Source organism: Pseudopodoces humilis, chromosome 1 (genome assembly GCF_049639895.1).
Source record: "Pseudopodoces humilis isolate 2021_Gansu_Grassland_sample_001 chromosome 1, ASM4963989v1, whole genome shotgun sequence".
In the NCBI taxonomy this organism is placed as follows: Eukaryota; Metazoa; Chordata; class Aves; order Passeriformes; family Paridae; genus Pseudopodoces; species Pseudopodoces humilis.
The window spans coordinates 132,941,480-133,365,454 of NC_142200.1; the positions used below are offsets into that span (position 1 = coordinate 132,941,480).

A 423,975-nucleotide genomic window follows, 5' to 3' on the forward strand; every position below is an offset into this window, starting at 1 on the left:
CCTGCTGTAAGGATTTAGGTTTATGCAGTGCAACACAACAATTCAGACCTCTTTATCCAAGCACACTAAACCAAATATCCTGCCTGAGACCTGTGAAAACTTCAGTTTCCCTGCACCAATCTGGTGACCAGCTCATGCTGAACTTCCTCTCACAGAAGGATGAAACATTGCCAACGTGTATGTTCACAAATATGGGCAGGAAAATCACCTGCTGCTTCATGCATTTGTCTTAGAATTCCTAGACTACATTACTCTTCTGGTGGGAAGAAGTGAGAGGCAAAACAAAACAGTCAACCCCAAATCTACAGATTTCCCAGAAAAGTACATAGGCAAGGGCAAGCTATAGACACTCTCCACAAATTCTCTTGAAAACACACATTTTTAGAGTAAATGTGAGATTCTCTGCCAGACAGTTTGAAACAAGAGATTGCTGCATAGGGATGTTGATTTCTGGGTCTTATTCATCATGTAATTTCATGACTAATCCCTTGAAAGAAAGTGCCTTCCTCATCACCTTAAGAAATGTCTTTCAGAAGCAAGGATCAGGCATCAAGACCCAGTCCCCATCAGAGATTTGAAGGAAGTTATTTTATTATCCAAAATCAGCTCTAGGAAGGGACTTTTGTGCTATGAATTCAAATATAACGATTGGGGTTTGCAGGTGTGTGCTTATGGGCTAGAAAGTTCTGGGAAGGCAGATGCTCCTTTCCCCTCAGGACTTCTCACCACAAGGTTTGCTTGCTTCTCCTGAGTGTGCTGCCTGGTGGAAAGCATCTTCCTCTGGAAGTGGATTACTTTGTTTATTTTATAGGGAGATTTGGTTGGTGACTTCCCACACACCTCCCCCAGAGCGGTGCCTCACTCTTTGCATACCCTGCTCCACTGGGACACTGCTTGTGAGTCTGCACTGCAGGGACTTACTCAAGCACACTGCTCCCAGGCTTGTGATTGTCAAGCTTTGCCTCCCACTTTCAAGTGGTTGCAGGTCCTGATGGAGCTGACCATGTGCTGGGGACAAAACATGCCAGAGGGTGAAACAGTGAACACAGTGCTTTGCTCTGGCTCCTTTGAGTCCAGTGCCTGCTGGGGACCACAAACCAGTAACCACTTCCCCTGGGTTCTCATGGTTAATCAAACTGATGTCCTCAGCCAACATCATCAGTAGGTACAGCTGAACAAGGATTTAGCTTAGTAGCAATAAATTACAAATTCTTACATTTAAAATTTTTAATTAACATTTTTTATATTTTTAAATTACAAATAAATTACTTTTCCTCCCAAAGCTTTGAGACTAAAAGATGCAAGCATTTCTCGAATAAATAACAAGCAGCCTGTGAAAGGATGCTGCCATCTGGAAATAAGAACCAGAAAACGCAATGCGTATTTGTCTATGCCTTCCCTGTTATGAGATACTGGATGTGCAGAGTGCCTTACAATGCAGGGTTAATTGAACCTATTATAGAACATCCACCAAATTCTGGAGTGTTTATTTGTGTCTTCAGAGATTCAAAATCTGTCTGTCCTCACAGCAGACAAAACTATATTTGGCATCTAGATATATATATTAAAAATTCAATTTAAGATACTGTTTCAGCAGTATTTCTAATAGATGATTTTATTATCTAAAAGTTGACTTTATTTACCTTCAGTCCTGAGTATTCAGACTTTGTTTTTTCTTTTATTCTTCTGATGCACATTATTTAATAAAGGGGAAAGAATTGGAATATAGTTACATGTTATTGTTTAAGGAAAAATGTTCAGCATAGGTTTTCTACTACATAGTTCCCCCCAAATGTTATATTTTGGGTCCTACATATACCCAGAATAAAGACAGTTTGTTAATTGAAATGTATTTTCTTCTTGTTCTCTTTCTAAACTTGGAATAACAGACGCATAAGAACAAATACAGATAAACACAAATTTGCACATACTTTATACATTTTAAAACACAATTACTTTCCTGACAGCTTTTTTAATACATGATCAATGCAGAGCCAAGATCTGAGGAAGTTGTTTGTTTTTTCCTAACCACAGCAATCAATCAGAAAGTAGAATGAGATCTGTTAGCACTGATATTTCTGAGCAATGGTAAAATAATTTAAAAAATATTTTAAATTATATTAAGGTTATATTATTATATTTATAATATAATATTATTATATTAAGGTTTTCTTAACAGATATCATTACCACACCATTCTCTCCAAACCTCAAACACACTTCTTTGTGAGCTGCAAATGTAGGAAGATTTGATTGCTGAGACCAGTACCAATGCAGGTGAACCACATCATGCCATTTTAAACAGAATGTTCTCTGTTCCTGCTAACTTAACAATTTTGGGCACAGGCTGATCTTTATGCAGAATATAATGGAGCTGATAAAACTTTTCAGCCAGCTTTTATCTGATTAGAAACTTCTTCCCCCAGTCACACCAGGTGGAACTACCAAGGACTGATGAAGCGTGTACACTTCATGGCATGGCAGTGAACAGGTTAACAACACCCCTGTTCCTATAGCAAGCAGTTAATGAGGGGCAGATGCTATAAAGGACCAAAAATCAGCTTGTGGGAAGGTGATGGATGGTGATATCTCAACTGCCTCTAGAGTTGCTGGAGCAATGAGGTGTGGAGAGGCGCCCAACCCAGGGCAGGAGGCATCAGCAGGCTAGTGCAGCTTGAAGCCTTCAAGAGAGGCTGGACTGGTGTCTGGATTTCCCTGCAAAAGGGGAAATAGTGGCTCTGAGATGAAGGGATTGATGAAGCAGGACTAATCTATGCCTGGTTTTAAGTTACTTAGAGGTGGGTGATACATGCTGTGTGTAGAAGTGAGAAGTTTCTGTGCAGACATTATGGGACATGCTTTAGGCATAGATTTCAGCTTTTGGTACTCCATCCTGAGATTTTAACAATATGTGTGATTAGATTGAAATGTGGCTTTAAATTTTATTAATTTTAAGAACAAATTGTTCAATTCATGTCTTCTTCTATTTCATCTCAGAACCCCTCAACTCTCCCTTTTCCAAGAGAAAGCTAGTTCTGTAGTGTCACACTGCACTGGCCCCCAGAGCTATGCCAAATCCTACCATCAGTGGTAGCAATAAAGCAATTAGGGAATCACAGCCCTAGGGAGGAATTACCTGAAATAAGAAGAGAATCTTGCCTTCTGTTTCTGTGGTAATGTTTGGTTTTACTTGACTAGCTTTTATGGCAGGGTTTACATTTTTTTGGCTGATGTGTAGTAAAACACTTTTACTGTGGTTGGTTTAATATTCAAAGCTTTAAAAAAATCAATTTGTTCCTCTGCACTCGGCATATTGGAGCTGAAAACAAAAATGTGCTATTACTTCAGGGTCACTGCTTAACTTCTGCTGACCCTCTCACCCATGAATATTTCCTGGAGTTTATAGCTATAATCTATTTCCTGGATTATTTATGTATAAACTTATTTTTCTTGTTCTTTTCTTCCAAGTCTTTAAGAACAATGATTAATTTTAGGGAAATGCAAAGCAATGCTCTAAATGAAAGAACACAAAACCCATGAAACAATTGTTATGAATATCTGAGTTCTCCACTTTGTACTACAGAGATTTTGAGAGGGTTGTGACAGATGTGGATGTTTCAGACATTGCAATGTACAACAGGGAAAGAAAGAAACCCGGTGCATAGAGCTAATAGGACATACAAACAAATGTTATTCTGTCCTTTGGATCAATTGAGTTAAGCACTTGCTCTTGTATATCACACCTTTCACCAGGAAAAGGAAGACAAAGGCGGTACCAAAACCCTTTTTAAGCTTTTGGTAAAGTCTTTGAAAAATTACTAGATTCATTTTTTGTTTATTTGTTTTAATGGGAAGATTTTTATGAGCTACTTAAAATACCGTGAGTCAATTGGTATTGTAACTGTCCAGGAAATGGTTGACCAGTGGAGTTACACCTTTACAGCCAGGCATCAGCAGAACTGATTACCAGGCAGCACATTACCCTGAATACCTTTGTTGTTAAATGCTGGTATCTACATTCTTTGACAGAGGCACATATTATTATAGAATCTGCAAGACAATCAAGTAGTAAGGTTTCTGTTTGAGTATGTCTATATTCATCTAATTAATCTCTTCATGCTAAAACCATCTAATTCCGCATCAACAAGAAGCTGATTTGTATAAAGACTTCTAATACCCCAATCCAGCTAGAAAAATATTTTTTTTTACTTCAGTGCAATATATGTAATGGATAAGATGCCAGTGTTTCCTTCACTGTTGTTAACCAGTTTGGATGCTCTGTAGCAGCCTTTCTTATGATCCTGGTATCTCTGTGTTTTACAGGTTATAGCAATATAATGGCACAATATTATTTACACCAATGACTCTCACTCTACTTATCAAAGCAGCCTTTAGATAACTTCCAGATGAGACACGACAGTGGGTAATCCATTATCCTCTTTGCTGGTTCTTTTGTCTTCTGAACAAAGGATTTGATACAAATTGTTAAGCTGATTCCGACACGTAGCAGCTAGGACTAGCATTTTGAAAATGTATTTTCCATACTTGAATGGAATGAATGAGCTTCTACTTGCTTTAGGGAGAGAGGGCAATGTGTGGAAACAGATGAATAATGACCTGATTTAGTAGAGGAAAACTGCTGTAGGGAGAGATAATAGTAGGCAACAAATAAAAACCCTAAAGCAAGGAAGCTGAATACTACTTGAGGAAGGTGGGGGGAAATGTTTTAATAATCTTGTTTTTTGTGAGACTATCATAGAACAAAAAAAAAAAGCAACTAGATTTTCTCAGCACATGACTTGTAGATGAGAGACCACAGGACACCCTGATTCTGAAGTGTGGGAACAGCACCATCTATTGCAGGGCTGTCCTTACCTTGTATCAGACCTCACAGCTGCCACTGCCTGGCACTCACAACAGCTTGGTAAGGTAAGGACAGGGTATTTTCTTGAATTAGGAGGGAGCAATTTGCTTTCCTAGGGACTTGGGAAAAGCCAGTGACAAGGAAGGAACTGACCTCAGTTCTTCTGAATGACAAGCTCATGCTATACCTTCTGGCTCTGTTTCCTCCCCTACAATGAAGTGTCATCTGCTTGAGAACCTTGATAAATCAGGCTAATGAGACCACCTATAACTATATCTTTTTCTTTTTAATCCTAGGCAACATATTTACCCTTACCTTTCCATTTTTGATTACATTTTGATTACTTTCAATTACAATTGCATCAGATTTTCATGTCTTCATGACATTCTTCCACTTCTCATGTCTTGAAAATGCAGTTCAGCAGATGAGAAAAGGCAGCATGTTAGAACATCTTCCTCTTTGAAAATCAGTGCCTGTCCACAAACCACAGCTGTCAAAAAGTAGGAAAGGGACTTAGAAACATCACATCCACGCATCTGTGTGTCATTTATATGGTCTGCCTTTAATTTTCTTGCCTTTTATTATGTGATTGCCAAAATAAAAGTTGGATTAAGATAGGTGTGTCCAGATAGACAGCATACACAACCCAAGAGGGTGCTAATTAAAACTTGGGCCAAGTTCAAATGAGAAAACTTAGCTCACAACTCTCTTGCTACCAGAGAAGCCTGGTCTTGCATTTTCCAGCAAGCAGAGTACATACATGACACACACATACACACACCTTGTAAGCCCCAACCCTCACAAATCAGTTTTGTAAAGCCCTCCAAATAATGCCTTCTGATATAATTATTTTTCATTTGATTGTTTTCAACAAAGTAAGGGTGGTGCAACATGTTAGACTTTCTTTGTTTTTGTGAAAATATGAATGACAGGTTTTTAAAGGGTGGATATTATTAAGGAAAGAGCTATTTTCTAATTGATCCCTGCATAACCATTTCACCTGCTGAAAGGCTCCAGGCAAGTCTGCAGGTCTCAGAGGGGTGTTCTGGAGAAGGGTTTGAAATACAGCTATGTGTTGCCACTATATTCCAGATCCTCAAATGTTTTGAACAGACATAACTCTCCTGGACATCCAAGTATTTCAGTTCACAAAATCTAAAGACTGTGCTCAGATATCTTAACTAGATAAAACTGCTTTGCCTGGTATCAGGATGGACCTCTAAAATTGATTTCCAGGAGGAATTTTTTCTTCAACCATACAAGAAAGTGAAAATAATCTACAATTGTTGTAGTGAACTAGTACAATTAAAAAATCAGGAGGCCCAAGTTTGTTGCACATGTTTGGGATTTTTTTCTCCCTAGACTGCAACTTGCTCTTATGTTATACACACTGGCTTAGTTTTCTAATTTCTTGGCTAAATTACTTAGCAGTATTGAATCCAGAGTGTGATGTGACTGACTCTAGCTAAGGACCTTTTCCTGTGGTCCTGCATATTTAACTCCCATTCAGACCAATGTAACTGAACTCACAAGGAATGTAGAGAAAAGGGGAAGGTAAGACTTTCTATTTGTGTTTCAGTGACTAAAAGAAACAGTATTAAGCTACATGTATTGGAATGGGTCACAGTGTTGAACAAAATTCTGAATTTAGAAAAATGTGCCGTTCTGTTGTTATATTTCCAAAGCAAAAAAACAAATGTACAAAAAAAAAAGTGTGGCTGTTTCCAAAATCTCACACTGTAATTAAAAACCAAACAAACAAAGAAACAAACAAGAAAAGGCAGTTAGTCTTCTTTTTATCCTGGTTTTGGCTGGGACAGAGTTAAGTTTCTTCTTAGTAGCTGGTACAGTCCTGTGTTTTTTTGAATTTTGTATGGCGATAATGTAGATAACTCACCAATGTTTTAGCTGTTGTTAAGTTGTGCTTACCCTTAATCAAGGACTTTTCAGTGTCTCAGGTATGCTAGTGAGGAGGAGCACAAAAAGCTGTGAGGGAGCACAGCTGCCCTGGACTCACCAAGGGAATATTCCACACTATAAATATAAATATCATGCCCAGTCTATAAACTGGGGGAGTTGTCTGGGAGGAGCTGGTCTCTGCTCAGGGATGGGCTGGGTATAGGTGAGCACTTGTATTGTGCTTCACTTGTTTCTCCTGAATTCTATTATTCTCTCTCCCTCTCCTTATCATTTCTATTATCATTATTGTTGTTGTGGTTATTATTATTGCCACTGTTGTTATTATGATCTTCATCATTATCAATATTGTTTTGATTATTAAAGTGTACTTATATCAACCCACGAGGTTTACCTTTTCTTTCTGATTCTTCTCCCCTTTGGGAATGCATTAGGGGCAGTCAATGAGTGGCTGTGTGGTACTTAATTGTCAATTTCAACTTTGAAAAACATTCAGACAAAACTACTACTGTCAAACCTCAAAAAAACAACTCACTTGAATGATAAAGACAGTGTAAATCTCTGAAGCATATTTGACATAAACTTATTCCCACAGCCCACAGTTTCTAACTTTCTGGCTTCAAAGCACCATTAATCATGAGCAAAAAGAAAAAGAAACAAGGGAAATGCAATGAAAAAAAAAGTTAGAAAGAAATGGATTATGGATTATTAAAAAAAGTTTATTTTTCAGAACATATTTTGACTTGTAACATTGATTGACCTGCATCTTCTATATACATTCCATTACATGTGGAAATTTATAGCTGCAAAAATACCTAATAAGATTAGGATAAAATCCTGAGACAGTATGCTAAGGTTTATAGACTTCTTATTTTATTACTGAAAGGAACATAAGGAACAAAATACCTTTTGCATCATCTGCTTATTTGATATTGCTAAAGAGCTACTTGTTGCCAGTGCAGCAGCATGGTTTGAGGAGAAACTGAGTTATGACTTCATGAGTTAAACAGATTTCAGTTAACATTAACATGTGTTATTTGTCCTTAAAAGTTCACTAAGTGCTTCCAAATTTAAAATTTATCCTCTTTTTTTTCCTTTTGTTTGCTAGGATTCAAATATTGCCAGCTTTAGGTGCTATTTTCATTTTAAAAAAAACTTTGGTTTATAATCATATACACAGTATGTCTTCTGTATGTAGGATTCATTTTGCACTAGAAATAAAAAAAAATATTATTGCTGTTAGCAGAGCAACTTTGACAGCTGCAGCTGGGAAACTCAGATCAGACCTCATGGTGAAGCATAAAACTGAGACCTCAGAAAAATCTTGTATTTACTGAATAGCTAGAACTAATTTGTATGTTTTTACTACCTACTTATTTTTGAAACCCAGTCTGAACTGGTGACATGACCATACTGGGAATATCTTTGCAGATAATTTCTTCATTACTATTTGAATAAAATAGATGCAACAAACAGAAATTGCAACCAAGCATTAAAATACAACCAGAAAATCACCCTCAAAAGTAAGAACTCCTGTTGATTTGATGACATTTCCCTATTTGTAAGATAGTGGTATCTTACAAAATTGACTGGGAAACTGATTTTTCAGATCACATGAAATAAGACTGTTCAAAATGAATGTTAGGAGGCCAAGAAATTGACAAAGTAGTCCATAAAACTTTTCTGAATCAAGCTTAAGTTCACAGTTCCACAATAATAACCTCAGCTTTCCACATCAGCAGGTATTCTGACCTGGACAATTGACTACAAGAATAAAGAAGCATACTGTGGTATGGGTTTTTCTTAAGATATAAACAGCTTGCCACTGAAAGAGGTTTAGTATATTTATAGTTTATATTTACTTAGACCTTGGTTAAAAAATTTGTGTTGAACTGGATGAATTTTCTGAGATTCACAAACTTTTCTGAGTTCTCTAGTATTCAAAGAGTTCTGTGATTCTGTGCTGGTAACAGCATCTTTTTAGGCTTCCCAGAGAGAAAAGTACTTCTGATTTATCAGAAGAATATGAGATAGTTTTAAGTTCCACAATAGATTAACAAGAAAAGCAGAAGTTTTACTCTATCAAAAGGAAAAGTTTTAGGTTCTTAATTACAGAACTGCAAAGCACTTAATACAATCCTGAATCATATTACCAGAATTTTTTTCCATACTTGCTTCAGTGATGTGGTTGATGAAAGGCAGACCTGGCACATTAACATTTCCAGTTTCTATGGCTGGCTTTGCTTGGAGAAATTGCTGAGTCGATATCTATTTTGAGGATGCTGACTAAGGTGAAATCTCCTTCCCTTCTCTTTTCAGATATCTTCTCCTAAGTCTATTGTCTTGTAAGACTAAGACAGTTCTTCATCCATTATGACTATGATAACTCGGTTTTCTCTTCCCCTGTTCAATACATGGCATAAAGTAAATCAGCAATGTTGGACATTTCCCAGTCTTGTCTCTGGGATTTAATGTGTTCTTCAATGAGCACTAATTAAATAGGCTTTCTCTATGTGTTAACATTTTCGAGACTCTTAAATGATAAGTATTAGCTGCAAATGCATGTGATCAAATTCCTTAATCTCTAGGTCTATGTTAAAGTCTACATAAGGACCATATGTGACTTAGTACATCTGTCAGTTTTATTACTGTTAATGAAAGCAGGTTTTTATCCCAACCACCTTATCATCCTGCATCTTTCAATAGTATTATATACTTAGATAGTTTCATGAAACAAGGCAGTGTAAATAGGTTCATCCTGAAGTAAACATGGTGTGTTGAGTTGTTGCAGTTGAGTTTAAAAGAGGATGTAATCATCTCTTTCCACTGTCTAGACATTTGAAAGGGTTGTCAGGACTACAGCTACAGCTTACCAAGCATCTGCTTTTGTTCTGCAGGGAGAGCTAAATCTTTGAGATCAAAGTCTCACAATAAACACTTATCTGGGGTGGATTTCTGACATGAAAAATCATCAAATAAGAGCTACCCTTCACTGGACAGTTGCTTACCATTTCTCATTAGGCACACAGCCAGGCTCCATGGTGTATGTGGAACCCAGGAAAAAAATCACATTTTAATGTTTATACAGCAGTTAAGGTGTTCAAGGGTAGTTTGGACCAAAGTGCAGGGGCAAATTACAGGGAAGCCTTACTTACAGAACTTCCTGCCTGGAGGAAGCCTGCTGCCTGGCAGATGGGTATACCTACCTCTGACTAAATAATTTTTGTTCTTCTTGGAGACAGGAATCACTAGAGAAACCTTCTTCAACCTGTGATAACCAAGAAAGGACCACTTCAAAACAAGATAAAAGGAGACATTCATTTTCTTTAGCATCCATCTGCTCCTAAGAGTTCTTCCCTTCTTATAAAGATTTCCCTGGCAAAGGAAGTATTGCCACAGTGGCTGAATTGAAGTAAACTTGCTAGGTTAGGCTTTTCTTTGAAGATATATCCCTTCCTTAAGCTTGCTATCAGCACAAGATACAGTGGCATTTTGCACATCAGCTGTGCATTCCTACACACCGAATGCTGACAGAGCATTTTAAGATCCATGACAACACACAGGAAATATGCTAAGGTGAAACTAAGACAACACAGATTCTAAGTAATTGTACTTCTTATTTCTTCACAGCCATATCAGCTCTGTACTGAATGTGATTCAGCTCAGTTCAATGGAACCACTGTGAAAAACAATGTTACTGACACACTCCATTCCCTGCCAGCACAGGCTGTGGCCTCTGTGGTCAGTTTAACTGGCCAGTTCTCTGTTTGCCCACCTCAGTGTGGTCCTGGAATCTCTGCTGGGGATGCTGGCACTCTTCTGAAGCAGCTTTCAGGGTTTATGGCTCATCAGATATGACAGCTGTGCCTAGAGACACCAGCCCATATAGCAGGGAGGAAGCCAAAGTTCTGTGCTGCTTAGTCCTCACATTTAAGGGAGCCACTTGTTCAATAGCATTACTTCTTTCAAGTGTTGAATTGAAGAAAAAGTGTCCTATCTGAGCTGTACTTTAGACATATTGCAGTCTTGATGCCCATAATAGACCAAGCTGGGGCATTCCAAGTTAAAGAGATCTTCTTGGCTGCTAGAGAAATCTGTGGTGTGGTTTCATGTGCAAGCAAGTTTGGAAAGACAAACGGGCTTCTGGATGTGCAGCAGCGGATTGTTACGCTGCTGGGGCCACTGCACAGAAATGTGGCAGTTGTTTTCAATACTTAACTCCCAAACTTTGGCTACTTGTTGCAGCTGTCCCTTTCCCCCACCCCCCCAACCATCATTAACACCAAGCATTGACCTTCTACAGGCCAGTGTCACAGCTACTCCTGTGTCAGTTGTCTCAGCTAAGCACTTAAGATCATTCTAGCATTAAAGTTTTCCCAGGCTTCCTGACCTAAAACCTAATCCCAAGCCAATTACTTTTTCTAACACCAGTCCCAACCCCAGTCTGCCTTCCCCTGCTGTGCTCAGCAGCAGATTTCTTTCTTTGGTCTCAAATGATTAAGAATGTTAACTCCACTCACAACTGTATGGGCCATAGTAATTGCTCAGGCCCTCCTACCAGGTAAGATCATAAGTAAGAAAGGACTTCGTGAAGAATAGCTTGGCATGCTTCTGCAGATTCTAGTAGAGATTGCTTTCTTGGAAAATGTGGCCACTTAAAAGCTATGTTTGAGGTTGATTTGGTTTTAATTGTAGCTGCAAATTTTTGTTCTTAGTTTCCTTGACTACTTCAGTGACTACTGATAGCACCATGCCCACTAAGAAATGTGTCCATTCTGGATATTATCCTGTGCTAAGGCCCACTACCTTGGCTAAATGAGAACTAATGACTTGCTCTGCCACCATTCCTACTTTCCCTGTAGCCATCCATGAAAAAAGGCTTGGGTCTTGTGCATGTATGGTCCATCACACAAAAGTCTGAATCCATATATAAATAAGGTTTCCATCACAGCAGTGTCACTGACAAAATTGTTTTTTTCTTCTCTCATTTCCATGTTTGCTTTCTCTTTTGTGTCACTCTTAACCTTCTTTCAGTTCTCCTATGGGTTTAATGTAGCCTGCTGACCAGTGCTATACTGAAATATTAACTTCTCTGTTAAACCTGGCCCTGTCACAAGTGTTCAGGAAACCTTCTAGTTCCTCCAGTCCTGGGTTCATAGCTATCACTGTACTGGACATAAGTCAAGTTAGGGTCACAACCACATCCTTTTCTGGAGCTGCAGGGCTGAGGTGTGTGACTTGGAACTCCTAGGCCCTGTTCTGGGATTTGCTGCCTTGTGGCTTTCAAAGCTGAGTAACATAGCTGCTGATCACCAGCAGGCAAAGGCATTTCTTGGTGCAGCATTGCTTTTGCCTGTGTCAGTGTTGCTGCAAAGGCAGATTCATTGAAAGAATAAGTTTGAAGCATCTTGAGTTCAAATAATTGATCTTTAGCTGGAACTTTTTGGTTTCTCATTCTGGAAGTATGTTCCATTTCAAAACTGATTCCATTAGTTTAAAATCAGAGTTCAAATAAATATCAAAATTGTTTTGGATTAAACTTTTGTTTAACCTCAAACCCTATTATTTTTTTATGCTGCCTTGCTTGCTGAAATGTTCCTCTTTTAATTTTTCCCCTCCTCGAACTTCCAGTGAACCACTTTATCAGTGTGTGAGATAATGAGACTGAGTTCTACTTTCCACATCACAAAGTGTCTACCACTCCATGAATCTGAACTCTCTTTACCCCAAAAGAAACTCTCCCCAACCATGCATCACGGCACAGGCAAAAGGCAGTGCATGTGGGAGGTTTGCAGTCCTGCTGTCCTAGAGATAAGCAGAAAGCTCCTCTGAACAAAGCTGCACTGGCATTAACTACACAGCTCTTAGAGCCACACTACAGACGGATTCTAATTAGGCACAATTATGCAAACTCATGTATTTGTGCATAGCACCTCACAGAGAGTTAGAGGGAATCTAGCTGAAGTCTACTGGATGTGACTTAACCAGAAAGGGAACCTCAGTGCTTTTCCCAGAAAATAAAGCTGAGTGGTGAGACTCAAGGCTCTCCCAGCCAGGGGAAAAGGGAAAGAAGCAAAGGCTTGTTTAAAAGTGCACTGCAGCTTCTCTGGAAAGTTGCTGTATTTCCCTGTTTAACAAGGAAGCTGCCTCTCTGCCTCATGCTTAACATCTGAGTTTTGCAGTGGCCTTTAGTGACTCAACTAAAATGCTGTGCTCCTCCTTTGAAGTGGCAAAATCAAAAGCGGCTGCCAGCTGGGCAGCCCTCTAAGTTCACAGCTCTAACACCTCCTTTTGACAACACTAAGCCTAATGCCTCAGCCAAATTCCCAATAGCTACACAAATCACCTTCTTGAGCCCTAACCAGCCCAGAGCTCCAAAGGGAGGGAGGTGAATCGCGGTGGCAAACTCACCCCCAGGGATTAAAGGCCATGTGCAGCTTCAATATGTGATACTCAAAACATCAAGCTGTGGACTATCTGCTCCATAAGGGTCCCATAATCCATTTTGTCCCTGTGGGGACTACTCCTGGCAGATCAAGTATTATTTATAGCTCCAAAATAAATTATCTAAATCTTTTTCTCCCTGCATTGGGAAAATAGGTTATTTGATAGATACCACTCAGTTACAGCAGAAAATACTGATGGTTGTAGGATGTCTATTAATATGCAGACACAATCCTTTACAGAATAATAGGAAGTGCAAGTTCACCAAAGAGGAAAACTGTTTTTTTTTTCTTGGAAGAGAATATAGCTATATTCTCCCTTTCTCAGGAGTGCTGCAATTATCCCTAGCAGTTTCTTTTTCCCAAATTAAGCAGAGATATCCTTCCCCAACTCCTCAAATGCAAAAAATATTGTTCCAGGCTAGCACTAGAGTGCAGTTGAGAGGCGCCTCTCTTATATCTATCAAAGCAGAATAGCTAGCAACACATTAAAAAAGACAGAGAAAAGAAATGTTTAAAACTGTTTTTCAGAATCAGTAATGCAATAAGGCCAGAAATAGTGTAGGTTGAAAAGACTATGTTGATGCAAAAATGAAAATAAATTAAAAAAACAAACAAACTACAACAACAAACCCTTAATTTTTAAATGAGTATGTAAGTGAGAGCAGGCACTTGTAAGCAGTATGACAGTAGAACACAATGAACAGAGAGAATGTTCCCACCCTTTTTTCCTGAGTGATTGATGTTACAAACAGGGATGGGTTTCACAGGAAGAGAAATTATAATGACATGATCTTGACTGGTGAAAGTGGAAGTGTTCTCATTGGAACACTTGGTTCTATGGAGACACTGCTCTTTATGCCACTTCGAGATAGATACCTAAGAGAGGTGAGATAATGTGCAAGTATGGTGATGGTAAAAGCACATAAGAGTAATGTAAATTTATCACAGGCACTGTGTTCCAAGTAAAAACAACTCATCACATAGCCTTCATGAAGTTGTTCTTGCAGTTTTACTGATGCTTTATAAGTAACAACGAATGTGTAAACTTTTGCCTTTACAGCAATGACATGTTGTCATTAATCACTATAAGATTTATTATTAACTTTCATCTCTGGCTTTTTCTTCATTTTTTTTAAGTGCAATAAAAATTCTTGTCTGTACTTTTGCACACAATTATACAAATATAAGCTATGTTCTAATGATGTTTTATAGTACAAGAAGCACAATGTATGCAGCCTTCTTTGGAGGATGAAGTTTGTTTATTTTCTGTGGAGAACAAGACATATTGAATGACTCTGTGCTAACCTTGCAGCAGGCACACTGCAAAACTGGCCCACAACAACACAGAACACAGAAAATTTGGACTGTGGGACCTAGTATGTTGCTGAAACTTTTATCTGCAACTGCATGCTTCTGCTGTCTATTGCTAATCCTTCCCTTTCTTCAGCATGCAGTTTTTGTTGTATATATTTGAAGAATCTAAGTCTGAAACTATAGGACCGAGAAGGAAAGAACAAATGAAAAAAAATTATTTGTCCTCATTTAGGCTTTTCTATACTACACATAATAGGCTTGATGAATTGTTACTTATTTTAGCAAAATTTATTAAGTACTTATTTAGTACTAAATATTTAAATATTTATTATTATTTATTTTCTAGTTATTATTTATTACTTATTTAGTAAACTTTTTTCTCAAATCATTCAAATCTTTTGAGTTTTAAGATTCACTATAATTTTACAATAATCTCATCTTTGTTATTATTTTTAAAAAAGGACAAAAGAAGATGAAAACAGATTATGAAGGTCTTACAGACCTTATTGTGTCAGCTAATAGTTTTGCTGAAAAACAACTGAAAGAGTGATCAGCCTTTCTTTAAGACTACCTCTCTACACCTTCCAGTAAAGACCAAAAGCTCAACAACCCTCACAGCAACTTCAGCAAAACTTTGGGTAAACTGAGCAACCTGACCAACTGTCAAGGAAAAATGTATTCCAGTAGCACGAAGAAACCTCTGTCTTACATTTTTTTTAAGAAACAGCAATAGCTCGACCAATTATGCACAAAAATCTGTGGCATTATCCAGATCACCTGGCATACAAAGTAGTAACACTCCCTGAATCAGCACAGATTTCAACAAGGCCAGGATTTCATTCCTGATGCATAAGGTCGCCAGCATTATTTTCTCTTATATAGAGAATATAGAATATATTTTCTGCAGTTATTTGTGACAATACTTGGACTGCTTTTTGCTTTGCTTTGTTTAAGAGTATGTGCAAGAAGCTTTAAACTAGAAAGGCCCACTATAAACTCAAATACAAACCTTATTGATGATATCCTCCATGATCATATTTCAATATACATTGAAAAGATTAAGAAAATTTCCGCTTATACTTCAAATATACTTCTTAAACCCATGGGTGTTTTGCTTTGATTTACACATAAACACATCAATTATTAAAGAGCAAGACACTTAAAATGGAACTGATGAATTTGTAATCTCAGGAGCAGTGGTAAATTAAAGAAAAACAGTCTTGTTACTGGATGCTCTTTTGTGACTAACTAATAGTTATCTGCTGTGTTTGACATTCCGTGGACCTATTTATTTGATTAATTTAATTGCCGTCCTAATTAATTTAATTATTTGGTAGCAAGAGCTGAGAGGCTGGTGCATTCATGGTTCTCTACATGTTGCTCAGCTGATTACCAGCTCCACAGTTTGCTGAACTGGTAAAAAGCAGACGCCCGGTCCCCGGTGCCCCCTTGGCTTGTCTGCTTTGATTGATGTGCCCTCTGCTCGCTTCTGTCTCCGTGCCGCTGTTCACAGATTAATGTAGGGGATGGGATTATTGACGGTGCGTTTAATCAAGCATGTAGATAATTTTTTTTGCAGGGAGTATCCTCCCTGCATTGCACTTTCGAAGTGATGAGTGTCCATAAACAACTCTTCGGTTTGTGGAGAAATAGAAAATAAAAGGGAGGGAGTGGAGGGGTGGGTGTGTGTGTGAAGGGAGGCTGCTTTACCCGAAAGCACATGGAAATTCTGGGGGAGAGGAGGAGCGGGGAAGGGGATTTAGGGGGTTTGGGCGTTATTGCAGCTGTCATCCGCGCAGCTGCCGCCCGTTTACACAGCAACTTCTGAACAAGCAGGCATTTGAACAAGCAGACGGGCTCTCCCCGTCCCGCGGAGCCCGGGCGTCTCCGCGCCGCCCGCCGTCCTCCCCCGGCCCTCACGGTGCAGCGGAGGTTCCCGGCTCGGGAGCCGTGCGGGGACGAGGTGCCCAAGCCAGGTGCCCAAGCCAGGTGCCCGGCCGACAGCGCCTCCCGGGACCGCCGTGCGGAGTGCGGCCCCGCCGGCAGCGGCGGGAGAGACGGGGCCGCCGCGGCGCCTGCGCCCCACCGCGCTCTGCGGAGGGGGCGGGGGGCAGAGCGCGGCGGGGGCCGGGGCCGGCCTCAGGCGAGCCCCCTGCCCGCTCTTGCGCGGCGGGCGGCGGCGGCAGCGCGGGGGCCCTGCGGGCCGGGGGGGCGCCCGCCCCACGCCGCTGCCCTCGGCCCCGCACCAGCGCCGCCGGCCGCGGAAACCGCCCCGAAAGAGAGAGAGAGAGAACTTGTTCGTCCGTCCCCGCCTGCCTCCCCCGCCGCCCGCGCATCCTCTCCCGCGGCGCATCCGCCCGCCCTCCGGGTCCTGCTCCCCCCGTACTCGGGGCCGGTCCGCTGGCTCCGGCTGGAACGTTTCCCCGCTCGTTTCCCTCGGAGGGCTTTAGTCGGTAGAGGCACACCGAGGAGAGGCTCCGTCCCTTAGGCACCCTGCCTCACCCTGCGGGGGAAGGGAGCTGGGTGGGGGCAAGCCAGGAAGGGAGGATCTCAGTGGCTCTCCTAAAATCTATCAGCAGGCTGCGAGGAGGGAAGAGTTTGGCACTTCGCAGCGAGGCTGGGCTTGTTTTCCCTAGCGGTGATGCCGCTGGACTGAGAGCGGCGCGGCAGCGCGAGTTAGGGGGACGGAGCTCCCCCCACCTCCTTCCAGCGCCCCCCAGACCCGGTCCGGCGCCTGCAGCCCCAGCGGCTCGTCCCCGCCGCCCCACTGTATGAGCGCTGCTCCGAGGACAGGGCGGCTCGGCGCCTGCTAGGGCTGCTCTTCGCCGCCCCCCGGACTTCCCCACCACCGACGAGGAGCGGCGCGCACCCCGCACCCGGAGAGTTGTCTCGGCAGGCTCCGTGCTATGGCGAGGCTGCGGAGAAGCAAATTAGCCGCTGGATTTCTATTACTTTTCCAGTGCCTGAGCGAGCGCTGCCAGCTCGCCGGCGGGGAGACGCCGAGGCAGAGCCGCGGTAAGCGAGGCCGGTACCTGCCGGGCGGGGCCGGCCCGGGCGCTCCGCGGAGCCCGGGGCAGCGCGGCCGGGGCGGGGTCGGGCCGGGGCCGGGGGCTGGGCCGCCTCAGCAGCTCCCCGCGGTGTGGGCTCTGCCGGCTGCTCCACGGGCCGCGTACCCGGAGAGGGCAAACGCCGTTCGGGGCTGGCTCCCCCTCCTCCCGAGAGAGGCCCGGGGTCCCGGCTTCTCATCCTTCCCTACCCTAGCTTCTCCGGAAACAGCTCTCTGTGACTTCATTTCTTATTTTAATGAGAATTCGGGACTTTCCTCCTGTAATGAATCTGCCCTGCGATCGCTGGGAGCCGGTGTTCCCCTCTTCAGCTTTCGCGGGGTCCCCGGAGCTCCTTCACAGCCATGTACGAGACGCGAGGGGCTCCCCTCGAGAGCCGGGAAGGGAGGGACGGAGCCCCCGGGAGAGGCGCCCCGACAGCCTCTCCTCCCGCGCCGGGGCCCCCTGCTCTGCCGGCAGCGAGCCGTGGAGGGATGGCAAAGTTTCCCTGCAGATCCTGCCTGGGAGAGCTAGCGGGCACTCTCCTCCCCCGCGGAAGTCAGTGGCTTGCAGCCTTCCCTAGAAACTGGGCGTTGGGAGAAGGAGAAAGATAAAGCAGCCCCAGGGGCTGTGGGATCTGCTCGTTAGGAGCGAGAGGCTCCGTTGACTAAGTTTGCTTGTGAAGTATCAGGGTCCTCTTGTCAGTCCTTCTCGGAGACACCTGTTAATGCGTGATACACAGCACCTGTAGTGCTTTCTCTTGCGCCACTGTTTCCCACAGCATGGGATTCCCTTTTGATCACTAAAGCCTTCTGTATCCTGCATTCCTGTGCTGTGGAGGGGAAAGCTGCTAAAGGAAAGCTTGGCACATTTGCGGGTAGTGAGACAAGTCGTGGGGTTTGTGTGTCAGGGGACCTTTCTGCAGCGGATTCTGGCTTACAGGTATTTTCAAAAGCTGTGCCCGTGTATTCACCAGCTAGATTATTATCAGATGGAACCCACCCGCTGGCTTCCCTGCTGCAACAGAACTGTCCCTTCTTCCTTCTCTTAAAGCTTTGATACAAGTGTGAGAAGTTTTGTGGTCACTGTGTAACTGACCCGAACAAGAGAGACTGGGTAGTTTTTTGAAATGTCCAGTGAGATTATGCGCTAGACAGAGCGGGAGTTTCCCGGGTAGGGGCCCACCACTGAGTTTTGGAATTGCTGAACGACGGGGTAGCTCAGCAGGTTGCCGGGGCTCACATGTCACTTGGGGCCAAAGGGAAAATCCAGGAAGAGAGTTTTCACGTACTGCTGCAAACCCCATGTTGCTACACTCAGAGCTGTAGACAACAAATGTTGGTATTTGTTAATGTTAGTTATAAGGGGGGGAAAAAGTGTAGCGGTGGTATTAGAAAAAGAGACTTGCAAACTTGTGTGGTAGTGGACTGAACTCACAAAGTTTATTATCTTCCAGCCAATGTATTCAGACAATAAGATATTAATGCTGGCTAAATGAAGTATAATTTATTAGTGGGCAAATAAACACCACACATCACTGATTTAGGCTATTAGATTGTAGTAGTCATCAATGTCTGTACCAGGAGGTGCTAAGTAGAAGGTTTACCAGTGGACTGTTTTTTTCATAAATTCTTGAATAATGTCTTGTGTCTTTCTGAATATGATATGAAGTAGGAAGGAATTTATAATCAGGCAAATATTATTTAATGCATTCTGAAGAAAATATATCAAGTACTTGTTTTCTTAAGTAGCAAGATGGGCAATCTGAAGTCAGTTTTGATATCTAGATATTTATAACTTTGGCATCTTTTCTGTAGTTCTTGATTAAAAAATCTTTATTATGACAGTAATATTTAAATATAATTGTAAAAATCAGAGTTTTAGTTCCTTTTTGTTTGTTTATTTGCTTGTTTGTAATACTGCAGCTATTTGGAGGGAAAAAAAAAAAAAAGGCAATGATAGTCTAATCAGGGAGGAGAAATATGTAAAGCCAGAAATTCAACTTTCAGGTTTTGTGAGTCAAAATTTAAAAAGTGATGTTTCAAAGTTTTACTTTATTTAGCACCTTCTGTACCCCTTTGGATCAGCTCAGATAAAACCTTTAAAGAATTAAAGAATAAATATTTGAGGTAGCTGCAAATTCTGAAGGGGATGCTGCTTTTACCTTTTTTTGTCAAACACTCAGTAAAAAAAATACCTTTTTGAACATGAATAGAACAACAGTATCAAGGGATGGAAACATATAGTAAGCCCTGGCAGAGCTGGAGCCAGGGGGGATTTCTAAGGATGCTACCAGAGGGATATGCTCTGATTTCAACAGAGACGGGGAAAAATGCAGAGGAATTTTTTGACAGCTCGTTAGAATTATCTTACCACAGAAAATCAAGTCGGACCAATTCAAGTGAAATAATTTTCTAGGCATGCCGGAATTTACCTGGCTGCCCCTGGGGGTTTCTAAACCCAGACTTTTGTGCCGGGTTGCACTGCCCGGAGCTGGGCTGTCCCCGCCAGAGGGCGCAGCGGCGGCCGCGCACGGCCCGGCTCCATCCCTCCATCCCTCCATCCCTCCATCCCTCCATCCCTCCATCCCTCCATCCCTCCATCCCTCCATCCCTCCATCCCTCCATCCCTCCATCCCTCCATCCCTCCATCCCTCCATCCCTCCATCCCTCCATCCCTCCATCCCTCCATCCCTCCATCCCTCCATCCCTCCATCCCTCCATATCCCCCTGGGCCGATACAGAACTTCCCTTTTGATGACAAAAATAGTAAAAATCCAGGATGGAGTTGCTTAAACACGAGGTTTGTCTGTAAGTGTGTTTTACAGTAGCCAGACTGAATATGACATGAAATAAGTGAAGTGAAACAGACGGTCTCTTGAAAGCTCACAAAATAATTAAGGCTTCCAGTTGTGTGAGGACTCACTGTTGAAGTGCTGCCACAAAGTCTTGTAAGTGTTACATTATTTTGCAAATGTCATCAGTCAGAATTAGGAGGCTGTTATTGTAATTTTTATTCTGTCAAAGTATGTTCCAGAATCTTGATATAATTCAGAATCCTGGTATAATTTATATTCACTGTCTCCAGACATCAGCATTCAGAGGGAGGGTAAAAATATTTTTATAGGATAAACTGCTATTTAGGACTGTTTATCTAGCATTTATCTACTGCTGAAATAGTAACATTTTGTATATCGCCTGAGTTTTACTCTGTTTTTTAAAAAAATAGTAAAATCCATAACTGAGACCAAACTTTCATCATTGTACCTTAGAATCTTTGGCTTTTATCTTAGAAGTAACAAATGAAATACAAGATTAGACAACATGTATATCAGGTATATTTTCTCTGTTTGCATTTAAGTATATTTTTTCCCTGTACTTGATATGTACACAGGGATTATTGAGTTACAGAATTCTAGTGACATTTGAGAGCAAATCCTATTTACATATCATATATATTTTACTAAGATTTTTCTCTAAAGTAGTCATCTCTTTTTTTCAACTTTCATACTGCTTCTTCTTATTTTTCTTTTGTGCTTTTTGTCTTTGTCATTTCCTCTGAAAGTGTGGTTTGAAATACTGCTAGTAAATGGTGAGTAAATTAAGACTATAATGAGGTTGACTTAGGTCTTAAATTCAGTTTTACAGAAACTCCTTTCCACAGATTTAGAGTAAGATCAATACTCGTGGTTCATTGAGAGTTTAAAAATCTGTTGGGAAAAAGTGTTTTTTTGTTTGGCTCTGATTATTCCTGTTCAGAGTTTATATCCTCATGCAGGCACTTAAACTCCAGCAAATACTTGACTTAGATGTTAGGTTTTGTCTGACATGTAACTTGGAGTTAATGATAAGTAACAGGGGAACTCTATCTCTACACTGTAAACAAATGTAGTCAATGAAGAAAAGGTCTTTACAGTTTGAAAAAGTTTTTTATCTGGTCAAAAATTTATTAGCAACACCTACAGGTTATTTAGAGCAAAATCTCGTGGCATCTACTGCCTTACTGAATACCAGATTCCTCTAAAAAAATGCAGTTCAGGAGGGCTGTTTCCCTTCAAGGAAGAGACTCCTGAGACCATGAAGAACGTAGGTGAAGAAATGCATAATGTTAGGTGATGAGAGACTCCCTGAGGAGAATAGTCACAGACCTTAGTATTTTTCATTAAGGACTTTTTTGCAAATTTTGGTGGAGCAGTTCTGCAGGTCCCTACACCTGCACAGACCTTTGGACCTGAAACTTGTGTTTCCTGCAGGACTGCTATGCAGTGATGCCCAGAAAGTTGCTTTGCTTTGAAGTATGCCAAAAACAGTTATCACACGCTCTGTTGAAGCCTACTGGTTTTTCTCCAGAAAGGAGATAGAAATTTCGTATTAAAATAAATAAAAATAAAAGCATCATTTGGCCCTGCTTTTTATAAAAGTCACTGTGGTTTCATTGGACTGTGTGGACTGCACAGCTCTGCTGCTTGTAACCTCAAAAGCCCTGGAAAAAAAGAAATCTCTGTAGCATCCCCAGTTTCAAAACTTACCAAGGCTGCAGTCTGTTAGTCTGAGAACACAGCTAGGGTCACTGGTATTTTGCATTCCCAGTGTGGTTCATGCTTCCCAAGAAAAATGAATACCAATGGAATTTAAGGCGGCCCTGGTTAAGGTAATCTCTCCTGAGGACTCTCTACAGAGGGAACAAAGGTAATTTGATGGGAGCATTTACGATCCAGTACAAGGAAATGCTGCAAGCTTGCCAGCAGTGTGGAATTATATCCAACTTTTAGGTTTGATGAGGGCCGAGCTGGGAGTGTTAATGCAGTGCAATTGGCAGATGCTGTATTTACTAAACTGGAGAATTGCGTAATCACAGCAGGAACAAGAACCTATGAGTTTGCTTTCTATGGAGAAGTTTACAGAGGCCACACTAAGTGCACATGAGGATTGTTTTTGGTTGTGGCTTCTCACAAATGAGCACAAAACATTGCCCTGAAGTAACGTCTGTGAGTGCTGGATGCTGTCTCATCACAGAACACTTCCTCCGCTTTCTCCTCTTTCCTTTTTTTTCATCCAGCCAATAAACCTAACTTCAGTTAGCACTCCTTGCAGTCAACATTGAGCAATCAGTTGTGCAAAGTGCCTGGGTTTGAAAGAGCTTGTGTAACCTGCTCATCTCCCTCAACCAAAGGGAGGTATTAGATTATGTTTCTGAGTTGGATTTGACCCAACCTTCTGAAACAGGCAAATGGAGCAGGTTCTGAGCCAGATCCAGGGTCAGACATGGTGCTTGAGTTGAAAACGCAGTTTCAAAAGTAGCATCTTGATGGGGTGATAAATCAAGGAAGATAGGTACAAAGACATCACAAGAATGATGCGTGTGCTCTACTCAACCATGGTAAGATCCCAAGAGGCATATTATCTTCAGATTCAAGCACTGCACTCTAAGAAATATATGGACTAATTGAGGACTGTCATGTGAAGAAAAAAGGAAAGAACACCGCTACAGAAAATAAAACTAAGACATGACATGGTAACAATCTTAGTGTGTAAAAGGCTTCCACAGAAGAGGAAATAACTTGTCTTCAGCAGCAACTAGTGACTGAAATTGCAGTAAGGCAGACTCCTATGTGATAAGGCTAGAGGAACAGATTATCTGTGAGTAGTCTTCATCACTGAAACAGGTTAGATAAACATATGTCCAAAATGTCATTCTGTCAAAAAAGGCAGCTGTTCCTGCCTTGGAGCAAATGGCTGGAGAATGTGACCTTTCTAGGTCTCACCCATCTATCTGGAATCATTCTGTGTGGATAGCTTTAAGTACACAGGGGATCACCTTGAACTCTGCAGCTAGATAAAATACAAGCATGAATTCCAGTGCTCGCTTAGCTTGAGGGCTCTGTGTCTCATTTCCAATGATATATGTGGCTCTAATGTGATTTCAACATAAACTTTCTGTGGCTGTAGACCGCATGTAGAGTTAAGGATATTTAAAATGCTGCTACAGTTAGTGTTGTTACATCATGAAATTAAGCTTTTAAAATCGTGTTTTGTTCTTACTTGTTTAGAACTTTTACCTTTTAATATGAACACTGTCTAGGTTCCATTATAAGCAGATAATTTTTTTTTTAAGATATTCTCATAGTGACTTTTTTGGTCTTTAGGCAGAATCACTCATCTCATGCCGTTTTGTTCAGTGAACAATCCTTGACATGAATAGGAAGAGTTCCACAAAGGGAATATATAAACCTTTCCATTTAACCTTTCTCTGGCAGTGTCTCAAATATATGTTATGTCAGAGTTGATGCCAGGATCTCCATTCCTTTGCTTTACAGATGTAATTGAACTGTGTCAAAGGGCTGCTTGTGTTTCAGGGATTCAGTGCCATTTATAGTATTTACTGCAGCTTTCCTTAACTGTTGTCATAGGGCACATTCTCTTGGAAGTTTCAGCTGCATTTAGTAGCAGAATAGGATGCAGTGGTTACCCAGTAATAAGCACTTAGAGTTGTATTTAATTTTTTTTTCTATTCATGCATTACCCCTTTTTTCCCCTTTAGTCATAATAGCCAAACTGCATCTCTGCTGAATAACTACATCTCTTCTCACAAGAGTTGCTACTAGGCTGGCTATAAAAGGCAAGCATAATCCATTGTAAATTCAGTGTTTTCTGAAGGGTGAAGTGTTAAAGTTTGTTCATCACTATGCAGATTCTTCTTTTATGAGTCAGCAGCTTAACTAAAAATCCATTGGAAAACGTGATCTTTGCCTCCATAGAGAATTGGGAGCCAGCATGAGTCTTTTTGCGCTAGCTGCTCCATGATATTCTCCAGCTGCATGATTCTGCTTTCCTGTGTGGGTTAAAAGGACTCTGAATTTGCAAGCAGTGCAAAACAGTGTGCATTTGCAATTCAATCTCACCCCCCTGGGATAGAAACCCAAGGCCCTCTGTAAGGAGCTCCTTTGTGGCAGAACAGGTTTCAGAGTTCCTGGGTTCATCCTCTTCTGCCCAATCCTGCATCTCCTCCTTGCCCTTCCTTCTTGTTTCAGAGATTGCTTCCTCCTCACTTGCAGCTGTTTTAGTAGGTGATGTGGCCACACTCTAGGTCAGATGGATCAGACCTGCTCTTGTAAGTCAAGGGGGATTTAAAAAAGAGAGACAAATAGAAAAGACTACATTTCAGAAAAGGTAGTGGAGATGAAAATAAAATTATGAGGATGAATGTAGTATTTTGAAACTTCTGAGCATTATAAACCCTCTTAGAACAATATAAAAACTCTAGAAAAGTAGAGTAGCTGAATTCTGTTCAATACTACCAGGTACTATGTAGGTTTAGTCAAAAAATTTTCAAAGAAAAAGCTAGTTGAAACTGGAAAATTATGTCAAAGTTGACATGCTCTTGGCAAGTATTTTACTGGCAAGTGACAAAGTAAGTAGTTGTGAGGTTCTTGTTTTGATGATGATAAAATTTCTCATTTTAAATTTTGCATTTGAATCTTTAGCTTAGAATTTTTGTATTATATATAAACACAACAAAAAACCACTTTGATTTGAAGTTTATGTGTTTGTATATTTACGTATTTTTCATTTACTTTCCTATAGCAAGCGTTGTCTATTCTCTTTTCATCTGAATAAGATCAAAATTTTGATGAGGGTGGGAAATTGACTTTCTAGTAATTTTAAAATCTAGTAATTGAGACTTATTGCTGTTAAGAATTTGGCTATGTATACCCTGCAAGAGTAAGCCATTTTATCTTGTAAAAAAACTTTGATGACAGGAAAGGTGAAAATGGCTGAAAAGTGCAGTTGTCTTGATCATACAGCTAGGATTTTGGGGTTTTGGTTTTTTAACTTTATAGTATGTTTCTCATTCAGGTTGCTTCTTGGCTAATAAGACATACACATGAAGCAACAAAATTAAAAAAGAGCACATTTTTCAGATTGCAGCTGCTGTAAAGACAATAGATTTGTTTTACTTGCAGTGAAGGTATTTATGGATTAGAAGTTTAAAATTTGGTGTGTTGCAGAAACCTGACCTCAATATCAACACAATTTATTACTGATTCCTATTTAAACTTATATATACACTGATCTAAATTGTAGTCTCAAATAAAATGATTAGCGTGAATCACCATTATAGATTGTCACTAGTTCTGGTTTGCATTTCCTTTTTATTATGTCTGTTATTCATCTTCTTTTTAAAAAAGTTTTTATGAATTAAAAATGTGTAATGCAATGCTTTTTAGTTTATGATGCAAATTCTGCAAGACTTAATAATTGAAATGTGCAGTCGTACACTCTAGAAGTATACAGCTTTTCATGTTTACACTCAGCCACAGAAACCCAAAGGGTTCCTTTCCCTATTAAGCATCACACCAAGCAATAACGTAACTGCTTTCAGTTCTGCTAATGTTAATGAACTTATCCTATATAAAAATAGGAATTTATATTCCTATTTATATAGGAATATAAATTCCTATGAACACTTGGAGACATTTATATCTTTCCAATGCACAAATGATACAATAACAGTAGTAAGTTGTCCTAACAATTTCTTATCTAGGACAGCATAATTAAGAAGGGATTACTTAGGTCAGCAAGTATTTCCTTGAGATGAGAAGCAGTTGTGTTGTGAAAGTCTGTTCCCCATGCACCACAGGCCATCAGTAATCTGCTTCACTTTAACAACCTTTGGGCTCGTGGTAAAATTGCAGCAGACCTAAGTATAATGTGCCACAGAATGTAGTGAGGGCATTGAGCTTGAGTTTCTACAATAACAAAAAAAAATTAATTCTAGCATGGTTTGTTGGCAGGTTTGTTGGTCTTTATCTGGTTTTGCTCAGCCTGTTTTTCCATTAATTTTTTGACTTAATATACTTGGCTTTTTCAGCCCCTGTTTTGTTTCATGCACAATTACATGGACAATGATTGCAGAGTTGGTAACACAGGATTCGGTCCAATTCAGAGCCATTTTCTAGAATAGCATTAATGATCTGCAAAATTACTCTTCTTTTTCTTAGAGAAAACTCGTCCATTTGAATGGAGGAATGAAACTACCACTGTCCTTTGTCAGCCTCTTGAGCTCACCCCATACACCTGGAGAGCACTGTAGTGTTTAAAAGGAGGAGGGTTGGCAGTTCTGCTATTCCATATTGTGTTGTACTGCAAGCTTGGATTCAGCTTGTGTTCTTAATTTTGTTTAGGTGCTCTGATATTGAGCCCAGACTTTTGATTCCCATCAATTGTCAGTAAGCAATTGTATGCTCTGCCTCTCCACTACTGTTTTCAGACCATGCTTGTCTTACAGCTTGCTTGATTGTTCCCAGAATCATAGATATGTGCTTTATATTCAGTTTTCTTATTCTTGGAAGACCTTGTAGAAGTCAGGTAATATCCTAGTTTTACAAATAAGAAGGCAGTTTTAAAAAGTTTTTTAGAACTTTGCCAAAATTCAAATTTCCTCATTTGTGTATCAAAGTATGAGTTGAGCTTTTCTGCAATAGCAGATATTTTGAGTTTCCCTTGTTTCTTCAAATTCAGGGGTGTAATACCTCTCCACATTCTTATCCTTCAGTTCTCTAATCTCAGATTTTAAATCCCAGTCAGACCTCTGATCAAGTAACCTGTCTGTCTGGAAAAAAATCCAGATTAGAGTTTACTGAAGGTTTTTATTAGCACAGAGACAACAAGGCTTAGTCCTAGACTGCTGTAGATTTTGCTATTTCTGATATCCTTTTCTTCACACAGGCTTGCATCAGGAGAGGGGTTTTTCTCTAAGCTGTTTATATAATATATCCCAAACTGCAGCATTTTATAGTCAAGTGTGATAAGTTTTTTTCCTAAACACAAGCATGTCTGAAGTATAGACAAATACAGAAATACTGGGTCAGATTTCTGCCTGTTGGCACTTTGACAACTTGAAAAGACTGTGTCTAAATCTTTCTGGTTTTGACATTGAGTTCTTGGAGAGAAGAGAATGATGGTATTCCACAAACTGTAAATTTTTTTTTCCTGTAATTGAACTTTGAAAATAACAATCCAGATTCAGAAATTGCTAGTCAGAAGAAAGAATTCCAAAGCACTTATTCTGGCCAGCAGGGTTTTAAACTGCTTTGATTACTCAAAAAGTTTATCATCCTAAGAAAACAATCATTTCAAGAAGTAATTATTATTTTGCTTGATAAATATGATAGTAGCCTTTACTGGGACTGTATCTTCATGACCTTTTAAGGAAAAAGATTATTGACAAATGGTGTATAACAGATGCATGTGTACATTGTCCATGTATAATATGTGCCTCTGATGCTATAAATCATGCTGAAGTTTCCTGTAGGGTAAGTATCTTGCTGAAAATAGAACTGATAGATCAGCAGAATGGTGCTTTTCAGCATGTGCTGTTTTATCACTGATAGTGGGTTTTGTTTGTTCTGCAGAAATAGCGATAAGTTAAAAAAGTTGTATTTTAAAAAAGCTGTTATTCTTGCAAGGTATATGAGTTTCCCTCCTCCCACTTAATTTGAAAAGAAATTTACATAATTGTTTAGGTAATAGATCTAATAGAGCCATCAGTGAGGGGGGAAAACCCCAACAAAACAAGAGAAGAAAGCAACAAGAACAATAAAAACAAAAAGGGGGGGAGGTGTGGAGGGAGGACAGGAGGAATGAGGGGAGAAAGGGGGAGGAGCAGCAACCTACCAGAAAAATAACAAACCAAACCTCAAATGGACTGGACACTTTGGAGCAGTTGGAGTTGCATATCTAGGCTTCAGTTATGAAAAACTTCCCTTATTTATATCTGTGCTTAAATTCTTACTTAACAGTATCATTCTATACAAATGGTGTCCTACAGATGTGTGGACTGAAAAAGATGTAGATGTTTAAGATTTTCATCTGATCTTGGACTTTGGAATGTAGCTGACCCAGAAGTCCCAGGACATTTTCAGCAGAGGCAATAATTTCTACAGCCTTGTTGCAGATCCTGAAATGGTTTGAGGAGAAAAGGATCTTTTGGCAGGCAGAAAAGACTGACCTCTCTGTGTAGTTGTAGTGGATAACAGAAGTGAGTAATCTCTCTTCTAATGCGTGTTGCATTCTTCTTTAAGAGTTGGGCACTGGGATTTTTTTTTCCTAATGTGATGTAGAAGACACATTTAGGAGATGCAGGAGCTAAATATTCACTTAGATTTTATAATCTGTCTCCAAGGGACTGAAATGTGGCCTGAGCTTGAGAGGCAATAAGCACACATGGCTCACATCAAATTTAAGTGTAAACTCTTATTACATGCTGCTTCTTGAATGCAAATTTATGTTTTATTGTTCTGCTTTTTGCACAAAAACATTGCTGTTAGCTTCAAGGGATGACCCAGAGATCATAATGAATCACATTTTTATCCCTAGGCATGTATAGATAGTAAACTGAAGGTGACGTCTTCAGAATAGGAAGTTATATCCAGCTTTATCTTCAGAAGTTTGTTCTAGTTTAGAGCAGGTTGTAAAATAAAATTAGTTCTTTTAGCTTTGACCCTCCCATGCCTATAATTTGAATTTCAATATTTTAATCCCTATTCTGCTGTTTTATGGCATAGCCTAGTGGGAGTGCAAACCAAGCCAGCATTCCTAGTGAAACTTTAAAACTCTGTGGCCAGAGAGATTGTCTAGTGTTCGGTTGTATTTTCTGCTGTCACAATTATGTTTTACTGATCATCATAAATCCACTGTAGTTTTTAACTTCATCTCTCTATCCTGAGAGTCTGAGACTGATGCCAGAACAGTTGTAGAGCCAGCTAGTTGTCCCTCTCTTTCCAATAATCTATTGTTTGGAGACCTAAGGAAATTTTTGACTTAAGTAGAATTCACATCCATTTTGAGGTTTGCCACAAAGTAGGAGAAGGCAAAGAGAGACAATATTTAAGATACCTAAAGTAAATATAAAAAGAAAAATAGTTGCTACCCTTGCAAGCCTCAGTTTGGCTCAGCACTTGAAAACGTGACTGAAGTGTGTGCTTGAAGAGAAGCGCATATGTAAATCCTTCACCAAAATGACTTGTGCTAAAATCTGCTGGTAGGTCTTGATAAAATGTTTCTAGGGCCTTTTACATGTAGAATTTAATTTGGGGAGAAAGAAAGAGGTTACATTCTACCCTCACATGCTTCAACCCAGCCCCAGTTTACTCCTAAAAGAGGAGTTTGAGCCAATTTGAAGTGAGTCTTCAGCCCACAAAGCCTTGCCTCTAATTCTGTAGTGTGCTCAGCAATGCTGAGTGCATGTGATGCATTGCAGTGTGGGATCTTTGGTCACAGTACAGCTTGATACCACTTTCCCACGGGCAGCAAGCATGGCTTGTATGCTCCCAGGAAGAGAATGAATGAATGAATGGGGGGATTTTTACCTTGGTGCTGAAATCCTACTCCATACCTCAAAGTTGTTCATTATACTCTTTGAAGGCATTCAGGATTTGGAGGCTGAAAGGTTCTGGCTGCCTGCTTCTTTGCTGATGTTTTTATTTGTATTATTTATTTATAATATATTATCATTTAATTTGCTTAAATCTTAGGGTAAAGGAAGTGCATTTTGTTTCAGAGTGCTTGAGACTCCTGAAATGGGAAAAAGAGGAGCAAGCAGAGGAGTCCTTGAGTTGACTGTGAGAGCTATGGGAATATTTGCTGGACAGGAATGAAAGACCTGATTCAGTTCTCTCTATACATTTTAGCAGCCGTATTAATTCTGTGGGGCTATTCAGCCTGGAAGTCTAGGGAGAGAGATCAAAACATCCATGTGAATTAAAAAAATAGGTTACTTTGAGGACAAATATTCTGCTTCTTTAATTTAAATCTGTAGGGAGCCAGAGAGTGAAGATAGGAAAAGATATGTTCAGAAGCTCTATAGAGCTCTATAGAGAAGCTGTGTCCTTTCAGGGGAAAACTCTGCATTTGCTATTCTAACTTGGTTTCTTTTTCAATATTAAAAAGTAATTATTAAAAAAATAAAATAAGGGAAAAAAGGTACCTTCTCTGATTCTGTTCTCCTGAAAATCACAGAAAGGAGGAAGGAAGTGTCTGTTGCACAGTTTAAGGAATGTTAGAAACTTCTAAATTATATAGGACAGGTAAACTGGGAAGGAAAGCTTCCCAACTTTTATCTCCCTGCCAGGTGACTGCTATTATCAATGGCTGCCTTGTAAAAAAAGTATATGAGGAATGAAAAGACCTTTTGTCTGGATCTGCTGGGCTATGCTTCTAGGCATTCAGGAGCTTCCTTTTTCATCACTGAACACCTGTTTCAGCCAGGCATCACAGGATGGGGGGAGCACAGGCCAGGAAGGCAACGTGGGACCCTTCTGGTCTGTGGCATTTCTTCAAAGGTCCAGTTGTTTCCATGTTCTGCAAACATGTTTTCTGAGGGGAAATGAGGAAAAAATTTGAATAATAGTGATAAAGAAACTACAGGCTACGTTTGCTTGGCCCTGCGGTGATTTCCTGTACATTTCCAGCTGTACTGTGGCAATAGCGGTTTAGCTTGCAGCTTGACAGAGTAGCCTCTGACCATCCTTGAGGCAGTAAATCCCAGCAGAAAACACTGTTATAACCCAATATTCATTAAACGTGGGATGCTGAATTTAAAACATGTTCTGCTCTCCTTCCACATCCCTCTGCAGTTGTGGGCTGTATTTCTTTACCTTGTTAACTGACATGGTAGATCACTTACCGCTGTTTGCCAAGGCGAATTGCTCCAGTCTTCAGCATTCCCAGGAATCCTAAAACATATTTCTCACCAGAGGTGCCCATCTCCCTCAAGTTGCTCTTTTTACCATCTCTGTTCTTACTCACTTTGGGATTTTGATACCCACCTGCCAAGGTATTAGTAGGAAGTTCATTGAACTATACCTATTCCTGCTGTTTATATTCATCCAGCCAACTGGCATCTGAGAGCTATCATTCTACATACTCAGTGAAATCTTCCACGTATCTTTCTTGATTTAAATCATGTCATGTGCTTTTTCTTCCTCCCGTCTCTCTTGGTATTTATGCTGTAATATATTTAATTACCATTTGTGGATTTAGAATGGATGGATTTGAATCTTGAAATAACTGTTTATAATGTTTTCCATAGGTTTCACATTAACCATTTACTAAAGTTGTTTTTAAAGACTGATTGATTTAGCAACAAAACTGCTACATCTGATAACTGTTATTATTTATTTTCATTTTACCAAAGGAGCACCTGAGTATTAATGACTTGCCAAGATCACACACAGCAAATTTAGTGTAGAAACAAGACAAAAATCCCAAATTTTTAATTGGTGTTTTCATGTTTAACCTTCAAAGCACACACTGAACACTTTGTAGTGCTGGAACTACAAAATTAAAATTGAATATACAAGAAGTACTCACTAAAACACAAGCCAATAGCATCTTTACAACTTTGTCATAACGCCACCACCCTGACAACAGTTCTTGAACTTCCGTTTAAATATTTGGCAGTCCACGACTGGCTTTTTACTCTCCCTGTTGCTGCAAGATGGTATTCAAGCTTACTGCTCAGTAGAGCTGCAGTCTCTTAAATCAGGGAATCTGTTTTGCTTCCATGAGAATACTAACATATGCTTTAAAGGAAAAAAAAAAAAACCCAAACAAATCAATTATGACAACAAAAACAGCACCAAACAAAAATCCACAAAAATAATTCCCGCCCTCCAATATGCCTTCCACTCTGGCTGGAGTTATTAATTTAGTTATGGATTGTATTTACTTGCCATTTTTGACTTTTAAATACTTCTCTGCAATTCTGTTCTCCTTTTTCTCCTCTTTTTACTTTTTAATTTTTCCATCAATGCTGTGAGCAAGAAGTAGAAATGGATGTTATGTGAGGCCAAAGGAGCAGGCAGAGACTCCCATTGTCCTGGAGCAAGGATTTGGCATGGAAGTGGAGGCCTGGAAGGGTCTAGGTTTACATTCATCATCTCTTGCGTCTTTGTAAAAGATAAAATGAAGGTCCTAAAAATCTTAGAAGAGATCTGGAGAAATGCCATAGTCCAGAGATAGTTACATTACTAAGAGCTTTTTTCAAATGCTGCCTTCAGCTGCTGTTCAGTAAGAGCATGAGATCCTTCACCTCAATATACAAGGGGAAAAGAAAAATTATGTGACTCCCTAATATTTCTTCTTCTGGCCTACACATAAAACATACCTGTTCTTTCCCTAAATTACACAAAATAGTCACAGGCAGCAAAAATGACTTAACATTTAAATGAGCTTGGTTTTGGGACCTACCAGCTGCAGAGGTACTCCAAAATTTAAGCTCTGATATTAGAAGAGGCCCATACTCTTTAGGATGTGGAATCCAGAACAACTTTTGAGATCCTTTCCTTGATGGAAAGATTGTAGAGGATGTAGTTTAGAAATGGAATCATAGAGCCCTCCATCAGCTGAGTTTACCTTGAAAAAGATATGCCAAGTCACCAAGTAGTTGTTCCCAAATAAATGATGACCAAGAAAAGGCAGCCAAGTGTAACCTGTTAATTTTCTTCTGCAATAAATGCATCTGAGCATTTAATCTTATCTAATGGCCTTTTGTGATATAAAATTAATGACCTGTATGATTTATTTTTTAAGGTCTGCTGTAAATTAGATGCACCAGTTGGATGTTTTGGGGTTTTTTACTGAAGAACCGTTACCTGGTTTGGAAATTTAATAAGGCCATTGAGCTTAATTATTGTCTCATTTCTGAAAGATACACAATTGCACTAATATTTAGAGAAGATTTCTAGGAAAAAAAAAATATGCTAAACTTTTTTTCATCTTTTGCTTAACTTCCATGAAACATGTTCTCCATTTAGCTTGAAATGTCTGGTTTTACAACAACCACAATACATTTGGAATGCTTTCCACAAAACTGAAAATACGACACTTTAATGAATAAGATGAATATAACTTACAGTTCTACCATGCAGTTCTGCAACTGTTTCTGTACAGTTCCCTAAGTGCTTAATCTTGGGCATTTACCACTGACGTCAGGGGGAACTAAGTGCCCAAAATCTCCTTAAGCACTTCTAGATGTGTGGTATACAAGGTCATAATTTGCATTAAGTTTATTTTTGCATGCATTTATTTTCTATTCAGTTTCAAAAGAACGCCATATGGAAGTTTTTCAGCTTAGTAAGCCATTCACTTGGGAACAAATTGAATTTCAGCCATTTAGTCTTTGAAATCAAAATAGAAAAGATAATAGTCAGTCTTGGGACCAATAGCTTCTGATCAGCAGTCTGCTGTACTCAATAGGACATTTGAATATGTGTTTCTTGAAGAACATTTCCTGTTGGTTTCTGAAGAGCTCAGCTCTGCTGCTCTTACTGGCTGGGGGGAAGCTGCTGGTCTGTGAAGCACAGAGCTCTGTGTACAAGAGGTTGCCAGGTTTTATGATCCCCTTCTGCTGCTAAATATTTTTTAAAGAAATGTAAACTGTCCCAGCTGTGTAGGAAGAAGGCAAAATAAATTAGAAATATTTAGAAGGAACTGTGGAACATTGTGAATTTACATATTGAAAATACTTATGAACCCATTTTGACATTCAGTATGTAACCTCTTCTAAAAATCAAAAGATAGAATGGTGTTTGTAGGTACTTGTATCACAGAGTCACAGAATATTCTGAGTTGCAAGGGGCCCACAAGGATCACCAAGTCCAGCTCTTAAGTGAATGGCCCATACAGGGGTTGAATCCACAGCCTTGACATTATTAGCACCAGGCTCTGACCAACTGAGCTATGTGCATACGTGAAAACATTGTCATATCTAAAGATAAGGCTGCATATCAGTCATACAGTAAATTTTCTTTGTTTTCATTCTTTATTTGCATAGTCTTACATTGATTTTCACAATAAATAAATGTCTTTATAATAAGGATATAACTTTGAATATTTGGTATGTTTACTTCCTTTTACTACTCTCAGAACATATTTTATACTCTTTTACTACTTTTACTACTCTCAGAACATATTCCACTCCAAGTTTTGATTTTATTTATTGACGGAATGTCATGTATTAAGGAAATACAAACTTCTTTATCCTAGCTTAATTACTGCTTTCAGTATTTTTTCATCTTTTTAATACTTGGTACTAATCAAAGTCATAATTTAGTAGGCTGCAAAGAGCATCTAGTAATTATCTTTCATCAATATTTACTTTTACTTTTTCACTTTTGACTTCTATTAGTAGCTCATTCAGTACCTAACGGTACCTGGTAGTGCATTCAAATAAAGTGACTACCTAGGGACATCAGAATCCTTCTGACTGTTTTTTTCTAGTCTTTATACAAGCACCTTCACATGTTGGTGATCATTGTGCACAGCTGTATCTACAGATCTTAGTGTAAATTTGCTTTCCTTACTCTGGCAAAAATCCTAGTGGCTTCAGTAGTAATTTGCCTGTTAAGGTTTATACCTGTCCCTGATGGAGAAGCCTGCAGTCCCAAGAGGAAGAAGGCATGTGAAGCTCACAGAACTCTCCAGCCCAGGAGAATGACGAGTCTGGTCACTCAGTGAGTGACAGAGCTCTTGGCAGGTGGGCAACTTCTCCCTGAGTCTGATGGCTGTGGCATAATGAACTGGGGCCTTCCAAGGTTGCTAAACCTGGAGGCTAAACCTCATGTTAGAAACAAAAGCCAAATCATGTGGTATCAATACTGTAGCAGGTATTTACTGCTACAAAACCTTCCATGGGCTGCAAGATCGAGTTTCAAGGAGGAAAATTCCCTACTTGCTTATGCATCTAATTGGTTTCTCTGTAGCAGGTGGATACTTTTTGTGTTTGGCATGAGTTGTATGCTTAGCATATAAAAGAAAATGGAGGAATAAGCTTAAATTGAAACACGATGATTGGGGTTTGCTACTCTTAAAATACTGCTCTCTTATTTGGGGAAGCAGGAACTGAAGAGATTGGGAATGCCTAATGACTTTTCATATATAGACCTCATTGGCAGATATGCCTATGTAATTTCCTGCTCTTGAGAGTTTTATGACCTTAGGTCCTGAGTTGCTGTCTTTTACTGCAGCCCTCCATCTGCTGAAGAGAATGAATCTTGCAAGAAATAGATGTAAGAAGGGAAGGAGCTTTGTTGCTCTCCCTTAGCAAACTATTACCAGTTTCCTCAGGATTTTTCATTAGGACACCTGAAGTGATACATTTTTTAAGAGGGTTTAATTATAGGTCTAGTGAAACGTGAATAAAGAGGGAACTCAGCAGGCTAACAGATGTTGAAGTAAATGATGCAAAGTGTTGTTGAAAGAGCAGCCTTTTAAAACATACATACTTCAAGATCTCTTATATTTTATCCAATAGAGCAAAGAAATTCCCTACCGTTTTCACCCCATAATGATAATACAAATCAAAAACATTCTTAACTGATTATCAGTCCAGGCTCAATCTGTACTTTAATAGGCATGTTGCTTGTTTTGCAGATGGTTTTGTAAGAAATATGTTTTTGTTATTTTTTGTTTTGTTTTTAAAGATGTCTGAATCATGAAAATATATTCCTTGTAGGGAAGAGAAGGAAGCTTTTACCTTTGATTTTCAATGTTTCTTTCCATGAAAAAAAAATCATCTGTTTTTTTTAATTTGGTAGTACATGACATTTTGTTATGTATTTCATTTGTCAAAATGAGAAAAACAGTGATGCAGGCAGTTAAGCTTGAGACATTTTGAAACAATTGTTTTAACATTTCAGTTATATACTGACATAATGTTTTTGCCTCTTTTTTTTTTTGTGTGTGTTTTTTTTAATATGTAGGTGACTTAAGAAAGGGAAGATTATTTCTTTACTGTTTAGTGAAAAGGGATTGTGGTAGATGTTCTTTTACTTTTCTTCCCAAAGGCATTTTTTATGTATTCCATAGAAATTGTTATTTTCAACAGGAGTTACTAACAGAAGAACTGTAGTGGACATGGCAAGACTGTGAAGGAGAAAGTAGAAGCAGCTTCTCTCTAAGCAAACAGAGATTCTCATAATTTCGTTTTGGGAACTGGTCTTCTTTAGTATTTCCATAATGAAATTGTCAAAAAAATGGGAGTATGCTAGTAAATTCTGCTCATGTGCTAATGATTCCTTTTAATTTGTGTTATAGGAAGAATAGTGATTCCTGTAAAAAAGTATTTAGGAGATGGCAAAGTATTAAAAAGGCATGAAATATAACATATTCAAAATTCTCACATTTGGTGATTGATTGACAAAATGTTTACTTCTAAACTGAAAAAATGAAAACCCTTATCATCTGTCTCCATACTGGAGAAAAGACTGGACCATAAAAATGTGTGGTAGGTGTGGAAAAAGCAGCTGTGCTACTAAAAGATACGAGAACCAGCTTTTTCAGCAGTGAGAAAGAAGTACATTGACATAACTGAGCATAAAATATTTCATAAAGTTCTGATTATTCATTTGCTATAAAAACTCATTCAAATTGCAAAAGGTGCAAAAGAAGCCTATTTGGGATGAAAAGGACAAACCATTCTCAGTGAGGTAGGATAAATTTCTTTAGTCTCACAAAACAAAGTCTGAAAGAAGTTGTAATATCTTTCTGTAAATATATTTCAGGAGAAATAACAGGGAAGAGGAGATATTTGAGGTAAAGAACAAATAGATATATAATGACCATGAATAAATTTATGAAAATACAAAGATCAGTAACCAGTAGAGAAGGGGGTTCTGAACATGGTTCCCTTTCAAAGTCAGAGAGATTTCTAATGAGTGCATACCAAAACTTTATGGAATTTTATATAGGGGATACACATCTGCAGGGTACTGGTGTCGTAAATCTGGAGTTACTGCTGCATAACTTCACCTGCTCCTTCAGAGTCCTGTAGTGCAGTACTGCAGAGGAAAGTGTTTTGTCCATCTTAGGAGGTAATACATGAGTCCCTCAACACTGCTCAGTCAGTCTTCCACAGATGAACACCTTCCTTCAGGAGCAGTATGAGGGAAGGGTGTTGCCCAAAGTCTGTGATTCGAGATTTAAGAGAAGTAGATATGTTCACAGCAATACACTTTTTTTGCATATTCTGGCCTCACAATTTCCTTTTTGCTGTAATCTGAAAAGACACTTAAATCATGTGTGCTAGACTCTAAAACAAGTGCCAGAGATTGTGCTGCCTGGAGAGCGTCCCAGTGGGCCTTTGTCCAGGAGACTTGGCTTGCAGTTTCACCAACAGTGCTGTCTGTGGTCATGGGTTATATCATAACTTTGCTGTTTCTGCTCCAGATCTCCCAGAGAGAGCAGTTTCTTAGCATCACAGTTGTGTGTCTAACCTGCTGGCTTCTGCACAGCCTTTGTGGCATGATTGTTCATCTACAGATTCACTCAAGGTTTTCCCATAATGATATTATGATAGGTGCTTACATAACCCTGCTGTACTACTTTGCAGTCTGTCCAAACCTTGCAGCATGAATGTCAAGAGGGTGACTGGTCATTGGGTTTTAAAACCACTGTGGCCCCTGTGTAGTGGAGGATTGAAAATGAAGCATCAAAGCACTGTGTTTGAGTCCTTCAAGCATTCCCCTGAAGGGATATAGGTATGTCACACACATCAGAAAACCTGTTCCCTAATCCTGTAATTAATTTGTGCTTAAGTACCGTATTTAGATTGTGCAGGCTCCTGAATATGATGTAATTTCAGTTATGGGACTAATGCATAAAGTTGGTGTGATAACAAATAGTAAAATTTTATCATTATTTATTAGTCTTTCAGCAAAAGCGCCTTAAAGCTAATCCAGAAATTTGATATAATTAAGAAAGTTCTAAGGATATTAAAAAGAAAATAAAAAGGGGGGAGGGGGGAACATCACATCTGTGTGTCCCAGCACCCACTGACAGGAGAACAAGAACCGCCTTTGAAAGGACAAATGAGCAGTGCTCTGCCCCTTGAACCTGGCAAACACAGTGACAGGTTTCCAGCTTCTCACTCTGTGCCATTCATCTCTTTTCTGAAATGTAATTTAATCAAAAGAAAGCAGAAAGACTCAAAACGAGGTTCAGTAGCAACAAGAATCTTGAAAAAGTGGTGAAATTGGTGGCCCAAATTGCTGCTTCAGAGAGACCAAGAAAGTTAGCTGGTCAGTCTGACAAAGTAACTGTAACTGGAGGTGTGGGAGTGTGCTTTCTTGCTTTTGTCTTCCTGGAGCATATTTCAGTTTTATGAAAGCTGTTTACAGGGAACAAAGAGCACTAAACACCTCTTCCATAGTCCAGTGTCTCAATGTCTTTCTTTAGAGTATCCAAGGGATAACATGGCTGTACAGGCTAATTCCAAAACTGGAAGACTGATTTAGCAACATATGATATATGTATAATATCATCAGGCTAACTGAAACGCGCTGTGGTGGGCAGGTAAGTAAAAGTGTCCATTCCTAGAGTTTGTAACTTCGGTGTTCTGCTGTTAAAACCTGAGTATACATGTATCCTACAAAAAATCTGACTTAAAGACTACAAGTAATGAAGACTACAACATACAATTTCATTTTGTAGTTTTAGGATAGTGGCCAAACCAATTTTCAGGAGATTCACTTTCAATCCCAGTTCTTTCTAGTATTATCTCTGTAAAAGAACCTAACAAAAAATCAATTTGTGTGTTTGGCCTCCAACAGATTTTAGATCAGTGTTTGTTTCTTTATGGCTCTTGTCTTAGAGGGCGGTGACAATTTTTAATACATTTGCATGATTTCTATAGCAAGGAAGCTTCTAGCCTGGTTTGAATCACAGAGGGAGTGAAATTACAACTGTGTTATTTGAGCTCCAGGATTCAGGGAAACTGTTATTTATGTTGCCTGTGTTTCTTCACACACAAATAAAGACATACGTCCAAAGAGTTTAGCAGGAAAGAGAAGGATGGCTAAGGGAGCTTTTTACCTGACTCATCAATGCCAATTGCACACATTTCTGCATCAGGCAAAGAGAAACTGCAAGAGCTCCTCTGCTCTCAGGACTCCCAGAAAAGCCAAGTCTTGCAGCAGTTGTTTCAAATGCAGTTGTGGTTTAGGAATTGATTTTTGGGTAGTGCCTCATTAGTATAAATAAAATTTCTTTACTACATATCAAAAAATGTCAGGTAATGGGAACACCTGAGGAAGAACCCAAATTTCTGTTCTATGTAAGATTGCTATTGAATTCTTTCTTTTGCTTCTGACGTGGTCTTTTTCTTTGGTTCACCAAAGCACTGATTAGATGTACAGTATCATATCCCATGTAATTATTAGCATTCAAACACTGAATTATAGGGCAGCAGAGGTCACAAAAACACATTGTAGTAATAAGGACATGCATTTAGCAGCCAAATTTTGCTATGGCTGGAAACCTCCTCTTTGTGAGGAGCAAGTGCTGCAGTGTTTTGCCTGGCGTTAGTTTAATGTACGTCTCAAAGTGATTTTTATCAGAAATTGGACAAAATAAAAATATAAACTTTTAGATTTTCTTGGGTGATGTTGGAATATATATCTCCTACTCCAGTGTAAAGATTGAACAAGCAATAAATTCACTCTGGTACAGTGTTCAGGCTTTTTCAATGCTGATGATAACAGCCTTGTATCCCTGCCTTCATGAACCAAGCTTTACCATGCAACTGACTCCAAAATTAAATGCCATGAGGCTCAAGAAATCATGGGATTTGTTAAGAAATAATAATACTGCCATTTTTTATTTGCTTGTATAATTTCTAGGTTGTCCAGACTAATTTTCTTTTCTCCCTGAGAAGCCACAGTAAAAGCCACAATCTTTATTCAGTGGCAGGACTTCTGTAATTGGTCTTTTAAAAAATGAAGTATGTGGGAACTAATGGCACTTATCTGTGAGTGCCCAGTAGTATATTAAACCTATTTAATTTCTTGCCATTGTTTGGCCTCCTTTGCTCTCTGGGTCTTAGGTACTTTGAATGGTTTGTATTGCTTCCCTACTTTAAGGTCTCCCCACAGACTTGTTAGCTCATAAATTAGACTGTGCCAGCTTATGTGCTATACCCTAGGCTGATAATCCTTTCTCTAACCCTCCCTTGCTGATGAGGGAGCTGGTTTTGCATCCCTGTATGATGTATGGTGTGCATCCTGTATAGCTTGGATGAAGAATTGGTTGAAGAATGGTTGAATTCTTTCATTTAGGGAAAAAATTGCATCAGCTCCTCTCTCTGCAGGACTTAGAACAATGGGATTTTCACCAGGTTGTCATTTAGCTTTGATAAGTGCAGTGGTTATATGTGGCTAACTAACTAACTAACTGGAAAGTTCTAGGAGCACAGCTCTGTCCCTGCTGTTCTCTGACCGTAACTTCAGAGCAGTGGTGACTGAGTTCATTGGTGGTGAGGGAATTTGGAAGGCAAATAAGGTTAGCACACCATTATTTGATGCCATCTAGGACAGGAGCACAGAGTGGGATCTGGTCCTCATATATGGAGTAAGAGGCTCTTCTAATCATTTGATTTATCACTAGATGACCTTGAGAAACGGGTGCATGGCTGAGAAGACTACAGATTTAATTTCAATACTGACCTAGGAAGAAAACAGTTGTTCTGTTTTCATCTCTTTCCAATTCTGTGTTACCACAGGATTTATAAACTGAATTTTTAAATCAATAAGATCTGTTTTTTCCCCTCTATAACTTCCATAACAATATTTTTTCTTTTAGAGAGATCATTGCAATGTGTGAATTGTCAGGCTGGGATCTGCTTGTTCAGCCTGGCTTCCATTTAAATCTCCATCAGTTTAGACCAGAGGTTGGGGCTCTTCACACAGCATTGATGTGACACCTGTGGCCTTCCTGCATATCAAGTCCATCTTTTTCAGTGTTCCTTTTAGCAAATCTGCTCAAGTGTGATCTTGAAAACTGTGCTTGAGTTCTGAAAACTGCAGTTATTGTGGCTCTTAAAACACTGCTAAGGTATGTGAAATTTCTGGACAGTACATTCAAAAGGGAATAAGGATTTCTTAAAATACTACTTTTACCAGATATATAGTTTATATAGTAAAGTTCAATCTGCATGTCTACACATGCAAGTACTCACCCATAATTTCCCCCAAAGAATTTTTAGGCATTTTATTTTCTTCCACTTTCTTTATTTACATCTCACTGACTGTAACCTTTATGTTGCTGCATTGTATGTTCTTGTCTGATGGATTTTTTTAAGGTAACCTGGGGATGAGTGTTAGAGAAAATCACCGCTATGATTCTAGGGCTTCAATTATCTCCTGGGGCTTTGCTTTAGGAAGCATACTTTCACAGTTTCTGCCTTCATGAGAGTCTTCTGATTGAATAATAGCCTTGAATTCCATTAGGAACCGTGTGTTTTTTTCTGAGCGAAATAAGGAGAAGGTGGTTAATTTCCCATAAGCAACATGTTTTATTTTCTTGTAGTCTATCTTCACATTACACGTGTGCTGCTCCTGTTGTCATTCATTAATTTTCCTTTTGAGATCCTTGTTCATTCATTATTTTCTGCCAAGTTCTGAAGAATGTATTTATATAGGGTTTTTTCCAACTCCTCCTTCTTCCTCTAAATTAATTATAAATTGAATCATTTGCTATCTGCTTGTCTGTGTTCCAAGTAAATGATAGTTGTGTGTGCATTTGATTGTCTTGGTTATTATTTTATGTATTTCATTTTCTGAAGTAATCATAGTTTGACAAGTGCTGTCCATTCTTCTGCATGTCAAAGACTCCATGCTCTAAGGGAAATTACAGAGAAAACGTGTTCCACAGATGGAAATGCTACGTGACTATCCATTTAAGGAGCCAGTATGGCTTCTTTCCTCAGCGTGCAGCTCTAACAGAGTTTTAGCTAAACTCAAACAAGTCTCTATAAATAAAGTAGATATTTCCCTGCTACAGATTAGGCAAAGGGATGAATATGATTCAATGTAATGTATTGATTGTTTTGCAACTATGATTAAACTATGACTACTTTTGCGGGGCAGTTGTAGTATAGGAAGCATTTTCTTTTATGTTACAAAGAGCCTTTAATGCTTATGGTTGACAGTTGAATCAGAGAAGCATAAATTCAGATGGTTACAAAAGAGTCTGAGCTATGGTACACTAAACTAAGGTGTTTCTCTCTAGTCTGCCAGGTTGCCATGTGGGATTTGCCTTCTGCACATTTGTACTGTCACTGGCCTTTTCGCTAAGGCTCACAACAAACAGAGTATCTGGGAACATAGAGGGTGGGTTTGCCTCATTTCTTTAAAGATATTTAAGGATATTACAGCATCCATAGGATTTTGGTATCTGAATGATTTTGGTATGTAAATACCATTCAGAATTCAGGTATTTCTCTTTTTTTGTTTTTTTTTGTTTTGTTTTGTTTTTTTTTCTCAGTACATGTTTATACAGAGAAGTTCATCAAGAGAGATTTAGTGCTGAGCACTTTGGTCCCAGTCCAACATAACCTTCAAACTTGTAATCAATTGTCAAGCTCCTGGGTAATCCCATTGAGATACCTGTGTGAGTCCTTGGCTAGAACAGAATAGACTTGGCATCCTCTAGCCTGCCACTGTAGAGAGCCACTTGTCTAGCCAGAAATTGCTCATCAGAAGCACAAAAAAAATGGACTGTGATTGCCAGCTCTTCTTGTGTCCTCTGAGTCACTGAATGGTTACTGAACAGTAATGATATTTTATATCTGATGACCCAGAATCCAGGGGTTATGTCACCATTACTAAATAATTTTTCTAGTGGGGGAGCACTGAGTGTTCACCACTGCATGCTGATTATCTTCTTGGATCAATGGCTTTGGGTAAGTTCTTTCAGGTTCATTGAAATGTTGGCAGTTCAGTCTCTTTTATATAAAACAGTTTTGTGCCTCTCCTACAAATGAACAATTGGGAAGCCATTGATTTCACAGCCGGTTCATTTTACTGAACCTGTTGGTGGATGAGCAGAAGGAATGCACTAGGTAAACCTTTTTTATCCAAGGTCTCAGTAAGTATTTCACATAGCTTTGTGAACAGCAGACATTGTGCTCTGCCCAGTCTGGACATGTTGCTTGTTTGGGCATTGTAGTTGTCAGAGCTTTGGCATCTTGTCACTCTTGAACAGATTACTTTAGTTGTAAAGCTGAATTATATTTTATTGTGTTTTAATTATCTTGTGCCACACTGCTGGGATTTTTCTCTTCTCAATCTTGAGGCACAGAATAGAAGTAGAGACAGGACTCTATTTTCTGGTATGCTTGGTGCTGCCTGGAAAAGGATGTTTATTGTTGCACATAAATAAATAAAGGTGGGAATGCTTTGACTCTCTACATTATCATGAATATAAAATGAAGATGCTATATTCTGTAGGAAGTGTTTTTGGGTTGAGTGCACTCATACTCCCAGGAATGCATTAATTATTTCATATTTTGAATTCCCCCATTTAGGGAAAAAAAAACATTTTTTTGCCTTCTGATGATAATGGGCTTTTTGCATGGCACGCCGAGGAAGCATAGCTTCAGTTTTCAGGTCTGGTTTTGTAGACATCTTCCATGTTGTTGGGGAAAAGAAGGGGCGGATAAGAGAAAATTCCAGTAGATGTCTGCAAATTGCAACCCAAATTCTGTGATTACAAAGGCCAAGCCAAGTGTGGCAGTGTGAAACAACAGGAGGTACTTTGTGGTTTGGGTTTTATAAAGCTAAAGAAAGCAATGGCCACTATGTTTACCTGAGAACCAGTTAGAAAAATTTCACATAATTCCAAATAATCATAGCTGGGTTGTGTTTGCTTCTTGCTGGTTTTTTCCTTGTAAATTGATTCAATTAATGGTTTTATTATTTACTTTAAGATCTTGGCCATGCACCATAAAAGTCAATGGGCCTTTTTTCCAGTGGTTTAAATGTGACCTGCTCTACAATTAGCTTTAAATTAGAGCTAAAGTAAGGCAATGAAACCAGCACTGGAGACTGCAGTTGTGCTGCCTTCAAGAGGGATGTTAAGGATCTCCTAAAAGGTTTTGTCAAGGGATGATTTGTACCCCACAAATCAACCAGCCAACTCTTCAATCTTTCAAAGGGCAGATGCTTGCAGAAATGGATCCAGATAAACCAGATAACATTTTACAAACTCATCTCTGTTCAGCCTTCTGCTCTTATCATCATATCTGCATTTAGTCGCATTTGTATGAGAGTGTTTTTAAGGAAAATGCTCAATAAACTTTTCTTTGTTTATGTCTATGGGTGATATTTCATAGACAATAATTCATTTGACACTACTAAATTAGCATTACCCAAGACTGGAAATGTTTATCAGGCCTCCTAGAGCCCTAGCCGCAGTAGTTATACCAAAAAAACAAAAAAAAACCAACAAAAACACCCCTACTTTGAGGTGCAAGCAGATTGACTATCTGATTTCTTTCTTCTGTGTTACTCCCAGTCATCCTGATGGTAAGTAGAAGATAACATGGGATTTTATTGTGTGCCATATATTGGAGTAGTGGGGGGCAGGGTAATGAACTTTTTTGCAATAATGTTTAATTGGACAGTTATCAGGATTGTTCTGCCTGTGGGATGATGTACTGCCATGTTCATGCTCTATTCTGAATCCTTTTTTCCCTCTACATCTGTACAGAATTCCTGTATGCATTTTATTTATATAATTTCATTTGCCACTCAGATGTACGAGAGAAAAGAACTTCAAATCACACTTTGCATTTGAGGGTTTAATGGGCAGAAAACATTGAATAAAAAGTTGATTTTTTTTGTAATTAATGTGACTTTAAATCAGTCATAGATTTTAAGAGTTGGGGTAAGAAAATATATAATGTAGAATATTCTGATTAGTTACTAAGATTTTTGTCTTTACCGTGGGAATGGTCAAAGACTGGAATAAGATTTATAGAGAGGTTGTGGTACCTCTGTCCTTGGAGGGACTGAGCATTCACTTGGACATAGGTTTGAGCAGCTTGTTCCAAACATACCTGTTTTGAGACAGGGTTTGGACTAAATGGTCCTGAAAGTCCCCCATAACTTCAGTTGCTGTGATTCCATTCACCATTTTGAAGAAACTCACTGCTAACCATGCTTTCCCTGAAAAGGAGTTCTTTCCCCCTATGTGGTGAGATTACAAACGTTTCTAGTAGGAGCTGTATTAGCACACATTTATGAAGAGTTACTGTCTCCATAAAATCTGAGAATTTTTGTCCTTCTTACCGAATTATTAAGAAAGTAACTCAGGAATTTATATAAAACAATGAAACATGAAGAAAAAATATTTGTAAGACTTAATGAAAAATAAAACTGAAGTGAGACCATCTTTTCTGTAAATGCTGTGCAGTCAATGAAAAAGAGTTGTAAGTAACATTGCAACCCTAGTGATTCTGTCACTAAACAACTAATATATCATGAATCAAATTGATTCAGTGCTTCAGAATTTTGTTTGCAAAATGTGTTTTGCTGGGCTGTCAGTTAACATGGGAAGATGGGATAAAAAAGACCCTTTTTTTTTTTTTGGTGGAAAAAAGGACAACAGAAATAACAGCTGCAGTTACAGCTGGTGAATGCAGTAGGTAGCCATGTAGCCATAACATTTTCCAAAATGAGATGAGCAATTCAGGACAGAATGGGGCAGGTGCAAGTCAGATTAGAATGAAATCAAGTCAGAGGAGACCCTTCAGCTTCATAAATTAGGTGATTATTTCTGTGATGCATCCCATTCAAGGATACGATTCCTCCAGATCTAGTTATCTGTTCACAGATTAATGGCTGGGCCATGATAGTGCACTTTAACTCTATTTGGGAGCAAGATCAATGGTAAATATAATCACCTTTGCAGTCACTCTTTGGTCTGTTTTTGGCCATATGTATGCCTAAATCATCTCTGCAACACTGCTGATCAAATACAATGAAACAATTACAGGGTGCATTCCCAGGTACAAATTACTTTCTATAGACCACTTGTGTTCCTCTGAAAACAGCCCAATTTCTTGGTCCTGCTCCAGTTGGCCTGGCTCAGGACTGTTCAGTATTCTGGTTTTCACTTGTATCTCACTTGCAGCATCCTTGGGAAATGAGTAGCAGATGCCCGGTTTGATGGTGCAGGTCCTCTGATCATTGAGCACATATGCTCCTTTGTCATTCTGTCTCAATAATTGAAAGTACTGTCAGATGAGGAAACAAACCAAAACCCTACCAAGATCCTAAGGAAAAATTGTTTCTGCCCAATCTGCTGGATGATTTTCCAGTTTACAAACAGTTCCTCTGTACATTTATCATCTTCTATCTAGGGAAAGTCTGTTAGTACTGGTAGCTCTTGGAATTGCTTCCTGGCTGCCTCAGCCCACTCACCATTTTTTCCTTTGCTATTGTATTGTATTTCATGTAGAGAATTTTTCAGTTAGTAATCTAATTTCTTGGTAATAAAGAATTTTTTTCTCACCTCCTTGATGTTATTCTTATATTATCTTATTATCTTAATTATCTTATATTGATGTTATATTGTGACATTCTTACATACAGTTATTGTCTGGCCATTTAGTTCTGTACTACTGAACAGGAAAATGGTGTTAGTGGAGTAAGAAAATTCTTTTGGAGGTCTTTTTACCAAAATTTATGATTGGCATCTTTGTCAATTGGCAACCATGTATTTCCACTGAAGTGGAAACTCTGGTTCTATAATGATGCATTTTTATATATAGATATTTTTTACTTTGGTATAAAGGTATATTTAACTTAAGATTATTTCACCTTTATCTTTCAAAACCACCTGAATTAAGTCCTTTACCCATTTGGATGTGTGCAGTCAAGAAAAAAAGCAAGATGTGGTGCAAGTTGTTAAAAGGTTGCTTATATCTGCTTTCATCGTACAACATGGAAAATTTCTTGCAGCATATATTGAAAATATTTCACAGCTGATTTTCCATGACATGTCATACCATACTGTTAGAGGAATATCTTGTGCATTGTGTCACTCTTAGGCAGCACAAGATGCAAAGGAATGATTTTTACAAAGAAAACAGGAGCTTTCTGAAGTCATTTAACATGTTAGGAACTGAGACAGCAGTTTCTGTTCCTGATTCAATTGCAGATAATGCAGAGCAGGGTGAAACATGGATTAATAAATGTTAATTTTCAAAGTTTTGACTTGGGGGATTTAACTCTTCTATCAAAGAAATTTGGAGAAGTTATTAGTTAATGAGAAGTGATGGGACTTGGAGTTTGAAAGAACTGTGGGAACAAAGAGGCACAAACTCCAGTTGCAGAGCTGATAGCAGTTTGGGGAGATGAGTTATGGGAACACAAAAGGTTTGATATTTGAGGATATGAGATGAATATTTTTCTGGTAAAATTAATTGGCTCTGAAAGATTAGATAAATGAGATCTATTAGAGCTTTCTTGAATCTCAAGAGAGCTGTTATCTACAAGGAAAAATGTGTGGTGATGATGGCTATTAGAAATGCTATTTTTACAGTTAATTTTTAAAAAAGTAGTCTAACAAAAAGAAGCAAACTCTGTGCTCATAACTTTGTTGTTCTGAATTATACATCCTTTTGTGATATATAAATGTAATGAATAGGCTTAAAAGCATCCCTGTTCCTTTTTTGAAGCACATTCTGATCAGTTCTGGGTTGGATGTAGGAAGACACTTATTTTCAACTTCAAAAATAGTTGTACAGAGAAGGCAAGGACCGTATCAGCTGGGATCTGTTCTTATTTTACCTCTACTGATTCAACCATCCTCAGGCTTTTAAGAGATTTATAACTAGACACTTGAGAAATGCTATCAAAATATGCAGTGAAACAAGAATAATCATTACCATGAGAGCAACAGTGAAAAGGCTTGTTGCCAGTTCCACAGACATCAACTAATCAGAGTAATTTAAGTCTTGGACACATTTCAGAAAGGCCATTTATATAACAATTCCAAGTGAACTGTCTAGCTTAGGAGCTCTTCCCTCTCTTGTTAATTTATCAGCTTTCATTCTGAAAAACAGAAGATGCTGCTAATAGTTTTAAAGAATTCTGTAGTAAAGGCCACTGATGAAATGTAGAGTTTTATTAGCCAGAGCTGTGATTTTCTAATGTTGGGATAGGTTTTGTTTCTCACCTATGTGTCATACTTGACAGTAATAATAGCTGTGTTCCACATTCCTCTTTTTCAGAAAGTCCTTTCTGCAAAGTTCAGTGAATGGCCTCAAAGAGCAGAGATGGTGTTAATGAAAAACACCCTTTCGATAATTCTGAGACATTCCCTAATTACATGCCTTATTTCACAGAACCTCCCATCTGAAATGTCTTTAGGCCCTCTCCACACTTCAATTAAGAGTATTCATACCAGAATAGGATATGTTAATGAGATTAGCGATCCATCCTTCAGGCCTTTGCTACAAGAAAGATCATTTGAAGCAATCAGTTTCTTCACATGAAGGTTGGGTCCCACAAACACAGTGATACTAGGCAGTGCAGCCTAACAGACTAGGGACTTTGACCAAGAAGCAAGTAAAAATATACCTCAAAAATATGTCAGGACTAGTTTTGTACTGTGCATGTGTTAACTTTATGAACAAACAAATAATAGGTTTTTTTGGAACCTGTTGTGTAACTCATATGAACAGCTGCGTTGATACCAAGCAGATTATCCGCAACAAGGAACAGCTACAATGCCATGCTTATTCAATATTAGAAACATTTTAGGCTTTTAGAGGCAAATATTACCTTAACTGGCACAATAGCAAAGGTTGTAGAGGAAAACTGTCACAACATTCCTTCAGCAATGAGAGGTTTAGTACTTTTTGTATAACACAATTATAAAAACCAGGAACACTACTTGGCTGACAGTAATGATGAGGAGGGGAAGTGTTCAGGATGAAATGGAAGGGAAATGGATATATTTTGTTCCAGAGCTATGGATTCTATAACACTGAAAAGAAACTTATAGAAAAGAGCAATTCCATGATACCAGCTGAGAAATACTTATTGAATTTGCAGATGAAGCAAAGGTTAGAGGATTAAAAGTACACTGGAGTGTTGTATTTGGGATGATCATGACAAATGAGAGCAGTATTCTGAAAGAAATGGAAGCCAATTCTATGTGAAATTTCATACATTCTGAGAGTGTCTTTCTCAGAATAGTGACTGAAACATTACAGGAGTGAGAAAGATGGGTGAGGAAGAGGATTCATATTTGAAGTCCTAAAGGCTAAAATGGATGTTAAGAAGACAAAAAAGAAAATAAAGCTGTCTATTCTCTTCTGAGTTCATACATTCTCAACAGAAATTATGAATCCAGGCTTGCACACTGTATCCTTAAGGAAGGACATAAGCCATCTAACTAGAACAAAGGAGAAAGCCAAGAAGGTGTAGCAAATGGGATCTTACATGTCTGGAAAGGGGAGAGCAATGTGAAAGGGGTTTGTTTGCTAAAATGGTAGCAGATTGAAGCTGACCACAGAATATTTTTCAGTTGCATGATAAAGGCAATAGTTTTCTCTCCCTGTCCATTGTGGATAGGATAAGCAGTGCAGAACTTAGATGGCAGTAAGATAAATCAGATGAGGGGGTTAGGGAAACCCTTGAGGCTGAATGAGCACTTTAAGCTCTACAGTAAATTACTTAATGACATGGAAAGTCTCCACTGGTAAAGATACTTGAGAATGTATTAAACAAATATCTGGCAAGAATATCTGAGGTTTAATTGAATCTTCTTTCATGCAGAAGGATGTCATATATCTCTTCTTCCTCAATTTTCTAAACATTCTGTGAAACACATGAAAAGATACTCACTTTGTCTTTCTCCAGAGAGTCATTTATGTTTCTCAAATCATTTTAGTTTGAGGCATTTTGGTTGACTTTAGTGCTGAATAACTACTGTTGGCTTAATCTTTACTGTTGTTGCTTAAGTGGAAGCTGTGACAGAGGCAGAGGAATTCATGACATCATCTCAACAGACCCAAAGCAAAGATTATTTGGAACAGTTGCATTTGAGTTGATATCACAACAGCTGGACAACAGTTTTTATCTGTTTGTCTTCCTATTTTAAAATGTTAGCCATGACAGTCTGAGTCTGTGTGCTCTCAGAAGGGCCTTAGGGTAAAGTTAGGGTTCCCCCGAGTCAAGAAACCTTGACAATGTCTTGCAGGAGGTCAAGGCTTTGTCTCCAGTCTTTATGTCCTCATATAATAGCGGGACCTTTCTTCATTTGAGTTCTTGCCTTCTGTACTATAAATGGAAATCCAGGGACTTTATAAAATCTAAGACTCATGAGAATTTTTCTTTAAAATAAAAACATATCAATCAGAAGCGGAGCAATGTAATACAAACGGGCTCCTGAGAGTTGGCTAGGCTAGTGGCAAATGTCTTGTGCTTATTTGTGATACAATTTAAATCTGAAACTCGTGTTCAAAGGTGCCAGGCATGTTCATGCCTTTTCCTCAGAATAGTAAATAACAGATATGTTTGCAAGTGTCCTTCAGATGTTGTAAATTTCAGGTTGTGTAATCACCCTGAGTTTCAAATTTGAGAATTAGAGCGCATATTGCAATTACTCCTCTAGGATAACTGCTGTATTGTTGAACAAAAATTTTGTTGCTTTTGTTGCTCAGCCAATCCTGAAGTACTAATTCTTTAAATAACAAATAAAATAATTGAATTCATATTTTATTTAGCAAGTGTAGTACCCTGTATAACCCAAAAGAGTTTTGGTTGGACTCGCATTCTGTTCTGTATTATTCAGTACAATCTGGCTCTGAATTCAATCAACTGCCCTGTCTCCCAACTTTTATCTGGCAAACATCTTCCCTCAGAAAGCCAGTGGAGGTTGGACAGAGTACCTGCAGATTATTACATAATGTAGGTTCTAGATCAGTTGTGTTTAATTACATAAATATTTAAGAAAATCCTAGTCACCCATGAATTAGTAGATTTAAATTTTGTTATTTTTGAGGGTCTGGCTGATTTAGCATTTATTAGGTCTATCGCAAACCTGAGAGAGATGGAGCAAGCATTTTTCTTTGCAGATGCATTTAATTTATTTTCTTAATTATTTTTTCTTCTACAAATAGAAGAATAGGTTTCTTTTGTTTGCACTCTGATGGCACTAAACAACCTTCAGTTGAATCTTTTCCAAGTCCTTTCTAAGTATATTATTTTAATCCTCCCTTGAACTCTTTTTACTCTCTATGATTTATTGAGGCCTTCTCAAGACAAACGAAAGCAAATCAAACAAAAAACCAAAACAAACCCGTTTTTCCATCCTCAGATACTGGTGATTAATTATGTCAGTGTTCTCATCTTTTGAAAATGAATCAGAATTTGAAATCTTGTCAAGAAAAACTGTAAGCAGACTTTTTTCTCTATACTATTCAAGCCATCAGGAGTAATGCATAGAGTATGCACTATGGTTATATCTGGCAATGTAGTGTAAAGCATGCAAGGAGTGTCTTGTCTAGTAGTTAGTGGGACAACAATGAAGATATTAAGATATTAATATTAAAAAAGATATTAAGATTAAGAATTAATTGCCTTTGGGAGAGAACTTGGAATAAATTCTTTTTTTGAAGGAGCTTGAATGAGTCATGGCTTCTGAAAGCCTGAGCTGGTAAACCTCCCCCCACCATGTCTAGCTGTCCTTCATGTTCACTTTTCAATATCTTCTCCTTCCCATTACGCTGTTCATTAAAATAATTTCTTATTTAGGTCTTATTTATTCTGGTCTTATTATGGACCAGAAGGGAGCATCATGTACTGAGGTGTATTGCAACAATAGAGGTGGTTTGTTTGTTTTTTTATTTACTAACCAGTATTATTGGTTTGATATATTAAAAAACCTGCCTGTAGCTTCTTAGAGCTTTCCAGCACATAGGTGATTTCAAGCAAAAGCATACAATTATTTTACTTTTTTTTTTTTTTTTAATGGTGGTATGAATTTTTATCAAAATTTTTGAAAGCTATTTTGTTGTTTTGGGAGTAGACTTGATAATAATGTCTATCTGAACCAATTGGACCACAAAGAAGCCTGTTTACATCCCCTATGGTGAATGGCGGTTTCATGAAAAATCTATATAAAACAGTGCTGTAATTTGCCAGGCCAAATTGCTCCATTGTTTTCAGACAGGAAAGGTGGCAATCTGGGAGCATCCTTTCCGATTTCAGTTTTGCCAGGTATATGATTATGAGGAGGTATGATGCTTCTGGGTGGGGAAAAATCAGTTTTCCACCAGAACTGTATTTAAATATAGTATGTATTTAAATATAGTATTTAGATATCAAATCATTCAGTCCTCTCAGAAACACCTTTGAAAGGAAGATGCCTGCTACTAATAGAAACCAAGCTTTGCATGCATACACACTTTATTTGCTTTGTGCATTAAAAGGGAAGTCTGTATGAAAACTGAGGTCTAAAATTTTCCTCTGTATCTTGCTCTTCCTAGAATATTTAATATACTCAGAAATTATATGGTATAAATTGGAAAAAAAACCCATACTTTTTTGCATGCAGAAAAGAACGAGTCTTCCACAACTTTTCATTTACTGAAAGATCTTCAAAACAGGCCTTTTTGGGGTTTGGAGAGGGAGGAGGAGTTATTTTATTTTACTCTTTCATCACCATTTCTGTGCAGTTGATAAATGATGGTCATTCTTTGCTACTTCCCATGAATTATTACTTCTGCCCACAAGAGTGGATATAACACAGAAAAAAGAAAAAATAATTTTCTTACCTGTAATTTTGCTTTCTCTTAGTATTGATTTAGTACTTAGCAAAGACTTTTTTTATAGAAAAATGGTAATCTGTCTTACACTTGCTCTGGCATAGAATTCCTTGGAGTTTTTTTATTTGTCTGAGTGAAAACAAGAGTGAGGATCCCATAAGGTTAAACTTTCACATATTGGCAGCCTGTTGTGTTTCTTTTGTTTGGTTCAAAGCTGCTATTAGTGCCTAAGTTTTGGTGTGTCTTCTGCCGTGGAATTCTGCTTCTAGGCAAGATCCAATGGTCAGAGTATTGAAACTCAAATAACAGGTTTAAAAAGGAGATAGGAGAATTGCACAACCCACCCTCTAATCTAGGTCATTATTATAATGCTAGAATATGCAAGCAGCAAAACCATCATAAGAGAAAACAAAAGATCAAAAAAAGAGAGAAACAATTTAGCTTTTCCATTATGAAGATGCTATTAAGAAAATTATGCATCTCAACATTAGACATCTGAAGGATTTTGCTGGTATTAATGCCAACCTCATTATGTGCCAAACTTGATACAATTTCAATTTCAATGTTTGAATGCAATCTTCATAGTGAGAAAAAAAATACAGCTCATAGCAGTGAGATTGTAGACAATAAAATAAAAGACCACAATCAAATCATCTTACATTTTCACTGAAAATCTTTCTGCCATTTTATTTGGATTTCATTTAATCAGTGTTTTTTTTTCACATTTGGACTTAGGATACTAGCGAAGTTTTGAACCATGCTGAATAACTGATGCCTGGTACCAGCTGCTAATGCTTCCTATTTAACCTGTATTGCTATTTGGTTTTGTTTATTTGAACCTATAAAAGCTAACAATCTGCTGACTGTTTCAGGTGTAGGGAACATTTTGGGGTATGGAAGATTCTTCCTGGCTGCCCATAAAGGCTGGCAGGAAAAGCTCTAGCTAAAATTGCTTAAGCTGATGAGTAGCTCCATCCATATCAATATTAAAGTTTGATTTTGAATAGTTTTTCATGAAAAAATGGGATAAAAAAAAAAGTGCAGAAGTTTCACTGTTTTGGTTTGTGGGCTTTTGTTTCCTTGTCTTTCCATTCATTGTCCCAGGGGCAAACATAAATTATTTATTTTGAAGGCTCTTGCTTCATCCCCCATTAGATGTTTGTGCTAAAGTTGTATTGACATAAACATTTGCATAAATCCCAGTTCAAAAGAATACTTAATTGAAGGAGTTGTTAGAGAAACAGATGCCAGGTGACATCCTGTCATTTCAGGGCTGGAGAGGCTGGCACACACCTAGCATTTTTTCCTTTCTGCCTGTTGTGTATAGACAGCACATTTGGCCAGAAATTGCACTTCATGTAGTAGAGAATGAAAGATTGGGCCAGATATTCTAGTCAGCCTGTGTGTTACTGACTCCTCATTAATTATTTAGCATGATTTTGCTCACTCACTGTGATCGTTCTTCATCCAAAAAAGTCAGGAAGCTGTACTAATCTTACATGCATAGAAGCTCCCTAACATCCCTTTGCATATAGGCAAACAATGGGGGGGAAATAAAGTTAATATAGTAATTTTCCAGTGTTAGGTTCTGTCTTATCAAAGTCTATTACTAAGCATAGTCAGAAGCATACTAATCCCTAATATTTTGTTTCATCTTCATTTAAAAGGGTAAAATTAAAGTTGTTTTGTATTTTTTTTTAAGGAACAGCATTTAATTTTCATTATTCCTTCATGTCTCCTTACTCTCAATTTCAAAAAGTATGTGAAGGGATACCAGAGGCTATAGGTTTTTTGTGGGGTAAAGAAAGACATTTTTTCCCCCTTCTCAGTTGAAAAAGATAAGAAGCCCTATGTAGGGCCAGGAGAACATTCTGTTTTCACTGATGCCATGGTGGGAGTTGTCAGGGATAGACATTAGGCATTTCTTTTCTCTACACTGGTTAAATCCAGGAATATGATGGTACAAGAAACACAACACTGCTTTTATTAGGTTTCATATTTTATAATGTATTATTGCTGTATTCTGCAGGCAATGCCATCTTTGCCTAATACATGGAGCAAAGGGAAAGAATTTAGTATGGACCAAGATGAGTTGCCCAATAAAAGTTTCATTTGCAGCTAAGGCAGTGATTAATGCTTGACAGATGAAACAGTAGAAACAAAGAAAGCAAGAGTGTCCATAGATGCCTTTTAAAGGATAACAAGCCAATATAGTTTTTTTTTCAGTTTTCAACACTCAGGATGGTGGGAGGAGGTACACAGCTGCTGGGTAGTGATGCATATGTGGGTTATGTATGTCTTTGTCATGAATTACATTGTTGAAAAACATAAATTAAATCTTCGGATGTACTTTTGATGAAACAATGATAAAGCATGTGTCATTCTGTCAAGATTATTTATACTTGTCCATTCATTCAAGGTAGGGTAAAAGGTCTGGTTCTTAAATGTGTAGTGAAGCATCTAAATTCATGCCATGCTTTTGGTTTGCTTTTTTTGGCTTTTGCAAATCATGTTACGTGTCTGAATTTGACAATGTAAAGACAATGTGAGAGATAGCTATAGGATATAGGATATATCTGTTTTACAGGCAATATGCTTGAAAACTAGAAAGCTATCTTTCAAAAACACACACTAGCTAAAATAGGGCTTCATCTGATAATGTTTGATAATGAAATGTTGTATATATCTCTACATCAAAGCCTTCACAGTGGTCTTAGCTCACTGAATTAGGTGCTGGCTTCTTGGTTAATTTAAAGCAGTCATGACCAGCAAAATGCTGAGCATTGCCATCTTTTGACACAGTAAAGCACTTGCTGACAAAATCATCCAGGTTCCATTTGAGATTACATTTTAGTCACTCCAGACCTTTCTCACAGCTGTCTCCTCTGTCTTCTAGGTGTCAGTCCTCCAACAGCTGTACTTCCACATGGGTGGCAAGATGCAGAGCTTGGAAGGAACCTTGTCAGTAAAATGACAGCAGTGTTCAGAGGCAAGGGAGTCATTATCTAGAGAAAAAATAATGCAACATTAATTAGTCTTAATGAAGCAGGCTTTCTCCAAATGCAAGCTCAACAGTCTTGCTGTGCTTGAAATCCCTTGGGCCAGTAAGAGACATGAGCCAAGGCTTTGATTCCCACCTCCCACCTCTCACAATGAAGGTAACAGCGCTGATGTGCATTGCTGGGCACCATTCACTTCCCAAGGAGAGGCAGTTCAGGACTTTTTCAGTCTCTTATTTATTTTTTTATTTAGCATATTATTTTGACTAGAATGGTGCCAGTTGGAAGGGACTGTCAGTGATTACCTAGTCTAACTGCCTGACCAGTTCAGGGCTGGGAAAGTTAAAGCATATTATTAAGGGCAATATTCTAACACCTCTTAAATGTCGACAGGTTTGGGGCATTGACCACCTCTCTAAAAATTCTGTTCCAGTGTTCAACCACCATGTTGAACACTGTAAAGCGTTCAACCATGTGAACCATGTAAACCATGTAAAGAAATGCTTCCTAATATCTAGTTTCACACAAAAAAAAAAATGAAATCTTTATGCCATCATCTAAACCAAGCAATATTCTGGTAGTGATTAGTTGTCAGCAAGCAATTCTCTTTGTTTCAATAATGAGAAAGTATTTAACAACTGGAGAACATTAAATTATGCTGCCATTTTCCTTAGAAGATGATCTACATTTTAACACTACATAAAAAAAGGATAAGAATAAATATAGAGAGATAAAAAAATAAAATATAGTAACTTATATAAAAAAGTTTTAAATGGATCAGAAAAATATTTTAAGAGTGGTAAAGACTTGATTTTTCAGAAATTTTATCTAGGAGCTCTGAGATAGTTGTGATAGGAGGAGTGGAACAGCAGGCATTAGAAAGGGCTAATGAAAAGGAAAGGGAAAAGGAGCTAACAAGTAAAGGAAATTATTCTTGAAGAATCCCTTGATTTTCATTAGAAGAAGATAATTAGCAATGAGGGTAGTTGAAATGATAGGACTAGGCAGGCCAGATAATTACCTGCAGGTGAGGATTTTTTGAGGCTTACTGACTAGAGTACCTTCTTTAGTGAATATTGCCTTGGTGAAATCTGGAGAATATAAATTCAGCAACTCTTATGGTTCAGCAAAACTCCAAAATAGAAGGTGTGGGTATTATTTTTGCTCTTAAAGATTTGGACACTTTGCCTTAATTTAAGAAACCTTAGTTAAGATCCTTAATATTTTACGAACCATCTACCCGTTTTACTTAGTTTGAGTACTCCACCACAGAGACAGAATTTTTATTGTCTTGTTTCTTAGTGGTAAGTGTTCGGTGTTCTCCTTTCCTGACCTGTGATATGACTGGGACAAGAGCAGAGGGTTCTGAGTTATCTGGGGTGCCCTTAATAATCAGTTGCACATCTGTGCAAAATTCATAACCCTTATGGTATATCTGATACCTTATATGATACCTCTGTAGGTCCAGCTCACGGAGAGATTTATCTGCCTAAAATGATAGTCATTCAAAATGCCAATCTGTTTGGCATTAACATCTTGAATTCTCTGAAGCTAGCAGCAGGTTTGACCGGGAAAAAAGGCAGAATCAAACTGGAGAGTCACGTTCTGTCTTTGACTTTTGTTGTTGAGTATCTTTTTATATGAACGATGTTGATGGCAGCTGGGGCCATTGCAGAGAATCCCAAGCTGTGAAAAATAGCAAGTACTCCACTCAAATTTAATTATGGTTTCCTATTTAAGTAGGTAAGGAGGTGACCAATATGCATTGGAGAGTATATAACACAGTACAATAGTACTTTCTGAAAGGTCAGTGTTTTATATTTTTCCATGTTTTCAAGTTCTTCACAAATCAACATAACTGTTATAGTCAGACCTGATCATCAAAACAATTCTAGTGCAGACAAAAAAATTGATTGATCTCATTTAGAGGAGTGAGAATTTTTCCTGAAAATAAGGAAACTAATGATAAAATACATTTTTCCTTTTTTGTGTATGCATTAGGTAATTAGTACCTTACTAAAATCCTTTTTCAACTAGAAAGTTTTTTGAAGTCACATTTCACATAAGAAATGGCAGTTGTTCTGGCATAGCTTGGAGTGCCCTTTGGGTATTTTCTAGTTCAGGCATTGTGCCTTAAGCTTACGGTCAAGATTATTTTTTAAAAGGATTGATGGCTGGGAACTGATGGGAAATTGCTTTCCTTCTTCTTCATCAGTATAAGGTACAGAATCACCTGCTATTTAGAATAATTTCTCATAAAGTACCTTTGGAAATCTAGATGAATAATAGGCAGGGAAGAAAAGTGAGGATTTTACATTGTGCATATATCAAGGCTTTTTCTGTCTTAATAAAATCATAAATATATTAGGTCGTTTCCATAGCATGTGAACTTGAGACCTGACTCTTAGGTCTGTTTGTATATCTCAGTCAAAGACTTTTTGCTCCTCAGGATATTTATTTTATCATATGTGTCACTTAAAGTAATAAATACTATTAATAAAACCTATTCAAATTACAAAGAAAAGATTTTCTGAAACTTTAGAATAAAATGTAATTACTGCTATTAGTAAAATACTGTGTTCTGAGGAGCCAGCTACAGAGCAGCAGTAAAACAGCATTCAGTAGCTTTTCAGCCTAAGCTATAAATTTCTTCACTTGTACCTGGGGAGCCTGGACACTGCTACAAATCCAACTGGGTACTATTGGTTCTTCATATTTTTAAGTAATGTGATGCCTTCTGGGAGGTCCAGGTATTATTTAAATCTTGGCCCAGTTTCCACAAGTTCTTTGCAGGGAACTTTCTCCCCCCTTTTGTGGGATTCTCTTTGCACAGGCACCGGCATCAGCGGGTTCCCCGAGGCTTCCCTGCTCTCATGATATCTCTCCCTGAGCTCTTGGAGCAGAGCAATGCTCTGCAGTTCATGTGTGTGCCTTTAGCAAATGGGATGTAAGTCATTTAGAAAATGGTGTTGTCTACTTTAATGTTCTTAGACATTTTTGTGAGGAAGCAAAAGGCAAAACAGAATGTATTCTGCTTAGAAGCCTTTGCTATAGAGAGCATTTTTGGTTAGTGTAGTGGAAGTGAGATTTGGTCAGTACATTTAATGATTTGCCTTTAACTGAGAAAGCAGGCAGTTTATTATTATTTGGCTAATCAGGCAAATACATTCCTGTGCTAAACAGGTGGGTAAGAGTGTAGTTAGACTGTCTGGTAATGTGAGAGACTCATGAGGTTAGTCTGTTCTGGCACCAATGATTTTGATTGATATTTCTATAGCTACTGTGGTATGATTTATGTGGAAGTAGTGTAAAGGACATTCTGTTTTCTGACAATAGAGTCACAAGTACAGTGTAGGGATGGCAAAGTCTTTTCAAGTATATGAAAATAGGTATAAAGAAATTGCTTAGGAATGTTCTCCAACATGCTGTTAACTCAGTTTGCCAAGCCAAAGAATTTCTGGATATGAAGAGGATAAATAATAACTGCTAGCAAATATTTTATTTTATAGTAAGGAGAAATTTTATCTATTTCTATATTTCCTGGAAAAACTAAAACCACATTATTTGGTGAACATGTTAGTGACACTGGTCAGAGATAGACTTGGCAAAAGTCATCTGCACCTTGGTTAAAGAAAAGTTTGGCCATCCACAGTTGATAAATAACTGAATTGCAGAAGGTCATGTCCATTCCAGCTGGTAAATTACAAGCTTTGGTAGACCTGTGGTACAGCATTATAGAAAAAAGCATATACACTGAGAAAGGCCTAAATGCATAGTTTGTGTGTTTCCAAGGCAACAAATAATTGTTATTGCTACATTTGGACTTACAGCTAGTTAAAAATTCAGGAATTGTAAACACAAGGTGAATTAGTCAGTATTTCTGCCAAGTTTAGTTATTCAGTCGGCCAAGAAATCTACAAAAGAGAAGATGAAACAAAGGACAAATTCTTTAGAGTTTTATATCTGCATTTTCCACTTCTGTATGTGGTATGGGAAGTGTTACAAAAGGCAGAATTTGTTGCTGTCATTGCTTTCTTGATCAACTGCTGCCAGAATATGACAACTAAGAAAGAGTAAAATTTGAAGGATATATCTTGGCAAGCAGTGAGGTAGAGTTCTTAGAACGATATTAAAAGTACGAATATCTAGATGCTGTGGAAAAGAATAGAAATGTCAACTATTGAATCAGATAGATTCCAAATATCTTCATTTTTAAAAATTTCATTTTCACTGAACTCACGTTATCAATAGTTACAAAAAAAAAAAACCAAAAACAAACAAACAAAAAACCCAGACACTGAAAAAAATTAATTCTGCCAATAAGATTTCAAACTCTTTATCCTGCCACATTTATGGGAAAAAGAATTCATGATCTTGTCTTGCAGAGGGTTTGAGAAAGGAGAGGTGCCATGTTGTGCTTTTCTTTTGAAGATTAATTTTGACTAGTATCTGATTCTTAGTTTATTCAGTTTAGGTGAAATCCTGACAAGATTGGAGAGATGGAGAAGAAGGATAAATTCCTGGAATTTTTTTTTTTTCTCAGAGCAACAGGTTGAGCAAGTTGTAGATGTGGAAGAGTCCAGAAGGATATGCTGTCTGAACAGACTGCCCTGTTTCATGGAAAGCCATGCTGGTTCCCTCAGGCGTTCTTGGTTGCACAGTGCAGTGGTAAGAAAAAGATCTTCCGAAATAATGGCAGGGCATCATTAAACCAGTTAATAAATCTTGCTAACCTCTGCCTCCAGTGTGTTCCACTGAGAACAGTGGTTGGAACGACTAGTTCAGAGATTGCCCTTCTTAGGTGATTATGAAAGCACCACGAGTAATAACACTGCTTGCAGGTGCACATGTGCCCAACCAGGGAGCTTCTAGGTCTCTGACCTTTGCTCTGCTGCACAGGGGTCACAGGCTCTCTGAGAGACTTCCAGAAGTTTTAAGAGGAAGAACATGGAGTAGAGTTAAAAACAGGAATAGGAAACTGCAGGGAGCAAGTGTGAACCTTCAAAATAACAAAATGGTCGCAAGCATTTATTTTTCTCTGCATAAACCTGCTCACAAACATATATATGCCTTGTGGGAATGTGGCTAACTCCATCACTTCAAAGTTATTACCTGTAAGTTTTTTACACAAAGATACTTACTTCCTTTGTTGTATACTTTGTGAGGAAAAATCTGGGACTGTAGTAGAAGACATCTCAAAATTGGCCCTTGCTGTAGGAAGTAGACTGGAACAATCCAGGCTTTCTAAAGTTGATAGCTAAATATTGAAGGCAGAACATACTTAGAGTCACAGAAGTCTATCTTGAAAGAATCTGTTGTCATCCTGGACTATATACTTCTTGTCTTGCACCCTCAGTGGATCTTGAAAGAAGATGAAAAAGTGCAGCCACAGTATTGTGTGGGGAATAGTAGAAGGCTGTAAGCTTGGAAACCCAAGAAATAATTGTAGATGCACTGTGCAAGCAATGCTGCAGGTGGGATTAAGGTGGGGAGAGATCTCAAGAAAGTACATTTTTTTGGATGCTGTTTGAAAACAATGTGGAAAACACACAAGAAACGGTGTATGTATGGTTTTTTGGCAGGTGTGATTTGCAATTCAGTGTTTGAAGTGGAGACTACTTGGCCAAACTAGACTGTGGAAAAGAAATGAAATGAGCAGAGTAAAAACAATCAATAAATTCAGTAACTGCAGAGAGAAGCACACATAATTAGTGCATATCCACCATGTGAACTTGACTCTGCATGGACAGCTGAAGCTGACACAAGAGATTCTGGGGAGCGCTCTGGTGTCAGGCATCCTGTTAATTCCCTTAGATTAATTTTTTCACCTTCTGCACCTTCATTGACCATATCATTTGCTCCATCTGGCATAGTATTCAGCGCTGATTTAGAGTCTCTGAACATGCTTTTGTTTTGCTTTTTCCTTTGTACTTCACAGTTTAATGGCTTACTGCCAAATGCTACACCTAGAGGCAGAAAAATATGGTTATTAACATGGCATAGACTGAAAATGAAAATCCATGACTGCTGTATGGAATCTACATTAACATATTCAGAAGAATATGATAAATATTCTATGATTTTGTGAAAAGATTGCTTTTTTCCATTTACCTTTCTGTGTGTACTTCATTCTCATTGACATCAATAGAAATTATTCCTGTGGATCTGGCAAATACTGTGCCAGAACTTTACTGGCTAAATTATGCAACTGATCATCTCGTTGTAAATGCCTTGTTTTAGACTCAGCACTCATCACCCATCTTGAGCTGTAGACCAAGACATATGTGTCCATGAATGAAATTTTAATGGTAAAAGAGCTTTACAGAAGCGTCATTTCTCAGTCCCAGTGTCAGATACACTTCAGATTGCTTCTGGCCCTACAATACCCAAGGAAACTTTTATGTGGCCACAAGCTGCACAGTGTTTGATTCAGAAAGGCAAGAGGCGGATAAAGCCTGTGTTTATCTCAAAGGCAAGAAGCAGTTTTGTGGCTGATGCTGCACCATGGTGTGCTGAGGAATTGACTGGCTTGGGCGAGCTGCTGTGCCTTGTGTAACCCTGCAAACCTGGCCCCAGCAGCTCCCTCTTCACATTCTCAGTTGTTTTTGTGACTGATTGTTTATATTGCCAACCGTACACCAGAAGTTACCTGCTTTGTAATCAGCACAGGAGAACTCTTTGGTTTGAAAGTCACAAGTAACTATCTTTGCTGTGTTCTCTGTTAAAGCACTTGTTGAAATAGCAGTGAGTAATAGGAATGAGACATTGCAATATGAACTCCTATTTCCAGTATTGCAAAATGCAAAAGGACATAGTTATTATAATCCCATGGCATATCTTGTTTTTGTATCTCATTTCTTGTTATTGTGTAGTATAAAATAGAAAAAAGTTTATTTTTAAAGATATTGTCATATTTTGCAATCAGATCTTTTCAATGTGAAAAGGAGATAAAATTTGGATTTATTCTTGCACAATTTGCCACAGTGTTTGGTAGAAATTGCTAAATTTGTCAGGGAGTGTTGTCCACCTACAACTTAGCTAAATCATACATTTTTCTTGCACATCACAGCACAAAAGATGATCGAGGAAACACCTGACCTAAAACTGAGGTTTAGTTTTCCTGCTTCAGGCCTATGTGTCACTGTTCTTGAAGGCAGAGAATAGGCCAGACTGTTTTAGATTGTTTTTAGCTTCTCAATTGAAGCAGAATCTTGCTCTGTCATTAGTTGTTGTGAGCATCTTAGTAGACCCATTGTTTTCATTAGGCTTCCTTATCTGAATTGCAATTATTTCTGTGAATAAGCATTTGTGGTAGTGAGCTCTTAATCAGTGTGGCAATTGCAAAGTGTTAATAATGTGTATTTTGCATGCAGGCACACTGACATTTGCCCTCAGCCTCACTGTGAAACTCTTCCACCATAAGTGGGAGAGACAAAGTCCTGACTTCCATGACTTCATTTCCCCATTTTATATTTCAGAGATTTCTAAAGTGGTGTGCAATCAAAACAAGCATTTATTGAAGCCCTTCCTATATTGAAAGGATTGCTTTGAGATATTAATCAGTGAAAAAAGCAAAACTGGCCTTTGGATTTCTCCGGCATCATGTAGGAGTCATGTCACTGCATCCTTTTTGTTTTCTATCAATTCTCTGATTTCCTTGGCTGGATGAAAACTTTGAATGAGTGTAATCTGTAGAAAATAACAAGTCCAGATGTAAATTGGAAATTTCTGGTTTGCACTCATGTCTAGCCTGGTGTCTGCTCAGCTTCTTCTTTCAATATTGCTCTCTGTGGAATTGTGTTGCTCACAGTTCATCAGTAAATATATGGGACGATCAATGATCTTACTTGTTGCTTTTATAATTACATGACAACTCATTTAGGAGTACAGGAGTTCAGACCTCTCAAACTAATGTATTTGAGCTATGAGAATACTACCAGTCAGTGATAAGTTAAAGGCATTATGAGAATATTTAATTAAAGAATCCAGTAACTCTGAACTTTCAGATTATAATTAAAAACATCCAATGTGTGATTGTTCACAGTATGAAATTTTATTGCTCCAATTGTGGTAAGTGCAAGGAAATCTGACCTATTAATAAAAGAAGATTATGTTTCTGTCTACTCTAGAAGACAGGAGTGGTTGTTTCCTCCATTCTAACTCCAGGGCTCTCTGCGTTCTTACATTGCCAGCAATCTGACATGGCTCTGGCTTACCCCAAAAAGAAATTGCTAGAATTTAATAATCTTGCTTTGATTTTACCCCTCTGTATTTGTGGTAGTGCTAATTATTACATTTTTTCTTTGAAGAGAAGTCAAATTCTCTGAAGGTGGTGAGAGGAAAGGTGAACAGAAATGCTGCTTTGTGGATGTCCTCAAGTCCTTGCACAAGGTGGCTTGTAGGAAATACCAAAACCTGGTCATATTGCAGTGAGGCAGTGAGGGGGATATCAGCGTGTCTTCAAAAGCAATGCTGTAAAGAGGTGAATTGCTTTTCTCTCCTTTGTTTTGTTTTGTTGTTGTTTTTTTTTAACTACCTGATGCAGTAGACAATGAAGATCCAGTAAAATGAAGATTTTTAATACCATAAATTTATGGGCTACTATGTTTTTTCTAGTGACTGCTGACTGATGGTGCAACTAATCTTATTTTACTGGTTTTCTTTTCTTAATTACCCACTGAGAGCCACTTGAAAGGAGTTCATAGAACTTCAGGCCCACAAACCACAAATTAAAAACTAAATTCAGTTAATTTAGCCAGAACTACCATCAAGTATCTACATGGAGCTGGGTTCTCGATACTTTTTTAGGAAAGATAGGAAAAAGCATAGTGCAAAATTTATACCACAATAGTAAATTTTATAATATTTTCTCTGGAATAATTTAAGAACATCTAAGAGTGTGTTTTCGTATCCAGTCTGCCTATACTTGTGTAGTTATCTTAGTAGACTAATCAGCATTCTCATGTTCTCAGAGTATTGTCCTTTGTTATGAGGTAAGATGACACACATCTCTAATATTTTATTGCAGTGGTTTGGGCCTAAAGAACATTTGGTTTGTGGAGAAGTCAAAATCTGGCACAAAGATGCCGTATTTCTCATAACATGCAGGTAATCTCTTGGGATTTTGAAATTGCGAAGTTTATCTTTTCAGTTTGAGCTGCCATTGTCTTACAGTAAGGAGTAAACTCCTTTTGCTGTCAAGACACCGTGTGGCAGGAGGAGTTCAGCTGTGCTTTTCATCTGGGATTGTTTAGTTACCTGCTGCTGGATACAGCTACATGTGTGCTTCTATGCTCGTGTGACAAGCTGCACATAGCAAGCATTATACATGACTTAAAGATAAAATCTCACTTTAATGTCTGTCCAGTTCTATCTTTTAAATAAAAAGGGGAATTTAATAATGCCTATTATAAAGCAATTGCTAAAAAAAATGTTAAAGAAATAAATGTAGGTAAGGATGAGCACTTCTATAATAGCCTTGATGGTAGAATTCCTAATGCTGTTTGTGTGTGTCACACACAGAATCACACACAGAATCACTAGGTTGGAAGAGACCTCCAAGATCATCGAGTGCAACCCTGCCGTAACACCTCAACTAAACCATGGCACTGAGTGCCACATCCAGTCTTTTTATAGACACATCCAGGGATGGTGGCTCCTCCACCTCCCCTGGCAGACCATTCCAATACTCTGTCACCCCTTCTGTAAAACTTTTCCTAATATCCAACCTATATTTCCCTTGGTGCAGCGTAAGACTGTGTCCTCTTGTTCTGTCAGTGCTGCCTGGAGGAAGGAACCAACCCCCACCTTTCAGGGAGTTGTAGAGAGTGATAAGGGCACCCCTGAGTGTCCTTTTCTCCAGGCTAAACAAGCCCAGCTCCCTCAGCCGTTCTTCACAGGGCTTGTGTTCCAAGCCCCTCACCAGCCACACTGTCTTCTCTGGACACACTCAAACATCTCAATGTCCTTCCTATCAGTGCAGCTTGATTCATAGCAGGTGTCACTACTCGTTTACTGAAGAGCACATGCTTTTTTTGCCTTCTGCCTAAGATGAGCAATTAGTTTATGTCAAAGTATTTCAAGTTAGGACCAGTTTAAAGTTTGGAGCATTTAAAGTTTCTCTGTTTTATGCTGTACATAGGCTTCTCAGAGTGAGACTACGGTTCAAGAACTGGCATTGGGCAGCACAAATGGATCTTATCACTTTAACCAAAATGTATAATGGGTGGTGAAATGCATACAAAATATTATTTAGTACTGAGAAAGAAGTAGTTTCAAGGGATAAAATGGTGAAGATCATTGCATCTTTCATACTAAAGAAAGAAAATCTAAGCAGTTTGTTACAACAGGACTTTCTCTAGTCACAGACAGCAGCAGTGGCACCCAAACAGCATAGCTGTGTGTCATGGTTTTAAAGCAGTAACTAAAAAATTTCTAAAAAACTTACTTATTTCTTGCTGTGAGATATAGATTAGAACAAGAGCAAAAAAGGCCTAAAACTTAAAAGGAATAAAGAACATTTATTAACAAAAACTATAAGAATAAGAAACCAGAATAAAACTTCCAGAAAACCCTTTTCTCCCCTACTACCCAACCATTCCCTTGTTCACATGACAACATAGAGACAAAAAACTTTGGTGTTTAAAACAGTCTCAATTCTTGCTATAGTCTTCTCATCAGTCTTTGTAGAGAAACAGAAGTCTTCTTCTGCTAATTTGTGGAGTTTCTAACAAGAAAACTAATTTTCTTCATAGCTTTCTATTTCTCTGATGCCAGCTGCTCGAAAATCTGCCATCAGTTGTCTCCTCCCATTTCACATCACTCTGAGGTGTGTTATGGGTCAAATGAGTCTAGGGATGTCATTTTTAAGGATGAGTTATTCAAAGGCAAAAGTTCTCTTCATCTGTTTCTGTGAGCTTCTCTGGAAAACAGAAATTTTCTCTTTGCTTCTACAAAGCCACAAATCTTCAATTATTACTTCTCCCACTCTGTTCCAGCACCTCACTGTATCACAACCACTTCACTTTTTGCCCAAAATCCACACTTTGAACACTCCATTCCTCTCTATATACTCTGTCATGAGTTAAAGGAGTTTTTTCAGAACACTATTGTCCATCTCCATAGCTTTAACAGAAAAATATTTCTGCTTATTAAAGCATCTCCTTATTCTCTACCTCTTCTGAAGCTTAATTATTTTCTTTACTGTCTCTGATAGTTTATAAAGTCTCTTTACATGTTGATTACTCTCTCTTTATTTCTCTGGGAAAAAAAAAAAAAAAAAAAAGGATTAATCTGCAAGTCTCATCTGAGTAATGAAAAGGTTAAAATCTTGCCCAGGCTTTGTGGATGGTTCTGTGATCTCTGCCAGAGCAGGAGCTGGAGCTGTCTGCGATGGAAGATTCTTCATGGCTGCTCTGGAGAGTGTGGTCACTGTCTCAGCCCGCTGCAGGTCAAGAGCTTTTTTCTTTCCTTACTCGACAGTCTCTGGTGAATTCAGCCACAGCAAAAAAACTGCAGCCGAGCCATGGACCGGCCTGGCCCGGCCAGAGCCCGGGACAAACCCTGCAGGCCCCATGTCCCGGCCGGGAGCCACGGCAGGCCCAGCCCAGCCCCTGCCCGGCCGCATGGCCTGGGCAAGGGACAGGAGCCAACTAAAGCTCTGTTACCTTTCACAGCCAGGGAACAAAGAGACCAAGAAATTCCCAGGCTTAGGTCTTAAGGTGGTGTTCACAGGTTGATCTCAGTTTTCAATGGTCAAAACTGCTGTCAATTCCTAGAAATGGCCAGTTGTTGGCTGGGAGAAAAACTCCCACCAGCCTCCAGCAGTTTTAACTTCTTTAGGTGTTTCTCTTTGTTTTCTTGAATGCCAGTCTATCACACTGTCCTCTCTCCTTGGCCCATCCTACAGGCAAGGAGGACCTGGAGACCTGCTGCACCACACAATAGGCAGTGGGAGGACAAAGCCCAGCTCCTGGTGGTTGTTGCCCTTTCTCCCAGTCATCCAAGCTGAGCCCTTCGACTCCAGCAATAGGCTTTTTATTACTGATACGGAAAAGTGAGTTTTGCCTTTATTGAGAGGAAGTCCTGATAGGTCCCTGAACCTACTGTGGGAACCAGTATCATGACAGCATGGCACCAAATCTGCAACTGGTGTATAGCTAAGGTCACTTGAACACCTCCTAAAATAATGACTTTATGGCATTTACCTTTCCTTTGTTTCTATGAATTACGTACTGAGCTTTAAGGTAAAGAAGAATGGGTGGCTTTGAACATACGTAGGAGTCAGAACACCTCTGGAGATGTGCTTAGTCATATGTGCAGAGAGACATGTATGACCTGGGTGAAAGGGAGAGGTTTCTCCTTCTTTAGCCAAGGTTGCGGTAGTGCAGTTCTGTGGCTCTCACATGTTCTTGTCCTTCATTCTGTACCTGTAGCGTAGGCTGTACAGAATTCTATCAAACAGGAACTTATTATGCACACTCTTACTAGAGATCCATGGTAGACAGGCTTATATATAGTTTGTTATTTTTATATGCAAGACAATCTCTCCAGTCAAAACAGGGTGGGGGGGTTTCTTTTTTGTTGTTTTTTTTTGGTGTTTTGTTGGAATTTTTTGAATGTGCAGAGAGTAGTAATGACATTTTGTATGTCCAGTGTGTCAGACTGTGTTTTTGAGAAATTCCGATGTTGAGATTTTTACCTGATTCTAAAATCTTGTAGCGATAGGTTCTGTACTACAGGCTAAAGTTAGAGTCAACAAAAGGGATATGGGGCAGGACTATGCAACCAGGAGGAGGAGAAAGAGGAGGGTGGCTCTGGTCACAGTGACCTGTTCACTTTTACAGTGACCTGTAAAAATTCTGTTCAGTGGTCTTGTCAGGTGAGGCTCTGGGCCATGGAAATATCTTCTTCCTCAGCCTGTCACCTAGCTCTGGAAACAGCGTAAGAGAGGTCCTGCATTCCAAAATGTATGAGCTCTGTGCACTCATCAAGATGAGTTGTCTCTCATAAGTAGTTTAACTGTGTATTCAGACATAAAGCATACTCAGGAATTAGGTACGTTTGCATTGGCTTTTCCTACCTTTCAAGAGCCATTCTTTATGAATGTTTATTGGTAAAGAGCTTATTTCGGAAGAAGAAGGAAAAGGTGAGAGGAGGATGGGGGGAGTGGGATTGTTGAATTCTAAAAAAAAATTGAGGGAGGACCTCACTTCTGTCTGCAGCTCAAAATGAAAGGTGTTAGGACAAGTAGAAAGGGACACAAATAGCAACAAAAGAAATCTAGTTAGACTTTAGGGAAAAGAGGAATCACGAGATTGGTCATGGTCTGAATGACAGATTAGACCACAAGACCCTCAGAGGTAATTAATCTCTGAAAAACAATTCCAGGGTTTTTTGATATGTTATGTGTCATGTACTGATAACCTGTTATGTCTCTATGAAAAATGACACTGGCTCCTATTTTTTTGCTTACAAAGACATAATTCTCTTTAGTCTCTTATCCTTTCTGCTGCTTTTAGTGATTAGTATTGTCTTTAACATAAAGGAAAAAAATAAAATTTATTTTATCCTGCTTTACCAATCCCATAATTGTGTCTTCTCACACTAGAAATAAATCATGATTAGGCACAGATAAATTGTTCAGTACAGCAAGTCCACCAACTTCAATGTTACATAATATTCATCTGCCAGGATTATTAGATTGCACACATGTGGCTCACTGAGTTATGGTTGTTGATGAAGCTTGTCTGACAAATGTCCTGGCCACTATCCACATTCCTCCTGTTCTGAAAAACAGAGGACATGAGTCTGCAAGTCTGCTGAGCCAAGTGCTTTCGTAACCTTTACATTTATTTTCATCTCTTTATTTTGGAAAGATATCTTTAAACTGAACTTTGTGTTTTTGCTGACAGACTTATTTGTGCAAAAATCTAAATATAAAATATTCAGTACTTTCTTTTTTTTCCCCCTAAATTATTTGGAAGAAATATGACAAAAATTTTGGAGGAAATAAACAAAATTTAATTTGAGAGCTCAGATGAGTAAATGACTATTCTCAATACCAACCTGAAAACTCAGCTGTGTTAAATCTTTGTCTGAAATGTGATCTTAATTTAAAAAGGAGGAACAGAAAACATGGAAAGAGAAAAACAAATTTTTGGCAGGAACATGACTAGACAGTCAGTGGAGTAGAAAAAAAATGGGAGTTCACTGTCTCCGAAGTATGTCATGATCTCACAAATGTCACTAATTTCTTCACTCTGAAGTTAACTCTGCACAGAGGTTGGGGCTGCTCTGGAAGACTCCCCATAGAATAATGAATAACCTATGTGAAGAAGTCTGTGTGTGTGTGGGCTACAAAAAGGGTAAAAAGGTTCCAGTTCATGTGCTTTTCCTGACAGTTGCTTTGTTGGGAGCTAAGTTCTGTCTTGGAGCCTGCACAGACATTTTTCCTGCTATGCACAGAGGAGAGAGGATTTTGATACCTCACAAACCCTGTTTGCTTTTGCTGATCACGAGCTCCCTGTGTTGTCTGAGTGTGGAGGAAGGTCTTATACTGTCTCTGGTCAAAAGTAAATGCTAAAAACTGGGAGACAGCCTCATACAGAAAAATTTTTGGCATTGAATCAGGTCAGTGTTCAGTATTTCTAGATTTTTTTACTCTTTTGATTGTACCAGCTATTTCAGATGTGAAAACCGTTATGGTGCACCTTACACACCTGTTTTTTTCTAATTTTAAAATTTGATGAGGTTGTTTCATTTGGATTTTTTCCCTTAAATCCCATCTCATTCATTACAAATCTTTAGTGCCTGTTGTATATATTGTTTTAATTCCTATAAAACCCACTCTCTGCTTAAAAAAATGGAGAATGAAAAAAATTGAAAATAAAACAAAATGTTTTGTTTTGTATCTGTTATGCATATGTTTTGTTCTCTTGGAAAATAAAAGTGGAAGCATACCTTGCTGATTAGTTGCTGTTCTCCAATAGTAATTTCTACAATATATACCTGCCTGTTTCTATCAAAAGAAATAAGCTTTAGGATACAACATAAGATCCTAAAAATAAGTTAATATACAAATAAAAATGTGAAAGCTAGTGTTTCAAGATCCCACTGTGACAGGTTGTTCTAAACTCTGCAGGATTTTTGGGGGGTTTGTTTTTAAACTCTCATCTGTGAAGTTCTTTGTTGTAAGATTCCTGCATTTATCTCTCCTTTCTTTTACTAAAATGTATTCTGCTATTCACTTTGCTGCTGCATATAGGTTAGACTTCACTACTGAGTCTTTGTGAAACCTGGATTTTTTTACATCAGGAAACTACTGGAAAAGCTGTGACAATGAGATATAGTCATAACTGTCACTTATAGTTTAGTTTATGTTAGAATGACTTCGTTTATGTCTTTCACCAAAGTTCCATATTTATATATTTTGCATTCTTATCTGAGAGGTGCAGAGAATCTGTGTTTTCCAATAAGGTTTTACAATTACCTGTAGTCCTAATTAAAATAATTTTTCATGTTGGCATCCTTTTTAGGCTATACTAAAACTATCCTGGAGGCTAAATTATTATTTATTTTAATGCTAAAGAAAACTTTCCTGTCTTTGCCCTTTATTTCCTGCCTCTTAGCCATCATCACACTTTTTGGAAGGCAGCTTCTATGAGCAGCAAACATGTTAACAGGAATTGAAAGGATTTATACAAGGGTGTAAGAACAAAATACTTTGAATTGCCTTTTGGTAGGAAAGAAAAAAGGGGTAGCTTTTTATAACCACATTTAGACAGCTCTGACAGGGCATATGTCATTTTGAAACAGAGTTAAATCTGGAACTGCTATAGGCATAAAACAAACAAGGCATTTGGGGGTCTAACATTATTTCAGCCCAGCCTATGCTCTTTTATGTCTAATTGCTTAATTACAGTTTACTGTACATTTTAATGACATAGACTCTGAATCACTCAAGCCAAAGCAATGTATGATGCTGTGGTGCTCCCTGCATTTTTCCAGTCTAAGTGGAATTCATTAATGTGCCTAGTCAAGCAAATGAAATGATCTTTTGTGCCATTTCCTCTTATTCCTTCCTGGTTTTCTCAACTCACTAGCATCTTTGTGGGGCTTAACAGCTTTGCAAGGGAAGGGATAACAAGTGAATAATGAGTTACTTTTTTTTTTTGTGGTATTGGAAACAAGATTAATATTGATTCACAATACAGATTAATTCAGCATTTAGCAGAAAACAGCAGATTTCCATTTTTCAAATACAGATCCCTGATTTGTTGATTTATCTTGGTCACTGAAGCATGTTATAGTCTTAACTCACTATTGAACTTTCAGATAACCCTTCAGGGCAGCGTTAAAACCTTGTTGATGTTCAACAAATGATTTCACCATTAATTAAACTGTAAATCAGTAAGTCAGTTCCTACCATCTTTTACTTTATTTCCTTTTCCTTTTTTTCTTTTTCCTTTTAATTTTTCTTCTTTACTTCCTTTCCTTTTTCCCCTCTTTCATGAAACAGAACACAAAAACTCTACACCTGTTCTGAAATGTTCATGCTTTTGTTTGTAGTAGTAGAACCCATGATTTCAATATAATTTCAATATTTCACATAGCTCCATGAGTGGTAGGGAAGTACTTTTGCCAATGAACTCACCAGTTTTTGGTATACTGTGATAAATCATGATGGCTGCATGGCATATTACAAATGAGAGGTACAATCAGATTTCTCTTTTTCTGAGTTCTAGTGATTTTTTTAAGTGCTTTGTCTGAGGTCATTGTAGACAGAGTTCAGGTTAAAGCTTGGCTGTAACCAGAGTGATAAATACTTTATTGACATTCATCAAAAGTGTCAGCAGTTGTTTTTGATGATACACTTCAAAGAGAAACAGCAGCTGATTCTTTCTTCATTAGTCCATCAGGTGTACCCTAATCAAGGGATGAGGGGAGCATAGAAGACATCAACCTCATCGAAATCAGTCATGGAGGTAGAGTGTTTTAAACAAATCAGTACTAAAACTATACTTGACTTGTATGGGACCCATCTGGTACCTGTAAAAAATGCAAAATTCCTTTCCTGAGCTTTCTTCAGAGGTGATGGAAGGTTTGTTGCAGTGAAGCCAGTTCCAAAGGGGATCATGTTCCTTGCTCATCCCTAGGAATTGTCTAAGACTTGTATGCAACATTAGATCGTGCTGTCTGCATTGGCTGCTTATTCTTCCAAACCAGTAGCTGGAGGACTGGGACTCTGCTCAAGTCCCAAAGTAGAGGGTGGGAGCCTGAAGAGCAGAGTAAGTGGGGCAAGGCTGGCACCTGAACCTGGACCTAGTCATAGGAGCAATGTGCCACCACAAGACTTCTGGTAGAGGGTAATGGTAGGACCAGTTTTTGTTCACATTAGTATTTGCTACAGCTTTTCTGTACTCCACAGACTCTTATCCCATTGCTATCAGGCCATGTGAAACATAACACGCTGTTTATCCCCTCATCTTCTTCCGAGGGGTGGTGAGGGAAAGTACCCACGTGACTGCAGTGCACTGCCTTGTTTTCACAGGAGTGTTAGCCTTGGAGGTTTCGTGATGATAGGGTCTTGCCTCACTACACAGATTATACATATATTTCTTGTGAGGAAAAGGGGGAAAGCAACAGAAAAATGGCCTGTGCATGGAGCAGTTAGGCAGGAGGTGGTAGTCATTGTCATGGTCACTCACGCTGCTTTGGACCAGGCTCTAAGAAACTTTCTCACCTGAAGACCACATCTACTCTTATGGTAGAGGTGCTTTATCTTTGCTGTGCCTCTGTGTCACCTGCAGTCTTGTAACACTGAGCCTGCTTCTTGCCTGTTTGTTTTATTTCCTTAGGAGCAGGACATAGGTTATGAAAAGGAGATACAGAAAATAGAGGCTTAAGTTGGTACCACAGGTGCAAATGACAGTCTTTGCCAGTTGCCAGCCTTAAATTGTTGGGAGAAATCAGCTGATGTTAGAAAGATCAATTTGTAAAAAGATATTTTCTGTCTTACCTAGACAAATCTTTATTTTTGCAGCTTCATCACCACAAGAATAATTTTTCAGTGCTGTCCCTATTTTTCTCCCAGCCCAACTTTCAAGTGCTAAAATGAAAAATTTTTCGCTTTGAAAAGTGAAACCTTTTGTAACTGGAGAAGAAAACGAGTTCCCCTGATACCTGGCATCTCCTTGTATCCCCTCTGTCACTGGCTGTGCCAGAGGAGCCCAGGTTTGGGCTTGCTTTTGCTTGTGATGTGCTCCTAGCTTCAGCCCAGGGTGTGCCTACCCAGTCCTCTCTGTTTCTTACAAACAGAAATAACTCTTATATAAATAACATAGTAAGTCAGGACTTTTCATTTCTATTTAAACTTTAGACACGAGCACAAGCAAAAATGAAACAGGATAATAATTCGCAATTTCCATTTTTAGGTATAGTGGCCATTCACCTTGTAGATCGGTGAAAGAGAGTAGGATTTCCAGCATGCAGTACAAATAAAATTTAAAAGTCTTAGTCCTATTACTGCAATTGGTGTGGCTGGCTTTCTCCACACTGAAAATAGATCTATTGCATTCATCACAGATTCACTTAATTGCTGCTTACAATTGAATTTTTCTCATTGATCAAACTCTAGTTGTGACCACCACAGTGCAATGCTGGCTGTTACCAGACATCAGCAAGAGCATGATTCCTTCAAAATGAAGGTTCATTTCCAGGAAATCCAATGCTGTGCTGAGATATATTGAAGCAGTTTTACTGGCAGCTGTAAAATGCTCTGGTTTTAAATCCCAGTATGAAATTTTCTACTGTTAAAATCATTCAGTAAATGAATGTGAAGTTTCTTTATATGGTTCTCTGTGTAGTTTTGAATTTACACATGCTCAGTGTTTTTCAGTCAGACAGAAAGACATCTCTTAGCAGTTAAGAGGAAATAATGATATTTCTATTTCTTAACGCCAGTGTGGCTGAAGAGCCCCTTGGCTTTGTCTGTATCTGGTGTCAGGATTGTTCTGTGTAGTTGTTTTGAAGATGCTGGTCTGGCTTATCTACTGCCCTAAAGGACTGGTCTTTAACTTCTTCTCTATGGGAAGCGAAAATCCTGTTTTTGGTGTGACTGACAAATGCAATCACATCTTGCTAGTCACACTGATATTGGCTTTCAAGGGGTTTGGCAGGGAGGATTGATTTAGCACAGTGTCTGTGGAAGTAGTTTTTAAAAAAGTATAGATTTTTGCAGGAGTCCAGGTGTTCCCATAGCTTAAAATTAGGGATGAATTCCTACTCATCCTTATCCTCATGCTGTTCTATCTACAGGAGGATTACGTGCTCTTTCAAGGGCGGGCACACAAGGGCGGGTACACATTTAAAAGTACTTGATCTTGAATAGACCTTCTGCAGTGGAAACCAAAATAATCATCATGGCTCTGCTGCCAAAGCCCAGCTAACTTTCCAAGGCAGTATGGTAGTAATGTACTGGAACCACTTTCTTAGGGAAAGCTTGTTTTGGCCAAAGAGAGCATGCATGACAGCAAGTAAAATAGCAGACTGTGTCATTTCATTCTCCTCTATGACTTTGCTTCGTATTTCACTATGTCTTTATTGACTTATCTGGATAGCAATTATGTCATGTGCCAGAATGGTATTGTGTACATAGGAGTCACTCTCAAATGCAATTCAAAGCCCACAGACTTTTTCCGAAGATCTGAGCACATTACTGAATACATTAGCACAATCAAATTACAAAATGCATTAACAAATCTGTAGTTTCTTTTAACTTTAAGCCCTCTAGGACTGTGAAAATCTCTAACAGTGAAATAGTTGTGACAGCATTTCCGTCCACATGTTAGCAAAGTCTCGGGAACAGCATAATCCAAATGAAGCAGTGCTTACACTAATGTACCATAACTATTAAAAAGAGAAAGGGAAAACTAACAATAATTGAGAGGCCAGAGAGAGAAAATGTATTAGTCAGAGCAGAATAAATGTTCAGCTAATATCAGCCAGGATGGGAAAAGCTCTAAACCTAAATCCACATAATTCTCTCAGATCTCATCTACAAATTCACATTACTCATGAATACCAAATATACTGATTAAAAAAGTACATATCTAAGCTAAGTAGGCTAAAACAGAAAAAAAATAGTGGAAAGACCATCTACTGTTATTTGTGATGACATGGTTTCTGTGTCAAGCAACCAAAACAAAACAGGTAAAACAGGTAAAAAAGGTAAAAATTGCCGAAATTGCGTCTTGTGTACAACCTCCTAATTGCTAGCAGGCATTTTTTCACATGGTTCTTTAGAGAACAGATGGTATCCCTGTTATTTGTAAATTGGTTGCAGTACTGCAGAAATTAATATAAATCTACAAGTTATTACCTTTTAAGCTGCACTCTTCCTTTGCATCAGATTTGTGCATCGTAACATCCATAGCCAGCCATTTATTTTTAAATGGATTCTTTTGTTTTCTTTAGTTTTGGTTTGGTTTTTATGGGTTTTTTTCTTCTGAAGTAGGAAATGCTTGTTCAAAGGATCAATGTCCTGCCAGGACTGGTGATATATAATGAAAGTGAGCTTCAGTTTAATCTTCATTCTTCTGAATTTTTTTTCCAGCAATAGTCAGAAATTCCACTTCATACTTACACTGAAAACAAAAAGGGAATATTTTTAGAAGCATTTTTTTTAAAAAAAAGGTTACATGGCCAGAGTAACAGACTACATTATATTATTTTAAATGAGGGATAATGTTCTAATACATACTGGTACATGGAAACTATAATGGCACTTTCTGGAAATGCAGAAAGTATTTCTGCCCATATAGCTGCATTTCTCTTTTTTTTTTTTTCCATACACAGACTTTTTTTTCCCCTCAACTTCTTCACTAAGTACATATAAGAAAAATATGGCATTATGATAGGTTTCTAACTGAAATACATAAGCTTAAAAAAAAAAATCAGCATCTCTCAATATCACTAAACACAAGATAAAACAGAACCTGTTTAGAAAAGGAGGTGTTTCTAAAAGCAGTCACACTAGGCTCGTTTAAGAACTTTGGTGGTGGCCAGTGGAATATAATTTCTAGTATGGTAAGGGGACTTGGAGACTAAACACCATCTGCAGATTCATTAACTAGCTGAAAGGGACTAGAAATAATTTGCATCATTAGAAGCCATCACATTCTCCCTTTGGAAATAATACTGATAAGCTTGAAAAGATTGACAAGGTGATTCTTCTTGCAGTGGGAAACTTGATCTGCTTACCTTATTAATGAAAAAGCAAAAGGATGGCATTTTGTGTTTCAGAGAAATCCTGGTGAAAATACTTATTCTAGAAGAGAGCCACCTAATTTAGCAGAAAGACATAAAGGATCTTAGTGACTGAAGGCTTCAATCTAATATATTTAGACTTGAAATGAGACTTAATTTTAAAATCATTAGAATAGAAGGGAAAAAGAGGATATCTTGCACAGATATTTGGCAGATTCTCCTTCATGCAAAATATCTAGAGTGGTTTGCCTATCTCTCTGAATTCTATAGGCATTCAGCTAACAGGAGCCTATAGGCTTGATCAGCACACTGAGCTAGCCCTGATCCTCTGCCAGTTTCTCCCAGCATCCAGAACATCCATTCCTGGACCTGCACACCTTTTGTAGTTTGAAATCTTATGGATAATTTAGGGTCAGGGCAAGTCAAGGAGTCAAAGTTCTCTTTGTTTTAAGCACAGCATGAAGGTAAACCATGCTGAAATTTGGTGACAAACACAAACTACCCACTGAAAAGTGATCCTGAACAGCTTTTTAACTTGAGTGACCGGTTCAGGGTCTACTTAAGTGTGAATCCAAGCAGGTAATATTCAGCCAACAAAAATGGAGAGAGAGCACCTGCATAGTGAGTGATCCCTGAGGGGAGATGTATGGACCCTTCCCTCTTGTTACAGCCTTCCAGAACAAGTGTCCCCAGGCCCAGGCTGCCTGTGGGGAGCACTGAGGGCACTGGTTCCATGTGGAAACCACAGGTGCACCATCCCGTTCCAGGCAGTGCACCTGCAGGGTTGTGCAGTGTCCTGTCCCAGGGCTGAGCAGGAGATGCCATTGCAGGTGAGGAGCAGCTGAGGCTGCCCTGCCATCCTGCCACCTGTCTGACTCTCCCAGGTAGCTGAATGGGGCAGGAGGACCCAGCTCACACAGCGCCTGAGCAGGTATTTACTTGTGCAACCCCCTCCTTTGCTTTTTTGTTCTTTTACCCATCCACAGCAAAGCTGCACTTTTGTCTGAGAAGGTGATTTGTGATACATTTTATTCTCTTTAGTATCTCCAAATACTCTAAAGGAATATGTATAGTAATTGTTAGAGAATATCAGTGGATGACTGAATGAAAGACGGCGCTGTTTCATTTTAATTGCATTTTGCTCAAGGCAGCATCAAATGTTGTTTTGTTCTTCATTCACTCATAAAGGGGTAGTTTGCTGTCGTCTGTGTGCAGGGCACTCGATTGTAAGCGTTGCTGTAGAAACTTGCATGAAACATAGAGGGAGGGATGGCTGCCTGGCTGTGGAGGGAGAAAAGCTTGGAAATGTGTGCTTTTGTCCTGAAAGTACATTGTAAATGCAACTCTTAAGGTGAATTTCTGCCTTAATTATGAGCTAAGTTGGTGGTTTTTTCTTCAGTAGAGTTTTCCTTGTACCTTTCTAGCACTAACTGCAGGAAACATTCCCCCTCCTGGAATCACAAGAAGTGATGTCAAAAATTACTCTGGTCTATAACTCTTTGAAGTAATGGTATGTAATTTTGAGTTATTTAGTTGTTTCCTGTGTCAATAAAAGGAGTGGTGGGATAACTGCTCCTAAATATTACCAAGTACTGAAAATGCCAAGTTCTGAGAATGAATGAAATATGACAGTAACCCAAACCAGTTTGATCTTACATTTTACCCAAGTACATGGCAGCTGCCTACTGCAATGGTCCTGCATGGTTGCAATCATAAACCAAAGTACAGTACCTTTTACTTGAATATGTAAATCCACAAATTCTCTGGCTGTCACAGCAAGATGCAGCCAAATTGACCTTAAAATTATCATCTTCGTACGTGGTCTGGGAGGATCTCTATAAAGCTTTTTTATGCTGTCCGTCCTCTTCCCATGCAGTGAACTGGGAAGGAATGCCATTCTCTGAGACTGCAAATTCCACACCAGCTATGAATGCAGAAATGTTTTTGGGTTAAAAGGTAGTGTCAAGGTGAAAATTTTATTCCAAAGTCAGGGTGGAAGTAATAGGGAGGAGAGTCTTAAAGAAATCAGTAACTGAATTAATAAAACTATAACAAGAAGAAAGTTTGTATCTTGGTTCTGATTGATTTTCACCACATCCCATTCAGTCACAGAAAAATATAATGTTCCAGTTTGTTCTGCAAATATTGTCAAGATCATTAAATTACCTCTTTTAATTTATTGCAAGGCTATCATGCAGTGGAGTTTTAATTTAAAAATAAAAGGCAAGACAGTCTTTTTTATTTGGACCACTCAGTTTGCATCTCAATCTTTTTAATGGATTCCTTGTTGAGCCCTTAGTCGCATGTCACTTACACCCTCTGCATCTACCCTTTGGCATGGTTTGAAATGAGAGAGTAGAACTGTCTCATTCGAATTCAATAGACTTTTCAATCTAAAAACTCCCACACACCTTTTTTTACTGTCCAGTTACACAGGAGCAGAGAAACAATGCCTGCAACAACAGAGGGAGCATTCATGAAAAAATGAAACTAGGCACTGATTGCCGGAGATAGAGCCCACAACAAGCCACTTTAAGTTATATGGTTCTCACTGATTTAACTCCCAAAGGAGGAAAGAGCTCACAATTAAACTGCATGAAAATTGGAGGTTCTGTGTTGTATGTGGTCTCAGAGTTATGTAGCAACATTTACCTCCCTGCTGAGTTTTCACTTCCAAGCAGTTTAGATGTACGTGTGTGTCTACTTTATTGCTTATTTTATTTTTTTCTTGCCCGTTTTTCTTTCCCCAACCCTATTCCCCGGGATGTTATTTCTGGTAGCGGGATGCAGGGTTTGTATGAATGACTCCACAGGGGTTCTCCTGCTCTGTATTCTGCAGGGGTTCTCCTTGAAACCCCTTAAAGCCTGCTGGCAGCAAGCAGACACAGCTGACATGTGACCTCACAACAGCTTTCCTCCGGCGCTGCACAACACCCTCTGGAATATTGTTACTAATTCTTGTTTGTTAAACCCTGACACCGTGCCAGACAGAAATACCAAGCCAGTTCTGGTTTCAGAGAGCCGTAGTCCGGAGAGACATAGAAGGGTAAATGCATGGGGAGGCTGAAGAGGCAAAAGAAATTAATATGTAGGTGTGATGTGTATGTTCCCTGTATAAAACACTGTCAGAGTCCCCTGACCACAAAATAAAACTTCCAAGCAGATTTATAGCAGGTGACCTGTAGTAGGTTTAGCAGCACTGCGTTTGTACCTGAATAAAGATGTTAATAATCCAGAGGAAGATGCTGGATGAGAAGGAGCTTAACAGCAATAAGACCACACTTTGATGAGCTGGCAAGTGCTCTCCTAATAAGTTCAAATCAACTGACTACAACAGCACAGTTTTCATCTCGTTTAAATGGTAGGTACCTGTGTCTGCTGGGTCTACTTTCATTTACATGACACCAAAAGCTGATGTCTTGGGATTTTACAAATCTTTCATTTTTAATTTTAATAAGCTGGCATTACCTTATTTCCTTTCAGAAATGACTGTGAGCTCTATTTATAAGCCTGCAATATATATATTTATCACTTTCCATGCAAACTATTTACAGGTATCTATATAATGAGTACTATTAATCCTTTATAAAAATAGAAGTGTTTGCCACATTTTCTTGTAAATAATTTATCCTGTCCAGTTGTCTGCTCGCTGTACATCTGCTCTGTTTATATTCTTCCCACTCACATTATCAGAGAGTTTCTCACTGCCTTGCAGAAATGTGCTAAGTAGCTTGACAAATGTTTGTCATATGCAGTTCATTCTTCTTCTCCCTTCTCCAGGTGGGAGATGGTTTATCCAACAGTGTTGTACTTATAAGATGGTTTTGTAAATGATGTGTGCACCCCATATATGCTATAAAATTCTTTATAAAAATATTATAAATACTTTATAAAAATACTTATAAAATTAACAAAATCAACGTGGGTCTACAACACTTAGAAAAAAACAAGACAGTGAGGTTTTTAGCTCCCACAGAAGATTGTTCTAGTCTGAAAATTTTCTTCTGCACAGCTGAGCTTTACTCAGTTGTGATAAACTCTTCTTCTGTCTCTAGCTATAGCAGCTTTGTTATAGAAGGAGATCATTAGATTTCTTGGCTGAAAGAAATAACACAGGGAAGCTGAGATGGCATTTTAAAGTTTGTCACTGTAGAAGCAAAGATCACTATCGCTCTTGGCTTAGAGCTGTTGCCAGCTGATTGCTTCAATTGCTCCATCATAGGCCAGCTGGCAAGAAACAAAGCCAGATCATCATTTGGGAAGAAAAGAAGATATCAATACAGGTGACTTTTTTATCTATCCCTAATCACGGCAAATACCTAAACATGATTCATACATTGTTCATTACTTCAAAGTTCCATATGTGTTTAGGAGGTCATTATTTGTGTATCACTTCTATTTACCCAATATTGAGAATATTTGTTTGATACATGTAAGATTTGTAGTTTTATGTTCCATTCTTCATTGGACATAAAAAACATCTTGAGGAAAGCTGCAAAATTATAATTCTATAGTATCAACATTTCTGTCATTTTTCTCATGCTCTTGGTAAACTATATGTGATTTTTTTTCCTGTGCTACAAGAAGTGCTGATTTTAATCATTACAGCATTTTTTCCCCATGATTGTTCATTATGAATGCATTCAAGACCCTATGAAGCAAATGAAAGGAAAAAAGTCAGTTTACATTAACAAGCAGAAGAGAATTTACATTAACCTATTTCTACATTAGAATTTTTTCAGTAATTTTTACATTTGTTTGAAAGATTGTCTTTTAATCTGTAGGGCAGGGACCACAGTAAGTCTGTTACACTTGATGCCAGTAGTTCATGCAGAATGAATAGACTGTGATGGATTGCTTTGTTTCAACAATTGAAGTAAACAGATGGAAATTTTTACCTTGAGATCTAATAAGAGATGATGAATGAGAACTTCTGCAGAAATGGAAGTAAGGTGTACTTTCCTAAGGCAGAGCAAAGTGCTGAGCGATCCCTGGGAATAAGATGAAAAGCAGGCAGACAACTCCATGGAAATACACATTTTTCCAAGTAGAGAAAGTGAGGCACTCAGTGAAGCATGACTTCATAGAATCCCAGAATATCCTTAGTTGGAAGGGACCCACAAGGACCATTTGAGTGCATTGGTCTACAAAGTGATGACAACTGGGCTAAAATAAATCTCTCTTTAAACTCAGTTTTTCTCTTTTACTCTCTTTGTAAGACTGAAAAGAGAGCAGTTCTTTCAAATTTCAAACTTAATTTAGATAGAAAGATGTGGTAGCGTTCTTACAGACTTTTTCTCTTCTGTGATGAAATTTTTATCTAAAATGCAGTTTCGGTCTTTGAGTTTCTTCTAATTCCAAGCTGGGATACCATGACATTTTAATTTTAGGCTCTGATAACCAATATGTTGCAGTTCTCATATCCATTGAATTATTTGATAGATTTGGATCTGGCCTAGGTTTGACAAATTGTTCCCAATTATAATCTCACCACCACAAAGCAAGACAGCCAGCATGGTCAGGCCTGCTCCTTGCTAAGGGTACCTGACTATCTTTTTCTGCTTATCAGAACTGAGTCTTGTATCCCTGTGCTGGAAACCTGTTAATAGAGATTACAAGAATTTGCACACATTCAGTACTCTCACTACAGATGCTATTAAATTAACTTAAATAAACACTTGGTAATGAGAGCTAAAAGTAAAACACAGAGAAATACACCAAATTGCTTGGAGTGATATAAAAGGCTTAGTGCATCCCTAAAATGTCCCAGTATAGATAGAATTTACTCAGTTAAATCAATAGCCTGCAGTCTATGTTTACAAAAATGGCAATCTCCATTTAATGAATCAAATTGTCTTTGTTTTACTCAGCAAGTCAGACACACTGTGCGCAATGAAATTACTTCTTTAGAGTTATCTCTGTCTTTTTTCCTTCCTTCTACTCCCACCACCTTTTCTTATTTTCCTGTAAATTCAATGAAAGGAATTCTGACTCCTTGCAGCATATGCTCAGTAAGAATGGTGAGGCTCTCAGTCCCTCTTGGAATGCAGTGCAAACTGAAAGACTTCACTTTCACTTCTCCCCTTGGTATGTTTAATTGCCTGTGCTTTACTCCAAAACACAGTAAAAAGCACTGCTGATGGATAGGCTGCATTCATTTGCACATATGACATTTGTAATGGCATTTTTAAGCAGGTGTATTCAGCATGAAGCTCCCTCAATTAATGTATCTGAAATCACCAGCTTTACTGCAGCATTCAGAAACATGTGTTCATTTAAAAATGTAATAACTTGATGATATAGCCTTAACTGCATGAGTGGTTTAGACATGTACACATGCCTGCCTCCTGAAAGTCAACACTTTCAGGTGTTCATAGTGATCTGTCCTGCATCTTTTCTATTGTTGAATCCAAGGGGGATGGATTTTTTAAATCAGTGTTTTTACAACCAATTTTAAGCCTGTAGAGTTAATGAAAATGTGATTTGTCTGAACTGTTTTACTGAATGAGAAGAGGCAGATAAGAGAGGTGGGCAGGAAGAAGGTTTGCTATTAACATCATCTGTACTCCATCTCAGGATGCAAAGCTGACTGTCTTGGTGCTGTGGGGGATCTCTGGCAAGGTAGTTTTTGTACAGGTTTAACCAAAGTCAAAAATCAAAAGAGATTGGTATAATGGATCAGGAGCACAGTAGTGATTTCTCAATCCTTCCAGTAACAAAGAATAGTATTGATAGGAATAGCCAGATCTTTCGGGACAGTGCATGGCTCTGAGGTTAGTGTAAGAGAAGAAAATTTAGGGTTTCATCATGGGATGATCTACTCTATACCTGGTCTACTGACACCTGACGGGATGCACCAATATCAGAGGGGAAAAAAAGCTCTAGCACAGGAACTGGCAGGGCTCGCTGACAGAGCTTTAAACCAGCCTGGAAGGGGGAAAGGGACAAAGCCAGGCTGGCCAGTGACGAGTGATGGGATGGGTTGTCAAAACCTGAGGAAAGGAGCACTAATGGGATCCCTCAATCTGCCTCAGGAGGTGCTGGCTACAGTGTACCACACCTGAAATGTTTCTACACTAATGCAACCTCATGAGGGACAAACAATGGGAATCCAGGCTTTGGCCCAGTCCCAGAGATTTGACATTGCTGGCATAAGTGAAACCTGGTGGGATGGATCCTGTGACTGGAGTGCCCTGTGGGATGGTTACAGGCTCTTCAGGAGAGACAGGCAGGGCAGGAGAGGTGGAGGGGTGGCACTCTATGGAACAGAAGGGGTAGAATGTATGGAGCTCACAGCTGGCAATGGCACAGTTGAAAGCCTCTGGGTAAGAATCAAGGGACAAACAAATAATGCAGATGCCATCATAGGAGTCCCCTATAGACCTCCTGGCCAGGACAATGATAAAATGAAAGAAAAAATAATTCTTTGAGGAGCTAAGGGACTCTTCCAAGTCAGCTGCCCTTGTCCTTATGGGAGACTTGTCAGAAATTAACTGGGAGCATCACACACCTGGTAGAACCCAGGCCAGAATATTCCTAAAAACCTGAATGACAACTTTATGGAACAGGTCCTAAGGGAGCCATCTTGGAAAGATGCCTTCCTTGACCAAGGACCTAGGGATGTCCTTGTAACCAGTGGAGAGAGGTACCACCAGGTTTGAGTAAGCCCAGTCTATAAAAGGTGTGTGAAATGCTGGAGTAAATGAAATTCTGGATCTGCTGGTGTGTTGTCTTTCAATGCTGTAGGAACTGAAGCATCTAATTCAGACTGAGTATAAATACTAAATTTGAGTTACAGAAGTTAAGTGAAGTAAATCCATCCGGTTTCATTTGTCTCTATAGCCAGGACAGTAGATGGATACTGTGAAAATAAAATCACTAGGAACTGTTCAGTGCTTGTATCAGTGACTGAGACTGGTTTTGTCATTCACACCTCTGTTAAGTCTGAACACCTGTATGTCATTTTAACCAAATGTAATGCATACAGGTCAGTATGCCTGATTTTCAAAAACATATTGTAAAAAGAATTTTTATTTTGGTGTGGGTTTTTTGTTTTGTCATTTTGGTTTTGTGGTTTTGGAGGTTTTGTGTGTTTAGTTTGGGGATTTCTTGTTGGGTAATTATAAGTAGAATATCCTACAGGGAAATGCTAGATAAATGCCTCAGGCAGTATGTCATTCTCTGAAACTAGGGAATGTTTTGGGAGGCTGAATCAAAGAAAATCCAGTAATTATATTTTTATTCAAAATTTAGATTTTTTTTAGACATACTGTCTAATTAATTTAATTTATTTTGAGGGAAATATTACAGCATACAGAATTTTTCCTTCATGTTTGTCTTTCACTGTTATGACACATTTATCTTAAGTTTCAGGAGCTTTCTTAAGCTGTCTTCAGATTTTTGTTTGGTGCAAGAGACTGGCAGAGTAGATCAACTGTACAAGAGTGAGGTTTTTAGTACATACTCTCTTTGTTATTAGATGCTTCATTTAAAATTACATTGGTAACTTTGGCTTTAGGATGTATAAAATATTCCCATCACAGTTACTTCACATTATATTAGATCTAAATTGCGATATTTTCCATTGCTCTTAGAATCCTAAAATGTCTTGGTTTGGAAGGGACTTTAAAACTCATCTAATTCTACCCCACTGCCATGGGCAGGGACGCCTCTCACTAGACCAGGTTGCTCAGAGCCCCACCCAACCTGGCCTTGAACACTTCCAAGGGTATCCACAACTTGCCTGGACAATCTGTTCTTGGCCTCACCACCCCCACAGTAAAGAATTTCTTCCTAATATCCAATCCAAGCCTACCTGCTTTCAGTTCAAAAAGTTCAAAAGTTCAGTGAGGGTTCATTACCCTCATCCTATCACTACATGCCCTTGTAAACTTGTATTTAAGCCATGGCTTTATTTTTCTTTTTGCTTTTACTTCTATCTTCTTTGAAAGGGTTGGCTCCAGTAAAACATTGCCACTTTTAAGCCCAGTGATGCTGGCTGTGATTGTTGATGCTCAGAGCGTGACTGATGATGCTTCGCACCAAACAGAATCAGCTCCCCTGCAGGTGCTAAATCTCCTCATGGACTATTTAATCTGCAAACAGGGCTGTTATCTTTCAGCAGGAGTTTTTCCTAGGTTCCATTTCTAAAAGCAACTGCAAGAACAGATAAGAAATTATATCAGAGTGAAATAAGAAATGGAAAAAGAAAAAAAATGAGAATAAAGAATGGGATATGTTATAGAAGAGCAGATAAATATTTGAAAGAGAACAGTTATAAAATATTAAAATTACATTCTTATTCTTCTAAGTCTTACAATCACAAGAAATCTTTTACATTTCTGTTATTTTAACATATAAATTAATGCATACAGGGGCTTCAAAGGAACTGACAATCTTGCTTCTGCAGTAAGTGTGCAAGCATGTGAGATGTACTTATGCTGAAGAGCATGCAAGCTAGACAATCCATCAGAGAAAGTAATATTTCAAAAATCTGTTTGTTCTGGTGTATTTATTTTTGTTTTACTTTAAAATGGAATGAAAATTAATATTTCCATGTGTGGGTTTAATTTTTTTTTTAATTGTCAGTAGCCCTGGTGTTATACCTTTGTGGTTTTTTTGAGTTGGAAAGATCAGAAACAAGAGGTTTAATACCAGATAATGTCTGATGGGAGATCAGCATTGGTCTTTCACATCCTTGGTTGGTGCATTCATTCTCATCTTCTATTCAGTCTTGATCAAAAGCAAAGAATCTACAGCCTTGAAGCTAAATACAGATTGCCTCTATTTCACTGGCCTGTGGTACTAAGGTGTGACTTCACATGACACTCATCAAACCAGTTTTTATTTTATTTTGTTTTGTTTACATTTTTAGCTGGTTTACAGTGAAAAAATTATTTTTTCCACACAAGGAGAAGTTACCTATATGAGGCTCTTGGGGATGATGAGATGGCTCATGCATTTCACAGAATATTCTGAGTGAGAAAGGACGTACAGGGATGGTCAAGTCCAACTCTTAAGTGTTCATGCTTTCCTGATTTCCCACCTGATGGTGTGATTCCTCCTTTTAGGATGAAAGGACAGGGTGAATTGGTACACTGATTAGTTGTGATGTCACAAAATTTGGTTGTGATAATTCCCAAGAAGCTTTACTAAAGTCAGTGTGGAAGAAAACCTCACACTGATTTTGCCTTTTAATTTTAGAGAAAAATATTACTCCTAGGAGTATAAACAATATTTTCTGAATCAGGGAAGTAAAATGCTTCCATATTTGCACATCCTATGAAGCAGGTTAGTTTGGCACTACAGAATTACCAAAGAGTTTTGTTAATTTCAGTGAAACAAGACTGAAGTGTTAAAGAGCAGATATTCCTACTGGCAAATTACTACCAAGAGAAGCATTTTTGAACGCTGAAATGGCACTGAACTGATTTACTGATTTATTGATTTACATTTCTTTCGCTCTGGACTCTCCTTACTTTCAAGACAAGATACATGATTTAGAAATTACTCTACTATACTTAATCTTTTCTTGATCCTTGCTTGGAAGGAATCATGCAAACCACTAAAAATAAATTTAGTAAGGTATAGCTCTATTTCAGTATCAGATCTGCTCTGTGTCGTAATGGGTGAATAATGGGAAAGATCAAGGCAGCATTTAAAATACTTGTGCAGACAGCAAAGGCACTTGGCAAAATTAATCTACAGGGGAAAAAAAAGGAAAGTATAGGAGAAGACTGAAAGAGAAAATTAGTGTAAGTACAAAAATGTGTAATTTTTCTGCACTTTTAAAGGACTGCTTAAATGTTTATAGGGTTCTTGCATGTGAATGTCAATTTTATAGAGATGTGTCTCTGTGTTTCCTTCATAATACAGAATGAAATTCAAAATTTCCAAATTTTTACCTGATCTAAAGCATTTTTACTTAGGTGGAGCTCTTAGGCTTTGGTTTTTTTAGAATGGTTGATTGTGAACCCAAATCTTTTGCTTTCTCTTTTCCCAAGTGCAATGCTGGAGGCAGAGGGATATCTAGTGATAGATGCTGCTGCTCTTATTTTAGTCCTTTTCATCGCATAAGATTAAAACAACACTATATTGTGAGCAGATGCTTGCTGGAAGGAATGAGAACTCCTGAATCAAGCTGCCATTGCTCAGCCTGATGAGGAGCCTGTTGCAAAAGGGACAATGCCCAAGTTAAGGAATTGAACAATCTGCTAAGAACAAGTTTCCTGATGCTTCCCAACCTTGGGGGAAAAATAATGTCTTATTTCATTGCCAGCCTTGGATAGCTGCATCCTTCCTGAGGTGGAAATATAATAGGAGCATTGTTTACTTTCTTGATGAAAGCCTAATGCTTCAGATGATGAAGTAGTAATAGATACAAGCTTTTTATTGCGCTACTAGAAAAAATAGTTTTTTGATTGGTTCTCTTCCTTTTTAATTTATTTATTTTTATATATAATTTGTGGCTTTATGTGAAGTGTTAGAGAACACAAAGTAGCTGTATTTTTTAGTCTTCTATGTAGTGTTTGTTGTTTGCAATATGCCACAGTTTTTGTTACCATTTACTCTGCATTGTAAGCAAAAATCTATTCTTGATAAAACTGCAACCTTGTTAGATATTTTGATAGATGATGCTTTGCATCATGGCAGAAGACGCAAAGCGCCTGACCCGCTGGGCATTGTCCTCAGCACTTTGTCAACACAGTCCCTCACAATGTGCATGTGCTGTTCAGAATCTGCCTTCTGATTTAATAATAGAAGAATTTTGTTAATATGTACTCAGTTCCCTGAGGAAGTGAACTATGCAATGATTAATAGCCTTGAAACATCTATAAATGTTTCCTCTGAGTATTTTGCATTGCTTCGCAAATAGTAAGTTCCACAATATTCTTCTAACATACTTTAAGTATTTTCTAATTATTTTTGTATTTGAATACTTCCGCTATGTTTACATGTGGCTAAAACGAATCACCTAACATTATGTGCCACTGAAACCCCCTGAATTAGGCTTTGAATATGTTCCCAGAAAAGAAGATGGTGACAGCCTTTGCATGGGCATGTACAATTTCAATTTAACCTCATTAGCTCCCATGCCAGCAGAAGTGCAAGTGCAGCAAATGCTTTGGGATCCAAGAATGCATTAATCCCAAGCACACCTCTGGAGCTTGTCTTTGGCAACCTGTCTGGCTTAGATTAAACCTATCACATTCCACAACTGTGGACAAAAACTTTCATGCTGAGAATTTGTTTTCTGGGTAGACATTTTGCTTATGTCAGTCCACATGAACCTATACAAAGGAAAATTCCTTTAGACATTAATATTTTCCTAGCTTTACTATTATTATAGTTGGTTGTTTTTACAAAAAAAACTCCAACAAACTTTATGGTGGTTTTACTTGGCTCACAGGCCTTTTTGAACATCAAATAGGTTTTCGTCCTTAATGGCATTTATATAATAGTGTGAAAGTATTCAAATCAGTGCCAGAAACACAGTCTTTTTGAGAATAGACCTAAAAATGAAGGGTATTACCCAGAATCCTGAACAAAATACTTTTGAACTGATGTGTAAGCGAAACCAGAGGTTACCACTGGCTGCAAAATGGTGATTCTAGATTTTAAATTCAAGTTTATTGATTTTGACCTTAAAAATATGACTGTTTTTAAAATCTTTTCAATAATTTTTTTTTTACAACACCCTGGACTGTGCTATTACCTGATGTGTCTCAAAGTAATATTCCTGAAAACAGATTTTTTTGTAGTACACAAAGTGAAAAAATATAGCTTGCAAGAGAAAGGAACAAGGGTGGCACATCTATAGAAACATTACCTTTGCATTATAAAACTCCATGCTGAGATGTGTGTGTCAGATAATCCATTTGCATGTTAACTTTGACAGTGCCCAGGAATGCTTCAAGAGTATATTAACAGTTCAGAAACTTTCTCTTGCATTACACTATGAATTGTTTTACTTTGTTTGTTGATTTATTAGTGTCAAACACAGAGTTTTTTTTTCTTGTGTTCATGTTTCAAACTGGAAAGAAAAGTGTGTGACTCCAAGGTAGGAAATAGATACCCTAGATGTTTAATACTTGGGTGCTGCATACGCCATGAAGATCAAACCTTTAGGGGTTCATATGCTGGATTAGGGCAACTATAAATCTAAAAAAACCCTAAAATGTCTGGCAAAGTTCATTATCTTAGATGATCTTAGGTAGTTAGAAATTCAGTATAAATAATCATGAAGTGGTGCTTATGGAGAAAAAACAAAAACTAACTTCACAAAAGGCCCTTGACGTGCTGACCATTACCGCTGAAAGGTTACAGTGAATAGTCCTGTGAAAGATTTGGTTAAATCTACAGAAGTGGTCCTGTAGAATTAGGAATTTAGGGCTTATTAGTAAAATAACAGAAAACTAAACAAGGCAGCATCAGTCTATGATTGCAACATTCCACAAGGCCATTTTAACATTGAGTACTGTGTGCTGCCCTGGTTTCCTTCTCCCAAAAACACTGTAGTAGAACTGAATACAGAGACAGGCAGCAAGGATAATACAAGGATTTTAGGCTTTTAATTTATTCTAATTGTCTAATATTATCATTGTGTCCACAGTAGGATAATAGATCAAAATGGACTACCTCAGAGCTAGGAAGGAGAATATTTTCTAACTGGTGTTGTGACACATTAATTTTATGATAGGAATCCCTTATCATGTGTTTCCTAGACAGAGCCAATAAATGTCTTCTGCAGTAGCTTCTCAACTGAAGTATTTGCAATTTCAGGTGCTGTGCATCAACTTCTTCATCCTAAACATGTTATCACAGCCCTATCCTGAACACCCAGGATGCTTATTTTCATCTTCTTCCTAAAGATACATTCCTCTTTTTAAAATGTTTATCTATGAGTAGAAGACCTCTAAGAATATTGCATATTTCACCAATAAAGCTTCATTTTATTAACTGGGCTTACAAAAAGGGTTTCCTTTGAGATTGTGAGCTTTTAAATGTCTTTGCACAACTCAGAGACAGAGTGGTCTCAGCTGAGTAGTGGTGGTGTGTGCTTTTAATAAGTCTGGTTTTACTTTTGGCTGTAAATTGCTGTGAAAAGAATAAGCATCCAAAGAGCACATTGTTAGCAGAATGCCTCAGGGGCAGGGAAGATGTGATTTTCTACTTAATAGAAGAACCAGCAGGCCAAATTCTCCATCTCTTTTGGTTTGGGTTTTTTTTTGTGCTTGTTTGTTTATTTGTTTTTTTCTACTCCTATAATTTTTATTATAAAATAGTTTTCTTCAGACATAAGAAATGTAATAAGCAATTACTAACAAACACTACTAAAATTGTTTATATTAATGTTCTGAAATAGAAGTGAAAGATATGCTTTACATTTATACTTTCTTAGAGGAATCTATAAGAAATCTACAAAATTTTTGTTATTTTTATTTTTCTGTACTACTTTTGTCCACAAGAAATGTAGAAATTTTAATAAATACTTATTATAGAGAAGGTTGCAAAATGTTTATTTTAACTCTGACTGATTCTCATAATGACAAACCATAAAATTAAAATGAGCTGATACGGTCCTGTGCACAAGCACTTTCTGAACATTTGTTTTGCTGAGAGCCAAGTCCCAGCACGAAAGAAAATAAAAATAAACAGCAACAAAAGCCATATTTAAGCATACTATGTTTGAGGTAGATTTTTTTTATCAAGGTATCTGGGCGAACCGCTGGAAATTGTTGGCCAGTTGAAACACCGACCACCTGAAACATAGACTTGCTGAAGTGCAAAATGAGCTTCTGACAGAAATATCCCAGTCTTTATGGGAAGTATTTTATTTCAGTTTGTTCAGTAAGTGCTAGTCAGTGACTTGTTCCTTAAAGAAATCCCTAAAGAAATGGTCTGAAATTATTAAAGCCTGAAAGTTGGCCATATTTTTCATTTTCAGTCTATGGTTAAAATACAAGTGAAGTACTGCTTGTTAGTTTTAAAATTTTAAAGACTGGGCTAACCAAAATCAATAATTTCAAAATAGAGCCAGTATATCCTTTGCATTTGCAATAATGTTCTTTTTTAACACTTAGGTAAATTTTTTTTCATATCTCTAATGCTCCTAGGTGTTTAGATTAAATACTAAGAGTAAGAATCATTTCACCTAACAGTAGTTGTTGAATTCTAAGCAAGAAGTTTGTTTTCCCTTTTTAGTCAGAGGAAGAAGATAACTGTTATTAGAGTTGATGATGGCAAGAAGATGGCAAATCATTTCACCATTAGAATAAGGAATCATGCTGAAGCTGCCTCTTACCACTACTGTCTGCAAACCAGGTAACCTGGATTACCTGCTGAGATGAGGTTAATTTATCTAGATGGGTGAAATCAAGTGAGATTGCTCCTTGACTAAATTGGTTTCATACTTTCTTTTCTGTTTAGCTTAAACTGAGGTACAATTTACCATCTCTGTGCATAGACTCAGATAAAGAATAACCAGTATCTTATTAGTAAAAAATACTCCATTCACTATTTTCATATTTATTCCAAAGTGAAAATTAAGGATTTGAGTAAATATTACCAAGTGACAAGGTTATGTTAGTCACTATTTGTGGATATATTTGGCATAATGTCCCCTGATCGTAGGAAGAGAAGATAAATAAAGCCATAAAGACTCAACTTTTCATTAAAGAAAAAAAACCTATGAATGTAAAACAAGATTAAACTTGAAGATCTAAGTCAAACTCTGCTGACTCATTTAACTCCTGATTAAATCTGGTAATTCCAATCATTTTGATTTAAGTCTGTGCAGTCTTACATACAGTGAATTGTCCCATTAATTTTAATGAGTCTATTTTATGTGCCAAACAAAGCACCTGCTTATGTATTTGCAGAAAGTAAACCTTGGAGCATAAGGTTTCCATTTTAATTGGTAGGTAGTCTTGTTTATGCTATTAATTTATAGTTTGATATTTTCTTTAAAAATATAGCACATACATGAACCACTTCATCTAAAAGTTTTATGTCAGTAGTGGGTTTGTTGAAAACTTTTTCTCTAAGTGTCTGAAGTGAGTCACAGGAATATTTTGCACTGTTTCTTCAACAGATGGTCTGTGAAACAGGCAGAACTTAAGGAAAGATAAGAGTAAAGAAGTAGAGTATCTGTGCTTTTATAAAGCCACTTTACAAACTTCTAAGCCTGTTAACAGGGAGAGATTTTTAATTAATTTTTGTTAATTTTATTATTTCAGCACAGAAAGTGCCAGTACAAATTGGCTGTGGTAATTTAAGTTTATGCTAGGACTGGAAGCCAGATTAATTGACAGGTTATTTGTTATGTATTTCTGATTCAAATAAATTCAGTAATGTAGTGCATTTTGCAAGATTTTCCAGCAGAAAAGGTCGAAGGACTAAATAGATGGCAGCTGACAAAATTACTTGTATTTTCAATGTGCTTGCTAGTACTCCTAACAAACCTGCTAAACTTGAAAGTTAAAATTAATCTACTGATAATGTCAGTTTTTTTAAGATGCCTTCAACAAATGCATTCACTTGTGGTATTGTCCTGAAATATTTAAATTGAGCCTTTTTGTGCTGGCAGTGAATAGTCTAACACACTAATTTAATATTCCTCTGAAAATAGAAGCTATGCAGGAGTAACAGAGAGGAGAAATGACTTTAGCAGAGATCCAGACATCCGGTAGGCAAATGTGTAATAGTATTTCCAAAACCTAATGTTCAAAAAGTAGGTCAGGAAAGGAGAAATAAGAATTCAGAAGAAAAGCTATCAGTGGTTTACTGTACATGAAAAAAAGTAAATTAAAAGCTTCAGCTAAGTGTTGGCTAGACAAGCTTCCATGATTAAGCTCAGAAAAACTGCAGGATGTGTGCATTCAGTGCATCAGCATGACTTTATCTTGAAAAAGCAAAAGCACCTTTATCTCAAACTGATACAAAAGGGATGTTTTATACTAAAGACAAACGGGACTTTAAAAACTTGCTGATATCTTGGTGTGGCACCTGGCATTTTAAAACTTTGAAAAAGTAGCTTGAGCTGTAAGGACTTTGAAGAGAAATATTTTTTAATGTGGCAGAGATTTTATTTGATCTAATTTATGAAACTGCCATTATTTTTGATGTATTGTGAGCAGCTATTCGGAAAACAGCTCTAAGAGGAGTAGATAATGTTTCATTTTCAGCCCACGCATGTGAATGAATAGGTCTTACTCAGCTCTTGGTTCCAAAGGCAGCAGCAGCAGCAGTTGATGCAAGGAGCTATATTTTTGACATCCAGCTCTGGTTTGTGTTTGCTGCAGGAAGCAGTTATTCCCCTGCCTTGCCATTCTTTGTGGAGTTCTGGTCATGCAGCAGTGTTCTTCCCTTCTTATCTTTACTTAATGACAGCACTTCAAATGATTGATAGAAAGAGGGGAGGAAAATGGTCCTCTTACTTATTTCGTATAAATACCCCTCATGCTCAGTCAAAACAGTGTGATGTTTAGAGAACATGTGCTGTTGAGGTGTGGGCGTGACTTTAATTACAAATGCTGTGGAGTGAAATACCATGCATCCTGCAAAAGCACTCCTGCACATGAGGAGCAACATCCCTGCTCCTATGTGTTAGCAATGGTTGTGATTTCATGAGACAGTTCTGTTCATCTGTATGCCTATTTTGCAACCTTCTAAGCCTTGTTAAAGAGCAGAAGAATTTCCTGTTAGTTAATCTTAGGCAGTTAAAATGTGAGTGTATGTATGTATATGTGTACATGCCTTTGGATTGCAAATCTATTCCATGGTTTTCAGAGTCATGGGGTTACTTTATGTGACCAGTATTTAATCACTATCATGCTTGAGCCTTGCTGATGTTGGCAGCATTACAGATGTTATTTTATGTGACCTGAATTTAATCACAGATGATCTGTGAGTCTTGTTAAACATGATAGGATCACAGAGATCCTATTTTAACATTCTCTAATGTAGTCAAAAGAAACCTTTGTGCCAGTGGGATGTATACTTATGTTTCCTCATTTTCTTCATCTAACTAATTAGTTTATCCTGGAAATTTCAAGGAAATTTCAAGGATTCCCTCTCAAACTCCTCCTATTTAAAAAATAATATGAAAACATTTTTCATACTTATTTTTGAAGTGAACTTTCAGACCTGATGTAGATGCAAACATTCTCTCCCTGCCTCTCTACTTCTCCCTTTTCCTCTGCCCTTCTCCCTATCTCTTCTTCTCCGCTTATATATGACTGATACCTTAAAAAATTCTGTCATAGAAAATATTTCTTACATCTGAAATTTCTAAAAAAACCCCACCTTTTTTTTGAGCCCTTCAGAAAAATGCATAAGCATTTTTTTTTAGTTAATGATAGCAGAGAAATCATCATTTTCTGGTTAAAAACAAGCCGTGTTACCCACCTGTACTTAAGTGATCTGAGGGAGGCAATTGAATTTCATTATATTTATGTATTGCACTCTACTGCTGAAGCTGTGGTTGACACATCATTTTTATTTTTTTTATGATTCTCTGTCACAAGTTATGTTCAATATTATCTCTAAAATTGTCATTCTCCAAAGGTTTACACCAAGGCTGCTATCCATGGACAAAGTCATTTTCTAAGTTCAGTAGATCCTGGGGCCATGCTTACACTTGAGGAGAAACCTGAATTCTTGGTGGCAGTTACCATTTAGGTCAGTGGAGCAGGACCTTTCACGTGGTGGGCTCCTAAGTACCTAATTTAGCAGTGGTGAGCATCTGTCAGCAACATATTTTGATGAAGTTAACCTTTCTTTCTCAGTTCAATAATCAGATACCTTGTTGCTTGCTTCTCAAGGCAAATGTTTTTAGAAATATTGCATGATGTGGATTAACAACAGATACTGCAAAATCAGAAAGTGTTGCTTATCTTTATTTTCTATCTGTGTAGCATTTAATCAGGTCTGTGCCATGGTTTATACTTCTTGTAAAACAAGATTGTGACACTTAATATTTCTGTTCCAAGTATGCAGCGTATAAATATTTATTGACCATATACTGCAAAGGTTTTAACATCACTGGTCTGCATTTTTAGCACAAAGCAAATCTGCTAGAATTTCTGAGTATATTCCACATTCATGCACTTACACATTTTTAAATCTTATCAGGAGAAAAAAATTATTGTTTTTTTAAGGACATGATGATGAGCACAGCTTTAATTTGTGGTTGTGGAGTGGTCTTTCCTGACAGTAAACAGCTTCTTTTTCCCTACACGCATTTTTTCACTCTTGGGGGTGCAGCATGGGAGGGAATTAGGTCAAGGAGTATTTCCAGAATCTGTTGTAATAATTAAGCATATTTATTCTTTTCAATATTTCTCTTCATGTTCATTATTTGACTTTACTCACTTTATAGCCAATAAAGGCTTGTTAATAAAAGCTTCACCTTAGGCGTGTGCAGAGTACATTCTCACGTGGTGGTGTTGAGAGTGGGAGTGTTCATCACCTCTGCATAGCCTGAGGTACTCTGCAGTGGGTGTGCATGGGAGTGTGTCTGCTACGTTCCCAATGTCTGAGAATCATATGGACCCCTCCTAAAATGAGAACAAGTGTTGAAATTAGGACAGGCCTTTTCTTTTAAGAAATCTCTTGTCTCTATTAAGATATAAACTCCTTCAGAGTGGATAAGAGCCTGGAGATAAAGTTGCTTAGTTTTATGCAGTCCTTTTTCACATTGCCTCATTTTGTCTCTGTTGCATTATAATTGTCAAAACTTACACCTGTGCTCTCCCTTAGCAGTGACTTTTTATTCCAGCTGGACACAAAAAGCGTTTCTGATTTTTTGGAAACATTAGAGAAGAAGCAAGGCCAGTACTTCTTTGTTTGAGCTTCTTGGCTTTTTTTCCACAAGGAGTGCTCGGGTTTAAGTTCCAAAAAAGTTTTCAATAATCCAGGAAGCATTTTTGTTCCTTAGTAAGTAAAATGAAGCAAAACCATACAAACACTGAAAAGAAGAAATATGAGAAGGGGAAATAGGTGACAAGGAGTAAGGGAGAGGAAACAGAAAATAAAGATTAGGCTGCAAAGGACGGAGGAAGGTGGATAAAAGGAAAACATGGCAGGAGTTGTAAGCAGGGTGAAGATTGGCATCTGTCTATCCATCTGCCATAGTCAGAGGCTTCACTGGAGCATGAGACTAGCTGAGGTGTTTACATTTGAGGATGAATCACAGTGAAACCAACCTTCTCAGAGAGAGGAAAGGCTGACTACCTTTGTCTTTTGTGAGCATCTGTATTTCCATGATTCAGTCAGATGGATGTACGTATGTCCTGGATCTACAGTTTGATGCAATAACACAGAATGGTTATTTTTAATGATGATTTTTATTAAATTGAATTAAATTTATCCAAAAGAAAAATTCAGAAATTGATTATACTTGTATGTAGCAAGCCAGCAATGGAATAATTAGCATAGACATGTAGACTCTCAGTAAATTAAGTAACAGAAGGACAGTGAGAACTTCTCCTGCCAAGAATACAAAGTAATTGTTTCTATCTTAATTTTATATAAAAATGGGGACTCCACTTTTAATACATTCTTCTGTTTTTATATTTATTACACTGCCATCTTTCTCAGCTGTACTCTCACGGAAGACAGTGTTCACCTTTACTTTAAGCTGTGTGAGTTAAATAAAAATATCATTTTTTTTTCTATTGTAGTATCGGTGTTAGTAAGTATTACTTTATCTGCTCAATATTATTCAGCAGGACCAGTTGGAGCTGCAGACAAAGCTGTTAGGAAGAAAACAGGAAAGACACAGAACAGTTTCAAAGATGAAACATCTCCAAGAGAAATGTGAGGCCCTGTGAGAGTAGGGAGAGCGCTAATACTGGGGAAATGTCAACCTTGATCCAGGTGGGCTAACAAGATCTTAAGGTTTAGGACTAAAACAAAGAGAAAGCTTAAAAGTGCCTCTTAGCTCAGGAGAAAAGAACATCAGCCAAAACTTCTGGAAATGTTTTCTGACTAATTGCTAGAGAGCTGTTGTGAGAGGGTTATAATTCTTTGACTATGGCTTTACACCAGCTTCACTTGCAATGAAAGGACAATATTTAAATAAGAATTTACAGCCTGAATTATTAAATGCATTCTTTGTTTCAGTGGGAGTTAGGGATGCTAAGTACTGAATATTCTAAATATTTTTGAAGTTCTGGACCAAGCTGTATAGGCCAATTACTATTTTAAGCCTCATTAACTAATACCTTATTTTGTTGAAACACTTTCAGTATCATTAAAAATATTTGTGTTCTGGAGAGAAGCATTTTTTCAAGTAGAGTAGCTGAGGGATTTTATTTTCAGGAGTACTGTACAGGAATTTTTCCTGATCCAAGAACTAGATCATAACGGATCTTGCATCAGACTGAAGTGGAGGAGTCCAAGCCTATCAGGTGGTAGGGAGAGCGTGAAGGGATCTAAATTAAAAATCACATATTGTACAAGGTGTATTTTGATTTACAGGAGTAAACTGCAGAAGGACCCTGCTGACCATCTCTTGAAAGACATGGACAGTATTTATGGAGAGAGGTCATGTCCTGAGACAGAGATGACAAGAAAGGTAGCACCTACTAGAACTCATCACCTGAGTACTCTTGATTTCAGTTGTTCAACATGTAACCAGCCTGTTCATGAATATTAAAAATCTTCTGTGTCCCAAACGGTTTTAGTTTAATAGCTTAAAGCATGGTGTTCAGCAATCATCACAGAATAAAAGCCCTGCACTTTGTTCAGGAAATATTAGGTAAGACAAACCTGTCAGCCTGGTCAACCCTGCTTGTCTAATTGTGCTTTTGAACACTAGAAGCACAATTTGTGTTTGCTTTGCTTTGGCATAGTTCCAGTCATCTGAGAAATGTAGTGCTGTGCTCTTTTAAGTGTATTGAACTATTCTTGTACAGTGAATTATGCTGATAGCTTGTTTTGTTGGAGGAGAAGACGGCAATAAAAATGATTTGTGACTTTTTTTTAAAAAGATGGACTTCAGACATCCAAGAAATTGTCCAACATGAGGCCCTTTCACTTGCCCAAGTAGACTATTAGCTCTTACCACTGGGGTTTTTTTTGTTTATTTTGACATACATTGTCAATGCCTTTTTACAGCCATTCTGAAGGTGGTGATTTTTTTTTTTTTTTTTAAAAATCTTAAAAATATCATAGGGACTGAACCACTTCATATTCTTATAAGTTGATCTTTGGGGCTGGCGAGAAGGAGAGAAGCTGATAATATATGTAGAATTAATTCTGATGAATTATTTAACATGTAGGAATTTAGTGCATAATCTCTTTGAATAATCCTCCCATCTTAAAGTCTTCAGTTCTTTTGGGATTTAACAATGCTGGCTGATAGTACTGAGGGTTGTAGTACATTCTGATGTGTCCTGTCTTATTTCAGTACAGGTAAATTAAAAGCAAATTTAATTCTAATTAGCCAGATGGATTGCTCAAAGGACCGGGTCTGTGAGTTAATGCTCAAGCTTTTAATTTCTTGTGATCTGAAATTGAGGTTATATTTGATTGATTATTTGAATATCTGAGAAATAAGGAAAGTTTTAAGAAAATTAAATGGACAGTGAGAAATAGTGGTAGCTTGCATCCAGAGCCTTTTTCAGACAGTTCTTCACTGTCTTACAGTGTGTTATGGCATTTAAACAAAGATGTGGTATTTCTTATCCCTTATGAGCAAAAATTCAACAAGCAGGAGAGCTTTTCAAGCCTGATATATGCATTACTTGGAAAAGTCTATTATGTATTTTACTTAATTTGTTTGAATTTTTTTTTTTTTTAATTTTACTTGACTTTAAAACCTGACAATGTCATCTCACTAGGATACAAAGTCCAGTTTGGTTTCTGAATAATTCAGAAAGCTCAGAACAGAAACCCGGTAGAATATATTATGTTTTGGCTTCACTTAATCTGTCACAGTTCATGAAGAAAATTTCAGCAGGGTCACAGAAATAAATATGCTCCAATGGTGCTGGGACCATAAAGTGCATTATCTGAGGCACTTCTGGTGGATGAAAACTCATTATATTGTGCAAAGAACAGGTAAGGCTTTATTTTTTTCCTGCAGGGCTGCATGGAGATTTGGTCTTCCATCTTCTGGAGGGATTAATTAAAACTGGAATAGGCAGTGAAGGAGGAGAAAAATTAAATACAGAGATGTCAAAAAAACACTAAGAGACCTTGGCTTGTTTAGCCTTCTAAAATGGAGGCTGAGTTGGTTGATTTTCATGCATGATTAGGAGGGTAAATAACATAGCGGTTAAGATCTGTTTAAGGTATAGAATTATACTGGCTCAAGAACAAATACATAACTTATGAATACATCTAAGTCAGAGTTTAGAAGAAATATATAAAACATTCTTTGATAGCTTTCTGCTAGGTTAGTAAGACCAAACTACTGTTTGACTACCCATATATCAATTTATGAAGGAGCTTGTGAATTATAGAGATATTTAATTTTCTACATGAGTGAACAAGATAAGGAGACAGAATTATACCTTTGGGTGATCTAAATTTTTGTTATGCATTCAACTGGATATATGAGGCTTGAGACGTTTTCCATAAGAGTTTGATGATCTATCAAAATTACCAAAATTACCACAGATTTACTTTACTTGAGGACTAAAGCCTTACATTCTTGCTATGAGTGTGTTTTACACTTTGAAGCCACCCTTCTGTTCCTATTCCATGCCTCTTCCAAGTTCTTTTCAGAAACCTGTTGATTAATATAACTATAATGCATCACCAAAATTTTTCATTCTCTCTTTCTCATTATCTTCAGGAGAAAGTGTGTCACCATACACATACAGAGAGGCACATGAAAGTATTTGGGAAGGCATGCCGAAAAAAATTGACTTTATCGTAGCTTGTGTGGGTGAGGTGCTGGAATTAAACAGATTTTCATCCGGTATTTTTAATAGAGATCCATGTTGTGTCAAGTTAGAGGAGAAAGGGATGTAGACTGTCCTGACCACATTCCTTAAACCAGCATCTGAACAAACATTTCAGATACTCCAGAAATCATTAAGGATCATGTTTTCAAAGGAAGTGTTAGAGGATGCAAGCAGGCATACTGGGGCTTTCAGAAGCATTTTTGTAAGCCTTTCATTTTGATCAGTTGGAATTGAGCACTGAAAATTGAGTCAGTGATATGTCTCATTCAATGTGTACCTAACTAGGCAAATTTGTACTGAGATAAAGACAAAGAATAAAATTAGTTTGAAATGGTATTTTAAAAAGAATCATCATCATGAAAGGATTAATGCTTATAAACTTCTGAATGATTGGGAGTTTTTTAAATCATATGTTTACATATAGTTTAGCTCGATATTGCCTGCTGATGTAACTGTGGTGTAAAGGAAGGTGTTTGCAGCAACCCATATGGTGGAGAAAATGCAATGTTTATGTTGACAATGACTCTAATCTCTCAAGAGTGTGTAGTTTCATGTTTCATGTGGGTTTCAGTATAAATATATATATATATTCCAGGTATACAGCTGGAATAATAAAAGCCTGTGTTGCTAAGTCCAAAAGATTGTCTATCAAGATGGAGAACAGTGTCCTAGACAGCATTAGTGGTAGGATGTGGGGCTTCTAGTAGGTGGCACAGAAAAACATGGTACATTAAGACTCAAGTGCTTGCCTCAGTTCTACTCCAACTTAAACGTTTTTAATGGATAGTAACAGCACTTAAATGCCAGAAGAAAAAATTGATTGTGAAACTGCTGTTTCAGACTACCACAACTGGAACTGTCAATCCTGGTTTCTGCAAGGTTTTGGCATGTATTCCACAGTCATGTGTAGTTTAGGATAACATCCTTAGAATTGATTTTCTAAAAGTCAGGTTGAAACAAACTGATGTAGTCATAGGAAAAATCAAGGTACTAATAAACTACAATAAAGCCATTATGACAAAGATTTAATAATCTAGAAGGCTTCACGGAGGATGCTAACTCTTCCGTAATGTTCCAAGTAACTACTACAGCTGGCAGCGACTTCACCCTGAGCTCAAAGACATCTGCTTGTCTAACTGCAGTGGCATCTGCATATCTGCTGGGAGCCTGCAAGGTTAGGCTTAGAGAGAGAGGAAGTGCTGGTACTTAAAGCAGAAATTTGGATAGCACAAGGGAGATATAATACTCATTGAATGAAAGCAGCTGAGGGGCCGTGTGTCAAAAAATGCTAACTCTCTTTCTAAAACGTGGATGATTCTGTCTAAATCTGGCCAGTGACAGCATAAATTGCAGATATGGTATTTCATTAATTGTATATTAATTTGTTTTATATTTAATGTGTGATCTTTATAACTGCAATTGTTTTGACTGGGCTTGGCAAAAGCCACAGTGCAACTGATACTAATTGTCACCCCTTTTTAGCTCGCTCTGATAAGTTGCTAAAAATCAAATGGATGTAAGTTGAATTATCTCCCACGTCTAAATCTGTTGTTCCACAGATAGTGTTTAAACATCATTAGCCTGAATCAAAACATGAAATAAGTGAAAGTATTCTTTTTTTCTTAAAAAATAAAGGAAAAAACCTAACAAAATCAACCAATCAAAACAAAAACCCCAATTTATGCTATTCAACTCAGTATAACATCTTTGAAACAAGAGCAATTACATGGTTTTCCCAAAGTGATACAAAGTATTCACAAATTAGTTCCCAATATGTCTGTCCATTGTCATCTTCCACAGAAGTTTATTAGATAATACCTTGGGACTGTCAGGTAGTTAATGTATTTTCTTCATTAGGTTAGAACAACACATGGAAGACAAATTCAGCTCTCATTAAATTAATTGAAAATTCTCATTAACTTCAACAAAATCCCTGGCACTTCAGAGTAAATTGTCAGTGGAGCAGCATCTGTAGATTCAAATTTGTCCCTGTAGATTGAGCACAGATTTGAATCTATTTCTAAATTTAAAGAATCCCTGTAAAATCCAAGGGGATAGGTATATTCACTATAGCGTTCAAACTCTGTAAGGTCATGGTAACTGGGTCCATTATACTGATAAAATAATCTGGTTAATCTGAAGATGCAGTAGACCCTCACATGCTCTGATCTTGAAAAGCAATGTCATGTAGCTAAAATACTTCACACTAAACTAAATCTTCTGTGTATGTAATAATTTGGTAAGTGCTGTTGTCTTATTCCCTTTATGCCTGTTATACACTAGTTAAGCATCCCAAGAAAATGCCCCACCATTACAATAAATACTTCTTCAAATAATTTATCTTCCACTTCAGTCATGAGCTGTTTTGAGGCTTAAAATAAGCTTTTGTCCTCAGCTGTGTGTCTACTAACATCAATAAAAAAAAATTGCTGACCTCATAGAAAGTAAAACAAAGTCCTTAATACTTCCTAAAAGCTGCTGCTTGTTGCAGCAGTCCCAGATGTTATTTTATCTCTGTTTTATTATGTTACATAATTGACAACAGATAAGTGCTAAGACAGATGTCACTGCATGGTGCAGTTACATATGTGCTTCCAAATTCTTTCCAGTATGTGCTGGGAAGTACATGCTGCAGCATTTGCCATCTGTTTCATTAAACTTGGCAGAAATAATGGTATTTGGAGAGGAATTTATATGACCAGTGCTAAAGCCCGCTTTTGGCATTGGTCTTTCATCAGAGCCTGATTTAGGAGAATTTCTCCTGAAGAATGGTCTACTTCTATTGAGATGAAAGACAAAATCATATTGTGTCCCTTTGGTTTCAGTCAGATGCACTTAGAATATTTTTAAGGAGTAGCAGCTGTTCACAGCAGAGTTAATCTGGCAAATTAGTGCCTGGGTTAGACCAGTCTAGGTATGAAATTCCTGTATGAAAAGCTGTATAAGTGGTGTTTTGTTCAAATGGGCATTGTATTCTCTCCTGTGAACCAGTGAGGTGTCTAAGGGAATATGTCACATGGTTCTCAGAGCTGTGTTTGGCTGCACATCTTTGATTTAATTACTTTCTAATATAAAGTGAGATTCTTTCTATACCCTAGCAGATGTGAGTTTAACACATCAGTGCAGGCAAGCCATTTCCTTCAGTGTGCAGTGCTCTAGATTTCTGTCTTGCAGCCTGTCTTCCCACCAGTAAAATGAATATCTATATTGACTGCTATTTTGGGTAACACTGCCTATTATCTTCTGCTTCCTACAAGTACTGTGAGTTGCTCTCTGAAAAGTTGTAATCATATGTGTACAACTTACAGTTTGATGGCAGAATCACAAGCTTGGTGTGCAGAAGCCAAAAAGCCTGTTACTGTCACTTCTGGGATCACAGACTGCTGAGATGATAAAAGGAACTAAAACACTTAAATAACCAGAAGGAGCAACTTTGTTTATTGGGGCATGGTCCAGAAGATTTGAAAATGAGCTGCATACCCATATCTTTAGTGTGAAAAAATCCTTTACTGAGCATGTGGTTGTGACCATGGATATGGAGCACAGCCCTGGTGTGCTGTATGACTTTGCATTTGAGAAAAGCAGTTTTACATGTTCTTTTTTTGATACTTTATTAGACCCTTCACATAGAAATTTTTTTATTCTCTCTCAAACTGAGACACTGAACAGTGAAGTCCTATATTAATAGCCGTAGTAATAGACAGCTCAGAGAATATACAGCCTGTAATGTGACACCCCTGTAAGGGACGTGGCTTTGCACTGAGTGCAGACCACATCAGAACAGGGCTGGGGGGATTGTCCCAGCTGTCTGTCCCTGAACCACAATTATCCTGGGGCTGCAAGGATTGTTAGTAGCAAAGGCAGCCATCCTGGGTCTTGACCAGGAGAAGCATCAGGAGTGGTGTGTTCTACTCCTGGCTCGTGCGTGCTGGCAGCTCCCTGCAGACTTTAAAATGCCAGTGGCAGTGGGGCTCCTCTCACCCACTCCAACTCAGGGAGTCTGTTAATACCTTTCCTTTCTGTTCTAATTATGGTTTGTGTTTCAGCCTCTGGTGGTTTTCATTTCCAAAGTCCTTCAACTCCTCAAACCATCTTTATTTTTATATAAAGAGAAAAAATATTTGCCTTGTGCTTATATGTTATTTTTCTGTATGAGAGGAGAGGAAAGGAAGCAAGAGAGAAATGTCTCCTCTCTGACTTGCTCAAAAGGAAACTGAGTTTTACCCCTTTGCTCATGAATTTCATCACTTTCTCCAGCTCTGCTCAGCTTTTTAGTCAGTAAAAATATGATTTACACTAAAGAAAAAGATACACATTAAAGATGTGATATCAGCTACTTTGATATATAGCCTGAAGAAGTCAAAGTCCTCTATAATTTGTGGTTCTGTTGGCAACAAAATAGGAACTTGTTGGAAGATCCTGGAGTAAAGACTGCAGTAGTAAGTCATCTGTCAATGCCATGTTCTTCATCTGGTATGCACAATTACCAGGATTGAGCAGAAGGGGCTCTTGAGCTGCAAGGAGAAAATGAAAAGTCTGATTTGCCTGGAAATTTGGTTTCGTGTTCCAAGTTCCTGCTTCATCAGATAATCTCTTGCATCATTACCCAGCAATGAGCTAAAATTAAGGCCAGGATAAACAGGATGTTAAAACAAAATGCTGCCGCATACCAGCATTACAGATGTCTGTGCAACCCACACCCCTCATCTCTATCAGCAGCTGGACACAGGAGGCCAAGAGTGTTCTGAGCATCAAACTGCCTCAGTGGTCTTAGTGCCTGATGTCTGCAATGCTTCTGGTTATGACCAGCAATCGATACCAGAGGGAAGGGAAAACCTGCTGCCTCTGGTATGTGTCAGAATAGTCATGCACAGTTCTAACCCCTCCTCTGCCTGCATGCTGAAGGGAATGCTGAAATAAAGCTCTGCTTGCGCTTGTACCTCTGCCTGTTTGGACCAGAGCTGGGTGCAGGATCAGGAGCAGGAGACAGGCAGGGACAAAGGCAGCAAAAGGTCTTCTAATCTCCAGTGAAGTGGCACATTAAAAATTGATCTCTCAGCTTGCAGAATTTCTGAATTACATTGTTGAAATCATTATTAGAGATGGTTTTAGTGAATGTGCAAAATTTCTGTGTCTACACTAGATTATTATTTCTGCCTGATCCAGAAATTGCTCTAAGACAAGTTTCTATTTAATGAGCCAATATTAGTGGCTCTTGCAGTTGGTAATAGACTATATTTGTTTCCAAAGAGCTCCATTACTTCTGAATTAGTATAATTTTTTTTTTTTTTATTTCTTGAATGACTTGCTTTATTTCATGCACTTCCTTTTAAAATAGAAAGCTAAAATAGATTGCTTCAAAGTTTATTTGTTAAAAGATGCCCTCAGGTTGAGTAATAATACAATCTCCTTTTAACAGGAGAAAATGGTTGTGGTCAAGTTAGACTTTTGTAGGTAGACAGTAGGAAAAATTGCTTTATAAGGTACAGAAATGCAAGCAAGGCAACCATGTGAAAAAATATTAACAATGGGGTTGTAAGATTTTGTTATTTTGATAATATATTTTAGGTGAATCAAGAAAAATCTTGCTTCTCTTTAGAAATGCATTAAAATTAATCATGTAGCAAACAGGGTAACAGGATACTTTCCTGATCTTATAAATACCAAGAGACATTTGTATAATTTCCATTTTAAATTTTAGAATGATTGCTATCCTGAGAAAACTTCTTGAAGGGCATTATTAATGTGAACATCTCCAGATATTTCCAACTAGAGATGTTTTCTATCACTGGTCAGTGTGTCCACAGGGAATGCAATGCATTGAGTGAGGTGATGTGTAAGGCAGTGTGAAAGGTTCCCCTTCTACTCCAGCTGGTATAACACCACTGACATTTTTTGAGAACTTTTCCTGACGAAAAAGTTTCTTTGAATCACTCACTCCATTGGTCTCTAGCTTCTTCTTTGATATTTCTTCATGAAAAGGCAATTTATGCTGCCAGTGCAGCTCAGCTGAGGCTTTCCCATGTTCTTAGCATATCCTTTGGGCATGAATGAAAGAGGCAGCAATCTGCTTGCAAGGTTGGATTCTTGTTTTGAGGACAAAGCACAGTCTCAGAGTGATAAATTTACCAAGTTTGTCCTTCTAGAGATATTTTGAATGTATAGGGAAATATCTGTAATATGTTGCCTCACATCCAAATCACACCAGGGATTTATTTTGATTCAGAATCTAGTGCATAAAGACACCATTTCAGCAATCAGAGGAACTGAGAGGCATTAGAAAATACTGGTGCTATTAAACCATCACTAATAAGTAGTTTATTAACAAGAACTCACTGTGTTGAATCTCACAGTGTATATTCAGCCTTTGGTGAGTTGCATTTAGAAATTAAGGTTTGCAGTGCTTTGCAGAGCTCTGTGAATAGCCCTTGACAGCACTGCCAGCTTACCTGGAGAGCTGAACTTCACAGAGTGACTTGGTTTAATAACATCCCATGAAACACTGTGTCCAGGTAAAATTGGGAAGAAAAATTCAGCACTTACACTTTGAAAACTAAACAACCCAAAATCCAGGTTATAAACCCTGGAAAATACGTGACCACTGAAGTGCTAAGGAAACTGCCATGTATTTGTGAGAACTTTGTATTCAGGTTGTAATTACTTTTACAGAAGTGTTGATTGTTTTGGGGGAGAATTATCCAATCAGTTGAGATTCTACCCTTGAGCAAGTTTGGCCCAGTTTATTGTCACCTTTTGTGTTTTGTTGTAGCTGTGTGGAATGCAGCACATGAGCATATGCAGAGCTGATGAATTTCCAGAGATTTGCTATGTGTTTTTAATATTCAGACTTGTGGATGTGTCTTGGAAAGGTAAAAGTTGCACACTTGGTGCTTTGACTATCTGCATTTTGTAATGCTGAAGTACAAGGTTATTACGAAAGCTAGAAGATGACACGGGGTAGATAAAATCTTTCATTTATATTACCTAAATTTTGCCGAAATTACCTAATTTTGTGCTTTTTTTTCTAACTAATGTGAGAATTACTTAATGTTCAGTGCAGATTCCATTAATCTCAGTGTATGTCCAAGAATCCTCACCTTTATTACAGTGCATTCATACATAGGCTGCTGCTGGCTCAAATTCATGTTTTTTTGAAACAAAATGGAAATATATTGAGTGGAGATACTTTTCCTGTCCTTCATTCTTTGTATTGACACCCTTATTCTTCAGGTCCATAAATGCCTTCCAACACGTACACCCAGCCAAGAAGCAATAGTCCATAACAGGAGACTGTTTTCCACACAAATATTAGACAAGGGAAATAGATTTTAATTTCTCTGTCTCTGCAGAGTAAATGACTGAGAACAGATAGAAAATGGGTTGAGTGTAATTGTAGGATTATATACAGCTGTATATTAGAACAACAATTTCCATGAGAATGGGTAATGGCAACAAAGTGCTTGCTGGATTTCACTGAGTTTTGCTGACTTTGCTTTTAAAATACAAAAATCTCCATATTAATTTGTCAGTTTTTTTGGTCTATTACTCCTAATGGACTGACTGGATGTTGAATACACTTGAGCTTTATTACTGTGATAGTAGTTGTCATGTTAAATACTCTCTTCTACCTCTGGAAATCCAGAGAGTAAATAATATTTTGACTCTGTGTATGGACTGAATTTCCTTTCTGCTGAACAAGATCTTTGTTTCTACATCAGTATTTTACAACATTAAAGAGGCTAATGTATAATGTATAATTACACTTTTTGATACTTGTAGAAATCACAAAATCACTGAAGTCACACCGAAGATTAATAACATAATTACTGGTAAAACTTGCTTAGCTTGCTGAAGAGGTTTTGTATCCTGGAGAATATTGTTTGCAGCATTTTCCAGAACACAGCTGAGCAACTAGATATTAACATGAAGGATTTTCCCATGCATTCTTGAGCTAATTTCACAGGTAGTCAATTTACACTAATCTAGATTAATTGCTTTACCAAAATAGGGAGAAAATATTTTAAAATAGGTAAAATGTTACTTGATAAAATTTCATCTAACAGACATTAATAATGATGAGAGTTCTTACTCTCAATATTGTTTAAAAGGAAGCAAACCCCTGCCTTTGAAAAGGAGGAAAATATACATGAAAATCAGTTAAATATTATTAAGGTATTTTCCCAAAATCTGTGTTTATGTTGCCCTAAACTCCAACATGTTTGCAACTTCTTTATATTGAATAAAACCTTATACTTAAGTTTTTTATTTGTTTTTCTTTCCAGTCACAAGCTTTCCATTTAGAACTTATTTGTACATCACTGCATCCTTATATCCAGGTCTCCTTAAGAAGCTGAAGTTGGACACTTGGTTTATGTGTATTTTTTCAAGTGATTTATCTGTTGAAATCTACTGTTTAAAGGAATATCATGAGGCTACTACATTAAATAATTTTTGTATGAAAGGTTGGTATATGAAAGGAATTAGCCTCCCAGCTCTGTTTGTACCTTTCCTTTGTTTTGAAGCAGGACATGTACACAACTGTGTTGTGAAAGCCTCTCTCAGGGTCATTGGCCTTGTCCTGCAGGCCTCTACAGTGCAATAAATAAATAAATCTCACTCTGAATTAGGGAAGTACAACTGAAGCTAGTGACTGTTTTCATAATTCAATCTTTCATGGTAGACTGGACTATACTCCTTTCCATGTGGTCACCTCTTCACATTCTGAGAGCAAGAGTTAGAGCTCACATGTAATTCATGCTTTTAAATGATGTCTGTAACTGTCCAGCTGTGTCTTAATTGTTTTTTAAAACCATTTTTATTTTCTCCATGTGACACTACTCAGCCAATGAAAATAAGCAAATCATGCATGTATCTGTTACATCCCTTTTCATTTATCTGTGTTTTTCTAAACCAGACCTGCAAGGTGGAAGTGCACAACTGTATAAACCCTAACAGCCTGAGCCCCAAAATCCCCAACATTTCTGACATCTGATTAAAAGTAGGGCTTTCTGAACTCTATTTGGGGAAACTTACCCAAGCAGTAGAAAAAAGAACTCTAGGTAAAACCACATTAAACACCTAGACAACATCAGGAGTAAATCTTTGTAGAAGTCAGTAACGCGGAACTCTGCAAGCAGTTGTATAACTTAGAACTGATTTAAAATTCAGATATAGAGCTGGTGATGAGACATTTACCTGAGAACTTTCCCCCCTGCATGCTATTTACCAGAGGGTGCTAGCTGATGCTCAGACAAAAATTTAATCTTTCATCCTGCTGTCTGACATTGCCCAAATCACTTTTTAAATTTGGTTGCTCAGTCCAGCTCCTGAGTTTTCTAATCTTGACTCTATTTAACTGTATTAACATCTGTATTCACATTTCTTACTTCAGGGACAGAGGAGGATCCCCCAATTTATCAGAAACACATGTGCACCTTTATAGACTACAGAAGCTGAAGGAAATTATTTTCACCGAAACAGAAGAGCATGTAGCATTACATGCAATTTCTTCCTGAGCTGGTCCAAAATTTTCCCTGTTTAATGGAGTCAGCAAATGAGTTTTGTTCACCCCAGGTGAACCCAGGCTGGCACATGCAAAACTGCAGGTCTAAAGAGAGAATTAGGCACATTGGAATGGATTAGGAGGAGTTCTTTGCTGGTTTTAAGTGGGATGCTTAGTTTGTTTGCTTCTGTAGTAGCTTCACTCCTTAGAGTGGAAGTCCTTACTTGGGAAAGGGAGTTCTGAGGAAGTGTAAACATAGCTTTATTTTTAAAATTCTCAGCAATAATGGACATGTCACTTTTTCTTTCTTTAGCCAAGGAAAAAGAAGGAGGAGGGAGACATGTCTGCAAAACTTCAGATATGCTAGCAAAAACGTGCATGTGTGTTTGTATTTCCACTGTGGTTTTTAGCCTTCTTCTCTCCTGAAAAAAAAAAGAGAGTGGATGATGCTTTTGTTTTTACATGTTGAATAAAATGAAAAATCAAACTAAAATAGTTGGTGTGTAGAATAATACAAGGTGGAGTAGTTAGACTGGTCTGGTGAGACTACTGCTCCCACATTTGAGCATGTTTATGTATTTTTGCAGTTTTGAAGAGGTCTGAGAAGATAGTGCAGTGAATACAAGAGTCTCTCTTCTTGATTAGGATGCTCTGTACCCATTTCTAACCTCTCCAGATGGAGAGTCCTGAAATGGATGGGTGGGGGCAGGTGGAGCAAGGCACCCCAGGGACAGGGGCAGACGTGTACAGACAGCCCCTGTGAGCAGCAGCCTCTCCTCACCCCAGCTGGGCACTCCAGAGCCACTGCTCAGGCTTCTGCTGATGGTGCAGGAGAGGCTTGAAGAAACAATAAAAGTGTTTTCATTCCGAAAGTGTCAGAGCTTATGGAGAACTTGCACAGGGATGCAGATAAGCAGGAACCCTGGTGAAAGTGATGCTTTATTTGCCTTATTGAGCCTGGCCCAGAGCCCACCAAAGTCAGCAGAAGTGCAAATATTGGATCTGTTCTTGAATCTGTGTGGGTGTCTTCTTAGCTGAAAGCTTGGCTATCATATCAATGTACTTATTTAGCCAAATTCCAGAAACAAAAGTGAATTAAAAGATTTCTTTCGTTCTGGCAAGGCTTTTTTTTTTTTGCTTTTTTTTTTTGGTGTATGTGGGGGAGGTTTTTTTTGTTTCTAATTAACATCTTTAGTCTTCAGAAACTCCCTTATTTGCATTCTACAATTATACTGCTGAGTAGGAAGCAGGGGGTCTTTGCAAAGAACGAAGTGAATTAGTTTTAGCTAACTGCATCTAAAAAGGAGAGCACGTGGTCCTTTGGCCTTGCTCTGAGAGTAATTCAGCTAGTGTTTTGGACAGAAAACTCTCTGAATATTAGACCCAGGAAAAAATGTCACAGATTATTAGAAATTGAATGGATGGGAGCAGGCTTTATTGGAAACATTGGCTAAGCTTACGTTGTAATTGCTGTGCTGAAGCAGTAAACAGCTGCTGATCCTGTGATCTTTCTAGAGAAAAACAAGCATTTGTTGTAATTATTTTTCAGACATATTTTGTTGTTTTCACAGTATTTCAAGTGTCCTACTTGGTATTTATATTATTAGCTCAGTGCTCTACATTACAATAAATGTGTTTACTTATTACAGAAGTACTGACCCTTCAAACATCTGCTTCTCAGCTGAACATCCACATCTCAGTGGGTGTGGGTAGCTTCTGTTAGCCATTCTTTCATAATATTTTGCAGTCTTTGGCAAGCAGTTTGAGTCAGATTCTGACCTCAGATGCACTCCTGTACAATGGCAATAGCTGTGCTCCAGTCAACAGCATTCTTCTAGTTTTATGTCAGTGTTAACTGAGGTCAGAGGACATTGCAGCAAGTGGGCCACAAGCCTGCCTAATTTCTGCCTGGAGGAGTTCTTTAAGCAAAATACATAAAAACTCTAGTGCCTCCAAATTGATGCCAAAGTCTCCCTCCCTCTTCTAGAGACTGAGCCATAGCAAACGGTATGGCAGAAGGTTAATCAAATAGTTATGAGGAGTAAAGGGTTCAGTGTTTATCACCATTAGCACAAGAGCTGTAACTGCAGTCTGACAGGCTTGGAAGAGCTGTGGCTGTCTGGAAAGTGCTTTTTGATCTTGTGCTGTCTCTTGTCTCTACCAATACTGCACCCAAGGGGAATGCTCAGAAGCTTCTTTTGGAGACAATGGTTTCAATTGCCCCATGAACGAGGGAGAGATCTGGGGAACCCATCATTTCCTGCACTGGGGAGAAGACTGCATTGAATCTTTGTGGTTGGTGTTAAAGGAGGGAAAATAATTTTAAGAATTTTAGTGTCTTAGCAAAAAGTCATTCTTCTCTCCCACCCTAGCATGTCTAGAGTCTGTGACTCATGCCCACTCTGCCATTCATGTTTGAGGTTCTGCCTTTCCACCTCTGATAGCCAGCTCCAGTGGTGTGGAAAACATACCCATCTCACATCTCCTCCTCTTCCAAGGCCCTGCAGCCTCCTCTGGTCATGGGCTACCTGAGGAGAGAGAAGGTGCTCACTTTACCTCGGAGCACAGCCTAAGTTATCACATGCTTAACTCTTTATACAGCAGTGGAAAAGATGGGACAGTCATCCTGCATCATCTGCCATCTACTGTCATCTTCTACCACCCTGGACCTTGTCAACAGCACAGGAACTTACCCACTCTGGTCATATAAGTGAAAAATAATATCATCAACCAACCACCAGCCATCTGGGCTAGTATCAGCTGGGATTTCTACAGTGGAAGGAATTCAAAAGTAAAAATGTAGTGTAAATTTAATATACACAGCATCCCCTAGAGGTTCATGCTGCAACTTACAGATATGATAACTGCTCCTTTTCCATAACTGGTTTCTCTTAAAAGTACCAACTAGCAATCATAATAATGAGAATACATTTTGGAATTAGCTTATAGATGAGTCATGGCTAAAACAATGTTGGTAATACATCTTGTAGAATAAATCTCATTCTAAAATAGAAAAAAATGTTTTGCAGAGCTACTTAGCAATGTAACCTTTGCAGACCAGTGAGAAAAAAAAAAAAAGAGCTAATGGGCTCTCTCAAAGATTTTCAGGCCATACCAAATATTTATGCTTGATAATTGATAGATTTCCAAATAAAAATGCAGTGAAGGTTGGTCTGGACAGTTCCTGGAAGCATCTTGATGTACTTAATTTGACATGCAAATAAACCATATTCACACCTTGAATGAAACCACTTAATGAAAAATGCTCATTGTTTCATCTACAGCTTCTTTTTAATGTGGAAGATAGTTTTGATACTACCACATTACAATATTTTGAATGACTCCTTATATAAAGGAGAAAACTTCCTGATAAAACTATTTGGGTGTTGTTGTTGTCTTGTGGAAACTGAGCATATTCATTGTTGGAGAATACAACAACAGATGGTGTAGACCCACACCAGGTCAGTAAGCTGTGGAAATATGAAACTGCCAATCCTGAAATTGAAAACAGGTGGCAAAAATTTCACTTGGAGATTTGACATCTGTAAGTAATTGGTTAGTGCAAGAGCTTTGGTTAGACACAAATTAACTTTATTGCTGATTGCATTTTCAATAAGTAAGGGAGAAAGCAGATGCAGTTGGTTAGAATCACAATAAATTAAATACCTAGAAAGTGTTTAGAAGGACTTAATTTTTGGTTTTTTGTTGTTTTTTTTTTTTGTAGTTAGCTTGGGTATATACACTTCATAGTATTTAGGTTGAGAAGACAAAATGTTTTATAGCAGTTTTAACAGTGCTTCTGGCATCAAAGCTTCTTCTCAGAGCTTCAAACTGTTTCTCACCATTCCTACACCACTTTCTGCTTCTAAAAAATGTAAATAAATAAACAAACACAGGACATCTGGATTTGATTGGGGGGAGGGATTAATTTCAAATAAAGACATTAAGAAGTTATTTTGACTAGAACAGAACTATGCTAATGGGGGATGTTGTGTTCTTGAACTTTGTCCTTTCTGGCAAGGCTTGCTTCTCCCCACAAATAGTAGTTACTGATCTCAAAATGTAGATGTCTGACACTGACTCAGTGCTGCCTTTCCTAGCAACAACGGGGAATTTCAGTGCAGGCGATGTGTTAGCGGGTGCTAGAGAAAAAATGAGGTTACTTGTATGCCAAATTAAAGTTTAGGATATTTTCAAAACATCTAAACAGAAGTTATTTTAAGGCAGCCAGACTACCTGAATAGCTCAAATAGATAATGGTATTGATCACGCAGAATATTTCAGGTTTAAAAGATTTCAGGTTGGTCAGGGCAGAAGAGATTTTTGCCCTGGAGGGAAATTAATCCTGTAACATTAAAGCCAGAGAAACCTTCAGAGTTGCAGTAAAAAGCTGGGGAGATTATCTCCTCCACCTGATGTTGTGTGAGGCACATACATTTATGGGAATGTAGCACTACCTGTTTCCAGAAGTTCAAGAGTCTGTTGCAGTTGATTTCAATTCAGTTTTCCACAGCTGGATGTTTCAGAAAGGTTACCACCTCCAGTCAGACACCACCCTATACTAGAAGCAGCCTGACATCAAAGGCGCCCTAAGCATGCACAGCTGCACTGAAATCATAAGATCTTCAGGAAGTTGCACACTTGCATTGACATTCTACATATACAATGCATTTATACACTTGCATTTGCATCACACAAAGTGATTATAACTCTAAATCTTGAACTATCTGAGGATAGTATAATGTCAGGAATGCACTGAGCTTACTAATGAGAAGAACCAGGAGATGAAGTGTTGGAGGATGTCTGTGGGGATATGTTCTGGATGGAATGATGTTCAGAAAGAGTCAATAGATCACCCTGCAAAATTTATGCCTCTTTAAGATGCTGCAGTCAGCCATCTGCAAAATGTGAAATTCTCAGTCATGTTGAGCAATCCTGGCCAAAGGGTTCACAAATTCATGTTTCAACTCAGATGTTTCCTCATGGGCTTTCTTCCCAGCCTGTTTGCCACTGCATCTTCTTTCTGGCAACAGAGTAGTATTCCTGTGGCATTTGCAGCAATTGCTTACATGGAACAATAAATATCAGATAAATATTTAATATGAGTTTAACTTTTTAAGTGTTGTTCAATAGCTGAAAACTAAAGGAAACTGCGTGCTGTGACTAATCAGCTCTTTGCAGAGCACCAGCAAGTACTCCTGTTAAATATAATGCCAAATGTATGGCTTCTAGATCACTTTGTGAGATTTAAGGGTGCCAGTTTATTTGCTATATGATGTATCTTGCAGTAGAATATTAGAATTCTTTTTATGAATTTTCTAATGTTTGCATTTTCCAGGAGAAGCAAGAGGAGCCTGCTTGACTAGCAGTTTTATGGTACTGCTGTATATTAGATTTCATCAGTAAATTACCTTTTGCTTTTTTCCTGGAATCTAGGCATCCTGCTGGACTCAACATGCACAGTCATTTCATTCCTTCCTTGTGTGCATGGAAACCATTCTGCTATTTTGTCAATGCCTTGACTAAGTGATTTTCGTAATGATTTATGTCACATATATTCATGGAACAGTAAGTAACAGATCATAGTATGCATATAGACTGTTCTGTAAATTAAAACATGCAAGTTCTTTGTCCACAGCCTTGAACAGTGGGAAGTAAGCCCAGCATTGTTTCTATGAATTTATAGTGTAACAAATCCCTGATATTAAGTTCAGATAAGAAGGGTCTTCATTTTAAAATTTTTAAACAAGAAATAACATTCCTTCTGTGATACTGAGAAAATATATGATAGCAAAATAGAGTTCAGGCTTGTCACATTGCTTTTCAGAGAAGTGATTTTCTGACTGCAGAGCTCCATGCAGTATTACTCTCCCCTCTGCTGTTTTATCTTCCTCTGACAGGTCACTGGAGAGGATAACATCCGATTTCAGACAATAAGATCGGGAAGAGGTAGCAGGCAAGTGGGGCCAAATTCTTTGGCTGAGGCTATGAGACAGTCTCATCGTCTCATCACCTTTTCCTCCTTGCTCTGCTTCTCCTCCCTGAAACTGGGCTAAGCAGAAGTGGTGCAACATGGGGTCTGTCCTCATCCTGGGAGAGCATAGGCTGATCTCGAGAGACCAGGCAGCTGTGGAAAAGGAGATGACCAGAGTAAGGCTGGAAGGTGCTGAATAACTGGGCTGGGGACAGCATAAAACCCGAGTAAATCTTTAAAAGGAGGAATTCCCAGTCTAGACCTGTTCCTGGTGGGATAGACATGCCTGGGCTCTGGATGGTAAATGCTCTATTAAAACCTGTCATTCAAGGTATGGGAAAGATAACTTTGGTTGCATGGGGAGAGACTTGATTTGGAGTCTGAGGACATCAGAGGGAATGTCAGTCTGGGGTTTTGTACCCTGCAGTGAGGAGGGAGGAAGACACACCGTGAAGAGTGGGCTCATATGGACATGTAGGGGAAAAAATAAAAACAAACAAATCATAAAAAAGTTAAAAAAAAAAAGAAGCAAGTTCCCCCTGAGTACCTTACAGATCTAAAAGAAATTCTATGAGTTGGTATATGTGAAATCACTCATATTTAAAGCTGAAGGTGAAAAACAATATATTGACGAGCCTGTGCTTCCTGTGGAGAGGCTGTATAATGATGCAGAAAGTTTTCTCCCACAGCTTTCAGTCTCCTTACTTCAGCAAAACTGATGGTAGTAATAAAGTAAGCTGTTGCTTTTTCCTTCTTACTGCATTTATATGAGAGGAGGAGGCTGAATGTGCTGTCTTTTATTACTTTTCTCCTCCAGGAGTAGGTAAAAAGTGATATATGCTTCACACTTTTTTACAAACAGATTATACTGGGCAGATGCTTAGAAACAGCTTTGCTAAATCATGTGAAGGGATGCCTACATTATGCGGTGTGGAAAATCTGCTGCTTTGGTATAGCCAGGCAGAAATGGAGATTCATTTGGGGCACAAGAAGTTGTGAGGTTATGGTTCACCATTAACAGAAAAGAGGAAAAATGCCCACTGTGAGTTATGCAATAAAGTTCAGTGAAATAACAAATCTTTGAAAGGCCCTGGTTCATGGAAGTGTCAGTGGGTTTGTGGGCTCATTTAGAGCCAAACAATGTGCCCAAATGCACCAAACTATGAGAAATTTCCACATGATTGGCAAGCATGTGACACATGGGCTGAAAATCTGGTTTTAGTCTTTGAAGCAAGTGGATATTTGCTGTCAACACTGGTTAGTGTTTAACAAATTTTTCCTCCCAAATTTGTTTAAGGTTATGAAAGTGATGAAGGACTTCAGCAGTTACAAACTCAGTGTTTTCATGGCAAATTTGTAGTTTTGTAATTCATAAGTGGAATTAAAGTCTTGTGTGAGTTGCTTACTGTTATCACTTAGTTTGCAATCCCAAACACTCAGTTGTGCGTCTGGGAGTGGCCTGAAAATTAAAAACAAAAACAAACAATGCCCATTGTGTGTCTGAAATCCTGCTTCTTTCTAGGGACTAACTGAATTGAACTGCTCTTAAGGTTTGCAAAAAGAGACCCGCTTGCCTTGGGTTCCAGCATGTGCAGTGCACTTCTGAGCGGGCAGCTGGTCTTTGTCAATGAGAGAAACTCTCAACTTGTTTTCTGAGTACAAGTACTGGTGTCTTGTGTTTTCATAATATCCTGGTGGTTATGCACTCTCTAGGGATGTGAGGCAGAGAGTTCAAGGTTACCTTTACTCTGGGGGAGGTCTTCCATCTTCTTGCAAGATGTCCTCATTTTGAAGTTTTTCTGGAAAGTAGATTCAAAAGTAATTCAAACAAATTTGAGGGCGGGACAGACAGTTTATAAAATCTGAGGACTGTAGCTAACCCTGATTTAAGAAAAGTTTACTGTGAATTTCAAGAGACAGTTCTGTCACAGTGGGCACTTTCCAAAACTGGAAAGCAGGATCAAGTGATCAGCTCGGACAGGTAAGGAAGATGGTCAAACCAGCTTTTTGGTAAGGTGGGGATGCCAGTCCTTACTGACTGAGCCTGACCACATCCTTTAGCACTAGATAGCATCGCCCTTACAGATACCTGAAGTGAAAATACTGTAAACCAGGCCTGTTAATGGAAGTGGGTTTGGAAGTGATGGGTCTGTGGAACACTGCAAAAGGACAGCCAGCTGTGCAAGCTCAGCAGTTGGTTGGCCAAAACACCTGGATATACAGGAACTGGTAATTTATCCCTCTACAATTCAGACATGGAATGATATATCTTTAGTGACTGAGCTGTTTCTCTGCTTGAGTAAATGAGATGTATATGTTGAGGAGGGCAGTCAGCATTCAGGAAGAAGACAGATTAATTTAAGATTAACTCCTCATTGGAGTGGAACTGACAGGCCTGTAGGAGATGGGCAGTTCTAGGGGCTGTTAAAGTCCCATTAAAGTTCACCAGCTTGGGACTTGGATGAGTTGCAAGTGTTTTGACAGTGTGAATACATATGGTACAGAGGGATGCCCTAAATTAACATTGAGCTAATTGGAAACAAAACCAAATTGTTCTTGAGAAACTGAAGTATGATTTCTAGGGTTATATTAAATTCCAGGAATAAAGAAAATCTTTTACAACACTGAGTTTAGTTGAGTATGAATCTTCCCTGCTGCAAGATGTGAGGAGCTGGTTTGCAAACCTTACTGTGGCTTCTCCAGCTCTCGATGGGCTGTCAGCCAGTATGTGGGTTAAAACCTTGGCAACAGGATGCTATGACAAAGAAATATAAGACTGCTCTAAAAGATGCCTTTTTGTGCATCTGGCTAGTACTTTTATGTCATTGAGTTTCAAGGGCAGGGCATGGCTGACTGTTGACACTGTTCTTCCTTTGGAAAGAGAAAAGAATTAACATGTTGAGACAGCATTATTATGTGCTTCTTAGGAATAAAATCAGTGGTGAGTAGAATGAGAAGAAACAAAAGTGATTTTTCAAGTATATTTTACAGGAATTTCAATCTCTGTCTAACAAAATAGGCTAAATTTTGACTTACTTTCCTAACTCATGCTGTACATGGATATTCTTGTCTTTGTTTAGTAATTAAACGCTGAAATATAATTTTATCTAAAGAACTTCTAAAACACTATTTTCTCTCTTAAAGATATTTTTCCCCTTTCTCCTTTGAATCTGCCTTCTAGCTAGTAATAATGAAGAACCTGAGCAAAAGCTTGAGTGAGTGGCTGAATAGAAGTATAAATTCTCTGTGCTGGAGTGATTATGCAAGCAGAAAACCAACCATCTTGTGAAGAAGGGCTTTTCCTCATAGAATCATTCCTTCAGCTCTCTAGGCACTAGGCAGTGTTTGCATGCATCTAATCACTGAGTCTACCAAGTCTGAGTTCCTAAAAGCTCAGCTTCATTTTGAAAATAAGCTTCTCCTAAGCCTTTAAGCACATTTGTGGTTTTTTTAAGGAATATACTGAACTCTCTTTTTCCATGTGTCTTGTCTATTTTTTTTTTTACACTCTGAAAAGAAAAATAACATATTCTTTATGTGATGATTAATGTGTAATGATCTTCCCACATTACATAATGTCCTATCTTCCACCTAGAAAAGCACTGGCACAGAAGAGAGTTGCAAATCTGTCCCTTCATAAAGTGTAGACTGATGTCATTTAAGCTGGCTCATCCCTGCACAGCTTCCAAAACACCATGTGCTTTGCAACACGGCAGTATCCATTTCTGCCTCCTTTTAAAACTGAAAAAAAAGTACAGACGAAATGTATGTCCACAGCATGCTAACAAACCCACCCCAGCAGGCATTCTGTAAAGCTAATAATGTTTTTTTTACCAGAAATGTTTTGGTTGAATTGGAAGGTGCTTAATGCAGAAGAAAAAGAGCACATTTATCCAATCTTCTCCCAGAATATGTCTATCCAGATGGCTAAGCTCCATGTAACTTGTTTATGTTGAAAGTGGATTCTGGCAATGCCGTTCCCTAGTTTTCTTTTGGTATGGTGGGAGTGCATGTAAACAGTATCAAATGTAACATATATAGAAAAGCAGGTTTTATCTTTAAATTTTAAAATGGCTTTATAGGAGTTGAGTCCTTCCAGTCCTGTTCATCAGTTAAAAACTGTGCAAACATACCCTTCCTGCACTTTGCTCCCTGGAGCTGCACAATCCGCACTGCTAGCTCATCTGCCTTTTGGGAGAAGACAAAGGCAATATTCAATACTCCATGTATCAGGCAGTCCAATTAAACATTTTCTGGATAATTTCATTGCTTTGACAAGTTTCAAGATTGATGCAATATTTTATCTTCTGTTTCTCCAGTATCTCTGCCAGTTTTCAAAGGGTTTATTTCTTTTCTGCCAAACAAAGAATGTCTTTCTATCATTCATATCTCATATTGGCTTAATTTGTGTTTTTATGCCTCTGATTTCTGATGGGTTTAATACAGCTGTTCTTTGACTCTAAACAGATTTCTCCAACAATTCCTCCTTAATCTATGGTTTGGGTTTTTTTTGGTCTCACATCAAGTCTAGCAAGGCAGATTTTGTTCCAGAGCTTAAAAACAAACTCTTCTCTAATTTCCTCCCGTTAGTGTGTTAGAAACATGATATTTTTCTCGAGCAGATCTCCTGATCTAGGATTTTAGATTATTTTAGTTGAAGCTAAAATGAGAATTTCTACTGAAAAAAAAACCAAAAACAACAGACAAAAACCAAACAAACAAAAGAATCCTTGCCTAAAATGCATTTAAACCCATTTGTGATTTCAGTGACAAATTTAATCCTCATTAGACAAGATAGAAAATACTTTCCCAACAGAGAGACTGGAAGAAATAAGCAACGGCCTTTCAGTAATAAAATAGTAGCTAGCTGTTATCTAGTGCTTGTCATCAGTAACACTGACCATGTTTAATAAAGTGAGTGCCATTATCTGCATCTTACAGATTGCAAAAGCGAGGCATTCATTGAGCTATTATGCAAAAATACTAAAAAAAACCAAGCAACCTGCACTTTTGCAGCATATATTTAGTTTCTTTTAGAGAATCCATCTCTACACTATATATATTTACTATAAATACTTACATTTCTCTTACGCTTCCTCAGAAATTGAGTTCTGACTTCTCTAGTGACTGCTCCTACAGACAGCCTATCTGTGGTACTGCACTGGGAAAGATTGGAGCCCTTATTATTTAGAATCACTACCATGTTTTCAGAAGTCCTTAAAACATTTACTTCATGCATGTGAGTGAAAATTGAAGGCAATAAATCTTATTTTTTAAGGATTTGTTCTATTATTTTGACCAGAAATCAGGGAACTGGATAAATATATAAAGAAATTTAAATTGAACAGCAATTGCAAGTTGAGGGTGAAGAGACCTTGAAGTAAACTTCAATGTCTTCTTTTCAGTGAAATATAACTTTCATTTCTTGACCATCCCATCTCTACCAAGAAAAAAAAAAGGCATCACAGATAAAAAAAACACTGTTTAAGCATAATTCAGTGTTTCTATAAGGGCATGAAGATCAGATTAAAATATCTTAAAAATTGTAAAGTACTAGCATTTAATGTATTTTTCAATCACTGTTAACCTAAACATATAATGCTACCATGTAGGCCCAGTGAGGCCACCTTTACTCCTCATGACCCTTGAAGCAACTCTGTGTTTGAACATGACAACTTACTTCTTTTATTTTCTGCAGGAAATTTCATGAAAAACATCTTGACACCACAGTGTAGTGAGTTCTGGTACTAAGCCTTTACTGTTTATTAAATGAATTCATTAATTCCACAAATGATCAATCTGTTTACTTGTAGCTGGATTAATCTTTCTTAATCCTGAATCATTGTTGGTCGAGGAAACCTTTGTGTGCAGAAAATGAAAGAAGATATATAGTTTCCTTGTTTGACCCGTAATAAAAGTGAAGGGGGTTAAATTTATGGCTCTGGTGGAAATCAATTTGTGATCTTGAGCTGAAAAGTCCAAGTTATGTCTCTGTAAACAGCTGTAAATTTAAATTTTCCCATCTTCAAAAAAAATTCTCTTTTGCCACTCTATTGGAAGAAAAATCATGCAGCTTTTTTATTCTGCTTTTATAATATCCGATCACTTTTACATTCTCTGCTACACAATATCAGGGCAACAACAATTTCACTTCCAATTTTCGGAATCCTGAGCTCTGTGAAGCATCTAATACTGCAAACCACTTCCTTTCCACTTCTGTGATGGGGGAAGAGGGATTGAGGATGGAGAGAGAAACATGCCATATTTAAGTCATGTAGGGGTTACATTGCATGATCTGCCTTTCTTTGGAGTGTCCAGGATGTGTTGAGTTCTAGAAATGTCACTATATGTAGGCTATATTGTGGCACACTGCCACAAACTCATTAAAAAATCTGTTGGGAGATAGTAAGAGGCTTAGGAGTTTGCCCTTGTTTGCAGACAAACTTACTAAGTGTGGTTTCAGTCTGTTGGGCACCACTGACAAAGGAGGAGAGGAAATTCTTCATCTGTGTGCCATCAGTGTTTGTTGTATCTGATGAGACATTATGCCATTGTGCCAACTTTCTTCTTTAATTTCCACTGTGCCAGGTTGCTCAGACTTTACCCTGTGCCCCTGAGGTGATGTTGCCCAAACTTGTGTGTACAGCTCCTTTGTGTTGATGTGTCAGCCCTGTTTTCCATCCGTATCTCCTCGCTTGAGCAGCCCAGCGCTGCGTGGCCGCCTTTGGGGTGAATGCAGACATTGATCTTTGTGCCTGATTCAAAGTCAGCCTGACAGGGCTACCCAGGAAGCCAAATACCCTCTGGTGCTGCTCCAGCACCAGTGGGTGACAGGCCTGACAGAACTGACTGGCAGTGTCTTGGCCAGAGCAGTGTCCCTGCAGTCACTGCTCTTCTTCTCTGCACGCTGCTGTGCAGAGGCACTGGTGTGCTGTCTGTGCTAATGCACTTTTTGAGCAATGGGCTTCCTTAACCTTTGGCTTTTCCTCAGGCTAAAACTGAAGATAACCCTTCTACCAGAGTTGCATTTGGCACTATCTGCTGGGAAGTGCATAATTAGCCAAGCCAGCACAGGTTCATACATCCCAGTTATTTACTGTCTTGTTCCTTGACAAGTCATGCAAAATGAGTTTCAGACATATGCTGCAGCTCAAATTATGAATGCCTAGTTCACTTTTTGTATGCTCTTCTCTTGTGTCCACAGGTTGTTCTAGTGCCTAAGTTTGCTAGACCCTTCAGGAAAAAGAAAGATGCTTTCAAGTTGGAACAGTGAGGTGGACACATGGGAGACAGCTCTAATGCTTCTGTCCAATACCAGCAATCGTACTGTAATCCAGTTACTGATCAGGAAAAAAAACCCCATAAACTTCTTTACAATGTGTTTAAATAAGGTACAGCTGGTATTAGTGTTCTCTAGAAAACCTTTGAACCAAGTTTGGAAAAGCAAGAATTTGCATATAAATAGAATATTATAGAGAGATCTCCATTTCTCTTGGCAGGGCATTTTTTTTGTTGAGTTCTTTACTTTTTACTCCTTTTTAAATAAATAATTCTGTAGTTATACAAGGGTTTGTGTTATAGGGAGGTTTTGACATAAAATACATAAACTACCCATTAATTAACAGTTTGACATTATTGCTACAAGTTAATCAGAAAATATCAAATTATTTAAAATGTGTTAACTACTTCCTTTTCTACACTGTAGTTGATAATCCATGAGAAAATGAAATTATTAATCGTGTGAGTTGTGCAGTGAGTACATAAGACCATGACAGATATACCTCCTTTTGGAAACATAGTTTGTGATAAATATTCATATATGTACAGCTGGGTGTCTGCATTACTAAAAATTATTGCAAGTGCTACTGGAGACGTGGATATTGAACATGTTAGTATGGTGTACAAAGATTAGGGGAATAGTACTCAAATTGAATTTGCCGTGGCTGGGCATCTAAGTCTATTAGAGCTTCTTTTCTTTTTTTTTTTTTTTTCTTTAATTTTGTAAGGAAAGGCTAAACCAGAATCAATTCCAACTTCATTATCTTTCTTTTCAAGGTGATTTTGTCTTCCTGTCTCAGAAAGTGGAGGGCTGAGATAAAGGACTACACTCCACATTGTCAGCTTAATCATAATTGTGTTTTTATCGTTCCGAAAATAATACAAAAAAGGTTTGCAAACGTGGGATGCAGATGTGCATAAGACTTGTAAGCACCTAATAGGTGTGAAATGTTTTATGCCTTCCACTTCTGTTACAATCAGCCTTCCCTAGACCAGTTGTGAAAGCAGCTTAAATCCTTCTAGAATATGTGTGTAAAAAAATTAACCACATAAAATTAGAACACTTTTCTTTTTCTTCCTTTTAAATATTCTTTTTATTAAAATAGCTTCCAAATCTTGATGCTGGCTAGGTTTTTGGTGATGACTGACACCACTGTGTACTGACCAAAAATTCTCTCCCTCCTCTTATTATCCAGCATCTTCAAGACTGCGAATCTTCTTTGAGATATAAGTTGTATTTTTTTGGTTCTGTATGTATCAGTTAGCAATAAATTTAGACCTTGGTCCCCAAGTGGAACTGACAGAAAGAATAGAAGAACAAATCTTTAAGAAATTATAAAGCCATAATCAGATTGCTTGTAAATTCAATGTGCAAATTATTGTGTTTATGTAGCTGGAGAATACAAGTGAAGCTGGAATTTAACAATATTTCCTCACTGTTGATGTAGGCCAATCAAAGTAACATTTCTTAAAGTATTGTTACCAGTGGACTCAGATCTTGACTTTACTTATACCATTTTAATTTACTTGTATGATTATATAAATAATTACAAAGCAAAAGTAAATCAGGCAATTAGAACAAACAAACAAACAAACAAAAAATTAAAAAAATAAAACCAAAAACAAAACACCCCAAAACACTACAAAAACCCAGCCTGCAGCAGTTGTAGCGACAGAGATATGTTCTAGAAGTGTGGTAATATGCTCTTTGGGACCACTTGTAGTTGTGAAAAATAGTTATTGAATAGAAAGCAGTTGTCAAGGGGAAAGTCTGAGTTCATTTTGTTGATAAAATGGTTGTGGAAGGAAATTACCAGTTATGCTATTTCCCTGCCATAATAACTATTATTATTGATACTGATTGTGTATTGGACATGAGTATTAGTTGGTACTTATTATATAATTGCAAGGAAAACATACCTCGAGATATTGTTATTATTTCAGACATTATTTTTTTGTTCTCAGCAAACAAGTCAACAGCAGTACAGTGATCATCATCTTCTATCATTCAGAGTTTTATCATCATTGACCTCTGATTCCCTTTGCAGGCCTCATAAATTCTCATCCCTAGTTGGGAAAAATAGGATCATGCTAAGCATTTTTCCCACACATTATTACAATTCTGTTAGCAATTTCAGACAAGAGTTAAAAAGAAGCCATGAGGATCTGGTCTTTTGTTGGTTGACCCAAATCATGACATCATGACACACGACCCAGCTATTAGTATTATGTATAGTATTATTAGTATCATGTGCTAATTATCACTGTGGGATAGTTTTTACAAATCATGTTATTTTAAATTTGTTAAGAAATTTATTGTATCATTATCAAGGACATATTGAAAGTCAAGCTTATCTATCTTTCCTAAATTAAGGTCAGAAAGATAGAATTGGTCCTAGGCCCATGAAGCAGGTACAGATGAAGAAAAAAGTCTATTTTGTTGAGCTGTTCATAGGCAGAGTTAATTTAAACAAAAAATTTTCCTTTTCTTGAGACATATGGCTGATTTCTGCTGTGATATTCATCATTTATATATAAGCCCTGTACCTGGAGAATCCTTTAAGGACATGTTTATGTTTGGAAAGAGTCTGCAACTTCATGGGACTAGTATTCATATCTTTCATCAACATTTGTTGGTTTCCTATCCTTACTGCAAGGGTCATAATAGAAATAAAGACTCATAGCAGGCTATAGAAAGTTACTTAAACTAAAGTAGTATGATGGCATTTTGTGTCCCTTGATGAATAAATTTGTGTATTTGATACTTGATTTTGCTGGCATTTAGGCTATGGCATATTTAGAAAGTTGATCATGTATCTCACAAGCAATCTGCTGAATAAAACTTTCAATGTGTGAGTATTTCTAGTCTTTCAAAAAAAATCTTGCTGATTATGATGCATTTATGAAATTAGTCAAATTGCAGAGTTGGCTTAAATGTGTGCAATCATGAAATGTAAATAACATGTTTCAGAAATGCAATTCTGAAATTCTGATGTGCTGAAACACTACACAAATCTTTGTCTGACCTCATGGAAAAAGGGGGAAAACCCAAAACTCGTTGAATGTATGGAAGAATATTTATGTACTTACCATTTTTTTTGCTCAAAGAAGGTTTCTTTCTCCTTTGGTTACATTGCCACCCATAAAAATATAAAGTTTCTTTTTCATTGTTTCTTCCTTATAAATAAAGATTTATGTAGACCAGACATCCTTGCAAAATCAGAGCTGTCTTACTTGTCAAGTTCAGCTGTTTGATTTTGGGCCTATTTGCTTAGAATTTCTCCCTTTTTCTTTGAGGGCAGACATTGCAAAGCAGAGAACCCATGTCCCCACCACATTTAGGTGTCTTCTTCCCGTTCAGCAAATCTCTCTTGCATAGCCCAGCATTTCTGATCTGATGGAGCCACTTGTGTAATTCGCAATATTGAAGTGGACAAACAGCATTGATTTATGTTAATGGAAGAAGTGTTAAGCAGTTCTCTGTATTTTGGAGTACGGGACACACATCTTCCTGCCCAAAACTAGCAGAGCCACCTCAAAAATCAGAAACCACCTGATGTACAAGACAGAGGTTTCAGATGTGTGTCTTCCTAGTTTAACACATTTTAAAACTTCTTTAGTACTTGTTAAAATGAAAGCTCAAGTGGTAAAAAAGATGTTACCTGGGTACATGGTGATTTAAGCAATAGATGCCAAAAGCTTTCTTTTTTTGAGCGTGTCAACCTGTATAGGGGGAAATTTGAAACACCTGTTTTAGATATGAGTGAAAGTGATTCTGCCTGTAATTTTCATCCATTCCCATTCCTCAGTGTCTTCTCTAAATATTCTGTGCAAGTGTTTCCAGTTTGTGTGAATCATGCTCCTATTCTTTTAAAGCCTTTGATGGAAATTCTGATCAGTCACATCAGCTATGAAGGGCTGAACCAGCCAACTGTGGCAGGAGTTTTTGATCTTCCCAACAGTCATCAAATAATCTCTGATCAGTGAAAGCTTTCTATAGATTTGTTTCCCTTATCCTCACCTCACTGCCTCTCTAACTTTATTCAACACAGAGCTGAAATCTTAAATTTTAGTATAACCCAGGGAGGAAAGGAGCTGCAGACATAATGATTTTTATCACTAATTTTAGGAGATCTTCAAGAGTAAGAGCTGAAGGGTCAGGCTGAAACACCATCTTCATTACATATTCATTAGAAAAACCTTACTCTATTTTTACTGCTTCAAAATACTGCAGCACAGGATTAGCCATACAGACCTTCCCACAGAGATAGTGGCATGCCAGTGATAGTACTATATATAAAACTCTGATGGTTTGCACATGAAAATATCAGTTGAAAACAGTAGCTCCCTCTCTAACAGATTTAAAGGCTTACTGTAGTTTCATATCTCTGTTCATACAAGTCGAACAAGTTGCTACTCATCTGTCCTTGCCAATATTGTGTTTTTATTATAAATCAGACATTACAGCATTTGGCTTCTTTTCAACTGATTTGAATGACATGTTCTCCTTCAGTGTTAATTAAAGCAAGAGCTCCAAGATCTAAAAGATAAGACTATAATACTTCAGTACATTTCCTCTGAAATGTCTTTTATGTGATTTTTTTAAACTACACAGAGATTTAAACCAGAAACATCAAACAGTTCTAACTTGTAAAGTGTTGGAATTTTAGGTCTCTGAATGCTTTTTCTTATGGGATGCCTCCTTTTAGAACTTAAAAATAATTTATCTATCCATTATCTGAAAATTTATATAAGTTTTATTCACATTAAAATAAAACATCCTCTTCAGCTCATTTCAAGAACGTTTATTATAGTCTCAACATTAGAGATCTGCTGGGGTAAACAAAAAGAACATTCTGGAGCAGAGCTGGCCCAGCCAAGATCATCACCCGTCTCCCTCTATCCCCCTGTAGTTTAAGGAAAAGGTTTAATGCAGGAGAAATCACGCAGTATGCTTCTTTCTTTATTCCTAGAAATCACATCCAGATTTTATCTCATATTGTAGCTCAATATCCTCACTCTGCCAGTCCAGGACACTTAACTATTGATACAGTGTTTTACAGATTTCACAGTGAAAATCCTCCAAATATTAGTTTTAAACTGAATAGTTATCACTTCCTGCATTTAATTCCTGCTACTATTCAATTTAGAAGGATATCATGCATGCTGAATATAGTTAGATGATTCTAAAGCTTCCTTATGTCAGTATATCTTGTACCTGTAAAAAAATGTTTATCAGTGTAATGGCAGGAAAAGTCTTTTTTAGAACACTTTCTATGTCTCAAAGATAAAGACCACATAATTAAAAATTTGAAAGGGGTAAAAATTGTGCACTAATAACATAAAAAATCTCTGTAATGGAGAATGGTCCGAGCCAACTTTTGCAGAAGCCATGATGCAATTATTCTGTAAAGAAAATTTGGAGAAAATTGTGTAGAATTTCCAAGCCAGTGGAAATACCCCAACACACTTCTTTTCCTTCACACCATCATTATATTATTATAATTTTAGAAATCAATTTTTGTTAGGAACAACTTAAAAGATAGAAACTACATCAATTTCTATTAAGGATGTGGAAGAACAAGGTGTAATTGCCTTTCTTTACGAATGGGTCTCAACTTGAGGTGAAAGGGACTTAAAACCCTACCCTAACTTTCACATGTTCTATTTGCTAATTTGGGTGATTGTCTCAACCCATCAAGCATGTGCGACAGCCATGAAGAGAGTAGGCTGGAGTGGGACTGCAAAATGGGGGTGAAATGCTTTTTTTGCCTCTCTCTGAGTGTGGGCTTTGAGACCCAAGACCAGGCAGGAAAGGTGTTTCAAGGGAAGGGAAAGGGATCGTGCAGACACGTACCTGAAGAGCTGTGGCTGTAGGTGTGTGATGCTCCCCAAGAGGATGCCAAGGTGTCCCAGCGCCTCCACCTCGGCGGCAGCAGGAGGGCAAACCCTGGGGCAGCCCCAGGTTCTGCCCAGGGACCTGAGCAGTTTGCCTCATCTGACACCTCCTGGTCCCCAAAACAGCACAGCAAAGTGCCCGCAAGCTGAAGTAGGGGGGTGCTCATTTGAATAGATTTTGATAAGGAATGAACTCATAAATTAATTCACCTGCTGTGCTGTCCCTCTGCATGGCGCTGCTGGCTGTCTGATAAAACACAGAGCACAGTAGCAATTTGTTGAAGACAAAGTTCTAAGGTTTTTAAGAAATGCAGGGAAACAGGCTTCAAAAAGCCACCTATTAAAAGAAAAGAAGTCTGATTTCTTAGGGTCTGAGGAAAGATATGCCTGAGATTGCTTGTTTTGCATGTCAATTAAATTCTGGTTTTTCTAGCTGACAAAGAACTTTCGTTTCACATAATTTCAGCTTGGTTGAGACTGATCAAATAACTTAGGAAATAAGTTTAATAGATTTGGGAGAATTTAATAGAAAAATGTAACCACTTAGAGCCTAAAGTGTATTAGATATTGTTTCTGTATTGTAACACCTTCTGATCTGCCAAGAACAATGTCTGACAGATTCTATACCCATGGCTCCTATACCTGTTCCTGCTGTGATGCAGGAAAATCTCACTTATTTAAACCTTTGAAAATGTTCTATTTTTCCTATCTCTTCCGTACAACATGTGTGATGCTTGTTAAGGACCTTGGAAGTAGTACCATCTTTTTTCAGAACACTCTGTTTAAAAAAAAAGCAATGGAAGTATTTATGCACATTATTTTTTACCAGTCTATCCTTTCAGCATTTTCCTTTACTTTGCCACTCCTTTTGAGATGTCTGCTTTCTTGAACCAAATCACCTTCTTCCTGGCACATCAAAAGCACAGAGCATCCCTCTACTTCTCCTTTTAGACACAAAGACAGTATGAAAAGCATATCTGATTTTTAATGCAAAACATGCAAACTTACTTCATTTTCTCTTGATGGTGCTAACAAAAATAAATTAGCAGAAAAATACTTTGATAGGGTTTTGGATTGGGTAAAATAAGAACTTAATGAATTAATGAGTAAAACTTCATTAAGAATTAGTGGTTTTGTCTGTTAGTTTTATAGATTTGTTTTTCTAATAGTTTTACTAGTATGAAAAAGTTACAAATGAGCAAGAAAATGTCCAAAAGTAATATGTTAAACCCACCACCCAACTGCTTACCACTTGCAGAAGATATAGTGGGTGTCTGCAGACTTCACACATCATTCATGTTTATAATTTATTCAGCAGGACAGCTTTATTTATGCACTGGAACAGCTGTTTATGAGAGTTTCACATCTTTCATAATGTTTATTTGTCTTTCACCATGGCTTCCAAGCTCTTTCTACATAAAATTAGTAGGAAAATGTACTTGTGTACAAGAGTTTCTCTGTCCTTTCTACATTTGTTTTCTTAGGTGATTAAAATATTTTTGTTAGACTTACTCTATTTTGAATAGTGTTGGCTATGGGTAAACATGAATTAAAGTTACAATTTGGTAACAATGGGTAATAATTTGGTTACAATGGGTAACCATGATTTAAAGTTACAGGAAAAGCTTTTCACAGACAGAAAACAAGCAGAAAAATAAAATAGTTAGGAAGTTTAGAGGAGTCTACAAAACTTAGTCCAAATTCCTGAATTTTGTAAAAGTATAGTTCTTTTAAACACTTACGTTGCCATAAAAACTTCAGCAAGGGTACAAGTGGCTAATGGTACAAAACCTTTATAAAAATTCTTATTTTCAATTATGATTAGCAAACCAGTGTTCTATTCACTTACTCCATTGCCTTGTTTTGCCTTTCTTTTCTTGTCAAACAGGTGTGTTTTATGAAGTGGTTCAGAGCTTCCCTCGAATGGAGGAAAATGTGGAGGTGGATTCATATGTAAGCAGCCACAGGTGGAGAAGGCACTCAGAGTCCCTCAAATCTGTCGACACCAACAGAGCCAGCATGGGGCAGGATTCCTTGGAGCCAGGGGGTTTCACAGACCTGCTGCTTGAGGAGGGGCATGATAACACTACACAGATTGAGGTACATATTAATTTCATCTACTTTTTAATTCAATTTATTGTCTTTGATTGTGGGTAAGTAAAAAGCTAGGACATTTCCTTCAGTATATTCAAACACTTATTGGGAAGGGTACCTTTGGTCTTTGCATTTGTGAACCTATCAGCGCATGGAAGCTGGAGTTTTGACCTGAGGCTGGAGCCTGTCCTTTATGACTTTTGAAGATACTTTCTTGAGGACATTTGGGTTTTTGCTGGAAAATAGTTAAGGGAACTCCCACATTTTAGCCATTCTTGCTGGAAAAGGTATTATTAAAATAGAATAAAATTGAATTATTTTTTGAAGTTGCTGTAAACACCTCAATTTGCGAAGCTTTGCCTGATCTTTCTGGAGAGTGATATCCAGGCAGAAAGGAAAGGAAAAATGCCCTAGGGAAATGAGAAATTGGAAGAAAATTCATGTTGGTCATTGAAAAAAATTGCATACTATTTGATTTTTAGTTTTCCGAAGAATAAGACAAATTGAGTCCACCTGTGTGAAGTCTTGGGACATTCTCCCTCTGTTTTATAGTGTCATTCAACCTCTAATTTCTTGTTTAGCTGCCAGATAGCTCTCTGTCCTGTTTTCTTTGGTTCTTTTCTTGTTGTGGCAGTGGTTTTTTTGAGTTTGGGGTTTTGTTATTAATAAAATCTACATCCTGTTTTTCAGTAAAATACAGCTTGGAATAAATTCCACTTAATGTCTTCAGTCATTATAATCTGCTTCCAAAACAACAGAGTTGGGGTTTTTTTCAGTTCCAAGGAGCTCACTCTCAGATAAAAAAAAAAAAAAAGCAGCTTTCAGAATTTGGGTTGTTACTTCCACAATAAAAAAAATAACAGTGCAATATCAAACCCATGTGTAGAGACAATGGACTCCCTACTGCATGAGCAAAAAAATAGTGCTTCTGAAGAGGTGTGTTTTATGTTTGTTGTTTTCAAGTTTCGCAGTTTGCACAGTTCTAATTACATTTCCTCTTGTGCTAACATGGAAGTCACTGGTTGGTAAATTGTAGTTTTGAATTTCATGTTGGTTTTTTTAACTTCCTTTTTTGCCTCATGTAATCCCCATCTGCCCATACTTGTAGGAATTCTTTTCTACAACAGAGATCAATCTTGCTTCTAGTTATTTTAGCAGGTAAAATGCAAGCTGTCTCAGGTACAGGGAAGTTTTAGTAGCTGATCTTTCCATGTCTTACCCATAGATCCCTATGCAGTGTTTCCATTCAGTCGGGTTCCAAGCTCTTATGAAGCAAAATGGTCAGATGTCCCCCTCTAACACTTATGTGTAGCAAGACTTGGGGGGGGGAAATGAATGCTTGCAAATGGATATACGTAGAATGGTATTTTTCCAGGAACATCTTTCCTGACAGATTAATGGCTTTACAGTGTCTTAACCTGAAAAGTTTATTGAATTCAGGTTTTGTATTCTGTTGCAAACCTCTTTTCTAAGGTCTTTTCAGCACAATAAGATAACGGAGTTGTGGTTTTACACATTATCGGATTCCATTGAAAATCCCCACTACAACACACAGGCATCTCACAAAAAAACCCTTGATGTCTGGCCTTATAGAGGAGGTAGAGTATACAACAGAAATCCACAGAGGAAGAATCCATATGTTTCAGTCTTCTGCAGCTTGGCAGTTTATCAGCACTACTGGAGAGCTTATTGATTATTTTAAATCCTTGCTCTGTGTTCATTGCAGGGCTTGCTAAAGAAAATCCAGAGAATGAGTATTACCTGCCATGTATGTTTAGTGGTGCTACAGGATGACGACATCCCTCCTTTACAGATATTACCTCCTATACAGATATCCTTTACAGATAATGGTTTCTCTAAAGTGATGTGTAGGCTTACCATGCAAATGCAGACTTCTTTAATATGAAGACTGACATTGATGAACATGTTTGCACTTGATAGTGTTTGCTGTCCTTCTTTATAATGATGAGTTTACTTTCTCTCCAGCTTTATAAACCCAAACCCTTACTCCCTCTCTCACATCTATCCCTCCCTGCAAAAAAAAAAAAAAAAAGAAAAGAAAAAGCAAAACACAACAATAAAACCAAAATAAAAGTAAAAAATAAATAGTATAAAATAATAATGAAAAAAAACCAGCCAAAGAAAAAAAGGGAAGGCTGTAGGCAGAAATTTCTGGACACTGTTTAAAATTAAATATTTCTTGAGTTATCAATCCATATAGTCAAAAGGTGAAAAATTATAAAATCAAACCTGTGTGGAGCACAGCTTAGTTCCACTGGCTTTGCTTTTATTTTAAGGTAATGATGCTTTTGATTAATTTTTTCCCATTGGAGTTACTGGAATTGTAACTTCACAGATTGACCATGCTGGATCAGCCATCAGCCCTGATCATCAGCTTGAGTGGAAGCATGAAGCACAGACCTTCTAAAGCTCTTCATGCAAGTGCATTGTAGATTGGTTTGTCACACCTTTCCAGTAGTCAGGGTGGCAAATGACTCCTATGCATAGTAAAGATGATAATGGTGAGATTCTCTTTAGGGTGGAGCCTCTCTGGTCCAAAGATGGAGCCACCAGGGAGCCTGGGTGTTTCTCTTCACATCTCTGTTTTGTTTCCTGCATTTGTTTGTGATTCAGGAAAGTACTCATACAAAATGATACACACATTCATGTGGTTTTTTTTTAAGTAGAGGTGCTCCCTCGAACTGGTCTTGAACTAAATTGCACACTAGCAGAAGCAGTGGTTATACCCTTTGATGTGCTGAGCCTTCAGAAAAGAGGAGGGCCTTGGGAAGGGGAAGAAAAGACCTCCAAGTCCCACTGTATTGCTGGAGAATAGGAATGTTGTGGTCAACAGGTGCAGTGTTGTGGTGGCACGAAACCACAAAGATGGATGTTGCCAAAAGAAACACAAAGGACATAAACAAGTTTCTGCTGCAAGCCAGATAGGAGCTCTGATAGCTAACTGCAAATTATAGTGTAAAATTAATATATAACACTGTTTAAAAAGTACAACTATCTTTAAAGTACTCCTCTTCTACTTTAGTAGGATTATTATGGTGTGCAAATTAAAGTCTATAATGTTGCAAATCCAAAAATCCTGCCAAGGATGAAGATCCATTTGCTTTATTTGCAATTGGTACTCTAGAGCTCAAAGGGAGAGTCACATTGTATAAGATACTTATTATGTTTTCATTCCCATTATATCAAGTAGCTAAAGATAGAGAGAAAACTCTGAAGAGAGACTAAATAGTGGCAAAAAAAGAGTGAGATCTCATCTTATACAGATGGGTGCAACTGTTACAATCTGAGAGAAATCCCCAAAGGAGATAGCCTTGGACAGGTAAAGAAATATGCTGTCAGCTATCTAAGCCAACTGTATGGGACAGCCCCAAAATACAGGATTCTGGTGATGCATTACAACAAGTTGTCTTGGCTTCGTGGGAAATGAGAATTTCAGTGTCTCCATTGAAGATAGGAGTATCCATGGCTAAGCCTTATTTCTTCCCAAAGGTCACAAAGGCAAACATTAAAGCTTTCTGCCTGGAATAACTTTGGGATGGTCAGAATTCTTCTTTCTAGAGAGTTTTTCTCAAATTCCTGGGATTTCATGATATCAGATGTCAACCCTAGCCTTCCTTTCTTTTTCCTTCCATCTTTCTTAAGATTCTTGTCTCCTGTTGTGAGGGTCAGGGCTCTTTTGGGTTTTTGCTTCTTATGTAATCTACTGTTTTTGTTTATTGTGCTCAGGACATTTAGAAGTGCCTTTTACTTATGATAAATAGAGCTTAGGAATTGCAACGTGTCAGGTGGAATTTGTTGCTGCAAACACTGTAAGTCCTTGTAAAAGCAGTGAGTGTGAAAATACATCTTCATGAATATGTCTAGTCTGGCATGTCTTCTTTCAAGCAAGGAGAAAAATAAGCAAATATTCCACCTTCCTTCATACACTCTTGTAAAAGAAAAGTATGCTCCATAATCACTTTTGTTAAGTTGATTCATATCAATATTGTTAAAATAAACTCAACGTCATGGTGATGATGTGACCAGTTGTTCTAGTAATTCCCAAAGCTTTGTGGCCGTCCAGATAATTAAGGTGGGTATCAGAGGTTCTTGTTGCCTGAGCACTTTTTGCATTACTGAGAAAGAAACTGTTCTCTGAAACGAATCTCATATGGATGCTGGTTCCCCAGTATTCACCAAGGGATCCACAAATGCATTCCTGTTTTGCCATAGTACTTGCTTATGCAGCTCTAGATATTTTAGCTCCTCCTACTTAGCACTAGAAAGGGCTTAAAAATGCAGTAATATACAACTAATGCATTTACATGCAATTGTGCACTGCACAAATGTTGCATGATAATTTTTCCACAATTTAAAATGTGTGTCATTTTTCAAGGCATGTCCTATGTTTTTTGGCTGACTCCATAAAGAACAGATTCTTATTCTTCATGTACAGATTTGGTCTCTTTATCACAGATCCTCCTTGTGACTGCAGTCACACCAGTGCAGGGTAAAACACTGACAAGAAAAAATACAGAGAAATTGGACAAGTCTCTGGTATATAGCTTGCATTGGCATGAGCAGAAGGTGAAAAACTTTGCAAAATAACTCTAGATCATGTGAACTACCTTCAGATTTGTTGCCACTGTATAGAGATACTACATCAAAACAATAGCCTTTCACAAACTTCAAACATCAAAAATAAATCCAGCAATAAAATAATAGATTAAATCATAGTCAAGCTTGAGCTGAGTGCAGTAAAGTTTTATTGCTTTGCACCAGCAAAAATGTGAGGAAAAACATAATTTTTCATATAAAGTCTTAGAACAGAAAGAATGATTGCTGCTGTATGACAGAAGAAGATTCAGTTCTGAGCAAAAACCAGCATGCTGGGCATGCTAAATCAAACCAAACTCAACTGTATCTTATTTTCTCCACCCCACCTAATGTACTACTGCAAACATAGAAAATTGTGGCTATTTCAGTGCATTTTTTTTTTCTGCATTGAAGTAATTAATTTATTCCTGTGGATGTCAGTGATATCTCCTGCTGTGTATTGCTTTTAATTAAAATAGAGTTGTTGCCAACTGAAGTCACAGTCAAGTTCTTCTTTTCTCTCCTTTCTTTACTTTCTCTAGATGCTGTTTGAAATGTAAATTTTAGCAGCACCTGTAGTTTATACCTGAAAGGCATCTTGCCCCTGTTGAAACAACACCTGTGGATTTCCTACTGATAAAAAACAGTCTTTTGCTGGATTTTGCATTCTGATCCAGAGTTTCTGCCCATAAGAGCACTTCTCCCTTATCAGTCCCAGTCACTCATGGAAGTGAAGATGTCTGATTCTGACTGGCAAAAACAACAGAAGGGATTGAGTTTTACAGCCTCTGGGATTTGAGAACAATTACTCTCAGCTACTGACAGCAGTGTCAGCATGCCCATTGCTGTGTCCCCACTGTAAGTCTGAGCAAGGAAGAAAATAAATGGTTGAGATTAAATTTCCCTCAGCTGGACAAATGATAAGGCAATTCTGCAATTACTTCTTTAATGCACTGTATTAAAAGTAGAAAAACTTGTCCATGCAAAAAGGAAGCCTTAAAACGAAAGAGTATTATAGTCTCATAGTGAGCTGTCAGTTTGGCCAAGCCTGGCTCTGTCCTCTTTGTTCCTGCTTTTCTTTTTTTTTTTTTTCTTCCTATCCCAATGTTTTAACACCAGTTGCACTCAAAGGACTTAGAGCAGTCTTAATAACATGGGCCCTCCAAGTTACTGACAACCATATTCTGTATTTAAAATAAAAATCCTTATTATCACAGTCTAATGAGTACTTCTGCTCTTTTTCTTCTTCCCAAGCTAAGAGAGTGTCCCGTTTACTTCTAAAACCTGTTTTCTGACTTATAGAGCCTTTAATTGCCTGTGTAAAGTTCTCTTCTTACTTACAGTTTAAATTTATAGTTAAAATATTTATCTTACATAGTATTTGTATATTCCTTCTCCTGTCAGCAATCCTCAACAGTGCAAGTTAATTCTGTGGGCAACATTTTTTGTATAGCCATTTAGTTTAATAATCAGGTATGCTATTGATCCCTCCACCACTAGGACAGAATTATTTCCTTAGTGCATAGTCACATTTTAATGCAGATTATGAAATATCAAAGTAATGCATATTCAGTACAAAGGTTTAACCAGATTTTAGGTTTCAGTTGAAGCATTTAACATATAAGTGAGAGGAATGAAGCTTTGCAGAACAGAAATTTGTCACAGGAATTGGCTGATTCTTTAGAGAGCAAAAGAACAATACTTCTATTATGAAATTTGTATTTACAAAATTCTGAGGGAAAAAATTAAAACTGAAAACCTGATGCAACAATCAGTTTTATTTTTGATGCCTGCTTTCTGATGTGGCTTCATTTTAGGAGAAGGTTCTAGACTATATTATCAAGCTCAAATAATATTTAGCCGTTGATAGAAATAAGGGAAACATTAGATTTTGGTTAAGGTTCATCTAAAGTTCTAAGTCAAGAAATACACTTTAATTGATTTAATTGCATGGCTGAAGCTTTCCAGGTCTACTTGCAAAATCGTTATCATAACAAAAGTTATATTCGCTCTTATTTTCAATTTTAGGGATGTATAATTATTTCTTGTTCACAGTTAATAATTATTACATCACGTGATTTTTGTTGTATGTGTGATTTCTGGTGCATGACTCATTCAAGAGAAGGAGGAAAAATCTGGGCTCTTCCTATAGACCTGCAAATATATTTCACAATTTTTGATCAAACTTCAGTTACCTAGTATAGACCTGGAACTTCCAGAGCTAAAAGTGTGACTAAAAAACATGGTTTTACAGTCAAAGGTGGCATTGCATCAGATTTTCAGCTGTTTCAGGCCCTACCTTACGTTGCTTTAGGCCATGTCAGTTGTGCTTCTAACACAGTGGTCCTGCTATCTTTAAGGCAGTGTAACTTAAGTCCAGAAATCTCTGTTGGAATATGGGCTGTTTACATCTCTGGTGTTTCCAAAATGTTCCAGAGGATTAAACAAATGTCCCATATGATTCCTTTCTACTGCACATCATGAAACTGCAAAAGCTCCAGAGCTCATTGACACTGAATTTTATGGATGTCAGAATTTACAGGATGAGGCAAATTCTTGGAATACAACTTTGTTGCGGGTTATTAAACACAAAGGGAGTTTCTGAAGGGCAGATTACTGGACCCTGTGGAAATGGGGAATTGCCATTGCCTGCTCTGGATCTCCTATGCTTGCTGGGCTTCACACAGACAGAATCATAGAATGTCCTGAGCTGGAGGGGACCCACAAGGATCATCAAGTCCAATTCTCCTTCCCAGTCAGTTCTGAGGACCATATGAAGATGTTTGACTTAAGGAAGTCCAGCTGTTCTTGTGCTTTTTTTGGTATCCATTTACTAGATTAAGGTAAATATCATGTTATTACTTTCATATTTGGGAGCTTGGAGGTTACAGTGGTGATTAAGGATGTATTAGAGGAAGGATCTTGGATATGAAGGATCAGGATATGCTGAAACTGTGCTGCTGCACTGAAACCATTGTGTATATATCTTTTTTTTCTATTTAGCATAAAGTTTAGATGTCACATTTTTGTTGTAAGAGAGCAAAACTTTTGTGTTAAATTATATAGCTGATATATTATTTGAAGGCTAGGTTGTATAGAATTTTCTTTCTGCATTTTAATTTACCTTTTGTTTTTGTAAAAGTTGTTATTGTTATTTTAAAATAATTTTATTCACAATTTTCAAGAGTTTATTTTAGAAAATTAGCTTGTTACTTTGGAGATGGAGAATGTAATTTATTTTCAGAAAAATCAAATGTATATTTTTCAAACAAAGTCAAGGGAAAAAAAATATTTCCTTTTCATGTGATCTTAGGAAAATATTTGAACTTTCTCTTCATGTGTCATCCTAAAACAAATTAAAATGTCTGAAAATTACTACTAAATTTAGTATTTCACTGAAAATTTTTAATCATTACAAATAAGAGCCAGGAAGTGAACTAGTCTGGAAAGCAGCACAAATCATACATGAAATATTCTAATTCTCTGCTCCTGCTAAATTACTCCAAAAAGTATGTCACCTGCAATTAGGAACATAATCAGGGATAATCATTAATTTACTCATTAATTTCTGCTTGTCCAGCTGGGTTTTTCACCAGTGATGTCACACTTTTTAGCCATCCAGCACACTGAAATATCACTGTCTTGTTTTTCAGCCTGCTTCAAAATAGTAAACTAGGCAAACACCTCATATCTTTTTCTTTTGAATATACTGATTGCTTACTTATCTCAAGGTCATCTTAACACTTTTATTGGGTCTTGCTGCAATGTTCAGCTGGACTGAATGCATTGCCAACTGTGTAAAAAGTGTTGTAGCAATAAGCCTGTCAACATTTGCAACATTCTCAATTTTAACTCAAGAAGTGATGGGTCTGCTAATAACTTGGGTATAGCTGGAAAGGGAAAAGGCTGGAGGAGAGATTAATTCTCTATTTCCTTTAAGCTTGGAGGAGAGAATGGGAAAGGGAACAAAAAACTAGCTTCCCCACTCCTAAATAAGAGAACTCCATTGTAATCCTGAGTTCATTTCCACATGCTTAGCTATGTTGGCACAGAAGGCATTTAATTTAACACATTGATGAGAATGAAACTTTATAGAAAGGAAGGAGACAGGGAATTCAGAATTTAATGGCATCTGCCTTTGAATTTTCTTAATGATAATATTTTGCTTTTCCATATCCTTCATCACCAACTTCCTAAAGCATATTCCAGAATGGTGAAACTCATGGCTGAAAAGAGCTATGAGCAGAATCAACAGACCTTGTACTTTCTGAATTAATTATTTCAGCCACACATACCTCAGCACTTGCTTGCAGGGTTTGCTGAAAATAGATTCAACTTGTGAAGCTGAATATTAGTGTGGCTGTGAAGGCTGGGAAGGTCTTTCCTTTCCCAGACACTTCCTTTCTGACCCTTTTCACCGTGTTCACCTGGAGTGTTCTCAAGAGAGGAGACTTGTATCAATTTGGTCATGCAAAAAGAAGATTACTTTCATTTCCACCCATGCAAAGCAAACAGCCTCAGCTAATTTAACAGCACTCAGCAAATTGTGCATAGCTGGTTGGAGCAGGGAGTGAGGGTGAATACATTACCAAGTTGTTTGTGCAGAGGAATTTGGGTAAGTAACTAAAAACTTGTCACACTAAGCCACGCAATTCCAGTTTGTATAGTACCAGTCCTTAGGGATAGATTTTCAGGGCTGTAGGAATTCTGCTGACATTGATGGATTACTCGGTGTCTCTCCAAATCTTTCATGTTTCTTTAATATGGGAAAGGCAATTATCTATTATCCCAAAACAGTAACAACATGGCATGTAAACAGATGGGTCCATTGTTTCAGATTTGGTCAGACACTTCCATTGACTCTATAAATTTAGTATTTAGCCAAAGTCAATGATCTGTCCTCATTGTGATTGTATGAGCTATACAGGCTTTTCAAAGAGAATAATAAATGGGGCCAATGCTCAAAATTCATATCAAGAGGGGGGATCAGAGTCAAGAAAGTTCCATTTGTAAAATGTGCATTTGTTCTTCTGAAAATTCCAGTTAAATATTTTCAACTGCTGAAGAAAATGCTGCTGAAACACTTTTAAGAGCTGTAGTATTTAATACAAACAGAAATAACTAATGGAAATACCAGAGATTTTTTTGTTTTTTCTTTCTTCTATAACACTGGCATGCATTCATGTGCAGCATGTGTAAGTGTTCACAGACCATCAGCAAAAAAAACAGTGTACTTATTTCTGGAAAACAAAATTGGCAATAGGGGATCTTGGAGAGTGTGCAGCAAATTGCAGTGTGAATAACAAAAAAAGAATGGCAAACAGTCCCCAGACCTTTCAGTGGCACAACATTTAACAAAAGTTACAGTGATGTGACAGGGTTACTGGAGGTTTGTTTCATGCACTTGTAGTAAGCTGCATAATTCTTCACAATTTCCTACTAAAATTTTTAAGTAAAGCAAAGCATCGTTTTCTTAGCATTCTTTCTGTAACCTTAGCAACAGAAGTAGGAAGAGGGAGAAATTGCAGATGGAAATCCTATCTGTCTGCTCTCATCTCGGAGGAGCAGTAAATGTCTTGAGGGATAAAATGCCAAGATCTCTCAGAGGTTTCTGCTCCAGTACAGATAACAAAGCAAGCTGTTTCTCAGGTTCTTCCTGCTGCAGGCAAAGTATGGATGCCTCTCTCCTGGTGTATGAAAAGTGTCTTTTAGTGCTAGAACAGACATAATCTGGCTCCAAAGTGCTCCTGCTTAGATCTGGTTTACATAGGTCAACAACATGGTGGGTGTTCATTTTGAGGGTATGTATAACTTTGGGGGTGTAATATTGGCTGGTACAGTGGAGTGTAGCAAGTTTGGTGAGGATGTTTCTAACATCTTCATTCCATAGTCATAAGCTAGTGCCCCCAATGTCCCTCTTTTTCTAGAAAACAAAACTGCCATCTCTTTCTTGAGTCAAAATTACTATGTAGTTGAAAGAAACAAAAATTCATTCCTGAGAAATTTTTTTTCCAATAAACCTCAAAATAGAATTTTGATTTGCTCATTTAGTCACTAGTACTGTATACAATGTTGTTTTTTCTTGTATCAGGCATATTATTCCGTCACGTTGGAAATTAAGGCTATTTCTTAAATACACTGCAGAGTTCCTTATATAAAGTTTCAATAAAAGATAGTACACATCTGTATACTCTGCAATAATGAACATGAATTTCTACAAAATATTAGGTGATTGTGATTGCTAAAAGACACTGGAGTCTGTACAAGTGCTTTTCTATTTTATTTAATATTGAAATTGGAGGTGAAATTCAGCTCTTCAGTTTGGAAACCTAAGTATAGATGCTTGTGGCATAGACAAGGAATGTGCAAATTTTTACCAGGGCATGTAGTGGTAGGAGAAGGGGAAATGGCTTCAAGAAGGGAGGTTTAGATGAGGTGTTAGCAAAGCACTGTGCCACGAGGATGGTAAGGCACTGGAACAGGCTGTCCGGAGCAATTTGGATAACTCACCCCGGAAGACTTCAAGGCCAGGTTGGATGGGCTCTGAGCAACCTTGTCTAGTGGAAGGTGTCCCTGCCCATGGCTGGGGAATTGGAACAAGATGATCTGTAAAGTCTCTTCCAACACACACTATTCTGTGATCAAAGTTTTTAGAAATTTAAGGTGAAAGGTGCCTGCTACAGGTGTCTGATATAATTTTAGGCTGTGGTGATACTGAATGGTCCAGTGCCACTCGTGTAGGATAAGGGTCAGCTGTAGGTCCTGAATCATATCTGCAATTTTCAGATGGCCCTGGGTTCCTCCAGTGCTTAGTCAGTTAGCTCTAGATGCATGGCCAGTACAGGCACTGCAGTCAAAGTGTGTATTTGGATTGTTCCAAAGTGCAGCTGAAGGAGCTGGCAAATCTTCACTGACAGCACTTAATAGATCTGAGGCTCTGGAAAAAAATGCTTACAAGCCCAGCTCTTAGGTAGACTGAAGTATCCAACCTGCACACCAAATAACATGCTGCTCATCTACCTATTTTTTTTATCTGAGTCTGAAGGGAAAAAATAGAGTGGTATTATTATCATTATTATTATTATTAATTATTATTTATTTATTTTTAACAGATACACCAATAAATTGTATCAAGAAAAATTGCATCAAGGTTAAAATGCTGAGATTCCTCCTCTCTTTTCCCTCTTCCTATCTTACTTGCCACTCCACCAACCCCACACCAGTAAAAAAGATTAATTTGAAACACAAGTAAAATCTCATGTCTTCATCTCTCACTGGATTTCAGTGCTTAGATGTTTTGCATCCCTCCTGTTGCTTGAAATTGTCAAAAGACACCCTTCAAGTTAAAAGCAATTCAATAGTGCCTTGTGATTGATTTATCTTCTTAGTGTCCTGCATTTAGACAAAAAACGAAATACAAGTTTATGCAACATTCCACTTTGGATCAGTCTACTCTGGAAGATCGATACAGATTTTGAAGTTATACACAAGAGAAAATAACATCAAAACCAAAACAATGTGTTAGTATAATTTTGAAATATTTTAGTATATTGGGTCAACTGGGCTCTAGATTAACTTGGAGTACTTTTCAGAGACAGCAGAGGGAGGATATTATTTAGCATCCTGATCTTGTCTGGGTAATTGTGAATTGCACAGTGTATTCCTCTTGAAAAAAACAGTGCAGATTCTGCAGAAAGCTTGTTTGGAGTCCGATGTCAGGCAAAGGCAGCAACTTGGACATGCCTGTCTAGGCAACATGTAACTCATCAAGCATCTCAGTTAAATATGATGTCTTAGAGTTGTGGCATGAGATTTCTCAAGGGATTTATTTATTTTATTGAGCATGACTGCAAGATCTGATAAAGAAGCATTTCTGTGACAAGTCCTTAAGAACTGTGACTGGTGGTAGCAGTTTGGTAAAACAGTACATAGTATTATTTTTTTAATATTCTTTTGTACACAATCCAGACTAAAATGCTGTTACAGATGTATACAGAAAAATACATGAGAATAAAGAAAAATACATACTCTTTCCAGACAAAAGAGCAGTAAAAATTGCTAGCCTCTTTCATAATCACTGCCTTTCTCTGCAAGCCATGAATGGTGATTTGGAAATTTTGCATGTTGATTGCAGATTTCAGTCAGTCCCATGTTTTAGTAACTAAAACTTCATGTGTGTTATATGTGAGAGCTAAACTAGAAAGTGCTGTGGCTAAGTAAGTTGCCAGTTTGTTTGCAATCTGTTTAAAGCCAGTGCTCCCCAGGGAAGCCACGGTGGAGCGGTTTGTCCTGTGATGCCCAGGTTCTCTGATGGGCATGTCCTGCCTATATGCTCACCAGCACCCAGCTGGACTGAACAGCATGCCTTTGGCAAAGACTGCTGCTGAATGAAGTGTAGGTGAGACACCTTTAAGAGCTCCAGAATGAGCTTTATCCCTACAGGTAAAATGCTATTGCATTAATTAACTCATGATCCTACCTGTATCAACTTTGTATTGATCATACGTGTTCCTACAACTGATTGCCCTACAGTTTTGACTCAAAACCCTGATGGATCCTTGACACACGATATCAACAGCTCAGGAACTGCATCTCCCACCAATGAGCATGGAGGCAGCTTCCTGCACTGTTCTATGGTAGCTATACAAACAAACTACAAACTATAGCTGCTAATATCAACTTAATGCTTCAGATCTGTAACACTTCCCATACCAATTTATATTTGCCATTTCTGCTCCTCATGTGAGGCCCCAGGGCTGTTGGCTGGGTCTTGGTTGCTGTTTTCCTTGCATCTCTTCCAGCAGAGAACTACCAAAGAAGAGAAAATAAGGATGACTTACATCTCCTGGCATTTGAATATATATTGGAGGAATACATTAGCTACAGAGAGCTTAAAGTTGTTCCGATACCTGGATAGAAAAAAAAGAAGAGGGTGTACAATATTAAACTGAACTTATATATTCAGGGGGAGGAAATAATTGCCCAAGTGTGGCTATAAGTAGGTCAAAGTATATATGCTCAGAAACATGCTGTTTCCTGTATTCCACACAGGAAATGGATCTTTAAAAGACTAAAATACTAAATCTCTAAAAGCTAACTTGACAAAAATGTCATTATTTGTGGTATTGTCTGGAGTCATAAGCCCCCAAGAATGGAACTGGTAACAGATGTTGTGTCATAACCACTAATACTCTGTAGTTTAGACCTAGGTTTTTATGTTTGCAGTTTAAGTTTCATGAACCCTTCAGTCATTTATACATATCTAAAAATGGGAATATAAACTCTAAAACCTGTATCATAATTACACCAAAATAAAATTTCTGCTAGACATTTTTTTGGGCATTGTATTAAAATGGTTCTTTTTATTTTCTTTTAGTGGAGAGGATGCTACGGAGCAGTTAATAAAGATGCATTTTCAGAATGTCACTTCTCAGACTTCTGCTCCAGCAAATCAGGAACAAAACTGCATAATAAATATTTCCCTACTGTAATTAGGTTTTGAGTGACTGGTGATTTGGATTTTTTCCTTTCTTAAGTAAGGCATTACAGAGATTTTTGCTCTTTTTGAAGCTTGTCTCATATGACAGGACAGTCCAAAGGGCTTTATAAGCCTGCTGTAATGACCCCTAAATAGGCTGACAGTTTTATAGCAGTCCCCTAGAGGGAAGCTTCCTTTCAAAAGCAGCTGAATATCATGGAAAAGGCAGTGACTCCACAGTGACTTTTCACAAAGCTGGAAAGACTTAATGGCTTTTTGGATTAATAACAGTTTTATGGCATCCTTCTCTTGCAGAATGTCTGTCAGTATGTATGACTCTCCATTATAGGTGCTGTCAGGAGCTCAGAAAAGTGCAGTTTAAAACCTGGGAGCTTAAGTAGTTACAGAGCTGTGTAAAGCCTTGTGTCTGAATGGGGGAGAGAGATTTGAGATAAATTGTTTGTTTCATCCCAGCTGATGACAGCATTTAGTGTTTACCATAACAACCTCTGGATGTAAGTCTGTGAGATTCTGGGCAAAGTGAATTCCATATTGGCCCTAGTGAAAACCTGAGTGTGGGGACTACTGCACGCACACAATAGGCTTTCAGGACTCTGCAGAGTACTCATCAAGACCTCCTCGTGGAGAATACAGTGTGAGATCACATTTTAATACCAAAGCACTCAGACACAGAATCTCCTCTTCAGTTAGATCAGGTTCCTCTCATTCATTATTCATTATATTAGCTGCTCAAAATGGGTTTTACTAGGGGTTGTGTCATCAACAGTGATATTCACAAACTATCCTCAGGTTCTGCTGGTGGTTGATATCAAATATGTATGCTATGCCCATATTGCTATATATATGTATATTCCCTTAGTTTTTACCATATCAGACATTAAAAAAAAAACAACAAAAAACAACAAAAAAAAAGAAAAAAAAAAAAGAAAGAAAATAAAAAATCCCAAAAACAGCTTGCAGCTTTGTCACTATGAAAGCAGCAAGAAGTCGCTGTAAAAGCATTTCTCTAAACTGCAGGTTCCCTCAGTAGATTCATACAGAACAAAGACTTCTGTTAAGAAGTTGAACAGCAGAGAGTTTATCCTTGATGCAAAGTGCTTATGAAGTTGGTAATTCTGAGAACCTCAGAGCAATTGAACTTCCTAAGCAGCAGCCTCTCTCTCTCGCTCTCTCTCTCTCCATATACATACATATATATACATATATATATACACACACATACATATACATGTGTATACACATATATATATACACATATAGATGTATACACATATACATACATATATATGTGTATATGTATACACATATAGATATATATACACATATACATACATATATATGTGTGTGTGTATATATCTATATCTATATATATATATATATCTCCTCTGTAAGACTTTGATGTTGTTATCCACATGTACCTTATCTACCAAAATTAGAGCTTTCATGTTTTGAGAGGCCAGTTCAAGTTAAGTACTCCTCAGGGTTCTTTGATTATCAGATCCTATAAACCTGTAAAACATAGCATTGCTCTGACTGTAATTACAGTATTCTGTTGAAATGAGTTATATGGCAGCAGCATGCAAAGTATCTCCCCATTTTCCCTGGCCTTAGTCTTCCCACTAGTACCCCATCTCAGGATAGGTGATCATTCTGTGTACTGTCTCACCTCCTGTGCTAATGGCTGGTATACTAGGGATATATTCCATGTGTCCTTGACACCTGTCCCTGTTTCAGTCAGTGTCTGCCTAAAGAAAATGTGAAGAAATGAGGAAAATCAGTTACAGCACCATACACACTTGCTTCTCCTGCCCAGGTAATGTGAAGTGTGACCGTGCATGTCTCTTGCCCCTTCTCAGGGCTCAAAAACGTGCTGTTGAGAAGAGGCTTTCCATCACCTGCAGTGCAGAGCTAGCTCAAATCCTATCCAACCTGTCACCTCTGTTCTCCCCCTTGGGCTGTTTTTAGCTGGTGGGGATTAATAATGCTCAGAAATCTAAAAGCAATTTTCTAGCAAAAGTCTGAAACAATTCAGAAGTCACTTTTGGCTGTATTTTACTGACATGATAGGCAGAGGTACCCTAGGAGAGTATCCAGCATTACATGTGGTTGGGTAAAAATAGGTAAAAACACAAATAGTTTTGAGGAAGCTTTGGCTGTATGTCTGCAGGGGCACATTGTTTTTGTTGTCTTATTTAAATAGAAAGGAAGTTTTGGTTCTGCAAAATGGATTGCCAGAACTGCTTTATTCCTTAGGGAAATAATTTTAATTACTAGCTTACTTCCTTTCTCTAAGTACCCAAAGAAGTATTTCTGTCTTTGCTTTTTTGCTGAAAAGTAGTCTGTTTTAAAATATATAATTGCATGTTTTCTTCTTTCAGTGTTTTCATTTTAGTCTACAAATGCACCTTTTCGAAAACACAATTCTCTGATTAATTTCACAGGTTATTAATTTAGAAATTAATATTTCTAAATTTGTATTCAGATTAATTAGATTTTTAGAATAGATAATTTGTATTAATTAATTGGAAATTAATATTTCTAGTTTGTATTCAGGAGTAAAGACTTTCTGAAATCAGTAATAGGTGATAAATTTTCTAGCAGAAATTTCAGTTATAAATAGACTTAGTCTGTGAGTTTGGCAATATTTGAGCAATTTGTTAATGTATTTTTGTTAAAAATCAGATACCAGACCTCCCATTCACAGTGATAAAATCAAGCATCTCTGAAGTGTACCACCGTATCCTTGAGGGCTTCAGAGTTTTTACATTATGTTGTCATCTCAGTTGAACCTGGAAATGCAATTTCAGTAAGTAGCATATTTAAAAGGACAACAGTTATCAAATTAAATGCATTCTTGCTGTCTTTTATTGCATCTGACAGTAACTCATGACACTTGATAAGGATGATCTGAAGATGAGGATCCTTTGATGGGATGATTGATTGATCAATGTATTTATTGATTTTTCATTGATAATGTCACAAACAATGTTCCAGTACTCAGAGCCAAAACAGTCTGCTGAAATGTAATGGCCATCTGGTTGACTGATCCATAATAATTTGTCTTGTGGATGTCCCTTCTTTCCCTCCCTTCTTTCCCTCCCTTCTTTCCCTCCCTTCTTTCCCTCCTTCACAGAGAACAAGACTTTTTCTACAACATATTATTGTGCAACAACAGAACTCATTCCTGGCTGTGCCAGCTGCTTTTTCTCTGGTTGAAGTTATTAGTTTTCTTCAATTGCAGTCTTACATAGGGAGAGCTTGAGAGATGGCAGGACTTCTTGTTCAGTAATGTCTGTGGTTTGGATCGAATTGAATCCAGTATTTAAAAACAAAACATTCATGCAGTTGGATTCAACAGCAACTCTTACTCCTAAATCTTGTTTGATAATATCCTCTGTCTCCTAGAGATTTATATTACTTTTCAATTTCTTTTAAAGAAAAAGTGTGAAAAGAATTAAATCTAAAAAGTCTCATGTTTACCTATGTGATTGTATCATCGTGGTGTCTTCATTGAGAGGGAACTGCATTGTTTCATGATTGTTTTGGTACTATTTGCATGTGTATCTTTAAACAGAATTCCAGTTAATAATTTGAACTAATGCCAAAGGCATAGTGTAGTTGCTACTTTTAAACATGATATAGTTACTTTATGGTGTCTTGATTGTGAAAGATCACATCACACATTGGGAGCTTTAATCTGTTAAAGGACATTAGGTACTGATGAAATGAGTATATGATGTTTGGACAGTATTTGGGATTATCTGTATATATAATGTACGGAATGGATGTTAAGTCTTTAAATCTGACAAATACTGAACACCAAGTATTTAAAGAAGGCTTTATCTTCAGCTGTACTGAGCTTTTATGAGTAGTACATGTACTCAGATTTCCTTAAAAATTCAGTTGTATTTGGAGAAGTATGGGAATATATTCAAAGTGTCATCAGATAATATCCCTTGTGAAAGCTAAGAAATTAATCTCTACAATCAACAGTAAGATGGCAACTCAGCATCAAGTATTGCCTGAGGTTAAAAATAACTTATTTCCCCAAAAGAAACGTGTTATGAGAGATGTTATAATAAATATTCCCTTTATACTCACAAAGGTTGCCAACAGTAATCCTCATAGCTGGTGCAAAGAATATCTGGAAAAATCCTTTGCTTTAATGTTGTACTGTTCTGTAGAAGAAAGGTGCTATGTACTCATATACAAACAGAATTTGGACAGAATTGCACACCTAGAGATCCAGTGGGAGATAATGCTCATATCCCCCAAATACCTGAAAAAGGAAGAAAAAAGAAAGGCTGTCTTGAAGCAGTAAGGGTTATGTTCTCTGCTTCCTCTGCATGTCCTTCCTTCCAGTAACATGCTTCTGTCTCACTAATAGATACTGAAAAGTATGTTTCAGTTTCTTTCTCTTTGTAATTTTATTTTTACATAATTCTAATTATCACAGGATAATTAGACTCTAAATCAGTCTCATATAACTATTAAAATTATTTTCTTCTTTGAATAGTTTACATGCAAATTCAGTAAAATTTCTTAAACATTTTTCCATCTTCTTATGTAGTACCTACCTGCAGGGAATGGAATATATTGTGAAGCAGGTACAATCAGCCAAAGAATATAAACAGATCTGACAGAGTGAAAACTTGTAGGTATCTAATAATACCAATAAAATCATACTTACTGAAGAATCCAAGAATTTCATTTCCATGGTAATGCAAATTAGGAACAATGAAAGCAGTGACTTGGAACAGAAGCTGGATCCTAGCCTTACTGAGAGCTCCCAAGCTGCTCACGTCAACTTCAGTAGTTACCTGTTAGCTTTTTGTTTCAGATTGTAAATTTACAGGTGGGATTAAGAAAAACTAGGATGTGAGAGAGAACTAATTAATGGTATATTCATAAAATGGAGACTATAAAGAGGAATTCTGCCTTCCTTCTATCATTCAAGTAGGAGTGAATTTGTTTCCTTCCAGAATGGATAAATAATCTAAAACTATTTAATTTGAATTAAAATACAAAACAAGACTTTTTGTACACAAAATTTGGTAGACATAAGTAATTCCTCACAAAATGCCAAAATCTGGAACTGAAGTCTATAATTAGTTTGATTTACAATCTGTATGATGAATCTGCTTTAAGCATAGATCAAGATACCATTTAAAACATTCTTAAAGAGCTACCAACTAGGCTCAGTGCTAGAGACTTCTAGTTGTGGAGGTGGGGGCTTAGGTACTAGAAATTAAGTTGGGTAGTTTTATTAGCTATAAAAAAATTGAAATGCAAAAAAAAAAACTTTGTACAGTTTCTACTACAGTTTAAATATTGCATGCTTATCTGAAACAAACTGTTTTGGCAATTATTTTTTATTTGTCTCTGGAGCTTCTTCCTTGAGATTTTGTATGCCTTAAATGTGACCATTATTTACTGAGGAAATTTTTCCAGACCGATAAATTGGACTGGGAATATATTTATTTGTTTTCAAAACCTTTTAATTTGCAGTACCTCTATTGTGTACATGACAGCAATAACTGTTTCTGTTGACCATTAAAGGAGGAAAGAATTTGGTAAGGTGGCTGGCTTTTGTCATCTTCCTGACAGTATAGTTTTAATTATGTTTACTTGCGTGACTAACCTAGAGCTGGTGAAGCTGTTAGAAGTTAGTTCAGAATTGTTACTGAGATTTACTGGACATATAAATTACATCCTGGCATGCAAAGTACAGCAGAAGACACCAGAATTGTCAAGGAGAAAATAACCTGGTTATATCTGCAGCAGCTAAAGATGCATCAGTAATGATGTCAATGTAGGGTCAAATCCAGCTGGAACATCATTTATGGTCAATATGTTCAATCTAGGACATGAATGATGTCATGAGAATACAAGTCCTTGCCACGAAAGTCTCCAGCTCAGGATCATGTCAGGAGGAGTGGGTTGTGTGAGATCTGGGGTTGTGGGGATGGGATGTCAGGTCTCTGTGGCAGCATGGCTGGATTTGAGGGTACTCTTGTGTGGCTGACTGGATACAGGAGGTACAGCAGGAGAGGAACGTCTCCATTACCAGGGTAAATCCAAATTCTAAGTCTTCAATTTTCTGTGGTACTGTTTATTTTCTGAGTTTAATTTTCAAACTCTATCATCAAGGCTTTGGGAGGTTTTTTACTTTGTCGTAGAAGGGAGGAGGAAGCAAGGATAGAACTAAGAAATTCTAGCATGTACTACTTTTATAGTATTACTTGTAGCTATTCAGCAGAAAGCTGGCAATGCTGTTGATTTAAATATTTTGTGGTTGCAACAGCGTGGTTTGAGTAAAGGAAGACTGGGAATCTGAGAGGAGTTTAATTTCTTGCCTCAGACCACACACTTTTTTTCTTTTTTTTTTCTCCTAGATAGGAGGGTAGAGACCTTCACGGTAATTTACCAGTAATCGCAGTAAAATCTGCTGTGATCAGAGCAGGACAGCAACTACTGATTTTTTTAAAACTACGAGAATTAGGAAGATTTCTTCCACAAATATGTGTATATTTGTCTGTCTTGGAGGGACAAATCTACAGTAAACCAAACTTTTGGAGATTTAAAATAAAATAGTATTGTAAACCTACAGCTATTAGGAATGTTTTGATTGTTCTTAAATGGGATAGTCTAGTGAATTACGTTCAGAAATGTTAAAAAATGACAATTTTTTAAGGTGTTATCCGTTCTCATGGCTTCATTACACATATTAGAGTGTGGCCATTGTTACGGGAACTGTTCATCCTGCCTCAAAAGACATCAAGCGTTTTGCCATAGATTTCACTGATGTGGTTATTACACAACCTGCATGATTGGTGTTTGGGATAGCGAACATTATAATCATAATATAAGATGATTGTATGAGATAACTGCCTTGTCAACTGCTAGTGGTTAGGAGCAGAGCTGTCTGCAACATAATTACAATTTTTACTCTTTTTCTTTTTTTTTCTGTTTCTGTTTTTTGTTGTTTCTGAGTTTCTTTGAAAAGCAACAGGACACAGTATTTCAAGGGTGAGTTTTATATAAAACTAAGGTATATCTTCATTAAAATCTGTTTTTTTCTGTGGTTTTTTCCCTTTTTCAGGAGGATACAGATCATAATTATTATACATCAAGGACATATGGCCCATATGATTCTACCAGCCGGGATCTGTGGGTGAATATAGACCAAATGGAGAAGGACAAAGTAAAGATTCATGGGATCCTTTCCAATACCCATCGTCAAGCAGCAGTGAGTTATTTTATCATTTTCTTCTTTCACTAACTTGGATATTTTCCCCAGTGACCCACACAGCAGCAATACTAAGTACCATGACTGTTGTTCACAGAGCTATATCTTTGAATTCTAGTTAAGCTGCGTAAGTCTTTACACTATAGTTATCAAATGATTCCTTGAACTTTTTGAACCTTCTGTAACAGTCCTGCAGAGATGCCTCTTCAAATATATTAAATTTTTTCCTCTGTTCCTAAGAATCACAAACTATCAAACTGTAAACTACTCATGTTGCTGAAATCAGAGGGGAATTTTACCATTGAGTTTAACAGTAAAAGAGCTGGGTTCAGGATGAAGTTGATGAAGTTTTAAGTCTCTCATGTGGTATTTTTGCATTCCTGTTTTATATGTGGTGTCACGCTTATATTTCCTTTTGGGGAAACTGATAAAGCTCATGAGAATGTCATATTGTAACAGAAATAATGTGATCACAATTTTAGGTTATCAGCAAATAAATAAATTGAAGTGTGAATGACAATCATATTTAACCTATTGTAGTCATGCTGCTGGTAAAGTGGGTATTAAAATAATGGGCTTACACCCTTAGAAATGGAATCAAATAATGTATGATTTAGAGATTGTATTCTTGGTTCTCACTTGTGACTAGAAGTTGCATACACAGAAGAGCCAATATTACCATAGGTTAAATACAAAAAATTACAGCTCAGAACTATAGTTGAAGAGACTTGCTTCATCCATTCAGCAACTTATCTCCAAAAAAAAGTCCTTAGGTTTTACCAGCTTAAAACAAAATCTAGTGAATGAATGCTTTACTTAAAAGTTGTACAGTTTTTAAAGATGCAGGTGTGTTTAACAGTTTTAAAGCTGAGATAATGCCCAAGTTTAATTCATCTTTTCCTTTGTTAATCTGTTTTCTCCCTGGCCCTAGCCAGGTGACTGCTCAGAGGAATGCAAGAGTCAGCAGAAAGAAATACTGTGGTATTTAAGTCAGAATATAAAAAGCAGAGAGAGATGATAAATCCAGCACATGTAACTGATAGAGAGTCCAATTCAAAAAATATATCCTTCATAGTTAAAAGACTTTAGGCAGTCAGGGATAATATAAATGCCGAGGGTTCAGACAGTTATATATCTTTGGGGTAGACTTAATAAAAGTATATCAGCTATTTTCTTAAGACAATTTGATTCTAATGAGAAAAAAAGAACCTCAAGGGTACATACAAGTGAGGACCTCTGTTTTGTCTTGTCTACTTCATGTGGGATCCTTGTGTCTATGGTGACGGAAAAAATGGAAATATGCCAAAAGAAAAGGTAATAAATAAATTAAAAATTTTAAACCATGTTTAATGATTAGTAAAGGTAATACCCTTCCATGTCTTTGTTGTAAGCACTTTTGTTTCCAATTAGATCCCTGAGATTATGCAGCTAAAATGTCCATCCCAAGGGGGACATTTTGTTGAAGTTATTAAAGTAGAGGCTAGAACAAGGCAGTATTTTTGGTCTGATATAGAGGATTTTGGATCAGTGTAGAGGACCATTCAGCATGACAAATGGAACCTTGAGGGCTTCAACTGTTTCTCCCCAAAGCAAGTGGTTTTCACCTTTCTTCTGAATGTCAAGTGCCCCCTCTCCCTTTCTGCCAGCAGAGAAGGCTCTGGTCCCTGTTTAGCGCACTGATATCCATTTCTTTTCATGCTTACCCAAGTATCTTGGACTTTGAACTTGAGTGGCTGCAGCCATGTCCACTGCATAGAGTCTTAAAGACCCCTTTTTCAGATCTGTTTTATGTCCCCCTCCAAAGGTTGGAAAAGTACCAGAGTACAGTACCATCCTGTAAGGTTTTATTCCTTATTTATGCATCTATAATTAATTTTTTGTATGTGTGTGTCCAAGTAAACAACATCCATATGTACTACACAACAAAGGTGTTTAACAGAGAGAGGTGATCTTTATAACTGTACAAGTACAAAGTCATATATTTTGAGATCATACATACCTCAGCAGCAATCTCTTACCTTCTCTCCCATAAACTTTGCCATTACTCTTTTTAAAAGGCCATTTTGCATATCTTGCTGTGACTCAATGATTTACATGATATTTTCTAAACATCATTCTCCAATTTGACAATAGAACCAGGAGTTAAATTATTACATGCTAAATATTAAGGAATCTATTTATGATGTCAGGGTTTCTTTGAATGCTAACAATTTTACACTCAATTTGTGTGTTTTCCTTCATTTGGAAGTAAATAATCCTGTGAGTTCCCAGAAGCTGTCAGTTGGTTTTGCTTCTACAAGAAAAGTCATAAAGACTGGAGAGAATCCTGGAGAGGATCCATGAGATGGTTTGACTTTATAAACAGCATAGTAATTGTTTGTGGAAAGCAGCAAACATATATTAATGGAACAAATAAAATGTCTAACAATACAGGATTTATAACACTAGTAGTAAGGGTGTTTTTTCAATATATTTCCAACATCTTCTTAACCATATAATAAAATTTTAGAGGTAGCTTTGATATTCAGTGTGTTTAGATTAGATATCTAAGAGTTGATTACTCGAACACTGAACTAGAATACAGGATACATCATACTTGGGAACTCAACTCTTTACAGGAACTCAACCTTTTCTTCCAATCCATTCTATCGTTTATGCATGGGGAAAATATTTTTATTTCAATGAATGAAAAATTTGGATATTCTTTCTTAAAAATGAGATATGGTTTCTAGCATCAAAATAAAAGCAAAATTTTAGTGACTGTTAGAATATTGTTTTTCAAAATAATACTGGAATCATATACTGTTCTTACAGTATTATGCTAAAAAATTGGCTATGTCAAACATTTGTACATTGTCAGAACTTAAAGTATCACGTTTTGACTTAAGTCAATAGGAGGTCTATATCTGGCCTGCATGGGAATGGGATCCAGCTTTTGTTGCAAACATCTTTATACTAATGTTTAAATCATGGAAATTTAGAAGACAGATAAGAGTGGCATGGTTTTTACTTGAAGTAGTTTAATGGTTACTATGATATAGAAAGTTAAATAATTACCTAAAGAATAGGTAAAATGGAGGATGGCATATAAACGAAAGAGGGAAAATTTGGTCAGAAAATTGGTAGTTTTAATGGAGTTCTTGAAATTATGTTTGGTAGAGCAAGGACATAATTTAAATGGAGTGCATTCATAGATGTAGCATATACTTCAGCAGTGAAAGCTGTAGAACATGGTAAAAGAACATTTGTGTGATTAATTCATGTGCTGTCTTTTGCATATGCTATTTTTGATTAGAAATGTTCAGTTGTACATCCATATTTATGTATATACAGAAAAGGTCATTAGAACCTACCCAGTCCAATTAACACATTGCAAATGGATGTTGCATTCTAATTAAAAACAAACAAAAAATGTGCTGATAAATCCTGTCAATTCTGTCTTCCACTTAAATGGAAAGCAAATCTAATTTAAAGTTACTGTAAGTCTTCAACTGCTAATTTCATGCTAAATAATTCTTTAAACATTTCTGGTTGATGTAAATATAATTCTTCCTGAGAGAAGTAGTATTCAGATACAATCTGAAAATAATAAACACAGGACAGAAGTAATAGTAGGGAAAACAAAGACAAAAGAGTACTTTTCTCCCTTCCCCCCTCCTTTTTTAAAATGTGTGGGCTGTTGCCCTTTCTTAAGTGAAGTCATCAAAAGTTACGGTTGAGGGTGAGTCACCAACAACCCATCTTCACACCAGTTTCTACTGTAGTAAATCCTCCAGAAGAAGGAATAATGGACTGTATGCTCATTTCATACTTAGTATTTTGGCCACTGTGGAAGAGATGTGTTTTTAATGGAATATTATATTTAAACAGTGGAGATTTCAGCACTTTTATCATTTTTATATTTAACTTTTATTATTATTTATATTTCAACTGTGGAGATTTCTGCCATTGCCACTAATTTTTCAGAGTTTAACCAAGTAACACACAAGGTGATAATTATGAGTGGCCACATTCACTGAGCTTTGGGAAAGGAATGGAATAGATGGAAAAAGGTAAAGCCATAGGTAGAGAGGTAAAATGAGTTTGAATTTGAATGTTGCTTTATGGTGAGCTTAGTTGAGGAGGAGAGTTCCTTCGCCAAATTACAATTCTCTGCTATGAATTCAGCTTATAGAGCTGAATCACTTGCAGGCAGATGGAGGGGGAAAAAAAATATTCTTTTTAAAATGTTATTTATTTATTTTATTTTGTAATAAGTAGGTTAAGTAGAGTTTCTGTAGAATATTTCTTTTCACCTCATTCCATCTCCTTGCTGACAGTATAGAGAGTTTTAGGAAATTGTGTCATATGGATTCAATGGAGGAATTACCTTCCAGTGAGCAGCCTTCATCACACAAGCACCCAGGCAGCAGCAGCAGGATGTCAGGGACAGCACCTGAATCTGAAGGCTTATGTGAGATCTCATGGCAGAGCAACAGAAAGCCAGCAGCCAAAGTAGCAGGCATCCTGTAAAACATAGGTATTGCTAAGGCTTTAGATATTGATGGGTCCTTTTAAGAAAGAGGTTAAACCGACAGTTTTTTAAGGAGAAACGCTACAAATCTTTTATTAATTTTATTCTTGTGATTGAGATACAATGTCTATTCATGTATTTTCTTTTCTGAAGTTTTCTGTTATAAAGATCCACTGCTTCAAGTGTTTAAGTGCTCCTCAGAATTCTTTCCAGTTAGCTACTGGCAATTCCAAATTAAGAATAACAAGGCTCCAGTGAAAAATAAAAAGCAATGAAAGAGATATTTGAAGTGGATGACTGTTCATCTTTTTTTACTTTACTGTTCTACTCAATATTGATATTATTTTCTGCTGTTATTCCTTTCAGAGGGTGAATCTGTCCTTTGATTTTCCATTTTACGGACATTTTCTACGTGAAATTACTGTGGCAACTGGGGGTAAGTGGCTTTCTAACCGTTTACTTTGAATAAGATGAGAAGAGTTTCTCGCAGCTATTTAAAATACTTTTTTTTCCCCTGCTTGAGTATGTCAAGAGATAAACTGCAGCTTTTATTTAGAAAATTTTCCTGTTAACGAAAAGAAAATCACAAAATATCAATATGATGAAAAACCTCCATCAGTGTAAGCTGAACTGTTATAAACCCATCTCATTTACAGCACTAATCCTTTTCTGTTCAGATATTTGCCCCGGAGCTCAGGTGTATGTGTTGCACTGGAGGAGAGTGTGCTGGAGGCAGAACAAGGAGGGAGACAGGGTTTGCCTGCATGAGGGGAGAGGATTTCCTGCCCAAAAATGAGAAGTGCTGCTCAAAGTATGGCACGTGTCACCTGTAAGGCAAACCCATCACAGTGCATTGTCTTGGTGTAGTACAGCCTCTGAAAATGTACCATGGCCTTTCTCCATGGGACGAGTGGGGTGAGAAGGGAGGTAGGGCCAGCTCGAGTCTGGCAGCTCTGGGCACCACTAATGGCTCATGGTTGGGGTTCTCCCTCCCACTACTGCTGGCTACTGATGGAGCAGGCATCAACTCCTTCTGTTCCCCTCCCACTCCACCTCCTTGAAAGACAATTTGATTCTAATGAGACGAGGAAAAGGAGATGATGTGGAAGACAACAAAAGAGAAAAATAAGGAGAATGAGTTTATAGTAAAAAAAAATGAAAACAGGGAGGCAAAAGGAAGCATCATGGAGAGCACACCCAGAGGATCATCTGGTCCTCGAACATGTCCAGCAAGTTCATGGACCCTGGCTGGTCATGCTCAACAAAGAGATGTGACAGGATAAGCAGGTAGAAATAGGAGCCGCAATTCTACCCTGTCCCTGATCAAAGTTTCTCTTTCGCTTGCTCTAGGGGTCCAGGTGGACTTGATCAGGGGATATTCATGTCCCACTGGAGTCCTCAGTGGAGAGGCTGTGACTAAAAGATTAGGGTAGAATTACAGCCACTGTCTCAACGAGAGTGGGAACTGGAACAGAGGTTCCTGTCATGCTCCCCATCAGGATCTCCATTTTGCTACCAAAGCAGAATACAAGTGATGGAAAAAAAGGTGAATAAAGGCTGATATTAAAGGTTGATTTGAAGTAGAATGATAAAAAAGGATGCAGAGATATGAAGTGACTTCAGTATCAGTTTTCTTGATCAACAATGACATTTTGATGCTGATTTGGATCAGATGCACCAAAAACCACTGATTTTGAGATTTGTCTGATTTCCATTCTGCTTTGCTGTTTGTTTCATTTTGTTCATCTAAATGAATCATCTAAATGCCCTCATCTAAGTGTCCCCTTATTCTTACTGCTGTGCTTGGTTCCTTGAAATTTCACAAAGTTCACTCTCTCCAAATAATTCTTTTTGTGTGGTCATTCTGCTGAGCCTTCCCATTTAATGGAAGCCCTGAATTTTTACTGCTTTTACCACTTTTACTAATATGCTGCTCTGACCAGTTTCTCCATCATGCCAAAAGAACTTGAAAGGAAAGTTAATCTCCCGAGGTGAACTGTGTAGTAGCAATTTGTGAGGTACATTTTTTTTCTCTTTTGATACAGAGTAACTGGGGAATTTAAGTAGTTTTTTCTTTTGCTTTCTTTTTTTTTAAAAAAAAAGTCAGAATATAAAAATGACTGTGGCTCTGCAGGATTCTTTTCTCTTGCTATTAATGGAACACTGGCTTATAATTATGCTTTTATTTTTGCTCCATTGACTAAATAAAATATTATTGCTGTAAATAGATCAATGAATTATTGTCAAGCTATATAGGACGTTAAAATTAATCTTTCTAATGTACACCATTGACATTAGCATAGAGATATTTCTGTCTTTCATTGACATTTCCATGATTTTTCCACCTCAAAATTAAGCATGAAAAAGATCTAGCTAATAATAGATTTTGAAATGTTATCTTGATAAAGCTCAGTAAGTCATTCTGTCAGTCCAGTATAAGATGCAACCTTTACCACAACTCTTAAGACTTCTAAACTCATCTATCAAGAAAAGAATTTTTTTCTGTACTAACTCTCTAAAAGTGTTTTGATTTGTATATATTTGCAAATTTTGTTGCTAGGCTAAGCATCACAATTCACCACCAATGATTTATGATAACAAAAGATGAATACAGGTTCCACATGCTTCATATACTCTGTGGTCTGCTATTTCTTAGTAAATAAGGTTTTACAATGACATTATTATTATTGTTATTATTACTATTATTATTATAGATCTGGAATACCTCCAGAGGTTATTCTGACATCAAAAGAATGACAAAGTTAATGTGCACAGACCTCCCACATGACTGATGTCCACTTCCTGGAGAGTGGGATATTATTAATGATGCTAATGACAACACTACAAACTGGTTTGACATCCAAATCATAAATTAAATAACCTTCTTAAAAGGGAAGTCGAGGACAATAGCACATTAAATCCCTGTCACAATAAAAAACGTTACCCCAATAGTTTCTGCCATTCTTCATGGAGTGTGCACTGTGGGGTAGTAGGGTTTCCAGATTGCTCAGGATGATTTTGGAATCACTGTGGCTTAAAACTCAACTATTTTTCCTCTTAAGCTAATATTTATTTCCTCTTCTGAATAGTTTTGATGAGCTTATTGTGTTTAACTAAGAAAAGGAAGAATGGGAGTGAAAAGAAATAGTTTGAGGGTTTTATTCACTGTTGTCTTAGTTTGTATTTGAAAAGGCTATATATTATTATAGGAATTATATATTAGAATTGAAATAATTATTAACATTAATTGGTTCTTGGTTAGACATTTCTTTGCCCACATTCCTATAGATAGTTCTCAAACAAGAAGCTGATTTTTTTTTTTTTTTAATGAAGTTTTCTAAAGTTTCTGGCTTACAGGCCAAAAATGTGGCTATTTTTTTAAAAAGCACTTGTGGGACAGCGAGTCGTGCTGTGCGTGCCAGGAGCTGAGTATATGAAGTCTGCTTGTTGCCAGTCACTGACACCCCTCATGGAGCTTAGTGAAGCTGGGTAAACCTTCTCTTGTGCAGTAAAACATCTCTCTGTGCAGTACATTAACCCTTCTCACAGGCATCCTTGAAACTGTGTGGCCCCACATCCTACTCAACATGCTGAAAACTTCATTGCTGGCTGCATTAATTTTCCATGTTCATGGTAGTAAGCCCCTCTTGTTTATTCTCAGTGTTTTGGTTTTTTTTATTTTTTATTTTTTATCAGTCTCTAATTTTTTGTGCAATTTTATGTCAGATACTGTAAGTTTTTTATGGGCTTTTTTTTTTTCATGGCATTTTTCATTGATGTTAAATTTCTCTGTGGTATTGCTGAGAGCAGGAAAGGCCTTGCTGTGCAAGCACTGCCCAGCATTAATGAAACATAACAATAACAGTAGAAATTGAAGTGACTAGGTGGTTAAGTTTCCAGATTTACAATGCTGAATATTGAGACATTGTGCCAGCTAGCATGAAGAAGGCTCCAGAAATGTGCACCTACCCTGTGTAATAGGAAATTGCTGAAGTTGAAGCAAGCAGCTGAATTTTTAAATATTGTATTAAAATCTGCTGAGATAATGTTTGATGAATCATCTTTCACTAGAGGAATATTCCAGATGGAGGAATCGTTTGAAATAATTCTTACAGTGAGGATGCTGCCTGAGCATTTCTACCACTGTCAATGGAAGGAGTACCAAACAAAGAAATAGAAAGCCATCCTAGCAGTAAATCCCAGTATAATTGAATTAAAGTTGATAATTTTCTAAAACAGAAATCAAAAGCTCTTTGTTTGATTATTACTTCCTAAGGCAAGATCTCATGCTTAAAAATACTTGTATTTATGGAAGAGATCTTTGTGCATCCAAAGTTCACACAGCTTTTCATCAAAACTACAACTGTCCTACACTCTATTGACACAAGACAAGAACACAAGCATTGAAAATACTGAACTAATTTTTCTGCTGAAACCTGATGTTATTTGATTTTGCATTGAGGAGCCGCTGTGAGGTACCTGAACATGGTTCCTAAACCCTGACTAGTCAGGACAATTGATTCAAGGTAATCTTTCATTCTCATGAGGAATCACACTTATTTCAGTATCAAATTCTTTTTAGGTGTACAAATGGCTTGTGGGAAAGTAGCAGAGGCAAAATATCTTTGGTTAGCAAGCTAGTTGGTTAACTGCTCAGAAGCTGAAGTTTTATACAGAGATAACGCTTTAAATTTCCTTTTGGACACAGAATGTGTATTTATCATTTTGGAATTCTGTTCAATTTTACTGTTTTCAATGTAGTGGGAGGGATACAAAAAATAAGTACCAAAGTGTGGAGAATTCTAATCCAATTTCCATTACATTTTTCAGTACTTTGAAGGAAAAGGGATCAATGATAGAGAGACAGTATGCTGTGGGGAAGGAATAAAGCCTGATGTAGCACTGTCTCAGCCCTCCCTTTCTGTGTTGTCACACACAGCAATACTGCTGAGCAGGAGGGAAATTTGTTCACCTAGCTGGTGGTGCCATGGAAACAGAAGGGGCCACAGGATCAGGACTTGAGCTTGTTAAGGGTGAGGATGGCTGTGCATTTGCAGCCTGCAGAAAGTCTATGCTAACAAAGTATTTTGCCATCATCTCATGCATTTATTTTCTTAGGCTTCCATACTGTTGGATAGGTAGTGTGAAATTTACCTGTCTCTTTGAATTATCAGTGTCCTGAGTGAAGCATTTTGTTGGAGTCTGCCAGAAATTTCAGCAAGGTTTTTCTGGCTGTTCCTGCTGCTCTGAACCTTTCAGCACAGGAACCAGCAGGAGATGTGTTCATCACTTAATGAAGAGCTCTTTGACAACACAAATTGCCCTATGGGCAACATCTGTTAAATGGCAAAGGTGACACAAAGCAGAGTGAAACACAGTGTTTCCAGCCAAAATCTGGGCCTCAGATTGCTTGTGTCTGTTATAGGGGATTACACTTGTCATCACCAGTGGGCAGCTCACTCTGAAGGGGCTGTGGAGGTCTGGCTGTTGACTAGCTCACACAATTGCCTTCATTTACCTCATCTTTTCCTGATGTCTTATATTGCCATACAGTTGTAACAAAAAAATTTCTCTCTGTTAAGCTTCCTTTGTCTGTCATTCCTGCGTCAAATGTCCTGGGGATACCCCTCCTGTCTTTGTAAGGGGCTAATCCCTCCCTGGAAACTCTCTTTGCCTACCTTTTCTTGGTGAACCCTTACAACCCTTTCCATTCCCACACTTATGCTTTATCTTTACAAATTGGATCAGAAGCACTTAGGGCAAAGAGAATTTTAAGCTTTAGGGCAAAAAAAAAGCCTTCCATATGCCTTGACATTACTCTGATCATCATATGTTAAGGCATTTGACAACTTTATGATGATTATGGGCAGTAATAGTACTGAAGTGGTAACAGCTTAAAATGACCATATTTGTGTCTTTGTAAGACTCTGTTTCATAGAGTAACAGATAACTACCCAAAGCATTTGTCCACATGTAATGCCAAATAAACATTAAATATGATTAAATATTTTTGCAGAAAATAATAATAAATTAAATGGCTTAATGTTAAGGCAAAGAGCCTTCAAGGTAGCCAAAAACTGCTCCACTGAACACCGGTAGTTAGATATAGACTGTGTCTAAAATGGATCCATAACTTTTTATAGTATAATTTTTTATTAAGCATTTATATTATGCTTAGCCTTTACAGTAGCATTCAAAATCTCAATAATATTATGCTATTACATCATAGTAGTATAGATTTTTGATGCTTGACAAACCTTTATTTTCCCCAGCTACTACAAAATATAATGTTTCTTTGGTTTGATGCATGCTTATAAGTTAAAAAAAAAAAGAAAGCTTCAATACTTTTCTGCCTATAGCTTCTTATTAAAAGAGAAAATTCCTGATGAAGAGTGGGAAACACTTTTTGATGCTCTAAGGCAGCAGTCTATAAAAATTATGTATGTATGGAATTACTACACCAAATGAAATGTGGCCAGTTCATAAATCTTCTAATATCTGTAAAGTAGTACATGGATATATCTGTTTCTTAAAGCCAAAATTAAGATCATGATAATATTTGGTTAAAATTTTTTTCAAAAAAATTAAGTCTTTCCAAGCATGAAGTATTAGGAGACCATTCAGACTGGGAATTGTGTTAAAAATTCAGCTCAGAGTTAATATTAAACATAAGGACTGCTATAAATTACATTATTTCTAATAAGAGGTGGGTCTTAGTTTGAATTCTGTCCAAATATTATTAAAAGTTGTCCTTTCTGAAAAATTTTATTTATAACTTTGGCAAAAGTTCTTTTTCCTGGCTTTCTTAGTGCTTGGGTTTAGTTTTTTTTAATGTGTTGAATTCCTACTAGTATCAATATTATTGCCAAGGGGTAGTGAAACCTTTTCAGTCTCTTGGTCCTATGTGCGTCTTATGAAGGCTCTTTAACTTTTAAGGGAAACCTATTTTGCATCTCAAATCAGGCAGCTGTAAATGCAGTTTTATAATTTCGGATGTGAAATCCTGTGTATTGTGTGATGCTGTTGCTACCTAGTACCCCACAGAACCAGGTACCATTGATGATTACTCACAACAGCCAGGGAAACTGAGGGCTTCATTCTCCTTAGCAAGTTATCCTCCGTATCTGTAAATGACATACGTTTGTGTTCAGATTGTTCCTTGTATTTCTGCTGAAATCCAGGTACCTGCACCAACTGATCATTTGGTTTCCTTAAGAAATGACTGGTAAGACAAGTGTTAAAATAAATTATATCACGATCCTATTGCTATCAAAATGAGCTGTAAAGCTCCTTAGATTGCCACGGGATGTTTCCTAATTGTCTGTACCTCATATCAGTGCAGCTCTCCATTTCTGCCAGCAGCAGGGTGATTAAAAGAGCACTGAGCAGTTGAGCTCCTCATGCTCATTTGCCAAGCAGGTGCAGGGTGGGGCTCTCCTCAGCGAGCTGTGGGGTGATTAAAAGAGGGCTCTAGGAAGTGCAGCGAACAGAAGTGAGCAAACAGGAGCATGGCATGGCAGTTCTGGCAGGCAGGCTGGTTTCTTCCTGCTAGTGGGGTTTTTAGTTTGTTGTGGTTTTGTTGGTTTAGGATTTTTTTGTTAGTAATGGTTTTTACATGATCAAAATGCAGTTATTAAAAGTGTATGTAGCCAAGTAGAAACCAGACAGACTGCCCCTGTGTGCCGAAAGATGAGTTGATGAGGTAAACGTCCTGGATGGACATTGAGATGCTTGAGTGAGTCCAGAGGAGGCAACGAGGCTGGTGAGGGGCTGGGGACACAAACCCTGTGAGGAACAACTGGGGTTGTTTAGCCTGGAGAAAAGGAGACTCTGAGGTGACCTCATCACTCTCTACAACTTCCTGAAAGGTGGGGGTTGGTTCCTTCCTCCAGGCAGCACTGGCAGAATGAGAGGACACAGTCTTAAGCTGCACCAAGGGAAATATAGGTTGGATATTAGGAAAAGTTTTACAGAAGGGGTAATAGAGTATTGGAATGGTCTGCCTGGGGAGGTGGTAGAGTCATCATCCCTGGATGTGGCATTTGGTGTCATGGTTTATTTTAGGTGTTGGGGCATGGTTGGATTCGATGATCTTGAAGGTCTCTTCCAACCTAGTCATTCTGCGATGCTGTGCTCTGTTAAAACATGCTCTGCAATGGCAGGAAGCAGCAACACTCACCACTGCTCCTCTCTGTAGCAGTGGAGAATGTTTACAAGTTGTAGCAGAGCAGCAGTCAAAGGGAAAAGCGTCATAGTCTGCTTAGTTGGGTTTTTGACATTCTTCATGAATAGCATTAGGTGCAAAAAGTGAGTAATTCAGGCAAGGTTTTTTCCTGTGTAGATAAAGTACCTTTAATTCTGTCAGGAAAAGATATTAGAAATATTTTATTTGGAAGTACTCATCAGCTGCAACATCAGTTCAACTAAGTGATGTTTTTAAAGCTATAGCTAAATATAACTATCCAGTTAATAATTTTTTGTTCTATCGATGAAGGGGTCGTAGTCCATTTCTATGCTGTACATTTTATTAACTTAAACACTATTCCAACAGCTCACAGGATGATGTATATCAAGGTGTTTAAGCTACTGCAATGTTAGTACAACAGACAGTTATTCTATATTAGCTTTGTTACTTAATCTGTGTTGAATTAGCTCTAGTATCTTTAACATGATGTATCAATATGTGGTATATTGCCATCATCCAAAAATTAATTAATAACAAAAACAAGTTGCAAGAAAAATAGAAATCTAAAGTCTTGAAACAATGTCCTAATTTGCAACTTGTAACAAGATGTCTTGCTCCTCTATTTTGCTTCAGACTTACCCATTTTTTGGGCCACTGACAGTACATCCAAAGCAATTACTACAAGTTACAGTACATTTGATTTCCAGCTGCATTAGTAAGTGTGGAATTTTCTGGTTGTTGTGCTATAAGCAGCTTGTTGTTATCGAAAAGAAATGTTTGGAAGCTTACACAGGATTAATTAAAATCAACGAAGGACTTTAAAGTGAAGACTGAAATTATTGCTGGAGAAATATAATTAACAAACTCGGATCCTAAAATGGCCCCAGATCAATCCACAGAGACCTATTGCAAGCCCTCACTGATGGCAAAGACAGAAATATTTTGTGGGAGCTAAAAGAAGGCAGCAACAGAAAACCATCTTACTGGAACCATCCTACGGATGGCAAAGGATCACATTAAGAGGCTATTTAGTTGCTTAGTTTTATGTGTCACCAGAAGCATTATTAAAAATGTAAATATAATTTCTTTCTTCTTGCTATTCAGTTTCTCCATTGCTGTATACAAAGCCACAAACCACCCATAATTTCCATTTTCTGTCTGTTTTTCTAACTGCTGAATAGTATGAAAAGCACATGAATAAATTTATGTGAGGCTTTTTATATTCATTACTTCAGATAAAGTATTCTAATTTCACTATCTTGGATCTGTCAAGTAAAATTCTGCACATGATATTTCTTTTGCATCTCTGACAGTACAGGGAGTACAGATTTTCTTAATATCTTTACTGTACTGCAATGTTCATATGATGACTGTCCATCCATCCCTGACTCCTGGAGAGTCTTAAGAAAAGCAAATGCTGCTACGTGTTTTGCATGATCAACAGTTGGAAAATAGAATGTATGCAAGTGTTGTCTGAGCCACATTATGAAAAATCAGTTGCCCGTTGCCAGCCTCTTCATTATATCATCATTCCTTCCTTGGCAACCACCATGTCTCAAGCCAGTCCTTGCTAAATTCATTATCCTTGCAAATTGTTCAGACTCATATCTGTCTGTTTCCTGAAACCAAAGCCAGTGAAATAAATAGATTCCCATGGATCTTTTTCAGTTTTCAATTGAGACTTTAATTTTTTCACTTGCTTCTCACTCTTCCTTTACAGTCTTGGTTTTGGCTGCATTCACCCCCTTTCCCCTTCCTTCTGTCAATGTTGTCACTGGGCTGTGACATCCCCAGTCTTCAAGCTTTTTCATGCATATGCTTGTTGCTGAGGAGATGGTTCCAGGTGTGAGCAGTGGAAAGAAGCATTTAGGGCTAAATTTCTTCTAAAATCATAGGAAAGAATTTTTGTTACAGAGTTTTATGGAGGTTTTCCTTGCCATGGCTTAAAGTGGTAATTCTGTCACAAAGCATAAATTTAATGACAAGACATCAGGAAAAACTGTAAAAGTAAAAGAGGTTTTTGTTGTTTTCATGGAAAGCTTTGTTTTCACATGTTTTAGTTCCATTTACTTTTAGGAGCTTCTTCATGCTCCAATCCCTCGCAGTGACAATTCTAGACAGGACTTTTATTTTAGAACTACTACCACTAAGCCATAATATTGTAGCAATTTCATATGATATGTGTGTCATTTTGTCAGTGATGCTACATCAGCCTGGAAAAGCAGCTTGTTGACATGTCTTTCTCGTGTGTTTCCAGGAAATGATAACATAGTCAGAATCACTATCATGGGATTCTTACTCTGCTTCACTCACCAGTGCTGGGCTCAAGTCTTAAGTAGGGGATAAACAGACATCTCTCTAAAGGACCATCCTTGCAAATGCTGCTTACCCTTCAAGTGTTTGTGGGTTCAACATTGGCTTGTCTTGCCAGAGACAGCATTGGTATAACTCTTCAGTCCAGGTCTGCCCTGCAATTCATGTTAGAAGTGTTTTATCTTCTCCCATTACTGTTCTGCAAAATCTGTGCAGGCTGAAGTGTAGCCTATAACTCTGCTTTTAACCAGCCTGAAAAAAGGAAAGCCAGACTCTATAACCTGCATCATGACCCATGATGCCTGGGGCTGCTTACCTAGAAAAATCTTTTTGTAGCTATTTGCTCAAGTAAAAATGGTGACTTTTTGACTTCAAGCTGCTGCACATGGCAGTCTGGTACGTGCCTGCACATCTGAGAGCAGAGAGAGCCTAAAGGCTGCTGAGGAGAGCATGAAGGGTTACTGTTTTAAGAATCAAAGGGCTTGTTTCCTAAAAATTACTATTTGTCAAAGAAATAAGTGTTCAATAATTTAATGACTTATTAATTGAAGGGCGCTAGCTGCAATATTGTTAAATCCTGAGTTGAATGACAGTAGATGTGTGATTTCATATATCTCACTTGATAGATGCAAGTGACACCAAATAAAACAAGGCACTATTTGGCAATGACTTAATAGGGCAATAAAAGTCATCAGTCCATTCTTTTTTAACTGCAGTTTATGTTCTGCTTTGATTTCCTGCTGAATGTGGAGGAGACATGAAATATAATGGAACAAAAATATCTGTGGAGCATTGACTAAGAGTTTTAAGCTCCATCTCTCTCGATCCTATACACTAAAATATTTTCCTTCTTTCAAGTAGATTTCAATGTATTGTTATTGGGTGGTCATACAGATATGAATGAATTTTACTTTCTGATTCCTTTCCCCTGATTTATACCCCTCTCACAATTGCATCAGAACCAATATTTTAAGGGAAAAATTCTGTTTCTTAGTTGACAACCTGAATTTATCCCCTAAGAGGGGCACTGTAAGCCATTAGACCCAGAGCCTTTTGAGCCTCCCTCATGATCAGAGCAATTGCTGTGTGAATTTTATACCTGCTTTCCTATCTGAATAGTACACTCCTACTTGTGCCTACTGCTGCCTTTCACTCACCTTAACAGCTCTGAGCTGTACCTGTTTTCAAGTGTCAGAGCAAGGTTAGGACAGCAATGGCATTGCCTACCTTGATTATAAAAATCTATGTCCACATTTTCAGGAAAAAAAAATCTTCAGGGCTTTTTTGAAGCAAGTTTTGTTCTTAGTCATCATGCTAAATTATCAGTTTATTTTAAATAGCAACGTGAAAGGTAAACAATTATTTTTACTTTGGAGGACACATGCTTACTCTGCCCATAAACATCCAGCCATCAGATTGATTAGGTACATGAACATTTCTCTTTAAGAAGAGTTTGTGAATTTTTACAAATTTTTTTTTTTTTGGTGCTTCTTCAGCTGTAGCATTTATAACGATTTTATTTGTTAATTCCAACTCCTAGTATGAACATGGACTTCTGATAACAAAGAAACGAGAAAGTTGTTCATTCAGCTGTGAAAATGTCCAAGGAAAAATATTTGACATTACTTCATATGCATTCACTCAAAAACTAGTGAAAAACTTTGGTGGAGCAGCTAGCATCCTCTGGTACTTCTCAGAAGTCATAGCACTTTAAAAGCTAGCTCTAGATTGCCAATTGCAAAATACTTTTATTCTAATTTTTATAAACATGATTTTTCATCTATTTCCATTATGAGGGGAGGGAACAGAAGAGATTTTTATGAGGCATTCAGCTGGTTTTACCCTACATGAAGAGGAATTCAAGGAATCCTTAGCAAACATGCTTTAGGCATTTGGAAGGCGTAGTTGGGGTAATTTAAATGCTGTTTTCACTGCTAGCTCTGTTTGGTTTATTCTATCATCACTGGCATTCATTGAGAAAACATAATTTTGCTTAAAACACAAGTGGGACACAATATTGATCCATAATACACATCTTAAAAAAGTGAGACTGACAGTGCAATTATCAATTATTCCACTAGCTTTAATTACATTTTATGCAGACCAGAAAATAAAGGTAAAATATGCGTTTCTGTGGTAAATTATGGATTTGGTTTGCTGTGAAATAATAATAATTTTTAAAAGTAGACAAATGTTAGTGTCCTTTATCCTTAAAAAAAAAATACAAATATTTTACAATCCATGTAATGGGAAGTCTCTAATTTGGAGACTTTCCAGTATATGTTCAGAAACTTAACCTATTTCTATTGCATATACTTGTTAAGACTAGGGAGAGAGGAACAGTATGAATTATTAAGAATCTCATGTGATGTTTTCTTTTCACAGGTATTGAAAATGCTTATCATCCAAGCAAAAATTAAGTACTGACTAGGCAGTCAAGAATATTGTTATTCTGAATATTCTGAGGTTGAAATATAGTTGTTTTGAAGTACAGCACTGTTGACATTTTGAGGTTTTTTTAAATGTAGTAATTTTGGCAGTCAGTATTATAGATATTAAAGGTCAGTTCCACTCACAAAAGCACTTTAAACTTATCAAATATTTGAAAACTAATCAGGCATGTTTTTTATTCAGTGATTCCCATTTAGGTGTCTGGTTTTTTTCTGATATATTTACAGTTTTGTATTTTTACCTTGTAGTCAAATTAACAGGATGCCACAGTCATGAAGGTTTTTCCTAGTTTTGTTTCTGGATCTTTTCTTGTGAAATGAAATGTAAGCACCATTATGAGCTTGCAGTTCCTCTTGGGTCACTCAGATTCTGCTGTTTGGATCTTTCAGAAACTGTTCCATGAGAAAGGCTGTTTCAGCCTTACTCCTTTAGGTGGGTATCACTGAAATTGAGGACAAAGTGTAGCTTCTGTCCCTTCCGTAGTGGTTTGGGAGGTGTGGTCTTGTTGACATGGTCACATGAAATTTGTCATCTAATAGAGACACTTCTTGGTCTTGCAATAATTGTATTGGCTGTCAACTGTCAGCTGTATTAACTGTTCTTCTTTTACACAGTCCAAAAATAGATTTGGTTTCTTTTTTTAAATTTTTTTCTAGAAAAACTAGTACAGTGGTTTAGATACACAAGGAAGGACTGAGGACTCCAGCTTTAAAGTGGAGAGCTACTGTATTTTGCTACCAAAGGCCTAGCATTACCAAGGCACAGTCCAACTTTGAGACATTTCTAAAATTAGTTCTCCCCTATTGATGATGCCATCTGTGTGACAGAGAGTTGGATGGTCAGAAGGCTCTTAGACACTCCATAGGTGTCTTTTTGGTGGGTGCACACTGGCTTCTCTGTGTTCTCCAGCACTGCTGTATCCTTGCCCTCAGCCACAGGCAGCTGTCAGCAGCTTTGCCCACTGCAGAGCAAGCACCAGCACAGCGTTGGTGGGCAGCTCATTGGTGCACTTCAATGCTTTGCTCTCTCATTAATGTGCCCCTTAATTGCACTGCATCAGAGTGCCCTCTCTGGAGGAGAACAGTGGTTGTGTCTCAACCATTAACATGTGCATTCTGATATTATGGCAGGTAAGTTTGTCATCTCAATATATTAATGTAAAATTTGGGTATATTAATGTAAAATTTGGGCAGTGTAGAAAGACATTCTGTTCAGCAGGCAGGCAGCTTGTTCTTTAAGCCAGCAGGTGCTGAAAGTGTATTTATTGGACAGCAGTGTGAAGCAGGTGGGCTCAAAAGATAACAGTGTACTAGAAGAAGCTGCTATGTAAGGAGCAGGTAAAAGGAGAGCACATTTTGAATAGATCTTGTCACCTCATCACTATATGCTGTGGCAGAATACACTGCTATTAACATTTTGACTTTAAATAATCCAATGTCATTCCTTCGGTGTGTTTGGGATCTCTCCCTCTCCCTCTCCCTCTCCCTCTCCCTCTCCCTCTCCCTCTCCCTCTCCCTCTCCCTCTCCCTCTCCCTCTCCCTCTCCCTCTCCCTCTCCCTCTCCCTCTCCCTCTCCCTCTCCCTCTCCCTCTCCCTCCAAAAAATGCAAATAACTTGTTTAAATTTCTACAAAGTCATGGTAATCAGAGGTATAAATGCATTTGTAAGAGATTTATAATGGTTGTTGTATGACTTGACAGAAAAGTCATGTTGCCAGATTGCTACAAGTCATAAAAGTATGATGAAATTTTTCTGAGTTTTCTATTGAAACTTTATTTTTTCCTATGCCATTTCCAATGGTAATTCTGAATTTTAGTTGCACCTTTAAATCTGTTTTTGTTCTTTGATGACATTTCTTGTAGATTTTCTTCTGCATGATCATGGATGTTGTCAAATCTAGTTGGTTTTGCTGTCTGGAAGCAGGAGCAAAGACAGTGATCAATTCACCAACTTTTCAAAAACTGTTTTCTCTTTTGAATTTAAATATGGTATCTCTGTCTTCTACTTGCTTTTTATCCTTTATTTTTTCATATTGAATTTTTATTTCATAAAGATGAATCAATTAATACATTCTTGATCTTATTCCATTTGTCTCTATCATCTTGTCCCATTGCTAGTATCAGAGCTTCAACCTGATTTGTCTCTTCTCTTCCTGCCTCTATTCACTTTGTTGTCTTCTTGCTGTTACTTTGGCTTCTTCTGTATATTGCTGCTTTGTAAGAATGCTCCCACTCAGTGGCCACTTTCTGCCTATATTTCAGCATATTCTCAAACTTTAAAACGGAGGTTTTAGCTGAAACTCAACATTGTGCCCTCAAAATCTTTAGGAGAGTCACTATTGACTTCGCAAGAGTGGGAATCAATGTGTGATGCAGTCTAGCCTCATCCGTTTTTTGTGTCTCGTCATTAATTGAAACTGAAAGCTTCTGGATGGTGGAGCAATTCTGTTTATGGCATGCTTCAGGAAAAAAAAGAGCTGGGCTGCTGATTGTGAACTCTGCATAGGAGAACCATATAAATAAGCATAGAAATTTTGAGCATATCAGAGAGAGAAGCACCTTCAGAGATCACTGCATCCAACCATATGATCCAAGCAGGGAACTAAAAAATTAGTCTTGTCTAAAATAATTACTCCTTTGGTGTACTTAAAGTATCTAATCTTGGTGGGCAGATACTGAAACCAATATGAGTTGCAATAAAATTTTCAATTAGGTACTTAAGCTTTAAGAATTTCCAGTAATATTAGGGAGGTAGTACACAGAATTTACTTAAAATAGGGACCAAGGAAAACTCACTAGTATGTGAGTTTCCATGGTATGTGAAAAAGAATTTTGCAACGTGAATTCAGCAAACCGTGGGCTGCCTGTAGGCATTCCTGCTTCATTAATATTCATCTGACCTTCCGGTTCAGCTGTAGTCAGAGGGTAGAAGCCCTTGTAGATTCAGTGAAGCAAGTCAGATTGTGGTCATGGGAGACAAAGACCTATTACATTCCTGTTGCCCGTTGCTCCACCTAATTTCTATAGGCAGAAACTTCTTTAACTGTTAAAGTCATCTTCATGTTATTGGCCTAATCCATTATTTTCATCTTAATCAGATGTTATTTGATCCTTGGATAAAATATCAGAGCTGAGGACAGCTGAATGAAGCTTTTTTCATAAACATAGGAATTTTCAGGTGACTTGTTTTGACTTACTAGAAAGAAGCCAAAGTTCTGCCATTTGTTACAGTTATTCTGAGCATATGTTGACTGGTCCTTACCATATTAAGATCTAAAGTTTGACTGCTTCCCCGACTGACTTCATGAAAGCAAACATGCATGAAGCGTTTTTCCTTTCACCTCATCAAGAAAACAAATTGTTTAAATGCACCAGCCTATAAAAAATTTTGTATGACGACCCTTAAGCAGGTAATATCCCAGTGGTTTCACAGCAATAAATCTGAAGAGGAAACAAATAAAAGGCTGCCTCTGTAATGAGTGAGTAGAAGAAACATTAAGGAGACATTGAGTAGAAGAATCTCATTTATAGGAGCTGATTGATATCCATGGAAAACTTCTCAACCTTGCAAGAAAGTTGAGAAAATAAAATAGTCATAAGAAAAATTACTGACTTGAACTCAATACACTGTTATCACTTGGCTAGATGATTGAAATGAAGAAGCATTTAGATTTGGCTCCTCCTTTAACATGCCAACAAATTGAACAGTCTGTATAAATTTGTAATGCAATGTGCATTTTTTTGTGGGAAAAGTTTCCATGGTAACACAGCAGAAAATCAATAAAAGAGTTGTGGTGTGATCTAAACACTGCCTCACCTCCAGGTAAAGTTTGAAGCAGTATGAAAACAGTATAGTTATCAGCAAACAGCAGATATTTTGTCTAATTCAGCCAGTTGCTTAATTTTTTTAATGGATCACTCTATCCTGTAAGACTTTCCTATTCTATAACTATAGTTTCTCCAAAGTTCAATTTAAGAATTAAATTGTTTTGCCCCATGGGGCAGGTGATAACAATTTAAGTAGCCAGGCAATAAACACAAAAGACCATGACTGGACCAGTTCAGCAGGTCTGCTAGTGTTTTAATGAATTTGATCCTCATTAAATATTCTGTTTCCTAGTATATCAATTTGATCTCATTACACTGCTGAGGTTGGAAAGGGAATTAATGAAATGCTCATTTATGCCTTTTGAGGCAGAAAAAGCTTTTTTCTTATTAGTCTAGAAATTAATGGATATGTCACAAAATACACATATAATAGCCTTGCAAGCATTTACCTTCAGTCAGTCATAAGGAAGGTTATTTTTACACCTAAAAGTATCACAGGATACAGGGACATTGAGGTTGGAAGGGACCTCTAGAGGTCATTGAGTTCAGCCTCTTTCCCAGGCAGGGCCATGTGCAGCCAGTTGCAAAAAGCAGTGGCCACAGAACTTTGAATTCCTCCATGCATGAATAATCCACAGTATTTCTGGGCAACCATTGCAGTCACCCTCACAGCAAACAAAACCACTCAATTGATTTCTGATATTCAGAAAGACCACACCTTGCATGTTTCAGTTTGTGCCACTGCCTCTCGTCCTGCCACTGGCCACCACTGCTAATAGCCTGACTCCCTTTTTGTTTTTTCACTCTCCCTTCAAGTACTTATGTACCTTGATGAAATCCACCTCAAGCCTTGTGTTCTCTAAGCTAAACTGCCCCCTAATAATTTTTGCTGGAATGTCCTCACTGCAGCATCCTTCACTGAACTCTCACCAGTAATTCCGTATCTCTGTGGTGCTGGGGAATCCTTTTTGTGGGATTTTTATGATATTGCAAAAAAATTATATGAAGTATGCAGGCTGCATAACACAGATTATTGTTAAAATCAAGAGTTGCTCTTTTAGGTATAGAACCCTTTACCCTAATCTTTTCACAAAAAAATCCCTCAGTTAGAAATAAATAGTTAAAATTAAGCAATGAAATTCAGAAAATCTTAAAATCCCTGCAGAGAGTCAGTTGCAGAAGATAATTCCAACCTGGCAAACAGAAAGCCTGTTTAATGGGGAAGGACACAAAATATTTGAAACATGCAGCCTTGAGAAAGCAGAGAGGACTTGATTGCAGAGACCAGTGGAAGTGCCTCAGGAAAGAACTGCTCAGATTAAAGAGGACGGCAAAAAAAGACTTTGAATTGTGATGTGTTGAGAATTGACAGCAAAGGGAAATTTTATCTCTGAGCAGAAGCAGATGAATAGAAGTGAAAGGTCAAGATGAAATATTCAATATTTGCAACTGAGTAGTGAGCATTACCCTGCAAAGGACTTAATCTGTGACACTGGTATCTTAAATTCCTTTCTTCATCAGCATTAAGAGGAAGGAAAAGCAGGAAGCCCTTTGGTAAATCCCACTCACTTTTATTAAGGTATCAAAAATCAGCTGAGTACTTTCTCTTCTGGCATCTCATTCAAAAAACATTTGACTGACTATGCATAAGATTAAAGCGTATAGATCCAGTAGACAGTTGTGCCCAAGTACTGGGTGAATTAGATAAGCCAAATATTTTGTGCCATGTTCTTTCTGTGTAGTCAATTTTGCTAAATTTTACTAACAACAAATGCAGAGATTTTGCCAAGGACTCTCTATGAACACATGAACAATTCAGCTTTCCATATAAAAGTTAAGCATAATGGCGTGATATGAAAATAAAGCACTAGTTTAGATCAAAATATGTCATATTCTGGTAACACCTAGTGAAATTTGAGCTTCTTTCTTCTATTTTTCTGTTGGATTTTTTTATTCGTGTTTGGTTTTTTGTTGTTGGTTTTGTTTTGGTTGATTGATATTTTTTCTTTTTAAAAGGATTGTGTTTGTTGAGTTTTTTCTGTTGTTTGTTTTGGTTTTTTTTGATGGGGAGATGGTGACAGAAGGTGGATTTTCTTGTTTTTCAGGTTTAATTATGTTAGGAGACCTGGAAAATCTGTGCTCAAGTTATACCCAAATTTTTCACTGATTAAAATAGATTACATTAGAACTTTTTTCCTAACATGTGAAAGGACAACTTGTGAAATGTGTTTCACATTACTAAGTCAATGGAAGCTCAGAAATATCAGAGTAGGATTTGAGTGTACTCTGTCAAGACAGATGCTTTTCTAAAGATCACATCCATCAGGTCTTAAGTTGTTCCTGAGTTTAGATTATTCATGTTATGTGGTAGTTACATTTTGTCCTCTGCACTTACAAAAAATAAAAGTGACACACAGCAATTTAACTTGGACATCACTCAAGAGCTCCTACTAGCTGATACTGGTACTTATTCTACAGTGTATGAGTTTTCCCAGTTTACTGATTTGCAGGTTAAGCAAAAGGGTACAGCGTGCACATCTTATAAGAAAATTAAATGTGCAAAACCATGCCAATGACACATTCCCAGATAAAAACTTAAGTGTAGCTGAAATGAAATTGCCACTACAGAAATGCATTTGACTGCACATCTCTACTTTGGAAGTGAGATACATCGTACTGATGAGAAAATGTGCAAATAAGGGATGTTTTAGTAGAAATGGTATGCCACTTTTTACTGTCTGTGTAGACTTCCAGCATCCTGATCTACACAAAAATCACGCGTGTTTTAGAACAATTAACACAGGAGAACCAGAAGAAAACAAAGCAATAGTAGTAGAAGTAAATGTTCAAACCTGTAAAACCAACATATAGAATGATTAATGCCATCTGTACACAAAAGAAAATAGACAACTTGAGAAAGAGAGATGAAATAAGGAAAAAGAAAGTCTTATTTGTTCTAGAGAGGTAGCACCATCCCTCTGCCCAAAATAACCTGCCACCTTTACCAGATTTCCTGTATTGATTCTTTTAAATATATTCTCTGCTTGCTCATTTCAATAAATACTAAGAAATAAGAAACATATCAGTGGCATTATGGAGTTGTTGTCTAGCTAGCAATAATATATACATGATGGAAAATAAGTTTTTACAAAATATCTTTTCTACCTAAGAAGTAGCTATATGATCTGAGCATTATAAATGCTTAATTAAATGTACTGGACGAAAGATTACTTTTGTTATTGTGATTTTAAAAGAAGCAATAGCCTTTGTGCAATGAAATCTTTCTTCTTTCTAAACATAGAAGGAAAGATGGAACAGGAAACAGGGCAAGAGATGGAACTCACTTTCAATTAAGGCATATATTTACTTATGTTGTCAATGAAATAGAAAGGTAATTCAGAGCACCTAACCCAGCCTTTTTGGATGAAAGCCTGTTAGCCTCCACAACAGGGTTCCCTCCTCAATCTGCAATCTGGGAACATGCTGAGAGAGCAGCCAGTGCCAAACATGCAAAGATTTCCTCTCTTGTGCTTAAGTGAATGTATAATTTCCATTTGCCAGAGGTGTAAACACAATTTTCTCTTGAGGCTGGATGGAAGGTCTGGAAGCAGCCTTAGGCAGAAAGGTCCCTAGACACGGCTAGATTCTGTTTTTCTATGAGTCTGTTCAGCAAAATGAGAAACACTGTCCATGGCATTCAGCCACTGGAGCTGCAAGGCGTATTTGACTGCCAAGAGGACTGTCTGTTAATGCCTCATTAGGGCTGAAGGTCCATCCTGACTTGGTGTTCACAGATATCTATGCCATCCTGTAAGGCAGTAACTTAAGTTTGTAGAAGTTTGAACTCAGATTCCATATATGGCTGAATGGTAGCTGAGATTCTACTTCAGTGCTACAATAATATTGGTAGGAGATAGAGACAGGCATTCCCTTTGTTGCAAAAAAAAGGCAAGTGGAAAACAAGATTTCATGTCAAAACCACATGCTTTTTTGTCCACTGTGAACACCCTAAATATTGAGTGAACTCAATAGGTACTGGGGATACTTTGAGCCTTTGCAGACACAGGCCCTTAGATACTTTCATAATTTGCTAAATGAGAAAACCCTTCTCTGCAAGTGGTAGACTATTCAGCCCTTTAGGGCTTTTCATTTGTTTGTGTTTCCAGCTTTACAGCATTACATACTGTCATAAAATGAATGGATTTTGTATGGTTTACACTGTAAATAATGTGCATGCATTTTATGAAAAACTGTTTTCCTGAGTATTTTAAAATCTACATTAAAATTTAGTTTTTATATGTAACATAAATTGAATAGTTGAGTTCTCTCTTTGTGATTCCATCTTGTGAATTCATCAGTCTTATTTCAAGAGTATTTTTAATGGCACTTGGTCCTTCTACTCTTTCTATAGGTTATGTTAAGTGATAAGAATTAAAGAGATATGTCTTCTCTTTTTTCTATTGAGAAATGTCTTGACATTCATTGCAATCTAATTTATAAGCCATTGTGTTCAAACTGGTAAGGCTTAAGGAGTTTTCAAAAGCTGAAAGAAAGTGTGGGGTTATGGTATCTTAAGAACCAATGTTTTCTGCAAAAGAGAAGCATTTCTGGTTGAGTGGTTTTAAGTATCTTGCTGTAATAATATTTTAATTTCTTTTTACTGGCTTGTTTTGAAGCTGAACATGAATGTTGAACACATTGACCTTGACTCACCTTGAATTTTAGACTTTCAAGCTCAGAATTTTCATACCCTCTGATTTCCTTCTCATGCCTCAACTTTGAATATGTATACTTACAAATGAGAAGAAAACCTATGTCTCTCCTGTTTTCAGAAGCATCAGTCATTGTTGAAAAGGTTTTTCAGCTGTCTTAGATATGTAGGCATGTGATTTCAGTTCGGGAAGAAGTTATTAGGTCATCTTACTAGAACTGATGAAAAAGAAGTGAAATCTATCAGATTTGCTCTTATTTTACACTTTCAGTGATGGAAAAAAAATTTTAGATTAGCCAAAAATTTTAGAAGGTTGAGAGAGAGTAGGCTAGCTCAATGAGAGTTTTAAGTGGAAATTGAAAGCTCAAGAGATTTTCAAAGTGACATTGATCATAAGTTGTGTAAGGCTGGGAATTAGTGAAGACTTTGAATTGACATAAGCCTTCACAGCCAAGAGAAGAAACAGTTTCCTTCACTGCTGACCTTGTCTGCTAGCTATCCTGGGATAGCAGAAGTGCTTGTACTGCAGTTCAGTGAAATGGGGTGATGAAGCTTTTTTTTTTTTGTATTATTGCTGGCTTAATTTTCTGTTCCTTGGTAGGAGGTGTGTGAAAGCAGGTAAAGTGGTTGGAGACCACTTTGGTTGGATGTGACATTATGAGTATGAGGATGTGAGTTTACATCACCTTGATGGGTTTATTCAACAAGATAAAGAACTGAATGTTGAATTTCAGTGGGAAAGTGTGAATCAAGTCTTGGATGCAAAAACACTGGCATGAAGATCATTAGTGACAGATTGGTGACAACCACTTTTAAGGTTCTAAACACATACTGAGTTTTCATTTTGGTGCCAGCCCTTTGTACTGTATACAAAGGGAAGGCAGTCCTGTTCTGTGATGGAGATTTCAAGGCAGTTTCCCAAAAAAGGTAGGAAGGAGAAAGTTTTCACTTCTGATACCAACCATCATTTTAACAAAGAGCTTCAGAGGAAACAACTAGGCATGGTTCTCTGGTGATTACTTCTTGGGCTTGGGCATTACCAGAGCAGCTCTTTCCACTTTTTCCTTTCCACTTTTACCTGCAGCAGAGTGAAAAGCAGCAGTGACAAAATGGATCTGTGCATAGCTACATTTATCCTGTGCTACACCTGTACCAAGTTTTCTTGTGCTAGGAGCTTTGCTAGTCTTAGCTGACATCTTACATTATGTAGTTGAGCGCACACAGACAAAATCAGTGTAAGTCACATCAGTCACATTGGCAGAAATCCTCAGCAGTGCTGTCTTTGAGATCTTGTCTATTCTGTATGACTCAGTTTATGCAAAGAGTAAGAAGTTATAGTTAAGGTTCATCTCCAAATAGAAGAGGATGGGTACTGAATAGAGAAGTTAGGGATAGAAATTCCCTATTCCTGTAAGGAATAGGAATTCTTTAAATTCGACGTTGAACTTGCATCTTATGCAATTCTTTAGCAACAGAAGAAAAGAGCTGACGTGACCAATTGGGAACTGACCACCTCTGCTCCAGATAGCTTAGTGCAAAAGAGGCATCAAGCACTAGCACAGTTCAGGAAAGGACCTCCCTCAGCTCTCTAGTCCAGTATTATCACTGAGTAGTAGATGTAGGGGTGATCATAGTGGCTTTAATTTGACAGCTTTCTCAATGTATCAGTCCTATTGATCAGACATGTCCCAACCATTATCTTCTCTGTCAATAAAATATACTATCTATCACATTGTATGCCAGTGTATATCACTCTTAGAGTTTTCCTTCTGTCACTTTTCTTGATGTAGGAAGTTGCAAGAGATTATATTTTTCAAAACCCCACTCTGTCTGATACCCTACAAAGAAGTCAGGATGCACATGATAATAGGTCTGTTAATATCAACAAAGTCACTCTGCTGCTCTTGGTCATATGTGGTCTTGCCTTCCTCACCAGCAGTCACTGAGCTCAGGAAGCTGTACTCAAACAGTGTCAGGAATCACTACCACTTTACTACTCATTATTGTAGTGATTGACCCATATCTGCAGTGTACAGATGAAGCTGTGTCTGACCCCTTACTAGGTTCCTGGTTTCTGAAATGTGTCATGAAATGTTTGTGTGACTAAAAGGATTGCACTACCCTTTGTACTAGCTATCTCTTCTTTACATTTCCAGATGAATCAAGCCTTCAGGAGGCCTTTACTTGAATTCAAAATCTTGGTTACTGCTAGCAATGACCTGCCTTTCATATACTCATAACACAGCTAGTAACAGAGTGTAAAAAGCTGGTTCTTCCTTGCTTACTTTTACAAAACAAGTTTCTGATCAAAACAAATTATGATTGTGTTTATGTGTTTTCCTCTCCATGGTGAATTTTAAAATATTGTAATCATCACAGAGGACTGGCCATTGCAACCGAGTCACAAATCAGAGGGGACAGATCCACATTTTTTGAGGAGATTGTCATGGCATAAATAGTATTGATGTTAACATTTGAAAATTTTGTTGTCTTAGTGCCCCAAAGTTTATTCAGGGTGGACATTTGAAATCTTTTCTTGCTGCCTTTTTCTTAATTCCTAGACAAAGGTCATCAAATCCTGTAGTGAAAAAATACTTTTCCCCTCTATTAAGATGTATATGCACCTTACCTAATGAGATCACGTACTCTGAACAAGTAATTATGTTTCTCAAAAATGGAATGTGAGTTGCCATACTGATGGCAACTTGTGAAAGTAGCAGCTTCTGGGGTATAAAGTTTGTGCAAGAGTAAAAGTAATAATCAGTTCCCTAATGGAGCCATGACAGCAGACAGAAGGATGACAAGCCATATGTCTACACTCTCTCAAGGGAAATAAATAGAACCTGCATTATTTGTTCAAACTGAACGAAGTAAAATAATTCATAGGTTCTCCATTTTCCCTCTGCTGCCATTCATGACCTACAACAATGAAAACAACTATCAGTGCAGGTGGTAGCTGAAAGCGGTTTTGTTTCTGCACCTGCCTGTACATGCTTCCTGAATTTAATATTTCAGGAACTTTACTTCTTAAAAAAAAAATAGAATGTGAACATGACCATATTATTTTTCCTGGGATTTCATGGGAGGCAAGATTTTCTTCTTGCATCTTGGTGGTTTAATCAATACTCTCTATTTTGTTATTCATTCAAAAGGAAGTGGTTAAAATGCTCATGGAAAAAACTGTCACCACCAGTAGCTGTCATCTGATGTGAAGAGCAGCCTATTGTGTCTTATGCCACAGACAGACATTTTCCACCAAAGCATGATGAAGCAGCCTTATCCTCATTAAGGCTAATGTCTGTCTAAGACTTTCCACATTAAGACTAGACTTCTAGCTTGCCTGATATAACTTTTATCTTTTGAGTGAGTGATGAGTCATGGGGCTACAGTTATGCTTTACCAGCTCCTAATGGTGAAAGGAAAGAACATGTTTTCTTTGGGCAGACCCTAAATGGCTTTTTCTTGGCAAATATAATCCAGCCACATCTGATGATTACTTTTACTAAGTCTAAACATAATTATGTTGTAACCTGCACTTTGGCTTGGGAGACAGGGAACACTGTTTATGTACCCTGTGATTATATGGCATCTACCACAGACATCCTATTGCTCCTTGTAACTTACCATATGATTAAATGACCAACATTTATCATCAGAGTGAAGTGTGCATTGTATCATATATCTTCTATAACGTAGAACAACATCATAACTTAAGTCCTCTGCTTTTTAGAAATTAATTTTTGGTCTAGTTTAAAGATATTTTCTGTTTAGTCTTTATGCCTCTTCCTCCAATAGTCATATTTTAGCTCATCGTGTGATGGCCAAAATACTTCACGAAACATTTTCAATATCAATCATTTAGAATTTCTTTCAGATAATGTACAAAAGCATACTGAATTTATGAAGGATGACCCTTCCAGTCTTTTGCAAATGTCTAAAAGACACGAATAATGTGTTTTCATATGCATTTTTACTGAGGCACAGAAACATAATCCCAGTTTGATGTTTCTGTTAGTGCATGCTGCCTAGTGCTATAAGACACCTGCCTGGCAGGGCTGATGTTGTTGTACAATAAAGTGCCCAGGCAATCCATCACAGCATGTACAGCATTCCACTGATGAATACACTTCAACCTGTTAGAACCAGCCATGAGACCAGGCAGAACAAGGGCTTTGCAGAGATTACACACAAATCAGCTTCCTCCTGATGTCTTTTTAGGCCTATGAGAAGCTGAATTATGAAGAGCACAGCTACATGCCACCCACAGCCCAGTCACAGCCTATTTCCTCACTCTGACTCTGTGGAAAAGATGGGTTAACACAAGTCTGAGATCTTCAGATGGAAGGATCAAATCCCTTGTACTCCTAAACTTCTGCATGCACAACTCAAACGGGCTCACCACTGCTTTTTTCTTAAAGGGGCACCCACATTTTAAAAACTTCTTGAAATTATCTGAAAGATTTTTCCTTATTTTTTTATGTCCATAAGAAATAATTTCATTCATTCCTTTAGAGTGCTTATTCAGACAAAAAAAAACATTGTTTTAAAGTAAAAACCTTAAAAATGTTACTTTTATCGCAGTCTTTTTGTTCAAAGTTGAAGCTAGTAAACTTCCTATGACAGAAACTTGTATTTAGTTCAAACTAGTACCGAATAATTTTTTTTTGTCATTTATTCTTTTTGGTCAGTTAATAAAACCTTGGACTTGGAACTGTGACACAGCACAGGTCCTATTCTAATAGGATGATAAGAGACAGCTTTTTCTTTCATTAAAATAATTAATTTGAAATGAAAGTGTAATTACCCAGTTTGACAGTGCAGATTTTCCTGACTTCATTATGGGACTTCTGTTAAGTTACTTGCTTAGAGAGAAAGCTTCATCTCCTTGGATCTGGGTGAATATCTTCCTGTATTAACTGCACTGAGAAAGACATTTTGGTCTTCCCATTCCCATCATGTATTACAAAGTTGTGTATAACTATGAAGGTAAAAATCATGAAGGTCTTTAGTACTGATTTTATGAAAACTGAAAGATCATAAAGGAACACTTTATACAGGCAATATTTCTCTTTATGGAAGGGAAATTGGTCCCTTTCCCTACCTGTTTGCAGAAGCTTTTTGTGTGCTATAAATTACGGATCAACACAGTTCTTTCATGTAATGTAATTTGCTTTAATGTAAACTAATGTAGCAAAAGAGAGGAAACACTAGGGAATTACTGATGATACCAAAGCTAATGTGATTTAATTCTCAAATTCTAACCAGTGAAGCTAATATATTCTAGTTTTTCCCTCACTTACATTTTTGCCTTTTCTCTGTTTAGTTCTGCTCATGTTTTCATAGGTTAGCTCCACAACTGTAGAGCGTAGGACAAAATTATTATGAGGTAACAAGTGGAAAAAGGAGGCAAAGAATTGACAAGACCAAAATTGTCTCAGCTTTAGGATACAGTGTGTCTGCTACCAGTCTGATTGAATATTGTTGTCATTGCCTGCTGTCTGTTCCTCAGCACACCAGCCTGCCACCTTCACTGCCTACACATTTGTCTCCTACACCAAGAGATAGACCAGCAAACTGATCTTAATCAAAAAGGTTTGGTTTGGGGGTTATTTACTTTTGACCCAGGGTAGAGGTTCCTCATTCAAAGTATTGTCCACCATTAATTTCACTAAGATAAGAAGTAAATTAGTGGTGAAATTTGATGAGTGGTGTATCCAGTCCTGGGCACCAGACTGAAGTGACAGAAAGGGGCAGAGCTAGCTGCTTCTCCCTTACAGTGGCTCTGTAGGGAGCCATCCTTGGGAGGGATGCAGAGTTGAACAAGAGACCAGGATAATATGCTAATATTGACATAACCTTTAATTGAGCAACACATATGAACAAGAACCTCTTTCAGAACACAAAAAGAAAAGCTTGCCTCCCCTGAAGGGACATTGGGCACATGGACATTTACCAGTTTCTATCTCACTGTTCTGAGCTGTACATTCCCTGCTGAATAGTTCTGCTTGAGGCAAACCCGTGCTGCCTCACCTCTCTGAACTCTGTGTCCAACGCAAAAAAATGTGGTGGGAGAACAAGGCATCAGACAGCATGTAGTTGTGCCAGGATGTTGGCACGAGAGGAACACAGAGCTAAATTCCCCTCTGAAATATTCCTGATAGAATAAAAACCACATTCATTATATGCTATTTCAGTCTTATATTTTTATGTATATATGTGAAATGTAATTTAGTGGTGTCTGAAACTTCTCTAATGTTGCATGTTAGCCTCTGCAGTCTTCCCTGACATGCTGTGTGCTGTTGTTTTACATGAATGTGAATATTATATACATTGGATTAGCTTAAGTAGTTTATGAAGGATTAGCAGAAGCAATGCAATAGTATAATACAATGAGTGTGGAATTAATCTCTACATAAAACCCCCGAAGTTATATTTCAAATAATGTTGATTTCTTGCAGTAAAACCCATACATTCACCAAACTGTCTTTTGGTTATGCATAAATTTTAAGCAGGTTTTTTTAAAATTTGAAAAGCTTTATTTTTGTCTTCTGCAACCTTGTTGCTTCAAACATCTATAGAGTGAATGACAACCCAGTTTGATGACATTCCGCATTTTTCTAAATTCTGTTATTCTTTTCCTTACTGAATTTTTTGAAACATTGGAGAATAATGATTTCATCATAACCTGAAAGCCTTTTCTTTTTTTTTTAAATTCCCATGTATCATGTGATTCAAGTTTCCTGTGATTTATCAGGTAAGAAATAACTTTGAAAGTTAGCTGGAACAAAGAAGAGAATAAACAGAGCAAGCAGAAAATCTTATGACAGTTATTTTTATTAGACTCTGTGGCAATATAGGAAGAGAGACATAGCAGCAAAAGTTAAAAAAAATCTGTATTGATATTACAACAGTTTGATTCAAACAGGAACCTCCTTATATTAAATGTCTACAAACATTAAAAGACCATCCAAAAATTATCCAGTAGCATCCAGATTTTTTTACTAGTGACAAGAGCGGTTCAGGCATGATGGTGTTTTACCCAACCAGTAAATAGCAGAAATAGACTGCAAAGTCTCAGAAATAGACTGCAAAATTAGATTTTCCTCTAACAGCTCTATTCAAGCCTCTTCCAAGGATTCAGCAGCGCCAAAGTTACTACAATGACACAGCTGCTAAGATATTCTTCCCAAGTGAGATAATCCTCCCGTCAACCTCTTTTCTCTGGTTCCAGCCTGTCTAGGAACTGTGTTGGTCTTTGTTTGGCTGAAGCTGAGAGGCACTTGGGAGCTATCACATGGTGGTGTCTCACTGAGTAGATAAAGTATTTCATGCCTCTTTCCAAGAATTTTCTCTAAGTATGATCAGAGAGGAACAGATACGAGTCATTAGACTCTAACATTGTGGTTTCTTTCTCCTGAAGTTGAGAGCATTGCAGTTTAGAGGCATTAAAAGTATGTGAACAGATACTTCAGTTACAATTAGATTTATAAGTTCTTTGCATTCCGTCATTGTCCTTACTTAAAAGTCCTCTTGCTCCCATGTTCTACCCAGTGGTGTCTAACAGTCTCCTGACAAGGCATGTCTCGTGGCATATCAGAAGAAAAACATCTACTGGAAGAGTTTCATGATATATTAGCCCCTAAATTCCTTCATTGAGCTGAGTAGGATATTAATCAGAATGGATTATATTCCACTGGATCACATACTTTTCACAAAGAAGGTGGACACCAGGGAAACTACAGCAAGATGGAAAAGTGACATTTACTCAATGTCACACATTGCACGTTCCCAAATGTTCCAGATAATGCTTGCTTTAAGTTTTAACAAAGCAGCAGGAAAAATAATGGTGAAAAACTAATTTTCTGGCCTTTAAATATCTACATAAGATAACACAATACAGAGAGGAGTAGGAGAATTGTGGGTAGCTTTTCTTTTTACCCTTAGACTCACAAGAAAAGCCTTGTAAGGTTATACAATTAAAAAAAATAGTTATGCTCATGCCTTCTGGGGTTTAGCTTTCAGATAGCCCACTTTTCAGGCCAGAAGAAATGGGTTAGACATTCAATCTCGTCAAGCAAAAGCAAAGCACAAAAAAAAGTATAATCTCTCTCTAATTCATTTTTCCCAGAAGGCTAGAAAAAAATCATAAAATAGCATGAGAGATTGGTTCATTTTACACTGATCTTGAAAGCTCATTAAGGTATTTAACTTTCATGGATTGTCTGAGGGATCTGGAGTTGCTGTTATCCTTTTGTTTAATTACACTGTAATCTTCATGCAATTACAGTGATGATAACACTCTTCCACAGACATAACAATAAATTAGCCATCTGGGGATAAATGACATTACTTAAAGCTTACTTCACTGAAATATCAAAGAAAAATTAATATGGCTATATAGGACAAAGCCTGAAAGTAAATTGCATTATCTGTTGCTAGAATTCAGCATTCCAATGTGTTTTAGGGGCTTAACAGCATAACATACTCTTGAATTTGCTTCATAAAGAAATAGTTGGTGGAGAAGTATATGGAAAAGCACAGGGAAAGCACATTTCAGCATAGTTGAAAAAGATACAGTGCGAAGTTTTTTGGGCTATGCTTTATATGCCTATGCAATACTTTTCAGCTTCACCAAATAAATACATGAGCAACACTACTCCTGATGTTTTATTTCCCCATATCTTGCCATCTTTCCATTGAAGGTAAATGTCTCTTGTGTAGTTTATTTCCAGAAAGAATAGTTTTTACTAGGTTTACTAGGTTTCACCAGGTTTTTACTGTTACTGCTGAAGAGAAGGAAAGGAATGTAAGATACAAATGTGTTATGTCAGAAACAGTGAGATGTAAAATAAGAAATATCCTGCAAATAAAATGCAAGTCAAAATTCTCAGCAGCGTTAATCAAAACAATTGCAAAAAAATCCTACATCCCCCTGGACTTTCAAAGAAAGAGAAAACTTACAGCTCTGGATCAATCAGTTGTAAATTTTTGTGCTCTTAATAATAGCAATGACATGGCTATTTGAAAGTATAATTTCATATCAACTTATTTCACTGCTGCTATTTGGCACCAGCAGACACAATTGTTCTTTTTCTCACTCATTTTCTTTTTGCCAGAACACTTTTTCCTTTTTAGAAGAAAAAAGTTATATAGTGTGAGTAACCTGACCTGGGCAAGAGCTAACAATTACTGAGGTACATGAGGACTGGTACATTAAGTGCTGTTTCAGCTGCAACTTTCCACCTATCTACTACTATCACTAAACTAAAAATAAATACATTTTAAAAGCTCTTAACAAGAAATTCCAGTAATTCAAGTAGATATGTTTTTTCTGCATATTAGGTAAAATTGTTGATATACAAAATAAAATATTACATACATAAAACAATCAAAATACTAAGTTTTAGGTTGTATTAGGGGTTGTGGTAATGTTTACATAGTAGGGTGACTACCTCTGTGGAAGGAGGTGGGGGGCTGATTTGACAGAGACAAATCCTCTGTAGGCTACAGCTGAGCCCATGAACCACCCTGGTGGTACCTCTAGGGGAGCTTACTTAAGAAAGAGTAAAAAATTTGCACTTTAGTGTCAGGAGTGAAGCAAAAAGCATGACAAAAACTCTGTGAACACCAAGGAACTAAAAGAAGAGGGAGGAGGTTGTCCAGGTGCCAAAGCATCTGTAAAGGAGACCAGGCATGGGCAGGCATTTCTTTGCAGACCGTGGAAGAGCCACACCAAAGCAGATATCCATGCTGCAGCCTGTGGGGGACCCCACAAGGTGGAGTTGTCCTGAAGGAACCATGGGCTGTGGAGCTCTCAAAATGGAGCAGGTTTATCCCAGAGGACAGCAGACCATGGGAAAGTTCTATGGTGCATTAGGGAAAAAATGAGAGGAAGAAGGACTGATGCAGATGAAGTGTTATGAACTGCCCACGAGTCACATTCCCCATCCCCTTGCACTGCTCAGTGGGGAAGAGGAGGTAAAGGAGTTGGGAATAAAGGAGTGACACTAAATAAGCCTGGGAAAAAAGGAGGGGTGGAGGGAAGGTGTTTTAATCTGTCTTTCTCACTCTGCAAACCTATTTTATCTGGCAGCGAATTGAATTAACTTTCCCCAAGTCAGTTCTTTCTTGCCCATGACAGCAATTGGCAAGTGTTCTCATTGTTTATGTCCTGACACACACATTTTTTTCATTTTATTTAGTCCCCTTACCCTGTTGAGGAAGGGCTGTGAGAGGGAAGCTGGGTGGACATGGGAGAGATGGCAAAAGTCAACCCACTGCAGAGAAAGACAAGGGTTTATCTTACAAGTCAGTTATCAGGCAACTTAGAAGATGGTTATCAACCATCATTCTTTTTCTGTTGTTGCTGTCTGTGTATTCCATATCCTACCATCTCTAGGCACACTTCAAAGGACTCATTGCCTGTGCTGCCTTGAAACTATATTTTGTCATTCTGTTGGCAAACATTGTCAAAAAACTTTCTAAGTGATACTGAATTTGTGCATAGCTAAGAATATAAAAAAGGAAATCACAGAAATCTAATGTGCAGAGTGTTGTAACCTTGTACATTAAATTTTCTTTGTAAACTTGGTATATTGGCATGCAACAGATAAGCATATTTTGGAATGGGTAAATTCAGGCATAAAATGAATTTTTAAATCAAGTCATGGTCCTACATCAAGTGGGACTGTGCTTCCATGCTTAAGTGGTTACAGATATATTTTTCCCTGTTTGTGTGAGTGTAAATTTGTACACTGTGAGAACTAGAAGTATAATCTTCTTGATCTACAAGTGGTTTTAGTATTAATTCAGCCCTAGTTTTAGCTAAATTTATATGTACATATTAAACTTACAAAATGCTGAGCACTTTTCCCTGTTTGTCTTCATTCCAGTATTTAGGAGCATATTATGCTTCTAGGTATAGTGCTTGTAGAGAGTTTTGGAAAAAGCTCTACCAATGCCTCCCACAAAGGAGAGATTAAGTGGTTCAGGAAATTGCAGGTCTGAAAAATTCTTCCTTTACTAAATGAATCAACCATGAGCATTAAGCATTGACAGAAAATTAGGTCACAGATAATATAAGCCAATTTTCTGCAGAATTCCATTCCAGAATAAGTTAATTTTACATTTGTTGCTCTTTTTAAGTCATAGTTGCAATGATAAAATGTTCATGGTCAATGGTGGCTTCATCTTTTGAATCTCTGATTTGAAATGACTTTGTGTTCCTTTTCAAGTTGTTCCAGTGCATGACTGGAGTTCTCATTAGAATGATCTTCATGCAAGGTCTGCCTGCTTCCCAGCTATCATCCACCTCCTGCTTTCCATTTCTGTCTAGAGTAGAGCTGCATCCGGCAAACACTTTGAAATACGTTTTGTGGTTACTAATTACTTGGGCTGATTTACTTAGTTAAGTGTTCCTGCACAATTAAGTCTTTTCTTTCCCTATTGTATCTGCCTCATTATTAGTTATAAGGGTGACATTTATACTGTAAATGGGATGAAAGCATGAAAGGGAAACTGTGTAAGTGTAGGATGATTGTGCAAGGGATGAATAAGTACTGAACTGTTAAGGCTAATTATAATGTATGACTATGGACTCAAAGATTTTGTTTGTATTGTCTTCAAAATATTTTTGAAGAATGGTTTCAAGGTTATAGACCTACCTACAACTGTGTTAATATATGTGTGTACATGTCCACAGGGGTAATAAGCAGCACATAATATGAAATATACTTTTGTGTAATAATACTTATTAAAAATGTCTAAATAAGCATAAGGGATTATTTTTCAAGGAAATGACATTTTAGAAGCAAACAATAATAAGCAGGAAATAGTGAAAATGCCTTTCAGGGACTATACTTTGACATGGTAGTTTTCTATCCTAAAATAAGAAATAGAGTAAAATCAGACAGACTTTTATATTCTGAAAGCTTACATTTATGAATGACATGTAAATATGCGTGGGCAGATTCCCTTTCTAAGCTGGTGCTCCTCTCTCCCTATCAATTACCAAAAAAGAACATTGGTATTTAGATATCCAATTGGAGGAATCTGCTCCCCAATCTCCCCTTCTGCCCGCTATAGGAAAAAAAGAAAAAAAAAAATTAGTTTAATCCTAAGAATTCATTTAGTAGTTAGGGAGTGCCCAGATATTAAAATACTGTATCTTTTGAATACATAGATATGTTTTAAATGATGAAAAAATATCTCAGTTCCTAGCTCACTCCTTTGTCAGATGCCAAATGGTTGCAACTGAATCTTTTGTTGTATTTTCCCCACACCTGACTTTTTCTGAGGTCCCCTATCACTGCCACATGAGCTCACTTCACAGAACAAGAGGCTGTCTATAAGCAGCCATGCAGGAGAATTACCCCGGAGAACCACCTTGTTTGTTTATCTGTTTGTTTATAGCATCTTATGACTTCTAGAACTAGTTCCATGAGCAGTTGTCAAGCATTTAACTGTGTATTTCAGGAGAATACAGGAGCAGAAGGATGCCTGAAGCACTCCAGAAACTTAATTTTTCATGCACTTAGAGATTTCCTGTATCATATGGAAAAGTCTGTTAATGAACCCTCTCATCTCACACTGGTCAGGATGGAGATATTGTTAAGAAAGTGAGGCTGCACACTAATAGTTTTTAATACTATACATTAACAGCAGTTTTGATCAAGTTCATGTTTGATTCTGGAATTTTGCAATCGTGTTTTAGAGTTAGATTTATAGGCTTCTTCATCACATGTTATATTGCCATAATACTAAATATAAGAAGAAAGGAACTCTTGGGCTTGGCAGTGAAAGGTTTTGTAGAAGAAGAGGGAGACTCACAATATGATTGAAGATGGAAAAGGAAACATAAACCAGCATAATAAGTGTTGAAAATAATACTATAACGTTCCAGTAAAGAATTGTATTTCTTTAATGTGTCTTTCTAATAATATTTTTCAAGTTAGAAAATTTTCAGCTCTAACATTATTCTTTTTGTTGAGATGCTTGCTGTTGGAATATACTTCACTGAATCAATAGAAGTAGAAATGCAAAAGCATCATAAGACACCATCTGGTAAACACTGTAGGAGGAGAGGTAATATGCAAACGTCAGATTTGAAGATCTGCCTGTAGCTCAAATCAACTTAAAGGCAAGGAGTAACAAAAAGATTCATTCCAGAGCAATGGGAGTTTTTAAGTCAAGCTTTCATCTGGGGCACTTAAAATAATTAGTTCCATTAGCCAGTTGAAGTGGAGCTGGCAAACCTAAACAACACAGGTTTATTTGTAGACTATTTATGTTTAAAAGAGAAGAAGCTCCTTGCCATTAAAATACACTGATTTTTGCTTTGAAGAAAACTGCAGGATTACTGGTTTCCCTATAGATGACTGGTCTTCTTTCAAAGGGAGGACTCCATTTCCAAACAAGTAAGAGGTTTTGGATGAGCACTTCAGATGAAAGAAGCCCACGATTGATCTGTGGAGTTCCATCAATTCAGGAATGAATAGACCAGACTAGTGAGACCTGACACAGCAGAGAATGTAGTAATGTTATGTGCCTTATAAACCTGAAGAAATCCTATCTGTTCCACTTTTCATCTGACTTTTTTTTTTTTTAAGTTGATACCTCTTGAAATAGTCCCTTACTCTGCATCTCTAGAAATATGAAAAAGGGTTAGATTAACTTTAAAAGACGTCACAAATTGCATAAGCAAAACAAACTGCAAATTTTTGGAAAGCATGGAAGAAAGCACTATGGAATATGCCTTGTGGTAAATGGTTTATTTTCATAGTGCCACGTACTTGCATTTTGCCCTTAACTGGAGTTATTCTTCCTTGAGTTCTCAATGTTTTTGTTTCTGTAAAAAACCTTCTTGAACAATTTGTTCCATTATTCATTTTGGATCTTGTTTTTCTGGCAGCCATCGCAGATGTTTTTCTGAAATTTTAGCTCTTATTTAATTCACTATAAAATTTGTGGTGGGATTAATTTCTCTCAGATGACCCTTTAATGCTCTGGCAATGCCTAATTCAACCTGCCATTCTGTTTAATCTTTTCAGAATTTACTGAAATGGTCTCAATTTTTTATTTTTTTTATTGTAGGTTTCATATATACTGGAGAAGTTGTGCATCGAATGCTAACAGCTACTCAATATATTGCACCTTTAATGGCAAATTTTGACCCAAGTGTGTCAAGAAATTCAACAGTCAGATACTTTGATAATGGTATGTAGCAGTCCTTGATAAAAAAATATGTCTGCATCCCTCGGCTTTTCTTCTTTTCCTAAATAACTATTTTTTAAGAAAAAATTGTGGATTTTAAAGTTTTTTTGGTTTTGTTTTTTGTTTCTAATTTAGAGGCTTTATAGAGCATGTGACTTGCCATATATAAGCAATTATTACTTTAGAACACAATAAAGACTCATGAATGCCTTTTCTCAATCCAGCAGATATCATCTGGATGTTGAAGTACATAAGCTCAAAGTAGCAAAGCATTTTATCAGTTTTAAAAGGGAAAATCTGTCTTATATAACAGTGTAAATTCCTGTTACTTCAAAGTATATATAGTGAATACCATCTGCCCACTGCCTAAAATGAAAATAGCATTTGTGGAGTGCAATAGCAAAAATACACAGAAGCAGGGCAGGGATAAGGTTAATAAACCTGTCAATGACTAAGTGTTCATGGAGTCCCAGAATTGGAATCCAATACACTCATCTACACCACGAGTTCTCAACAGCTCCTTGTAAAAAAGATTGAAAGAGGAAAAGGCAAGCTGCAGTGTTGTACTTGAAACTCTGTGAGAAGTTTCAAAGCCCTTGAATGTGTGGATATTTTTCTCTTGAAGTCGGTTGTAATCAATATTTTAGCAACATAGCCTACATGGTTAAAAAGCATCTGGTGTTTACCTGAGGCCTTTAGTGATCAACTACAGTGGCAGTTAAAACTTAGAGAGTTTATTATCATGACTTAATATTATGAGATCCATGACTTCTAAATTGTCCTGGATACACCTGTGCTATTTTATCTATGTTTATTTATAGTGAATTTAAGCAAAAATTGCCAGAAGGTTCAAAAACATTTTGTATTTCCGATAGTATTTTTTATTTGTTAGATCAGTTATCAAAATGTATTCTATATCTTTTACATTTTCTTACAATCTAGTCATTTCAATGTTTGTTAAAAATCCAGTAAAATGCTTACATGAGAAAATCCTACTCCTTCCATGAAGAATTTTGAAACAGAAGATACAATTTTCACACTGTAAATTATTTAATATTATGGCCAGAGATTTTTCATCTTTACTTAAAGAATCCAAGGATTCTGGAGAAGATGTTGCTAATTCTCATTATAGTCCTGACTTCCAGTCTTCATACCAGGTGTACCAGGCTGTATCACATGGCTTTCATTACAAGGTTGAACAGTTCCTTGATTCTGGATTCCTCTTCATGTGTAATGCGTCATCTTTTGAGCTCCATGGGTTTTTGGACAAAGAATTTTCTATCTTAACACCAGTTAAAAGAAACTGAGCAGATTGTATCTTCAGCACCTTATGTCTCACTCATCCGTGCTTGTCCCCATGAGTAAGTGCTCTGCCATGAAGCAGCATCTGTAGTGGGAAGGCACAGAGTGTGGGGATCCATCAAAGTCTCACTGATGGAGCTAACTGCAAGGAACTTAGGTACACACAAATTACATAAAAGCCTCTGGAATGAGGAGACTGTTTGGGTGGCAGCTGATTTCCATTTTAGCTTGGGGTTCTGAGGTGCAGATAGATCTGAAGCACTCAGTGACTGACTAGAAGAAATTCTGCTAATTCTGGCTATTTTCTCTAATAACTTTAGGAACTAATTTGCATTTAAAATAAAATTTAATGCAATCAAATAAATATTCTGAAACTAGTTAATGAGTGTAGTCACAAAGGAAAAAGTGCACTCTGTGCACTATTAATGAGTATCTACTATATAGAAAGACAGGGGACAGCAATGTGATAGACTTGATGCAGTGTGGACCCAAAATTTGCATGCTCATAGTTTCATGACAGCTCATGTCAAGATGTGTTCATGACAGTTGCAGCACAGATCTGTAACAAAAGATTTTTCAAGGATATATCAAAAATGTATTGAGCTGAATATGTAATGACCCATCATGAACATTCTAGGAAGAAAGGAAATTAAAATCTGAATCAAAGCACACAACTCCCATTACTGCCAAAAAGAGAAGTTTTTGAGGAAGGCATGCAAGATGAAAATGTTATTTTCAGAAAACAGAGTTTTGGTAATAAGTGTCTCAACATCTGTAAAACATGCTCACTGGGTATGCAAGTTGCTTGAGAAATATTTTTAGTGTGGTAAGTGCGTCTTCAGCTAGTGAACTCCCATGAATATTAACAAGGCTCTTGCAGCTAAATCTCTGCATACCAGACTCAATATTTGCCTCATCTATGAATTCTTATTGAGTTTGATTTAAACTACATTTATTTATTGCCAACACCTATCATTTTTCAATTTGCAGAACCTCAGCAAGGGCTTGCACCATGCAGGAAAAAAAAAAATGTTATTTAATTAATGCATAGTTAACAGAAGACTCTGAATTCTTGAAATAATAAGTTTTATTAAGCAGGGAATGCTATTAGCACTTCACATTTCAAAGTCATTGGGATTTATGTATAGAGTGTAAGGAATGCCACTGCAGAGAAGTGGAAATGGCAGCACACCTGAACTACTGGATCCTACCTTTAGTGGTTATTGATTTCTTGTGCAATTTCAAACAAGTTACTTGACCACTCTTGCTTTAGCAGTAGTTGAGGTGCTTGTGTGGCACTGTGGTGTCTACATTTAAGAGGATTTCAGTTTGACCTTGTGTTTGTAATATCTTTTGCATTTCAAGGCATGGAGCTGAAAGCTGGTAAAAAGAGACAAATCACTGTTCTTGTTTCGAGTAACTGCAGTGAAGTACTTCTCCTACAGTCAGTTAATATACTTCTCACTTTTTTTCCTCCCTTTTGCCTCTCTACCCCCACTCTGGGTTCACAGGCACAGCACTAGTTGTCCAGTGGGACCATGTACATCTGCAGGATAATTACAACCTGGGGAGTTTCACTTTTCAGGCCACCCTTCTCAATGATGGGCGTATCATTTTCGGCTACAAAGAAGTAAGTTGGGTCTGAGAATTATCATTCAAGTGGACAAATTCCTTCATATATGTCAGGAATTTCCCTACATTTTTTTGGGGAGGGGAGGGAAAATACCTTAAAGATCAGTTACATAAGATCATTATACTGCTTATAAGATCACTCTTTGATGAAAATTATATATTATTGTTAAAGTGATGTTCATGTAATTGACTTGAGAAACATCAACATGACACAAATGTACTATTCCTGGACTTCAACTGGGTTTTATTTGGATGTTTGTGAGTGTTAAGTGTTTAGTAAATTCCTGGGTTTTTAGTAAATTTCCTTTGGGTTTTGAAAGATAGGATCTAATTTTTTCAATTAGCTTACCCAGTTTTTACCCGTTTCAAAATACTCTAGAATCAATGGTTATTGTTAAAAAGTCACCTTTTTCCTGCAGCTGTAGCTTTTTGGCAACTCACATATTTCAAAGTTCATATATTAAAAAAAAGAAACAACTGGTTTGTATTGCTAGCTCTGAAGTTTTCCATCTGTTTGGTGATAAATTGCTTAGATTGAGACCATTTGGTTTGCCTTCATAGCACCAATATGTTGTCTTAAATGGGCTCTTGTGCATTCTCCAAGTGTTTCAGAATTCCAGTTGTTGCTTTGAGTGTGGTTTTGTTTTTTTTCCTAGAGTTGCTGGAAACTACAGCCTAGTTGAATTTCAGTGCTTTTGCCAAGAAAGGTTGGAGCAGGTGATCCTTGAGGTCCCTTTACAGTCTGGTATTCTATGATTCTTTAATTCATGCAAATTAGAATCAGAAAGCAGACAAGCTTAAATCTCTAGGGACAAAATAATTTCTTCTTTTTTGTTTACTTTTTGGTTTTGCTTGGTTTGTGTTTTTTGTTCTGTTTTGTTGTGTTATTTTAATCTGTTTGCCAAACTGTGACTTTCTCTTCGAAGTGCAACTCTCAGTTATCCTCCTTATGCTAATCAGAAACTAATCAGTGATACAACCAATTGTCCAGACTTGGAGAAATCTCTTTTCTCTTTTATCTCTGCTATAAAACACTTGTGAGCCTTCAGGCTCATTTTTTGTGCCTGTGCTGTAGCTATGCACCTTAAATGAAGCAGAAATAATAACACTCTTCTGCCATTCACCAGAAAGCCAGGCAGGATCTGGGTTTTTCTACTAGCAGCAGTCATACCTTCACTTAAGGCAGATGTCTTTGCAGCTTGGAAACGGATTGCTGCAAGATGTTCTTACTGGATCAGTATTGTAGAAACAAGAAATTTCTGGTATGCCCATGTACACGGCTTTCCTTTTCTTATAAAAGACATTCTGATGCAAGGTCTGCTTGGGATTTTTTTTAGAATGTTAGGTACGGGTTACAGTCTTCATCATCTATGAAAATGCAGTTTATTTGCAGTTTGAATCCAGCTCCATGTAAGCTTTACTCTGCTGAGGACAATGGAGCTCCATTGCTCTTGGTCAAAGGAGTGTGAACGAAAAGCTTTAGTTATCTCATGTTGTTGAAAACTTTTTAAAGAAAAGCAAAAACTTCTAAAGACTGCAGAAAATTTCCTGCTTTCAAGACCTAGAAGCTGGGGACAGATACTGGTTTTAAGGTAAATTTGTCAGGAATTATATATGCACTTTGACAGTAAAATGGTGACATTTTCAGGAGACTTCTATTTCTGGTTATGAGATGCACCACACTCCCTGCTACAATCCAGCCCTGTGAAGAACAGATCCACTATGGGTGCTACAAGTTGCTACTCTAAACTGAAAGTATCTCCTGTACATTTTGCAAATGAAAATGATGATGCAGAGTGTCAGGTAGTAGAAAACATTATTCATTTAGGAAAACAGGAGTAAACGGGCCACTCCTTTACCACAAGTGGTTCCTAGAATTGCAGGGAAGTGTGACATCTAATCCATGGATAAACAATTTCTGAGCTACAATGCACAGGCTGCTTGCTGTCATTACACTACTGGAAGCTTCCTCCAAAACCACATTGCTTTTGTGGGTAGGAGTTATTAATGTTCTTTTCATTAATCTTGAGACAGAAAACTGGAATTTGCAAATGGAGTAATGTGCTTTTTGCTACTGCTGAATCTTTGAACTCATCCCCTCTCATGATTTATTCCTGTCCTGAATGGAATTACCAAACATTACTTTAAAGCTATTGCACATAACTTAGGAAAGAGATTTTTTTAAAGTCGTAATAGTAATGTATTAATGATCTGTAAATCTTTTGACAAAAGATTTTTGTAAATATTTTAGAAAGTGAAGAAACTTTTAGAAACTAGTGTATTCTATCAGGATTACTTGGGGAATGGGCTTTGAGGATGAGATTTCCAGACAACTCCACTCCTTATTTGCAGCCTTTTCTCCATTACCACTACCTCAGCTTTTCACCTAAATGAGGAGAATTAAATAAAATTGCCAATCACTGATCAGACACAGGTTGTTTGAAAAGAACAAACATGTCACTTACCATTTTAAACTTGGTCCTAGTGCTTATAAGCCTGGCTAGGAATTGATTTACTTTCCAGTGCTGAATCCATTGATTTCTGAGGAAGTCCTTCCATCTGGAGCCATTTCTCTTGCTGCTGAGTCATGTTGTCAGGTGTCCCATTAACTCCAGTACAATTCCTTGTGTAAGTGCTCATGAGCATGACTAAAAGTTGCACAAAATTTCTACTGTCTTTTTGGTGCCATTTTATTTTAGTGTCATGGCTCATCAAAAATGACAGTGATGTATGGCAGCTCTCAGAAGTCTTCATGGCATTGTCATCAAAAGTCTCCAAGCTGAAGCACCATTAAGAAATACAGCAAACGGTTTGCCAGTAGCTTCATCAAGCATCCCACAGGGGCAGTGACACCAGGTGTTTATCTAGACGAGTCTACCTTTAAAATAACTGTGATTATACATTTAAATCACATAGATACTACTAGGGTCTTTTATGTCTAATATACTTTAGGTAAATTTTACTTTTTATTTCTTATTTATTCAAACAGTTTGTGAGTCGTTTTTTCACATTCTTCCTGCTCCCAAATTAGGTTTGCTACATCATAAACCTGGTGTTGACCACCAAGATAGGATCCAGGCAGAGGTTTGGTGAATACTAAAGGAGTTTCTCTGCTCAATCTTCTGCATTCTGTTGTTTTCCCCAATAGAAAGCAACCTGAAATTAATAATTTTTTATCCAAAATTAAAAAAAAAATAGAAAAGGAGCAGAGCCATCAGAAAAGAAAAATATGGAGACATCCAAATATCTTTCAGAAGATTCAATTGTTAGGAGAAGGAGCTGTACTATCAAGTTTTCAAAATGTGAAAACAATTTGAAATATGACACGGTTCTGTAGCAAGTAAGGTATTTATTTCTTTGGGAATTTACTTTGTTTACAGTGCATGCACCTTCCAAATTAAATACCACTTTATTTACACCAACTCTTAGTATTCTGGCAAATGGTTGTTATGTCAGGAAATATCCACTGGCATGAAAATTTTACTGGTGTACCTCTACAACATACGAAATACATTACAATGCAAACTGGAAAGCAGAGCGTAGGAATAAAGAAGAATTTTGGCAAAGGCATTCTTTTTATGAATTAGTAGTGAATACTTATGTTCTAAATTTCACTGAAGTTCAGTTCTCAAGAGTTTCACTTCTTATTATACAAAATAATTATTCTATATCATATTTTCCCACTAATGCTTGGAGCTAATGTTCTTTAGTGTATTATTAGGTTTCTTTTTTTGTCCATGATTAATACAGAACAAACTAGGCAAAGGTTCCATAGGTCTTGTTTAGGATATTTTTCTTAATATCATTGGAGAAGGCTTTTTTTGTTCATTTAAATAGTAATGACTCTCTATTTACCTAGTCATCCAGAAACCATTATTAAAGTTAAAATATTTGCTCAAAATTACCCAATATGTGAGTTTGGAAAATAATTCTAAAAGAGGCTTATAGTAGAATGAAGTTCTATCCTAAAAAAGAAGACAGAATTGAATGAAAATTATTAAGTGTTAGCACTTAAATAAAATTAATGCCCCTTGTAGGCATGAAGGAAAATACTGTTTTCAGTAACAAGAATTCAAATATTCCTATTGTTTCCTGAAAATGAAAAAAAAAAAAATTAAAAAATAAAAACTGACCAAAAGATCCCAAACAAACAATGATCAAGAAACCACAAAAACACAGAACCATAGAAAGAAAAACAAAACAACAACAACAACAACAAAAATCCCATAATGTGAATGGGTGTTCTGCCTGCGTTATACATGCTTGACATTTCTTTGCCTCTTTTATTGTTAACAAAAATATGGACATTTGATTTTTGAGATGGTCCGTTTACACAAATTAAAACTTCTGATTTTCATGTGGTTTAGCCTGTAGACTAATTAATTACTACTTAGGAAACTAGCAATGAAAACCCTATATAAACACTATTATTGTGTTCCTAATTATGATTTTGCAACATACTCTGGCTCTTATCTTTGACTCAGTTTTGAAGTGGGGCAGTAATTGCATCCTGCTTACCACCTCCTTCAGAGTAAGGATAGAGGCTGTGATTTTATCCTCTTTTGAAGAATAAGATTCCAATATCACCTCACAGTTGAAAAGAATAAAATTTGAGAAGTCTGGTGAAAAATACTGTCTAGATTACAGATCCAAATGATACATAGAATTCAACATAAATCCTAAACACCCTTCTCCTTACTGTTGAAGTATATAATCCAAAATATAGAAGTATATAATCCAAAATTAATGGCCTCAGTGGTAGTGTGGGAAGTTTATTCATAAACTGGTGACTTGTACAGCGCAAAAGATCACATTGCCTGTGGTAGATGGTTTAGAATTATTCTAGCTAAAAGACATTCTATGAAGGGAATGTGGTAAAATCCTTGCCAACCATTAGCAATCACTTGCATGTTCCTAGCTCTGTGCTCAACTATTTAACATGTCAGCCTGTTATGACATATCTTGCCATTCAGGTGAGAAATCCAGAAGAGTAGCTCTCTGCTTGCTATCTATGTTTTGCTGTAATTTTCCATAAATTGCTATAATATTTACTACAAGCTTTCTGTCAAAAGGGGATGTTTCCTAATCAGACAGACAGCATGTGGCAAAAGCTCATTTTATCTTGACATTTCATTCAAAAGATTTCACCTGCAATATGGCACTCAGTACACACATTACCAGTTTCTTTTTCCACACCTTAAAAATTAATAAATGTTTCTGTAAATACAGGCATAATGACACTGTAATTTTTCAGGAGAATAAGAGTGTTCCTGGGCTGTGGATTGCCTTCTACTTTGACTTCATTCTGACTGTATGATTGTTTCATGCAGGCTGCCCTTCAGTTTGAAGAGCTGACTATACTAAATATTACTTTTTTTAAACTTAAAGAAACTCCTGCTTCTATTCTCTGTTTCTAAAACATGTATCCAAACTTTTGGCTGCTGTTTCTGTTAGACTGGACCCTACTACTTTCTTATTTATTTTAGAAAATATTCTGAAAGTTCCTTGCTCTCAGTAGAATGCCCTGGAGTATTGACACCTGCAGGGATTTTGGCAAAATCCATTGTTACTTCTGCTTCAATTTTTTCTAATTTCTCCTGACATTTTTTTTATATATTTGCTGTTCAACTTGACTATATAATGAAATCATTTGCTGTTTTCATAATTTTTGAGGGAAAGATGCAAATTGTTCAGTAATTCAAAAATTCACAATAAACATGTGAAAAGGCACTAGACTAAGAAGAAAGAAAAGAAAGGAATCTTATTCGAGAAGACCAGAGTCCAACTTCTCTTGATTTACATTCATATGATACAAATTAGTGTAATCCTTTTCATACATTTAATTCATGTGCATTTCTTGCACAATTTATGCATTAATGTGACAATTTTGCCAGAATATTTTGTCACACACATGCTAATGCCAATTCCAAGTACACTTTGTGTCCTTTCTTCATCTGCTGTCTTTCCTCGCTAACTCTGAAAACAAAGTCATTGCATCTTCTTTATCGGTGCTTTTTCTAACTTAACTTTCAATAGGTTGTCCAGAGTATCCTCCTCAAAATCCTTTCAGACAGTTTCTTTGATATTTAATATAAGCTTTTCTTTCCACTATTCTGAGACTATGAATAATTCCCTTATTTTGTGTAAACTTTCATGCTGCAGAAAATTTATAGACTTATTTCTGAACTTAGTGATTCTTTTATTTTGAAGAATTTGAAAATATGGCTTTTGGCTTTCTTCTTATTATTGGCTTTCTTCATATTATCCAATAAGTGCATCAGAGCTCAGCTGATATAAGCCAAATTTAAGCTGATGTATTTCTAGCAATATTTCCAAGCCAGTTCTCTTTTTCCTGTCATTTTGACAACACGCCACAAGCCGATTTTATACCACACCAGATCATGTATGCAAGAACACCCCAAAAAAACAGCCACTAAATTAAATAAAAGGAATGAAAATTTATGACAATTTTTAACTCACCAGAACTTACCAGTGTAATTGGGAAAAAGCAAAACTAAAAGGTATTTTGGGAGGAAGAAGAACTACTGATGCTTAACTCAAATGCCAGAAATCATGCTATTGATTGTCACATAGAACTGAATCCTCAGTCACTGGATGAATAACCAGCTTTTTACTTCAGCATTTTTCTGCTGTGTGAAAAATACTGGCCAACTATATCATTTCTGTAGCTTTACACAGGTAAATCCAGGGCAAACTATTGGGTTAGCTAAACTAATACCTTGTATCCCAGTTTCTTATACTTGATCCTGTTCCATCTGCCTTCAGCCTAGAAATTTCTGGTTAACTACAGGGCAGCTTTGAAAAATTAGATATCCAAATATAAGATATCTGAAAGCAGCAACTGGCAGAAAGTCATAATCACTCATAGAAATCTGTGGCTTATTCTACTCCTAAGGTACCTGCCTGAAGTTTCCAACATTGCTTATCTCTTTCTGTGCTAGAATAAAAGGCTCTTTAGCCCCTGAGTAATTTCCACCTGTGGTGGTACTTGTTTTTGGTAATCTAACCAGCTCTTCAGTATTTCATCCAGAAGTGAAATGGGTAGAACACTTTAACACTTTGTTAATGGCATTTGAGAACTGGAGAAGTTTACAAAATATTTTGATGACACTTTTAATCTTCCTTCTCTTAATTTTTTGGCATCTTTTAAAGAAATGTATCTTCTCAAAATCTGTGTAGTATATCAGCAATGATCTAATTTTCAGGTGCAAGTAAAACGGTCACCCCACATCTAGGCTATATTTCACTGTTAGTGTAACCAAATTTCATATGATAAGTTTTCTTGCTGAGATGTCCCCTCAGACTGCTGGAGTTCTTCATCCACTACAATACTCAGATTCCTTCCAGAACTGCTGCTTTCTAGACAATGGTCCCCAAACTCTACCTTGCACTCTTTTATGTCTGTATTATATGTTTGCATTTTTTGCCATGTCTAGCCTTGCTAATTATCCTGGCATTTCATTTTTATTCTGCTAGTGCCATCTGGAGAGCTGCTAGGCAGTAAATTTATGCTTCCTTCTCAGTCTTAGGCAGAACTTTTGAATACTGTAAAGCCACAATGTCAGTCTGAGCTGCTCCTTTAGTGATGGCTGCTTTTTGTGATCAGTCAATTTAGTTAACTGTATTAATATTGCAGAAATGCTACATGTCACTAAATCAAATGTCTTAAAAAAATTCAGTCCTATTCTATCTATTCAAGTATCAGCCAAATCTGCAATCCTGTCCCAAGAATGGAATCAAACCTGACATTTGTTTTCATGCAGCCATGTTACCCAGTCTGTAATCTAAAGCTGGAATGGTCTATGAATATCTACATATTTTTATTTCTTCCTCTAGATATTGGCAACTGAACATCTGGAATTTTCCATGTTTACCACAACACTCTTTTCTTGCTATTCAAAAACACATTAAATATTATTTTCATTCTGTCAGAGCTCTTTACAGATAACAATTCACACAATTTTCAGTGCAAATTAATTGAGCCATAAGTTTTAAAATGCTCATCCCAAGCTGAACTTTCATAGTTTTTGTGTTCAACAGTAGGCAGCAGGTGTTGCCTCCTCATCCTTGAGTGTACTAGCATATCATCCCACTTTTTCTTCAGTTGAGGGAAATAAATTACCAGAAATTACTACCCTGTTCTGCTTTGTCACTGACAATTGTTCTACCTCTAAGGGTTACTGTGAAAACAAATCAAAGAAAACTGAGACAAAATACAAATTAAAATCAGTAATTTCTATCTTCAAAAAATTCTTGGTCCTATTGTGCTATGTTGTACAAAATATTTACTTAGGACTTTACAGTTACTCTGGTTAAATGTTCATTTTGGCAGTGCTTTTTATTTTTAGTCTTTTTTTCTAGTTCAATATTTCAATAGTATCTTCCTGTTTTGTCTTTTAGATTCCTGTCGCTGTGACACAGATAAGTTCAACCAATCACCCAGTGAAAGTGGGACTTTCAGATGCATTTGTGGTCGTGCACAGGATCCAGCAAATTCCCAGTATGTAGAATCGTAGTGGTGCTAATGGTTTGGAGGCTGAGAAATTAGTATAAGCTGATTTCATCAAGGATGATTAGCTGCACAACAAATCACTTAGTTAATTTCAGCTTGTTAATTCAAGTGTAATTTTATTTGCTTGATAATTCCCAGTATGTCTTTTCCTGTCATTGTTTCTTTTGAGCTGATAAATTAAGTAAATAAAACTAAATGGCCAGTCAAATAATGTCAAATTAAACTCTCAACTGGCTCAATTTGGTTTTCCATAAGATATTTTATCTGGAACATGCTTTCATATCTGTAGTAAAGAAGAAGCAATCTGTTCAGAAAATCCATCTGTGCCCAAAAATATCCAGGCTGGAACCTCTTGATACTTTATTCTGTACTTCAAATTCATGTACACATTTTAGTGAGAGGAAAGAAGAGGGGATGTAGTTATTAAATAAGATATTGAACTCACACAGTCATGGCAGCAGTATTGCAGGTGGCATTTAGTTTTATCTGGCTTTAGTTATACTTTGTGTGGCTTTGCTGAAAACAAATAGTAGGAAATCAAGTGTGACTTTCTTGATGCTTTAATGTACCCTGTACAGAACCTTTTGAGGATTTTTTAGCCATTAGAGAATACGTTCGCTTTTCAAGTCTACTGAGTTTACTAACATATTTGAAGAAAATTACCAAGATCAGTTTTCAATAAAGCCATAACAGCAGGGCGTAGACAGAAGGAGCTGTGCTTGAACCAGCCTCCAAGGACTGAATTCTCCTAAAGTGAACTCTGGCAGACCTGTGGTGCTCACAAGGACTGACATGATCCAGCCCAGCTTTAAGACAGACAGCAGAGGGGGCTGGCACTGAAAAAGCAATAGCTATTGGCCTCTCAGCTCATCCTGTCTCCTCATTACATATAAAACAACCTTTAGCGCAAGGGAGCAGCAATCCTATGTCTTACATGTCCTGTCATGGGGAATATGGAAAATTTCAGTATTATTTGTTACTTGTGGGCTCAGAGTAGTATGAAGGATGTTAGCATGCCAAGATTTCACTTAAGAGACAAGAAATTTGTTGCTGAAGTATGATAAGTAGTTGTGATGTGCCTTTGTTTGCATGGGTTGGTTTTGAGTGTTTAAGAACCAATGAGACTTGGCAACAAATTTCAATAATGTGAGTGATATTTGCAAGCAAATCATCTGAATATTTCTGAATCTTCAGCTTGTAAGAGCTGCAAATATGGATTCAGGTGGAAATTAGGTTGATTGACGTATGCAAATGGTTTATGAGAATAGTCATGGAAATTCTATCCAAGAGATGCAATAGGATGATATATTTTGATATCAGGCCTCCATAATCAAACAACACTAAAAGACTTGTCTTAGATTTACATGTTTTGTATGGAAAATATACAGTAGATGTGAGTTTCTATTCAAGTCTGAATGTTTCTTTTTATAGAAATATTTCAGACAAGCACCCTGTTTTACTGCCATTAAATCATATTGGTTTTGACGAATGCAGTTACTGACTAGTCTTCTGTTTTTAGCATATCTGTTGGGTTTTTTCAATATGACACTTTCTTCTAAAAGGAGTGAGACTATAATGTGGGTAAGGAGTATAAAATGTGCCACTGCTAGAGCAGTTTTGAGAGCATTATTCATGTATTGCTGATTACAATGCATTGCTTTTGCCCCTAACTACCAGTTCTGTGGACGGTGGTAATTCATGACTATTTTTGCTAGATTGCAGCTTACACTAGAGCTAATATTAATCAAGGGAACCATCATTTTACAGTAGACTTTTCTCAAGCTGATTGTGTGCTCAGTGAAATATGTTTATACTGACGTGAACAGGCAATAAAATAACACCTTGATAGAAGTGGTAAATATTTTCAGCCCATAGAAAACCAGTATCAGATGTTCTTAAAATATGGATGTTCTTGAATTCTTGTTTTATAGAGATATTAAATCAACTATGGATCTAGTCAATTACTGAAAAAGTGGTATGATAGAATTGTTATTTTACTTTATTTGTTGACTTCTTAAGACAACTGAAGAATATAAATTGTTGTTTGTCCCAAAAGAAGTATAACTACTAGTTCTAACTTACCTACTTTATCAAAGATTTCTCCATCAAAAGAATCCAGTCTCCCTTTATGTTCATGGCTAGTTATTAAAAAAAAAAAAAAAAAGATGAAAACGTCCCCTTCAAATAATACAAAAAAACTAAAACAAACTCTTCTGCTTCATGTTTGAGCTCTGTCAGTTGTTTTTGAATATATTGTGCATTTGAAAAGGAAAGAGACATTAAGTGCAACACAAGCCTGTTTGAACAAATATATCCCCTCAATTTTTAAAAATGCTGAACATCTTTGGTGCCTTTTGTATGCTCAGTATTCTAAAATTTCAATATAACAGATCTAGTTTATTCAAGTAATTTCAGAAGATTTAGAGCTAACTATTTATCAGATTTTTTTCAGATGTATTGTCCAAAAGATTATTAATAACTTTTCTAATACTTCTGAAAGGTGAGTTCAAAAGCCAGGCAAACCTATTTCATTCTGAGGAGAGCAAAACATGCTTTTTGATCAGCCATTTCATATCAAAAGTGCACTTTAATGAGTGCTGAAAAGTACCCTCTTGAAGAGCCAAAAGCTAAAAGGAATGATTTTCTGAACTTTTTTAAATGAAGGAACTTGAGAATATCATACCTATTTTTATTAATATACTTCTTCATATAAAGACTTTGCAGTAATACCCCTTTTATCTGCCCCTAAAAGCATACAGACACATACACTTGTTCACCTTATCTTTTAGGAGTTAGAGCATGGAGATGGGAGATTTTTGGCAGGTAGTTTTATGAATATATATTTCCTTGATCTGCTACTACTTCTTGCTTATAAACCCTGTCTTTATTTTCCACTTATAAGTATATTATTGCAGATTAGCCAGTATTTTATAATTTATATCTAGATATAGATATGCCTGCATATACCCTAGAGGTGTTTTGGAATGAATGGTAATGTGTTAAGGGAAATAAATTCCTGATTGACACCAAGGTTAACCTGATAATTCTGAGATTTGCATGACAGCAAAATGGCAAACTAAGTCCTTTAATTAATTTCAGAGGAAAAGTTTCAGGTCCTTCCAGGTAATTCAAATGAAGTTCCAGGCTCTGGAGCTCTGCTTCTGATGTGTAAGTTAGAGTGACCATCCTGATTTCTCCTTCGGACAGGTGAAGACAGAAAGAACACTTTCACACAAATTATTTTTCCTTTGAAAAACAGTGAGAAAGTTTCATGGATGTCTTCCAGCTAGAAACATGATTGGTGATGACAAAGCTGAGAGCTTTACATATTCTTCCAGCAAGACTTTTTTAAACACCTTCACTGCTTCAGGCCCTTTGTTCCTTGCCCACCTTCCCTAGCCAGTTACCTTTTATTTCTTGTTTATTTCTCTGCCATCCTTGTTATTCTGTTCTTGGTCCTTCTTTCACTTGCCTGTGGTGTCCTTTTCTCTCCCTTCTGCAGACTCCCAAGATTCCTTTTTATCTTCATGACCATCTTTCTTCCCTTCCATTTTTTCCTCTCCTTCAGGGTTACTGTGTTGCTCTCCTTTGTTTTGGTGTTCTTCCCTATTGTCTTTCAATTACCTTTTTGTTGTGCAAGAAGAAATGCAAAAGCGCTTCCTGCAACCCACTTTTGTATTTTAGCAATAAAAAACCCCACCAGAGAGCCTTCCCATATTGTGTTTGCTTTCCACAAATCCATAAAATACACTGGCAAAATGAAAGAGTGCCAGATTCAGGGGATCTACCAGTGAATTACCAGTCTTTCAGTAAGAGATAATGGGTAGTAGGTTTGTCTCCACAATGACACATGCTTCTCAGTGATTTTGGCCTCTACTGTATTAGGTGCAGCTCTTTTAGGAAATCCATGCCTTGACAACTTAAACTTTAATCACACTGAAATTATTCAACAACACTGTGTACAGAAATGAAATTGTAGCTGAGCTATGTGTTAGTAACATTCCAGTTTCAGTGCAATTAGTGTCACTCAATATGTAGTGTAACTCAAGCATATAATTAAGTGACAACTCCGCATGTTGTAAATGTTTGCTCAAGATGTCTCACCACTTTGTTTACAGCAGTGAAGCCCCTGAAAATACCTTAGGATTACCTTCCTGAAGAATAAAAACCACTGGTCATTTATGCTCTGGTATCTATTTTACAAAGGTGCAGCGCCACTTGGGAAATCACAGTCTGATTTCCTGATGCCTTACTGTCAGTGTTATCATTTACCTCTGTGCAAAATGGGCCCCAAAGTTATCACTCTAAAATCATAGTATTTATTCTTCTTTACACTAGTGTAACTAATCCCACAGAGCCAGCTGCTCCAGCCTTGAGTGTTTGTCTGCTGGTCCAAAAGGGTTTATCCAGGCAGCTGGGCTCCTTGCACTAGATGTCTGATTCAGGAGTGTGCTGTTCATCTTTGGTAGCATGTCAGTACTCCCAGGACTGGTACAAGTTGACCAAAGTTTAAATATTCTCATAACTGGCCGCAGACAGGTCTCAGAGTGAGGCAGTTTGGTACACAGTGGGATTAGGGAATAAAGCAAGTTTTTCACACCTAGATCCTGTACCAGGAGCTCCTTAGCTGGCAACAGGTATTGGGGCAAATCAGGAAGGACACAGAGAGTTTCAAAGTAAATCATGTGTGGTAGGCACAGGACATTGTGGAAGAACAGCTCTTAGTACATTCATAAAGATATATTCAGAGCCTACTTCACTAGTTCGCTTGTTCACAGATTATACATCTTTGAGGTGCAGCTCACAGGTTTAAAAGGATTTTTTTAGTAATTTTTAAGAGAATGCTAAAATTAATAAAAATAAGGAATCTGAATTTTTATCTAAATCTAGATGTGTGTAATATTCAGTGGAACAATTGTGGAGGTGTTTGGATTACAGGCACTGGTGTTTGGTCCCAGTGTCAGTACCTCAAGAATTAATTAGTTAATACTGATAAATTTAGCAACATCAAGCTGTTAAAGAGCAGATGCTTTGACATTCTGATTCCTTTACCTTTTGTGGTGACAGCAATCATATATACCAGGCTGACAGGTTTTATTCAGCCAGCAATGTTAAACAAGGTTCCTGTCAAGCAAAGTCAGTGGCTGTACAACACAGCAGCTGTGCCCCTCCCTTCTCTATGCCTTATATTTTCCACAAATTGCTTGCAGCTTGTTGGATATGTTTCATAAATTGTTTACTTCAAATTGACTTCTGCGTAATCAAGTAAACCCTCTCACCATTTGTGTTTTCTCTATCAGCAAGACCTAGAAGTGAAAGTACGGCTGTATGAATACATATGGCCTTGTTTAGCAGTTATTTCTGGATATATGGCCAATCTGAATTCCCTAGAAATCTTTCACTGACAAAGGTTTTTATTTGTGTGAACACATAATTTAAAAACTCAGAATGACTTCTCCAGTATTTTCACATTTCACTATATTGCAGGTTATAGCTGAGGAATGGTGTATGAGAGAAAGTGATTATGTAATGGAAAAGATACAGAGAGATTATGCATCTGCCAGACACATATTTAGAATGGTTTGCTATGAACTACTGACCCTTCAGACATGTTAAGAAATCACTGGTGCTCTTCGGGCACTGCTCCCTCTCCAGAGTACTCTCCCTACTGAAGTACCTTTAGTCAACTCTTGCAGTTCTGTTTCATGGAATACTTATATTCCATTATTTAGTTTAATACCACTGTGATAAAACTACATAGAATTATTTTGTCACAGCAGAATCTTGCACATCTATAATTTACCAATTGATCGCTTAATCCCTTGACAGGAGTCTTTCAAATGGCCTTCTGACCCCCATGTTGTCTCTCTCAGCAATGAGGAACATGTTCTTACCTCAAGTAGTTGGTGTTTTCTTCAGGTGTTTCTGCTGGGACTGTACCTTTGGCCTGTGTTCAAAGATAGCACAAGTACATGCCATGAAAACAAACAAAAAAACAATCTGAACCATACTGTAAATTAAACCAAAAGGAAAAAAACTATAGACCATTATTAAAAAATATATTAGAAGTTTTACCATTTAGTTTAAAAGTTTTGTTTGAGAAACCTAGACTTGTAGAAATATAAAATATTTTCACGACTAGGAGAAGAATATACACATATTTTCTGAAATTCAGAACCAGGAATGTTACGTCAAAAGAATACAAAAGTCCTTTCCCTTTCCTCCCTTCCCTTCTAGACCTGATGTAACATTTCTTTATAGCAAAACACCTGCACATAATTCTTAAATAATTATCTGTTACTGCATCAAATTATTTCACTAGTTCCTGTCATGTTAAGGTCTGCACTGAGGTATACATGGGCTCATAAGCTCTTTGTAATTCTGCACTAGTACTTTCTTGTTAAGGAGCTAAACAGACTGCATAAGATGAACAAATTCCACCTGAGTGAAATGCAATGCCTGTCCTGGGTTGAAACAGGAATGTGTGTAGAGGTTAGGGGGAAAGCATGAGGGAAGAACATTCATTTTCCTGTTTATCCTGTTTGGTTTAGTTTTTCTAAGCAATTTTGATAAGGGAAACCAGCTCACAATTCAAAACAGGGAGAGAAAAGTGCATTTTGAAGACCTAAGTGTGGCATGTTTAAGTCATGCTTTCAAAAGAATCTACACCTGCACGTTTTTCTAGCCTGGTCAGACAGATAAATTTGAATGCCCACATTTCCAACCACCTATCTGCAAGTATATATAAAGATGTTAGAATGTAATACCTTCTAAATTTCTTATATTAGATAGATGGCCTCATATGAAAACTCAACACCTGTGGTTAACACAGTCATCTTTCTGAAGAAAAAGATCAAATTTGAGTCTGTCAGGCAGTGGGATTTAATGGAATGTTATGCTGTGTTATATGTTATGCTGAAATATACATGATTAGACTTTTTTTATATATATAACACACTTAATTCTCTTAAAAGTAATGTTTTTCAAAAATTTCATGCACTGGGTGAGGTGTAAGTGCCTATGCCCTGAATCTGATTCTTACTGAGTCTTTGGAAAGGCAGGAGCTCCTTATTTCTTGTAAGCCCTGTAAGGAGCCTGTTAGGAAAGGTTCAGCATTAACAGGATTATAGCATACTAGTCTGTACCAGTACTGATGAGGTGCACTTCAAATAAAGTGTCGACACCCAGCATTTTATTTTAATAGTCAAGTATTCACTTGCCCTTTTTTTTTTTTTTTTACGGAATGTTAAAGATTTCTGTGGAAACAAATTACAGCCTTCAGCATTGGCAGGAGCTCACTTCAAAGACATTTTACAATCCCTCTGATTGGGCTTTTAGGAGATTGACCATCCTGTGAGCATAAACCCCTTGCAGATGGTAAGAGATACTCCCTACCCAGCACACAATTAGCTTTGTCTTGAAATCTCTTTCTGTCCAGTGGGTCTGAAGGACACGGCTAAGGCATTTATTGGGGTAAATTTTGGCACCTACACATAGCTGTCTTTTAACTAGCCAGAATGACTTTGTAGGTAACTCATAAGACTAGTTCAATTATAGGTTCATTTCATACTGAAAGAGAATTCTGTTATCAGGAGGGATGAAGTCATAGCAAAGCTTCAAATAAATTTCAAGAAGTGGTTGGCAACGGTGCTGATTTGGAGCTAAATAGAAATATTATTGTCTGAAAGTGAGATACTGCCTACTTGTCCCTGAGAGCTAATGAGCTAAGAGAGGGCAGAAAAGCTGCTTCCTCAAGCAACAAGGTGTTCCCTAATCCATACAGGACTGACAACATAGCAGACCTCCAAAGACTGAGTTTGTGACTGTCTACAAGTCCCTTTTCTTCTATTACATGTAGACTCAGAGTGATCATTGGCGTGGGTAACCTGTTAGTCCTTTGTATGTAACCCTGATACCTCTCTGGAATGACTGCAAACAGACTGTGATTTTATCCAGGTCTTATTTCAGTTAGTTTAGCAGACCTTCAAAAAGACCATAAATACAAAACCAGCACACCAGAAAGCTGTCATTTTTGTGTTATAGGCTGTACTTTTAATTTTCAAATATACAAGCTCACCAGTCTATATTGCAACTGTATATATAAAATCTGGAATTTTCAGAACTCATTATAGGATATTGGTCTGGGAGGTAGTGCATGATTTTTTCACATTTATCTTGTGCTTGGGCCTTACAACTGCTTGTGAGTTCAAAGCCCTTAAGAACAGCACGTTGGTTATATTGAATTTCTGCTTTGAGAAACTCAGGTGCAGTCAGCCTGTGTAAAAATTATGCATAATGGCTGTTTAGGAAGATTGTCTTCTTTAAAACAATGTTTTAATATGAAAATATATTCTAGTACACTTAGATATGAGCCATCTTGTAGCTAAAAAATTTGATTAAGCAATGAAATCAGTTTTGTTTGCACATCTTGGCAATAACTGACAAAGTCAACATATATAGCATTTCTCTCAAGTCTGTAAACTGAGAAAAATGTCTTAGGAAAGTAAGCATTTGAAATATACCCTAAAAAGTCTGACAGTATGCTCTCTAGAATTTCTGCCTAAATCAATGACTAAGATGCTTGAGAGCACACTCAGCATTTTCATAATTCTTTGCCAGGAGAAGTATCTTTTCTGTCAGTTCTGAGGGGTTCTCCACTGAAAAATTCTCTATCTTTATGTGTTATTTTGTGATATTCAAAGTTAAAATATATTCTTGAGAAAAATCGTTGTCATATGTGCACCTAAGCAACAGTGTGCATTCATTACATCCATTATTTTTCACAATCTAAAGACTGCAAAATAAGAAAATATGATTTCTTTTTCTCTGTCCTGTTAGATGTCCGCAGAAGAACAATTTATGAATACCACAGGGTGGAGTTACAGATGTCAAAGATTACCAATCTCTCAGCTGTCGAAATGATACCTCTTCCAAGTAAGTAAAACATTACATAAACAGGAGCCAGATCTAGAAAGCATTTATCTCCCTCTCCCTCCCAGCAACACATACACAATTTCAAATATTTTGTTTTATCTGTGGACTTGGAATCATAAACAGATTCATTTATCGTCTCCTAGATTCCCATATGGATGATTCATTATCCTTTTCATCCTCATGTGTCTCAAGTTAGTTTATAGGTATATAGCTCCCAGTAGGTTTTGAATTAAATTTTTGCCAAATCATTTTTTCAGAAGAATGATTATATTGCATTTAAATGTGTTACCTCAAGAAAAAAAAAGAACAGTTTTCATGCTTGCAATGCAAACATCCATTCTTCTGTGTACTGTAGATCACATCACAAAGGCATATCCCCAAACAAATGGCTCCAAATATTTTGCAGTTCATCTGGCTCTTTTTTCCAAGGTAAAACTACATTGCTTAGAAATCTTGGGGTTTAACATGCCAGCTGTACTACTGTAAAAATAATAGAAACACATATTTATCTTTTTTTAATCCTGTTATACTTCTTGCACATTTTTCTGTCAGTCTTATTATCTGCTTATATCTGAATTTTAGCAACACCAAAGAACAGTGGAGCTCGGGTAGAAAGAGATTTAAGAAAATACTTAATATTGAGCAAAAAGATAAAAATTTAGGAATGAGGCTGAGTGAACAGATGTGGAGGTAGGAATACATTTAGAAATGGAATACAAATGGGATACCACAGATGAAATGTACTTTTTTGTATGCAATTGTGCAAAGCATTGCAACAGGCCAGGTTCAGGGTCTCATTTCAGACGTGTGTGAAGCTGTTGACTTCCTAAATGTATATTATCAGAAGATGTATTCTTCTTTTGTGCTTTTTATGTGAAATATATATGAGACTAATGTAATAATTCTTGTTTATCTACATCCCAGCTTGTCTCCAGTTTACCAGCTGTGGTCCCTGTGTCACTGCCCAGATTGGTTTCAACTGCAGCTGGTGCAGCAAACTCCAAAGGTAGAGAAAATAATTTCTTTTTTTATGTGGGTATAGAGCTGTGCTCACAGGCTATCCAAAACCATTGCCTACAGGTTATTCAGCGTTAAAGGGTGTTATATTTGGGTTTCTATATATGCATTCACATGAACATAAATCTCAAGTGTGATCACTAGTAACACATCATTGTCACATTTCATTTCAACAATTAGGCAAGAATAGTCAAAACAGTTGACTTGGGAGTTAAGCTTTTCCTCTTATTTCTTCAGTCATACTTTAAAATCCTTTTGAAGTAGAAAAAGAAGAGATAATAATAAAAATCATATTTTCTCCCTGCGTCATTGGCTCCATCAAAATTAATTTAACACCATGGAGTTGCAAGGTGTTAATGTAACTGTAAAAACTTCCTTGTTAACAGCAGGGAGACCAACACATCCAAACAGTCAGAGTTTGGATGTTTTCTTTTTACCTTTTTACCTGTCATTACACTTAGTGGGTGTGTTGGGTCTCCTCAGCCTCTCAGGGACACGTGGAAAAAGTCAAGTCCTCGTGGCAGGAGTGATTTAGAATGTGGAGCAGCTGAAGCACAGCCAGCAAAATGGAAGCTCTGCAACTGCAGCTTTTCAAAAAGTTTTTCACTCACTGACCTTCATGACAAATTTAATGCCAGTTCTCTGAAACAAAATGCAGTATCATAATGGATATTTATTGTTGCTGTACTCTTCAGCTCTAGTGATTAGGTTTAGAAATACTTAGTATGAAATGGATGTATATTGAAACAAGAAAAGGTAATTAACATTCTAAAATAGTGTAATATTTTCACACCATGTTGAAGAACTGGTAAATAGCTGAAGAACACAGCACAGAATTAGGAAATTGGGGTTTTTTATGTTTTCTTATGCTGCAACTACAGGTAGTAAGTCATTTAAAAAGTAACTCTGTTCCCTATTTTTCTTGCAAAAACCTTTTTAGTGGAATTAGAGCTAAGACGAATCAAGTAATAGAAAACATACTAAATCTATTCAAGAGCACTAATACTTCTAGAAAACTGTTCCAAGCAAGCATGAACAGTTCTTTGCTGCCTTATTGATTCCTTGCTCTCAGCATTGCTTCATTCTCCTTCCATCAACAGATGCTGTAGCACTGAGTTTCTGTTGGCTTTGGTTTGAGCAAGGCCTGTTGCTTTGTGGCCTGTGTTCTCATTTTTGTTTGGGTAAACTTAATTATATTGTAAAACCCATACCTCTTGTGAAGAACAGGAAAACCTTCAGATCCTTTTTGTTTCTCTGTAGTTTCCAAACACCTGAGTTTCCTGAGTTCTGAAACTGCTGAAAAATCTGTTTTGCTTACTGAGGCACAAATTCACTGTGTAGAACTAAGTTTTATTTAACTCAAAACTCTTTACCAGGAGTAGAACCAGGCATGTATCCACACTGTGTTTCCTTCTGCTCATTTAGGAGCATTTGTGGCTGTCCCCTCACAACTGGCAAGGTGTAATTTACTGCTGAAAAATACACAGTCTGAACAGATCTATTTCTATTCAATTAAAGTTTGAAGGAAGAAAACCTTGCTTTTTGTTTTGCATGTGGAGATCAAAGATAAGCCTACTGTGAGGTACTCCTGCACTGTTTCCCGAAATCAGCTGTCTCCACTCTGCAGCATGATTGTGCTTTTGACAAGATGCAGCAGGTAGACTTAGTTTTATTGCTTTTAATTAGGCCATTACTGACGGTAGTGAGACTGTCACTTCATGCACGTTGTCTTTGGACATTGTTTGACTACCAGCAAAATCAGGAAGTGGAGAGGATTCCTTAGAAAAAGGATGGATACTGAAAAGGAAACTAAGAATATGCTTCTACCTGGGAATTTCAGTAGTTTAACGAAAGTCATACATACAATTTTTATCTGTCAAGATGAACAATATTAATTCAGGTTTTAGCAAATGGAGAATTGTGTAGATAGTCATAAAATAGCTCAGAATGGAAAAGGTCATCAAGAGTAACCTCTCATTCAAAGCAGGGGCAGCTGTGAGATCAAACCGGTTTCATCATGACTTTGTTCATCTAGGGCTTGGCCACAGAGGATGTTGTCCAGTCCCCAGAGCACCTTACACAGGATTTTACACCTATCTGTTAGCTTGCTGTTTGCTCTGGAAACATGCCTTTGGTGGATGTCTGTTTCAGGCCTCGTTGTCTTTCTTGGCCACTCTTCTCCAGTTTCTGAAATGATAAATTTAAACTATTTCATCTCTATGGAGAAAGAGATCTGAAATAATAAATGGTAAAATATTTTGTGAAAAGAGTCAACTTGCTTTCCAAAATGTGAAAATTTAATATTTATTTGGTTACACTGCAGGATTATTGTGATGAGGAATCATTCTGTCCCAGAAATTTGAAAGTTTTCTAACACTCTCTGGACTTCTAGTCTAGTGCCTCTTTTCTTTTACCTTGCTCTTTCTCAGCATGTGTATTCATTTTCAAGAGATACAAAATAAAAATTCTTACTCCATTCTCAGTGGCAATGTCTGGTTCAAAGGAGAGTGCTCAGAATCATTTGCTTCAGTACCACATTGTGGTTTTGTTCCACTCAAACCAAATTTGCTGTGTTAAAATGTTCTTTTTGCATGAGACAAAGAAGCATTTCCTCAACAAGAAAATCTAATAGCCTGGTTAAAAATCATAAAGGATGGAAAGTTGTTAATTCCTATCTCACAGTCTTTCAGCTTTTCCTGTATGTCTCTGCTCTTCACTCACCAGCCCTGTAAATCAATGGAGACTTTTATCTCCTGTTATGATATACATTGCTCTGCTGCAGTAAGATAAAATCAGCCTGAAAAAACAAGGGCAAAGCATCCCGTGAAGTATTAACTTAGACATTTCAGAAGTGCCTAGAGGACAAAGAAATTAATATTTACAGTCCACTTTTAAATGTGTGCTCATAGGGTTTTTTGGAGTAGGAGGAATGCTTAGGCACAAAACCTGAGTAATGCTGCTCAGGAACAAATCTGACTGGACACACTGGTCCAAAACTGCCTTTCTTATCTGTAGGCAAATCCCAGAGTGGGGAAGCCAATCAGCCTTTGTTGCAAAAGCCTGAAGAAGGCTTTGGGCTGGCAGTGACAGGTTTCAATGTATCAATATTCTCCGGACCACCTAGCACTCAGATTTTTGCAGAGGGAGAACTCTTGTTTGCTTCTGAAGGCACTGGCAGGTGGTGAAGGTCACACATGGCTGGAATACACAGAGATGTTCTTTCTGTGGTGCCACAGTAGTACTTTGGTGCTCTAAATTGGGATATTCTTGAGCAGACACACTTCCATGTGGGTAACAATCCTACACATATCCATTGCAAAACACACCCTTTTTTCTCAGGAACTTATTACCCTGTTTAGCCAGAGAAACATTACTACCAGTTATATCATCTTGCATATCATTTTTTTCCTTGCATTAGATTTAATCCACATATTGAATCATTCACACAGCAAAGTACAGTTTTTGGGGGGGAAAAAAACCCCAAAACTTTATGTAAAACTCTTAACTGCAGAAGGAAAACTGTCCAGTGGGACCATTGCAGAAAAACTTTACTCCCCCATGTGGGCAATCTGTGCTGGAATGAAAACAGCTTTATCCTACAACAGTGAGTTGTTTCCTACCTGTAATTTCAGCCCAGCTGCTGTGTGAGCTCTGCAATAGTTGGAGAGGCAGCTTCATTTTGGATGTGACTGAGGGCGAATCCTTTATTCCTGCACTTTCTACAAGCTTAAATCGCCATTAGTTCTTTCGTAAGGGGTCATCAAACCATCCACTCTGAAATCCAGTATGATATGTGTCACGCAGTGTTTTCATGACTGAAGCAAAGGTACATCATTTTCCTTTGACTTCAGCAGATAGAGGATCCCCCTAGGAGCTAATTTCTTTTGGAATTTCATATATTTCATAACTGTTTCACAAGTAAAACTATTTGGAAGGAGATTAACTATAAATATGTAAGCTAAGATTGTATTCTAACTTTCTCCAACACAAGTATCCATGTCTACAAAATGCCTGAAACATTTTAGCGTCTATCCCATGGTGATGTCCAGTGGCTGAAATGTGGTTCATTTGCCCTTCATTATCTCTGACTTCCTGACATGTAAAAATTGGGAGAATTCATTAATGTCAGATTCGTTTATATCATCTTCTTATGCATCTGAAAATGTTTTTATACTCTAGGCATGTGGTATAGACTTCACATTAGAGATGTCATTTCTAGGAAAGTTTTTGGAAACTTTAAGGCCACTTTGCTGTTATTTTATGGCTTCAGTTTGTAAAACTTACTTGCAAACACTGAAATAGTGAGTTCCCTTGAAAATATTTGAAGTTGATTGTCCAATAAATAACAATTCCCTAGTTATTGATGTTTTTATTTTCATAAACTTCAGGAAAGTCTCAGATTTGGGCAGTGAAATGAAACTGATATTCCGGTGTTTTCAGAAATAAGCAGACAAAGAGCACATTCCTGCAATCTGTGCATTCTGGAGACTCAGGCTATGAATGTCTCATGCTTCACTTCATCAATACAGGATAAAAGCATCTCCCAGTACCTGCAACATCAGTCAGGTTTGGTTTGGTACCATCACACCAACACTGAAGGTAGGGAACTGGAGTGCTGTAGTACTAAAGGCAGGAGCTGTAAACAGTTTAGATGATAGCTTTACTCAGCTGTCACTGTTGGTATATATATATTCAAATTTTTAATCCTCAAAACTGTCTGTCTTATGCCAGGGGCACCCAAATGCCTAACAGGATCCACAAGGATGCTTTGCTGGCAGACTCAATTAGGTTTTCAAGGGAAGTTACACAGAATAGGAGAGCAGTACTAAAAGCAGCTTTTTACCAAATTCTGTACTTAAGTATCTAGGACCAAAAAAATCTCTAAGGGTCCGACACTTTGTATGAGAAAAAAATCTTCAGAAGAGTCTAAGCAGGGCTCAGCAGTGAAATCCCCCATGTGGCCCCATGAAGCTTCATGTGACAGTGCCTTTACACAACAGTCTGTCAGTGATCAGAGAACCCCCAGAGACACAGGAGATAAGTGAACATTGATCTGAAAACAAATCACCCCTGAAGAATAGCCCATTAGATGTGGAGGTGTGTAAGCCTGAGCACTGAAACTTCCTTGCAAGTCTGCAGCTCAGACCAGCTCCACTATCCTCAGTCAGTCCTGGCTGCCTGGAGACTCAGGGTTAGCTCTGGGCACTGCTCTCCAGACAGTCCTGCTGGGAACTTACCTAGATCTGAAAAGAAGTGAGATTTTGCACTCTTATCCTTAAGAGTCTCTGTTTTCCAGGGTGTGCATTGAATAATGTGGTTTGAAATCATACCAGTTTATGGTACTGACCCATAGAGTGCAAAGCCCCTGTTTGAAAAGTGCCCTGAAAAAAGACTGTACAAATTCCAGGACTTTTTGAGTGCCATGATGAGCCAGGACACTCCGTGCATTTTAGGGTGTCATACTGCCTTTGTGCATATGCACAGCTCCCAAAGCATCTTATACTCTTAAAGCAATCCTGAGCTAAAAAAAAAGGAAATAATCCCATTTGTGGTGCATTTTACTTCAGTGCTTAATCCTGTGTGCCAACAATAGCACTAGTTGTGTAAATGAACAAGTCATAGCTGGGGTTTATGGAATGTGTTCTGAGCAAAGTGAAAAATCAGAAATGTGTCTGGGAGTAGTAGTAATAATGTGATTTAAGGATTGATACTTCTAATCTTTTATTATGATATTCCCATCTAAGCAGGTAATAAAGAAGCAGACTGGTTTGCATTCCATGCTGATTAGCTGGAAAGCAGTGAAGGGAGAATCTTTAGGCACCTGCATTTTTTAAGAAAACATGTTACAGTTGAAATATGAAGTGACAGTTTAAATACTGCCCTTATGGTAATTGAAATAAAAAATAATTTTTATTACTTGTCTTCTGGACTTCTGGGTATGTTTGAAATGTCTTTTTTGTTCTTTGTCCTCTAGAAGGGAATTGGAAACATGTTTATGTGAGTAACATGTAAATGTGAGTTTATGTCTGGAAATTTTTAGTATCAGATAGAAGAAAAGGATTATGGTTTCTGTTGGTCTGTATGTACCAATTGACAAGACCAGTTTTCATTTTAAAAAGTGTTGACTCAAACACTGTAGTATTTATAAGTAAGTCTTATGTAACCTAAAATATTTATCAGCTGAGCAAAGCACCTTCCCTACAGAATTTATAAGACCATAACAACAATTACTATTCTATCTGACTGGAGAAGCCACTGGATTTACAAAAGGAAATTAAATCCAAATAAGAAACACGTAGCTTATTTAATATCTATGTTTTCCTCAGCTTTTATTGGATGGCTGACACCACAACAAGGGTTGTAGGTTGGAGAGCAGGGAAAGGCAAACCATATCTCTCAGCTTTGTGTCCTGTGCTAACCTGCTGAGGGAACACTCAGTCCCACTGTCTGTCATTGGTGAGGATATTAAGCAGCACTGGTCCCAGGACAGACCCCTGAGGGATCTCTTGCACCAATCTCCATCGGGACAGGGATCCTTTGACCACTGCTTTGCTCCCATGATGCAAACATCTCACCAGTTCCTCATCCACTACACCATCCAACCACCAAACCTCTAGCTCTCCAGTTTAGAGAGGGTTGTTGTGGATTCCAGATAGGTGACATCCACTGACCTTCCCTTCTCCTGATGTTATCACTCCATCATAAAGCCTCAAGGTCGGTTCAAAATGCTGACTTTTAAATACTTCCTCATTTTAACTACTTGAAGGGTTTTGTGTGTTTTTTGGATTGCTTTAGGAATATTTCATAGTTCAGTAGCAAATTAAAAGATGGGAGGAAGACTAGCTGGTCTGTACTCAGGCTGATTTTATCCAAACACTATTTAACTGCCAGTAGTGTCCTATTATTATAAAATTGGTCACAATACCTCAGCCATTAAAATAAAAACAAGCAAAAAACCCAAACAAACAAACAACAACAAAAGAAAAAATAAGAAAGCATTTCTATGGATTAAGTGAACCACCAGAGGGAGCATATATAATCCAATCAATGTAATAGTTTCACATATAAATTATATAAAGGATAATATATAAAGGAAAATCTCATTTTAGATGTTTTTGAAAGGCTAGAGGTTTAAAAGATAGTGTATTCTGTTAAATATATTCCATTCTATCACTGACTTCATGAATTTCCTGATCATACCCCTGCTTCAGCCAAAGCAAAAAAAATGTGCCTGGATTCTGGATGCTTGTATGCCACTACAGCTGGAGGAGTTTTCTTAGAAAATATAGCTGAGTCCCAACACACGTGTCTTAACAATCAGATTGTTGAATTAGGTCACATTTACCCTGCAATAAATGAAAAATAATGACAGTACTGTTTTTCTAACCTGTATACAGGGTTTTTTTCCAATTAGGAAGCAATCATATTGCAGACCTGAGAATCAGGCCATTTGTCAGAGTTTGCTGTAAAATGCAACATATTTTTCTTTTCTTTTAAAAGTTGTTTTGAAACAGTAATTGATCTTTTTAATGAAGTGCAACAAATGTATCAAGAATGAATGTGTAATTTGGTCAGCCCTGATGCATTACTGATAGGAACTATACAATAAGTAGATCTATACTTTATTGAGCAGCAAATTGCTTCACACCCAACTTCTTCAAATACTTTCCAAGGTGCTTGCTCTTAATTTGACAAGCTAATTTGCCCTCATGCACTGCAATAAACTGTTAGGAAATTAGCATTCAATAATTAAGAATGTTGCATGCATGGCAGCCTGATGGGACTAAAGCAAGAAAAGGCAGTGGCACAAAACTGTTTAATGAACAAAGCATTTTCCTAAACCAGAATGAGCTCAGTAGTGGTATTGTTTGATGAAAAATGCCTCACAAGATTAGAGTAATAGATATTCTCAAGTGGGATGGCAGTTCTGTTTAGAAGAGAGCGTTAACTTCAGTGACGCTGTAGGTACACTTAAAAATAATGGTAAAGAAGTACATAACAGTACAATGCAAAGTACTGTTAAGGAACGTAGATGATCCTGAGCTCACAACATGTTTTTATTGAAAGTTAGCCTGCAGCCAGAGGAATTTGCAATTCACTGAGTATCTCACATGAATAAATAGCAGATTACTATGCCTTTCTACATTTTTTGTAAGTTGGTGGAATTTGATAGTAGCTGGAGTCAGCCGAATTATTGTGGAATTTCTGTAAATCCCTCAAGCACAAATTGTCTGGGATAATTCCTATGATTAATACTAATAAACTAAAAAGCTCAGTCTCTGAGCAGAGACTCAGTGAACATGCACTAGCTCTAAGGGGCTTAGTACAAGTCAGTGCAAGACCAGACCATTCATTCCCCAAGTTTCTTTTCTCCCCACATTCTTCTGCAGTGTACTCACTGATGTTCTCAGCAGCTCCATAAAATTATCCTGATCTTAACATTAATAGATTTGCCATCTAACCAAGTGAATTTGAATCCTGCTTTCATACAGGAAATAGCCAGTTTTCTTGAAGCTGTAGCATTAGTCACACATATGCGTACCTTGCTTTGTTTTTCTGAGTAACTCAGAACAGCATGAGGACAACAGTTATGCTCATAACTGATGCAGATTTTTAAGAAGTTCAAGAAGGGTTATAGAACTTTAAATTATTTGTATAAAAGGACCAGAAGGTTGCTAAAATTCTCATTAGTATGAAATCCTGGTATTTCTGTAAAAATATTTTCTATAAAAACCTGGACCTGAAATGGGGAAGCATTTTGGCAATTCTTAATCTAGAGGTAAACACAGTGATTAATTTAAGGCACCTCACTCACACTATTAATATTCTATATACCTGTTTCTTACAATATCATTTGCCTTTCAAAATTTGAGATTGTTTTCACTAACTAGATGTTTACAGTAACATCCTTTGCCAGAGTTGTCGCTGTGTTTTCTGGATCTTAGAGATTGTGTGCAGGTTTACCACTGCTGTATGAACACTGTGCAGGTTTCTTGACATGCAGTTTTGTATCACAGCTCGCACAAGACATTGATGTCACAGTTAATATGCAAAGGACCACTGCCTGGACCGTTCTAAAACCTTAATGAAAAGTCTGTCTCAGGTACTGTCTATTGCCAAATATATGACATTCCTAAGGTGGTTTTTTATAAATGCAGGAAATAGTTATCAAAGATACAGAGGACAGTAAAGCACTTAAATCTCATTGAGAGGAGGTATAGAAGACATCCCCCTGTTATATATACACCTTGGATAGTACTAAATTTTGCCAATTAATTAAGAAAGAAGATGAAAATATCTGTATTTCATCTCCATGTTTAAAGTCACAGGTGCACCTAAGACACCATAATGACAAAACACTAGAAAAATAGGTATTAGTACAATTCTTTTCTGTAGAACCTTCTGTTGCAATATTTTTTAAATACTAGTAACATTTTATTCTTAATTTATTGCATTAGAACAATAAGACAAAGCCCACCACAGTCTTTGATGAACCATCTAGATCTACAATTTCTGTGCCAGTCATAAATCCTTCAAATCATAAGAGAGCTTAGTACAGACTTAATTCCTCATTGTTTGCTTATCCTGAGCATGATAGCCGTTCCAGTGGGCACTGCCATTAGAGAGCCATTTCCTCTGGGATTAAACTTTGGGGTTTTTCTGACAGAACTATGCCACATTCAGTCACACTGCAGCCCAAAATTCTTTTCAGTTTGGTTTCATTTTCATCTGTTCATTTCTTACATTAATAGATAAGTTTGAATTCAAACAAATTCCTATTTGATTCCAGAAAGGTGACTCTTACCCATGAAAGGGTTCCACAGATGCCTTATGATGGAATTTATACATATCCTAGACATTCTAAGAACCTTGACTCGGGCTTCTATTCATCATTCTGTGTGTGATAGTCTCTCACTCTCTTGTGGATTCCTACAACAGACATTATAGACTTTCTGATGCTCAAATGCTCATCTACTATAACTCTTGGGCTTTAATTGTACAATACAAGGAATCCAAAGGAAATTAAAATTCAAATTTAAAATAAAACAGACTTTTCTGATGACAAATCAAAAGACTTATATTTAGCAACACTTCATTAAATAAATTGCAATTAGCATGATAATTTTCATAATACATGAATTGTGAAATGTGAAATACAGATAGATGATGGATAGATGAATACAGAACACAAATGAGAAAAAATGAAAACTGGGTTACTTAGACACAAGACTGCTTAAAAATACTGACAGGGAGGTTACCACATAAGGCAAAAACTGTACCTGCTTTACCTGCATTCAGAGAAAGAGCTTCAAGAAGGTTTTGACATCTTCAGATAGGCACCACTGCTGTATGAACCCACATTCACAGACAAAGGAACGCAGTCAGGGCCACAAACTTCTCATTGGTTGTCTCACTATAATGTATTGTACCAAAAAACAATGAGATAATTTAACATCGTGTCTACAGCATCATTTCTACTCTACTCAGGTAATCTTCTTGACACTCAGGCTGTTTCTTCTATTTCTTATAGTGGGTAAAGTCCCAAATTATATCTTTTTCACAACTCTGAGATTTTCTACATTTTCCTTAACCTAACTAACATTAATTTCCAAGTGTTATCTTTATTTGCTAAACTACTGATATTTTTATCCAGTTCTCTCTCTGTTGACTATCATGTACAGTTCATTATACTATTTTGTGCTAACTACTATTCCAGTGCTACTGGAAGAGTCATAAGTGAGCTGACTGTCTTCCACTAATGAAAACAGTGGATTCTAAAATAGTTCATGATCACTACTCTAGCCAAATATGGTAGGATATATGTTTTGACTTTGAACATATTAGAACTTCAAAATTCTAGTATGAAAGTTAAAGGAGAAAAAAACTAGTAGGTTTTTTTAGGTTCTTAGTTTCTCAAGAGCTCTTAGGCCCCACAACAGCAGTTTCTGAGCCAAATATATAAGTAAGCTGCTCCTGATGAAACCAATTAGTTTTTCTAGTCCTAAATGAATTTGTAATGAAAAAATGATAGGCTAACAGGATAGTTTCATTAACCATCATTGCTCAATTTTGCAGTGCTTTTATGCATTGCTGTACATAGAGCAGTGCTACTGCTATTTTGCATTGTATCTTCTCTTCCAATGGCCTGAAATAAATCAACTTTACTGCTTACAACAGATGAACAAATTGGACATTTTTTTCTGTCAGAAATGATGTATTAGAAAATGCACAAATTCGGCCAACCCAAGTTTATGGCTTTAGGATGATTTTTCACGTAAGTTCAGCTACAGAAAGGGTTTGTAAATGGATTAGTAAAAATAATGATTGTGCAGTAGGTTAATTCTGTCTTGTAGACCCTCTCAGGGGAATAATTTAGTGGGGAACAACTAGATTTCTTTCCTTTCACGTCTGAGATGAACTTAATTTGTGGTTCCAAACTCTTTCCTTGATTTCCAGAGAATGGTATGTTCCAAGAAATTACTTGTTAAGTACCTTTTATTAAATATTTGAATGTTCATAAGACTATATTTCAAAAGCCACATACCACCTACCCATTGCAGCCTAAATTGTTGGCCTAGATAATAATTTTCTCAACTGGTCTCCTTTCCTTATTTCAAGTGTTTAAAAAAAGAAAAATCAAATAACAGAAACTGAGAACAAAGCATTTCAGGAATGTCAAAACTCAGGGCAAATCTGTGGAAACAGGCAGCCCAGATTATCACACCTGGCTCTAGGACAATTTTTAGGATGAATGTTAATCTCCTTTTTTGGAAGCATTAGATTTTTTTTCCTTTCATATAAGCATCCAGTCTACTGCATTACTATGAAGAAGTCTATCTTACACCAAGTTTTTTATGATCACTCTTAATTTAATTTGTTATTATTACAAGGGAAATATAAAAAAGGGTAAAAAATAAATTAAATAAGTAAAGTGATTTTTAAAGTAATCAACCAAGATTTTTTAATGTTTTTGCACTTTATCAAATTTTCTTTTTTTCATGTTTCATAGAAATATAATGCAGAATGTTAGCCCCAGTCACTTGTACAAGCTTAGTTCATCTTCTCATACAATGAATCTTTTTACATACTATTGCAAATTAAACACAGCCTGGGAAGCTTCCTGGGCATTGTAAAAACAACTGTATTTGCCACTAAAACAGTTGTGATGTTTCCTGGTGTGATTTCAGTCCATGCCCACGAGCACTGTCCAGAACGGTTCCCAGGCATGGTGCAGGAACTGGGCTGTTCCAAGGGTTATTCCCAGATGGTTATTTATGTGCAGCCTCCTCCTTTTCAAGGCTGAGAGAGTTTGCTTGCTCAGGCACAGGCCATTGTGTGCCTGCAGTCTGCAGTGCCAAAGAACATTTCTGGGCATGCTTATTGTACTGGTATAGACAGAATGATCACAATTGTCTTAATTGCTTTCCAGAGCCTCTTATGGTTGCACTACTCAATATAAACTGAGCATCACTGAGATCATATTTGCCTCATAGCCTCCTAGATATCATTCTATAATGAAGTACAATGAATGAAAAGTCTCTTTTTTTATCATATTTTAAATTTTACATATTACTAAACACATATTCCTATGTAATGTTGTCAAAAATTTTTATTTAAACAAATCTGAAATTCATATGTCTCTTCAAATTTTGGATTATCTGAGGTTAGAACCTACTAAAGCAAACTGCTCCATTTCCCAACATAGTCTTCTGATTTTTTATAGCATATGTATTTCTCAGTCTTTCCAATCACGTAAACCGGGGGACTCTCTAACATGTCCTTGTAGAAAATATTCCCAACTTCAGGGAAATAAATGAAATTTTATAAGTATTCTTCCTTAAATGTCATCTTTAGTTCCCCCTCTATTCAGATCTATTAACTCTTCCAATATTTGCATTATCATAGTGCATTAATGAAATCACTGGATATCACAAAGAATATCAAAATGTACCAATAATTAAGAAACTGAGGAGCCCCCACTGGTTTGTAATTATTTTGTAATCTCTTTTGGTGACTCTTCCTGCTCAATGTTCACTTCAGAATTGGACTCACTTTTAGAATAAAAAATGATACGATTAAGATGTTAGTTTGGGAAATAACTTTCTGAACTTTAAAGTTTCTTTGAACATAACCAGTTACAGGATGATTCATATCCTTCCTTGTTTTGCTCTCTATCTGAAGAGTTCACTGAGTTTTAACAGAAAATGTTTTTCTTAGCCCTAATTCTCATTCCTTTATAAACATATAAATGCTGGATTATTCAGAGTGAGTTTAGCACTCCATGTCTCCTTTGCCTGTCATAGCTCCTTTGAATTCTTACTCCTTTTAGAACTGTGAATGAGTTCTAGCAGGAGCAGTAACCCAGCACTAACCAAACCATTGCTGCAATTCTCCTTCTAGCAGCTCAGATGCTGATGCCCACTAGTACTGACTCAGCCATGGTGTTCACTGTATGATTACTGGGGGTTCATGTGTGATAACAGGCATGTGCACAGCCCTATTCATACCCTCTCTAGGCACCAGGTCACTTTTTTCCTCTCACAAGGACTCTACTAGTCATTAATGTTATCAGTGTGAGCTTTTTTAAAGGAGTAAAATCCCTTTAAAGTACCTGAATAAAAAATAGACCATGGGCAATGTGTGAATGAGATCTGTACCTTGGTATGCACCACATGAGACATGATGTTTTTCAATTTAATTCCCAGTTCTACCATTCATATGTCTGTAAGTACTGTGGGAAACACAGAAGCTGTGAAATAGTGCATGCTCATCTACTTTTCAGAAAATCTGGCCTTAATTCTAGGTTCTGTTACAAATTCTGTGCTATCTCAGCTGATCATTTCATGTCTCCTATGTTCTGTTTCCTTATCTTTAAAGTGGAAAATAAAATAATTTCTAGAAAGACAACTTTCATATTTTTTTTTTTAAAATGAGACTAAATCAATGGGTATGCAACACTAACTGTACTTCTGAGATATTGTCAGTGTCAGCAGAATATTCAAAGAAAGAAAATAATTCAATCATGTTAGAAAGAAGGGCTAAATTGTCCTTGTTAGGATCACTAACCAGAATGTAAAGTACATCCAGTACTACTTCAGAGCTTGTTGCCTCAAACCCTGAGAAATTACTTGTGTGCCAAACATGTAACAATGCCAACAGATCAGAATTCTCTGCTAAATTCTGTTGCTATTCGCTCTTTATACCCACTTTGTGCAGGTACAAAGTCAAAGCAGTGGAGACTGTAATCTACTATGAGCGACTAATCTCAGTGTGGCTCCTTCCCAAAGAGCACAGTTGATATAAATTTCTGCTGATTCTGTTGGAAATTCTGATACCATAATCTCATAAATTTGACTCTAGGGTCCTCCTTCTACACTATCTTTTTCCTTCTAACTGTTCAAAGCAGAGCCTTTAGCAAAAGCATATTTTTCATTCTTTATCTGCTCTTCAGCATGTTTCCTTTATTGTTGTAACTGACATTAAGTTTATAGAAAATATCCTCCTATTCTTCTTTAATCAGAACTCTGCCAAGTCTCGCTTTCACCGCAATTTGATCTTTTTCTTTCTAGTGGAATTGAAAATAAAACTTACTTCTTTTATCCCACTTTTATTCTTAGCCTCTTTCAACAGAAAGAATTCCCTCTGGGAGTCTTTATTTCCTACAGCCTATTCAAATGTTGTGACACAGTTACAAATATTGAGGCTTATGAATGTTTAGTCGTTTTCTGTAAAATAACAGCTTGGGGTTTAACATCTTTTACTTCTATGTTAACTTGATATTTTACTTAATATTGAGTATTTTACACATGTAGCCATAGTTTATCAAACTTTCCATCCCATAAAATTGTGGAACCATTGTCAGGCTGAAGATTGACTGCTAAACTTTGTTCCACTCTGATCATCCTTATTATTACCTGAATGTTTTAAATTTTGAGTAGTACACAATGTTAAGACAATGGTGGAATTCAGTGTTGCATCAACTATTAACTATGCCTTCATAACATTCAAATTTTTCATAAAATATGTTGATTTTAGTTTAAAATCTTTGTATTCAGCTAGTCAGCTGTTTTTACTTTACAAGAGCAAGATGGAAGCAAATCCTCTTCTGATAATCAAATTGTCATCCTATTCTGAAGTGCAGTTTAATTAAGCACTATTTAAGTAAAGGATAAATACAGAGAACACATTTATGCTAGAATTCAGATATACCATTAGGAGTATTGAGCTAAGTCATAAGAACAAATGCTATTCAAATACCTTACAAATGCATCCCATTGTCACTCACAGTGACACTTCACATGACCTCCATAAGCATTTCGAGCTGTGATTAAGTTCTGCATTTGAAAGTGGAAAATAAAAAAGGAAGGAAAATTCAGTCTTTCCCAGACAGTGTGGTGTGGCAAAAAAGTGATATTTGAAGGGTGAAAGAACCAAATTGGAGCCTGCTCTGTGATGAAGGGAGGCAAAACCAGACCAAGCACAAAGATAAACATTTTTTTCTCCAAAAATCACTCTATGATTAGAGTTATTTTTCAGTTGTACAGAGATAAAGTTCCACTATTTTTTTTAATATTATATATATTTATATTTACTTTTTACTTCCTATCTCACCTTGGAAAGAAATTCCACTTTAAAATGTTCTAATTCTTCTTTTAGTCATTCAGACATCCTAGCAGCTATCTTATTCTTTTCATAATATGATGGTCCTTCCTTAATGGCTGAAGGCAGAAAATAGTTCTGCCTGTTCAATTTTCAATTTAATTTTCCAGATTAACCTTTTATTTAGCTGAGTTAATAAACCTTTTAACTGAGTTAAATCATTACATGGTATTTACAAAATCATTTCTGATTTCTGGAATGTCTTTCATTTCCAAAATATCTGTTCTTTACATGCTCTTACAGAACCAAAAATACTAGGAAATTATTGGTTCAAATGACATGTGCTGTGCATTTCAATGGTCTTGATTGTCGTGCTCCAGCTAAACCTGGTGAAAAGCTTTTTCCATACAGACTTTGCCCCTTTTCTTCCCCATAATTTTCCATTATGTTTCTAGCTTTTACAGGTTAAACCTTGAATTTTCTGTATTCATGTTATCTCATTTATCATTATCATCATCATTAATTCTCATTGAACTCTCTTTAAGAAAAGAAGCAAAGCATTTCATGTCCTGCACTGAGTGGACACTTCTTGTCATTCAAACATTTTCTGCCAAATATAGGTAAATGGCATTTGGTAAATAGGATGGTATCTCCAACTCCTTTCTGTCTGCACACAGTTCCCTGAAAGGATTCTGTCAGCGTTCTTGTTACTCAGACTCAGCTGCATTGGTTGTGCCAAGTCATCATTGCTATATGTGTAGAGACATTCATTCTCCATTTCCTCCCTGAACCAGTACTCCAGAGTTCCACACAAATCCTGAAATTCCTTGCATTTCATAAATTTCCCTATTTTCATTTCCTAGAACATCTTTATTATTGCTTTCCTAGGAGCTGAGTTTGGTCATCACTGAAAAATTGTTATAAAATAGCCGTGTTGACAGATGGCATAAACAGCACAGCAAATCAAATCTGCTCCAATGTTTTAATGGCAACAGGGAATTATCACCATGCTACTAAATTAAGGCCTTAAAAATGCAGTCAGTAAAGCGGGTGCAGTGCTGAAATGAGTTTCCAGAACTCTAACTCAATGGGGCAGCAGCAACAGTAGCTTCTATGGCTGACATCAAGTGATATACACCTCAAAGGAAGTTCACAAACAGGTTTGCCAGGAGACTGTCTCCTTCCTCATAAAGCTGCTTTCTGATAATATTGTTTGGACTCACTATATATCAGTGGAAAATGTTAAATAAGCAATGTCCAGGTTCAATGTACCTTTTTGATGGCAGAGTCTTCTCATGACTGCCTCGCTTGTTTGAAAGAGACATTCTAAGTCCTTGCATGTTGCATTCAATTTTTGGTGGTTGGCTAATTCCTGGTGAAAAAAAAATTAACCCCAGTAATGTTACTCATCCCTGTAATTTATTAGCTTGTAAGAAATTACTTAAGAACTGTAAATAAGTGCACCTGGGATACATTTTTATTCATATAATCTTGGAGCCTTAAATTTGACACCATTTAGATATAAGATGAAATCTGGGTTTTTTAATCCGTACTATTTCTAAGTACATTGGGCTGAATTAGCATAGATATCTGTCTCAAGTGGAGGAAATGATGAAGTGGCTTGATTTCATGTCTAAATATTTGGCTTGGTTTTCTGATGTATTGAATATCCCCAAAACCATTAGATTTGAGCCAGACCAATATGAATAAAATGTAATGGATTTATGAGTATTCAGTACATCTGGAAAATCAGACCAGTCCTGCTTAGAGATGGGCACAGAAGTTGCTAATGAAGCTCTTCAAATTTTAGAGAAAAGTAGGGAAGACTGAAAAAAAATAAATGTTCTATTCATGCCTGGAATACCATGTTATCCTTTCTTTCTTATTAGTAAAGTTTTTCTTGTTGCTTCAAACATTCACAGAGACAGAACACCACAGAAATGTAGAAGTAGCACTGAGCTCCCAGCAAAGCATCGATTCATTCACACTTCAGCAAGAAAACACTTTTCCAATGGTCTTTATTCATAGAGTGATTTGGGTTGGAAGAGACCTTTAAAGATTACTCTGTGCAGCCCCACTGACATGGGCAGGAACATCTTGCACTTGCTGCAAGGTTGCACAAAGCCCCATCCAACCAGGCCTTGAACACTTGCAATGATGGGAAATTCACAATTTCTTTTGGCAGTCTATTCTAGTGACACAGCAGCAGCACTGTAAAAAAATTCTTCCTTATATCCAATATTAATCTATCTTCTTTCAATTTAAAACCATTTCCCCATGTCACTACAGGCACTGCAGGCTTTGATAAAAGGTCTCTGTCTTTCTTATAAGCTCCATTTAAGTGTGGAAAGTCTATATAGGGTTTTCCTGGAGCCTTCTCTTCTCCAGGCTGAACAACCCCAACTCTCTCAACCTGTGTTCATAAGAGGGGGGCTCCAGCCTTGTGATCAACTTTGTGGCTCTCTGGACTCACTCCAGCAGGTCAATGTCCGTACTATGTTGGAGGCCTCATGCATTGGGAAGGAGATATCTGTATTTCTCTGAAATGCATTTCTGGTTTGAACATTTTTCCCTTAGCAGCAATGGGTTTTTGGAGAAGCCAGTTACTTTAGAGTATGTGAAAATTGACACCTGTTAGTACTGGGGTATTTATATTTCTTTTAGTAATATTGCAAATGGTGGCACATGGATCAATGCAGGTATAACAAGAGAATGAACATTTTTCTCAAAATCTTTTCTCAAAGACATTGTAGGTTCTGCTCAGAATAATTATATGGAGATTTTTCTTACCCCACGTGTGTTGTTAACATTGTTTACATCTTCTTGTAACATCCTCTCTTACTATAAAAATAATTACAGTCTTCCATTCTTACAAATGAACCTGTTACCTTGGTTGAAGTTGACATGTCTTGTTATCTTTTAATTCTTTGTAAACAAAAAACAGGCCTTAAAAACATCTAACCATACCAGTGCCCTTATTTGCTTGCCTAGTCTTATTAAAAGACAGAAAAAAGTTTTTATACATTCAGGTAAGTTATGACCATGGGTGCCAAATGACATCACTCTGTCTCATAACAAAATACTGCAGGAAATTAATGCAGAAACCAAAAATAAACCCTCCAAAATAAAAAAAAAAACACCCTAGCTGGGAAGAATCTCCTTCAAAGCTGAACATTGTTGTTTAGTTATTTGCTTACCATTTTAATAATCCTTTCTGTTTGTGATGCTATTTGTTGTCTAGGAAACTTACCCTACAATCACTGATAACACTCTTGAGAGATAGGGATTTGCAGGGGAATCATTATATTAAAATGTTACAAGTTTCTTAAAAAATTCTTTGTTACATATTGCAAAAGACAAAGGATATTGCAAAAAGGTTATTAAACTCACCTAATTTGATAAGAAATATGCATGCAATTTAAGTTTTCTGCATCTAGAGAAGAGGTAGAAGCAGCTGTACAGTGTCCTCTATTTGTCAGGGAGTATTCAGAGGAGCTGTGAACATTGATCAAATAGCTGTATGTGTATCTTGTTGTCTCAGATCACTTTGTCTGATAAACCCGGTGACTGGTTCACTGCATCCTTTGTGGGATTAAATTTTCCTGGCTAAGAAGTCTGGACAATAATAATTAAACTATGATATGGTTGACATGAAACTTAAAAATTCAATGGGTCAGTGATGTCTTGAGAATAATTATCCAGTGGAAGGGAGATATTCCTACTTAAAAATGATAAATAGATTTTAAAAACAAAAATAAAGTCTCATTCATTGAAAATCCTCTCACTGAAGTAGATTAAAGGAGTGACTCATTGTAAGCAAAAGCATCTTGATTAAAAGTGATACCATTAAAAACATGGATTTTAAATCACATCATTTACTTATTATTTCTGTCACTCTGTTCTCTTCCTCTCCCTTCCTTTATTCTTTTTTTCTCCTCCTATTTCCATCTGGACAACTTCTATCTATTTCATCATTTAAAGATGCTCCAGTGGATTTGATCGTCACCGGCAAGATTGGGTAGACAGTGGCTGCCCTGAAGAGGTATGTGAGTAGTTTACATCCTCAGGCCATCAGAGGCAATTCATACAGTTATGATGTTTTTGTTTAAATTATTCAGATTATAGAGCATGTTTTCAAGGCCAAAGACATGTTATATTTATCATTCAGGGGAAATCCTATAAGGAATAACAAAGAACAGCAAACTGAGCAGTTTCACTCCCCATTTGAAGGAATAAAAGAAACAAAAATTAAAATTTTGTCTTTGGGAAACTACTTTAATTAAAATCCCAAAAAACAGAAAGCCTCCTGCAAAACAGTGTCCCTGTTCTGATTTTCTTTTAGATCTCTGACTTTTGCCAGAAAAGGGGAGGAAACTATGAAACTTTCCTTATTTCAGAAAGCCCTTTGCCAGGCAAGTGAAGAACAGGCATTGCATTTTGATTATGAAACCTGGCCAAATCATTTAATAAAGAAGAAATTGCACAAAAGAATTCAAAGAGATAAGAATAATAATAATTTAAGTAAAAATGTAAAAGCCCTCACACAACCAGCCTACATGGAATTTTGATTTCTTTTCATGGAGATGCAGTGAGGAGATGAGAAAGATATCTGACTGTGGTAGTGGTGGGCTGTCAAGCAGGGACCATAAGCCTCCTCTGAAAGTTATCTGCGTACTCCTAGACCAGAGAAGTTCATCTTCAACAAACATTTATTTATGATGATGATGATGACTGCCATACTGTTTGAGGTTTGGGGTTTTTTTCATTTTCCTTTATTTATTTTTTTTCCGTGTTGGGAGTGTGGTAATAGGAACAAATTAATTTACGGCACTTTTCATCTTCTAGTGTCCAGAAAAAAAACAGTTGTTTTTCCATTTTTGCTGAACAGGCTAAATATCCTCATGAGTTTTAGCAACACAGCCATTCTGAAATGTCAGGTGAAACCCAAGGCAAAACATAGCCCCAGGTGTCTAGCTAGAAAAGCACATTCTGTTTTATTTGCAGTAGAAGCAAAGAGAAGTAATGATATAAATCCATATTAATGGAATAAATTTGTTTTTCTTGTAACTGTAATTGCAAAATAACTGCAACTTACATACTGCCTTATTACATGGCCTTGAAACTTCAGTTTTGCAGTTTGTCACCAGCTGATTTGAAAGCAAGATTTCTGAGATATTTATTGTGTGTGGAGGGCAACCTTTTAAAGAACAGAAGATAAAAGTTACTGGGAGCATGTGTTATTATAGTGCTCAACCTTTCTATTGCTTTAATCCAGATTATTATTAGCTAGGACTCAACTGTGCTTGCAAATTAAGATATCAAAAAAACTTCTCTCTGCAGGACATTAATATTCCCTTCTACTTCTCCTTTCTTATTTCAGTCCAGCATGTGCTCCAAGGTTTACTACATGATCTGAAAGGAAATTATCAGTATACAAAGTGTATCTGAGAAATTAATAGTTTAATTTGCAAAGTTTTGGGCTACTTGGTAGCAGTTCACTGTCCAGATTTTTAGGCTCTCTGGAGTAGAAGCAACAGCTTGCTTGGCATCTTCCAGAATTATGCCTGAGCTGACAGCTAGAGTCCAGGAAAGGATTGATAATTAGCACTCAGTGGTTAGTTTTAGGTGCTTCATTCAGGGGGAAAAATAATGAGGATTCTCATAGTAAGGTTTCTTTATTTTTAATATAGATTTTGAGCTAAATTTTGATGCTACATTACATCAGTGAAATTAACAGTATTTTTCAAGAAAAATACCAAGGAATTTAAAGAATAATTATCCTGCAGGTACTGATTCATTCCTGTAATGTAATAAATTGTTTCTGGTAAAACAAAGAACAATGAAATATCTGTGCATATTAAAGGCAGTGCCCACTGGGTTTAGACAGCCAGATCTCAATAAAATAAAATAAACGTTTGCAGGACTTGACTTCTCATTAAAATGAATGGGGACAGCAGGAGTTAGACGCAGTTCCCATATTTGCTGCAAGTTAATTGGATGTGTTTTCCTGCAAAACTGTGTGGGCCATAAAAGAAATTATTCATTGCATCTTCAGAATTTTAAAAATGTCCAGAACTTGGGAGAAAAAAAAAAGAGCAAGCAGACTCTATATTTGTATCATAATATTTGCCCATGGAAATAAATATTAAATTATTACATGATGGTGACTACTATTTATGGTGTGCTAATATATTGTAATCATTTTATTCTTTTTTGTTATTTATATTTTACAATAATTATATTTTATGTTATGTATATTTATATGTTTTTATATATACAATAATACATTACATTTTAATATGTAGAGTTAATAGGCATATAGTGAATAGATTTATTTATTGTAGTAAATAAATATTCTATAGGCTAAATACATGCACACATTTAATACACGTGTGTTCTTTTGTAATAATATAAAGCCTAATTAAATGCTCCAGTCAACTACACATTTTTCACTATGAAGAGCTACTATTTAATTTCCACATATCTTTTTTAACATGTTTTATGTAAAACATAAATTGGATTGATGGCAGTGAGCTTTCATAACAGAAGAGTGAAAATCTGAATTATAAACTTAGATGTTAAACTCTGATTGAGAGAAATAACAAGTTTGACGATCTGTGGTGACTTTGAGACCTTGTCATTAACAATTAAGAGTTGTAAATTTTGCAGATAAAAGGAAGAATATATGTTGCTGAATGCTGCATAGAGACTTGAAAGGGGAAAAGGGAAAAAAAAGAAAATTAAAAGAAAAAGCTCTTTAAATTTCTTGATCTAGAGTCCATTTTCACTCTTTTTATCACAGCAACTTGTCCATGATTAAATTCTTCATCCTTGACAGTTTCCACTGAGAATGAATTTTCTCTTCCTTGTTTCTGTTGTTTCCCAACAGTCTAAGGATAAAATTTGTGAGAAGAATATAGACACAACTGAAACACCTCTGTACTCCACCACCACCCTTTTGCCAACCACCACAAGGTTCAGAGTTTTAACAACCACCAGAGGATCCACCACTTCCCACCTTCCAACCAGCCTACCCACAGAAGGTGAGGTGTATACACTGCATTTTTACACTTGAGTAAAAGTAATATACAACTCAGAAAGAAATTTATTTCCTTTAAGTATGTGTTGATGACAACTTTTTTGCTCAGGGGCAGCAGAAGGACTTGGGAATTGGAGTCAAGGCTCTTGCTTTTAAATTGCTCACTCTTGTGCCATTAAGGTACAAAGGGGATGAAGGCTCAAGGAGAAGATGCTGCTGGAGAAACAAGGATAAGTTAGGAAGACTTCTAGAAAACTTGAGGTTACAATGACTTTTTCATGTTCCTTTACATTCAGGCTGTAGTCCAAACCTGATGAAATAGTACTAGTAAAGGTCTCTGCTAAATCAAGAAGAAATTCCCATCACAGACTTAATGAATTTGTAATTCTTTTATGGATTCTGTTTAGCCAGGTGAAAATTATGGATAATCCAGAATAAAAACCTCTTTGAAATATTCCTGTTTACTTTTTTTCAGTCAGTTGACATTGTTCTTTTAATGTAGTACTCACTGTTGTGAAATAGTTCCTCTAGGCTTCTGAACTGAATTAACTGGGTAAGTAATGGTGGGTCAGTTCTCATCCTCATACCAATGGGTGCTTAAATCTCACCTTTTTGAGCTTGGGATATCCTGCTTTCCTGCTTTTGGAGGAAACTCATCTGGGCAAGAAATATTAATTCTGATTAATTCAGATTAATCAAGGAACATCTATAAAACATGTGTGTGTGTGTGCGTGTGTGTGTGTGTGTGTTCGTTGAAATTGTATGTTAACACAAGAAAAAGTACTAGATACAGATTATTCAAGTCGCCTCTGATGGTAAAATCTGAGCTGAAGGAAGGTGTTTCAAAGTGGGAATCTACTGATAAGAAAGGCTGGTTTTGTTTAAAGCAATAAAAGTTTAGAAACTGTCAGTGCAGCATTTGGACTGCATTAAAAGGAATATTGTCTGGCATTCTGTTCTCAAAATTCACAAAAAAAGAGGAATATGGAAGTAAATAGGGTTTAGTATTAGTAGACCTTTTCAAGATTCTTCAAAAAGGAACTAAGTCATATTTCTTTATTGACATATGTTGGTTCATATAGTCCTTAATATGATAGAATGCTCAAGCTATGTGTGAACATGTAATATATATGAATTATTTATAAACATTAGGAGACAAACTCTCATACCTTTATTTGCCAGTATTTGGAATCCTCCTAAATGCTTTAACACTCTCATAAATGTTTTTAGTGGTAAGGAAGTGTGGTGCTCAGTGTAAGAAATACCACAACCTAGTTCTCGTTGAGCTGAGTACCAAATAATTTTCTTGTTGCAGAATGTTTTTATTAGAAGCAGATTGCTAAAATTATTAATGACCTAGAAAAATGCATTTTCCTTCAACTAACTTTGAATTTCCTTTATAGATGACACCAAGATAGCACTGCACCTAAAAGATAATGGAGGTAAGAGATACTTGGTTTTTGTCTGTTAATAGTGTCAGTATTTTGTCAAATTATACCCCACTGAACTTTATTCGTCAAAATCCGACTGTAGAAATAGTGTTTACCAGACTGTCAAGGGACTCCAGCATCCCACATCTGTGTGGAAAATAAGTGGGGCAAATAAGCTTAGGAACTGCTTAGGAAACTAAACATTTACAACTCTCTTTATCATTCTGTAATAAAAGAGCAGGTTCAGTTACGGACATATTAAGTAAATTTTAATTGTATTAATACAGTTATTGACTATAATAATACAGTTTTATTTAACTGTATTAAGAGAGTGTATGGTGTTAGTTCTAAATAATAGTATTGTGCTATAAAGTCATTCATAGTAGTGAATTATTATATGACCTTTTGTTAATAAGCATACACATTTTATATCTATGTCTTTACTGGCAGAGATCCTGCATTTCTCCATGCACATTCCCTGTGCAAGTTAATAAGATCACCTTGTCATTCTGATAAAGGCCCCTGTTAAATGAGGCTCTGCAGGGGACTGCTTTTGTCACCTTCTTTGTGAGTTCAAGGACTGAGACCTGAGGTTTTTCCTTCTCCCTTTGATGTGCAAGAGAATTCCCCTACTAGAATAGGACTGACTTGTTAGACGTCACCTGAGCCTGTGTTCATTGCCAAAGTGGGGTTTGCTGAGGTGAAAGGGAAGATTTGGGTTCATTTCTGAAGGTTTCAGGTTGGTCTATCAATGCAGAGGAAGATTTGCTGAGCAAATTTAATTAAATCACATTTCCACTGCTGTTAAGGGGAGTTTTATTGGCTCTGATTGCCTTTCCAAGCAGGGAGCATGAAGTTTATTTTATGGGTCAAGGGAACAGGTAGCCAAGTGTGGCAGCAAGGCACAGGGCAAGTCCAGCAGCTCAGGGAAGCAATTGGGGTCAACCCTGGTCAAACTGAGTCTGCAGCAATGAGGCAGACCCAGGGTGAAGGCAGGAAGCCAGGTTGGTGAGGAAGGGAGCAGCAATGCAGCAAAGTGGCACAGCTGCCAAGACAGCTCAGGAAAGGACCAGAGGAAGCATCTCCCATCAGGGGCCCTAGAGAAGGTGAGATGATGAACCAGGTCCACACAGGTATTCTGCAACAGCAAAAGGATAAACAGCTCCAAGGTCCATCCAAGGAGGCACAGTCCATGGACAAGACTGGAGACAAGCTACCTTCAGTGTTGGATACAAGACCAGAGATGGGATTAAATATAGGTTCACCTATAACCTAGCTTAGATTTGGACCTCAGCTTGCATGGGGACCCCAACATCATGGGCAGAGGTCCCACATACAGCAGTCCAGAACAGCTGAGATACAGCAGTTTCTCAGGACCCTCACAGAGAATTATTCAAGTTTTAAAAAAACACAGAGTGCAGACACCACTTAGCTTGTTGTTCTGTTTCCTGATTTCACTTGATTTTCAGTCATACTTGGCCATTATTTTCTCCTTGCCTCAAACTAGAGATCTGTTCACACCATGGGGAGCAGTTGCCATTCTCTTCCTTGCTGGTCTCCCCTCTCTCATTTTGCTGTCACTATGCACAGCATGGCTGGTCACATGCTGTACTGAGCAGTGGGCAGCAGTGAGTCGTCCTTTTGTTGGCAGTGGTGTTTTTTGACATTGCTTTGACATGTAAGTGATCCCTCAGAATAAAGTGATCCGTAAACTCAATGCGGTACTTTAAGCATTTTGTGTATGGAGATGTCCCTGAAACTCTCTTTTTCTGTTGAAATCAAATTACTTCATATTTTATTGTGAAAAATGCTTCAGTGCTCTCACAGGTCGACAGTCAGCACTTCATTCTCCTATTCCACGTCTGCCCTGTACTGGAGGTGTATTCCTGGCTGAAAAGTGCCCACACTCTGCCCTGTGAGCCAATGCTCCATGGCAGGTGGCTGACCCAGGAACAGGCAGCTCTCCATCACAAGCATCTCATACACAGCTCAAAACTGTATGCTGTTATAAAAAAAAATATTCCAAAAGTGGGATTTAGGAAATACATCCGTGTTTCTATCAGTTTGGGAATTGCAGCTGAATTATTTTTTCACTTGTCTATTCTGTATCCAAGGTCTGAAAAGAAAAACTCTGTAAAAGTGTTGAATCCTAGAGCAGATGATAGATGGTTATGGCCTACTTGGTAGGTAAGGTGTAGGGTTTGAGGCATTGGTTATGGATGGAAAATTCATTTCCACAGAGAAAGCTGCTGCATTTTAGGAGGACAAACCAACACATGACATAATTATTCATTTTCCTTGAGCTGTTCCTTTTATTCTTGAAATTTTTTTTTTTAAAAAAAAAAAAGAAGAAAATTGCTTCAAACAACACAAAAGCAAAGCAACACTCCAGGATTTCTCATTCACACAGTAAACGTAGCTTTTAATCTGAGAAGTCCTTTTTGATGAATCTTCAATTATGCATTGAATTTTCCAGTGTCCCCTAGATTAGACTCAGATAAAACCTCTGTAGCCGCAGGCACATTCTTTGATTCTCTGTGGTTTGTCAGCCTTTTATAAAGAGTAGATTATTTCAGGTCATGAATACAAGGTCTCCACTTCCTCACACTAAATCCTTTAAAACTCTAATGAAAGGGAACCCTTTATAATGGAAAACCAAAGCTATATTGGATCAATGATTGCCTATGGTTTGATGTGTCCTTGGGTGGTAGCAGTCAATATCTGGTTAGGTAGAACAAAAGGATTCCACAGAAATTCTGCATCTCACCTGTATCTAGAACTTTTGAAACCAAATACTATAAATTTATAAATTGCTATAAATTTAATTTTTTTGTTCTGGTCATACTGCTTTGATCTTTTAATTATATGACAAAATATTTTGCAACTGTACTGTAATCCATCCACAATTTTGTGGCATATCTTAATGTACATTTCAAATTTGCTTGGTTTTGTTTCTTCTGCTCATCCTCTTTCTTTACACACATGACAGATGACTATTACATACGTGCTTAAACCGTTTTAAACTACCTCTGGCATGACATCACAGTTTTTGTTATATCTTGGTTCTCCTTAAAATAACAAGTATTTTTTAAGTTCTAAGAGATGTCCAGCACTAAAAATGTAGCATTTTTTTGTTTAATTTCAGATTCCATTGTTTTTTTCATTTTCTTAAAATTTAACACAACTGACTAAAGTGTTTAAAAGCCTAATTTTTCATAAAAACCGTGTGCAATTGGCCATGGCTATCCTGTAATGCAGTTTTTTCTCGTTGAGAACTCTCTAGTGGATGATTTAGATGATAGGCCAGCACATCTAGACAATTTATTTGACCTTTTTAGACACTTTGTTGTGATGATTTGATTGCTATGAGTCCCCCACAGTGCTTCTGCTTTAAAACCCAAAAGAAAAGTCTGTCTTTTGGATAGTAGGTATCAGAAAAATGCTGCACTTCTCATTCACCAAGGTGTACAGAAATTTCTGTTTCATAAAAAGGAAAACTGTGGAAAAAAAAAAGTCTGCCTGAGGAAGAAAGCTGTTTTATTTATTTGTTAACAAGTTTATCCCAGCATATGTAGTTCTAGGAAATGTTGGTATCATGTTTTTTCTCTCTCATTTGGACATTTTCAAAGATGGTCTAGATACGACTCACAGGAATGTACTAACAGGATTAACAATTGTACTAGAGAGAGCTTAATTTGATTTTGAGAGATTAGGAAACTCAGTAGGAAATTACCAAAGCATAGACAAAGTTTTGGAAAAAGAGTACTTTTATATACTTGATATACAGTGATAAACTTACCCAAGACTATTTTTTCCAATAGTGCCCTATGTCTGGAAACTAGCTTTCACAATTTGTCTATCTTCCTAATTTCTCTTAAAAATAGCAGTTTGAGCTGTTCCAAATTATGGAGAAAATTAAGTCCTTTTTTTTCTTGTGTACCCTGAACTCCAGCTCCAAGACATTAAACACCAGCTAATGCCTGATAAGAGTCATATAACTTATTTCTTTCTAATATGTTAGGTTGCTAAATGATTCAAAAAATTAGAAATATTTCACCAAAGAAATAAACCAACCTTTTAGGCAAAACAAATATTTTTGATGTAGAAGAAGTTATTATGACCACACAGTCCAAAACCAAGTGACTCACCTTAACAAGTCAATATGAATTAGCTGAGTCTTCCGCAATTTTAATGTAAAACACAATAAATTTTAAAAAATATAAATACAAACTTCTTGTGTCTTAACACTGTTTTAAAGTGGACTTTGTATAAGGTAAGATTGACAAGACATGGTTTTGTTTTGCTGCCAGAACTTTGCCTAGTCACAAGAAATTACCTTCCAGAGGCTTCATCTCATCTGGTGTTAGCCAGGAATCCACAAGCTGTTCTCTTAGGCTTTTCTCCTAGCCAGTGACAAGCAGTAGGCAAGAAGAAGTACTGGAATATGTTACTATGTGGGCTGCCTAACTCTACCAGATACAGAGAAAAATGTAAATTACATACTAAGAGTGGGCATCTTACTTGTAGGTAACCAAGGTTTCTTTAAATTAATTCTCTTCAGGGTGTCCTAGCTCATATGTTTTGTTTCCATTCCTGTTCAGAAACCTGCAAGCCAAGATTCAGACCTTTTCTTCCAGTCTTTTCTCATGAAAAAGAGAGGATTTAAGGTTTATATCATTATGGAAAAAATCCTGTTGAGATTAGGTAATGGATTATGCAAAGAAGTTAACTATATGTTAACTTCTGTATGTTTTCCTTACTCAAAAATGCTGCTGTTCCCCTAAAATTGCAGGGTTCATACAAGGATTTCCTTGAAGAAAGCTGGTCATAAACTTTACTTTATCTGTGCTGTGCCATGTGCTGTATTTGTATAAACAAAACCTAACCAAAGAGCAGTTCTGAAATGGTTTCTATCAATAGTCTTGTAAATAGAAGAAGAAAAAAGAGAAAAGTGTAAGAACAGAGAGAAGTGGAATAGGTGGTGATGGATAGAAATGTATTCTTAGGATAAAAATATGAAGATAGGTAGATTCAAGAACAATTACCCAACTTCGTTATCAGATAAGCCAGAAAAAGCCCTGTAAAGAGAGGAGATCTGATTTTTTACCTTTTTTCTTTTATTTAGGTTGGGGAGAAATTCTGAAGGGAACAAATAAAATATAACTCAAATAAGTCAGCAATTGTTCCCATATATTTGATTTCACACTTCAGATGATAGGTTAAGAAATGCTGATACATCTCCCCGTTTAACTCCATTTCTCTCTGAACTTTTCCAAGCTGTTTCTCTTCTCCCATGTCTCAGCAGACTCTTCTCAGCTCAAGTTAGAGACAGGTGTTGAGACAAATTAGGAATCTCTCTTGTTGTCTTTGGTATGATCAAAGCTGAACTCTGGACCCAACCAATTTCCCTTAATGCTGGTCCCTGCTTTCTGCAAATTCTGCTGTAACAAACACTCAGAATAGGAAAGCAGGGATTTTAGGAAAAAGTGTGGGATCTTCCATGGTATGTTACTGTATGAAACGTGCCAAGTGTAATTCAAGTTCTATCTTCCCAGGAAAACTTGTGATTTAAGGAAAGCCTATACAGCCTTGCTGGGGTTCAGTATGGTATTACATTCATGTCTGATAGCAGATATCTTACTGAGATTGAGCCAAAGCCAAGAACACAAGCTTGGAAAAGCAACAACAGCGTCTTATGTAAATATTCTCAACTTCCTCATGTATCAAACACAGGAAGAAATATATCTTACATGCCATATGAGTGGTCAGTGGGCTATATGCATATCTTTTAAAGCAAATACAAATGAAAAGTGCTGAATTCACCCATTCTGGTTAAAAAATAGAATATTGCATCAATAATCTTTATTGTTATTGATGGCATAAATAAACTGTTTTTTTCCACTTGCTTCATGGTACTTTGAATTGTACTTAAATGTTTCTTATAACAAGCCATTTGTGCCTTTTCCAGAATTTTTGCATCTCCATTTCATCCGCGTTTTGTTGTCATCATCTTATTACAGCTATTATCAGGAAATATATAAAAAAAACCAATCTGATCAGCAGACAGTCAATCAAATAATGGCAGAGGTTTTCCAAAGTAGTGGCACTGGCGTGTAAATAACCCCTAAAAAGAAAATACCACTTTCTCCTTGAGCAAAATAGGACATTTTTCATCATATCAAAAGTTACATATCACATTGAAGAAGCATGATGTTAAAAAACCAGAAGGGCTATGTGTGGATATACTTCAACTCATATTGAGGTCTGTCATACTAGTTTTGTTTGTCTTTGGTTTTCTAAGACAGATGATATTAAATGATGTATGGTTTCCTACTCTTGCAGTTTTAATGACTTTGCTGTAAAGGCACACAGCTAACTATGTTACATATTTCCATTTTGTTGACTTTATACCAGATCAAAAGGTTAATGGGAAAACCCCATGTAGCTCTAAGTGCAGATCTTAAGGAGGGCTACATGGAAAAAACTGGATTAACTTCTATCAAAAGGCTGCTTTCCTTAGTGTTTTATCACCTGCTCCTGTTGCTGTCATGGTACTATGGCAGTGTGACAGCTTGGGTACACAAAGATCCTGTGATCTTCTGTCTTTTTAACTTCCTATTCTACATGGAGTTAAGCCAGTTTTGCAGTCAGTAGCCTTCTCCAATCTTCTCAGTCATCTTTGACATCAGTGTGCATGGGGGACTGTAAAGAATGGGAAAAATGAAGGTCAGACGAAGGAAGGCTCATACAGTTGTATATTTTGCATTGAAGTTGAAATACCTGAGTTGTTCTCTTTCCCAAAGGCATGGTGGGCACTGTGGTGAGTAACTCCACAAGCATTAGACACAACATTAGGGAGGAACAGCCTGCTTTACCTTATTGTCTCGTCTTTGCTTCTAATAGGGTTAAGAGGAGTCAATGGGGTGACAATTGAAATTCTTATGAATAGCTAACTTTCTGTTCATCTGAATTTGAGTCAGCTGCTATTAGAGGCAAGTGGTGTGATCCTTCATGGCACAGTATTGAGCTGCACCATGGCAACTGTTTGATGCCACTATGTATTGTAATGGCTCACATGGTCTCAACCAGCTGAAACTAAAATTAATACAGATGACAGCTATTGTAGCATTAGGTGATATTTTAGAGCAGAAGAATGAAAGCCCTTAGCTAACATATTTAGAGTACTGTCATCCTATAAACCGAGGGATTTGATTGTAATGCACTCTCATCAATTTACTGCACTAAGCAGTTGATCAATCTTGGAGAGACTTACTGAGTTGCCCTGGGTCCTACAGAAAATTGATAGCAAAGCCAGATTCTGAATTCTGATTTTGTGTATTATAGTTCATAATATTCTCACTCAGAGACCACCTTTCATTTCTTACGTGCAATTGGAAATCAATTTTTAAAGCATTAGCTGAGCCATAACTTTATAAATCATCATGAAACCAAGTAAAGCAATAGCTTAACCTCCAAATGTTAACAAATGCTAAGGGATTGAACCCACAAATCAAGGAAATCACACATCATCACTGTTAATAAGTTGAGAATTCCAGAACATGCTGTTCCTAAGAGAGAAAATTTTTATGGGGATTCTCCTGAGTCTCTGGAGAATCTGTGGAACATTCCCACAGGTCATTAATCGTCTTTTCAGGAATCTGTGTTATGTGCAGGGAAAAAGCTTGTGAGTGAAGAACCATATACCTGCTCCATAAAGCAAGGAGTCTCCTGGTAGATTCACATTCCAGATGTAAATGGAGGCCCAGAAGAAGGGAAAAATCCAGTGGCTCTGTTGAGCTCGCTGTACCTGTGAGCCTGTGTGCTCAGCTCCTAAACATTATGTCCTCCCTCTTGGCAGAAGCCTATTACCTCGAACCTGCAGTCATGCAAATAGGAGTGATACAGTTTCCAGGCTAGAAATGATATGTGTAATAGAGTGGGTGGCTGGTGAGTGAACTTCATCTGTAGTTGCCCCAGATCATGCAGCAAGGGAAGGTTTCTGCTCTTTTGCTGACCAAAAAGGAGAAAATGCATTCTTCTGATAGCAAGAGGGAGAAAAGAACCAAGTTTAGGACTGAGTTGTCACCCTCAGGCTGATTGCTGCTATTTAAATCATCTATATCCCTGGCTTTGTGTGTCAGTCAGGAGGGTCGAATAAGGTATTGAGTTTTATCCCTTAATGATTCATGTGCATTTGAATTGGGGTTTCAAATCCAATGGTCTTTTACCATTTACCAAAATGCAAGAGTAAAAAGGAATGCCATGGATTTTGGAGGGAAAAGCAAAATTTTATTTTCCAAATCTGCAATGAATTTCTACATTGTAGTCTGTCATTCACCTTTTGTTCCACATCACTTTATATAAAGGAAATTATCTAGCCAGGAAGTACAAGAGGTTCATCTATTTTTCCTCATGTAAAATATTTTCCTCCATTTTTCATGTAAAATATTTTGTATCTCTGCTCTCACAAACAGAGATAGTAATCTCTGGAAATTAAACTCTTTTCCATCTCATATCATACGAGGTGTAAATGTATGTATCACAATTTTCTCATATATAAAACTATCACAGTAGAAACTTGTTGTAAACCTTAAAATTAGATCATATAAAACAATGTATTTCATTATTTTGCAGACCTCAAGGCTTAATATGCAGTTATGAGAAAAATAATGTTGACAATGTATCCTCAATGTGTTTACAAACAGCAAGTAGTAGTTTGTAAACACTAAAAAGTAGTCTCAGTTTGTAGGCACTTTTGTTCTGTTAAAGTCAGCATCGCAGTCCATGTGTGCCATGGAAAGACAAGATTTTCATTCCCTGGGGCTTTTTTTTGTTTTCCTACTCCAAAACAAGCTAGCCCAAGAGCAACTGGAGACATACTAGTTATTTTAAATCAAAGATTTTATAGTGTTTATGTGTTTCTCATGGAAACAGTAAGAACCTTTTTATTGTTTTCACTTTTGTTTTTTAAACATTCCAGCAGCAGAACAGCTATTTCTTGTTTGGCTTCTGTGCCTTTATATTAGGGAAAGAAAGCTACTTGCTCTTTCTATTCAGTCATTCAGCACCTAATGAGAAGCAGACTAGCCTTGGAGATAGTAACAGGCTCCTTCTGCTTAAAAGTTTTATGCATTTAAGAGTTTGAGAAGACATTATAAATATAAGGTGTATTAGATCTAACAATTGCTTCTTGAGCATGAGAAAAGGAAAGTCTGGGGAAGGTTCCATTAAGAATGCTCTTTTTGAGAAAGGATTGGTCATAAAACAAATAGTCTCCCATGTGTTTGGCCTTGCCTGGAATAACAGACATGCTGTGATACTCTTAGTAAGATTTCTACACCTGAAAAAGTTTCCAAGTCCTTGTTTTTTTCATTTATTTTCCTTGGTGGCTTTTTAAAAGAACTGATAGTTGATTTTGCAGCAAAGAGTATTTTCAATGTTGACAACACTGTTTATTGTCTCTGTGCAATGAGAGTGAAATCAATTTCTCATGACTATTTGAGCCCTGGGGTCAATGGACTAAATTTCCATTATGGAGATTACAAGTTACTTAAACCTGTTCTAATTTAAGGAAAACATTTCTTTTGCTTTATTATTTTTTGCATTTGGCATTCTGATCACTGAACTGATGTCCACACAGTGCTCCACCCTTGATTAGCAGAAATCTGGGCAGGCAGTTGACACCTGTGTTGTTTCAAAGAGACGGTGCTCTAGTTTGCAAAGCTGGATGCTGAAAGCTGAGAAAATATCAGATCTAAAGAGATTAAACTGATGACCTTTACAGAGTGGTTAGGACTTTGCTGAAGTCCAGCATTTTTTAAAATGCAGAATATGATGTTATGTCTTCAACCATAACACAGTAACAATACAAATTGCTCATTTAGTGCAAATCAGCCTGAAAATGGATGAAAGTGACAAAGTAGTTTTTGATGCACAAATGTGACATTGAAGTAAAGAGCATGAAACTGTCACAAAGATAATTATGAGGCAAACAAGCTATGAATCTTCTTCTCCTTTGTGGAAGCAGTTGATTCTCAGTAGGGTGACTCAGAACTAGCTGTTCACCAGTGGGAATTAACAGTCCAACAGGAGGATGTACAACCAGACAGGCCTTTTCTGATGGCCTTTCGGTTATTTCATTTCCATTTGCATGGCAATTTGAAAAATGTGTACAAGTACTAAATGTTGTTACAGTGCATGAACAGAAACTAAGACTGGTGTTTCTACACATTTTTCTGTTCTCAGATGAAGTGAATATTGATGGCTTTGTCACGCAAAAGATTCTGCTGTCTGAAAATAAAAGGAATATTTTTTTGGGTTGCCTTTCTTTACTGTCTTCTCCATGAATCTTGCATCCATTTTTATATAGTGCCCTAACTACTAGGAAGTATTTTAATGACCTTTTAGGAGACAATTTTGAGAATTGAGAAAAATATAACATCCAGATTCTAGGTAATAACTCTTCCTCCACTTCAGTATAAAGAATGGCCTGGAAATTTTCACTCTATGTACTGTGTAAAACAAAACAAAACAAACAAACAAACAAATAAATAAATAAATAAATAAAAATTTTAAAATTAAATAAAATAAAACAAAATAAAACAAAACAAAACAGGGCTGACACTACTTTTCCATTTCAAAACTCCCATACAACTAAGCTCTATGAAAGAAAAGTAAATCCCTTGGTAGGATTTAGGCAGGGAGACACCTGGTTCTTGGATCCTGTTCATGCATAAACTCAAAATTCATGTCCAAAATCAGTACAATTAAAACTGAAGTTCCTGTGTGAACAGATACTAATGAACTTTTAAAAAGAATGATACCTTCAGGATTAGGCTGTACCTGAGTACAGGTACAGCATGGGTATCATGCTTGCAATTTTTTATTAAAATCATCAATGTTTCCCACACTCTAGTTTAGCTTCCCAATCTATTGGGGTCTTTTCCTTTATCCTCTGGTTGTTACTCAGTTCCTTACTCCACAAAGCATCACTGACATTATGGGACAGAGCAGAGCAAAGCAACACTGTAGGATTTTGACTGTCCTGAATCAAGACTGAGGAAATATGGACAAAAACAAGGGATATGTGCATGAACCCCTTCTGTATCCCCAGAGATGCATAACTATTACACGGAGTAATAGTCAGATATATATCTTGGCTAGGACAATGCAGCTTCATTTTCCTTTTCTCCCTATTGTTCCAGTGGTGCTCTGCTGGGTGACAAACCATGCAGCCTTCCTCAGTCTGGTGAGAAAAGTGCTGCCATACATGGATGTATGATCTGTAACACTCAGATTAACTGTTCCTCTATTCTTTTATTGTCCCCAACACAAGACATTTACTACTACCTGTCTTTCTTCTATAATTTTCCAATTCTCTATTTTAAGAGAGTGTTCTACTCCAATCAGATGAATGGTAAAAGACCAGGTACATTTATTGTTACATTTATTATAATATTGTTCTTTTTCCTATTAATAACAACAGTGATCTGTTTGAAGTGATATTCATAACCCATATCTGTCTTCAAAGAACAAATAAAAGGGAGTCCCTGACCTCAAAGAACAGCACACTAAGACAACCAAACAAATAGTTCAGTAAAAAGGAGGGTTGCAGAGATCAATGATTTTCATTATAGTCAGTTTGCCAAACAAGCATGGTGAGAGGAAATTTAAAAGTGGAACTGAAAGAAAATTTCTCATAAGCAAGACCAGAGACAGGTGTTGTATGGAAAAGCAGAAAGCAATGGGAATATCACACAGACTCACAGAATATGCTGAGTTGGAAGAGACCCACATAGACCATAGAGTCCAACTCCTGGCCCTGCACTGAACCATCCCCAAGTGTCATATAGTGTGCCTGAGAGCATTGTCCAAATGCTTCTTGCACTCTCTCAGGCTCACTGCTGTGACCACTTCCCTGGAACCCTCTGGGTGAAGAACATTTAGGAGAATGATGGAAGTTTATGAAGTTAAATTACGAGTGTTCTACTGGTATTTCTTAAACCTAGGACTTCTGAATGGCTCTTCTGCCTGCAGAAGTGGGCAGAACAGTAATTCTCGTATACAAGACTATGATGAAGAGGGAGAAGGTCTACTGGTGTTGGTTGGTATATTGAGAAACTTTTCCTCCAAAGGCTACACTGTTGTTGAAAGACTTTCAGTCACTTATCTGGAAGCACTTCTGAAAAGTTGCTTGTGACAGAGACAACCCTGTTTTATCCAGACAGCAGCATAGCATGAGTTACCTCTTGGTATCAAGTTTAATAAATGAATGGTCCTCTGCAATACTTTGGTATGATGAGTGTTCCATTCAGACCAAGATCAAAATATTGCAGGATCATTTTCATCCATCTGTTGCACTTTCAGCTCTCTGATTTAGTTACAAAGATTGGTTCCAAACTCTTCTACAAGCTAATGAATAAGGCTTTCTGAATGTGTTCAATAGCTAGACCTCACAAGAGTTTGTGGCATGTCTCAACTGGAATATTTAAAGAAAAATAAAATGTTCAAAATTAATTCAATTACTACTTTTTTGTCTGTGGGACAATTGCAATAATTTTATAAGAAAATCAAAGCAAAATGTATGAAGATAATTAAGAACTTCAGACTGTCCATTTTACAATCAAAAGGAAGGATGTTAATATCATTTATTGAATTAGAATCAGTAAAACATTTGAAAATCTCTTCATTAAGATTATAAGAGTACCCGGTTGTAGAAAGACATCTAGTATTTTTTCCAACTTGGGCTGTAGAAAATGAGGTCTATGTAACAACTTGGGCTGTAGTAAATGAGGTCTATGTAACACAGAAAAAGCAAATGCTGTTTCCATCTGTGTAATGGAATGGGTAAGTCATAAGTTGCCGTGCTAAGAAGTGTGTTCTTTGTGCAGCTTCAACAGATGACAGTGCGGCGGAGAAGAAAGGTGGAACGCTCCATGCTGGATTAATTGTCGGCATTCTAGTCCTGGTCCTCGTTGTGGCCGCAGCCATCCTCGTGACTGTCTACATGTATCATCACCCAACATCAGCAGCTAGTCTCTTCTTCATAGAGGTAAGACAAGAGTAACACACTGCATCACTAGTCCTCTCTCTTGGCCAGGGTATTTGGGGTCTCCAAAACAGATCTTTCTTAACTGAATCAGAAAGTATCTTTGTGTTCCTAGTGCAATCTTTGAAGAAAAGGAGCTCTCCCAGCAGTTGTTTTGTTCTCAGCATGTTTGTCACTCTGCTCCTTTAGCTACCATTGCTATTACTTCTTTTGCTTGCAGACAGGACATATATCTAAGAGATGTAAGTCAGATACCACACTACTTCTCTTTCCTGACCTTCATTTTCCTCACAACAGCATTTTCCCACTACCTTTCCTGTGAGCTACCATTTTATTTAAGGACATATCATTTTTTCTGTAATTTTTCTGTGGGGGGAAGAAAAAAGTATTCATTCTTAATTCCACAGAAAAGCTGACTTCTAGTAAGTTTTTAGCTGGAAATTTGTATTAGCTGTTCCTTACATCATTTAAAGGAGGAATCTTTTTACACTTTGTATAGAGTGTGGAAAAGATTATTTTCACCTAATTTTTAACATCTAGCATTTCTTCTGCTCTATCTATTTAGTGTAGAGAGGAACAGACTCTTTTAGACCATGATTCATCTTACCTATTTGAGACATCTCCTTTTGGGTTAGATAAATTGACATTTTTCTCCCACAAATAGGCAAATAGATAGGTGCAGATGCCTACGTTACAGATGCTGACATTTAGTCAGTCCAGCTCCAATATAGACAAAAATAGAAGAAAGGAAAATTTTCCCTAGGCATTTGTGTCTACAAAACCATGAAGACCTACACCTTCTTGTGGTTTCTTTTTTTTTAAACTCGGGAATATTCTTCTGCCTTGTGCTAAGTATAGATTTGCTGAACATGAAAGAAAGGGATGACTGTTCTCAGGCCCCACTTGTGGTATTCCCTTACTGTGAAGAGCCTGGACACTTACTATTGCACAACAGTGAAGATGCAAAACCTCTGGAAGTGTCACTGGGGACATACCTTAGGGGTCGCTTAGTAAAAGCCTGGACCAGGAAGATGTAGATGTTTATTCTTAGTGACAGCAATGAGAATTGAAGTGAGACATGAACATGAACAGAATGATTCATCTTTAACATCATATTATAATAAATATTCTTCTTAGATGGAATAGTAGTGACAGAATTCAAAATGAATTGTTTATCAGTATTCCTGTTCTAGTAATGTAATTGTGCTAACCATTGGGGAATAGAGTCCATATACTAACACAAAGGTTTCTCTCATGTTTATGCAGCATTTCAAGGCAGTTCACTATTGATGTAGACAAACAAAATTCCACTGAAGACCTTCTATGAAATAGAAGGTTTTGTCCCTTTCTTTTCTTCACACACCAGTTAAATTTACACAGATTGGATTTCTATTCTTTCACTCTACTAAAAGCAAGTTTCTTATCTGTCATAGTGTGATAGAAAAGGCTAAGTAAATAGCAACAATACTTTTTAAGAAGAGAATACCAAATTATACTACACATTTATTTATTTATTTTTGTTTTAAATGTAGTAAGGGGATGTTAATTTCTTTCTTTCATTGATAGCGTACTCCTCATGCAAACAAAGGTGCCTTAATCAGTGTTGTTAAACACATTCCACTGAATTTAATCCTAAGGTGCCATTAATCCATCTATTAATCTATTATTAGTCAAAGCTAACATGCCTTTTAGCAAGCAATGTAGTCATTTAGAATAAATAGAAAAACAAAGTTTCTGTGTAAAGCAAAGGAGAAATCAGTCAAAATAAAATTTATGCAAAACAGGATATAACCAACATTCTCTATTGGTTACTAGGATAATTGTGGTACTTGCAAAGAATCAGCATTAGCAAGAATTGTAAAAAGTGTTAATCACGAAGGGGTGGTCTTTCCCTGTGAATGGTGCAAACACTGATGTAGTGGAAAACCCACAAGGGATGGAATAGCGGATGGCTGTACTTCAGAATGCTTGGGCAAATTTGAAAACTTTAAAACCATTTTTGGTATCACAAGATTAGAACAGAACAAAGTAATCCATTCTGGAAATCTAATTGCTTTTAATAATTTAATAATTTAATTTTCAAATAAAAAAGTTGTTTGATCAGTTCCAAAAATATTAAGTAGTATTTATTATTCTTATATTCATCTGATTTATAGGATTTACATGTTTCAAATGCAAAGAAAATATCTTCCCAATCTTGCCTTTTGAAAATGAAGTAGAATAGATAATCAGGCAAAGCTGGTATAAATAACCCAGCATTACAAGAAATCATTCTTTATTGCATTTGTGCAATTGAAAAATATTTGAGTAAACTGATACAGATAACATGATATCCCACACAGCAGAGGAGAAAAGCTGTATTATTTATGGGAAATGAATGAAATATGGATCTGATATTGCTGTTCTAGGAAAAGAGCTCAGGAGTATTGCCATTACCTTGGTCACGAAATGAGAACAAGCACATAAATATTTCAGAAAATAATACTGTTTCCTATGACTCTCTTGATTAATAAGCACATTGCTCAATTCAAACAAGATGTGACAGATGGACAGGCATCTCCCTTCTGCAGATGTCTAAAAAATTACAAGTACACTGTAGTCTGCTATCAAGTCTTCAAGCCAAATCAAGATCCGCATCAATTTGTCCATCATTAGTAATTAGTATAACTCTAAGGCTGGCCAAAAGAAGGAACAGGAACTGGCACATTTGCCTTTACTTTTCAAGTTACTTTATGGAGGCATCATATAGACATTAAACATAGCATTCATTCAAAACTCTAATATAATTAATAGAGAAATTTCTTTTTACTAAGATACTGTAATTATTTGGTAGGTAAAATGTCATTTTCAATCAGATTTTGTTGGGGTTTTTTAGGTTAAGGGCTGTGTAAGAAATTTTTAGTTGACTTCTTTTATAGTCATGACTGGTTACTGAATAAAGAACAGTATAATAAACAAATCCTGTATCTGACACTTTAAGTCTCTTTATTCCTTGTGCTCTGTGCAGATATCACCCAATATACACTTACCTCCTCACTCAGGTTCTTACATAGCTCATCTCAAATCCAACTCATGTTTGTCATGAAGGGAGCTCTCCCAGATAAGAATAAATACACCCACACTTTGACTGTGCTGTTTACCCTTCCACTGATAATGGCAATCTCTTGTGGCACCTCTGAACACCATTAAATGATATCCTGAGTGCACTAGTTGGTTTAAATAAACAATGCACACAAGCCAGGAAAAAAACCATTTGTTAGAAAAGCCATTGTCTTAGAACTTAGGAACATTATTCTATTACTTTTTTTTACCTTTTAAGTCTCAAGAACATCCTTCCCTGAAGAAAAGAACCCTGAAGAAAAAACCCTAGGGGTTTTTGTTCATGCCTGTTGAGCAGAATACACATGTGCAGCCCCACCAGGAATAAAAATAGGTATTTTGAACAAAGAGTTTGAGAAGTCTTAAATGCCAGTGCTATTCAATTTGCCTGTGGTACTGTACAATTTTAAAACAATATCATCCAAACAGTTCAACACATTTTCAAAAATATTTTACTTTTTGTTAAGCATGTAGAAGATTCAAAACAAAATGCACAGCTTTCTGTTTCTTCCAGCCTCTACACTGTTCAACATGTGTTTCATTGCTTAGGTTGGACACTTCTGTGGTGGCCCAAAGACATAATTATCAGATTTTAAAGTCAAAGTTCCAATGAATGCAGGCTCTTCCTAAGAGCTAAGAGTAAATATTGACTAATGATTAGCTTGCAGAGTGACAGAAGAGATGTTGCATGCCTTGGTTTTCTATTTACTTATCATTAACCTTGCAGTATTTCCTCCCCATTGAATTTTATTTAGTTGCCAATTGTTTCCTCTCTTTAATCCCATTACATACTCTTACCCTGAGGAATTCTGTGTCTCTTGAGTATATTTTGAGATGATTTGGACTGATTTTTGTAAAGTAGGTGTCAAATAATGCTCTTCATTACTTTCTCAACAAAGTTTATGTAAATCTAGGTATAACATATATCACTACACACTAGTTACAGTGTGTTATAATCACAAGTAAAAGTGATTGATTTAATTACTAATTTATGTAGTATACTTGCACTCAAGATCGAGGTTTGATGGCCAAGAAGCCAATCGTGGTGCCCTGAATGCTATAGCTTGTGAAACAGGTCGTAGCCCATGTGATCTAGAGGTCCAGAGCTCAATGTAGAGAGGAGTAGAGAAATTCCCAGCTGAGTCAGATGGATTTTCTCAGATTTCAATGAGCTGTGGGCAAAATTGCAGCTTTAGTTTTAAATGATAATTCTTCCTTTCTTTTCCTTTATATTCTACCTTTTTCCTATATTTTTAATCTCTAATTATTTATGTATGTGTTTGAACCCAGGCCTTGAGAGCAATTAATGCCAAGAGAACATTTAGAAAATTGAGGAATGAGGTATAAATCTGACTACTTTTTATTCAGTTGTCTTTTGCATGTTTGTACCCAGTTATTGGTGGACAGAAAGGTTGCATGACACAAGAAGAGACTGGGGTTGTTTAGCCTGGAGAAAAGGAGACTCAGAGGTGACCTTATCACTCTCTACAACTTTTTGAAAGGTGTTTGCAGTCAGGTGTGGGCTGGTCTCTTTCACCAGGCTGCAACTGACAGAACAAGAGGACAGTTTCAAGCTATGCCAGGGGAAATATGGGTTGGATATTAGGAAAAAGCTTTTCATGGAAAGAATAATAAAGTACTTGAATGGTCTGCCTGGGGGGGTGGTGGAGTCACCATCCCTGGATGTGTTTAAAAAAAGACTGGATGTGGCACTCGGTGCCATGGTCTAGTTGTGGTGTTAGGACATGGGCTGGACTCTATGATCTTGAAGTTGTCTTCCAACCTAGTTATTCTGTTGAATTCTGTTGAAAGAAGTTTTCACTTGCACACTTTGTGTTTTTCTTCCTTTCCTTCCTTATATTGTCATCCAAAGTCTTTTTGAGGCTTGAAATTTACCTCTGCTCATTAGAGTGCTCTTCCATTGGAGACCAAGGGCAATATGATCTGGCCACAGCTGAGAAGTGAAACCTGGTGGGATGGATCCTGTGACTGGAGTGCCCTGTGGGATGGTTGCAGGCTCTTCAGGAGAGACAGGCAGGGCAGGAGAGGTGGAGGGGTGGCACTCTATGGAACAGAAGGGGTAGAATGTATGGAGCTCACAGCTGGCAATGGCACAGTTGAAAGCCTCTGGGTAAGAATCAAAGGACAAACAAATAATGCAGATGCCATCATAGGAGTCCCCTATAGACCTCCTGGCCAGGACAATGATAAAATGAAAGAAAAAATAATTGTTTGAGGAACTAAGGGACTCTTCCAAGTCAACTGCCCTTGTCCTTATGGGAGACTTCAACTTGTCAGAAATTAACTGGGAGCATCACACACCTGGTAGAACCTGGGCCATAAGACTCTTAAAAACCTGGATGACAACTTTATGGAACAGGTCCTAAGGGAGCCATCTTGGAAAGATGCCTTCCTTGATCTCCTGATTGTCAACAGGGTGGATCTTGTGAGCAAGTGGAGATTGGTGGCCATATTGGCCACAATGATCATGAAGCAATTGAGTTTAAAATCTCTGTTAACAGAAGGAAAAATGCAAAAACCTCAACTCTGGACCTGAGGAAAACAGACCTCAGACTCCTCAAGGAATAGTGAGTAAGATCCTCTGGGAACATGTTTTTGCAGGTGCTGGCATCTGTCAGTGTTGGTCACTCTTTAAACATCACCTCCTAAGGGCACAGGAGCAGGCAGTTCCCAAATATCAGAAGTCAAGCAGGTGAGGCAGAAGGCCACCTTGGCAGAACAGGAATCTTCTCTTAGAAATAAGGCTAAAAAGGAAAGTGTATGCCCAGTGGAAGCAAGGTCAGGTGAAATGGGAAAAACACAGAGCCACTGCTGGCCACTGTAGGGAGAAAATTTGTGTGGCCAAAGCTCAGCTGGAGTTGAAGCCAGCCAGAGCTGTGCGGAACAATATAAAGAGTTTTTTCAAATATACCAATGGCAACTGGCAATGTAAAAACAGCATTGTCCCATCACAGGATGAAGATGGTCTCCTCACAAACAGGGACAGAGACAAGGCAGAGGTGTTTAACACATTCTTTGCCTCTGTCTTCAACATGAGGATGGGCCAAGGGTACCCTGAGATGGAGGACCATGACTGTGAGAATGATCAACTCCCAATCAAACTTGAAATTGTGCAGGATCTTCTGCTCCAGCTGGATCCTTACAAATCTATAGAGCCTGTTGGGATTCATTCAGGAATCTCAAAGAGCTGGATGATGTAATTGCAGAACCTCTCAATGATTTTTGAGCAGTCTTGGGAATATGGAGAAGTTGCAGCTGAGTGGAAGCTGGTGTAAGCCGTCTGAACTTTCAAAAAAGGCAAGAAGGAGGACGCCGTAAACTACAGGCCTGTCAGTCTCACTTCAGTTCCTGATAAAATTACGGAGAAGATTATTCTGGGAGATGTTGAAACACACCTTAAAGACAACTCAGTCACTGGTCACAGCCAGCATGGTCTCATGAGACACCTCATCAAACCTGATTTTTATGACAAGGTAACCCAGCTGGTTTGTCAAGAAGAGACAGCTGATTATAAGATTTTTTGGATTTCAGTAAAGCTTTCAGTGATAGTTCTCACAGTGTCCTGCACAAGATGTCCAGTTCAACAAACCACATGAAGCTCAACAAGGGAAAGTGTCAGATTCTGCACGTGGGATGGGACAGCTGTGGATGTACAGACAGACTGGGGAACGAGAGGCTGGAGAGCAGTGCCATGGAAAGGGATGTGGAGGTCCTGCTCCATGGCAAGTTGCACATGAGCCAGCAGTGCCCTGGCAGCCAGGAGGGCCAGCCCTGTCGTGGGGGTCATCAGGCACAGCATGGCCAGCCAGGCAAGGGAGGGGATTGTCCCCCTCTGCTGTGAGCTGGGGCGGCCTCACCTCGAGTGCTGGGAGCGGTTCTGGGTGCTACGATGTAAGAAAATATTTATTAGAGGGAATCCAAAGGAAAGCAATCTTTGTTGCCACTTATGGTGGCTGAAGTCACTTGGTCTGTTCAGCCTCAAGGAAACTGAGGGGAGACCTCATTGGAATCCACAACTTCCTCATGAGGGGAAGAGGATGGGCAGGCACTGATCTCTTCTCTCTGGTGACCAGTGACAGGACCTGAGGGAATGGCCTGAGGTTGTGTCAGGAAAGGTTTAGGTTAGAAAAGGTTCTTCACCCAGATGGTGGTTGGGCACTGAAACAGCTCTCCAGGGATGTGGTCACAGCACCAAGCCTGATAGAGTTAAAGAAGCATTTGGCAATACTCACAGGCACATGTTGTGACTTTTGGGGATAGTGCTGTGCTGGGCTGGGAGTTGGACTCAATGGCCCTTGTGGGTTCCTTTCAACTCAGAATATTTTATGATTCTGTGATAAGGTAAGGAGTGAAACACTGGGGTTTCTGGTAATACTGGGGTCTCTTCCCAGATGGACACAATGATACCATTGACAAGGATGATTACAGGAGGCTTGACAACAGCTGAATAAAATTTTACTTTGGTGATTCTCTGGGGGCAAAGGATTTTAAGGAGTCTAAAATGACATTTCAAATTAGGACTTCTTAACCTCAGACAAAAGAGTCTTTCTCTTGTATTCAGCTTATAATTACAAAACTTATTAACATATGTGGACTCCAAAGCTGTAAGAATATGAATGAATTCAGAGCTTACGTATTAGTGGCTGTCTATGTATTAATTGTAGTTAATATGTCACACATTGAAGAGCACTGTAGATGTCTGTGGTTAAAAATTAACATTCTTTTGAATTTAGATCCTATTTTGAAGGTCACAGCTTTTGCCTTCATGTTCCCAGCCTCCTTGGAGGTATTCCAGAGCTTTATTCTGCTGGTTCAGATGCATAGAAACATATATGTACCATGTACACACATGCACATACCTTTTTTGTTGGTTGTTTTACTTAATCTCAGATGTTTAAGATGGGTAATTTCAGGAGTCTGTTTTAATGCCTACACAGAGAGTTGAACTGGTGCTATCAAGCCAGGGAGTGACCTTCAGGAAAAAGACAGGGAGGGAGGAAATAAAAAACAGCTGCAGATCTTCAACAAATAAATAATAATGTGTGATCAGAGCATGGAGGATGCACCTTGACTCCATGATTTGCATGCACCTTAAATCCATTATTTAACTTAAATTATGTCCTTGATTTAACTTAAATTATGTCTTCGCTAGTAAATGAAATAAGGCTGGGACTGTTTCATACCATAAAGACCAACCAGCATGAAAGGATCTGCATTCCTGTCATTTAACTCTGCCTCACTTAAAGCTGACAGCATTTAGACTGTTAGCATGAACTGAGGATGACTTCTAAATACTGAGCCCTAGGTGGGGTGCTCTGAGAAAGCAATAAATACTGGGGTTTTTTTAATGGTGGGCTGTATAGGGGATTGTATTTTGGTATCTGAAAACATTCACTGGCACACACATCTAGCAGTAGATTTTCTTCAGATTTTGACCTTCTGCTCATCACCTATCTGCTTAGAGAAAGGAAATTATATGAGAAAATAGTTTAAAATGCTGGAGTTCTTGGTATTCAGAGCTCAGGAAATTAATGGGTATTTCTGGCTCACCATTTTACCTCTCTGCATATGACAGCACAACACAAATAAGAGCTAGATTTGACATCCAGCCATGTTTTCCATGCACTATTTCTAGGTTTCTGCATTAATATCACAAATACAGTGTGTCTTCAAAAAATAAGTAAATAGGAGACAGATTTAAAAAAAAAAAAAGGTTTTTTGTAAAAAGAATTAGATCCTCAGCTGTCTAAACCAGCTGATGGAGCTCACACAGCTCTGCTGTTTTCTTCTGGGACATGGCCCATTGTTTTTACAGGGGATTATGTTTGAAATAGGCTTAACATGGTCATCAATTAGTTTTTGTCCAGATGTTCAGGCTGAATTGCTTTTCATTAAGATGATGATTAAAAAGAAGAGAACAGGTATCATTTTTCCCTTCTTTCAAAGTCCTGCAGTATCCTGGCATTTGGGGTATTGTCATTGATCTCTCTGTCATTGCCTAGTACTGATAGTAAAGTTATTTTTCCAAAGCTTATCCAGCTCAGCAGGAACCAGTAGTTCAGCAGGGGAAACCTAAATCAACCACAAGGGAGAAGCACTAAAATAAATAATCAACACTGACAATAGAAGTCAAAGGTGTAGAGGAAGGAGGCATTCTGTTTCTCGTCCTTCAGCTGCCAACTCCTCAGATGAACATATGACTGCAGAAACCGTTATAGAAAGATGGTTTAAATCACAAAAAGATACATTAAACAAGTAGTTATATCAAAAAGAAAAATAAATGAAGCCAGTAAATGACTCTACGGAATCTTAAGTCTGAAGCAATCCTTACTTGAAAACAGTTCCTTCAAAATACGAGTTTAACATGATGTCAGGCAATTATTCTTCTCTTATTCCTGGGAAAATATATCAGAGTATAGTTTCAGATATTGGTAGCTTCATTCACTTCTGACTGTGATTTGCCAAATAATTTGGGTGTTTCTAGAAGAAATTAAAGACTAACACACAAATTTCAGGTAACTTTGAGCACAAAAATGCATGTTATGGTCAAGGTAATTGGTAACAGAAAGATCTTTACTTTTCACATGAAACCTGACTATTCAGGCAAATTAACACTGGACAAGTACTTAGACTAATGGATCTTGAATAGTATCAGATTAACATTTAGTCATTTAGTAAGACCTTACTGTTATTTTGTTTCCTTTTTCTTAATCTATTTTAGTAAGTCACAGGAGATTTTCTGAAGTTTTGACAATAAGTCCAGAATTTGGATAGCTCCATATTTGCATATTTCCATATCATCAGAGTTAAATAGGCTCTCTTGACAAAGTGTGGTTAAAGAGTACAGCTTTTAAATAGTTATAAATGTGCCTATGCTCCTGAATTAGACAGAGAAATTGGCATCAGTGGAAATGAAATGTAAGGTGCAGCCCTTCAGTAGACACAGTAAACCAGTCCTCTGGAAGTTGGAAAGATTGACATATAAAAAAAATCAATGGACAGAGGAGACAAAGTTGTGCCAGAGCATTCATTCTAAAAGGTGCTCAACGACTTCAGCTTTTGTGTAGTTTAGTGGTAAATCAAGTTTACTAGGGAGCTCTGGAGAGTCAAGACTTTGAAAGATTGACCTTCTCATGCTATGTCAAGTATTTATATTCATGTAAATTCAGTTTTTAAAAGAGTGTGCACATGTCATGAAATCCATTGTTCAGTTTTACTGCTGAATACGAATGAAGAGCTGATGCATGCACAAGCACTCTGGGATTTTATGCTGGTTGAAATATACAAAGAAACTTTTGATAGTGTTTTAGAAATCTTTCGGAACAAAATGTGTGTGGCAGGGTTGAGGAGATGACAGAGGGGTAAATATTTTATTTTTCCATCACTGCTCTTCTGAAATTGTGGATCTGTACAGAATTGTTCTCATTCCATTTTTGTGTACTCAGGGAAATATAGACTTAAGGATAAGATGGGGATAATAGAGGCTAGGATGTAAGAATATCAAATACGTAATACCTGTTGCCAAGTTCCTTTGGTCCATTACTGGTAGAAACTTGTCTTCATGCAGATGCATGAAAGGAAATGTAAAACCTCATAGTTTCTGCAGCTAACAAAATGCACATTATTACAACTGCTTTTGATAAATGACCGTCTCAGATGAACAGTGGTATGTGGCATAAATTTTAGAGATAGTGATAACGTCAACATCAAAACCTCTCAGAATGAGGGACTCAATCTTCAGATACCAGTATTGCAACACAGCTTTACACAACTGTCCTTCCTCCTGTAACTGGTCTTGTAGTATTGGTTACTGTTCAGCAGGAAATAAGGTGGTCTATGGCTAGCAACCTGAAAAAAATCGACTGTAACACTAGAAACTATGATCAGATCATAACAACTGAGTTTTATTTAGACTATATTCAATTAACTGCACTCAGATATATATCAAAACTCTTTTTAATATGTCTAAATAAGATCCTATGATTTTCATGGATAAATGAGGCTCTATAAGGCTCAAAAAAATCCCTGATATTGAAAGATGTCAAAAGAAACTGATCAGGAACAAGAATACAGTTGGAATGCACTTTCCTTGCAAACTGAGAAGTTACTCCAGTTTTCACCCTTTAGTTTTAATAGGTGGAATCCCCTCTATTTTCCCTCAGAATGAAGACAAAAGGTATAAGTTCTGCCTCTTCTACAAGATGGATATAAATATCCTTATTTTAGTCTTTGTATTTCTGCAGGAAGTCAAACATCCTGCACAGCCACCAGCAATGGTGTAAAGAGACATAATGTAGGAAACATGAAAGGTTGACCTCACTTTCCATGGATTATTGGACTGCTGGATATTTTCCTTTTATCTTACTGATCTTCAACAGGAACTAACTTTTTTAATGTGTATCATAAATTATTTTCCTGCATGTCATATTTCTTCTGCATCCTGGTCATGTAGGGCCACAAGTGCTTTTCTCTCAATTTCATTGCTTAAAATAGTGAACTCAAGGAAGCTTCAAAAAATGAAAAAAATACTAAAAAGTCCTGTTTTCCTGCTTTGTAATACACTGAAAGGAAGAAGGAGTTACAACTCTCCGGCCACAGCTCAGAGGATTTCCTTTAAGTGTTCTGATTCCAGAGGAAGAAACATATTTTTTCCTGCTAAAATAGAGAATTAGTTAACAAAGTACCCAGCTTGCTTTCTCCCAGTTTGGTTTGGGTTTGGTGGGGTTTTTTGGTGTGTTTTAGTTGGTTTGGGCGGGAGGGGTGTGCTGTTTTTTAATTAGCCTTCACAGAGAAAGAAAAGGAAGAATGCATTAGGTTTTTTACCTGAGCTGCTTCAGCAACTGAAGAAACTTTGTATCTCACAATATCTATCAAGTTACTTTTGTTTTTTTCAGTTAAGCTAAAATATTTTTACAGCCTTTGAGGGGTTACATAAGGTAATGAATTGATAGTTTGTCAGTGCTCTCTTTTAAAACTGTCAACACGCACATAATGAAGCTGAAATTAAACAATCACTATAAAGGGAAAATCTCACCTCAGACGTGACGAGAAACTGCAAAAAACTGTAACTGCAATATTAGAAGATGACCTTCAAGTCTTTTGCTTTATTTCTGGAAAAACAGGTCATATTTATGTCTTATGGCTTTGTATCATTAAAACTGATACACATCTGTTCCATAACTAATCATCTGGAAAGGTCAATTTAAAAGAGTAGCATAAAATGGTAAATTTAGTATCTATCATCAATGTAGCAATGAAGTAGTAACTAATCATAGGTACATGATAAAATTAGTGAGCAACTTAGTATATTAAAAGCTCATCCTTACATGTTGCCATTTTGGTACTGTTTCTAGTTATTCTTTCCTGCTCCTTTTCCAGTGGTTTTTCCTTTTCCATTTTCATTAGAGACTTCTCCCTCAAATTCCTTTCTCATTCGTTCCAGTGTAAATCTGAAATAAACCCTTTACATTTAATTGCATTATTCTTGATTTACTTTAGTGAGCCTGAAAACAGAATATGATCTTTTTTCTTTAGCAGTAACCAAACTGTCCTTCTAAATTTTGAAAACACATAGAATCAAGCCTGGGTTAAAAAAAACTCTCTAAAGTTTGAACAGACTAAGTTTTCTTGTAAGGAAGAGACACCCATTAAAGAAGACAGTGTTCTGCCTTCCTACTTTGTAGGATGGTGCTGCACTGAAAGACCTGGGATTTTAAATTACCTGCCAAACAGAATTTAACTCTGAACACCTCAAAAGTAACCTGATCTGCAATGGGAGGAAAAGGAATCAGTTGTTTTTATGTGGTATATTCCTGACAATGATCAGTGAGGAAGACTTTGTGCTGTACCTGCAGTCAGCTGTGTGGTTTTTTGGGAGCAAGGTTCAGTGGCACCTCAAGGTTTCTCTAGCGACTCCTGCCCAACAGCACCATGAGTCCCAGCAAAATACCATATTCACCAATAGCAAATCACCAACAACACCCCTCAGCAGCATGAGGTATCCTTTGTGATTGAAAGGAAATAAAAATGCAGTATTATAGGGACAGAAAATCAAATGCAGTGTTTATATTCAGAAGAAAATCATAAAGTAAAACTATTTTGCTTTTGAACTGTCAATGAAAATATAGGCTGTAAGTTGTTTTCATTGATTCTCCTCTCATCTTCCTGCAATGTTTCTATATAAGTAGCTGTATCTTCTAGCCCTCCTTTCAAGCACATTGTAACTCTTTTCAGCAAAGAGAAATAAATCAGTATATTTGGCAGATAAAAATTTTAATAGGGAAAAATCTTTTTAGGAAAGCTTTTTCTTCTCACTGACTCAATTAAGGAGTTTCCCTATTTTCCTGAAAGCTATTCCCTTTGACATAATTTCAGATTGGTCACCCAAAATCTGAGCCTTACCTGACATTAATTTGTTTGAAAATGCAGATTGTTTAAAGCAGTTTTCAGCCCTAGAGATACCATAATAATACAGGAATTGCTTTAGCTGCCCTAGAAAATAACTTTTTTTTTTCTCTGTTTATTAGCTGTTTCTAAAGCAGGCACCCAAGATCCTAGTGGAAATTGGTTGGGATTCTTAAGGCTCTTGTACCCAAAGCTCTTAAGAGTTTAAATAAAAATGTTTATTTTATTTGAATGATCAAAGTAAACTACTCAAGTAAAAAATATAGCACTTGAAATAGAAAGTCATTATTTTCATAGTCCTGCATAAGCCTGCCAGAATTTTATCCTAAATAATTTTTTTTAATTAAAGTTCCTGTCAACTCTGCCATCTATTTCCCATATGCAGAACTAGGAAGGAACTAGGACAGATCCTCTAGATATTAGTGGATCATCAGTTCTTCACGTGACAAATCTGATAATCAACCATTTTAGACAGGAGCTATTTCATCCTCTTTGCTAAGAGTAGGGGTAATTGCTTACATGTTTGAGAACAGTCATGAAAGGAGGGATTAGTTCCTCTGACTTTTGCTGCTGCTGAACTGTGCCTTTCTATTCCTATAACAACTACAGGGAGTGTGGTTTAGTATGCAAGGTCGAAATTGCAGGATATTGTTAGATCTTTTTATCAACAATTCATTGTAGTACCCTTCATAAAAGTTTCTTTTCTTGTTGCTGTTGTAGCGACGTCCAAGCAGATGGCCAGCAATGAAATTCAGAAGAGGATCTGGACATCCTGCCTATGCTGAGGTGGAACCAGTGGGAGAAAAAGAAGGGTTCATCGTATCAGAGCAGTGCTAAAATTTCTGGGACAGAACACCAGTACTGGCCTACAGGTGTAAGACATTTATTTTGCCTCTCTTTAAAGAAAAGGAGCCCTAAGCTGCTGTAGCCTGATAGAAAGAAGATTCTGGATAAACTTTGTCCAAGAAGAATAATTATCTAAGATACCAGATTACTACTGCACAGTAGTTTTTGTTAGTGGACTGAGACACAATGGTTCATGCAGAACACTTGTCAGTGGACACCTACAGTATCAGAACTGGCACAAGTGCCATGTCATTTGTTTAGGTGTGGGGATGCACAGTAATCAGAAATATAATAAAGCTTTGGTGCGCAAGGGTATTGCCCTTTGGTTCAAGTCTTCTCTGTTATCTCAAAGACTGAGGAAAAAATCTGTACCATTTCAGTGCAAAGGGCACTGATCAGTGTTCACAGTGATTGAGAAAAGTATCTTAAGACAGGTAAAGAAGAAAAAAAGGATTTTTCCAACATTTATATAAGTGAAATACACTTTTCAATTCTAAATTAACCTGCCAACCTGAGTCACAATGTAAATGCTTTCCAGGAGTAATACAATGTTTCTTGTACATTGCTGATTACTAGCCTGCTAAACAACTCATGATATACAGATTGGTAAGAAGCGAAGACAAGAGAGAATTTTCACGATGGTGGAATTATTTCATGGGAGTTCACAATGACATTGGGCTGATTTTCAGTTTCAGTGTTCACTAAAAAATGAATTATCAGGTTTGTATAAAGGTGTATTTTTCATTTCTCAGCAGTAGGTTGAAGTAAAGGCAACAGATCCTTTTAGCTGCCAGAGAGCTTATGGACCATTTCTTAGGCAATGGGGTAAGAAAAATAAGATTTAAAATAAATGGGTTTCTATTCTTTGCCATTTCATTGTGAGTCCTTACTGAGAAGCACCATAGACTTCAATGCACCCCTTCCAGAGATTCAGATACAAGTGTTATTGAACCCTGCTGATTCATACAGTGGTTTTGTTTAATGCACATAGTAGTTGCATAAATATATATATAAATATATTTTTTTTTTATAGCTAACACAAGGCAGGTTCTTGTGACTGTTAAGACTGCATTTTTGTCATCCAGACAAAGGAAATGAATTGCATTACTGCATATTTCCACTGAGTTGTAAAATAATCCTTAATAGAATATTTTTATGTTGTGTAGGGAAGGTGGTTCGTGTAGTTGCAGTGCCATAAACTTTCTGCCTATTGGAACCATTCTTTCTGTAAAATTGACCCTTTCCCTCCCTGCATAGGGAAAGACAACGCTATAAATTCACACCGTCAAAACCAGTTACTCCTTTCAGGGAAGGGGTTAATATACATGGAGACCCAGAGCTTCCCTGAGGAGTGGAAACCTAAATGCTTCGATGATCTGGGCCTGAGGTATTGAAATATAAAATTCAGGTGCTGCATGTACGTTTCATAGCAGTCATTTACTATCAGTTTTTTTACATACTGTGCAAAGCACTTGAATGATTTTTAAGTGAGGTATACAACATTTGTGGTTTTGGATTTTGAGCAGTTTAAAAAAGTTGTAGATGCCACCTTAATAGTACAGTTACTTACATTTCTTGTTGATGCTTGTATGGCCTAAATTTGATTACTTAATGCTGTTAAAAAAAGAGAAAAGCGAACATGGTTTTTGTTATTTTGTTCAGTAAATACTACAATACTGTATTTTCTGTATTCTTTTATTTTTCATAACACATTTTTATTTTCATCTGGTTTAAATCATCTAGCATGAGATTAAAACTATTCAAAAACTAACTGGTATTAATCTGAAGGTACTAACAAACACATTGTCTTGAAGCCTGGTTGAAAACCTGTGGCAAGTAGTCATTTCCATTTGTGTGGGTCTGCTGAGCCCTTTTTCTAATAGGCTGGGGTTAAATTGCAGGCTGTTAATTCTGATAGCAATAACCAAATGTATGCACATATATATGGTGACACTCATTTTTATTAAATAAAAAGGTATCAGTGCACATCATTTAGGAACGTATTGGGTGTGCAATAATTATCATCAGTTTTTCTGGGAATCTTGGAAGTCCTCAGCTGGGGTTCATTCCAAAAGAAGCAATTGTAGAGCTTCTGTCTGGAATCCTTTTTGAAAGAACTTATATTTCAAAGAACATCTTTGCAAATTATACTAAGAAATCTACAAAAACCTACAAACTACTGCAATAAATTCAAGGGATATTTCATATAAGTGAAGATTTATATTATTATGAGTTTATAGGTCTACTCTTCATCTCATTCACTCCTATTTTTACCCAGGTATGTAATAGATGTCATGCAATTGAGCTGACAGAATATTTGTAATATGATCAGACAAATATGTCAACAATTTTAAAATCTGATGTTTTGATTACTTTTGGTTTAAGGCTCTTTCACAGCTGAAGGATGTTTGCTAGTATTTGCAGACTAACTTACATGTTATATTCCTTCATAAAATAATAGCAATTATTTTTTGATTTTTGTCCACCTCACGTACTTAGGTGGGAGATTTCACTGGTCTGCAGGGAGCATCATAGAATTCTTCTTCAGATTTTTTGCCATGATGTTATACGCTGTGGATTATAATGTGAGGAGCTGCTGAGTTTATTTAATAAGATTGATAGGCATATGCTTATGTCTGATAAGAACAGCTATCTGAAGAACAAACCTCCTGCATACTAATGGATGTATAGTGTCTCATTGGTGTCTGCTTTGAGATATTCTGTGGTATGTTCTATTTATCCCAGTAGGCAAAAGTTAATTAAGTAATCTGTTGCTGTTTTGTAATTCCATCTGGTTTTCTAATTTTTTAATAATTAAAATTGCCACATTAAAAATTATACAAACATTGATATAGAGGTCTGATAAAATATTGAGATTAATTGAGAATACTATTCTTATATTTTTTTAAAGAAGCAGGTTTAATTGACCCAGACCAAAAAATGTCATGTAGCACTCTCTCAGAAATCCAGCTGAAATGTTTTTCAACAATCCATAAATTTTCATCCAAGTGTCTGAAACTGGTTTCACTAGCATTCCCAGTGGTCCTTCATTTGAATCTTACTCAGAAAAATGCTTGTTTACAGAGTCATTTATCCCAACAGTTATTTTAACTCTTAAACTTCCCTATAAATTTGTTTATCTAATTATATTTAGTTATTGCAAGATTTGTCACTTTTTTTTCTTATTATCCTTGATTTTCGTGTCAACCGTTCCATAATGCCTAACACTCTCAGTGCTCTGCTCCTGCACATCCTCCTCCACAGAGAAAAAGGAAAATTTGAATTCTAAAGACATTACTAAGTAGCTTTCAAATCTCACTAAGATGAAACACTAAATCAGATATATATATATATGTGTGTGTGTGTGTATGTATGATTGATATATGTAGATTTACCACGATACACAGAAATTATTGGAAAAAAAGACCCTAGCATTTCCAAAGTTGTATTCATATATTAAGAAATTGAGGAACTGCTAAAGAAGCAGAATTGTAATTTCATTTACATGTGCATACTTTAATTTTTTTCTATGTTTCTCAGTGCATCTCATGATTTATTGGAGTAAGAGAACACACATTGTTTACAAGAAACAGCCATTTCATATTTTTCTCCTCAAATTTTGTTGCACTTTGTTGCATGCCACCCAAAGCCTTTTCAGAAGACCTTTTTTCCTGGACTTTTCTTATGTACCCATCAGCATTGTTCTTGAGGGATGTATACACCTTAATTTATTTCTGCTCTGAGCATTTCTGTGAAGGGAGTCAATTTTCTAGAGAACACCATATGAAACAGTTCTTCTTTTTCTTATAATTGCCCTTCTCATTCTCTACAGCTTCTGCTGCAAATGATACAGGTGTCTTGTAAGTAACAACCTACATCAATGGAACATTATAGTTTACCTTCAGATCAAGCTCATTTTACAACTGATGTGTGTGCTGGAATTCTGGAAGAAAAGATAGTACAGCACTGTATTTTGAGAAACTGTGGACACCAAATTAAATTTACACAAGCTAAACAGAATATTTGGCTTTGCAAAAATCACCATTTTTCTTCTTCAACTTAGTTCAAACCATAAAACCTCACTACACAAGTACCTGAGACAGCTGAGTAGTCGAGCCATTAGTTTGCCATTCAAATGTGGAAGCAATGGAAAAGAAAGGGGTGAGCTAATTTGCCAGTGAGCATGGAAGAGACATTCTTTTCTGTAAAGTGAAAAGAATTCCAAGGAAAACAAGAGAATATTTCTATATTCTATTAGAGAACCTCCTGGGTAAGCAAAAGAAACTGTAAATTGTAACACACATTTCATTTGTATGGGATCTCTAAACAAGGTTTTCCAGGAGTTTTTTTGACAGTTTTCAGCTGTCAGGAGGTGGCAGATTTTCACAAAGTAGGTGGGTGACTAGGGCATTGTTGGATCATTGTCCAGATCACAGAACATCAAAGGGAATTTTTACCTTGAGTGCACAGATTGGAGAAAGCAATGGCTGTGTTATTCATTTCTGGAGCTAAGCAATGAAGCTTTGTATAAAGACACATTTGACATTCACATATCTCAGCTGCACAGAGTCATAGTGTCTGTGACCACAGTATTAGCCATTAGGAGCAGAACTGGAATAGATCGCCAATTTGGCTCAGATCAACAGTTTTGATCTCGTGGAATTTATTGCCTTCAGTGAGGAGAAGACCAGAAGCAAGCACGGTTGTTCAGAGGAAGATCATTGGAGTCCTCACACGTGTGCCTCTGCCTTCTTGCAGAGAAATTTTTGAAGCCTAAAAAACTCCAGAAATAAATGTTACAGACCAACAGGGTGGTATTAAACCTAATTCTCATGTTTTAGACAGAAATTTCAAGAAAGGATACCTGCTAATAATTCCTTTATGGATGTAATGGTACATTGTGTTTGACTGTTGATTTTTTGTGGAGTAGGAGAAGGAGAAAGGAAAAATGCAGAATGGAAGGAATATCAGTATTCCCAGATGCTCTAAAGGTACAGCAAGAAACCTTATGTACAGCCTTGAGAGCGTTGGTGCTGTGTGCCACTGGCTCTGAGTGAAAACACAAGGTCTTCCTTCATGCCCAGCTCTATCATTTTAAACTAAAAAAAAAATCATCAGAACCACTAGCTTCTGTCTAAATCTTCATGTCTAAATCTACATCTCACAGATGGTTTATGTCACTCCTTGGGGAAAAAAGCCACAGGCAGCATTTTGAGGTGGAACGGTGTGCCAGTAGTGTTTTATCAGAAGCCAAATATGACAAAGCAGGATGTAGCTTGTGTAGAACTGAGGGAAACAAATCAATTTAATTTTATCAGAGCAGCCAATATCCCTACAGCTGGAGCACTGATAAAATAGTCAAGTCTGTGAGCTGATTTGACTTGATATAAACAATATAATAAATCTAAAGCTGTCCTTTAACTATCAGTTTATTGTCAAATCTTAAGTGATTTCCTTGACTTTTTAATTTTTTATGGGGAAGGAAACACTTGAGCATGCCAAGTAGAATAAAGTATCTTTCTGACAGGAGCACTCTCATCTCCTGACACAGTTCTTTCCCAATCAGAATTGCTGCTCCCCTGTGAACAACTCATTTTAGTAGGTCTCATGATGACTCCACAGGACATTTCACACTTTTTAACACAATTCTCTTTCTCTTGTAAGATTTTTCAATACCTATATCCTGCCTTACATTTTATTCTTTGGTGCTTCACCTCTGACTTAACTCTATATTCTCACTACTTTACTTTCTTGCACTCCTTTAAGCTCTGATTTACATGTCATCATAACCACTTCTAGTATCACTCAAAATAAGCCTCTATCTGAAAAAAACTCCATTTGATTTTTCCTCTGTATGGGGTTCTGGGTTAATATAACTATTTGAAGGTAGATTTTCCTGTTATTGACTGGATTCTTTCCACATGAATTAGCAAGCTAAATGCTGAATCTCTTGGAAACTTTTTGCTTAGGCATTTTAGTCAAACAGAATACAGGTCTCTCCAATAAAAATCTTGTCCCAGAAATTTTTTTTTGAGCAATGAAAGGACTTCAAAAGACAGACCTCAAGACATTACTCTTAATTACATCTATTTAATTAAGCAGATCATTTTACCCAATTAATTAATATGGATGCCTATTGTTTCTGTGATCTCTGGGAATATAGTGTTTAGGGAAATTAATTAAGTTCTTCCCATGCAGTTTGCATTATTTCCTTTGGTGTAGCTCTTACTTGAAAAACAAAAAGGCTATTTTGTTAATTGCTAGTGTTAGCTTGAAAGAAATTTGGTTTATTGTCTGCTTGGGTGGCACAATATTTCTTCAGATATCTAGAAGCTGTTAGAAAGAAATATTACTTGTTCCTGTCTAGCTTTTTTTGGACTGCTGCTTTTATCAGTAAACCTTTTTATTTCAGTTAGAGTTGTTAAATTTTGTTTTGGGAAATAGCAAAAGATACCATAAGCTGAGTGTCAGATTTGACTACGTATCATCAAAGTTGCCTTTTATTAAAGCTTTTCACCTTATAAATTTCCAGCTCTGATTTGCCTACAAGTACATCAGGATACCACCACTGTTTTAGTGACAAGACCATGCTTTTCAAAAGAAAATGGTGTGCCTTTCATGGATTTGTGAGCATTTTCGCAATGAACTATTTCCAGGAGGAATCCTCTTCCTGGAGGGATGAGTCTGGCAGTCTCGGTTGCAAACAGAATGTGGCTGAAAATAACTAATTCTGTAAAACAAACTGTGTAGCTGTACCAGCAGTGGATGAAATTACTTCCAGCTGGGGCCTGACCCCTCCACAGCCCCTCTCCTACACGGGCCATGGGCAGGATGAGGTCAGGGCAGGGGATGCTTGAAGCCCTGCAGGTGCCATTCCTGCTTGGAAAGCCAAGAGGCAGCGGCGCCTTGCTAAGGCTTGCACTCCCCATAAAACAACGTGACCTTGTGCCAGCCTCTGCCTTGCCAGTGCTGAGCAGGAGCCAGGGATCTCCTCAGCAGCCCCATGAGGTCGTCGCTGCAGAGTGAGCACAGCCTTTGCCTCCTGCAGCCATGCACACCCAGCTTGCACACCCTCGCACTCACCCACTCCTTCCAGTTGCTGCCAACCATGTATTTTGAGTTTCAGCTGCTTTCTCAGAGCTAGAGCACTCTGTTACCATAAAAGATGGCACAAGTTGTTTCTCTCTGTATCTCTGCAGCATGCTTTGTGTCCTGAGGTGAGGGCCTGACAGGTCTCCTCCCGGAACGCTGTCCTCCTCACCTGAAGTGCAGGTGAGCATGTCAGTGAAAGGTGACATGCTCAGGGGTTACCTTGGCCTGCAGGTTTCTGCCTAGAGGAAACCAGATGTGACAAGAAACTTGGAGAGTGATTGCAATCTTTTAGATAAGATCAGATATCTAAAACTTTTCCTAAGGATGTACATTTTCTGGTCTAGAGGTGTCATTGGAAATTGCAGAAGTAGCAAGCAGTTTCAGGTCATGTTTTTGTCTCAAATTTACAATTAAATCAGGGATGCTAGATTCCCACAATCAGTAAGATGTGGATTTTCAGACATATGCTGTTATTTTACTAGCAACAGACTGGGCATAAAGCACCCTTGCCCATTTATGTTATGTCATTTTTCATCAGCATCATCCTCAGGAATCCAGTTCACCAATATATAGATCTACATTTCCCTGGGAACACTTTCTTGGGAATTTAGCTCCTGGAGCTGCTGCTCCCTAACTTGATAGGTGCCTTAGGAGTGAGGAGAGGTAAAGCATTCCTGCAGGGTGCTGAGGTAGCTGTGATGAGCATCACGAGCAGTAAAGAACGTGCAGACACATGCACAAAGAAAAGCCAAACTTTTCTTCCTGCTGCAGAACAGGAAATCTTGAGCAAGACAGTAATGAAATCAGATGAACCCTTCACTGCAGAAGCAATGAAGTGCTGTGTGGAGGCTAGTCGAGCTGTCATCTATTCTAATGGTTTAGAACAGTCACCTTGTACTTTGGGAACTAAATGATGTATGCAGCTTTTATTTGCCTAGTCCACGTCCTCTCTCCAACCACTGCCTATTGCAGACTGGAAATCTGTTAGCTTTCCACTTCTAAGATAATGTATAAACAACCCAAGGTTTATAGACACAGTTGTTTTAGTAAAAGTTCTGTCACCTCTCTCTACATTGAATAATGATGCTTTGGCTTAGAGAAACTCTGAGCTCTGTTTTTTTGTTCCTTCTTTTTCCCTGCAGTGGATATTAATAGTTGTACAGCATGCAGAGAGCTCAGCTGAAGTACTGCAAATAAATGTCAATTGTTACATGTGGTAATGGGAAAAGAATGAGTAAAACCATGCTCAGAAAAGAAATACTCTTCATCTTATCTACTAATGGTCAAATATTTTCACAAAAATTGTTGTGGAATGATTCTGAGTATTAAATACAATGCAGTACATTTCATCTGAATAAAGGAGAAGTTGCCTTTCATTTTCCATGAAGTTATAATCATAGTCAGCAGCCCAAAATATGAATAAAAGGCCAACCTTTTTTATTATGTTTCAATATATGAATGCGGATCTGGATTGATAGCATTAGTGTTTCCCCTGTTGACTGCATGTAGCATGACACTCTCTTGTGCTGTATATTTTTAGTAAAATAATTTTAAATATTTTGAAATTAGTTTTCCATATTTAATTAATTTAATCTTTGACATTAGCACAAAATCCACTAATAAAGTTTCAAATATTTTAAGCAAGCATTTAGCAATGGCATGTAAATACTAAAAAAATCTTATAGGTAAAAATCCCATATACAAGCATCTTTTTACAGTTATTACTAAAGAAAGAGTTCAAAGGGAGGAGCAAAAAGAAAAGTGAGTAATGATATTTAAGTACCCTACCAAGCATGGTTTTTTCATTGATCATCCCACTGACCACAATGGCTGAATGGAGGCAAAGGTTTAGTTCTACTGATATTAAATTGGGATACGCAAGCCATAAAGAGCCATCAGTTACTGAAGTACTCAAAAACACGGTGCTTCAGTTGAACAGCACCTCCTCAGGAGACAAAGGGGTGCACATCTGGAGAGAAAGAGGGGAGATTAATGGTGCACACAGTCACTTATTGAAACGTGAGCACACCCAGATCAGCTCAGACACTGCCCTGTTTGCTGCTCTCTTCCTTTAGAACAGATACATCAGCTATGGTAACCTGCAGGATGCCTTCCCCTCTGCACAGCAGCCATTCTTGTTGAAGTCCACCATTGCCAGCAAAAACTCCAATCTAACAAAAAACAAAAAAAAAAACCACAAAAATGAACAAAACAAAACAAAAAAAAAACCCAACAAAACCACTCAGGGCTCAGCTAACTCTGTGCAGCATCTGAAAGATTTCTGAAAAACAAAATTTATCACAGTGATTAGCCAAAGGGCTGGGAAGAGTGTGCTGGCAGATTTGTAATGAGAATTATTGGATGACATTTGCATGGCTTTCTTGAAAATAAAGACCAGATTAAGCATCTGTATCAGAGAAGCATTACAGCCTAAGTGGAGCTAATACCATGAAAAACTGCTCATAAATATAAATGCTGCTTTAACTGTTGCACTTTTCTTTTAAGGGGTTATGTAATGCAATACACAACTTTATTCAGGATGAAAATTTGTGTCATGCTCATATATGACTTAAACAGAGACACAAGGTTTTCAGGTTGCCAGCAACCAGTGAAGTTCCCTGCATTGAAGCCCATGTTATTGCATTAAAAGGGAAAACAGAGCTCCAGCTTACAAAGGGAATTTTCTGATCTGATGGCTGTCCAAGGAGAAAGAGAGGGGGTGAATGTTGCTCTGGAAATTAGCATGCCCTCACGACTGCCAGTTGGTGAATTGCTCACAGGAACTTTAACAGGGGAGCAGCTGACAGCTGGCCATCATTGTGGGCAGAGGCAAGAGGCTGGGCTTCAGGAGGAGGGGGCACATGCCACCAGGTCACCTCAAGGTGAGGTGACCAGAGGCCATTAGCCACCTCTGCTCTTGTCACAACAGAGATGGAAACCCAGCAGGGATAAAATGCTTCTCACACACCACCGTTTCTAGTGGTGGTGGCAGTGGTGGTGGTTTGACTGCTGCCAGTGAGGGACTCCTCACTTTGTCATTGGCCTCAGAAACCCCGTGATAAATGGCTCTGCAAAATCCAGCTCCCATTCATATCAGTCAGGATTTACCTTGGCAAGATCTGCATCCCTGCTGCATTTCCAATACCAACCACATTGGCAAGTGGAAAAAGAGCACAGGAAGAAGAGCAACCATACACAAAGCAAGCACAACAAAATGCAGTTTAAATAGGTTGAGGTGCATTTCCCACATATTTACAGTTTCTATTTTCTTTTTTTCAGTGCTAACTAGCACAGAAATGATCTTTGATAAAATTTCCAACATGGAAGTGCACACACCCTTAGGATTCTTAATAGGGCTGAATGGACAGCAACAAAAGTGAAAAAAAAAGTGTAAGTTGTTCTTGTACCTGAAGTGCTTTAAAACCTCAGGAAAGTAATTTAAAATGCACACATATAAGAAACAACAGTAATTTTAAAAGCCATATTCTTAAGTGAGCTCCTAAAATCAAGTCAGCACAACCTCACCCTGGTAATGTCACAGATACCCTGCATCATGTACCCAGCTAGATCACATCTGTCTGATTTGAAGCATGGGCAGAGGAAGCTCCTGTCTGCTCACCTGTTACCATGGAACTGCTGTAGCAAAGTCCTTTACAGCTCTGTTTTCTACTGCAAAGCCTGAGATTTCCAGTGTTCAAGTTTTCCTTCTGTGTTTTTATGGGGACAACACTACAAACTACAAAACACATATCTGGAGTGCTAACAAGAGCTCCTAGGATTTAGGAGAGTGAGCAAGCTTAATTCGGTGAGCAGGTCAAAGCAGGAGAATGGGCAGATTAATGATCAAAAGAGAAATATGAGAGGAAACACCAGGAAAAATAAGTGTCTGATTCTCTAAGAGGCTCAAAATCCAAGTGTGATTTGAGCAACAGCAAAACCAGGCATTCTTCATATTCATACTTGCAGATGGGCCAGAAAGTAATGAGGTAGCTGTACAGGACAACCGTGGGAGGAGTCGTGAAGTACTCGCTACAGACACAGCCAGACTTTCAAGACCCATTGGCAACACATTCTATTGTTAGTAACTGAAGCAATGCTGGTTCCCAGCATTGTAATCAAAGTGCTAGTCTTTTATCTCAACAAAAAAATGAATTTAAAAGATAGAGTTAGTCTTTCCTTACAAGATTTCCCTAGTTTTGAGCAGCAAAAAGTCACTTTATTTCTACTGCTCTGAAATAAAACTCAAACTCAAAATTGCCAGTTTAATTTTGTCAAAATGGTAAATGAGCCCAAGATAGGTTAGTTAATACTTGAATGAAGATCCATATTGCAGCACTGGGTATTGCAGAAGTTGTTTCCAAACTGTGGGCAATAATCAGAGTACTAAAAATAAATGGAGAGATGGACTTTTAATGCTCCAGGACTGCTGCACTGATGGCAAAAGGGAATTAAAAAAAGTAATCCTCTTTCTCATTTCAATGGAACTGGGAGTGAGATAATGCATCTGGCCTGTAGATTAATAAGAAATAGGGCAAAGAAACTGCTGGGTTCACTTTGGGACTTACAGATAGCTAAATAAATTTCTAAATTAGTTAGTTTACCATTAAATGGAATCTCTCACTTTAGTGAAATGGAACACGGGGGAAGAAATTTATCTGGGAGGAACTCAGTGTAAGCTCTTGAACTCAGTAAAAGCTTCTAGAAAAAAACAGTTGAAGCTAACTTCTAAATCTACTAATTTAAAATATATTAAAATATCTATGTGTGTATATATATATACTCTGTTTCCCAAAAAGTGCAGTTCATACCAGGCCAAATTCATATTGGTAACTGACTCACACCATGGATTAATTTGGTTATGTTAAATTGGTGATGTGACAACTTAAATGAGATGATCCACACAGCCAAGGCTCTGAACCAGTAGCTCAATAAAAAAAATGAAAAAAATAAAAATCTCTTAAAAATTACAATCCTGAACTATAAGTATAGAGTTATAATACAAATTTTCTGGTAAGAGTGTTAGTACCCATATATTTCATATGGTAATTAAAAGAAAATTATTTTGTTTACAGGACATCAACCTAATCACATTTTTGATGAAGTATTACCCCAGAAAAACCATTGCTGGACCTTGCAGGTCTGTGTGGTAGTTTTGTTCCCTGCACAGCAGCTCCAGTAATGCAGGTCACATGAGGCTGAATGCTGATGTCACAGGTGTGGGCAGGAGAGTTGTTTTCCTTTTTAGCCTTGAGTAATACCTGTGCATTTTGATTGCCCACGATGCATTTGCTCACATCTAGCACTCCTCCAGGAGCTGGGCTGCAGGAAACAATCTGCTGATGAGGTGTGAGCAGAGCTACATTCCAGCTTATTCACTTTTATTGCCTTGACAAATTGTGCTGCCCGGAGCAAAGCGATAATTACAAACCCAACCTACTTAACCATATATATTATTACACAGATGAGCTAAACATGGAACCAACCCCACGGAATAAGAGGGGGCATTTTTATACAGGACCTTATTATGACCTAACCTCGCTTAAAACAATGAAAGAGACAGGAAAAACACTATACACTGTTAAAAAGATTTTCAGACAAGCAGAAGTAAGTGGTATATCCTGAAGATCTGATTAATGAGATGGACCAATTGAGTCTATAAAGTCTACCAAACGTGTGGAACTATAACTTCTCCTTTTTTATCTGTTCACTTTTATTATAAGTGAACATTTCAGGCTGAGCATTTCATGGTGATTTTGTACTGCAATTCTCAGGTGGCTAAAGTTTAAAAATATTTGGACACATTGTTTAGGTACGCTATATATAAAGTTATAGCACCCAAAAAAAAGTAGTTTTGATTGTCACAGCAACAGAATGCAGGAATTAAAGGTGGGGTTTTTTTGCAGTTCACTAAATATCAGTAACAAAACAATATTCTATATAACAGAATTGGTTTCCCTGTTACCTAATATGGTTTTTAATATGTCTGCTTTATTTTTCTGCTTTCCTTCATGCTGTTTTCAGAATTCTATATAAACATCAGGGAAATGTAAAGTAGTGTATCATTCTTAACCTTCAGTTTCAGAGGTAGATGGAGATTTCATGTCATGGCCACTATAAAATGATGATTCATTGAAATTCAATCATATGTATGTTGTAATACTTTTATAGCTTTCTTCAGGCATCTGCTAGAAGATTTATAGCATGTGCTATTCTATTTTCCAGTCCTTCAATGTTCTAATGTTAAAAACTTTCTGACCTTTAAAAAGCCAAATTTGAGGGGCTTATCGACACTTTGTCATTTCACCTCATCATTGTTCCCATGCTCATCACTGTTCTTCTTCTGGAAATACCTACATGAGTGTGAAAATGGTAGCCAAGGTTATTTTACTTCTGAATGTCCTTCAAACACATATTTATAACTCTTCCAGAATGTCAGGGAATTTTCTTCTCACTATGGTGTTGTTCCTTTCTTCTCCCTCAGGTGTTTCACACATTCATATATCTTGATGTAGGCTGAGAAGTCTGGAGGTGCAGCCAGTCCCTTATTGTACAGAAAGCAGAAGCAGAATGTGCAGGTAACGATCTGAAATGTGCACGCACTTCTCTCATGGAGCCCTGCTTATAGCCCGCCCCGATTACACGCTGTTATTGCACTCCAATTAATGGGGTTGCTGATAGCACAGGTACAGCTTGGAAAAAATGTCTGTGGCAGCCAAATGCTTGATGATTTAACATGAAGTTAAGAAGGATGCACATCTCAGAAGAAGAAAACAGCACAAATCAAATCAGTGTGATGTTCAAGCTAGCCATTCCTCATCTTTAGTATCCCCTGAGCAACAATCTAAAGTAGACAAACAGATGTAGGCAACATCACATCATATTCTCCCTAACAAAATGTTCCATAACAAGGGCAACTCCTTACAGCTGAATCACAGGGGCAAATCTTATTGAGCTATAGATTACATATTACCTGAGATGTCTGATTAAGGCCAGCAATTTAGACATAAATAAACCACATCTTTTCAGTTTTAATTACACTTAAGAGCAGCTGACTTCCTCAGGCTATTTCACTTGATAAATAGGCCCATCAAAATCAAAAATATATATGTATGCAAATGCATGTTATTGGTTGAGTTTCATTCTTACTTAGTCTTTGCACAGGGGATAGGCTTGCAGGGTAAGATTCTTGAGCCATTTTATGGTCCTTTTTATAATTTATAATTTCTGCTGCTATGATTATTCAGACATGTGACACGAGAATTCCTGTCTAGTTATTCTCTGATCTGCCTGATGAAATTTGTTTTAGTCAATTGATTTCTTCAAAATTGCTGTGCTGTAACATCACTCAACTTACATGACTGTTTAAACTTCCATTTATAACAATTCATTATTTACACACTAAAATATGACAAAGCTGGCATCTTTAGTGAGGCTGCATGGTGTTTAAGCAGCTGTAGTGCAGTTACTTGAAACTTGATAAACATAAGAAAATTTTGGCTTTCGTAGCTTTGAAAGTGTGTTTTGGGGGAAACAGGGAAGCTCCCATACCTCCTGACAGGATAGAGCTCCCTAAGTCCATAAACTGCTGTGTAAGTGATTTTGCAGCAGCCTTATGGGCACTTTATTACCACAGCAATTTTTTCACTTCACTCAACGTGCTGTGTGTGCTGACTGCAGCATCCTGGCAGAAGCAGTCCCAGGTAGCTTGAGGCGTCTAAGTTGTTCAACAGCAGCAGCAGTTCTGTGTGCTGTGGAGCAGAGCAGCTCTTGTCCTCATCCTCTGAGACACAACAAAGCCACACCAATTACAAAGGCCCCTCTCCTTTTTTCCATTTGTCTATGGCATCTCCAATGGCCAGAGAGCGGATGAGGAAGGACTGCAGGTCACACATGGTAGAGAAAGCCCAGCACTGCACTGCAGCTAAAACCCTCTATCACCTAGCAATCCTTGTACCACAGAGTCACACAGGATGTATCACAGAGTCTAGTACAGCCTCAGAGGACCAGAGTTTGGGTCTCATCAGTGCCTTCTGCTTAAAAGGTTGTGGCAAAAGTGGCATCATGCTAGAAGTGTAAAGTTCTCTATAGCACACAGATGTTGGTTTCTCGCTTGCTGTTCTTTTCCTTCTAATTCATTATTTCACATGACCTTACTGCATTAGTACCCAACTACTTCTCTTTATGTTATATAAGCTTGTAAGGCAAATTCTCAGATCATAAGTCATCTGCAACTGTGTTGAATTGTTTCTGTCATCCATTAGTTTTTAAATAATTCATGCCTTTCTCTATTTAGCTACATCCTTTCTCCACCTCATACAGCATCATTTTTACCTTTTTTGTCTGACTTAGAGTATGGACATAAATGCAGGACATTTAAAATAATTTACATTGATTTATTTTCTTCAGCAATATATTCTTTCTGCTTCAACAGGCAGCAGAAGTGTTTCTTTTCTTATTAAAGCAGAGCTTGCCATTGGCACTGTTATGAGCGACTGAAGAAGAAGCTTTTGTCCTTGTTCTTTTTTACTCCTTGCCCTCAACAGTTATATTAAAGCACTGTAGATAGATATCAGTTCAGTGCCTACATGTTTCTGAATAAGCAGAGTGAAAGAGGACAAAATGACATATTTATCAGCTTCTTTTTACAGAAGGCAAAGAGGGAGTTGTCTTTGTTTTAAGAAGAATAAAGATTGTATCAGAGGTTATCTTTTCCTTTTGTCACTGCTGATAGCATGATGAACATGGTGGTTTCTACCCTGGAGAGTCGCATATAGCTGATAAATACAGTCAGGTGACAAGAAAAAGTACATTTAGTGGCCATTACGTATCTGGGAGTTTTCCCTGCAGTTCTTTATTACCCACCTGTTTCCTCATCTGTGATCCTGGGAAAATCACCATGCCCTGACCCCCAAGGGGGTTCAAGGACAAAGAACTCATGTTGTTCATGAACATGTTGTGAATGTGGCAGCACCTTAAGTCTAGGAGCCTGCTTTAGCAAAGGGGGTTAAACAGCCCCTGTAAAACATCCCAACTTGTCCATAGAGCCTTGCTCATCACCTAGAGCCATAACATTTGTGAAAGCAAGGCTTAAACCTCCCATTCAGGAAGCTGAGAAGCCTGAAATCTGAAAGACTCCATTTTGGTAGTACTCCTAACACAGCTCTGGGCAGACATCACAGAGCAAGGAGAAACTTAGAGAGTTAAACCCTCTCATCTTCCTGATGTACACAACCTTTAACCTTGGTATGCTTACCCCAGCAAACTTGACCAGTAGCAAATTTACCAATGCATTCCAACAGGTATCAAAATGAAAAATTCTTTTGTCTGAAAACAAGCCATTCAAATGCAGTAGATCTGTTACTTCTTAAGGCAAAATTCTCTTTAATGGCTGGAAGTCTTAAAGGTGACCTCCAAAGCAAAAGATCTATTTTCCATTTTATAATGCTTGTGTATAAAGAGCATTCATGATTTTATTTTTCAAAGTAATAGGAATTTTTTTTTAATGCATTGTCTCCCTTTTGGATTAGAAATGATAGACCCTCACTTTGTTCTCTGGGCTGCAGTAAACCCTGGCTTCTTTGAAGTAAGCCTGAATAAAGGCTTCCCAGCTCCACTCTTTACTGGCCAGCTGGCTCACCTTGGGACATGCCTGTATATCAGTGCGTCAGCTCTTTAGTGTGTAATATCAATTATGATTCCTTTCAAGCAGAATTTGGATAAGAACCAGACCTACCCCATGGGTAAAATAGATTCAGTTTTTTAAAGTTGTGGAGAAAGTGTTGGTTCCAATTTAAGTCAAGCTCCAGCTGTTTGAATGAAACTTTACTGAAATGAGCCCAGAAACTGCTTTTAAGGGTCACTGTTGTCAACTCTGCCCAAATTCTTCAATGTTCAAAAAGATGTTATTTTTCGGTTGTGCCTTGGGTACAGTAATCAAACCTAAATAATGATTAACTATAATTTTCTTTTTTCATTCAGGATTCAGACACTCCTGCCTTCTGCTGATTTCAAAACATGTACTCCTGGTAAATATATTAAATAATATATTAAAATAAATATTCATAAACAGGTTGAAAAATCATGAACATGTTTATGATCTCAGTGTGTTCTTAGGAAATAAGAATATTCAAATATTCAACATCATTCAATATTCAGTTTTAGAATTAAAAAAATCCAGTCATCCTAACCAGCAATGTTTTTTTTATCTTAGTGATTTGTCTTCTATTGGCAATGTAGAAATCACAACCATATAGATAAAGAGGAAGTAGCTTATGAAGATAAATCTCACTAAACTGGGTGCTTTATAATAGCAATAAACACAACTAAAATGTTTTCTCCAACACATTTGAATTCTCTGTGTATGTGACAAATTTGAAGAGGACAATTAGATAGCTTAAAGGTTTGACAGCAAAGAAAATGAAATGTTCCTTCCAGGATTTTTACAGACAGCATAACACACAGGTCTCAGCAGCAAGCTCACAAGTGAAAGAGGTCCTCAAGGTCAGATGCTCCAGTGAGACAAAGTACTGTTCCTTCTGCTGCTGCAAATGTAATTGCATCAAAGGTCATACTAAAAGTTTAATCCTTTTGCTTGATTTTTCAAATGACTAAAGACTGAACTTTATTATTTTACAATATTGCAAAAACATGAAGGTGCCTTAAATTAATTTCTTTTCCCTGTTAGCGAAGGAAGGTTGGGACCTGTACACCCTAAAGTACTACATCAGATTATTTTAAAACAGAAGAAAAAGCTCATGTGTGAGTGAATACCCAGCTGCCTCCTCAGGAATTAAAAGATTCCATTATCTTAAGCTGCTATTTAATGCTGGAGTTGTCAAAAATTCATCATGCGCTTTGAAGCCAGTTTCAGTGTCCACATGAATCCCATCTCTCCAAATACACACTCCTGTGCCCTCCTGAGATACAGAAATCAGAGAAATGCCTATGCTACTAAAGAGACAGAAGACACCCTTTGGAGAGGTGCTTACACAAATAACTCCCTCCTAGGAGGACAGTGTTTTTGTATTTCTCAATCTCAACCTGCAAATTTCCCAAGCCTAGTACCAAGTTACTACTCAAAGGCTGAGCTGCAAAAATGATAAGATTTGCACCATAACATTTATGGAGCATGGAGAGTTTTATTGTTCTTAGGAGACCTACTTTTCTTAACAAAAACTGACATATTTCATGGAGAGAGAAAGTTGACAAACACTGCCAGCAATATATAGATATGTTATATCCTTTGGTGGATTTCCTTCAGGAACACATATGCCCAAATTAATGCAGTACTGAGAAACAATTCACCAAGGAAACAGAAACACATCTGTTCCTTTGGATGGAATAACAATGACCTTTCTGTCTTGACTGTGTAGCATTAGAAATATGTTAATTGCAAAAACTGCCTAATTTCATATATATTCCTAATAATTTAAGAATTTATTCCTGTAGATTTTCAAAACCTTTCACATAAAATAAAGCCTTAAGCTTATCATTCCAAATGAGCATGTCTTTTTCCTTTCCTCAATTGTGCTTATATGACTAGTGTTTTATTATCCTAAATGCATTTTCTCTTTTTATTCTAAGAAGAAAAACATCCATTTGGAAAAACAAGTGTTGACACTAGATTTAAACACTTCTCTCTAAATTAAATTCTTCAGGATTTTAGGTCAGTTATGGTCCTTTCTGATCAGGATGTTTACACATCTGATAATTTTTATACCCTCAAGTAAAACCAGCGATAGTTGGAAGGTCAACACTAGCAGTTTACTGGAAGTACACCTTTTGTTTTTATTATTTAACAATACATTAAAGTGGATTTGAAAATGTACTAACCCTACATTAATCAAATAATATCAGTCCAAAAATTTCTTAATTCTTTCAGTTTTTACAAAAACAAACTCAAAAAGAGAACAAACTATACTATGTCAGTATATGTACATATCATCTAAAGAATATTGGTAAATAGTGTAGAGTTTAAAAAAAATGTGTGATAATTTAACAAACATTAATATCCATTGATATCAAGATAACACATCTTGATATCCTACTTGTCATTATCCATCATTCCAAATACAAAAAATGCTAAATAAATTTTGGGGGGAAAAAAAAAAAAGGAGAGAAGAAGCTAGCAAACCCAAGCTATGATGAAACCATAGGACTGGCAGTGTGTTTTTAGGTTTTAGGCAATTGCAGCTCCCTGGATTGTATAAGGCATAAGGGCAGCAAGCCAAGCAGCTTCAACCACCTGTGAAAAGCAGTAATCTCTCTGGAAGCTTGGTCTTGAATTTCTTGTTATTACAATAGAAATTAATTTCCCCTGTTTTCTGCTTCTTTCACCTGAGGTACTCTCTATTGGTTGTAGAACAGAATCGGCTAAGAATCCAGTGCAAGGGTGGAGGAATGGAAGTCTCCCCCTCTCAGTACAGTAACCCCACTTTGTAAAGTGGGGAAAAAAATATTCCTTCCTCAGTATTTATCAACACTTAGGTATGTTTATTTGGCTGTCATTTGAATTAGTTCAAACTATTTGGAAAGCACTTGTTGTCAGTTAGTATATTTATTTTGCCTTCAGGCTGGTGTATTGGTTCTTCTCTGTTTCATCAGCTCCACATTTTCTTCCTGTCCTTCTCCTGTCCCTGAGCATTTCACACAACTATGGTGTGCCAAATTTCTACATTCTGATCAAGCTCATAGGCTGCCCAAGAAAGTCAGTGGGATCCAAGAAAGCATCAACACAGCAATTAAGTTGTTGTTTTATGGTCTTCAGCACAGGCTGTGTTTCAGTAAAAAGCAAAAAAAATGTGGCACACAGAAGGGAACATATAAAGAACAAGAGCAGTAGCAGCAGATGTTTTTGGTTTAGATCACTGTAAATAAAAGGAACCTTTCACTGACTTGCCAGACTACTTTTGTAATTTCAGTATTTATCAAACTTAATACTATAAAAATAACTTAAACCATTAATTCAATTGAACAATTTGTTAACAGACAACGACATTTATCATCGCTACACTGTATTTATCAAATAAAATTCTTAATACCTACTGCAAAATCCTTTTTTCCCATAACTGCTTCTCCAGAAGATGTGGTTGTTCCCAGTTTAAATGGTCTGCTTTAGAAGTGTAGATAACTGGGGTGTTGTAACTGAGGATGAGAGCGATTGAGTGCTGCTTGCTGGCTTCTTTCTATGTACAGGTGTCACAAGGCAAAGACATCACAACAGGCATGAGCTGTCCACTGCTGTCAGCCTTGGCAGAGCCTGTGCACTGGCAGCTTGGTTTACAGCCTCTCCCTGATGGAGCAGGACAGAATGGCTCATGACTGAGTCGATGGCAGCTGATGCACTACGAGGTTACACACCAGAAGCAGATCTGTTTCCTTGTTGGGCAAATAAACTACCCAGACATTCCTGGACAGAAGCAGTGACCTTCCAGTCCTAGCCAAGCCCTGGAGAGACCAGCTCTCTCCATGTCAGCAGAGGATACACCTCACCAAGGTAAGCTATAAACTGCTGCTTTCCATCAGCAAAGCAGCATTTTCTTCAAGAGAGGGACAGAGTACAGAAAAATGCCAGTCAAGGCTTCATAACCAAAGTTGTTAGGAGATCCACAGTCCATGAGGCACTTCTGACTCTAATTGTCCATTTGACCACATTCCTAGAGAGATGCACAAGAACATTTTGCATCTTTTGTCCCTTGCACTGTTGCTATTTCCTGACCCAGTGTTTGGGTCCATTACACTTAAGGCTGACATCAAAGTATCATATGATGTTTTATGCATGATAAAGATTCATGAATGCAAGAATCACTTAAAATTATAATATTATAATTAATTATGATTATATATTTATAATTAAAATTATATATCATGCAAACCAATGTCACAAACCAAAATATTTTTCAATAAAATGTGCTATTAATATAAATAAGACACAATCGGGCTCATAGGTCTGTAAAAGATCCTATAAAAGAAAAGAAAAAAATCAGTTAATTTGCAAGAATAACAATATGAAATATGATAGCAATAAGCTGAAAGACAGATATTAGCTTTCAGAAAAAGGTAGCTTTCCCATCAGTATGCTGTCCTGGGTCAGTAAGACAGCATGAGATTTCTCACTGAGCTGTATTAATTCACTGCGAACAGAAGTTTAGCCTCAACTAATATGCACACACTTCAAACAGATAGGTCAGTAGCAAGGCCAGATATTCCAGCTGGTTTTAAAAATCCAAAGTTTGTACTATCAAGCTGCAGGGCAGATTCCCAGGAGGACACTTTTCAGGCCGTAACACCATGAAAAAGAAAACTTCTAGCTTTATTCTGTTAAATTAAAGGTGAAGGCAAAAATGGTTTCTAGTTATTTTTCTCTAGTTCTCTGAGTGTTGATGAGTTCAATAAACTTTGAGAAAGACAAGACAGGGAATATATTACAGATCAGATTTTCAGTTGAAGTCAGTGTTACCCTTTCCAACTAAGTGATTTTGCTGGTTTATACCAGGATCACATCTGAGTTTGAGCAAAGGTAGAAACTCTTGAGATTCTCAATTAGAATAACCTGTGAGGCTTGTTCTTCACCACCTACTCCCATCTGGTTTTCTTTATTTCACTGCAAAGCTAAATTTTAGATTTTAAGTTAGTCATGGCTTAAAATCAGTTGCTAAGGCAATGCTCTGCCCTGAGGCATTACTCTGTCTCTCCTTGCTGGCAGCGCTCTCTGCACAGTGGAAGAGGAAGGGCTTTTCAAACTTGGTCATTTCTGTTTGCTGAGGAGAGATGTGACATGTTCTTCAATCAAGGCAATACAGGATATTAGGAAGAATATGGTTGTGAAATAAATGGGTTTAAGCCAGTCTGGACCTCTGGGGGCAGTTCCATGTCCTGAATCAATTAAGCACATAGTTACATGCCCAAATTGAAGATTATTTCTATCATTAAGGACATATGTATAATTCCATTATATAGCTTATCATCTTATCATCAGCTTGTCATCTTTGAGAAAATGACACAAGCATGTTGGAGTTTTCATTTAGACACAGAGGTTTATGTACAAATAACTTGAAAATTATGAACAGATAATTTGCATAATTTTAAATTTTAAAAAGCTGTGTTCTTTCAGATATGTTTTTCTGTGTTCTGAAATAAACATAGAAGTCACTACATAAGATTTTCAATTTGAGATCACATTTCAGATTTTCAGTTTCTTTTATTCATGATCAATTAGACATTGGTGTATAAGGTTTCACTTTTAGAGAGAGGAAATGTGATTCATTAAACAGCAGGCAAAGCTGTTCACTTTCCTTCTTGTGATTTGTGATAATCACAGATAAAATATCAAAGTTTTAATAACCATATTTTTTTTCTTATAATGAATGAGCTTCTAGTTTTTTGAAATTTCTATATGTTTCTGTTCAAACATAACCTTTATCAGAATGTGAGTATAGAATGTGAGTATATGTGTGTATATTTATATACATATGTAAATATATATTTTAATAAGAAAAAGGATTGAGTAAATACACTCTCTCTGCTTGTGGTGAACACTCTGCCACTATGCTTGTGGTGAACAGGTTGTCCAGTCTGTGTGAAGAAGCTGTGGTTTCACATGGGAAATAAGCATAAATGACAATTTCCTTGAGAAAAGCAGGATATTTTCAAGAGATTTGTACAGTTATGAATAAATTATGAACTTTGGCATGACATGTATTTGGATGGCTATGACATACACATGGATTCCTTCAGTCTGTGTATCATTTATCAGGGATATACTGCTGAGCTCGGACCAGAGTTCTTAGCACCTACTGAACAACAGATAGGAGCTAAAATTCATCTTCACATGTGCAGCTCTCTGGGAAATGCAATCAGGCAGTGCATTGCCAATATGTGACTTCTTAAATAATTCAGTTAATTTTATCTGCATTACATCTTCTTTATTATTGCTGTCATGTTTCCGTTGACATAAAAGACACAACCAGCTATTTTGCGTGAAAGTTACACATAATTCTGTCTCTTAGAATGAGTTTTGTGAACTCATGGTATTATGAATGAGGATTCAGAAACCGCCACACTGCTTCCAAAGTTTGCTAAGGATGTGCTTCTGAGACAGTATTGGATGTAGCAAAGAACAAAATAATATTAAAGTGAAGGAATGGGAATAATTACCTTTTGGCTTCATGATCAAAGGTTAATTCAAAACATCTTCTACTTTTTTGGTGAAAACCAAATGTCAACATAAAATAACATGTATCTTCTTCTTAAATCATAAAGTACTGAGGGTTTCTTGCAAATACTGACAGAGGCTATATTTCTTCATCTGTTCTGTGGGATTGAAAATATCATTACTTGGAGGACATAAAGCACTCTCTAAAACCCATGATGAAAGTAAATGATGATAAACTCATTGCTGCAAAATTGACCCTTACTCCATAAGCAGCCTCACTCTTCCAAAGGCTTGTCTGCAAAGTGAGGTACAACTGAGCGAGAGTGATGATTTCAGAGCCTGTGTTGTTCAGATTGCTCATCAGTACCAATCTGGGGAGTCACTCTCAATTTTAAATTTTAAGTGATTCATTGCCTACCTATGAAGTACTCATTTTCATAGAAGTCAACAGCTAAAACTTCTGAACCAAAAGAATTATGTGAGCAGATTTATGGAATGATTACAAAAAACCAGGGGGAGAAAGGTCAATGTAACTTACATTTACTTCATTTATATTTTTTCTCAATTGTCTTGAAAGAAATTACAGATGTTTAGAATTTCTCTCCAGCCTACTGAATACTGGAAAGATAAGCAAAATACAAACAGATGCACAGGAAATCTTTAATTTTAATCTCTAATAGATCAGATCTCTGCCTATATAATAACTAGATGACACTGATGTCATGTGTCTTTTTAATGTGTCTTGTGTGCTTAAACTCTAAAACACTGGAGAACATACACTTTATTAACAGAGGCATGTTCTTCGCCTAAAGAAAGACTTGGGCAAAGGAAAGATATAGACAAAACAGCAAAGCAGCCACACAGCATATTTCCTGGTGTTTCAGGAAATATTTGTGTGTTCCTGGAGTGTGTTTTGGAGGCACTATTGTGAGGAATATTATTTCATAGCATAGTCAGAAAGTCTGTGTGGAGAAAATGTTGTAGGGCAGGACGACAAAGGAGGTAAACCTTGAAGGTTACAGCTGGAAGAGGATCTGAGGCCACAGATGGAATGGTTGTACTGAAAAGAGACAAGAGATGAAGAGAGATAATAAAGCAGCTGATTAGCTAAAATTCTGGTGTGTTCAACCTGGTTGAAATTTATGGAAGTTAACAGTGTTAAGAGAAATTAATTAGATTTTATTTATTGTCTTTCTTACCTTCATCATCTTATGATTTGGACTTGCTTCCCCCTTGGTCCTGCTGCCAGACATGGAAACTTATCCCAGTGTTGCTTCTTGTCTGTGCCCATTGTTATTCAAAGAGAGCAATTGCAAGTTTCAGTCATTCTGAAAGATGCCTGTTTTAAAACCACATTCTTCCTTCCAGGTTACATTTTACTTTATGTGCCAGAAACTGAATGGGAGATGGCACACAAAGATCAGGGAAAAGTGAATGTTTAGCTCACAGTTGGTATTTTTAGGGCATTTCCCCTGCTGTCTCACAGTATGTGGACCTCTTAACACCTGCCTAATGGTTACATAAGATGCTGTCAATGAAAATCCAAGCTTTGAAACGGGAACATTAATAAAAATGCAGCACACTTCTAAGAACCCAGATATATTGTCTGAATACTTGCACATTAATATTATCTTGCTCTCTGAACTCTAATATACAAACTTCAGTATAGCTGTTAGACCTTTCCTCCTTTCCTCTTCACAGCCTTTCTGATGCAGGCTACAGTTCACATATTGCAGAAATATACTGATTATTAATGCTAAACATAGCTTATTTAACAAATAAGTACAGATTACATTTTCCAACTCAAATAGGCAAGAAAATTTCAGTCAAATGTTGTAGATACCTAGTTTAATTCCAACCTTCTCACCAATACAAGCACAATTTAAAACACATATAGTGTTATAATAGTGACCTTTCTTAAGGATAGATCCAGATGAGAGGATTAAGAAAACTATTCAAAATGCAATACAAAGAACTTGTAGTAGCCTGATTTCACTGAATTTTCTTCTGTTTTTCAGAATGTCCATAGTAACTATACTTTACTGCAGAAAATAGGTGATGCATCATCCTTTTCCTGTAAAAAAATAAATAAGAAGCACTGCAGAGTTCATGGTAAAAACCATTATTTGGGTTTGTTATCAGAAGTCATTATAAGGTTATGCTGCTAAGTCCCTATCTGAAGTCACAGACCTGAAAATAATTAGGAAGAAACCAGAAAACTCACCATTCTCAGTATTTCCCATTGACTTGTGCTGGATGCATCACTCAATTTGTCATTTTCAGTCCCATTCTGGTATCTTTACCCTTTCTCCTGAATTGTAGGAGACATCTTTCCACCTAACTCACAGTTCTGGATTCTTCCCCAGGAACTGAGTTGAAGAGGTGCTCTCTGATGTAGCCAAGTAGAAGATTTAAGAGAAGAGATAAGAGTGAGGCATGGAGAGGAGCATAACTGTTTGGTTGCTGCTGACCCTTGCTATTTGTTTTAGCATGAAAATGAAACCTGGGGAGACAAAGATTAGTGCAATGTTCATATTTTAGCAAATAGAACAGTAATACATGTTTAAATGGCAGGTAACCAAACCGAAGAGAGGAATTATGAGAAAGGCATAACACTAACTATAAAATAGAAGAAAATTGGGTTTTTTCCACCTATTTCAATGTCCCACCTGAAATGGCCAAGATTTCAACTTGGCATCTGGAGAGAGAAAGGATATTTAGTGTCATAAAAGTGTTTGTTGAAAGTCAAAGTTGCTTAGAGGTCAAATTCCTAAGCAAAGGGTAAATCAATAGAGTTAAAGAGGAAATGGAAATGTTTCCAGAGAGAGAGAGAGAGAGAGGAAAAGCAAATGAAATGGCTTTACCAGCTTGATAGACATATTTAGTGTGTAGGAAATAGCAAGAAAGTCTATTGCAGATCTTTTTAGTGACTTCTATGGACACCTTCCTGGGGCTTCAGGAACAGAAAAGGGTAAAGATATATTGATTTATGTTATGCTGAGGGAGGGATTTAAAGTATTTATTTTTCCTTTTGTTTAAGTAGTAGATGGGACCATAACACAGAAGGAAGAAAGGAAACTTTTTCTTAAAGTGAGGTCTCTGAATTATGCTGCAATGATTATCATTAAAACTCAAAATATGAATAAAGCCTATGCTCAAACAATATTTTGGGACTTAAATTCTGATTAAATTAGTCAAGGATCTTATTTGACATGTTCCTCAGATAGTAGTGGTTCAGGGCATTGCTGACCAAGGAATGATATTGCTCTCCTGTTATAAACCTCCCAATACTAACAAACACAATGTATGACAACAATAAAATATTTATCTGCACAGATTAAACTTTGCTGTGGCTTTCCTTTCACTAGTAGCTCATTTTGTAAAATTACTGACCTTTTTCTTATTTGTCCAGACTAAATACAAGTTTCCAAGGAAAAGCATTTTAAAAATAAAATTTTAGAGGTGCCACTTATAAAAATCCTTGTCAGGATATAAGGCCTAGTCCCTGTTCCTCAGATTCTTCTAGAAACTTAAGATAAATACAGGAACAGCAGGAATGCTTCATTTTTTAAAAATCTTTTTTATTCATAGCTCACATTAGAGACTATTACCTCCTGTTTGTGTAAGGAGTTCACATCTTTCCCTTCCTCCTTATGTTACTTGTAGTAGTGTTAACAATGCAGAAGCTATATTTTTTAAAGATGTTAAGAGGATTTCTAATCAATGAATCCTTCTGTTCAAGCTTCTTTTTCTGGCATATTTCAGTGTCAGCTGTATTTGAAGTCCAACAGAGAACATGTTTATGGAAGATGTACGAGGAGAGAGAGGTTTTGGCTTGGGGTTTCCGGGTTCTTGGTACACAGTCACTTGGCTAGAGCTGTGGAAAAGTAAAGGCACTACAAAGACATTCCTGGACCCCTTTCAAAAGCAGTTGCCATTAGTTATTTGGGACAAGCAGCTGAGGACACATAGGGTAGGGTTTTGGTCAGACACTTTGAGATTGTTCAATAACTAACAAGCAGTCAGCAAATTCTGGGCCAGTTGCTACATTACTAAGAGGTTTTATGTTGTATTATGTGACCCTCATCACATGCTTTGGTGCCAAGCATCTGAGTGAACTCTCACTCAGTTGCCAAAATGCCAATTCCTTTCTTTGTCATTGGTGGTCTCATTTTGTGACACTGACAAGGAAAGCCAAAGCGTGGTGCTGTCCAACACTGATTTCTCTGTAGAGACTTGGCTATGGGGGGTGGGAGCCTCGTTGAGAAAATGCAAAGGCCCAGCAGATGGTAACTTTATCTAGGGCTCCTTGCCAGACTTTCTGCAGCAAGCAAAGGCAGCCAGGCGTGTGCACAGGTCATGTAGGCTTTTTGTGTACTAGCATAGTAGGATGCCAACCCATACTTTGGCAGTTGTGAGATCAGAAGTGTAACAAATTTTTCCAAAACCCAGAGCCTGAAAGATTCTCAAATACCTTTACTTAGAGAGAGAAATCCTTGAATTTTAAGCAGCACCAATAGAAAAGATCACCTTTGATGTGGATTTGCTGTAATCACAAAAAACATGATGTAAGACATGTTCCATATAAACCTGAACATTTTAACCAATTTGAGGGGTCACTATCATCTCCAATTAAAAATCAATATATGGTTTTCTTGACACAGAATTCCCATGTCAAAATTAAATTTAAAACATGGAATTTATTTTGGAGAAGGACACATGTAAAGTAATACTATTTTTATTGCTACTAAATGTGGACAACTTTCCATATTGCTATTACCTTCATCTATAATGATGATGCTTACACTAAAAGAAAAGCATTTGCAAATGAAAAGAGGAAATTGGACAGGTGACTGAAAAAAAGGTAAGAAGAATACAATTACTGAAGAAAAGAATGCTTGGTTTCTTGACTGAAGGGAAACAAAGATTTCTTTGAGAAGTGGATATTAAAACAAAGTATGAATAACATGGCGTGGCTAATCAAAGTAAAGTGCAAACCACAGATGAGGATGAAGAGAAAGTTGCCTAACTGGAAAGTAAATGGGAATGAAGAGCATCTGGAATCATCTGTTATGAGTTTTGCAAACATAAAAGTGCTTAGAAAATGTATCCAAAAATTGGCAAAAATATTCACTCACCTGAATGGCATCAAGAATGATGTTTGATGAAAAATACTGTTACAAAGGAAAATTCTCTAGCTAAATTTGCAAATGTATATTCTCTTTTCCCATGATTTGGGTATAACTGAACTGCATTAACAGCAAAAATAAATAAATAAATAGAAATTTCAAGCATGTTTAAAGTATTGGTAGGATTCCTCAAGAACAAGAATGATGTCTAAGTTTCAGGTCATAAAGAGCCATCAGATAGCAGACAATGACAACATGGGGAGGAAAGCTTTGCCAATCAGTCTCAAGTTCAGTTGGGTAAATTACACTGCAGAACAGAAGAGAGTCACATTGACAGATATCTGTAATATGTTTGAATATTTTAAGGGCATCTGCTATTAGAAATTGAAATAGGCTGCATGGAGAGAAGAATGAATTGATACAATAGAAAGACAAGAGTCTAAGAAAGACTTATTTTGCTCTTTTCTCATTTGCTTTCCTCTTTTTATGCTGAAATGTTTTGGAAAAGTTACTGGAAAGTAAAAAGAAAAATTCCACATGTTTTATAGGGATTGAAAATATGCAGGTTTTTCTTGGTATTAATTCCTCAGTGAAATGTTTCTGAGATTTGACAGTATTTAGATTTAACAGTGCCTTGTGATACCGAAAGGAATTGCACAAATGCCACAGGAAATGGCTTGGGCTGTACAAGAGTGCAGATGTAGGCAGCTTTATACAGGAGCTTGAGAGGAGAATTATGGCAAGAAAACAAAAAAAACAAAGAATATTTTCAAGCAAAATTCAGTAATGCTTAAGGATATTTAGGGCTCTGTAACATACCACCCAATTAGATCATATGCCTGGGATTAGTGCCTTGATGAAAAGTAGATTTAAGGGAATCTGACAGGAGTAGCAGGAGGAAGTTACCACTGTATGAACTCTGACCTGAAGTGACTTTATGTTAGCATGAAATGTACAGAAGAAAAGATGAGATCAGTGAAGGATGTCAGTGAATACAATGAGTAATGACAGGAAACTCTGAGAGAAGGACTTACTGGACCAAAACCAAGTGGTATATCTGAAGAATATACTACTTCTGCCAATAGGTCATTAGACAACAGGAAGAGATACCCAAGCAGAAAGAGATGAAAAAATCTCACATGGAGTATCTTTTATGAAATCTCATTGAGTACATTTGTAAATTACAAGTGACCTGACAAAGAGGAAGGACAGAACAACCTGAAGTTTTAACTGACTGCTCCAAGTAGGTGTTTTGCATAAGATATGCCAATGCAAAGAAAATGTGGATTTAGACAATAAAAGGTGTGGCCTGGCCTCATTAACTGTAAATCACATTTCAGTTGATGCATCTAACTGTCTGCAGAGAACTGTAAATTACTTTATTAGAAAGTTGGCAGTAATGTTCAGCAAGTAAGAGAGGAGTGTTATCTTCACAAGACACAAAGATAGAGAAAATAAGAAATGAAAAAGCGTTACCAGATTTTTGAAATGTTACTATTAATGGAAATGGAATGTATGTGAGAAGACCAGATGTGGTAATAGGAAACAAAGGCAGAGATCTTTATCACATTGAAAGTACAAAAAATATTGAATAGTGTCAATCAGCAGTGATAAGAATTGGAGAAAACTTGGGGAATGGAAAGCAGAAATGAAACACCAGTCATTTCTAGTGCACTGGGATTTTATCATAAGGAAAACACATCAGTACTGTGCAAATTGGAAGTCAGCTATACTACAGAAACACTTTTTGCAGTTGAGGCCAAAAAAAGTGCCAAATTTGTCCTCAAGTCACAATGTGTGTTAAAGCTCACCCAAATGGCAAATGATATCTAGTACTAAGGGCACAATCCATGCCTTGTCTGCTTCATAAATGCCAGTGTTGTCCTGAAGGCAGGTTTTTGTTGCTGATTAAAAGAGGGCATGTACATATAAACACACACACACATCTATTAGGTTTTGGGTTTTAATAGAAGAAAGCAAAGGGTCTGTGTTATTTTCAAAAAAAAAAACCAACTTTAACATTTAAAATACATTTATAAAAAATGAATAGAAATTATATGAAAAAAATTCAATTTTGCAAGCATTAACTCGCACCAACCATGACATTGCTTTTCTCTAGGGAAGGGAAAAGTAATGGTATGTTTAAGCACTTAAATCTCTGTCCATTATTTTCTTATGAACATAAAAAGGCTTGGAGATTCTTTTGACAAAAGCTGAGCTACTTTTAATGTATGTGAAACAGCAGCTTATGACTGAGGGCAGACCCAGTTTTTCAGAGGCACTGAGCTCAGGTTTTAAGAGTACTAGAAATTTTGATTTAGGGAGACATAAGGAGCTACAGGCCGTTGGGGGAATCTGGGACTAGACTGTCTGGGACTGATCTATAATGAGTCCTACAGAAGTCAGCTCTGGTAAGGACACCAGTAACATATTAAACATGTTGATCTAAGGTATATTCACAGTAGCAATTTTATTCATTCAAATAGATCAAACCCTCAATCTTTCTGTCCTTACACGCATCAGGGATTTGGTTCTGTGTCTTGTCTTTTGAGGCTGGGACTGTTCTACTGGGTGAGTCAGAATAACAGTGCATTAGAGCAGGAGGTCATAGATTTCTTCACTAAGCCAAAGAAATTTAGCCTGTTACACGTTTTCCTTTATAATACTGCTATATGAAATCACACATGACATCAGAATTCATGCAGAGCACCCCAGACTCTGACTCATTGTTTCTTTCAGCAATTACAGCCAGATGTTGATTAAGATCACAATACACAGCTTTCTTGAAGTTTTGGTTATGGTTATTTATAGACATTTTGCTTTTAAAGTGGAAGAAAGCTGAAAAGTGGGAAAAGAAACAAAACTCAGAGTAAAATATGCCAAGTGAGGTAAAATCAGAGAAAGGCAGGAAAAGCAGAGATTGAGTGGGCTGTAGGCAGGTGCCAGGGCTACTGGACTGAATTCCAGTGAGGCTAGGTTGAACAGGGCATGAAAACCCACTGGATGAACCCAACCTGAGAAGTCCTTGGATGTGATAAATGACAGTGTGAAATGCTATCAAAAGCTACAGAGAGCACTGTAGAATAGATCTGAATTTCACAGGTGGTTCAGGAGCAGGCATATGCCGAACTTCACAGATAAATAGAGAGGAGCGCTGGGGACCTCTGTGGGTTGTCAGGTCTTGCAAGAACAACAGTGTCTGCATGACCAGAGCAACAAGAACACATAGGATTAAGATTACATAAGGAATGGTAACAGAAATTACAATTATGAGTATCAGTATCCCAAAACTGGCACAAACTGGGAGAAAGTAGTTAGGGATTGATTGTTTACGAAGGAAAATACTGGGGCAAAGAAAGGTAGGTGCAGGAGTGGAAAAAGAAAGGAAGGAACAAAAAATGTGGCAATAATGTGCACAAATTACACAACCGGTCCTGTCCAAGAATATCTGTCAAGCAACCCTGTGCTTCATCACTACAGAGAGAGCAGAAGAATAATTCAAACCCACTATTCAGAGCAACTGGCAGGATTCAAACATGTCTCTGCAGTCAAGAGGACAGGCTGGGAAGGAAAATTTGTTCCCTGGGCAAAAAGGAGAGTACCAGTGTGCATGGTCCAACACCCTGGCATCACCCTGTGGGTGCCCATCCCAAGCCTGGTAGCATCAGCCACTGCCCCACACTTCCCAGGAATGAGCTTCTGAGAGCCTGCATCTTATGCCTGGCTGTTTACAGTCACGCTGCAAATGTTTAAGTGGGTGATATCACTTTGTCACCCTGAACTGGTAGGCAAAGCAAGGCAAGTGCATGCCAGTCCTGGTGAAGCTGCTTATATTTAGAATGAACCTGAATGATATTCACTCCATTGCTTTCCTCTGGGGCATGGTTCTCAGAAGAACAAAGAGAAGAAGGGGTGCCTCAACACAGTGAAACTTTTTGCTTATTTCTTTTGCTTGGTTTTCTAGTGTCTTTTGCACTATACATGCATCAAGGGGTAATGTGTTTTTAAAAGTTAAAGGTTTTGATTATTGTTGCAATTTAAAATAAATAAACCTGATCAAATTTAGGTCTGCTCTTTGTCAGTCTGAAAGTGCTATTGTGGATTTGCTTACATCTTTCTATTTTCATACCATAGTTTCAGGAGACAGAGATTTACTACTTTTCAGAAAGTTCATCAAAATTTTCAGTCAAGATTTTTCTCTCAAAATTGAGACGTGGGGGTTTTTCTGTTTTTACTTTGACTGCATTTCTTCTTATCATTATTAAAACAAATATCTAGCAGCCACTAAATAATAGAAATGAAATCTAAGAAAATAATACACTGACGTGATTACTCCAACAGATCTAATCCATCTCCACCATCTCTTACACAACCCTTTCCCAATCCAAAAGATTTACAGTTTACTTTCATTATGAAATATTGTGTCATTTCCATGTTAATACTCATTAAATATCCCAAGACCTCCATTGTCTAATTGTATGTACATGTGGCTCTTCAGCTTCCCTAGGAAGCCAGTCTCTTTGGCTCTTATCTTATTGCTTTTCTCAGATCTCCCCCCCAGTAACATGTACAGAAGCATGGTGATCAGAAATGTATGAAGTGTTGCAGAACATGGAATGTTACCATCCTGTTCTCTCATACAATGCCTTTTTCATGATAAATAGGTCCTCAAATCCTACTATTTATCCAGTGAATGACCTTTAAGTGAGCAAACATCCAAAGAGAAAATGTTTCATTATATGCAGGCAGAATATTTTTCAATTATTTAATTGCAAAGATTTTAAAATACACAGGACTAAACCAAGTTATGATTAATAATCCAAGTTAAATGATTATAAAATCATTTTTAAGTAAAGTGAAAAAGCCATCATTATTTAAACTGGCAAAAGGTGCCACAATTGCCGACATAGCTTGGAATCATTTCAGTTAGTCACAGTCTATTTCTTTCTCAATACGTATTGTTTATAGATTTTATTTAAATGTCCAAATACGTTCAGAGCCTGTGCTGAGCACCAACACAAGATTTTGGAAACAAAAGGAAGTTTTTTCTTGCACAGCTTGGCCAAAATATGCTAATCATTAGTCTAATAGCTCTTTGTTATCCAGAGTGACATATAAAGAAGTCAAAATCTGGCACTTGCTTACTAATGCAGAGGATCTGTTCTAATCTCTGTGGAAGGCCAGTGCCTACATGCCACATTTGGCTTGCAGAATTTTAACCACACTTTTGTTGAATAAAAGAATACTTGAAGATTCAAGTAGTATTCCAGTAGGGAGCCACAGCTCCTCCATATTCTCTGTGTCACAGAGGTGGGATAATGTGACAGACCCGTGTTACACCCACAGCTGATCACTAATGGCTACCTCAGCCTCACAGTGCCCCAGTCAGGATTTCCTACTCATTCTGTGCAAAGATGGAAATTAAACACAATGCTGAGCAAAGCTAAGAGTCTCACGTAGTAAAGAGATGGCAACACCCAATCAGTACAGGAGTTTCTTTTATGCTTAGATCTCCCCAATGTGAGCATTTTCCACCACCCAGATATCCCGAGCAGTTGCTGAACACAGCTGCTATGGAGCTCTGGGGAATTTTTGAGACTGGAAACCCTGTAAGAGCCTCAGACGTTATTGGGGAAAGATAGTAAAATGGTGTGGAGAACAGACTTGCCTCCTCTTCCGGATTTGGCAGGATACTTAGGGATTTCATCACCATGAATTTAAATGTTATTAAAAATAAAACATTTAGCAAGATTTTCTTGGTATGCTACCACACTTAAGAAAGCATCAAACCAGAAAGACCAAGAACAGAAGAAAAAAATTAACTTCAATGGGTGCATTCCTTTCCTTTAAATTCAGTTTGTAATTTTTTTTTCTCTCCATGTTTATAAAATCTATGCATTTAGAAACTACCTATAGGGCTGTATCCTGCTATATCATCATCTCTGATGATACCAGGTTAATGCAAAAGTAAAAAAACCAGCACTTTCTGCTTACAGTCATAATAGAGATTTCCATTTAAAATGTGAACATGAGTCACACATAGCCTCTAAAAACAGGAATTATAGTTTAATCTGGTAACCTCTGTAATCCCTGGGGACACTTGTGCACTTTAGAGAAGTTAATTTCATCTGCTGACAGGTGTCTGGGGCAGGCAAAACTTGGGCTTTCTCTTAATTCTTAGGAATTTTCTTTTAATTCATAGGAGATCCTAGATGCTTAAACTTTTGGAAGACAATCACTGAGTGAGATGAACTCCGTGTTTATTCATGATTGTTAAATATTTAAGAGTTTTACTATCCTCTTTACAACATTAGGGACCATGATGGACCTTGTGTATATATGTGTGGATGCATATATACATATATACATACACATACAGACACAAACTACCAAAAAGCATTAGACACTTCATTCTACACTGGAAGAACTGAGACAGAAAGAGTTTATGGCATTTCATTGATGATTTAACAACTGATTTCATAGCCAAGACTAGTTCTAATAATTCTGCTTGATATTTTGGGTGTGGAACTATTCATGCCAGGGCTTTGAAACCAGTGGGTACATACAGGGACCATAAAAGATTTAGCTAATTTCTATCACTTTAGCTACACAGAAATAAGCAGTATGGTGATTAAAACTCCTGAGAACTTATTAAGGGAAATAACGAGGGTACTGCCAGAGTTTTCTTCATTGCTAGCCGCTGGGTAGTACTAAATCTCTTCTAGTAAAACTACATTTATGCAGCAAACATCCCTAGCAAGGGTTTTTAGAGAGCACACAAGAAATAAACATTGGCCATTCCATAGTTGTAATGGACAAGAATTCATAGGAGAGAATTTTACTGACCTGAGAAGATAAAAAATTACAGTGATGGGGATGTGCTTCTTTCTTGTGCTGCACTTCTTGGGTTGCATAAAGAAGAAGCTTTTAAACACACAACTTGCTATGACCTTTGTATACTTCCATTTACAGAATTAATGCAGAAAGGAAGGAAGCAATGAAGAAGAATGGAAAATAAGTGTGTTAACAGGGTTTTCTTCCAAAGTATTGGCACTTTGTAAAAGTACCTCTTTGTAATATGACTTCTAACTAATTCTGTGTTTCACAATATACATTTTCAAGAGAAGGCTAGGGTCAGGAAGAAGAAGAAGGAAAGCAAAATAAATGGAAAGCAATAAATTAAATCCTAAAGCAAGAATAAAATATTTCTCATCAAGTCAGTTTCAATATTCAAAAGTTTAGACAGAAGTCATGAGGATACGTGCAAGGATAGCAACACAGAGATAAAATAATGGTTGATGTAGTTTTGATTCAGACTTCACTTGCCCTTTATCTGCAAAAGAACAGATGCTCTAGCTAGTTCCAAATTATGAAACTGTAGCTTCAAAACACACTCTTCTCAACACTAAGCAAATTTAAAATTTAAATTAGTATCCCTATATTGTATGAAAGTCAGATACTTTATTTTCACATTAAAAATAGTTTTTTATCAAGACACATGTCCCAGAAAATATACTTTACTTTCAATTAGTTGTTAGTGACCACTTAAAAGTAAAATAAGTCCTTTACCATCATGTAAATAGGGGTAATTACTAACCAAGAAGCATGGAAACTTACAGTGTTAAAAGAACATATGTAGATCTCTCTCTGGCTAATTTACCAGGACTTATTACATTTAGTAAGTGGTTCCCTGACATGGGTTGACAATCCTGATCTAAACCACATAGTCAGTCTCTTGCTCTTACAAGTTCTAAATTATATAACCTAATTCAGAAACAAAACAATGAAAATACTGGGTTTTTTTCAAATTAAAAATAAAAAATAAAAAATCTGATGTCCAGAAGAGGGGAAACCCAAGAACTACATCATTTATTCTTCAAATTTGAAAGCTTTCTTCAAACAGGATGATAATGTTCACTCTGCGAAACCTCAGCTTCACCTGGAAGTTCTGAATGGACACATTTTCCTGTGTTTCTTTCCTGTTCCATCCATGTGAACAGCTGGAGAAAGAAAAATAGAACCTACTGTATAATTTTGTCTCTTAATTGCTCCCTTTAGGTTAAAATATAGCATTCTATAGGCATTTATGCAATAAGCATTTCACCTGGTTGAGGGGGTGACAATTCCTGAGGGAAGTGCTAAAGAGAAATGAATACCTATAGTACAGCGTTATTTTAAAAGACGTAACCATAAGATGCAGATCTAAAGAGGCAAGATACTGCACAGGTTATATTTGCATTGTTTTTCAGTGTATTAAATCACACATCTTAGGTCTGGCTCCATTTCATAGCCACCTTGCACTCGCCCCACCGTGTCTACAGGAATTTTGTAATGACAGCAGCTTTACTTGGGGTGACATGAAAAAGGGGAAATTGAAAAGTAGGTCAATACTAATGCAATCACAGAAAAATAAAGAAAACCTTAATCTCATATCATAGCATTGCAGGAGTTGGAGTTGAAGGAGAATTTACTGATGCAGACAAGAGAACTAAAGGAATACACATACAAATTACACCTTTATCTGTGAAGTGGAGATGACCAGAAGAAATCTTTCAAGCTGTCAGGTAGAATGATGAGAAGAATATGGTGACAAATGAACTAAGCATGATGACTTCTGGAAAAAAAATTGGGAATGGAGGGCATGATGCAACCCTCTGGCAAAGGAGATTAAAAAAACCTATGTGAATGGAATGATGTCCTTAATCAAAGTAGAGTGCAGATCATGGAAGAGGAAATTCAAAGGAGACTGAGAAAATTACTTAATTGGAAAGCACCAGGAAAAGAAGAGAATCACAAAACATCAGCCAACACCTAAACAAAATAGTACCCTCAATTCAAAATGAAAAGCTAAGATAATTATTCAGGTTCAATTAATTAGGAAGATATAAAATTTGTTACACTAGAAGAGGCTGACATAAGGGTTTGATGTTCTTAGAGAGCATGCGAAATACAGGCATGTCATAACATATTGCCTGTCTCATGGGAATGGACTTGCATTAGCTCATGAAGAAAAAGGCTTTCTTGGCAGCTAAAAGCAGGTCAGACTCTCCTAGTCATTGCAGAAACTAGATAATTTCTAACAAACAAGCTCTTGTATCAGAGAAATAAAGCCCAAGGAAAGAAGGCAGGCCTGCCAGCAGAGCAGAATAGCCTTTTCCAGAAAGAAAAAGACATATGATCCAAGACCTCACCTCAGAGGGGATTTCTTCCCATGTTTTGAAGGAGTCTTTAAATGGAACTTTTCTGAGGCCAGAAAAATAGAAATACACTAATGAATCAGTCTGAACAGGAGAAAACTGGGGGAAATTATATTATTTTTAAAACTTATAAGACCAGTCAAAGCTGAGCTCATAATCCATCTATGTCACAGTCAATTGTTATTCTATTGTTTCATTCCTCCATTCCCCTTTTTGGCTCAGCTTTCCTTTTTTCTGTATATTTCAGCTCATTTTTCTTTTCTGCTACAAAAGACTGTCACCATGTGATTCAGAAGAAAAGTTTTACTGGTACTGATTCAATAAACACCTATAAATTTGTATATTTGTGTCATATATTTTATTGATATGACAATATGACTTTTTTATGAAGCTCTGAAAGTACTGCCAGCAGAATTCAAATTCTACAGGATCAAAACATTTTGATGAAATGTAGAGATACAGGTTTTCTAAATCTCATGTACTCTTTTAGCTTTGTAAAGTCTTCCATTTTATCTTTTGGGTGTGCCTGTTCAGTTTGTTCCTCACACATTATCAAAAACATCTGGGATGTTCTAGTTATTTACAGCCAGGGTACACAACATAGGTATGTCTGAAATGCAGATATGTCTGAAAGTTTGTGGATTTTGTCTTCAACTTGAAAATTTTGACCCACTGCTACTTTGCATCACTACACTAGAATCAAGTTGAATAAACTTCTGAAACCACCTACAAAAGGATGTCAGATGATTAATGGTAATGCTGAAATGCAGGGAGAAGATGATATAATTATTCATCTTGTCTTGAACAGATCATCTCTCGTATTTGCAGCTGAACAAATTGGAACTTCTTGGTCATTTGGGTTCTGTAGAAGATCATCAGGAGGATGTAAGTGTTAGGTATCTTTTTTTTTGTTATTTCTTCCAGTTTACATAAGGAATTTGGCAACCAGAGTCTGCACTGTTGTTCAATTCCAATATAAAAAGTTCTTACTGACTGACTGACTGAGAAATTGTTCTCTTTACGTATAACCTAGTGGCAGAAGAGGAAAAAGAGGTAACAGTTCAATCAACCCCAGTAAATAGGAATTAATTTAGTCAATCAGGTGTTCTGTAGATGAATCTACACAATGCCTAGACAGAGAATATTCTAAGCACATGCTCCTCACTACTTGCAAATCTGCAGAGCAGATGCAAATAAATTTAAGCCTTCAAAATAGTTCTGCTTTTTTTCTGACTAGTGAAGGATTAGCAAAAACAAAGCAAAGGATAATGAAAACAGCTTCCAGTGCTTTTTTTGTTAATACAGATTAGCAGTAGGCATAACTCAAATGTCTCTCCACTCCTGTGCTCTGAAGCCAAGTAGCACTGAAGTGGAGCAGCTTTTCTCTTACACATGGATTTTGACAGCTTCATTCCTATCTGGGCATGCAGCAACGTGGAGGCACTGCCTCTCATTCACACACCAAAGGAAGGATGTGCTTTAGCTTAGAAGATGTATTGAATCAGCATGTCCCCTCTTAACTCAGAACTGCTCAGTACTAGAGCAGACATTGCAGATCTCTTGGTAATGAGCTAGTTCTAGGCACCTGCAGCTTTGCACTGCCAGTCCTTGTGAATTAGGCAACAGGGACACTAATCCATATTTGAAAAGTGTTTAAGCATCCATGTCCCACTTTCATCCCCAAAGCTCTACAAATCCTTGATATGTATCTCGGCACAGACTTATTTTATATCAAGGTAACATCTGACACATTTGGCACCCAACTACTGCTCCCTTTCTCCAGTTTCCTGGTGTTTCTCCAGTTGTGTGTTTGGTGCATTCAAATGAGGAGAAGCTCCAGACTGCTCCTCCGAGCTGGGATGCTTAAATCCTTCAAGACCCAGTGTACAGACACTCATGAGGAAACTTCTGTCAAGCCTAAAACATAATTCTTTAAATGCCAGATTCTGTCAGCTCTACACCTGTGCCTGGAGCAAGACCAGATACAGTTCAGCACTCCTGCCCTGCTCACAGGGAAAAAAACTGCCATAATTCTGTCACCTTGGGACCAAAGTTTGAGGGAGGTCTTTCTTTCCTTTCCTGTTTACATAGACAATACTACCTTCTTGTCCATCTCATTTTAGTTATCCTTAGTCTCCCCTTCTCCAGCTGCCAGCTATCAATATTATAATCAGGTTCAATTAAAGAGCAGCAACCAGATTTATTGCTACAGGAAAAGAAGAAAAAAGGCTCACCTAGGACTGGATCTTCAAACAGTCTGGAGCATCAGCTACAGCATCCTGTCCGATGAGGTCAGGATATTTTTCTTCTAATGGGATGCAACCCAGCTAAAAAATGGACCAAAGCCTTCCACCCAGACCTGAGCAGAGACCTAGAAGACATGGGCATAAACTGATTTCAGAACATGTCCAAAACAATGTTTATTTCCTTTTCTGGCCTCTTCAGGTTTAAGATGTGCTAATCAAAATATTTGCCACTGTTTAACATGATGAGATTGACAACATTTATTGTAAGTCACAAATTTAGAAAACATGTTCCTTTTCCACAAAGTCTCTGGATTTCCTAAACTTCTATCTGAAACAATATGCTATTTTTAGTGATCTGAATGCAATCCTTTGATTTTCCCATCTTCTGGGAATATTGAAAATAAAGTTTCTTTTCATAATGAATGTTCTGTAGATTTCAAAGCTACAATAGGTTTACATCTGTGCAACTGAAAGCCAAATATAGCTTTACATTTGTCATTACTTACTGAGTTCATGAATGGCCCAACTAATGTGATCCATGATTTATGACACAAAATACTGTTGTACCTAGCCAAATATTCAGAATGCTTTGAAGTTACTGCTGGGCTGAACAAAGGGCAGGAACATTTAGTCCAAACCCAGATACAGAAATTAATCTAATTCTCTGCCAAAGGGAAGAAAATAAATGCATTATTTTCATCTTTCCTAATAATGGGTGTTTTTCCCATCACCTTAAAGCCTGCAAGTTAGCTGTGGCTACATGAATGAGCTCCTCTATGAAATACTATTTTGCATTATTTACCAACCCCCACAATTCTCCTCCTGAAAGAGCAGTGTTTATGGATCAAATCTAAGGTTGTTCTCACAAGCTGCTCTGTTCAGCTACATTCCTACATGACAAGGGTTACTCTTCAGCAAGCTTCTCTTTGCCCTGGATGGCCTGGCAGTGGGAACAGAAAATATACATATACATAAAACATAATATATAACATAACATATAACATAACATATAACATAACATCTAACAAAACATAACATAACATAACATCAAAATTGATCCCTCTTTCAGTGTAACATTGTCATCCCTCTAGGTACAGCACCCTGGAACAGGCTCTGTCATCTGAAGGCATGAAAATGGTCCTCTGGGAAATGCTTAACAAGAAAAGAATATGTGGTATCCCATTCTGCTCTTTTGATTCTTTGGAGGGGAGAGTATATTATTAATTATTAATAATGAGAAAAATACATTATTATTGAGGCTCTTTGCCATAATTTGATAACTTTGCTCTGGTGTGATTTCATCCATAATTGCATAACTGCTAATCCAGTAGCAGAAATTTAAGGACAATAGATACAAAAGAGGTCAGTAAAATAAAAATTAAATAAATAAAATGTTCTGTGTTCAGTTCTGTGTTGTACCTCACTCAAACAAGGAAGTGTGAATACCAAGTCTTTACAAACTCAATTACATTCTCTATTTCCAGTTTTTGCTTTTAGGGGTCAATGATATGATTGATACAAATTGATACAGATGTTTCAGCAAAAATGTATGTTCCTATTCCACTGGATCCTTCTCTGTGCTCTTTTGCATTAGGCAGTGTTTTTTCCTGCCAGTCTGTTTGCTAGGCAGAGCAGGACTACATCTGCACATTTGGCTTTGAAGTTGTTGTTCTGGGCAGCTAGAAACAACCAGGTTCTCTTGAGGTCCTGATGGCTTGTATGTTATTTCAAGAAGTATTGTGTCATCTTTGCTCCTAAAAAGGATTAGGTTTAAAAAAATGATGAAGTCACTATCCTTTTTTTCATAACAAAGTAAAAAAAAAAAAGCCAAACAGCATTTTAAATTTTAAAAAAAAAACTTATAAGTTTTTATTTTTTTTTTCAATTTGTAAGACATAAATTCTATATGTCTTCAAATCTCAAAAAATATTTTTTTATATAAAGGAGCATAAATTAAATTTTCTTTTGGCTGAGTAGTTAGTATAAAGTGCAAATGTTGTAAATCAATTTCTCAGGGTGAACTAAACACGGCCAATCATAAACTGAAAGACTGGATTTGTATTATTAAAGTCTAATAAACAAGAATTCTTTCCTACCCCCATTCATGCTATTTTCTAGGGAGCAGAAAGAAAATCCATTTTCATACAGTTCTCATTCTTCACTCTCCCAATCTCTTCTTAAAAAGCTTATCAGTGTTTCAGAGAGATTGTTGAAAAAATTAGTCCTTGGAAACCTAAGAGGAGATTTATTCCAGGAAAAGATAAGTTGACCCCAGGTCTATGCACCTCATTTCCACAGGTTTTTAGAAAACCCACAGGTAGTCTGACCATATCAGTAAACTGCCACATCCCTTAGACAGAACCATCCTTTTGAAGAAGTTTACCAAAGTGGGGAGGTTTACACTTTTTGATTTAGTGTGGTCTTTTTTAAATCCCCTTCCATTTCCTTGCCCTATGAACAATCTCAAGAGGGATGTCTGCTGTGGACCTGAGGATCTACATACAGAGGACTTGCACAGTTTTTACATATGAGCTTTCATGTGCTCCTCAGTCCGTATGACTTCATAGGTGCATTTTGTTCTGTGCACCTGTAGCTGTAGTATTTGAGTGAATGAGCAAGAAACAGACCCATTATTTTCAGAGACACTATGGTCTCAAACCTCCATTGTAGTGGAGAAGAAGGTGGACTCAGAACCCTGCAGGGTAATCAGTCTGTGATTACCTTAAACTGTGAGCCCAGAGTGTTTTAAAGATGAAGGCTGGAAGCAGGCCCAAAAGGTTCCTCCTCTTTCTCAGAATTTGACAAGTAGGGCTGGAACCTTCTAGAAGAGGTGTGAGATTCTGGACCTAGAAAGTCGGACAACAGAGGTGGGCAAAGATCCTCCTGGGATAGTGGGGCCTCCTAAAACAGCACCACTGGTTCCATGCACCACGACCTCCCCTGCTAAGAGGAAGAGGGTAGCAGATAAACAGCAGAAAGGGTAGCTGTAATAGCAGACTCCCTTCAAAGGGGAATGCCTGATATGCAGACCAGACCCAACTCACAAGTCTGCTGTTTCTAGGGGCTTGGATAAGGAATGTTACTGGAAAACTCTCCAGTTTAGTAAGGCCCTCTGATAACTGTCCTCTATTGTTTAAATTGGCAGTGTTTAGATGAAAAAGAAAAGTCAGGGGGAAATAAAAAAAGAATTCAGGGCCCTGGACAGTTGGGAGAGGGGTCCGGAGTAAAGGTAGTGATTTCCTCACTTCTTCTGGTAAGAAGGAATAATACTGATGGAAATAGCAGATCCATCAGGTCAGTGCATGGCTCCAAGGCTGGTGTTGGCAGAAAAATTTTGCATTTGTTGACCATGGGATAACCTACTCAACACCTGGTCTACCGACACCTGGCAGGATGCACCAATATCAGAGGGGAAAAAAAGCTCTAGCACAGGAACTGGCAGGGCTCGCTGACAGAGCTTTAAACCAGCCTGGAAGGGGAAAAGGGACAAAGCCAGGCTGGCCAGTGACAAGTGATGGGATGGGTTGTCAAAACCTGAGGAAAGGAGCACTAATGGGATCCCTCAATCTGCCTCAGGAGGTGCTGGCTACAGTGTACCACACCTGAAATGTTTCTACACTAATGCAACCTCATGAGGGACAAACAATGGGAATCCAGGCTTTGGCCCAGTCCCAGAGATTTGACATTGCTGGCATAAGTGAAACCTGGTGGGATGGATCCTGTGACTGGAGTGCCCTGTGGGATGGTTACAGGCTCTTCAGGAGAGACAGGCAGGGCAGGAGAGGTGGAGGGGTGGCACTCTATGGAACAGAAGGGGTAGAATGTATGGAACTCACAGCTGGCAATGGCACAGTTGAGAGCCTCTGGGTAAGAATCAAGGGACAAACAAATAATGCAGATGCCATCATGGGAGTCCCCATAGACCTCCTGGCCAGGACAATGATTAAAGGAAAGAAAAAATAATTGTTTGAGGAACTAAGGGACTCTTCCAAGTCAGCTGCCCTTGTCCTTATGGGAGACTTCAACTTGCCAGAAAATATCTGGGAGCATCACACACCTGGTAGAACCTGGGCCACAAGACTCTTAAAAATCTGGATGACAACTTTATGGAACAGGTCAGACAGATGCCCACCTTGATCTCCCACTTGTCAAAAGTTTGGATCTCATGACTAGAGATTGGCAGCCATGTCTTGGCCATGGTGACCACAAGGAAATTGAATTTTAAATCTTGTGAAGAGGAGGAAAAGTGCCCAAATCTGAACTCTGCATATAAGGAGAGCAAACTTCAGGCTGCTCATGGAACTAGTAAGTAAGGCCTCCTGGAAAAAAGTTTTTGCAGATGTTGAGGTCCATCAATGCTGGCACTTTTTAAACACCTACTCAGGGCACAGGAGCAGGTAATTTCCAAATGTTAGAGGTCAAGCAGGGAAGAGGGGGGACTCATCTCCTCTGTGGTGACAAGTGACAGAATCCAAGAAGCTGGGGAGGTTTAGGTTGGATGTTAGGAAAAGGTTTTCCACCCTGGGGATGGTTGAGTACTGGAACAGCTCCTCTGGGAAATGGTCACAGCACCAAGCCTGACAGAGCTCAAGAAGTTTTTGGACAATGCTCTCAGTCACATAGTGTGACTCCTGGGCATGGCCCAGTGCAGGGCCAGGAGATGGACTCAGTGATCCTAGAGAGTCCCTTCAAACTCAGCATTTTCTGTGTGATTCAGTGCATAAACATTTCTGAAATATTCACTTTAGCTTCTCCAATCAGCACAGATTAGCTATTGGAGCCACTCTCTTTAACAAACTATTTACTGCCTGAGAAAATTCTCTTGCCTCCCCCACCAAAGCAGTTCAGAAGTGTACTTTTCACATGTTTGCAATCTGTCAAACACACTTTTCAGAGATTTAAGATGTTAAACACCCACTCCTAACCTACCCCAAATTCCTTGTTCTCTAACAAGCAAAATTCCTTGAAAACAATTCCAAGGATCTAGCAGGTCAACTTCCTTCTCATCCTGAGCTGAAATAATCTCTCCTTACCCTCTGGAGAAATAGGAAATACACACAAGTCCTCTTCAGAGGACTTCACTTTGTGTTTTCACTTGCTACAGCTTTTAGAATAACTTTCTACGTGGACCTGGAACTGGTCTTCTAGACAGAGAAGTTTTAGACACTTTTTTTATTGAATCCATGTACCTTGGGATTTTTTTTTCCCCTTCCCTAAAGAAGTAATTTTTCAGAGACTTCCCCATTTCAGCTCTACTTATAGCCAAGACAAAATTCAGAAAAGTTAACACGTGCCTTTAGACCCAGTCCAATCCAGAAATAAAAAAATATTTCACTGTAATGCAGCAGCAAGGAAGAAGTCTGACATTCCAACCTAAGTACATATACTGCTTTCTTCTTCAAGGAATAAAGTCTTTGGTACAAAAGTTCATAAGGCCAAAAGATTTCAGAGGGAGGGAAGGCTATAGTGTATTATATATTCTATGTTATATCTACTATGTGTTCCTGCTTGGCATAGTCCTGACAAAATAAATTCCACTGAAAGATTACTGCACCTAGGAGAATTCACCTAGGCTTGGAACCATGGCAAACTGCTCCAGGGATGCACTTTAAATGTATTAGATTTCTCTTTGAAAAAAGACTATTTTCTTCTTTTATTATTAATTGCAGCATTATGTCCTTTCCCAAAGTGATATTTTTGCCATATGCTGTTCCTCTTTTATATCAATTTTGCTACCTCCTGTGACAGCAACCAATGTGTCTTGCAGCAAATGCTAAATTTGTTATGCCAGAAGGTATGACAAATATGACACAATGAGTACTTACATGCTACAGGATAACAAAATTATTTTATTTAAAACCTTATTTTACACTGTAACACTTCTTTGCAAAAGGAGTTTTTCACAAGATTTGCCAATGTTTTCTACCACAAGGAACTTTCCTAAATTTTAACCACTCTATCTTCAAATGAAGCAGGAATAATCATTGGAGCAGACCATGAGTTAACCCTTCCTTTTCCTGCACACCACTAGAGCAACACAAGCTCACTTCTTCCTGTCCTGGCCATACCTTTCTGTCTCCCTCCTGTTCACTGCCTGAGTGTCCCTGGCATGACACTGGCCCTCATAAGGGAATGGCAGGGGCTGCAGAGCTGTGGAGAGCACGGGCACTGGGACTTCTCCTCTGGGTCCCAGCTCAGCTATTGCATTATTTTGCTTTAAAGGAAAACCAAAGCTTCCAGCAGTCTTCTGAGAGATAAAACAGATTAGATTTGAAGGAGGAATTGTGCTGATCCCAGTGCTCCTCAAGCCACAGACACCTGTGGATGTCAGAGAGAAGCTTGGCACTTCTCATCCCAGGACAGCAGAGTAGGGCATGGATCTAACCCAGAGCTTCCAGTCATTGACAGAGATGTGGAACTCTTGCCAACTCTTGGGCTTTGGGGGAGTCTGTCAGAGAATTGCAGCTGTTTCAAACCAAAGTACTGGTGCAAGCACTCATTAAATCACACCAAGACTATTGTGGAATCAGTAATAAGGATAAAGGAAATAAATTAGAAGCATGGAAGATTATTTAAGTGTTAGAGATAATGAACTCAGCAGGGCCTGACAAAGTGTCCCCCTGTGAGTACTTGCAGCAGTAGCCAGAGCAGTCTCAAAAGTATTAGCACTGATTTCTGAATGTGCTGAGAAGACAATGAGATCCCAAAGGACTGTGAGAGGACAAAGAGAAAATCTTTCTCAAAGAGGCAAAAGGTCTATCTAGAGAAATTAGATACTATTCAACCTAACTTCCGTACCACAAAGTATAGTGGAATAAATTGCAGAGTAATGTATCCGTTTGTGAACACAAGAGGGTAATAGGAATAATTTAACATGTATTTTCAAAAAAAAAAAAGATTTGCTCAACACAATTTCCTTCTTTGATAAAATTATTGGCTAAGTGGAAGAGTTGGAAGCATGAAAATATCTTGTCTTTATTATGGCTCTTGACAGAGACCAAAAAGACTCCCCCATAATCAAACAAGAGAAATATGTTCTAGATAAAATTGCTATACAGAAGGTTAAATAAAGAATAGTTCAAAGTCTGCTTTCTACCGAAAGGAGATGAACAGATTCTTAGAGAGATATGTTATACATCTTAAATTCTTCAATATTTCCATTAAGGTGAAATAATATACAGAGAATATATGAGGCAAAAAACCCCAGATAACACTAAACAGAAAACTCTCTGGATAAGACATAAAATAAAAAAAATATCTTAACAACTTCTATAAATCATCTGAGAGAAAGAAGCTGATATCTGCTTCTTTTGTGCTACTTATGATATGTTACTTATGATGTAAATCACATGAGAAGGGAAAACGCTAAATGCATAAACACAAAATATGGAGTAAAAAGTAACAAAATGCATCAGGAAAGGATTAGGAATATGCTACAAATCACAATGCCACTTCAAAAGAACCTTTATGTGAAGCCTATACTAAAGGTGTTTATAACTTAATCACTTTAGTATGTCTGGGACTATATGTCTATTACATATACTGAGCAATACCTCCCTCGTTAAACACTGCACACAAACACAGAAAATTCATAGGAAAGTTAAAAATATAAAATATTTCAGGCATTCTGGAAAAACTAAAATAGTGGAGGTGATTCATCAACAAGCAAAGAAATTTGCTGTGAATTCCATTTTCACATCACAAAAGAGTTGACGTGAAACCTACAAGGATACATTTGCTATGGGACTGGAAAAAAAGAAATTAGTAGAGATTGAACAACATCAGTGTTTGGGTATATTTGGAGGAGTTTATAAAATCCTTGGAATTATTTTAATCAGAGATTTTGGATCAAGGAGTATAGCTACCCTCATGTCAGGGATGACTTTGTAACCAAACCTCACTAAAAATTAATGTGGGTTGAATCAAAAAGGTGATATTGGCTGCCACTGAGTTGTCTGGAGATCACACCACCATTGAAACTCTCCACAAACTGATCTTCTCTAGCTCTGTGGTACCCCACCCCTCAATTCCTCACACCCAGGTCTTTCTAGTTAGATTCAGAATAATCCAACAGTAAAATATTTCTTTATCTTCCTTCTAAAGATCAAGTGGCATGAAGGTTAACAGTACTTTTCCCAACAGTTCTTCTAGTGGAAAACACAAGTGTTTGTTCTGTGTCAGTCAAACAGAGAGAATTTTTTTCTCACTTAATTTTAAAGCAATAAAAAAAATTTGGAAGACACTAAAAATGTCTTTTTTAAATTTGTAATTTGTAAAATCAGGGGCAGTAGTTAAAAAGCAGCGAAATTAAAGATATCTCTTCATAGGCACCTTACTGCAGTTAAATAGTTTGAATAATTCTTTGGGATAATCTCCTGAGAGGGAAGATATGTCCAGACAATTTGACAGCTCTCCTCTGGAATTTGTATTCCTTATTTTAAAAGCTAGAGTAGATTTAAGGATATATTTCAGGTTCCCTAGCTCCAGTGGAACCAGAAGTCTGTTCCTCTGTTGACTTCCTAAAACGCATTAAATTCTCTCCTAAATTGGAGCCTCTGCAAGTCTCTGCAACCCTCTGTAACCCAAAGTTTTTGATCAGATACACATACCAAAACACAGAAACAGCTGGAACATTTCAATGTAATTTAAGAAACTTAATTTTAAAAATATATTTGGGTATGGTTAAATTTGCTGTCCTTTAGGACTAGCACCACCAACACAAAACCCCATAGTGTTGTCCACAGTCTCCAAGAAGACCATTCACCTTTACATCCCTTCTAGTCATAAAGAATGATGAAAAACAAGGTCGTGGGGAGATGGAGGCTGAGGGGAGAGAAAGAAAAAAAAATTAGCTTTTATTTTCGTTGTCTGTCCCATAGATAGAGACCCAGACTGTATAAAGACTATGAGACAGGCGTGTGGCATTCACAGTCAGCTTTCTATCAACTCAGAAGGTCTGGATGGAATCTGGTATAGACAGAGGCCAAACATTCCTATCCCTGGGACATTTTTGTGTATATGGAGACCAATGTTCTGGTTTTGTCAACCTCAGCAGGCATATCCCCTGATGAGGGGGATCCTGATGAGATGTAGCCATTGGCATTTACAAGGTGGTGTTGCAAGGGAGAAATGATGGCTCTATAGTAAAATATTAAAGACCTTTTTGGGTCCTGACACATGAATAGGCAAAGGTGGAAAGTTACCTGTTGTAGCACTGGGCAGCTGCACAGGGTACCTGTGAGCCCAATTTTGAGCTGTGTCAGTCATCTTGCACAGAGGAAAGGGTCCCCGCAGCCATCGGGCTTCACTCGGGAAGAAGCTGGCTGGTTGACCCCAGGATAGGCCCCAGGAGTGACATCATGTTTGTACACAAGATCAAGGAATCAGCTTCTAGGTTCACTATCCTACCTGGCAATGTTCCATGTCACACCGAGGAGATCAATTAGTGATTTCTGAAGAGCCCAAAGTAGAAGAAAATTGGGTTATATGCAAAGCAAATAGGAGCAAAACTCAAGACTTTTTGAGTTTTGAGTCTCAAACAAGCAGTTTAAAATGCTAATGCATTTTACTTCGATACTCATTTAAATAATTAAATGTCAATGCCAAAGGCCTTCTTCACATAAAGGTTCAATGAAAATAGTATTTGAAGGAAGTGCTGATGCAGTTTTGTTTTTCAAGTGGGATCTAGATGTGCCCAATATACGGAATTCTGAGATATCTTAGATTTTACAGATTTAAGATTTTTCTTAAGGGTGGAATGACACTGCTCCTATGAATGAAGACTATTTAAAAGTATTTAAATTAAATCCATTCACAAATATTTTCTGACAATAAATATATGTGTCTATACTATTCAAACTGCAACGAAATAAAGCAGGAACAGTAATTATCAAGGAGAAAATTTGACTGTATTATTAAGGGAAAGATACTCATATACCAAAGTGTGTTACACACCAAGGTGTGTGTTCTTATTAACTCATACAAGGCCACCTCCTGCCAAGTGGCAATGGATTGGCTCCTCATGAAGGAAAGGGGATAGTACCAACACTGAATTTCAAAATAATTCTATTATGTCAGCATTATATACATGTGCAAATTATGAAATTAGACAACCCAGTGTATGGGTGAATCCATGGTCCCAGGAGGCTTAGCTCAGGAGAAGCTTCCATTTCCCATACACTGATGTTCCCTTAAAAAACAACACAGTGGAAACGTTGCAAATGCCACTGTACTAAAAATCAGAACAAATTTCAGCTTTAACCATGTTAGTTGGGCATGTTGGTCACAGCAGTATCTACAAATGAAGACATTTCCCAAAGCTTTACTAAATTTTGTATTGGATTATTAAAACGAAATGCTTTCCCATTTAGGAAACAGGTTTCTTGGAATGTATTTTTTTTTTTCAGTGCACTTCTACCAATAATACTGCCCAGTTCCCTCTTGTAGACTTACTCCTGCTCCTAACCAGTCCCTTGAGAAGGAAGTTTGCATTTATTTAAAGGATCTTCACTAGCCTTCTTTTTAAAAGGCATCTTTGATCAGGAGTCACCCTCGGGTATATATAGAAATTAAGTCCCTGGAGAGCTACAAACCTTTCCACTATCCTTTCTTGCAGGAAATTGAAAGAATTCAAAGATCTCTTTTTAGACATTCATCTTTATGCTGTGCAGTAAAGATATAAGTGAGAAATGAAATAAATCTCTCATAAGTTTCCTGTGCTAAAGCTTGTAGAACAAGTATGAAATCAGATGATGAACACTATCTATCTGATTAGTTCCTTTCCTTGCATAGCAATTACAGGTGACAGCTTTGAAACTATGTCCTTGGAAAAGGACACAGCTTTGACTTTTAAATGGTTGTTATGTAAGGCTGAAAAAGTTATCCAGTGGAAAGTGCCATTCCCTTACAATTTTGCAGCAATTCAAATCCATTTTAGTTCCGGTAAGCTTACATTTACCAAAAATGGTGAGATTCAGTCCCAAAGAAAGAATAATGTACAACAAAAACTTTATGGTGTGAGTCATGAGTGCAAGGACATATAAAAATGACACCTGCTTCACTTTTTGCATGTCCTGATGTCTTCTGCTTTGAATTTGGAGCCCAGAGGCATTGAAAGAAAGAGCTTTTACAGAGCTAAGAGCTGTGATGCAGCCCAACTCCATACATTTTGCTGACATCCTGCAAGTTCACTGTTACTTAAAGAAGTTTGCTCCTGCATGAAGCAAAAAGTGCTTGCTCTCTCTGGTATTCAGGTTCTGAAGACACTCAAGCTAGATCTTGCCAAATCAGAGGTCCCAGAATGAAACATTAAAGGTAATTTCAAACTTTTTCTTTGAAAATAGAAAGGCCCATTGTACTCTCATTTCTCTCTGTGAAGAAGAAAAAAACCTATGTGCCCTATTTCAATTATTAACAAAAACCTTGCAGAATCAGGAAACAGACTTTTCAAATAACCCTTCTTTGGTGTCTGTAGAAATGGAAATCCCATTTCTAGCACACCATATTCTCTAGTCATCCCACACTAATGTTTAGAGCAGTGCAGTGTACTGGAAGTGATATAACACACTACAGAAAGAGGTCTTTAAGGATGGCCAGCTACAGCAGAATCAAATGTGGCACATCACATGGATTATATCATCAGAAGGCCTGTGTAGAACACTTCTGATATTTAAGTTTTCAGGTGATCTGATAAAAACCAAGAGTTACTTGTTCAAACTGCTTTTTTGTCCCTAAATAGATTTATCAGACAATAATAATTACTTGGTTTTAGACCAAATCCATTACATAATTGATTTCCAGTGCTAGATAGATTTTTAGGTCCTTTTAAAGATCTGTCCTATTACTTTTTTTTATTATTCTTTGTCAATCATACATTTTTCTGGTTTACTTAAATGCTAAGCCCATTGCTGCAATACTCATGAGATGGCTCCTTTCCAGCAACTTGCTAGGTGAATTTTGCATATGTAATTTTATCTGTGGCATTGACACAACAATGTTTCTCTGCTTCATTTGAGCATGTTTTTGTGCTCAGTTCAGCTTGCAGACTTAATGCATCATCATCTGGCATCCATATGTAAACACAGATCAGAAACACTTTCAAAAACATTAATATGAAAAAGGAGAAGCTTATTATGAGCTGAATTAAGAGGCCTACACAGAGTCACTGACCCTGTAAGCCTCAGGATACAACCCTGTGATTTCCTCCCATCTGTGGAGCATTTCCCTACTACCAGCAAGTTTCTAGGCAGCCTAAAAACCCACAGACCTACCTACTTCCATCCTTCCTTTTCCTCAAGTGTCAAACTCCCTGATAAGATGTTCCCACAAGATATTATTGACTGCAAAGAGTCTTCTGAGTATAAATAAGTGATTTGCAATGCTTGGCTGAGAAAGGAAAAAGAAATAATTTGAAAATTTTAGTGAAATAGATGTGCCTGATCAAACAAATTTGTATTAGTCTTATTCTTTCAAGTTTCACCCTACTTCAAACATGACTGTTGTTACCAATTTCTCTTCTTGCGCTGCATTTAAGTCAGGCAAAGGCTGACTTTCTTTTCAGGATTGTTATATTTTATCATAATGCCACTGCCACAATGTATAGTAATACATGCAACTGCATGTTCTTTTATAGAAATCAGAGGATTTTTGGCCAACTGTAAGGAATTACTTTAATGTATGTGGGCATACAGGTATGCATGCACTCACTTGTGACTTACCCCACTTTGAGTTCCACAAATCAGGCACAACATAACATAAAACAGACAACAAAATTTAGACACCAGGAATGTATGTCTAATACAAAGTCTTGACTGTGACTTTCTTGTTTGTAATTTATCAGAAATCTGAGAAGAGTAACAAGAGTTTATCACAGCAGCAACTGTCGGGGCAAAATGAGTTTATTAGCCCTGTGTTCAGTCACTCAAATCTCACCTGCTGTGGAAGTTGGAAGACTCCTCCTTCAAGGGTTCAGGTTTCCAAGCACAGTCAAGGCTCCTTGAGCAGTCCACAGGCAATGTCTGAATGAACACAGTGTGACTGTAAACCCAAGAATGGATATTCTCTGTCCAATACTATCATGACAAAAAGTGGTTGCAGTACTTCAGAGTTCTCTGTGCCTCTCTACTGTTCACTGTCAGCACCCTCCTTCCAGTGTCCTTCAGTGAGACTGTGCTCCAGCCTTCATTTTATGTGATCATCCGAACATAAAACTGAGGATACTTTTTTCCTTTGGATCTGTAGTCCTCAAGAAGCAATATAAAATTTTAATTGTAATTTTGAACATGGACTGCTCACTTTCAGCCCATCTGTTCTTTCCCCTCCCAGACACAGCTGTGACTCCAGAGCCACATGTTGTCTAAGCACAGAAAAAACAATGAGCTTCACTGCTTGCACATGAAGGGCAAGTCTAAGCAGCATAAAGCTGTGTCAGGGAGAGATACCAAAGCAAACTTGTAATGGATTAACATGAGTATTGAAAACAGCATTGCCTGCATATCCCCTGCTGTATTATTTATAGCCAACACTGCTGTACTGCTTTCAAGACTCAAGCCAGCATCCGAGAGCTGCTATCCGCACATGCAACTGTGCTGAGTTACCATGCCCAGCTCAGCTGCCTCGGTGGAGTCTAAAACTAATCCCACAGAGACAGCAACTTGAGTGCCAGCTAATTATATGCAAAGATGAAGTTTCTCTGCATCACCCATTTTCACTGATTAATACTCTGGTCATGAAGCCCTGAGCACTGTAAACTCTCTTTACTTCCACAGTAGCTGCAGAATAGGCAGGCTGCCCAGCATCCTTGTGAGTGGCTCTGCAGATCCCCAGCTCTCTGCAGAGACAGTTTGTATGAACTGTGGTTTTCCAGATTTCATGAGCACAGACACAGTTTTCTCCATTTTATCCCAATATCAACATTATCTCATCCTTCAAGAAATTACACTGTGTGCAATGGTTTTCAGGCTGTAGTATTAAATAGCAGGAGTTTGAGATCAGCTGTAAGAATTTCAAAGACTCTACACTGAGGCAATTTGATTTTTTTTCAAAACAGGGACAGTTGTCTCTTGTAGTATTTTTCCTGTGATAGTGTTTGCAACAGGAAAAGGCCACTGTGCATAATGGTAGTAAATGGCTTTATTGCCATAAAGAACCTAGAGAATTAAAAAAAAAAAATTATTCTTTGTACATTTGCTGTCAAGGCAGTGCCAGAGACCTCAAAACTAGATTACCAGTAACCAAATGAGACATTCCCCTGAACCACAGAAAATCTCCTCAGTTCCTTGGCAGATCTAGTCACATGTAAAAAACAGCCCAGGATGTGGAATCACTCCAATCTGTTGTTGTCAATATACTCTGTAAATATAATATCTGTAGAGTATATTGCTGTGTGTTCACCCTGAAAACAACACCCACTCTGCCTTTCTGCTTCGTGGCATATTATAAACACAAACTTGCTTATCATCCTCTTCACTCTGTTATCTTTTGGGGCACTTTTTTACTAAGTAATACCTTCATAAGTGCAGTTCATGCTGGGGAAACCCAGTAAATCAGATGCAAACTTACCAGAAATGAGTTAGGAAATGCTTGTGACAATCTTATTTTCTCAATTCACAATCTTGTTTTGATTAGCAACTTTTCATTGTGCCTGTGGAATTCTCTTTCTGGAAGAACAAGAACAAAAGGTGACTGTAGCTTATTTCAAATGCATTAGTTAAAGCTTATAACAAGCTGTTAAGGAGATAAAGCAAAATAGAAAGGGAAAATAGAATCTTTATACTGCAACAAAATAGGTGACAGCATTACGTTTCCTGCTGTATCAACAGCCTGACTGTAAATGACTAAGGGTTTATAATTCTGTTGCCACATTTCTTTCTGCCCTGAGACAGCATCCTAGGAAGATGGCTTTTTTGATTTATCTGAATATTTAAACAAAAACATACATTTCATATGTGTTTTTCACTCAGCTCATTATGAAAACCATTGTAAAATAAAAACAATATTAAAAATTGATGTACTTAGAATCCACTCAACAGTTTAATGACACATGCTTTAGCCATTTACACAAAAATACAGGAAATCCGTAATTTTATATCACTTTGAAAAGTAAGGTTTGCAGAAAAATAGAATTGATTAGAGATTTTGGTCTGGCATTGTCACTGCAAAATAAGAAAGATATTAAGCTATTAGAGAGTGTCCAAAGGAGGGGCATGAGGATGGTGAAGAAGGGCTTTGAGAGGAAGCTGTGTGAGAAGTGACTGAGGTCACTTGGTTTGTCCAGCCTGGAGGCGACTGAGGGGAGACCTCATGGCAATCTGCAGCTTCCTCATGAGAGGAATAAGAGGGACAGACACTGATCTCTTCACTCTTGTGACCAGTGACAGGACCTGAGGGAATGGCCTGAGGTTGTCTCAGGGAGGTTTATGTTGGATATTAGGAAGAGATTCTTCACCCTTTAAAAGAGTGGTTGAGCACTGGAACAGCTCCCCAAGGAAATAGTCACAGCATGAAACCTAATGAAGCACCCTGAGTTCAGGCACATGGTGTGATTCTTGGGGTGTCCTGTGCAGGGCCAAGGTGGGCTCAGATGTCTTTGTGGGTCCCAACTGAGCATAATCTGTGATTCTCTGATTTATCAGAGCCATTTTACCACAGCTGGGAAAATTATTATTTATTGTGCAAGCTAAGCACCAGGTTAGCTGTGGGTTAACAATCAGCACATGGCAGCTGTGCCAGCTGTTCACCTGAGCCAGGAGTGGTGCCTCTTGCAGCAGAGCCCATCACTGCCAGGCTGTGTCATTGGTGGCTGCATTACACCCACTTGTAACATGGCTAGAGACAGTCAGTGATTTTCATTATTACCAACAACAAATTGTTTGTAAGTTAACATAATACATTTCTGGCGGAGTGACTTCCTCCTGAGGCAATTTCACATTTTCTGGATTATGGTGTTCTGAAATTCATTTTTTCATAGTTGCACTGGTTTCCAAAAACAAGGAAAATTCCAATTGTTGAATTAAAAAACTAAATTTACACTAATTATCCTTAGCTATTTCAGTTAGGGAGTAAAATAGAAATTAAGATTTGCACTTTGATTCAGAAAAGAGCTGATTTTTTTCACATTCAGAAGCCAATCACTTTCAGACTGGTTGTTACAAGATGCATATCCACCCTGTGCTGGACAGTATTAAGCAGTCCTTCTAAGGTTATTTTGAACCTTTTCATCTTGTCATAATGTACCCAATAAATATAAGCAATACATAATTTTAAAGTATTACACTTAATAGAAAGACCTAATTAGAAAGACCTAAGAGAGTTGTATATTTTAAATCTTTCTTCCACTTTCACTGAGACCATCCTTATTCACTTCATTTGGATACCACCCAAGGCTAGAGTCAAAACTTTTTATAGAAGTTTAATGCAGCTTTTACACATATTGTCATGTGTAAATATCTCTCTGATCATAGCCAGGGCCAGCCAAACACCAAGCAAACGCTCTCTGGTGAAGGAGCTGAGCAGGGTGTCACAGCAGCAGTGCTCCTCAGCTGAGTGCCAAACCTCCACACCAGCAGCAGCCCTGGCTCTGGCCGCTCCCTCTGCAACTTTCACTGCAGCCCAGGTCCCACAGACACCCTGCACACAGACCCCACAGAGCTGTGCCTTTGGAATGGCAGCTGGTTTTACACCCCTAGCCACGTTTGGGCGAATATTCCATCTGCTATGTACATGGAAAATTCAGGGTGGCAGGGAAATGCATGTGTTGAAGGTATTTTTGCTGTGCTTTTAAGTTATTGTGCTTTGGCTCCTGATTGGATTTGGCTGACTTCTCAGAGAAGCTCACCAGGAGAATTTGCTCAACTCCCCCTGCCTGCCCTGCTGCAGGGACAATAGCTTCCAGGCAGCCACACAAAGCTTTCAAAATAACAAAACAATTTTTGCTTTGGCCATCTGTCCATGGATTCAGATTAAAGTGCTTTTAGAGAAAATAATTCTTTGCCTTTTTTTATTATTATTCATTCCACATTGCCTCTCCTGAGCCAGAGACAACATGATAGGTCAGATTTCTCGTACACCTCCTAGAGTTTCGAAACCAAAAACACACTCTCTGTAAGCCATCAAAAAAAAAAGCTTTAATCCTTAAACTAACAGTGTAATTATAAATCCATATCCCACAAAAATGCTCCCTACTAGCTTTCACTGTCAATAGTAAATAATTTGCATGGAGAAGCTCTAATGGTAAACACTCCACTTAAAAACCCTTCACAGCAGACAGCAGGATAACAGCGTAATTCAAACCAAGCAGTGAGAAATGTTTTACTCTCATGCAATTTCCCCACCGACAAACTGCAAACAAAATTCCACAGATCTTCCTGCAGACGGAAATGTGCTCAGTGGAATAGGGGTGTAAGGTTGCAGGCAAGATGTTTGAGTGCAAACACATTACAGGCTGCTAAAACGGACCCTGTCTAGTGCTGTGCTATATAATGCTTCCTGGAACAAAGCTGGGAAAAGTTTTATGAATGAGAAGACCCCTTTTCTCACATTAGGGATTACATGTAAGTTTGTGGTGTGGTTTTGCTGGGGAGAAGTGCTACAAGGAATTCACCCCCATTTCATCACCCTCTGACTCCCCACAGAGCAGAGGGGGAGCCTTGTGCTGTCCCTGATGGAGACTGGGCAGGCACCAGCCCTGCATGTCTGACTGAACTTTGCCCCATTCTGCAGGGTACTCCGTTACAAGGGACAGGAGAAGGACTGAAAAGAAATGGAAATTGGCTGGAAAGACCAGGTTTTAAGGGGTAACAGAATAAATAAATAAATACAAAAGTAAAGCTGCTTGCAAATGCCTTAAATTTAGTGATGGCCAGTTGTCCAGTCCTGTCACAGTGATGCCACCCTCCAGTTAAGTGGTTTCCAGTGCTTGCAGTCAAATCTTCCTCCCAGTGCACCAGGTTAGGACAGCTATAACAAAACATTTTAATTAGCCCATGGCAGAGGAAAAACTACCTGTGATTCCTATACCCTGAAATAAGTAGGAACCATTTGGTATTCAGTGCTGGGAAAAGTGAGGACCTGTCTGCCTTGGATTAAAACTTTGGTTGTAAACCCTCTTTCATTGTAAGGTTTGGCATCTTCACTGCTTTCTATTTGAATGAAGCTCTATTATCAGAGACAGATGAGAAAAAAGGCGAATGTAAATAGAGCACATTGAATAAGCTTAAGGCAATAACAAACAAAAAAATTCTTTAAAAGGCGCAAAATGTCACCTATAAAGTAATTTTCCTGACTCTCACCAGACATACGTATCACATTGCTGCTTCATTAATGTTCTTCAGATGAAGTTGTACAATCAGAGAAATCCATTAAGGAGACAAAGTATTCCTACGCTGAATAGCTTGTGTGCTTTTCTTGCTTATCTGTTAACTGTAGTTTTTTATCTTTCTTTTCTCCATTCCTAAACGCTGAACCAACGTGATCAAATTTCATATCAGTAAAATATATTAAAATCAGAAAAAAATACATTTTTAATTTTCCAATTTCTTATTCCTACAAAAATATCATATCTGCAATAGGGAAATTGAGCAGTATATATTATTTGCTTGATACTTGGAGTCATGAAATATAGATTATTTCCTGTTACTTGGTCCTTCCAGCCCAAACCTAATGATATTAAATTCATTGTTTTGCTGAGAGATGTGTAAGGAACAATAAAAAAATGTTTTACTGTTTTAATGTGTCTAATGAGTATATAATAAACCTAATCTGAGAGGTAGAATATTTTTAGTTTTATTAATTTCAAGATGAGAAAAAGTAGAAGCAGAGGATAAGTGGAGCAGAGTCATCTGTGTATTTAGTGTACTATTAAAAATTTAGTGGAAAATTTTATATGTAAAATGAGCTGGGAAAATGGCACTGAGACTTACTCTGTATTTTCCAGGGGAATTTAACATACAACCCAAAAATGGATATCAAGTAGAGTGACAGACAATATGTAAAAGCATACTTGTTTTTACTAACTCTTCAAGTTGCTTGTAAGGAAGAAATCAAGAATTGAAATATGTGGCTTGTCACAGCACATTTGTGTTTGCATGCTGTGATTCAGTCCTCAGAGGCAATCCTGTATTTAAATACAAGCTTCCATCCTCTTTCTCTGAGGGGTGTCTGTCTTGTTCTGTGCACAGGATGAGGAGCACCCTAAAAATAAATGCTGTGAATATTGTTATTAACCAGATGTTTTCAAGCCTGTATGCTTGCTTTTTGTTTTTGTTTTTTTTTCTAATAGCCAGAACCACACAACCATTCTGAAACAAAACCAAGTCTGACACACCGGATTTTTTTTATTTTTTTGGGGGGTGGTGGTTGGGGAGGGAACAACTAAACAACAAAAAGGCACCTTAGTAACACTGGACATTGATTGGGTTTTTTTGGTTTTTTATTTTCTGGCCTTTGTGGGTCATATCCATATTGTAAAAGAAGACTTGCAGTAACTTAATGACTACCTGCCTGGTTGAGAGACCTTGATCTTTTCCCACATGTGACAAATGTTTCTACTGAAACTTTAAGTTTTAAATACTCAGATTTTGCCCATTTAAGCAGTTTCACCTGGCAACAAAAGAAAATCATCAACCACTCCTCCAGTTTCTACCTCAAAGGACACAAATAAATGCTTCTCATTTAAACACCTTTACTATAAGCAAGCAGTATTTTCTGCCCATCTTTTTTTGTTTTCTAAAATGATTGAGTTGGTTTTGACTGATTTTTTAACCTATAATGCAAACCTGACTCTACAATATATGTAGACTTACAGAAGCATAACTGAAAACAAAATCTTGCAATAGGAAGTGAAACTGTGGATCTTAAATAAATGCAGAACATGTATTATAGAATTATAGAATGGTATGGGTTGGAAAGGGACCTTGAAGATCAGCTAGTTCCAGCCTCCTCTCTCCAGTAGCTCTGAAGTGTCACACAACCTGTAGAAAGTACAATGATTAGAGCTGAACACCAGGAATAAGAAAAAAATATATAATTTTAAAGCTATGGATGGTTGTGACATCTTATAAACAGCACAAAAGCCAATTGTCTCTCCCCATAGATTTGAGCCTTTGTTACATATCTGGTTTAAATTACAGAGCAAATTGCTCTGCCAGCCCATTACACGTGGTAAAAACCAAAGTCTCACAGCTTGATTAAGGCCAGTGGCTGGAAGTCACAGCCAGCTAGTTTTATGATCATGGGGCAGCAGAGCCTGCCCAATGGCTTGGGCTCCTCTTCCCTTTCTATGTGTTCCATCTTGTTGGTCTCTGTTCTGTGGGCAGGCATTCAAGTCCTGAACACGAGCAGTTAAGCATGTAGCTGATCTGCATCAACCCGAGTACCTGTCTCCCCAGACCAGGAAAAATCCCCTCTTTAAGAGCACATGACAACTTTCATGAGAAAAATAAGTATTGCAAGAAAAATTAATCTTTCATTTGCAACTGCTGTTTCAAGTATGTTTCTAAAGCTGGTAATATAGAAGGCAAAGAGTCTTCTATACAATCATCATGAGCAACATATTCAAATGAGCTGAGATGAAAAACTTCACTTTTCCTACTTTTTCCTAAGGACAATTTTCTGGTGGAGAGAACTCCCATGCAGGTTTCCTCAGCTGCAGAGCAGTAGTCCCACTTGGATAAAGCAGAAGACAGCACTGAACCACTGTTTTTTGATCCATAACTTGGAAGCTTGTTAATGCTTTTCCCACTATCATTAATTTCTGTGCTAACACTCAGCTCTAGTTTATGCTGAGCAGTTTTAAAGCAGAACTCATATGATCATAATAATCATTAGGCAAACATCACCCACAGTCAGAGGTGGTGAGTGATGCTGTGGTGGAAGGGAGAGCATCCTTTGTAGTACTGAATTTCATTCGTTCTTTCCCCACATTGCTTCTATGTAGAATAAAACTTCTAGTGAAATTCTGCTAATGGTTCTTTCCTTTGGTCTCCCTTAAATGGTATGAACTATTTATTTGAGAAGCATGAAGATAAAATTTATTACAGCATATATTTTCATTACATTCTTAGTTTCATATTCAGTTCTGATGCCTCTGAATAGTGAACAAAAATATTTCCTTAAAATGAAAAATACAGTCACAGGGGAAAAAAAAGAAAGATGATGTTTAGGAAAACAAGTTGTTGGTAGTACAGCTGTTTCACAGCAAACAAAGCAGACCAACATGAGCCACTTTCATCCATCTTTAGTCAGTATAAGAACGCACTGAGCACACTGAGTAAAGTGCTCTGAGATAGAAAGGAATTGTTGGCTGCTTCTTTTTTGCAGGCTGAAAGGCATTGCATTTGGAAACATGCCAAGGTGAAGATGGGTATTTTTTCTGCTTGAGGAAGAACTTAATAAAGAAGACTTGTGATTTGGAGATGAAATAAAAAGATGTGTCCTGATTTACCAAACTAAAATGAGATAGGAAAAGGACTGCCTACCTAGAAATACTAGCAGTTCAACATTTAAGATGAACTCCATGCTAAGATGTGGCAAATGGTTTCAAGAAATAGGAACACAAAAAATATTTACAAACATAAAAATCTGTTATTTGTGCAGCTCTTTTGCTCATGCCTTTTCCACACTTGAAATCTCCACCATCTGAAGATATTAGAGATTTGTTTAAAACCATAGCTCAAATATCGCCATTGTTCTTGTACAGGCTGGAAGCCAACCCGAGCTTCATCAGCCCTAGGATTCAATGAGAAAATGGTGATTTACATCCCTGGGGGCTCATATTTCTGTCTGGGATTTCTGGGACTGAAATATATGCATAAGAGCTGTGCAGTGGCTAGACAGTGAGTTCATCATTGTGCAATGTCTCAGACTTACCGTGCACATGCTGAAGCAAAGGTCATCATCACCCGCTGCAGAGAGTATGGAACAGGGATGGTGGGAGCCAGGTACCTAAATCCATGTTGTCCACAAAAAGGTGGGTGTGTGGATGGCTATGGGTTTGTTTCACTCCTTCCCACCTTCATCCTCAAGACAGAAGGGGTTGAGTTCAGCATCATGAATTAATTACCTGGCCTACTCCAACAGATGATTTTTGAAAAAGGTAGTTGTCAGCATATGTAGTGTCAGTTTGTTTTCTTGATCTGCCATAATTGTTTGCTTTCAAAATTAAAACTGGATATATTTTCCCTTTGTGAAAATGTCTTTGTTACCATTTGAGCTTCAGAGAGACAACTATCAGCCTTAGGTATTCCCTAAACCAGGAAAAAAAGCATATTAACCAAGTTGAGACCCTCCAATCCTGCACCCTCCATCACCTGCTTAAAACTAGAACAGGTCTCTTGCTGGATGAAAGACAATGTGGGAATACAAACAAGAAAATTCATTAAAACAGCTTCCAATAGGAGTCTCTCAGCACCTTGCACACTAGGATGACGTAATGCATCTCTGTGTGTAATAAACTTTCATGCCCATAGTCAACTTATTTCAGTGAGGAACACTCCATTCTGGACCCATCACCACTAAAAGAAAGTAATTCCATTTATTGATCAATTCCAGTTTATAAAGAGAATTTATATGTCATCAGAATGTATATTTTATCAAAACTATTACTTTTTAACTTATCACAAATTTAACAAAACATAAGATTATTTTCATACTGTATTGCCTTTGGTAGGAAATCTGGCTTAAGGAACCTCTAAGGGATTTTTGCTTTCCCACTTTTCTTCACTTACTTTGCTTCTCTGTTGACATTTATCATACCCTCACAGATGGACAAACAGAATGGTTTGCGGAGGGCACACACTAAAGAAGCTCTCTAAATGATCTTTCTTAAAAATAATCCACAGGAAAAAAAAGAGGCACCACTTACAAGTTCCCATTTCCACTTTTCCAGACTTGAAAAGGTACATAAAAACACAACCCTTGGCAAAAGGACAATTTTCTCATGAGATGTATCTTCAGTGTCTACAATGTGATTTCTCCCATCTCCAGGCTGTATCTGAGATCCTTTTATTTTCATCTAGGGCATTTACTCAAAAGGTTGCATGCATATGCATTGCTTTCTTGGGTGCTGGTATGGACACCCCAGTCTGGAGCACCATCTCTAGCCATACCCCACATGCCCAGGATGCTGCACAGCCTGCTGTGAACATCTGTTTGTCACATGAACAGGACACCCATGGGCATGATGGGCAAGAGCCTCCTCATAATTGGGCATTCCTGGAATTTACACCACTCCTTATCTGCACCAAACTCAACCCATCATATCACAGAATTGGTGAGAACAGTATTCCAATGCCCTGATGGTAAATGCAGACATACTAGCAAGGATAGCACCAGCTGGAATGACCACTACAATTCCTGATCCATGAGAAAATGCAAAGTGAGGGAAAAATGCATATATATGTATTTACAAAATAGCTTTTCTCAATGGGTCCGGCAGTTACTGCAGGATTGTTAAAACACGTAGTGGGCAGTCATTCTTACAGCGTTCAAGATATGATGACAATGATCTTCCATATCACAAATTCTTTAAAATTCCACAAAATCAGCACACCCCTTGTAACATATTTGACAGGCTGTTCTGCTATAAGCAGGCTCACTGAATATATCCTTTTCCCCCATTACAAACTCATAACTAACCATGGTATGAAATATATAATTATTATAGCCATCATTTCTACCCTTTCCCTTCTAAAACTATCATTGCCAAATGAAGCAGACTTTTATATATGGCAGGGAAGATTATGGCAGGGAAGATTATGGCAGGGAAGATCAAAGAATTAACTTTCAACCAAAAAGTGTTCTTGTTAATCTTTTTCTACAGATGAAGTGGCATCTTTTTGTGAACAAGTAGATTCAGCAGTGGTGTAACTCATATGAGCCACTGGGCACAGTTAACATTATTGAAGCTTCATCAGATTCTGATAGACTTAATTATGGACTCTAGGCAGTTTGGACTTGATTTAGATCTCAAGGTGGACATTACAAATCAACATAAGCTGTCAAGAAATTCCTTTTCTTTTCTTTTCCCAGAGGAATTATTAGTTGACACTCATTGTGAGTTAACATAAAAATATTTTTAATTCTACAGAAGAGAAGCTGCAGGGAATCCTCAGGCTTATTTCTTTTAGTGAAAAAAACAGTTTAGTACAGAAACTAAACACTTACTATTAGAGGGGCACCAAGATTAAACACATCAGATAAGATCTCAAATTGTCAAAAACATGTATTTCTAAGAAATATTTGATTTTGAGTTGTCCCTTCTCAAGCTGATTATATGGTGTTTCTGTGAATTTCTATGTCAGTGCAGAATAAAACCACAGCAATCTTCTTTTTAGGGCAAGTACACAGATATTTTTGCATCACTGAGAGATGGAATTTCTTATACTTATCATGTAAAAAAGGGCAAAAACAAGAAAAAGAAAATATATTTACTTTCTTCTTCTTTCATATCAGATTTACATACTTCCTTACCTATAAATAAAGTAAATAAACACATCAGACAATGTAAACTGTGAGCTGCAACAACATAGCTCTTCCTTGGTCTGAGAAGAGATAGCCACTTTTTCAAGTAGATCAGATGGAATCAATTTACCCATTAATTGCTTCATTTTCTCTTCCCAATCCTCAGATTGATTTTCTATTCCAGACACTAGACGTTGGCAAAGTCTGCTGGTAGCAAATGCTGTCAATCTCGATTTCCCTATTTATCTCAGTCAGTGAGTCTCAGTAAAAGATAGCACGGTAGACAATGAAGGGCTTTTTCTGCAAGAGTTTTCTCAAATAGATCTCAAGACATGGAAAAACTCAGTACCTCAAACTCCCATTGTTGCCAGCATATTGGCAGTAGCCATCACTGAACTACGTTTCCAAAATGAAAAAATTTCCTCTTGAGGAAACCCATCGGTTCAGGGAACTGCGTGCAACTGTCATATCGTCCTTTCTTAATTTCTTTGTGCTGCAGGGATTTTTTCTTCACGTACTAGAGACCTTCTTTTTCAGTAAGTTAACAAATGAAGAGGTTGTTTTTCTACTGTACATAGCTCAACAGGAGTCTGGCAGGCCTCTAATCGGTTCTCCAGCAAAGAACAGAATATGCACAAATGTGTAGAAGACCTTAATTCCATTAAACAAGAAGTAAAAATCCAGTTGACCATCCAACAACCACTCTACCCCATCCCCCAAGAAGAAGACACATTGCAAATTACAGTTTTACTGTGGCTTGAAGTATATTGTTGTTTTCTGCCCAATCATATTGAAGTTTTAAGTGACTTTATCTTTCATTCTCCTGGAGACACAACTTCACATTCTTTGTTTCCTACTAAAATTCCCACTCTTCATACATATTTGGTGGTGATGCTTTATGAAGAAAGCAGGACTTATTAATGAATAATTCATTAAAATCCAGGCCACTTGACAGCCAGCAGAAGCTTTGCCATCAACTTTCAGAAAACTAGCACTTTATCCTGAGTCTTTCTAGACTGAGGTACAGCTTTTACCATACCAGACTTCAGGGAAACTTCCTACAGTACAAACCTGATTGAAGAACTGGGATCCAGGGAACATCAAGCAAGCTCATGGGCTTAAGGCTGCATGTCTCAATCTATCTAACCCATGCAAAGTTTTCCCAGAAAATGTCTTTTTCTTTGTATGATTGTAGGCCTGGTATTTACCAAGTGTATAATTAATTGTTAGTTTGTAAAGGAACTTTTATGTCTATCTGCTTTGAGAGTCACAATTAACATAATCCACAGAGGAAACTTAATTTTAAGAAATGCATATTTAATTTCTTTTAAAAATTCATTTCCATAAAACTATATTCCTTCCTTTTAATGATGAAAAAAAATACATCTAGGTCTGGGTAAGAATTAGTTTTAAAGGAATCTGGGCAACTTATATTTTAAATTCTTTTTTTAAATGTATAAGACATTATCTTTTCCACTGTGACTAATGTTTTGCAAGTCTTCTAACAGATTCCATGCTTTCATTTGAACATTAACAGACAACATTTTATTTCATCTTCTAAACTGCATTTAACAGGCTTGATAACTAGTAAAACTAATTAGAAGTTTTTCTTAATTTCTCCTCAGTTAAATAATTTTTTCCTCCAATGCTATTCTTTATCTAAGTTTCTTATTTAACCATAAGTGGAGGTTTGGAATCCACCTACTCTATCTCCGGGTATCCCTCTTCAGAGAGATGAAAAGTCAGAATAAAACCCAACTCAACATATCTCAGTCTTTCTAAAGTCAAGATGTTCTGTTCAGTGAAGACAATTCAGCACCCAAAGGGGAAAATTGTCTTCAGAGATACATCTATTTCTTGTGATTATCTTTAGCAAGACCTTAAAATGGCTGCACCCTATGTCAGAAATATGCCAAACTTAACCAGGATGCAGTTCACTGGATCCTGGAAGAAATCCTGCCATGTTGGAAAAGGTTTGCCTTTCTCAAGTGCTGGGGGAATGGAAGCAGAGGAGCAGGGAGGAAACCACATCCTCACCCAAGAAACACCAGGCAATGTCAAGCCTGCCCTGTTCCATGTGTTGGAATTTTCTGCACTCTCCTTTAGCACTGGTGCCAGTCCACATCTGTCCCCTCTCACCTGGGAGCGCACGGCTCCCGGCGCCGTGCGGGGTGTCTGGGCTGCACAGCCAGGAGTGTCCTGACAGGGGCTTTGCAGTTGATGGGGAGCATGGGATACTTAGAGAGTGTGGTATCACTGGGCTGGCTAAACCACAAGGTGGTTTAGAAGCATTTAACTATTGATTTACCATAATCTGTATCGATTTATCTTCTGCTGTTGATTGGAAGTTCTGTGACACATGAGTGGTTCCATAATTTATTTTTTTTTTCAATTTGGATGGCACCTATCAAAATTGGTACAACTTAGTAATACTTTGTCCTGTTGTTTTCAAAATTGAGATCTGAAAAATATTAATTTCTTGTATTTAATAATAGCTTATTTCCATATAATACTGAAATACTCACCATTCTACTTATTTTAAAATGCCACAGAAACTCGCAACTAATAATTACATATATCTCAAGGAAATGTTATGATTTGATGACTAGAAAAGATCTGTAAATGACACTTTTCCACTATGTTTTCTATTTAGCATTAATTCTGGCTAATTGTAAGGCTCCGGGGTTTTTTCAGACTACAGTTAAAATTGTTATCAGCTTGAGAAGTATTCCCAGGCTGAGCAGCTTCATAAAAAGGTTGTTTCTCAAAAAGCTGTGAAGATTACTTTCCCTGTCTCCAGCTCCTGAAGAAGTCAAATAAATTCTAAAATGTCCTTCTGATATAATATGCATATAAATGCCAGAAAAGAGGTTATTGCAGTCACTCACAGGCAGAATCGGCCAGAAGCAAATGCATGAATGTTTATATTAATGATTCAATTCCTATTGCATTACTACGTCCGGAGACAAAAAGTTCTTTCCTTCCATTAAATGGGGTCATCTGTCTTTGCCTTAAAAAATTATTAACAGAGTTGTCCAAGAAGGAGGTTTTTTATTTGCCATAGTAAAAATAAAACCCAAGCATCCATTGAAGTGCTCACTAAACACATTACAATGGTCTTTAACAAGTCTACTTTTTAGGCCCTGTTAATGAAAATTTTGTCCATATGAATATTCTTTCACCACTATAAATAAATGATCGTAATGTTACATTAATTATGGAAGAAAAATCAAAGCACTTTCTTGAGAACCTACCCCAGAAAAATTGTGTAACCATTATATGCACTAAGAAAACATCCCTGGAATAAAGTAAGCACCTGATTTCATTGTTTATAACAAAATATGGCACTAAATTGCTTAAGAATATTATTATTAAGGGAACAAAAGTAGAGACTCTAGATTATTACCACATGGCTAGTTTTGTGTATAAACCTTGAACTCTGAACTGTTCAGAACAGAAATTTCCACAAATAGTGCATCTTTAATGCCACCAAGGGGAAGTATCAGCAGTACTAAAAATGATATCATTTGTTTTTGAAGTTCTGTATCTTACATCATTTTGGTCAGAGGAGAAAAGTTGGATCTCCAGGGCCTCCAATGTTGCTGTTAGGTACATAACATGGTTTTCCCCATTTATTTCTCCATGTGCCACAGAGTGATATAGGGTGAGCTAGGGATGGTTTAAAAATCATCTCTTCTCTTCATAGGTTTGTCTAGCAGAGAAAACAATACTTAGATTCAGTAAGGTCATATTCAGGGTTGAAAAAGACCTGCCTAAGGGGGCTGCAGATCTGTTAGAGGAGGGTCATGTGTTGCAGTCCTGCTCTTGGTACGCTCTGATGCCACAGAGCAGAGTTCCAGGGCCTGGGGGCATCAGGTGTCCAGCAGTACACAGGCAGATTGGCTGAATCACATCACCAGAAGGGCTTTTATTTTCACATAAGAGAATCAGGTATTCTCCTTGGCTGCCCCACCATTTGCAAATCCAAGCATTTGTGTGGTCTTAACTCCTATCTGGTTTCAACTGCCTTGGCTGTTTCAGTATCTCAAAAATAGCTGGTCTGGAATTACCATATTACACAGTCTATATATCACATTAAAGTCGTTGTATTTCTGTACTAATTCCATTGCAATCAGGAAGAACTTATTCCTTGAAAAGCACTTTTAGGTAATCATCTGTATTCCTTTATATTTGTTTCCCTCCTAGCATTCTTTAATTATAGAACAATGTAACTTGGATAATTATCTTTGTAGCTTAATCCATCCAACAGAGAGAATAAGAAAAAGAATTTATAAATAAAATGAATGCAACACTTTTAAGAAATATTAAGCCATTTGTATCAGACCACCAATAAATATCCCAAGCACAAAAATTATTTTTTGAACAAGTCTAAAATTTCAGTGGAGTAGAATTTTTGCTCACTTTCTACTTTCCTTTGTCAGTATAATTTAAAAACACCCTGCATTTCTGCTTTGAAAAGCAGCCACCTTAAATCAAGTAAAAGGCTCATTAAATTTTCTGCACTCTCCTTTAGGAAAATGCAGTTATATGTTTTTTCCCATTGTCTGTCTTTAGTGTTGTTTAGCAGAGCCATTGAAGTGATGCGAAAACAGCAGCACAGGGTGGATGCAGAATGTATTAATAACAAAATAATTGGAATGTCAAAGCTCATGAATTAGCCCTTCTCAAATTCAACTGCAATCAGCAGATTATGGGGTTTGTGCCTTGTACAAACTATAAACACTGCAATTCATTATATGCATATCCAATATTTTTTTCTCTAGACTTCTTTGCCTCTGAGTGCTAAATTAAGAAATTAATCCTTCAGAGGTCAATGAAAAAGGCTTTATTGCTATTCACAAAATCAAATACTTGGAACAACAAACAATCTGGACAGCTCCTCCAGCCCAATATATCACCACTCCATCTGTGCTCAGCATTCCATTGCTAGAGAGTTAGAGGGAATTATTCAGCTGAGCTTAAAATTCAGACAGTTCTCAGCTATTTCTCCTTTCTCCTGAAAACTCTAACTTCAACACATCAGAAAAAAATATTAGTTCTGTAGGAAGAGAATGTGGACATGATTAAGGCTTAAATCCTTTCTTCCTGAGCCAGTGCCTCAGGACTGATCCTTTCTTCTTTTAAACACACATCTTTCTGCTGAACCCTCTTCCATGCCCACATGAAATAACATCTTCACCCTCTTCTTGCATATATGTAAAAATATCAGTGTTGTGGTAGCACAACAGACAATGACAGATACACACAAGCCAACATTTCTTTAATTTGTAGATGTGAAAGAATAAATTGGAGATGGGGTGGCCAAAAAACTTTCTTTTACTGGCTACACAAATGCCAATACACAAAATAAAAAATAACCCCCATCTAGTCATTGCATCTTTTTGACCTAGCATTCTGAGCAAGGTCACAAAGAACAGCTCAAGAGTTCAGTTCAGGTGAAAATTCTTCCAGGTGGAAACAGAGACCACTTTTAAATTTAATGCTTAGAGGACTATTATTTTTCTCACACACATAATCTGATGGTCATTGATGAGTTACCCAGGAGGGAAAAAGAAATCTTTTCAAGAGTCCCTAACTCCTTTATCCACCCTTTACAAAACTTTCATTCACTGACTCTAGGGAAAGCTAAATTCTATCTGGCATGTATCCCATGCTCAGCTTTTTAATAAAATTGATGGACAAATACTTGCTTAACCTGGTGATCCTCTGTGTCATCGATTCCCCTAGGCTGTAGGAATGCCTATGCTAAAAGGCCACAGCCTCCAGGAGAACATGAGTACATGTGCTTAGTTTGTTTCCTTAACTATAGCAATGACAGCTTTTTCCTGATTCTTAAAAATGTCTCCTTTGCTATGTACACGTTGCATACATTGTTGCACAGGAAAAGGGTAACAATTACAATGCAATTGTGCCCTACAGAAACTCAAATCCGTAGCTGCACTGAACGTTAAAAATCAAAATTACAAAAATATTCTGCTTTTCTGTCAGTTTGTGATTTACCTTCCTCCCTACAGCTTTAAACTTCTAACTAAACTTATCAAAAATCCTTCTTCTTCCCCTCCCAGCTCCACCTGGGCTCTTCCCTTGGTGTGATATTCCCTTGGAGCATCTTGCCCAATTGATACTAATCATTGACTAATTTTGACTCAGTCTCTAGTTGAGTTCTGGGCAATTATTCCTCACTAGCGCAGAGTTTTGAAGGTTGATGCCTCATATTTCAAAGGCCAAAAGATTTCATGCCATTAAAGTTGCTTGTTTATTCTAATTATATCAGCAGGTCTAGTAAAAGGTTTCACATCTCCCCCATGAACCTTGTTTAACCCAGATTGCAAAGGACCACATTCATTTTTTACAGGTTTTTAATGGATATTTTACTAAAACCTTTATGTTTGCAAATATCAAATACCTTGCTGAATGTTACAAAACTGATCTCCTACAGCTGTCAACTAATTTATTTAAATACCAAAAGTAATGCATTTTATATTAAACAACTACTGAGGGAACAAAAGAGAAAGCATTTTTTTTGCTTTATTTCCCTAGCAGCATCCAACCTTTTCCTGTGGTCCACTCAATTTAGGGACTAAATAATCTCTCTGTAAATTCCAGAAGTGAGTGCTGCCTGCTTATTGTCACCACATAATGTCCAGTAAGAGGAAGCAGAGCTTGCAGGGGGATAACAGAGTATTCACATATCTTTGAATAAATATTGTATAATGGCTTCCCTCTGAGAGATTTGTAATGCTTGCATTAAAAATAACTGAAGAGCATATCAGATTAGCCTTTTCACACTTTAAAATTATGCAGCTTGGAAGAGTGACAGTGTAACTCCCATTTCATACATTCAGTACCTCATGTGAAACAGGTTCTTTCAAACCATGTAATAACAATTAAATTACTAATCTCTTTATGAATGTATTATCAACTATTTGCTTATAAATAAAACCATATGAAAAAGCAGTTTAATAGTAAATCTGTTGAGCAATTTGTGGATCTGTGGAGTTTTCTGTCAAAAGACAAGAGCCCATACTACTCTAGGAATCTTTCTTTTATGGAAATAGCTGGATCAGGCCAAAGAACTTTGCCAAGTTTAATTTCTGTACTTTCCTTCTTATACAGTTTTCATACACCAATGCCTCGGACATGTCATTTACCCAGCAAACTATTTCATTCCTTGGGAGGCAGGAAAAACATAAGAAACATTTTCCATTTGCTTTGTTGCAGGATTTTTGCTCTCAGAAAGGTCTTGCCCAGCCTTGTGCAAAATGGTTCAGCAATGGGACTGACATCCTTCTGTAAAAACACAGTTCTCCTCCTAGGAGTGCTCAGTGTTGCTAAAATTCCCCTGACAAACAGGGTACACTTTACCTGGCTCACTTCTAACCCATTTACAGACATTAAACTACTGATCCTGCAAGACATTCAGTGCCTCTGGTCCCCACTGAAATGGAATACAGTCTTAGAACAACTTACATTGCCATTATTTGTCTATTTCCACCTTAGGAGTAAATTTGTGATAAATTAATGCATGTTAAGGTATAGCTGACTTTGAAAGAGCAAACCTCTGTGTGGAAGTATTCCCTCTTGGAATGACAGAACTCCTCTGCTAAAATGCAATCAGGACAAAGCCCCCTTCAGAAAGGGGGGAGTCCTTGAACTGGAAAGAAAAGATTCTCCATTCTCATATTTGCATGGTCAACCTGCAGTTTGCTGGACAACACTGGCCTCTGTCTCTATCACACTTGCCTCAGCTTGGTGACCTCTGCAGACAGAGTAAGTTCCTCAGATGCTGCTTCTCTGAATCTTGACTCTCTAGCCAATGCTAAAGCTGGTCTTAACTATTACAAAAATATAATTATCTGAAGTTAAACTGAATATTTCTGCTCACGTATTTCTGTAAGCATTGCATTTTCCGATCTCATCAGTACAATGAGATCTTAAGCTTCTGGCAGCAACAGCCTTTTTCCTGATGTCATCAGAGTTGAAGAATTTAGGAATTAATAAAGTTCTACAGTCCTTCTCATCCAAACCCCTCTTCTACCTCTCATCTTTTACACAGCTATCCTGACTTATCATCAATCTTCCTAGATTAAGCAAGTGTTAAAGAGACACCAGCAAATCAAGTGGTATTTTCTTATCCCCACACTGCAAGATTAAGGTAGCCCTAAACTTAAGCATTACACCGTCACTGTGACCTCTGCCTAACTTAATATATGAATTTCACCTCTGGCATAACATGCCCCTTGAATCTGGATAGAAATCTCTTTATACTTCTTCAGAAAGCAAGGTCTACAGGGCTTCATAATGAGCTGTCAAACAGGTTGATTAACTGATTTGGACTGGGAAATTTATACAACAGCAAGAATACTAATCAGAGTAAAGATATGGCTGGGATCAGGGTAATGCTACCGACAGAAGCAGCTGTGGATTTCAGTATATTGCTAAATTCTGCAAGATGTGGTAAATTAAGAGGACTGTGTTTGCAGCTGTAAATGTATCGTGTTTTTTGGAGGATAAGACTGGGAATGATCAATGGTAGACAGAATTTGAAAGAGGGTGAAAATGTAGAGCTTCAGGCATTAAAGAACAGTTATTTTAGGAATTCAGCATTCAGGGCACAGTCCTCCAAACCATTAAATGCCAGTCAAATACACTGGCACTGGACTTGCTCAACTACAAGAGAACTCACTGCGCAGGCTGTTTAGAAACTTTCTTGTTGAGCAGAAAAGGAGTGGTTAAGAATTATATTAATCAGCATGACCCACAAATTCTGTTTACCTACTATTCTGTTGTAGGAATACAGCACAGATCAGATTAGAACTTAGACAAGAACAAAGAAACTTTCCCATGGGGTAGTGTTTAAGCTTTGAGCTTCTCTTCAATACCTTTTGTGTCCTATAATAAAAAAAACAGTGTCAAAGGAAAATACAGCCACTATCATCATCCTCACCATAGTCCCCACTGTACTTTCAACTCCTACCAATTAGCACTGTCTCAAAAAAGCTCCTAGACACAAACATACAACACCAAAAATAGAGGGTAAAATAATTAAGTTCTATAGATGTGAGCAACACTGTGTCAGCTAGCCTTTGGGATAATTGTCTCTGTCATGTGGACGGCTGCCCAAATGTCATTTGATTCACACAAAATCTGATGAAATTTCCCTGACATGTAAATAAATTACTGCTCAACTCAAAAAACAGAATGCATACAAGAAGTCTTGAAAATCATTTCTCATGTCTCTGCTGGATGCCTCAAGTTAACGACACACTTGAATTTCTTCTGACTCATGGTATCTTTGAGAAAGGTTTTCAAGTTCCCTGCAAAAGGCTGGACTATTTCTTTTTCTGCCTGATTACAAATCGGTTCAGCTGAGGTCTTTTCCAGTTGGCACTAGACATCAAGATCAGCAGCTTCAAAAACTGAGCAATCATTGCACATAGGAAAATTAGAAACAAGGGCTCTCCTGTAGGATCATAGAATATCTTGAGCTGGAAGAGACCTACGAGGATCACCAAAATCCAGCTCCTGGCCCTGCACAGGACACCCCAGAGCATCACACCTTGTACCTGCAAGCATTTTACAAACACTTCTTGTACTTTGGAAGGCTTGGGGCAGTGACCGCTTCCATGGGGAGCCAATTCCCCTTCCCAACCACCCTCTGAGTGAAGAACATTTTCCTAATATCCTGTGATATCCCCTGACACAGCTCCACACTGTCCTCTTGGGTCCAGGGAAGTTTTGCTATACAGTCTGATCTGTTTTATGCAGACACCTCAATATGATTTCCAGGGGACAAAAATTTCTATTATTTTTTTACCAAGAATTATATTATTTAACTTTAAGAGATTTTTGTGTTTTTTCCAAATTTTCTGCTGTACCACTTAAGGGACTTGAAGCACAGGGTTTTCATCTCATACATAGGAAAACAAGAGCAGAATGAAGGAAATCCATCACTATCATTTACAATACTATATGGCTAGAAAATCAGAAAATATGAAATAGAAAATTTCTGACCACAAAAAGATATTCTGTTAAAAATGACACAGATAAATGCCACAACACTATGAAAGAGAGACTTCTGCTCTTCACTGATGTGTTGTTCCAGGTCTCTTGTGTATGAATTAATAAACATCAATATTATCAAGTGACCAAAAGCAATTATCTAGAACACTTGTTCTGCACATATTCCTACCTGTGCTTAAATTTCTGTTTATAAGCTGTCTTATTCATGTCAATGGGGCAACACATTCATGCAAATATAATTCTGAGGAAAATGATTTGGAGCATTAGGAACTTTGTAATACAAGGAAGCAGAAATCAAAACTGCAGTGCTGTTTGTAGCAGACTTGGAAGACACTTTCACACGGTTTCTCCTTATTTTTCCTTACATTTCATACTGTCAGTACTTCCAGAAACTTGAAGACTTTATAGAGAAGACAGTGAATTAAATGGGCTGGCTTGTGCATTCATACAGATATGTAAAGGAATAAACTGATAATTTCTGTAGATATAACACAAGTTCTATACATGTCCATTTTACAGCCGAATCCAGTCATTTTTTACAACCACATTTTGCATAATAACATTTTAGTGATAAAATTGTTATAGTGTTATCTAGAATTTGTATCAGAATCACCATGACCCAATTCCAAAGTTTACCAGTCTTTCTGTAATGCAAAAAAGCATGAAAAATAGGAACTTTTAGGCTCAAAATGTTATTTTCTGAAACTCATTTTTTTCAAGCTCATCACGTCTGCTATTCCATGGGAAGTGGTTCCCTACAGCTTGTAACTTGTTATTCTGTGCAGCTAATTAGTCATTATGGTACTCATAGAGGAACTGGATGGTTCCTTGGTTTGCCTATAAATATTCTCCCCTGAAAATATCCTCCCACTTGACAGCACTCACACCCAGAAGTTTACAAAGGGGGATTCACATCAGAAAACAGACTAAAAACCTCTACATTATTGTCTGAGATGAGAGTGGTACACATTAGTCAACAGCTATAGTCTGTAGCTCTTTTCTCCTTCTGTCTTTCCCCCTCCTAAAGAATGTTGAAGTGTCCCAGCTTGCCAAAGGAGCCTAGGAGAGGAGATGCGAGTTTGAATCTCCATGGCCTGAAGCACCAGTGGAGCAGCTGCTCTAAGATGCATAGGTAGAAGAAATATGCAGCTGCAGAAATAACTAATTTTCCCATCTGTAAGGAGAACTTACTCCTTTGGAAGAAAGATTATAGATACCTTTCTTCAAGCGGACATCTGGCTTTTGGATTTGAAGGGGCCAGAGGCATGCACACTGAGGAAGAAGCAGGCATTGAAGAAACGTGCCTGTGAGCAGTGTTTCCATTTCCTATGGCTTGAAGAACTTCTGGGCAGATTTCAGCAGCCTCCCATCCAAACAGGACGAAGGGTTTGAGTCTTCTGCTGAGGTACCTGTGCTCTCCTGAGAGGTGTAACAGGGAGCCTTGGAACAGCATGCAGTTTTCTTTTACAGAGCTGTTGCCTAAAGAGTGGATTTAGCAGCTTCAACTTCTTACACTCTGGTCTCTGCAGATCCATTTCATCAGGTTTACTGGATCTGGTCCCTGTTTCTTTGAGAAATTCAGCACTGTGCTCTCATATATAAATATCTGTTTTCTTTAGCATGGAAACAGGCAGACTGCCATGTGCTTGATGAAGCCTGTTAATTTATATAATTTTAAATAAAAATAATGAAACTTACAGAAGAACTATTTGCTATTAATTTTCATACTGAAAACAGCCATCACTGCCTTTTCATGAGAAATGAAAGCCTCTAATATTTTTAATATTAGTCTCCAAATACTTACAAATCATTTTCATACTTAGTTTTCATCTTTGCTTCATGGCAAATTAAAAATGCTATCTATTTCTATCTTCCGTGGTAGCAGATTTATGAGGTAGAATTACTGAGGCAGTGTAGTCAGATTTCACCCCTTCTTGTATGCAGAATATTCTATATGAAAGTAATTACGACCTGAACATAAAACCTATGAAATTCATTAAAATATACATGAAACAGGATAGAGATCAATGTTTGCGTCTAGTAAGGATGGTTACTAAGGTGTAACAAAACAGCACTCTTCTGTAATGTGAAAGGAAGCAATCTTGTGATACAAATAGAAAGAGAAATTTTGTCACATGGTCTATTCTACTAAAATAGAACATCATTTTGTATACAGCATCAAAATTAAATTAAACTGGCTGTTCTTTTCTATCGCTCATTAGCATTTCAAATTTTCAAAGCCTTCACTTTTTTGGTTTCAGCATGGCTGCTGAAGACTAACGTGGCTGCTTATTTCAGCCTTACTTTAATTTTCTCCTGATAGGTTTTCAGTGTAGCTGTTTTTTCCACCAGTGAAAGCAAATTACTCCATACATTTCTCATCCTTTCTTCATGCCACAACATCGATCATACTGAAGGCAATACATTTCCTTAATATTAATTTTGTGAAACTCATTCAGCAAAAAAGGCACCAATTCATTCATTTTTTTGTATCCAAAGGGCCTAAGCCAGGAGATAACTTTCTGGTCAGTGCTAACTAGGTTCTGCATACCAGAAGAGCACTCACAGTGTCTTAAATAATTTTTAATATTTAAGGTTAATGCTATCCCCTAAAAATTAAATTGGTACACCGCATGATTAGGTCATCTTGAATCCAGCCTTCATATTGTAATTTCATTTTCTAGAGCTAATTAAATGAAAAAATCCAAAAAGCATTTTCCTTCAGAATTTGCTTTTTGTTGTAAACAGAGCACCTTTTGGAGAAAAAAAAAATAGTTTGGACAGACTTTTTCATAGGGTTGTTGTAAACATATTTAATTTCCTACAAGCTCACAATCTTAACTCACTGAAAACCTACTGAGCCAAAGTCCCTGAGCTGTGGAAATGGTGCTACTGACATCCTGCCCCTCCTTTCTGCTGTCATCCCCAAAGATGAAACCTCACTGCACAGCCAGCCTCACCAAGATAACTTGGTGACAAGATCAGTTACAATCATTGGACTAAAAACTACCCACCTTTCAAATGCAGGATCACTTCAATAAGTGGTCTATTTAGTATTTTCCTAAAGCTACTGCAGTGATTTTTATAGTTTCAGAATGGCTTTTCATTATTGTGGTTTATTTTAATTTCTTTACATTTAAGAAATTATAGATTATTGATGAGGGGGAAAAAATGTTTAGGCAAGAAAAATCTTTTTCCTCCTCTAAAGGAATTAATATTTCTGCAAAGTACAGGACCATATTTTCAGGTTACTGGCTGAAATACAGAAATCTAGTATTTTTATCAATAAAATCAAAATCATAATCAACATACTCTGCATTAGATTGGGGCTGTAGAGGGAAAGTGGACAATCTGTAGCAGAAATTTAGTCCTTTTCTTATTTCCCTTATGAAGGTATGGAAGTAATAACAAAGAATACATTTAAATTCCAGTTCATTTTTGGATCTCCAGCCAGAGCCTTTCGCGTGGCAAAACAATGTACTTTCTGTGCCCTGCTGGTTGACACAGAGGTGTTTTGGCTCACACAGATATCTGACATGAACATTTCAGCCTAAATGAGTAACACTTTGGCAAAATTTCTAACTCCTTGTTAACTGTAAACTCATAAAAGGGAATTGGACAATGTCAGTTAGAGCAGAACTCCCATCTCTGTCATAAACACAGCAGAGTGCAAGGAAACTTTTATCCCCACAGCCAAACCCAAGTTAGGAACATGGAAGGAATTTCTATTAATAGTAAAATTAATTTTCATTCCTTACTGTCCCTTTTGATTCTAAAAATTTCCCGTCCTCAACTTTTTTCAAAAAAATTTAGGCAATTTTTATGAAGGGAGTGTTGTACAACCTTGCTGCTGCTCCCATTTCTGTTCATGAAAGGGTTCCCATTAAATGTGCTGGGATGAAACTCTTGTAAAAGACTGCAACCTTTCTTATTCAAATCAACAAATAGATGCTAAGACAGAAGAAATAGTGATCAGAAAAATCAGGTGTTTTAGTTACTGAATCTCTTAATGGAATAACTGCACTTTCTAACTGCAATTTCAATGGCACATTCTAATTGCAATCTCTAGCAGTAGAACCATGGTAGGGAAATGTGAAAAAAGCCCCATTACTGTGTCAAGATTCCAAGTTGACTGCATTGCACTGTCATCTAAAAATACTGTTATTTGTATTTATCGATTGTAGTAGTTTGCTACAGACATCACAATAATACCAGAGAGTCTTGTAAATGGTCAGACTGGGAAGTTTCCTTAACATATGCCTTTCAAATAAAAGCTTTCAAGTAATATCATTCAAAATACATAACAGAAATTAATCAGGGGGGGGAAAGAAATCACAGAAAGATGTCAGCCTAGGTATTTGAACAGTAAATGTCTTTTTTTATTTCAAATAATTATAAAAGGTAGAAACATATATACCACTTGTCTGAACAATATATTAATTAGCGGTAGGGAATCATGTTAATCTATGCAGAGATAACTATTATCAGTGTTAATGGAACAAGAAAAATTGCAAGCATGGAAAGGAAATTATATTTCTATGCTGTCAGATGAAGTGATAAATGGAAAAGTATTTGCAGCACTAAAAATATACATTTGATCTTGTGGGAATTCTGGCAATGGGTTTACAGACAAAGTTATTAGTATGTTGTTTTGTTGGGGCTTTTTTCAGGTAATCTGGGCAAGGGAACCAGATATAGATATTCAAAAATTACCTAGTGAAAGCACATAACATATCATTTATGTTCATCAGTCACCCAGAAGACCTCAGACATACAGGAAGAAAAAATGATCAACCACCACATTTGAACACACTGAATCCAAGGATGCTTCTGAAGTATTAACCTCAAATGTATCTCTCTGTACCAAGGAGACATGCCATATTTTTCCTCTCTATAGGCCTCTGAACTGAAAGCTCATCAAAAATCACTGATCAAGAATTACAGCTGTGCAGAGAAAAGCAGATGGAGGTGTTTTACTAGACTAGAGGTCCCCTAGACTCTATACTCAGCTTAATAAAAATTCAACAAAAGTACATTTTCTCTCTTGTTCCGTTATTTAATCAGATTTTTGTCAAAAAAGATTAAACAGTTAACATAACCTTCAATCTCCAAAGAAAAGAAGTCTCTCCAAGCAATGATTATCCACGGAAAGGCAGTCTCTTTCTCCTGTACCTAGTCCTCCGTGTAATGCTCCCAACAGCTGTTGGGGTATGAGCCATTTTGACTGACATCTGTTTGTCAGAACACAGCATTTGATGGTTCCCTCGTGCCTTTTCCTAAAGAGATAGCTTTTACTGATAGCATTGTTATACACACACTTAACGCTGCCAGTGAGACACAGCCGAGCCCCTCACAAAACCGCTAAGCGGTGATGCATTTCTCAAAGGTGACTTGCAAGGAAAACACATTGCATGGCCAGTTTCAAAGAACATGCACAGTCCTGCATGAACATTCAGGAAACTGATAACAGAAACATACCAGAAACGTGAACCCAAAAAGGCAAAGGTCAGGTATTCTCAGATGACATAATACTCTGAATGTTATCAATAATGAAGATTTTTTCCAACCCACACTTTTAACACTTTTCATATTCTTGTGGGATAATACATATCTTTGCGATACATTTCTCTAGACAAATAGTCAGGAACAATAGACCAATTTTTATTTTTTTTTTATGAAACAGAAAACCAGGGAAATCAATTCAAATGTATAGACCCAAACACAAAAAAACCAAAAAAAAACCACACACAAAAAAACTCAACCAACAAAAAAAAAACTCAAACAACAACAAAAATCCCACAACAACTTATAAATAAAAATTAATAACAAATGCACAATACATCCCCCATGAGACAATAAATTGCTAGTATAAGTGTCAAGAACTGCTTTTCACCTATCTCATGGGCAATTTTGTCATTGAAAAATGTATGCTGAGAAAATAAGGTTGGAGATTAAAAGCTGAGGTGATATTTCTTTAAGTTATTTATAATTTTATGCTTTGCATCTCATGTTTTGGAAACTGGCAGTATTTAGTTTTGTCTTTTTCTCTGTCTTACTAATATATGAAAGGCAGATTTATCCTTTATACCTATTTTGAGCTCTCCAAATTCCTTCAACAGCATTTTTTCCTTCTTTTCTTTTTCTTCTACAAAATCATTACTCTTGTAGTAAGATATATAAGGACATTTCTAAAAGTTTCAGAAGAATCTTCAGTAAAAATTCCTAGGACATTAAAACATTTTATTTGAATTATTGCTCAACTCAGGGATCTCTCTGCGTAAACAAACACTGCAACTGAAATATTTACATTTCCCCAAAGAAAAATAAGTCTTCATAAGATTTCTTCGATATTCATAAAGGCTCTAGAAACTATTTTAATGTGTTCCTAAACTGGAAAGTAATAAAAACAAAATTGAAAAGGTCAGAAACTCCAGTTTGCAGAATGAGTTCTATAGGAAAAATCTGTATTTACATTTATTTAGTGCTTTATTTCTTTTCCTTCGACTAGGATCCAAGTTGTTTTGACTTGACATTTTTACTTCAAATCAATGTTATGTTCAAGTCATCAGCTACTGGGGAATTCCAGGCAAAGAAAAACCTCACAAGGACCGTGTCATTTTTTGAACCAAAGTCTGCTTCATGTTGCATGAACACTGGGGACCCAACAAATAGAAAGTGCCATCGGTGTCATCTAGAATCTGAGCGTTGTGTCCTGAGAGGCAAGTTTCCTTTAGAATATTACTAGGGGAGTTTTCTACTGGGACAGTTTCCTTCTTTTCCTCATACTGGAAAAAAAAACAAAAACCAAAGCCAACATAGAGTGGCACCAGATAATTAGAAAACTTCCAAATTCCTTTCATATTCTTGATATGAACTTCTATCTGTCAGACATGAATATTTTCAAGGAGACAGAGAAAACAGAACAATTCTGTTCACTAGTGGGATATACAGTAAAACACAAAATATAAATATATAAAAGGTCACTGTAAAGATGGCATCTTTTTTCTACTTATCAAAATTTTAACAAAAAACCTTTCAATTATATGATAATTTTAGCTCTGTCTAGAAAAATATTAGTGTCTTAACAGTCAAATTATGATTTTTTCCGAATCTGCCTGAAAGCTTAGTTACATGAAAAGGTACTTGGATTCCTATTCAGAGGAGGGGACCTCTGAAGGTCTCAAGTCTAACCTCCTCTTCAGAATAGGATCAGCTACAAGGTCAGAACAGGTTGTTCAGAAATTCCCTCTACAAACTGCAACTTCCTCCTGTGTCTGTCCAGCAGATCATCAAAGTGTTATGTTACAACTTCATTTCAAGCATTTTCCATTTGGGAAAAAGGACAAGAAACTCTCATGCCATTCCAGCCATGGGGAAATCATAGGATTTTGGACACAACAAGGGGTTCTGATTCCCTGGAATTCAGGAGTCCACTCCACTGTATATAGGAATAAGGAATACAAGATTAAGAGTACACAGCTCACCAAAGCCAGCCTCATTTGTCTATGAGGCAGCAGAGAATCTTGAATAGAGAAAGCCTTTTTCCATTCAAGTGTCCTCATTCATTCTCTCTGAAATGAAGGTCCTTCCCTGGCTCCTCAATTTTTCATGCAAGCTCCAATGACAGGGGTGGACAGATCCTCCTTTTCTGTTTATCATTCCCTGTAGGCTACCTGCAGGCAAAAACATGCTTCCTATAGATAACTTTTCCAAGGTGTCTAATCCTTCCTCTATGAGCAACAAATTCTGGTGTCCCACTTCAGTTTCTATCATGGTAATCAAAACATTACCATCAGTCTCAAGCCTTCTGGAGCTTTGCAGTTGGAATATCAAGTTAGGATACCAATCCTAATGAAAAAATTTCTGCCTCTGGTATATCCATGAAAAGCACCTTATCATCATTTGGTCCATTAAATCAGTTTATTATTTTACAGGAGCCATTTATTCCTATTAGTAATACCTCATCATTGATACTATTATCTGCTTCAGGAACACAGTATGTCTTGTTTTTCAAACTTGATTGCTCAATGTGGCTTGAAGGAAAAATCTCTCCACATTTTTAATTTGACTGAACTGCTCTTTATCTTTCAGAAGATGTCTGAAAATGAAATACACTATGTCTGCTCACAGCTGCTTGTGCTATTATCTTGTACTTCATATCTACTTGGTAATTTTTTCTTTCAGATTGAAGTTTTAGTTTTTATAGACTGGGATCTGAACATTAGTAGCTTAATAAATCAATGAGAAAGGAAGTCATGAAAGAAAGCTAAGGACTGCTCAGAGAATGAAAGGAAACACAAGAATAACTTTCCTTACAGATGGCCTTTAAAGTGAATGAGCAGCTGAGATTGTCCCTGCTCAGAGGTGCCATAACACAAAAATATAGTGAGTGAAAACAAGCAGGAAGGGTCATACTGTGTCCTCAGATGCATACAGAGGATCCCCATTGACTCCAATCATAGCCAGATGCCAAAATCATATGGCAGAACTTAACCCCGAGCAACCTTTTCAAGCAGCAGACCAAGCTGTGGTTTCAGATACACACACACCATTCCCAAGAGTGAGAGGTTGCAAATGCTTTGTGTTTTTCACTTGCTTTCCAGCCATGCTTTTCTTCATCAGGGAGCTCTTGCTGGCTCCCTTACAGACTGCATTCACCGGCTTTTTATCACTGCTCAGCTCTCTATCATCCACACCACCACAGAAATCGCATAAAAATATTTTTTTTATTATATTAAAAACAAAATACTCCCATACTTCTGAAATACCACTCTTGCCTTTCACAGCTATGTCAAAAGTAAGCAGGGTCAACATAAAAAAAATAACACCTACTCAGGTGTCACACAGCACATGAAAGTGATTGAAGGTGCTGAAATTCTTCTTGCAATTAGTTGTGATTGGTTTGGACTGTGAGATTTGGACTTGAACAGAGATTCCTACAGATAGAGACACCCAATTTTTCTAAAGAGAACTCAGACTCTTTTTTAAGTGAAAGTATTTTCTGGTAAAAATGTTTCCCATTTTTAGCCATAGTACACAAGCCTGAAAACCAAAACTTTTTCCACTCAGGACACTTATTTTGCAAACATAATACCTTGAAATTCTCAAACATCCTCCCTGAAATTTTCAAGGTGATTAAACCTGACAGTCTGTCCTGTGCCAAAACAACACAGAAAAAAGGTACAGCCTGCTAAGTGAATAAAAGTGTTGGCTATGCAGGGTGCATCCTAAAGCATCCACCCAGTTCATCTTGGTACATAAAACCTACATTTTTAAAACCAAATTTATACAGTTATCAATATTCCTTAAGAATACTGTGTGCCATCACAGCAATGTGGCTGCAATATGGGTGAAGTTTTTAAGCTCAGACCAGGGGGCTGTGGATGGGCTCTTGCTGCTACATGCCAAGCCACAGGGGGATTGCAGGCATCCCATGAAAGACAAGGAAAGGCAAGCTCTGGTCACACCAGGCATATGCCTGGGATAGTCTCAGTGGCTGTGGGACAGTTAAGCAACATCTGCAGTGACAGCTGTAAGAGTCAAGCCAGACCCATGACAGGTAAAGTTTTAATAGGTTTTGGATTCCTGTGAACAGAATAATTTCAATATAACCAGCAGCAGGTGTGAGAAAATTAGTCTTCTGCAGATGCACTGACCACCTTACTGATGAGTTTCCCAAAAGAGTTAATAAATGTGTTCATTTTCCCCCAAACTGTTACACTCACACCAAATTATGCATGTTTTTTACAGCATTTGATATGCAGCTTTCCCATCTGTCTCAGTTGCTACTGACAGTGCACAGGTTTCTATTTGTGCCTCATCTCATACCAAAACTAAGTTTAGGAGCTCTAAATCACCAAATATGCAGATGGTATGCAATTCATGGCACCAGCAAACAGATGTGTAAACTGAAAACTCAGAATTGTGTCATAATTCATTATCCAAAGACAGACGGATATTGCACAGCTTTATTGCTTATATGGCAATATTTAAAATAGTTAGTACCTCCCTATATTTTCTTTATTTAATAGCAAGCAAAAATAATTGTTCTATTGTAAAACTTCTAATGCTCAGAACAGAAATTATCCACTTCAAAATATAATGAAATATTTCACTTCCAAACTCAGATGGGCCCCATAATCTTTTAAGTTTAGCTAATGAGTTTTTATTTTATATTTTTTAATACAGAACCAAACCCAGATATACCAAGAAATCCAGTAGAATATTTTTACCCTGTAAAGCTATGAAAAAGGTTCCTGCTGCATCATGCTTTCTATATTTTTTGCTGTTTGATGAGGTCTCTTTAGGCAGGAAGTAACAAATATAAAACAGGAATTTACATTAGTCACAGAAGATAAATTTGATCAAACAAGGTATTTTATCAGTCATTCCTGTTGAATTATGTACAGATTTACACACTTTTTAAGATGTTGTATGCATGGTAAAAGGATGTTACCTTTCCCAGATCCCACATTACATGACTGTATCTTAATTTTACTCTCATCTTGCTTGGAACTGAAATGACTTACTGTGAATCTTCCTTTTGTAGAATTTTTTGAAAGAAACTAATACCATTTATTCATAAACCTCTAGAATTATAAAAATTCATTTTATTTCTGCGATTTTGTATTCAATATTTGTTCCTATTAATCAAGCTATCTTGATAGACTTCTCTAGTGCTGATATAGCAGGGATTCTCCTCCCTCCCCACAAAAATCAGCAGCTCTTTGCAAAGTTTCCTTTTATCCCTTTCATGAATTCTTTTTTTAAACAAATGGATTCTGTCATGGTGATTTACACAGACAGTAGCTCACAGTAATATTTGCTGTGTAACCACCTAACAGTTTCATTATGCCATGCCAACAGTATGGGCAGTTTGAGTCAAGACATCCTGAATTCAAAGCCCAGGAGTTTGTAGAGCCCAAGGTCTGGTCTCCTGGCAGTGTATTCATGGGGGGGAGGGTTGGTTTTTCTTTATATACTTGTGTTTTGGGGAGAGAAGCCAAAACTGAAAGCCAGGAACTGATGTTTCTATAGCTTCCCAGAAAAAAATCTGGTACTAGACAAGGGATGCTCCAAACCCTGCTCTATCCAGCAGGTGTGGCTGAGCTCTGGCTCCTTTTGGGAGCTCAGAAACCCAACCCAGGGCTGGCTCAGGAGTTACTGTTACTTCTGCTAGAAAACCACTTACACCTTTCATTCACCTCACCAAAGCGCTGAGATGGCATCGTTGTGTGACAAGCAAACTACTACGTTTGTGACAAGCAAAGAGTGATAAAAGCTTTGATACGAGGCCGTGGCTCAGGCTGCAGAACAGACCTCCTGCCCCTGCCTGCTGGCACCGTGTCTGCAGGATGCCTGCCTTGCCATGGTCCTCCCATGAGCCTCACACCTCAGGGTCTAGGCTGCTCCCACAGAAACCTAGTTGGGTTATTACACAAAAGATTATAGAACTAATGTTGCCAGCTGCAACATGATCAGAGCTGGGTTTTGCAGTTTGGTAGACAGAGGATTACCTAAACAATGAAAACAACATTTTGGTCATTCCACCTTGAGCCAAGCACTGATCCTGGCACGTGCTTTTACCTAACAGAGCGTGATGCAAACAGAAGCAAAGGCACATGGAGGACTCCCAGCTGTGGCCCTTACACAAACACCCACAAGACCCCGGCGCCCTGCAGCCTCCGCTCCAGCACCTTCGGAGCATGGAATTCAAACTGATAACTGTGATGGTCAAAAGTTATTTATTCTGACTGTAACAGCATTTGAAACAGAGACTTATTTTCAGGTAAAAATAAACAAAACATGCAAAGAAAAACCTTTTTTAATTTATTCCTGCTCCTGTCTCTTCTCTCCTGATCTGCTTTTTGCTTCCTTGCTGAACTGAGATTTACTTTTCCTGACCACTTCTACAATTCTGGTGCTTTGAACCCAGCTTAATTCCTTCAGTGTAAATTACAGACTTAAAATTTCACTACAAAAATCATGGAAAGGTTTTTAACTCCTACAGTTTTTAAGCACATATAATTCAAAGGAGCATTAGATGCTCTTTCAACCCTAGTTTTAAAAATAATCACAAAATTAGGTGGTTTGTCTCTTTGGAGGCTCCTCAACTAACACATTTTAATAAACCAGTATCCACAACAGGAAGCAAGGTTTTAACGTAACTCACAGTACAAATAGAAAAGAACATCTCAATAGATCTGGGATACAAGATATATTAGGTATAATGGACTAACTGGCACAAAGTCAAGAGACACTTGCACTTTATTTTTAGGGATAATGATAAAAGAAGACCATTGTCATTAAAGATTTTTGTTTAATTGAAATACAATTTATAACTTTGGAATTCACAATCCATAGGAAGATTTAATACTCATGAAACTTCAAAATGTTTTGAAAATATTCTGGAAAACTATATCCTTAGAAAACAAAAAGTTTTCAAGTTATAAAAATAATTTTTGAAGTTTCAAATGTAATTTTCACATCAATATTTTTCTTATTTTTAGAACAATAAATAACTTTGGTTTACAACTTTGGTTTACCTGAGGACATAAAAGTTTCAGATCCTGTCTTCCTTGATTTTAGGCTCTCCCTCTGAGCCAGGAGTGACTTGTTCAGACCATTTCCAGCTGTTCCCTTCTCCTAAGACTTTTCAATCCACGTCACCTAATTGATATGAATGCAGGTGTTTTAATTCTGGTGATTGCTGCTGGCTGACACTAAATTTTAGCTGCTTTTCAAAAGAGGAGAGATACTTAGAGCTGTAACTAAGGCTGAATTTTCCCATTTGAATGTGGCAATTTTGAAAGAATGTATTTTTTCAGTGTTCAGTGACTTTAAAAATAGGTCTAAAGTCATAATGTAAATATATGCATTTAGAATCTGAATTGAAAATGGAAATTTTCCCCACAGAAATATGCACCAAATTTTTTTTTAGTCCAAGAAAATTATACTGTAATTGAAAAAAAAAATCATGGACTTTTACCTTTTTTTGGGGTGTATTCTAACCTAATTCTCTAATTTAAAAATCTGGCTGCCAATAGTAAGTGAGGAGGAAGAATCCAGATTCAATTCCATATATTTATTTTTAAATTTTCAGATAGGAAAAATATCTTAGCTTTCTTCAATTAAAGAGAAAATTCATTGTGGAATATGTAATTTTAAGAAATGGAAGTTACTTTCTCACTTTCATATTTTCTCTGGATATGAGAAGCTGAAAACAGACCATGTTCTCCTGCTCTCACAACAAGCATTTTCATAAATACAAGAATGTATCCAGATTTTTCTGAATTCACTAACTTTGGTCATGTGAGTTTTTAAAGAACACAGGATCATACTCCCTTTGGAGTATATATGTACTCTCTCAGTGGGAGCACTGAGAGAACTTTGTTCATAGGAGGAAAAGTCTTTGATCAGAACAGAGATTTCTAACAAGGATGTTAAAGAGCTGTTACCCACTTTTTAGTCACAGCATGGAGTCTGAAGGGGAAAATATTTTTCTGTTTGACACCATATATTCTGCAATTCAGATCTACACTGCAGTTGTCTTTTTAGTTGTCTTTTTAGATTCTGGAGTCATTTTACATATTATCAGGGATAGATTCAATACCTTCATAAAGAGGTTATGTACACAAAAGGAAAAAAACCAAAACCACATAATGCCTTGAGAATGCTTTTATTGTCAGTGAACATAAAGTTTCTTACAAATTTATTTGTAGAAAACCTTTTTAATAACTATGCAAGTAGAAGTCATTTCAGTCTGTAACTCTTTTGGATACAATAAATAATCTGGGCAATCTGGGCAATTTGTCACACTGTACTGCTAACAACAGCTCCAGCTGAGCAATTGTTTGGAAATGGGGCTGTACTCAACCATTTCTCAGTCCCCATGGTTTAGTAAGAGTGAAGGTATAATGAGTTTAATAAGAGACTGTGCATTAGAAAATCAATAATTCCATGGCAATCCAAAATAAAAGGCATTGATTACTTTGGAGATGCAAAAGAAAGGGACAGTTTTCTGTGAAAGCTGGAAAAATTTGTCTCAAAAGCCCATCGACCTATGTGACAAAATATTCATGTATTTGACTGAGAAACTCTATTGTAGGGTTAGAAAAAGTACAGTTAAATTCATGTTTGCAGATTGTGCAATTGTATTTTTTGGCATTAACTGGAATAAAAAGCAAAATTACTGGAATACAGGAAATTAGCTGAAGTGAAAAAAGCACTTCTGACCTCAGGCTCTGTTTAGAATCAGATGTTATGATCTTAGAAACATCTGGAAAGAAATCAACACTGGTTTTAACATTCTTGAGGGTTGTTTTTTTTTGTCTCCTGCATAATCCTGAGCATTCTAAAGAAGTTAAGCAAGGCAACATTTCAGCCTCATTTCTTTCCTGTTCTGCCTCTTTTTTCTGTCTTGGTAAAAAATCGGAAGCATTGGTGTCAGAGAATGAAAAGGAAAAAGGAATTTCATTTAGATATGGTCCCAGGAGAAATCACAATACCAGACTCCCTTGGTGGGGATTTGCAGGGGGATTTTCTATGCTCTTCTAATCTGTATTTATTTAATTATGACAAAGAATAACCCACATTTATGCCCTGTGCCTTGAGAGATTGGAGTTGCCCCAGCCTGAAAAGGCAAGATTCAATTTTGTGTGTCTATGTTTCTGTTTCTATTTACCACCTGGTAAATTGGCTGGTTTGCTCCAGATATTAGTTGGAGTATAAATCAATAAACAAGCGGCACAGACAATCAGACATGTGGATGAAAGTGCAAACTGGAACCCCAATTGAACATGACAGTATAGACTGAAATATAATCTCTTCTGGACTGGAGTTTCTTAACACCAAGCTTAGTCCCATGACTAACCCTGTGGATTCCTACAATGAATCTATCCATAAAGTGGCACTATGAATTGGTTTTATCAGTGAAGCTTTAAGCCTGGTGACACAATTTGTTAATCTAGAATTTCTCTACTATCCTATTAAATTTTCTGGTTTTGTAGCAAATAAAATGCTGTCATCCTATTTTTCCTATGGAAATAGCCAGATGAAATAATGTCCAACTTCAGTTTTTTGCTTTATACATTGACTTGAACTTCCACCTGTAAAAATGGAACATAAAATAGTGTAATAAGCAAAAACTTTTAGTGAAGAAATTTTCTTATCCTTAGGGCAAGGATCAGATTAACCTTTATAAAGCTATGGAATGTAGAAACACACAGAAATTTTTGAGTTGCTCATGTTCTTTAGGTGATACAATATCTGGTGTTGACAGTAAATTATCACCTCCAGGGGAAGGATGGGTCATTACTGCCGGGCAATGTCTGGTGGGGAAGGCCTGAGATGGGGCTGTGAGAAGATCACAAGCACAGTTAGGACTCTGGAGCTCTTCAACTGTCCCCTGTAAATTATCAGCTCACTGTCAGCATACAATATCCCACAGCTGATTTCCAGAACAAACATCTTACATACAACTCTAACGAGAACTTGCAGACTTTGAAGGGAAATCTCAGGTCCAAGACTTCAGTGTAAGCATTATTTTTTGGAGTACTGCACTGCTCAAGACTTGTTTCCCTAATTCAAGGTAATTCTGCAATATTTCCTTCTCAGTACTAGCAATCAGAAATTTCGATAACTCAGACCCTGATTTAATACTTTGATAGACCCAAATGGAAACATTTATAATGTGTGCTAATGCCACAATAATATGCATATATACAGATAAAAAAACCTGCCTGTTTGCTTACCATCAGTCTTATCACCACCACATGAGACTTCTCCTGTGCCAGGTTGTGCCTCTTGTGTGAAAGGCCAAACAAGAGATGAGACACATGAAAGTTTTGTTAAAACACACTCCTCCAAGAGCCTTTCAAGACACAGTGTTCTCCATAGTAGTGGCTAGGGAAATGCTGTCTTGAAAATACCAAATCTGGGATCCGTCAAGAAGAGGAAAGTTGCAGGCAGGAATCCAGTTCCACACCACTGATTTTTATGATACCACAAAGAAAAAAATCGTCTCAGGTTATACTTACCCCTGCCAAGGATGAAGTATTCATAGAAATAATTTTTATCTACAATTTTTTTACTTACTTTCTGATCCAATTTTGATGTTGTCATATAAGAGATAAAGCATTTATTTCTACTACCAGGTTCCAGCAGTTGGTCTGAAAATTTTCTCTGCTTCTGAGAGTTGTGGCCTCTAAAGCCTGTCAGTGTAGGTATCACAGAGCTCATCTAAGAAAGGTCCCTACAAAGGCATCAGATCATCTTGTTCTTGTGCTAGGATCTGTCTGTGCACTCAGCAGGCATACCCACAAGTAGATACCCATAAAAGTGACAAGCACCTACAAAACCTACTCCACTGAAGTAGCAAGTAAAAATATTTTCATCTCAAGGCTATTTCTCATTTCCAGATATGTAAGTATTATATACTTACTTCTTCAAATTTTAATTTGATCACGCTGCTCATTTCCTTCAGCCAGGTACATCAAATGATTTTGTGCTCATATCTCTGTTATAAAGGACCTCATACACAGCAATCTGGAGTACAAAGCTGTAGTTTCATTTATTCCTAATTCTCAGAATTTTAAAACACTTTTCCCTTGGTTTAGCAAATCTTACAGGTCACTCAATGCAATATATTTAACCTAATGTAAGACACGACTGTGTCTTAGAATAAATTAATATAGAGCTTTAAAATGCTTCTGAGATTCTTGTGCATGTTGTGTGATAATTTTCAATGCTTGTTTAGCAAAATTATTAAATGTAATTCATAGCTTAATATTCAAGCAAAATTCACAAAAACAGAATTAAAGAAAACAAATCATTTTCAGAAGTATACAGATCAATCCCGGAGATATATAAAAGATGTTACAGAAAATGAAAGGTGTGCCTAAAACAAATAACACTCTATCTCTAGCACTCTACCTCATTTGTTTGCCTGCTGCAAGCTAGGTTAGTTGTTGGAAGATATCATTCCTACCACTTTAAGGTAAAAAACAACAGGATTACATTTAACTCTTCCAGTTTAAGATATGCTTTTTTTTTTTCCTTTCTTTTTAAAAGTCAAATATTGTCTGCTCAGCACTTTTTAAAATTGGAGATAGCATACTGATGTCTCTGGTTTCCTTTGTGACTGGTCCTGAATGAAAAATGAAAACTCAGCCATTTCCCAAAGCAAAGTAATTTTATAGGTTCTGACATTTCCCACAAGTGATGACTGGTTCATTCATAAGATTGCCAATGGGACGGGCCACAGTTCATCTACAGAGGGAATGTCATATGCCATAATTCATGATAATATTCATTCTAGATGAAGTGGAGCAGCCAGGTAAGGAAGATCAAATGTCAGGTCCTTGGAGGCAGCAGGCAGTTTCTCCTCTGGTGTTCACTGTAACAGGGTTTCCTCACAGAGCGGCTCCTTCTGCAACAGTGATGACATGAGTGAAAATTGAAACCACTGAGGCTGTACATTTCATGTCTACTGGTTTTACTCTCTATGTAGATATGATCTACACACACTTTGTATAATTACACTAGAAAGCACTGAAGTAGTTATGTACAACTAAATTTTCCGAGTATTTGTATAATTGGACTTGTAAAGAAAGCATTATATAGCATAATGACCATTGGTCCAGAAGTATCTTTACTGTCCTCCTGATAAAATGTGAATATTTACCACTTGTTTCTGTGGCAATATATGTACCTCAGTTTTCCCTTTCTAAAAGCTTCCTCAGTACTGGCAAATCTGTTCCCTTTCTGGAAGTTTCGTGTTGAAGTACACAGTCTTCCCACATCTTCACTACCTGTTGTTGTAATCCTGCTACAGAAAATACAGACTGCAACATCCTCCCACAAAATATCCTTCCCTGAGCTCTTAGTCAAGGCATGTGTACTCAGGCTCTGAAAATACATCTACTCTACTGTTTTTTCAGATGTTTCACTAAAACACAATCCAATAAATCAAACCTAATTCATACCTGACATTTGAGAAATAACTTTGATGAAATTTTCTGTATGGCAGACTATTGACTTAACTTTTTTTTTCCCTAGAGCCCTTTGAAAGTGTCTGCAAAAGCATTCTGATAACCTGTCTGATACTGTTAGCTCATAAGCACTGCTGGAGTGTGCTTTACTTAATTTCTCCTTAGCAGTATTTGAAACTTCAGGAGCAGAATGAGGACCTTTATCTGAAATAATCTGTTCAGGTAACTCATAAGCAGCAAAAGGTTATGTTTCAGCTCACCTCAGCAGCTGAAGTATTTAACAAGTGCATGGCCACCACAAACTCAATTAGGCAATCTCAGGTGAGAAGAAGCAGGTTCTAATCTATTTGGTGGTTCCTAAATAATTAATTCAGGTATGGTGCTCAAGTGTGATCAAGATATCTCTGTAAATACAGACAATTCATTATGGTCAATATACTGCTAAAAAAAAAATAAAAATTAAAAGGATATTACTGTTTACTTTCAAAGTATAAAATATTCTAACTCAACCAGAATCTTAACATATTAAAATTCATATAACTACAGTGAAGAATCTCTTTTGACACTTAATATGATGATGAGAACAAAGTATAATATTCTCATAATATTATATTCAAAATATAATATTCTAATCACCATATTAAGAGGCAAAAGACATAATGTTAAGACAGAGTTTAAATCTAAGGTACAATCTGTACACATGTCATATCTGCCTCAGATGGAGAAAGGCTTCCAGAAAGTGAAATAAAGTCTAATCTCCATGTCTGAAGTAGTGGTTTTTTCCTCAGCACTACTGTATTCAACAGACTGTTTTGTTATCATGTTCAGACTGACACTTATTAGGGAACATAAAAACACAAAGACCTTAAATAAACATTTAACTTTCACAATTTGTAAATTATTATCTCTTCTATACTGACAGTCTTTCTTCCTGTATAATCAAAGGTAAAGAAAACTTTCAAAATGTGAAAAGTGGGCTTTTATTTCAAATCAGGTAGTGCAGCTTGTTACTTGCTCTCAGGATCTCATGATGATTAAGCAAAATATTTTCTCACTTTTTCCACAGAAACCAACTCAACGGGGAAAGGAGCTCTTGGGATTTCTTAAAGATGGCTAGTTTGTCTCACTTTTCTCTCAGTTCTCTTATTAAATAAAATCAACGTTTTAACTATAAGGTTTTTGCTAAATCTTCATAGTGAAATTCACCCAGTATCTGAAGAAAATTTAAATTTCTTCATGGCATAAATGTCACTTTTTCAACTAGAATTTCGGGAAAGATTTTGCACTTGCTACTGTTTCTGAAAACGTATGTATAAAATACTACTGCACATCCTGAACTTTTGTTTCGTATTCTTAGCATTCTCATTAAATTTAAAATCTTTCATGCTTTTATATATCCTTTCCACTACTGCTATTTTTGTTCTTTTTTAATAAGAAGTAATCTTTCACTACTTCACTTTCCCAGACCATTTGTTTTTGCATATCCTTGTCACCAAGTGTCTGAACATTTTCTAACTTAAAAAAACAGGCTCACACTTTTTCAGGCTACTTGTACTTTAGTTGCTACAAAACCCCCACAACTCTCTAGGCTGTTTTACTCACTGATTTTGTTGTAATGGAAGGGGTAAGGACAGTACCTGAGGACAGGACTTCAAAGTTACCCTTTCACAGCTCTGGTTACCTTCTGATTCCTGGTTTGTCCGGGAAACAAGCTGCCCAGCCCTCCTCTGCCAGGGTAGCACAGGTTTGGGAGCTCTACACCTTCATCCAGGAACCAGCACTCCCAGGGAGTGAGGAAAATGGCACTTCTATATGTTCCAGAAGCTTGGTGGAGGCAGAATGTTCAGTGTTTTGGTTTTCTCTTGATGTGAAACAGACCGAATTTATTTCTAGACCCACTTAGGGTTTTAGGCACACTGAACATACTTTTTGCCTAAGTCAACGCATCGGTCTGATATGTTAGACTTGCTCACCAAAACAAAATTATTTTACACTGTATAATCAATAAAACAGGATTCACCATGTTAGATGTACTCCTTTAAGTAATATAAACTGAATAGATGAGGAAATCCAGACCAGCTGGCAGTGCATCCTTGTGCATGCACAGCCTAATGCACTTTAGAAGGTCTGCTCTAGATGGACTTGACTTCTGTGGCACCAAGTCTTAAAACTGAGCTGGTGCTCCCCACTGCCAATAATCCCACTTCTCTGGATTATTTTTTCATTCCCTCATAGGAAACTATTTCCACTCACATCATAGAGTCTTATCCAGCTGTAAACATAGGCAACTTGACACTCTTGGATAACAAAAAAAAGTCTACAGCAGAAGGAACAGAAACCTGTACAGGAATTAGCAGTGGGAATACCACAGGAGTTGATAAAACATATGGGTTGTGGCTGAACTGTGACATATTGACATTCTTGTCCTTAGCCACAAGTGCTACCATATCAAAGACTTTTGCTGCTTGTCCATTTACACTTAGCAGGTAGGCCAATACCTTCCCTAGTTAAATAAGTTTTTTATTAAAGTTCCCCCCCCGATTGTTTGAGGGTTTTTTTAAAATAGAAATGATCACAGAAGATTGAGCCTTTAAAGAAAGCAGGTCTCCACACCACAAGCTGAGAGGAATAATGGCAGTAACAGGCAGGTGTGCTCAGCTGAGCATAAATGCACCAAAAAAGCACTTGTCACCAGGTATGTCACTCCAAATTAATAATGAAGCAAGATGTGAATCATTCTATATTTTGTAAGGCAGATGATGCTAAAGACAAGCTTGTTACCTGGATTTGGTGACTAAGGAGGGCAACCATGCCCATCATACACATCTATACTGGTTGCTAGTTACTGCCAACCAAAATTTCCTTCACTCACCCTTAGAGCCCAAGAGTAAAGCTACTTGTAGTGTGACTGCAAACTTGGTACTACCACAGGTTAGTAATAAAATGGGTTTATAATGTGCCTTATGCTTCCAACTTTCCTACCATTTAGCGTTCACAAGAATGATCTCTGCCCAATGGTAGAACAGCTTTCAGCTTTCCTGAGGCCTAATACATAAAAGTGCTCTATTTCTCTGTATGTCATGGACATTAGACCACAACACCCTCTTCAGTAACAGAAACACCATTTTTTGACCACAAAGCGCTCTTCCTCATTAGCCACTCTTCTCCTACCATTGTAAAGACCTGTATTTGAGGTAGCATGTAGGGAGAAATTATTGAAGAAGGGGTGCCAGGATTCTGGCTGAGGGGCATGTACACCACCTGGGGCTCACTAACTGTCTATCACACACACACAATTCCCACAAGTGCTGGAAGCTATGATGTAACAAGGGCTGCCAAGACATGGAATTACTGTAAGCAAACACAACTTTAAAATATGCTCCTAAAGGCTGGACTTATACCTTTCCAGTTCTTTACAATAATATTGCAGGTGGTTTTTGTAATTGACAGTTAATCATTGGTTTTTCCACTTCTCCAAGTCAAAATTGAGCCCATGCCAAAATTTTCGCTGAAGTTGTCTCACTAATCTGAGCACACTTGCAGGCAATCCCCCATGTCTGGATTCTTCTGAGATGCTTTTGTGAGGCGGTTACCACTTTCATTTCTGGCTCCTTTATAAAATCTCAAGCTGAAGTCCTTCAGCCTGGGACACAGTATACATGTCATGACCACAGGAAATCATTCACTACTTCGACACAAGAAAACAGCATCAGAGGAATCTAGGAAATTCTGCTGGAATAAAATCAGAGAGCTTTAACAACATGTATGCATAAGCTTGACACTAATACGTTAAGATTTTTTCAGCACACCCATTACAAAGTATATGTAAAGTTTTTGTAGACACTAACAATCTTGCTTGCCTTCATTTGTCACAAATGCAGTAAAGATCACCACATAGCTCAACAGACTCTGATAGTCGGGCTAAAGCCAACAGAAACTTTCAGTATCATGTGGGTTCTAGTATTGTAACATTTTACCATGGCTGCAATTTAAGCCACTTTATTTTTTTCCCCTCTAAACCTAATATAACTCCATAAACAAATATTTCCCTGTTTCCAATTTTAAAAATTAAATATGACTACCAAGTTTTGCTGGAAGCAATTTTCCCTGAATTTTAGAAGCAGATATTTCTATATTTTCATTCTTAGACCACTAGTGAGATGCAAAGATTTTGTATAATAGAAATTAACCAGGTAATGACTATTCATAATTATACTACTAATTTCAAAGGGGAGACTTGTTGCACTCATATAAAGATTAATTTTAATGGTCTTGTTGAAACTGATAGGGGAAGGACTGGAGTTTAAAAATTTAATGGCCTAATGGGCTGTTAATTAATAGAGGGAAACATATTTTATCATTCATATGAAGTGTTTCTCTCTATTAATTAATTAGGCTTTCACATTTATATGAGGCATAATTTGATAAAATCAGAGTATTTTTTATTAACTAGAAAGAAAAAATATTTTTCTAATTATAAATTATGTTTCATTAAACAAACTATTTTAACTAAGCAAAATGTATATGCATGTGTGCACAAGGTTAAGTATAAATGATGCTGTAATTTAATGTATAATGTAATAAAATATTACATCTTCAATTTATTATTGTTTCAGCAATATTATAGGCATTTGGTGAACCATATTGATTATTCTATAATTAAGCTCATTTGAAATGAAAATTATATTAAAAACAACATTTAGGGCTTTCCTATGGGATGATAAGACAGGACCTGTCAGTCATTTCATTTTCTACTCATCTCCAAGAGTACTGAAAAAGATTGATTTTTTTTTTTTTTTTGCAACCGAGGTTTATATTTAAAATAAATGTGGTTTCTGTTCTTATTTTTCTCCATACTGAAAATGCAACTACAAAACCAGCCATTATTTAAAAAATTGGGGATTTAACAAAGATTCGGAGTGAAATCTACTAGATTGTCTTCCTGGAGGGAAGGGAGGTAATTGTTGATGTTTCTAAGGTTGCAGGCTTTATTAAATTCTGTAAAGAATTTTACCACTTACATGGGATCATCTTTTTTGTCAAACAGATAATATCAAGAAAATGGGCTGAAACTCGGTAGTTATGACATCTCTTAGGCTATGCCTATATTAGCAAATTACACACAGCCAGAATTTTATCTCTGGCACCAAGACCAGCCAAAGCAGGATAGCTTTGGAGATCTGGGTAAATTTTTCATCCTACAGATGAGTGCCTTCAGCCAAACCGCCTTTCAGAACCACAACAACCACGAGACCACACTAACAGCTTATTAGTATAGACAACAGAATCCTGGTCCCCAGAGTATTTCCTGCTGTTGTTTAATATATCAATACATAGCATCATATCCTGGAGTCAGATCTGTAAAGTTTCTGTTTATATGTCATTTTCTGTGATTTATTTTCTCTCCCTTTTGATATTAATAGAGCCAAACTATTCTAGACAAGCTGCTGAAATATACCTCCTTAAATGAAAGAAAAAAGTCAGAAAGCATAATGCTGATGCAAGAGTTTCAATGGGCAATAGATATCCATTATCCCTGTGCCATTGATGCTACTTCTGGCTGCCTTCTGTTCTAAGGATAAGAATTTGAGGAGGGAAGTTGTTTGGAATTAATTAATTATTCCTTTATTCTTAGTTTGCTTATATTGTCATGCCCTGGCAGACCAGAGGGCAAACCTTGTCCTAGTGAGCATCAAAGATAACCAGCTGGTCAAAATAAGTGGTTGTCCTGCTGTATTCAGTGATGGTGTGGCCTCAGCTTGAGCCCTGTGTCTCGTTCTGGGCCTCACAATACAAGAAGAATGTGAAAGTCCTTCAGCATGTCCAGAGGAGGGCAACAAAGCTGGTGAAAGAGCTGGGAGGAATGCCCTGCGAGGAGTAGTGAAGACTTTGGGCTCAAGTAGTTGGAGAAAAGGAGTATGAGGGTTATCTATGGCTTCCCAAGCAGGGAAAGTGGAGAGACAGCTGCTGATCTCTTCTCCCTGGTGTCCAGTGATGGGACACATGGGGATGGCCCAAAGTTGCACCAGTGAATGTTTCTACTGGAGATCAGGAAGCATTTCTTTACTGAGAGGACAATCAGACAGTGGAACAGGCTTCCTAGAGAACTGGTTGATGCCCCCAGTCTGTCATTGTTTAAGAGGAATTTGGATGATACTCTTAACAATGTGCTTTAACTTTTGGTCAGCCCTGAATTGGTCAGGCAGTTGGACTAGATGGTCTTTGTAGGTCCCTTCCAACTGAAATAGTCTCTTCTATTCTATTTGGTTCATTTCAGATTTTTTATGCCGTTGCATCTTACCTTGTTAGTGTTCTTTTGAGAAGACTCTGTTAGTGCTATGCTTTGAGACCAGGCAGCTTAGCAAGAGTAACCCCAAACTCGATCCTGTTGCCCAGATATAGGCACTGAAAATCATCCAAGGGCGTGATACCTCCTCAAAACAAACTGAGATTTCAGATCTTTGGGGCATCTCAAGGGCACACTAGAGACCACTGTGTTTATGGAATAGAACTGTGACCTTCAGACCTCCAAATAACAACAAAACATCAAGGCTTTGCATACAGTCTGAAGTGTTAAAACATGCTGCACAACAAAGATGGCATGATTTTCACTGACTCATTAAATTCAGCTCCACGGGTTTAGGTTCCTGAATGTGGGATAAGGGTGGATAAAGTCTGGCTGTTCTGGGAGTACTTAAAAATTTTGCTCAGTTATCTCAGATATAGAAGGTAATTTCACGAGGGTGCCTCCTTATGGCATCATTTTCATTTTCCTAAATGTGTTTTTAATAAAATCATGGAGGAGAGGAAATCTCATCCTGGCATGTACCTGCCACATGCCTGCTTCATGGTCCCAGGGAGGACTCAAGTCTGTATATTCACCATGTGACACCTGAGGGAAATGCACCCATTCAGGGAATGCAACATGAGAAAACAGGTGCCCCAGCTCCAGCCCTGACCTCAAAGAATGTCTAAATATAAAACTTTTCAATTAAAATTAAAAACAAACAAAAAAAAACCCAACAAAATACAAACAACAACAAGGAAGATCAAGTCAAAAAATGGTATATGGTATATGATACAGAGACTATGTACAATCAGCTCAGGAAATACTGGAAATAATGAACAGATCCTAATAACAGAATACTGCACATCCTGTTTTCTATACAGTGCCCAGCTGTCATTGCTTTATGCTGTACCATATTCAACAAAAATTCTATTTCTACCAGGCTACAATTACTATAAACTAACTAATTAAATTCACATTTCAAATTGTCTGTGGAATGATAATCCAACATCTTAAATAAAAATGCTAAAATGGAATAGTATAGATAAACATTATACATCTGTTCTTTTTCCTTTTTCAAGTGTTTAATTCATATTTAATAGGATAATATTGTAGCAGATAGGACTACTTCCTATTCAATAAATTAAGAAATCTGCTTAGCTATTATTTACACTGCAACATTTCCTATATGCCTTAGGATTGTTTATTTGTGGCAGCTTTAGGAAGTGCACAAAATAAGATAATGCAACATTTTCTCACATATAAATAATCAGCATAGAACCTGAATGATTATAGCTAAAACTCCTGTCTATAAGCATCCTATCCCATTCCAAATTTCTAGAGAAAATCTTATGAAGAGAGAGACACTAAAATCATTCAAAATAGTGTTCAAAAGAGACAGATGGTGAAATAAAACAGACCAAAACCTGCCAAGAGTGAAGAATGGGGAGAAACAGAGGCTTTCTCTAAACTAAAAGAAAGTGAGACTTGGAAGAAGACCAAAATCATATAGATAGACTAGTATCTTATCATACGATTTCTCAGTCAGTCTTTGGTCCTAACCAAGCAATATTTTGCTTTTAAGAGGCTATTTGTCACTGGCAGCATTTGAAGAACAAAAGCATCAAGAAGGATTTTTACCTATTCATTCTGTTGGTCTGTTTGCTCACTTGTTTGTCTTATGACAGACACACACTGGCTTTCAATGGATAAGTACTCCCTTGTCTGCTGGAACCCAGGGTGAAACCTTCTGTGACAATTCTGAGTTTACAGATGCCACAGTGTCCAGAAGGGGACAAAATCTCACCTTCATGCATCAAACCATCATCCAGCCATCCAGCCCTCATCCATCTCAGAACAAACTGGGCCAACATGCTCCAGCTGCACTGTCTCAGAGACCCAGGAAGCTAAGTTTCAGAGGGACTATTGGAGGGCTCAGTGAGAGACAAATTACAACAGTTCCTTCTTTATCAAAACTCAAACACTGATATAGACCCACTTCCTGATTCTGGACATTAGCATAAAGCTGGAGTGGTTTCCAAAAACTGCTGTTAGGACAGCTTCAGAGTCCAGATCCTGCTGGGCAGGGGTATTTTCTTTTTGTTTCGCCTCATGCTGACTGGTAGGTTTTGGTTGCTGCTGTGCCTGCTGCAAGGGTTAAAAGCTCATAAGGACCTAAAGCTTGCTGAGGCAACCGTAGGGGAGGAGTTGTCTCTTGGACAGATCTGTGAGAGGGAGAAGTCTACATAACAAAAATAACAAAGTACAATGATTTTTTTTTTTTTCAATTAAGAGCTCAGAATATATGGACTATGATACATTGGAAATATTAATAGAAAACGAGTACTAATGTTGCAGTAGTTCATAATATTCACAGAATAAGCTGAGTTGGAAGGGACCCACAAGCACCATCAAGTCCAGCTCCCAGTCCTGCACAGAACCATCCCCAAGAGTCAGACAGCATGCCTGGGAGCATTGTCCAAACACTTCTCAAACACTCTCAGGCTTGCTGCTGTGAGCACTTCCCTGGGGAGATGTTCCAGTGCTCAACCACCCTCTGGGTGAAGAACATTTCCTGATATCCAACCTAAACCTCCCCTGACACAAATCCCTGCTCTCTGAAAGTTCCCTCTGGTAGAGGAAATACTTTGTACTGAGTACATGGAAACATATTCCTCTGGACTACCAATCTTGAAACTGAAATTATAATGGAAATTGTTGATAAACTACCTACAGCTCGTGAAGAGCCATTAGAGGCTGCATTCTGCATTATGTCAGACAATCTTTCTTTTAAGAGTTATATTTTTCGTTGCCAGCCCTTCTAGAGTCAATTTAAATATATGAAACTTTACGTGCCAGTTGATTAATTTTCCAGAAAAAAACAGTGCTGCAAACTACTTACAGTCATGCAGCAATTGTACAGCACACTACGTCTTCCAGTATTTTCTGGCGGTGTACAGTATTTTGTAGAATATTATAATACATCCTCAGATGAAAATTAGTTAATTAGTTTAGTCTGTATGTCTTTAAACACAGATACAATGGTCAATAATAAAATTAACAGAGCACCTACACTGAGGCAAATAGTGTACACGCATTTCTCAAAAGTTTGCAAGAAAGCCATAAAAATTATACACCATTTAAGGAGAACAGTTTTAATGAGGAAAGCATTTCATTTTGGTAAAATATATTTTATGTAAATTGTGTAGTAATGGATGTTGGATAACTTCAGTACATTAATCACTCCCCATCAGTATTATTTCGTGGTCTTTTTGTAAGCCAGAACCCCAGGCTTGAGGATTGGAGTCTGCAATATCGATGCAAGAGGGATGCAAAATCATTCTAATGTTGAAGATATTTTCTAGGTGAAGATAAATATAAGGATTCAATCATACTTACACTATTTTGAAATATCACTATTTTGAAATTGGTTTAGGGTGACTGTAGAAGTAAGGCCCGGCGCTCGGAAGATATCGGACTGTAATGGAAAGATAGTAACCCCCCCTCCTCGTTAGTATGGTAATGCCTCCTGCAATTAGCCAATAGCACCTAGCTGTGATGAAAGCAGGTGGGAGTAACACAGTGAACCTAGGTTATAAAATGTCAAATTCTCCAGCAATAAACACCATTTTCGCCATCCATCACATTGGTGTCTGTGGGTAATGGACCAAGTGGCCAGGGGAGGCCACCATGCTGTTCCTTGAACCAGGGTGTTTGCCTTGCTTAAAAGGCAACAGGTGACCCTAATCCAAAATAAAGCCTTCCTTGCTGAGGAGTAAAATGAGGCTGTGAGCGTGCAAAATGAAAGGTACAATAAAGCCTCTATGGTGATCTGAACCCCATCTCTGGGCCCTGTGAAAACAACCATTGGCAGAAAGTACTATCTGGGTCCAGCTGTTAAATGAAACATAAATTGCAGTAAGCTAGTAACCATACACTCAGCATATATCTCAGAAAGCAAGAGAAAGGTCCTTCCCTTCTTTGGCCAAAACAATTTTCAATTATCATTCTCACTGCAGCTGAGCTGAACTGTAGCAAGCACTTTGAGAAACCACTAACATTTCCTAGTAACATTTAAAACCAAAACATCAGTAACACTTTCCTTGAAGAGCAAAAATGAACTAGCAAGGGTAAGAACAATTAGTTGAAAGATGTTCCAGTGACGTACATTGTTCTTTTCTATCCCACTTCAGTAAAATATTCTCCACTCCCCTCTGTTTCTACACTATAGCAAAGATTGCTACAACTTTACAGGTAGCCAGATATATTCAGTGTTAGAGATTACATTACATTAACCATGCAGTAAAGCAGCTATTACAGTCACTATTACTACAGCCCACAGAGTCAGGCACTCTAGTTGTCTTGCTCTGGCAGAGGTGCTAATAGATGATGACTTTTCTGATGGCAACAGCTGTAGGAAGGACCCATTACACCTGTATATTTTCTAGATCTCATGCAGACCAATTGCTGCTGCAGTGGAAACCAGCTGCCATTGAGAATACCAATGTGTGTTTTGAAAAGGTTTTCATAGCAGTGCTGCTTCGTAAGGATAAGTAAACTATCACCAACATGAGCTATGCAGGAGTAGAGGGATACTGATCCACCCAGGACACACAGAGTTACTGAGCTGTGAGAAACAGCATAGTTGAGCACACCTTGCAGGAGGCTGGATTTTCTGGCAAACCCACATAAAGCCAAGTTCTGAAGTACCTACACAGCTTACAGTGCCCCAAATAACAAGTTCAGGGTTAACTCAAGTATCTTAGCACTGTCAATTGCTACATTTTTATAATCTGTTTTCACAAAACATCCATTAATGTATGAGTGGTGACACAGGGATAATTATTCCACAAGTAATGAAAAGGCTTGCAAGTCTTGTGGCAGTGCTAAATATAGATAAATATGCTCAGTGTCTTCTTTTTCTGAAAACAATTGCTTTTGTTGTTAAGCTGGCAGGCACACAAATCAGAAGCCATCACCCCAGGGACTCAGATGCACATTTGGAAAAAAACCAGCACTGATTGCTCAGACAGATTCATACAGATACATTAGAAGTATGCAAAGAAGGCCTCACCTTCATTCTGGAGAGAAACAGAAACTATGGTACAAATTGGTCAGTGCTCATGAAGTTGCTTCTTTTTGTATGACATCTAGAAGAATAAAGTTAATGGATCGTCCTAAATCTTTATGCAAATTTGTGCAAAATCAGATTTTCATGGAAAAGCAAGCAAGTTACAAATGTAAATTCGGCTTCCACTGAATCACTCATTTCTCAGGTGCCACCTTCAGGCTATGAAAGGCTGACAGTTCTGGTCTACCAGCAAGAGGACTGTCTCTTAAATTATCTTCTCTCACAAAGTCTACTGAAAAAAAAAAAAAGAAACAAGTTGATTTTAAATAAAATATGAAGACTTGAATTAATTTCTTACTGAGAATCTCAGTGTCTTCTGTCTTTGGGAAAAGACATTGCTTTTTTCCTCCAAAGTGCACCTGCTCTTTCTCTTTAGTTATCATTTTCATTATGATTTGTAAAAGAGCATCCTTAATCTTATCTCAGGGTTGGTCTATGTGTTAAGGTTTGCCAGAGGACAATCACAGTGAATCTCTTTGACTGAATCTGAAATGTTTGTGGCTTCACTGCTTTTTGTTATAATTCACCCTTTGTAGAGATTATCTGTCTAAGCTTGCTTCCCTGGCTTCAGAGACCATTAAGTTTAGAAGCTCAGATTACCTTTGGTTCAGCTGGTTTTTGATTGACACAGGGAATACACATTTATTTTTCCAGGTCTTTTCCTGATTGGTGTTTCCATGCTCTTTGCTCAGCTTCCATAAACTGTCTCTATCTTCCTACTTGTTCTTTGTAGGAATGTCAACAGAGTGACAAGATGAATATCAATATCTACCAGGTGTGGAGCACACACTTCTGTTTATGGTTTAGTGAAGGATGATGTTACTTCAGGATGTGATATGGCCACTAATCAAGTTATGAGTATTAAACTTTGGAGAACATAAAATCACATCAATTATTAAAGCAGCAAATATGTCTGCAGATGACACTTTCAGAGCATTAGCTCAAGTAATGCAGCTTATTTCAAAACCATAGAAGCCTTTGTGTCTTTGTAAGTCTAGAAAGAGGCAATGGAAGTGTTTCTTCGTAACATGTGATGTTTGGGAAAGGGCATTTCTCTGTTTACTTTCTCCTTAAACAGAAGGCAAACAGGTGTTCAGGTTGTGGTGCAGAGATTTCCTACTTGGGTAGTACCATTAAATAACATCAGACTTTAGTAATACACCATGTACTACCCCAGTGATTTAGCTTTGCTCTTACAGCACTGCACCACAAGACTGAGATACTTTGCTCTGCACCTTTACTTTCATTTATTACTTGAAGTGGTGAATGTTTAGGCTCTCTTATTTATGCATGAAACTGCACAAGAGATCCTGGGCAAAATAATGAACAGGACTTCTCCCTCACCACATATACTGCATTCCTGGGAGAATTTTTCAATATGTAGAGCCCTTCAAACTCTCAGGAGGATCAAAGTCTATTTATTTTAAGAGAGAGCAGTCTCAGAGGGCAAATTGTAAACTGTGAAGATTAACAAGGAGTTTTTCAAAGGCATAAAGGGAAGTCAGATGCCTAACTTATATTAAGAGTCAATAGGAGTTGAGCATTTAATCCCATTAGTGTCTTGGAAAAGCTGCTTCTGAAAAGAAACTTTTATAGTCTCATTGAATTTCTAAGGAGTAGTCTGAAAATTTCTGAGTAGACTTGAGTTTCAAGTTCCCTACATAACTGAACAACAGTCAAAGGGCAGCAGGTTTTCAAGCTTTACAGCAGCTGAGATAAAATGTTGGATATTTATGAGGTACTTTCACTCCCCAGATATCCTCCCCAATATACTAAACACCCCAGTATGGGATGGTTAACCTCTCTTTTGTACAGCAATTGATCACCAGTGATACTGCACTCCCACTTACCAGCTGTTTTCCTTCTTTGATCATTGCCTTTTAATGAGAAAAAAGTTTTTTTCTGATCTCTGGTCTTTCTTCACTAGTTTACCTTCAGCAGAATGCTTGCAAATGACCTTTCCCGATCACTTAGGTGCATTCTTTATTTTTTTATCTGTGTTCCCCCACAGCCCTCAATAACAAGGCTACCATACATGCCAAAAAAGGCTGCCATTCATTTTGTACATACACCCAGACAAGCTCTTCCTGTTATTCACAAAGCTTTCACTGCATTCACTCATATTTACTTACTACAGTTTAATCCACATGAGCTCATAGACCTCTCATTTTTATATAATTATTGTTACTTAGAATTCTAAACATAGAAGGTACTTTTCTTCTGTCTTCTGCCTCATGTCCCTTAGTGTAAAGAATATAAGTACCACTTTCTCTGACAGTCTCCGCTTGGAAGCCAAAGCTGGAAATAGATTACGTAGAGATTAATCATCTAAACTTTTCATTTCAAGGAGAGCGAAAGAGGACATACCTTCATGACCTACTTCTTTATACAACTACAATCATTTTCTCTAGTGTAATCAAGAAGAAGGCTTAGGGATCCTGAGACATGAGCGTTGGTTGAATCCTGCACTTCGGCGGAGTGAGGCACACAGAGCCAAGCGTAGCGCTCAGCTGAAGCATGCTGCTGCAGCTGCTGGAAAGTCCAGGAGAAGTCTCTAGGCAGCAGAGCATTCCCTTTATGGCCAATCAGTCTATCAGGTGTCATACACTCACCACCAGAGACATGTGTCAACGAAAAGCAGCTGGGAGAAAATTATACATCCTGGAACTGGAAACCTCCCCACAGACCCAGCAAACAGAACAATTCCAGACTAAGGTGTGTGGCTGCAAAAGCAATGTCCCAGAACTTATCACCATATTTTCCTCTCCACTTCCTCTCTGCTTGTATTCCAGTGATGAACCATCCATGGCTGTTGCATGGCTTGCACACGGTGCTTGACCACCCCCCCTGGGCAAGCAGGCACAGAACCCCTCCTGGTTTTGGGATCTATGTCAGTGAAGGATTACAGGCATCAACAGTCACAATGACATTTCAGGAAAAGAGGGTGGGGAGTAGAAAAGAGCCTGAGAAAGGGTCTCAGACACACAGATACACATTACATAGACCTTGAGTAGTGTTTGATACATGGTTTCAGTAGGAGCTACTGAAAATTCATCCGTGTTTTCCATATTGCCCTCAAACATCATCAGTAAGATCAAATGTTTTAAGTCCCCATTTTAATATGAATAATTAGAAGCACATTTTTTAAAAAGTAGAAAAAATTACTGTTCTTATTTTCTCCTCCTTATTTTCCTCACTTCTTTATGATGAAGAGTAAAATGGCTATATTTTCCCAATACTCTGCCTTTTTCCTATTTTTTTACCTTTCCTGATTAAGAAAACATAAACTGATGACAGACTGTTTCCTCCATCACTTGCCATTTAATACTTTTCCCCTCTCTTCCCTCTTCTTCTGTAAAAAGAAACAACAAAACAAAACTAGAACATAAGAATTTTTGCACCATTTTAGAAAAGTTCTTGATTACATTTTAAAGTTTGCATTCTGTATTTTCCTACAGTAAATATTGTATCTGGCTAAGGCTTGTCTAGATGAAAATCAGCCACTTGAATACAAAAACCTACTGTAATCTAAAATTTCTGCACCAGAAAATGCAAACCAGTGACAAAAACAACAGTTCACAACCAGGTGAAATTTTTTAATCAATTATATAGAATATGAAAGAAATTCAAGTTAAGAAAATGTAAAGGTTAAGATATAGTATTATATAGAAATGTAAAGTATAAATATGATATATATTTCCAATATGTAGAAAAGCATAACGTATAATATAAAATTTACATTTAATAACTTGGAAAGTGCATCAGAAACTGGTTGTGATGAGGCAATAATACAGAACAGATATGTAAATAATAGAAATACATTTAAAAATTCCTTAATTGTATATATAAAATAATGTCAGTGAGAAATATGGGAAGAATCAATGCTGTATCAGAAATGTGAGTGGCAGAGTGTTGTTTGTAAGACCTATTTGCAAGGAAAATGTAACTACAGAAAATACTCAGGCAGTTTTAGAGTGCCTAAGTGAAGGCAGCACATTGCAATTCAATAGCAGGCATGCAGGAGATGAGATGTGGGAGCCAATCTATGGTTAGGGCAGATTGTGATGGCTCCATTGTTTTCCACTGGCACATCTGGCACAGCTGCAGGACCAGCTCAGCTGGGGGTGTTTGGTCCCCCAGGGGCACTTGGGGGAAGTTCAGAAAGCAGGAAGAGGAATGAATGCTCAGGGCACAGTGGGGCTGAATTAAATGGAAATTAAAAGAACTGAGTGTGCATAGCTTGGCTGAGCACAGGTTTAAAGGACAAGGTAAGGGGCTCTTGGTATGGGCTGTGAGTCATCCTTTAGTACAACTCATGGAAATACACACATCAGCAATGACATGAATGTAAGAACAGGAAATTCAGACAATGTCAGACAAATATCCTTCCTGAAATTATCTTCTGTAAGACTAAAATAGTTTCCAAGCAAAATCACAGAACTTGGAGACTCTTCAAACAGGGCTGGGAAAATCACTTAGAAAATGCAGAAAAATAAGCTGCTTTACCAGGACCGTAGAAGGGACTTTTTAAAAATATCTTTTGTCACTTTTTGGTAAGAATTCTACAGAAATAAAATTATAATGTTGACAATAATATGTATCGGCCTAAAAATATCAAAGTTAAATATTTCCATGTGAATGAGATTAATCCAAGTAATGCAAAAGAATTTAAAATAAAAAAAAAAAAATATAATCTGAAAATGTACATGGAATTTAAGTCTCAAGTCAAAACCAGTTGTGAGTGCAGTCTGGCTGCACTCTCCCCTCAATGCCATCTATCCTTCTGGCCCACTCAGCATCATGGGCCTGCCTAATGTTTGTAATGTTTGTAAAGTTCAGAAGAAGAGCAGCCCTACTGATATGAGGACAAAATGGTATGAGAAGAGACCATAAAATCTGAATTTATAGGCTATAAAAAAGCAGTCTGAGGAGATTTAATTTTGGTATATAAAATCTTAAACAGTATCATTAATGTCAAATGCACTTACTCTTTTTTTTCTGGGAGACAGATAAGAGGACAAGGGGCATAATTGCAAAGTAAAGAAAAACAAATTTGAAACAGATGTCATGTGTCCCATTTTTCTTTACACAGAGCCACAAGTGTATGCAGAATAGCTTATGAGTCAGAGGCTGAAGCTTAAACACTGGAGGATCATTCAAGAAACAATTAGGGCAAATAGTATCCTGAGGGGATTAGAGTATTTAAAGAAAATGAGCCTTAATACACTGAATAAACTCCACTTAGCCCCTGAAATTTATTATGTTCATAAACCCCAAAACAAATATAGTAGCAGAAAGATAAAAGCTAAAAGTAGCCTACTCACTTAATAATATATTCTTCCTTCTCTATACTAGGGTGTGATTCTGGTCTTCACTTTTGCTGTTGAATATTAAATGCACAGTTAGATTAGGGATATTTTGAGACATTCAGAATCTGCTGCAGGCAAAATTAACAAGAGCATTGCCTCTGAAATTTGGTACAGCTGTTACTAATAAAAGAACTAGTACCGCAGGCTGAAACAGCTGGAGATGATAAGTGAAAATAGAATTAAGGCTCAGTAATGCAGTTTTGTACTCCGGAGGGAATTCTGGACAAGATCTGTGTGTGGCCTCAGATCTGTTGGCCTTGTTCTGTACAGGACCCCGGTGACATGGCATCAGCACCCCAGCACTGGCCTCTCTGCAGATGGCCACACAAGTTCTGGCAGCTGGTAAGTTCATGTGTTTGGCTGCAAGACCATACACATGTTCGGACAGAGGTGAAGATGAAAGCCTGAATGCTAAACGTTTTGCAGAAGCACAGTCCACTCTTGCTGACCGCCCTTCCCCTTTCCACTAGAGACCATGATATCTGTCTTCTTCCTGTGAAAACAATATTCCCCCTTCCTCACATGTTCTGTCTCAACTGGTTTTGTGTGTGTGGTCACACCTCCCTGCACGTTGCAATGCACAAGCACTGAGAAGCATAATGTCACACAGCTTTAAAGTCTCTGCTTAGGTGGCCACCTTGCACTACAAACTCTTGCAGCACTCTTCACTAAAGAATTCAAGACTGGTGTGAAACAGAAATAAGGAACCCCACAGTGAAGAGCAATATTCTGCGTGCTATAGACATTTCCTGGATTCTCAGAGAGACTGGAAAACAGGTACTCCACCTCCAGCTGCCTCAGAGGCAGAAAGAAGAACAAAGGAGCACACATTGCCCTGGGCTATCTAATCTGATATCCTGCTCTAACAGTGCTTCACCACCTGCTATGGAGGAAAATACAAGACAAACATAGGATGACATACCCTTGAGAGGAAATTTCTCTCTGACCCCAGGCTAGTAGTGGTTGCCTGTTCCTTGCTATGCCAACAGAATTTTAGAATACTCTGCTGTGCAAATATAGCTCATGACTAATGAATGGCATATGCCTTGTCCCAGAGCTCAGCTTAAAGCCTTGCTCAGGAGCAAGGTATTAGGGAGATTCCATAGAGACTCAAAATCTGCATGAAAAAAAGGGGATGGGAAGTGTGTGTAACAGAGTACCAGGCTGTTCTTGGATTTGAAAAAAATACAGTCATTGTCTCTGGTCCCTGTTAGTGCTGGGACATTAAACTGAGGTGTCTAACACAATACCAAGAACTGAAGACCTAATCCACTGGAAATAAAACCTAAACCTAAACAGTGATTTTTTATTTTTTTTTTTTATTGTCTCCAAGAGCTGGCCTTCTATCTGCTTTGGGCAGCTGAGGTAAATTGGGTCATTTAATAGATCCCAGGCCCAGCCCTGTCACAGAGAAGACAAGAAGAAATTTTAGAGAAAAGCTGCTTCTGGAATTTGAACAAATACTGTAAGACTGTAATAGCAAACCAACTGAAGTCTTAGGAGCTGTTCCTTTGAATGGGTGCTGGACCAATCTTTAAGATTTATCTTTCCTGACAAATTAAAAATAAACAAGCCTAAGATCCTAAAGTTTTTAAGAGGACTACATTCACTCTAGCAAGCTTACCTGCTAACAGTGAGAGAAGTAGGTAAGAAGGTGGTCCTTGCATCAGATACCTTCCTGTTATCCTACTCTCTCCAAGAACTGCTCTTCTGTCAGGCTCCAGTGCACTTTGGCAAGACCTGGGCATTTCACATCTGCATCTGAGATTACAGTATGTCTACCCTTCCCTAGATATATCCCTGAGGTCTCTACTTTACTACTTTAGGATTCCTTTTTTTTTTTTTTTTTTTTTTTCAGAATTTCTGTCTGCCTCTGGGTTGGAATAAGAGCGGGATTTTAAGTACTTTCCCCCAAAAAAAACATGATATCAAGTACAGGTGTGGCTGCAGGAGATGTTAGCCACCACAGTGGCAGTGATAGAGTGCCTCAAGTGAGAAGTCTGTGAGTAAAAAAAGGGAAAAAAGGCTTCAGCAGGAGGATGTTCAGGGGCAAGAGGAGCACCATGAAGAACCAGGAAGGATGATGAGGAGATAAGGTGCTCTGAAATATATTGATGGGGAAAAATCCATAGCTCTGGAGAGAAAAGAGTAGCGGAAGTTTGAGAGCAACTTACAGAAGAACTGTGGTGGTGAAACTGTAGTGGCAATTGGACTTAATTTTTGAGACAGAACTGATGGCATCTTTGGGCTCTGCATTACAAAGTTTTATAATCTAAAGAGTGAGACACAATATAGAATATTCTCCTCATTAGGCAAAAAATACCTCCTTAGGTATTTTTCACAGAAACCTGGGAAATGTAGGGCAATAGCCCCTCTAGGAACCTTCAGTAGCCTGTCTGGTATTATACAGGGCTTCTTCTCCTTAGGATCTCTGCCCAGTACTCCCTTGGTCTCCATCTCAGTCTCTTCCTGCGTTTGCTATTTAATATATATATGCTACTTCTCACAGCAAGTGCAGGTGTTAATAATGCAGTGGAATGTGCTATTCTCTTCATTCCATGAATATGTGTCATATGTCTTTACGCAGAGTCTGCCAGTTGTTGGACAAGGATTGCTTATTTATTGCGTGTGGAAGATTCTGTAAGTACATTCAAATCATAAAGAAGTCAATTGACAAGAGGTGCTTGAGCTAAGAAAATCAAAGCTTCCTTCTATAGCAACCATGGAGGGTGGCAAGAATGAAGCATCTTAAAATTACCTGTTCAATACCAGATTCCCACTGAGCAGTACCTGGCTCTGTGCAGTCAAAAGGCTGGGCTCCAGCCCACAGCTCTACAGCCAGGTCTGCCCCTAAGATCCAGCAGCACATGTCCTGTTTACACACAGGGCAGGGGAAAGAGGGGATTTCATCATGTTAACTGCTTTTTTTTTTTGGTCCTGCCCCTTCTTTCCACATCCACACCCTCAGTACATGTACCATCCTCCCTGCCCCACAATTCTGAGTGTATGTTGCCCCACCAAGCACCCTCCTCCCTAAATTTGTTCCTTCAGTATTTATTCCTTGATTTACACCATTATGGATCTGATTTCTCCTCCTTTTACACCCAGCGATTATTTTGCAGCATTTTTTCTTGTGTTCCTGTACAATAGAGTCCTGATATTTTTTTTTTTCTATTTAATTGGTTTTTTTCTTGGGACACTACTCCTTTTCCATAGCAACACAAAGGTTCTGAAGGAAAAAGTGCATAACCACTCTCTCCCTGCCTTTCTTACCTCTTTTCTTTATCCTCAGCCATGCACACTATTGCCAGTGCCCTATTCCCTGGTTTGACAAAAAGCATCTCTCTTTAAACTTGCATTTTGTACATTACAGAAAACACCTCAAAACAGCCAAACAGAGCCCAAGAGTTAGTGCTAGCTGAAGCACAGCAATTGCACATTTCCAGACTGACAGCACTGTTCCTGCTTAGAGGAAAGCATTTGTCAACACTTCATTTCATAACCACACACACAGGTCACGTAGCTTATAATAAACTAAAGATATTGCATAGCTTTTCTACATGCAGCAGAATTCTGTTGAGAATCGAGATGTCAGGAATAATTTATACTCTTCTCTTTTTCTACCCCTGACTGGACATAAATAAATATCAGACATCCTGTACAGCCTTCTTCCTATTAAATACTCTTTATTAACATCTGTTAAAATTAATAGGTTTTTTATCCTCTCACCATTAATCACTTTAAAATGTGCTGTGTTTGTTGTTAGTGCAGTATGGTAGGCAGTAGAGACCCTTCCCCTCTTACATTAATCTCTAGCAAATTACATTACAATGGCATCCTTTGGGACTGCAGAGTTTTGGATACATCAGCATTTCCTTTTACCAATACCCATTTTCATCTTTAAAATTACACTCTGCCATGTCTTGACATTCTGCATGAAATGTTAGATCAAGCATTTGATTCTGAAAAATTTAAATGTGTCCATTCTTGACTTACAGAGCAGGCATTAAAAAAAAAAAAAAAAAAGAAAAAAAAAGAAGAAAAAGAAAGAAAAAAATCACAGCTTGTAGCAGTGTAAGATTTAAGACCTGCAGAATTCTACATAAGTGCATCTGTGCAAGCATGTCTAGGTGGAAGAATTAAGGCCTGTGCTTCAAACAGTATCACTGAAATGGACAGCCTAATAGAAACTTCAATCATTAGGAATTCCAGAAGAAGTCAAGCAAACGTTTGCAGTTTAGCACCACAATGATGTATATATTCATCACAATTGAAAATCATATTCATATTCATGACTGCTCCTCAGAACCTTCTTCAGGTCACACAACACCAACTGTATCTTGAGAGGTCAGTGAGGATCTGTCCTCCAAGGCCAACACGCTCACCAAAGCTGTACTGAGAGTGTGGGTACACGGCAAAGAGCAGCCTCGCAAGAGTGAGCATCTCAAACTAAAAATTAACACTGTCTACAGACAGCATTAAAACATGTAAATATTTAATAACATATTACTGTGCAGTTCCACGTACTTCTCACACAAGGGGCCCATGCAGAGCAGCAGTGATCTGGGGTTACAGAGCAATATGGATACAATTCCATATTACTTGAGGAATAGTTTACAGCTGAGTAATTAAAGGCCATATTGCACTGCATATGCTCCCCTGAGTGAAGCAAATGCTGTTGACAGTGTTCATGTCTACAAACAGAAGGAGATTGAGGAGATGCAGAAGGGGTTTTTTCAGTCTTGGAACATGCCCAGAAGCTATCAGATTTACTCTTGTGCTTGCAGAACCTTTTAGAGACATGCTGTTGCCTGCAGCACCAAACATGGAGCCACATTGGATGATTTCTTCACTGCTCTTGGGTGAGGGAAAAAGGAAATACAGGATATAAACACATGGTATATCTGCTGGCACAGAGAGACTTTTGGTTCCCTTCATATTCTACAGAAACTGAGGATACTCTAAACATCACAGACTCAGGAGTTCAGGGAAAGAACCTCGGATTCTTGGGCACAGAATAAGGAGCAATAAAGTTGACTAATACAAAAGGAGAAAAAACACCAAAAAACCCTGAACAAACATATTCTCATTACAATCCCAAACAGCTTCTTTCTACAAGCTATCCAACTACCAGGAGCTAGGGGATCACAGCCACTTAAAGAGGTGCCTTGGCAAGCACAAGAACAAAGCTTTTACTCATGACTCTAGTGTCACTTAAAGGTTTTTTTTACTGATTCTGACTTTTTCATGTCTGTTCTCACTTTTCACTGACTTGACTCTGTTTTGACAGCAAACTAATATTTCAAGAAAAACTATCTAACACAAGCAAGGCCAGAGACAGAATTGTCACAGTATTGTCACAGTACAGCTGGCCTGGACTGAACAAATTAAATCTGACCATAACACAGATCCATTCAGCTGGCCTGGTTCATGCCTGAACATGTCCCTGGATAAGTTACACGGGACTCTCAGCCATCCCCATTCAGGCTGAGAAGCACATCACTGGCCAGAGATCTGGGCAGAGAGAGATTCCAGCCAATAGCTGTCAAAGCTGGGGAGTTTTGAATTAAATATAAAAGTGAGCTCTGCATAATAAATGAGGCTGTTTTGTCTCATGAGCATCTGGTTCACGAGTTGTGGAGTTTTTGTCTCCCCACCCACAACCATCATGTTACAAGAATGATTGTGCTCTGGATCAGTGAGTAAGGTTCATCATTCCCCACCAGATTATAAAATAGTGAAACCTGGGAAATAAAAGGTGACTGTATTTTCTACACCATATAAAGCTATAGTAACCCAATTAAATTTACTATAATTATTTTTTTCATGGATGCTGAGCAGATACTCCAGAGATGAGAAACAGTGTGAAAATCCATCTCTGAGAGGTTTGGGAAGACTTATCCTGAGAAGCCAAAGCTTTGCTAGCCAAGATCCAGAGACAAGCAGAAGAAAAACATGAATAAAAGCGGCATTTACAGTGCCAGTAATGAATTTTAAAGAAAACCACAAGGGAAGAATAAAATTGTGTCAGAACTTGTTATGCTCTTGTAAGGTTAATACCCGTCTTCCCTCAGGGCTAAGACCACTTTGTGTCAACTGCTGGAGGAGGCAGGAGATACCATAGGGTCACTCTAACCCTGCCAGCTGCCTCTTCCTTCATTCCCAGCTGGTGAGGGAAGACACTCAGGCTGCTTCCAGGTGAAAAGGGAGCACAGAGTCTGTGTGTGGTCACCAGTCAGTCACTCTGCCTGTCTGCCAGACCCCACTGTTTCATCTTCATTTTGGAATGCTGGGCAATTCCAGCTGCACTTGACAGAAGGTTTGAAGTCCTAGCCATTTGGGAAAAGGGAATTACATCTCCCAAGTAATGTGACATCAGCTTTCCAAGACAGAAAAAGGATGTGTGGCTTCAAACACCAACATTTCGGTGCCTCTGATCTCCTCCACCTGACACAAGAGCCACCAAGCAGGAACTGGCAGGTCCAATAAAGCTCAGGACACGCTGCCTTCTCACCAACATGTCATCTGGGATTGTGGTTAGCAAGGCCCTACGAGGCAGATGCTTATTTTCATTCTTAATGGAAAAATCCCAGCAGCAACCAGAAAAAAAGGGACATGCACTCATCTAATTATAACAGGAAAATAAAGACTTTCTATGCCACTCTAAAGGAATCTGGAAATCACTGCCAACACACCTGTCACCAAAGTTCATTCTACTTCAAGAGTATGCTTTTTATTCCATTATCATGAACATCTAGAAAGGTTCATTACTTCACTAAGGTGAATTCAGTTTAAAAAATCTAGGTCTGGATAGATTAATTTTTGCTGCAGATTTTATTATCTCAAAAATTTGCCTTTGAGGGCAGAATACATAAATTAGAGATGCAAGCTCAGAATATTACTGCTCATGTTCAGAAATCACTATAATTTGGCAAGAAATTAAGTAAATAAATATAAAAGCAATTTACAAAAATTCATATGAACTGCTGCAAATAAGATTTGAAGGATGCATTTCCAGTCTCACAGAATCAGGCCATTAGAACATGTCAGCTTAGGCAAATTGATTGACATAATGAAAGCATAGTTTAACAGAATAATGTATTCTCCTTCTTCTCCTTAACTATTCTAGTTTACCTACTTCGTGTGGATATGATTCCTGATTAAATTGACTTTATTAAAAAATAGCTTTGTTAAAAATAAAATACTATTAATCTATCAGTCGTTTCATCAAGTAGAAAGGCTTTATGAGATCACTAGTTCAAACAAAATGAAAAAAACTGCTTCCTCAGCTCAAAGCACAGAGGATTTGTCCCACATAATGCCACATCTACAACTTCTGCATGTGCAAGCAGCTGAGACAAGCAGAGATGGGCTTTGAGTTCCACAGTGCATAACAACTGGCAATACAGCAAATGCCTAAAGTCTAGATTTCCTTTTAATACAAGTCAGTTTCTAAAAATTTGTCTTTTGTAGAAATCCTTGAAAGTCTAACATGAAAGAAAAGAATCACTGGGGATTCAAGGAACAGATAGCTGGTGTCATTTGTAGCAAGATGAGTGTAATAGAAGTCAAACTTTTGCATACTCTAAGGGGACTCTGTGCCATTTACCTTCTGTGTCAAATATTTATCTAATATCTGTGTCTTTCAGTATTCTAGGAAGGTGGTCCATAATAAGCAGGAACTACTTACAGAGGAATGTTAGCCAAACTGTTAGCAAAGCTACACAGAAATACTAGGGCTGGACCTTACTGTGAAGAGGGCCTGGACATAATCCATGTTTGTTTAGGCATTTATCTGTAGTGGCTCTGTTGGAGATCTAGCACATCTGGACATCAAGGGAACACGGATATGATTCAGCTCATATATTAATTGATCATGATTAAGCTCATATATTTCCAAAATAAGGCATCACAGTTCAACTTTTTGACTTTCAATTTGACTTTCAACTTTCAATTCATCTATTGAAAGTAGGTTCTTGTGCCTATATTAAAACTTTGTTCTCCTTTATATCACCAAACTTACATGAGCAACCCCTACACCTCTCACCCACAAATTCAACTAGGCTCATATGACAGTGGCTACACTCCTACCTCCCTAAGGATGAAAGTCTTCCTAAGAAATTTTACACACTTAATGATGCAAATCAAAAATACACTTTTTGATGTCCTACAATTCTGCATGTAACTTGCACTTCCTAAGTGTAAGTTACATCTAGGCCACTTCAGGAAGTAGGTCACAGACTTCCCTCTTATTTAATGCATTAAAAATATTTATGACATAACTTGAAAAGCAATTTTTCAAAAGTCACTTATTCAGAACACTGTTTTAACATTGCTTTCTAAAGCATTCTGAAAAATGAAGCCTGTCTGCTGTTCTATTGCAGTTTTCCCCTCCCAAGAGCAGCAGTTTCCTGCCATGTATTTTTCTTTTCCAAATCTGACCATCAGACTGGACAGGAGTTTAATAATAACTAATTATTCAAGTTATGCTTAATATTTCCTTGCAGCAGAGCCCAAATACCGCGTGCAGTACATCGTCCATTGGTTTTGCTGCTTTCTGAATCCCACCATGAGCACAAATTTGAAATAGCTGTCCTTTTACAGAGACATTCTCTAGAATATGGGGGAAAGGATATCAACTCTATGTATACTGCATGTATTGTTATGATTACACGTGCATATAAACATGCATCTTTGTAGACCACACTTTTCTATATAATTTTACTGTCATTTATTTGTTCAAAAATCAGGTAACTGGTAGAGTAAAATAGTCAAAAGGTCTCACTAAGAATCTGCAGCACAGGTCTAAGACCTGCTCTGAATTCCTGCTAAGAGCTGTCTTCAAGGAAGCAAGTTTGTGCTGGATTGCTGAGCTAAAGAATCAAAGTGGCCAGATATCATGCCAGCTATTTTTTTACACACAATGAGAAATAAACACACCTTAGGCCCATTATCTGGGTAGGTCTTGGTCTGATGTTGTCACTAAGGAATTTTATGAAAGGCTTGAAAGATGGTACAAGAAAGCAACATTTAGTGAGTATTTTGTGTAATTCCTGAATGTCTCTATTACATTTCTGGAAAGTACTGTTGTCTAATTCATATTCAATGTCATAAAAATTTGCCAAAGAATATATTTCCAGAGAATTATTTTCTTCATTTTTAGTACACATGCACACCCAGCTTTTCTGGGTTTTCACTTCCCTCTTTCTCCAGTACCATTTCCTACGCTCTTAGAATCCTTTGATGCTCCAATTCCTTCCTTGGAGCAAGGCGTGTCTGATACAAAGCCAGGATGAGGAATCTGTATTTGCTGCCAGGCATCTTCCTTCTGCATGCAGCTGGAATTCTTTGTCTCTTCCTCCAGTCACAGGATCCAAAATTAACTCCACTGGGGAAATCAACAGAAGTGCATGATAGACTAAAAGTAGTTTTATTTGCTTATGTGCATTTTATAGGAGGAAACCTCAAATTTTATAGAACCCTTCAATTCATGTCTCTATCATGGCAGAAATAGAAAATTCAGCAATATTATTCTTCACTCCAGTGTGTTTCCTGTGTAATATATCTCTACTCATTTTCCAATACTTTTTCAGACATCAGAGGGTCTGAAATAGCTAGTGAGGTAAAAAAAAATAATGGTTTTCTGCATGGAAGATACCCTGCCTGCTCACTAACTCTACAGAAAAGTGACTCAAAAAATAGTTCCACTGCAGCTGCACTGCAGCTTGAGTTAGATTGGATATAAGGAAAAACTTCCTCATGGAAAGGGCTGTCAGGCATTGAAACAGGCTTCCAGGGAAGTGGTTGAGTCACCACCCCTGCACTTAGGGACATGGTTTAGTGATAGACTTGGCAGTCCTGGTTTATCGGTTGGACTATATGATCTAAGAGGCCTTTTTCAACTTAAACTCTATGATTCTAAGTATACCTTATTATGCAGTCTTGAGATTTGTATTAAAAGCAAAAGACTTAATCTGAGTCATTACTTCCCTGCCCAAGAGACAAATTGGTATTGGTTCCTGTTTGTTTTTAAAGCAATACAGTGATAGCTGCCAAGTCATTAAAATGCTGCAAGCTTCAATCATAATTTTAAGATCATTTCTTTGTTTACATTTCGGTGTCCCAAAGGTGATTAGAAATTTTAGTAGAAGGTCACATTGTAATTCTGCCACAAGGCTGTGGATGAACTACAGGTGGGATTAGAAATTCCTTTGTACCCAACAGCAGCACTTGGAAGCGCTGCTTTTATACAAGCATATGGCAGCATCTGAGCTTTGTCACCAATCCCGACTGTCCCTCTGCACCCTCTTGCCTCTTTGCCTTTGCAAAGTGCCATCAGGCTTCATCCACTGACCATAAAAAAACCAAAGTGCTGAGCCATTCACTGCCACCTCACTCAGTAACTGATTTCTGAGGAGTAAATCCAAAAAATCTGCAGCTCTGCATAGTGCTTTGAAACCACCATTAATATGTAAAATGTAACAAAATAGCTTACAGAAAAATAAAAATTAACATATAATCGTTTCTTTGTGCTTTACTGTTAAATCAGAGCTGAGAGATTAAAAACCTACTCTAAATCCACTGGTGTGCCTAGAATCACTGATTCCTGAAGCTTTTGTACAATCACCACTTTATATTCTGTCCATACTCTGGATGAATAAATGCATTTAGTGTCCTAAGCTAAGTTAAAATTTGGTTTGTATAGGCACACAAGAACATTTTTTCCCATCTAAACTATTATTCATCTTAAAAATCAAGTCTGAGCCCTGTTATACTCTGAAGTGAGAAAACTTGGACTAAAAATCTCAGGAGAGAAGGTATTGTATTTTATACTTCTAGTTGTTTGGAAATAGTCCAAAAGCAGATATATAGAAAGGCAAATATTATGAGGAAAAGTCAGCCAAGTTCTTGCTAAAGTTCAAAAATAATTGAACTTACTTTTGAGATGAAAGCTTTTATTTCATGTTCAGTATTGGTATGTTTTGGATATTTTGACCTGAAATTCAGTATGCAAAGGTGCTTCATCAACATACACTTAAAGCAGTATCACATGGACATATTTGTGATCCTTTGAAGTAACATTTACAGGATTTTCTTCTCAAATCTGTACAAAGATGAAAAAAATCTGAATGTATCTCAGATGCAATGTACATAAAAGTGTGTATGACTCTTGTACTGAAAGTTACTTCTTTAATAATCCTAAAATGTTAATTATAAATTGAGCAAGCAAGAATAAAAAATAATTCATGGGTTATAAGGTTCTAAATAGCTTTAGTATCCTTTCATCTCACCATGGATACATAAATTCTTAAATATATATATGCCTCTAATTTCTCCTACAAACAGCAGATACCTAGCCTGACCCACATTTTCACTTACAAATTCATGAAAAATTGTCAATCAACTTAAAAAAATGATTAAAAAAAAAAGTGGTTTAAATAGAAGTAAACCAATAAGGACCATATCTACTTGAGATAAAATTTTGTGATCAATATTGCACCAAGGCACATTACTATAATACTCTAAAAATAAACAGTATATCTTCTATTTTATAATTTAACAAGACCACTTATGATCTTCAGTCTTACATGCTCAACAGAATCTAGATTTTATTATCCTGCAGCAAAACATTTCACATGAAGTGCCCCCCTGTATCTTTTACTTCTTTTACAGCCAACAAATCCAGGTTTAGATTTCCTATAATGTGTATTCCCCTGGTTCCTGGTGAACTAGACTGGGGCGGGTTTCTGTCACAGCAATGACAATGTATTTACATGAAACCTTCCAAGGAGAAAAATGCCATTCCTGACAAAGAATCTAGGAGTCACCTCAATTATTATTGCACTGTAGTCATATCAGTAGAAAGCAATCTTTCAATCTTTTTCTGAGAGAAGTGTTTTATTTTGAAGGGGATAATAAAAACATCTACTCTGAGATAAATCCATCCAATATTTTTGATTGAGCCACTTAATGAAATTTTATTGAAGAGCAGAAAGGAGCCATATCTTGAAGCAATTTCATCTAAAAGGACGTATATTAAATTTTAAAAAGTCCAGATCTAGAGGTCCTCCCTTAGTTCTCAATACAAAAACTGTTTGAAATTGCAGTGGAGATAAGCCTGTTTAAACACAGGTAAATAAAAATCCCAATCATGATAGTTTGAGCCAAAAATGAAATAAAACAGACAAGATCATCGGCTGGTGGATAACGACATTGCTTTTAGCTATTTTTTTTTATTTATTTATACCAAGCAATCTCCTCTCTGTTTTGTCTGTCCTTTTTCTACAGGAAAAGAATGAATTGAATTTTAATCTACATGAATTTTGCCTCAGAAAAGACCAAAGATAATTTCAATGTCAACCCTCACAGAAAAGGTAGGTGTAGATCTGGCGTGGAGTTGAGCAACATATGGTCTAGCAGTAACTTAAATATTAAAATTTACAGTCCTATATACAATCAATGAGTAGAGGAAGAAAAGCACCTCAATTAAATCTTTAAAAACAAAGTGTGAAGTAATCCAAGTTAGATAACAGAGAAACACTTTACTAAGGCTCAGGGCCTCATGTCATTCATCCATGAGGCATCATCTCTGTAAAATGACCTTTAGTGAGGCAGCTGAACCAATTTCACATTTACTTGGCAACTGCTCCTGTGAATCACGGTCCTAACCCTCCTCCTATTCCTCTTCTCCTCTCCCTTCTTCCAGTTCTGACAATTCTACTGTTCCCCAGTGATCAGCTGAAACCAGGAAAGTATCCATTTTATTACTAGGTTAGTTATCTGCCAAATCCTGGCAAGTGAATCTATGCTTTGACAAATGCCAGAAGTAGTCATGGAACAGTTTGGAGGGTGCACACAGGGCAGGTGAGGGAAGGAGAGCAGAATGATCCCTTTAATATCACCAAATTATAAGATCAACTCTGCTTGACTCATCATTTTTTGAACTTCTGGAAAGAACCTTCCTTTGATCAAGATTCTCAAGTCCAGAGAGCAGGGTGAAAATGGTAGTTTAACCAGCTGTATTACACATTTTTACTAGTGACTTTCTGTATGTTATTCAGACAGCTCTAGAATTTGGCAGCTGATTGGTGAGATGCTGAGGACAGCAACTTTTGGACCTCAATTCTTTAGTTTTAAGAACAAAACGATCTCACAGTCTGTAAAACCTGCAGTTTTATTTCAATAATGAAAATACCAGAAATTATATTTAATCTAATTGTGTTTCTGAAGCCTTTAGCCAGCCACCTCTCTAGAACCAGAGTGTCTCAGTGAACTGGGATGCTGGGTCCCTCCAGAGAGGTCTGCTGCAATCCACCATAAGCAGAGCACCTTGGTTCCAGCTGTGTGAGACTGATCCTTCAGACAGCACTGCCGTAGTGACTCTTTCACATAACCCAAGGAAGGGTAAAAAAATAGACAATACCAGTGCAAAGAGAAAGAGACAAGGACCTAGAGAGACAACAGTTGCAGATCTCTAAATGTGAAAGAGAGCCCTGCAGAGAAGGCAATAAACAAGTTAGGGTGTTGATATTGGAAGTATCAGTACTAAATTCTTCTAACATCCACAATTTATATTGAGTAATTTACTGGCTGAGAAAAGAACAGAATTGACAAGAAAACAATCCAGTGTGATCCTGTGTTTCGTAGCACATACTTGATTCAGTCTGTTGCTCTACAAATGGAAAAAACACTACCCCAAGGCATCACATAGTCTCAGTATGAACACTTAGCATTTATAAACTAAAAAAAACTTTTATCTGATTCCAATAACCCCCACTGGCCACCTGCTCTATTGGGAGTCCTTCCTCACTGTTATCTTCTCTGGGGAAATAAATCTAGTGCTGTTTCTTGTGTGCTGGTGAGCTGGTACAGGAATCTCAGCACCCATGTACAGGATATATATTAAACAAATGCTGAAATAACCAGAGAAAAGTGCCCTGAGGGTCCCCATTTCGGGTATAATGTAAGGTAGCACAAATGAGAATACTGTCTATTCCAACATTCTTAACCTGAGATATTTTTTATTGCTGCATTCTCATAAACTTCCTCATTAAAAACTGGAACACAATTTGAAAGAAAATATGATAAAACTGCAAAGAAACACCCACCTGGATTCTAGGCCTGAGCAGCTGCATGAACCATCTGTGCATACCATATGTTTAGTGCTTGATTTAGGGTGAATTAACAGGGCTTGAAGGTAGACTGAATAGCTGCAGTACAGTTAAGAAACTGCTTTCCTTCACACTTTCTTTAAATTTCCTTTTCATTTTCCTGTGATGTAATTTTTGTCTTGTCTACTGGTAGCAATCAGTGCATATGAACAAAGTCCCAAAGTGGAGTAGATCAAACACTGACTCTTCAACTCCTTTTTCAGATAATTGATACGTTTGTTTATTTTTGAGACAACCCATGTCTTAGTTTTAGTGCTCTCCCCTAAACAGTAATCTTTTTAGAAAAATTAAGCTCAGAAGAATTTGTTGATGAAATCAACTGCAGTGCACCTTGGCCTCAAGCCATGCTTAACTTTACCTGTTGTGAAATAGTCCCAGGCAAGTGTTCCCAGTGCTGGAGCTCTGCTGTCAGGTTCCAGAATGTAAGCTCATGTTCACCCAAGGGTTTGGAAGCCACATGTCAAAGTTGGCTCAAATTTCACATGAATGCACATCAAATGCTTCAAGGACTTGGAAACACATTTTAAAAACAACCTTATGTATCCAATGGAACTTTAGTTTGCATGTGGAGATTTGTTTAAATCCCAGGCAATTCAGAAATGTCAGAGTATGAACCTATGTGAACAGAAGCCAATAAATTACCTGTTAGCTTTGGATTCTCTCATACCAAATATCAAACATGCTTTTTTATTTCCACCAGATAGAATTGCAACTTGTTAGCAACATCCTGAGACCAAGAAATTTTAAAGGGCTGCAGCTGAAACTGCTGCATTTCTTATTCTGCTTGCAAACTAACAGCATATCATGAACACCTCCAGAAAATATATAGTAAAAATTATGTTATTTGTACTAATAATACAGCAACACAACATCTAAAATCTAGTATCTACAGTAAATGCTGTATCTATAATAGTTTTTGAATTCATAGAACATCCATAAAATGCACAAAAATTTAAATATTTTAAAATCTTGCTTAATTACTTAATATAAACCCAAAGCAATTAAATTCAATACTATGAGAACAGACTAGACAGACTAAGTAGTGTTTAGAAGCCATGTCTTTCCAAGATGTTTTTAACACACTACAGCTGTGGCTTTTGGATAAAGAAATAGAAGATCTGAAAAATAAAGCTATTACGTGTGAAATAAAGAGACTAAAAGGAGGTGTATACAGGTGTCTAGTGAGAAAGTATTATGGAACAGTTTTAGAATATCAATGCCAAAAATCTTCCTGTTACAAATGTTATCAGAAGTTTCAGCCACACAAGACAGTGTTCAGAGATAAAAGTGTGTTAATTCTACTCACATATGCAATTTTCTGTGGATGAGAGTGAATCCTGTCTATAATATCTATGTTCAAAACCTCTTTACTAAATCTTATAAGATTTCTTTCTCTTTGTGGCATGATCTTTGGAAATCACACATTTTCAAAGATTTTCACCATCCTGAAAAGCAGAAATAGTGCAGTACCAGCTGGTTTTGCTTGACTTTAATAACATTAAAAATTAAAATTGGAAAATTACTATGGTTTCCAGTTCTTTTTAAAGTAGACAGAAAGTGTTAATACATGTATTTATATATGAAGATTTGATGCTACACTTTAATTATTCTATAACAAATGACAGAGCTTTCTGCCCAGAAGTATCGTTTTTGTGGTTATCACTCTTCACTGACAGAATTTACTTAAATAAATTTATTAATTAAAAAAAAAAAAATTAACTTCAGAGCAGTGTGACTTCAAGAAATACAAAATTCAGGAAAAAATGTTCTGCTGGTAAAAAATGAAAAGTAAATTTACATCAATATTGTTCTATCATTTCATCTTAGTTGATTGGATGGTAGTTTAAATCAAAAGGTCTGAAACAGATACCATCACACTTCACATATTCCTAGAGGCAGAGTGGAAGATCTGATTTACAAAAACTTCTGTTTCAACAGCACAACTTGGCCTGCATGCCAGAGTGATACTTTTCAACACTCTTGAAGCCACATCTCTCTTTCAAATGAAAATATTCATTTTCTTAGCCTGTTCAGCTCAGTAATACCAAACAGACTCACTATCATCTGTTACCCACCCATTACCTTGTCCTTTCCTTACATTTCACTGAAGCTTGCCATGAGGGCAAAGAACACAATCTTCCATCCCTCATCTCTGTTTTCTGATCCCAAAGCATCTTAAACATCCTCTCTCTGGCTGTCTGCACAAGTATTTAATGTCAAGACCAATGCATTTCTCATTATCACAGTGGATTCAACAAGTCAACAAGCGGCTGCAGGTGATGGCTGCTACTGAGCTGACCTGTTTCACAGCTCAGGACTTGGCATTGCTTTTGCCACCTGGGTTCTCAGCAACTGGTAATGGCTGACTGCCATGTTTAGAAGGCTTGGTTTGTTCTTTTTCATGTATCTGGGACTCCAGCCAAGATTTTGAAAGGTAAAATCCTAAAAAGAGTTAGGCAACCATTTCCATTTGCAAGGGTCTAAACAAATGCTTTAAAATCAAATATATTTTGTTGGTTATTAGATACAGATGTAGATATAGCCACCTTACCTTTTAAGAGCCTTAAGTTCCAAATCCTGGCTATCTTCATGGCTTACAGAATTGCCATACAGTCTTCCAGCCACAAGATTAGACACTGCAGGCTGTGTCATGCACAAGCCAGACACCATGCCAGACACACATACCATCCTGAACACAGAAGGTACACATGGGCCCTTTCTTTGGCATGAGTGGGTTGGGGAAATACTTAAGAAAAGAGAAGCAGAGACATGCCTGCAAAGTGTCTGTGCCCAGACAACAACTCCACATTCAACTGACAGACACCCAGCCATCCCCCTGAACCTGCAGCTTTGTGCAGACCAGCAAGCCTGTAGGGCAGAGCAGCAGATAACTTCATTATCTACACCCAGTTTGGTTCAGCTGACATCTCCCTATTTAAGTCCATTTGATAAAAGTGACCTGGCTGGTATTTCCAGCACACCTCCTCCACCAAGCAAAGTGTCCTCTGCTTTCCATTAAAATGCCACAGAGAAGGATATGCCATTTGTTGCTTTCATAGAAACTCCTACTTGCTCCTGTGCTCATCTTGACAGTCGGGAGGCAAGGGTTCAATAAACTTCTCTGCCTATAGAGATAAGGCAATTACTGCTTACCAGGAAAACACTCAAACTGTCAATTCTAAGCACTTATGAATGGGAATGTAGATCCTATTGTGGATGAAATGAAACTTTACAGAATTGGAGACAGAAGAAGCAATGGCAATGGCAATGTTTGACTTTGTAACCCAGAGTTTATGGCATTTAACCAGGACTAGCACACCTGTCTGTGTGAGTGATCATAGCTTCTACTGCTACAGTTTTAGCAGTTTTTGTTTTTTACAGCCAACTATTTAATGTAAAATATGGGAACCACTCAGGAGAGAGAGTGACAAGAGTCCAGGACAATCCTAACAGTGAGCCCCAGGAGTGAATCATGCTTCTTCCCATGCACTCCATCTTTCCCTAACACAGTATGTAAACAAACTAGGTGTGTTCATGGTCATTGCCCAGCCCTGAGGTCATGTGGCATAGATGTGTTTATACCTATCTCTAAACCTTTATAACTTCCAAAATTACATGCCTGCATGCAAACTGACAGCTGGAAAAGGTTCCTGGTCTGCATTTGCTCCCAAATTAAGTAGGAGAACTGCTCAGGAAAACAGGAGGTCAAAGCCACACAGTTGCCCATTTAGGGCATTAAAGAGTAAACACTGACTTTCCAACCCCTGGCAGCATTTCCTGGAGCTGTTTAATCCACTTACACAAAATATTTAGCTTGTTTCCTTTTTTGCCAGCAGCATAGTTTCCACAAAAGAGGGTGACCCTATGTCTCTGTTGCCCGTAGTAGTAGTACTACTACTCCCATCAGTGTAGACCTTTCTGAAGGGAGATTTGCGGGTCAAAGCCACCCTGGATGCAAGAGGGGACAGACATAGAATCTCCTCAGTGCTCTAGTCCCAAAGCTCTTGGGCAAAGCCACCCTGCCTCCATCAAGCCTAGTTTTAACAGGATGGTGTGGCCTGTGTTATGCCAAGCACTGAACCAGAGGGCTCCAGAGGTCCTTTCCAACCTAGATTATGGTCTGTGATGCAATAATCTGCAGTTTCTCACAGTTAATAACCTAGAAGTGAATGTTACGTGTGCTTAAACAGGGGTCCTTTAGCAGCCTCTCCAATTAAAGATACTGCATCTCTCTCACACACACATCAGAAATCCTCCTTCACAAGAGCCCTTGGAGAATGACCTAGAATGAATTCCTAGAATGAAGCAACTGGGCACAACCTGTGTCATGGGGCAAATGCAGATGCACAGGGCTGGGGGTCAAAAGAGGATGTCTACTGCATGTCTACAATCCCATGAACTCAGACAATCACTGCAGAGATTTTCCTGAGGGTACCTCATATAAAACTGAATTCCATATAATTTCCTATGGATCAAAATTTCTGGAACATTTTATAAAATCAGGTTTTGTTAAGCCTGGAGAAGAGAAGGGTGAAAGAGAAATCTAGTTGCAGTCATTTACAATATGAAAGAGTGTTACACAGAAGACACATAGAATTCCACTGTGGTGCACAGCTAATGGACACAAAGCAATGGTTAGAAGTTGCAATAAGGGGAATTCTGATTACACGTTGGAAAATACTCATTTACATGGGAATGGAATGGCTCAGCCACTGGAATAGAATGATCTGACAGGCTGTGGAACTGCAATTCTTGCAGATTTTCAAACCACCACTGGACTAGCCCAAAGCATCCTGATCTGGACTTAAAGTTAGCTCTACTTTGAAACATAATTTAACTTCAAGTCCATAAGGGGATTCTTACAACAAAAATCATACCATTATTCTGTGGTATTTTCTATACAGGCAGTGAAAAAAAAAAAAGGTCAGCAAGACTTGGCTATATTTGGACAGCATAACAGCGCTGCAATAATCCATTTCTTTATTATCCATATGTTGCATTTTCTGAACTTTTTTACATTAATCCAAACTCTTCTAACAATTAAATCTTACCAATGAATTAAAATCAAGCAGGTAATTTGGGTTCTCCTAACAAAAGCATTCATTATTTATTCCCAATAAAAAAAACAGTACTTCTGCTTCAAAATCAGAATTCATTAGTGACAAAATAAAGACATGTTTAAGAAAAATATACACAATCAGGTTTATTCTTGTCAGCTCAAGCTACCATTTCATAAATTGTTACTTAATAGCCTTTTTTCTGGTATTATCTGCAATTTAATCAAGTAAATTACCATTCTGGGGAAATCTGTATATTCAAGTTCAATGACAGAAGCATTACCAGAGCAACATCTCAATTAATGAAACGAATTGGAATAATTTAGCATGAAGTTGGACATCAGTTTCACATTCAAGAATATGAACAAGAAGTCTGTTGATTGGTTAGTGTTTAAATCTGTGGCTCAGCCACTTAGGGACTTGTTTCTCATGTCATTTCAGACTTTTTTAGCTTTGTCAATAATTTTTTATGTCACTTAATTTTTCACTTAATTTTTTTTTTCCAGTTTGCTCACATTTGTTACTTGTTTTCTTATATTTGATGAAATATTTTTTCTGTCTTTTCATTTTCTAGATGGATTGTTTAACATTTTGCTTTTTGCCTTTCTCTTTTTTATTCCATATGAGCTTCATTTCTCACACTTACCTAGCACATTCCTCTTTTTCTGCTGAGAAAACTCTATATACTACAAGCAGGAAAGTATAAAAAATGAAACAGCTCTTCTAATTAGTTGGACAGAAATTTTCTCATTTTCCTGAGAAAGCAAAACTTTGAGGATTACTTCTCCAAGAATAATGTATTTCTTCTTGACAAGAGACAGCTCAATGCTTTCACATACTAGAAATGTTTCAACAATGTAAGAATAGTTTCCACAGGATTCAGAGTTATCAAAATCTGATAACAGTGAGGCATCTACATAACTTTTTTCCTGAACATTTCATTTTGAAATGTGGCAGAGAGATTAAAACAACCTGTTGTTTATGAGAGATGGAATGCATAAAAAATTTTACTTTCAGACCCATCTAAAATTTAGTCAGGTATCGCCAAATTTTCCCTTACCATAGCTTTGATGTTAATCTTCAATATTCCATTTATTACAGATATTCTCTATTGCACTGATTCAGAGATTGTATATGGCCATTAATTTTTGTGAACTTCATCACACATGCTTTGACAGTAGACCACAATTAAAAACTCGTTAGCTCATTAAGTTGTTGCAGTCAGCAGTGTCTGCCAAGCTTAATGAAGCTAATGTGAATATCTCAAACTATGCCACAGTTAAGGGAATGTTCTACATAAAAATGCTCACATCTACCACTCTTCAGAAGTCAGCTTTTATGTTGCAGTCTACAGGCTGAGTTTGCTTTGCAGACCCTGTGAGAAATCAGTGTTATTGATTCTAAGGTTAATGGCCCATGGGTATAAACAACCAAAGCCTTACTTTTTGCTTCCCAGATATTTAAATGCCAATTTTACAAACATAGTTATATTTCTGAATAAATCTCTTTGAGAAAATAACTTTTCAATGGCAGTATTTGTTTAAAAGGCTGTACACCACTCTGGACAATCAACCCTAGTATTTTAGCTACCTGTTCAGCCTTGCCTAAAACTTGTCTTGATTAAAGTCATAGTGTGTGCTATACAACACAGAATTATGTACCAGGATGGGAATTCAAACTGGAAGTAAAATGTTCAAGGTAGAACAGGACCTCCACCCCCAATTTAAATGTATTCAATGCAACTGTCTGGCACTCATTCACTTCCAAACCTGTAGGTCAGACTCCTTTTCAGCACGAAACAATATTTGGATTGAAATTCATTGCCAGAGAAGATCCTAAGAAATCTAAACTAGATCAGCTAAAACATACCCAAGAAATATTCATTACTCTCCACTGACCACTTGGAACAAACATTTCTAAGTAGACATCTGCACTTAGGCAAGAGTGATTCCACTTGGAACATTCAAACACTTACTATAATTCAAGTTTCACACCTTTTTCCCCAATGTTGCTTTAAACATTCTTCTTTATACTGACAGAATTTTGGCTGAAAGTGACTAAATTAGTCAGTAAGAGGAATATTTGTGATAGTTCTTATCTACAGATAAATTTATAGTTTTAGAAGCAGAGAACAAAGGAAGAGAAAATCTTGTCTTCAGTAAAGTACGGTGAACTATAAATTAAAACCTGCAGATTATTTTAAAATTCTAGGGGCACAAAACAAAGATATAAACTACCTCATTTACAAATGCTTTCCAGGAATCAGGGGGAAAAAACTTGTGATTTTGGTAATTTAGCCACATCTCAATCTGCAGCCTGATGGATCATTTTCCTTTTGGTTAATTTTTTTACAAGATAAGAAGAATAGTTGTTCTATTTTCACTTCTGTATCAGCCTGTATTCAATCACCACACCTACCCTGATCAGCTGTTGTACTATAAACTGAAAAAACCATACATATGCCAGAGATACATTATTCAAAAAAATGTCACATAACTGCCTTGCTTCAGGTATGACTATGGCTCTGTTAGTATGAAATATTACTTCTGCCTACACTGGAAAATACATTTACCATCATTTCAGACAGAATTGTCATAGAAATACATGCAAATATATCCTTAGCTGTTTAAATATCAAGTGGTTTATGACCTTAGAGATACCTTACAGAGAAATGAACGAAAAAGGCTGACTAAAGCACAAAACACTTGATATGAAGCACTTCAAAGACTGCTCCAGTTCACTCACTTAATGACACTTGTAAAGCAAATTGTGACTCCAGTATGATTTGGCTGCAAGGAATAATAGGAAAAAATTCTTGAATGCTTTATAAAGAAAGGAACATAATTATAATATTATTAATATTTTCATTAATTGGGAGAGATGCACTAAATTAATTATATGAATGATGTGCATTCTACACAGATTTCTCATCTGAACAATTGTGACTCTCCAGGATGGTGCCTGATTCACTATAAACAAAGAATTAAGGTCAGACAGACTCTTTTCCACTCTTTTGATTGCACAAATCACAAATATTTGGAAAAAAAATAAACAAGTAAACAAATAAAATGTGAATTTTTTTTTTTGTGGCTTGGATAATAAATCTGTGAAACATATGCCAGATAATCTGTTCTCCACAGCAGCATTTTGTAAAAAAAAATATTAATTTCAGATGAAGGATGCAGTGGTTTTGGGGTTCCTTGTATATGTCAGCAACACACTTTTCAATAATACAGGGCCATTTGATAAGAATCAGCTGTTACCCACAGCAAGTGCCAGCGTATTCATTTGGTTTTGAGTACCCGGAAAAGGATACTTCAGATATTTTACTCTTAGAGTCAGGACTGTCTGTACATATTTCTTGGAATACAGAGTCCAGTAGAAAGTAACATATGAAACAAAACTAGAAACACAGAGCATGGCATTTTATGATGGGAATCTGGATTGCATCACTGGCCATCACTATCCTCTGTAAAACTCATAAGCCTTTCAACTCATGGATGTGAAAGCCTGTTCCCACACTGAGTCAATGCTCAGGGGCACCCTCCTGACTACTCGCCATCCATCCTTCCACTCTCCATTGCATCTAATAATTAAAAAAAGATAAATCCCCCAAATTTGCAAGGACAATAATGAGAAAACACAAAGAACCAGGCAGATCATTCATTTTCAGGTATAGTTAGAACTGAACAGGACACTCTGTCCTACAAGCTTTATTATATGTCACGTAATTGTGTCCCTACAAGAAAAGCTAAGACAGAGAAAACTGTTTTGCCTTATCCATCTCTTGCACATAAATAGTATGTGGAAATCTGCTTCCTCTCATTAAAATCTCTCAGAATTAATGGTCTCTACAAAGAACTCAATACACAAAGACTGTACAACATTTGTGGACAAGGAAAATAAACAGAACCCTTTTCTTTTAGAAGAATCTTTGGAGAATCATACTGGTGCCGGCTTTATTCAGCTAAGATCCTTCATCTGAAATATTCATTTTTCATTTTGGATTTTTAGAAACAATATATAGTAACCAAAATAATTTGCATTCTATCCTGTTCCAGAAAGCACTGCACAAGACAAAACTCTTCTGAAATGCTGATAGCCCAGCCCAACTTTTCAAAATTAAACTGTGTTCCCAAACCTGATATAATTAACCAAGAAGGTCAAAAAGCCTGTTAGGCAGCAATCCAATCCTTTCCTCATAATCTGCCTTGCCCCACTCTTTTGGGCTGGGATGGCAGGAGGAAACTTTGCTTACAGCTACAAGGTGTACATGTCGACTCAAGGGGGGAAACATGCATGGCTTAAATCAGCTTTGTACTCCTCTGATACCAGGCCATCTGTGTACCAGCTGCCTCTGGTGAAAAACAGAGCGCACTGAATGTTTGCTGCAGGGCTTTTCACACATTTCTGTGCCTTGTCAGCAAACTTGTTCTAAAGTGAGAGATTTGGCCGCTCACTTTACTCTGTTTTTTTCCTTTCTTACCCGTGTATATACCCACACAAAGATCCTGTCAGGAGAGACCATTGCAGGGAAGTTACAAAAGAGATACCAGAATTTTTCACCTATTGCACTGTGTGCTACCCATCATCACTGGGTCTAATTGTCTTGCACTCTGTATCTACGTCTAAGGTATTCAGGTGACTTTGTGTGCTATTCAACATTTTTTCTGTTTCCATTGGCAAAATGCTGTTAAAGGTATCCTTGTATGTGTTTGGTTTTTTTGTGTTGGTTTTTTTTTATTATTTTCCATATTCTCTTTTCTCTTGTTTGAGTGGATTTGCAATAAAAAGAACTGCCAGTGTTTAGAGGCTGAGAGCATCATTCTCATCATGTTAGAGAGCAACCATTATGTGGCCACATCATGGGAACAGTAGGATGGCTAATTCACCTATTCTGTTCCAAAATTTGTTTTCATAGCTTTTTCCTTTTTTTTTTTTTCCAGCAGAGAAGATTTTGATTCAGGCATTTGTAGACCTTGTCCTTATTTCTTGGTCATGACAGTTAGGACAGTTAAAAAATCATACTGGTAAAGAACCTTTAAAATAACCAAGATTTGTTGCACTGACAGCTCTGAAGAGTGAAGCAGGACACTAAACAGTCACCAGGAGTCCAGCAATCACTATGGGAACTGGAGTATGGGGTAGGCTAAACCATATTGTGTACCAGCAGGAACAGCATTATACAGCAATCCCAACTGGAGCTGACAAATGGCTCCCTGTGAGAATGTGCTCGTTCAGGATTTGCTGTGGCTAGCTCTTTGCTTGAAAAGAAGGGCTGTTTCTTGAGAAGCTGGAGGTGAGAAAAGGCAGTTTTAAACACTGTCATTTCCTGGTTGTCCCAGCTTAGCAAGGAGGCCAGCAAGATGCTAAGCACTTTGATGAATGGGAGCTTCAGAGGACAAGAAACAAGGTGGCAGGTAGATTTCCAGTGCCTCCTCTCTCCATTTTAGTTCAGTTTAGTTAAAGCAGTCACTGCTCAGCCAAAAGATTATTTCTTAGAATTTAGACACTTACTTTCTTTTCAAAGTAACTTTTTAGCTGCCTCACCACTGAGCATGCAAATAGCCAAAGCCTGACAGCATTTGTGGATGTTAAATTCATTGTAATTCATCCATTTGAAGCAAACCAATGCACTTTTTGGGATAGGACATTTCTGCAAAAAAATTTTCAAAGGTGTTAGCAGCCTCCAGCCTTGGGCACAGCCTCCAACTGCCAGCACCTTCCACCCAGGGGAAACCCATCGAAGGCATTATTTAACATTTAACAATGTTAATTTTAACAAAGCAGTTTCAAAAATGCATGAGAGAGGTTCAGCATCATGAACTTAAAGGTTCTGTTTCCAAACCTGCCTGTAAGAAGGATACACACACTCAAAAAAAAAATTCAAAAATACAGACCCCATAGGTTTATATTAGGAAGCAAATATTTTCAGAAAAGAAACCTCCAGGGAAGGCAGACAAGGTGACCCATCTTTGTCACATGTCAAACCCACGGGTTTGCTCACAAGTCACACACAGCTTTGGCATGCCTGTGGTTTCAGGTCAGGAAAATGCCACAGGAGAACGAAACAGCACTTTGATAAGGACTGATGCCCACATCACAAGTGATGCTGTGTCAGCCAGTTCAAACCACTGAAGCCATGAAAAGAAGGCAGAGGCACTAGAGATGGAGGTTTTCTCCTTTTATTGAAAAACACTCCATCTCAAAAGAATGTTGTTCCAAAGGGATTCCTAGAAAAGGGCTCTGTGAAGCAGAGAAACACTGGACATAACAAACATCAGAAGAAAAAATTACTTGAAGTTTCACTGGAAGTCAGTCTAGCTCTAGCACCAGAAAAGGTTTTCTCTGCCTTTTGATACCTTTCTGGCTCCCATGCCAGCAGTCCAACCCTACATTACCAAACATCACTCATGCAGTTCATGCTGGGGTCATTCACAACCCTCTTGCTGCTACCAGCACTAGCAGCAGACTGCTAAGCATGCAGAGCCAGACCCACCAGTGGATCCTGGCTGCTTTTTACCACTCCAGTGATGCAAAGCAGCTGTAAAGCAGGTTTAACAGGCTTGGTAAAAAAGCTTTGTTATTGCTTTGTGTTTCTGATACAGTGCAAAGATGCCAGAGCAGCCCAAGGAATCTGATTCTCTGCCTTCTTTTTGCAAAAAAGTGGAAGTGCTAATCCTGACTTTGAATCCTGTGAAAATATTTAATAAAGTCCACAGGGAGGATCTTATACATTGACAGTTTTAAACTGAGTTCACTAACTCTTCTCTAGATACAACCTTCCTGTCAGTCTTCCTCAAAAGACTGGGTTGTTCCTTTTTAGTGGCCATTGAACTTTTTGCTGTTATATACATTCATGTATATCAACAACTTAAAATCCATCTTCATTGATCACAATAATTTTAATTGTATGATGACATAGAAAACACAAAACCTTCCAGGCTTCCTACATCATGACACATGGTCTTTTCAAGCAAGACCATGGTACATAACATTACCAATGTGTGCATCAATAATACTGCATATACAGAACACACATACAGTTACACACTAACCCCAAAGCAAGAAGATATTGTGAAAATTAAATTTAACTATTTCCATTACAGACCAAGAAGCAAGAGTTCAGACCTCTTATTAGACTCATGATTAAGTAAACTCCTGCTCTATGAATGCATAAATAGCAGAAAGATAAGAGACCTGAGGCACCACAGGCAGCTGGATGTGGAAATAGCCATACTGGTTTTGTTTTGCTGTCAGCCACAGAAAACTGCCCTATCTGGAGCTCAGGGGGACACCTTGGCTCAATCAGATGTTCAACCTTCTTAACTCCAACAAAGGTCTGAAAAGAGTCCTCTATCCAAAGAGTGCTGTTAAGATGGATGAGGTCCAGATTTGAATATTGAAGGCTGTATATCATCATAATTTGTCTACAGAGTCTTAAACCTCTGCTACATAAACTACTGTCAGATCCCACCAGAGAGCAAAACCTCCTTTCATTGCAAAGTTGTATTTGCATAATTATGAACATTCTCCTTCACCCCTTTCAAGTTTTAGCCATTCATTTTCAGCTTGACAGAAAAACTACTAGATAAAGCTATAAGGCATATTTTGTGGAAGAATTAATAGTCTACAATACACCTGTTAAATATGCTGTTATCAAAAGGCAAAGAAGACTTTGTCCTTCTGAAATCAGAATTACATAATTATTCAATGTCACTCTGAACAATAACAGCAAAACTGCTCTATAAAGACCCAAACTGGCAATCAATTAAAAATGTATATCTTTGTGAATTACCTATAACATCTACATACAGAACATTAGATCCTCCCATACCAAGATTAAACCCAGCCACTCCTAAACCCCTAGGAACCTGACACTAAGATTTAAATTATGAGAGGCACAGCTTTTCCTATATTGCCTCTCCTCTATGACTGGAATAACAGAATTTGCACTAGCCCCTTAAAATTACATTTTCTTATGGAGAGACTGAAATGTCTCAAAATACATTTCAAAATAACCTGGAAAACATCTAAGAAAGTAAGTTCATGTTGAAAAAAAAAAACTCTTATTATTCCTTTCCATTTTCTGTTCTCCTCAACTTGGTCTTTTATAGGAATATCCACATTCATAAAAAGTACTTGAGAATCTAATTCCTGTCTGTGCATCCAACTTGCACTGAAACCTATTGGAAATCAATGGGAATTAGGTATCTTGTCTCATTTCTGACTGTGGACTCATGTTTGAGAACATTCAGGTACAGAACATTGTGAAAGACTGAAAGATGAAAGAACAAGGATGGAGAAGCTGGTGAAGAACAACATTAGGTGGCACAGCCAATGCAGGTGAATGCAGTTGGTGCTGAGCACACCAAACAGCACAGCTCTCCAGCACAGTAAGGAAAAAGAGCAAAGATTCTGGTCATCTTACTTGTCATCAGCCATTCAGATTCCTATAATTATAGCTGATTTTCTCCTTCTTCTTCCTTCTCCAATAAAGTTCTGTCATTTAGAGACAGTTATTCAATATCGTACTCATTGTGCTTCAAAAGGATCCTGAGGCAGGGAAATACTGAAAGGAGCTATACAAAGGATTTTGTATTCTTGCTTAATTTTGTAGTTCTGTTCAAACCCTGTAACTTCATAAATATAAGTAACATTTTTGCTTAGCTGTTTAAGTACTGCTCTGCAACAGGAAATTGCTTGAGGACAGAGACAACAAGGGGCTGCAAAGATAAGGGAAAACTACATAACCAGGATCCAGTGACAAAAACCCATACCCCTCCAGAACACTAAATCAAGGAAGAACAGGAGGAACTGCTTAGATAAGAGAGAGATGGGACAGTGCCTACCTGAAGAGGAATGCCAGGGTCTCATAACAATTAAAGACCCTTAAGTCAGCACGTGTGAACTGCGCACATGTTAGGAGCCAGAACACAGAAACAGCCCCCAAAAGGTTCTGTAATTGCAGACAATGGACAGTACTGAGTGGACAGGCCTTGGATGGGGGAATTCATGGAGTCTCATATTGTAAAGGATGTATAAACTTGTGAGAAAACTGTTGAGGTGGACGCACCATGGAGGTACGCCCTCCATGGCCCCAGCATTGTAATAAAGGAGTGCTTTCTTAACAGTACCATGCGGTTAAGTCGATTTATTTGATTCAATACTCAGGCAAGATACTTTGGGTAACCCCCAGAAGCACATGATGTAACACAATTTAGGGGAAGCATTTTGCACTCCATCATATGCCATTGGAAAAATGGCATAAAAGGAGGCACTGACCAACTTTAGGACTAATAGGGTTCAAGTTAGATAGTCAAACATAGGCATTTAGTGCCATATGATATGCTCTTGAATATATATGAGATAGCCCTGTCAGATGTGACAATGCCTGTGCCGTACCTGTGTCCTTGCAATTTGACTGCTGAGAGGATCAGCTTCCTAGAAACTCTCAGTGAGACCCTTATTAAAAATCCTTTTTCTTATCCTTAAAAAAAAAAGCTATTCATTTTCTGTATATTTACTGATTGTAAAGGTACTCCAGTGGGAATGTTTCAGGTGTAGCTGTCTACGTTGTAGATATTTAGTGTTATCTTATATGAATTCCATCTCTGATATCTAACAAAGTGTGAACAACAAATGAAGTGTTTTTAAAAAACAGGATAGCCACTACTTTTCCTGTTGCATATGGATTACCTGGTGTCTGAATTCACTCCACAGTTTTCTTTCATTTAGGATATCGCAAGGCCTTTCTTTTCAGCTTGGCTGTATGCTTTCTTAAAAATCATGTTTCTTTAGAGCACTCCCCCTTTTGTTTCACTGGATGGATATTTGTCAACTTTTCCAGAAGAACATTTGGAAAGCTATGTAAACACATGCAGTGTGTTATTACAACTACCTCTTCTTCCCTTAGAAAGCCATACCAAAGGTCTTAATTTAAAAGTCTGAAAAAACAACAAATATTAGAAAACCAGTAAAACAGATGTCACCATTTTATGGCAGCCTCCAAACATACAAACAATGCCTCCTCTTTAATAAGCTGTCTTTTATTTCATTTATTTTGAAGGAAATGAAGAATTAAGCAGAAAACTGAAGCAGAGCTCATTCTACTCTACACTCCAGAAGAGGAGTTGACAATACCAATAATTCATGTAAAGTGTGCTGTACTACACTGGCAAGGAGTTTTATCATTCTTTGATGCCGTTTCCTTTTATGAAGTGTCCTTCTTTTTCTTAGACTAACTACCCCCCACCCCCCATTGTTAAATGAGAATCTGGCAGCACAGAGTACCCTGAAGCATTCTACCCTCAAACTGAAGACAAGCTGGAAGCTGCAAAGACTAGAAAACCTGAATTTTTCTCTTCAGCTGGCAGCTGCTTTTTGTTACTTTAGGCTCATCTTTTTGAAACATTACCAAGACAAAAGCACTAATGTCAATCCTTCACTGACCAGTACATGAATATTATTCTCTTCAGTAACTCAGAAGTAATATCTGGATCCCATAGAGCAGACACAGAGGAAATCTGTGCCAGGCAGAAGTTTAATTATTCAGCAGGATATTAAAATCCTGATATCAATGTTGTCAACATTTCAATAACAACTATGGTTCCAAGAATCATTGCTGCTTGGAATGTATCTTTAGTCACTTCTAATGTAATAATATCTCTTCAGCAAGGCCTGTTAATATTGGTTAGGTCAGCAGCCATATTAATCAGTGGTACAGATGGCTAATTTCTGCCTGAAAATAGCAGCTGAACTGAGTATAACTTCTTGCCAAGTTCATGCAGGAGAACTACCTGCATTCTGAATTATATGCCTAACTTGCCCCTGATTCTACAACCAAAAAAGGAACGAAAATTTCTTGCAGAACTGCTGAATATGCTGCACCTGGGGAATCTTTTGGCAAGCTTCCACCTTGCACCCTGGCTTGCACACAGAAGAGCTTCTACAGTTTAATTCAGCTTCAGGCAGAGTAGCATTCCAAGAAACAAAAAACAAAGTGATGGATCAGCTGCCCCAATCTGCCCCAGGCTGCCCTGCACTCAGCCATACCCAATGAGATTCTTACAATGAAGATCACACATCTCTAGTGCAAACACACCAAAGCCAGCCCTCCTGGCCCGCTTCAGTCAGTGGAGAACTAGTTAATGCTCATTAGACTCCAGAGTGCCATTCTTCTCATCCTAAGACTTTCAAAATAGGTCAGAAAAACCTCATCCCACAGCTCTGCTCTTTGCATTGACTATAAATGGAATCTTCTAGTGATCAACTCAGCTGAAGCTGACATTGCACAGCCAATTCTTAGGACAGAGTTTATTTATGTATGGCTATAGATAAGACAGAGGACTTAAGAAAACTTGTGCCCCTTGCACTGGCAGCTGGAGGTCAGGTGGGAAACCCCAGTGTATGACAGCTTTGTATAAGCAATCATATACTAAACTGGAGAAGAATTAATCTTATTTCTTTCTTTCTGTGAAAAGACAGAGACCAAAGTCTCAATGTTGAACTTACCACTCTGTTTTGTAGTATTTCATGGAATGGAATCACAGAACATTAAAATCATTTAGGTTGGAAAAGACGTTTAAGGTCTTCAAGTTCAACCATTAACCCAGTGCTGCCAAGCTCACTGCTAAACCATGTCCCTAAGTGTCTTACCTGCATGCCTTTTAAATAGCCCCAGGGATGGTGATTCAACCACTTCCCTGGGCAGCCTGTTCCAATGCTGACTAACCCTTTTGGTGAAGAAATTTTTATTAATATCCAATCTTCCATAAGCAGCCAGTTTCTCCAGGAGATGCTGTGGGAAACAGTGTCAAAGGCTTTACTAAAGTCCAGTTAGATACATCCAGAGCACTTCCCTCATCCACCAAGCAGGTCACCTTGGCATAGCAGACCTTGCCAGGTCAGTCAATCAGGACCTGCCTTTCACAAAGCCATGCTGTCTGGGCCTGATTCCCCAGCTGTCCTGCTGTGTGATGGCACTTATGATTTGCTCCATGAGCTTCCCTTGCACCGAGACCAGACTGACAAGCTTGTAGTTCCCTAAAACATCTTTCCAGCCCTTGTAGGTGGGCATCACATTTTTTTGCCTCCTGTCAACTGGAAAATTCCTGGTAAGCCAGGGCTACAGGCAGAAAGGGGCCCAGTGAGCATTTCCATCAGCTCCCTTAGAACCCTTGGGTGGATCCCACCCAGCTCCATGGAGTTACATATGTAACATGTACACAACAGAGTAGGGACAACGCTCCTTCCCTAAATCCCAGCGAATGCCCCATACAAATTGTGCATGCAGGACCAAGACGTTTATCTCCCCTGTACCTGCCCTCACAAGGACTGATGGGATGATGGTGCAAGACCTCTTAATGGCTGCTCACAACAATTTTATAACTGTTGCTGTTTGTATTTTTTGTGAAGTACAGGTGACATGCCATGTGCATGCACACTCTCTTGTAGTAAATCAGTTAAAGTGACATTTTCAAAGTTATCTAACTGAAATATTTTCAATGAGGGAAGAAAATAAGGGTATGTTTTCACTACAGTTCATAACAGTGTACATCAGGATTGGGCAAGTCAAAGCAGGAAATCCAGCACAGTTAGAGATATCTATACCTACCAGGCTAGTAAACTGCTTTGAATTCAACAGATGCTTGAAGCCATTGCCTGGGGCACAGAAAAGTTGCTTTTCTACCAGAAGCCCCTTTGAAAAACACTACCTTCCCCTTCCAGCTGGCATAATTTCATTTTCAATTTAAGAATCTGACCCAAAAGGTCAAGGTGTCTCATGTCCAAGGGAGATTCCTGAAATAGCTGGTAATGTTAATTCAGATCCTAGAAACATTTTAGACACAAAACGTAAGTATTAGTATAAGTAAATATATGTAAGTATTAGTATAATTATTATCGGAAAAAAACTAATCATTTAACCAAAATTATTATATTAAGATACCTTTTAAGAAATGGATACCTTACCTCACATGACTTTTGTCTTTCCATTAAATGGAAACTAATTGAATGCTCTATTAGTCAGATATCCTTATTCCAGCAAAATCAGAATGTAGAGATACACAGCACCTTACAAGTGAAGACTAGCTGTTTAATCAAAAAATTACTACCTGTGTCACTGATTGTCCATCAAGTACTCTGCTTTGTTATCAGCTCCATCTCCTTTCCACTAAAAGGCAGAGGATGAAGAAGTCACAATGTCCATCAACGATTTCAGAAGTATGCTTTGATTTTGTCAATAAAAATACATATTAAACATCATCTCAAAGACACATCATATAGGCAGCAAACAAAAATTTGCTATATAGTTTTAGGTGCTTAAAGTTTCTAGATGAACTTTTTACTAACATGCTTGCTTTGGTTTATGATCTAGATAAAATTCATTATATGTCTGTTTTATTTTACACTGAGCTGGCAAAGTTAACAGTTCTGAGAGCAGCTTTAACAAAATATTTGAAAAAAACATGGTTCCACTGAAGATAGTCTGTTATTAAAAAAAAAATCTACATCTCTTCATCTCTATTATCAGGGAACTTTGCATCCCTCCTAGCTTATTGGCCATATATGCCAACTATCATCAATGAAGTAAATGTTTGTCTATTTCCTCTAGCTTTTATCCCGATTCTGCAACTTTCTCATTGCATGGCCTTGGACAGTCATTTGCCTTATTTTGCACATGGTAAAAGAAGAGCATTGTCATCTACTTCAGAAGAGCATATCCATCTACTTCATAAAGACGTTGTATTGAGTGACTGATAGCTTCAAAGAACACATTAAAATGCTAAGTGTTATTATTATACCTGACCATCACACAGTACCCCATAAATTATCCAATTGCCTGGAAATAAATTCATTATTATTATTTTATCATGTTTAAGCTAGAGTGGCAGTTATGACACTTTCAAAAGCCATCTTCATTTACTATCAAAAAAGAACACAATGAGGTAGGAGCTATGGAAACAGCTGAAAAGGAAAGGTCTCTTCCTCTGTTCTTGGAATATTAATAGTTTAGCCATAAGCTGAAAGTGCTGGCTAATAAATAAATCAGCACAGAATTTGGAGTTTGTTTTTTCTTAATGCTTTATACATTAGATTATGCCTATTTCTGAAGTTCTTGGAACTTAGATAAATTCTAGAGTGAGTGGCAGCACGAAATCTCAAAATGCTGTGCTATCACCTATCCTTGTTTACCCTACAGACTCTATTACCTACTGCTGTCTCTAAAAATGCATTTCTATTATAATAGCTCCAAAATCTTACTAAAGCATGCTGCCCTTCTAGAGCTACTGGAAATTACCTTGACATCACAAAATTTATATTCAGCACAGTATTCCCCCCTGCTGCCCACAACACCTCCCAAAAAGCAACATTCTGCTGTAGAAGGGTTTAGAGGTTTTTGTGATTCATATACTCTGCCTCATGCCAGCCTTCCACACTGCACAGGCTTTCAGGCTGTGTTTTTAGAGCAGACTGTAAACTTTCCACTGCCCCTTTTAATTGTCCAAATATCCAGCTGCTGCCTGAGCTCCAAAGCCAGCAAAGTGTTATGTGGTACGATATGACTAAAACTGCTTCTACTGATAGTGAGACAAGGGGAATTCACTTTGGCCAGAGTCCTCTTCTTTACATAAAGTGAATATCAAGTGGTAAATTGAAGGAAAATGACATGTTTTGATTTTCAAAGGCTGCTCATTCTTTTTTTTCTCCATTTGAAAAATCCTGGCTGATAGAATTAAGTCTTCAAAGCTCATTCGGTTTCTATTTTTTTTTTTTTACTGCCTGCTTCTCACCCAAGCTGTAAAATAAAAGAATGAATCAGCAGTGTATGCCCAATTAAGTCATGTTTACAAATAATTTCTCATTATCTGCTTAGAAATAATGATGATTTATGGCCATTCTGGGATGTACTGTAAGTTTCGAACTTTATATTTCAGACATAAAATCTATTATAGAGTCCTGGTGCTTTTATTAAATTGTAGTCTCTCTCAGAGAGAAGCTCACTCAGACCTCTCAAGGGACTTTGTATATGTCAATTTAATTTTGAAATTCTTTAAATATATTTAAATGTATGCATTTCCAAGCTCTTGTGGCCATAGTATATCTTAACTGGGAAAAAGAATAACACATAAATAATTCATGAGGCACTTACTTGCTGGGATGACAGAGAGAAGACAGAGAACCACCCAAAGCTTTAAAAAGTCTTACCCTCCTGCATCTCAGGACACAAAATAGACAAAGCCTGAATTACACCATACACTGGGTATGTCAGGTTTAAAATTAAGACAGCAAGTCTTCATCATCACCGAAGACATTTTGGGTATGTGCCCCTTTGCTGAGCAGAAGGGGGAGGGAAGCACCTCCCAGAACTGATGTGATGGGAGAGTTGGGACTTCTCCCACAGAGTGCCCAAGCACATACAATGGGCGAAGGAGCAAGGAATTCATACAGCTAATTCACAGCTGAACAACTGCTCAGTGGGTTGCTCTGACACACCAGGACTGTATGAAATTAGGAAATGTTACTTCATGCAGTCCTGAATAGAAGGAAGCTTCCTGACACAGAAAAGACATAAGCAAATGTTGTAATAGGACTAATAGTGGATTTACAGGAGTGAAAAGACCTATTGAATATACACACACAAAAGCATAATTTAATGTGTAAAGTGTCTGTCTCTTGATGAATAGGTTGGAAATTCAATAGTAAAAAACATGCAAATGGCCATAAGATTTTTAAAGGGATAAAGTCTGAAAACAGTCTGGTTTTCATTCTAATAGAGTTACCATGATCATTTTCCCATAAAGTCAAAGCTCCTTTATTGCTAATTGGGTTTGCCTGTAGAAAGCTTAGGCATTGAAATACTGTTTCCTTTCCTTTTATAATGTCTTGTTTTATAAAGTAGTCATTTTCATTCATGATCTTTTCTTTGATGAAGAAAATACATTTAGATTCCTGTGGGGGGGGAAAATAAAATACAGAAGGTAACAACTCTATTATTGTAATCAGTTTATGCCCACAGGTTAGGAAAAAGGAAGGGAGAGAATTGTCATCAGAGAGAGAGGAAATTCCCTACATGTTTTTCAATGTCTATAGCCAGAGTTGGCTCTATAATTTGCATTATCGTATCTGCATGGGAAATCACAACACATGCAACCCAACATTTATAATTTCCTTGTGTTCTCATGAGTGCTGGCCCAAGCAGAAGAGGTGTAAGTGCTTGTTTCTAAATATAGACATTGAAAGCAATGAATACTAACATGAAATGATACATTATTTTTGAACATATGTATCTTATATTATCCCATTAATAGTGTAGGGTTGCATAAAACAAGATGCAGATATTTACTGATGGTACAGAATGTTTTTCTGCTGCAAGGCTAGTTAGCTTAAAATACCTTATGTACATTTACCCAGCAAAACATTCCTTTTATATCTTAAGAATCATAAAAAGCTTCCTTCAAACAGCAGGCTGCTTGGCATATGAGTAGGAACAAGTTCAAAACATTGCCAGAAGAATATAAATTCTAATGGTTATGTTTCTACTTACACACAAAATTTGACTTTAAAATTCTTAGTGATATCATAGCATGTGAATCAGCAGCTATGCTTTGTCTTAAACCTCATCTACACTGGACAAATGTACTATGACATCAACATTACATCTGCAGTGAAACATCACACCAGAGCTTCTTGTATGACTATATCTGATGAAATGAAACTGGTGTTAGTAAGGTAGGATGTTTAACTTTTACTACTGCTTCTATTACAGTTCTTTACCAAGACTGAAACTTCACTGCTCTTAATTGTAAATACCCTTAGAGATAGAGAAAAATGTTTTTAAAAAAAAAACAAAAACAAAAAAACAACATTTATATCTTTAATTTTCTTTAAAAAGTGTGCCACATTCTGAGAAACAGCAGTAAAAACAATGCTATAGTCTCATTGAAGATAGACTCCCAACCCAGAAATTTATCTTCTAGTAAGTTCTGACAAGGCTTTTTCTCTCTCCTGGCTAACCTCTCCTACAGAGTATCAGCTTGCATTCATCAGCTGTGCAAGGACCTGGGATGGAGAATTGGCGAAGGTTAAAATTAATTTATTTTGTTTGGGGGTTACCTGGGGTCATACTATGGATTTGCTAGATTTGGTTCACTCTAGGGCTGTACAGACACTTCTGCCAGCCTAGGGAGGGTATGGGGTAGAACAAATGAGCTGATTTATTTTCAGGTACAACAGTGGTTCTATTTCAGGTAAACAACCCACACAACTGCAGTTATCTCTGCTTTCCACTTTGTCCTACAAATCCAAAATTTAATTCCCAACACAAAGTGCCAGTTAGCTTTTAATTTATCTGTTATAATGGTGAGAGGCAAATGTACATACACACACACACATATTTATATATTGTGATACATAAGCTGAGATCTTCTAAATAGCAACGAAAGCAGCATCTTTACCTTAAGACTTATATAAAAGTGAAAACGTCAAGTCTCAATCTCTACTAGTTTATACAAAAGTAAGCAGCTTCTCTAACTTGTATACAAACTCTCAGTAGGAACAAGAACCCAAGGGAAGTAAAAGGGTGAAAACTTCGCCCCATAATGTTCCTCCAGGAGACAATCATGTAATAACCACTTGATAGTTTTAAAAGGGAGATAGATATTAGTCACAGAGAAATTTGTTTTGTATCCATGACAAGTACTGCCAAGAAAAGCTACTTAGTCAACAGTAAACTATTAATAAATTATGAACTTTCTTCCAGCTGTCAGTATTTCTTCAAGGAGGGACTTGACATAAATCACTTCCAGATATATTAAGACACCCCTGATTTAAGGTATCCATACATCTTCTGGCATTGCCTTTTTCTTTTTGGCATTACTTTAGGCTTCATTTTGGACAGCCTCTTTGTTATATGTAGTACAGAAATTATGGATTCATGAACCTCAATATACCAAACAGGGGGTTTTAAATGCCAATTGTAGATGCTGTATTTGACATCTGATGCACAGTGCTACTGGTAAAGTCTTGGTAAAATGAAGCACAGAATATTTGGAAACAATAACTGGAAGAAATATCTACAGGCCATAATATGCTTTTTAGTTCTGGGCCTGAAAATTAGTCACCACTCTGACATTTGTTTGGCAGTGTTCCGGTTTTTGGCCAGGACAGAGGTAATTTTTTAGCAGTAGCTGTGGGGGGTGAGCCCAGAGCCTTTGGGCATGTCTGGGCTGTTTATCCATACCACCAGGGGCAGGAGAAAAGCACTCTCACTCCTGAGAAGGTGGGAGTGGTTGGCAGTCAGGAAACAGCAGTTGGTGTGGGGGTCCATTCACCATTGCTCAATGTCTCAGCATCACACCAAGTCGGGTCAGTCAGTGAGCCTTTTCTGCATGTACATCATCCTCTTCTTGGACACTTCTGTTATTGTTGCTGTTACTGTCTGGATTGGTATCTCATGGCTGTTTCCAGTAAATAGTTTTTGTCTCAATCCATCTTTTTAAACCTTTTTTGTTCCTCCAATTCTCAACCCCATCCTGAGGTGGGAGAGGGGAGGGGGAAAGGGGCATCTGGTTTGGAGAGTCTTAGGAAAAGGGGGTGGGGATGGAGGGAACTAAATTGCAGATAAAGCACAAAAGGCAGCGATGATATTTTCGGTCAGGAAAGCAGGAGGTGAACTATGAGCTTTGTGGTGAAACTTCAAAACACCTGTCACATCCTCACTGAATTCTGCCGCACGGAGTTACAGAATGAATTCCCTTAAATTATTTGACAGGCGATGTTTGAAGTTCTAGCAAAAAAAGGAAAAGACATCACAAGCACTCCTCATCTGTGCAAGACAGATACATGTTCTGTTGTCCTGTTTTTCTCCTGCCTGTCACTTCTCTCAGAGCTTTAAGCTGGGGCTGACTGAGCAGATCACTTGTCTGCTCAGGAAGAGCTTTACAAAGCACAGATATAAAAAATACCAGGAGAAATAGCCACTAAAATCTTCAGGAAATTAATGTGTAAGTTTTCACTAGAGAATCCAATATTGTTTCATCCAGACATCTCTTAGTCATTGCATATGCAAACTTCTCATAGCATAACTTGAAACATCACCAGAGATTGCTATTTAAGCAAAATTTAGAAAATTCCCTGTGAATTACTTGTAACTCAAGAAAATATACCAACAAGCCCTCTTGAGAAGCAGCAGCAATTCCAGTGCAGTAAGGACCTTGACAGCCAAACTCTACACCAGAAAGAGGTGGTCTGTACCACAATCTGGACCCTACCTAGCATTTCCAAAGTGCATACCAACAAAATCAGTGTCCTCTCCACTGAAAGTAATAAATTATTATGGAAATAGGAAATAATTCGAATTCTGAAAAAGAAAATAATGACACTAACACAAACTCAGTCAGGACACAAGGAACAGTATTCCTGCTGTTCTAAAATGTACTGTCAGAGCATGTGCAAAATTTCAATGACCTGGTTTTATGCATGGCAGAGTAGTGCTCTGTGTAAGGGCCTTTGAACAAACCAACCACAGAAGGTGGTCCTTTACTGAGTCACCATTCATGGTTCCTAGAGCATGGACAGTCAGTGGAGAAATATTCTTAATTTGAGGAATGACAACATGTCTGTAAAACTGTCTGGTTTAAAAGCTTCACCCAGGCTTTCTGGGATAAAACTTGGGATTTTTTTTCTTGAGAGGATAAACAGCTATTATATATAGCCCGTCTTGTGTTCATTAGCTAATGCCCAGCTGTGAGATCTGCTGAACTTCAGCATTAAACAGTCATTAGTGGAACATAATTTGGTGCCTTACAAACATTCAGTAAATACAGTAATGTTTATCAGAAATCTTCCACTAAAACTTAGGAAATACCATTTTTTCCATGTCTTCTGAGGACTGAGGTCAGAAATAACTTGTACAATATGCCAAAACAAAGATGATCAATCTGTCTGAAACTAGCTGTCTTGTCAAATACAGGCTAACAAACACCACCAACAAAAATCTGAGAAAGAAAAGCATCTAGGGTTGAAAGACGAAGCAGAGAAATTGGTTCAATGACAGACATTTTCTCTTCACAGACCATAAATCAAGTCTTCATCAAAGTACTTGGCTGTGGTCTTGAGCATAATGTGTAAATACTGTATAAAGTTTAAAATTATTTTTGTACTATTACCACAGTTCCTGTGGGATTGGATCCTGCAGCAGTGAAAAACTCTTATTCCAGGTTTACACAGCAGGTAACTGGCATTTAAAAGATTATGACATGCTAATTAGTTTTATTCAGGTGCCCAGTCTTCTTGATGTCAGTAATATATTTTTTTATTTTATTTGAAGTGCCTATATAACATCTTGGCAATAGCCTAGCTATAAAAAACCAAAATTTGAAATCTGCAATTAAACTTAAGCTCTCATACCTTCTGCTCTGTTCTTGATTATATTCACAAAACACAGTAGAAGAATCCAGCAGTTCTGTAGTCAGAATTCATTAGGTAAACTGTTGTTTGTACACAGAAACTAGTATGCAAGCAGCTCTGGAACACTTACTAGTAAAATTATATAGAAATAAATAGCTGTTATTATTGCTGGAAAAAAGAATGCAGAGAAAAAAAAATGTTTAAAAGTTCATTCCAGCAATATTCAGGTTAAGGAGCTAGGGACATAACCAAGGAATTTAATGAACCATAAGCAATTACTTTTGAAAATTCAAGGCTGTGGCGATTCCTTGTAACTGTAGTACCTGCACTCACAGCGTGGGAAAGGGCATTCATGGCCCCTAACCACCTGGTGAGTACTCTAAAATAAAGGAAATAAGCCTGCAGGGTGCTACACAGAAAGCAGGGAGAAGGTGGCCTATTCCCAGGGTCTGGAGCCAGTCTTTGGTTCTGCTGAGAGAGGTGACAACACACGGCCACATCTAGACTTCCACATTGGCCTGGGTTTGAACACAGTCATCCCAAATGCTCTGATCATCATCATCATGGAGCTATGAGTAGCAGGTTTCCTACAGAGGCCAAGAGGAGCAAAAGTCAAGTCTTGGTAGTACCTGATGGAGGAGATGCTGCCCAGGCTCTTCTGTCCACAGCAGTCATGGACCTCAACTAGCTAACATAACTGGATTGTCCTCCTTCCACTGCTTCTACTGAAGCTTTCTTAGTCCTTTCACACAATTTAGACAATGAGAGAATGGAGAAAATTCAAAGAACTAAAATCATTTGCAACCTCATATGAAGACATTTTTAAGAAAATAATGCATTTGGCAACTGTGGAAGAGAGATTCAAGCTACGCTCCTGCAGAAAGCGTCTATATAGAGGGAAAGGAACTGCTTTATCATATCCATAATACAGGTCAATAGGTAAAATGAAGAACTCAAATATTTAGGGAACATCAGTCAGGGATGACTCTGACAGTCAGATGTCAACAGTTTGGAAAGAAACATCCTCATTTTTGACCTGAAGCAATCCAGCTGAGGTGAGAAATGTGCCTGGAAACATGAAAGGCAGCAGGGAAGCATCAGCTACTCACCCTTGCATTGTCTGCAGCTGAACTGAGCTCTCATTGCTTTGAGGCAAGCATTAATCATCTGCTGGCACAATGGTATTACAACAATAAAACAGTCAGATTTTGAACAGTCTTGTCTTTTTCTTCCACAGAAAAATAAAGTCTGCCAGATTAAGACAGAATTGCAAACTCCTACTCTATATATGTATACATGTAAATAGCTTATTTTCTTGCATTAATTCCATTCATTTCAGCTCAGGAACAGTGAAGGTCTCCTGAAACACCTGTTCTTGCAAAGCTTCATCTCCATGCCTTGTATACTGAAAAATTTCAGATGTCTCTAAATAGAAGACAGTTATGAAGTTGGCACTGCTTGAGCAACAAAGCCTATGTTAGTCCAAGTCCAGACAGCAATAGAAAGTAATTTTAATGGAATTAAATAAATTTACTTCTTTTATCTCTAGCACCTGAGTATTGTTTTTTAATATAAAAAAGTGTAAAAAATATTACTTCACTGTGGATGAAATGTTGAACAGATCAGGTAATGAAGATGCAGAGTATGTCACTGCAAGGAGCGGTTTGGGGAGGAAAATGCTGTCACTGCATGAGTAGTTGTCTCTACAGCAAATTAATTTGTCTTAAGAGCATAATGAAACTTCTGCTGCTGTAGCATCTATTACTGCAGCTCTTCTTTGACTGTGCCTCCTGCACTGGCTTTCTTTGTGCAGTCATACATAGCATTTTGTACACACATTTAACTCTATGACCTCCTAAGACCCCACCATATGTACCACCACTGTAATTATCACTGTTCAGGGAGCACATCCAAAATTTTGAGTACTAGGACACTTTAAGCACAACAACAATATGGTCCCAATATGTGTAAATTTCAACTGTTGAATTATGGTAATTGAATGGCTCATCTCAATTGATCCAGGAAAGAGTATTAGTGAAACATATCTTTATTCCCTAGCTGTCTCTGCTATTGTTCCATACTGGAAATCAGATTTTGTAAACCATTTATTTTGTTAAGCCCTTTTGATTTTATGTGGAAATGTGAGGTTTCATTCTAATTAAATATACAGCACAATTTTTCTTACAGCACAATTAAAATAGCCTTTTATGCCCATAACAAGACAGTTACCGCTCTGCATCCTGCAGCTAATTGTGAGCACTCATAAACACAAACTATGAAGACTTCAGCGGTGCACACCTGCCCCCTTGTGCCGGTTTTACATGGCTGCCTTTTCCCTTGCTAATCAACTACAGCTCACCCAGCCCTGAAGAGCTGTATTAAAACCTCACATGCAGGTATTTTGCTCTTCATCTTTTTCAGTGTACAACAGGAAAAGAAAAGAAATATTGCTGAATATCTCCATCTCAGCTACTGGATGTTTTTTTTTTCTAAAAATGCAGAGAGATTTAGAAAAATGGGAATTGGTTCACAGCTATCAATCACATGTGTATCAGGAGGATTGCAGCAAATTACTGTGGCCAGTGGCAGTTTCTGAATGCCTTCACTGCACCACGCAAAGAAACCTTTGCTCTCATCACAGCAGAAAACTGCCCAGATAAAGAAAGGAACAAGAGAAATTTGTTCTGCCCTACAACAATAAAGTAAACTATGAAGGCTGGTTTTCATGGTAAAAACCTACTATACTTGAAAAATGGTTGGCCAAGAGAGGCACTGAATGCTTTTGAGCATAATTTGATTTAAAGAAAAAAACCTAAATTCAGGAATGCTTTTTCTGTTCCTCCAAGCTTTATAGTTGGACTGGGGAGTGTGAAAAATATTCACCACAAGTGCTCATATAGCCACCTAGGAGAAATAGTGTTTGAACATCAACTACCCCTTCCTATGAGCCATGTGCAGGAGTAAGTGGCAGGGCTCAGCTCCCAGGTAATGCAATCCATCAAAGCCCTGGTACCTCTGGGCTACCTCTGGCTCAGCAGCTCCTCCTGACTCCCCTGGGTCTGTATTCTCTCCTGGCACACTGGCTACACTTACCTCCAGCTCCAAGTTAACATGTCTCTGTGTCCCTCCTGCCACAGCTGCTGCTCTGATGGTTGTGATAAAAATACGCATTAAAGTAGAAAGAACAACTTGCATAAAAATAAAAAAGGAGGGCTCGGGAATCTGTGGGTATTGAGCCCATGCTGAATGGCAGGGCTGAGCTGCATGCTTTGCAGAAGGTGCCTCAAGGCCACCCAACAGAGTGCCTTGCCCTGAGAAGGTTTGCACTCAAGACCTGCTGATGCAGCAGAGGTGAGGTAACACCATCTCATCAGTGGAAAACGTCACTTCCTCACAGCTTTGTGAGGAGCACCCAAGCCCAAGAAAGGTGGGACAAAATTAGGATTTGGCTCTCACCTTTTACAGATGTCCCATTTCTGGTCGAGGTTTTCCTATCTGTTCAAGGCCCACATGAGCATTCTCCCACCCATTCCACACAACATGATTTCAATATGACCCATGATGTGTTTAGCCACACAGGAAAAGCTATGTGCTGTGTATCATCCCTTCAAATTTTCTTGACAGCAGGTAGGAAACACTGGAGCCAAAAAAAAGTCTTAAACATCTCCAATCCCCACTCATGCTTAACAGCACTGAACTTTTTGCTGAAAAGGTGTATCTCAGATCCTATTATAAAAAATGAAGAGATGGTCTTTCAGAGCATGACTGATTTAGTCATCCAGTAACTCAAATCCTCATCCAGAATTTGTTTATTCCTCTCACCATCAAAGCACTTTTGAATAAGTATCTTGCCCAAGAATTCAGAACTGATATCCATTTCACTGATGATGTCCCATTTCACATAGCTTAATTAAGTATTCCTTAAACTAAAGAGATAGATAAAAAGTCAGCATAGCTCTAGCCTAGTTGTTAGATACTTGGCTTAAGTGCAAACAAAATTTTATAATCCTTAATTCAGTAAGCATTCCACTATTTATATTCAATTCATTAAAGAGTGATGACTGGTTTCATAGAGCACACTGGAGTGTTAAAATGTTCAGTGGAATTTACAACATCACTCTGTAACCAGATTCAGATTTTAGTTGTAATTTGAAAAACCCACTTGTCTCTGATCTTCCTGGTTCTGAATCTAAATATATTATAAAATCTGCCTCTTCAACCTTGTTTTTCCCTCAGCTGAACACACAGCATGATACACACAAGAAACAGAGCAGATTAAGATACCTTAGTCTGGACTAATAAACAAGGTCCCTTTATTGTGATATGATCCATGGTTTCACACCATTGCTTTTTGAAGCTATAAAAAGCTGTTTCATCCTGTACAGAACCCTTCACTGCATATTTGTACAGGATTTAAATTAAAAAAAGCTTTTTAAATACACTAAAGCACAGACTAAGTAATCTTGTTCCACCTACCTTATTTAGCTGTGAAGTTCTGATCCAGTTTTAGATTCCCTATGATAGTGATCAGGGTTAAAGCATGTTGCAATAATATGTGAAAAATCTCTTGTTATTTAACTCCCCCAAAAAGTGATTCAATTAACTTTAAAATATATGGTCACTAGACCAGCAGTATTTAGAGAAGGAAAAACTGGGGAGGGCACAGGAGTGTGTGTGTTTCATGGATCAACTTGTAGGAGAAACTAATTTGATTGTGACCAGTGCCCATGCCCTTGTTTTGAATCATTTTGTACTAGTGCAGATTGCAGTTCTGGCCTTCTTGTAGGAGGCTGAGTAAATCCTATTTATATTCCTGATCTCTGAGAAAGTGCTGGGAAAAAGGGGGCTTAAAATAAGAAAACCTACATCTGTGGAATGGCAGAAAGCCCTCAAATTAGAGCACCTGATGTGTCCTGGCTTAGCCATCATACCATAAGCTGAAATAGAAAGAATACCAACAAAAACATGAGCAGGAACAAGTCAAATCAGCATTTAAAATCAACCTGTACAAAAGCAGCTGCATCTGTGTTGACTTTATACCACCTGGAAAATAAACCAAGTTGCAAAGTTATAATTTTAACAACCTCACAAAGCACTGGTACTGCACTGATGGCTAATATTTTCAAAGGAGTGACAAATTGAGAAAGATCTCACAGGAGCCTTTGCTAGTTGCTTGCTCTAACATCAAGATTTTCACTGTTGCCATTGTAGCACGTGTCTTCCGTCTCATAACAATCACAGCTGTGCAACAGAGCATCATGGCCAGTGGTATTTGAACAGGGAGCATGTTATTTGTGCAATATGTTTCTTGAGGGCAGAATAAAGAGCCTTGGAATGAAGGACATTTTGCAGATGTTACTTAGGACAGCAGTAAAAAAATTGTAGGAAGAGAAAGTTATTTGAAGTACTCCAATGTTTGTGGTCTTTTTCCCATCTCACAAAGGTAACTGCTACAGGGAATGCAACACTGAACACAGAGCAGAACAAAACTGTTTTAGTGGGATTTAGAGGCTGAAAGAAAATGCAATGGAATAAAGTCAATATTTTGGTAACTTTAAGATTTGAAAGCATAACTGCAAAAAGTTGTCTTCCAAGGCCTTACAACACTCTTGAATCCATTCTTCCATTGAAGATTAATTTCTCTAACAGCACGCTGGTTATGCTGGTAATGCTGTGAGGGGCAGAGCTTTCCCATTCTAATTATTTTAATAAATTTAGAAAAAGGGGATATGGTGGTTAGAAATGTAAGCACACCGAATGTCGGTTCAAATGCCTAGCTCCACCTTGCATGTGGTTTGCTAAAACTTTCTGATTTAACTTTCTTTATTTTATTTCTTTTTAACTTTATTTCCATATTGATCAAGAAACTGTTAAAGCTGAACAGCTAACTAGTTAACTATGAATAATTGTCATCCAATTCTTGGGGTTTTTTTTTTAACTGCTGGAGTAGAAAGGAAAATCACAGTCTCTTGAATCGCTGGGTCACTCAAATAAACACATAAACTCGTTTCTCAGTTGAACCACTTGCCAGCAAGACCTCATCTGCCATTTATCCCATTTAACTTGAGATATCCACACTGCATAATAGCTGCAGTCATCAAGGGCTGCATAAACAGTCCCTTAGAGCATAATTCATCTAACACATTTTAGATGCATGTTTCCTAATGTCAGTACAAGCTACAAAATTGGAGGATGTCAATGCCATCTCGAGTCAGAGGAGCTATAAGTCAGAAAAAGTGTTTATTTTACATGACATACTTATTTATAGAAAGGCTGGGGTTTGGTTCAGATAGTCACATCTCACAGAGATCCCATCTGATGAATACAGAATAAGCAGTGCTAGGAACTGAAAGGTTGTGGTGAGCAGGATAGTGCCTATCCAACACAGCTTCCACAGTGAGCAACAGACTGCACTGACATGGTGTGAGCCCTTCAGTCTTAACACTGGCACAGAGAAAATGACTTCTGAATCAAGAGTTCTACTTAAAATCAGGGATAACATAATAAGGATGCCAATCCTCTAAAGAAGAGAATAAAGACCTGATTTAGGTATTGATGAGACAGCAAAAAACTGTAATCTCTCTCTTTTCTGAAATCAGAAGCTTATTTGTGTGGAAATACAAATAAGGCAGCCACAGGTACCCACAAGAAAGGAACACCAGAGAAAACACAGTCAAGAAGACTCTTCAAGAGAATTGTTCATTGCTGAGCCAACAGAAATGTAACACTGCTTGGGTGTTACATGGGAAGGTCTTGAGAGGAGAACAGGTAGGTGAGCCACACTAAAGTTCCAAATCTGAATGCAGAATCTAGGGAGGCCAGAAAGTGATCTGAAGGCCTGCCTAGAGGGGCCCCAAGCCATCAGGCTGGATGACAGAGATGTCAGAGCTTGACTGAAGGAAGAGGAGGCAAGAGGCAAAGAAGGACAGTGCAGCCAGTATACAACTGCTGGGGGAGGAAGAATTTAATGGGGAGATAACAGTAGCATTTTTTCAATCCCTTTAAATATACTACTCAGTGGCTTGAGAAACCTCCTAAAAATATTTCATCTGGGTCCTGGAAAAGCTGCTGTATAATATAAGCAACACAGGCTGTAAGCGTGTCAGGAGAAGAAAGCTGGAGGAGCAGGAAAAACACAGAAAAATTATGGCTTGAATCAAAGAACAATCACAAAAGCTGACAGTTGTTTGTGAAAACATTGAAAAATGGATATTTTTGCATCAAGCAATATTTAAACATTCAGATGTTAATTCCTGCAGACCTCTGTTTTTCTTGTCAAAAAAAAAAGGTCAAAGCCACAAGCCAGTAGTCTTCCACAAGAGAACAGGCCTCTCTATACTAGATTTTATCAGCAGACAAGTGAGAAAGAAATCAAAGTTAAAATATATAAAATCAAGGACTTCTTAGGATCTCTTTAGGATGTAGTGCCTAAATATAATCTCCAGTTTCTGCTGTCATTGTTAAGCACAATGCCCACACACAGCACTTCATGCAGTATTGAATTTGTGGAGCAGGTGAGCTCTGTGGTACATCATCTCATTCTGGTACTAAACACAGTTCAGACTTAGAAGCTTGCTGCAGTGCCATGGGGCTTATTCTTCTGACTGCACACAAAGAATTTCCTTACTGCTGGGCACAAAAATATGTAGTTTAAACCTACTGACATTTTGTTCCCTCTGTATCGAGGTCCCATTTTCTCAAAGGATAAATTTGTCTTTATGAATACCATATACCAGTGAGTGGCCTGCTCTTGGGATTCCAACTAATTGCTCCAAAACTGCAGAAGGTATCTGCATACTACCCCACAGTACTTCTGACACTACAACACAGACACACGCACAGGCAGGCCAAGCATATCCACACAGCACTGCTCAGCTTGCAGGTTAGCTGCTCAGATGGTGCCCCCAGTCATACAGCTGACTTTTATTAACCTCTGCAGCAAAATCTGAGTAAGAAATCTATGACTTCACCTCAGCTATGCCTTCCACCCATTTCATGCTGCTTCTTTCCTTATGCCAATATTACTGTTTTCAAGGTTGTGCAATAAACAGAATTGCCGAAAGAAGATGATAAAATAAATCATTTGGAAGAATAAAACAACTTGGCTCATTTGGTGATATCACTTTAATGTGTCCCACACGTACCTTCATGGAAAGATGAGAGAGGTAGTCACAGCAAAACAGTATTGGAAACATGGTTGGGTTTGGTGGTGTAAGTGGCAGAAGGGAGAGAAAAAGTGCTCATGCACTGGGCAACAATTCCCTCAGCACCGAGAGCTCTGTGGTGCATGAGCTTATTCTTGCTAATTAACACACCAGAGAAAATCCAGAACCCAGTTCTGAGACAGAGCAGAAATAAGGGCATGCTATAAACATTGATAGCTTGAAACTCTCGAGTTCTTCAATGCACAGCATAGAAGGTTTCCACAAGAATTTCATGTGCCAGTAGAGATATTTTTGATAATTATATTTTATGGGGCCACTAAGACAGGAAAGCACTTCAGTTCCTCTAGCAAATTATGGAGGGATTTTCAAATAAAACACATTCCAAGTGCTTAAGGTCCATTTTGGCAGCTCTTAAATATTTATCTTATTGAAAACTCCTGTTTGCTACAGTATGTATAAAGATAGTATATTTCTATACTGACAGC

At 37.5% G+C, this 423,975-nt stretch overlaps 1 protein-coding gene across 1 annotated transcript; it reads left to right on the plus strand.

Moving 5' to 3' along the window:
• The first annotated feature begins 16,924 nt into the window (after positions 1-16,924).
• PLXDC2 (plexin domain containing 2) lies at positions 16,925-273,003 on the plus strand. The gene is made up of 14 exons (XM_005518748.3): positions 16,925-17,555; positions 131,928-132,139; positions 153,331-153,477; positions 158,357-158,426; positions 193,568-193,690; positions 196,501-196,619; positions 205,043-205,142; positions 213,993-214,088; positions 215,013-215,094; positions 234,687-234,747; positions 237,595-237,748; positions 239,148-239,186; positions 252,065-252,225; positions 266,467-273,003. Exons 1-14 carry the CDS (start codon positions 17,447-17,449, stop codon positions 266,581-266,583), a joined length of 1,590 nt encoding a protein of 529 aa, XP_005518805.1. The 5' UTR covers positions 16,925-17,446; the 3' UTR covers positions 266,584-273,003.
• The last annotated feature ends 150,972 nt before the right edge of the window (positions 273,004-423,975 follow it).

Bases quoted from the DNA above. Each gene is read 5' to 3' on its own strand.
- PLXDC2 (XM_005518748.3), top strand. From the start codon at position 17,447: ATGGCGAGGCTGCGGAGAAGCAAATTAGCCGCTGGATTTCTATTACTT. The intron at 17,556-131,927 runs GTAAGCGAGGCC...CTTGTCAAACAG, and splicing joins GACGCCGAGGCAGAGCCGCG to GTGTGTTTTATGAAGTGGTT. The intron at 153,478-158,356 runs GTGAGTTATTTT...TATTCCTTTCAG, and splicing joins ATACCCATCGTCAAGCAGCA to AGGGTGAATCTGTCCTTTGA.